This window comes from Diabrotica virgifera, chromosome 6 (genome assembly GCF_917563875.1).
Source record: "Diabrotica virgifera virgifera chromosome 6, PGI_DIABVI_V3a".
NCBI classification, from domain to species: domain Eukaryota; kingdom Metazoa; phylum Arthropoda; class Insecta; order Coleoptera; family Chrysomelidae; genus Diabrotica; species Diabrotica virgifera.
Genome location: NC_065448.1, coordinates 36,499,842 through 36,929,370, shown reverse-complemented (window position 1 = coordinate 36,929,370; position 429,529 = coordinate 36,499,842). Strand labels below are relative to the sequence as shown.

Below are 429,529 nucleotides of genomic sequence, written 5' to 3'. Positions count from 1 at the left end.
TTAATTCCCACAGAATATATTAGTCAACTTGACTAATTGTTTCGCTGGAAAATCAGCTTCAAATTTCTCCATATGCCATCTTTTCTAGGATGGTTGGCAGTCATCATGGAAATACGCGTCTTGGATGTTACTGCTCTAAATGATTCAATGTAAACCATCAACTCAGATCATTCAACGTCCCTACCTTCTGCGTCCAAAGTTTAACATAGGCCTCCCCTAATTTCTTCCATCCTAGTAATTTCTATCTCCGTTCGAAGATTAGCCAAGGAAAGACATCATTTCGCACAATTCAACGTTAATAAAGCCACATTTCGAAAGTCTCAATTTTCTATGAGTGTCCACGACTCAACTCCTTACAACAGTATAGTCAGTCATAGTTTACGTTACTCAAAGATATGTTTAATCTGTCAGATAAATTAAAAAAGACAATTGTGAAAGATACAAAATTTAATTTTAAATTGTTATACTTTTCAAAAATTTGATCATTCTACGCTTTATACTTTTTCTAAACGTTTTTATGAGTATTAAAGTATTTTATAAATTGTTGATGTTATAACTGTTGTCTCGGTTTTAAATGTTTTTATTTATTTACATTTTTACATCTGACATCAATAAAAATCCTTAAACAATGTTTGGTTTTACAATCCCTGCTTTTATTTTGTTTCTTTATTTTACTTTTTATAGATGTTCCTCTGTTATATGCTTCACTTGTGGCAGTTCACAGACCATTTAGAATTTAAATATTGGAATTGTGGCTTACATGTAAGGTACGTGTATAATACAATTAAAAGCTAACTTGAAAGAAGGCCATCATATCTTATAACGCACAAAACATAAACTTTATGAGAGGTACAAGTTGACAGAAATATCTGACATTGCCAAGGCCAGACCGAACGATACCTTTGGTTGCGCGACGTTGTCAGATTAATCGGTTTTCAAAGGTTTTTCGGTTTTTTATTTATGTGTTTGACAATAAAACTTACTTCTGCTTCGTCCAGCGCAAATTGTAAAACGGTTTGTATAATTTCACAGGATTGCGCACTTATGCCCGATTTCACCAACGATACGTAAATATTTAAGAATTACCTAAGTGGGTTTAGGTACTTCCTAACTCTAAAACGGATTTCACCATACGATAAGAATTGCCTAAACCGCTTAAGCATTACCTTACGTTAGGATACGGATTTCGATCTCCCTAAACTTTAGGTATTACTTATCGTTGACAGTCAGGTTATATTTTTACAATTTTGACTAATGTACTTGTGACGTTTGTCAATAATTTGCTTCTTACCTTAATTTTTCTGTTATTCTGTAATATTAGGTATATTAGTTGTAATTTTGTATTTTATTTTATATTATTAATATAATATGTGTTGGGAAATATAGAAAATCCTTTTGGAGTTTTTACAGATCTGTTGACAAAATTATGTAGTCTACCTACTACCTAACAAACTAGTGTTGTGTTTCAAAAACCCATTCATGATATATAACTAAAAGTGTGTCATTAAAAAATTAATAATAAAAAGCAATTTTCAACAGATTATTTATTTTAAAATTATTTCATTAATCACAATTCAACTAACTTCAATTTTTCGTCATATGTGAAATTTAAAACTCTTTTCTTTTCCTCCATTTCACTATACATATACAAATTACATACAAGACTATATTTTATTATATACAAACTTAATGCACGCACAAATAACTAACAACTAAATAAAATAACTATAACAGTACAAAACTGAATGAAACCCAATTGGCAAACAAACAATAATGACAAATAATCGAAAAAGTAGGGAAATGTCATCTTATTCTTCTTTTTATTTATCAAAAATAGTTCAAACGTACCCTACGTAATACCTAGGTAAGCATTTCCTAGATAAGCAGTTCTTTTAGTTGTGAAATGCGATTGTTCCTAAGTATTGACTTAAAAAGTTCCTATCGATAAGAATTACTTAATAAGGCAACTGTTAGGTATCGTTGGTGAAATCGGGCATTAGTGTCCTATTTTTCACGGCATATATTAAATGTATTCTAAATAATTAACTATTCGACGATTTATCTGGCAATGTCGCAAAACAACTGATTTCATGCACAACACATTTTAAATGGATGTCTACATAAGGTTAACAACCTTAACATTCATTTAAAGAGCATTGGATACGGTATGGGGTCGTTTATCAATATTTTCACATAACCACTTTGTTATTTTACTAATTACTTCTATCATTTTAACTTCGTTAACATTTCATAGAAATATATTATTGTTGGAAAACTATCTTAAGTTTATAAATGTCCGAATATTTTGTTGTGAAAGGCCACACCTTCTTGACATTCAATTAACATCCGGCTCGAAGGACCAGATACAATCATTACAGCGATTGGCGTATATGAATTTTATTGTTTCCGAAATACTAAATATACGGCGTTAGTGAGTGTCTTTGACATTCGTGACGGTTTCAGCTATTTTTATACGATTTAATTTTTTTAACTTTGGCTTTTTGAGGTACGATCCTCTTCTTTCAATATAGTGAAATACAAATGTATCTTCATAATGAAGAAAATATGTAAAAACTAAAATGTAAAAAAATATTACTATACTGTTTTGTTTGGGTAATATGAAATTTTCACTTATTTTGGAATTAAAAATTGTATGTATTTTCCAACATTAGCGGGAAATATCTGTGTTGGTGTGTTTCTTAGTTAAAAAAGCCATTTTATATTGTAGTAAAATACTTTCTCGTATAAAAAATGACTTTCTCGTAAAAAATAGACTTGACTGACTACTTAGTTATTGTCATTTGTTTGTCTCTAAAACTCTTTGTGTAACTTTGCGGCAATTTATATACGATTTCACTAATTTTTAGTAATTTTTGCCAAGCTTCCAGTCATTATTTTTTAAACGGAAATGTCATCAAAACTGGAACTAAATATTCGAGATCGACTTTTTGTTCTTGTCTTTTTAAGGCGCATCGAATAAGATATCGCTTGTACGATTGTGGCGACTTTAAAACAGGTTGGCCGTGAAAATATTCAATTACAAATAATTTTTCAGAAATAAATACATATTAATCCAGACTGATCCTTAAAATTACCAATAATGGTTTAGCTATCAAAATACCTACGTAATTAAGATTGTTGATGCGACTAACAATTAAGCACAAATTAAAGCAGTTAGGTATAGGGAATGCTTAAGAAATAAAAAAGTACCATAAAATATCATTTCATTGCAATAGTAAAATACAGGGTGTTCCATTTAAGAAAACTCAGAAAATACTCATTCCGAGTTTCGACCAACCCTGTATACTAAAATTAAAAATTTAGATATACTAATGATTCTTAACAATAGTAGACTATATTAAAAATCATTTGAACGTAAGTAGAGTTTTGGTTGTCAAACTACTACAATTCTACGGGGTGTGGACATTGCTACGAAATTAATAAAAAACGTAATTATCTTTTAAAATACCCTGTATAACATTACAAATCCTCATATTTTAAGAAAGAAGACATCGAAGAGAATCCAAAAATGTAAAAATATACAGGGTGTCCCATTTAAAAAAACGAAGTTATAAGCAACTTCCGGTATAACCGGAAGTTGCAAAGAGATGAAAATATTTTCATTTAATAGATCATCCTTCTAAACCCCTGTATTCCAATTTTCATGATTTCGTTGCCTTTAGTTCTCGAGATATTTCTAATAGGCCAGTTATCTGCCTCACCCTGTATAAAAACACCCTGTATTGATGAAGATCATGGCAAATTGTTAAAGTACCTAACTTTTTTATTATTCAACATAAGCGAATGAATCAAAAAACAAAATGTTAAGAAAACCTGAGGCTATAGTTGGGTTTTAATGTCAGTATTTTATAAATGCTAGAATATTCCACAGGGTCTGATTGGTACACCTGGTATACAATGACAATTTACCTGTCTTCTTCTTCTTGACTGGCTTTACAACTCGGGGTGAGTCTTCGCCGCATCCACTATGGCCCTCCATCGTCTGCGATCTTGCGCTTCGATTTGCCATTGTTGTACCCCAATCCTAGATAGATCGGTTTCAACATCATCCTTCCATCTTTTTCTGGGACGGCCCACTGATCTTCTACCGTCTGGTCTCTCGAAGCACACTGTCTTTAGCACTCTGTCTTCCTCTGATCTTACTACATGACCTGCCCATCTTATCCGATTAGCTTTTATATGTCTGACGATGTTTTCAGTACCATATAGAGTCACCAATTCAGCATTGCGGCGCCTTCTCCACTCTCCTGTCAATTCATCTCTTTGAGGACCAAATATCATTCTGAGGACTTTCCTTTCAAATATCAGCAATTTATTTATTTCTCGCTGATGTAGAGTCCATGTTTCACTCCCATATGTAACAACTGGGCGAATAATTGACATGTACAGTCTTAATTTAGATTGTCTTTTCAGCAGCTTAGATCTTAATAATGATGATAGGGAGTATAATGCTCTATTTCCCGCAGCTATTCTTGCTGAGACCTCTTTTTCTATGTGATTGTCCTCTGTGATTACTGCTCCCAGATATTTAAACTCTTTTACTACGTCAAAGTTGTGGTCATTAATAGTTACGTTCTGTCTAACTCTTGGTCTTGGATTTTTGGTCACCAGCATATATTTCGTCTTCTCTTCATTTATTCGAAGGCCCAGGTTACCTGTTTCCTCCTCGAGCTGTGAAAACACCTCTCTTACGTCTCTTGTAGAATGAGCGACTGCATCTAGATCATCGGCAAAGGCCAACAATAGTTTTGATCCTCGATTTGCGAATCCCCCTGTTAGTTCAGACGATATTTTACTTATTGCGTATTCTAAAGCCAAATTGAATAGCAATGGTGATGGTAGAAAGCCAAATTGAATAGCAATGGTAGCAATTTACCTGTCTAGCAACAATATTATTACAGCGATATTTTTAAAGAATAAGGCTATAAGATAAAAAAAAACACTTTAATCGGACAACAGGTTTAGGAAATTCGAGACATCAAAATTGACCCATTTTATGGGGTGCCCGTTTTCTCTGACTCGCAGTGTATTTTTGTTTATCGAAAGAACGCTCATGCCAACTTGAAAGTCATTAGTACTGCCAGTTGTATCGAATTATCGCAATATAAAGTGGCTTTTGCATTTTTAAATTTGTTAAATGTCAAAATTATTTTAATATACAGAGTGTGACACTCGTTAGTAAGGAGGACCATTGCTGTTAGAGATTCCGTCAACTTGAATAAATAGGTTAATAAAAGCTACCAATCAAAACTGTTTAGGCATATACAGGGTGTAGAAAATTAGAATAACGCTGTAAAGTTTTATAAACATTTTTACTGGGACGCCCTGCATTTTATTATCATCTATTATAAGTTTTATTTCTGGGGCTATTGATCTATTTATTCTGTTGAAGGGAGTTTTAATGCCATCCATATACATTATTAGTTACAGCTACTTTTGTTAAAGTAATTGTGGATAAGCAGATTATAAGATGAGGGTGAGTAACCAAACTCTTTTAACATTGTCCAAGTATTCAAATAAATTATTCAGTTAAATTAAAATTAACAAAATGAAAAAAACTTCATTATATAATGGAACATTGTGTTGTATATATAGTGTTATTTCATATAAATTCTTTTTAAATGCTGTTTTTTTCTGTCGGTACGTTTTGTGGCAGCATTGTATGTATCTTTAACTTTTCTAGTTATTTTAATAGGTCATCATCATAATTTATTCGATAATCCTTTCTGGATTTTGGTCTGCTCGCAGAGTAGTCACCATTCCCGTCGATTCTTAGCAACTTTCCTCCACCTGCTGACCCTTAAGATTAAGCGTAAGGTCTTTTTCCACATCATCAAGTCATATTTTATGCGGTCGTCCTCTACTTCATCTGTCCTCTGGGTTTGAGAATGTCAATCTCTTGGTGTACTCATTATCCGACATTTTATCAAAGTCTCTTCACCTTAGTCTCTACACCTTAATAAATTTCACAATATCTGGATCTGTGTGTAGCTGGTATAATTTAAAAGTTAATCTACGACGCCATAAACAACTTTCATATATGGCACCAAAAATCTTTAATTTCAAGTATTTTTTTCACAAAGATTACCAAGTAGTCTCTCGTCGTTTTAGGATAAAGTCCATGTTTGAGCTCCATATATCAAAATTGGTTTGATTAGATGTATCGGTCTTATTAGATATTCTCAGATGTTTTTGAAGGCCATGGACATATAGCTACTGCTATACGTCTTTTACTTCGGCGCTGTCGTGTTTGTTGTATTTACTAGCGATTCAAGGTATGTGAATTCTTTAACTTGCTCAAATGTATGGTTGTTAATTTGGATTCTCTGTTGCCCATTTTGTTACAAGTTAAATGTAAGTACTGTTAATATTGAAAGTTCGTTAAAGTTGGGAGATTTGACAACTGAGAGGACAAACGGCCTAATATAATAACAGTTAAATCGTCATAAGAACGTTCACAGTTAACAGTACTTACCTTTTCGTCTAGGCGATACTTATCCACAATTACTAAATTACTATATGTATATATACATTAAGCTCCACCATACTAGATACATGGGTAGGTACCTAATTGCTATGCTTATGGGGTAATCCGGTCCGTTCTCAGATGTGACTTTCATCCTTACCATGTGACTGTCAAGAAATTATTCAAAATAATTGTTTTTCCATACAAAAAATATATTAATAGTATTATTACTCTGCTTTAAAATAACTTACACCAAGAATATTACAACACTTTACAACAACAACAAAATGACAACTATAAACGTCAAAATTAGATCAGCTGTATTTAATACAGCTGATCTATTATTTGTCAACTTTGTATGTTACTATTGAGTTTCTATACATTTTCTATACGTCACTAGACATAAAAATAAACATTGCAACAAGTGAAGGGTCCAGGACTGTAATAGCTCAATGTTCCTATGTGTCTAGTAGGGTGGAGGTTACTGCATATACATTTTATATATATTTAACTCACACCGAAAGGTAGAAGAGTTCTGGATTAAGTAAGTAATGTGTGTATGTGTCTGCGTGAGAGAAAGAGAGATCAGTATTTTGTACTTGTCTGCATGCGTACACACTGATGTGTTGACAAATCTGACCATGTGGAAGTGAGTATAGTGTGGTGGTTTGTGCTTACTTATAGGTGTAATTGGCTCGTTTAAGGCATGAGTGAATATTTTGAAAGATGCTTGCAAAATAGTGACCTTATTTTAATAATCCATCCGTTTGTTTTAATCTAACAACATAAACAAATTTGAATTTGCTCTAAAAGTTTTGGATTTCTATAGTCTTTCATGTAGGGTAATAATAATTATAATATAGTGCAGTAGAACCCCGGTTGTTCGTGCTCCACGGGACCGGACGTGACACGGATAATCCTAACCTTTATTTCGTGTATACAGTGATGAGCGCGCTAATAACCGCCAAATAACGCAAAAGATGGACAACATACTGCGTTTTGAAATAAAAAGAGATGAAACTAGTAGAGGTGGGAAATTATCGGTGTAAACCTATAAAACGTGACCACTTAAAATATGACAAGCTAATAGCTGAATATTTTTTGCCTGATGGAATGGGAAAACTATGTTTAATCGTTAAATTAGTTTTTAAATAAAAATACTTTAAATATTAAATTATAATTATTAACTAATTAATCATAATCTTTGTTTTTGATTTATTTATGGACAGCCTTGCTTCCAAACTCACTCATTCTATTCGTTTTAACAGCTCCGTCAAAATTATCTAAAATAAAAATGTTAATGTCACGTTAACGTCATACGTATGACTAATAATTGATTCATGATAACGCTGAGACACGTTCACTTTTGTTTCAAATCCCTTAACCCATCACTTTTAGATTTTTTTTTTGGCAGTTACTTCCCGACGGTACTTTTAAGTCCGCCTTATTTTTTCGGTCATAACTTTTTAAAATAAGCTGAAAGCATAGTTTTTTTTTCAACGATCCTTTAAAGTACCTATAAATCTTATATTATTGTGTATTTAACACGAAATCCTTTGAATGACAATTGAAGTATTAAACATCAGCTGAAATCTTATAAATGATTTTTAACAAAACATTTAACACCAGTACGCCAGTACCGTCGGGAGACTAAGGGTTAATTGTTAAAATATTTCTTTGCGTTAACACTGGTTATTGCCTTACCGTTTTTGGAAACGCGTGGTAAGAATAAAGTAGAGTAGCGACCCTTCTCTAGTTCGCAAATAAATCTCATACAATTGGCGTAGCACGCAGCGACAGATGACAAGCGAATGCTTTGTAGGGATTCCCCAAGCATTGTTGCTCTCAGTATCACAGTATACGTCTCTCTCAAAGCGTATAGAGTTTACATCGAGTGATTTACGGTGACACTATTTCGATAAAACCTCAAAAATGCAATTTGAGTAAGGGAAAATCAAAGCACGGATAATTCGCAGCCCAGATAATCCACAGCGTGGATAATCCGCGCAGGGATAATCGGGGTTCTACTGAATTGCTAGGAAGATTTTAATATTTCTAAATTTTCCCAACAAATTGTTAACACTAATTGAATTGGAGTGACGCGTGTAACGATAATAAAATTTTATCGTCTAGAGTACTTACACTAATGTATTAAGCAAAACGTTTTTATACCGTCTTTGACTTTATAAAAGACGAAACGGAAAGCCAGTTGATCAATCTCGGTGCGTTAAACTGAGAATAATCAACAAGGTATATAGGTGAGTTAAGTATATCCCAACCGTATTCCGAAACCTTCCGAACCCCGTCGTTTTGGTGAGCTGAGCCGTTTCGACGGTTCACAAACCCCATTCCTTACGAGAGCTGATCGTAGATCTTTACGTGCCTTTCCCCCTGGCGAGTTGAGCGAGAAGTCCTCTCCTTATATGTCCATTTCACATTATTAAATAAATGCAATTACTAATCCACTCTCCCTTGTCCCTGCGCGGGCGCCAATGTGATGATATCGGATAACAAATTCAGTCGGAGACAGACCAGGGCGGATCTGTGAAAAAACGTCTATTTTTAGGTGTGCGAGGTGGCATTCGAATTTTTGCAGATAAAGTTAGGTGACAACTTAAGTAATTATAATTTATAATCGACTTATGCTCCTTCTCAAATATGCCCGGAACATTAATAAAAAAATTAAAATATATAAAAATTTCGAAAACCATCTATTTTTTTCTACTTTCTTTGTTTATAACTTTAAAACGATTCATTTTGGAACAAAGTTGTAGGGAAATAAAATAAAGATAATTGAATTTTGTATGATAAACGACTAGTTAAAAATGTCTTAAATCAGGGGTCGGCAACTTTTTCGGTTGGCGGGCCATGTTCAAAATAAAAATTTTTATGCGGGCCGCATATTCAAATGTAGCTTAAATAGTCTTCTTCTTCAGACTGTTTGCATCCATCCCTGGACAAAGGTCTCCCCATGAGTTCTTCACTTCTCTCTGTTTTGTGCTATTTAGTGCCAGTATCTACCCATTTTTGCTTTGACGCCGTCTACATCGTTTTTGTGGTTTTGCTTTAGTACGACCGGGCTCGTGTTGTCTCCAATGTATAATGTTTCTCGTCCACATTTCATTGCTTTGTCATGGCCAGTTCCATTTTATTTGCGCAATTTTTCCAATTGCATCTTCCACCTTCGTCCTGCGTCACACGTCCTTATTTTCGTTTATGTCCTTTCAGCTTAGTCCTAACATAGCTTGTTCAATGGATCTCTGTGTTGATCTTAATCTATATTCATCTTTCATCTATTTTAAAGCATTTATAACGTCCTCGTTAGTAATTTTGGTAGTTCAGATTTTACATTTAATATTTCCATACCGCGGTTTTCTGGTTTTTCTACGTTTAACGAGTATAATTCTGTATAAATAGTAATATTCAATAATATTTATTAAATTATTTTTGTCATTTATATCGATTCCATTTATATCTGTTATCAGGTGTATTTATTGTCGGTCTTTCCTATTTAGAGTTTTTAACACTTTCATACTCTTGATTTTCCCTATAATATTTTCGATTTTTTCGGTATTTTAATCCCTGATGTCTTGTCTAATCCCTTTTTTTATTGCCTTATTAAGTTCCTTATATTTTAGTAAATTTCGGTCCATGCAACTTTTGTCCTTAAGCGTCTGTTGTCTTTCTGTCTTTAATTTATTATTTTTCATAAGTTTGTTGATTTTTCCTAAAATTACATTAGTGCATTGACGGGTCGCGCAAAAAGTTTCAAAGGGCCGCATGCGGCCCGCGGGCCGCATGTTGCCGACCCCTGTCTTAAATTATTACCCTTTCTTCAAAATAGCAATAAATACAAAATAAGCGGGCAAAATAAGCCTGTTTTTATCAATGTTTTTCAACCACTTTGGTTGCACTTAGAACTTTCGTAATTCGCTTAGAAAATTCTTACAACATACTTAAATCGTTTACCAAATTTTATTAAAATCGACCTAATAGATTTTGCACAATAATTTTGCAATCTAAATTTTTTTAAAAAAGTTCAAATTTTTTAAAAACTTTCTGAAGAAAAAATACACCATTTAGAAGTTTGCTAATTTTTTTACACATAAAGAGGTTCTCTACCTATCTAATGCACTTTACAGAATTAAAATCGGATTATTTAAGCGGCCTCTGCACTGTTTTAAAGTTATAAACAATTTTTTGGCTTATATACAAATACAGTGAGGGCCTTTGAGTTGGCATAAATTCATTTTCTCGAGAATAGGCGTCTGTGGAGATAAATCCCGAAACAGGTCGATTTTTATTTTTAAATTCTAATTTTTGGTATATATATCATACTAGTGACGTCATCCATCTGGGCGTGATGACGTAATCGATGATTTTTTTAAATGAGAATAGGTGCAGTGTGATAGCTCAATCGAAAGGCTATTCAATTTTGTATTCACTAATATAAACATTAACATAATTATTTATACAGGGTTTGAATTAAAAAAAATTGAATTAAATTAATTCCAATGTTTAGATTACGTCATCACGCCCAGATGGATGACGTCACTTGTATGATATTTATGCCAAAAAATTATAATTTAAAAATGAAAATCGATCTGTTTCGGGATTTATCTCCACAGTCGCTCATTCTCCAGAAAATGAATTTATTCCAACTGAAACGTGCTCACTGTATTTGTAACTTTAAAACAGTACTGAGGCCGCTTCAATAATCCGACTTTAATTCTGTAAAGTGCATTAGATAGGTAGAGAACCTCTTTATGTGTAAAAAAATTAGCAAACTTCTAAATGGTCTACTTTTTCTTCAGAAAGTTTTTAAAAAATTTGAACTTTTTTAAAAAAATTTAGATTGCAAAATTATTGTGCAAAATCTATTAGGTCGATTTTAATAAAATTTGGTAAACGATTTAAGTATGTTGTAAGAATTTTCTAAGCGAATTACGATAGTTCTAATTGCAACCAAAGTGGTTGAAAAACATTGATAAAAACAGGCTTATTTTGCCCCCTTATTTTGTATTTATTGCTATTTTGAAGAAAGGATAATAATTTAAGACATTTTTAACTAGTCGTTTATCATACAAAATTCAATTATCTTTATTTTATTTCCCTACGACTTTGTTCCAAAATGAATCGTTTTAAAGTTATAAACAAAGAAAGTAGAAAAAAATATATGGTTTTCGAAATTTTTATATATTTTAATTTTTTTATTAATGTTCCGGGCATATTTGAGAAGGAGCATAAGTCGATTATAAATTATAATTACTGAAGTTGTCACCTAATTTAAAATGAAAATCGATCTGTTTCGGGATTTATCTCCACAGTCGCTCATTCTCCAGAAAATGAATTTATTCCAACTCAAACGTGCTCACTGTATTTGTAACTTTAAAACAGTGCTGAGGCCGCTTCAATAATCCGATTTTAATTCTGTAAAGTGTGTTAGATAGTTAGATAACCTCTTTATATGTAAAAAAAAATAGCAAACTTCTAAATTGTCTACTTTTTGTTCAGAAAGTATTTAAAAAATTTGAACTTTAAAAAAAAAATAGATTGCAAAATTATTATGCAAAATCCATTAGGTCGATTTTAATGAAATTTGGTGGAAGGTTTAAGTACGTTGTAAGAATTTTCTAAGCGAACTATGAAGGTTCTAAGTGCAACCAAAGTGGTAAAAAAATATTGAATAAAAACAGTCATTTTTGCCCACTTATTTTCTATTTATTGCTATTTTGCAGAAAGGCTTTGCAGAAATTGCTATTTTTTAAAATTAAGACATTTTACACCAGTCGTATATTATACAAAATTCATATCTTTATTTTCTTTCCCTACGAGTTTGTTCCAAAATGAATCGTTTTAAAGTTATAAACAATGAAAGTAGACAAAAATTGATTTTTTTCGAAATTTTTAATTGTTTAAATTTTTTTATTAATGTTCCTGGCATATTTGAGAAGGAGCATAAGTCAATTATAATTATTGAAGTTGTCACCAACTTTTTCTGCAAAAATCCGAATGCCACCTCTCACATCCACCTCAAAACAGATCCGCCCTATTCTAACAGAATTCGTTTTTTAAAATATTTATTTTAAAGCCAAAGCATACAAAAGATAAGGTAATTATATTTAATTACTGGTTAATTACAATCTACATGTCGGACTTTCGTAAACCTAGGGCCGATGTGACGATATTTGATACATGAATGTAAACGACGATCGAGTGGATTAGTAATTGCACTTATTTATTAATGTGAAACGGACATATAAATAAGGAGAGGACATCTCGCTCAACTCGCCAGGGGGAAAGACATGTAAGGATCTGCGATCAGCTCTCGCAAGGGATGGGGTTTGTGTATCGTCGAAATCGCTCAGCTCGCAAAGAAGACGGGGTTCGGAAGGTTTCGGAATATGGTCGGGATATACTTAACTCACCTGTTATACCTTGTTGATTATTGTCAGTTCCACGCAACGAGAATGATCAAGTGGCTTTCCGTTTCGTCTTTTATACTGTCAAAGACGGTATAAAGACACGTTTTGCTTAATACATTGGCGTACTCTAGACCAAGGTCACCAATTGACGGACCCCGGTCCGCATCCGGACCGTAGGCTAGTTTTGGACCGCCATTAAATTCAGATTACCTATAGTGTTTGACAATTTTTAAAATGTTTGGCCATGAATTGTGTACTATGTTTGGCTCATACTCACTTAAATGTGCGAAGCCGCCTTTACAAGAATAAACTTTAAGGTCGCGTCATATTATAATGCACGTCGCGTTTTCGGCACGTAGCGTTTCGTTTGCGAAAAATATAATTTAATGGTTTTTAAATTGAACAATTCATATTGTGCGTATAAGACACGTAACGTAGCGTATAAGACACGTTACGTTTGCGTTCGGTTCATTCGAAAACAATATTTTTCGGATGTTGACAGCTACGGGTCGTTTTCCCCTCGTTGTTTATTTAGGTATTTCTTTGAATTTGATACAGAGTATTTAGACCGGTCAGTATCGTCGCCCTCGCTAGCGAAATTATTCCGATTCGATTTATTTACTCAAAGAGAGGTTCTTATAACATATCCTCAGGGTGCCAGGCGGTGCCGTGGTAGAAAAATTGTTTAAACAATCTTTTTTAAACAAATTCACAAAAATATTTTTTCATTCGAGCAATATTTTTTTTAGATAGTTGATGAGCAAAAAAGGTTTCTTGTCATTTTTCTCTAAAATTGCGAAAATGGCTATTTTCAAGGCTTAATAACTCGATTAAAAATTATTATTATGAATTTCAATAAGTGACCAAATCAAGTTTCAAACAACTTCTTCAAGGTCCTGAAGAGATTTTTGTCATTATTTTATTACAAAGCTGGTATTTTTAACTATTAACAATTACCGCTATAGTCCAACTGTATCGTCGCTCCCGTTAGCGAAATTAGATTTTTTTGCACAAACTTACTCAAAAAGAGGTCCTTATAACACATCAACAGGGTTCCGGGCGGTGCCGTGGTCTAAAAATTGTTTAAACAATTTTTGTTAAACAAATTCACAAAAATAATTTTTTATTAATAATTTAATTAAACCCAAATTAATAATAATTTGAGTTATTCTGGGCAAAAAAGGTCTCTTGTGATTTTTCTCTAAAATTGATTGTTGTCGAGTTATATGGCCATTTCCGCATTTTTGCAAGATACGTTTTTTGCTAAGGATAACCCAAATTATCTAAAAAAAAATCGTTCGTAATGAAACAATTATTTTTGTGAATTTGTTTAATAAGAATTGTTAAAACAATTTTTTGACAACGGCACCGCCCGGCACCCTGTGGATGTGTTTGTTATAAGGACTCTTTTTGAGTAAGTTTGTGCAAAAAAATCTAATCGAAATAGTTTCGCTAACGGGGGCGACGATACAGTTGGACTATAGCGCTAATTGTTAATAACTAAAAATAACAGCTTTGTAGTAAAATAATGACAAAAATCTCTTTGGGACCTTGAAGAAGGGGTTTGAAACTTATTTGGTCACTTATTGAAATTCATAATAATACTTTTAATCGAGTTATTAAGCCTTGAAAATGGCCTTTTCGCATTTTTCAAATTTTTAATCGCATGTAACTCGACAACAATCAATTTTAGAGAAAAATGACAAGAGACCTTTTTACAGTTTATCTAAAAAAATATTGCTCGAAATAAAAAAAATATTTTTGTGAATTTGTTTAAAAAAAATGTTTAAACAATTTTTCGACCACGGTACCGCCCGGCACCCTGTGGATATGTTATAAGGACTTCTTTTTGAGTAAGTTTGTTTAAAAATATCGAATCGGAATAATTTCGCTAGCCGAGGCGACGATACTGCCCGGTCTAATTTAAAAAGTAGTTTTCGAGGCAATTTGTCATGTAAGCATGTGTTGTGACAATAAACACATCTGCACCAAACTGAAACCAACGGAAACGTTCTATGTATGAAAATGTGAATGGGCAGTCCGATTGCCGGTCTGCAAACGCTACGTGCCGAAAACGCGACGTGCATTATAATATGACGCGACCTTTACTAAAAATCGTTCCAGATCTTAGCTAACAGATGAATATCTCAACTCCCTAATGAGAATCAGTTGCACTAAACTCACTCCAAACTTCAGACAGGTTGTACACAATAAAAAAATGTCCTTACTGATAATTTAATTTTGTAAAGAAGTTTCCCCTTATTTACTTACACTGTAATGTAAAATTATCATGTGCGTTTTTAATATTCATTTCCTCTCTATATTATGTTAAGTGGGAGTACTTTTCAGCTGTGCATAGGTTTTCAGATTTTATAAATTTGCAACAAACAGCTTACATTGAAACTAATGTAGAAAACATAACATGTTAATTACCATATTGTACTATAATTATTTATTTTAAATTTCTCAGTTTAAATAACTGGACTTCAAGTAACTTAATGAATAACTATGTACAAAACTGAAGATGTCTAAAAAATTGAAACAGACGTCATTAACATTCAAAATATAAATTCCTGACTTTTAAAATTTTCTCAGTAACAATTATTACAATATTGCTGTGTTCAAAATATACTGATAATAATATCAAAACAAAACACAATGAATAAATTCATCTTCTTCATTCAAACAAAGTTATTGTGTCATTTTTCTCAAAAGTTGATAGATTTCGAGTTTTAAACGATTTAAAATCTGAAAAATGCGAAAATACGCAATTTCGAGGCTTGAAAATTCATATGAAAATTATTAGTTTTCAGGTTGCCAAGTGCCTAAATTGAAGTTTATACATTCAATTTCAAGATTATAACAAGTAATCCGGGCTTATGTAGACCGTTGTTTTTTATTTGTTAATTATGCGCCTCCACTCAACTTTTAAGCCGCCGTGCGTCGCCATTTATGGTGCGTCTCTTATGCGAAAAATTCCCAACAAATACTTGACATTTATTAAAATTTTATAATTAATTATTAACTTAGTTTTTTAATAATTAATTAATTTATTTAATTAATTATTGCCAATGTGCTAATTAAATACGCCAATCATATAGTGCGACGCGCTGCCTCTGTGGCTTAAGGGTTGAGTGTACGCGCATAATTAACAATTAAAAAGCAACGGTCTAACTTAAAATAAACCCCGATTACTCATCAGAATCTTGAAATTGAATGTTTAAACATCCTCAAAAAATAATAATTTACACATGTGTTTTCGAGTTTATTTTCGAGATTATTTTTAAATCTTTTTAAACTCAAAATCTATCCACTTTTGAGAAACAAGACAGAAATCTTTTTTGTTTAGGATGACCCAATAATGCTAAAAACATATTTTCGGCGACAAAAAAGGTAATGTTTTGAATATGTTAAACAATTTCTGTCTAAAAATTTCGCCAGGCATCCTTCTGATTTGTTTATAGGGGATATTTTTTAACAAGAATCCGCTAAGAAACCAAATCAGAACAACCAGACACAGATAGCCTTAAATCCGGACCCAGGAAGTGTCATAGATTTACGAAACCTCAGGGAACATAATTGGTAACTCCTGCTCTAGACTATAAAATTATATTATCGTCACACGCAAGACTGAGGATCTGTGCTAATTCTTCCTGGCGGGCACTATATAACAGGTGGTAGAACTGAAAATGCTATTTGCGAGCCTGAGTGTGTTAAGTATGTACAGAATTGCACACGCGCACGCGTGTATGTTTGTGTAAGTGGAAAAGAAAGTTTTGTATTACTCAATTAAATTGTTGATTTACAATTTTTTACACCATTGTTTGTTATCTTGGATTTTAAATTATGTGTTTGTATATATCTATAAAATTATATATGTAAGTTGTATTTCTGCAGTTTTTAATAATGATATTGTTCACTGTTTGTTCAGTTAATCGTTTATTTAATTTTCATCAACTTTTAAGGTTTTAGTGTCAATTTTATTAAAAATAATAACTTAATGTTAAAGTTGTCGAAACTATAATGGAGAATGGCCAAAATTGCCAGACTTACCGATTTTCTGATATCATTAAACACATTGGTTTTTTTAAATACAACACCCTGTATATTACACCTTTATTAAAATCTCTACTTCAATACCAGTTCAACCGTATACAATACTATCGATTTTATGTCCTCAGGAACATCTTCATTATCAGTCATCAGATAAAACAAAGGTCTATAAATCCTCCGTTGTTAATTTGACAGTATCCTAAACGATCGTAGAATGCGTCTTTTACATTATTCTATGTTTCTCTAGAAATTAATATGGATTAGAATAGGGTTTGAATGCAGATATACGTCACAGTTGACATCCATGTACCTCAGCATAAACACTTTACATGACATATGACACGTGTTCTTCGCATTTTTTATATATTCTGCTGTGTATCACATTTGAAAATGAAAAATATGATCTTTCGGATTTCTGCACAAAACGTGTCAGGCCCTACAGCTTTACCACCTTTTATTTTTTAATAGCTAACGTGACTTCTTCGATGGTAATCGGGGGTCCTGTTTGGCATTTATCTTGTCTACAATGCTATACTGCGTTTCATTTGCAAAATTTATTTCCACATATTTCTTCCGAGTGTCTAGTTTTTCTTCCACACTTAATAGTTGTTTGCCTTGGTTATCTGCCAAACACCCCACCGTTCTAGGCTAAGTTTACAGCTTCTTTAACTATTTTGTGCATATTGAATGAATCATGTTTATGTTGCAATATGTTTATTTCCGCAAATTGATCTCTTAGGTTGTGGTCTCGTAGGTTGCGTACAGAGTCTTAGGTCTCGTCTGTATGCTTAATACAATAAATAATAGTTGCGGTCTGTTATCGTACTCCGAACGTAGCATCAATCTGCTGTACACAGCTTCACAGGTGGTGCGCAATGTCACGCAATAGGTTGCGTATTTATGCGTTATACAATAAATAATGGATACGGTCTCTATTTGATGTAGTGTTGGAAAATTCTCGAGAATGAAAAATCAGAGAATATTCTCGATATGGAGAATTTTCTGAGAATGAACCCTATGACGCACTTGGGGATATTGTTGAAGATGAAATAGGGTATTACAAATCATGAAATTATATACAAAATTATGAGACTAAACAACAGTGTTCTTTATACAGTATGTCCCTGTAAGTTGTATCCATATGGAAAACTTTTTTATTATTAATTTTACGAAAAAAAGTGATTCTTTATAAAAAGCTCTGCATGGTCCAAAACCTAAGATTTAACCATCAAATATCAAATTTTTTGAATATTATACGAGGTATGTCGAAAGTTTGAATTTCACTCAAGAGTAAAGTAGCTTTATTTTTCACAATATTGAAAATTGCTATTATGAAAAGTTGTTTGGAATTAAAAACAGTATTCTAGTACGCAACTACATCCTTCTAATTGAAAAATTTTTTTATTTACATTATGGATAACGTAACATTATTTTCAGTTATTTTAATTCAGATAACTCTTTTATTGTTAATTTTACGAAAAAAAAGTGATTCTTAATAAAAAGTTCTGCATGGTCTAAAATCTAAAATACAACCATCTTTTGTCAAATTTTATCAATTTTATAGAGGTATGTCAAAAAATATGAATTTCGCTCAAGAGTAAAATACGTTTATTTTTCACAATATCGAAAATTGTTATTATGAAAAGATATTTAGAATTAAAAACTATGTTTGAGTATGTAATTACATCCTTCTAATTGAAATATTCTGAACTATAAAGGTACTTTACTTTTGATCTAAATTTATCTTTTTTAACATACCTCGTATAAAATTGATAAAATTTGATATCAAGATGGTTGTATTTTAAGTTTTAGACTATCCAGAAGTTTTTATTAAGAATCACTTTTTTTCGTAAAATTAATAATAAAGGAGTTATCAGAATTGAAATAACTGAAAAAATAGTGAGTTATCCATAATTTCTCAAAAAAACTTTTTTTCAGTTAGAAGGATGTAATTGCATATTGGAATATAGTTTTTAATTCCAAACAACTTTTCATAATAGCAATTTCCAATATTACGAAAAGTAAAGCTACTTTACTCTTGAGTGAAATTCAAACTTTTTGACATACCTCGTATAATATTCAAAAAATTTGATATTTGATGATTAAATCTTAGGTTTTGGACCATGCAGAGCTTTTTATAAAGAATAACTTTTTTTCGTAAAATTAATAATAAAAAAGTTTTCCATATGGATACAACTTACGGGGACATACTGTATATAAACAAAATACAAAAACAACAGAGAACACAAAATTTATTTGATAAAAAAATGAAAGTTTCTTCTTAACAACAAATAATGCAAGTAATGGATGTGGTGATTTAATCTGAAAAACATTAGGCCTCAGGTTCAGAATATATTTCTATCATTAGCTCATCCTGGTCATCTACATTCTGCATTTCAATGTACTGATGAGAAGTTGTGGGATTTTATTTTTCACGAGTCGTCAGCTCAGTCATGGATTGGTCTACGTCTAAAGGGCATTTAGACGGGCTAGTTTTTGAAGCAGTATGTTGCCGAAAATATATATTTGGTATGTTTCTGACAACATTACAGCCATCTAATGAAAATATCGCCGTTTGGCTGAGCCATGTGACCGAAATCTTACTAGTATTTGAACACTATTGCAGTGCCTGATGCGTTGCCGATAGAGTCGAACTGCTGTGGAAAATTTTGCATGTTGCTCTGTATTTCCTCTTTATTTCCTGTACTCTGTTGAAATTTAATTTGGTTTTGTCAAAACATACAAAGAAAGGATGAATACATGGTCAAATGAAATCACAATAAGGTTTATTAATGCAGTACATTTACGTCCAGAGTTGTGGAACTTGGCATACTTCTGGAACTATGAGACAAATGGAAGAGTAGTGCACCGTGAATAAATACATTAACATAGTATATTTTTACATTTTTGGATTCTGTTCGACGTCTTCTTTCTTAAAATACGAGGTTTTGTAATATTATACAGGGTAGTTTAAAAGATAATTACGGTTTTTTATAAATTTTGTACCAAACTTCACACCCTGTAGAATTGTGCTGATTTGATATCAAAAACTCCATTTATGTTAAAGTGATTTTTAATATAGTCTATTAGTATTAAAAATTAATAATATAGCGAAATGTTTAATTTTCGTATACAGGGTTGGTCGAAACTCGGAATGAGTATTATCTGAGTTTTCTTAAATAGAACACCCTGTATTTCAGTATTGTAATGAAATGATATTTATAGTACTTTTTTATTTCTTAAGCATTCCCTATACCTAACTGCTTTAATTTATAAGTTATTCGTAGTTCTTTAAGTCAAACATTAATTGCAACAAAAATTACGTGAAATTTTATTAGGTTTGCCGTGAAAATATTCAATCATAAATAATTTTTTGAAAATAAATACATATTAATCTAGAATGATCCTTAATTTATTAATATTGGATGAGATACCAAAATGCCTACGTTGTTAAGATTGTTGGTGCATAAAATATCAAGTTCAGTTCGTTAAAACCGCTTTAGTAAATTTTAAAAAGTTTTTTTATTTTGGTTGTCATCTATCATGGAATTGCTGATGATAAATTAAATAGTTGCACATTTTTATTTGTTATACTCTCTTAGAAGACAAAAACATATGAATCAGTTCCTCATTAGAAAAATTCGTATTAGTACCTAATGGTAGCAAAGCAACTTGAACTTCAAAAAGAGTAGAATGTTTAAACAAAGCAAATGTTTAAGCATATTTAGTGTCAAAGTCATAGCCAAATAGATAGAATATTGTATGTTTTTATTAAAATTAAACACACCAACAATCTTAACTACATAGGTATTTTGATATATCAACCAGTATTAAAAAATTAAGGGTCAGTCGAGGTTAATATATGTTTATTTTCGAAAAATTATTTATGATTGAATATTTTCACGGCACACCTAATAAAATTTAATAGGGAATGCTTAAGAAATAAAAAAGTACTATAAAATATCATTTCATTACAATACTAAAATACAGGGTGTTCTATTTAAGAAAACTCAGATAATACTCATTCCGAGTTTCGACCAACCCTGTATACTAAAATTAAACATTTCGCTATATTATTAATTTTTAATAATAATAGACTATATTAGAAATCACTTGAAAATAAATGGAGTTTTTGATATCAAATCAGTACAATTCTACAGGGTGTGAAGTTTGCTACAAAATTTATAAAAAACCGTAATTATCTTTTAAACTACCCTGTATAGTATTACAAAACCTCATATTTTAAGAAAGAAGACGTCAAACAGAATCCAGAAAAGTAAAAATATACAGGGTGTCCCATTAAAAAAACGAAATCAACTTCCGGTATAACCGGAAGTAACAAAGAGACCAAAATATTTTCATTAAATAGTTCATACCTTAAAACCCCTGTATTCCAATTTTCATAATTCTCTTACCTTTAGTTCTCGAAATATTTCTAATAGGCCCTTTATCTGCCTCACCCTGTATATATAACAATTGCTAATCTTGGTGAGATTGGTATTGCGTTTCTCATGTTTGATCTTTCTTCTCTATTCTTGGCCCTATCATATTTATTAATAGTTCGAAATCCCTTTTTGACATTCTCGTAAAATTCTTAAACAAATAATTGTCTAGCATTATTTCCATAATTAAATTACTCATTGTTTCGCGTTTACTTAGAAAAGCCGTATCCACATTTTCCGTTTTCCATTTTTCTTTTTTAGGTATCGTCTTAGCACGATTAAGGACGCAGCAACTCTCAAGAGAATATTCTCTTCTTACATCACTAATTTGATGTCGAACGCAGTGTCTATCTGCTATGAGCGACTTCAAATATTGGAAGCAGCGTCTTTAGTTATTTTCGAGCATTGCAACGTATATTATCAACAAGTTGAAATATCGCACTTGACTGATAACGAAAACGATCGGAATGTTGTTGCCGGCGATCGACAACGGCATTTATTGGTGACCACAGCTGACTCTGGACGCGACCTACGGTGTTTATTGATAATCATGGCCTATGTTTTGTATTGACTACGTGAAGCAGCCGGCGAGTTATGCTTGACGCTGTACGTAACTTACGGCATTTATGGAGACCACAGCCTTAGCCTTGCATGCTTAGCTATTCTGATTGCTTTTTGATCTCTGTTTCAATCAATGGCATTATATATTCAATTATTTAAACACATATCAAATAAAAAATTGTAATTACCAATTAATAAAAGCAAAATATGTACCTTATTAGTGATTTTGAGTAGAAAACTGCAGGAATACCACAGTGTATGTACTTTGAATTATTCAAAATTTCGTTTACATATATCTTTATATCTAAAAGTCAATAGGATGGTTTTATGAAACATTTAAATTTAGCAAGTTTATCTGTGATAAATTATAAATTGAAAAAATTGAGGACACTTGACAGTTGTCTTTGATTTGTCTAAAAGTGTATATTTTATTTTTTTATTGCAAGCTTAAAAGTTTAAATATCTAGAGTAAGGTTAGTCTGAAATTGGGGCATGTATTCTGAATTCGAAAAAAATATAAAATCGTTGTTTAAAAGCATTTTACTTTTTGTATATATTTTAGATTTGGAAATTGTTATTATTTTACGAACTAATACATTTACATTGATAATGGAGTTATGAAATTAATGGTCCCAACATTTAAGCGAATAACCACGAAAGTGTCATTAAAACGTGGCTTGATCATCGTAAAAAATGAAAAAACAGAACATATTTAATATTTATAGTATCTCAACCAAACAGAAGAAGTAACAAGCTAAAATGAAGAGAAAGTATATGCCCTCCGTCTCCTTTTTCTCCTTTTCCTTAAGTCCACGTACCATACTATACAATTCGACATATTAACATAGCGAGGGGAGATATTATGCAGACATCGGCAGGGGTGCCACAGGGTTTGGTCCTAGGACCGTTGCTCTGGAATGTCCTCTACAATGATATAGTACAAGAAGATTTAGGAGAAGGGACACAGGCTGTAGCTTACGCGGTTGACCTGTTCATTATATGGTTTGTTTTTAAACCAGGAGGAATAAATTAAAAAGACATATTCACACCCAAGAAAGTCACTAGAAAAATCACCAAATACATCTTGTTGGTTGATAATATCGGCCTTCGACGGTAATCCATACATTTATTATATTAGGGGAGAGTTGGATAAAACGGGATAGTCTGATAAAACGGGATACCTAGCCTAGAGACCCAACTACGACGAAAACTTGTTCTCAGTCGTCATTTTAACATTCTCAGTTCGTTTTACCTCGATGCCATTATTTGATGAAAAGTTGTTGTGTTTAGAATTCTTTGACTCTATTTTTTTGGTACTTTGTACTTTTAAGTGCGTTGTTTTCTACATTATATTGCCTACATATCTAAACATATAATTCCGGTGACTATTACATTTAATTAAGCACTCATTAACGAATATTCTCATGTGTAGTCTATCTCATTTTACTTTCACGTTTAGGCAGGAGCCATTTTTGTTTTGAAAAATGTCTGAGTTGGACAAAACGGGACACTTATAAGTTGGATAAAATGGGATACAGTTTTTTATGTCCCGTTTTATCCACCTATTTATTTGTTGGCTTATTAATTTTTTAAATTTTAAAAAACAAATTATGTTTTAATTAAAACATAAAAAGGCCTATTTTTAAGTTTCTGACTACTGAAGATATTGTTTTTCAAAGGTAAATTTTGCTTTGCAGTCATATATCTACTTAAATATACTTTTTAGATAAGTTTATGCAAAAAATTAAATATTGTGAACCTATCCCGTTTTATCCAACCACGGTATGCTAAAACGGGATGTGCAGGACTTTAATAAATATTTTTTTTACTATTTTCCAGTCATTAAAAATAGCTAAAAATATGTTTTTTGTGTGCTTCAATAAATGTTATATCTATAAAAAATAATAATATGATAATTTCTTTAACACTTTTTCCGTAATAAAAATAAACAAGAATGGTATCCCGTTTTGTCCAACTCTCCCCTATACTAATACGTCGCTAAAGAGTTCTAAAAACAACTTTTTTATATAAAAGTAGACTAACGCGTTTTTTTCAGAATCAACAAAGTGAACATTAACTAAAGTTCACTTTAATGTGCATTACAAAATTGATAAAGGTACCAACTTTAAATTTAAAGTCCACTTTAACTCGTTATGAAATCGAGCGTAGGAATCTAAAAATTAAAGTAATAAAGCAGAAAACACAAAAGATCGTCGATATAACTTAATTAACCTATGAAATGCCTGTAGTGTCAAAATTTTATGAATGTCATTGGTGTCAAAATTTTATAACAGTGGAGTAAACTTGCCTGAGGTTGGACCAATTACAAACGAGCATTGCGGCGCGGTAAATTTGAATTACTCCTCTTGGTTTAAAAACGGGCCATAGTAGATGACAATGAACAGGCTTATAATGAACATGGCCAACGCTACATTGGGAAGGGTGAAAACATGGCTGAAAGACTGATATTGACACTCACTACACACAAAACGAAAGCTTTGATACTAAAGGGCCTAGAGACAGAAAAATCCTCGAGAGAGAAAGAATAATTTTGGGCAAAGTAAATATTTAGGAGTGACTCTGTACTTCTTCTTTAGCCCATTTCTATCCAACTTTGGACATGGGCCTTCCCCAAATGTTTCCATATCTCTCTGTCCTTGGCTGCGCTTTTCCTGTTAGTTCCTGCAGCTTTTACAATATCGTCCTTCCATCGCATCTGAGGTCTTCCTCTGCCTCTTCTTCCTGTCCATGATCTCCAGTTTTGTATTTCAGCATTCCATCTTTTGTCTTCCTATCTCACATTGTGAGAAAAGTCACTATAGGGCCGGTATTTCCAACCTCACTTAAGCCAAAGCTTACTTTAAGCCTTTGCTTAAGCTTAGATGCCTGTATTTCCACTTCAATTTGAGGCTTAAGCCTAGGCTTAAACCAAATAATTTTAAGCTCGCGCGGGAGTTGGTTTAAGCAAGTTTAAGCCTTTGCTTAAAATTTGTTTTCTGTTTTTTGAGGTTATTTCTATAAATTATTAATTAGAGATTTATTTTGAAAGCCAACTTTTGAGTAATAACGTTATTATTAGATTATTAAATAATAATCTATTAATTTATTAATCGTAATAACGATCATTAAAATTCTTACTACTTTTGGAAGGTGTAGACACATGGAAATTATTTATTTATATACAATGCTTGGTAGGTATTAGTCCGTTCATTAACGGTAAAATATTGCAAAATCTCTAAATTTTAAAGAACCGCTTGGATTGACATGAAATTTGGCATACACATAGCTAACAAGTCAAAGAAAAAAAGTGATATTGTGCCGATATGTGCTTTTGCCCTGGGGGTGGTTTTCACCCCCTCTTGGGGGTAAAAAAATATTCGTCCAAAGAAAGTCAGGAAATGGATAAACTGGCTGATTTTAAGTAACTTTTGTTCTATAGAGTTTTTTCACCAAGTCAATACTTTTCGAGTTATTTGGCAGTGAATATGTTCATTTTTTAAACAAAATAACCACGCTTTTAGACGGTTTTTCGCAAATAACTCAAATAGGAAGTATTTTGTCGAAAAACCATTCTTAGCAAAATATAGCCCGTAAAAAATTTTAAAAAATGGTGTACATATCACGTCTCTACACCTAGTAGAAGCAGAGTTATAGCTAATGAAAAATAGGTTCATATTCCTCAAATTCCAAAATGGAATACTTTAACGTGAAATAAACAAAAATGAAGCACATTTCGGGGAAAACTCATTACAACTTAATTAAAGTATTTAAAAAAAGCTTAATTTTTGTTTTATAAAAAAAAATTCTAGCATCAAAATTAAACAAGTTATGCTCAAAATAATGTTAGTCCCTTTTGGTTTTGATAAAAAAATCGAGATAATCACCCCCTAATTAGTATCTTAAATGAACTTAATCGTTACGACTTCACAAGTTTCTTGACTCGTGTATATATTTTTTATATGATCTGTAAGTTTCATTGGTTCAAAGTCCGTATTATTGAAAGGGCTGTATTTAAAATGGGTTGAACGAGTCACTGATCACGAATGTATGCAAATTTAGAAACACCAAATCTTAATCAATTTTTGTCTAACAGAAAAACAAAAAAATACATGATATTCAGAAAAGCAAATCTGACTTTTTTTTTGTTTTTCGAGATTTTTGGTATCTCTAACAATTTTTAAGTTATTTTGAAAAAAAGCATATTTTTCAAAATTTAAATTTTTAAAAATTTTACTTTAAAACCAAATTTTTTCAAAAATAAGCACTTTGAATCGATAAAACTTACGGATCATATAAACACAACATAAGTAAAATAATTTGTGGAGCGGTAACGATTAATTTCATTTAAGTTGCTAATTAGGGGGTGGTCTTCCCGATTTTTTTTTTGCAAAAACAAAAGGGACCAACTTTATTTTGAGCGTAACTGGTTTAAATTTAATGCTAGAAACTTTTTGTAAAAACAGAAATAAAGCTTTTTTTAAACACATTAAAAAAGTTATAATGGGTTTTCCCCAAAAAGTGCTCAATTTTTTGGATATTTCACGTCGAAATATTCTATTTGAAATTTGGTGAATATGAATCTATTTTTCATTGGCTATAGCTCTGGTTCTACGAGATCCAGAGACCTAACGCTTACACCATTTTTTTTACTTTTTTATATGCTATATTTTTGCTAAGAACGTTTTTTTTCGAAAAAATGCTTACGTTTTGAGTTATTTGCGAAAAACCGTCTAAAAATGTGGCTATTTTGTTGAAAAATGAACATATTCACTCGCAAATAACTCGAAAAGTGTTGACTTGGCGAAAAAGCTCTATAGAACGAAAGTTACTTAAAATTAGTCAGTTTACCCATTTCCGGACTTATTTTGGACATATATTTTTTCACCTCCAAAAGGGGGTGAAAGTCACCCCCAGGGCAAAAGCACACATCGACACAATATCACTTTTTTTCTTTGACATGTAAGCTATACGTATGCCAAGTTTCATGTCAATCCAAGCGGTTCTTTAAAATTTAGAGCAAAAACCGTGAAAGAATGGACTATATATTTATTTTACAAAAATAAACTTACATTCGAATTTGACATTTTAAGGAATATATCCAATAAACAAAATTACAAAGACGGATCTATTGCTTAATTATGCAAAATAACAATAAAAATATAACCAGAGAAAATATAGACAATAAACTAACAACACATGTACAATGTACACAAAATTAAGTAATTGACTGATACAGATGACAATATAAAATTAAACGTCAACAGTAGTGGTTTTTTACCTCAGAACAGTTAGTTCTGGCATTTTGACGTATTCAGAGGTACCAAACCAATTAACTTTACAGTTGAGCATCAGTTTAGTTAAGGAAATGATGGAAATACGACACCCCCCAGTAAACAGACTTGAGCCCAATTACGTGATAATTACGTTAAATTTACGGCAAATTTCAACGAATACGTAACTTGGTGATTTACGACGGGAAAAAAACGTATTTCAGTGCCAAATCATTCACCTATATATTAGTGCTTTCTTTATACATGTTTGACATTAGAATAATATAAAATCATAATGACGAATATAGTACATGTTTTTTATAATATTTGTGAATTTTGGTTACATCGCAAAGGTACGTTTATTTCACGTAATAATCACGAAACAGAAATAACTTCCTTTGGTTTAATTTTGAGAAATATTTTGGAAACAAAATTTTACAACGGTGTTGGTTAAATACGTATCGGTTGAATTTTACTCATTGTATTTTATGGACGTCGAAAAATTAGATATATTTCACGTAAAAGTAATGTAAATAATACCAATATTTAAACAAAAAGTTTATGATTTCGCTTTTAAGATCATTTAGCATAACTATTTCAATCCAACCTTGATTTGAAGCTATTTTTTTCTTTAAAAATATCACAGGAGCTAAAATGATATTGAGTCTTATTTTCAAATCGCGCGCGGTCATGAAGTACTACCAAGCCTTTCTCCCAGTCCAGTCCAACATTGTTTGATTTGCTTGTCTAGATAATTGCTAAGAAGAAATGCGTTCAATGTGCGTCCCCGTTTAGGATTTTGTCCTCTTCAGGGTTTGTCGTGAATGTATTGTGTGGCAGTAAAAGCAAACAGTCCGAAAAACACACTGGGGCAAGTGTCGTATCCTGGTGTTTTTCCTTGGTTATGCCGGACGGTGGTGTCCAGAAGGCTAAAAGTCAACAGAGAAGAAAGTTTTGATGGATTGTTGTTGGTTCCATAGACGTTTACGTGTACTGTCCGTGCTTTGCTCTCGACCAGTCTCCCTAGAAACCATTGTACAACGACAGGCGAACCTGCGTCCCTCGTGGGCGGTCAGGAGATGGCTTTTGAGCGTAGCGCGGACAGTGAGCGTTCGAGTGGAGAAAATAGTTGCGGCTATTTTCTTGGGACGAACAGGTATAATTGTGCAATGAAGTTGGAAAACCGCAAAAAACCAACTTCTCCCTGTTCGGGGTAGGGAAGAGGATATGTTATAGGTGGGTACGGAAGGCTAACGGAGTAGCCTCAAGGATGTTTTCGTACTCTGCCGGGAGTTCGTCAATGCATGTTTGCATTAGAGCAGACGGTAAATGAATCTTTTTGTGTTTGGGCGTTCGGCAGAGTACGTGGCCGGAAGATGAACAGGAACATTTGAGAGATTCTTGTGTGTCGGAGGGGGGGCCGTTGATTACTTTGATTGTGAAGTTCCTGTTCAGAGAGTTTATTCTCTCGGTGATTTTGGGGATGTTTGAGATGTTATGGATTTCGTTTGAGGGGTATCGCCAGTGCTCATAGTTGCATCTACGCAAGATTCTACGTTCTGCCCCCAACAACCTCTCTTGTTTTGATCTAGCACAAAGAGAGTAGATGCATGATTTGTACTCCATGCCGGGTCGAATAAAGGTCTTGTAAGTGTGAATGAGAGTCTTCTTGTGTGTCTTGCCAATTTTTCCCGAGAGAGGGTTGAGAAGTCTGGCCCTGTTCCTTACCCTATCTAAAGTTGCCTTTAGATCTGCGTCCCAGTTGAGAGTCCTGGTGAACAGTACTCCCAAATAGTTCGCAGTCGTGCTAACAACAAGCCTTTCTCCCAACAGTCTCAGTGGATATTGGTCGTCTTCATTAATTATGATTCTATATGACACAGAAGGGGCGCGAAACACAATTGTTGTTGTTTTGTTCGCGTTCAGCGTGACTCTCCACTTACAACACCATTCGCCGACCCCGTCCAACAGAGCCTGGGCTCTTCTGAAGAGGAGTCTTGGGTTGTATCGAGAGGTTGTTGTGAGCAGAGTCGTGTCGTCTGCATAGAGAAACAGCCGAGTACCTGGGATATTTTGGTTAGTGATTAGCCTTTCTCCTCCGTCTCCTCCTTTAAATACCATCACGTGACTAACAAAGTTGGTTCGAAAACTAAATTAATCGATTTATCGAATAATAGATACGTTTCGATAGGATTATTTTTTTTTATATTATTCTGGTATTGAAATAGATTTTTAGTAAGACCAATTAGTTAATAGTAGAAGAAATTTAAAAACAAAAAGAAAATTCGTAATACTAATTTAAAGTAAGTAGAATAGTTTAACTGTAATTTAAAAATAATCGATTTTTATAATCGATGATCATTACCTCTAATATCAGGGCCTGGGGCCTGATTCTAATTCATTTCGACAGTCGCAATTTCATTTCGACACCGCCATGACAGCCGGAGAGTATTTGGGGATATTAACCTTATCATGTTGAGACTGCTCAGAATTTGGGTTGGCGCTTCGGTTTCTTGGATTTTGTTGATAGTCTGGGAAAATTATCGAAAAAATACCATTTTTGGGAAAAATTATTTACCAGCTATTTTATTGCTAAAATCGAATCTTAAGATTGCATATATTAGTAATATGGGGTATGACAAGTCCGCAGAAAGTGTGTTATTTTATTTATAAACAAATTAGCACTCCTAAATCTTCTTTTTTTTTTCAATTAGTGGTCTGTAACTCCTATAATTTTTCCTTTGAGCCAAAAACACTCAAATAAAAATTCACCGTAATTTAGTTCTGCACAAAGTTATTTTTTTTCCGATTTCCTTCAACAAAAATTTTACTCAGAAAATCCGAGTTTTCCCAAAAAATCTGCCATTTTCAATTAAAATTTTAGGGAAGTACCTAATTATTTATCAATAATTAAATAATTGAAGACATGAAAGATTTATTATAGTAGATTATACAGAGGGGCTAAATTATGGAATAAATTCATTTCTTTAAAACGGACGATTTTGGAGCAAAATCCCGAAAGAGGTCGATTTTTATTTTTAAATTACAATTTTTTGGCATATATTTCATACTAGTGACGTCATCCATCTGAGCGTGATGACGTAATCGATAATTTTGTTAATGGGAATAGGGGTCGTGTGGTAGGTCATTTGAAAGGGCGTTTAATTCTCTATTCAGTAATATAAACATTAATATCATTAGGTATTTATACAGGGTTGCCAAAAAAAATTTTGAATTAAATTAATTGGCGCAAAAAGAAGAATGTATGTAATTTATTTAACTCAAAATACATTGTACTGCTGTCAGAAAATAGAAAAAAAAGGTTTATTTCACAAATAAACATTTCTTTTCGCTTAAATTAAATCACAAACAGCCTCCCTCCTACCTATTGGCAGTTTGAACTTTTAATTTAAGCTAAAAGCAATGTTTATTTGCAAAATAAACATTTTTTTCTATTTTCTGACAGCAATAGAATGTATTTTGAGTTAAATAAATTACATGCACTCTTCTTCTTGCGTCAATTAATTTAATTCAAAATTTTTTTTGGCCTCCCTGTATAAATAATGATATTAATGTTTATAATACTGAATAGAGCATTGAACGCCTTTGTAAATGAGCTACAACACGAACCTATATTCCTATTTAAAAAAATAATTACGTCATCACGCTCGGATGGATGACGTCACTAGTGTGAAATATATGCCAAGAAATTTAATTTAAAAATAAAAATCGACCTGTTTCGGGATTTTTCTCTAAAATCGTCCATTTTAGAGAAAATGAATTTATTCCATAATTTAGCCCCTCTCTGTATATCAGGAGACCGGCGACAATCTAACCAATAGTTTAGCAATAATTAAAATTGGCGAAATTGGACCATTTGAGCGGTCTCAGGAATGTTATAAAGAAACAATTTTTTGGCTTATAAACAAATAGAACCCCTCAGAAAATATTAGATTAAATTAAATTAAGTTAACGCTGTTGAAAAGAGCACGGCTTCTGTGTCCTTTTCGAAGAAAAACAAATTGAATTGCGAGGAGTGATTCCAGGTATAACCGGTCAAATTTGACCGGCATTTGCGACAGAGTTATAAACAACAGGATTTTAATCTTTGAACCATTAGATACCTTTTAATTCCGGTCCTCTTTGTACATACAAATTTTCATATCTTCAAGACACTCATAACAAAAAAGATTTATGTCACTGTCACCAAATTATTTAATAATTGATAAATAATTACTTCCCTCAAATTTTAGTTGAAAATTAAAGATTTTGTTTGGAAAACCCGAATTTTCCGAAGAAAATTTCCGTCGAAGGAAATTGGAATAAATTATCAATGTGCAGAATTAAATTACTGTCAATTTTTATGTGAGTGTTTTGGTTTAAAGTTAAAATTTTCGGAGTTATAGAGCAATAATAAAAAAAAAAGATTTCGGAGTGCTAATTTGTTTATAAACAAAATAGCACACTTTCTGTGGACTTTGCACAGCTATATTACTAATATAGGAAATCTTAAGATTTGATTTCAGCATGTCCAGCAATAAAATAGCTGGTAATTAATTTTCCTTGTTTTTTACTAATTTTCCCAGATTATTACCTCACATCTTTCATTGAGTTGATGATTCATGTTGTGGACATTCTCAATTATTATATTTCTAATTTAATACTATTCTATCTAATTCCTCAAAACAAGCAAATTTCAATTAAACCCAGCTATATTATAATACCTTTTGATTTAGTTTTCCTTGCAAGAAATAAACAAAACACATCTAAACTAAACCTAACCTCGCTTTTGGCCATTCATTCATCTCCGTGTCAAATAATTTCGACAGTCGCCATATTGAAAGCGACTTGTTTTTGGTCGAAATTCATTTAGAATCAGGGGCCTGGATTCCGTGCACTGTAGATATCTACACGTCGCTTTCTATCGATGTCAATTTTCGTAAAAATATTTGAAGTTTTAGCTTTAATTGAATTATTTTCTAGTTTTACTAGGTTATAATCTAATTGATGTTGAAGTGACACTTAATAAAACAAGAAAATATTTGAATTAAAACTAAAAATTAAAATATATTGACATCGCGCCGATCGCTTTCTATGAATGTCAATATATTTGAATTTTTAGTTTTAATTCAAATATTTTCTTGTTTTACTAAGTGTCACTTCAGCATCAATTAGAGTATAACCTAGCAAAACTAGAAAATAATTCAATTAAAGCTAAAAATTCAAATATTTTTACGAAAATTGACATCGATAGAAAGCGAGGTGTAGATATCTACAGTGCACGGAATCCGGGCCCAGCTTCTCTGGCTTCTCACATTTCTCACAACAAAACCAAAAGTGAAACGTGAAGAGCTTTATTTCCCTCGTTTTATTTTAGGCGGGTTTATTTATAGTAATGTCTTTCGTATTAACGTTTACCTCACTGCTCGAGGGTTGAAGTGCCATGATGCAATTAGAAAAAACAAGAAAGTATCGAAGTGTCCTCCTCGAAATTAAAAGTGACCTGTGTTGTGTTTTGTGTTGGCAAATTTTTTAATGTGTCTTTAGGTCGGTACCATTTTTGGTTCATTATCTTGTATAATAATTATACAGGACAAATGTTTTAAAGTCTCTAAATTCTACTAAATAAATACATTGTTAATACTTTATATGCTTGTTTTATTTATATCATACTATGAGGATAATAATTACGTGATTCATAAGTTTTAAGGTCGAATTATTTACGTGAACCGGGGACGTATCTTTCACGTGAATACTAATATACACATTCCCTAAAAGATATGTTAATCAACACGTATTTGCAACGTGACTTTCCCGAAAGATTTTATTGCTATTTAAGGTAAATAACACGTCTATTGAAGACGAGTTATTCACGTAATTTAAAGACGTATTTTCAATGTGACATTCCAACCAAATTTTCACGTGAAATTCACGTTATCAATTTACGTATATTGGTGACAAATGTACCCAAAATTCACGTAATTAACACGTCGGACTGTTTGCTGGGCCGGCTTAAGCTTCTCCTTAACTTTTGACACAGGCTTAGCTAAGCAAAAGCTTAAGTAGCTATTGAAATACCGGCCCTAAATACCTTTTCTGTTTGGAATTATTCAAAAAACCTAAAAAAACTTTGTTCGATGCAAAAAACATAATTTTAGGAAAAAGCGATAATCTTTCCCCTCGCCTGGCAATGTCTTATGCTGTTCAGAATCGCCTGGCATTGTACACATTTCTTCTAAATGACTAACTCAAACACATACTTAAATTTAAACCTTACAGGAGAAAGTTTATTTTACCCCTAAACTATGCACTTTTCGATTCACCTGGTAGATACACGTGCAGGGCTGATGCTTGCCAGGTCATGGCTTTTAGCCTTGGTGTGTTATGAATTATCACTGTACAAATTTCTAGCCTTACAGGAAACAGGAAGACCGTTATTCGAAGGGTTCACTAGCTCTTAAGACTAGGTAGGTATAATATGCAATATTTTGTCTGTGAGTGTGAATATTTTGTCCGTGGGATTTTCCGAGTAAGTATACCACAAAGATATCACGTATTTGACTTATCTCAAACAATAGTCGAATTGAATGATAATTTGACTTTGACCTAATATAATAATATATACAATCCGTCTAATATATCTACTTACTGTTGCACGTCATTATCTACGCCAGAGATCTAAGTTGACGTTGTTGCCCAAACAAATTACAAAAAATCCTTCAATTCATTTAAAATCAAATATACCACATAATTTTTGTGGAAGTGGATTATACAACAAAACAAATTAATATTCAATGTACCTAAATAAATAAAAACTTTAGAAATATATAACAAGAATTAAGTTATATAATCTTACATTAAAGTAAATAATAAAAACAACAAATATAATAAAACAAATACTTATAGTACAGAATAAAAAGAAATATGAAGTGTCATCACCGCAACTCTCAGGTAAATGTTACCAATTTATGCCAAAATATCACCTTCGTTCGATTACAGTTACAGTGTGTTCCGAACAAATGTGTTTCATAAAAACGCTTGATCCATTTATACAAATTAAATGAAACATATTGTGTATTTCTTCAAGTTAACATTAATAGCAATCTTCAAATATTATTTCTACGCGTATATAATAAAATATGCCTAGTTGCTGTAATTCCAGTGTACTCGGCAAAATGATTATAAAAAAGAATACCTACACCAACCGCCTAAATATTTCGTGTTGGTATCATGTGACGTCACGGGCTATACGTCACGTGTATACCAAGTTCACAATTATAGTGCCTAGTCTTATGCATAAGCGGTAAACCAAGCAATAAACTCGGCCAGGTTTTAAGAAGTTTCAAATTTTTAAAGGGGACGTGCTGTCCAATCACCGTACGAATTTTATACGAGATATGCTGATTTACACAGAAAAGTAGAGTAATAAAATCATTGCCAAATTTTATAAAAAAAAAAGTTAGGTACAAGAACATACGAAATATAAGAAATAAAGCATATCAAATATTTAGTTACAAAATTATAATACAGGTACAAAAATATGAATGTGTAATCAGTGTCACTATCATCTGCTAAATTATTACATTAAGCGGCCACATCAGCGTGTCATCAATATTACTTTGGGGGAATTACTTCCTCAAAGATAAGAAGCTTACCCAGAATACTAAACTGAAAATTTAAAGAGCAGCAATTACATAATAATATGGTGCTGAAGTAATTAATGTGTCATCATCATCAATGGTGCTACAGCCCTATGAAAGAGCCTCGACCTTCCCAAGTCTATTACGCCAGTCAGTCCTATCCATTGCCAACTGTTGCCAGTTTGCTGCGCCTATTTTTCTCCCATCCTCATCTACACCATCTTTCCATCTAAGTTTTGGCCTACCCCTATTTCTACTTCCCACAGGTTGTGACAAGGATTCTTCTAGGAGGGTTGTTATGCTGTGATCTTGCTAGATGTCCTGCATATCTTAGTCGTCCTATTCTTATAAGAGATACTACGTCTTTTCCACCAAATATATGTTTATATCTGTGGTATACCTCGTAGTTGTACCTCCTCCTCCAAATACCATTTTCACAGATGCCACCGAATATGCCTCTCAGGATCCTTCGTTCAAATATAAGCAGAAGGTTTTCATCTGCCTTGGAGATGGTCCATGTCTCCGATCCATATGTCAACACTGGTTGTATAAGGGTTTTGTATATGGTTATTTTTGTTTTTTGGCTTAAGTTTCTGCTTCTCATATGTCTACTCAGTCCAAAATAGCATTTGTTCGCTAGGATTATCCTTCGCTTGATTTCTTCTGTCATGACGTTTTCCTTGGTGATCAGGGAGCCTAAGTATGTGAATTTGTCCACCACTTCAAAGGTAGAGTTATCAACAGAGAATTGGTGACCGATGTTTATGGCTCTATTGTTGGGTGTTGATGCCACCATCTTAGTTTTCTCCTCGTTTACTGTCAGGCCCATATTTTTTGAGGCATTTGAGAAGGTGTTATACATTTCTTCTAGTTTGCGTGTTGTGCGGGCAACTAGGTCCACGTCATCGGCATATGCTAAAATTTGGGATGATTTATTAAAAATATTTCCTCTGTTGTCTATTCGGGCATCTCTGACCGCCTTTTCCAGAGCTATGTTGAAGAGGAGACACGCCAGCGCATCTCCCTGTCGCAGCCCAATATTCGTTTCAAACGCCTGTGATTGTTCGCCCTGTATTTCGACTTTGCAAACGACTTTACGCATTGTAGCCTTAACCAATCTTATCAGTTTGTCAGGGATATGGAATTCATCCATGGCTTCATACAATTTATTTCTTAGGACACTATCATAGGCCGATTTAAAATCTACGAAAAGATGGTATGTGTCGATATTGAATTCATTGGTTTTTTCCAGTATTTGTCTTAGCACAAAGATCTGGTCTGTTGTTGATCGACCAGGCCTAAAACCACTTTGATATTCTCCAAGAAGCTCCTCTGAATATGCACTTAGGCGACCATATAAGATGCTCGAAAATATTTTGTAAGCTGTATTAAGGAGGGTTATTCCCCTATAGTTTCTACATTCCAATTGATCACCCTTTTTGTGTAGCGGGCAAACGATTCCAAGACACCACTCTTCCGGGATTTGTTCCTCATTCCAGGCTCTTAGTATTATTTTATATATTTGATTAGTCAGGGTAGCACCTCCATATTTAATAAGTTCCGCGGATATACCATCACTGCCTGGAGATTTATTATTTCTTAGGTGTTTTATTACATCCCGTACTTCTTGAATTGATGGAGGCTCTAATGGTGTATTGTTGGTTGCTCTTGGGTTCGGTTGATTTGGATCTTCTACTTCGATGGTAAGTAGTTCTTTATAGTGTTCCACCCACCTTTTCAATATTTCTTCTTTTGTATTGAGTATGTGCCCCTCCTTATCCTTACATAGTCTTAGCCTTGGTTTGAATTCCTTTCTTGCATTATTCAGAGTTTTATAGAATTTTCTTGTTTGATTTTCCTGTTTTAATGCCTCATTAAAATTTATTTAATGTGAATTAATGTGTCCGACAGAGAAATATTGAGTATCCCAGACAGAAAAGTAATTCGGAGGAGCAGGTCCACTAAACTTAGATAATAATAGGTTTGTTCGTAGAACGATCAGCAACCGTTGCCAACCGTCAGACGCAAGCGTGTTCGTAGTCTACGAACTCGAACTGTTAACTGCGCAGCGCTAACTGTTAACTGCGCATCGTCTGGCAACGGTTGCTGATCGATTGGATCGTACTACGAACAAACCTAATGAATTTAGAAAACTGACGAACCACGAAGAGAACTTTTGAAAGGAGAAGACATCGTCAAATTTATTAAGGTACATAGACTCAGATGGATGACAAGAACCTTGCCAAATGGAGACCTGTATCAGGCAGACCACGGGGAAGACCCAAAACCTGATGAGAGAGCTAGATAGGGATGGGAGTTACGGAATGGGTAACCATACGCAAAAACTGGAATGAATGGAGAAAACCGTAGAAGATGCCAAGTCACACAATCAATTATAAAAACCAAAATGTTAATGCAAACTGATTCCCTGCGACAAATGAATTGCAAGAGCCCAAAGAGGGTGGCAATCACTCCGCTAGGAGTGTAGATGCCGTGATGATTTACATTGGACCTACCTATATGCCTCAAAAGAAAATCTTTAACCAGTGTGTGTTACCTGTACTGACTTATGGAGAGCAGAAACATTAACACTCACAAAAAAAGTATTGAACACGATTGACGTGAGTCACAGGGCTATGAGTGTCATGATGTTGGATGTCTTCTTGAGAGACTGAATCCCAAACGAAGAAATATGTTGTAGAACAAAAACATCAGACACTATCCAAAGAATCTCTTCACTAAAGTGGAATTGGGCAGAACAAGTCGACAGATTATCAGACAACTGATTAAGAAAACATATTATCTAGTGGAGGCCACGACAAAAAGCACTACAGAATAGAGGACTCCAACCAACCAGACGGACTGACAACCTGTAGCGGGTTATCAGTAACTTAATGCAAGCCGCACAAAACAGACAGGTGGAGAGAGCTGAGGGAGACCTATGTCCAGCAGTGGACATGTACAGGTTGATCATGATGAACTTAGATGATTAGTCAAAAAACTCTATGATTAGTTTATAATTATTATAGAAATTGGAATATAATGAGATTCAGATAAACATGTTGTCTAATAAAGTAAAATTAAAAACAACTACTCATTTTTGGATTCTTTTTGTTTTGCTGTTCTACTCTTCAAATTGAAAACAAGTAAAAATCAAACAAATGAGATAAAAAAGATTATATTATTCTGATAAAATAAACAGTGAATAAGGTTATTTCCATTTGTAGATATATCCTAATACATGAAATGAGATGAATTATTACATTTTATTATAAAGCGCACGAGAGTGGATAACTAATAATTTGTCATCCTCTTGTAAATGGCTGTCTTTTTGAAGTAATTCTAAGTTTTTCTTGTTTTCCTCTGTCAACTTAAAGTGTTTACTTCTAGGACCTGTGGAAACTACTATCAGCAGATCAAATATACATTGAACACTAAGGTGACTTTTAACATTTATTAATTCGCTTAACAGCGTATTCAGAAGGGATTCAGACAATCTATCGTTGTTAAATAGTTGTCCTACAAGGGTAATGACTGTTCTTGCAATTTTTTTATTTTCAATGTCCACAGTACCGCAAGTTTTTGGTTTAAAGAAGATGGTGTCGAAATTTTCTTGTAAGAGATCAATTAATTGTTTGTCGATTTTGCAAGTGGAACGCTCATGCTCACGCTCACGAACGTAAATCTCGAAAAAGTTTTTCTCACGAAAGTTGATCCACAGTTGAACTCCTATTTGTTCATGTAAAAACCAATGATCATTTAAACTTTTTTTAAAAATTATATTCGCACAAAATTCACTAACATCTTCATCAAATTCTTTTAATATACATGCAATATTTCTGATTAACTCTGGTCTGGCTTCCGGTTTCAACATATTGAAAAGATTTTCTATTGTCCTATGCACTTCATTTTTACTCTTATTCTTATTAGTAATGTTTTCCTTATCTCATAAGCGTAACCAGGATGATCCTAAGGGGGGGGTTACAACTACTGGAAAGGGGGGGGTTACAACTACTGGAAGGTCTCTGAGGGGTATGGTGTTAAGCGTATAGAGCTCAAAGTCCATCCCAATGGGGAGGGTTATAACCCCCAAAACCCCCCCTGGTTACGCCTATGCCTTATCTGACTGCAACTTATTCACCAATATTTCCGTATTCTCCAACATGCCCCCAATAGAATCTTGCACACGTTTTAGTTCAACTTGTTGATTTTTTAACACGTTTAACAGTTCCATTGCTTCTTTTAATGCGTGTTGACGAAAATTATCTTCATTACAATCTTGAAGCGGAAAAGATTCACTCATTTTTTTAAATATATCTTCAACTTGCCTTAACTATATAAGAAAACTTTAAACAGGGTATATTCTAAGCAATACACTAAAAAATGCCAATATAACACGAACGATATTGTACTGAACTGAAGTAAAGTACTGAATAATATACAAAGAAAGAATACATATATACAATGCAATATGCAATTATTTATTAACCCACCGTAATAAAAGACAACGGGAAAAAAATAAAATAAACAATCAACTCACTTTACTTTGCCGCCAAATTTCGGTTGTCACTTGTCACTTTGATTGTCAATGTCAATATACAGATTTTGAATAGACCGTGATAGTCGTGACGTCAAAACGTCAAAAAAAGTTTTCCAAACACGTTGTGTCTAGGTACACGCTAAAATGTACGCAAATAAAAAAGTTAAACTTCATCAAGCTAGTGACTATTTAGCGTGGGCAGTGACTGTATATTTTGATACACGCTATTTTGATATGTTAAGTGTTTGTGTGATAGAAAAATATTTGTTATGACGTTTAATTCTACCTAACTTTTTTATTTGCGTACACGGTAGCGTATACCCTAGACACAACGTGTTTGGAAAAATTTTGACGTTTTGACGTCACACTATCATGGTACATTTGAACTTTGTGACACATATGCATAGATATATACAACACATAGATTAGGCCAGGGGTGAGAGCACGCCAAATAGAATAGGGAACTTACATAAATTTTTAAATTCGAAAAAAATGTTATAAATCAAAACACAACATAATTTAAAACATGTATCAAAGATAAAAAAGTTTTGTTTGTCTTTCGTTTGGCCCCTAAAGACGATTAAAAATTCAAATTAAAACAGGTGGTCCAAAACGCCTCGTGACGTCACTTGGTTTTACATTTACATTTTTCCATTAAAATAAACAGAATTTTAAATTAGACGTTATAAACGTCACTAGAAAATACATTTATGTGACGTTACAAGTGTTTTTGATCGTTTGAACTATTCATAGAAAAATTCGTACTTTTACAAAATGGTTTTATTTTCAATAGTAAACCTTCGTTCCTTTCCTTCAAAAACAGTGTAAAACTACAATTTTAACAAACTGGTATATATTATTACAATGACATACGATAAATGTCATTAGAATATAAATATTTTTGACTTATTCCACGACAATGAGCTTGCCAAATACCCAAGTAGGTGGAGGCCAATAAACTAAAGAAGGAGAAGAAGAATATACCTAAATATAAGGTTGTGTCTAGGTATACGTTACCGTGTACGCAAATAAAAAAGTTAGAGTGTCAGTGATTTCTTATTTTTTATTTGTTTAGTGTTTGTTTTTAAATTAACTACGGAGTGTGGACAATTATTTAGTTCTTTTAATGAGTTTAAGAACATTTTAAAACAGTACGAAAAAGATAAGAGACTATAAATTAATATATATATTTTTTAGTTATAAATGAAATAGTATGTATTACCGTAAAAGATTAAAATAAAAAGAAGACCTAAAGCTTTCACAATAATAATTAACTTGTTCTGAAGCTATTATCCTTGTGGCATTTTTGTAATCAACTATTCTAAATGGGAACTAAGCCACAATTTAACCAAAAAATGATTTTATTAACGTTTCGGCGTCTAAATCGGACGTCGTTGTCAAAATATAAAATATTATTAAATTAAACAAAAATGGTGTTGCTTGGTAAAAAATTTTTCTAATAATTTATTTAATCTGACTAATTTTTGTATTTTGACAATGACATCCGATTTGGACGTCGAAATGTTAATAAAATCATTTTTTTAGTTAAATTGTGGCTTATTTCCCATTTAGAATAGTTGGTTATAATAATTAACTTACGTATAAAAATTATTTTAACAATATTTTTTACGTGTTATGTCAACTAAATACATATATTTATTTTGCTAACCTAAATATATACTTTAGTATATACATTGATTTATTACAATTAAGTTTGAATCATCTGAATAGTTCTGTTTTAACAAATTCTTCCCTTCCTTCCCTTCCTTTAACAAATATTTTTCTATCAAACACACGCTAAACATATCAAAATAGCATGTACAAAAATATACAGTCACTGCGCACGCTAAATAATAACGTCACTGGCTTGATGAAGTTTAATTCGCGTGTACATACCTAACTTTTTTTATTTGCGTACACGTTAGCGTGTACTTAGACACAGCGAAACATAACCATAATAATAACTAATGTAAAACTATGTGACGTCACGGGTCGTTTGAACTATTTTATACCGCTGAGGACTTTAAATACGTATTTCTAAGTTATTACGAGTTTTTGAAGCGTGAAATTTTGGAAATCTCATTTTTAAACAAAACTGAACATTATTATGTAATAAAAAAAAATTGTGCAAGTTCCCTATTCTGATTATTTAGATGGGATTCTTCTTCTTCTTCTACGGCACTACAGCCCAAATTGAGCCTTGGCCTCCTTTATTTTTTGCCTCCACCCTTGCCTGTCTGTGGCTGCTCTTCTCCATACACGGACTCCTAAAAGGGCTTGTGCGTCGCTGTTTACTGTGGCTTCCCAACCGGTCTCTTTCCTTGCATTCTAGCATTCAGTGCTCGTTTTGGTAGCCTATCCTCTCCCATTCTTATCACATGTCCGGCCCATTGCAATCTTTGTAATCTAATGAAGTCTGACAGGGGCGTTTCCTTATAAAGTTGATAAAGCTCGTTGTTGTATCGACTTCTGAAGATTCCGTTTTCCCTCACAGGTCCTAGTATTCTCCTAAGTACTTTCCTTTTGAATGTGTCGAGTTTGTTTTTGGATGTTTCTTTCAGCACCCAGACTTCACTGCCATAGCATGTTATTGGTCGAATTAAGGTTTTATAGATTCTCATCTTTGTATTTCGGTGGACACTTTTTGACCGAAATATATGGGAGAGGGCAAAATAAGCTCTGTTTGCCTGCGTTATTCTCTTCCTTATTTCTCCATCTTCTGATCCGTCGGCATATATTTCTACTCCCAGGTATGTAAACTTTTCAACTGTTTCAATGTCATCTTCATGTATAATGTTTTCTGGGACTATATTTCTTCTCGTCTGAGTAATTATTTTTGTTTTTTCTGTGTTAATTTCCAGACCTAGCATTTTTGTGTGTTTTTAACTCTATTTAGATGGGATTAGCCACAATTAAATTGAAAAGATAATTTTATTAACGTTTCGAAGCCCAAATCGGGTTTCGTTGTCAAAATACAAAATACTAGTAATTTGTATTATAGTATTTTGTATTTTGACAACGAAACCAGATTTGGGCTTCGAAACGTTAATAAAATTATTTTTTCAATTTAATTGTGGCTTATTTCCCATCTAAATAATTAATCATAAAAATGCCACAAGGAAATAGCTTCAGAACAACAAATAGAATTCTATTTTGCTGACGTCACAAAATCGAATTTCATAATGGGAGAATCGACGGTTGATAGGCAACGTGACGTCATTAAAATAGAATTCTATTTGGCTTGTTCCCGCCATTAACATATTAAGCCTAGACTCTGCATACTCACCAAAAAAGCGTAACGCGGGAACAGCATGTAAACAGTCGATCGGTGGTCTATCTATCTCTTTTAACCAAGCGACTTTTGACATGTGACTGACAAAGATGGCTAGACCACTCAATCCTATGTCGGCTATACACCTCGATGCATTGAGTGGCATATCCCTAGCCAAGTCTATCTTCTTTACATGTCTCTGGCTCCCGCCCCTGGGTGAGGGGGTGAGACGGTGAGAGCACGCCAAATAGACTTCTATTTTAGTGACGTCACGTTGCCTAGCAACCGCCGATTCTCCCATTAATTCGATTTTGTGACGTCAGCAAAATAGAATTCTATTGGCGTGCTCTCACCCCAGGGCCCAGAGCACGTCAAATAGAATAGGGAACTTGTATAAAATTTTAAATTCGAAAAAAATGGTATAAATCACAACAGAACATAATTTAGAACCTGTATAAAAATAAAAAAAAGTTTTGTTTGTCTTTCGTTTGGCCCCTAAAGACCACTAAAAATTCAACTTATACCAGCCACCTCAAAACGCGTCGTGACGTCACGGGGTTGTATGTTTACATTCTACACCAATTGTATATATAATTTTAAATTAGACATTATAAACGTCAGTAGAAAATACAGTTATGTGACGTTACAAATGTTTTTGATCGTTTGAGATATTCATAGAAAGTTTGTACTCTTACAAAATGGTTTTATTTTCAATAGTAAACCTGCTTTCCTTTTCTTCAAAAACTGTATCAAACTGCAATCTCAACAAACTGGTATATTTTATTACAATAAAATAGGATAAATATCAAATATTTTGTCTTTATTCCCAGACGACGATCTGGCTAAATATCCAAGTAGGTGATAAACTAAAGAAGAAGAATATACGTAAATATAACCATAAACTGAACCACATAGTTAAACTCTGTGACGTCACGGGTCGTTTGAACGATTTTAAGATAAATAAGGCTTAATTTGTACTTCTAAGTTATTATGGGTTTTTTAAGCGTGAACTTTTGGAAATCTCATTTTAATACAAAACTGAACATTATTATGTAATAAAAAAGTGTGCAAGTTCCCTATTCTATTTTGATGACGTCACAAAATAGAAATTCATAATGGGAGAATCGACGGTTGCTAGGCAACGTGACGTCACTACTATTTAGTGAAGTCACGTTGCCTAGCAACCGTCGATTCTCCCATTATGAAATTCTATTTTGTGACGTCAGCAAAGTAGAATTCTATTTGGCGTGCTCTGGGCCCTAGGGTGAGAGCACGCCAAATAGAATTCTATTTTCGGTTTACGGCTTTTTAGACGGATTACGGCGCGTTAAATTTGAATTACTCCTCCTAGTTTAAAAACGAGGTATAGACAGAAAGTTTTCTTTCCTCAATCGAAATAAATGGATTTTGTTGGCAATAGAAATAAATCGACTTTATTTTTAGAATTTTCAAAGCTTTTTAAACTTTTTTCATAGGAAATAAATAAAAACAAAATTTTCGTATTAATTTATATTACAATATACACAAAATTATAAATTTTTCAGTCTGTAACAGTTTATAAAAATACGTTTATTATTCTAGAAAATTATATAAATAATATTACGCAAAAGTAAATAAATAAAGCTTATTCTTTGGTAAAATGTATCGGCGTATGAGGATGACTTTGCAAAACCTTTTGGCAAAGAGCTTTAATACTTGGTTGGTTCAAAAGTTCTGCTTGTCTGAGAATTCTTCGTATATCCGACATGCGTTTATACTTGACAGCAAGAAAATATGCCGTTTTAAGTTGTTTAACTTCGATATAGGCAGAAATCTGAAAGATAAAAATACTTTATTAAAATATTGATTTGACCAGGTGGCCACAATCCCCAGACAATGGCTGCAATCGACCTTTGTAGCAATTTCCAAAAAGTCATGGGCAACAACCTACTCATATAACATAACAATAGCTTTAATGACACACACTTAAAACACACACACTTAAAACATTTTTGAAAATAATACACAGCAGAATTGTTAAAACTCTTGAATATGAAATTAGTGACACACAATTTGGCTTTAGAAATGGTATGAGCACAAGAGATGCTTTGTTCGGCTTAAATGTGCTGGCCCAGAGATGCACGGATATGAATCAGGATATGTACTTATGTTTTGTAGACTTTGAAAAGGCATTTGATAAGGTTCAATCCAAATAGCTTGTAGATATATTAAAGAGCAAAAATATTGACAGTCGTGATATGAAAATTATATCTAATCTATATTGAAATCAAACTGCCCAGGTAAGAGTTGACATCATAACACCCAAAATATCAAAATACAGAGAGGAGTCCGTCAGGGTTGGGTGCTGTCTCCACTACTCTTCAATGCTTACAGTGAAGCGGTATTTCAAGAAGCGCTCTCAGATTCAATAGAAAGTATATCTGTCAATGGAGAAATTTTGAATAACTTACGTTTTGCAGACGATACTGTAAAGGTCGATTCGCATTTTACGGAACGTCAACGTCCCGTCACGGACCGGCAACGTTACGTTAAAACTTTCGCTCATTCACATAACTCAACAACTCACATGCTCAAAACACATAAGTGTCGGACAAAGGAAAAGAGGTGAATTATGTATTATGTATTATGTTTTGGCAATTATTCATTTTGGTCAAAACTGTACAACCGAAACAAGTTAAGTGCACATTTAACGAAAAGTACAAATTTCATATGCAAAAAGAAAATTAATTCTTCTAGAAAAACCGGTTAGATGCCATTTAACTTATTTTTGCTGTTTAAGTGTAGTAGATTTTTATAGAATGGCTATGCGTATAAAACAGATAAGTGCAGTAATCTTGTTTTTGTAGTTTATGTTATCGTTACTTTATCATGCCCAAGTGTGCAAAACCAGATAAGTGTCATTTAACTTTTTTACGTGAATTATCTGACGAAAACTTGCACCGCCAAACTAAATTAAAACGACACTTATCTTGTTTTTGCTGCAATGTTATTTCATCGCAGAGGACTCTGTAAACATTGTAAACATAACCTTAAATATTAGTGTACTTTGTCTGCATATCGGTGCTTGAAAACAATTGTGTTACACTTGAAGAAAGCAATGAAAACGTCCAATTTTGTATGTGCTACATTTGAATTGCAATGTGTGCTGCAAATACCGAGTAGCGACGTGAGTCCAATGTACTACAGTCGAAAAATTTGCACTTATAATTTGACAGTGTATGAGCTAGCACCGCCAAATAATGCGTTTTGTTATAGCTGGACAGAGCTTCATGGGAAAAGGGGTAGCTTAGAAATTGGCACCTGCCTCTTTACTTATATTATCAGTGTTTTCCGACACTTGCAGTGGACAAAACAGGAACCAAAATGTTAGCGCTTTGTTACTATATTTGGTTCAAAAAAATCCCAACTTGATGATTATAGAGCAAAAGTTTTTGGAATGTGGACACAGCTACATGGAAGTGGACAGTATGCACAGTGCCATTGAACGAGCCCAGAAGTATGTTCCTGTGTATACAATGCATGATTGGCTAACAATATTTCGCATGGCCAGAACAACATCATCAAAAAAGAAATCGTTTGTTGTGCAGGAACTCAAATATAAAGATTTTCTTGACTTAGAATGCCTTTCTAAGCTTATTAAAAATAAAACGAGAGACATGAAAAACGAAAAGGTAAACTGGTTAAAAATTAAGTGTTTTCGATACCAAAAAGCTAAACCAGGAATCCTTGGGTATAGGCAAATCGGGTGTGATTCCAGATGAATTTCACTCATATTATTATAATTTACCATCCTCCGACGATGTTCAAGACAATATTCCTGAACCAGCACTTGAAGATAGTGATCCTGAAGTTGACATTTAAGTTAAAGATACTTTAAGACAAGTTTCAAATTACGCCAATCAGTTCAGGCAAAATAGGTTAAGTACAGATTTTTTTTGCATTTTTTTAAATTCTTTAACATTTCCTATTTTTTTTTTTCTGATTTTTGGCGTTAATTATCTTCACAGTACCACAACATATGTTATTTTATCGGTTATTAAATGTTTTCTTTCATGTAGTTGTTTTACTGTAGGCTTAAACTTTTAAACTTGATTTTCACAAAACTAACAAAATGTAACTTATCTGGTTTTGGCAGTAAACCGACGATATGACAGCAGCTCGAAACAAATGACAATCGATGAAAAACCCTATACGTGCGTCGCGTCGTGCAGTGGTACAGTAACGTTCACCAAGGTTTGTCACGTCATTCAATTACAACAAAAAGTTAAGCGATGAGCAAATTATGCAAAAATAGCAATAATTGCATTAATGTTGAACGAAGAGGAGCAGGCAAGCAACAAACCTAAAGAAAAAGTTGGGGGTACGAAGGACATTTCTTAATAAAAAATACGTACTATACGTACGGTACCATACATTGTTTAAAGAACTAGATAATGACGAAATTTGTTTTTATAAATACCTACTTCAGAATATCTCGAGATTAGTTTTATGTACTGTACCATGTTTAGTTCAAACTTCGAACTGAAGAGATAATCTCGCCGCCAAATATCCAATTGATTGACGGTGTTGTACTTTCCGCATTCGTATTAGGACCGTGCAAGTTCGGAAAAGCGACAACTGGTTTCATAGCTCGGCAACATTTTTAGCACTTTTAATTATATTGGCCAATCACATAGTCCTGGTCACTGAATAATTGTCAAGGCCATAGTCCACAAAAAAATAATAAGAAGAAAAAAATAAGATTTAGGTTAGTTATTACAACGTAAACAATTGTATGTAGTAAATAAAATTAGTTATTAAAATGCAGTACTGCAAGCAAAATACAATTAATTAAATTTACCTTTATATAATAATTGCATATCATATCAATATTGTGGACCAATATATAATTTTTCTTCTTAAATGACAATAGGTATGAAATGTACGTCAATTTGACAATTTCAATTGACAATATGAATTATTTAAGAAAGTTGCAATTTTTCTCCGCTATTCGCGCACGATCGTTTCGCGTATCCCTTCCAAGTACTTGCACACCGCGAATACTCACAAGAAATACTAAATATATGGACAGAAGTAGAATAAACTAAACATAAAAAAGCTATTCAAACAAAATGAAGTTTTAGAACAAAGGATGATGCAACTAAAAAAGCCAGAATAGTAGTCACAGGTTTTCAAATTAAGGAGGAGAGTGAATTTGAACCAGATTACTCATCAGTAGCAAGAACATCAAGAATTAAGCTATAGTAGTTCCGTTTTATCTTTGCCCATTGGGCACGATTCATTTTCAAACAAATTAAATCAAAACATAAAGTGAAACGTACGCCGATGTGTGTTATACAGTATACAAAATGTATATACACATCGACGTTCGTTTCACTTTATGTTTTGACTTAATTTATTTGAAAATGAATCGTGACGCATGGGAAAAGTTAGAATGGACGAACAATATTTTTATAAATCAATGGGATTTGATCTGACCAGAATATACAAACCTTTGTAGTCTTATTATCTATTAATTTAATCAGATCCTCAACTTTGGTTCCGGAAACGTTTGCTTTGGTAAATGTAGCTACGGCAAGGGTGAGCATTTCGTCGCACATATCAGTAACAGCTTCGTCATTGGTACAACTCTGTTTAATACAATTCACTAGCTCGGCAATACCGCTGTATCTCTCGTCTTTGGCCATTTGTTTTCCAGCTTCACAGAAGATTTTAACATGCTTTAGAGAGAAATCCTGAATTATCCTAAAAAGAAATAGGTTCACAATAAATTAATGTTATGTAAAATTTAAAGGAAAAGTCAAACAATAAGGGTTGCACGTAATTTTCCCGTTATTAGACAAAGCAATAAAGCACTAAAATCGGCCTTACCTCCGAAATAAAAAGGACACGACGGATCTTAATAATTCTTTTTGCATTCGATTCGTGAATGCGCTAGGAAACTTTGTGAACCAGAGCCATGATATAATATTGAAAAACTCTATACAAACAATGCATTCTTAAAGTGTATCTCAAACAGACAATAAAAAAAATTCAGAACTCATCAATTATCCGCGGAAATGAGTTCAATTTTCTTACTCGTGAGGTTTTTGGGGTCGTTGAAAACGAATATGACGTCAAAAGTGATCTCCGGAGTACCTGGTGCCCAGGGTACCTACTGTTTACCTCGTCTTGTGAAGTTTTAGGCAAATTCATCAAAAATTAGTCAAAAATCATTACTCGGTGGTTTTTGGGGCCGCTAACGACGAATATGACATCGGAAGTGATTTCTGGGAGTATATGGTGCCCAGGGTACCTACTGTTTACCTATCTTGTGGAGTTTTCGGCAAAAAATGTATTAAAAAATTAGTCAAAAATAATTATTCGGCGGTTTTTGGGATCGCTAACGACGAATATGACATCGGAAGCGATCTCCGGAATACCTGGTGCCCAGGGTACCCACTTCTTATAGAGTTTTCGGCAAATTCATTAAAAAATTAGCCAAAAATCATTACTCGGGGGGTTTTTGGGTCGCTGACGGTGAATATGACATCGGAAGTGATCTACCTGGTACCTGGTACCCAGGGTACCTACTGTTTACCTCGTTTTCTGGAGTTTTCGGCAAATTAATTAAAAAATTAATCAAAAATCATTAGTCACGAGATAAACAGTAGGTACCCTGGGCACAAGGTACACCGGAGATCACTTCCGATGTCATATTTGTCGTCAAAGACCCCAAAAACCCCTGAATAATGAATTTTGACTAATTTTTTAATGAATTTTCCGAAAATTCCCTAAGAGGTAGGTACCCTGGGCACCAGGCATTCCGGAGATCGCTTCCGATGTCATATTCGTCGTCAGCGACCCCAAAACCCCCGAGTAATTATTTTTGGCTATTTTTTTAATGAATTTGCCAAAAACTCCCTAAGAGGTAGGTACCCTGGGCACCAGGCATTCCGGAGATCGCTTCCGATGTCATATTCGTCGTTAGCGACCCCAAAACCCCCGAATAATTATTTTCCACTAATTCTTTTATAAATTTCTTGCCGAAAACTCCTCAAGAGAGGTAAACAGTAGGTACCCTGGGCACCAGGTACTCCCAAAAATCACTTCCGATGTCATGTTCGTCGTTAGCGGCCCCAAAAACCCCCCGAGTAATGATTTTTGACTAATTTTTAATGAATTTTCCGAAATCTTCATAAGACGAGGTATACAGTAGGTACCCTGGGCACCAGGTACTCCGGAGATCACTTTTGACGTTATATCCGTTTTCAGCGACCCCAAAAGCCCCCGAGTAATAAAATTGAACTCATTTCCGTCGACAATTGAGGAGTTCTGAATATTTTTTATTGTCTGTTTGAGATGCACTTTAAGAATGCATTTTTTGTATGCAGTTTTTCAATATTATATCATTGCTCCGGTTCACAAAGTTTCCTGGCGCATTCACGAATCGAATGCAAAAAGAATTATTAAGATCCGTCTTGTCCTTTTTTTCAGAGGTTCAGTGCTTTATTGCTTCGACTACAGTCGGAAAAATGAAAGAATAGGGCTTTTCATCGATTGTCATTTGTTTCGAGCTTATGTCATATGTTGTATAATCTGTGTATAATATTAATATACACGGATTATATGACATTATGACAGAAGCTCGAAACAAATGACTGTGAATGAAAAGCCCTATATAGGGCTATTGTCATTAGTTTCGAGCTTCTGTCATGTGTTGTATAATCTGTGTATAATATTAATATACAACGGATTATACGACATATGACAGAAGCTCGAAACAAATAAAAGCCCTATAGGGCCCTATAGGGCTTTTCATTCACAGTCATTTGTTTCGAACTTCTGTCATGTGTCACATAATATTAATATATCTACGTCATACGTTATTGATATAACAATGATACACACCAAAGACGTATGACGTAGATATATTAATATTATGTGACACATGACAGAAGCTCGAAACAAATGGCAATCGATGAAAAGCCCTATACCCATGAACGATCATATCAATCACATACAATCACATATTTTGTATTTGCTGTTTTTTTTTCTATAAATAACAAACGAGAGAGATAGATTATTAATTATCTTAATAATATGTGATTGATATGATCGTTCATGGGTATAGGGCTTTTCATTCACAGTCATTTGTTTCGAGCTTCTGTCATGTGTCACATAATATTAATTTATCTACGTCATACGTTATTGGCATATACCAATTATAGAAACTAAAGACGTATGACGTAGATATATTAATATTATGTGACACATGACAGAAGCTCGAAACATATGACAATCGATGAAAAGCCCTATTCTTTCATTTTCCGACTGTATATTGCAATATCCTAAATTTGAAAAAATATATAGGGAATAATCAGATTTTTTGACATGCCATTCTTATTACAGCGAGCATTTCATTGCTAGAACTAGTGAGAGTTTATATTACGTCATTATTACATTTGGTGAGATTGAAAATTGTAAATGACGTCTGTCCTAATATTGGAGGTTAAATATAATGTCAAAATATTGTTTTCGAATTATAATGTGGGAAGACGAAATGTAGATATTATTATTGTTTTAATACAATTCAATTAAAATCAAATCGAGAAACTAAGGTATCAGAATTTAGTGTGCAGACAGTATCATAATACAGTTTATTTTTAACCAAGTTCACCTATAAACAAAAATCTTACATAACCTTCTAAAGAACAATGTCGGTTTGACACTATAGTAGAGATAGTTAGCTTTGTTTCACACTTTTAAAGACAAAGAGAAACAGTATAGCCGGTAGCTGCTGTGGTAAAAAGCCGTTCTTTCCCTCTATCTTTGCTTGGGTAATTGCATGCAGCATTTCATATTTCGGATTTCTCATCACGTGGGCAAAGTACTCTACTTTTCTTCTTTTTATGATATTCAGTACTTCTCTTTCTCTGTTTAGCCTCTGCATTACCGCTTGCTTTGTTACTCTATTTATCCACGATATCCTCAATATTCTGCGGTAAGCCCACATTTTAAAAGCCTCAATCCTCTTGCACATTGTTTCCGTGAGGGTACATGCTTCCATTCCATAGAACAAAATGCTGAACACATAGCAGCGTAATAAGCGTATTCTTAGCGTAATTTATAGCTCTCTATTGGTTAGTACCTTTTGGATTTTCCTAAATGACGTTCTCGCTTGCTCTATTCTGCATTTGGTTTCCTGTGATAAATCCCATTTTTCATTCACCCAGCAGATTAAATACTTGTATGCTTGTACTCTCTGCACCATATCTCCATTTATTATAATATCTGCCAAGTTATTAACTATATTTTTGTTTTCGCTGATGATCATCCACTGGGTTTTCATCCCTGTTCGTTGTTAGCACAACTGTGTCATCAGCGTATCTCAGATTGTCGATTACTATTCCATTGGCAATTATACCCTCTCTTCTGTCTTCTACTGCTTCTCTGAAGATCTTTTCTGCATACAAATTAAACAGAAGCGAGGAGAGCCTGCAACCTTGTCTAACTCCTTAGAGTAGAGAATAGGAATTTCTTCAGATATCTGGTTGTTAATTCTGATGTCAGCCGCTTGATTCCAGTATAAATTGACTCTTATCCGAATGTCTCGTCCATCCAGTCCTATCTCTTTTTGTATACACATTAACTTATCGTGTTGAACAGTGTCGAATGCCTTCTTATAGTCAACAAAGCAGGCGTATACATCAACATTCACATCCCGATATCTCTGTATAAGAATCTGTGAATGCTAAACAACGCCTCCCTTGTATTGTGTGGCTTCTGGACCACACGAATGCGATGGTTGGAGCACAGTGATTCCCAGAGAATTGGAAGATCTCGAGCAAGTCCCAGAGTCCTAGCAGTTGGTTGCCCAAGAAAAAGATGAAAGAATACAGTATCAACCGATCTACGCAAAATGGGAGTACAAAAATGGGGAATAGCTGCACAAGACGGGTAACTGGAAAAGAACAGTAAACGCGGCCAAGACTCACCTAGAGTTGTGGAGCCTGTTTGGGCACAAACAGATTTACAAAAACAGTTACCTACCTCAGAGCTATGTTAAATCCATCTTGAACTTCTTTCCCGATTACTATTGCCAAAACAGCCAAATATATTTTATCTTGTGTAGATCCAAATAAAGTAGGTATTTTTGGTTTTTCGTCAGTAGTTGTACTCGAATTATCTATAAAAATAATACGAAAGTGTATACATATTATGAATATATATATATTTTTCTAAGACCGTTTAATAACATGCTCATTATTCACTATTTTTTTATAGATAATAACACCCATTACTTTACCCGTGAGTAATAGTTCATATCTGACGGGTAGAAACTCAAACTTCAAACTAACGGGCTGAAGTTAGGTGCAAGTGGTGCATGCCACTTTTAATATTAGTCGTATATAAACTGCAAATAAAATTACTTATTTATTACAATAATTATTGTAATTTATATCATTAATTATTAACTTCGAAAAAATTTATAGGATTTTTAATTACAACAATGGGTCAGTATATTTTTTACTTTTATACCTTGTTTACTATGAATTTTGACGTTTATGATTTTTACTGACAGTGACATTAGCGTATTTGCTATGTTTATTGGAATTTATAATTTATATTGTGTTTAATTTTATAAAGTTATATTGTGTTAATTACATTATAACATATTATATATAGTTATATTATTATATTATATAAAGAAAAACAAATGTACATTATAACTTTATAAAATACGTCCACCGATAATAGCCATTCCCTATTTATCACATTGGCAGTAGGTACAACTTTGTGCTTATAATTTTTCGGAAACGAATATAACTTTAATTGACTATTTCTTGTTGTATTTTTTACAATACACAAGACAGCATTTGCTAATAGTAGGCAAACAATTATTCAGCCGTGTACTATTGGCAAACAAAATTTATTTTTGTAAATTGTATTTTTAATCTCGAGTAGTTGATAATTATATTTTTTTACTAATTAAAATAACAACCGTTGCAGAAAAAGTATAGTATTCTACTCGCATGTAATGGCTATTACTCACTCTGATGAATTACGACATTCGCCTTCGGCTCGTGTCGAAAACTTCATCATCGTGAGTAACATCCTTTATTACATGCTCGTTGAATAATATCGTAAGTATTCTATATATGAGTAGTCTTACTGAGTCGTTAACAAAATGCTTTATTTTTAATTTATTTTCTTTAAAGTTGTTTATACATTTTGTGTCTGCAGTTAGGAGTGCAAAGAAAAGATTTGTAAAATGAGGATTTTACGTAAATTTCAGTTTATCAGGACCTTTGTTAGAATAATAATAGTTGATGACCCTCAGACAACAGCCTAGCATAAATTAGGGCTTTAGGTCAGGGGTCACCAATTAGTTTCCATGGGGGTCCGTTTCGAAAACCTATGACACTTCCGGGGTCCGGATTTATGCTGCCTGTGTCTGGCTGTTCTGATTCGGTTTCTGTACCGGGCGAAATTTTTGGGCAGTAATTGTATAACATTTTTTTTAACAAATTCAAAACATCACCTTTCTTGCCCCCGAAAATATGTTTTCAGCATTTTTGGGTCATCTTAAACAAAAAAATTTAAAGCACTCTTGGGAGTGCCAATAGAAGTGAAAACTTCTTAGAGTATATAAATTACGAGCCGAATGCTTTTTCCCCATCCAAAAAGAAGTGCTATACCGTTATATATGCGTTTCATACGTTCTATGCTACTTATGTATAAATACACCTGATACTATAAATAAGAAGATAATATATTGCGCATTCTGAAGGGAGGGGGAGTCGTGACGCAACTGGAGACCGGCACGTTCGTAATGGTTCGTAACGTCCGATTAGTTGGACTCGTTCGCGGTTGTAAGATAAGTGTATTTTATATTTTATCTTTGTAAAAGTGAGATGTCTTTTATAAACAAATAACACAAAAAAGTCGTTTACTATTATTTTGCTAATTGAATAATTTAATGACAGAATGCATACAAATCCCATTTAACTTTAACAATAATTCAAATTCAAATTGGTCTTCAGTTACTTCATCATGCGCGAACTCGGACGTATTTGGGCTACGGGAAGATACTATCTGGCTATTTCTAGTATCATGTATATACACATAATATATTATACCTATACGTACGAAATTTAGTTCGGCAAAGTGATGACGGTCGCAAACTCAAAAACACTTTTCCCCATTTAAAAAGGGCAAACGTCCCTAAGAAAGTTTTCACTTCAAAACATTATTTCGTCGATGTAATGACGGTCGCGATGACGGTCACTAATTCAATACTTCTTCTCCATCTAAAAAGAGCATAACGTCCCTACAGAGGATTTCATTTCAAAAATTTATTTCGTTGAAGCAATGACGGTCGCTAATTTAATACTTTTTCCCCATCGAAAAAGAGCAAAACGTCTCTAAAGAAGTTTTCACTTCAAAAATTTATTTCGTCGAAGCAATGACGGTCGGGATGACGGTCGCTAATTTAATACTTTTTCGCCATTTAAAAAGGGCACAACGTTTTTACAGAAGTTTTCTCTTCAAAAATTTATTTCGTCAAAGCGATTTACTCCTACAAAATTTATATATACATTACACATAATAAATATACGTAAAAAATTTATTTCGCCGAAGAGATGACGGTCGAGATGACGGTCGCGAAATAAATCCTTTTTCCTCATCCAAAAATAGGTTTTACATTTATTTTAAATTTAAATACTTTTATACAATTTATGTATACATACACATAATATAGATACGTATACAATTTATTTCGCCGAAGAGATGACGGTCGCGATGAAGTTCGAGAAATAAATCATTTTTCCTCATCCAAAAATAGGTTTTACATTTATTTTAAATTTAAATACTTTTATACAATTTATGTATACATACACATAATATAGATACGTATACAATTTATTTCGCCGAAGAGATGACGGTCGCGAATTCAATACTTTTTCCCCTGTCCAAAAATCGCACAACGTCCCTAAAGAAGTTTTCACTTCAAAAAATATCTGTCACTTTATTAAAACTTATGAGTTTTCAAGCATCGCAAATGCATATTTTTGCATTTTTTCAGATTTTAAATCACTTATAACTCGAAAACTATCAACTTTTCAGAAATATGACAAGATACCTTTTTTGTTTACAATTACCCACGAAACCTAAAAATACATTTTTCGAGGAAAAAAAAGTAATTTTGAATTTGCTTAAAAAAATGTTTCGCCCTTCTGATTTGTTTAAAGGGGACATTTTTGAACAGGAATCCGCAAACAAATCGAGTCAGAAACATTTTTCATACGAAAGTGGCCTCACACATAGGTTAATATGGAAAGGAAAACTAATAATAACTGATTGTTTTTTGGTTACTGTATATTTTCCTGTAAGTTTTCCTGGTACAATAAATAAAATATAAATTCATTGTTTTGGTGTTATTATCAGTTTACTTTGAAAAAATTATTACTGAGAATATTTTAAACGTTAGGAATTTATATTTTGAATGCTAATGAAGTTTTTAGACATCTTCAAATTTGTAGAAATGAAAATGAAGAATTTAAAATAAATAATCATAGTACAAAATGCTAATTAACATGTTATCTTTTCTACATTAGTTTCAATGCAATGTGTTTGTTGCAAACTTATTAAATCTGAAAATTATTTTAATTAAATGCACATCTGAAAAGTACTCCTACTTAACATATAGTACAAAGGAAATGAATATAAAAAATGCCCATGACAATTTTATATAACAGTTTACTTAATTTCAAAATCAATGATCAGTAAGTATAACAATAAGGAAACTCTTTACAAAATTAAATTATCAGAGAGAAAAATGACATCTTTTATGTACAACCTGTCTTGGGAGTGAGTTTAGTGCAACTGAGTCTCATTAGGGAGTTGAGATATTCATCTGTTAAGTGAGATCTCTACCGATTTTTAATAAAGTTCATTCTTGATAAAGCGGCTTGGCACACATAAGTTGAGCCAAACGTAGTACACAATTTCATGGCCAAACATTTTAAAAATTGCCAAACACTAGGTATATTCTGAATTTATTGACGGTCCGCACAAAACTAGCCCACGTGTATTAAATAGTGTGATGTTAATGTCTTCTGGTCCCAATTAATTAAAACTCTATTGTTTGGTTCAAATACATTATATTTACAATCACCTCCATCAACGACTAACCATAACAATATGTTTACATTTAACAGTAACGACCTACTACAACAATAATTACTAACTGAGTACAACAATCTTTCTCCACCGAGTTAATGTTTATATACACATTTAAATAATAACAAAACATGACAATTCAATGTTACTTGCGGTTATTGATACAAGAACAGATACTACATGGATTAATGACTTTGAATGAGTTTTAAACATATTTTGTACAGGGTGATATTATAATACCACACACGGTCCGGATGCGGACCGCGGTCTGCTAATTGGTGACCCCTGCTTTAGGTTACAATTTGTAATTTTTAGCATTTAAGTAACCTTTAGTGCAATATTTATTGTTCGAAACCGAACGACCAAGGTCTAAATAAATAGACTGTAAGTTTAATATTTGTTTCTTTAACCGATTCATCATTAGAAGTAAATAAATATATTAAATATTTTCCAGAATTGAAATTCATTGACAGAATGTGGCTATTATCATAATTGTAATCCATTATAGAAAGTGTACTAAAAAATAGATAAACCAGTGAGAACTAACAGAATTCTTGAACGGTTCAGTACTATTAAGTTTTTCATTTTTTTCTTTTAAATTATAATAAAAAATCTATTTATTACCTTCCATCGGTTTCTCCATTTCTACAAAAATCTGCAAAGGTTTCCTTCCCAATTCTTCACATTTTCCCAAGAATTCAGCGATTTCGCTTTGTCTTTCGATGGTTTTAATATGTTTATTTATTTCTTTTGTACTAATTTTCATTACTATCGAAGGATTGATGATACCCTTTTCCTCAAAACCAGTTCGAGAAGACGAATTGTGGTTTGGAACTAAAATAATGAAAACAGCATGAATAACAATTACTAGCATTAGAATAGTTGAATTGATTCAGGTCAAATCTGGAGGTTAAGTAAGTAAGTATGTGTAAAGATATAATCATTTAGAATAAAGTTATCACCGTTTGTATCCACATATTTTCTTGCGCTAGTAGCCTATAAAATAGATACAAATAATAATTCCATACATATTATACTTTTTCTCTGACTTTTATATACACTCAACAGAGGAAAAAGTACATAATCCTGGCGTAGCCCACGCTAAATCCGTAGGTGAGCTATATATTCACTCATATTAACAACTTAAGGGGAACGGAGCAAAATGTGTTTTAAATTTATTCATTTTTTTCGAATCTTGAGAAAATTAATAAATATTTTAAAAAAATTTAAACTCAGAATGAAAGATTACATTATTACTGAGGGCCGAAAGTCCCTGAAAACTTCTATAATGTTTATTTTAATAAGTTGCAGGGGTGAAAATAGAAGAGAAAATTTAGTGTGATTTTTAATTGCAAATATTTCATTCAAACGAAACTTTTTATTTATTTTAAGGGACTTTCGGCCCTTGGTAATAAAGTAGTCTTTCATTCTGCGTTAAAAATTTTCAAAAATACTTAGGATTAGTTTTCTCAGGATTCCAAAAAAAATGAATACATGTATACATGAATACAAATAAAGAAACACTTTATGACGGTTTTTGGTTCATAACGAATTTATTATGCTATTTTTAACCGTAACTGTAATGTAGTTTATTTTCGTTTCTTTCAGGTAGATGTTTTTTGTGATATATTTGCAGTGTTTGCAGTTTACATAGTTTACCGAAAGAGAATAGGGAAGGAAACAAGGTATTACTGCAGAAATTGTAATGTAGGGCTATGTGCTGTACCTTGTTTTATGATTTACCACACGGGATTAAACTTTTAAAATAAAACTTTTATATAGATATTTCATTCACTTAATGCCCGGTTGCACCAACAGAGCTTAAGCTTAAGTCGAGAATATCATAAGAATTAATATAATATAATTAATTATTTATATGGGAAATAAGCCACAATTAAAATGAAAAAAAATAATTTTATTAACGTTTCGACGCCCAAATCGGGTGCCGTTGTCAAAATACAAAATATTACTAAAATAAACTAAAGTGTTGTTGCTAAGCAAAAAAATTCTTCTAATAATTTATTTAATCTCACTCATTTATATTGGCAATTCAGACATATATTATACATTTTAAAGTGGAAGACTTTAAAATGATATTGCCAATATTTATGAGTTGCGTTCCTGGGACGACTTACTGAAAGATAGTTCATTCGATTACATGAAATTAACCCCAACTCAAGAATATCCGTCATAAAAAATTATAGCATGTGATATGTCTTTAAAAAGACAACCAAATGCAACGACAGTAAAATTCTCGCGTTAGAGACTTCATAGTAAATCACAAGGGAAAACCAGGAAAAACCTGTGATACTATCCCGACATCGTAAGTATTTGGTCTTACATTAATTTACTCTCAAAAAATAATACCAAATTCTGACTTGTAACATGTTTAAATTATAAATAATATTAATAATACTAGATATATAAGTAATACTAAAATATAAAATATGTACTAGCTCGATATTATTGACTTACTAATCTTGGTATTTTCTTTCTATTGACTTCCTCTTTCAGTATGGGTAACCACATCCTACTGCATTCTACCGAGGAATTTGCGACACAATTGGTTTCATTTAGCATAATTAGAGCCGCTTCTTTGATTTTTCTCTTTTTACTATCTGATTCTTTCAGGACTATACTTGAATCTCTCCACTGAACTCTATGTTCATTATCCCATGCGTGTTGACATATTTGAGATCTCTCAAATTCTCTATTTTTAATATAAGATTGATGTTCATTTATTCTAACGTCTAATGGTCTTGATGTCTCACCTAAATAAAATTGTTCGCATTCACAAGGTATTTTATAAATGCAATTCTTTGTTCTTTCTTGATCATTGTTAGGTTTAGTTTTAGATAGAATAGATCTCAATGTGTTTGTTGTTTTGAATGTTGTTGAAATGTTGAATTTATTTCCTATTGTTTTAAGTTTCTCGGATAGTCCTTTTATATATGGTATTGATATTTTCCTCGTATTATTTCTGGTGAATGTTGTAGGATCCCGTTCTAAGTTGTTCTGTTCCATTCGATCCAATCTTGACAATTCCTTATTTATAAACGATAAAGGATAATCATTTTTTAATAAAACAGATGTTAACAATTGTTTTTCTGCTAAAAAGGAATTTTCGTTAGAACAAGTAATTTTGGCTCTATCATATAAGGATTTAATGATTCCCTTTTTAACGTTGATTAAAATATTAAATTAATAATAACGTTGATTAAATTAATAACAACGTTAAAAAGGGAATCATTAAATCCTTATATGATAGAGCCAAAATTACTTGTTCTAACGAAAATTCCTTTTTAGCAAAAAAACAATTGTTAACATCTGTTTTATTAAAAAATGATTATCCTTTATCGTTTATAAATAAGGAATTGTCAAGATTGGATCGAATGGAACAGAACAACTTAGAACGGGATCCTACAACATTCACCAGAAATAATACGAGGAAAATATCAATACCATATATAAAAGGACTATCCGAGAAACTTAAAACAATAGGAAATAAATTCAACATTTCAACAACATTCAAAACAACAAACACATTGAGATCTATTCTATCTAAAACTAAACCTAACAATGATCAAGAAAGAACAAAGAATTGCATTTATAAAATACCTTGTGAATGCGAACAATTTTATTTAGGTGAGACATCAAGACCATTAGACGTTAGAATAAATGAACATCAATCTTATATTAAAAATAGAGAATTTGAGAGATCTCAAATATGTCAACACGCATGGGATAATGAACATAGAGTTCAGTGGAGAGATTCAAGTATAGTCCTGAAAGAATCAGATAGTAAAAAGAGAAAAATCAAAGAAGCGGCTCTAATTATGCTAAATGAAACCAATTGTGTCGCAAATTCCTCGGTAGAATGCAGTAGGATGTGGTTACCCATACTGAAAGAGGAAGTCAATAGAAAGAAAATACCAAGATTAGTAAGTCAATAATATCGAGCTAGTACATATTTTATATTTTAGTATTACTTATATATCTAGTATTATTAATATTATTTATAATTTAAACATGTTACAAGTCAGAATTTGGTATTATTTTTTGAGAGTAAATTAATGTAAGACCAAATACTTACGATGTCGGGATAGTATCACAGGTTTTTCCTGGTTTTCCCTTGTGATTTACTATGAAGTCTCTAACGCGAGAATTTTACTGTCGTTGCATTTGGTTGTCTTTTTAAAGACATATCACATGCTATAATTTTTTATGACGGATATTCTTGAGTTGGGGTTAATTTCATGTAATCGAATGAACTATCTTTCAGTAAGTCGTCCCAGGAACGCAACTCATAAATATTGGCAATATCATTTTAAAGTCTTCCACTTTAAAATGTATAATATATGTCTGAATTGCCAATATAAATGAGTGAGATTAAATAAATTATTAGAAGAATTTTTTTTGCTTAGCAACAACACTTTAGTTTATTTTAGTAATATTTTGTATTTTGACAACGGCACCCGATTTGGGCGTCGAAACGTTAATAAAATTATTTTTTTTTCATTTTAATTGTGGCTTATTTCCCATATAAATAATTAATCATAAAAATGCCACAAGGAAATAGCTTCAGAACAACATTAATATAATATAGTTATAATATATTACAATAAGAATACCATATTATAATAATAGATATAATTGATAATAAGGTAAGACTCTAAAATTATGGTGCAACGTAAGTGATACTCAAGGAGGCCCTATTTATAAGTAGAGCTTAGCTAATCTGGAACTTAAGATCTGTTGGTGCAACCAGGCATAAATTAAAAATACTAAAAAATTGTACATTTTTAATAGGCTTTTGTGATGAAATATACATTCCTTGTGTCCCTTAAAATCATTTTTTTTAATTATTTACATTTAATCACATTTAATCGATTTATGAAATAAAAAAAGAATGTGTGTGTACTTTGAACGCACATAAGAAGTTATACTTCTATTATATGATTTCAACGAAATCAATATACTTTAAACAGTTTATTTATATTTTATTTAAATATTAAACTAATTTTAATACTAACTACTTTCCAACAATTTTTATTAAAACAATACCAAAAATTAAAAAATAACAGAATAAAATACACGCAAACACATTGAAAAATGAAACAAACAAATGATTTCTGAACAATAATTGTTGACAAAAATTTTAACTAAATATGTATTTTCTGAAAAAAAAATATAATAAATAATATACTTACAATCATAAAATGTATAAAAATAAATTAAAAAAATAAAAATTTGCATTGGGAGTTGAACCTGTGTCTATAAAGTTGTTAGATTTTGAACTCACCGCACGCAGAACTTAGCTAGCCAGACATTTGAATGATGTGGGAAGATATAGCAACTAAACGTTTTAAACTTTTTTGACAGTTGCTTATTCTGTTAGTTTAATTAAATAAGTTTGATTCTTGCGGAATTAAAATATTAAAATACAACAAAATATAGACTAAAAAAGGGATTTATTAGATATGAAGATTGGTAGAGATTGTATTGGTAATCAAATTTTTGTACCTACATTTTCCAAATAGGTATGTAGGTCCTAATATTTTATTACAATACTGAAACATTTAAAATTACGTACCTGTTGCTTTTAAAAACTATTTAAAAAGTCACTAGAATTATAAACTTGCTTTTTGTGTCTGTCCTCACAACAATAAAAACTAATATACTACATACAGTTGAGTCCGCGAGTCTTTACCCGTGCGTCATTAATACCTGGCGAGATAAAACACATACTTTTTATCTAGCATCATTCTCTTCCACGCATGAAACTCATGACCAACCAGCTTCCGTTTGTTATTAAGTAACAACACATGTTATTTTTATGAACCATCTAGACTCAGTGCATTGAAAAGAGATAGGTACAAAAAAAGACGATTCGGTATGTTTTCATATTTTAAGCACAATTTGTTTGAGGTTTCTGCTTTGTTTACTTTTGTGGCTGTCAGTCAGTTGAATTTTTTGCTATTTTTGTCGAATTTTTGCGTTTTGAAGTTTCTTTATATTACACAAACAGTTTGTTTTCACCACTAATTTTATATTGGGCTATGGAATTTTAAGGTAATTAATTATATTTTGGCAATTAATATTATTTAAAACATACAAAGCTAACGTCATTCACACAATAAAGAAATTATTGTGTTTAGTTTTCCGTAAAAGTGAATAAAATAAAAATAAAATATGTTATTGAATTTTTTTGTAAATAGTTTTTTATTTATTACTCAATAATAATAAAAAAATTTATTAAGCTACTTCAAATGTAGCTGTAATTCTGCACAAAAATTTTGAAGCAAAACTTACATTTGACATTCTATATATTTGATAACGTCAAATTTTATAATAAACCCGTAATCGGAAAAGTAGCCACTTTCTGTCACTTGTTGTTGCGTGAAATAGATTTCCGACTTATTTCGTATGCTTTAAATGATGACGCACGGGTAAAGACTCGCGGACTCAACTGTACAATTTGCTTACCCATAACCATTGACGTATTAATAAAATAACCGACATATTGAACAATTGTTGACAGGTCATTGTAATTACCCAATCAGAGGACGTATAACGTTTAAGCTGCGCCGGGGACTAAGATTTTGATGATTTCGCGCACATATAAATTTACTCCCAACGCGCCTAAAGAAGTATAACTTCAAAACAATTGATCATTTTTTACAATACACTCAAAATTAATGTGTACATTAAGTAGTTAAAAGATAATTTTAAAACGATTATAGTGGAAACGGAAATCGGTCAGAATGGGCTAAAAAGTGGCAGTATCAATGTTTGGTATAAATGTTTAAGAAATTCGAGTAGATGCTTTACAGTTAAGCACATGCCGGTATTTTAACATCTTATTAATCATTGTAAATTAGTCATTTTAAAACTCACAGTAAACACCTGCATATTAGTACAGTTATATATGTATTATTAATATTATTAATTATGTATTATTAATATCTATGTATTATTAATATTATTTATAATTTAAAATAGCATATTATATATATTAAAGTCAGAATTTGGTATTAGATTTGAGAATAAACTAAATGTAAGCCCAAATACTTACGATGCGATGTCGGGATAGTATCACGAAGTTTTTTCCTGGTTTTCCCTCGTGATTTACTATGGAATCTCTAGAGCGAGAATTTTACTGTCACCGTTGCATTTAGTTGTCTTTTTAAAGACAGATCACATGCTATGATTTTTTGTGGCGGATATTCTTGAGTTGGGTTGATTTCATGTAATCGAATGAACTATCTTTTAGTAAAATCGTCCCAGGAACGCAATTCATCAATATTGGCAATACCATTTTAAAGTCTTCTACTTTAAAATGTATAATACATGTATGAATTGCCGATATAAATGAGTCAGATTAAATAAATTATTAGAAGAATTTTTTGCTAAGCAACAACAATTTTGTTTAATTTAGTATTATTTTGTATTTTGACAACGACACCCGACTTGGGCGTCGAAACGTTAATAAAATCATTTTTTTGGTAAAATTGGGGCTTATTTCCATTGAAAATAGTTAATTATTAGTACAGTAGTTATAATGAGACGATAGATTTTAAGCAAGAGAAATTAAACTTTTTTTTTCTACTTTTAAGGACAAAAAAAGTTATTAGCGGAAACGTATTCAAAATTATTTTGCAGATTATATTTGAGACATTATTTGGTTAAAACATCTCATTTTTCTTTGTAAAATTATATTAATTTGCCTGGACTAAATTATGTGTCTGTTGATATCCAATAAGACTTGGTATTTTCACACAATGTTGCCGAACTGAATTTTGTTATATTCGGTGTAAATTTTCTAGCCGATTTCCGAGCTTACTAGGTAGAGGAAAGGCACCAAATTTGAGAAACTTTTTTTGAAAAACAAATATAAAACAGAATATTCAAAAGTTTTTAAAACATTTCAAAAACTTAAATTTAATGTTTCTAGAACACAACAAAAAAAAATAAAGCGAATAAGACATATCTTTTTGCAAAAAAATACATTTAATTTTTTTTGCGATGTTTAATATTAAAAATAAAAGGTGGCCTAATTTGGGATAGCCAGGAATCCAAACTTGAGACAGGTACCCCAAAATTAGAGATACTATTCAAAAAAGACGTTTCCTTCGCAGAAAAGGCAAATAAATGTGCTGGACTTTATTTCTCCACAGTCTTCATGAAACTTTTTTTGAAAAACAAATATAAAACAGAATATTCAAAAGTTTTTAAAACATTTCGAAAACTTAAATTTAATGTTTCTAGAACACAACAAAAAAAAATAAAGCGAATAAGACATATCTTTTTGCAAAAAAATACATTTAATTTTTTTTGCGACGTTTAATATTAAAAATAAAAGGTGGCCTAATTTGGGATAGCCAGGAATCCAAACTTGAGACAGGTACCCCAAAATTAGAGATACTATTCAAAAAAGACCTTTCCTTCGCAGAAAAGGCAAATAAATGTGCTGGACTTTATTTCTCCACAGTCTTCATGTGCCCACCTGCCACATTGGTAACACTTTGTCCATCGTTCGCCATATCTATCGTCGGAAAATTTGCCGGTGCAAAATAGACATTCCGCGTCGATTTCTCTACTTTCGTCGGACGATGAGTCAGCTAATGGAAAGTCTTCGCTGCTATCTGAGCTTGAACTCGAAGAAACTTTCCGTTTCCTTCTTGATGTTTTGCCTTTAGATGTAGCAGGTTGACCTACGTCTTCATGTACTGCTATTTCTTCCTCGGGCGTTGCTTTTTTTTCTGATCTAACACTTTTTGTTGAACTGTTTTTTTCTGGAGCTAATACACAATTCAAGTTTAGCTGGGGTACTAGTTTTTTTGCTTTTTTCTTCTGCAAACTTTGCTCTAATTCTTCTTTGTAGGGTGTTAGAGTAATTACTGAAGCCTTTCCTGATCTGGCATGTGGTTTTTTAGTGGTGTATCTCTTGTATGTAGGGATCGGACAGATGTCTTTCGGAGAAACAAGTTGTTGATGAGGTAGTGGTGGACTAGGAGTTCTATGTTCTCGCATTGGATGATGTGGTTGTTCATGGTTTGGTTTTATTATTTGTTCGTCCCTTTCGTTTTGTGTTTGCAAGTGCTCTTGAATTCCAAATTCAAAGTCCCTAAAAATATGGTGAGAAATAGCTTTGTTATACGCTTTACAAAAAATACTGGCAACGGCATGAGGCGACACAACACTCAACTGATTTTCTCTAAGCCAGTTTTCTATTTCTTTTGCGTAGTAAGTTTTCAGCGGTGCAATAAAAGCAACATCCAACGGTTGCATCTTATGCGTAGAATGTGGTGGGAGGCAAATAATCGTCACATGATTCTGTTTGGCCAAATCTATTAGAGCAACGTTTCTCGTACTAATGAGAATAGTGACCATCAAAGACGAGAAGAACAGGGCCTGCAGCTGAAGGTTTACTGAATTTTATGAAGTGTTGAAGCTATCTAGTGAAAATATCGGCCTGTACCCAACCTGACACTTGGCATTCTGCGACTGCTCCAGTGGGAGCTAATAGCATCAACTCTGTTTTCATATTTTTTCTAGGGAAGATTAATAATGGTGGTACGAAAACTCCTGCAGCATTCATACATGTAATAATAGTAATCAGCTTGCCCCTTTCTGCTGAAGTAAGTGAAGAAACCTGCTTCTTCCCTCTCATAGAAATGACTTTGCTATGTTTGTGCTGAACAATTGTAATACCTGTTTCGTCTACATTGAATATATGTTGTGCAGGGTTAGTAAGCTTAGATATTCTGGTTCATACAGGTCAAAGAACTTGGATACATTTTCAGGAGTAAACGATTTTACTCGAGCAGATGACATTCTCTGAGGAGTACGCAATGAAAGCGTCGGATGCCTTTTCAGAAAGAGTCTCAACCATTTCTTTCCGGCTGATTTTTTGACTTCGCTAAATGGATGTGGTACTGAGTTTCGTATGTCAAGTTGAAATGCCAGTCGTTTTATATCACGCGTTCTTAGCCCGAAATAACGTTGCTCCATAGTTAGGGCGTACGCAACCAACTCATTTTCTAATTCCAAAGGAAGAATATCGAGGTCGATTGATATCCCGACGAGTTCTTCTGGAGTCTTGTCTGATTTCACATATCGTTCTAAGGTGCCTTTTGGTACTCCAAAAACTTTTGAGGCCTTCAAATAGTCCGTCTCTCTATTTCTTACTGTATTTACTGTATCATATCATTTGCGTTCCATTTTTTATTTTTTGACGGCATCTACAAACAAAAAAAAAATACATAAAAATGTCCTAATTTGAGACACTCTCAAATTTGGAACCTACAGGTGTCTCAAATTAGGATTTTTCCGTTAAAAATAAAACGCATTTTTGTTGGTTATGTGTGCCACACAATTAGCGTTTAATTTGCATAAAATGTATTAACTAATATTAAACTATTGGAGTAAATGTAATCATCTTACCTTGATGTATTGTAAGTCTTTATAAATTCCGAAAAAACTTTGTGTAATGTGTAAATCAAATTAACGTCGACAAAACAACAACGGTCACTTCTAAGCGCCAACTAAAAGCAGATCTTACCACTACTGTAAAGAATGATCAGTTTTCAATATTTTCACTAGATGTCACCCTATCTAACATAAATATACGAAAGTGTCTCAAATTAGGCGCCTGTCTCAAATTCGGTGCCTTTCCTCTATACCATAAAATATTAAATTATAATAACTTGGTCCATTTACCTGTGGCAACTTCAACCCATTGTTCTTGTTCGACGCCATGTTTCAAATGTTCTTCCGCTTTATGTAAAAAGGAAACATTTTTTACCAAATCCGTAAAATTTAAAGCGTTTTCTTGATAAAACCGAATACACGTCATAGCTGCTCTTATTGAATCACCCATAAATTGTTGTAGCTGATAGAGAGAATGTAACATGTTGTGTTTTTCTAAATGTCTACATATATGACGGAGATATCCCTAAAAAAATTTATACAAAAATATTTAAATTATAATCATCTCGAATGAGGGGGGAGGGGGAACAAAAATCGTTATTTGTCACATTTAAATGAGGTTATTGTCCTTAAAATGTGAAAAAAGAAATCACCGAAAACCATTCTTCATTCATATGCAGTTGAGATTATGTGTTAAAACATGGCAAAAATATCAAAAAAGCGGGATAGTTCTATTTTGAGCATGGTCTGCTCTGAAAATGGAAAACCTGATCCCGGTATTAGAAATAACAAAATACAAAAATGATCAAAAATCGTTATTTGTTAACATGCAATAGGGAACTTGCACATTTTTTTATTACATAATAATGTTCAGTTTTGTATAAAAATGAGATTTCCAAAATTTCACGCTTCAAAAACTCGTAATAACTTAGAAGTACAAATTTAAAGTCTTCTGTATTTTAAATTAGTTCAAACGACTCGTGACGTCACATAGTTTAACTATATGGTTCCGTTTATGGTTATATTTAGGTATATTCTTCTTTAGTTTATTGGCCTCCACCTACTTGGGTATTTGGCCAGCTCGTCGTCGGAGAATAAAGGAAAAATATTTATATTCTAATGACGCATCTATCGTATGTCATTGTAATAAATATATACCAGTTTGTTAAAATTGGAGTTTGATACAGTTTTTGAAGGAAAGGAAAGAAGGTTTACTATTGAAAATAAAACCATTTTGTAAAAGTACAAGTATTCTATGAATAGTTCAAACGATCAAAAACACTTGTAACGTCAAATAACTGTGTATTCTACTGACCTTTATAATGGCTAATTTAAAATTATATATTACAATTGGTGTAGAATGTAAACATACAACCCCGTGACGTCACGACGCGTTTTGGGCTGGCAGGTATAAGTTGAATTTTTAGTCGTCTTTAGGGGCCAAACGAAAGACAAACAAAACTTTTTTATCTTTGATACATGTTCTAAATTATGTTCTGTTATGATTTATACCATTTTTATCGAATTTAAAATTTTATGCAAGTTCCCTATTGAGTTTATGAGCTTACAAAGATGAGGAAAAACTCAAAAAATAATTTTTTCAAATGTTGAGGAATTTTCGGAGACAAAATGATAAATCTAACCTTGCCATTCAAAAGAGCGGAAAAAATACACGAAAAATAATTATTTAGAAGTTTGCCAAAATTACCTACATAACCTAATAATTTTTTTTAATTTATATATTTTTCCTGAGCTCAATTTTAATCAAAAAAATCTAAAAAACACCACAAGGGTTTGTGGGTATCAAAATGTAAGTTCCTGAATTTTTTCAGATTTTTTTAAAGCAAAGGATCATTCAGGAAATTTTTTTTTTCGAATAAACACATTTTTTCCATTATGGGACACCTGGGGCGACTTAGGGAGCTAAAAATTTGGCTAAGGATTTTTTTAATGTATGTACTTTCGAGTGCCCAATCCCAAATAAGAATCCAGGCAAGTGCAGGCTTTTACCATCTTATCCCACTATAGCCTTTATGATTATCTGGTGATTAGGCAAGAAATCAGGCAGAAACTGGTAATGTTATTTTAACGTAACAAAGACTCCCAGAAAGACCACCAAAGAAATGGTAAAACTGCTGGTATTCGTATAGCGATACGCTTTAATTACTATTTTTGCTAATTTTAATTTTAATAATTTTTCTCAAAACGAAATAATATGGGTCATATAAAAATCACAGTTAATATACAAACCAGATGCTAAGAAAGACACGGTTTTACGAAACGAAATGCATCCCTAACCATATGGTTTTTGGTGTGTTCAGTTTAACAAAATGAATTCCACATTAATTAATTACCATATCAGACCATATGTGTCAACAACTCACAAAGGACATGCATTCGAGACGTTTCTTAAAACTGCAGAAGTGTTTATGTTTTTAAACGCCAGATCTAAATAATTTATTGCCCTCTTCGGGCCATATTGTAGAAAGTCATACATCGATATAATAGTGTTGTGGTTTTAGCCAGTCTCTTCACAGCATGCGAACAATGCAGACAAACCCTCGGCTCGCTAACAATCGACCCTCTTCCGAGATCTAAGCAAACACCTTTTTTTGTTACCAAAATAAATAAATATTTTACTGTTCGTTTGTCACACTTATTTTTATGATTTCAAATAATTGTTTCCGTCAACATACACCAACGGAACATTATATTCGTAATCACACGGTAGATTACACGGTAAACACAGGAAAAAACCTAACGCATGAAAACAAAGAAGATCAATAATTGATAATTTAAATAAACAAGTTATAATAATTATAAGGTTACTATTTACCTTCCACAGGTCAAGAGTCGAGTCTATCAGCGAAATCTTCTCTTGCAAAGTTGCAACTATCCCATCCTTAAGACATTTCATATAAATTTCAATAAATACTTCAGTTCCTAAATTATTATCAATAATATAATCTAAAGCTACTTGAATATCGCCATGTTTAATGTAAAAATCCAACAATCCCAAGTGACTACCGTACCTCCTCAAATAATAGACACATTCGTCATAGAATATGTTGTGAATGGGTGGTTTTGTAGAATGAGATTTCAATTCCGCTTGCACAGGTTGGTAATAATGCTTCGATGCTATGTTTTTAAGATTCTTCAATTTGTTTAACACACATATTGCCGACTCGGATTGAATAAGTATGAAACTTTGATTCAAAGACGACATAGAACCGGATAAACTTCCATTTTTTGATCCGATTTCTGGATCTATACTTATCGTGTTAGCTTCTAAAATATGTATAATTTCGTTTAAGAGAGATGGGTTTTTGATTGGTTTTGATTCCGGTAGTGGGCTCAGATTGGAGGCTCTTGAAACGTTTCTCGATCTCGAGAAACTTTCGCTGATACTTTCACTTTGCATGCTAAAACTGTATTCAGAAAGGTTATCTGTACTGTAGTGACCGGTTTTGTCGAAGTAACGTTGGAATTTCTCCCTTGCGAGTTGTAGACTTCCGGCTTTTAAACAGCTCTTTCCCCATACCGCAAATACTCCTGAAACAAAAAACCCAGAGATAAAATGGAGAATAGCTATTTGTATAACAAGGGAGGAAAGTGCTACTTTTCCTCCCGAGAATGAAGTTTACTCATTTACAGTAATCATTCGAGGGAGGAAAAGGCACTTTACTCCCATGTTATACATATGATTTTTCCACCTTCCTCAAATAACAAGTCCTTTTTCATTTTTACTTAATTTATTTATGTAACTATAGTCCAGGGCGCATCTGTTTTGAGATGGACGTTGAGAGGTGACTCAAATTTTCTTGCAGAAATTGCTTGAAAATAACTCAAATAATAATATTTGAGTTATCCTCCCACTCAAAATGACCCGGAACATTGTTTAAATAATCAAAATGTCAAAATATGAAGGAAAAATTCGATTTTTTTATTGGTTTTTTGATGATAACTTAAAAACTATTCATTTATGAGAAAAGTTGTACTGGCATAAAAGTTGCGTAATTAAATTTCCTACAATATAGAATTGGTTAAAAATTTAAAAAATAGTCACCCTTGTTGCAAAATAGCAATATTTGCGAAAAAAACCATACAAAAACAAGTATTCGCATTTTACGTTTTTAAACTATTTATTCTACACTTAGGAACTTCATATTTTTTCCAGAAAAACTTTATGATATAGTAAATCAACACTATAAATTTGATTAAGATTGGTTTAATAGATTTTGCAGAATAAATTTTGCAATCCAGCTTTCGCAAAAAAAATTCATTTTTTTTAAATGTTGCAGGACTGAAAATAAAGCAGATAGGAAGTTGATTTTTTTTGCTTATAGAAGTGTACTGTACCTTTCATTTGCAATGTGCAAAATTAAAATCGATTAATTACCACGGCGTCAGGAAATTTTTTAAATAAACATTAATTTTTGGTGCTACGCGCAGGACAGCGGTGTTCGATTCACACAAGTTGATTTCCACCAAAATTTCTTCCAATCTTTATCTAATATATTATTTTCTTACTCTATATTTTGTTGTATTTTAATATTTTAATTCCACAAAAATCAAACTAATTTTATTATTGTTTGTGAAATTTTGTTTAAACAATTGCATATGTATAAAAATAATAAACTTTTATTGTCTAAGTTAAAATATATGAACAAAGAAAGTTTTTGCTAAAAAAGTGTTATTTCAAAGGATAGAGTATGTGTTTTTATTTTGCAATAAACAAATTTATTTATTTATATCGAAATGTAATAAAAATTAAAATGTATCAATCATTATCAAAGGTCATTGGAATGCCCAATCAGAGCAAACTATCCGCTGTCCTGCGCGTAGCACGAATAATTAATGTTTATTTAAAAAAATTCCTGACGTCGTGGTAGTTAATTTATTTTAATTTTGCAAATTTCAAATGAAAGGTACAGTACACTTCTATACGCAAAAAAAATTTCAACTTGCTATCTGCTTTATTGTCAGTCCTGTAACATTTTGAAAAAATGCAAAATCTATTATTTTGCAAAATCTATTAAACCGATCTTAATGGAGTTTACAGTATTGTTTAACTGTATCATAAAGTTTTTCTGGGTAAAATATGAAGGTCCTAAGTGTAGCATAAATGGTTGAAAAACGTAAAATGCGAATACTTGTTTTTGTATGTTTTTTTCGCAATTATTGCTATTTTGCAACAAGGGTGACTATTTTTTAAATTTGCAACCAATTTTATATTGTAGGAAATTTAATTACGCAACTTTTATGTCAGTATAACTTTTCCAGGAAATGAATACTTTTAAAGTTATAATCAAAAAACCAAGAAGAAAATCGAATTTTTCCTTTATTTTTTGACATTTTGATTATTTAAACAATGTTCCGGACCTTTTTGAGAGGGAGGATAACTCAAATATTATTATTTGAGTTATTTTCAAGCAATTTCTGCAAAAAAATTTGAGTCACCTCTCAACGTCCAAATGTACTAATATTTTTACAGATGCGCCCTGGTCTACTAACCAACAAAATTTATTAGAACTAAAACTAACAAGTAGGTACAATATAACTGTCAACTGTCAAATATAAATCAAATTATTAATGTAAACATTGTTAAATCAAAATAACAATTTACTGTTCTTACCATTCTGCAAAATACAGGGTGCTCTATAAATAAACGTTAAAATGTATAGATACTTACGTAATAGCTAATAGAATATTGTATAGGGCGTCAACAAGTTATTTCATCAATGACATACCATGACGTCACTTTTACTTTTCCTCCCTAGTGAGGAAAAGTACTTTCCCTCCCTAGGGAGGAAAAGTACGACTTTGCTCCCTACAATCAGGCCAGGAAAAGTATACTTTCGGTAGAGGTAGGTGGAAAAAATTGTTTTATTTACTCTAATAAAACGCTAAGACGACACGTCAAGCGGAAACACAGGCGCAGTTTGTCCGGGGCGCCATCTAGGAAAGAAATCTGAACTACCAACTGACATTTTCCGTGGATTTAAGCAAGATAATAATTAATTAGATATATATTTTGTTCAATAAAATAATTATTACTACATTGTTATAATTTAGAATTAAATCAGCCACAAAATAGTCCAATATATTTTATTTAATTTTATTGCAGTTACATTGTAAGGTGTTTGATAGATAGGTACCATAATGAAATATTTATTTAGGATATATTTTTCTTTTGATACTTATTGATGGTAAGTCATTTGAACCTGTTGATAAGCCGTAATTAACAAAAGGGTAATAAGCTAAAAAGCTATAGAGCTGGAACGGGAAGCTGCTACATTTGGTCTATATATAAATGAAAGTAAAACAAAATATATGGAGTGCACAAAGTCAAATCAACATGAGAATCTGAAGGTAGACAACCATACCTACGAATATACCTCCACTTTCCCCTACCTACGCTCAATAATAAATGACAGCAACACCAGTCAAGACATATAAGTACAGATTCTTAGCGGTAATAAGTGCTTTAATGCATACAGAGACTTAATGAAAAGTAATGAGTTAATAAGTTAATGAAAAGTAAGTTACTGAATCGTTATAGTCAAGACGAAAACGGCGGGTTCGTTAGAAAAAATATTCCCATGAGATTTTTTTGCATAATCACATTCGTGAGACACCCCAGAATAAGGTACAAGAAGTCGCCCACGCGAAAAGTGGTCCAATTTTTTTTAAAAATGTTTTTTAATCAAATTGCAAAAATCAATATTTTCGGCCCGGAGAATTTTTTTTAGATTTTTCGGTCCATTCCGGACAAAAAAGGTCTGTTATATTTTTTCTCTAAAGTTGATCGTGTTTGAGTTATAAGCAATTTAAAATTAGAAAAAGAATCGATATCTGGCATTAAGAATGCCAGATATCGAGCTGTAAAAGTAATCCAGAGATGGAAGCCCCGAAGAAATAGAACAAGAGGAAGATTTCGTAAAAGATGCATAGACGATGTAGATGAAGATCTTAAAACCATGAACCATGATCCACCACCATCAGGCGGTGGCGAAGGAAAGTATCCGATAGGGCAAAATGGAAGAACATTGTTAAGCAGACCAAGACTCACAAGGGTTGTAGTGCCATTAGAAGAATTAGAAGTAGTTATTTGAACCTATTATATTCTTTCAAACGGATCCTATTGTTCAAGCTTATGAATAGGGGCAGGTCAGTACTAATGTAGAAGAATGGTGTGAACGAGAGCGCAAAGAAGATTAGGGCAGAACCTTGGTAATGCTCTATAAGGTAGAGCACTAGAGCAAAAACAGAACATGACCTACAGCGAAACATATTAGATAAGATGATAATAATGATGAACATGCGAGACAAGAACCTGCAGAGAAAAAACTATAGAGAGGGAAGCTGATAAAAAATGGTTTCTCCGTTAAAATTATTTTTAATAAAACTTTTACAATAATAATATTCCCAAATTTAAATACATCAAAACATTTGAGTATTTTCAACTTTACCTGTATTATCTATACCAGCTTTAGTTGATACTTCAAGTGCCAAATTCCACTGCTCTCTTTGCAAAAGTCTGTCTATTAACCGTCTCAATATAGAAGCATCTATATAAGGTCCTTGAGAGTAAGTATTTGATATGGGAAGTAAGCTTAAACAACCCCTTTCGGCTAACAAACTTAGCAGATCAGCTTGGGACAAAATCCGATCAGCTAACGATGTGCCATAATGTAAGGTACACTCGATAGAAGACATTTTTGCTGCCATTGCTAATGACCTAGAAGATATTTGAGTCAGCAAAATAAACTACAAACATATGCCAAATTTGTACTTTATCATTTTTATAACCAGAAGATAGTCGATTTCTTGGATAGGTTCTTGACTTGGTTGAAGTAATTTTAACATTATGCTACATTGATCTAATAGGAACCTGCAACAATAATTAAACATTGTAGATTTTTATATAAATATACATTTGTATATAAACTATACAATTTTAGCTTGATTTACACCCAACAAAGTAACTCAAAATCTCAACAGATTTTTTTGTGTTCAAATTTATTTCGTTAGTCACTACTATACTGCTTTTAAACCAGGAGGAGTAATTCAAATTTACTCCAATATTATGAAATTTTGACACTATTGACATTTATGAAAGTTGACACTATTGGCATTTCATAGGTTAATTTAAGAGGAAACAGTAGCGATCAACAGGTAGCAAAAACGCGTTCCAAGATTGCGGCTGTAATTTTGAATATTTTTTCGAGATATTTGGCACACGTATTCGTAATATAATAAAGAATGGCGGTACAGAGCCCAATTTGAAAAATATATTAATATGTGGAAATTACTCTGTAATTAAATACAATATTAAAAAAACGAGCCTGTACCGCCATTAAGAAGAACAAAAAAATACACTTTCTTCAAATAAACTTTTTTATCTGATGCCTAGATTTTGTGTCATTTTGGAACTACTAAAATTTTTTATTTCATTAGTAGTTCCAAAATGACACAAATTCTAGGCATTGGTTAAAAAAGTTTATTTGAAGAAAGTGTATTTTTTTGTTCTTCTTAATGGCGGTACAGGCTCGTTTTTTTAATATTGTATTTAATTACAGAGTAATTTCCACATATTAATATATTTTTCAAATTGGGCTCTGTACCGCCATTCTTTATTATATTACGAGTACGTGTGCCAAATATCTCGAAAAAATATTCAAAATTACAACCGCAATCTTGGAACGCGTTTTAGCTACCTGTTGATCGCTACTGTTTCACCTTGGTGTTACACCCTACTTTGATGAATGTCATAAAAGTTGAGTAAATCTGATAATTATGTACAAATCGGCAACACTGTCGATTTTCTACATTGTCTGGTACTACGCACAAAATGGCCGACAATCTGCGCAGTAATAGTGCGCGAACTTTTCCCGCCTACTAGTGTGTCACTGCTGTTGCGTTTTCTATGCTGTGGTGGCGGTTGCTTGAATCTTTGTAAGGACGCTTTATTGTATGTTTAAATGGGACATTTAAAAAAATGCCATATCACGTTATTTGTTGTGTTTTTCACTGTGAAAACACATGGAAAACTAGTGATGTGAAATACTTTTATTTTCCTCGTTCCCAAAAAAATTAGATCAAAGAATAAAATTAATTAACGTTGTTATAAGGATGAAGTGAGGTTAACTTTTTCTATATATACAAAGGATGTGGCAATATACACATAATATAATAATATTATTTACGTTTTTATAAGTTTTGTACATATTACATACATTTTTTAGCTCTGATAAATCCGAATTGACTCCAAAAAGTACGGATACGGTATGTCCTATATAACCTCACTATCGCAAATTATGTCAATAAATCTTTATTAACGACAAAACATATTTTTGTTGAACTATAAATGACATTATAAACGAATAACTAATGAATTCTAACAATTTGTATTCATTTATTATCACTAGAAAATAAAATATTCAAGTTTAACAAAATAATCATAATCCCATAAGAGTCAATACTAAAACGTCCTTACAAAACTGACAGCGTGTCACGTGACTGTAAATTTCTGTAAATAGAGGGGAGACGCACGGAGCCAATAAGATAGAAGTGATTGCAATTTTAAAAAGAAAAAATATTAATTATTATTATAAAATTCGCAAAAACGTTTTTTCAATAGCCTTTTTCAGTTATTTAAAAGCTACCTAAAATCTTCATTCTTCAAAATGTATATAGAAAATCTTTTTGAGATAAAAAACACCATAATAGACATACAAACTTTGAGCAGATGAAGCAGTTTTTTTTTTGCAAAATAATTTTAATATCTAATTTTTGAAAAAAAAAATTATAATTTTCAAAGTTATGCAGAACCAACAAAAAACTTTACTTGAAAATCTTTTACATAATATGCCATATGCCACTATCAGGGTTACCAGGTCTACTGATTTTTCAGCAGACCTACAGGTTTTAACTCCAATCTACTGATAACTGTATAAAACCTACTGATTTGAACTCCAATCTACTTATCTACTGAAAACTGTATAAAATCTACCGAAGAATCTAAAACGATTCAGTGCTCAAATATAAACCATTTCTCATTGATATTATACAACCCAAAACCCAACATCCAACAACGCATTAATCTTCTTTCGTTTCACTTCACCTACATTTCTATAAATAGTCGATATATTTGATGGTAAAGTTAGTGACATAGGATTTTCAGGGTAATAATGATGTCAAGTGCCTAGCCTAAGATAACAAGGGACTCTTTCGTTGAGAATTGTTTTGTTTTCAATAGACCATGTCGTGTCATATGTTTCCAATATCCGGAACTGTGTCGCCTCGGAGTTAATTTATGGCTTTATCTGATGGCCGGTTGCTCGAACGCTAATCAACAATGATCATTATTAAATATTTAATTACTGTCACCAAAACTGTCAATGTCAACTTTGTTTGGGTTGCTGAAAACATAATTAATTACAATTATGAGATTTATTATTAATTATGTTAATAATTATTGTTATATTAATTGATTATAGACTCCACAGACTTTTTAACAACCCAAACAAAGTTGACATTGACAGTAATTAATTATTTGATAATGATCATTGTTGATTAGCGTTCGAACAACCGGCCCTAGGTAGGTAGGTACTTTATATTTTGGTAAAAATGAAATGGGTAATTTTTGTCTTTTCTTTAGTTTAGTACTTACTGTTTCCAATTTCCAATAAGTGCAGAGCATGTTTTGTTAAGTTGTGATATTTAGACTTTGCGGTGTTGATTTTTATAATGAAATTTGATATAAGCAGTATTTACTTTGTTTTTAATTTATTAATTAGAAATGATTAATAATTAATTTCTATAATTTATTGGGAATATGCACTGAAGCACATAAAATGAGTTTATTTTGAAGTAAAATAAATAAATAAATGACAAAACGTCAAAATAAGCTTATTTTACAGTAAAATTGTTTTTTTTTGTAGTATTTTAGTATGTACCTATTTTAAAACTTATGAAGGTTTTAAAAATGAGATTTTGGCCGCGTCCGTAATATAAAGGTGGCCGTAGATACCAGTTCATAAATAAGGGAATCTACATACAGTAATTGGTTTGGACAATTTTTAAACTGGCCGTTAGTGAAGGTGGCCGATTTTAACACGTGGCCGTTAACACAGGTTTTACTGTATCCTGTATCATACATGACTTAATTAAATCTACTGATTGCTGATTTTTTGAAAGCAAAACTACTGAAGAAACCAAAACTGAAACTCGATTCTAGATCCTGACCCGAATATTAGCGGCGTGTAATTTGTGTTGCCTATATAAACTTGAATCGCGAAACGGGCTTTTGAATTTTAAAATTTTATATTTTGTATTGTAATCTTCTATATGTATCGGTGGCATATGTAGTTCACTATTCCTGCCTTTGTTCCTTTTTCCGCAATAAAACTAGGTCAATAGGTCAAGATTTAGACAGAATAAAAAATAAAAACACTACTGGCAACCCTGCACTATGCCAGCCATCCCTGAACAAACTATAGTTTTTACAAATTTTTTAATTAACTATAAGTTTTTATTTTATGTTTTAATTAAATTAAAAGCCCAACTTTCGTCAGGCACAAAAAATTGGTTATAGACTCATTTGAGTTGTTCCCCTCCACGGAAATCTTTAGTAAAAGGCGAAAGATTTATTCGCTCTGAAGCAGGGTTACCAGGTCTACTGATTTTTCAGTAGAACTACTGATTTGAACTCCAATCTACTGATCTACTGATCACTGTATAAAACCTACTGATTTGAACTCAAATTTACCGAGCTACTGAAAACTTCTACTAACAAATCTAAAAAATTTAAAACCCAACATCCAACAACGTGTTAATCTTCTTTGGTTTCACTTTACCTAAATTTCTAAAAATAGTCGGTATATGGGATGTTTAGAATTTGTCATGGCCATCAATAATGATGTCAAGTGGCTACTGTGGCTAGCCTTAAGATAACAAAGGGACTCTTGCGTTGAGAGAGAAAAATGTGTCACGTGTTTCCAATTTAGGACTACTCATACAACCAAACCCATCCGGTATTGCGACGCCTCGATATAATTTATGAGGTGATTTATGAGTATCTGATGAATAGATAGGTGCTTTATTTTTTGGTAAAAAAAATGGGTAATTTTTGTCTTTAGTACTTTGTACTTATTCTGTTTCCAATTTCCAAAAAGTTCAGAGCGTGCAGAAAAACTATTTATTCAGCAAATACAGTCCCGGCGCTAGGGTATGAGACGCCCGCCTGCAAAACTAGTTTAGGCGCCCTTTTAGGTTTTTTTTTTAATTAGTATTTTGTATAACACCAGCACAAAAAAACTCATTTTGGCGCCCCCCAAAAGGGGCGCCCGCCTGCAGTGCATCCCTTGCAGGCCCGTTATCGCCGGCCCTGAGCAAATAAATATTTTTTGATGTTTTCTGGCAATAGTAAAAATGTATTTTGAATTAAGTAAATGACATACGACATACCTACATTCTCCTTTTTGTGTCAATTAATTTAATTCAATAATTTTTTTGTACCCTGTATAAATAATTATCTTAATGTTTGAAGCAATAAATGTTTATTAGCAATAAATGTTCAAAATTATTTTATTCTAACTTTTACGCGCTCACTCTAATATAAAAGACCAAATAAATAAATATACATAGTATGTAAATGTCTGTGAAGGCTTTAAAAATACGAGATTACTTGGCTGCGTCCGTAATATAAAGGTGACCGTAGATACCTGGTCTGGATCCCGCGTATGAAAAAAACGTTGATTAATAGCAAGCTGAAAATTTGTTAATAGCTTAAGGGTGTCTAGTCGGATAAACTTTGATATATGGGAACACTGGAACAGGGGCAGTTTTAACTGTGGAACAGGTTAAAAATTTGAAACGGTCAGACCACGAAAACGGCACATTTATTTTGTCCGACAGAATAGACAAACTCTCCGAACAGAGATTAAACTTTCATGCAAAAATCAGACTGCTATTTATCACCTGTCATAATTCCTGTCATATGACATATTCTACATGTTCCACTCATTAAAACGCCCGTTTGGTGATAAATAGCAGTCTGATTTTTGCATGAGCGTTTCAAATTTTTAACCTGTTCCACAATTAAAACTGCCTCTGTTCCAGTGTTCCATATATCAAAGTTTATCCGACTAGACACCCTTAAGCTATTAACAAATTTTCAACTTGCTATTAATCAACTTTTTTTTCATACGCGGGATCCAGACCTATAAATAAAATAGATTGGAAGCATTTGAGATGTGGAACGTATCGAAGAATGCTGAGAATCTCCTGGACAGACAGAATAACCAATGAGGAAGTACTAAGGAGAATACAGAACAGCAGGGAGATACTGGATTCCATCAAAATAAGAAAACTTCAATACTTGGGTCATATAACACGTGGTGACAGATATGAACTCCTAAAATTAATTATGCAGGGAAAGATTCAAGGAAGGCTCAGCATAGGTAGGAGAAAAATGTCCTGGCTGAGAAATCTCAGAGAATGGTTTGAATGCAGCTCAACTGAACTCTTTCGGGCTGTAGTGTCGAAAGTGAGAATAACAATGATGATTGCCAACCTTCGTCGCGGAGATGGCACGTAAAGAAGAAGTAGATAGTAGATACCAGTTCATAAATAAGCGAATCTACATAATATAATTAGTTTGGAGAATTTTAAACTGGCCGTTATTTAAAAACTGTCCGTTAGTAGAAGTGGCCGATTTTAAGAGGTGGCCATTAACACAGGTTTTACTGTATTATAAATGGCTTAAAAAATCTACTGATGGCTACTGATTTTTTGAAAGCAAAACTACTGAAGACATCAAAACTGACCTGGCAACCCTGCTCTGAAGGGAAACCAGAGTAACGATAAAGGTGGCCAGAGTATAACCAGAGTATCGGTGGCATATTATGTAGTTCACTATTCCTGCCTTTGTTCCTTTTTCCGCAATAAAACTAGGTCAATAGGTCAAGATTTAGACAGAATAAAAAATAAAAACACTACTGGCAACCCTGCACTATGCCAGCCATCCCTGAACAAACTATAGTTTTTACAAATTTTTTAATTAACTATAAGTTTTTATTTTATGTTTTAATTAAATTAAAAGCCCAACTTTCGTCAGGCACAAAAAATTGGTTATAGACTCATTTGAGTTGTTCCCCTCCACGGAAATCTTTAGTAAAAGGCGAAAGATTTATTCGCTCTGAAGGGAAACCAGAGTAACGATAAAATTTGGTGGAGGATGTTTTACAGCGAAGAATGAGTTGCTAGCGCGCGGTACGAAACTGGCGACATCTATTAATAGAGAGCGCAAAAAATCGGTATTTTATAAAAGATTATTTTCCATTTAAATAAATTTGTAACAGCGTTGACTGATAAATATATAATAGGTATTATCAGTATTTATCAATTAACGGTATGATATTATTAATAACAGCTTTGTGTATTCCTTTATATTCAAATGTATTAATTAATTAGAAAAATGTGTTATTTTTTTAAGAGAATAATTTTCATAGTTAAATACCCAAGATATATTGAGAAAGACCAATAAACGTGAAAAATGAGTAATACATAGTTATAATATTTTAATCCCCATATTAAACTTTTGTTATCATGGATCATGGCCTATGATGTTTTTTGAACATTTAAAATAAAAGTTAAAGCTGATTTTAGTTGTTTGTTTACTTAAAAATGTTATAAAATAAAAATAATTACAAACATTTGAAAAACCCTTTCTTGGGAAAAAATTTTTGGGGGGTGGCTTATTTCAACAAGGGTAGAGGTTAAGATTTTGGGCTGAAATTTGAAATTGAAGGTTTATAGGCTACCCATCACCAGCAAACACTAGGGAAGATGGAGATTTTTAAACTTCAGTTTTTTTGGTTTCCTTCCATGGCGTTCGAGATACAGGACCGTAGCATATACAGGGTGTCCAGAAACTTTACCGACAAACGAAGACAGGAGATTCTTCAGATAATTTTAAGACAATTTAACCCAATTCACTTAGTCCGAACATGCTTCCTAAAGGAGCTAGAGCTCTTTGAAGATACCTTTGGATAAATATACCTTCTACATAGAAGATTTTTTTCTTCAATCTTTGAAGATGGCGACTTGTAATTAGTTTTTCTTAAATACCTCCAGAACGTTCTATTTAGAAAAACAAAAATTGGTACTCGTATTTATCTTCCAGATATAGATCTAATCCATCCATTGCGAATTTCTAGTACCGATCATAGGCGTCCGTTTTGGGTAGGGTAACGGGTATTTTGTCGCATAACTTTTTTATCTTTAACTTTTATGCATTATTGACACTGGATTATTAAATTGTGAGGTATTCTAGTACTAAAAGATACTCTTGCTTTAAGACGGTAGAACACACCGTTTTACAGAAAAATCAATTTGAAAATTTTTCGCTTTTTGAATAAAAAAAAATTAAAAAAAAACTGTTTAGAAAGACAAAAACTGGTACATTTATTTATATTCCAGAGATAAATCGATTTTATTAATTGAGAATTTCTAGTACTGGTCATAGGCGTCCCTTTTGGGTAGGTCAACAGTTATTTTATAGCCTAACTTTTTTGTCTTTAATTTTTGAGCATTTTTGACACTAGATTATTAAATTATGAGGTATTCGAGTACTTAAAGTTACTCTTACTTTATGTTGGTAAAATACATCGTTTTTTTTTAAGTTTTTTAAATTTGTTTTCAAATTCCAAAATCGAAAATTTTCAAATAGATTTTTCTAGAAAACGGTGTGTCCTACCGACTTAAAGCAAGAGTACCTTTTAGTACTAGAATACCTCACAATTTAATAATCCAATGTCAAAAATGCATAAAAGTTAAAGACAAAAAAGTTATGCGATAAAATAACCGTTACCCTACCCAAAACGGACGCCTATGACCGGTTCTAGAAATTCGCAATAGATGGAATCGATTCACCTCTGGAAAGTCAATATGTATACCAATTTTAGTTTTTCTCAATAGAAGCGTTCTGGAGGTATTTAAAAAAACTAATTACAAGACGCCATCTTCAAAGAGCTCTAGCTCTCTTTTCTAGCTATTTTCGGACTAGGTGAATTGGGTTAAATTGTCTTAAAATTATCTGAGGAATCTCCTGTCTTCGTTTGTGGGTAGAGTTTCTGGACACCATGTATAAGACGATAATTTGAAATGCGGAGGCATCGATATTTTGGCTGTAATCGTGCGCATTTGTATACGTTTTATATTATTTTATCAATTATAGCAAAAATGTAAATTATTGTAAATTGTAATAAATTAAATAAGTGTGAATGTAATAAACTAAATAATAAGTGTGTGTAAATAATATATTAAAAATAAAATAAAGCAAAGAACTCATTTCAATACTTACTTAGGGTATTCGGTTGTCTTCGAATGGTATTTCATAAGGGACAAGCACAGTGACACGTTAGGAGCGTGTTCGTAAGAAAATTCTTCTCTGACTATTGTGTTATGTGCATCGTCATCTGTTAAAATCCAAAAATCATATACTGCCGATTTGAGTGAAAGTGAATCATTTAGTTCTGATGTTTCGCTCTCTCCTACAGTTTGTCTGTAACAGTCCAAACAAACGCGGACTAAAATGTCATCATAGGTTGGAACCTACAAATAACGCTTTATTCATAAGAAAACAAGTTTATTTCTAGTGATTGTTAGGAAAATATTTATTTATTATTTATTGACGGACAGAAGTCCATTAGTACGTAATACAATTAAAATGTCACACAAACTAGAAAAACAATTCAAAATAAGATCTAGTACAAAATTGGTAAATACATAATAAACAATAATAAAATTACTTGCTCTCATTTAACAATTGAGAGCTAGTCCTATAATATAAAGTAATAAAATCTCAATATCTAAAAAATTTTGCAATTGACAAATACAACTTATCTTAGAACAAAGACAATAACAGTAATTGACAAATCAGTTCTGAAATTAAAACATTAAGTTAAATATAAATGTAATTGTGTGGAAAACGCAGTAAAGTCGTTCATAAAGAAATCAACATGCGGAGATAATGTGTTTGCTAATTTAATAGTTTTACAGAGATAGGAAATTGAACCATAGTTTGTGCGGTTAATGACTTCGTGGAAGGGGTCTCAGAACGGGCGGTTCTTGAGGGTACACGTAGACCAATTGTATTTAAGAGTGAGATACAGAATTTATGACCACGAATTAAGTTATATAAGAAGCAAAAATCTTTATGTTGACGACGACTCTGTAATGAGTCAAGTCGAATAATTTGCAATAAAGACTGATAACTTTGACCAGTGAAATGCATCTTATAAGCATAATAACGTAAGAATTTACGCTGAACTTGTTCGATTTTATTAATGTGACAATTATATTGAGGTGACCAAACACATGATGCATAATCTAAATGTGGTCTAACCAAAGAACAATAAAGAAGTTTTAAAGAACGACCAGTCGTAAAGTCATAGCTACATCTTTTAACAAAGCCAAGCATCTTTAATGACTTAGAAACCATGCTATTAATGTGTAGGTTGAAATTCAAGTTAGTGTCAAGAATAACACCCAGATCTATAACTGAGTCAACTAATTGTAACCTAGTGTCCCGTATATAGTAAGAAATATTCTCAAAGTTTCTCAGTCGAGTAAAAGTTATAGCATGGCATTTGTTTGCATTTAAGTCCATGCCATTAAGTGAGCACCATTCCAAAGATCATTAAGATCTGATTGCAAATTGTAGCGATCCAAATCAGAGATAATTATGTGAAATAATTTAAGGTCATCAGCAAATAGAAGAAATTGAGCAAAATTGAAACTTTTATTTATGTCATTTATAAATCAATTAAAAAAGATAGGTCGTAAGTGGGAGCATTGAGGTACCCCTAATTTAACTATGTATATGTATTTGTTATTTAATTGATTGATGTAATTAGTAAGAAAAATATAACAGAAGGTTAACACTAAAACTATCTCGGCACCATAATAAATGAAGAATGGACCAACAACCAGGAAATAAGAAGGCACATTGGAAAAGCTAGATCCACCTTCAACCGAATGGGTGCATTCTTCAAGTGCCTCTCTCTTGGTATAAAGTAAATGCTGCGATGGAAGGCAAATGGTAAATTGGTAGCATTTGAGATGTGGCTATATAGGAGAATCCTTTCGATCCTGTGGACTGACCGAGTCACAAATGAGGAAGTCCTCAGAAGAATCAAGAAGAACCGAGAGGTATTGAATACCATCAAATCTTGAAAGCTACAATACAAGCTACTCACCAAGCGATTGCCGGTATAAGCAATCCCCACTCACTAGCCAACAGCTTCGGGTAGATGAGCTAGTAAGTGTTAGGGCACTCTTTTGTCCAGAGACTGAGAAATCGGTCTCGAAGGCGGATGAACCCTACAGAATGGTCAACGGCATAAGGATGCAGAAGGCAACGGGGAACCACTGAAGTATATAAACACTATAATAAGAACTACGGGAAAGAAACACCTAACCAAACCTACAAAGAAACATAGGGTGTGGATGACACCAGACACACTAGAACTAATGGATGAAAGACGCAAATTGAAGAATAATTCAGAAAAATACAGACAGGTTGATAAGAACATAAAGCAAATAATAAAGAAGGCCAAAGAATCATGGATTAAAGAACAATGTGTAGAAATGGAAAACTATGAAAGAAAGTATGACACATTCAATATACATAAAAAAGTAAAAGAACACAGGAACCCAAAGAAGACATCAAATAAGTTTGCTTAAGGACAAAGACGGAAATATTATTATAGACTTAACAGAAAAAATTAATAGATGGAGTGAATACATAAGAGAATTGTTTGAGGACAACAGAAATAACATTGTCCAGGTAAATGGTGAAACGGGACCTGAAATCCTAGAATGTGAAGTAGAAATGGCACTTAGAAATTCCAAAATTGGAAAGGCAAATGGACCCGATGAGGTTCCTACTGAATTACTAAAGCTCTTGAATGATGAATCAATAGGTATAACATTGCACTTATTTAACACAGTATACAATACTGGTATTATACCTCAAGAGTGGCTGCTGTCTACATTAGTTACACTGCCAAAGAAATCCAATGCAAAAGAATGTTCAGAACATCGAACAATATCTTTAATGAGCCATCTACTAAAGATATTTCTAAAAATCATCCACAACCAAGTTCATTAAAAGTTGGAGTCAGATATTAGTAATACACAGATGGGGTTCAGAAAAGGACTAGGTACTCGAGAAGCTCTCTTCGGTTTGAATGTTCTTACACAAAGATGCCTAGACGTTAATCAAGAAGTGCATGCATGTTTTATCGATTTTGAAAAAGCGTTTGACAAAGTACGCCACGATAGGCTTACGAAGAGACATTCTTGAAAGAAAAGACATAGATAATAAAGATCTGAGAATAATTCTCAACTTATATTGGAATTAGAAAGCTAACATCAAAATAGAAAATGAGATATCAAAAGCAATAGAAATACGTAGAGGAGTAAGACAGGGATGCATTTTGTCACCACTGCGATTTAATGTATATAGTGAAAGCATCTGTCAGGAAGCCCCTTTGCAAACAAATGAAGGAATCGTAATCAATGGAGAGGTTGTAAATAATATTCGATACGGGGACGACACTGTACTAGTTGCAAGAACAGTAGACGAATTACAACGATTACTTACAAACATAAATATTGCTTACAACAATTATGGCATAAACATTAATATAAAAAAAAACCAAGTATATGGTCGTCAGTAAAATCATGACACAACCAGCACATATTAGTATAAACGGCATTCAAATTGAAAAAGTATCAAGTTACAAATACTTGGGAACTTTAATAAACGAAACTGGAGACCAAAACAATGAAATAAAAAGACGTATCGAAATTGCCAGGGCCACTTTCATAAAGATGAGAAAATTCTTCTGCAACAGAGATATAAGCATCCCTCTACGATTAAGAATGCTAAGAGGCTACGTATTTAACACGCTATTATACGGTGTAGAGGCCTGGACTCTCAAACAGAACAATATAAAAAATATTGAAATTTCGAGATGTGGTGCTACCGTCGAATGCTGAAGATGAGATGGGTTGAAACAATCACAAATCTTGAAGTAATACGAAGGATAGAAAGAGACGCAGAAATTTTGTTAACGATAAAACGAAGAAAACTCGAGTATTTGGGTCACCTGATGAGAGGTCATAAATACGCATTACTTCAAAATATAATGCAAGGAAAAATAGAAGGAAACCGGAATCCAGGCCGTAGAAGAATGTCATGGTTGCGGAATTTGAGAGAGTGGTTTGGCTGCACCACTAATGAACTTTTTAGGTCAGCTGTAAACAAGGTCAGGGTAGCCTTGATGATTTCCAATCTCCGATAGGAGTGGCATAAGAAGAAGAAGGCAATACTTTAAACATATTATGCAAAATGAATAGAGATATGCTCTCCTATAAGCCATCTTGCGAGGAAAAATATTTATAAACGGAGGTTCAGGAAGAAGAACATCCTGGTTAAAAAACCTCAGAACCTAATTCAACACATCTGTGCAGTTTTTGTGCACTGCTGCAGATAAGATAAAGACTGTCATAATGATTGCCAACGTATAGGAGTCTTCTTTTACATCAAGAAGAATATTTGAGAGAAAAGATGAGTCAAAAATTCAGATAGGTTATAGAGAAATCATTTATATTATAGCCCGCAAGCTCTCTGAGCATACCTCTCTCTCTCTCTCTCTCGTTAAATACAGAGTGAGTCTGTAATTTAGAATAAATTCAATAGTCCAAATACTAATTGTTTTTTTTTGAAAATGCTCAGACCTGTCGATTAGTAGGTATTTCAAATCGACATTTTTTATATACAATAACAATGTATACAGGGTGTCCCAATTTAGATATATGACGTCATCGTTGATTTTCTTAAATGGCAACACTGTCATTTTGATAGCTATTTTCTTAGGGTGTGTATAGTTATACATAACTGCAAAATATCAAATTTTTATTTCTTACCATTTACAAGATAATAAAAAATAACAAAGTTATGAAAAACAAGAGTCTGTAATTTGGAATAAATTCCATAGTTCAAATACTAATTCTTTTTTTGAAAAATGCTCAAACCTGTCGATTAGTATTTCAAATCGAAATTGTTTACATACAATAATAATGTATACAGGGTGTCTCAATTTAGAGATATGACGTCGTCGTTGATTTTCTTAAAAGGCAACACTGTCATTGTGATATTTTGATAGGGAGTGTAATGTTATACATAACTGCAAAATATCAATTTTTTATTCTCTACCATTTAAAAGATAATATAAAATGACAAAATTATGAAAAACAAGTAATAAAATAATAATTGAATTTAATTATTTCAAGGCTATGGGTACATAATTCGCAAATATTTTACGTGTATCCCTACTTTTTCTGTCTTTACACGGCAAATTACGTGTAGTAAAATTCACAATGGTATGGATATGTAAACATTACTAGAATGTCATTCTACTTGAAAATGTCATCATTAGTTTAAAGAGATGGCTTTTGAATGTTCTTGGATAACTGTTATTTTTATAATTGCAAATTATTAATTCAGTTAATAAATGTGATAATTTTTTCACTAACTATGTATTCAGTGATTGTAATAATTTATTTGTACAACAAAAACTAATACTCAATCGAGAAAAGGGGAAAAGTGTTAAAGTGATTTTTTAATAATATATTGTTATGGAACGCTTACAATTTTGAACATCTTTAACAACAAAATACTTGGATCACAGAATATATTATCCTGATGTATTCTCTGCTTGGATCTTCCACAAATAATACACAATAAATAACTTTTTATTAAGTTCACGTCTTAAATCAATTATTTATCAAATAAACTATATATCAATAATATTTAATCAATAACACAAAATATTCCCGATGCAATGTAGACAAGGCGGAAACGGCGAGTTGGTTGGGAAAAATATTCCCATGAGATATTTTTGCATAATCACATTCGTGAGACATCCCAGAATAAGGTTCAAGAAGTCGCCCACGTGAAAAGTGGGCCAATTTTTTTTTAACAATTTTTTTTTAATTAAATTGCAAAAATCAATTTTTTTGGCCTGGACTAATTTTTTTTAAGTTTTTTGGACTATTCTGGACAAAAAAGGTCTCCTATAATTTTTCTCTAAAGTTGGTATTTTTCGAGTTATAAGCAATTTAAAATTTGAAAAATGCGAAAATGGCCATTTTTAAGACTTAATAACTCGGTTAAAAATTATTATTATGAAAATCAGAAAGTGACTAAATCAAAGTTTAAAGTCGCCGCTACATGATCCTGAAGAAATCTGTGTCATTAATTCACTACTAAGCTGTTATTTTTAATTAATAACATTGAGCGGTTAGATCGTATTGACTCCGCTGTAAATATGAGTGCGAGTAAGATGCACAACTGAACTGCTGGAATGGCTTCTCTCTCGCACTCAGAATTTACAGCGGCCGCACACGTGCATGGCGCTTATTACTATTACTTAAAAATAACAGCTTAGTAATAAAATAATGACAAAAATTTCTTCAGGATCTTGTAGGGGGGGCTTTAAACTTTGATTTAGTCATATATTGAATTTCATAATAATAACTTTTAAGCGAGTTATTAAGCCTTGAAAATCGCCATTTTTCGTTTTTTTCAATTTTAAATTGCTTATAAGTCGAAAACGATCAACTTTAGAGAAAAATTATAAGAGACCTTTTTTGTCCAGAATGGTCCAAAAAATTAAAGAAAAAATTGTTCGAGTCAAAAATATTGATTCTTGCAATTTGATTAAAAAAAATTGTTAAAAAAAAATTGGCCCACTTTTCACGTGGGCGACTTCTTGAACCTTATTCTGGGATATCTCACGAATGTGATTATGCAAAAAAATCTCATGGGAATATTTTTCCCTTCGAACCCGCCGTTTTCGCCTTGTCTAATGTCAAATATTTAAAATTGTCACTGATTGTCAGTGTCTGACTGACAATATATTCTGAAAATTCGGCTGAGTGCGTTGTAAGACAAAGATAGATTTGGAAAATATTACCACGGCATTGTGTTCATTTTTTCGAATCCTGAAAAAACCAATAAATATTTTTGAAAAATTTAAACGCAGAATGAAAGACTAAATTATTACCGAGGGCCGAAAGTCCCTTAGAATAAATAAAAAGTTTATTTTGAATGAGATATTTGAAATTAAAAAGCACACTACATTTTCTCTTAGTTTTTCACCCCTGTTTATTAAAATAAACATTATAGAAGTTCTCAGTGACTTTCGGCCCTCGCTAATTACGTAATCGTTCATTCTGCGTTTAAATTTTTCAAAAATACATATTAGTTTTCTCAGGATTCGAAAAAAATGAATCCCCATTTGAATAGCATTGCAGCCGAAAATACGTACCGATCCTCTTAAGCAAATGCTCATAATGTTCAAAACGAATTTCGATCGCGTTTAGGATATTGTCAAATAGTCAATGGGCAACATTATGAGCATGTGCTTAATTAAAATAATTAAATTCAATTATTATTTGATTACTTCTTTTTCATAACTTGTTATTTTTTATTATCTTGTAAATGGTAGGGAATAAAAATTTGATATTTTGCACTTATGTATAACTTTACACACCCTATCAAAATAGCTAATAAAATGACAGTGTTGCTATTTAAGAAAATCCACGATAACGTCATATCTCTAAATTGGGACACCCTGTATACATTATTATTGTATGTAACAAATTTCGATGTGAAATATTAATCGACAGGTCTGAGCATTTTTCAAAAGAACAATTAGTATTTAAACTATTGAATTTATTCCAAATTACAGACTCACTCTACTTTTTTCTGCTTGCTATCTACATATAACAATATGTCGTCCCTAAGACTTCAACTTTGTCAATACAAAACAATTATGTGGTAAAAACCAATCGAATGGTAAGTTTTATCACGGGACTACTTTTTGAACGCCCCTTATCACTGCCTGAGCTCCGCGTCTGTAGAGCGATGTGGTTCGAAAATATTTTAGTTACTGCTTGTCGTCTCCATGGTAACCGCATGCTTTATTATTGGGTGCTATGAAATTAGCCCCGTATATAGTGGGGAAGCTTAAAGCATATGTAATTAATATAAAACTTAGTTCAGTTAGGTAAATAAATTTTAATGGAATAAAGTTTCAATACATAAGTGTGAATATTAATTACAATTAATTTCATGAGATAATCAATCAGTTTTTCTACGAATTTTCACCAGTTACCACTGGTAAGCACACAAAATTAAGAAAGCCAAACTGAAAGTTGTTAATATTGATAAGGTATATGATAGACACAATTGGAAAAATGTATTTAAGAAGGAATAATATAAATAAAGATAAAACATTAAAGACCTTAATTATTGCATATAGCAATTTTAATTTTAACTTACCAACATTCTATGCAACGAGCAGTTATAGCAAATAACTCTACCACATCTCCTACAGTGATGTCTTCGATTGAACATGGAAAACACGATCTTCTGACAACACATACACTCCAGAACTTCATTATTAGGTATCCAATCATCTTTGATGGGAACTTCATCGGGCATTACGAAATTTTTATTGTAGGGCCCCAAATTCAACGAATCTAACGACTGCATGAGCTTAAATTCAGGTGTTCGTAACAGTCGAGGGTTTGGCTGAGTAATTATTCGGAAGTCAAGAGTTTTTTCTCCATAAGTTCGTAATAACTCGTCTATTTCTTTGATAGATATAACTGCTGTGTCAAACTCGCTTTGAGATATTTCTAACTTAACTATGTTCAAAACTGAAGCTAATTTGTCCAATTTGGTATTCATAATCAAAATTTCTATAATACTCAGTGGTTCGTAGAGGAGACACAGCAACTGATCTTGTTCAAATGGAGAAAATATCGACAGCATCTTTAGACTAATTTGAACATTTCTTAAACTCTCATCGCTAACGTTATTCAGCAGATATTCTACGATGAAGTTCAGGTATTTCAAGTCTCTAAGCATTTTGATTGCATTATAACACATTCTTACGCTGTGTTTGAATGGTAGTAGGTCCAGTAAGACCTTTACGCGATCAAAAGGTGTGGACTGTTCAAAGATTTTAGCAAGGTAGTGTTCGTTGACTAGCTCCAACAGTCCTTCGTTTGGTGTGTGTAAATCAATAAAATCTAAGAGAAGATTTATCTGAAAAATAATGAAAAATATTTAAAAATTTTATATTTGAGTATACTTATAGTATATTTTCAAAATTGTAGACACTAATTTCTAAGAAATATAGATGATGATTCAGCGTCTTTCTTGATCTACCAGTAGTATGATACAATTAATACAAAAGATGGCATAACCCAGATATCCAAAGTGAAAGTTATCCTCCAACACCAAATTGTTCTATATGGTCCACATAATGTTCAGAAAAAAGTCACACCATTTTAAGCGTCGGGATTGGGGGGGTGGAGGGGAGAAATCGGTAAATTCGTAGTTTTTTACGTTTCTCGTCAATATTTCTAAAACCATGCGATTTAGCATGAACAACCTTCTACACAAAAATGTTCTAGATTAAATTTGAAATAAAAAAGGCCCTATGCATAATCCTTCTAAAATGAACGGTTCCAAAGTTACGGATGTAGTATAGTATAATTGGTCCAAAAAAAGGCCTAACCCAGACATCCAAATTAAAAGTTTTCCTCCAACACCAAATTGTTCTATATGGTCCACATATTGTTTAGTAACAGGTTACACCATTTTGAGCGTCCGGTTTGTGGGGGAGATGAGGGAGAAATCGGTAAATTAGTAGTTTTTTACGTTTTTTCATCAATATTTCTAAAACTATGCTTTAGCTTAAACAATGTTCTATACAAAAATGTTCTACATAAAATTTAAAACAAAAAAGGTCTTATACATAATTGTCATAAAATCAACGGTTCCAGAGTTACGGAGGGGGAAAAGTTGAGGTTTTCGATACTTTTTATATTTTTTGGGCAATTGATGGTGATTTTGGGTGGTATGGTTGACGTTTCTTCAAGTGCTTATCACTAACATACCATCTGAAATAGCAAAATTTTATTTACAAAACGCAATCATGTTAAAAAAAATTTCTTTCATCAGTAATAATACAAATATTATAAATTGCCCAGAAAATATAAAAAGTATCGAAAACCTCCACTTTTCACCCTCCGTAACTCGGAAACCGTTGATTTTATAACAATTATGTATAAGACCTTTTTTGTTTTAAATTTTATGTAGAACATTTTTGTATAGAACTTTGTTTAAGCTACAGCATAGTTTTAGAAATATTGACGGAAAACGTAAAAAAGCTACTAATTTACCGACTTCTCCCCCATCTCCCCCACAAACCAGACGCTCAAAATGGTGTAAATTTTTACTGAACAATATGTGGACCATATAGAACAGGGGTCGGCAATCACACTACAGGAAAGAGCTACAAAAAAAATCCCAAGCACCAAAGATCTACCTTGTTTTAAAAACCTTTATTATAGACGTACACTTAAGAGAACAGGAAAGAAAAACTAAACATGGTGAAAAAAAATACATACGTATTTTGTTTTAATGGGAGGATTGACAGTCCATCATGTCTGTTAGTTTTTTAACATCCGGTTGGTAGTTTGTTATTCCTAGTCTAATCACGAGTCCAAATGTTCATCCGTTAGTCGGCTTCTGTATTTGTTTTTAATGAACTTCATGTTTGAAAACGATGATTCACAAAGGTAGGTGGAACAAAACAGGGCACTAATTTTCAAAGCTACATTGACTAGGATTGGGTATTTCTGTTTGGACACTAGACACCAAACATTTTCTTTTCCGGCAACGCTCTTCAAACACAAATCATTCTGCAGTGTGACTATTTCTAATTCAGTCTCTGGTCTGCTTTCGCTGAAATGCTGTTCGATGGTTTGGGATAAGCTTTCTGCATCGAGGGGCATGTACGGAAAAGATACAAACTGAGCAATCGCTTCAATTTTGTTGAAGTCACTAAATCGGGTATCGAATTCATGCCTCAGTCTGGTCAACATTTCTATATGCCCCTCTCCTGTGTAAGGTTGAACGTTTACTACTTCTTTTTCGATTACTTCTTTCCGTGGACCATCGGATAATTTTCGGATTGAACAATTTTTTGGATAATTTCGGATAATTGAAGGGTCTATCTATCTACTTTATATATGTTTATATATGTTATATTTTTTATTTTATTCGATTCGCACGACGAGCGACTCGAACTAAGGTTAAGATCGACTGGTCGATCGCGATCGACCCGTTGCCGACCCCTGATATAGAACAATTTGATGTTGGAGGAAAACTTTTACTTTAGATGTTTGTGTTAGGCTTTGGATGTTTGTGTTAGGTTTTTGGACCAATTATACTATACTACCTCTGTAACTTTGGAACCGTTCATTTTAGAAGTATTGTGCATAGGGCCTTTTTTATTTCAAATTTAATGTAGAACATTTTTGTATAGAAGGTTGTTCATGCTAAACCGCATAGAAATATTGACGAAAAACGCAAAAAACTACGAATATACCGATTTCTCCCCCCCCCCCCCAAACCCGACGCTCAAAATAGTGTGACTTTTTTCTGAACAATATGTGGACCACAGAGAACAATTTGGTGTTGGAGGATAACTTTCACTTTGGATGTCTGGGTTTGGGTCTACTTATACCACAACTACAGTGATGTACACAAAAAATTATAATGTTATTCTGAATCTATTTTCTTGAGGCATGTTAATGAAATTTATTATTTTTATTGGAATACATAATATATTGAATGAATGAATATAGTGGAGAAAATGCAAACAGCAGAAACATTGTACAAAGAAATAAAGAGAAACGTCAAATAAAAAAATAAAAACTGCAAAAGAAAAATGGACAACAGAACAATGTGAAGAGATCGAAGAATTAAATAAAAACATGATGACTTCGATCTTCATAAGAAACTCAAGGAATTCACAGGCACGACATACTTACAGAAACCAAATAATCTACAAGGCAATACCGACTTAAAGCCCGGAAGAACAAATAAATATGTGGGAAGACTATTTAAATAACTCTTCTATGACATCAGAGAACCACCTCCATTAAATAAAAAAAAAACAACGAAGGTCCTCCAATACTGAAGTATTGGAGGATATATTATTATGTTACTTATTACTGAAGTCAGAAGGATAACATTAGAAATGAGTATATTAGGGGAAGTCTAGGTGTGGCACCAAATGATGCCAAAATGAGAGAGCATAGGTTAAGATGGTTTGGTCATGTTCAGCGTCGAGACGTTAATCACCCAATACGAAGAATAGCTGAAGTGCAGATTCCTGGAAAGAGTAGGAGAGGAAGACCAAAGAAGACCTGTGGGGAGACGATAAGGCAGGACATGTTGATAAAGGGGATTGACATTGATATGACCCAAGATAGAATTGTGTGGAGAAATGCAATTAGGGAAGCCGACCCCGCATAGGGATAAGGCAAAGAGAATGATGATGATTCGAGTAGGTGCAGTGGCGCACCTAGAATTTTCCTCTGGGGGGGGGGTTTGGCTTGGGTACAGAAATTTTTTTGTATAGTTTGTTAAAGACCAGTTACATTTTCCTACTATCCTTTATATGCCCTGGGAGGGGTTTTAACCCCCAGAACCCCCCTGGGTGCACAACTGAGTAGGTGTACTCATAGTACAGTTTCAAAATTGTAGGCAATAAATTCTAAGAAATATAGATGATGATTCAGCGTCATTTTTGGTGTTCCAGTGACGTACACAAAAAATTTGTAATATTGTGCTAAATCTATTTTCTTAAGGCAGCTTAATAAAATTTATTATTCTTATTGGAATACATATATTGAAGGAATGAATATAGTGGAGAAAATGCAAACAGCACAAAAATAATGTATTTATAAAGCCATAAAGATAACCATTAAACAAAAAATAAAAACTGCAAAAGAAAAATGGATAACAGAACAATGTGAAGACATCGAAGACTTAAATAAAAAACATGATGACATGACATCTTCATAAGAAACTCAAGGAATTCACAGGCACGACCTACTCACAAAAACCAAATACTAACCAAATCAGAAGACAATACTGATTTCAAGCCCGGAAACTCTTCGATGACATCAGAGAACCATCTACATTAAATAAAGAAAATGACGAAGGTCATCCAATACTGAAGTCTGAACTGGAATATGCTCTACGTCAACTAAAAAACAACAAATCTGCACGAAAAGACAAAATACCAGTTGGGCTACTGAAGTTAATCAACGAGGAAAACTTGGGCCTTCTCCTTGGCCTATTTAATAATATTTACAGTACATGAGCGATCCCTAAAAGATGGTTGGAATCCGTTTTCGTACTACTGCCAAAAAAGAACGCCAAATCATGCCAGGACTTCCGCCTAAAGTCTACTAAATAACATTTTGAATCTTTTGAAAATGGAGTTATTCCAACCTTTACGTGCTCACTGTGGGGCCTTCACCAGAGGGCCGGTAGGCTAAAATGGGCCAATAAATAGTATAAAAAAGGTTCCACTTACATCAGCAAACTCTAGAAGCTTCGCAATTACATTTTCTTTGTTATTTTCACACATCTTATATGCAGCATACCATGAGGTAACATCCAATTTATATTTAAGCTGAAATACGATAAAAATTTATTTGATTTTTAATAATAACAAAAAAAATTTAGTGATGATTCGATACCCGGTATGGATAACGTGATAGCTAAAACATGCATGAATATGAATGTGGATGTGCATGTTTTTTACGATGATTTTGAAAAAGAATTTAAAAAAAGTCAGACATGAAAAATTAGTCCAAATTCTAAAGACAAAAACATAGATAAAAGGGACTTACGAATAATAACTAATTTTTACTGGTATCAAAGAGCACAAATTGTAATAAATAACGAACCCAGTTCCGAAATTGAAATCAGGAGACGAGTTAGGCAGGAATGTATTATGTCTCCATTATTATTCAATGATATAGAAATATAGAGAATCCATTTGTAAAGAAGCATTCGTGAATGAAACATTAGTAAATGAAAGTGAAGGAATAATAATTAAAGGAAGAGCAGCATAAGATAAGCAGATGACACCGTGATTATGGCAAGCTGTGATGAACAACTCCAACTACTACTAAACAATACAAGCAGTTTCTGTAAAAAATGTGAACTAAAAATAAGTACAAAAAAGACTAAATATAATATAAAAAAAAAATATTAAATAATTCATTTGTAAAAGGTATAAAATTTTTATTAAAATTCCTTTAAGGGCTATATCATAGAACGTTTTCGATTTTCTTACAAAATCATCATCAGTGTTAAAAAACAAACAGGTTGAATGCTGAGCCACTAAAGAAATACCCTTTAAATGGTGTACAGTTATAAATGCATATTTGCTTGGAATTCTATGGGATGGATAAAATTTATAAGGAATTATTCCCTTTGGTAATGTATGACATTTCGATCAAGTGGGATGTAAAGTGAATTGTTTTGTCTCTACATGATGACAGTTAGATGGCAACTCTAGTTGCCATCCTACTTTACATTCAGGTGATGGGAATATCATATATTACCTAAGGGAATAATTCCTGATAAATTTTATCCATCCTATAGAATTTCAAGCAAATATGCATTTATAACTTAAGGGCACCCGAAGTCCCATTTAACGACAATGTTAACATTATGTCACATAGCTCTGTAACCAAAGCACTTAGAGACCTAATTTTTGTGTTATTTTGAAATTAGATGTATATTTTAGGGCCGTGTAGATTTCTGTAAAGTTAGAGTGAAAGAAACATTTATTTTAAAATTTTATACAACACTCTTACAAAAAAACCCAAAAAAGTTTAGATTTTATTTTTTATTTTACTTGTTTTTATATATTTTTCAATAAAACTTTACGCGACACTTGATACTTGATATTGTCTATCTACAACTACTGTAAAAATTTGAACTTTCTATCTTCTATGGATCCAGAGATATTTGACATCAAAAATTATAAAACTTGTATTCGGGAAATCGCAAAAACATAAAACACTCTAATGGGCTACAAAACTACTATTGTTCGTTTTTTAACCAAGAGGAGTGATTCAAATTTACCGCGCTGTATTGCTTGTTTGTAATTGGTCCAACCGCAGGCAAGTTTACTCCACTGTTATAAAATTTAAATACAAATACCCGGGAACCTGGATTTCAGAAAATAATGATCAAACGATAGAAATAAGTGCCAGGATTGAAATAGCAAGAAATGCATTTGTAAAAATGAAAACAATTCTCTGCAATAAAGACCTTAGATTAAAGCTTTGAGTAAGAGCTCCGATATGCTACGTGTTTTCGTTACTACTTCTCGATATACTTCTCAGAGTAGCGGTAGATAGAGTAAAGATATTGATATCCAACCTCTGATTGGGTGGCAGCACTTAAAGAAGGTGTTAGACGATGTTGAAGATGATGAAACAAGCTAACAGAAAACCCGAAGTAATGGAAATGTACCATCAACCAAGGTCCTGGTTGTAGTCCAGGAAATACGACCCCGAGAAACAAGCTGGCTGGAGCATGTTTAACGCATGCCTGAACATAGATAGACTTGCAATGAATATGCTGTTGGAAGATGAAGACGAAAAGCTAAGAAGGAGGCCCGGGTGGCCAAAAAGAAATAGTTGGAAGAGGTAAACAAGGACATTCGATTATTGAGTTATCGGGTTGGGAAAACAAAACCAAGGAACACAAAGAAATGGAGACAAATAATACAAAAATTAAAGCTATATGCATACCTACCGTTTCACATAAAGTAATATGTAGCAGCCAAATTTTAAGTTCTACGATCCTGCCATCTTGCATTCCATCAAATCTCGTTATTTCAGACTTAATACAATCCAAGCAAAAATCACCGGGCCATTCCTTTATATGGTCCAAAATCATACTTATCCGCATATCTCTATTGCCTATCAAGAGGACATATCTGTAATAGTCTGGTTCTACACCATCTTGAATAAGACTGACCAACACCATATCAGTCATGCTTAAGCAGACGCGGTTCTTCCGGCATTGGTCTTCAGGAATACAAGCTACCAGATCATAGACGCTCTTCCAATTGATGTATCCCAAGGTATCTTCTCCGAGCTCTTCAGCAGCTTCTAAGCTATCGCTCGAATTGTGACTGAGATGTAGATTACTTGATCTTTCGTGTAACAATATCCGATCGTTGATATAATCAGAAACCTTCTGGATACTTATTTCGTTTTGCAAAGCAGTAATAATAGTATTTTCGTTATAAACTCGCTGTAGAACTTGCACTTTTCTGAGCCCAAGGTAGTTCATGAACACTCTAACTCTAATTTCGCTAATGTCGATACTAACTCCCTCTACCATATACATTTTATTTAAAATATAAGCTAGCAGCCAATTTCTTTTTTGAATATAAGTTATTATACTTTTATTGGGAACATATAGATTGTTTTCTGGATATAATTCGTCTTTTGCAACATTTTCTTCAATGTGAAGATTGATGGTTGGAAAACAGTTGCCTACTACGTGGTATAAATAATCTAGCTTTAATTTCTCGAAATACTTTTCAAATTCACTTGGATCCAAATTTCTTTCGAACAAAAGCTTTCCCATTAACTCAGATCTGTTGAACACTAGTAAATCGAAGTACGAGCTGTTCTTTCCTCTTGAAACTATATCAGAAGTGTTTTGTTCGATGTACAGTACTCGAGAGAATGCTTTCAAGTAGTTGAACAACTTCAAAATATACTTGTTTTCCATTACTCGAGAATACGAGTTATCCACACACAAACTATTTAGTTTTAAGACTGTTCTATGACTAAGGTGTCTCATGTTCAAGTATCCGGGTTCAGAGAGCGTCAAATCACTCATAGCGTCATTAAAGGCTTGAGCAAATGTAGCAAAAAACTCTTCTTCTTTGGTATAAACGTTAAGATCTAGATGGTACTCAGGTAAAACTATAACCTCTCCAAGGCTGAGGTTTTTCTCTTTTCCAATTTCTTTGTATAGATCTACAAGCCTCTTACAAAATTTAGAATAATTCGAACAAATATTTGCGTCTAAGGAATTGTTTTCGCACGCCAGCTGCAGGATAATTTCGGAATTTTCATTATCTTGCGAGACTGTAATCGCCAAATCTAAGATATTCATGAACATTTCATTTTTTGAATGAAAGTGATTGAAAAATTTGTACTTCTGTGAGAGCTTATCGATGGTAGTATCGATTTTGGGATTGGTTACGATTGAGTTTTTCTTGAAAAAGATTTCTATTGTTTTATCTACACATACGTTTAATGTTGTTATCGATATCTTCGGATTTACTTTCTGAATTGCCTTGATCTTGATAGTTTTCTTCAATGTGTCTCTAAGGGAGATTAAGTTTTCACTGAACTTGATCTCGCTTGTTAAGTAAGGTTCTTCCAATGAGAATATCTAAAAAAAATGAAATTATGTTATTTATACTTTAACTAAAGAATTGTTCAATTTAAAATAAGAAAATTAAACCTACAATTTTGTAAAATAAATTGTATTAATAACAACTAAAGCTGACAGTTGATTTATGTGTTTTTAAAAGCTCAACAATAAAGATGGTTGTTAGTAAAAAAAAAGATCGAATAAATGTTTTAATTATGAGGGCTACGGCGATAGAAAACGATCTTATAGTGAAGTAGCCAACTTGTTCGACGATACTTTCCCAAACCATTCTGCTATACATAAGACGACGCGACGGTACAAAAAATTGTAAAGCACTTTAAGGTGATACAGTAGCCATCAACAGGTCGCTAAAACGCGTTCCAAGATTGCGGCTGTAATTTTGAATATTTTTTCGAGATATTTGGCACACGTTTTCATAATATAATAAAGAATGGCGGTACAGAGCCCAATTTGAAAAATATATTAATATGTGGAAATTACTCTCTAATTAAATACAATATTAAAAAAACGAGCCTGTACCGCCATTAAGAAGAACAAAAAATACACTTTCTGCGAATAAATTTTTTTATCCGATGCCTAGATTTTGTGTCATTTTGGAACTACTAATGAAATAAAAAATTTTAGTAGTTCCAAAATGACACAAAATCTAGGCATCGGATAAAAAAGTTTATTTGAAAAAAGTGTATTTTTTTGTTCTTCTTAATGGCGGTACAGGCTCGTTTTTTTAATATTGTATTAATTACAGAGTAATTTCCTCAGATTAATATATTTTTCAAAGTGGGCTCTGTACCGCCATTCTTTTTTATATTACGAATACGTGTGCCAAATATCCCGAAAAAATATTCAAAATTACAGCCGCAATCTTGGAACGCGTTTTCGCTACCTGTTGATTGCTACTGTTTCCTCTTAAGCAAACTGGACGAGTAAAAAATGACATACGAACAGGTGTACCAAAAACTGTTATAGATTACAATAAAGCTTTAAACTTTAGATTTAATACATAGTTTCGTTGAAGATCCTCATACATCTTAACGCGGAGCTGCACAAATACAATATGTAGATCATTCTTCAGTTTTGCGTGTATTACATAAGAATGCATTTAAACCCTACAAAATCCAGTTGTTGCAAGAATTAAATGAGGCCTATAGAATCAAAACCTGCTAGATCCATTTTATGAAATTTTTCAGGAGACTAAAAAACATTAAAAATGTATTTTTTTTTTTGAAAAATGGCTTTGGCAGATCCAATTAGCCAGACTTGTTTATGATTGATTGCAGATTCATAGTCATAAATTTCTTATAAACATAAGTACATTCTACAATATTATTTTTATAGATACATTGGTACATTGTGTAGCTTTTTTTTTATTTTGTTTTTTTTTTTAATTATTTTACTGTTTTTTTAATATATATTGTAATTTGTGCGAAACACTTTTTTTTACTTCTTTTTTTTTATTCTTTTTCTATTTTTGTTTCTATTTTTTTTTCTTTTTTTTTATTTATTTTTTTGTTATTATTTTATTATGTGTTTTTTTATATATTATTTTTTTTATTTTTTCAAACCACATTAACAAATTATGCCTATTATATTACGTTTACAACTTGTATTTACATAATTTTACATGTTTATAAATGAGATGAAGAATTTCCATATTATTTGTAAATATTAAAGCTTAAGAAGAACAAAAAAATACACTTTCTTCAAATAAACTTTTTTATCCGATGCCTAGATTTTGTGTCATTTTGGAACTACTAAAATTTTTTATTTCATTAGTAGTTCCAAAATGACACAAAATCTAGGCATCGGATAAAAGAGTTTATTTGAAGATAGTGTATTTTTTTGTTCTTCTTAATGGCGGTACAGGCTCGTTTTTTTAATATTGTCTTTAATTACAGAGTAATTTGCACATATTAATATATTTTTCAAATTTGGCTCTGTACCGCCATTCTTTATTATATTACGAATACGTGTGCCAAATATCTCGAAAAAATATTCAAAATTACAGCCGCAATCTTGGAACGCGTTTTCGCTACCTGTTGATCGCTACTGTTTCACCTTAATAGATACTTGACCTTTGAAACTGTGTAAAAAAGGGAAAACGAAAAATTTAGGATTTAGCAGGTTTTGATTCTAGACCTGGATCCCAAGTATCAAAAAATAGTTGATTAATAGCTTAACGGTGTCTAGTCGGACAAACTTTGATGCATGGGAACACTGGAACAGGGGAAGGGGAAGTTTTAATTGTGGAACGTGATTTTAATTGTGGAACATGTCATCCGGACCAGTTTATGATTGTGAAAACTAGCAGGTTGTTTTTAAGTTTATTCCGTAGCAAACTTTATATAGTGGGTATGTGAAAAAATATTTGTCCGCCAAACATATTGGGCTTTTAATAAGTCCGACACGTAGAACATTTCAAATGACAGGAATTATATTGGTGATAAATAGCAGTCTGATTTTTGCATGAGAGTTTAATGAAAGGGTAACAAATCAATTGGAAGTTCTGTCCGACAAAATGCATGGGACGTTTTCGTAGTCTGACGTTCGAAACCTGTAACCTGTTCCACAATTAAAACTTCCCCTGTTCCAGTGTTCCCGTACATCAAAGTTTGTCCGACTAGATACCGTTAAGCTATTAACAAATTTTCAGCTTGCTATTAATCAACTTTTTTTTGGTACGCGGGATCCAGGCCTATTCTGATGGGCTCAAATGAAGGTGAATACGACCGTAGATTACAGTTAAGTGAGGTAATGATGAATAAAAATGTAACTGACGAGAACTTCGTTAACAAGATATATTTTTCTGACGAAGCAATATTTACACCGTGTGGGAATGTTATCATCATGCAACCTCTTCCGTCCGTTGCTGGACATAGTTCTCTCCCATTTTTCGCCACTCTCCACGGTTTTGTGCGTCTTGTTGCCATTTCTTGGACATTCGTTTAACGTCGCGTCGTCCATCCAGCGTGTTGGTGTCGCCCTCTGCTGCGTTCGTCTTCTCTTGGGCGTCAGTCAATTAATTTTCTGGTCCATCTTGAGTCTTTTATGCACGGTTGCACCAACATATCTTAAGCTTAAGAAGTGCCTTAAGCTCAACTTATGAAATATACGCGTTGCACCATGAGTCCCCGTTATTCTCAGCTTAAGTTGCTGTCTGAGTTTGACGTACAATCTAGCCTCAAAAAATTGACAATTGTGTGTGTGGTTGTATGTTGTGTTGTGGAATACAGATACACATTTATATTAAAAATTTGGAAGTCTTGCTACGTGATCTGCCCAATAGGGAACTTGCACTAAAAATTTTTTTTGCATAAAATTGTTAATTTATGTTTAAAAATGTTATATTCAAAATATTACGTCTTAACAATGAATAGTGTACGTACAACATCTGATCAAAGTTCCGCGCCTAAAATTTCCGTTTCAAACAACTTCAAAAGCGCGAGATTGGGTCTGACGTAACAGGCCACTCTTATCGTTTTCGCCCGTTCGGTGGGCTATTGCTTTGAATGCAGTTTGCCATTGCCAGTTGTGCGTGTCGAATAACTGTGACGTTTGCTCGGTATTTATGTTATTGTATTTAGTGTAGTTTAGTGTATTTAGTGTGTAATATACTTTATCAAAATGGAAAACAAATCTGCGCAATATAAGTACTGTATAGTGCCGGGATGCAAAAGCACAACTGTCAGAACATCCAACAAACATTTTTTTACTCTACCAAAAGAACCAAAACGTCGATTAAAATGGCTAAAGGCATGCAGGCGAGATAAAAAGGATATTTCACAAAAAAGCATAGGTCTTTATGTCTGTGAGGATCATTTTGATGTAAGTATTTATCTAATTAGGTACCTATTTTCTACTTAATTTCCGTCATATTACGCGTTTTAAACTCTTTACAAGTAGCACTCAACTTTATCAATTTCAGTTTGAAACTAAGCTGATTGGGGAACTACTTACAATATATAAGATGAACATAAATAATACCTAGGAATTTTCAATTAAAGACGATTAAAATGTACTATTGTACTTAATCGCTTTCTTTTGAAAACCCCTCATGAGTAATAGTACTTATACGTTATAAACACATTAGTAATTTCTAAAGATTTATAAATTTATAGTAAATAAACTGATTGCAGAACTATGCAAGAATACAAATAATAGCTGCTAATTTCCATTTAATTACGATTAAAATGTAATATACCCGTAATACCTAATCGCGTTGTTTCCGACTGCTAGCCCGGTTGACCGTGGCCTCTGACGTCAGACCAATAGAAGGACGTTCAAGAGCCTCCTAAGATATTTGAATTTTATAGCATTTTCAAAGCGTCGTAATTAGCGTACGGGTTAAAAATATTTGTTTTTTCGCATGCATGCGTTTTAAGATCATGTTACCTTATGCTTTTTAATATTATTTTAATATTTAAAAATTTATGCAAGTTCCCTATTCCATTTTAGCTTGGCTATGCGGTAGACGACATCAGTGATACTTGTTATTTTCTTCAGGTCTTGGTTCCTTATTTCGTCTTTTCTTGTGACGCCGAGAATCGATCTTTCCATGAGCCTTTGGGCCACTAGCATTGTTAGTGTTGTTGTTTTTGCGAGCGTGAGAATTTCTGCTCCGTATGTCATAATAGGGAGAACGCATTGGTCAAATTTCTTCCGTTTAATAGCTATCGGGATGTTGCCCTTAAAGATGTCTCTTAGTGAACCATACTCCACCCAAGCAAGTGTTATTCGTCGTTGAAATTCACAGATCTGATTATCCTTGCTTATTCTGATTTTATGAGCGACATATAATATGTACTTTTCTGTCAATTCGACCACTTGATTTTGGATGGTTAGGTGTTTGCTGGGAACTAGATTTGTCATAAATTTGGTCTTATTGAGGTTCATTTTTAGTCCTATTGTTGAACATAAGTTTTCTAATTCTTTTAGAATTCGCTGTGCTTCATCCAGATCTTCGGTGATAATTACTACATCATCGACAAAACACAGATAATTGAGCATTTCCCCCTCTATTTTAATTCCTCTATTTTCCCAATTTAGCATATTATGGGAATGTAAATCGCCAAAATTTAAGGTATTGGAGTGAGTAAATTTACACTGGATACGTGAAAACTATACTCAAAGACCACAAAAACTAATGTATGGTCGGGTATAGTGGGTATTCAGTTAATTTGGATGTTTTTTATAGAGGGAAATTTAAAAAGCGATAATTATGAAATGCTACTTAGAAATTAAATTGTACTTGCACTGAGAAACAAGTTTGGAGCCAATTTTAATAAGATATGGTTTCAGCAAGACGTAGCTCCAGCTTATTTTAGTTTAAATGTACGGACTTATTTAGATCAGACATTTCCCGGATGATGGATTGACAGATTAGGTAGTATTGAATGGTCTCCTCGTTCATCCGATTTGAATCCTAAAGATTATTTTTATTGGGGGTATTTGAAAAGTAGAATTTGTAAAACTAAACCAGCAAATGTTGCAGAGCTAAGGCAAAGAATTATCGATGAATCCATATTAATTTCTAAAGAAACATGGATAAATGTAATAGATGCATTCTACACTGAATTCGCTCAGCCGATTTTGACACATTCGTAAAAGGAAACATACAACACAAAAATTCCTACCTTACACTATTAACTGCTCAAATCAACTTAATCTTTCATTAAAAAAAGAAGAATGATTGGAAATAGTGGGAGTGTGTGCTAAACTCATAAAATTTTATGGAATCTATTTCTTCAAAATATTTTTATTTTGTACAATAAATAATTTTATCGCCATCCGTCACTAAAGTGATTCATTATTGTACTCATTTGTTGCCATTTGCGGCAGTAAAGTAACACTTTATTGTACTGAAAGAAGAATTTTACTTTACCTGCCGCGATTATTAATCAAATTTACTGAGATTAAATATAAGTGGTCGATGGCAGTAATCGATTATTTATTTGAGTGAACTTAAAATTTATTTACGTTAATCATTACAAAATTGTACAAAATTTACGTGAAAGAGAGATCCGAATGTAAGGATATAGCCAGTAGTGATGTTGAAATAGTATCTATTCGTTACAAAGTACTCGTTACTTACGAATACCGAAAGTAACGATTACTATACAGAGAAGCAAATCACAGATCGAAGATAAGTCACTAGAGATAGCGGGAATAGAGCGCCTCACGCTGGCCTGCATTGATCGGGGTAGGATTTCATATGGGAGTCCGTGTACCCAAGACTCCCATATGATAAGCACTTTGCTGATTGACAGCCCCTATAGCGCATCAGAGTGCTATCGGGGGGTAAGTGGATGGTCTGGAGCATTGAAGCGGGGTGGAGTGATTCCTGCTTACGGGAGTTAATCCTCCCCGCCCCAATGAATTGTATCACCCGAATGTCATTCTCTAGGGGTGAGCAAGTCTCTCAGGCTGGGTTAAATCACTATGCTTGCTTGCTTGAGAAGCAAATCGTTACTTTTATTACTCTTATTACTTAGTACCAATCGTATCAGAGCGAGTAACGACTATTGTATCTACTTTGATTACTCTGATTACTTCATTACTTCGTACCAATCGTATTAGAGCGAGTAACGACTATTGTATCTACTTTGATTACTCTGATTAATTCGTTACTTCGTACCAATCGTATCAGAGCCAGCAACGACTATTGTATCTACTTTGATTGCTTCGTTACTTCGTACCAATCGTATCAGAGCGAGTAACGACTATTGTATCTACTTTTATTACTCTGATTACTTCGTACCAATCGTATCAGAGCGAGTAACGACTACTGTATCTACTTTGATTACTCTGATTACTTCGTTACAAAATACAAAAGTAACAAAAATTATAATAGTAATCAAATCATTTTTATCCCTTAAACAGATCGGTAAAGGTCGTTGTTATATCGGAATACCTATACAAAATACCTACCTACGAAATACGATTCTCGATATGATTACCGGTACTCAAATACAAAAGTAATCATAGTAATCAAAGTAACGACTACTGTAAATGATTACTTTATACAAAATACCTACCTACTGAGAAAAACGATTTTCGATATGATTACCGGTACTCAAATACAAAAGTAATCATAGTAATCAAAGTAACGAATACTGTAAATGATTACTTTATACAAAATACCTACCTACTGAGAAAAACGATTTTCGATATTATTACCGGTACTCAAATACAAAAGTAATCATAGTAATCAAAGTAACGAATACTGTAAATGATTACTTTATACAAAAGTAACGATTTGTAACGAATACTTGAAAGTAACTATTGGGACCGTGCAAGTTCGGCAAAGCGACCTCTATTTCTACGGGAGCATGCCAAATAGAATTCTATTTTAGTGACGTCAGGTTGCCTAGCAACTGTCTATTCTCCCATTATAAAATTCCATTTTGTGACGTCAGAAAAATAGAATTCTATTTTAGTGACGTCACGTTGCCTAGCAACCGTCCATTCTCCCATTATAAAATTCTATTTTGTGACGTCACCAAAATAGAATTCTATTTGGCGTGCTCCCGCACCAGTACTTTTATTCGCACTTTTAATTATATTGGCCAATTATATTAGTCCTGGTTGCTGGATAATTGTCAAGACCATAGTCCAAAAAAATAATAAGAAGAAAAAATAAGATGCAGGTTATGTTTAGCAAACGTAAACAATTGTATGTAAATAAAATCAGTTATTAAAATGCAGTACTGCAAGCAAAATACAATTAATTAAATTTACCTTTATATAATAGTTGCATATCATATCAATATTGTGGAGCAATATATAATTTTTCTGCGTCAATGACAGAAGGTATGAAATATACGTCAATTTGACAATTTCAATTGACAATATGAATTATTTAAGATACAGTAGAACCCCGCAAATCCGAACTAATTGGGGGGACAGCCTGTTCGGATTCCGAAAAGTTCAGATTATCCGAAAGTTAGCCTTAACTAGTAGTTCAAAGCTTTCATTGTGATTTTGAGTAGCCAAACGTTCTCGCAAGAGTGTGGACAATATTTTTGGACTCAAGTTGACTACGAGAGAACCAAAGTAAGTTTGTGTTTAACCTTTATAGACACTTTATAAACCTATATTAAAGTATAATATTTGTTTTAAAGAAATTTTAAATGCCAAAGTCCTAGTAATCCTACATTGTCCAATTTTCTGGCTTTACTCTGTATAATAAACATGTTTTTAAGTTTTTGTCTTGAATTTTTAAATTTTTTTCACTTTCCGTTGGTTCGGATTTGCCGAAAGTTTGGATTCGCGGGGTTCGGATTTACGGGGTTCTACTGTAGTTGCAATATATCTCCGCGACTCGCGCACGGTCGTTTCTCGTTTCCCTTTCCAAGTACTTGCACACCGCGAATAATCAACATCACTAATAGCCAGACAGACAAAGACCCATCCAGGGTGATAATGCCAAAAGAAAAAGAAGTAAACTTTTAATTATTATGTTCAAATTGAGTTTAACGTGGATCGAATGGAAAAATTTATTGAAACTATTAGGTGTTATTTTTTATTCTTTCGCAATGCATCCCAAAACTTCACACTATCTATCCATCCCATTGCTAGAGCATTGGTCTAGATAATATTGCTCAAACTATCTACAAAAACCCATTAAAATCATTGAAAATAAACTGTCAAATATAGTTTTATCTGTCATAGTTCATGACAATAACAACAAGAAATGTATAAACTACTCATCCTACTACTTCTAAAAACGCATGCAGTACTTTGCATTTGGCCTCCAAGTTATAAGGTGAATATGTCCCACCAAGATACATTTATAATTTCCGAAACGATAGAAAATAAAGAATTTAACGATGTGTATGAGGAAGATGAAATGATTCATGCACAAGATATGGAAACAATTAAATCCGATAACGACAAATTTTACAGACTCCACGCAGATTTGGCTAATATTAGAAAGAACAACGATAATGTTTTAAATGTGAAGAAAAATAGGATTTTTGAATCTAATCCAGAAAAAGAAGAAAATTATGTAAAAGTAAGTAGAAACCAGAAGATGGTAATACAGGGTGATCAGCTTTGGTATCAGTGTTTTTTAAGAGGCTACAGTAGCGCGTCATCAAAACGGAAAATGCGTTCCAAGAATGCGGCTTTAATTTTGAATATTTTGTCGAGATATTTATTAGTATTATTAGTATCTTATAATACTATTGTACGCAGCAGAAGTTAAATAAATGTTCAGGATCTTGAATTTAAATGTATTTAATGAATTTATGAACTGGACAATCTTATGACAATATTAAAGTTATTTATTTTATATCACTATCAATTATTATTCAAAGCATACTAATAAACAACATGTACTAGTATATAATATAGTAGACACTTAGGATATTGCTTTTTCAACAATATTTAGCACACATATTCGTAATATAGTAAAGAATGGCGGTACAGAGCCGAAGTTGAGAAATATGTTAGTATGTGGAAATTACTTTATAATTAAATACAATATTAAAAAAACGAGCCTGCAGCCTGAAGGTACCGCCATTAAGTAAGAACAAAAAATATACTTTGTTCAAATGAACTTTTTTATCCTATGCCTAGATTTTGCGTCATATTGGAACTACTAAAATTGATCATCTATAACAAGAAATTGGAAATATTATTTTTACAAACCTGCTTCATATTTCTAAGTGTAATAGCACGATTATCTTTAACTGTTCTGTTATCTGTATCGATATCTGTTCAGTGCAGTAGTGTATTATTTTATGAATTAGTTAGTATTGATTCAGAGGGAAGTAGTGTTTATTCATAATTAATTTATTATATTTTTGTGTAACAGAACTAAGTTGTTGGACTATTTGAAAAAATAGATTATTATTAATTGTGAGTTTTGTAGGTTAGTATATTTTACGTAAAAATATTTTGAATTATAATGCGAGTATATGAAGGTTTAGGAGAATTTTTTATTCTAGAAATATCATCAGTAGTTTAAAACTTAAATTTTTCTTACGCTTTTAATAAAATTGTCACCTATTTTGGTTTATTTCTATAAACATTTATTTACTAATTATAAAATTGTTGTCTATTACTTCCATTTAGTGCGCCTATGAGTATATTGTCACAATTATTGATCTTAGATACGGTCAAATATTGCCATTGTTGCCAAAGTTTCGCAGAATTTTCGTTACTGTTGCCTCTTAAGGTTTATCAGACTAAAAAAATTATCATTTTTTGTATAGGAAGATGACATTGTTTACTTTGAAAACTCTGATCAATCTTCAAGTTCCAAGAGAAAAAGAAGTGACTCCAACAAAAATGAATCGGTAAATTATGATTATGAATCCTTAAAAGCGGAATTTAAAAATGAAGTTCAAGATGCAATTAGATCCAACGAAACTTTAAACTACACGACTGTTAGGGAAGATGAAGGAATTAAAGATAGTTTTAAAAGTTTGATAGGGCAAAAAATGACAAGAAATTGCACCGAAGAAGAAAGAAAAGGAATAGGTAATTAAATCATTTAAGTGATTCCTTTATCAAAAATGAATAACCATTTTCAATTTCGTTGCAGCACAAAACTACAGCCGCATCATTATTCCAGTTCAATCGGAGAGTGCAACAAGCACCTCTACCGGTTTCGAAACTTATTAGTCTCTCATTAGGAGGCACATATGCTGCTCTCTCTGACCCAACCAGGACAAACTCCGGCGTGCAGTCACGGATTGCAACGAACGAAATGGCAGGGATGCCCTGGCGGCAACTGCTAGCAAAAGACTAAGTTTTCAATCTAATAGCACATAAAACAACATCCAAAAATGTCTTTATACATCCTACCAGACTGAAAAAAATGGGAACCTTCTCTGGTAACACCTCCGAGGCTTCTACAATTTGCAAGCCATAACGGATGCTGAGACTAAGGAAGATGAGGGAATTTTACAATTTATAATTCACGTCCCATCTGCTCAGCGCGGTAAAGTTCCAACGAGAATGGTTCCCTTCGTACTCCAATCAAAGTAAACATGTAAATAAAAAATGAATAACCATTTACAGCCGCATCATCATTCCAGTTCAATCAGAGAGTGCAACAAGCACCTCTACCGGTTTCGAAACTTATTACGGCCGGTTTCACAAAGTAAAGTTAACTTGTGGTTAAGAGATAACCTCAAAATTACCCCAAAATATGCGTTTCAGTTTTATAATTGTTACCCTTCTGGGTATACCCATAAGGGTAACCCACTCCAAACTCTGGTTAAAAATTCTGTGAGTTAACCATACTTCGCCGTTGACCTGGAACTAAAACGCATATTTTGGGGTAACCTCTGGTTACCACAAGTTAACTTTACTTTGTGAAACCGGCCGTTAGTCTCTCATCAGGAGGCACATATGCTGCTCTCTCTGACCCAACTAGGACAAACTCCGGCGTTCAGTCACGGATTGCAACGAACGAAATGGCAGGGATGCCCTGGCGGCAACTGCTAGCAAAAGTTTTCAATCTAATAGCACATAAAACAACATCAAAAAATGTTACTCTGCATCCCACCAGACTGAAAACAATGGGAACCTTCTTTAGTCTCAGCATCCGTATGGCTTGCAAATTGTAGAAGACTCGGAGGTGTAACCAGAGAAGGTTCTCATTGTTTTCAGTCTGGTGAGATGTAGAGTAATATTTTTTGATGTTGTTTTATGTGCTATTAGATTGAAAACTTAGTCTTTTGCTAGCAGTTGCCGCTAGGGCATCCCTGCCATTTCGTTCGGTGCAATCCGTCACTGCACGCCGGGGTTTGTCCTAGTTAGGTCAGAGAGAGCAGCATATGTGCCTCCTGATGAGATACTAATCCCAGCCGTATCTCCTGATGAGATACTAATCCCAGTTTCGAAGCCGGTGGAGGTGCTTGCTGCACTCTCTGATTGAACTGGAATGATGATGCGGCTGTAGTTTCGTGTTGCAACGAAATTGAAACTGGTTATTCATTTTTGATATCTAAAAAATCTTATTTCGTATACAGTGTGACGATTGATTAAACGTTTAAAATTAATTTTTTTTCACTTTTTTCTTGTAATAATTATATTTTATCGTCTCTTAATGATTTTTTATATATTTTTTTATTATTTATTGGAATGTTTTTTACAATATTTGAGTGTTTTAGGTCTTATTGCTGTGAAATGCATATGGGATGATATAAATAAACCGAAATTAGGAACTCCGTGGCTTGACCTAATTTTAAGAATCATTTTAATTTGGATAGGTGTCTACATAATTATCGCTGTCCCTTGTTGGTGCCAATACGGTAAATATTAGCGGATATTTAAGATAAGCATAAGAGATTGTGGCAAACGCCGTCATTACCGCTCAGTCAATGATACTGTCAAACTTTTTAGAATTTTTTCTTGTCATGTCCATGTCTATTTTTAATTAATTAAATGAAAATTAATCGTATTATCATCATTGGTGCTATGGCCTTAGTTGAGCTTTGACCTTCCCGGGAATATTTCTCCATTCGATCCTATTTGCAGCTTGGTGCCACTTCGCCACACCGCTCTTCCTGACATCATTATCCATAAAACATCTTAATTCTATCTGTGGAGATTCATTCTGATATAATGGAGATCCATTTGCTGTCACTTGCTCTTCTTACAGGCCCGCTCTTCTATTTATGTTAACATTCCCGTTTCTATACTAAAATCATAATAAAGATGCACTAGAAATAAACAAACCAAGACACGTCGAATGTTACGAGGACTCCCGAATCATGATTTACAATGTATAAACTTTGTAAATCATGATTCGGGAGTGCTCCTCGTAACATTCAACGTGTTTTGGTTTGTTTATTTTTGGTGCATCTTCATTGTGATTTTCGTATAGATATTAAATTTCAAGTTGCTGTACCTTATGCCATAATATTCTCTAATATAGTGTTCTTTGTTTACATTCTCAAATGTCTATTCTACCAGATTGGATTAGATTGACTAATTGCTGTCCTTGTTTTTCCTAGCCTTTCTACACTCACCGGCACAAAAAACGGACACCCCAAAAAAATGGGTCATTTTTAATGTCTTGTATTTCCTAAACCTGATGTCTGATTTAAGTAATTTTTTTAATATGTTATAGCCTTATTCTTTAACAATATCGCTGTAATAATATTGTTGCTAGACAGGTACATTGCCATTGTATACAGGGTATACGAATCAAACTGTGTTTTTTTCTCAAACTTTGGAACACCGTGTGGAGTCATTGTATACAGGGTGTACGAATCAAACTGTGTTTTTTCTCAAACTTTGGAACACCCTGTGGAATGTTCTAGCTTTTATAAAATACTGAAATTAAAACCCAACTATAGCCTCAGGTTTTCATAACATTCTGTTTTTTTGATTCATTCGCTTATGTTGGATAATAAAAAAGTTAGGCACTTTAACAACTACCCCTGTTTTTCGTCAATACAGGGTGTTTTTAAATAAGTACGGCAAACTTTAAGGGGTAATTCTGCATGATAAAATAATGACAGTTTGCTTTATAAACGTATGCCCACAAATGCTTCATTTCCGAGATAGGGGGTGTTGAAATTGTTCTTACAAATTGATGATTTATTTATTGCTCTAAAACGGTTTGTGGTATGTAAATGAAATTTGGTAGATTTTAAGAGGTAGTTATTGCGCATTTTTTGGCATACAATTAAGAATTTTATATTCATCATTGGCGTGCATACGGGTATAAACATTTTAAGATATATCCCGTATGCACGCCAATGGTGAAAATAAAATTCTTAATTGTATGCCAAAAAATGCGCAATAACTACCTCTTAAAATCTACCAAATTTCATATCACAAACCTTTTTAGAGCAATACGCAATAGAGCAAATCGTCAGTTTGTAAGAACAGTTTCAACACCCCCTATCTCGGAAATGAAGCATTTGTGGGCATACGTTTATAAAGCAAACTGTCATTATTTTATCATGCAGAATTACCCCTTAAAGTTTGCCGTACTTATTTAAAAACACCCTGTATTGACATAAAACAGGGGTAGTTGTTAAAGTGCCTAACTGTTTCATTATCCAACATAAGCGAATGAATAAAAAAACAGAATGTTAAGAAAACCTGAGGCTATAGTTGGGTTTTAATTTCAGTATTTTATAAAAGCTAGAACATTCCACAGGATGTTCCAAAATTTGAGAAAAAAACACAGTTTGATTCGTACACCCTGTATACAATGACAATGTCTAGCAACAATATTATTACAGCGATATTGTTAAAGAATAAGGCTATAACATATTAAAAAAATTACTTAAATCGGACATCAGGTTTAGGAAATACAAGACATTAAAAATGACCCATTTTTTGAGGTGCCCGTTTTTTGTGCCGGTGAGTGTATGTAGGCACTTTTTCGATATGGTAAACTCCATATACTTTTTGCTTCCTCTTTATTATTATGTTATCATTGTTTTTTAATCTTTTCCCTCCTCTTGTACCATTGTGAAGTGTTCTGTGTGAAGTGTTAACTTTTACAAAGTTAATCTTTTAGTATACTTCTTGTAACTTGCTCGTCATGTTACTTAACTTCTAAGGGACCTGTGCAATGACTACTGATTATCTGCAAATTGATTCGTCTACAAGTACCTACCTACGTTAAAATTCAAACCTTTCAGACCCTTCTGACATAACATGGATCCCTAGTGATCTGCGGGTCCCAAATTGAGAACCACTGCTTTATATATCTTGATTTTATATCACAAGTGCTGTGTAAGGATCTACCTGTACTTGTTGAATGCTATTTTTATTGCTTTTCGTATTTACTGACACTTTTTGTTATTCATTTGGTTTTCTAAGAAATTTCTCTTTCGTGCATCTTTTTATAAGGAATTCTAAGACCAAAGATCAAAATCTAAAACTCATGTAGACAAGCCGAATCTCGTTCCTTATAGACAAGTCTAAAATAAATCAATGGAAGTTGTTCAATGTTTTTGTCTTAGTAACTTATCTAGAAGTGCTACATTTTTCATTTTCTTCTCCGGTTTGTCAATTTTGCATGTATAGTAAGGTCTCTTTTTATGCGGATTATTTTAATGCGATTTTGAAGTTGTGCGGTTTGTAGTTCATCCAAAAATTTCTATTTTTAACAATTATTAGTATGTATAATGGTATACACTCACAAAAAAGGTAGTGAACAAGATTCGCATAACTCAAAGGGCTATGGAGCGCCAGATGTTGGGTGTCTCCCTGAGGGACCGAATCCCAAACGAAGAAATACGTCGTAGAACAAAAACAGCGGACGCCGGCGCCGTCGAAAGAATCGCGTCGCTCAAATGGAATTGGGCAGGACACGTCGCCAGATTGTCAGACAACCGATGGACAAAACGTATTGTCGAGTGGAGGCCACGAGAAGAAGCACTACGGAGCAGAGGACGACCACCAACCAGATGGGCTGACGATCTGAAACGTATTGTCGGCAACTGGATGCAAGCCGCACAAAACAGAAAAAGATGGAAAGAGCTGAGGGAGACCTATGTCCAGCAGTGGACGCGTACGGGTTGATGATGATGATGATAATGGTATAATTAATATTAACTATTCCCATCCAGTAATCTGAGGGTTTGCAATTCGGGTATTCCCCTTGTTATATGATGTAGCATGTAGCTATCATATCAATCTGAATTTCGCATTGAAAGGGAAAGGTATAACCTGTAATTGTTTTGAAACTAAATTTAAATGTTTAAGTATTTAAGAGTTTAAATGTTGCTGATTTCAAGTTGCAATATAATAAACAGCACATTTTGATTTCTGGATTGAAAAGGTCGTCGTAAAGGTTTATGTTTCATTAGAAGAGGTTTTTGCAATCTCAAAATCGTTAGACTGCGTTTTTAATTTCTTCTTTAAGATTTTATTTGGCCCAATGGAGAAAAAAAAACATCCAAGACACAATTTTTATGCGATTTTGGAAAATCACGCAACGTATCCCTACTGTTTCAATGCAAGTCAAGTCTTTTTTTATGCGATTTTTATTATATGCGGTTTTCTAAAGAACGTATCCACCGCATAAAACGAGACCTTACCGTATTGTTCCTTTATTTTAAACCATTTATTAAGTATTTAACTTAAACAGTAGTTAATGTTAATGTTTTTTTTCTTTTGGCAAGTTAGGTTGGTGCTGTTGTTGTTGCAGATGTAAATTTTGTAAACCACAAGAACAAATCGAAGACGCTAAGCAGTTTTTTGCCCAAAATCCCCCAGGAACCTTCCATGATAAAGACGGCAATGTTGTTTACTATACACCGACGCTCTACGAGAAATATGCTCAAAAGGAGCTAGAAGACCAGTTGAAAAATATGTAAAATAATATATAATATACGACTGTTGTTGAAAATAATTGATAATAAAAATTAATTAATTAGTACAAAAGACAGTGTTTTAATGTATCGAATTGACCCTAAGTTAGTTAGGAACTGTCTTCAAAATCTGATTCGGATCAGAAAAACTAATAGAGTAAGTTTAGTCAGGGTGCATGGACATTCTTCTTCGCATGGACATTCTTCTTCTTGATATGCATATCCGTGAGGAATGTTAGTGATCATTATGGCAGTCTCTCGGTAATACCTCTCTGTTCTTCTTCATTCTTCTAAGGACGTCCTCATTTGTGATTCGGGATTTCAAGTCTTCTCCGATATAGCCACATCTCAAATGCTTCCAATTTTCTGCAGAGTTCTTCCTTCAACGTCCACAATTCAACACCATAAAAAAGAACAAAGAAGACGTAGCATCGCAACATTCTTACTTTTACACCAAGAGAGAGGTTGTAGCTCTTGAAGAATGCCCCCATCTTTAGTTAAAAAGTTAAAAATAGTTAAAAAGTTTTAAATGATAAAAATACAATATGTCGATATGTAAGTAAAAACATAAATGACTTTTTTAAACAATAAACAAAGCAAATTATTCTAAATTCTGTTTTGGCCATAATATAACCTCTTTTCGCGGTTTTCACTTCTTTGATGATAGGATTCATAAGGACGTTAAAGATGTCTGGACTGAGACTATCCCTTTACGTAATTCCTGTTAAGACTGGCATCTTGTTGGGATGTTTATTATTTGCTCTTATGGAAGTGCTATTCCCGGTGTTCAATGCCGAATTATTTTAATTGTTTTTTGGTTTAAGTTTATTTCCTTTAATAGTTTCAGAACCAGGGCTGGATTTACATATGGGCTGAATGGGCTATAGCCCAGGGCGGCAAAATTCAGGGGGCGGCAAATTTTGATAAAAAAGTAAAAAATGGCGGGCGGAGGGCGGTAAATTGTGGATAGCCCAGAATATCTTCAAATCCGCCTCTGTCCAGAACATCGGAAAGTTTTATCCTATATAATAATCATTGCTGTTCTTCATTCATGGCACTCTATGACATTTCTCCTGCAATTTTTTTAAATAATTAGTTTTGAAGCTGTACTTAATAAGCTGATCTTTCTATAATATTGCGGGTCTGTATTTTTCCAATTTTTATAGGCTGGGTTATACGTTGTTTCCATTACTTTAAATAACATTTTTCTACAACCGTGTTAAAAATGCAATTTTTAGCACTCCATACGAGCGTTAAAAATGCTACTTTAAGGCACTAATGCTTTAAAAAAATTTTGAGGCACTGCAGTTCGTATTGACCGTATATGCAATTTTGATGTAATGTCAAAAAAATATAAAATTGGAATGTCAGTCAAGTTCAAGTAAAAGTTTTTGTGGATATTGTCCTGTAATTACGTTTGTAGAAAAAATATTGTATGATATGCGAATTGCAGAACTCGCTATCGCTCATTCTGCAAACTTTCACATGCGTGCCTTAAACGTGTACTTTTAACACTTATATCATAAATAACTATTTACATATAAAATAAAAGGTTTTAAACCGATTGCTAAGTGCGTTTTAGAAATGTTACAAATATGCGAATATCGCTAATAATGGGCTGATAAGACCGACAACGATTACATTTCCTGGTATGTTTTTTAAATAGTTTTAAGTAGCTATTTTTTTATAGGATTGATATTACAGAGTAATGAGAAAATAATACATGTATGTTGTTCTGAAACTATTTTCTTGTGGCATTTTTATAATTAACTATTTTTAATGGGAAATAAGCCACAATTTTACTAAAAAAAATTATTTTATTAACGTTTCGACGTCCAAATCGGATGCCGTTGTCAAAATACCAACGGCTTATTACTATTATTATAATTGTGGCTTATTTCCCATTAAAAATAGTTAATAGACATGCAATAGATTAAGATATAAAGGCGACATATGAAGTGGAAAGAAACAATTGAGGTGTTATGTGACAGAAAAATTCCGATGAAACTGAAAGGAAAATTCTATAAAACATGTCACTACCTATGTCACACTAGGCGAGTGTTTTTTGTCGAAAAGGCAATTTTAGCGTATTTAGCCACTTTTTAATAGGTTAGAGAGCGGATTCAAAAACACAAAAATATGAGATGAACGCTAAGTCAAAAAGTCAAATGAACGCTATTCAATCCTGATTTTATATTGCAAACGTCTTGGGATATATGTAAAGCTTGGCGAACTGAATTTTGCTGTGAATATCAATTTTGAGACCACAAAATAAATGCAAAAAGGTTTGCTGTTCTTACCTCCGGGCTTCCTCTAAAACCCCCACTCCTAGGGGGAGGGGAAGGAAAACGTCGATTTATCAAGAATCTGTATGCCATAGAAAAAAATGTTTCAAGCAAGAAATGTAGCGGAGATAATTTTAAACAAAAATGTTTATTAGCACTTTTTGTGTAGAATAAACCGTTCCCTCAGAAACAACGCTTGAAGCGGCCGGCGATTTTTAATGTCAGTTACGCGTGCGAAATCAATTTTTTAGCTAAAAGTGTCAACTTGACAAAAATCAAATATTTTTTAAAGGTGAAGAGTGCAGTTTCTCATGTAATTTTTGCATTTTGTCGCAAATGAAGTCAGTTTTAATAAAGCTGTTAAATAAATAAACGGTGCGCGATTTTTGCCATTTTTAGAATTCTTATGAGATCAGTAAAATTTATCACTTTAATTGATCGGTCACTATGGAACTTCCATTGCAATGTTGGGCAGTTAAAAAGTAGAGGAAAGCCAAAATAGCAAAAAGAAGCAAAGAGCAGAGGAAAACCAAAAAAGCATTATTAGGGAATTTTTAGGGGGGAGTCAGCTAATGGCGTGTCAGGTAATTGTGCGCATCATTGTTTCTAATCTTCTATTTAATAAAATTGTAAAAACTATATTGTCGCGTCATCAATTAGCAACTGCCAGATCTATCCCACACAAACAATGATGCTGCAGTTCCAACTACATCCAGCAGCAGCATTTTGGATTTAAGTCCGCTTTCGAAACAACTCCAGACAAAAAAGAATTGCCGGAAAAAAACAAAAACCTCAGTTATTACCAGAAACGTCTAACAGAGAAACTTAACATGGAAATTAAAAAAAAGAAAAGAAAGGCAATATCGTTTATGCAAGCGTCAAAATGGACAAAGGGGCAAAGAGAAGACCACGAAATTCAAAAAAGGTACAAAAAGGAAGATTTTTGAAGACAGCAACTCCGAAGAGATTTCAGAAAGTGAACTTTGTGATGATGATGAGTTGGACAATCTCGTATGAGCTGCAAATAACTTCTGTGATGATGGTAGCGGTAGCAAAAAAGACAAGGTATGGAACGTGTTCGATATGTTATCAATGGGCTCATGCCATGTTGCCATGCGGATATAGTTTTGAATTCTGCGATGCATCTGTAGCTTGGTTTATCTTTTTCCGTAGATTTTAATATTTTATGTTCAATAAACTACATTTTCGAAGGTCATTAAGTTTTATTATTGCGCACAATTATCCGACATTTATGCACCATTAGTCGAATACGTCGGGTAATTGTGCGCGTTACACCAATTGAAAATTTAGCCTCTCGCTGTTCTACTGTTCAACCATTAACTGAATGTGGTCTTTATCAATATACCTATATCCTTGAAGTATATCTTCAAATAAGTTGGAAACTGAAATGTTTTAAATTTTTGCAATATTCTGAATTTTCCTTAGGTGCGCACCAATAGCCGACTCTCCCCTAACTACCTTTTTTGGAAGAATCAAATATCCAGTTAATTCTGCCATTGAAAGTAATACGAACTAACAGTAAAAATGAAATATTGGCTAAAAAAACTAGTGTTACCTTACCTTAATAACTTGAAATGCCCTCTCAAAGTCACTTCTAGCTAAACACATCTGTATAAGAGATTCAGGTGAGGAAAGCATATATTTCAAAAGATTCTTCTCACATTTGGAACTGCCCTTTATGTCGCCTATAAGCTCCATTCTCCATATCGTATCAGCGACAACCTTATTCAACTGAGATAGCTTCGCATATTCGACAGACTCTTTTGCTGGTGTATTATTTAACTTAACCTCATCTAGAACTTCTTTTACCAAAAAAAGTAGAAGCCTAACTTCTTTTTCTTCGCAAACCATTTTGGATTCATTAACTTTGTTGGAAAGATGACTTCTTTCCAAGAAGATAGTAACAAAAATGTTTTCTAATAGTTCTAACTGCAAAGACAAATCTGGAATCTTCAATAACCGTTCCTTGATATCGCTAACTTCGTCAGTAATGTTAATATTCGGTATTCTTGTAATGCAGTTAAATAAGTTTCTTAAAATTATGAAGGCCTCAAATTGTGTAGAATGGTGATTCTTTATTTCGAAAATATTTTCTTCCTGAACGACTAGTTGAAGAGCTTGTTCAAGACTTGAACTTTTAAGTGGTAGATAATTTGAAAACGTTTCGAGGGCAGCATTTTCATTGATGTGACAAAAGACATCGTGTGCATTCAGGGAACTTATGTTGCTTTTTACATAATCCATGATGTTGAGGAAATACTCAGTAACGACAAAATACTTTTTCCAAAATGGCTGAATATCCCCTTGGTCGATATTCTCCAGCAGCCGTTTAACATGTTGAGTATCAAATTTACTAGAATTGGTAATACCTATTAGCTGCAGGGTTAAGATTTTGTTCAGTATTTTCTGATTTGTAATAAATAAGTTATCTGTCGTTAGAATCTCATTAAACCAATGCTTCTTCTTACAAACACAGTAATCGTACAATCGTGTCGCATTTTCTAGACTGGCGTTCAAGGTGGCTTCATGATACTTAAGAAATATTTGCAGGACGTCAACATTATGGGCTCCTATTAGAGATAGATATAGAACATCTCTTTTGACTATGTCCCTTTGGAAGAGGTCGTATATTTTTGGTAAGATGTACTCGAACAAGCAGCCAGTGTCATGTTTATCTTGGGGTTTAAATTCGCTGATCTTTTTGTACAACAGGTTGATATGTTTGTTTTGGTTAGTACTGTCTTGTCTTGTTATTTTTTCTATAAGCTTTGAGATTTCTTCCATTCTGAAAAAAAAAAGAATATATTATTACAAATTAAATATTTAACAATAAAACAGGCTTTACAGGAAATAACAGGCAACTTAAGCAATTCTTATCATACATTAATTCACTCCATAGTAATATTGAATTTACAATAGAAACAGAACAGGATCAGTCCATAAATTTTCTAAGTTTAACAATTACCAGACTGCAAAACAAACGTTGTTCTGAAGCTATTTTCTTGTGGCATTTTTACAATTTTAATTTTTACAATGGGAAATAAGCCACAATATTATTAAAAAATGATTTTTTATTAACGTTTCGACGCCCAAATCGGGTGCCGTTGTCAAAATACAAAATACTAAGTAGTATTTTGTATTTTGACAACGGCACCCGATTTGGGCGTCGAAACGTTAATAAAAAATCATTTTTTAATAATATTGTGGCTTATTTCCCATTGTAAAAATTAAAATTGCAAAACAAACATCATAAACCTACCCATACTGACACAACTATACACAATTCATCATCCCATCCTAGATAGATTGACAAAAATTCCCATGTCAAAATATAACTTCGAGATAGAATTGAACATCATTAAGCAAATAGCAGCAAACAAGGAGTACAACGAATAAACAACAAAATTTTAAACCAAAAACTCCACAAGAAAGCCCTGAAATTAGTTTTCCCACCACCACAGAAAAAACCCAGTACCTTCTGCTCTATCACACATACAGACAAGATATCAACAAAAATAGCCAAACACATAAAAAGAAAGGAATAACACCAACTTCAGAACAAATAACAACTTAGGCAAATGCATTAAGACTCTTTTCAAAAGTTGTTTAAACAAATTAGACTGTTTATTAGTTAATAAATGTCTAGACAAATTGCATATTTGTAATGTACAGAAAAACTACATACAGATTAAAAAAAAAGAACGATCAAAATATATTCAGTAGATCCCGAGATAGAGAAAATGATACACAGTAGTTTTAAGTCGCTTTTTTAGTTTTTGAACGGCATTTGTCGGCTCCCAGCTCCTCCTTCACTTACCACGACTAGTCACCAATTGAACTACATTTTTAAAACTTCGTGGAAAATACCAGCTTTTCTAATATGTAAAATTATTCTTTCTACGGACAATATTTTTAAAGTTATTCTAAATGTTTATAAACTACAAAATTTCACAAATTTGGCATTAGGATTTTTGACTATATTAGATAATTTTTTTATCTTTTTTTTTAGTACATTTTGATAGCATCAGTTTTCTACTTTCATTTGGCATACGCAGAATTGCCCTATCTTCATTATTTTCTGTCTTATGTTATTGCAAAATAAAGGTCTCTGGGATAAACAATTAGAATAACTCTTAAACTAATTAATGGATTGGTCTCAAATTTTGAGGGTTTGTTAAATACCCCAATACCCGACTTTGGGTGAAACACTAAAGTTCTAAGGTAGTTCCAGTAAAAGGTATTAACAAATAACGATTTTCACTTATTTTGCAGTTTGCGTAACAACAAATTAACTTTTTAACTTTCGAAAATCGGCATTTTGAAGGTTTTTCAATGTTCTAAAAAACTGAATTTGGTAATTTTATGTCAACTATTTGCTTTTGAATGGGGTGCAAAAAATCGAAAAAAATCGCGATTTTTGCACTAAATTGTTAATAATTAAAAAACGGACGCGAACTCTAGGCAGGAAACAGGTAGGTTTTCTTCCTATAGGTCTACAATAACTAAAAAAGTAGTCAGCTACCTTTGAGTGTCCCGAACATGGTCTATTTCCTGCTTATTACCCTGGAGTAATACTAGGTACATATAAATAGTTGTCTGTGTGTGTAGATTGATAATAATTATATAATGATTATATTAAATTTTGCACCTGAATAAAGAAAAAAGATGATGTTCTGAAGCTATTTCCTTGTGGCATTTTTATAATTAACTATTTAGATGGGAAATAACCCACAATTAAGTTGAAAAAATTATTGTATTAACGTTTCGACGCCCAAATCGGGTGTCGTTGTTAAAATACAAAATACTACTGAATTTTTATATTATACATTTATATTAAATTATAAAAAGTAGTATTTTATATTTTAAAAACGACACCCGGACACGGCGTCCAAACGTTAATAAAATTATTTTTTTCAATTTAATTGTGGCTTATTTCCCATTTAAATAGTTAATTATGAAAAAAGATGAGTTTTGTTGTTTTTTTGAAAACATTCCGCAGGCTAATTAACTGATTTGTTTTAAAAAATGGACTTGAAAACTTGACTGCTCTTCAATTAGTACAAAAATAAGCTGTTTACTTAACTAAGAATTTTAAATATCCAGTCATATAAACACAAACAACTTCATGGTAAGAATTTTCCATGCATCACAATTTCGAATTTTTCAAGTATTTGTCATAACTATTATTCAGGCAAACACAAAATGTATATATATTCCATTTTCTTATGCATAATATCTTCCATAAATTTTACATACCAAATACCAAAAACAATAAATACAGTATTTCTCATGATCATCTTTCAGTGCGTCACAGTTTTTCGATTTCTTTCTAACGCATTAAATTGTATGTGACAGAAAAAAAGGCACGTCGGTGATTACATTTCGTCGGTGACATTTTTATAACATTTATTCTAGTCATTCTAGTTGTCGATAGATGGCGCCATAATAAAAAAATATTTTTTTTTAATTAGGCAATCCAAACCACGTGATTTTTAATGACAGGACGTATGGCAGGCAATTCAGCGTTGCCAGAGTTGTTAAAATTGTACCAATTTGATACAATTAACAACCAAACTTTTGATACTAAAGTCTCCTAAAGTAAAAACCTAAAATTTTGTGACATAAGAAATTTGCTTCAAATAATATTAAACGACGTTTTTTTAAGTTTTTGTACAAAATGTGTTGGTTTAGTACTTTGTGTCACTATTCCAGTCATTCCGGTGCATTTACAAAAATTTCTCTGGCAACACTGCACACAAGCGATTTTATTGGATACTTTATTTAAATTAAAATTTCAAATTTAAGATACAATGTGGTATTACTACGTACCTAAAATAATAAAATATATATTACCCCGATGATTTTACCTAAAATCTATTTTAGGGATGCTCAATATTATTTTTTATTAAACTTATAAAACATAAAATTTGTTAACCTAGCTTTCTTCAATCTTCCAAATTACTTAGTTAAAACTTTTTAACTACTTATTAAAGTTTATTGACGTAAGCAATATTTGTTACTATGTCACAGAAGTATTTAGCAATACTTACATGGACATAAAATACGAAAATTACTTTAAAATACTAAAATAACACTATACTATCATATGCCTTCAATGTATTGCATGCCAATCGCCAGACATATTGGAATAGTTTGACAGATCGTTGGATTCCCTAATTAGATAATAATATTACAAATATAATCTGTATAATTTATAAGACTATACAAATCAAAGAAAATACCATTTTATAAATGCAAGAAACACTTTTGATTTGTTTTTATTCCAAATTGAAAATAAGATGTGACAACTGTCAGATTTAACTAAAATGTCATGTTAGAATAAGGGAGCGTTCAAGTATTACGTAACGCAGTTTGGGGGGAGGGGGTCTTGTAAAACGTTACGGCGCGTTACATGGGGAGGAGGGGGGTTCGAACAGCGCGTTACGTAACATTCTTTTTTAACTTAAATAAAAAAAACTACATAATTTTTTTTATGTTTTACATAGACCCCTGAATTGTATTATGTTGCACCCTCAATTTTTCAGTAGACCTACTGATTTGAACTGCGATCTACTGAAAACTGTATAAAACCTACTGATTTAAACTCCAATCTTCTTATCTACTGAAAACTGTATAAAATATACCGAAAAATCTAAAAAAATTCATTGCTCAAATATAAACCATTTCTCATTCATATACAACCCAAAGCCCAACATCCAACAGCGCATTCTTCTTTCGTTTCACTTCACCTAAATTATATTTGATGGTAAAGTTAGCGACATAGGATTTTCAGGGTAAATGATGTCAAGTGCCTTTACAAGGGACTCTTTCCTTGAGAATTGTTTTGTTTTGAATAGACCATGTGTCATATTATGTTTCCAATATCCGGAACTGTTCCCTCGGAGTTATTTATGAGTTTACGGTTTATCTGATGAATAGATAGGTAGGTACTTTATATTTTGGTAAAAATGAAATGGGTAATTTTTGTCTTTTCTTTTGTCTTTTCTTATATTCTGCTTCCAATTTCCAATAACTGCAGAGCGTGTTTTGTTAAGTTGTGGTATTTAGACTTTGCGGTGCTCATTTTAATAATTAAATATCAGATAAGCAGTACTTTGTTTTTAATTTATTAATTAGAAATTATTAATAATTAATTTCTATAATTTATATTTTTGTTGGGAATAAGCACTGAAGCAAATAAGATGAGTTTATTTTGAAGTAAAATAAATAAATAAATAATAAAACGTTAAAATAAACTTATTTTACAGTAAAGTTGTAGCTTTTTTTGCAGTATTTTAGTATTTTATAACTAAAGTATTATGAAGGTTTTAAAAATATGAGTTTATTTGGCCGCGTGCGTAATATAAAGGTGGTCGTTGATACCAGTTCATAAGTAAGGGAATCTACATAAATATAATTGGTTTGGACAATTTTTAAACTGGCCGTTAGTATAGAAACTGGGCGTTAGTAAAGGTGGCCAATTTTAACAGGTGGCCGTTAACACAGGGTATTATACATGGTTTAAAAAATCTACTGATTGCTACTGATATTTTGAAAGCAAAACTACTGAAGAAATCAAAACTGACCTGGCAACCCTGCCCTCACGCTCCGCTCATGTTCCGACAACAGGACAATGGTATTCAAGTGAAAAAATCTTAAAATTTGTGAAGCACTGTAACATGTGTTTGCAATAATTAGCTAGACCTTTCTCCACAACAAAAGATGAAAAGATACATATGGGATTAAGAGGTTGCAGAGGGAACTACATGCTCATAAATCATGTATGTTTTCTGAAGTCCATAACATGCAGTATCGTTTTCAGCAGTAGGTATTCATTATTGTTTTAAATACGCAAATTTTCAAATTATTTAAAAATGTCTTTAAATAAAAAGCATTAAATACAAAACCCACTATATTGATACTTAGTTTAGAACATTGATAGATATTTTACAAAATAATACCCTTATTTAAAGTGTGATTCCTGAATTATTAATTTCAAAGATTTATGTGATTAACATTTTGACGAAAATTATACACAATTTCAAAATTTCACCTTGCATTATTCATAATAGACCCTACATAATACACATTTCTGAGATGAGGTTGTTAAGCAGCTTCTAAAAACAAAAATATACAGGGTGTTTAATTAAAATTAAATATAATGGACTACGCTAGGTTTGCATGAATCACCCTGTACATTTAAATTTATGTTTAAAAAGCACACATTTTATATATATGAAAATCTACGGGTCTCAGCGTTTTTTAAAATTATTTAAAACAAGGACAGAAATAATTTTATTCCATAAGTGCCTTCTTATTATATTATATATATACACGGTGTTTCAGAAAAAGGTAACACGATCTCTAGGATAGGTGAAAAATTAAAAAATAATTGGGGTTTGCTTACTAAATAATTTTTGTAACGGCATGCGTTTTCACGATACAGGGCGTCGAAGAACAAAAAGTTTTACACATTTTTTTCACCATTTTTCCGAAACTACTGGTAACATCGTATATTATTCGTTATACAAAAATTTTTATGAAGCAAAATAAAATGTTGAAATAATAAATATTTTATTTTATTTTAAGCTTTTAATAAAAAAGATAAAATAGAAGAATGCATGAGAAGAACAATAAAGAATGAAGCCAAAAATGTATTTAAGGATATGGGGCCAAGTAGGGAAAATGTAAATTTAAATGTAAAATTAATAACAGAAGATTATTATTGTAAGTTTTGAACATATTTCATGTCATGGGACATGAAATTACGATTGGCAGGGATAACCAGACACATGAACTGAATAGAAGAATCGTTCTTGGGTGGGCAGCATTTGGAAAACTGAGAAAAACTTTTAAAAGTGAGTTGCCCACATGCCTAAAGAGAAAGGCATTTGATCAGTGCGTCCTCCCAGTCTTGACGTACGGATCAGAAACACTTACCTTAACTAAAGTCTCGGCTACCAAACTAAGAGTAACGCAGAGAAGAATGGAGCGGTCAATGTTAGGAATAACTCTGCACGACAAAATCAAAATCGAAGAAATCAGGAGAAGAACAAAGGTGACTGACGTCATCGAAAGGCTAGCCAGGTTGAAGTGGAGATGGGCAGGACACATTGCCAGAATGACAGATGGGCGACGGACAAAAAGGTTATTGGAATGGAGGTCAAGAGAAGACAAGAGAAACGTCGGTCGACCGCCTACAATACAAGATGGACTGACGACTTAAGAAAGCTAAATAAAAACTGGATGAGAGCGGCGCAGGATAGACGTGTTTGGAAACGAGGGGAGGAGGCCTATGTTCAGCAGTGGACATTTAAGGCTGAATAATGATTGTAAGTTTTTATTAATAGAGAGATATTGCAAATTTAACACAGCCTACGTTGCACTATTTACACCGCGCTATTTTGACATAATTGACATTTCTTAGACAGTTCATAAATACAGATATTGCTTAACAGATATTTGGTTGCGGTATTACGGCTCGATTAAATTAGTTGTTTTTCTGATTTGTAAGCAATTTAAAATGGATCAAGACTTAGAAGCTCTCATTTTGGCCAATGCTAATGATGAAGACATCGAGTTTCTCATCTTGCATAACATTCTGGGAGAAGAACGTATATTACCGGCTCAAAATCAAGAATTTGATTTAGAAAATATGTCAGAAGCAGACGTAAAAACTAATTTCAGATTTAGTAAGCAAGATATTCCTGTATTGGTAAATGCTTTACGCATACCAGATATTATTCATACGGATACTAGAAACACTGTTACTGGTAAGTGCATTTATTTTTTTAATTACTTTTTGAGTTATCTACCTATACTAAAATCACCAATCAAGATGTACTAGAAATAAACAAACCAAGACACGTTAAGGCGGAGACAGATATCCGCGCCGCGAACTCCGCGCTGTGTGTGCGCCGCGCGTTGGTGGTGCGGTTATTGTTCGTTAAAATTTTTCATTTTGACGATCCAGAGGAAACTTACGAACGTTTAGTAATTGTAGATAATCATGTCTCTGTCCTGTACTTCTACTACATCTTATTTTGGTATTGTTCTGAAACTATTTTCTTGTGTCATCTTATGCAATTTACTATTTTATGTGGAATAAGCCACAGTTTGGGAACATTTCGGGAACTACCCTTTTCGCTTCCCGGCAACACAAATATAATGGTAGGGGAGCCCAAGCGGGGATTTTTGCAGTTACTCGAGCGCGTCAGATTATCATATGGGGAGAAACGTGGTACCCTGCAGATGTACCTCCACCATATATTGGCTCTTAACACAGGGGAGTTCGTTCAGGGGGGCCCGAAAAAAAATCTATCCTTAAAAATACTCGAAATTGTCAGATTAAGATAAGGTAAGTTAAGTACATGCAAAAGAGTCTATATTTCAAAAATATGACGATTTGAGCGGGGCTACGGAAATGGGTGAGTCAAAAAGTTTCACAAAAAAAAGCGAATATTTCGCGAAATGAACGTCAGATTGAAAAACTAAAAACTACGTGTTCAATATTTTTCAAAAATCTATCGAAAAATACCAAACTTGAACCCCAAGGAGAGGGGTGGGGGGTAAATTTAAAATTTTAAATACAAATCCCGCGATCTTTCGCAAAATAAACATCATATCGAAAAACTGCAAAATACTTATCAATATTTTTGAAAAATCTATCGAATGGTTCCAAACACGACGCCCCACGGAGGTGAGGTGGGGGGTTACTTTAAAATCTTAAATGGTAGACCCCGTTTCTTATTGCAGATTTGGATTGTTTGTATAAAAATAAACAATTTTTATTTGAAACATTTTTTTGAATTATGGATAGATGGCGCTATAATCGGTAAAAAGATTGTTGGAAATGGAAAATTAAATTACAAAATGGGAAGTCCCCACTAAAATGGAAAATTTTACTTAACTTTTTTGGTTTTAGGACCTAATAATCACAACCCAATAGGTCCAATAGTACCTTTTTGGCTTTCCGGTGACCCAATTATAATATATCTGCTTGTTTCAACTCCGTTGCTTCACCAGAAGCGAAGTTAGAAAACTATTGGGTCTTCCAAGTTGTGCGTTACCTTTTTGGCTTTCCGGTGACTCAATTATAATATATCTGCTTGTTGCAACTCAGTTGCTTCACCAGAAGCGAAGTTAGGAAACTATAGGCTCTTCCAAGTTGTGCGTTACCTTTTTCGTTTTCCGGTGACCCAATTATAATATATCTGCGTGTTTTAACTCCATTGCTTCACCAGAAGTGAAGTTAGAAAACTATTGGGTCTTCCAAATTGTGCGTTACCTTTTTGACTTTCCGATGACCCAATTATAATATATCTGCTTGTTCCAACTCCGTTGCTTCACCAGAAGCGAAGTTAGAAAACTATTGGGCCTTCCAAGTTGTGCGTTACCTTTTTGGCTTTCCGGTGACCCAATTATAATATATCTGCTTGTTCCAACTCAGTTGCTTCACCAGAAGCGAAGTTAGGAAACTATAGGCTCTTCCAAGATGTGCGTTACCTTTTTCGCTTTCCGACGACACAATTGTAACATATATACTTGTTCCAACTCCGTTGCTTCACCAGAAGCGAAGTTAGAAAACTATTGGGCCTTCCAAGTTGTGCGTTACCCTTTTGGCTTTCCGGTGACCCAATTATAATATATCTGCTTGTTCCAACTCAGTTGCTTCACCAGAAGCGAAGTTAGGAAACTATAGGCTCTTCCAAGATGTGCGTTACCTTTTTCGCTTTCCGACGACACAATTGTAACATATATACTTGTTCCAACTCCGTTGCTTCACCAGAAGCGAAGTTAGAAAACTATTGGGCCTTCCAAGTTGTGCGTTACCTTTTTGGCTTTCCGGTGACCCAATTATAATATATCTGCTTGTTCCAACTCAGTTGCTTCACCAGAAGCGAAGTTAGGAAACTATAGGCTCTTCCAAGATGTGCGTTACCTTTTTCGCTTTCCGACGACACAATTGTAACATATATACTTGTTCCAACTCCGTTGGTTCACCAGAAGCTAAGTTAGAAAACTATTGGGTCTTCCAAGTTGTGCGTTACCTTTTTGGCTTTCCGGTGACCCAATTATAATATATCTGCTTGTTCCAACTCTGTTGGTTCACCAGAAGCGAAGTTAGAAAACTATTGGGTCTTCCAAGTTGTGCCTTACCTTTTTCGCTTTCCGGTGACATAATTATAATATATCCGCTTGTTTCAACTGCGTTGCTTCACCAGACACGAAGTTAGAAAACTATAGGTTCTCCAAGTCGTGCGTTACCTATTTCGCTTTCCGGTGACACATAATATATATCTGCTTATGAATATTTTTTTGATATTGATAACTATTTCCGAAGTGAAAGGCGAAAGGTCAAATAAACTTGATTTCAAACTCGAATTGTGGCTTATGCCCAAATAAAATAGTAAATCTTGTTTTTAATACACGTTATTTTTAGTACAACAATGAACTGACATTTTTTAAAAAGGTCCGCATGTACATTTTTTTATTTCATCTTCTATTTCCGTTCAGATCGGATTTAAGTTGTTTCTAAATTATATGGTTCTTTATTGAGGATCCTACAATAATGATTTTCCACGGTAAACATCAATAAGTTAGATATTTCCTTCCTACAGTTCCGACCATTCCATTACTAACAAATATTCAACTCATGCGCGCCAAAACCAACAAACCACTCGCAAACCCGTCCAAATACGTATTGCGAACCATCAAAGCGTTTGTTGAAAAACCGACAGAATTTAGATCGTGGTGCGCCGTGTGCGAGCCGTTTGTGCACCACTTGAAAACACGTACTAATCTGACGAACATGCTGCGCGCGAGCGGCTCGCACACCGCGCAGAGCGCATATGTATCTCCGCCTTTAAATGCTACGACGAGCACTCCCGAATCATTATTTATAATATATATAAACTTGATTTGGGATTTACAATGTATATACAGTGTAAATTATGATTCGGGAGTGCTCCTTGTAGCATTTAAGTGTCTTGGTTTGTTTATTTCTAGTGCATCTTGATTGTGTTTTTAGTATATGTACCTATTTATATTTGTTTTTAGGAATTATGGGTCTATGTATTTTATTGAGAAGACTTGCATATCCTAGTCGGCTTAAAGATCTTCAACCATTGTTCAATCTTTCTCCACAGTCAATGTCTCAAATTATTAATCATATGATTACATTTATCACTGAAAATCATGTACATCTTTTAACAGATCTAAGAAATGTTCCATGGTTAAATGAAGAGAGAATGGAAACATATGCCGAGGTAAATAATTAGTACAGTAGGAAAAATGAAAGAATACCCATGAACGAACATATAAAACACGCTGTATTTTCCTGTCACCGTGTCACACAAAAAATTCAAAAAATTCAATATCTCTCTATTACCTCAAATGCGATTAAAATAATAACAAAGTTCTTTTACCGAGTTTCCGGTACTTTTCGCAACCTCGTTTTCCATTTAGGTTCAAATGGCCACTTGGGTGTTACGTAACGTTTAGGTAGGGGGAGGGGGGTACAGAAAAACGTTACGGTGCGTTACATAGGGGGAGAGGAGTCAAAAATCTTCAAAAATTGCATTACGTAATACTTGAACGCTCCCTAAATGTCATAAATGTGTATTATCACGGACTTACCCTTTTTCCTATCATTTGTTACGCACTGAAAAATGATCATGAGAAATACTGTACCTAGTTTTCTAAGTTCTCATAAATAAATTTTCAAAATTTCATTTTACTACTCTTTTCAATAATTTCCATATCTACAGTCTATTAAAAACTCTTATTTAAGTAATTGCATACCTATGCATATTAAATATAAATAAAAAACTTGAAAGAATAAATGAAGAGTACAGGGTAAAAACAAGGAATGTCACTTTTTCATGAATTTTGGCTTTTCTCGCCATGTGGTAGCAAAAACTGAGTACTATCGACTAGGACTAGAGTATCGATTCAGAACAATAACCAGAAAGATCAGTCTATATAAATTTTTTGAGAATTTGTATCCAGGCGAAGGACCAGGATTGTCCACACGCTACTGAACAAAAATATAGCAGTTTTTTGTGCATTATTAAATTAATAAGTTAATATAGATTAATATTGTATTAGGATTATATAATAAGAATTGTTAGAATTCTGCTAAGAATTGTTAGAATTCTGCTAAGAATTGTTAGAATTCTGCTAAGAATCTCCTAAGTAGTTTTTAGATATCATAAGAATTAAACCTTTATTGATGTTTATCTCAGTATGTATAAAATGTAACATTCCTTGTTTCCCCCTGTACTCTTCAAATGAGTCAGTTTGGGTTCAGAAAAAGACTAGGAACCAGAGAGGCGTTATTTGCTTTTAATGTAATAATTCAAAGCTGCATGGATATTAATTTGGATGTGTATGTTTGTTACGTTGATTTTAAAAAAGCATAATTGAGAAAGTGACATGAAAAATTAGTTCAAATTCTAAGGCAAAACACATAGAAAAATGGGACTTACGAATAATAACAAACCTTTACTGGAATAAAAGAGCACAAATTGTAATAGATAACGAACACAGTCCAGAAATTGAAATCAAGAGAGGAGTTAGGCAGGGATGTATTATGTTTCTGTTATTATTTAACCTTCCGATGACCAACCTTTTTTTGTTACACGGATGACCAACGGGGGTCAAAAATGACCCCCAGTCAAAAATGACAATTGACAAAAAAATTAAGTGGTTTTAAGAAATGAAATAATATATTCGAAATTTTAATGTTACTATTGTATCAATAAATGATAAATAAACATTAATAAAACAGATATTTTAATCACAACTGAACAAAAACAGGAATCATCATTCTGAACATAAAACTACAGAAATTTTAAAATATACACTAATTTACCTCGTCACAGGTTTAACAAAAAATGTTTTTTCAATATTGGAATGTTTCTTGAAAAAACAATTCCACATAATAGACGGTATTTACTTAAGACCATGGGTACATAATTCGCAAATATTTTACGACTATCCCTACTTTTTCTGTCTTTACATGGCAAATTACGTGTAGTAAAATTCACACTGGTATGGATATGTAAACATTACTAGAATGTCATTCTACTTGAAAATGTCATCATTAAGTTAAAGAGATGGCTTTTGAATGTTCTTGGATAACTGTTATTTATATAATTGCAAATTATTAATTAAGTTAATAAATGTGATAATTTTTTCACTAACTATGTATTCAGTGATGGTAATAATTTATATGTACAACAAAAACTAATACTCAATCGAGAAAAGAGAAAAAGTGTTAAAGTGATTTTTTAATAATATATTGTTACTATGGAACGCTTACAATTTTGAACATCTTTAACATCAAAATACTTGGATCACTCACATAATATATTATCCTGATGTATTCTCTGCTTGGATCTTCCACAAATAATACACAATAAATAACTTTTTATTAAGTCCACGTCTTAAATCAATTATTTATCAAATAGACTATATATCAATATTATTTAATCAACAACTCAAAATATTCCCGATGCCATGTCAAATATTTAAAATTGTCACTGATTGTCAATGTCTGACTGACAATATTCTATTCGACTGAGTTCGTTGTAAGACAAAGACAGATTTGGAAAATATTACCACGGACATGGCGTCCATTTTTTTCGAATCCTGAAAAAACAAATAAATAATAAAAAAAAATTTTTTTATTACAAAATATGATCTAGAATGATATTAAAGTCAAATAAAAAAATAATGAGTTTAAAATTGAAAGTATTTCTGAATTTATTAAATAAAACATACGTTGGGGTCAAAATTTACCCCCTTGGTCATCCAAAGGTTAATGTATATAGTGAAGCCATGTTTGAAGAAGCATTACTATCTCAAAGTTAAGGAATAATAATTAATAAGATCTATTAACACCGTAAGATATGCAGATGACACAGTGATTATAGCAAGCTCTGCTGAACAACTCCAATTATTATTCCTAAACAAAACAAACAGTTTCTGTGAAAAATATAGATAAACAAACCAAATACATGATAAAAACTAAAAAAACACATATAAAACAAACATACATTTGGGAAATGTAACAATAGAAAACATAAATACAAATTCCTAGGAACCTGGATTTTAGACAATAATAATCAAACAACGGAAATAAGGGTCAGGATAGAAATCATAAGAAATGCGTTTGTAAAAATGAAAATAATTCTGTGCAACAAAGTCCTTAGATTAGAACGTAAGAACTCCTACTCTCAGTTCTAAGCTTGAAAGCTGGACATTGAAGCAAGAACACATAAAAAAGCTATAGTCATTTGAACTGTGGTGTTACAGGAGGATGCTTATAATAGCATGGACACAGAAGAAAACGAACATGGAAGTATGGCGAGAAATGAGCAAAGAATACGAAGTAAAAAACACAATAAAAGTAAAGTTACAATAGTACCTGGGAGAAGTACTGAGGAAACAGCGATATGAAATGCTAAGACTGATAATACAGGGTCTGATGCAAGTAAGTCTAATTTTTAGGAAAAATAAGATAGAATCAGAAACATAACAATATAATATCGTGCTCTGGAAATTTAAAAGACAGAATTATTTTATACACAAGTAAATTGAAAAATAATAATAAATAGGTATGCTATAGAAAAATTTCAAGTGAATAAATTTTATACTATGTGCTAATAACTTATTACAATACCACAGATACAAATATTTACGCAGTTGATAAGAAACAAAATTATGTTTAGAACGGTAAACAATTTGTCATAAACATCATAATTATTCTGATCATAGGAGGGTTGGATTTCATTTTATGAATGTAGAAATATGATATTTATAATGCTTATTCGAAAATTGAAGTTATGGAGATGAAATAAATGTTAAGTACCAACTTCAGTGTCATGTATCAATAGAATATAATAGAAATATGCTTTATTGTCATGAAAAATTTAACAATTTTATAGACAAAGCTTACAAGAACCATAAATAAAAACAATAACAAACACAATTTACTAAAATTATATAAATCATCAATATAAATAAAATATAATAAAGTGAAATAAAAAACAGTAACAATCTATTGCAAAATTAAAAAAAAATGCAAATTGCGTAATCTACCTTAAGAAATTTAATAAGTTAAGCTGCTGCATATGACACTCAAATATAGATTAAGATTCTACTTATACATAAGAATACTGTAATTTCTTAGTTATTGGTTAAGAAAGTCTGCTATTTAATAATATGGTCTTTCAGATAAATAGGCTTTTGTCATTTTAAGGAACTTGGGGAAAGGTGTTGCAGATTTAAGTTGTAGAGGGAGATGGTTGTATAGTTTTTTTGCAGAATATAATATAAGAGATACTAACTCACTATTTCTTATTAAACTGTTTCTTATTAAATAATTATTGTATATATAACTCTAAAATACAATAGTACCCCAGGAAACGAAGTATTTCATTCCTACCTTATGCCTGGTTGCACCAATAGATCTTAAGCTTAAAACATGCCTTAAGCTCAGCTTACCAAACATATGTCATATGTGTTACACCATTGAGTCTTAGATCAATTTTCAGCTTGTTACAATGGATTGCCACCTGGATTGCATTTTAAACTTCGTCTCAGTTAAGATGTGCTTAGATAAAAATCGAAAATTATGAATCTATAAGCTGAGCTGGGCTAAGATTTGTTGGTGCAACCAAGCATTAATAATCTTAACCAAGCATTAATAATGTTTTAAAACTAATGACTGGTTGCGCCAACGTAATGTGCAAATGCAGACATGCATATGCACAAATGTGCATATGCCAGAGGCGTGCGGTCCATGGAAGCGGGGGAAGCACCGCTTCCCTATACCTACTTCGATCTAAGAAAATATAGCTATTATTAATTAATACCTATTTAATAACAAAAATTTTTCGCTAATCCAAGTAATCTACATATTACCTAGGCATACGCATTGAAAAATATTAAAAAGTAATCGTGTACGAACGAAATCAATATGCACACAATTCAACTACATAAATATTCAGTCCGCTCCTGACAGAAGCGCATCTCAAAATCGCCGCTTGTCATGCAGTTGTCCGGTTTAAAATTGGTCAGGGTTCAATGACCGCAACCCACTAGTCGCGCGAATTTTGGTAGACTGGAAGCAACCGTCCCAGCGCATCCTAGCACCTTCCGACTGTTACTGCTGTAGCGGTGGTTAGGTACGTACATGTACATTCGCCTTAAAGAATATTTCGATTTAAATTTTTTGCAGATATTTTTCCTTTTACTGATCTTTTATTTGACAGTTTACAGATGAAGTCAAATGACATTGCATTTTGTATAAGACAAATTGATGACTTTATTAATAGCATAATTAAAAAACGAGAGCAGTTTAAAAATATTTCGGATAAAACTGAAAATATGGGGTTTGAACATGAAAGAAAAATAATGAAGATTGATAATGTCGGCAACAGAGAGACCTTTTGATAATATTCTATAACAAATGAATTCCAACTTTCAAAATTTTAATGATTTAAAATTTGTAGAATTATATATAATCTTAATATTTCTAATCATAATTCATCAAAATTGCCCACAGAGGAATTTATTTCACTACTATTAAATAATGAAAATCTTTTGATATCCCAGCTTTGCATTCTCAGTTAAGTGTCGTTTATGAAACAACTGACATTAGTGATAAAGAAATACCCAGAAATCTGGGTATTTCTTTATAACTACTGGTTTAAACAAGTCACTGTGTGAAGTGGTCAAGTTGTGTGAATTAGTAGGTACTAAATATCCCAGCCACAACTGCATCAGTTGAATGAAGTTTTTCATTTCATTTTTTCATTTAAAAGTTTCAAATTAAGAGTTTAAAAGAAATTCAACAAGCGAAATTTAGCCCTATTATCCATTGAAAAAGACTGCATTCAACAATTATCAGAAGTTGATAGGAGAATAGACCTCAAGTATAAATAAGTGTCATATTGTTGAAAGTTGTGTGTTGTGGAAAATGCCTCGGAATATATTTTTTTTTTAAATAGAATTCCTCTTTAGGAAACAAAGCCCGGCGCGAGGACTCAAGGCCCGAGCTAGCAATACAGATCAATGATAGGTCACTAGTCACTAGAAATAGCGGGAATAGAGTGCCTCACGCATTGATCGGGGTAGGATTTAGTGTGTAAGTCCTTGTACCCAGGACGTCTCACATAAGCACTTTGCTGATTGAGAGCCCCTATAGCGCATCAGAGTGTTATCAGGTGGGAAGTGGCTCGACCCTCGACCCTTAAGAAAATATTTTTATATCCTTATTGAATCTCTTCCCCTTCCGAAAAAGTCACCGCACGCCACTGGCATATGCCTTCATGTTTGCTTTAATTTGGAATGTGTATTCCAAAAAAATTTGGACTAAAATTTCGACAGTTTTCACAAGTTACCCAATAATTAATAAATCTCTAAATGTAGTTACATTCGTTTCTAACTATAACATCTAGATTACAGTGTACCTACAATAGAAATGGCCAAAATAATGTAGTAATGATAGAAACATCATACACAGATTACTAAAGCTAAACAAAAGCACACATTAAGAAAGAAGAAATGATAGAATATAGACAGTAGGTACGTAGAAAGACTGAAACTGGAATCATTTCTAAAATATTGAAGGAAATCAACTGAGTTTGTATCAATCACTACAAAAGGAAAAGGTTAAGCGCCATGGCGGTCCCTAGGGATCAATGTAGGAAGTTGCCTATACTCTATGGAGGTCCTTAGGGACCGCTGTGTATTGATGAAACTGCTATGATGAGTATGCCTTGGCCCGGGGGCATTTTTTCAATATTGTGTCTGGCGCTTAATATGTTAAGATAACATAACATTGTAAAATAATTTTCAAGATTACAGAAATAAAATAAAATTAAATTGTTCTCTTACATCTAACTAGTAAAGGAAAGACTCTAATAGCAAGAGTTAAAGGCATTACTAACCTATCATTGAGATTTCTGGAAGGGTATTATGAATAATCAGAAGATCCAATAAACACAGAGCCTAAACAAAAAACCTACTCAATGATGTTTGAAACAGATTGACTGGTAAAATATATACACTACACATTCATTCCAAAAGGTATACAGCAATGGAAACATATAGAAATTGCACCTTTTGATTAGGTGTTTGTTAAATTAATTTCTATTTTAGCATATTAAAGAATAAAAAGGTAATGAAGAGTAACAGAAGGGTAGGTATTAGGTACTCTAATTGTTAATGGAAAATAAATATGAAAAAAGGTATTTATTCAAGGTTTCATTACCTGTAAAATCACATTTGTTTCAGTATATTTACATATCACAATTAAGATGCAACAATTGTGTTGGTTTCACTTGATATCACAGCAAATTACATATTTATACACTATAAAAAACAAATAACTTTTAATAGGTCAGTCGATCATGCGTAGACAATGCAGTGCAGATGGTACAATAACAATAAACATAATGACTGAGAAGCGGATATAAACAGCATCTGAGTGATAAATAGATGATTGATATTGATGATTCATCCTCATTTTCACATTTTTTCCAAGAGTCCAAGAGATATTAGTTTTATTTGTTTTTGGTTTCCATACAATTTATTTGACACATATCTGAGGTTTAATTTGTAAATATTTATAATTCACAGAACAACACTATAAAAAGGTTTGGTTATTTATATGTTCTTTTATGGTGTGTATTTTCTATCTGCTACGAAAAAGGTGGTACTCTAGACTAGCGCGAAACTTAGAAATTTAATTAATATTTTTAAAATTGAATAAAGTTTAATTATTTATATTTTTAACAGATTATTTTAAAATAATAATGCAATCAATTATTATGTTTGCTCCTAACGCCACCTGCTAACGGATCAACAAAGCATACGTAGTTTACTTCTGACAGACCTGTCAAAGTCAGACTAAAGAATTATTAAATTATTAATAAAATATAGGGGAGCTAGGGGTAATATAATTACGAACACAGGGAAATAATAATATAGTGCTAGCATATTTTAGTCGATAATTTTTTTGTTTTTTGCCAATTTTGCAAAAATTGGCAAAATTACTAACTATTTAGTGATTATTAACTATTTAGTAATTTTTTTTTGCCAATTTTACTAAAATTGGCAAAATTACCGACTAAAATATCTAGAAAGTTGCGTCTGAGTTTAGCGTTGTTTATTTAAGAGATGTTGAAAACCAACATATTACTAAAGAATGGTTAACCCCACGGTTCTTAGACATTACTACGGTTGCCTAGATCAACAACTAACTGATGAACATTAAAGGTGCGATTATTTTCAGCCCTGTAACTTATTAAAATAAACATTATAGAAGTTTTCAGGGACTTTCGGCCCTCGGTAATAATGTAGTCTTTCATTCTGAGTTTAAATTTTTCAAAAATATTTATTAGTTTTCTCAGGATACGAAAAAAATGAATACAATTAAAACACATTGAGAATTTTGACATGCGTCAAAATTTTGAATTAACTCAATGTAAAATTCTAAACTGTTGAATTCCAGCTTCTCTAATTATTTTACATCAACAGACATTAGAAACTATTTGTAGAGGATTGAAATCTGTATTGAAAACAACTGTTAAAATTGGTCTACGTAATTAAATATATTCCAAAATTTTGTAAAAATGTAATACATTTTAGTTTTCAGCCCAAACTTAGGTCACACACAATGCAATAATGTTCACTTTTTTTAACTGTCAATATTTTTATTTTATCATCTATTGTTTAAAAACAATACAGTTGATAAGATACCCTCAGTTGCGGAGAAAGTATTAATAATAAAGATTTTTTATTTAGTCAATGGTGTGAGCACTGTCAGTTAAATAGTAACGTGTGGCCTAACTTTTACACGCATACCTATTGTGGCAAATGTATCATGTTTTTCAAAATTTTGGAATGCATTTAAATCTAAATCGTAGAACAATTTTAACTTCTGATTTTAATACAGATTTTAATTCTCTACTAGTATTCTCTCATGACTTTTGATGTAAAATAATTAGGGAAGCAGGAATTCAACAATTTAGAATTTTACATTGAGTTTCTTATGGCCCTTTTTACGATTCACCACCCGGTATAAGATAAAATGTGTACTATTTGTCTTATTATTTCATAATAACACATAATCACCAAAAAAGAACTACTGTTTATATACAGAATCAACTTGGATTTTTTCGCTGGTTCCAGTGGCGTGCTAGTGTATTACTCTTTTTTCATTTATTGTTTTATTCTTATTACACCATGCCTTCAAAAATTTGTATGTGTTGTAATAAATCGTTTAAAACCAAATTAATGATTCAATGTTCGGTCTGCAACAGACATTATCGACATGCTTGTGTTAACATAACATCTGAGGAACTCCGTGTCCTGAGTGATCCTGATAAAGGATATAATTGGTCTTGTTCAAGTTGTAGAGTAATTGGCAATCAAATAAGCGATTTGAAAAAATTAATTATATCACTTCAAAATGATATTCAAGAGTTGAAAGCTGAAAATGTGAAAATACAACCTAGTACACAGCAGGTGGATTTAGAAGAAGTCATCGAGGAACTTAACGACAGAAATAGACGCAAGAAAAATTTGGTCATCTTTGGAGTTCCAGATCACAGTCAACAGGGTGAAGTCGCTAATGATAAGCTGGAGGTTAATAAAATTATTAATCTCTTAGATCCGCAATTTGATATTTCAAATCTGAGGCTATTTAGGGTTGGTCGATTTTCTGATGGAAGAACTCGACCGATCAAAGTAGTTTTACGCGATGAAAATCAAGTATTAACATTAATTCGCAATTCAAAAGTTCTTAGGAATGGAAATTATAAAAATGTTTCTGTTGCGAGTGATCACACTCCGCGTCAGATTACACATTATAAAAAATTAAAAGAGGAACTTATTGTAAAAAATTCGGACGGCCAACAAAACTTCCGAATAAAGTATATTAATGGTGTGCCGAGAATAGTCCAAAATTTAAACTGAACAATCCCAACAGCTTTTCAACTTGTAAAGAAGATTTATTATGCTACTATCAAAATGTGCGTGGATTGAACAGTAAATTGAAGACTTTTTTGGCTGCTGTTAGTGTTTCTGAATTTGATATAATTGCTATAAGTGAAACTTGGTTAAATGAGGAAGTATCCAGTAATGAATTATTTACTGATGATTACGATGTACATCGAAAAGATCGTAAATTTGATTTAGTGGATAAAACAAAAGGCGGTGGCATTTTGCTTGCAATAAAAAATTTTATAAAGTCCGAGGTAATGGATACTTCACCATTTGATCTTCAGTTTCCATTAATTGATATGTTAGTTATTAAATGCAGCATAAGGTATATCGTTTTTTATGTAATGGTATTATATATTCCTGATAAGTTAAGTTTATTAGATTTTGAATTTTTCTTTGAATCTTTAGAGCAACTTGATTATTTGAATGATAATTTTGTGATTATTTTGGGAGATTTTAATGCGCCTAAATTTATTGAGAATGACATATCGGATAGAAAAACTGCAGCAATTTTAAATTTTTTTAATACTAATAACTTGGATCAATATAATAATATAAAAAATACACTTGAACGAATACTTGATTTGATAGCATCCAATATAAAATGTACTGTGTCTCACGATGATTTGCCTCTTGTAGCTGAGGATAATCATCATCCGGCTCTACTAATAAATTTTAACAACATATTTTCTAAAGTAGTAACGTTTATTCCAAATTCACTTGATAAAGCTTATAATTTTAGGAATGCAGATTTTGTTAACTTATATTCAAGTATCCTACAGAGTGATTGGAGTTTTATCGAATGCTGCGACGAAGTAGATATTGCTGTACAAACTTTTTATAATAAAATTTATGACATTTTTGATAAGCATATTCCGGTTTACAAAAATCATGCTCATAAATATCCACCTTGGTTTGATTCCGAAATTATAAAAAACATAAAACTAAAAGTTAAATTCCGACGCAAATATAAAAAATCTAAGATTCATTCCGATTTTATTGAGTTTAAAAGATTACGACGACTAATAAAATATCAGGTCAAGGTGGCATATGACAATTACTTGGAGGATATTCAAACAAATATTTCTCAAGACAAAACTAAGTTCTGGTCTTACATTCACTCTAGAAATAAATCATCACGAATTCCTGGCAACATGAGTTTTGAGGGAAGTGATTACAAAGATCCGCAAGCCATAGTGAATGCTTTTACGGAATTTTTCAGTAGTGTTTATTTAGTTTCTGATGATGAAGGTGGTTGCAATTATCCAATAAACCCATATATGACATCAATTAATTTTCAATCGGTTACAGAGGATGAAATAAATGCTGCTATCAGAAAGTTAAAAGATAAGATGACATCAGGCCCTGACAAGATTCCCTCGTTTCTTATTAAAGATTGCGCTGGTGCATTTGTCATACCTTTAACCAAGATTATAAACTTATCTATACAACAAATGAAGTATCCAGAACTATGGAAGGAAGCAAGGGTGTGTCCGATATTTAAGGCTGGTGTGAAGTCAGAAATAGAAAACTATAGAGCTGTCTCTATTTTATCTAATTTTTCAAAGGTTTTCGAAATCGTATTATATAATAGGATCTTATCTTCTGTTCAACTTTATATTTCATCTCATCAGCATGGTTTTGTTAATAAAAGATCAACTGTAACCAACTTGGTTTATTTTACCCAATATCTTTCTGAAGTTATTGACGATAATGGCCAAGTTGATGTTATATATACCGATTTTTCGAAGGCTTTTGACAGAATTGATCATGAAGTATTACTTAGCAAGCTTTCAACATTTGGTTTTACTGACAGTGCTCTTTTATTGTTAAAATCGTATCTTCAGGGAAGGATGCAGTTTGTAGCATATAATGGTTATGTCTCAGAAAAATATCTTGCTGCGTCTGGTGTGCCACAAGGTTCCAATCTCGGTCCATTGCTCTTTCTACTATTTATTAATGACCTTCTTGAAAATATTTCATGCGAAAGATTGGGCTTTGCTGACGATTTGAAAATATTTTCTACTATTAGGGAGCTGGATGATTGTAACCAACTTCAGCAGAATATAGAAATATTGGAAAATTGGTGCAACAGCAACAAATTACAACTTAACACAAAAAAATGTAAAGTAGTCACTTTTTCCAGGAAATCAAGTTTATTTGTATTTAACTATAGTTGTCACGATAGAATATTAGAAAGGCAGAACACGGTTAAGGATTTGGGTGTAATTTTTGACACAAAACTCACTTTTGTGGAACATATGTGTGTTAAAGTTTCTGAAGCGTTGAAGGCTTATGGGTTTTTAATTCGCAATTGTAAGTCATTTAATAATATCAAGTCATTAACATTGCTATATTATACTTATGTCCGCTCTAAACTTGAATATGCCAGTATTGTATGGAGTCCTTTCTATGATTGTCATAACATTGCAATTGAAAGCGTTCAGAGAAAATTTCTAAAATTTTTAATGTTTAAAGTAAATGGTCTTTATCCGGCTAGAGGTATAGATAATAATTACTTGTGTGATCGTTTTAGTATGTGTAGTTTAGAATTAAGAAGAAAAGTTGCATCTTTAATTTTTTTGTACAAACTTGTTAATAATGCAATTGATTGTATTTCAATATTACAAAACATTAATTTTAATATTCCAAGGTCAAATTTAAGAACAAATGTATTATTTAGGTGTACAAGAGCTCGTACAAATATTCTATGTAAGGCTCCTATTAATGTAATGTGTAGAAATTTTAATGTTATTGGTAAGCATTGTGACATTTTTTCATGTTCTCAAAGGAACTTTATAAAAGTAGCTATTGAGTGTCTGAAATAAGCACTAATTTTTTATTTTATTTTTTTTTTATTAATTTATTTTCTTTTTCGGTTTGAATTTATATTAATTTTAGTCTAACTTGTATTATTAATGTTATTTTTTTGGTACTACTGCTTAAATCTTACCTATAGGTGTTATAAATTATGTAATATTTTTATCATTGTCCTGTAAATGGGAAACTGTTGGGCAATAAAGCTATTATTATTATTATTAATAAAGCTATTATTATTATAACACAAATAATACACATATATACACAATAACACACATTAAGTGATCGAAAATCATTTAAAAATATGGGAATGTGTACTCTTGTGACGTAAAGTCAAAAATATAAGTCTCCCCACCACCATAGGTCAAGGCAACCGTAATAAAGTCTAATAACCGTGGGTTAACCCCTTCGGTATGGTGATGCACCCGTGTGCATCATGCTTGACTGTCCGCTCAGTACGGTGATGCACACGGGTGCATCATGCGTTTTCGTTCGCCATATACGGCGGTGCCACCATCTGCATCATATTTCAGGTATGGGGAAACCGCGCCCAAAAGTGAGTGATGTCCAGAAGGAGATTAGATTTAGTTAATTTGATTGGTGATAAGGTTGTTTGGCTGTTTGACTGATGGGATTGTGTGGGAGGTGAAGTTACTGTGCTGCTGTTTACAACTTACCTTACTATCCCTTGCAAGATAATTCGGATGAAATTTCCTAGATTAGGATACTGGGACGATATCAAGCACAAAATAATCTGGGGAATTCCATCCGAATTATCCTGTTTATCTTTTTTAATAATTTTTGTTTAAAATGGTATTTTATGGATAAAATTTAATTTAACTCACATACTATGTAGAATAATAAATTTAATAAAAATAGTTTTATTTCTAAAATTAGTGTTATTATTACATTAACTTTAATTAGATGTAGTGTTATACCTTATACTGTATTTCAAACGACCGCGCGAAGCCGTTCGGTGAGCGCTCGAATCCGTATATAGGAGCTGACTTCTGACTTGCCAAATGACGGTCCGGCACGAAGTGGTTAACAGTAATACAGCTATTTATTTTTCTTACCTATTCGATAAATAAAAATTTTAATAATAAAAATCAGGAGGAGTAAACTAAAAAGAGATATTCACATCCAAGAAAGTCACTACAAAAATCACCGAATACATCTTCTTTTTTGTTAGATCATGTCGGCCTTTGACAGTAATCCATGAATATTATATTATACTAATACGTCGCTAAAGTGTTCTAAACACAACTGTTTTTATAAAAAAGCCGACTAAAAATCTAAAAGTTAAAGAAATAACGCAGAAAACTCAAAAAATCACCGATGTAACTTAATTAACCTAATGAAATGCTAATAATGTCAAAATTTCATATTAGTGGAGTAAAATTGCCTGCGGTTGGACCAATTACAAACAAGCATCACAGCGTGGTAAATTCGAATTACTCCTCCTGGTTTAAAAACAGAGCATAGTAAACATGAGAAGGATAATAACAACAAAAATCACATTAGTTGTCGGGCCTATTCGTAACAAAGTAAAATACATACAGTGAGGACGTTTGAGTTGGAATAAATTCATTATCTCGAGAATGGGTGAGTTTGGAGAGAAATCCTGAGACAGGTCGATTTTTATTTTTAAATTATGAATTTTTGACATATATGACATACTAGTGACGTCATCCATCTGGTCGTGATGACGTAATGTATAATTGTTTTTAAATAAGAGTAGGGGTTGTGTGATAGCTCATTTGAAATGTTATTTAATTCTCTATTCAGTAGTATAAAAATTAAGATAAATATTTATACAGGGTGTACATTTTTTTATTTAATTAATTTACACAAGAAGAAGAATGTAAGCAATTTATTTAAATTAAAATACATCTTACTGCTATCAGAAAAACAGGTACATAATATAGTCGAGGAAATGAAGCTGAAAAAATGGCAAAACCTCGCAATTTTTTCGTCCAGCATCGATTTGTACACAAATTTGTGATTAGGCTCATTACACCCTCTAGTTCATTTTCTATATTGAGCCGTTGTACGCTTTTGGTTTTTTAAGGGTGAAAACTACCCCTAATTGTAAAAAATTATAAAATAACATTTTAAACTTTAATATTGTCAACATTTGGTTCTTATTAGTTACATAATGATTGTTTTATGCTTTAAGATATACTATCATAATATTTCAACCCTTAAAACCACCCTTGTTGGAGCTATATATAAAAAATTTACTTATCCTAAAAGAATAATTTCGGCTTGCATAGATTTGCATAAACATTTGGGATTAGGATCATCTCACCCTCTACTTCATATTCTATATCATGTTTAAGGGCGTTGATTATTTTTAGGGGTGTAAACTACCCCTTATTGTCAAAAATTATATAAAAACATTGTAAACTTTAATAAAATCCTTTGAATTATGGTGCTATCGAAGAATGCTGAGGGTAAGCTGGATGGACTGGGTGCGTAATGATATTATTCTGAGCAGGATGAAGAAAGGCAGAGAACTGGTAAAAATGATAAAGTCTAGAAAACTCGAGTATTTTGCGCATGTTTGTAGACATTTGGAAAAATATAGCGTTCTACATCTAATTATGCAGGGTAAAATATTAGGCAGAAGTCGAGGAAGAAGAACATCTTGGTTAAGAAATTTGAGGCAATGGTTTGGTCATACTTCGGAATCGCTCTTCAGATCTGCTGCGAATAAAGTTATGATAGCCAACATGATCGCTAACGTTCGATAAACGGACATTGCACCCGAAGAAGAAACTTTAATATGGGTAAAATTTGGTTTGGATTGGTTAAATAATGATTGTTTTATACTTTAGGATATAATATCATAATATTTCAACCCTTAAAAACCACCCTTAATAACATTACAGTTTTTATAAGTAGATATTTTAATAGATCTATACAGAAAAAAAGTAGAATTAAAGAATTACAAAAACATTTATTTACACAAAAATGCGAATTTACAAATATGTACAAATACAAATACAAATAGTTTTTTAGTCATCTTCCAGTATACGAACCGGTTCTGTGGTATTATACATACATTGAAAATTATCCATAAGCGGACTATCAGAATTTTTCGAAAAAAAATTCGTTTTATAGATATAGCTTTTGGCGATAAAAAGTTTTTTCAAAAATGACTTTGTAGGATCTTTGAAGAGTTATAAGACTGTGTAAACTAAATTCCGTAAGATCCCTTAGTTTTAATTAGGGTAGGTTTAAAGGGCTCGAATAAGGGGGTGTTTGCTCGTAAATAGAGGTTTTAAACAGCTATATCTCGCTAACTGTTCACTGTAATGAAAATCTATATACAAGGAAATTTTAGTTATTAAAGAAGCTACAATTTAGTAATTCATCATTTTTTTCGTATCTCCAGTATTTTTGGAGATATTCTGAAGTAAAAGGTGAAAAATGGGAAATTCCAAAAAATGAATTTTCCATTAAACTCAAATTTTTCTAAAATTGGGCCTTTTAAATAGGTCAAACTTTTTGGGTGCATTTATAATACAAATATAAAAGGAATTTCAGAAAGTTGAAGGCTAATTTTTAATTAGGAGGGTAGTTAGGGGGTTGTTTTCACTGATTTTTTCATAGAGAAAAGCAGGTACCGACCTTTTTCTGATCATAAGTCGCTTAGTTTTCAGGCTAGAAACTTTTAATTATTATTTTTTGAAAGGTCTAACTGTATACTTGAAAAAATATTTTTCAAGTTTTCCTCGAAAAAGGCAAAGTTTTTCCGTTATTTTACTTTGAATATTTCAAATTATGCATTTGACGAAAAAAGCTAACTTTTAACATGCCGTATCTCGGTGGTTTGTATTGGTCCTAAAATATCACAGAAAAAGAATTTGGTTTGTGTTACTAAAAGATACAATTTTGATATCTACAGTTTTTTGATTAAATGTATATTTTTCGATGTATTCTCAAAAAACCGTCTAAAAAAGTCGATTTTTTATCGAAAAACTGTTACTTTCAAGCGCGAATAACTCGAAAAATATTAGTTTTACGAAGAAAATGTAAAAAACATTTTTTTCTTAGAATTACTTTTTACATTGATTTGCATGGTTAAAATGTAATAAAAACATTCCCGCCTACGAGATGGGGTGGCAACCACCCCCAAGGTTTTAGTGTACAGCGGCATGATATAGAAAATGATCCTTGGACCTCGCGAATGCATATGTCTGCAAATTTTTAGTCATTTGTATTGAAGAAAAGGCAGTCAAATTAACGTCCAAGATTTGACCCAAATGATTGAACTAAAGAAAAGCATTTAATTAATTAATACGACAAAACGAATTCTAATGTTAATTGTAGCACAAAACGTCTCTACCGGTGATTTTTCTAAGACTACGATAAAAAACGAATTTTTTAAATTAGAGTTTCGGTTGAAGGTTTGTTTCGTGTCGCATTGAAATTTGACACGAATAAACGCCGATTTATATACATATAAACAAATATATGAGCGTTCAAAATTTGAAACTTTATTGTTTATTTATGAAGCATAACGTAAACAATTAACGTAAGAAGTGAAATTATGTATAGTTCATATAATTAGCTACAACCTGTAAAAGTTTCAAGTTTATTCATTGTAAAAAACAAGAGAATTTAAGCATTTTCCATTAAAATTGTTCTTTTTTGAAGTTATACTTCTTTACCGGCGATAGAGGGTGATTTTTTTATATGTTAAAACCTATCAGCCCGGCGCATGCGCATTATAACTTTGTTCTGATTGGATGTTCAAATGACATGTCAAAAATTATCCGATATGGCAGCTGTGGTTTGGAGGTAAAGGTAAAGGTAAACAAATGTATAATATATTAGTTTTATTGTTGTGAGGACAGAAACAAAAAAGTTTATAATATTGTAGTGACTTTTAAATAGTTTTTAAAAGCAACAGGTACGTAATAATTGTTAATGTATCATGGGTATAAACCTACCTATTTGATCTGCCAAAATACATAGTATGTAGTAATACTTTTATTTATATAATTTGATTACCATCAAAATTTCTATGTATCAATATTCACCTAATATATTGTTTTTTACTCTATGTTTTGTTGTATTTTTTCAATTCTAAATCATTTCAATTCAAAATTAAAATAATTTGATCAATTTTCAAAATATCAAAATATCACAAGTTTAATCCGTTTAGTTAGTCGATCTTCGTAAATAATGACACATAGTGTCGGTGGCTAAGCGGAGAAGGCGAATGAATTCCAATACCAACCGCTCTTATCAGCGCTGGTTCGAGTCCCAATAGAAACTTTCTTTTTTGTTTTTTTTAATACATTTTATGATTGTAAGTATATTTATTATATAATTGTATTTTCAGAAAATACGTATTTAGTTAAAAAAAATTTCGACAATTAATGTTCAGACATCATTTGTGGCTTGTTTAATGTGTTTGTGTGTGTTTTATTCTTTTATTATTTTAATTTTTGGCACGTTTTTTGATTTTAATTTTTGTTTGAGAAGTAGTAAGTATAAATTAGTTTAATATTTAAACAAAATATAAATAAAAAGTATATTAATTTCGTTTAAATCATATAATAGAAGTATAACTTCTTACGTGCGTACAAAGTACACACACATTCTTTTTATTTAAACAATTAATAAACATAAAAAAATTATTGGCTATTCGTGTATTGTTCTCGCGAATGCATATGTCTGCAAATTTTCATTCATTTGCATTGAAGAAAAGTCATTCAAATTAACGTCTAAAAATTTGATGCAAACTATTGAAGAAAAGAAAAGCCTTTAAAAAATGAAGATATCGAACAAGTGGACAAAATAAAATACTTAAGAGTCTAGATCACGGAAGATCTAAATCCGAAATCAGAAATTCGATCAAGAATAGAGCACTCAAGAGCAGTGCCGGTTTAACCAAACTTCGGGCCCTGGGCGCTGAATATTTAGGGGCCCCCTTAATTGTTATTCGTTGTCAGTTTTTTTAACAAGAAAACACATGTATTTATTGTAACATCATACACTATTTTTACACCAAACAAGAAGAATAACAAATGTAAAAAATATTCCAAAAAATACATTTAATAGTATATGAAGTATGGAGAACGGTAAGGGTTTTATACCGATCGAAGACTCCAATACGACTCCAATTATTGTCTGAGATCGGTTACCCTTAACGTTCGACATGCTTATAACGTTTTTTGCACGATTGATACCATTATAAATTATAAAATTAAACATTTTCGTCATATTGACTAGCTTCATTCATTTTATCAAGATAGATACTTTGGTTGTTAGGTAGTAACTAGGGTGCATAACAACAATGGAGAATTGAGTTTTTATTTAGTTGTCAATAATTTTAAGTACAATTTTGATTATTATAAATTAAAATATGAGCGAAAGTGAATTTGAAGAAATTGAACGGGCTTGGGAAGAAGGGTGTTCCGCAATTATTCCCGAAAAATCCAAAATCTGTTATCAAAATACCTACCAAAGTTTTAAAAAATGGTGCGAAGGCAAGAATTTAAGAATCGAAGAAAATTCAATATTTATCTATAATTCGTTAGTTTTCTTTATTCTTTCAAAAAATAAATTAAAATTAAGAGATTTTTTAACTCGACGGTAAGTGAATTACTTACCGTCGAGTTGGAGTACTTACCGTCGAGTTGGATTACTTACCGTCGAGTTGCTAGTAAATGTCACCTACTGACGTAAAATCTGTCACGGTAAACAGTCAAAAATGATCAATCGTGCAAAAAAATATATAAAAATAAAAACAGAAAGTTACACAAAACAACACATGACAAACACAAAAAATATTCTAAAAAATACATATTATGACAAAGATTAGATGACTTATTTTCTTGACTAGGCATTAGCAATCTGTCATATAATAATATGATCACAATTCAGTTGCTCCAGGTCGTCATTTCCTATAATATAGTCGGTTCGCTAAACTCAGACGCAACTGGCTAGATATTTTAGTCGATAATTTTTTTGTTTTTTGCCAATTTTGCAAATATTGGCAAAATTACTAACTATTTAGTGATTATTAACTATTTGGTAATTATTTTTTGCCAATTTTACTAAAATTAGGAAAATTACCGACTAAAATATCTAGAAAGTTGCGTCTGAGTTTAGCGAACAGACTATACAATAGTTATATGCGTCTATTAGATTTTCTTGACCCAAATTTAGCGTTAAATATATTTTTATTCTTTTTAAAGCCGAAAAAGACCGCTCGCCTGACAGTAGAAGTTGGTATCGTGAAATAAACTTGCAGTAAAGGTAAAATACTTACTGGGAAATGTTGCCTTTACAATCTTTACATCCTGGATGACACCAAATTTTATAAATGTTATTCAACTTTTGGCATAATGTTATAGAATGAGTAATTTCATTATGCAAATTCTCTTTGGTTTCATCAATATTTTTTTTATATTTCATACATAAAGTATTAATTGGCGTCTTGACTGCTTCTTTATTTAGCGTAGAAAAACATCTAACAGCTGATGTAACATCTTTGTATCATTTCATTCTCTTTAAAAGATCTTGAGTAATATTATAGCATACAACATTAAATACTTCAATTCCGAATCTTTCTTGCCCCTTGAATTGTTTCACTTTAACCTGCTTCAACGAAAAATGTTTTGCTCTTCTTTGTTCTTTGAAGGTCAGTTGTATACCTAGAATATGTTTGAGATATCCTCGTCTTCGCAAAAAAATACTTTTGGCTTCTAGTTCAATTTCCCTTAATATATTTCTTACGTCTCAAAATATATGTCATTAATTCTACTTCAAGTGACACGTTAAGTCCGTAGTTTCTTCACGTTCACGTTTTGCTTGTTGCATTAACTCGTTCCAAAGTCTTTGTCCAAATCAGTGTCAATAGAACTGTCTCAAAGGTATCCATTTTATTCTGCAGTGTTAATTACTAATTTTTCGTCTCTGTTATTGCTTAACTGGAAAAATAGGTTAGATGAATGATGGATCCCTAGTTTTTAACTAAAGCATTTACAGCGTCAAAAGTTTCTACAAGTTTTGATTTCATTACTTCCAAGAGTTCATTGCAAGTTTAGTGAGACAGATAGCTAACTTAACTTTTTCATTTATTCGCATTCCGTTGTAAATGCTCAGCTAAGAAGTAGTAAAATTTAGCCTAGTATACAAGACAACTTAAGGAATTTCCTTTATGACGACTTGTTAATTAATGATGATATTGTTCTTAATGTAACCATATAGTTCAGATGAAATTTACTTTCTTCGTGAGATTTTAGCAAACTATTCAAATGTTTCCAGGGAGTCCGTCCAAAATCAGTTAACTATTTTTTCAATTGAAAATAATTTGCACGGGAAACAATAAACACTTGCGTCGTATATTAGCCAAGCTCTCTTTCCTTTGCCTCCATTGGGTTTTCCTCTATAAAAGTTGCTTTCATTTAATCTTCTATAATAAGGTTTGCCTCCATCTTGATACATTTTTTACAATTTTCTAAAGAATCACTCTTTGGTTTAAAAGTTCACAGTTTTTATAAAGTCATCAGTCTTAAAATCAGACCATTTCGAAATTGCAGGTATTTCGTCGTCTTTTTTTTCTATTTTGGAAAATATGTAGATTATTTAGCGGACTTTTTTATTAACAAAAGTAACGGGTCTCTACGGGCCACTCCGGGGCCCGGGCCCCTGGGCGCCCGCCCCAAGCGCCCAGTGCATAAACCGGCACTGCTCAAGAGCAGCCTTTTTGAAGATAAAAACATTTCTGAGTAACCAAAGACTCGATCTGCAAATCCGATATTTCATAGTAACATGTTATATCCACTCTATTCTTCTTTATGTTGTCGAAGCTTGGACTGTTAATGTTAACTTAATGAGAAAGCTGGAAGCTTTTGACATGAGGCTTTTTAGGAGAATATTGAAAATACTGTGGACCGATCATATTACGAACAAAATGGTGTTGCACGTTGCACAGAATGGGAAGAGATAGAAAGCTTTTGACCACCGTTAAAAAGAGAAAAACGGCATACTTGGGGCACATACTTAGAAACGGTAAGTACGAGTTATTGCAGTTGATTATGAAGGGTACAATTGAAGAAAGAAGGAGTCCTGGTAGACGACAGAAACACCCTGGCTGAAAAACATTCGCGACTAGATCGTGTTAAACACACAGACACTTTTCAGAAAAGCAGAAGATAGAGACCAATTTGCAATGGTTATAGCCAATCTTCATAAGGCCTTGTTCACATGGGGCGGTTTGCCAACGTTTGACACCGCGGTTTACCTGAAAAACCCAACCACCGCGGTTCAAGTAACATAGAAACAAATGCAACCGCTCAACATCGTACATATGGAACCGATCCGTCATCAAACCGCGGCGGTTGTAGGTTTACTAGGGGAGGAATGAGACCGCCAGTCAGGGCCTATTTTACCACTAGGCCCGTGAGGCACCTGCCTCGGGCCCACATTTTAATGGGGCCCGGAAAGATCACCAAAAAAATTATTTTATTGCAATAAACAAATAAATTTTCAAAATTCTTTCATTTCTCCACTGTTGATTTTCAAGCGACTTCAACTGTCACAAGTACATCTCCGATATCTCCTATAGAATACGACGATGCCAATAACTCTTTTCCTAGCGATATAGGCCAAAATATTTAAATCTGGAATTTCAGATCATGGCATCCCGATTCAATATATTGGTGAAATTAGTGAATGTATTAAAATTGGAGAATAATAAAACCAGATAGTTGCAAAGTGCGGTTTATTATAAAATGAAAGCTAATGGGGAAAAATTCTTTGCGAGTGAATATTGTACGTGTACAGCAGAGGCGGCTTTACCTATTGTGCAGGGTGTGCGGTGCACACGGGCGCCAAGATGTTGGGGGGCGCCGATCGCCAAAGAGCGGGTCCTTTACTTTGTTTCAACATAAAAGATACTTTTTAAACGATTAATGAAAAATTACATTGGCGCGATTTATAGATTGCCGCCTGTTCGGCTGTCCGTCTGTTGTGAAATCTATAAAGGTCAGATTGTTTGGGACTTGTTGGGCATTTTCAAAGGCGTTTGTACAGGTGTCGCGGGATAATTTTGCGGAATAAGCTTTGACGGAATGGATTAAGTATTTTATTTAAGTTAACATGTAAATATAAAGTAAAGCGGCTTTTCATTTGATTAAAATTATTTTATGATAAAAGGAAGATTTTCTTTTATTACTACCACAATTTACCGAAAATGCGAACAACAAATTGCGCCCAATCAGTTTGGATTTGTGAACGCTGTTGGTACGAGGGAGAGGGAGGCTTTATTTAGCGTGCAGGTGTTGTTTCAGAAATGTAGAGACGTCAGCTGTGATGTTTTTGCATGCCTGATTGACTACAAGAAGGCTATTTCGATAGAGTCAGGCATGAACAAATGATGAAAGTGCTGAAGAGGACAGGGATTGACGGAAGAGACCTGAAAATAATAACTATCCTGTATTGGAATCAATGATCAGTGCTCCGAATAAATGGAGAATATACAGATCAGGTCAAAATCTTAAGGGGAGTGAGACAGGGATGCATAATTTCACCGCTGATGTTCAATCTGCACTTAAAGCACATTTTTGAATAGGCTCTAAACTCTAAAAGATATTGATGAAGGCAGCTCAATAAAAATGGAATCAAGCTCAGAATCAGGTATGCAGATGATACAATAGTGTTTTACAATACTATAGAAGGGCTGCAAAACTTAGGGCCGGTTGTTCGAACGCTAATCAACAATGATCACTATCAAATATTTAATTACTGTCACCAAAACTGTCAATGTCAACTTTTATTGGGTTGCTGAAAACATAATTGATTATTAATTATGAGATTAGTTAATCAATTAACATAACAATTATTAACATAATTGATTTAGTTATTTCATAATTGTAATCAATTATGTTTTCAGCAACTTAAACAAAGTAGACATTGACAGTTGTTGCCAGTAATTAAATATTTGATAATGATCATTGTTGATTAGCGTTCGAACAACCGGCCCTTAATGAACAAAATAACGGAAACAAGTAGAACTTATGGACTAGATAATAAACACCAGCAAATGCAAGCTAATGATCATCAGCAAGCAAAACATAACTGAAGCAAATCTGTATGTGAACCAAATGAGAATTGAACGTGTCTCACAATACAACTACTTTGGAATTATAATCAATGAGTCATGGGACAATACTCAAGAGACTAGATGTCGCATCGGAAAGGCAAAAAGTGCATTCTTGACTATGATCTCTGTATTCAAGAGCCATAACCTCACTCTAAAATAAAAATAAGGCTTCCTAAATGTTACGTGTACTCAGTGCGTCTATACGGAGTAGAAACGTGGACATTGAAGGCAGAAACTCTATCAAAATTTCAGGCGTGCTAGCTATGGTTGTACAGAAGGACCCTGAAGATACCATGGACAGACAAAGTCACCAATGAAGAAGTACTACGGAGGATGAACACAACCGCAGATTTAGTCAACATCGTGAAGGCCCGTAAGCTGCAGTACTTGGGACATATAATGAGAAATCGAGGCAAACACGAGCTACTCCAATGCATTTTACAAGGTAAAATTGAAGGACAAAGGGCCCCAGGACGGAGAAGAATATCCTGGCTTGCTAACCTAGAGCATGGTATAGAAAGACCTTAACATAACTATTCCGTATAGCAACCAACAAAGTCATCCTAGCCAGAATGATCGCCAACGTTCGGAACGGACAGGCACCCTAAGAAGAAGACTACTACAATTACTGCGACTTTAAGCGGAGTCAGAGCTCCTCAAAAATGATCCATATTAACAATTTGTTCTTGGTTTTTTAAGTAATACTGAAAATACGTAGTATGTAGTTCATCATTTTATCGACCTCAACCAATTCTCAACCTTACCTCATAGATAAAAAGTTCATTTTTAATTAAATATTTTTAACAGATTTGGGTAGGTTGTTCTGACGCCGTGAATATCTATTGGCTCCCGACATCATTTAATATTGCAATATTTGCATGGTGATTTTTGTTTACATTATAAGAGTATTTAATACCCTATGTACAAGTACTAGGTACGTACCTATTCGACTATTCCATTTTGACTGCGCGTCTACCAAAGGGCGCCAGGGCGTCGACTGCACACGGGCGCTACATGGGCTAGAGCCGCCTCTGTGTACAGTCCTAAATGTAGCCGTTTTGATTGTTACGTTTGTAAACTGATTTTCACGAAAATTATTGTTCTTCTAACTTTCGCTGGGTATAATGACTGGAAAAATATAAATAGGACAGTTATTCAATATGAGCGATCTCCTGAACATATTTCATCAATTAATACGTTAGTCAAGAGAAGTAGTACCGCAGGACAAATTGTAACATTAATGGAAAAAAGTCAGAAGAAAAGGAACATTGGAGAAATGTTCTTTAACGAATAATAGCAACCATTAATTTTTTACTCAAGAACGGTCTATCCTTTTATGATTCAACAACCAAATTATTTACAAAAGGAAATGCCATAGGTATATTATAGTGTGTCGCATTTAAGATGAAGACAGCCCAATATTTTGGCTATCAAAATAAATACAGATTTGAAGTTTTGCAGTCATACAGGTTGAAAGTTGACATTTTTTAAGATACTCAACTGAAATTAAAATTTTAATCGCGGTCTACTGCGAATCCAAAAACAGGGTAAATTTTCTATATTTTGCTTCACGTTAGAGATATCGGAAAAAGTTATTTGAAAAAACTTCCAAATCTTATTCTAGCCGCACATATCAACTTGTATGACAAAATTCGCACTTTCAGTTTTTTCATTATTTGTAGTCAGGACCCTAAAACTTAAAATTGGCTGGTCTCGAGATTAGGGTCCTGACTGCGAATATTGAAAAAACTAAAAGTGCGAATTTTGTCAAGCAAAGTACGGTTAGAATAAGATTTGGAAGTTTTTTCAAATAACTTTTTCCGATATTGTAACGTGAAGCAAAATATAGAAAATTTACTCTGTTTTGGATTCGCAGTAGGCCGCGATTAAAATTTAAATTTCAGTTGAATATCTTAAAAAATGTGAACCTTTTGCAAATATGACTGTGCAAAACTTCGAATCTCTATTTATTTAGATAGCCGAAATGTAGAGCTGTCTTCATCTTAAATACGACAAACTGTATTTACAGTTGAGTCCGCGAATCTTTACCCGTGCGTCATCATTTCAAGCATACGAAATAAGTCGATGATAAGTCGGAAATTGAAATTTACTAAACGCAACAGCAAGTGACAGTGAGTGACTTGCTGTTGGGTTTAGTAAATTTCAATTTCCGACTTAACATCGACTTATTTCGTATGCTTTAAATGATGACGCACGGAAGATTCCCGGAATCAACTGTAAACAATGTTTAATTGTTTAAATATAAATTTTATTTATTGTTAATACAAATTTAAATTTCTGGTGCAACTTAATTGCTATTAACTAATTAATTCATTTAAAAAAGTTATTATTATTATTATTAAATCATATTTAGGGGCCCGAAAATTGTGTAGTGCCTAGGGCCTGATTTGAAGTAAAATAGACTCTGCCGCCAGTCAATCGCTTTCATGTGTATGATGCAAACGTCGGCTAACCGCGGCGTCAAACGCTGGCAAACCGCCCCCATGTAAACAAGCTGTTAGTGGAGTAGGCACTAGAAGAAGTACTATGCTAAGCGCTTGTCCAAATTAGGGCAGTTTGCCAGCGGTTGACTCGCGGTTAACCGACGTTTGTATCGTTCACATGAGAGCGGTTGACTGGCGGTCCCATTCCTCCCCTGGTTAACTTACAACCGCCGCGGTTTGACGACGGAGCGGTTGCATGTGTACGATTCCATTTGTTTCTTGGCAACGCGGCGCGCGGTTGGGTTTTCAGGTAAACGGCGACGTCGAAGTTGGCAAACCGCTCTCATGTGGACAAGTTGTTAGGCTTGTGGTTTTGAGTGTGTGATTCACACTCAACGAAAAAGGTACGTAATATCAATAAAAATGATAATTCAGACAACAAACGCAATAATTAAAATTTGTCCAATTCTTGGTTTTATTGGAACAACAAAGCGATGTTCATCAATTCATTATTTTCGTTAGTTGATCCAATGTATTACGTTTATTGAATGGATGAACATTCATTATGTATACCATAATATCACTTTATTGATATTACGAACTCTGTTCATTGAGTCAACGAACACTATTCATTGAAACAACAACGTCGTTAATTGACCGACGAAGACTATTCGTTGTGTCAATAACAGTGTTATTTCTCCTAACGCATTTTATTTATTTCTACAATTATTTCCGTTTATTCTTACAATTAATTCCCTTCATTCCCACAATAAATACGGATATTCTTACAAGCAATTATATTCATTCTTACTATCAGTTTCGTTCATTCCTACTATGAACGTATTTTATATTAATAACTACTGAATGCATTAGCCCGATGTATGACTAATGGACTTTACACTGTGTGATTTCTCATAATATGAGAAATCATATCATGATTTCACTTATACAGTGCGCTGGAATAAGTGTTACACTCCCCCCTTATTAACTTATTTATATTTAGCACTTAAGCAAAATACTCGAACAGGTCGATTTTTAAAATAATCAAAGTATATTATAACATCAATGTTTCGAACTTTACACGATCCCTCTTCAGGTGACAGGCATAACTTTGATTTTTTTAAATGGGAAAGTACATCATGTGACAGCATTTCAAATGGTCAAGCAAGACATTTATTGTCTCAACAACTACGTTTATTGTCACCATGACGCATTGATTTTGGTTATTAAACGCAGTAGTAGATTGATTAATGCATTCGTTGTCACAACAATCAGTTTACATCTATACAATAATTATATATTACTCTATATTAACAACATTTTTGTACATTGTTTCAATGAAATCTGTACGTTGTCACGATAAACCAAGGTAATTGCCTGTCATCTACGAAATCAAGAAAGTGAGTTGCTGCCAGAATTAACATTATTGATTAAATATACGAAACTAAGTTATTGGCTGAATAAATTGAGTGTTATTGATTAATGTACTCTAGTTATTTTCACAATTATTATTCAATCATTGTGACAATAACCAAATACATTCGTCAATGTCTAAAAGTTCGTTGAAATAAAAAATTAAATTGTTGTTACAACGAAATACTATTCAATAATCAGTAGTAATTGCATACGAGCTCTAAAATTCTATATTAATTTTAGAGATCGGGTGCAATTTGTTGCGATTATTTCATGAATAAAACTGTTCAAAGCCAAAATTTTATTGTAATTTATTTATGTAAGTACAAATTAGTACAATTAAACACACAGTTGTTATAAATATTTGACGGTTGAAAATAATCACTTTTATAATTTTTAAAACATTAATTGTCATTAATGTCACTGAATGTATTTTTTCATAGCAATGAGGGGCATCTGACGTAATATACTTGACGACGGGAAATTATCAAAAATTATCAGTAGTAATTGCACAAGAGCTCTTAAATTCTATATTAATTTTAGATATTGAGTGCAATTTTTTGCGATTATTTCATGAATAAAACTGTTCGAAATCGAAATGTTATTGTAATTTATTTATGTAAGTACAAATTAGTACAATTAAACACACAGTTGTTATAAAATATTTGACGATTGAAACTCATCACTTTTATAATTTTTAAAACATTAATTGTCATTAATGTCACTGAATGTATTTTTTCATAGCAACGAAGGGCATCTGACGTAATATACTTGACGACGGGAAATTATCAAAAATTATCAGTAGTAATTGCACAAGAGCACTGAAATTATTGAATTTTTCCCGAGTGACACTTTGACAGTTTTAATTTCACGAGCCGAAGGCGAGTGAAATTATGTCAAAGTGTCACGAGAGCAAAAATTCTATATTAACTTCAGAGGTCGAGTGCAATTTGTTGCGATTATTTCATGAATAAAACTGTTCAAAACCAAAATTTTATTGTAATTTATTTATGTAAGTACCATTAAACACACAGTTTTTATAAATATTTGACGATTGAAAGTCATCACTTTTATAATTTTTAAAACATTCATTGTCATTAATGTCACTGAATGTATTTTTTCGTAGCAACGAAGGGCATCTGACGTAATATACTTAACGACGGGAGATTATCAAAAATTATCGATTTAATTCAGATTTCTGTAGCTTTCTATTGGTCAGAATCTCCTATGAATGAAATAATCAGTTTAATTTTTATTTCTGTAGCTTTCTATTGGTCAGAATCTCCTATGAATGAATAATCAGTTTAATTTTTATTTCTGTAGCTTTCTATTAGTCAGAATCTCCTGTGAATGAAATAACCACTGTTAATCAATATTACGAACTAAATTTTTTGAGTGCATGTTACCGTTCTCCCTTATTTACACACGTTTGGTGCTGTTCTCCTAATACTTAAAAAACTATATTAGATTATAATCGTTTAATTGTTCTTTTTTTCATTTAAGGATTGCTTTTTTCGTAGTAGTACCTACCTAAATTTTATGTCTTCAGGGATACGAGCTACTCCAGTGCATTTTACAAGGTAAAATTGAAGGAAAATGGGCCCCAGGACGAAGAAGAAGCACCGAAGAAGCAACACAACTATTCCGTATAGCAACCAACAAAGTCATCATGCTCATACTCACTCAAGTGAGTTGCAAAAGAATCATTCATAGACCCAGAGCCTGTCATGAACTTTCTCCAAGAAGCTGCCGTTAATTATTTGCTATGGTCACCCCGTTCCGAACATGTTGGAATATGATAGGAAGGAGATTGTTCACTTTGCACCACCCTCCACAGGCTCTGGCACAGTTAATCCATGAAGTTAAAGTTGTTTGGAACGAGGTGCCACCAGCAGGCATCGATCATCTCATTTTGGCAATGCCTAGACGTGTACAGGAGTGTATTCAGCTATAGGGTCGCCAAACACATTATTAATATTTTTTGATTACATGTTAATAAAAATACTTGCCAACATTATAGATAAAAAATTAAGTTCAAAAAATTATTTTTTTGTCGGTGTAACACTTCTAATGTCACGGAGTAGGTATATTTAAATTTTTTTATAACTAATGTTTTGATTCCGGTACTGTGGTGTTTGCCTAACCTTCCATACTTAAGATCAAGTGAATTAAGCAAACAAAACGGTAAATACATTGTAATATATGCTATTTGGTGATAAATCAGATTACATAAAAGTGAGATTGGTTCATTCCTAGGTCATGTTATCAACAACAACTCGATTAAACTAAACTAACAGTCAGTGCGTAACAACATTCAATAAAAATGTATAAAAACTGTTCTAAGTTTTGTTTTGGTGGTGGTGCGAACTATTTAAATTTTTTTCGGACCAATCTTCGACGACCCTATCACAGTGAAAATGTTTTTGGATTCAAAAGGAAAACTAAAACATGTTATGAAGGTAATTCTTATACTTTGCATGTTGATTTGTTGATGTATTTTATCCATGCATTAACCATCGCGTATGTACGTAGATATAATTGGTTCACTGTTCACTCAAAATACAAAATATGTATACGTCATCAAACAGCTGTTTATTTTTAACTTATGTCATACAACTGCCTAATCATCATCATCATCATCGTAAAAGAGAGATAGGAAATTTTATGAGATAAGAGTTTACTTCTGTTAAGGTGCGTTCTGAGGAGTCAATGTCAAGTTTAGTTGATCAATTTTAGTTGATCAACAAAAGTTGAACGAAAACTCTAATGAGAACCTGTCTTTCATTAGAATTGATTAACGCTCGGTGTCATAATCAGTTAAAGTTTACTTTAAATTTTAAGTTGGTACCTTTATATGGGTATTTAAATGTCAACTTTAAAGTGAACTTTAGTTAATGTTCATTTAATCCGGGCTTAACTTTTTACTTGATCAAGAAAAAGTTGAATCAGCCAAACTTTTATCGTTCAAGTGATCAAGCAAGGAATAGTGTTTAACCCAGCCTGAGAGACTTGCACACCCTTGAGAATGACATTCGAGAGATTCATTGGTGCGAGGAAGATTAACCCATGTAAGCACTCCAGGCTATGCTCCAGAATATTCACTTCCACCCGATAACACTCTGATGCGCTATAGGGGCTCTCTATATCATCAGCAAAGTGCTTATCATATGAGGGTCCTGGGTACAAGGACTCCCACACGAATTCCTACCCCGAACAATGTAGGCCAGCGTGAGGCGCTCTATTCCCACTATCTCTAGTGACTTACCATCGATCTGTATTAGATGCGCGGCCCCTCTCTACGAGTTTTCAAGATAAAGCTTGCCTTGAAATGTGGGAACTGGACAATCACAATCAACATTTTTTTGACTCAGAAAGCTGCTGTGCATGGTACACATGCATTTGTGTTATTTCAGCGTTTTTACCTTCTGACTATGGGAGATGAAAGGAGAATATTCATCATTCTTCTTCTTCTAAGATCAGGCGAGACTCGTTAGTCTCTGGCACTTGGTCATAAGGCCTTTGTAGCATACCCTGTTTTTTCCTCAAACTTTAATAAGTTGTGTCCTTCTCAACGAAGGCCAACAGTTTTCTTATTGATAGTTTTAGGTTCTCTTCTGGTTCAAATCACAGTTGACCAGTTAATTTTTGCCTTACATCACTTAACACACTGCAATAGCAAAGTATGTGCATGGCAGCCTCTTCTTCCATTTCGCACTTTCTGCACTATGGTTCAGTCACCTTACCTAGTTTGTATAGGTGATTTATTAAACGGCAATGTCCAATCACCATTTCAGTGACCACTTTGATCTTTTGTTTATTGAGGTTCATCAAACTGTTCGAGAGTTTTTTATCAATATTCTTGATTATTTTTTTAGTCTGGATTTGCCTTGATGATTTTTTTATCAGCCATTTCTGAATCTCGTTTTTCGTAACATCTTTAGTTATGCCACAGAAAGGTTCTGACATATCTGCTCGTTCGTTCCCAGGCACCCGTTCATGACCCGGTACCCATATTAAAGACACTTTATTGTCTTTTGCTAGGTTGTTGAGGAGATCTTTGCAGTATCTCACCAGTTTTGATTTGGTGAGTGGGTACTTTACAGCCAGAATAGCCGATTGGCTATCTGTGTAAATGTTGATTCACTTAAATTTAAGGTCTTCATCAATGATTTCATCGATACAGGCCATCAAAGCAAAAATTTCCGCCTGGATCACAGTTGTATGATGACCTAGGCTGTAAGATTTATTATAGTTACATGTTTGTCCAAAGACTCCTGATCCAGTAACCATGGGCAGTTTTAGATCCATCAGTGAACCATATTAAGTCCCCATTAATATTTGGGACTTTTTATTCTCTAGATTCTAGATGGTATAATGTTGTGTTGACCTTCACATTACAGTAGTACAGTGAAGATTAGTTCTGGTGTCATCATATCTGAGTTCATCATAAAGATCATAAAGATATATTCCTCAAGTATAATCCCATCAGTGTTAATCCCAGTAGTGGTAGTGGTTATTCAATACATAATTAGGCCTCCAAGTATTGTTGCTTTGAGTCTCAGTATGGCCACAGTATAAAGAGGGACAGTAGAACCACTCTCCGAAAAATTGGAAGTAAAGTCTTTAGTCGCGCATGGCGTTCAGTCGCTTTTGCCCAACTCTCGCATTGCTAGTCGCATAGAAACGTACGGGTTTTAACAGGGAAAACCAGCATCCACCACTGGTGAATTACCAATTGCGTTCTGCCGGTATTACTTCTTGAGATCAAAGTGCCGACATGGAAGAGGTTTTACTGTCCCTCTTTATACTGTGGTATGGTCGTAAAGGCTACCGCCGAAATATATAATTGCAGCAGAGGAAGACCTGTGATAGCCTCTAACGAAGCTGTTCCTGTACTATTCAAGACTCCTGTTATATTTAGAAGCGCTTGTATTTGTATTGTGGTGAGAGTGGTCAAGATTGCAAAGCCGCCATTCTCCAGCAGAGTACTGAACAATAAGTGACTGTCGGTCGTATCACTGATGTGTATAACCAATAGATTACCTTTGGTTTCAATCCTCAGGTTTTACCTACAACTCGTCTGCAGTTCCAGAAGAGTCGCTTAACTCTATTGGTTATATTGTTAATATGAGTATTTCAATTTTGAGCTTCGAATCTAGGGTTATCCCTAGATACCTAACCTCATTGGTTATTTCCAGTACCTCTTCAAATAATTTCAGCTCACTCAGTCCAGTAAGCTTCCTCTCATTTGTAAAGGCTACCAGTTTAGTTTTAGAAGGGTTCACGGAGAGGTTCTCTTTCAGACACCAGTTGTAACTGTTTCTTTTTAGAATTGATTAGCTTTTTAGTTGATCTAGAAAAATTTTAACCTGCCAAACCTTTATCGTTCAAGTGATCAAACAAGGAATACTGTTTAACCCAGCCTGAGAGACTTGCACACTCCTTGAGAATGACATTCGGAGATTCTTTGGGGCGAGGAAGATTAACTCATGTAGGCACTCCAAACTCCAGACTATCTACTTCCCCCCGATAACACTCTGATGCGCTATAGGGGCTCTCTATCATTAGCAGAGTGCTTACCATGTGAGAGTCCTGGGTACAAGGACTTTCACACGAAATCCTACCCCGAACAATGCAGGCCAGCGTAAGGCACTCTATTCTTGCTATCTCTATAAATAGTGACTTATCATCGATCTGTATTGCTTGCTCGGGCTACAAAGAGTCCTCACTCTTTGCTACGTTCATTTCGGAACAATAATTAATTCGAGTTGTTTTTAACTTTTGTTGATCAACTAAAATTGGTCAACCAAATTTGATTCGTGAGAACGCCCCTTAAAAAAAGTGAAAATCAAAAAAATGTATTGATTGGTAATAATTAATACGGAATTTGTTGAAGTCATAAAACAAACGAACAATAACAACACGACAAAAATTAAAACAAACGACACCACTACGGCCAACATACCAACACCAGGAGGAATCAGGCAGGGAGACAGCCTCAGTACATTTCTATTCAATACTGTAATTCTAAATTCTACAGTATAGTGTGCTATGCGGATGATGCAGCCCTGATTGCAGAGGACGAGGATGACCTACAAAGACAACTTTATCGATTCTATCAAGCATGTCGACGACTCAACATAAACATATCTACGCAGAAAACAAAATGCATTACCAATGCGAAAGACCCAATTAGATGCAAGCTCGTGGTAGAGGGGAAACCCATAGAACAGCTAAACCAGTTCAAATATCTAGGTGTAGTGTTATCAAGTTATCATGACCCAGCCAGAGACCTAAGAGGACAAATTAACAATGCCGCTGTCTTGTCCGGATGTTTAAGAGATGTGGTCTGGAATAACCCATATATGAGAATGGACAGCAAAGTTAGAATTTATAAAACTTGCATCAGACCTGTTATGACATATGGTATTGAATTAAGAGAAGACACCAATAAAATCAAAAGCATGCTACGAACAGCCGAAATGAAGACACTAAGAGCAATAGCAGGGAAGACAAGAAGAGATAGAATACGAAACAACATCATCAGGGAACAATATGGCGTGCAAAATGTAGTCAGATGGAGAGGCAAAGACGAAGAGAATGGTTCAGTCATGTAAAAAGAATGGACGAGCACAGACTACCAAGAATTGCTCTAGAAGCCACCAAAAAGATGGAGAGATAGCTGGCAGTCTACCTCTCAAGAGATACTTCAACGTCGGAATTAACAGATCGACAGATCTACAACAAGTATAAGAAGTAGAAGAATTTATAAATTTCTGTTTAGTCCACAGTTGGATGTAGGTTTCTTTTAAATGTTCTGAGCTGTTTGTAACTAGTTTTTTCTCACTCCTATTTTGTCCTTACTTCTTTTGTCATGCCTGAGTCGTGATTGCAAAATCTCCTTCATCAATCCATTAAAATTATTTCTTGCCACATGGCCAGTCCAGATCCACTTTAGGTTGAAGATCGAATTATATCGGTATATTGAGTTGGTTGGTATACCTCCTCCTCATTCCTTGAGCCTTTGTCAGGGCGTGGTGGACACTCTAAATATTGTTAGTTTGCTGTCTCCATCTCCTCAAAAAGACAAACAAGAAAGTAATATTTTAGATTTAACGTTTATAATTTTTGAAGAGTTATGTGTGTGGCTGGCCTCCACACCATGTAAAACTTTAGAGCCAAGAAACCACAATGGGCGATCATGCCCTCAATGGGCTGTCAGTGGTCATAGGTGATGATGCTGTCTCCATTGGCTACGATCCTGTACCAGATGGACGACTTCATGTAGAGATTTTTCTACCAGAGTCTTAATTTGGTCTGCCCATCATGTTGGAGATCTTCCTCTTGGTCTTCAGCCTTCTACCTATCCTTCTACCTTTCTTTCTACTACCAATAGTTCCGTACTCCCCTTTCTTCTCACTATGTCTTCTTCTTAAAGTGCCTATCCGTTCCGGATGTTAGCGATCATCATGGCTATCTTGACTTTGTTTACCGCAGCGCGGAACAGTTCAGTGGTAGTTGTGTTATACCACTTTCGTAAATTTTGAAGCTAGGAAATGCGTCTTCTTCCCGGTCCTCTTTTACCATTTACCTTCCCTTGGAGAATCAGTTGGAGAAGGCCGTAACGTTCTTGGTTTCTCATTACATGTCCTAGATATTCTAATTTTTTTGTTTTGATGGTTATGAGAGTTTCACACTCTTTCCCCATTCTACGCAGGACTTCCACATTAGTAATTCGGTCAACCCAGGATATACGTAAGATGCGCCTATAACACCACATTTCGAAAGCTTCGAGGCGATTCATAGATGCAACAGTTAGTGTCCACGCTTCCATTCCGTAGAGCAGAACTGTGAATATGTAGCATTTCAACAGACGATATTTTGTTTTTAATGATATGTCTCGACTGTTGAAAATGGATCTCATTCTCCGCTTTAGCTTTTATTATTCGCTGTTTAATTTCTGTTAAGTGGTCCCATTGGCTATTTAAATTCGTACCCAGATATGTATATTCCTCAACTCTTTCGATATTCTGTTGGTTGATTGTAAGTTGAGCGTTTAGTATTGGTTTTTACTAATTGTCATAAATTTGGTCTTCTTTACGTTAAGAGCTAGTCCGTATCTGTTGCTGACTTCTGTTATACGATTTGTTAATATCTGCAAATCATTCAGATTATCGGCAAAACCTATGGTGTCATCTGCATATCTAATGTTATTCAACTATTCACCATTTATTAATACTCCTTTCGCACAACCGTCTAAAGCTTCCTTAAATACCCATTCAGAGTAAATATTGAATAGTAGTGGAGATAAAATACAGCCCTGTCGTACTCCTCGTTCTACTGCAATTTTATCAGTTAACTGGTCTTCTATTTTGATTTTGGCCGTTTGATTGTAATAAATGTTTCTTGCTATGTGGTAGAAGTAATTTTGTGGCTCTTAGAAATCCATACATCACTGGATATTATGTTAATTGTAACTTATTAGTTCCAGAGGAGGTGAATGATATCAGATTGAAGCAGAGCAATTTTTTCCGATTAGTATCAGCATATAGACAACATGGTCATAAGTATTCAAGAATCAATCCAGTTGCATTAGAAATACCGGAGTAAGTATCCTTTTGACATTTTAAAAATTGTTCTATTTTATTTCGGACCCTGGCCTCCCTCAATAAACCTCTCCATTCATTACGATCTGTAGGCATTCTTGACAATTGATCTGTAGCATGATCGACTATCAAGAAATTTTGAGATTAATTAGATATATTTATAAAATAAACACATATATTATTTAGGTGGAAGAGAAAACATCGAAAGTAGGAAAACTGTATCTGAAGATATCGAATTGCTGGCAGATAGTGCGCAGGGGCTTCAAAGGATGATGGATAATGTTATAGAAATACATTACAAATACGGCCTAAAACTAATTGTAGGAAAACTACAGAAATAATGATCACATAGTAAGAACACCAACATAACCAGTCAAATTACAATAAATGATACACTGATACCTGATATCATAGCTACAGCTACGTGAGCTACGAAATAAAAACTGGTATTGAAAAAGCCAGAAACTCATTTAACAGTGTTAAGAAGATTCTTTGCAACTTAGCTTTAAGTATAGATACGCATAAGAATTTTTAGATGTTACGTCTTTAGTGTCCTCTATATGGAGTAGAAAGCTGGAATCTTACAGAAGATGCAAAACATGGTTTGAGTCATTTGAAAAGTGGCGCTATCGACCTATGTTAAGAGTCACATATATACACCACACAACTAACATAACTATTCTCCAGAGGCTAAGAAAAAACAAAGAAAATATTAACACCGTAAAGGACAGAAAATTAGCTTATAATTATGCGAAATAATAAATACCGACTTCTACAGTTGATTCTACAAGGTAATATTGAGGGCAAGAGGGGCCCTGGGCGCAGATATCCTGGCTGGACAAACTTAGGGAAATGGATGGGTCTAACGTCAATAATTGATCTATTTCGAGCTGCTGTGAATACCTAGAATAAGATGGGTCAATGTGGTCGCCAATATTACTAGAAGATAGACATGCTTAGAAAAAGATCATTACATTACTTTTGTATCTCTATTATTTTGTATTTTCTTTTTGTTTTTGTTATATTTTATTCGCCTTTCTTGGCGTTGACGAAACACTATCGAAATTAACAGAAGATTAATAAAAAGATACCTATTCTTTTGCAGAAAATCCCCAGAAATTGAACTAAAGCGATATGGTCTGAATGAAGATGACATAGTACATTTTAAGGGGATCATAAATTCAAATTTGACGGAAGGGAGCGTTAAAAACGCTTTGGAGTTATTAAATGAGGCATATTGCAAATCAATAGCAGCCGAATATGTATATTTGGAGGTGAGTATCTAAACTAGTTTTTAATTATGTTTAATTTTGTATTTATTTTATTCTATTAAAGCTTATTTTATTCCTAATAAGAAGTTTGGAAGCTTTCCATTTTATTTTGGCTAGATTTTTTAATAGGACGAAGAAGAAATTGAATGGCTGAATGAACATCTCGAAAAACTTCCACAATTAAAACTAGAAGCTAACGAAAAAGTAACAATTGCCCGTGAGTTACTCAAATCACAAAATTTTGACCATTTTTTGGCAAAAAAGTTCGCTAGCCTTAAACGATATGGTGGTGAAGGAGCTGAAAGTATTATGGTATTTTTTTCTGAACTATTTAGACTTGCAGCCAAAGGTACGTCTTTTAATTAAAAAAAATGATTTAAGTTTTAATGTGTTATATTTTTAGACAGTATTGAACAAATAGTGTTAGGAATGAACCATAGAGGGAGGTTAAATTTACTGACAGGTTTACTAAATTTTCCTCCTGTCGAATTATTCACCAAATTAAAAGGTAACCCCGATTTTCCTGCACATTACCAAGCAACTGGGGATGTCATAAGTCATTGTGGTAAGAATTATTTTATAAAAATACTTTAACAACTTTTTTTTCGCTGAAATGTTTGTTTGCCTAACAGTTTTACCTTTTTTGTTCAACATTACAGACACTTCCATATTAACAATAATATGAAAATATTTAGATTTTTGAAACATATTTTTAGTTAACAAAGTACTCAACGCCAATTCGCTCCGTGCGTGACTATGGTGGGATATACGAAACTATGCCAGCGCCCGTAGCGGCGAAATATGACAACTTTGGCGAATAGTGATTGAATACTAATTTTTTTCAATAGATATTTCGCTTACCTTATTATTGCTGTTTTGATTTTCAACGAAAACTTTTCGTTTATAAATTTGCAAAAGTGTGTGTGTTATTGCGTTGCCGCTCCTGCAATACTTAGAGCAGATGTATCGATGGATTCTTATGTAGTTTTGCCTTCTGAATCCAAATCTGAAAACGGCATTTCGATATATCTAACCGTCTTCGAGATAATCGACCTCAAAGTCTAAAATGTGACGTCACAATTCGGTTATCTCCTACCGACACACTAAAGGTCAGCTCAAATGGTTGATTAGGAAGTAGGCTACTTTTTTCTAAATCTCGATTTGCCAAGCATAGGTTATTTACATTCGAGTTTGACACTTCGTGAATGTCAAACTAAATTTTAAATTAAATATTAATAAAACATCAATGACATTTGATAGTGAATTTAATTATTATATAAAATAAATAAGATGTTCAAAAATACAATTTGAGTATAAATATTTTAAAAGCAGTAATTTATTAACAGTTTTAAAAAGGTTTATACCAGTATAAATACGGCCTCCCCTTTATGATAAATGGACTGTTCCATTTGCTATAAAATTAAAATATGTCGCTAAACTCCACGGTTATTAGACTTTATTACGGTTGTCTTGTCCGACGGTGGTGGGGAGACTTATATTTTTGACTTTACGTCACAAGAGTTTACATTCCCATATTTTTAAATTATTTTCGATCATTGAATGTGTGTTATTGTGTATATATATGTATTATTTGTGTTATTATGAAATAATAAGACAAATAGTACACATTTTATCTTATACCGGGTGGCGAATCGTAAAAAGGGCCATAGGAAACTCAATGTAAAGTTCTGAATTCTTGAATTCCTGCTTTCCTAATTATTCTACATCAAAAGTCATGAGAGAATACTTGTAGAGAATTAAAATCTGTATTAAAATCAAAAGATAAAATTGTTCTACGATTTAAATGCATTCCAAAATTTTGAAAAATATGATACATTTGCCACAATAGGTATGCGTGTAAAAGTAAGGCCACACGTTATTATTTAACTGACAGTGCTCACACCATTGACTGAATAAAAAAATCTTCATTATTAATCCTTTCTCCGCAACTGAGGGTATCTTATCAACTGTATTGTTTTTAAACAATAGATGATAAAATAAAAATATTGACAGTTCAAAAATGTGAACATTATTGCATTGTGTGTGGCCTAAGTTTGGGCTGAAAACTAAAATGTATTACATTTTTACAAAATTTTGGAATATGTTTAATTACGTAGACCAATTTTAACAGTTATTTCCAATACAGATTTCAATCCTCTTCAAATAGTTTCTAATGTCTTTTGATGTAAAATAATTATTAGGGAAGCTGGAATTCAACAGTTCAGAATTTTACATTGAGTTAATGCAAAACTTTGACGCATGTCAAAATTCTCAATGTGTTTTAATTGTATTAATTTTTTTCGAATCCTGAGAAAACTAATAAATATTTTTGAAAAATTTAAACTCAGAATGAAAGACTACATTATTACCGAGGGCTAAAAGTCCCTGAAAACTTCTATAATGTTTATTTTAATAAGTTACAGGGCTGAAAATAAAAGAGAAGTGTGATATTTAATTTCAAATATTTCATTCAATAGAATCTGCTTGTTTATTCTAAGGGGCTTTTCGCCCTCGGTAATAATGTAATCTTACATCCTGCGTTTAAATTTTTCTAAAATACTTGGTTTTCTCAGGATTCGAAAAAAATCATATTACGATTCAAATGACAGTAAACTCTCGTGATGTAATCTCACCCTTAATGTTCATTGGTTAGTCGATTTAGGCAACCGTAGTAATGTCTTAAGAACCGTGGCTAAACTCGACACAACTGGCTAGTGATTGTAGAAGGTATTTTTTTTGTTTTTTGAGAATTTTGCCGAAATTGGCAAAATTACTAATTATTTAGTAATAATTATTAACTATTTAGAAATTATTTTTTGTCGAATTGGCAAAATTATTGACTAAAATCACTAGCCAGTATTGTGTCTGTGTACATCCTTCTAATGGAAAAAAATATTTGAAGATTTTTCTCAAATTATGGATACCAAGAACATTTTCATTTATAACTTTTTTATTTTTAATTTGACAAATAAAAGTTATTCTTCATAAAAAGCTCTTCATGTTCTAAGATTTATGATGCAACCATCATACATAGTGTGTCCCAAAAGTAGGGGAACGGTCGAATATTTCGAGAACTAAACATCGGATGGAAAAACTGAAAAATATGTGTTCAATAATTTTCAAAAATCTATCCAATGACACCAACCACCAACTCCCACTACACCCCCTGGAGGTACGGTGGGGGGTAACTTTAAAATCTTAAATGGAAACCCCTAGTTTTTCTTGCAGATTTGGATTCGTTACGTAAAAGTAAGCAACTTTTATTAAAGACATTTTTTCGAACTGTGGACAGATGGCGCTATAATTGGGAAAAACGATTTATCCTGATACCATAGGTAAATTATAGAAACGGTCTAATATCTCGAGAAATACACTTCCAAATAAGAAACCAAAAAACAGGTTTTTAATATTTTTTGAAAACCTATCGATAAACACTAAACATGACCCTCCAACCCACCCCCTGGAGGTGGGGTGGGGGTAACTTTAAAATCTTAAATAACAACTCCCACTTTTTATTGCAGATTCGAATTCGTCATGAAAAATTAAGTAACATTTATTCGAAACATTTTTTAAAAATGCTGATAGATGGCGCTAATAAATCGTATTTTTCCAATTAAAGCGCCATCTATCAACAATTCTAAAAAATGTTTCGAATAAATGTTGCTTAGTTTTTCATGACAATTCGGAATCTGTAATAAAAAGTGGGGGTTGCTATTTAATATTTTAAAGTTACCTCCCACCCCACCTCCAGGGGTGGGTTGGAGGGTCATGTTTAGTGTTATTCGATAGGTTTTCGAAAAGTATTAAAAAAATTTGTTTGGTTTCTCATTTGGAAGTGTATTTCTCGAGATATTAGACCGATTCTATAATTTACCCATAGTATCAGGATAAATCAAAAGTTGCTTACTTTTGCGTAACGAATCCAAATCTGCAAGAAAATCTAGGGGTTTCCTTTCGAGATTTTAAAGTTACCCCCACCCCACCTCCAGGGGGTGTAGTGGAGGTTGGTGTTTGGTGTCATTGGATAGATTTTTGAAAATGATTGAACATGTATTTTTCAGTTTTTCGATCCGATGTTTAGTTCGCGAAATATTCGACCGTTCCACTACTTTTGGGACACCTTGTATAAAATTTTATTAATTTTATAAGTACGAGGTATATAAAAAATATGAATTTCGATCAAGAGTAAACTACCTTTATAGTTCATAACATTTAAATTAGAATGATATAATTGCACATTAAAACATAATTATTAATTCTAAACTACTTTTCATAATAGACATTTTCCATATTATGAATTAAAATACGTAAATATACAAAGTTTTCGTTATGACAATGCTCGCATTTTCAGCTTGTTATTATTTATATTTATTTTTTCATACTGACTTACTTTCCTTCCCCGATCTGGTGGTATATTCCTATCGTCATCTACTTCCATTTTTTGTTACACACACACACACCACAAAATTAATAGTTCAATGGACCCAGCTAATGTTAAAATCTGGTACTAATAATTCACACTGCATAATTGCTTTCGATGCACACTTAATTAATGTTAACACCGACAACTAAACTATAACAAAAAAGTGAAGAACAACTGAACAGAGAAAAGTGAACAGAGAACTTCCAAATATTCGCTTTTTAAGACATTAACGTCAAATATGTCATATGTATATCATATGTTTAACGTCAAATTGTGCTTTTGAACAATTCCTGAACAATTGAATTGTTTGCAAGATGGTTGGTAACTCGCTCTTGAAAATCGCTTGCAATAATTATTATGTACCTATTGATGTAGACAGAGGTCATTTTGGACATTTACTATAAATTCAACGACTTTCTTGTTATTTTTAAGTATATACAGTCCGTCTAATTTACTTACCGTTGTACGTCATTATCTACGCCAGAGATCTAAGTTGACATAGTTGCCAAAGTATAAAAAAATCCTGAATACATATTAAATCAAATAGATCACATAATTATTGTAAACGTGGATTATACAACAAGAGAACAATAGAGAACAAGAATTAAGTTATAATCTTTTAAGATATGCAGTGCAAGCGATTCTGCACTGCATTGTTAATAATTAAAAAACGGCTCCGAACTCTTGGCAGAAGCCGGTAGGTTTCTTTGTATATGTCTACAATAACAAATAAAAAAGTTGTCAGACCTCGATTATTCCAAGTCATGATAAAATTAGGTGAAATTTATATTTTTATAGTAGAGGATCTTTTTATAGTAAAGTAAATAATAAAAACAGTAAATATAATAAAACAGATACTTATAATAAAGAATATAAACAGATATGAAGTGTCAACACCGCAACTGTCAAATAAATGTTACCAATTTATTCTAAAATGTCACCTTCGTTCGATTACAGTTACAGTGTGTTCCGAGCAAATGTGCTTCATAAAAACGCTTTATAATCCATTTATACAAATTAAATGAAACATCTCTCTTCTTCTTCTTCTTAACTCAGGCGAGGCTCGTTAGTCTCTGGCACTTGGTCATAAGATCTTTGTACCAAACACTGTTCTTCTCCTTAAACTTTAATAAGTCCTGTGGCCTCAACGAAGGCCAACAGTTTTCTTATTGGTAGTTTTAGGATCTCTTCTGGTTCAAACCTCATTTGACCAGTGAAGTCCTGCCTTACATCACCTAGCTCACTGCCATGGCATAGTATGTGTATGGCAGTTTGTTCTTCCATTTCGCACTTTCTGCACCATGGTTCATTCACCTTACCTAGTTTGTATAGGTGATTTCTTAAACGGCAATGTCCAGTCACCATTTCAGTGACCGCTTTGATCTTTCGTTGATCAAACCGATCATCAAACTGTTCGAGAGTTTTTTTATCAATATTCTTGATTATTTGTTTAGTCTGAATTTGCCCCTGAATGGCTCTCCATTTCTTTTGATTGAAACATATTATTGTGTATTTCTTTAGGTTATCGTTAATATAAATCTTCAAATATTATTTCTACGCCTATATAATAAAATATATCTAGTGGCTGTAATTCCAGTGTACTCGGCAAAGTGATTCTAAAAAAGAACACACCTACCTTCTCAATATTTCGTGTTGGTATCATGTGACGTCACAGGCTATGACGCGGATGACGTGCAACGGTTAGTAAATTAGACGAAGTATATACTGATTTACATTTAATTTAATTTTTTAGATTTCACTTTATATTGATTTGTTAATTGGCATAAAATTTAGATTTTGTATAATGGTTGTGTCGGGTATACCTACCTGTTATCTTCACACTCTATTTGTCAAAGTCTTAGCAATGTGTGTTTTTATAATTATTTTGCACATAAACAATCTTTCTAATTAGGTACGCATTTTGATATCTTTTTGATTATGCATTTTTGTTGTTGTTGTGTTATTTTTGTTGATTTTTTTTCACCTGTTATTGAAATTATTGATATTTGCTATAACATTTCATTACAATACTAAAATACAGGGCGTTCCATTTAAGAATAATCGGGAAATATTTATTCCAAATTTCGACCAAAACTTTATACCAACATTAAATATTTCGCTATGCCAGAGTATACACTCAACCAAACTTATTGAAATCTGCAGCTTTTGGAAGCTATAGGTGTAAGTATTTTAGTTGAACCGATAAGAAGAAGAGTTGCCGTGCCCAAGGACTATATAGCAGAAGAAAGTTACGGGATCCCGAGTTAACCAGGCAGCACAAGACTGATCACGTAGTGATCACGTGGTGTCTTCAACACCAAGACTGGAACATTGGAAATCGGAAAAGTGTGCTATTTTCAAACGAAAGTAGGATATTTATGTAAAATCGGATGATTAACGAATTCGTGTACCTACTTTGAGGACGAGGAAGACAAGAAACAATGAAAACTGCCACATATGTTCACAAATATAAAAGAGGAAGGGCCATGTTCTGGGGACGAATTAGGATCGGTGCAAAAAATCCTTTAATTTTCATTCAACCAACATTAATAGCTCGCAGGTATGTTGATTTGGTACTACAGTCGAACCCGCTTATTAGAATACCGGTTAAAGAAATATCCCGGTTTAAGGAATATAAATTTGAGGACCCGAAACGTTTATACTACTAACCAATGATCGATTATTAGAATATCCCGACTATAGTAATACTTTTGCTTGGCACGCAGTCTATTCCAATAAGCGGGTTTGACTGTATAACCTGTAGTTAGGCTCCGGAGAGATGCAATGCAAGAAAATTTAATTTAGCTTTAATTCGCTTAAAATAATAAAAAAATATCAGATGATTCCTTTATAAGTTTGGTTGAGTGTACATTAAATATCATTTTCGCCCCCTTTGTGATTCAGTGGTAAGAGGGCCTACTTTTGGATCCAAAGGTTGCGAGTTGCAATCTCACCTGGGTAGGAAATTTTTCGTTTATTAAAAATTAATAAATGAAAATAGTTTCTATACTTGTGGGATTGCTACTCACCGGAGGAACCACAGACGTTCGGATCCAATTAGCGTCTCTTTGTAAAGACAATGAACTCGATCTTACTAAGTAACAAGACATTTACTCAACACGCACACTACACATTACACTATCTTATTCACAAATCACTATACCATGCCAATGGCCATTAATTATCGAGGCATTAAGCTAATTAAAAAAAATTTCGTTTGAAAATACATAGGTTTTTTCGGATTTCTTTCATAAAACTGCTGTTCATTTCAATGAAGATAGGTACTTAGTTAGATATAAATATTTTTATCGCCAACCGTCACTAAAGTCATTCATTATTGTACTCATTTGTCTTCATTTGCGGCAGTAAAGTAGCACTTTATTGTACTGAAAGAAGAATTTTACTTTACCTGCCGCGATTATTAGGTAATCAAATTACCGAGATATTTATTAAAAATATTGTACAAAATTTGCGATATTATCAATTAAATTTATGTCAAAAAGTGAAATTCTGTAGTATTTTATAATTAAGTATATTCATTTAAAAAATATTATCCGCAGAAAAAATATTTTTACATATTCGAAAAGCTGGTATTTTACTTTATCGATTTATCAAATAAATATTCAATATTGACAACTATCGATTAAAAATCGAAAGCGGCCATCTTGAGAAAGTTATCTGTCATCACTGTCATGAAATTATTATTAAATACGTCTAAAATTTAAAAAGTTCTTGAATTGTAAATTGCAAGTAAGTGTTAAAACCAATATCAAATTATGTTGGCAATAAAATTTTGTATGCGCCACGTCAGTAAAGGCTCTTTATCGAACTCGTCTGTTACTCGCCTCGCTCGCTAAGCTCGCTCTTCTCGTGAGATCAGACTCGTTCTATAAAGAGTCACTTTACTGACTTAATACATAAATAACTACACCCATACCTCGTTGTACGGCAGCTCTGTATACGGCATTTCGCTATAACGGCCCTGTTCAATTACGGCACGGTTTCGATTTACGGCCTAAAATGTTTCTCTATAACGGCCACATGTTCCACTTGTTTATGCATAATTTGAAAAAAAATGAGATGAGGCCGCATATAAGGAATATCTTAACATTTTAAAGGGAATTATAGAAAAAGGTGGTTAAAAACCTGAACAAGTGTTTAACGTAGACAAAACAGGACTTTGTTGGAAGCAAATGCCTGATCGCACGTACATCTGAAAAACCGAAAAATCTGCGCCTGGTTATAAATGGTCTAAAGAACGATTAACTTTGCTACTTGGTGCAAATGCCACTGGTGATTTTAAGCTAAAACCACTTCTAATTTGTCCAAAAATCCAAGGCCTATTACAGGACTAAATAAAAATCATTTACCCTTTATATGGAGATACAACAAGAAAGCTGGAGTTTGTAGATTATTTTTGGTTTTTGGAATCTATTATTATTTTATATACCAGTGTATGTGCTTTTGTTGTATGCATTTTTGATTTAAATTAAATAAACAGATAAAATGCATTTTTAACGACAAACCATGTAACATATTTAACAAATTTTGAACCGATCCCATTAAATTTTTATTAGTGATGAGCGAGACTGGTCTTGGTCTTGGTCTTGCAGCAAGACCAAGACCAAGACCAAGACCGCCTTTTGATTTGCAAGACCAAGACCAAGACCAGGTATTCAAAACCAAGACCAAGACCAAGACCGAACCTTGCAAGACTACGCAAGACCAAGACCAACCTGCAAGACTCTTGAACTTTTTTGCGAAATTGGTTTTTTATTATTTAACTTTATTTTTTTAGTTCAATAATATATACTGACATTGTCATAAACCTTAAACAATATCGAATTTTTAAAATACATAATATGTTGGTTATATTTTTAAGTCGTTTTGATTAAGTCAAACGGTTTGCATTTTCTCAACCTTCAAAGTGTGCAGAAGGCAAGTTTTCAAACGGCGACAGTTCAAGGACAATTGCAATTACTTGTAAGACGAAAAAATGTAATTATAGATAGGGTAATCCATTTAAAAAAAATGCCATTAAAAACGGTTTTTATGTACCAGTAGTTTTCGCTTTTTTTTTTCTAATAAAAATACTAATTATTTTCGCATAATCGAGGAAAAATATAGGTCGTTAAATTTAAAATTAATACCAAAAAATATCATAATAGATTTTGAAAAGGGATTCACAATGCTGTGAAAGCATTGTGGCTTGAATAAAAAATAACTGGTTGTCGATTATAATGTGTCAATCTTGGTATCGCAAAATCCAAAGCTTAGGTTCAGTTTCTGAATATAATGATAAAAATTCCGATACTGGGAAATTTTTAAAATTATTTTTTGGATTAATTTTTTACAATCAACGAAAGTTGGAAGTTGAATTATTTGTGAAAATTCCGGATGACAAACGCGTTAAGAATTTTACTGATTTCATAGTTGAAAACTATTTGGAAGAATCTAGGTTTCCCCAGAAAGGGCCAGTACTACAAATAGCATGCGAATCATTTCATTGTGTTTTAAATTCTAGTTTTTACTACCCACATCCGAATATTTTCAACTTTTTAAATGTCATAATGGATATTCAATCTAAAAATATGTGAAAATAAAAAGTGCGAATAACTCGTGCTACGAGAGCAATGTAGTTTAATAGTTATTTATGATATAAGTGTTAAAAGTACACGTTTAATATATCTACAAAAACTTTTACTTGAACTTGACTGACATTCCAATTTTATATTTTTTTGACATTACATCAAAATTGCATATACGGTCAATATCTATGAACTGCAGTGCCTTAAAATTTTTTTAAAGCACTAGTGCCTTAAAGTAGCATTTTTAACGCTCGTATGGAGTGCTAAAATTTGCATTTTTAACACGGTTGTAGAAAAATAAAATTAAAGAATTGCAAGATAACAAATTACATAATTAAGCGTTTGTTACTCCCCATTAGGGTTAGTTATTATGTTATATATAGTATTAGGTATAAATAGGTATGGTAAATATATCATATGCTATTGAATGTATAAAAAGCAGGTTGTGTCTCAATTCAACTTAAAATTGAAATTTGAAAATAAACCTTTATATTTGAAACATACTTTTTAATGAAATATAAATAAAATTTAATGTTAAAATTGGTATCCGTTTGAAACTACATTCTACATTCTTTTTAAAATTTTAAAGCAAAAAATATAATTTCATTCTTCACATCTTTATTTATTTTAATGTACATTTTATTCGAAATTGTTTGGTTCAAATTATTACTACCAAAAAAGCAAGACCAGCAAGACTCTTGTAGCAAGACCAAGACCAAGAACAAGACCGGCTAGTGCAAGACTAAGACCAAGACCAAGACTGTCTTTTCGCTGCAAGACCAAGCTTTCAAGAACAAGACCAAGACTAAGACCAAGACTAGCCTGGTCTTGGTCTTGTTCTTGTTTTGCTCATCACTAATTTTTATGAATTTGTATTAGAATAATTGATTCGTTATACGGCATTTCGCTTTGCGACCATGTTTCGTGGAACGTATCTAGGCCGTAAAACGAGGTATGGGTGTATTAAATTAGTAGAAAATAGGACCCCTCATGTTTTAGTTTCTTCCACTGATCTTACTTACGACGACAAATCTGTCCACGTTACTATGCTTTATAATCCTTCCCACTTGGAAGCTGCTAATCCAGTTTCAATGGGTAAAACTCGAGCCAAACAGATGATGTCAAAAGATGGAGATTATGGAAATAGAAGATGGTCCGACAAAATTTTAAATGTGCAGGTAAAGAAAGTGTACAGATACAGTCTAACAAGTAAACTAAGAGACTCATTAACATTCAGTTCAGCGGGATGCTATTCTTAGAGGTGTGAAATTATATACACAAGGGATCAGTTCATAAAACAGGCAGATCCCTTGTTTATGGAATTTCACACCTTGAACAATAATACGTCGCTCAGCTGAATATTAATGAGTCTTTTAGGCCTCTTTTTTCACTATACAGGGTGTTTGGTAAAGAATGGGCTATAGCTTAACCTTAGATGCCTGAGGTTAAAATAGGTCGATTTAAGCTATCTTTCCTTAGTACAAAAGTTGATAATAACCGAAATACAGGGTGTCAAAGTTAAACTTTTATTTTATTTATTTTTGAATATTTCCTGACAGGCATGGGACAACAACACGAAATTTGGTAAGTGATGCTGGTACTGTACACCCTACTAAATTATGTTAAACAAACGTTTCTGGCTACTACCAGAGGCATACGACGGGGGAACGTGAATAGTTGACAGTTGACCCTTCCCAAATTCTACGCCACTGGAGGAATTGCTATTTTAGTGCAATTTTTTGATTTTCCAATACTTTCTATGTAATTATTACTATTCATTCGTAACGATAAAGCCATTAGTTCTTGAGATATTTGAAGCTAAAAACGAAGGAGCATAATATACATTAATCAAAATAAGTGTGCCTTTTCATTTTTAACTTCAAACATCTCGAAAACTAATGACTTTATCGTTGCGAATGAAGAGTATATTATTTGAATATAAAGTATTGGAGAATCTAAAAATTATGCTAAAATAGCATCTTCCGCAGTGGCGTAGAATTTGGGAAAGGTCAACCATTCACTTTTCCCTCTCGTACGCCTCTGGTAGTAGCCAAAAACGATTATTTAACATAATTTATTAGGGTGTACACTTTCTGCCAAATAAGACACGGATATGTCAAATTATTTTAAAGTATTCTTTTTTGTTAATAATTAATTCTTTATTTAAAACTTTAATAACTATGTGTGCCCAGTGTACAAGAATTCATCTGTACTTATTAGATATCTTTTAAAACACCCTTTAATTATCTACGTTAATTTCTTTCAATTATTTAAATGTTATCATAAACAAATATCTTTCGTTACATAAATATTATTGACCTAGATTGTGAGGAGTAGTTATACATACAGTCACGGTCGGTGTTTACTATAAACACCTTTCAGGGTCGCCGCTGACTCGGCACTTTCAAATATACTTATACAATCAAAACATAGTAAGGGAATCCACATTCCACATTCGTCATTATACTTTCTTAGACGTAAGATTATTCATATTCAAATAGTATCATCTCCACTCCGCGAGACGACGTCGCGTAGCTTGCTACCAGCTTATACTCATGCAAGTATAATAAAACAACTTAAGCAGTGATACGACTATTAATCATTCCACCCCTCGGATAAGGGTTAACCACCCTTACCGGGAGAAGATGGTCCTAGTAACCCTGGACTATTATACCGGTACTATAAAACTGTTTGACATATCCTTATGATACTTGGCAGAAAGTGTAGGTACTGTACACCCTACTAAATTATGTTAAATAATCGTTTCTGGTTAATACCAGAGGCGTACGACGCGGGAAAGTGAATGGTTGACCCTTCTCAAATTCTACGCCAATGATGAAACTGTTATTTTAGCATAATTTTTAGATTCTCGAAAACTTTCTATGCAAATAATATACTCTTCATTAAACTCATTAGTTTTATATAAACTCATAAACTCATATAAACTCATTAGTTTTCGAGATATTTTAAGTTAAAAATGAAAAGGCACACTTATTTTCGATTAATTTATTATGCACCTTCGTTTTTAGCTTCAAATATCTCGAAAACTAATGGCTTTATCGTTACGAATGAAGAGTATACATAGATAGTATTGAAGAATCAAAATATTGCACTAAAATAGAAATTCCGCCAGTGGCGTAGAATTTGGAAATGGTCAACCATTCATGTTCCCCCGTCGTATGCCTCTGGGAGTAGCCAGAAACGTTTGTTTAACATAATTTAGTAGGGTGTACAATACCAGCACCACTTACCAAATTTCGTGTTGCTGTCCCATACCTATCAGGAAATATTCAAAAATAAATAAAATAAACGAGTAACTTTGACACCCTGTATTTCGGTTATTATTAACTTTTGTACTAAGGTAAGTTAGCTTAAATCGATCTATTTTAACCTCAGGAATCTAAGGTTAAGCTATGGCCCATTATTTACCAAACACCCTGTATATACTTATTGTTAAGTCAATAAACACTAATTAAGCTGGGATCCAACGGAACGTGGCGTGGCACGCCAATAGACATAGAAAATATGTAATAGAAAAAGATGAAAAACTAAAGACAGAAATCAACGCTACATAAAATAGCGTTATTTCCCTGTAAAGTGATTTACGATCCTTGGGCTAAGACCGAACCATCTATTTATGGACGGCGTGAATCGACGCGAAGTCTTTCATCGTTTGTCGGTAAATTAACACGGTTCAGAGGAAGTCAGAAGCTGATACAGATTCTTCTAATTCGGCTATGAACTGGTAAGGTCAGTGTCATGGAAATTTTACTATGGACTAACTATGGTCTAAGGACATTGTGTTGTAATTTTTATCACTGTATGAATTAACCAACTTACTAAAATTTCTATCGCCTGGTGGTGTACCCTCGGTACTCGAGGGGACAAGCTCCATCGGAATGGTCCGACCGAATTTATCAAAAATATTTTATTAATTTCACAGTAACGTGGGTACTAACCGTGCTCTCTTTTCATTTCACTATTATATATTTTCTATTTCTCTTTGTTTGTCGACATAAACTGGTGAAGAGTGCCATGCCACACTCCATCGGATCCCGGATTTATATTTCTTTAAAAATTCTTTTGTGATGATGTTTGATATAAATATTATTATCCAGATTTAGCCATACGGCTCACACTCCCTCTAAGGGGAAAATTGACTCATCCCAGATACCTACGGTATCAAAATGATTGAGCTCTGGTGGGACTCTTTCCGTGTTATCGAGCCCTAGGTGACTTGGAATGCAGGTGTATCTCCCAAAAATTTTCGTACACATCTGGCCGTTGCGAGTAGTACTGCTTTCTGCATGGTCTTGTATAGCTGTTCATTTAGACCCAGCCTTTTTATGCTTTCGGGGAGGTTCTTCGGAATGACACCAGTAGTAGATATAATAATAGGTATCGTCTGGGTACTTTGCATTCTCCATTGTCTTCGTATTTGAATTTCCAGATCTCTGTACTTAGCGATCTTTTCAGTAAATTTACTTCGTAGATTATTGTTGTTAGGTATCGCCACATCAATAAGTGTTGTTTGTCTTGTTAATTTATTAACTATTACGAGATCTGGTCTATTATGTGCAACTGTTTGGTCTGTGAGCACAGTGCGGTCCCAGTATAGCTTGTAGTTGCCATCCTCAAGCATACTCTCAGGGACGTATTGATAATATGGGAGATGGTCCGTTTGGAGAAGTCCCAGCTTGATAGCTATCTCTTGTTGAAGGATTTTTCCCACTGCGTCATGCCGTTCCTTGTATTCAGTTGCAGCAAATGCCTGGCAGCCCCCTGTAATATGTTGGATGGTTTCTTGGGCTTGACATCCATATCGGCATCTGTCGTTTTGAACCTGAGGGTCTTTGACGATATATTTCAGGTAATTTCTGGTTGGTATAACCTGATCCTGAATGGCTAGTAATGAACCTTCTGCTTCAGGAAACATCTTTCCCGATGTCAACCAGTAGTTCGACGCTGTATTGTCGACATAGTCTTGGCTGACCTCATTCGGATGTCGCCCATGCAGAGGTTTGCCCATCCAGGCGCGCAGTTTTTCGTCCTTAGTAAGGTGGTTTATGCGCATTTCTGGTTCCCTCAGTTTAATCGATGTTGTGTCATCTACTGCGCAAATAGCGCGGTGTAGAATAGATGTCTCAGCCTGCATCTGAAAATAAGTTCTTAAATTAGCAATCTGTTTATCTAATTGCTCACCTATATCCATAAGTCCTCTTCCTCCTAAATACCGCGGTAATGTCGTTCGTTCTACTGCACTTTTAGGGTGGTGTTTTTGTGCCTTTGTGAGGTGTGTTCGTACTTTTCGCTGAAGATTTTCTATATCCGTTTTTGTCCACTTAACAATACCAAATGAATAGCTAAGTGCGGAACATGCGTAGGTGTTTAGTGCCTTAAACAAATTTTTACTGTTAAGGTGTGAACGAAGCAGCTGTTTTACCCTTCGTATAAACTCAGTAGTTATCTCAGTTTTCATTTGCTTATGGTCAATTTTCCGCGCCTGCTTTACTCCAAGATATTTGTACATATCGTTCTCGCCCATGGCCTCGATGTTCTGGCCATTTTGCATATCGAATCCACCGGGCTGTACCTTTCCTTTGACTATATTCAAAACACGGCACTTGTCTAGACCGAACTGCATACTAATATCATTAGAGAATGTTTCTACAGTTTTTAGCATCTGTTCTAGGTGTTCTCGAGTGGAAGCCATATTATTATTATTATTATTATTAAAGAAAAAGGAGCCGAGGTCTAGGACCTATATAGCTCCATTTGACTAAAAAGAACTATGCAAAAAGAAACCTAAACTTAAGACTACATACGACTTATAAATTAATTTAATTTAAGAAACGAAAAATTATTGTTCCCGTGATACAGAACTAAAAGAGTCATATTTATTTTTGAAGCAATTTACAGATACAGCCCCGACGACGTCGTGTGGAAGTGAGTTCCAGGTATAAAATATTCTATTGGATATAGAGTTCTCACGACATTTACTGTGAAACTGTTGTCTGGCTAATTTGTATGGATGACCCCGCAATCTAAGGTCGTTGCTCAAAGGGAAAAGATGTGAGAGATCTATCCCAAACTTTCCCTGTAACGCTCTATAAGCAATTATTAAATCCCCACGAAGTCGTCGGTCCATAAATGTAGGATAATTTAAGTAGGTTAACCGTTCTTCGTAGGAAGGACGACTACGGCCATAAGAGATTTTTGTTGCCCATCTTTGCACAGATTCAAGTCGATCAGAATCCCTTTGCCAGTCGACATTCCACACGGGTCCGGCAAACTCTAAAATAGGTCTTACATATACACTAAAGAGAGCAACAAAATTTTTTGGCGATATCTTAGAGAAAGTCTTAGATAATAAGTAAACTGATGTTCTAGCTTTATTGCATACCGACTGGATATGTTCAGACCAAGATAATGTTTCCGTCACAAGTACACCCAAGTCTTTTTGCTGCGAAACAGTTTTTAGAGAAACATTTGAAAGTACATACCGATTCCTTGGATTGTTTTTACCTAAATGTAGAACTGCACACTTGGATGTGTTTAATGGCAAGCACCAATCGTCTACCCACTTAGCAACCTCTTGAAGGTCGGTCTGTAATTGATTGTATGTAACCAGAAAAGGGATTTGCATATAACTTTGTGTCATCAGCGAAAAGCGACATGTTACTTTTAAGGTGAATTGGCAGATCAGCAACGTACACTAGGAACAAAATCGGCCCCAACACTGAACCCTGCGGAACGCCACTGTATACACTAAACATTGAGGAATAACAGTCACCAACGCGTATGCAAAATTTACGGTTTATTAAAAATCCTTTAATCCACTCAAGTAAGTTTCCTCTAATACCGTTATGTTCAAGCTTAAATAGTAGTCTCTTGTGAGGAACTCGATCAAAAGCCTTAGCAAAGTCTAAATATATAATATCAACAGGTTGATTACTGTCCAAACAAAGAAACCAGTCATTAACACATGTTAACATATTAGTAACTACAGATCTTCCAGGTACAAAACCGTGCTGGGAAATAGGAATTCTATTATTGTTTAAGAGAAAGTTCATAACCGATTCGCGAATAACTGATTCCATCAATTTAGCTGCAATGGATGTTAGACTAATTGGTCTATAATTGTCAGGATCTAACTTGTCACCTTTTTTATAAATTGGAGTAACACTAGAAATTTTCCAGCCATCAGGTAAAGTGTGTGACAAAAATGAGGTTTTCATTATAAAACTTAACGGATGGATAATTGAGTTTGCACACTTCTTAAATAAAATTGCGGCGAAACCGTCTATCCGGGAGCGGAAAAGGATTTTAAACACAAAATTTTGTGTTTAAGAATCTCTGGATCAAAGTCTATGTCACTAATATCGTAGTTATTTCTTGTAGAAACAACACGTAAAGTATTCGGAAGAGCCTCCTCGATTGTAAACACTTCTTGAAATTTTTTGGCAAAAATAGTAGCAACTTCCATTTTCACTGAGGTTGGTTCGCCTGTTTCGGTTTTTAAAATAGGTAACGAAACTTTAGATAAAGTAGAATTTCTGACATATTTATAAAGAGGTTTTTTGTTCTTATTTGAGGACAGTTGGTTTTCAAAATTTTGTTTAGATTTAAAAATAGTTGATGTTAAGTTATTAGAAAAAGTTCTATGATTGAGGTAGTCAGCATTCGTTTTACTTCGTAAATACTTTTTCCATAATGACTTTTTAAATTTTATCATTTCAAATATTTCTGAACTTATCCATGGCTTATTAGGATTACATCTACGTTGCACATAATGAGAGTTCGTGCGCATGGATTCATTCAGAAAATTTTCAAAAATTTCCCACTATTTTTTAACATCCCTACCATTCAACATATCTGCCCAATTTGCAGTAGATACATCTAAGTTTACACGATGATAGTTTATTCTTTTATATGTCATTAGCATATTATTTTGTAATATTTCCGACTTGAGGATCTGTATGGAAGTTGAAATAACTGCGTGGTCCGACTTTCCAATTGGAGATGTAACCGAAATATTAGTTAAAAGATTAACATCAGAGGTTAAAGTAAGATCTGGCTGAGAAGGTTGTTGATTCAGACGAAAACGAGTCGGTTCATTGATTATTTGTTCTAATCCAGAATTTTCTAAGAAATTAATAAAAAGCTGGGATTGAGTATCATGAGGGTGATTGATCAGCGGCCAAGAAATGTTGCTTAGATTGAAATCACCAAAAACAATTAAGGTTTTATGTTTGGCTATGAGCGTTTCCAATTGACTGTATAACTCTTGATCACTTTGAACGGAACTGTAACCAGGTCTATATATACAAGCTATAGCAAAATTTATTTTTAACTTTTTAGAAGAAAAATTAAGCGTCAACCCTTCATAATGGTGATCAGAGAAGTTGAAATAGTTGAAGTTTTGTATATTTTAACCGAAATAGTTGAAGAATTAGTTTTTTAAATACAAAATAATATTAACAAATACTATAAATAAATAAAAACCATAATATTTCAGGCTCACGGAGATGCAGCTTTTATTGGACAGGGCATAAACCAAGAATGTTTAGGATTAAGTAATACGCCACATTTTGAAACCGGAGGTGGCATTCATTTGGTAATTAATAACCAAGTAGGATTCACCACCCCTGCTGAGAGAGGGAGTTCTTCAAGGTATACCACTGACTTAGCCAAAATAATTTCAGCTCCGGTGATACATGTGAATGGCGATTTTCCAGAGGTAAATAAAAACGTTTTTTTGTTTAAAATTTTTTATTACATTAGACTCCCTCTATAACGGAACAACAATAATATTGTGCATACCACCACCACTGAAATGTTTTGATGCCTCTTACGTAGTTTATTAGGTGTCGATGGTCGACCTCAACAATGAAATTTGGCCATCGTAAATTGTAGATTTCTTACAATATTCAATATCAGTCGATAGATAAACAAGAATGAAGAAGTTTATTACCGGCGGTGGAATTTATTACAGCGCTGGTATCAATAAGCACACAGATGTTGGACATTCCTGTATACAAGCAGTTATGGTATTTATTTGTGACCATCACCACGCCAAAAACAAGTAAAAACATATTCTTTGATTTCATTTTTTTTTTCGTTATAACCAAATATGCCTCGTTATAGAGGTGTTATAGTTCAATAGGAATTTCAGGGAACATCTAGTGTACCTCATTATAAGCGAAACCTCGTAATACCCGTGTTTTTTATAGAGAGTCTACTGTATTAATTTGTAAATTCTGCGTCTTCTTATGCGTTGTGTTTAGGCATGGGCGCGTGTGTGGTTTTCCATTCCCGTTAGTGTTGTCCAAATGTAAGAACAAAGAACAAAACGAGACGTGATAATATATGAATTACCTTAGTTGGTGAATAACAACTTCTTTGAATCTCCTAGTAAATTCTATTAGGGGCGTAGCAAGGTTGGCGTAACAATATAAAAAAAACATAAATTTAACAAGTACTTTTGTTTTAGGATGTTTTAAAGGCAACAAGACTGGCGTTTGAGTACCAAAGAACATTCCGAAAACAAATTTTCGTCGATATTAATTGTTACAGACAACATGGGCATAACGAGTTAGATGATCCTACGTTTACTAATCCAGCTCTATACCGTATTATTAAAAATAAAGAGTAAGTTATTTATTTAGAAAATCAAATTTATTCAAAATAATTTTTTTTTGTAACAAATCATATAAAGTCAGCAAAATTTATTAGCTATTAAGTCTACTTTTACTACCAATTTTTTTAAGATACATACTTGCTTATGTACTTCAAAAGTTACTTTGCTTATGTATTCTTTATAATGATCTATAAGTTTCATTGGTTCAAACTGTTCATTTTTAAAAGAAATTGGTTTTTTTTTAATTTTGAAAAAAATTCCATTTTTTATATTATAATTATATTTTAATATTATTAATATTATATTTTATATTATAACCGCCACACCCCCCCCTGGTTACGCCTGTGACAGAGAAATAAAAGCTTCGTTTGTTTAATGGTATATTGTTTTGTAAATATTTAAAAAAATAATCCAAATGGATTATAAAACTCCATAATGTTTTCGATTTTATCAGATCATTATCAGTAGTAATAACCCAAGGACATTGATAATTGTTCGAAAAAATTTTATAACAGATTTCGAAAGCTTGTTGCTTGGAAACAGACCGACGCCGTAGGCGGAGGTCTGTTGCCTGTAAGCAACAAGCTTGAGAAAGTTGTTAAAAAATTTTTGAGCATTTATCAATGTTCGAGGGTTATTCGGATAGAAAATTTTTTGCTGGTTATGAAAAAAAATACAGAGCAGAAACAATTATTTAAATGTGCAATTAACAAAGGAACAATTAGAAAATTTTAATGAAGATCCAGACATGTTAGTTTCTATAACTGATGAAGATGTATTTCCACTACATATTTTCTATCATTGCAAAAGTCCATAAACGCTTTCCATACAAATTTTTTACTGTAAACAGTATTCTTTGGTATATTTGATTCGATAATTTCATTAATATTCTCATCAGTATTACAACCAAATCGTGACATTTTGAAATATTGAATATTTGAAATGTCAAAATCGAAATGAAACGAAATGTAGGTATCCATAGCTACATGATTGAGTGAAAACAGCCCATGGGATCTGTTTTCAGTATAATGTTGGTTTTATTGGTTGTATTCAATCAGATGACCACAAATTAATTGATTTCATTGGATTTCTAATTGAGCAAAAAATTTTCAGTAGTAATAACCCAAGGACATTGATAATTGTTCGAAAAAATTTTATAACAGATTTCGAAAGCTTGTTGCTTGGAAACAGACCGACGCCGTAGGCGGAGGTCTGTTGCCTGTAAGCAACAAGCTTGAGAAAGTTGTTAAAAAATTTTTGAGCATTTATCAATGTTCGAGGGTTATTCGGATAGAAAATTTTTTGCTGGTTATGAAAAAAAAATACAGAGCAGAAACAATTTATTTAAATGTGCAATTAACAAGTATTCTTTGGTATATTTGATTCGATAATTTCATTAATATAAAATATTGAATATTTGAAATGTCAAAATCGAAATGAAACGAAATGTAGGTATCCATAGCTACATGATTGAGTGAAAACAGCCCATGGGATCTGTTTTCAGTATAATGTTGGTTTTATTGGTTGTATTCAATCAGATGACCACAAATTAATTGATTTCGTTGGATTTCTAATTGAGCAAAAAATTTTCAGCGAAACATTCTATTTTGTAGTTGAAACTAGCCCACTATTTTCTGTATACGTTCTGAGCTTCGCTGGTGTCGCTCCTAGCGGATTACTAATGCAACTTTCACCGGTAATTTTTAAATTTATTATTTAATTGTTATCGCTTAATATTTACAACGCAAAAAAGTAATTAAATTGTAATTGATTTTTTAAAGATTTTGCTAATCATTTTAACGTTCTATTAATGAAATATTAATTTCTTACTTCGGATACTTTCACAATTATCGTGTAGATGGCGCTAAAATAATTTATAATTACATATTAGGAAATATTAAAAAAAAACTTAAATTCAGTATTTAAAACGTAAGTATATTTAAGGTAAAAATATACACCACAGCTTTGACCAACTAATGTTATTTCCTATTAATGTTTTTAATTTCAATGTTTTAAATTAATCACTTTGACATTTATGTCAAATTTTAAGTTCACTGACTTGTCACTACTGGCGCTCGCGAATTTTTAATTATCCCCTCTACCTACGAGCTCAGAGCGTATAAAACTTTAATATTACATGATTTTCAATTAATAATTAAATTTTGAAGCGACACTAGGTCGATGTTAATAAATTAACTTATGAGGCAACATGACTCGCTGCTCGAAAACAAAACGGGTGCTTATCTTGTGAGGAACTCGGTATGTATCCTTCATAAGACAAGCACCCCTTTTGCTTTCGAGCAGGGAGCCATGTTGCCTCATAAGTTGATATATTAACATCGACCTAGTGTCGCTTCAAAATTTAATTATTAATTGAAAACTATGTAATAACATTAAAGTTTTATACACAAATAGTGGGTTATTTTCAACTACAAAATAGAATGTTTCACTGATGATGATCTGATAAGATCGAAAACGTTCTGGAATTTTATAATCCATTTGGATGATTTATTAATGTACCATTACACAAACGAAGTTTTTACTTTTCTGTAAGGTTTTTCGAATAATAACTGTTTTAACTGTGTTTTTATATAAAGCTAGGTTAATAATTTAAACATTTTTAGCACCGTTCCAAATGTATACAAGCAGGTATTAATTAACGAGAACATTATAACCGAAAAGGATTGCCAAAAAATTGTACAAGAACATGAACTTTGGTTAAATGAAGAATTGCAGGCTGCAGAAAATTATCAACCCAAGGTAAAGTTCTAGCTTTTTATTTTCGGATCGAATGTGGTGTCGGTTTCCCGCTGATTTTCGATGTTTACATTCCAAAAGAAATACAAATTGTACTTTAATTTATTTGATAACTTAACAATAAAATTGTAGCCCAGGTCCAGGTACTACATTACAAACGGTGTCATTCATACTAATTGGTTGCATATTCAATAAGATATTACTTGTTATATGATTATTAGTTCTTGCTACACTATCTACTTTTTCCAGAATTATATTAAAGAGGAGAGGTGACAGCCTGTCTCCTTGTATATTTAAACTATTCTGAGAGTTTGTGACCCATCCGGACTCGGAATCTACAGCCATTTACACATATTAACGAGCTGGATAAGTTTTTTTGGAACTGAAAGTTCTGCCGTTGTATTACACATCTTATACCTTTTAATACTGTCGTATACTTGACGGAAGTCTATGAAGAGATTATGGATAGTTCTAATAAAAATCCATTATTTTCCAAACAGCTACTTTAGAGCAAAAATGTGATCTATAGTCGATCTATTTTTTCTGAATCCAGTTTGATATTCCACTCTCTCAATTGATCATTAGGGGTTAAATAAATAGTAAGGAAACCTGTTGTCCTAATTGTTTAAATTTGTAAATTTTAAATTATTAAAATTGTCCTAAAAATAGCGGAAAACGGAAATAAGTTTACCACCATAATCACTTCCCCTTCTATAATGGTGACAACAATAAATATATCCTTTCTTGTGCCCATTACTAACCTAGTCACTATTTTCTAAAGTATGTTTGTTAATCATTAATTTATTATCTATTATCCATCTAAAGCCCTTTTTATATCCAAGTTTGTAGCAGATGGATTTCCGCTACAATGTTTTGTAAATAGTATCCATTAATTTTATATCCTATCCCAAGAAAAATATCTATTTTTGTAATTTATTTTGTGAGTTTATATATCATTAAAATATTCTGAACCGCCCCTGCTTCTGAGTATTACGGTTTATTTCACAACATTGTAAAATTTAGGAAATTTCCTGTTTATTTGTGAAAACATTCCTTATTCTAGAAGAATTCCTTGAAAAGTCCCGAGTATTTTTCCCTTTCTTTTGAGCGCGAAGCATCTTTTAGTATTATTGGTGTGAATTTTGAAAGATCGTTGAGTTCTCTCCGCCGATTGGTCAATGTATTCGGCCGAGGCTTTACGCGCTAGAGACGTGACTGCGCGACGAAGAAAGAGGAGTTAGTTCTAAAAGCATGTTTGAAAAACATTGTAAACATCTTTTTGGGTAGAACTCAACAGACTCGCAGAAATCGCACTTCGCCGGTTTAAAAAATGGCTTTTTTCGTTATGGTAAACGAAGAAAAGGACTTGCAATTTGTCCTGTAAATATTGTGGAATGCTGGTGCAAAATTTCACAGCATTACGTTGGATATATTCATTTTAAAATCGAGTATACAGTATTGTGTCGTAGTTATGCCGGTAAAGTAGTGTGCGATTCTATGGTATTGAGAAGCTTTTCCAGTTTTTATGATGTTATGGTAATATTCCTGTATTCAATTCCTGATTCCCGGATGAGATTTCTGATTTGGTATCAACTTATCCTGTTTCCTTTTTGGTTAATTGAATGTCTTCCCCAATCTTGGATGGAAAATTTTGGTCAAGTTCCAAGTGTGACGTGTGACGATGGATTTTGTTTTAAAAAAGTTTTATAGTAAAGAAAAAGAAATGGCATAGAAGCTATAGGATGGTAAATAATAGCCCAGTTTGACCCAACGAGGAATCTAAGAAGAATGTCCCCCAACTGGTTCCCATAAGTACAGAATATGTCCAGTAAGTACTCGATATGTGAATTTGAGGATTTTTCAAACGGCGTCCAAATTTCTTTAAATAGTAGGAAAGTTCTCAAGTCTGTGAAAGTATCCTTTGCTTATTTGGATATGGTAGTTAGTCTTCTTTAAACCCTCTTACCCCCCCTAACGATTCCACGACCTGCCACCGCATAACAAATGAACTGCCGTATGCATGAAGCTTTATGTGTCTGTTCCTTCTACTAGCCCCATTTCGACCCAAAGTATCTATATAGTTAATCTTATCCTTGATCCCATTAGAGCAGACATGTTAAAAATGCTTCAAGTTCGGATATAGGCCTCCCCTTCTGACTTCCATTTTTCTCTGTACATTGCCATTTTCATCTATTTTGGACCGGTATGTCTCTTTAAGTCATGTACTCACCTCGTGTGGTCTTTCTGATCATTCTGGTCTTTCTGATCATTCTGGTCTTTCTTTTGGATCGTTTTGGTTGCTAAGATCTCCAACGCAGTACTTGTTTGTTCCCTCTATCGTCCTTCTGCCTGATATTATGGCCTGTAAATTTTTACTTTATGTCTGTTGCATGTTTATGGTATCTTTCACCTTCGTAACATTCCGAATACACTTGCCTTTTCTGTTTTTCAAGCCTTGGTAGTGGTAAACCACATTACTTGGTAGTGTCGTTGAGAGCTGTAAGGAAGCAGGTCTGGATCTGAACATACGGGAAACCAAGATACTCGTAATGAGTAAACTCCTCCTCCTCCTCAGTCGTTTCCTCATTGCTGAGTGTCGTGATTCCCTATAATACGAGCAACTATCTCTTTCCATCGGCTTCTGTCCTGAGCTTCCCTCATGGATTCAGAGAATGGTTTTCCACTGGCTTTCTGTACTTGATCCGTACATCGAGTAGGTGAGCGACCTCTACTTCTGCGCCCTTCAACGTTTCCCGAAATTATAAGTCTCTCAAGGTTATCATCACTTCTTCTTGCAATGTGGCCGAAAAATTTTAAGACGGTGGAGGTGCAAATAGAGAAAAGTCGAGTCTGAATATTAAGCTCTTGGAGGATTGAGTGATTTTTGTTCTGTGTTCCATCCATGAGATCCGAAGCATTCTTCTCCAGCACCACATTTCAAAGGCGTCAATCCTTTTTCTGTCGTCCGATTTCATTGTCCATGTTTCGGATCCGTAATTAAATATGGGAAAAATTAAGGCACGTACTAATCTTATTTTGGTGTTCTTCGACAAGGAGCGATCTTTCCAGATTTTCGATAATCGACTCTTTGGCCATGCCTATTCTCCTACGTATTTCTGTTTCACAAGATCCTGTATTACTGATGTAGGATCCTAGATAATTGAACTCGTTAACCACTTCAAACTGCTCCAAGGCTCCTGTTGTCTGAAGTGAATTTGAATAATCTACTATCATAATTTTTGTTTTTTGTTTATTAATCTTGAGACCACATCTATTGCTTTCGGCTTCCACTAGCTGCAGCAGGCTGAACATTTCTTCTTCGGATGCAGATATTAATATTGTATCATCTGCATATCTGAGATTTGAGATCTTCTTTCCTGTGATAGAAATACCGCCATTCCATTTGTCGAGAGCTTTTCTCATTATATATTCCCCATAGAAATTAAAAAGACTTGGGGATAGAATACATCCTTGTCGGACTCCTCTACCTATTTTAAAAGGATCGGACTTATGGTTTTCAATTCTTATTCTGGTTTCACTTTTCTCATATAGGCTTTTCACCAGAGCTGACAGATGCTCTTTCCACAAAACTGTCCAGTTTACACAGTCAAATGCCTTCTGATAATCCAGAAAGCAGATGATCATCGGAATTTTGAATTCTCGTGCTTTCTCAATGAGTTGTCGCATATTAAGAATTTGCTCCCTTGTGCCTTTACCCTTAACGAAGCCTGCCTGTTCTTGTGGTATTTGTCTATCCAGGTATGTCTGCATGCGACACTTGATGATTCTCAACAGAATTTTACTTGGGTGTGAAGTTAATGAGATGGTTCGGTAGTTATTACATTTTGTGGTTACGCCTTTCTTATGAATGGGAGTAAATAGTGCGGTACACCAATCACTGGGTCATTTGCCGATTTTCCATACATGATTGCACAGTCTCCACATTAATTGGAGACCATGTTCACCCATGTTCTGTAAAAGTTCTGCCGTGATGTCATCGCAACCAGGTGATTTATTTCTTTTAAGGTGTTTTATGGCTTCATCGACTTCAGACCTTAGAATATCTGGTTATAGGGTTGTTGTTGAGACTTGCAGTGCTGTTATATGATTAATGTTAGAGGTCAGCTGTAATGAGTAAACAACAAAATATAAAACCGTAAGTTGGTCAAATTGTTTACCTCGGATATCAGTTAAATTGTAACACAGATAGTCACGGTGAAATTAGATCCAAAATTGAGCAGGCCAGAGCCTCTTTTAGAAGAATGTGCAAGCTACTATGTAACAGACACCTAAAATTAGCATTGCAGATCCACCTACTTTGTGATGTTGGTCTTATTTTATGGTATTGAGTCTAAGAAATTTTAAAAGTTCTTGGGCAAAGTAGATTCGAAACTCCTCAATACTAGAATGTCTCAACAAGACTTCTGAGATTATAAAAAGCATCAAGACGAGAAAGCTGGAATACTTCGGACATGTAATGACAGGTCCCAAACATAATATGCAAGGAAAACTAGCAGGCAAAAGCAGTTCAGGACGAAGAAAGACTTGATGGTTGAAGAACTTGTGAGATTGGTATGGTACTGATACAAGTATGGTACTTAGGGTGGCAATGAATAAAATTAAGATAGCTATGATGGTAACCAACGTCCCCAAAGGACATGGTACATGAAGAAGAAAAAGAAGAAGCCTATTCCCAATATTCGCATCGAGATTACTCTCTGGGTCTTCGCTAAGTTATCCATGTTAGACCTTGTCATTGTCCATGTATGTCATCAGTCATCACTGGTAAAACACATTGGTCAAAGAGTTTTGTTTTAAGGTACTGCAGATATTTATGATTCGTTAATATAAAAGCTAGCTTTCCAAATGCTCTCCATGCTCTCTACATCGGATTGTTACTCACAGTTCATTTTAAGACCGATCTTTCAAGCGTCTCTATCTAGTTCCAAAACTTCCTCTTCATCACTTTCTACCAAAAATACTTCATCGGCTTATCGTAGTTGGTTAAGATATTCCCCATTTATTCTTATTCCTTTCGTTTGCTAATTTAATTTGTTGAAAATATCCTCTGGAGTTTGGTAACATATTTGGTGATATTGTGTCACCTTGCCTTACTCCTTCGGTCAGTCTTACTGTTGTCAAAAAGTTCAGTAGGTATATCTGTAATCTACTTTAGTGCTGTTTACTGAGCATTTTATTGGTCAGTGTTGGACACTGTCAAAAGCTTTCTCAAGCCTACAGAGGCTGCATATGTATATATCAGGATGTTATATTCATTGGCATGGTCACTGGTGCTAAATCCCTTTCTGAATCAATAATAATAAGTTTTATTGCTATGATATTCTTTACAGGACGTGTATTTTAAGAAACAATGGGAAGGAATGAGCCAACCAGGTGAGGTGATTAGTACTTGGGACACAGGAATAGACACAGATTTAATGACATTAGTAGGCAATGCATCAGTAACGATTCCCGACAGTTTTGTAAGTTGTGAGAATAAGATTCTAAAGTATATTTTCATTATTTCAATATTTTGTTTTAGACAATACATCCAACTTTATTAAAAACTCACGTTAAAAACAGGTTTAATAAAATATCAAATGGTACAAATATTGACTGGGCAACAGCTGAAGTCTTAGCTCTAGGTTCTCTTCTATTCCAAGGTAAGTAAAAAAACATAAATCTCTAAAATTTCTAAAATAGGTCGACTTTTTTTATTTCTAAATTTTATTTAGACTTAACAAATATATAAAATGGATATCGTTCATCTTCTTCTTCTTCACGTGTCTTGTCCGTTCCGACGTTGGCAATTAAACATGGCTATTCTGACTTGGTTTACGGCAGATCGGAATAGTTTGGAAGATAACAATCATTGCAAACATAACAATCAGTTTTGGAGTCACTATATTGTGCATAATATTTAATGCAAATATTTGTTATTTTGCATATTCATACAATCACAATTATGGCTTCTTTCTACGTCATACATTATTGCTTATTTTATCTAATGCTGCACCATATGGTGAAAATAGGACAACTTTTAACCACTCAATTTACTTGTTAAGCGCAGGAACTAAATAGAGCTACAGTTGAAATAAGAAAAAGTTTGCTCTTATTATACCTACATATCCTAACAACAATCCTTAACAATCATCAACATAGTTGATGTTCTCACAGTTTCTAAAAATTTCGAAAGAATTTTAAAATTAAAGTCATTAAATTCTCTGGCCAAAAAATTGAAGCGAACCATTAAACTTAGTTTTATGTGCTCTATTCAAATATGCAAACAGATTTTGAAAATTTCTATGTACAGGATATTGTTTCAAGGTCACAATAAATTTATAATTTTTTAGTCAGGCCCTGGATTTTTATTGTGATTAGTAGTTGGGTGGTTTGGGTTCTAAATGTGTACCAAATATCAAAAAAATGTACAAGGTGGTTCTAAAGTTACGGGTCCAGAAAGAAATGAGCAGAATCGATAAAACACCCTATAACTCGGTTATAAAAATCGGTGACGCAATAAATGTATAAGTTGTGCTAGCAAACTAAGCGAACGGCTCCACGGGCGAGAAATTGACGCTAGCAGTAGCAGTAAAAAAAGAGAGTCATTAATATTTAGCTCAGCGGAGTACTATTATTGATAGAAATGTGTACTTAAATAAACAAGGGATTATTCCATAAAACAGGTAGATTCTTTGTTGATAGAATTTCACACCTTGAAGAACAGCACCCCGCTGAGTTATATACAGTCGGAAAAATGAAAGAATAGGGCTTTTCATCGATTGTCATTTGTTTCGAGCTTCTGTCATATTTTGTATAATCTGTGTATAATATTAATATACACTTATTACACGACATTTGACAGAAGCTCGAAACAAATGACTGTGAATGAAAAGCCCTATAGTCTATGTCTTTGGTTTGTATCATTGGTATATATAATAACGTATGACGTGGATATATTAATATTATGTGACACATGACAGAAGCTCGAAAGAAATGACTGTGAATGAAAAGCCCTATAGGGCTTTTTTTGCTCCGTTTTTTGCTCCCCGGAACATATATTTTTGAGTTTTGTCGGTGAAAGGTATCGGTCTAAACCAGAAAGGTATCTTATTTTCCTCAAAAATTTATAGTTTTCGAGTTATAGGCGATTTAAAATCTGAAAAATGCGAAAATACGCATTTTCGAGACTTAAAAACTCATATTCAAATTAGTATTTTTGAGGTTGCCAGATACTTAAATTGAAGACTAAATATTCAGCTTCCAGATTCTGAAGAGTGATCGCGTCTAACTTTAATTTATACCGTTGTTTTTAAATTGTTAAATATGCGTGTTTATCCGATTTTCTTGCCGGTGCGGCGCGCAACGTTTTAAAAATCTCCTATTTTCCTCCGAAAAATATTTTTTCTAGATTCTTTATGACATTCTAAATAAAATAAGTTTCTTGACATTTTTCTCGAAAGTCAATAGTTTTAAAGTTATAAGCGATTTAAAATCCGAAAATGCGTTTTTTGTCATTTTTCGGATTTTTTAGAAAAATGTCAAGAAACTTATTTTATTTACAATGTCCCAAAGAATCCAGAGAAAATATTTTTCGGATGAAAATAGGAGATTTTTGAAATGGAGCCCGCAGCACCTTCAAAAAATCGGATAAACACGCATATTTAACAATTAAAAAACAACGGTATAAATTTAAGTTAGACGCGATCACTCTTCAGAATCTTGAAGCTGAATGTTCAGTCTTCAATCTAAGTATCTGGCAACCTCAAAAATACTAATTTAAATATGAGTTTTTAAGCCTCGAAAATGCGTATTTCGCATTTTTCAGATTTTAAATCGCCTATAACTCCAAAACTATCAATTTCTGAGAAAAATTACAAGATACCTTTCTTGTTTAGATTGACCCAAAAAATCTAAAAATATATGTTCCAGAGCAAAAAAACATGATCTTTTGTATTTGTTTAAAACAATTGTTTAAACAATTTCTGCCCAAAAATTCCGCCCGGCACCCTTCAAATTTGTTTAAAGGGGACATTTTTGAATAGGAATCCACAAAGAAACCGAATCAGAAATTTTTTTCAGACGGGAGCGGTCTCACTACCTGGGCTATTTAATAATTTATGAGCTCGCAAAATATACGCATCTCAATTATTGAGTTGCAATTTTCTTTCTATAATGCAGTCACTGAAGCTAAAAATCAACTATGACCTTCGATTTCAGTAAATCTCCATTCATATTCACGAAAATTGGTGAGCGGATAGAGGATACCTCAAGAAACAAAATTAACAATAACAACTTTTTAGCAGTTTTAGCCTGGGGTATATGTCACCCCTTTTCGGGGGGAGGGGGGTTAAAATTACTTTATTAAAAATAACCCCACAAATAGAGAGAGAGAGAGAGAGAGAGAGAGAGAGAGAGAGAGAGAGAGAGAGAGAGAGAGAGACAAATTCTAAGCAAAATTTGTATATAAGGTTATTAAAATAAATCAATACTTTTTGAGTTAGATCAAATATTTTAATTTTTGTGAAAGAAAACGCATGCTTTAAAGCGATTTTTCATAAATAACTCAAAAACTGTAAGTTTTTACAAAAAAATTTCAGTACTTAGAAATACCTATCAAATGAGCCCCAGAAAAAGTTGATAGAATCAAAATTATACTCCAAAAATTTTTCCAAAAAATGAATTCTTTTAAAATTTTTTTTTTTGAATAACTCTGCTAATTTTTATGATATTAGGCACATCCAACTATTTGAAAGGTAATTTCAAGAGCAATAAAACTGTATTACATTTAATCTTTCAAATACTTTATTTTTTAGGATAATAGTAAAGGACTCCTGTTACATTGTTCTCGTAGTAAAATTTAGGCTTAAACGTTTCTTTCTACGTTATTTTGATTCATACAGAAATCAAAAGACAAGTAAAATCTGTGCTAATAAAAAACTCAAATTTCGTTATCTATCAAATCAATTCTATCATTTTTTACGTGTATCGAGTATTGTTGGATTTATTATCAAAAGCAAATAATTTACGAAAATTTGAAAAAATTTGATTTTTTTAAATCATATTTAAAAAATAACTCCAACAATACTCGATTCACGTAAAAAATTATAGATAACGAAATTTGAGTTTTTTTTTTATTAGCAAAGATTGATTTCTGTATAAATCAAAATAACGAAGATAGAAACGTTTTAGCCTAAATTTTACTACGAGAACAATGTAACAGGAGCCCTTTAATATTATCCTAAAAAAATTAAGTATTTGAAAGATTAAATGTAATATAGTTTTATAGCTCTTGAAATTATCTTTCAAATAGTTGGATGTGCCTGATATCATAAAAATTCACAGAGTTATTAAAAAAAATCATATTTTGAAAAAATTTTTGGAGTATAAATTTTGATGCTATCAACTTTTTCTGGAGCTCATTTGATAGGTATTTCTAAGTACTTTGACAAGTATTTAGTAAGTGTTACATAAAATGCATCTCTTTCCCGTTATTTAAGCTTGAATCCTTAGATTTGAATAGTCACAGAAAAATATACATTTAATTACCTATAACTTACTTTAACTTAACATAATTTTTAAGTAAGCAATTTATTATATTTTTTATTAGCTTCAATTTTAGTGATGAAAACTTTTTTGTAAAAACTTACAGTTTTTGAGTTATTTATGAAAAGTCGCTTTTAAAGCATGCATTTTCTTTCACAAAAATTAAATATTTGATCTTTAATAGCTCAAAAAGTATTGATTTATTTTAATAACATTATATAACAAATTTTGCTTATAATTTGTCCCTCTCTCGATTTGTGGGGTTATTTTTAATAAAGTAATTTTAACCCCCGAGAAGGGGTGACATATACCCCAGGCTAAAACCGCAAGTTGTTATTGTTAATTTTGTTTCTTAAGGTATCCTCTATACGCTCACCAATTTTCGTGAAAATGAATGGAGATTTACCGACATCGAAGGCCATAGTTGATTTTTACCTTCAGTGACTGCACTATAGAAAGAAAATTGCAATTCAATAATTGATATGCGTATATTTTGCGAGCTCATAAATTATTAAACAATATGTAGTCGCCAAATAATTAATTTAAATTATTTTTTCTACAACCGTGTTAAAAATACAATTTTTAGCACTCCATGGAGCGTTAAAAATTCTACTTTAAGGCACTAGTGCTTTAAAAATTTTAAGGTTAAGTTAAAAGTGAATTGTCAAATTGTGAAACGTCAAAATATTTATATTTCATTTATTAACATTAATATTAATAGTACAACCTGCGCGATTTGAAAAAGGTGGTTTAAAAGGTTTTTTAAAATTTAATTAAAACTGTATTATTGCATTTTTAACAGGTTTGTAGAAATAACAAGTTTATGTAACGGTATAATATTTTCGATAAGAATTTTTAGACATTCCCCTCGAGTGTGGACAACCAGTTCTACCTTTTACGGGTCATAGATTTCATGGTTTCAGCAATTAACAAAAATATTGTATTTTATAAATGTATGTATAACTAGTCCATGTGGTGAGACCGCTCCCGTCTGGAAAAATTTCTGATTCGGTTTCTTTGTGGATTCCTATTCAGAAATGTCCCCTTCAAACAAATCTGAAGGGTTCCGGGCGGAATTTTTGGGCAGAAATTGTTTAAACAATTTTTTTAAACAAATACAAAAGATCACGTTTTTTTGCTCCGAAACATATATTTTTAAGTATTGTGGGTAATTCTAAACAAGCAAGGTATCTTGTAAATTTTCTCAAAAATTGATAGTTTTCGAGTTATAGGCGATTCAAAATCTGAAAAATGCGAAAATGCGCATTTTTGAGGCATAAAAAACTAAAAACTCATATTTAAATTAGTATTTTTGAGGTTGCCAGATACTTAAATTAAAGTTTAGACATTCAGCTTCAAGATTCTAAAGAGTGATTGCGTCTAAGCTTAATTTATACCGTTGTTTCTTAATTGTTAAATATGCGTGTTCATCCGTTTTTTTTTTGCCGGTGCGGCGAGCTTTATTTCAAAAATCTTCTATTTTCCTCCGAAAAATATTTTTTCTAGTTTCTTTGGAATATTCTAAATAAAATAAGTTTCTTGACATTTTTCTCAAAAGTTAACAGTTTTAAAGTTATAAGCGATTTAAAATCCAAAAATGCGTTTTTGTGGCATTTTTCGGATTTTAAATCGCTTATAACTTTAAAACTATTATTTTTTGAGAAAAATGTCAAGAAACTTATTTTATTTAGAATATTCAGAAGAATCTAGAAAAAATATTTTTCGGATGAAGATAGGAGATTTTTTAAATAGAGCTCGCCGCATCGGCAAAAAAATCGGATAAACACGCATATTTAACAATTAAAAAACAACAGTATAAATTAAAGTTGACGCAACCACTCTTCAGGATCTTGAAGGTGAATGTTTAATCTTCAATTTAAGTATCTGGCAACCTCAAAAATACTAATTTGAATATGAGTTTTTAGGCCTCGAAAATGCGTATTATCGCATTTTTCAGATTTTGAATCGCCTATAACTCGAAAACTATAAATTTTTGAGGAAATTTATAAGATACCTTTCTGGTTTAAAATGACCCAAAAACCTAAAAATATAGAGCAAAAAAACGTAATCTTTTGTAATTGTTTAAAAAAATTGTTTAAACAATTTCTGCCCAAAAATACAGCCCGGCACCCTTCAGATTTGTTTAAAGGGGACATTTATGAATAGGAATCCACAAAGAAACCGAATTAGAAATTTTTTCAGACGGGAGCGGTCTCACCACATTGACTAAACGTTTGTAGAAAAAAATATTGTATGATATACGTGTTAAAAAGTACATTTTTAAGGCACTCATGTGAATTGCAGAATTCGCTTCGCTCATTCTGCAAACTTTCACATGCGTGCCTTAAAATTGTACTTTTAACACTTACATCATAAATAATTATATTAAGTACAACTCTCTCTTAAGCCGGGAATATGGTTTTCTTGCGAAGGGGTTGTAGCTCAATGGTCGAAATGCGCGTGATTTAAGAATTTATTCTGAGAATATAAGGTATACGAATTAAACTACTATTAACTTTTTTGTAAAAACTTACAGTTTTTCAGTGATTGACGAAAAACCGTTTCAAAACATGCATTTTTTTCACGAATAATTAAAATCTTTGATCTTTAATAACTTAAAAAGTATGGACTTATTTTAATAACTTTATATAACAAATGTTGCTTATAATTTGTCCTTTTATTGATTTGTGCAGTTATTTTTTATAAAATAATTTTCACCCCCGAGAAGGGGCGGTATCCACCCTCAAGGTAAAGCGCAAGGTGGTACGTCACCTTTGTTTCTTGAGGTATCCTCTAACCACTGAGCAATTTTCGTGAAAATCGATGAAGGTTCACCGAAATTGAAGGTAATCGTTGATTTTTACCTTCAGTGACTGCACTATACAAAATAAATTGCAATTTACTGATCTAAATGCGCGTAATTTGGGAGCTCATAAATTATTAAATGATATGTAGTCGCCAAATAATTAATTTAATGCATAAGCCGGGAAGATGGGGTAGTTTTCTTGCGAAGGGGTTGTAGCTCAATAATTGAAATGCACGTGATTTATTAGTTTATTCTTAGAATATATAAGCTATAGGAATTATATCCGCAATACGATATATTTTAAGTTTTTTCAGCATTTTTCTCTTAAGTTAAATCAATTAAAGGGTTGTTTGGGCGTGAAGGGGATGAGCTCAAAAATCGAAACTATATCATTTCAAGAGCTCGTAAATAGCCAGGGCCCCCGTAACCGGGCGTGCAACGCGTGCGGCGCACGCGGGCGTAACCCCAAAGGTGCGCCAAACCGAAGGTTTGGTAAATATGAAATATTTATTTTAAATTAGATAATCATTTTTTATATACAATTTTAATTATTTCATGAACAGCTAGAGAAATCTCAAAAATCAAACACTGTGTTATTACTGAAAAAATAATTATTCCCGTCCTGAAATGTTAAACTTACTCTGTCAAAAATATATTACATTTTGTTGTTCCTTCCTAATATTTTATTTGAAGTAGATTGAATTACGCTAGGCATACCATCCAATCGATTTTATGTTGTAAACTAAAGCGACACTCACAATAGTCAAATAAACATCAAAACACACTCCTTGACAAGTAGAACCATAAATTAACACCCATAAAACGCAACTTAACAGTTTTACTCCAACAAAAACACAACTTGCTGAATCAAGCAGTTTTACTGGTATAAAGTGAATCTTTTACTCAAATTTATGATAATTACCCTTAAGTAAACAAATACTCTATGAATTATGATTATGTATTTGGCTTGAGTATCTTTACTGATTTTAAACGCCGTCCACACTCTCGCCGAAGTCGATCGAGGTTTAGCAAGTACGAGAGTGTAGACGGCCACCTTGTGTAATTTTGCCTAATTTCGTTCTACTTCCGAAATCTGTCGGTCTGGCGCGTCCGAGTCAAAGGAATCTTTGTCGGTATCACACCGCTTGAATGTGTTCCTCGCGAAGTAGAACGAGTGTGTAGAGAGGCACTTCGGACGTCGCGTCGGTCAACTTTGCGAAGTAACTTCGCCGAGAGTGTGGAGCCCGTATAAAAAATATTGGACAAACTTTTCTATTTGTTGTTATTTTAAGTGGTGTGGAAATTAAATTAATTTTGAAAATGGTAAGTATCATAATCATTGCATAGAATAGAATAATAATAAAATTATTCATTTTAAATACTTATAATCGGGTTTCCTCTAATAAAATCCACAATTTACAATTTATTTTGAAAAAAAAAAAAGAAAATAAGACATTATGTCTGCGTAACTTGGAACCATATGGAAAACTTTTTTATTATTAATTTTACGGAAAAAAAATATTCTTCATAAAATGCTTTGCATAGTCTAAAAACTAAAATGCAACTACATAAATATAAAATTGTGTCAATTGAGTATCAAAAACATGAACTTCGATCAAGAGTACATTATATTTCACAATATCGAAAATTATTATTACGAAAAGTTGTTTTGAATTAATTAAAAACTGTTATGCAATTACATCCTTCTAATTGAAATTTTTTAACTCTTTTATTGTTATTGATAACTCTTTTATTGTTATTGATTAATTAATTATTAATAATAAAAGACTTATCACATTATTTCTAATAAATCAAAAGGGAGTTGTTGAAAAGTACAATTAATGTACGATAAAAAGTTCTTTCTAAAAAGCTTAGCATGGTCTAAAATCTAAGATGCAACCATCAAATCCTATCAAATTTTTTTCAATTTTATACGAGATATAAATATGTAAAAAATATGAGTTTCGATCGAAAAGTAAAGTGCCTTTTTAGATAACAATATATTTCAATTAGAAGGATGTAATTATATATAGAAACATAGTTTTTAATGCTGAACAACTTTTCATAATAACTTTTCAATATTGTAAAAACGAAACGTACTTTTCTCTTTACCGAAATTCATATTTTTTGACATACCTCGTATAACATTCATACTCGTAAAATTTGATAATTGATGGTTGCATTCTGAGTTCTAGACAATGCGGAACTTTTTATGAAGAATAACTTTTTCTCGTAAAATTAATAATACAACAACAGTTTCCCATATGGTTCCTAGTTATGTAGACACTTTGCATAAAATTTGTTTGAAAACTTTGAAATGACAAAATATTATTGTTTATTTACTTAAATGTATATTTTTAATTTAATATGCATGTTTCATGAATGTTGCAAAAAATTTAAGGGGAAAGGCGCAAAATGTCGCCTGTCAAAATTTTCAATATGTTTTAAATGTATTCATTTTTTTCGAATCCTGAGAAAACTAATAAATATTTCTTTAAAATTTAAACGCAGAACGAAAGATAACGTTATTATACAGTGTAGGAAACAAAGGTTGAACCTTGCAAAATGGACACAAGTCCGGTTTTATTTTTTTTCTGGTATATCAAGGGGTGCTTATTATAAGACTAACTTTTTCTGAAAAAATTTCGCCCCGGAACCTCCCTTTTCGCCCCTTTAAAGGGGGTAATTTGTGGTTTTTGCGGAACGTAGCCCTTCCTGTAACTTTTACAAAAAATTTCTTTTATAGAAATATGAAGAGGACTATATTTTCTACGATTTATTTCCAACACCATCTCTCTATCATCCACCGTTTAGCAGGGGTGGCGCCCTAAAGTTGACAAGTTTTTAAAAAAGATGTTTTTAAAAAAAATATATTTTTCCCTAACTGTAACGGAAATTAAGAAGAAATCCTGCGGCGATTATTCACAAATAATTGACTGATTTTTTGGTATGGGTTTTACTTAAGGGTAATTGCCCTTTTTTTAATTACAGGGTGTTACATTTTAAAAAACCTATTTTATACCATCTGAACCGTTTATGCTAGAGTAAAAAGACTTTCAGCGATTACCCATGTACTGGTGCTATTTACAAATTTGTATAATGCACCCCCATTTTTTCCCTGGAACCGCCCCAAAAAAAAAGAAGAATTAATAAATAAATTGATTTTCTTGGAATCCTTCACACACAATGCCCTTTATTAATATGCTTCATATATCATTTTGTGGACGTTATTATTACCCATGCATGGACACCAAAAGCAATTTCCTAGTGCAACCCCTGTAGCAAAAAATAAATAAATAAAATGGGGGGTTGAAAATTTTTTTTTGTTTTTTGCTTTTTGATCCATATGGGCACATGCTTCATCAATAGTGCTTTTCAAAAATATATATGGTTATTGCAACATCTCTGCGAAAACCACCCCTATCCTTGAAAATATACTGCAGAAACTACCCCTATCCCTTGGCGAGCATGTTTTTACGATTTTCTCATTACCTATGTGTTCTTTTTAAACAAAACTTATACAGGGTTAAAGACCACTATTTACTCTAAAAATTATGTCCTATTCATTTTTTCGTATAAGCAACCGTTACGGCACAGTGGCGCCGTAAACCTCATATATGCTTTGGCGGGCTCCAGTTTTTGTTTTTTTTTTCGTCATTTGTTCGTTTTATTGATAAAGTACTTATGCAAAATAAAACAACACAGTGTAACCTACCAATTATGACTTATGCACATTTTACATTCTTTGCTCCCCAAAGCCACAGTGGTGGCCCAAAATAAATTTTTGCATATTTTCGCCACCTACATGCATTTTATTGCATTAATGCTACCTTAACAGCACAATATTTACCCTTAGGTGGTCGCTACGCAGTGGCGGATCCAGGGAGGGGTGATGGGGGTGATCACCTCCCCCCCTCTCAAACCAAGTGATATTATATTCAAAGATTATAAAAATATTCATTTATTTTTATAGAAATTTAACCAATTGGCACCCCCCTCTTAACGATGCTGGATCCGCCACTGTCGCTAAAGCATAAAAAGTCATTCTTATAAAAATAATATTAATATAATATAAGTATTTCTATAAAAATAAATGAATATTTTTGTAATCTTCAAATATAATATCACTTGGTTTGAGAGCGGTGGGGGTGATCGCCCCCATCACCCCTCCCTGGATCCGCCACTGCTTAGCGACCACTTAGGGGTGAATATTGTGCTATTAAGGTAGCATTAACGCAATAAAATGCGTGTAGGTGGCGAAAATATGAAAAAATTTATTTTGGGCCACCACTGTAGCTTTGGGGAGCAAAGAATGTAAAATGTGCATAGGTCATGATTTGTAGGTTACACTGTGTTGTTTTATTTTACATAAGTACTTTATCAATAAAACAAACAGATGACGAAAAAATAAACAAAAACTGGAGCCCGTCAAAGCATATATGAGGTTTACGGCGCCACTGTGCCGTAACGGTTGCTTAAACGAAAAAAATGAATAGGACCTAATTTTTAGAGTAAATAGTGGTCTTTAACCTTGTATAAGTTTTGTTTAAAAAAAAATGAATAGGTAATGAGAAAATCGTAAAAACATGCTGGATAAGGTATAGGGGTAGTTTCTGCAGTATATTTTCAAGGATAGGGGTGGTTTGCGCAGGGATGTTGCAATAACCATATATATTTTTGAAAAGCACTATTGATGAAGCATATGCCCATATGGATCAAAAAGCAAAAAACAAAAAAAAAATTTCAACCCCCCATTTTATTTATTGTTTTTGGCTACAGGGGTTGCACTAGGAAATCGCTTTTAGTGTCCATGCATGGGTAATAATAACTTGCACAAAATGATATATGAAGCATATTAATGAAGGGCATTGTGTGTGAAGGATTCCAAGAAAATCACTTTATTTATTAATTCTTCTTTTTGTTTGGGTGGTTCCGGGGAAAAAATGGGGGCGCATTATACAAATTTGTAAATAACACCAGTACATGGGTAATCGCTGAAAGTCTTTTTACTCTAGCATAAACGGTTCAGATGGTATAAAAAGGGGTTTTTTAAAATGTAACACCCTGTAATTAAAAAAAGGGCAATTACCCTTAAGTGAAACCTATACCAAAAAATCAATCATCTATTTGTGAATAATCTCCGCAGCATTTCTTTTTAATTTCCGTTACAGTTAGGGAAATATATATTTTTTTTAAAAACATCTTTTTTAAAAACTTGTCAACTTTGGGGCGCCACCCTTGTTAAACGTCGGATGATAGAGAGATGCTGTCGGAAATAAATCGTAGAAAATATAGTCCTGTTCATATTTCTATAAAAGAAATTTTTTGTAAAAGGTACAGGAAGGGCTACGTTCTGCAAAAACCATAAATTACCCCCTTTAAAGGGGTGAAAAGGGGGGTTCCGAGGCGAAATTTTTTCAGAAAAAGTTAGTCTTATAATAAGCACCCCTTGATATGCCAGAAAAAAAAAATAAAACCGGACTTGTGTCCATTTTGCTAGGTTCAACCTCTGTTTCCTACACTAATAATAAAAGTTTCTTTTGAATTAAATATTTGCAATTATGTATTAAAAATCACACTAAATTTTCTCTTGTATTTTCACCCCTGTAACTTATTAAAATAAACATTATAGAATTTTTCGGGGACTTTCGGCCTCAATAGTAATGTAGTCTTTCATTCTGGGTTTAAAATTTTCAAAAATATTTATTAGTTTTATACATATAGTAGATTTAAAGTGCGCTAAAATATGTCCCGCACGCGGACGCCAATTAACCTTGCGGAGGCCCTGAGTTGAGTGCAGACGTTCAGAAAACAAATAGTTTTGTAACCATGGATATTTTATACTATAATGTGTTATATATCTTTGGAAAGAGAAGATTTCAGAGAATAATTTTCAATCTTAACCCAAAAAACTTAAAAAAAAATCAATTTTTGGACTTTGGCTGCCCTTAAAAACAAAGCATAGTGACATCCGAGGGGGAGGAGTAGCTATTTTATCAAGCAAAGAAGTTTCATTTCCCATTTCCCTTCAAAAGTTGTCATTATAATACTACTGTCAAAAAACTTTTCAGATTATGAGTGTGTTTGAAAAAAAATTGTTATTCTTTTGCACATGGTGTTTATTTTCATTTTTGGCGGTATATATTTTGAATCTTTGATGCGTAAGTAAAGTCGTTGATTGAAATATTAATATGGGTAAAAATTATACAGTATGACAATGTAGATTATGACAATGTAGATTTTAGATTATGATTAGATTTAGATATGACAATGTAGATTTTAGATTAACACGTTGACGGACACAACGTCTATAGACGTCTAATTTCCATTGATGTAATGTGACACAACGTCTATAGACGTTTCATTCTTCCCTATTCTACTTTGCAAAATACAAATAGTGTCACAACACTTGCTTATACATTTGACGCACTGTCCGTCAACGTGTTAATATTCATACAGTATGAACTATGAACAATTTTTACTTTCTGCAAATTGTCTATATAGCAAATTTTTATACACGTCCTGTGTCCTGTGCACAGAAACACGTTTTTTTTTTCAAAAAAAAGAAAGTCGCAGGGTCAAGTCCAGTGTCCGTCCAGTGGGGGTCAAGTCGCAGTGGCAGTGCTTCACGTTCAATATCTATTTCTATTATGTTCAAATTTTACTTCAGTCTGTGGATATGCTATTAGTTTATTATACAAGATAATGTATATAAATTTTTTGTTTTTATTATAATTTCATCAGCTGTAGTTACTCATGATCTTGTAAAGCTGCTTGCTTTCCCATTCTGGAAATAACGCACTGCATACACTACGTCACTCCCATCTTGGTTTAATGGTTTCAGAAAAATCTGCCCCACCACTAACGGGGTTGTGGTTTGTGTAATCTGTGTTACATTGGCTGCTTTAGACTTACGTCTTTTTGCATGACTTGAATTACAGTATCCTAAACGTACCCCTTACGATACGAAGGATTTGGTTTTCGAATGGAAAAAGTAAGAAACCTATAAAAAGATTCATGATAATACAGTTCATGGGGTTCAATCTCGAATGAACCACCGATGCTATACGCCCCAAAGTAGTTATCCCTAATAAACGCTATTATATGAATGCTCTTACACTGTCGCCATCTACATGCAGCTTATCAATTTAAATTTAAAGATCTCTGTTATACAGGGTGTTTCAGAAAAAGGTAACACCGTCTCTAAGATAGGTAAAAAATTGAAAAATAATTGGGGTTTGCTTAGTAAAAATTATTTTTAACGCCATTCGTGTTCAAGATACAGGACGTTAAAGAAAAAAATTACACATTTTTTACGATTTTGCCGAGACTAGTGGCAACATTTTAATAAAAGAAATGTGGTTATTGTCCATTTTTGGACATACCGTTAAGAATTAGATATTATTTTTTTAAGAAAAAAATTAAAATATAGTATGCCACTGAAATATATCTAATTAAGAATAAATTTTGTGTTCATCGTTTAATTTATGATAACAAAAATATCTTCCCTTTTTTCATACGTCGCCTCGTTTTCATGGAAAAAACTAAATAACGCTTCCAAGGTATTCGAATTAAGTTTCGATATTATTTAGTCGAGGCTCTATCGTCGCCCTCGTTAGGTAAATTATACCGATTCGATTTTTTTGCACAAACTTACTCTAATAGCCACTTTACACGATGCAAGTAATTGCGAAATTTATTGCACAAGTTCTTGCAGCAAGAACTTCTGCAATAAGTTGCAACTAGCTTTCTGCAATAAAGTGATTACACAGTGCAAGTAATTGCATAAACTGACATGAAATGGACAGAAACTTTCGACATACCATAAATTTTGGGTTATGTTGTTTTTATAAATTAAAAATGTAATTTTTTGAGTAGAGTTATTGATATATTAGATTAAAAATGTTAGATTATAATTTGAGAAAATTATAATATGTATTATGTATAACAAAATCAAATAATACCTAATGCAAGTATACCTATAATACATTATTCATTTACAAAAGGAAATAAGTTGTTAAACCTTGTTAAATACAAAAGAAATAAAAATAGAATATAGTTTCTTTAATCCCTATGTTGCATAATTAAAGTTATCCACCAGAATAATGTTATCTGTGAAGCGTGAAATTGGTAAAAAGTTCCTCTAGTTTTGTCAAAAATTGTTTAATTTGAAATTTCGGATGACAGAATATCAAAACAAACAGTGTAGCCTTAAAAGTTACTAAAAATATACCCAAATTGCAGAAAAAATTGCATGAAAAATAGGACATGTTCTATTTAGCTGCAACTTCTTGCAGCAAGAAATTGCTGCAAGAAGTTGCAGCTTTTCTGTGCAATTTGCGTATGACACGATGCAATTTCTATTGCTGCAAGAAATTGTGCAATTAATTGCGCAATTAGTTGCATCGTGTAAAGTGGCTATAAAAGAAGTCCGTATAACAAATGCACAAGGTGCCAGGCGGTATCGTGGTCGAAAAATTGTTTAAACAATTTTTTTTAAACAAATTCACAAAAATATGCACCATTGAGATGCACGATGCACCATTCCGGCAGTCCAATGGCGCATCTCACTCGCACTCACATGGAATGCCGCCTCAATACGCGGTTAGTGCTCATTGTTAACAATTAAAAATAACCGCTAAGTAATATAATAACGACACAAATTTCTTTAGCATCTTGTAGGGGGACCTTTAATCTTTGGTTTGATCACTTTTTGACTTTCTTAATAATAATTTTTAACCGAGTTATTAAACCTTGAAAATAGTCATTTTCGCTTTTTTCAAATTTTAAATCGTGTATGACTCGACAACAATCAATTTTAGAGAAAAATCACAAGAAACCTTTTCTGCTCCGAATGACCCAAATGATCTAAAAAAATTGTCCGAAGTGAAAAAAATTGTCTTTGTGAATTTCTTTAAAAAAAATTGTTTAAACAATTTTTCGACCACGATACCGCCTGGCACCATGTGCATTTGTTTGTTATACGGACCTCTTTTAGAGTAAGTTTGTGCAAAAACATCGAATCGGTATAATTTACCTAACGAGGGCGACGATAAAGTCTCGACTAAATAATATCGAAACTTAATTCGAATACCTTGGAAGCGTTATAGACTAAGGGCCGGTTGTTCGAACGCTAATCAACAATGATCACTATCAAATATTTAGTTACTGTCAAAACTGTCAATGTCAACTTTGGTTGGGTTGCTAAAAACATACTTGATTACAATTCTGAGACTATAATCAATTAATATAACAATAATTATTAACATGATTGATAATAAATCTCATAATTTTAATTAATTATGTTTTCAGCAACCTAAACAATGTTGACATTGACAGTTTGGTGACAGTAATTAAATATTTGATAATGATAATTGTTGATTAGCGTTCGAACAACCGGCCCTAAGAGCCGCTATAGGTGAAATTTCTTAATCATTTTAGGCACGATGGGACCCTATAACTTAAATAGTAGAACCTAAAAGAAAACGTTTGAACACTATGCCGTCACTTTTCAGTGGCACATGCGTCGACAGTGGCGCATCAAACTTTCCACTTATGGACGGGATAAATAAATTAAAAGTTACCCTCCCTTACTAACAGAATTAATTTTTTTTTATTTTTTTAAGTTCTATGTCATTAACACATAGGATTCAGCGTAATTTTAATCCACCACCCCCTTCCCCCTGCCCCCACCGTCAAAAACTTCATTTTTCGTTTTTATTTTTTTTTTGGTGGGATGCAATCAATTTTAAAATTTCAAAAAATTCATACGCATAGCTGAGACTTTTATAAAACATGCCTATTTTTTATAGACCCATAGGTAGAGTGTACATAACCTCAAAAAATTAAAAGAAATTTTGTTTTTCAAAAAAGCGTATAACTTTTTTTGAGGAATAGCTGCAGGTCTAATTTTTTCTTAATTTTGTGTGTTTTATCAAACACTATATTTTTAATTTTTTCAGATTTTTCCGTAAGCCTTAAAAAATCCTAAAAACTGTTTTTTCGGGGGTTTTGGGGGATTTTTCCTATTTTATAGACTTCATAATATATCAAATCAATTTTATTTTTATAGGTTATATGTAACTTGAAGTAACTGAGTCCTTTAGAATATTTAAAAATCAGAAAAACACGTTCAAACCCCCCAAAACCCCCTTAAAAAACAGTTTTTTGGATTTTTGAAGGTGACTAGCGTTACAGAAAAATCTGAAAAAAATTAGAAATATAGTGTTTGATAAAATACACAAGACTAAGAAAAAATTAGATCTGCAGCTATCCCCCAAAAAAAGTTATATACTTTTTTCCAAAAAAAAAAAAAAAAAAAATTTTTAAATTTTTTGAGGTTATGCAGACTCAACCTACAGGTCTATAAAAAATAGACGTGTTTGATAAACGAATTAACTATGCTTGTGAATTTTTTGAAATTTTAAAATTGATTGCATCCCACCAAAAAAAAAATAAAATCGAAAAATAAAGTTTTTGATGGTGGGGCAGGGAGAAGGGGGTGGTGGGTAAAAATTACGATGAATCTTATGTCTTAATCACATAGAACTTAAAAAAATGAAAAAAATTAAATTCTGGTAATGAGGGAGGGTATTTTTTAATTTATATATCCCGTCCATAAGTGGAAAGTTTGATGCGCCACTGTAGACGCATGTGCCACTGAAAAGTGACGGCACAGTGCTCAAACGTTTTCTTTTAGGTTTTACTATTTAAGTTATAGGGTCCCGTCGTGCCTAAAATGATTAAGAAATTTCACCTATAGCGGCTCTTAGTCTATTAAGATATTTAGTTTTTTCCATGAAAACGACGCGACGTATGAAAAAAGGGAAGATATTTTTGTTATCATAAATTAAACGATGAATACAAAATTTATTCTTAATTTGACATATTTCAGTGGCATACTATATTTTAATTCTTTCTTAAAAAAATAGTATATAATTCTTAACGGTATGTCAAAAAATGCACAATTGCACAACTCTACACCTTTCTTTTATTAAAATGTTGGCACTAGTCTCGGGAAAATCGTAAAAAAATGTGTAATTTTTTTTTCTTTAACGTCCTGTATCTTGAACACGAATGGCGTTAAAAAAATTTTTACTAAGCAAACCCCAATTATTTTTCAATTTTTTACCTATCTTAGAGACGGTGTCACCTTTTTCTGAAACACCCTGTATAACAGAGATCTTTAATTTTAAATTGATAAGCTGCATGTAGATGGCGACAGTGTTTAATTTTAAATTGATAAGCTGCATGTAGATGGCGACAGTGTAAGAGCATTCATATAATAGCGTTTATTAGGGATAACTACTTTGGGGCGCATAGCATCGGTGGTTCATTCGAGATTGAACCCCATGAACTGTATTCTCATGAATCTTTTTATAGGTTTCTTACTTTTTCCATTCGAAAACCAAATCCTTCGTATCGTAAGGGGTACGTTTAGGATACTGTAATTCAAGTCATGCAAAAAGACGTAAGTCTAAAGCAGCCAATGTAACACAGATTACACAAACCACAACCCCGTTAGTGGTGGGGCAGATTTTTCTGAAACCATTAAACCAAGATGGGAGTGACGTAGTGTATGCAGTGCGTTATTTCCAGAATGGGAAAGCAAGCAGCTTTAAAATATCATGAGTAACTACAGCTCATGAAATTATAATAAAAACAAAAAATTTATATCTTGCATACTACGCATATTATATAATTATACTTGTCTTGTCACTATCTTTTTTTTTCTCTCTGATTCTGGCTTTGGTTTAGAACTAGAACCTTTAGCCACGTAATTCTTATCACTAAGTCAGAGTCAGGGGAGTAATGTGTAGTGTGTGTGTTGAGTAAGTGTCTTTGTTACTTTGCAAAGAGACGCTAATTGTTTAGGACGGAAACTATTTTTCATTTATTAATTTATAATAAATGAAAAATTTCTGACCCTGGTAGGATTCGAACTCCCGACCTTTCGTTTCAAAGGTAGGCGCTCTTACCACTGCGCCACAGAGGGGGTCATATCTTGTCACTACCTTGCATACTACGCATATTTATATATTATACTTGTACCAGAGAGTTTACTTTTTTTATTTATTATTTATTATTTTTTGCCACAGGCACAGACTGAAGTAAAAGTTGAACATGAACATGAACTATATAGAAATAGATATTGAACGTGAAGCCGTGAAGCACTGCGACTTTCTTTTTTTTTTTGAAAAAAAACGAGTCCAATGAGTCGTAAGGTAATAAGTGTTTCTGTGCACAAGACGTGTATTAAAAATTTGCTTATAAACTGTTTTGCTATATAGACAATTTACAGAAAGTAAAAATTGTTCATAGTTCATACTGTATGAACTTATTACATTATCATATCATACTGTATAATTTTCCCATATTAATATTTCAATCAACGACTTTACTTACGCATCAAAGATTCAAAATAAATACCGCCAAAAATGAAAATAAACACCATGTGCAAAAGAATAACAATTCTTTTTCAAACACACACTCATAATCAGAAAAGTTTTTTGAAAGTAGTATTATAATGACAACTGTTGAAGGTAAATGAAACTTCTTTACTTAATAAAATAGCTACTCCTCCCCCTCTGATGTTGTTAAAGTCACTATGCTTTATTTTTAAACCAGGAGGAGTATACTAAAAAGACGATTAACACCCAAGAAAATCACTACAAAAATCACCAAATACATCTTTTTTGGTATACTAAGGCCCGGTCTTTTCACCTCCGAATAAATATTTATTAGGAAGTTTATCCGGAAGATTACATGTAAATCTGTCAAATAAACCTCCGAATAACTTTTATTCGGAGGTGAAAAGACCGGGCCTAACTCTTTAGAAACAGTCGACTTTGCAGAAGATCAAGAAGTGGACGATTTGCAGCTGAAACATTCACCAAAAATAAAAAAGAAGGTGAAAAAAAAAAAGAAAACAAACTACTGCTAAAGTGTCTTGCTGAAAGAAAATGGAACATATTTACCAACAGATTTTTTAATCTCCTTACTTAAAGTTATGTTTGTTAGATCGTCAGTAGGAATACTGTGTTTTATATGGGATTAGCCACAGTTTCCTGTAATGACAACAATTACATTTTTACCTAAAAGTGTTGACGCTTGGATTTCAAAGCCAGCCAAAGCATGGCTGCTGGCTACAACATGTCCAAGTATATCAAACACAATTTTTTGACAACACCTTGGCGATTACACACACTCTTTCAACACAATTTTCTTAATAATCTTTTTTTGAACACGATTTCCAGAGTGGAAATAGAATCGTCGAATCATTTTAGGTAAAAATGTAATTATTGTCATTACAATCAACTGTGGCTAATCCCTTTTAAATCCAATATTTAACTTAGACGTGCCACAAGACAACAATTTCAGAACCTTTGTCAATTTGTCAGCAATATTGGATTCCTAGGGAACCTTTGTCGACACGGTTTTTGTTGAACTTAATCTCCTCTTAAAATTTTTAAAGTTCGTCTATTTCTTCATCTGACGAATATGTGTCTTCTAGAAGTGTCCTGGAGCTATGCTTGCCTCTTCTTCAAAGATTTCTTCTCTTATTGCTTCGTTATTTGAACGAGTGAGTCGTTTATTTTAATAATTTGTTTAACTTGTATTTGAGAACTGCTTTCGAAATGGAAATCGAAACGTCAAAATAAATCTATTTTAAACTGAGGTTGTGGTTAATTTCCAGTATATAATATTAAATTTACAAGAAATAGTCCAGATATTTCCTTGACATATTTCACAATCCACAGGATATTGTAGCGATGAAACGGAAGCAAACCCCAGTTATTTTTCAATTTTTTACCTATCTTGGAGACACTGGCGTAACCAGGGGTGGTTTTGGGAGTTATAACCCCCCATTGACATGTACTTTCAACTCTAGTTGGATTTATAGTTTTACGTAGCGTAGACGTAGACGCAACGGAGACATAAGAAACGGACTGGAAACGTAAGAAAATAATATGTCAATTTATAATTCGACGTAGTGGAATTTTTGCGCATGAGTAGAAAGATTAAACAATGATAATTCTAATTCAACAACATACATTAGCCTATAAATTATTATACGAACAGTAAACAAACTTTGGGTTTATTTATTTATACTTATACTATTATTTATTATAATATTTATCTGTTTTGTGTGTTACATGGATTAGGAAATAAACGAATGTATGCTCCTTGGTGCCGCATGGCGTGGGATTTCCAACTATTTTGTTTCACTTCCTGGTCTTTAAAATGTTTATTGGATTTACCTATCGTATAATATGTGTGGATAACCCCGAATTAGGCTAATAAACAACTCATATTTATCTGAAATATTGAAATGACTCTATGATATATTTTTATTAAATTAATAACTTAATATCCATTGTATTAACAAATAATTAACAAAATTCGAATATTATGTTGATAAACAACTTTAACTTTACAAAATTGATGAGGGCGTGTCCATTTTGGGTGACAGAACAAAATTCTTGAATTTCTTCCTTTTGATTGGCCAGACGTAAGAAACGCACTGTAAAAGATGAAAGTTGGTGAACTCTTCCGTTCCGTTACGTTTCTCTTACGTTCCGTCAGGCGCTTACGTTCATTTATAAACACGAGTACACAAAATTCGGTGTTGATCTTTTCCAGTGCGTCTCCGTTGCGTCTACGTCTACGCTACGTCAAACTATAAATCCAACTTAAGCTTAACACCATTACTAGTACATGCCCCCCAGAGATCCTCCACTAGTTGTAACCCCCTCCTTAGGATCGTTCTGGTTACGCCGTTGACTTAGAGACGGTGTTACCTTTTTCTAAAACACTCTGTATAACAGAAATCTTTAATATTTTAAATCGATAAGCTGCACGTAGATGGCGACTGTGCAAGAGCATTCATATAATAGCGTTTATTATGAATAACTACTTCAGGGTGGATAGCATATCATCGGTGGTTCACGGTTCACTTGAGATGAAAATCCATGAACTGTAGATTCGTGGACTCGTGTCTCTTTTTATAGGTTTTTTGCTTATTCCACTCAAAAACCGATCCTTCGTATCGTAAGCGGTAGAGCGGTACGTTTAGGATACTGTAATCCAAGTCATGCAAAAAGACGCAATAGACAAGCCAGTGTAAAGGCGGTATTTGGCAATTACTGAACAAGTGTTTGCTAAATATCAAATATTTGAGTGCTCATGAAAGTGTTCGTTAAACGGCAAGCACCTGCACCACATATTCGAGATTCACCACGGCGAATATTTATTTACTTTGAAGTGTTGGAAAAGACCGACAACGTACGGGAACACGACAAATATTCGACACGCACTAAAATTGGTCAATGCCAAATAGCAAGCAACCCCTCCACACTAATAGGCAAATAGCAAGCATTTGTTCGGTATTTGGCAAATACCGCATATCTGGCGCCGCCTTAACGTGTAACTAGATTGCACAAACCCCGTTAGTGGTGGGGCAGATTTTTCTGAAGCCGTTAAACCAAGATGGGAGTGACGTAGGGATGTTCGATATTCACCAAAGTATCGATACATCATATCGATACGTATTGTTAGGTTCTGTCAGGGTTGCCAGGTCAGTTTTGATGTCTTCAGTAGTTTTGCTTTCAAAAATCAGTAGCCATCAGTAGATTTTTTAAGCCATTTATAATACAGTAAAACCTGTGTTAACGGCCACCTCTTTAAATCGGCCACTTCTACTGACGGACAGTTTGTAAATAACGGCCAGTTTAAAATTCTCCAAACTAATTATGTATTAGATTCCCTTATCTATGAACTGGTATCTACGGTCACCTTTATATTACGCACGCGGCCAAGTAATCTCGTATATTTTTAAAGCCTTCACAGAAATTTACATACTATATTTATTTGGTCTTTTATATAATATATATATAGTGAGCGCGTAAAAGTTAGAATAAAATATTTTTTAACATTTATTGCTTCAAACATTAAGATAATTATTTATATAGGGTAAAAAAAATTATTGAATTAAATTAATTGACACAAAAAGGAGAATGTAACTATGTAATTTACTTAATTCAAAATACATTTAACTATTGCCAGAAAACATCAAAAAATATTTATTTGCTAAATAAATATTGTTTTTCTGCACGCTCTGCACTTATTGGAAGTTGGAAACAGAATAAGTACAAAGTACTATAGTACTAAAGGCAAACATTACCCATTTCTTTTACCAAAAAATAAAGTACCTACCCGAGGCGTCGCAATTCGCTCCGAGCGTTAACAAAATGTCAAAGCAAAATCGACCGACCTGCTCATGGTGGCGGTTTTTTGAAATTTTATCAGGACGCTTTGTGTATGTTTAAATGAGATATTTTAAAAAAATGCCGAGTCACGCTAGTGATATTATGTATTAAAATAAACAGAAAATAAAAACGCACTTAATCTGATATAAATTCTTCACTTTCCAATATTAATTATCAGTTTGATTTTGTATACATAACCTCACTATCGCAGTTTATGTCAATAAATCTTTATTAACGAAAAAGAAAATATTTTTGTTGCACTATAAATTACAGTATAAATTAATAACTAATGAATTCTAACAATTTTATTCGGTTAAATTATCACTACAAAATAAAATATTCAAGTTTAACAAAATAATCCCATAAGACTCAATGTTAAAACGTCCTTACAAAATCTGACAGCGTGTCACGTGACTGTAAGTAGAGGGGAGACGCACGGAGCCAATTCGTGGTGTGCAAGTACTTGGAAGGGAAACGAGAAACGACTGTGCGCGAGTCGCGGAGAAATATTGCAACTATCTTAAATAATTCATATTATCAATTGAAATTGTCAAATTGACGTATATTTAATACCTTCTGTCATTGAAGCAGAAAAATTATATATTGCTACACAATATTGATATGATATGCAATTATTATATAAAGGTAAATTTAATTAATTGTATTTTGCTTGCAGTACTGCATTTTAATAACTAATTTTATTTACTACATACAATTATTTACGTTTGCATAACATAACCTGCATCTTATTTTTTCTTCTTATTATTTTTTTGGACTATGGCCTTGACAATTATCCAGCAACCAGGACTAATATAATTGGCCAATATAATTAAAAGTGCGAATAAAAGTACAGAGCGTAGAAATAGAGGTCGCTTTGCCGAACTTGCACGGTTCCAATACCCGATGGTTTGGTTGTATCAGTATTCCTAAATTGGAAACCCATGACACATATGGTCTATTGAAAACAAAGCAATTCTCTCTCAACGCAAGAGTCCCTTGTTATCTTAAGGCTAGCCACTTGACATCATTATTACCATGACAAATTCTAAACATCCCATATACCGACTATTTTTAGAAATTTAGGTAAAATGAAACCAAAGAAGATTAACACGGTGTTGGATGTTGGGTTTTGAATTTTTTTAGATTTGTCAGTAGAAGTTTTCAGTAGATCGGTAAATTTGAGTTCAAATCAGTAGGTTTTATACAATGATCAGTAGATTGGAGTTCAAATCAGTAGTTCTGCTGAAAAATCAGTAGACCTGGTAACCCTGGGTTCTGGATCGATACCCTATGCCCTATGATATCGTAATCAAAAGTATCGATATTGCAAGTATCGATACAAATATCGACATCTTTATTTTGACATGTACGCATGCGCAGTATAATGTCCGTCCCTTATTTTTGTCCTGTAATAAAATGCAGACCACGTGCAGGCTACCTGGCCCACCCACCTATAATATTCAAAGAAAATAAAGGACAAAATTTGGAAGGAAAATAAAGGACAAAGAATTCTCCAAACCGGTGTTGCAAAAGGTATTGCATAAAATAAGGAGTTGAATTTTCGATACGATATTATGATTCAGTGTATCGATACACAGTATCGATACCAACTAATGTATCGATACAAAATATCGAGTATCGAAATATAAAGTATTGATACCTCAAAGTATCGATACGTATCGAACAACCCTAGAGTGACGTATTAAGTGTATGCAGTGCGTTATTTCCAGAGTGCAGAGTAGTAAAGCAAGTAGCTTTAAAAAAACATGAGTAACTACAGCCGACAGCTCAATAAATTATAATAAAAACAAAAAATTTATAGTTTATCTTGTATACTATGCGTATGCGTATGCGTACTTGCATACATATACAGTAAAACCGATTTATCTGCAACCGTGAGGGGAAGCGACGACAGACGTTCGTTTATGGGTGCAAGTGACCTTGGGGTTGCAGTCAAATATGTTATACTGTACTTTTACTGTTAAGGTTTCTACATATTATCATGCTCTCATAGTTTCCAGCACGTAGCGTTTAGTTTCCGAAAAATATATATTGATTTTAATGGTTTTAATCATGATACTATAAATAAAGAGATAGTATTTTCCCGTAGCGCAAATACGTCCTAGTTCGCGCATTCATGACATAACTGGAGACCGGAAGTTGAATTTGAATTCTTGTTAAAGTCAAATGGGATTTGTATGCATTATGTGATGAAATTATTCAATTAGCAAAATAACATTAAGCTTCAATGTATTCGAAAAAAATTTAGTGTCGAGATTCCAGTCAAAATAACTGTCAAAGATAAAATAAAGAATACACTTAGCTTACAACCGCGAACAATTCAAATCGGACATTATAGGAAAGGCACCAAATTTGAGACACTTTTTTTGAAAAACAAATATAAATCAGAATATTCAAAAGTTTTTAAAACATTTATTTCGAAAACTTAAATTTAGTGTTTCTACAACACAAAAAAAATAAATAAAGCGAATAAGACATATATTTTTGCTAAAAAAATACATTTAATTTTTTTGCGACATTTAATATTAGCAATAAAAGGTCGCCTAATTTGGGATAGCCAGGTATCCAAATTTGAGACAGGTACCCCAATTTGAGATACTATTCAAAAAAGCCTTTTCCTTGGCAGAAAAGACAAATAAAGGTGCTGGACTTTATTTCTCCACAGTCTTCATGTTTCTACCTGTCACATTTGTAACACTTTGCCCATCTTTCTCCATATTTATCGTCGGAAAATTTTCCGGTGCAAAATAGACATTCCGCGTTGTTTTCTCCACTTCGCTGCTATCTGAACTTGAACCCGAAGAAACTTTCCGTTTCCTTCTTGATGTTTGCCTTTTGATGTAGAAGGTTTACTACGTCTTCGTGTACTGCTATTTCTTCTTCGGACGTTGCTGTTTTTTCTGATCTAACACTTTTTGATGAATTGTTTTGTTCTGGAGCTAATACACAATCCAAGTTTAGCTGGGGTACTAGCTTTTTGCTTTTTTCTTCTGCAAACTTTGCTCTAATTCTTCTTTGTTGGGTGTTGGGAGTAATTACTGAAGCCTTTCCTGATCTGGCATGTGGCTTTTTAGTGGTGCCTCTCTTGTATGTAGGGATCAGACAGATGTCTTTCGGAGACACAAATTGTTGATGAGGTAGTGATGGACTAGGAGTTCTATATTCTCGGATTGGATGATTTGGTTGTTCATGGTTTGGTTCTATTATTTGTTCGTCCCTTTCGTTTTGTGTTTCCAAGTGCTCTTGAATTCCAAATTCAAAGTCCCTAAAAATATGTCGACAAATAGGGACCAGTCCAGTTTTTCGGAAACCATTGCAAGATATTTCCATCGTCGCAGCTTTGTTATACGCTTTACAAAAAATACTGGCAATGGCATAAGGCGACACAACACTCAACTGATTTTCTCTAAGCCAGTTTTCTATTTCTTGTGCGTAGTAAGTTTTCAGCGGTGCCATAAAAGCAACATCCAACGGTTGCATTTTATGTGTAGAATGTGGTGGGAGGCAAATAATCGTCACATGATTCTGTTTGGCCAAATCTATTAAAGCAACGTTTCTCGTATGAGAATAGTGGCCATCAAGGACGAGAAGAACAGGGTCTGCAGCTGAAGGTTTAGTGAATTTTATGAAGTGTTGTAGCCATCTAGTGAAAATATAGGCCTGTACCCAACCTGACACATGGCATTCTGCGACTGCTCCAGTGGGAGCTCCTAGCATCAACTCGGTTTTCATATTTTTTCTAGGGAAGATTAATAATGGTGGTACGAAAACTCCTGCAGTATTCATAAATGTAATAACAGTAATCAGCTTGCCCCTTTCTGCTGAAGTAAGTGACGAAACCTGCTTCTTCCCTCTCATAGAAATGACTTTGCTATGTTTTTGCTGAACAATTGTAATACCTGTTTCATCTACATTAAATATACGTTGTGCAGGGCTAGTAAGCTTAAGATATTCTGGTTCATACAGATCAAAGAACTTGGATACATTTTCATGAGTAAACGATTTTACTCGAGCAGATGACATTCCCTGAGGAGTACGCATTGAAAGCGTCGGATGCCTTTTCAGAAAGAGTCTCAACCATTTCTTTCCGGCTGATTTTTTGACTCCGCTAAATGGATGTGGTATTGAGTTTGGTATTGCAAGTTGAAATGCCAGTCGTTTTATATCACGCGCTTGCTTAGCCCGAAATAACGTTGCTCCATAGTTAGCGCATACTCAACCAACTCATTTTCTAATTCCAAAGGAAGAATAGGTCGGTGGCCAATTGATATCCCGACGAGTTCTTTTGGAGTCTTGTCTGATTTTACATATCGTTCTAATGTACCTTTTGTTGGAGAAATAAATTCCCAACATTAATATTTAGTAAAACTATATTTTGTTTCAATATTTTATTTAGTGGTTTGCGCCTTGTGTACACTTCACAAAGATGTTTCTATGTTTTTATGTTCTATAATTCAAAGTGTACACAAAGGCGCAATATTCAAAAAAAAAGTTCGTTGCCAAGGTGTTGTTATATAGAATAATAAGATAATAAAAAAACGGGAAAGTAGGGCGTGTGTCCGATCCCACACAAAAATTACTTTAATACCAAAAGTTTGTGTTATTGTAATAAAATATTAGTTGTGAAAAGTGTCTTTAGTTATTCCTAGCTTCAGAAGTGTAAAACCAGTGTAAAATTATTTCCTTGGTGTTGCAAAAATCCAACATCAAGTTTGATCCAGTCGAGCCGGAAATAAAAAGAAGCTAGGAATTACTCAATTTCCAGAAGGTAAGAAACACACCTAATAAAAAAAAAAAAAGAAGAAATTATTGAACAAAAAAGAAATTATTAGAAAAGAAATTACAAAAAAGAAAAATCATTAAAAAATTAATTTTGTAAAACGTCAAGCTCATACAATAGCGCCATCTATGTAAAAGAGGGCGAACGACCGACGTCGAATGGTTATCAATCGATCGAGAGAAATAATGTTTTATGAAATCGATCATATATGAAGTGACAGAAAACTGACATTGACAGTGAATACAAAATTAAATAAATTGACTGTTTGTGTTTTGGTTTGTAAATAATCGTCAACATTTTTGTTATTTTGATATTTAAAATAGTTTTTTTTACCTTTTAAGTTTTAGGTAGATTCATATAAAAAAAAAATGCCCGCTAAAAAGGATATTGAAATGCTAAAAACTAAAAAATCTCAAGAAATTCAGTCTATTAAAACTATTACAAGGTTTGTTGAAAAACATTTGGACAAAGAAATTTCTGAATTAATAATTAATCAATTACAAACTAGGAAAGACTTACTAATAGAAAATTTTAATAAACTTCAAGATCTTCATTGTGAAATTTTATGTTGTGAACAGGGGTATGCAGATTCCATTGATAATATTAGAGAGGAATACTTTGACACATTAGCTAAAATTAATAGTCAACTCTCAAAAACAGTAATACAGAGCGTAAGTACTAATCCACAAGATGTAAATAATTCTTTTTATTCTTCAAATATTCCACGAATAGAAATTCCTTGTTATGACGGCAAAGATTTAACAAGTTATAGACCTTTTATAGATTTATTTCTAGCTGTTTTTGATAGAAATAAGTCACTGCAAAATGTTGAAAAACTTTTTCATTTAAAGAATCATTTGGAAGGAGAGGCAAGAAGCCTAATAAATGATCTACCTCTAACAAATGACTCTTATAATGATGCATTGAGAATGTTAGATAACCGTTATAACAATGAAACAATATTAATAAATTCTCACATTTATTCACTACTTGACATTCCCTCCATTCAAAAAGGAACTTCCACCGCCTTACGTGAGTTCATTAGTAAAGTGAGACAGCAGTTAGGTGCACTAAAAAACTTAAAGCAACCCGTAGAAAGTTGGGATATGATCCTTATTTGCATTTTAACTAAAAAACTAGATCACTATACTAATAGATCATTTCAAATTGATAGGGACAACTCAAAATTGCCAAATTTAAAAGATTTCTTATCTTATATTGAAAATAGGGCTACAGCTTTAGAAACTGTAACCACTCCAGATAAAAAATGTAGCACTAACAAAGAAAGGTATCAAAAAACTCACTTGGCTACAAGTAAAGTCAAATTAGAAACCAGGTGTAGCTTTTGTTCATCCTCAGGCCATAAAATTTATAATTGTTCCAGTTTCAAATCTGTTTCAGTAAATGATAGAGTGTCTTTTATAGACAGTCATAAGGCTTGTCGAATTTGTTTGAATAATCATCCTGGTAGGTGTAAAATGAGTTTCAGGTGTTCAGTTTGTCGAAAAGAACATAATTCTCTTCTGCATGTGGACAGACAAACTCCATTAGACAGCACTGGACAGGGTAACAGTGGTAATGCAGACGATAGGGTGACTACATTTGGTTCAATAAATGAAAACATTAATAATGTTCTGTTACCAACAGTGAAGGTAAAAATTAGAACAAAAAGGGGTGATTATATCACTGCCAGAGGTCTCCTGGATACAGGATCTCAAATATCATTAGTAACAAGTAGATTGGTAAGTAAATTAAACTTAAAAACATTTAATAATAATGTCAATATCTTAGGTATTTCTGAGAATATTACCAATGTGCAAAAGGCTGTAAATTTAAAAATTGAGTCATGTGTGTTTGATTATAGCACAAATATAAAATGTTCTGTGGTTGATAAAATTACTAGTGATATACCACAAACAAATTTCAATGTTTCAAATTTAAATATTCCTAAAAATAATTAATTGTCTGATGATGACTTCAATAAATCTGGCACAATTGATATATTGTTTGGGGCAAATATTTCATTTCATATTTTGCTCTCCGATAAAATACAAGTAGACCAGATTATATTACAAAATACTCTATTTGGGTTCATAGTTAGTGGTTCTGCTCCATCACTACAAATTTGTAATTTTTCTGCTTTTCATTTAAGCATGAAAAATAATTTAGAAAATATTGTTTCTCAATTTTGGGAAACCGAGAAGGTTCCAGAAATTTTTCCGGAATATTCGACAGAGCAGGAAGCTTGTGAGATTAATTTTGAAAATTCTTTGCAAGTAATAAATAATAAATACCAAGTTAAATTACCATTAAAACAAAATCTACCTGATTTGGATTTAGGAGATTCATTTTCTGTAGCATTAAAACGCTTTGAAAATCTAGAAAAAAGATTTAAAGTCAATCCTGAGCTGTACTCTCAATACAAAAGTTTTATTGATGAATATTTAGCTCTAAAGCATGCAAAAATAGTAAGTCTTAGTACATATGACTTAAATAGTGGTTCTTTATACTTCATGGCTCACCATCCAGTGATACGTGAAGACAAAAAAACAACAAAATTAAGAGTAGTCTTTGATGGCAGCATGAAATCAAAAAAGAAAAAATGCATCAATGATTATCTCTATAATGGTGCTGTAGTTCAAAATGAGCTCTTCGATATTCTTGTTCTTTTTAGAAAATATAATTACGTCCTTTTGACAGATATTAAACAAATGTATAGAATGGTTTTGGTACATCCAGACCATTGCCAGTTACAAAATATTTTGTGGCGAGAGAAAAATGGCAGTTTACAATGTATTCAACTTCAAACTGTAACATATGGTTTAAGAAGTTCTTCCTTTTTAGCTACCAGATGTTTGGTAGAATTAGCCCGAACTGAAGGTAAACGCTATCCTTTGGCTTCTAAAGCTCTTCTTAATAACACCTACGTTGATGATATTTTGTGTGGGTGTGACACAATCGAAGAAACGATAAAACTAAAAAATGAACTTATCTCGCTGCTCAAATTAAGGTCCTTCGAGTTGCACAAATGGTGCTCAAATAATTTACAAATTTTAAATGATATTCCTAAAAATAAACAAAATTTTGATGAAATTAACATCAGCAAAAACGATTTAACGGTAAAGACTCTGGGATTGACTTATGATACAAAAACAGATAATTTTAAATTTAGTTGTCCAAAAGTTGATATAAATGAATGTGTAACTAAAAGACAGATTCTCAGTTTTGTTTCCAAATTTTATGATCCTTTGGGATTAGTGGGCCCAGTTTTAGTAGCTGCTAAGGTAATTATGCAAAAACTTTGGTTAAGTAAGGTCAAATGGGATGCTATAATTTCCAGTGAGTTACTTGACACTTGGAAAAATTTTGTTGAAAGCTTAATGAGCATGCCCACAGTGACTGTCCAAAGAAATTTAAACTTTACTGGTGCTCTTCATATTGAAATAGTTGGCTTTTGTGACTCCTCCTTGATTGCATATGGAGCTGTTATTTATGCGAGGACTATTTTTGAAAATAAAGTACATGTAAATTTGATTTGTTCCAAATCTAGGATTGTTCCTATAAACAAAAAACTAACTATGCCAAGACTTGAACTGAACAGTGCTTTGTTGCTTTCAAAACTATCTCACAAGGTTTTTGAACTGTTAAAAGATAAAGTCAGTAAGGTATTTTTATATTCAGATTCAAACATTGTCTTAGCTTGGATAAAATCCGAACCTTTGAAATTGAATCCCTATGTTGCCAATAGAATTATTAAAATTCAAGAAATGACATCCGAATTTAAATGGTTGTATATAAACACTAAGGAAAATCCAGCAGATTGTCTTTCTCGTGGACTTGAACCTCATGAAATTAATTCAAACAATCTTTGGTTTAATGGTCCTGAAATTCTTTCAAATATTGAATTCTTGCACTTTGAAATTCCATTTTCTACTCCAGACCATTTGCCTGAATATAAAGTTGTCACTTTAGCTAAGGTCAAACCAGAATCTTTCTTCATAAAATTCTCTAGCTTAACAAAACTTCAAAAAATAGTGGCTTATTGCCTACGATTTGTAAATAATATAAAAAATAAAAATAAAAAGATTACTGGAAGTTTAACAGTTGTAGAACTAGAAAATAGCCTTAAAACCATTATTAAGTATGAACAAAGTTTTCATTTTTCTGAGGAAATAAAATGTCTAACCAACAACACAGCAATTAAGTCTAATTTAAATTCTTTATATCCTTTCTTGGACTCTCAGGGACTGTTAAGAGTTGGTGGTAGACTGGAGAACTCAGATATTTCTTTTAATAAAAAACATCCTTTGATCGTTCCCAAAAACAATCATATCACTGATCTTTTGATTCACAGAGAGCACTTAAGACTTTTACATGCAGGTCCGAAACAAGTTTTAAGTTCATTAAATCAAAATTTTTGGATTATTAGTGCCACTAAAGAAATTAAAAGGATTTTGCACAAATGCGTAACCTGTTTTAAATGTAAGGCCAAGTGCAGTGAACAGTTAATGGGATCTCTTCCTGAACAAAGGGTACGTTCATCGAGGGTCTTTCAGAATGTTGGTATAGACTTCTGTGGTCCCTTCCAAATTAAACAGTCACGGATTAGAAAGTCTATAACGACAAAGGCATATATAGCATTGTTTGTTTGCTTTTCTGTGAAGGCAATTCATATGGAGTTACTCTCTGATCTAACAACAGATACTTTTTTAGCTTCATTAAAAAGATTCATTTCTAGAAGGGGTAAACCATCCAAGATCTTTTGTGACAATGGTGCCACATTCAAGGGAGCAAATAATCAACTTCAAAAACTTCTTAACGACAACATTAAGTTAAACAACTTTTGCCTTGATGATAAAATTGAATTTTGCTTCATCCCAAGTTATTCTCCAGTATTTGGGGGTCTATGGGAGGCCGGGGTGAAGAGTGCTAAATATCATATAAAAAGGGTGATGGGAAATAATATTTTAACATATGAGGAGTTTAATACTTTGATTACTCAAGTTGAAGGAATATTAAATTCAAGGCCTCTTATGGCAATTAATAATGATTCCTCTGACTTAGAATATTTGACCCCAGGTCATTTTCTAATAGGTGCTCCTTTGACAACTTTCCCTGAAACTAATTTAACTGAGATTCCTGAAAATAGATTAAAATTTTGGAGGTTGTGTGTTCAAATGCAGCAGCATTTTTGGCAAAGGTGGTACCAAGATTATCTAACACAACTTCAAAACAGACCTAAATGGAGAAAATCGTTGCCAAATTTACAAGAAGGTATGCTTGTGCTTGTAAAGGAGGACAATGTTTCTTCTTTTGGGTGGCCTATAGCAAGGATTAATAAAGTTATTCCTGGTAAAGACGGAAAGGTAAGAGTGGTGGAAGTAAAAACTAAAAAGGGAACATACTTACGTTCTGTCACAAAAATTGCTGTTCTTCCAATTAACGATGAACAAATTTAAATTATTTTTTTTTTTTTTTTAATTTATAATAATAAATAAAATTTAACTTATAACTATTTCTATTTAAATTTAAAACTTTGTAAAAGTTTTATACTTATATAAGCAATAAATTCTTTAAAAAATGTGTAAAAAAAAGGGGTGGAATATATTGTTTTGGTATCAAAACCAAGGCCCCCCAGCATGTTGGAGAAATAAATTCCCAACATTAATATTTAGTAAAACTATATTTTGTTTCAATATTTTATTTAGTGGTTTGCGCCTTGTGTACACTTCACAAAGATGTTTCTATGTTTTTATGTTCTATAATTCAAAGTGTACACAAAGGCGCAATATTCAAAAAAAAAGTTCGTTGCCAAGGTGTTGTTATATAGAATAATAAGATAATAAAAAAACGGGAAAGTAGGGCGTGTGTCCGATCCCACACAAAAATTACTTTAATACCAAAAGTTTGTGTTATTGTAATAAAATATTAGTTGTGAAAAGTGTCTTTAGTTATTCCTAGCTTCAGAAGTGTAAAACCAGTGTAAAATTATTTCCTTGGTGTTGCAAAAATCCAACACCTTTTGGTACTCCAAAAACTTTTGAGGCCTTCAAATAGCGCATCTTAGCGCTATTTCTTACTGTATTTACAGCCCGTATCATATCATTTGCATTCCATTTTTTATTTTTTGGCGGCATCTATAAACAAAAAAATACATAAAAATAAAAATTTTACACGGGGTCCTAATTTGAGACACTCTCAAATTTGGAACATACAGGTGTCTCAAGTTAGGATTTTTTCGTTAAAAATAAAACGAATTTTTGTTGGTTATGTGTGCCACACAATTACCGTTTAATTTGCATAAAATGTATTAACTAATATTAAACTACCAAAAAAAAATAACTGGAGTAAATGTAATCATCTTACCTTGATGTATCGTAAGTTTTTATAAATTCTGAAAAAACTTTGTGTATCGTGTAAATCAAATTAACGTCGACAAAACAACAACGGTCACTTCTAAGCGCCAACTAAAAGCAGATCTACCACTAACTTCACAGAATGATCAGTTTTCAATATTTTTACTAGATGTCAACCCATCATACACAAATATACGACGGTGGTGTCTCAAATTAGGCGCCTGTCTCAAATTTGGTGCATTTCCTCTACGAACTTGCCGGTCTCCAGTTACGTCACGACTTCCGGATGTGCAATATATTATCTTTTTATTTATAGTGTCATGGTTTTAATATGAACAATTCATACTGTCCGGAACGTATCGTATTAGACACTTCTTTGTAAAATTAGGTTTTTTGGAGACTACGCTACGTGCTGGCCAAGTACCTAAGAGGTAGATGCCATGAAACTAAAAGAAGAAGACTACGCTGCCTGCCAGAAACGATGAGTGCATGATAATATGTAGAATCCTTTATAGTCTAGTAAAATAAGATTACACTACATACTACATGTAAATCAAAATATAAATTCGTACATGCTGAAACAAATTTTATATCAAAGTTTAGGTTGGTACAAAAGATATTTTCAAAAAAGTATCCAAAATTTGCAAAAAAATATTATTTGCGTTTTAAATAAGTATGTACTATAAATTATATTATTTTATAGGAGAAGTTGCGCAATGATATCATTATTAAGCAAAAAAAATTGGTTAAAAAATATTTCATAATTTATGAGATATGTAATTTGTTTATTAAATATTACTATATTTTCAATTGCAAAAAACGCGGTTGTTGCCAAAAGAATATAAATCTATGTAAGGCCTCATTACTTTTATTGTTATGTATGTTTTCGATAAATGTATTGATATAATCAATTTTCAATTTAACTCACCTCTAAAATGGCATTTGAAAATAATTGTTCTAATTTGTTTACCTATAATTTGTTTTTTAATAACGTCGAGGGGATTAAACATTTGGAAATGCCGTTTCGATAATCGGGTTCCTGGGAATTTTTCACTAATTAACAAATTTTTTTGTCCTTTTTTCTTCTCCTTTTTTTTCCTTACAGTAAAAAACATAGTTTTGCTTATACAGGTTGTTTCATTAATATTGTCCAATCTCTGAGTTGTAGATTCTAGACCTAAAAATATTAAGATTTAATCAAAATCACTTAAATAAAATATGGCTCCTTATTGAGTTTTATTTAAAAATTTAAAAAATATTTTTGCTCAGTATTTTAAAACCATTCGACGTTTACTTTTCATACTTGGTAGAAAGTGTAGGCACTATACACCCTATGTAAATATGTTAACTACACGTTTCCAGCTATTACCAGAGGCGTACGAAAGGGGACAGCAAAGGGTTGACCCTTCCCAAATTCTATGTCATTGGCGAAATTGCCATTATAGCGCAATTTTTAGATTCTTCAATACTCCCTATGTGAATAACATACTTTTCACTCGTAACGATAAAGTCATTAGTTTTCGAGATTTGTATTTGAAGTTAAACATGTAACGGCGCAGTTATTTTGATTAAGGTTTTGTGCCGCTTAATTTTTAATTTCAAATATATCGAAAATTAATGATATTATCATTGAGACTGAAGAGTAGGTATATTATTCATTCTTAACGATAAAATCATTAGATATTTGAAACTAAAAATTAAGCGGCACGACACATTAATCAAAGTAATTGTGCCGTTACATGTTTAACTTCAAATATCTCGAAAACTAATGACTTTATCGTTACGAGTGAAGAGGATGTTATTTACATAGAGACTATTGGAGAATCTAAAAATTGTGCTAAAATGGCAATTTCACCAGTGACGTAGAATTTGGGAAGGGTTAACCATTTACTGTTCCCTGTCGTACGCCTCTGGTACGAGGTGGTCAAACGAAGTACAAGGAAAAATAAAAGAGAAGGGAACATTATATAAAAAGTGGCAAGAAACCAGATCCGACACAGATCTTCAAAACTATATGGTGGCGAAAAAGGAAGCGAAAGTAGCAGTAAAAGCCAAAGCAGAAGCGTATTCAAACCTATACGATCAACTTGATACCAGGGAAGGCGAAACGAAGATATATAAAATAGCCAAACAGAGAGCAAAGAAAGCAAAAGATTTTAATCAGATTAGATGTATCCGAGATGAAAATAATAAAATACTAGTTCACGAAAAGGACTGGATATCCAGTTGCCATAAAGTCATCGAAATGTAAACTCAAATTTTTTTGCATCCCACATGTTGGGAATTTAAATACCTTACCTTAGGGCATTATTCCTGTTGCCTTTTGCCCATCACAAGGCATTTTAAGTAAATATGCATCTGTAAAGCATACATTTTATATTTGAAGGGTTATTACCCCTATATTTCTTTGGTGGCTCAGCTAGCATCCAGACTGTCTTACACTGATGATGATTTTGTAATAAAATCGAAAACGTTTTGTTCTGATGTAGCCCTTTAGGGATTTTAATAAATTTTATACCTTTTACAAAGGATTTATTCCAAAAAAAATTTGTTATATATGTAAAAAATTTTCAGGAACCCGATTATCGAAACGGCATTTCAAAATGTTTAATCCCCGCGACGTTATTAAAAATAACAAATTAGAACAATTTTCAAATGCCATTTTAGAGGTAGCCCAATAAATGACCGTTTTGGAGTGTAATTTTCAGGGGCAACTCCGAATTGCATGAAAATTTGGATTTAGGTTCTACTTACCCTCCACTTCAAAGTTGAATTTGTCCCATTGGTTGCTTTTACTTGAGGGGTGTCAGTCACCCCTTCTTAGGGGGTGAAAAACGCGTGTTTAAAATAAGCCCGGAAATGGATTAATTGACCGATTATAAGCAACTTTAGTTCTATAAAGTTTTTTACCTAAGTTAATACTTTTCGCGTTATTCGCAATTGAAAATGTTGATTTTTCGACAAAAAAACTACGTTTTCAGACCGTTTTTCGCAAATAACTCAAAAAGTAAATATTTTATCGAAAAAAATATTCTTAGCAAAAGTGTAGCTCATAAAAAAACAAAAAAAAGTGTTGTATCAGTAAAGTATATAAATTGAGAAAAAGCAAAGTTGTAGCTCATGAAAAATACGTTCTTATTCGTCTAATTCCAAATCGAATAAGTCAACGCGAAATCACCGAAAAATTAAGCATTTTTCGGGAAAAGCTTATTAACATTTTTAAAGTACCTAAAAAAAGATTTATATTTGTTTTTTACAGAAGTTTCTAGCACCAAAAATAAACGAGTTACACTGAAAAAAATAGTTGGCCCCTTTTTTTGGTAAAAAAAAATGTGAAAGCCTCCCTCTATTTAGCACCCTAAATAAAATTAATCGTTACCATTTTACCATTTATTTTAACTGTATGTATATTGTTTATATGATCTGTAAGCTTGATGGGCTTGAAGTGCTTTTTTTTATAATAAAACAAAATTTTCTAAAAATTTTTGAAAAATTTCCATTTTTCAAAATAAGTTAAAAAGTATTAGTGATAAGAAAAATCTTAGAGTAAAAAAATATAGGGTTTGTTATTATAAATATGCTAGTTTCATTTTGTTTTTCCGCAAGACAAAAATTGGTTAAGATATGGCTATTCAAAATTTGCATACACTCGTGATTAGTGACCCGTTCAAGCTTTTTTAACTATAGCCATTTCAAAAATAAGCAGTTTAAACCGGTGAGACTGACAGATCATATAAAAAATAGATAAGTAAGTAAATTGTTTGTAAAGCGGTAGCGATTAATTTCATTTGAGGAGCTAAGCACGGGGAGACTTGCATGCTTTTTTACAAAAAAAAAGAGGACCAACTTTATTTTGAGCATAACTCGCTTATTTTTAATGCTAGAAACTTTTATGAACAATTGTAATTAAGCTTTTTATAAAAATTTAAAAAAATTAAAATAGGTTTTTCCCGAAAAGTGCTTAATTTTTCGGTGATTTCACCGTGAAATATTCGATTTGGAATTAGACGCACAAGAACGTATTTTCCATGAGCTACAACTTTGTTTTTACTAGATTGATAGACTTTACTGATATACATTTTTTTTCAGTTTTTTATTAGCTACGCTTTTGTTAGGGATATTTTTTCGATCAAGTATTTACTTTTTGAGTTATTTGCGAAAAACCGTCCGAAAACGTAGTTCTTTTGTCGAAAAATATGTAAACATTTTCAATCAAAAATAACTCGAAAAGTATTGACTTACTCCATAGAACAAAAGTTGCTTAAAATCACTCAATTTATCCATTTCCGGCTTTATCTTGAATATATGTTTTTTCACCCCCGAGAAGGGGTGACTGTCACCCCCAAGTAAAAGCAACCAACGGCACAATTTCAACTTTGAAGTGGATGGTAAGTAGAGCCTATTTCCAGATTTTCATGCAATTCGGAGTTGCCCCTGAAAATTACACGGTATCGCCGTATTTTCCATTCATTTACTGGGCTAAGGGGAGTTAACTGAAAATTGAATTTATCGATACATTTATCGAAAAAATACATAAAAATAAAAGTAATGAGATATCAAAGAGACTTATATTCTTTTGGCAACAACCGCGTTTTTGCAATTTAAAATATAGTAACATTTACACAAATTAAATATCTCATAAATTATTAAATATTTTTTAACCAATTTTTTTTACTTAATGCTTGTAATATAGCGCAAACTTCCCTAATAAATAAAATAATTTATAGTGTCTATTTAAAACGCAAAAAATAATTTTTTTGCAAATTTGATTTTTAAATTTTATATATAATTATTTAAATAAATAGGGGGTCAAATTGAATTTAGTAAGTTTTAGGTGAAAGAATTATCCTTCGACTTTGCAAAAAAATCCTGAAGGCCTATATTGACCCCTTAAATGACCCCTTTTTATTTATTTAAACAATGATCCCCTTATATGACTTGGATACTTTTTTGAAAATATCTTTTGAATTCACCTAACCTTTGATATAAAATTTGTTCCAACCTGTACCTACGAAATTACATTTTGATTTTTTTTATTTACGGCGTAAATAATAATATTTATTTTGTGTGTTGTATCACCGAATCCACTTAGCAACAAGTGAATAATCAAAATCAAGTCCACATTAACCTTTAACTACCCGCGCTCCGGAATAGGGATGGCGGTTTTTGACAAAACACCGGTTTTCGATTATACCGGTTTTTTTGCTTACGGTTTAACCTGACGGTTATAACCGGTCAAAAAAACCGGTTTTTCCAAAAACCGGTTTTGGTTTTTTTAATCCAATACGTTACAATGTTACATTTACAATGCAATTTAGTTTGCGATACCTACTCCACTCGACTTGATACTCGATATCAATATGATCAAAATTAGTACTATCGAAAGAACATCAATATCAATATAAATAAAACACAATTTTTAATAAAACCATTTTATTCTATTAATTATTATATTTATTTATTATTATATATTTATTGATTATTATTAGCATTTAACTATACGCGCTGGCGTATTTTGTACGCCAGATATAGGAATTCTACTGCAAATATATTTTAAAATTTAATTTTTGACCTTGTTTATCTACCTAACCTGTTTCGTTATAATCGGCGTTATGGGAAGATCATAATTTACATTTTAGTATTTGTTGTTTCCGGTGGTGGACAATATACGCCACGATTATAGTAATATAAGTAGTAATATAAGTACATCTTTCAATTGTTTTTAAGTCATTATGGCACAAAATATATTTTTCTTTACAAACAATACTTTTTCTCATGTAAAAAATCACATTTCAAAAAATTTTTTTTACTAATTTTATTTATCATGGAATCAGATTCCCGTTATAAATCCCAATTGGCTTATTGAGAAGGAACTCCACGTATTCGCTGATATCAAATAAGGTTTACACAAACAAATAAGTGTAATTTTTCAAAAAAAAACAAATCCGCTGTTTTTAAGTGTATTTTCTTGTGGCGTATAAAGTACGCCACGCTTGTAGTTATGTTATAACTTGATGCGCGGGTAGTTCAAGGTTAAATTTATAATATAGCGTAAGATTAATATATACATATTACAATAATATACAATTTAACCCAACCATTTTAACTTAAAAAAAATTTCCCAGACTCTTTCAAATGGGATTTAAAAAAATAATATCAACATAAATATTTTACTTAAAAATAAATTGGATAATGCAATTTATCTTTTATTTTTACCACTATCAAAAAAATTTATCATGTATTTCTTTTAACACGTTTGTATATTTGTATAATGGGTACATTTTAACTTATTTAATACTTCCTGTATGGGTGTATCGTTTTGAAAACGTAGGGAAATCCTTGGAGATTCGTAATCGGTATCAGAACATTATTTTTGGTAATCAGAAAAAGTCATCCACCCACTTTCAATTTCAATGTCAAGAGTCAAGTGTGAAAAATAGATGATGTTTGCGTCTACTTCAACCAGATCACTTCTTATGTAAATATTATGATTACAAATACCTTTTCAACGAAATATTATAATAAAACTTGATTGTTTCTGGCTGATGTGAGTTTACACTTTCAGTTTGCTTCTGTGTTTATAAAATAAAATTTGAATTATGGTTTTATTTGGAATAATTACTTGAGAATAATGATTATGATTGGGATCCAAAATAATACCTAACCTAATCCTAATCACCGTAAAAACCTAATAACCGGTTTTTACTTAAAAAAAAAGAAAAAACCGGTTATAACCGGGACAAAAAACAACCGGTAAACCGGTTATTGCGAAGTAAAGAAACCGGTTTTAGGTTAAAACCGGCAGGTTTTTCCCATCCCTACTCCGGAATCTCGTACTTTCTCTAACAATTTTTACTTTCTGTCAATTGCGTATTTTAATAAAAAAACAGTTTATAAACAAATTTTTAATACACGTCCTGTGCACAGACGACTCGGTTTTTTCAAAAAACAAGTCGCAGGTTCAGGGGAGGATCCAGGACCGATTTTCGGGAGGGGCCATAAACTTTTTTTGGGGAGGAGTACCAGAAGTACGGGGGTAATTTTTAAAAATTAGGGTTACAATGGTGAGTTTTAAGTCACTTTTCACACACTTTGAGAAGTGCCTTAAAACTCACCATTCCTGCCATAGTACCGATTCCTACACATTTCTTCGGATCCAAGTGCAGTTCTTTCAACAAGTTTAATACTATTTTTTCCAGTGCTTCTCCTGCCAGGCCTTGTTCTTTCCCTCTTTCTTGATTTTCACTAATTATTTTTAGGTTCTCATAAGCGTCAATGAATTTGACAAAGTCTTCACGAATGTTATTATTGTTATATATCCCAAATTTAGAGAAAGCTGTTCCACGTGGGATACGTCAGTCGTTTCGTCAAATATTATTTGTTCAATTATTTTTTCACTACAACATGTTATTAATTGATTTTGACTGCTGCTACTAATGCATGTTGCTCAGGAAGATGCTGTGGATAGGTATTATTTAAGAGTTTTATCTTCTGATGCGATTTTAAACCTTAATACTGTGGTGCCAAGGCAAAACCCGATATGCCAAAAAACGTGATTTTGCAGCAGATGAGTTTAAAAGTTCGCGGTGTTGTTGTAATAGTGGACATATCGGAAACAATTTTATTATCTACTGGTTACATGGATGCGTTTAGCCATGTAGGGTTTTGTCATCACATTCTTCATCGCTCAATGTACATATTGGCATTAAAATCGAAAAATCGATAATTTTTGACATATCGGGTTTTGTCTTAGTACCACAGCAATTCCTAGAGATGCATCAAGTCAAACTAGTTTGATTTTATTCAACAAACTTGACTTGACTTGAAAACCAAACTTTTTCTGTAAAAAAGTTTGACTTGACTTGATTTCGATATCTTTAGGTTTGACTTGAAATCAAACTTCTTCAAACAGTTTGAAGTTTGAATATCATGTTGCGCAACGTGTTTATTTTCAATTCTAATTGAGGGCGTATCGACTTTTGTTTTGACTTTTTGGATAGGTCTGAATCTGTACTCTGCTACTCTGCAAATTAGTTTGTAGTTCATATTAAGAAGTATGTGCTTGGCTTGTTTATTACGTTCGTTTTGTAGTGTGTGCTTTGTGAAACAATATCTGAACCTGATACCAGATCAAATTGAGTCTGATTTTGAAGGTATTCCTTCTCTTCCACTGCAAAATTAAGAGAAAAAAATCTGTAGTTGAAGTAAAATTAATTAAGAAAAATAAATATACTGATTTATTTGATATTGCGGCAGGTGATTTCAAAACAATGAAAATTGAAAAGTGCATACTTGTATTATGTAAAAATAAAGAACAGTGTTATAAAATGACAATTAGTGAACTAATTCTTTAAGACGACATTGCAAAGTCGCAAAAAATTCATTCAACCTACTCTATCAAAAATATATTTTGTTGTTCCTTCATAAATTTTTGTTAAAGGGGCCGTTCAAGTATCGTAACACAATTTTGCAACCTCTTTATCCCATCTGTACCTTTTCATCTTTTGTTGTGAAGAAAGGTCCAGCTATTTATGGCAAACATGTGTTACTGTGCTTGATCTGGTAATACAAATTTTAAGATTTTGTCACTTGAATACTATTGTCCTATTGTAACATGAGCGGAGCGTGAGGGGACAACTTCATCATCATCAGTATCTCGACAACCCTTTTTGGGTCCTGGCTTGTTCTAGGATTTTCCGCCATGCTGTTCTGTTCCTTGCTTTGTTCTTTCAGTGGGTAATCTCAAGTGTTTTCAGATCTTGTTCCACTTGTTCCATGTATCTAAGTTTGGGACTTCCCTTTGACCTTCTCCCTACTGGTGCTTGCCTCATTATATGTTTTGGTGTTTCGGTCTCCAACATCCGTTTAACATGGCCCATACAGCGCAGACCTCCAATCTTTATGGATGTTATGACGTCGGGTTCGTTGTATGCTGCGTATAGTTCAAAATTATATCTTCTGCGCCATACGTCATTTTCTCTCACCACTTTATATATGTGTCTGAGGATTTTTCTTTCAAACGTACCTAATAAGTTCTCATCGCTTTTCGACAGTTTCCATGTCTCTGATCCATATATAAGGACCGGTTTTATCAAGGTTTTGTATATTTTGCATTTGGTTTTTCTCGTGATGTTGTTAGATCTTAGATGTTTAATTAGTCCATTTACTAACTTGCGTTACCCTTCCCCAACTTGCGTTACGTAATACTTTAAAGCTTCCAAAGTAGATTAAATTACACTTGGTATGATAAAAAAACAATCCAACGAATTCTTTGTTTTAATCTAGTGACACTCAAATATAAAAAAGTTATATCGATAAAACGAGACTTACCAGCAAGCAATTCTAAGCATACAGGAATCATTTTCAAAAAATTTACCCTATTTTGATTATAATCGCTTCCTGTATCAAGATACTTTTAAGTGGCATTCATTGTATTATTAATTTTCTTATCTTAATTGGCAACTAGCATGTCAACCTCGACAGAAAAGTATATCTACTAAATAAATTATTTTTCAAACTCTTTCAAACTAGTTTGACAAACAGTTTGAATTTTCAAACCTGTACGATTGACCAGTTTGACTTGACTTGAATTATTTGTCAGAAGGATTGACTTGAGTTTGACTTGAAATTAAGTCAAACTCAAGTCAAGTTAAAACATTCAAGTCAAACTTGTGCAACTCTAGCAATTCCCCTCATTCCTAAGTCCAGCATCTTCGTCCAGAAACATAAGGCCATCATCACGATGGTCTCTTAGAGAAATATTTTGTCGACCTAAGAACATTATAGATGAGAGTCTATCTGGTTAATGACTGACTTTTGAGAGTTGCGATTACTTTTTAGAAAATCCAGCTCAACCTGAACGCACTCCTTGTGGTATGATGTTTTTTCATGGGTTTATATGACTCCGTCTTTGCTCATGAGTTTGGCGAAAGATGTTAAAGGTTTCGTGACAAGGCTTTGCGCTGTCATTCCGTTATTGTGACCATATTTTTCATTAGAAAAATGAGTCGCAATATTTGTAAAACAATTCCTTTTGACTGTGCGAAGATACCAACCAACTCCTTTGTTCTAAGTGCTAGTGACCCAAGTAACGCTTCACTTCTTTTTTATTCTTTGTGTGTATATTATAATATGGAAATTTATACGATTTTGATGGCTGTCAAGATCGTTCTAACAAATGGCACTCTGTAAAATTATCAACATTTTGATTTATAAAAAACCCAAAAGTCATTCTTGAAGCTTCTCCGTTACTTCTTTTTTTCAATTCTAGTCCCGAAAACGTATTTATCCCCTGTTTTGTACATATATATGTGTTTGAAATTAAAAACATTTGAACTGCAAATATTTAAATTTATATTATTCTAAATTCTGGGAGGGGGCCATGGTCCCCATGGCCCCCTCCCTGGATCCGCCCTTGTGCAGGTTTCACGTTCACTAGGGCGCGGCTCAAAATAGCGACAACTCTACCTTATCGGTAGTCTACGAGAAGTAGAGCGTAGAACGGTCAATTGAAGGTGGAACTACAAAAAAAATTATGTATGTCTTTGTATAATACTCACTTTTTAATGCTCAAAAAATGACGGGATAGTCAATACTTCTATATCTACCCACTTAGTTCATGTAAAATTTTTGTTCCGGAATACTTGACCAGATTTAAATTTGTGGCATTGTGACCAGGGATGGGCGGTGTCGATAATGTCATGTCGACAATTCGATTGTCGACATGTCGACAATCATGTCGATGTCGAGTGATTTAAAGTTGTTGCCAATGTCGACAATGTCGAGTATGTCGACAATTAGCAAACGATCAGAATGACGTTCCGTGCGCACTAATTTAAAATTTTAGGTTAATCTGGCTGCGCTGACTTATTGAAAAAGTATGCATTAATGTTTCAACAAGTTGCAAAGAGACCAAATAATCTCAAACTTTTGAAACTTTTAACCTTACTATTAACTTGCGATTGTCAAATTCATAGGATATTCCATAATTGTTTGATTGCAGGTTTTTCAAGTGTAAATGAATTTTAAATAGATTCATATAGAGACAATTTATTATGTGCAAACCTCATGATAGAGTAATGCAATGTAATGAATCTAAAATATTACCATATAGATGCAAAACCAGAAAAAACCAGCAAAACAAATTTTCATAGATTTTTAATTTTCTATCGTTACTCGTAAACTCGTAACATTTACAGAAAGGTTTAAAAAAATTAAAAAGAAACGTAAACCTAAACGTCAGTAAACGAGGTAAGATTCAAAACCACAATCAAACATATCTCAGTACATTGAAACCTTACCTTGTTTCCTAACATTTCGTTTACTTTTTTTTAAATTTTACTAACTCTTTATTATAATAATTATAGTATAATAATTACTGAAACAGTGTTGAATCTCTTCGTGCTTTGGCAGAGACTGCATAATAAAAACATTACAACATTTTGCGGTTTTGCTAATTTTTAACCAAAGAAAACATTTAACCAATAATACATCAAATAGTTGTACTTTCCCCGTCCATATCTACAATTTCTTCCTCGTCCAGGTCATAACTATTTTTATCAGGATACTCTCCCTTTAATGAAACATAAATGTACCAATTTCTTGGAATTAGTGAACGTTAATCTATTTCTTATCAGACTGTGAATGTGTCCCCAATTTGAAAAGAGTCTCTCGATTTGAGCTGAGGAGGCTGGCATTTTTAGGAGTCTGAGAGCCATTTTAGCAAGAATTGGGCATTCCAGTTTGACCACTCGCCAAAATACTAGAGGCTTTTCAACTCCTTTTTCCCAAAGTGTTGAGAATATTCCTGAAATTGTAAACCTAATATATTAAAAATCAAAAGAGCGATAATTTTGTCTGAAAGACTTACCCGATTTAGTGTTAAATTTGTCCCATTCTTCTATGCCCTGATTGCACAACTTTCTGAGTAAGAACTGAGTTATTATACCAGTGTGCTCTGACGTAAGCTTGGAATTTTCATATTTCGGATGCAGATAGTACGCAGTTAATGCGTACACGTTTAACGCCATTTGTTGTCTGTGTTTCAATTTTTCTTTAAGGTTATCTGGCAGATTCAAATTGAGCCACAGATGAACGGCATCTGCTACAGATGTGTCAGATTTCTGACAAACATTGATCAGATTACAAATGGGTTCATAAATTTCTATGTTCTGTTGAATCTCATCCACAAATTCATCGTTGAAGATTAATTCCTTGACTTTCGGCTTAATCTTTTTTTTCGTTACAGCGGCTACTTGTTTCATATATACCAGATTTTCTAGGAGACTTTCGAAAGAATCTCGGTAAGAGCACCATCTTGTTTCGGCCGGCAATTTGATTCTGCGCCCTCCCTTATCAACTATCATTTTTTCTAAATCTGGTTGCTTAAATTCTTTGAGGACAATGACCACATTGTCGACTAACTTTTTATCCAGCACGTCTTTGGCTAAAAGGTTGCCGGTGTGGCTACTGCACGTAGAGTGCCACATGTTGTGCTTGAGGAGGGATCCCATTTTAATCATTGCACTAGCATTATCCGAAACTATACCGTACGCATCTACATCGTATTTTTCTTTTGCAATTTTTTTAGATTCTGTTATTATTTCGGCAAGTTTTTCTCCAGTCTCAGACTCCGTGGTTAAATCCCAAGCATCAAGAAAGGCATTTTTTCCGTCTGCACTATGCAACATTGTCACAACCGTTTTAGAATTAGTAGATGAGTTTTTCCAACCGTCACACAAAATGACTGACTCGGTTTCCACTTTTTTACGTGAAATCTCAATACAGTCTTCATAGCACTTATTTAAAAGCGATGTACAAAGTTTTTTCCGGCCAGGAATTTTGTCTAAATAAGCAGGACGGATCGTTTTTATAAAATTTTTAAAGAGAGGTGATTCTACCACAGTAAATGGTAAGTTACAGCCGAATATAAATTTGGCTAGTGCAGTGCTTATCTTCTCCTCTTCATACTCTTGTAATATGTCCATATAGTCGGTGATTTTCTTTGATTTTTTGGCTGGTCTAGCTTGAGATGTAGCGAATAAATTTCTTTTATTCGTGCTTGTGTAGCTTGTGCTGGAGGAAGTTGGAGTACTTAAGTTAGTCAAATTACTACTCTCAGTATCAGTAGTTGATAACATCATATTTTCAACAATACTATGAGTGCCTTGAATTGCTACACCATTGTTTTCTTCCAATTCCAATAAGGCGGCATCGGTATCTAATGAATTTTCTATAATTCCATCTAGCATGTTTTCAGGTGAAGTTCCAGTCACAATAGCTAGCGAACCATCTTCCATAACTTCGTAACTACCGTTCGTTGTATTCTAAAATTCAAAATAAAAAGAAACTCTAAGGTGACTAAATATGAAGGGCGGATCTACGGACACCCTGTATACAGAAGTTGGCATAGATACAGCGTTTTGTACTTAATTCAATAGGCCAATCCGTTTTTTGCCGTAAAATACTAAACTTGCTGTTTTTTAAATGGGACACCCTGTATATAGAGATGCAACAACGTGAAAACCTCAGAATACAAATTCTGGGGTGAAAACTGATGCAATTTATGTCCCCTTCCGAATTCGAATTAAATAATAACCAAGAAATCTACAATAATATATAGTGCGTTATTTTCACTTCTTGCCGTTAGATGGCTATACGGTTTTTGACGCCATGTTTTCTCCAATATACTACTACCGAAATGGTGATCCATGCGTTGTTGAGTTATGCGGCTCCGAACACATTTTACGATTCATTTTTATATTATAGATAAATGTAATTTCAAAAAGTTCCCCCCAAAATTTTTTCTAGATCCGCCCCTGCTAAATATGTAGTAGAACATACGTCCTATATACTCACTTGTGGATTAACTGTAGGTGTAAAACCTGTGTCTGAGCCAGTATTTTTGTATATCGAAACATGCGACATTTCATTATTGGATTGATTACCATTGCCACGATCTAACTTGCATACGTTTCTTAAAATGAAAGTACGGGACGGGGTTAGTTATCAGCCGATACAAATATCAATTTCAGAGAATAAATCTCTATAGCTATCCAGCTAAAATTAATTAAAATATTTCTTCTTACCTGTGACTTTGCAATCTTGCTGCAGCTGTATTTTTTATCACATTTCCACATACACAACATTTAGCCGCGTGCTTTCCTTCTATCTTTAATACTTTGAATGATAATATATCATAGTTTTTATTCAGTTTTCTGCCACTCATTTTGATTCTGATCAGATCAGATCACATTCAAAGTTTACAACTGAATAATTTCATAACATAACCTCACTTTTTTCCATTATGGACACGTTGCTGACATTGTCGACATTGTTGACACGTTCTCGACATTGTCGACACGTCTGTGTCGACAATTAAAGTCGATGTGTCGATGCCCATCTCTGATTGTGACGCTAATATTTTTTCTGTACATTTGATTCAGTCGGAAAGTCGAAAAAAATACTCTACGAGCTCCCTAGTCGGAAAGTTTTGGGGTAGTTCTGATTTCTTTCATTATATATGGATTTTGGGCTGCTGAATCCGAATATGAGGTTTGCGGACAAAATTTCTTGCCGGAACATTGAAAAAATCGCGAAAAAAGAGAAAAAATTTCCGATTTTTTCCGCTTTTTTGCTCAAATCTCGAAAACTATTAACTTTTAGTAAATGATCTGTTAACAGAGATTAAAGTACTTAAAATGATCTACAAATATCACTATTTACTTTTTTTTTCAAACGAACCGTTCGGTCTAAAGTGCAAGTTGAAAATTGCCAATTTTTAACGATCTCGGCAAAACCCACTTTTTACATTCCAAAACTTTAGTTTTTATTAGAATGCTGTCATAGTCATTTGATAAATTTCTCCTAGTTTTCTGTACAAATAATAAATGTTAGTTCACAATATGAATATGGTATGTCTCTTCCAGTGATGTGGGAACGAGTCTCTCCCTCCCACATCACTGGTCTCTTCTCACAGCTTTCATGAATCCATTCCATCCTAAAATACCGAGAATGTCTCTGCTTTTCCATTAAAGCCACAGAAGATCAGGCACAGTTGGAGTCACAGTTTCAGTTTTCAGTTGGTGTGAACATTCCCTTCGGATCTTGAATTCTGATAAACCTTCAGGTTTTGTCCTTTCAAAATGATACTCTCTGACTTCTATAAACCTCAGGTGCGGGTTTAGTTTTTATCCGAGGAATGGATTGGTTAGGAGCTATTGCATGTTTTGGTGCAATACAAGAAATGCCACCCATGACGTAAAAGTGTGGTATTCGTCGATTTTATGTACGTTAACCCTTTCTGTCCCAACGTTGCATATATATGTTTTATAAAAGTGGGTCTGTATTCCCAGCCGCCGCGTTCAAGGTGTTATGGTCTCAATTTGCCATAGCCGAAAATATGCGTTGCTTATAAAATTTTAGACTCATTGGTGTCCCAATGCCGTAGAAATATGTCCGAAAATGTTAGATTATTTTTCCCAAAGCCTCAAAATTTTGGCACCTAAGACAGGTCATGCGGACCCATTGCCGTATATATTTGTTTACATATTTTAGATAAATATATGCTATATTGTAGCACTGGTGGCAACGCTTATAGGTAGCTGCTAGAAGGTGAAGCGTTTGTAGCCACAGAAAAGACCAGAAAAAAAGAAGCGAATCGAGATACATGTGTACAAGATGCGGAGTCGGCCTTTGCGTAGTGTCATGTTTTGAGGAGTGCCACACAAAAGAAAACTTTTAATGTTAATTTACATTACATTTTTTTTTAAGTTAGTTACATTTTTTCAAGTTGGTTTTGCTCTCTGATGAGTACTTTTGAAAAGAAAACGTTTAAGTTGGTTAAAAAAAACTCATTAAAAACATGTTTTGGTCATTTACTTGTTTGTTTATATGCGACGTATATAATGCAATGGGACCCTAAGCATGAAAAAACCTTTGGGATTGAGGGACCAACATGCAAATTAAGGCCTGGCATAGAAAGGGTTAAAATCAGCGTTTTCGTACACCAGTTGTGTAAAGCACGGTTGGTCAATTTTCTGTGGATCGCCTGCGAATGCTGACACTTCTAGATAAGCAACGCGCTTGCTCAGTCTTGTAGCGGCAATAAGGCCCAGATAATTGGTCTCACCATTCCTTGCAGGGTTGGCCGTTTTCTCTACAAAAAGTACGGCTCAAGAAAATAGGTTGATGTAGTTTGTTGGGGTTTTGTTCATTCTATACAGAAGCTGTTCGCCTGGAAGTGTCAGCATTCGCAGGCGATCCGCAGAAAATTGACCTGCCGTGCTTTACACAGCAGGTGTACGATAACGCTGATTTTAACGTACATACAATCTACGAACACCACACTTTTCACGTCATATGTGGCATTTCTTGTATTGCACCAAAACATGCAGTAAGCTCTTAAGCAATCCATTACTCGGACAGAAAAGAAACCCGCCCCTGAGGTTTATGGAAGTCTGGAAGCTGTTCAACTAATTCATTTTAAAAGGACAAAACCTCAAGGTTTATCAGAAATAAAGATAACAGATCCGAAGGAACTGTTCACACCAACTGAAACTGTGACTCCATCTGTGCCTGATCTTCTGTGGCTCTAAGGGAAAAGCAGAGACATTCCCGGCCACTTAGGACGGAATGGACTCATGGAAGCTGTCACAAGAGACATACCATACCTATGAACTAACATTTATTATTTGTACAGAAAACTAGGAGAAATTTATCAAATGACAGCATTCTAATAAAAAATAAAGTTTTGGAATATAAAAAGTGGATTTTGCAGAGACCGTTAAAAATTGGCAATTTTCAACAAAAATTGGCAATTTTCAACTTGCACTTTAGACCGAACGGTTCGTTTGAAAAAAAAGTAAATAGTGATATTTGTAGATCATGATCATTTTAAGTATGGTTTGTTCAACAGGAAATGGTTTGAATTCAATCAGTGCGGTCGTAAATATTATTAAATTTATCTGACCTGGCCCATTGTTAAGACCCACCCGGAGCGATAAGCCACGGAGGTAGACAGAGTTGGTCTTTTGCAATTAACACTGACTAGACGGTACTCCCATAATAAAGCCTAAAATAAACTTTACCTGAAACCGGGCCTTTTATACTATTTTCCGTTAATCCTAGCTGTTTATAGTGGTAATTGAACTTAACCATTTACTGTTTAACCAAAGAATACTCCATCCAACAAGAAGCGAAAGCATCGACTATTTCACGATCCAAATTTCTTTGCGCATGTACGATCCGCCATGTTTCATGTATTATTTCTTATTTCTCAACCTAACCCCTAACAGCTGTTTGTTGTAAAATTATTGTGTTGTTTAATCTTTTCTAATTGTAGAAAAAAGGATAATACTATTAAACATATCTATTGTTAAAATAAACTCTCATTGTGATGGCTCCACGCAAAGGTGGATTTTCTTGTATGGTTCGTACTGGGACGCCCCACTAGATCGTGAACAAATAATTCTCTTTTCAGTACCGAGAAATCGTAGCAGGTAAACGATCGTAGGGGTACGGCAATGAGAGAAAGTTCTTTTTAAACATTTATGTTATTATCATTTTCATTCATTTTCAAACATTTATGTGATTCCATATACGTACCTATCTATTAAAATTATTTATTCCCAGATTTTTAATAAAGCTTTTTAATAAAAAAACAATTTAAACATAGCTATTTAGTGTTTAATTTAATTTGCAATAGTATAAATTTAGTGTATGGTTCTAAAAATAAAGGTCATTTTGAATTTATGCAAGGCAGGTCCACAACATCAATTTTTATTTTATGACAGCTGAGGGAAAAACTTATGAGTGGAAGAGAAAGACTTGCACATAGTGTTTATTAATCTTGGGAAGGCATATAGCAAAGTTACCAGAAACCTAATGCTACTAAGTAGGAAAGGAGTGAAGGCTGAATATGCGAGAGTGGTATAAGAGATGTATCAGAAGGTAACAATTAGAGAGAGCGAATGCAGCTGAAACTGGAAAATTTTGTGTGAAAGCAGAGCTTCATTAGGGTTAGGTTAAGTTCTGTATTGAATCCGCAGTTACTAATAACTAGAACTAGCGAATAACTAGAAAAGATAATGGTAGGAATCAGTATATACGAAAAAATTGGGTGTGGATCCTATTGGAAACAAAATAAGAAACAGGTTAAGGTGGCTAGCTGCTAGATCTGATGTCTTCTTTCTTTTATATAGGCAGTACTGCCTGTTTTTCTTCAACGGTGCATTTCATTTTGTCCCTAAATTGTCATTACAGCTTTTCCTTGGGCGTTCTATACTTCTTCTGCCTAACGGTGACTTGTCCCTTACTATCCTTGATTCAAACATCCTGCTTATATGTTTAATCTACTCTTCTTTACCCAGGTATTTATATTGTCCACCCCACATATGCGGCTGATTTCCTCACTTCTTACCCTGTCCTGTAGTCCTTTTCCAGCAATCCTTCTTAAGATCTTCATTTGGTTTGTCTCCAGATGTTTTTGTGTTTTGCTTGTATCTGGTCTTGTTTCGGCCTTATAAGTCATAACTGGCCTAATAACTGACTTATATATTTGGGCCTTTGTTAGCACTCTTACGTGTTTGTTTTTCCAAATTGTGCCGTTTAGGCATCGGCCGTTCTACTGGCTTTAATTATTTGTTCTTTTACCTCTTCTTCGATATTGTTGTCAGCTGATAGATTAATTCCCAAGTATTAGATGCTAGATGTGATGAGATAATTGTTATATATCCAGGCGAGTTGAATTTGGTACAGTACAACCAGTTTCCAGAAACCTCAGATGTACAGAAAGAAATCGAAAGTGAATAAAGTCATTCTAGCCTCCGCCGCAGAGTTTCCTCGTGCAGCGAGGATATGGTGGTGTTGGAGGTCAATAGACATTCAAAGAAATTTCTCAAAAGGAAACAAAAAAAAATGATCAATCTAAGACAAAGTTAATAGAAAATTTGAAAGTATAATTCTGTACTAAGTAAAAAGGTCTTGGGTCAAAAATATCTATTTTTCAAGTTTTTAGTACGAAAAAAAGTAATAGAAATCGATAGAAATTTTAATCTCTATTTTGAAATTAGCTATTAAATTAAACTAAGCATCAAAAATCCATCACGTTTACATAAGTTTACAAAACTTAATCAATATCGATATTTTTAACTTAAAACCTTTTTACTTATCAGTACAAAATTGATATATGGGTTATATTAAATTTTACAGAAAAAAATACAATTCATATTAATAGATCAACTTAAAAACAATATAGTTTTAATTATTACTATGTTTCTAAGTGTAACTCAAATTTCCTACATTTTTGAACGAATTCCTCATTACTTTTCTTAGTGTAGTGTGAAGTATTACCCCTACCATTCTCCGACCGATATTTCTGTCCCCTGAATATCAAAGGAGCCGACAGATGTTTTCGCTTCTTGTTGGATGGAGTATTCTTTGGTTTAACATACCATACTTTTTAATTTCTTGTTAACAGACACCACTTACTAAAAAGTAATAGTTTTCGAGATTTGAGCAAAAAACCGGAAATTTTTCGCCTTTTCGAAATTTTGTCCGCAAACCTCATATATTCGGATTCAGCAGCCCAAAATCCATAGAAATCAGAACTAACCCAAATTTTCCTAGTCAAAACACATTGAATATTGAATCAATTCATATTTTAAAATACAACACACACACACATTTCTATTGATGTGGAACCGCATCAATTCTAAGATTTTTGTTTTTATTATTTATTTCACGAGCTGTAGTTGCTCATGTTCTTTTAAAGCCTGTTGCTTTTCCATTCTGGAAATAACGCACTGCGTACCTACGTCATTCCCATCTTTGTTTAATGGTTCCAGAAAAATCTGCCCCACCACTAACGGGGTTTTGTGTAACCTGAAAGTTACAGCCTTTTTCTAGCTTTCGCTTTGCTTCTGATTTGACTTTTACGTCTTCTTTGTCTGACAACTTTGTACAGTATCCTTGACGTACCCCTTACGATACGAAGGACGTGGTTTTTGAATGGAGTAAGCAAGAAACCTGTAAAAAGATACATGAGTCTACAGTTCGTGGGGTTCAATCTCTAATGAACCACCGAACATAACCACCCCAAAGTAGTCGTCCCGAATAAACGCTATTATATGAGTGCTATTGCACTGTCGCCATCTATATGTAGCTTATGGATTTAAAATTATTAAAGATTTCTGTAATATATATTTCTCTTCCAATTATCGATCGTTGTAATCTGGGCCCTGATCATAGAGTTAAATATTAGCATAGAGAGAGTGTCATTCAGAGCGAAGTGACGACACCATCTTTTTTATTTGGATTAGTGCTGTTTCACTCTTACGCATAGTAAAGCTGCTACAGTTGTCCTCCTCTTCCGTGCCTATATTCACACTGAATGTCATTATAGATTCTCGATACAATGTGTTAGAAGGAGATGCAGCAAACCAGTCCCCTGAGATCTTGTCGTCAGGAAGCGCGGAAGGTAGGCTCCCTCTATGTTAACGCGCCCAGAAAACGAAAGACGGAACACGCTATTCACGCAGCAGCGTAGGGGAGATAGGGGAAACGGAGACAGTAAGAAATAGTAATTTATGTAACAAGTTCCGAAAGTGATATTTTATGAGACGATTAGGAAATTTCCAGGGCGAGCCGTAGGCGAGTCCTGGAATCCTGCGAGTCTCGTAAAATCACTTTTGGATCGTGTTACGTACAATATTTTTTCTGCAGCCGTTTTGTACACTTCGCGTCAAAAAAAACTGGTACACTTTTTTTTTCCAATGTAAACCTGTGTTCAGACTGGACACAATGGCTCGTGAATCACGGCGTTGTTGCCAGCACAGATAATAGAATTGCACTAAATCTAAATTCAAAAAATAACGTTCCAAAATCATGGGTGTGAATCGTAAAACGGGCCATAGGTAACTCAATGTAAAATTCTAAACTGTTAAATTCCTGCTTCCCTAATCATTTTACAACAAAAATCATGAGAAGCTATTTGCATGGGATTAAAATCTGTATTAAAAACGTGCTAAGCTAAAATTGTTCTAGGATTTAAACACATTCCAACATTTTGAAAAATACCTACATTTGCCACAGTAGGCATGTGTGTAAAAGTTAGGCCCACGTTATTATTTACCTTATTGTTCGCACGCTACTGACTGAATAAAACATCTTTATTATTATTACTTTCTCCTCAACTGAGGCTGTCTTATCAATTTTATTATTTTTTTAAACAAGAAATGATAAAATAAAAATTTTGACAGTTCAAATTGTCAATATTTATAATAACTTCACTGTGACGGAACTCAACCGATACACATTATGGTAATGTGTGTGGCCTAACTTTGGCGTATTTCTGTGAAAAATTCTTATATATTTCTCATGATTCGAAAAAAAAAAATGAATTTTTTCAGTGTGTTTTATTTATTAGAATCCCACAACTTTACGAGAAACCCTTCACATTTCTCGATTTTAAATTAAACATAATAATTTAATGTCATGTCTAGAGTTATTATCTGTCATTCATGTCATATCTGTCATAAATTATAATAGAACACGAATTAATTTATGGGTACTTAATTGAGATGATGGAACATTACGAAATTAATAAGATAATTTTTTAGGATGCATGTTTAAATAAATGTGACTGAGAATGCTCGATGTTGTTTTAATTTTTAGTAAACCTACTAAAAACTTGCGGTCTGCCGCACAGCCCTGCTTTTACCTGGTTTGATATAATATTTTAGTTGAACTGGCAACGTTGCCTAGAAATAAGAATGACATATGTGACAAGACCAATTTACACAACTAGAAAAAACACGATTTTCGGTTATAAGACTTGTACCAGTTTTTTTTGACGCGAAGTGTACGTTAAAAAGAATATATGGATAACATTTACTTATGAACTTTTATTTAACACTTTAAAGTTACTCTCGTGAAATCAACATTAGAAAAATCTACTTATGAATAATAATAACACAATTATAACAATTATTTAAGTACATTGATATTTAGTTTCCCTAATCTCATCTGGAATCATTTCGGCTTCACTTTCACTGCTGATTTCCATTTCTTGAAATTGAAAAACGAAATTTGAGCGAAAACACACACGAATGTTAAATGACAAGCGTTGTCAAAATAAAATACAAAGTTGATGTTATTGTCAACGCCGTTACCTACCTACCCAAAATCGTCCAGAAAGTAAAAAAATCGTTCCGAAAATGAAAAAATTAGTCCCGAAAGTAGCTACTTTCGGTACGGGTAGTGTAAAATGGTACTTTCGATTTAATAAATCATACCGAAAGTTTTATTTTCGGAACGGCGCAGAAAAACATTTTTTACTACAGTGGACTCTCTCTATAACGAACACGGATATTATGAGGATTCGCTTATAACGGGGTACAGTTACGATCATTGAATAGTTTACAGTCTTACGTATCTAGGAGCCGATTTTTTAAATTTTACCTCGTTTAAACGCACCTTTTACGTCAAAGTGACGTTACCAGTGGTGTACCTATAATAATATAAATATATTCTACAAAATTTAACAAAATGAAAAGTATAGAAAGAAGTTTTTTGAATAAAATGGATTATCGTCTTACTAACGAAAATAAGGAAGTCTGGTTTTAAAATATTCATTTTATTTTAAATCTGTTTTATATTAAATAATGATAAATAATAAACAATAATTAATATTTGGTGGAAGCCCCATTATTGTCAATACAACTTTGCAGTCTTCTGAGCCCTGATTCTAAATCAAATTTCGACACTAAACAAGTCGCTTTCAATATGGCGACGGTTGAAATGCGATTGTGCGAGCCTTGTGGATTTTAGTTGAACTAACGAAGTGACGGCATGAAATAGCGACTATCGAAATTAATAGCGACTTTAAAAAGGGTGTTGATATTATAATTTCGACTGTCGAAATTATTTGACACGGAGATGAATGATTGGCCAAAAGCGAGGTTAGGTTTAGTTTAGATGTGTTTTGTTTATTTCTTGCAAGGAAAACTAAAGCAAAAGGTATTATAATATAGCTGGGTTTAATTGAAATTTGCTTGTTTTGAGGAATTAGATAGAATAGTATTAAATTAGAAATATAATAATTGAGAATGTCCACAACATGAATCATCAACTCAATGAAAGATGTAAGGTAATAATCTGGGAAAATTAGTAAAAAACAAGAAAAATTAATTACCAGCTATTTTATTGCTGGACATGCTGAAATCAAATCTTAAGACTTCCTATATTAGTAATATAGCTGTGCAAAGTCCACAGAAAGTGTGCTATTTTGTTTATAAACAAATTAGTGCTCCGAAATCTTTTTTTATTATTGCTCTATAACTCCGAAAATTTTAACTTTAAACCAAAACACTCACATAAAAATTGACAGTAATTCTGCACATTTATTCCAATTTCCTTCGACGGAAATTTTCCTCGGAAAATTCGGGTTTTCCAAACAAAATCTTTAATTTTCAACTAAAATTTGAGGGAAGTAATTATTTATCAATAATTAAATAATTTGGTGACAGTGACATAAATCTTTTTGTTATAAGTGTCTTGAAGATATGAAAATTTGTATGTACAAAGAGGACCGGAATTAAAAGGTATCTAATGGTTCAAAGATTAAAATCCTGTTGTTTATAACTCTGTCGCAAATGCCGGTCAAATTTGACCGGTTATACCTGGAATCACTCTTCGCAATTCAATTTGTTTTTCTTCGTAAAGGACACAGAAGCCGTGCCCTTTTCAACAGCGTTTAATAACTTAATTTAATTAAATCTAATATTTTCTGAGGGGTTCTATTTGTTTATAAGCCAAAAAATTGTTTCTTTATAACATTCCTGAGACCGCTCAAATGGTCCAATTTCAATCCTGTAAGGTACGTTGAATAGGTATAGTGCTTTTTTATACGAAAATCATAGTTATTCTGGTGTATCATAATCTTTCTGGTTATTATTTCGACCGAAATTTTTTAATTAACATTTTAATTATTGCTAAACTATTGGTTAGATTGTCGCCGGTCTCCTGATATACAGAGAGGGGCTAAATTATGGAATAAATTCATTTTCTCTAAAATGGACGATTTTAGAGAAAAATCCCGAAACAGGTCGATTTTTATTTTTAAATTAAATTTCTTGGCATATATTTCAAACTAGTGACGTCATCCATCCGAGCGTGATGACGTAATCGATTATTTTTTTTAAATAGGAATAGGGGTTCGTGTTGTAGCTCATTTACAAAGGCGTTCAATTATCTATTCAGTATTATAAACATTAATATCATTATTTATACAGGGAGGCCAAAAAAATTTTTGAATTAAATTAATTGACGCAAGAAGAAGAATGCATGTAATTTATTTAACTCAAAATACATTCTATTGCTGTCAGAAAATAGAAAAAAATGTTTATTTTGCAAATAAACATTGCTTTTAGCTTAAATTAAATGTTCAAACTGCCAATAGGTAGGAGGGAGGCTGTTTGTGATTTAATTTAAGCGAAAAGAAATGCTTATTTGTGAAATAAACCTTTTCTTCTATTTTCTGACAGCAGTACAATGTATTTTGAGTTAAATAAATTACATACATTCTTTTTGCGCCAATTAATTTAATTCAAAAATTTTTTTTGGCAACCCTGTATAAATACCTAATGATAATAATGTTTATATTACTGAATAGAGAATTGAACGCCCTTTCAAATGACCTACCACACGACCCCTATTCCCATTAACAAAATTATCGATTACGTCATCACGCTCAGATGGATGACGTCACTAGTAAGAAATATATGCCAAAAAATTGTAATTTAAAAATAAAAATCGACCTCTTTCGGGATTTTGCTCCAAAATCGTCCGTTTTAAAGAAATGAATTTATTCCATAATTTAGCCCCTCTGTATAATCTACTATAATAAATCTTTCATGTCATCAATTATTTAATTATTGATAAATAATTAGGTACTTCCCTAAAATTTTAATTGAAAATTGCAGATTTTTGGGAAAACTCGGATTTTCTGAGTAAAATTTTTGTTGAAGGAAATCGGAAAAAAAATAACTTTGTGCAGAACTAAATTACGGTGAATTTTTATTTGAGTGTTTTTGGCTCAAAGGAAAAATTTTAGGAGTTACAGACCACTAATTGAAAAATAAAGAAGATTTAGAAGTGCTAATTTGTTTATAAATAAAATAACACACTTTCTGCGGACTTGTCATACCCCATATTACTAATAAAGTAACGCATAAATTCGTTATTTCGTAAAGTGGTTACTTTAAGGAAAATTCCCGAAACACGTCGATTTTTATTTTTAAATTACGGTTTTTTGGCATATATATCATACTAGTGAAGTCATCCATCTGGGCGTGATGACTTAATCGATGATTTTTTTAAATGAGAATAGGGGTCATATGATAGCTCATTTAAAAGGGTATTCAATTCTCTATCCAAGAATATAAACATTAACATAATTATTTATACAGTGTGTTCAAAAAACATTTTTTAATTAAAATAAGTGAGACAAAAAGAAGAATATAATGTAATTATTTAATTCAAAATACATTTTACTACTGTCAGTAAACAGAAAAAAATTTTATTTGACAAATAAACATTGATTTTCGCTTAAACGAAATGTTCAAACTGCCAAGCGACAGGTGGGTGGCAGCTTTAACATTGAATTTAAGCAAAAAACAATATTTATTTCTCAAATAAACATTTTTTTCCTGTTTTCTGACAACAGTAAAACGTATTTTGAATTAAATAAATTACGTACATTCTTCTTTTTGTTTCAATTATTTTAATTAAAAAAATGTTTTTTGAACACCTTGTATAAATAATTAGGTAAATGTTTATATTAGTGAATAGAGAATTGAATACCCTTTCAAATGAGCTATCACATGACCATTCTCATTTAAAAAAATCATCGATTACGTCATCGCGCCCAGATGGATGACGTCACTAGTATGATATATATGCCAAAAAATCTGAATCTAAAAATAAAAATCGACCCGTTTCAGGATTTTTCATTAATGTCGCTGGTTTACGAAATAATGAATTTATGCGTTACTTTATGGACGCACTGTATATGCAATCTTAAGATTCGATTTTAGCAATAAAATAGCTGGTAAATAATTTTTCCCAAAAATGGCATTTTTTCGATAATTTTCCCAGACTATCAACAAGTTCCAATAAACGGGAGCGCCAACCCAAATTCTGAGCAGTCTCAACATGATAAGATTAATATCCCCAGTTGTAACTAATATCGAAATGAATAAGAATCGCTATATTCTGCGGCTGTCATGGCGGTGTCGAAATGAAATTGCGACTGTCGAAATGAATTAGAATCAGGGCCCTGTTCATAGATAGGATCAATCCCCTCATGTTCTAGGGCCTGATTCTAAATCAAATTTCGACACTAAACAAGTCGCTTTCAATATGGCGACGGTTGAAATGCGATTGTGCGAGCCTTGTGGATTTTAGTTGAACTAACGAAGTGACGTCATGAAATAGCGACTATCGAAATTAATAGCGACTTTAAAAAGGGTGTTGATATTATAATTTCGACTGTCGAAATTATTTGACACGGAGATGAATGATTGGCCAAAAGCGAGGTTAGGTTTAGTTTAGATGTGTTTTGTTTATTTCTTGCAAGGAAAACTAAAGCAAAAGGTATTATAATATAGCTGGGTTTAATTGAAATTTGCTTGTTTTGAGGAATTAGATAGAATAGTATTAAATTAGAAATATAATAATTGAGAATGTCCACAACATGAATCATCAACTCAATGAAAGATGTAAGGTAATAATCTGGGAAAATTAGTAAAAAACAAGAAAAATTAATTACCAGCTATTTTATTGCTGGACATGCTGAAATCAAATCTTAAGACTTCCTATATTAGTAATATAGCTGTGCAAAGTCCACAGAAAGTGTGCTATTTTGTTTATAAACAAATTAGTGCTCCGAAATCTTTTTTTATTATTGCTCTATAACTTCGAAAATTTTAACTTTAAACCAAAACACTCACATAAAAATTGACAGTAATTCTGCACATTGATAATTTATTCCAATTTCCTTCGACGGAAATTTTCCTCGGAAAATTCGGGTTTTCCAAACAAAATCTTTAATTTTCAACTAAAATTTGAGGGAAGTAATTATTTATCAATAATTAAATAATTTGGTGACAGTGACATAAATCTTTTTTGTTATAAGTGTCTTGAAGATATGAAAATTTGTATGTACAAAGAGGACCGGAATTAAAAGGTATCTAATGGTTCAAAGATTAAAATCCTGTTGTTTATAACTCTGTCGCAAATGCCGGTCAAATTTGACCGGTTATACCTGGAATCACTCCTCGCAATTCAATTTGTTTTTCTTCGTAAAGGACACAGAAGCCGTGCCCTTTTCAACAGCGTTAACTTAATTTAATTAAATCTAATATTTTCTGAGGGGTTCTATTTGTTTATAAGCCAAAAAATTGTTTCTTTATAACATTCCTGAGACCGCTCAAATGGTCCAATTTCAATCCTGTAAGGAACGTTGAATAGGTATAGTGCTTTTTTATACGAAAATCATAGTTATTCTGGTGTATCATAAACTTTCTGGTTATTATTTCGACCGAAATTTTTTAATTAACATTTTAATTATTGCTAAACTATTGGTTAGATTGTCGCCGGTCTCCTGATATACAGAGAGGGGCTAAATTATGGAATAAATTCATTTTCTCTAAAATGGACGATTTTAGAGAAAAATCCCGAAACAGGTCGATTTTTATTTTTAAATTAAATTTCTTGGCATATATTTCAAACTAGTGACGTCATCCATCCGAGCGTGATGACGTAATCGATTATTTTTTTTAAATAGGAATAGGGGTTCGTGTTGTAGCTCATTTACAAAGGCGTTCAATTATCTATTCAGTATTATAAACATTAATATCATTATTTATACAGGGAGGCCAAAAAAATTTTTGAATTAAATTAATTGACGCAAGAAGAAGAATGCATGTAATTTATTTAACTCAAAATACATTCTATTGCTGTCAGAAAATAGAAAAAAATGTTTATTTTGCAAATAAACATTGCTTTTAGCTTAAATTAAATGTTCAAACTGCCAATAGGTAGGAGGGAGGCTGTTTGTGATTTAATTTAAGCGAAAAGAAATGCTTATTTGTGAAATAAACCTTTTCTTCTATTTTCTGACAGCAGTACAATGTATTTTGAGTTAAATAAATTACATACATTCTTTTTGCGCCAATTAATTTAATTCAAAATTTTTTTTTGGCAACCCTGTATAAATACCTAATGATAATAATGTTTATATTACTGAATAGAGAATTGAACGCCCTTTCAAATGACCTACCACACGACCCCTATTCCCATTAACAAAATTATCGATTACGTCATCACGCTCAGATGGATGACGTCACTAGTAAGAAATATATGCCAAAAAATTGTAATTTAAAAATAAAAATCGACCTCTTTCGGGATTTTGCTCCAAAATCGTCCGTTTTAAAAAAATGAATTTATTCCATAATTTAGCCCCTCTGTATAATCTACTATAATAAATCTTTCATGTCATCAATTATTTAATTATTGATAAATAATTAGGTACTTCCCTAAAATTTTAATTGAAAATTGCAGATTTTTTGGGAAAACTCGGATTTTCTGAGTAAAATTTTTGTTGAAGGAAATCGGAAAAAAAATAACTTTGTGCAGAACTAAATTACGGTGAATTTTTATTTGAGTGTTTTTGGCTCAAAGGAAAAATTTTAGGAGTTACAGACCACTAATTGAAAAATAAAGAAGATTTAGAAGTGCTAATTTGTTTATAAATAAAATAACACACTTTCTGCGGACTTGTCATACCCCATATTACTAATAAAGTAACGCATAAATTCGTTATTTCGTAAAGTGGTTACTTTAAGGAAAATTCCCGAAACACGTCGATTTTTATTTTTAAATTACGGTTTTTTGGCATATATATCATACTAGTGAAGTCATCCATCTGGGCGTGATGACTTAATCGATGATTTTTTTAAATGAGAATAGGGGTCATATGATAGCTCATTTAAAAGGGTATTCAATTCTCTATCCAAGAATATAAACATTAACATAATTATTTATACAGTGTGTTCAAAAAACATTTTTTAATTAAAATAAGTGAGACAAAAAGAAGAATATAATGTAATTATTTAATTCAAAATACATTTTACTACTGTCAGTAAACAGAAAAAAAATTTATTTGACAAATAAACATTGATTTTCGCTTAAACGAAATGTTCAAACTGCCAAGCGACAGGTGGGTGGCAGCTTTAACATTGAATTTAAGCAAAAAACAATATTTATTTCTCAAATAAACATTTTTTTCCTGTTTTCTGACAACAGTAAAACGTATTTTGAATTAAATAAATTACGTACATTCTTCTTTTTGTTTCAATTATTTTAATTAAAAAAATGTTTTTTGAACACCTTGTATAAATAATTAGGTAAATGTTTATATTAGTGAATAGGGAATTGAATACCCTTTCAAATGAGCTATCACATGACCATTCTCATTTAAAAAAATCATCGATTACGTCATCGCGCCCAGATGGATGACGTCACTAGTATGATATATATGCCAAAAAATCTGAATCTAAAAATAAAAATCGACCCGTTTCAGGATTTTTCATTAATGTCGCTGGTTTACGAAATAATGAATTTATGCGTTACTTTATGGACGCACTGTATATCCAATCTTAAGATTCGATTTTAGCAATAAAATAGCTGGTAAATAATTTTTCCCAAAAATGGCATTTTTTCGATAATTTTCCCAGACTATCAACAAGTTCCAATAAACGGGAGCGCCAACCCAAATTCTGAGCAGTCTCAACATGATAAGATTAATATCCCCAGTTGTAACTAATATCGAAATGAATAAGAATCGCTATATCTGCGGCTGTCATGGCGGTGTCGAAATGAAATTGCGACTGTCGAAATGAATTAGAATCAGGGCCCTAGTCAACAAGCTCTTCCCATGCCTGCTCAATTGCTTCTCATAACTCAATTCTATTCTGTGGTCTAAGGTATCTTTCATTTAGTTTCTTTGTTAACTCTGCAAAACACGATAGCAACATTGTGTTCTCAAGAATATGCTTGTAATGCAATCCTGTTAAAATTTATGACCTATTGTTGTTCTGATCTGAAGCTATTTTCTTGTGGCATTTTTATAATCAAGTATATTCAAATGGGAAATAAGCCACAATTTTACCTAAAAATGATTTTATTAACGTTTCGTCGCCCAAGTCGGGTGTCGTTGTCAAAATACAAAATAATACTAAATAAATAAAAATGTTGTTGCTTAGTAAAAAATTCTTCTAATAATTTATTTAATCTGACTCATTTATATCGGCAATTCAGACACGTATTATACATTTTAAAGTAGACGACTTTAAAATGATATTGGCAACTCATCAATATTGGCAATATCATTTTAAAGTCGTCTACTTTAAAATGATATTGCCAATATTGATGAGTTGCGTTCCTGGGACGACTTTACTAAAAGATAGTTCATTCGATTACATGAAATCAATCCCAACTCAAGAATATCCGCCACAAAAAATCATAGCATGTGATCTGTCTTTAAAAAGACAACCAAATGCAACGGTGGCACTGAAATTCTCGCGTTAGAGATTCCATAGTAAATCACGAGGGAAAACCAGGAAAAACCTCGTGATACTATCCCGACATCGTAAGTATTTGGGTTTACATTTAGTTTACTCTCAAAACTAATACCAAATTCTGACTTGATATTTTAGATTTTAAATAATACTAAAATACTAAATATGTACTAACTCGTTATGTTACTGATTTACTAATTGTGGTATTTTCTTTCTATTGACTTCCTCCTTTAATATGGGTAACCACATCCTACTGCATTCTACCGAGGAATTTGCGACACAATTGGTTTCATTTAGCATAATTAGAGCCGCTTCTTTGATTTTTCTCTTTTTACTATCTGCTTCTTTTAGGACTATACTTGAATCTCTCCACTGAACTCTATGTTCATTATCCCATGCGTGTTGACATATTTGAGATCTATCAAATTCTCTATTTTTTATATAAGACTGATGTTCATTTACTCTAACGTCTATTGGTCTTGACGTTTCACCTATATAAAATTGTTCGCATTCACAAGGTATTTTATAAATACAATTCTTTGTTCTTTCTTGTTCACTGTTAGGTTTAGCTTTAGATAGAATAGATCTCAAAGTGTTTGTTGTTTTGAATGTTGTTGATATGTTGAATTTATTTCCTATTGTTTTAAGTTTCTCGGATAGTCCTTTTACATATGGTATTGATATTTTCCTCGTATTATTTCTTGTGAATGTTGTAGGATCCCGTTCTAAGTTGTTCTGTTCCATTCGATCCAATCTTGACAATTCCTTATTTATAAACGATATGGGATAATCATTTTTTAATAAAGCAGATGTTAACAATTGTTTTTCTTCTAAAAATGAATTTTCGTTAGAACAAGTAATTTTGGCTCTATCATATAAGGATTTAATGATTCCCTTTTTAACGTTGATGTTATGATTTGATTTGTAATTCAGATATCTGTTGGTGTGTGTTGGTTTTCTATACACTTGAGTCTCATATCCAGTATCCTTCTTTGAGACCAAAACATCGAGGAAAGGTAGGGTGTTATTGTATTCCTTTTCCATTGTAAACTTTATTGTCTCTTCTTGATCGTTTATAATATTCAGGAACGTATCCTACAATTCCGATCTATGAGGCCATATGGAAAATACATCATCTACATATCTCCACCATACTGTGGGTTTTAAATTTTGTTTAGAAATGATATTAGTTTCGAAATCCTCCATAAATATATTAGCCATAAATATTGGCAATATCATTTTAAAGTCGTCTACTTTAAAATGTATAATACGTGTCTGAATTGCCGATATAAATGAGTCAGATTAAATAAATTATTAGAAGAATTTTTTACTAAGCAACAACATTTTTATTTATTTAGTATTATTTTGTATTTTGACAACGACACCCGACTTGGGCGTCGAAACGTTAATAAAATCATTTTTAGGTAAAATTGTGGCTTATTTCCCATTTGAATATACTTGATTATTTATGACCTATGACCTATGATAACAAACGCCTGGGCCTTCAGCACTTATCCATCGGTCCATCCCCATACGTTGACCAAGAATCCTCTACTATTTCTTAAATGCTGCATATATTGTTCATTATACCTATGATTTCTCGGCCTATAAACTCTTATTCGACCATTGCTATATGACTGAAATACTTTTTCATCGGAAAATGTAACCCTAGAATAAAAGTTCTCTTCACGGTTTATAAATTTATTACAAAATGCAACCCGTCTCCTCTTGTGATCCTCAGCCAAAAAAGGTTTCCTTGCAGCTGCACAATTTATCAGTCCATTTGCTTTAATTTTTCTACGTGGAGTGCAAATACTGCCCGGAAACGCTGTCTCTTCGCTAGCTTTTTGAAGTGAGGCAAACTTATCTCATCTCGTTGATCTGTGGAGATCTTCTGCCTCTTGAACCGCCCAACCGTGCTATAGAGTGAAAATTATCCCATCTGTGTTTGATTTTCCATATGCACATATGGCTCACGTTCAAATCTGCAGCAACATGTCTTAGTGACCAACCTTCTTCGAGTTTGGCAATTGCTCTTGCTTTTTGCGCATCATTCAAATTCATTCTAACCATTTTGGAGGATTTTGATTTTTGATGTCGTTTTATTTTATTTTTCAATACTCACAAAATTTTTGACAAGCATTGACTTTTTAAAAATTTTTGACTTTGACATTTATTAAATCCGTACGACATTTTAATTTTACAGTATTACAATATAAAAATTAAGGTGTAAACTATTCAGTGATCGTAACTGTACATTAGGTGTCCTATGAAATTCCTATTGAACTATAACCCTCTATAACGGGAATATTTGGTTATAACGAGGAAAAACGAAACCGAAGAATATGCTTTTACCAGTTTTTAGGGCAGTAATGGCTAGAAATAAACACCCCAACTGCCTGTATATACCTAGAGAGTCACAACATATTATGTGTTAATATCGAGGCAAGTGCTGTAATATGCTTCGCCGCCTGCAATAAACTTCTTCCTGTGTATCGACCAGTATCGACCGATATTGATTATTGCAGAAAATTTACGATGGCGAGGTCTCATTGTTCACCATCGACCCCTAATAAACTACGTGAGAGGCATCGAACCATTTCAATATTATTGTTGTCTGATATAACGAGATCCGCTTATAACGAGGTAATTAGGTCGCCATTTCAGTTCTCGTTATAGAGGGATTCTACTGTATTTACATTTTTTTGATATAGGAAGGTTTACATGCATATTTTTGTTATATGTGACATTTTTTAAACAAAACTAATTGTAATAAATTTTTGTACTTATGTATTTTAAAAAAATTAAAAGTCAAAGTATTTGGCTCCCATTGCTATGTCATGAAGGTAATGGAAGCCACCAGTTATTTAATAATTTAGAATAATTTCTAACAAAGGCCTTAAGGGGATGGGTACGTATTTTCGGCTGCATTGCTATTCAAATGGGGATTCATTTTTTTCGAATCCTGAGAAAATTAATAAGTATTTTTGAAAAATTTAAACGCAGAATGAAAGATTACTTTCTTGCCGAGGGCCGAGAGTTACCGAGAGTGTGATTTTTAATTTCAAATATCTCATTCAAAAGAAACTCTTTATTTATTCTAAGGGACTTTCGGCCCTCGATAATAATTTATTCTTTCATTCTGCGTTTAATTTTTTTTTAAATATTCATTAGTTTTTTCAGGATTCGAAAAAAATGGACACCATGTCCGTGGTGATATTTTCCAAATCGAACATTCGCTATCTTTGTCATACATATGTCATCAAATAGAATATGATGACAAGACACTGACAGTTTTAAATATTTCACATGGCATCGGGAATATTTTGAGTTGTTGATTAAATAAATTGATAGTGTATTTGATAAATAATTGGTTTAAGACGTGAACTTAATAAAAAGTTATTTATTGTTTATTATTTGTGGAAGATCCAAGCAGAGAATACATCAGGATCTGTTATCCAAGTATTTCGTTGTTAAAGATGTTCAAAATTGTAAGCGTTCCATAGTAACAATATATTATTAAAAAATCCCTTTAACGCTTTGCCCCTTTTCTCGATTGAGTATTAGTTTTTGTTGTACATATAAATGACTACACGCAATGTGCCTTGTAAAGGACAGAAAAGTAGGGATAGCCGTAAAATATTTGCGAATTATGTACCGATGGCCATAACAACAAAAATGGTAAAAGAACTCTAATTCTGCTTGTCCAAACAAAAGTCACAAACATATCCTTTAGGGCTCTCTGGACCCGAACATTCAGAATGTGACCAAATTCTGCAATTAGAATTAGACTGACACCACATTTCATTTCTTCCAATATCGTCACAAATAATACATCGAATTCCATCATTATTAAGTTCGTCACATTGATCGTCATCACACATTCCTGTTTCACTTTCCCAATTCATATCCATCAGAAATCACCTTTTTCACTTTGCTTTAGACTTTTTCAGTTTCTGTTGGGGTTTTAATTTATTTCTAATTTTTTTATTGAACGGTTAAATATTGTCATTAGGCGATGAAACAAAAATTTGCCGTTTTGATTTTTCTTTAGGGGTTTTATCATTTTTTTGTTGGCTCTTTTTACTATTGTTTGGCATTTTCCTTTTCTTCTGGTTCTTGTTTTTTCTGTTCTTCTTTAGATTCTTTCTTCCTATTGAATTATTCACTCCCATTTTCTGTTACTTATTTTTTTTTTAGCTTTATTTATTTCTTATTCTGATTTCATTAACTATTTCATATTTTCATATTTGGTATACGCTGTGAGCTCGTACGTAGAGGGGATATTTACAAATTCGCGAACGCCAGTAGTGACAAGTTTGTAAACGTTTACTGGAAATTTGACATAAATGTCAAAGTGATTAATTTAAAATTAAAATTAAAAACATTAATTATAAGCAATATTCGTTGGTCAAAGCTGTGGTATATATTTTTACCTTAAATATACTTACGTTTTAAATACTGAATTTAAGTTTTTTTAATGTTCCGTAATATCTAATTATAAATAATCTATTATAATCTTAGCGCCATCTACACGATTATTGTCAAAGTATCCGAAGTAAGAAATTGATATTTTATCAATAGAACGTCAAAATGATTAGAAAAATCTTAAAAAAATCGATTACAATTTAATTACTTTTTTGCGTTGTAAATATTAAGCGATAACAATTAAATAATAAATTTAAAAATTACCGGTAAAAGTTGAATTAGTAACCGCTAGGAGCGACACCAGCGAAGCTCAGAGCGTATACGCTGTGAGCTTCGCTGGTGTCGCTCCTGGCGGATTACTAATCAACTTTCACTGGTAATTTTTAAATTTATTATTTAATTATTATGGCTTAATATTTACAACGCAAAAAAGTAATTAAATTATAATCGATTTTTTTAAGATTTTGCTAATCATTTTGACGTTCTATTGATAAAATATGAATTTCGTACTTCGGATACTTTCACAATTATCGTGTAGATGGCGGTAAGATTAATATATTAATTTATAATTAGATATTACGGAACATTAAATAAACTTAAATTCAGTATTTAAAACGTATTGTATATTTAAGGTAAAAATATATAACACAGCTTTGACAAACTAATACTTTTTATAATTAATGTTTTTAATTTTAATTTTAAATTAATCACTTTGACATTTATGTCAAATTTCCAGTAATCGTTTACAGACTTGCCACTACTGGCGCTCGCGAATTTGTAAATATCCCTTCTACGTACGAGCTCACAGCGTATACGCTCTGAGCTTCGCTGGTGTCGCTCCTGGCGGATTACCAATTCAACTTTCACCGGTAATTTTTAAATTTATTATTTAATTGTTATCGCTTAATATTTACAACGCAAAAAAGTAATTAAATTGTAATCGATTTTTTTAAGATTTTGCTAATCATTTTGACGTTATATTGATAAAATATGAATTTTTTACTTCGGATACTTTCACAATTATCGTGTAGATGGCGCAGATTAATTTATAATTACATATTACGGAACATTAAAAAAATTTAAATTCAGCATTTAAAACGTAAGTATATTTCAGGTAAAAATATATACCACAGCTTTGACCAACTAATATTTTTTATAATTAATGTTTTTAATTTTAATTTTAAATTAATCACTTTGACATTTATGTCAAATTTCCGGTAAACGTTTACAGACTTGCCACTACTGGCGCTCGCGAATTTATAAATATCCCCTCTACGTACGAGCTCACAGCGTATACCTACTAATGTGAACTTTTACTTGATTTCAGTGGCGACCACAAACCAGAGATACTCATAGACGTTTCACGACCATGTTAATCTTTCGGATCGAATTAACGCCATCTCTTGATTGGAATGGAACTAAATTGACAAATTTTAGTTACATGAGAATTTCAAATTATAAATTTTGCGGGATTTTTGATGAAATTTCGAAGGAAATTAAAACAACAGAAAGACAATTCAATGTTTTATTCAATATTTTACTGAAAACTTCAAATATTCCAATTTGTATTCAAAATGCTAAACACTACTGCCATGTGTCACGTGAAAGCACTGATGTGTAATATTGAGTTGAATGAAAATTTTTGAAAGAATCTTGTAGGATGATTGTATAGATAAATATTACCTTATAATCTTTTACAAACTTCCAAAAATATATTCGCGGTGTGCAAGTACTTGGAAGGGATACGCGAAACGATTGTGCGCGAATAGCGGAGAAATATTGCAACTTTCTTAAATAATTCATATTGTCAACTGAAATTGTCAAATTGACGTACATTTCATACCTATTGTCATTTAAGAAGGCAAATTATATATTGCTTCACAATATTGATATGATATGCAATTATTATATAAAGGTAAATTTAATTAATTGTATTTTGCTTGCAATACTGCGTTTTAATAACTAATTTTATTTACTACATACAATTGTTTAAGTTTGAATAACACAACCTAAATCTTATTTTTTCTTCTCATTATTTTTTTTTGGACTATGGCCTTGACAATTATCCAGTAACCAGGACCATATGATTGGCCAATATAATTAAAAGTGCGAATAAAAGTTCAGAGCGTAGAAATAGGTGTCGCTTTTCCGAACTTGCACGGTCCCAATAGACCCGAAATTTTGATGACACACTTGTTTATTGGAATAAACTGTTTCAGGATCTATTATATTGTTTTTTTTAATGTGGAGAAATACAACACGGGATGATCAATATAAACTAAAGATTCTACTCATAAAAACGGAGAGGAAGTTAATACAATTGATTAAAATTGTGATTAAACCTAATTAAAAACGTAACACCACTAGAATAAAATAATTAAGCCACAAACTGTAAAATAAAAAGTAAATAACAAATTAATTTAATTGTCAACTGTCAGTTGTTAAATATGACAAGAGAATTGACTGACAGCGCCATCTCTGGATTGGAATGGTAACTAATTTGCTGTCTTGACCTTGACAATTTACGTGAAACGTCTATGAGTATGTATGGTTTGTGGTGGCGACGCGACGCGTGACTTTTTCGAAAGTGTTACCAAAACCAGATGTAAAAAAATCTTATTTAAAAAAATTATTGTGAACTCCCCAAATATAAGTTTTTGTTTTTAGTCCTGTGGGATAAAATTAAACAAATCACTATTCCCAAATTATATGTACCTATGTAATTATGTAGGTACCTACATACAGGGTGAGTTTTTAGTGGGGGATCGGTCGATAATTCCATTAAGGTATAGAATATCGAAAAAAGTTATTTAGAAAAAATGTAGGCAATGATATTCTCCACGCTTGGAAAATATGTCCATTTCTACAGGGTGATCAATAACAGCGTGGTATATCAAACATATAATTTTTTAAATGGGACACCCTATATATTTTTTCATATTTATATTCCCCTCATAATTCTTGTTCATATAATATAGGGTTTTGCATTACTATACAGAGTATTTAACAAGTTATGACCATTTTTATTTCGAAATCCCTATGAGATTAACACCCTGTATTTAAAGAAGTAATTCATAGACAATACTTTGTTTTATGTAGTAAGATAAACAATATACTGTAGTTTTTAAATTAAGTCCAACTGAAATCATTGACGAATGTTTGTATACAGGGTGAACTACAAAACCAAATTACGATTTTCTCTATTTTTTTAAATACATCACCCTATATTTTATTTTTCAAAAATATTGTATTTATTATACTCTTTCATTTTTATATAGCATTTCCTATAGCTAAACTTATTACTTTCGGAGATATTTTTAGTTTTCTTCAACTTTCGGGAATATATTCAATTTTTCTAGTAGAAATAAGTTGGTATTGAATGATAATTAAACAAAATTATTTTTATTCAATAAATAACTAACACAAAATATAAACCATAGCAATATGCAATGAATGTATCAATAAATGTGATATTAAGGAATTATCATATTTCCCTAATATACAACAATCATACAATTCCTATAAAAAAATATAAGTATCTTGTGTAAAATAAAATTACAAGATTATTTTTATTTAACAAACAACTCACACAAAACATAAATCAAAACAATATACAACTAATTTAATAGTTTTTAGATTATTATATCAACAGCATTCTAAGCCAAGAAGTTTTTAGTAACACATTCCTAATTGCAGATTGTGACCCGCAGTTATTAATAATATAATTTTCATATTAAATTTTATTAATATTCATCAAGAAATCCCTACTTTGTGAACCCTCAAACTAGGTGATCTATAAATGTTTAAGGTGATATTGTTAGAGATTATGTGATTGGTCCACATTTTTTGACGGTTGAGGTTTTTATACGACGGTGCTCCAGTTCTTCCAAAATTGATTTTTTTCAAGTGGGGCTATATAAAAAAACCTTGTATACCAATACCAGAAGCATCCAACAACGCTTGATGATATGAAAAATAGAATAAAAGAAGCTTTTAATAATATTGACTTACAAAAATGTTAGAAATGTGGCTCGTTCATTTGAATATCGGTTACAAAATTGCATAGACGTTGAAAGTGGCCATTTTCAACATTTACTTTATACTTATATCCTTAACATCACATTAATTGGTACATTCATTAAATCTTGTTATGGTTTATTATTTTTTTGTTAGTTATTTATTGAATGAAAATATTTGTTATATTATTACATAATACTTATTTGTTAAGTTATTTATATTTATAAGAATTGAATGTATTCCCGGCAAATGAAGAAAACTAAAAATATCTCAGAAACTAATAAGTTTAGGTATAGGAGATGCTATATAAAAATGAAAGAGTATTGTACATACAATATTTCAAAAAAAAAATAAAATATAGGGTGATGTATTAAAAAAAAATGAGAAAATCGTAATTTTGTTTTGTAGTTTAAAAGTGTTTATAAAAATGAATGTTTTACTAAAAAATTCTTGCTGTTGATATACCAATCTAAAAACTGTTACATCAGCTTTATATTGTTTTGATTTATGTTTCATGTAAGTTATTTATTGAATAAAAATAATCTTGTTATATTATTATATACAATACAAAGTTTTTTTTTGTAGGAATTTTACGATTCTTGTATATTAGGGAAATATGATAATTTCTTAATATCACATTTATTGGTATATTCACTGCATATTGCTATGGTTTATATTTTGTGTTAGTTATTTATCTAATAAAAATAATTTTGTTCAATTATCATTCAATACCAACTTATTTCTACTAGAAAAATTGAATGTATTCCCGAAAGTTGAAGAAAACTAAAAATATCTCCGAAAGTAATAAGTTTAGCTATAAATGCTATATAAAAATGAAAGAGTATAATAAATACAATATTTTTGAAAAATAAAATATAGGGTGATGTATTTAAAAAAATAGAGAAAATCGTAATTTGGTTTTGTAGTTCACCCTGTATACAAATATTCGTCAATGATGTGAATTGGACTTAATTTAAAAACTACAGTATATTGTCTATCTTATTACATAAAACAAATTATTGTCTACGAATTACTTCTTTATATACACGGTGTTAATCTCATAGTGATTTCGAAATAAAAATGGTCATAACTTGTTAAATACTCTGTATAGTGATGCAAAACCATATATTATATGAACAAGAATTATGAGGGGAATATAAATATGAAAAAATATATAGGGTGTCCCATTTAAAAAATTATATGTTTGATATACCACGCAGTTACTGATCACCCTGTAGAAATGGACATATTTTCCAAGCGTGGAGAATATCGTTGTCTACATTTTTTTTAAATAACTTTTCTCGATATTTTATACCATAATGGAGTTATCGACCGATCCCGCACTAAAAACTCACCCTGTATGTACCTAATAGGTATAACAATAAATAATAAACAAACTAAACAAATTATTCTACCATAAAATTAACATAAAAAACGCTGGACGGAAGGGCCGACCGAGAACTTTATCGTACCGATCTATTATCGTTATGGTACTAGATACTGGCATTCTATAAAAATAACAAAGTTACTCGTTATTTTGATATTTTAGAAACATCTTCTGTACTTGAAAGTATTTTATGGTTCTACGCATCATTAATTCCTGCATTTGAGAAAATGTTCGATGCCATATTTCGGGTACACACTGTAGATGTATAGATTATTACATAAATCAATAGAATATTATAGTCATACTTTCATTTTAAATTAGTTCATTTTTCTGAGAAATTAATAGTTTACAATATTTACATTTCATTATATTTCGATTACGCCAGTCAATGCGCGAGATTAAGAACAAGATATTATCTCCGAATTCTATCCTACTGCATGGATTTTAATGAAATTTTGGGAGTAGCCCAATCTCCCAATTCAAAGTCTATCCTATATACTATGGCGCTTTTATCATGGGGGCGGTTCCCACCACTTCTCAGGGGTGAAATATTTTTATTTTCGAATTACATGGAGAAAAAGGAAGATTCTTAAGAAAATTTTAAAATTCATTCTATAATTTGATCACATTTTTTACAAAAACCATTCATTTTAAACCCGTTCAACTTTTTGAAAGTAGAAATAACACTATATTAAAAGGTATTGCAAAAGAAAACAATGAATTTAAATTATGGTGGATGGGGAGTTAAATGTATATACTTTTCATTTTTCCTTAAAGTACATTATTCATATATTTTTTTTTGCACCATATCTCGCTTAATTTGTATGTAACCGACATTTAAAGGTGCTCGCTTTAAAGGCCTTTTCAAACACTACAAAAGGTGTTGGTAGCATTATACACCTAAAACCTACCGTTCCTCTGTTATTTCAAGTTGAATACACCAATTTGAGCATGCACCAAAAAATAAACTATTTTCATCTACCATATCTCTTTTTGTATTATAAATAGAACATTTACGAAGGAACGAATCTCTTTATTATTTATAATCTAAAAAATGTTTTATATAGTGTTTTTAGTTCGGTGCATAGTTTTTAAGGTATTCACAAAAAATCCGTCCGAAAAGGTGTCATTTTTCAATGAAAATGGCCAATTTTCAACTACGCATAACTCAAAAAGTATTGAGTTCTCAAAAAAGAATTCTCTATAAAAGTATTGAGTTCTAAAAAAAATATAGACCAGTTTTTGCTTAGAAATAGGTTCTTTAGCCACTTCCGTGTTTATTTTGACCAACAAATTTTCCACCCCCTTGAAGAAGTGGGAACCGCCCCAAGATAAAAGCGCCATAGTATATAGGGTAGATTTTGTTTCTTGAGCTATTCCCTACTTACTGTGAAAATATCAAGTACATCAATGTAGTAGGATGGAACTCGGAGCCAAATACCCTCATTGACTGCCCTAAAATAATGCTCTGCTATGATCGCGTGAGAGAGGACACACATTATGATTATAGCAAAATTTCTATTTACCGTTACTTTTCGAGTTTTTAAGCTACAGAAATGAATTTGATGTCATTGGAAAGGTAATTTTGCATTCTTTCAAAATATGTAAAAATATATAGGGCGTATCTAAAAAAAATAAGATTTTTTATTCATTTCCGGTTCAACCGGAAGCCATATTTTTGGTAAAATTTATTGTGGTAATAGATAATAAAGTACCATATATGTCTGCAAAATTTCAAATTTTAGTTTCTATTAAGAAGGAAGTTACGGGCACTCGAATATTTTTTTATAAAAAATTCATAACTCCCCTCTTATGGGGAGTTAAGAAATCTGACTGTCATTCAATTTACCGATAGGATATCAAAAACATATGGCCATTTTTGATAAAATCTAGTTCAAATTTATGTCAAATTTTGACCCCTTAAATATAGGCAACCCGTACCTTTTTCTGAAAAACGATAACATCCTTCTTATAGCCCCATCTTTAGGCTATATAACGACTTTTTCAAATTAAACTTATCTTAAACAAGTTTTTAGATAGGTAGGGAAATGTGTCGGGTGGACGGTCGGCCGTGTTGGCCGCCATTTTGAATTTGGAAATGTCAAATTCCGTATTTTTATTTACCTATCGATGAGCTTACTTTGAGTTGAATTTCATTCATTTCGGTCAAAATTTGCAAAAATGGGCCCTAAAGAACCCCCCTATTTCGGCCCCCCTTTGAGAGGTTTTTTTTAAAAGCTTAGTTTCTCGACAAAATTCTCTTAAACTTACTCATACCGAATTTCATCAGACATGTTTTTTTTTATTTGCTTTTTAGACCCAAGGGGGACTCAAAACGTCGAAAAAAAGTGAAATCTGAAAAAAAATTTTTGCACGATCCTATAACTTTATCTATTATACTATACTACGTATATAGTAAGATAAAGTAAAAATGAACAAGTAGGAAAAAGAACATATTGAAAACTATTGTTTATATTTTAAGTCTTCCATTTTCGATAATCCCATTTTTTCTTCAAAATTATATATAAAAAAAATATACAAGGAGAATGACTTTTCAAGTATGCAGTTGATCGATTACGCAATATGCAGCAACACTATTCCATGTTTAAATGCACGCACACTGTAATCTGTAATAAGTACTAAATCAACGTTACCAAACCAAAATATGGTAACAATGCTGATATACACAGCGTGCCAAAGCGCCGTCTCTAGAGCTGTTGCTCCTTCAAAATTTTCGAGTATTCTACTGCGTTACCATACCCAAATGTGGTTACAGCATATAATAACGTGCAACGGATTCACATAATCTCGCCTATATTTTTGTGCGTCTAGTTGGCTATTTATTGAATTAGGTACTATTAATAAATATTTCTGTTAGTAAAAAATATATGTAAATGGAATTATTTCATAGTACCTAGTCATAAAGTATTTATTTGCAAGATTTTTAACTGTTACCAATGGTAACAGTGGTTACATGGATGATTCGCCAGTGCTTGATTTTACCTTATGGCAACGCAGTACTCCCAAATATGTGGGTTATTGGCCCTGGGGGAACCTCGTTAAATGGACTCTACATAGCAACTATCTATACTATCTTTTTTAATATAAATGTACCTTTTATAAAGTATCTTTAATACATTTTTTTTAATATTTATTAATTTTTTTTTCAGGCCATAACGTAAGAATTAGTGGTCAAGATGTTGGTCGTGGAACTTTCTCCCACAGACACGTAATGCTTGTCGATCAGCAAACAAATAGTACCTATATTCCACTGAATAATCTCCATGAGGATCAAAGTGGTTTTCTCGAGGTAGCCAACAGTATTTTGTCCGAAGAAGCTGTATTAGGTTTCGAGTATGGTATGAGTATTGAAGATCCAAGGAATATGATAATTTGGGAAGCTCAATTCGGAGATTTCTTCAATGGAGCCCAGATCATTTTTGATACATTTGTAAATTCCGGAGAAGGTAAGATAAGGATATCATCATCATTGGCTCTACAATCCATGGTGGGTCTTGGCCTGTTCCAGAATCAGCTTCCATTCCTTGCTCTATCTTTCGCCTTGCTTTTCCAATTTCCTACCCTCAATACTCGTAAGTCGTCTTCCACATGCTCCTTAAAACGTGCTCTGGGCCTGCCTCTTCTCCTCACTCAATCCGGTCTCTCTTTAGTTATAAAAAGGTAAGATATCAGTACATTGAGATCATCAAAAATGACATTAATTCTTATTAATTTTGAGAACACGTTCAGTGATATTCATATATTAGTAACATTGCTGCCGGCCTGATACATATTTTTGAAATTTTTGGCTCTTCATTATTGTTAATGTGTGTTATTATAAGAGTTAAAAACAAGACAAAATAAGTACACAACTTACCACAAGTGCTATCACTTCTACGATACGTCCACTACAAGTGCTAGCATACAACTAAACATATTCGATATGGTATATGACGCACCGGTGCGTCATCCGCCCCTCTACAAGAAACAGCTTGACGCACCGGTGCGTCATCAGCACCGAACGTGTTAAAAGAGGTGAAAAAAAAATATGAAAAAAATATTTTTTTGCACGATTGATCATTTTTGACTGTTTACCGTGACAGATTTTACGTCAGTAGGTGACATTTACTAGCAACTCGACGGTAAGTAATCCAACTCGACGGTAAGTACTCCAACTCGACGGTAAGTAATTCACTTACTGTCGAGTTAAAAAATCTCTTAATTTTAATTTATTTTTTGAAAGAATAAAGAAAACTAACGAATTATTTATTAATATTGAAACTTATGGTACAATTTGTTAAATTATTTTGCAGAATGTCTAAATATGGAATTTTATCGTCTGGATTATTAACGACTGTAGAAGTACGCTGGATGTTCGTTTTTGTATTGGGTACTTTTACAATCATTAAACCATCGGTTTGTTGGATGTCATTCATAGTAATATTATATAAATAATTCTTCTCTCCTGCAGGCATCAGATATTCCCAATATCATTGCGACCTACAAATTATGAAAAAATCTTCATTAGAGTATTTCTTTTACCTAAACTAGCTTATATTACCTTGTGAACTAGAAATTCTTCATCCGGTGCTTCCATCAGAAATGTTTCAAATTGCTTCCGTGTAAAAATGCTCGCTTTCTTAGGCCTATAGCCAACATTTTTTCTCTTCAAATACGCGATCAAAGTTGAAAACTTGGAAATATCAATGCCATCATAAAGAAAAACGGTGGATTTAATCATTGAATATTCTGCCCAGAGGCTTCCAGGAGCTTTCAACTGCATATGTCTTTGAACGAAATATGCCAATAGAGTATTTTCTTCGATTCTTAAATTCTTGCCTTCGCACCATTTTTTAAAACTTTGGTAGGTATTTTGATAACGGATTTTGGATATTTCGGGAATAATTGCGGAACACCCTTCTTCCCAAGCCCGTTCAATGTCTTCAAATTCACTTTCGCTCATATTTTAATTTATAATAATCAAAATTGTACTTAAAATTATTGACAACTAAATAAAAACTAAATTCTCCATTGTTGTTATGCACCCTAGTTACTACCTAACAACCAAAGTATCTATCTTGATAAAATGAATGAAACTAGTCAATATGACGAAAATGTTTAATTTTATAATTTATAATGGTATCAATCGTGCAAAAAACGTTATAAGCATGTCGAACGTTAAGGGTAACCAATCTCAAACAATAATTGGAGTCGTCGCTCCGCTCCTCCTCCAAACAATTGTCTTCGATCGGTATAAAACCCTTACCGTTCTCCATACTTAATATACTATAAGAAACGCTTTTCTTAGTTACGAGTGACTAAAATTAAACATATAAAAAAGCAATCAAAAAGCAAAAAATAAAAAAAATTGAAAAAATCTAACACATTCGTCAAAGAAAACCGTGGCGCGTCTTCATCGAATAAACGGTTTACGCACCACACTTTTTTTTCAGGAATGTGTTAAGATTTTTTCAATTTTTTTTTATTTTTTGCTTTTTAGTTGATTTTTTTTATAATATGTTTAATTTTAGTCACTCTAGTAACTAAAGAAAAGCGTTTCTTAAAAATATTTTTTTCATATTTTTTTTATTTTTTACTTTTTAGTCTTACACTTTTCAAACATTAAAATATATCGTCATGTTTATTAAAATATGGCTATAAAACATATGTTGTTCTGAAGCTATTTCCTTGTGGCATTTTTATGATTAATTATTTATATGGGAAATAAGCCACAATTAAAATGAAAAAAATAATTTTATTAACGTTTCGACGCCCAAATCGGGTGCCGTTGTCAAAATACAAAATATTACTGTAATATTTATAATTATAATTAATATTAAAATCAGTAATATTTTGTATTTTGACAACGGCACCCGATTTGGGCGTCGAAACGTTAATAAAATTATTTTTTTCATTTTAATTGTGGCTTATTTCCCATATAAATAATTAATCATAAAACATATGATTTACAAACTTGAAAAGTAGTCGGAATCGGCAAAAAATTTGAAACTTTATTGTTTACCTATGAAGCATAACGTAGACAATTAAGGTAAAAAGTGAAATTATGTATAGTTCATATAATTAGCTACAATCTGTAAAAGTTTCAAGTTTCTTCATTGTAAAAAACAAGAGAATTTAAGCATTTTCCGTTAAAATCGTTTTTTTATTTAAACAATTAATAAACAAAAAAATGTTTTATTGACTATTCGTGTATTGTTCCTGCAAATGCATATGTCTGCAAATTGTTCAATGCAATTTGCATTGAAGAAAAGGCCATAGGCGTAACCAGGGGGAGGTTTTGGGGGTTATAACCCCCCCTTTTGGATGTAGTTTGAGCTCTATACGCTTAACATCATTATTATTCCATATCCCCCAGACAGTGCCGGTTTATCCACTGGCGCTTGGGGCGGGCGCCCAGGGGCCCGTTCCTTTTAATTATAAAAAAATAAAGTCGCTAAATAATTTACATATTCTCCGAAAAAAATCTCATACGCAGATATGCCAATACACTGCAAACGCCTTTTTTCTATTGTTACATCTCTTCACGCCTATAGGTACACAGTGCCGTAGCCTAGCCCCAGAGGCGCCCCGTGTCAGTGTTTGTGGCGGGGCCCTTTTCCAAAAACTACAGAAAGTTGTCAGATTTCGCCATGTCATTGATTAAAAACTACCCAGGTAGTGTGTAAAAAGTGTGTGTTATTAATCAATGGCCATGTCTCGAATTGTATCCAAAATAATCGCACAAACGGAGTTTTTTTAGTTTCTAATAATTTCGTTTTGAATTGTGGGGCTTAAATAATAATTTATCTCACTTTTCGGCCTTAAAATAAGTTCTTTTAAAATAAGAATAAAATAAGTCCTTTTAAAATACAGTAGAACCCCGGTCAACCGAAATCGGGTTAACCGGAACCAGGGTCAACCGGAACGTAAATATTAAGTTGTTCAGTTTATACAGTACATACTCTAGTAGCCTACTATGTATTTACCAATCCATTATTGTATTTTAAATATTTTGTATAGCTGTAATAAAATACTGTATTACTGTACTGTACATACTACAGTGTACAGTATAATATAGACATTGTTTGTAAATTGTAAATTCATTTTCCCTATACGCCGGGCTATTTTTAGCATATGGCGGCTAAACCGAAAAATTGGTTATCCGAAACGGCTGTCCCCCCTTTATTTCGGTTAACCGGGGTTCTACTGTAGTTAAACAAAAGACAAAAATATATATACATAAATCTAATTTATAGATAAAGAATAGATTATTCTCGAAAATGCCAATACGCAAACAATAGGTACACACTTTTTCAAACATTCAAAAGTAAAGCGATTACAAACATTGCAATTTGGCATTACACAGTGGCCTCTAAGCCCAGCACTCCACTTGCGATTTGTAGTCGCAGCGACAAAAAAATCGCTGTCGCAGAAAATCTAGAGTCTAGAATTAGTCGCTGTTTTCAGAATCGCGAATTGAATGTTACAAGGATCAGCTTTTAGATGTTTTTTTAATCTAGAGATAAAGGAGAAGTCAAGACGTAAATTAATACTTTTTATGCGAGAAACATAAAAACGATGTTGATGAAACCAAAGAGAACTTGCATAATGAAATTACCCATTTTGTAACGTTATGCTAAAATTTGAATAAACATCATACAATTTATTTGATTCTTCCAGGATGTAAAAGCAACTTATCCCAATATTTTAACTTTACTGCAAAATTATTCGACGATACCAATTTCTAATGCGTTAGGTGAGCGGTCTTTTTCGGCTTTAAAAAGAATAAAAACCCATTTAAGGTCAAATTTGGGTCAAGAAAACTTAGACGCATTATCACTATTGTATATAGACAATGAAGAACTGGAGAAACTGAATTGTGATAATATTATATGGCAGTTTGCGAATGCCAAGTCAAGAAAAAAAGTTATCTAATTTTTGTCTTTATGTTTTTTTATAATGTTTTTTTGCTTGTCATGTGTTGTTTTGTGGAACTTTCTGTTTTTTATTTACGATTTTAAATGTATTTTTTGGATAATTTTTTTCGTTTGCTATTCTTCTTGCTTGTTTAAAAAAATATTTTATGGATTTTAGAATAAACAGAAAGAGACTAAGTTTTCACTCTAATGACATATAAAACAACATAATGCTATTCTACATCCCACCAGAATGAAAACAATGGGAACCTTCTCTGGTTACACCTCCGAGGCTTCTACAATTTGCAAGCCATACGGATGCTGAGACTAAGGAAGATGAGGGAATTCTGCAATTTGCAATTCACGTCACATCTGCTCAGCGCGGTAAAGTTCCAACGAGAATGGTTCCCTTCATACTCCACACAGAGTAAATGTAAATGAAAAATGAATAACCATTTTCAATTTCGTTGCAAAACGAAAATACAGCCGAACCATATTCTAGTCCAATCAGAGAGTGCAGCAAGCACCTCTACCGGTTTCGAAACTTATTAGTCTCTCATCAGGAGGCACATATGCTGCTCTCCCTGATCCAACCAAAACAAACCCCAGCGTGCAGTCCCGGATTGCAACGAACGAAATGGCATGGATGCCCTAGCGGCAACTGCTAGCAAAAAGACTAAGTTTTCACTCTAATGACATATAAAACAACATAATGCTATTCTACATCCCACCAGAATGAAAACAATGGGAACCTTCTCTGGTTACACCTCCGAGGCTTCTACAATTTGCAAGCCATACGGATGCTGAGACTAAGGAAGATGAGGGAATTCTACAATTTGCAATTCACGTCACATCTGCTCAGCGCGGTAAAGTTCCAACGAGAATGGTTCCCTTCATACTCCACACAGAGTAAATGTAAATGAAAAATGAATAACCATTTTCAATTTCGTTTTGCTGAGCAGATGTGACGTGAATTGCAAATTGTAGAATTCCCTCATCTTCCTTAGTCTCAGCATCCGTATGGCTTGCAAATTGTAGAAGCCTCGGAGGTGTAACCAGAGAAGGTTCCCATTGTTTTCATTCTGGTGGGATGTAGAATAGCATTATGTTGTTTTATATGTCATTAGAGTGAAAACTTAGTCTTTTTGCTAGCAGTTGCCGCTAGGGCATCCATGCCATTTCGTTCGTTGCAATCCGGGACTGCACGCTGGGGTTTGTTTTGGTTGGATCAGGGAGAGCAGCATATGTGCCTCCTGATGAGAGACTAATAAGTTTCGAAACCGGTAGAGGTGCTTGCAGCACTCTCTGATTGGACTAGAATATGGTTCGGCTGTATTTTCGTTTTGCAACGAAATTGAAAATGGTTATTCATTTTTCATTTAGAATAAACCTTTACAGATGCATGTGTTTTCTTGTTAAAAAACTGACAACGAATAGCAATGAAGGGGGCCCCTAAACATCCAGCGCTAAGGGCCCGAAGTTAGGTTAAACCGGCACTGCCCCCAGAGACCTTCAAATAGATGTAACCCCCCCTTAGGATAATCCTGGTTACACCTCTGGAAAAGGCAGTCATTAACGTCCAAAGATTTGACTCAAACAATTGAACTAAAGAAAAGCTTTTACTTAATTAATACGACAAAACGAATTCTAATGTTAATTGTAGCACAAAACGTCTGTACCGGTGGTTTTTCTAAGACTACGATAAAAACACGAATTTTTTGAATTCGAGTTTTGGTTGAAGCTTTGTTCCGTATCGTATTGAAATTTGGCACGAATAAACGTCGATTTATATATAAACAAATATATGAGCGTTCAAAATTTGAAACTTTATTGTTTATTTATGAAGCATAACGTAAACAATTAACGTAAAAAGTGAAATTATGTATAGTTCATATCATTAGCTACAATCCGTAAAAGTTTCAAGTTTCTACATTGTAAAAAACAAGACAATTTAGGCATTTTCCATTAAGGCTATGGGTACATAATTCGCAAATATTTTACGTGTATCCCTACTTTTTCTGTCTTTACACGGCAAATTACGTGTAGTAAAATTCACACTGGTGTGGATATGTAAACATTACTAGAATGTCATTCTACTTGAAAATGTCATAATTAATTTAAAGAGATGGCTTTTGAATGTTCTTGGATAACTGTTATTTTTATAATTGCAAATTATTAATTCAGTTAATAAATGTGATAATTTTTTCACTCACTATGTTTTCAGTGATTGTAATAATTTATTTGTACAACAAAAACTAATAATCAATCGAGAAAAGAGGAAAAGTGTTAAAGTGATTTTTTAATAATATGTTGTTATTTTGGAACGCTTGCAATTTTGAACATCTCTAACAACAAAATACTTGGATCACAGGATATATCTGATGTATTCTCTGCTTGGATCTTCCACAAATAATACACAATAAATAACTTTTTATTAAGTTCACGTCTTAAATCAATTATTTATCAAATACACTATATATTCTTGTTCTCATGATCATTTTTCAGTGCGTCATTAATTATGACGTCATATACTGTATTGGGTGTGTCGAGACTTATTTCATGTAATTATTGACGAATCTGACAGATGCCACAATCGTACTTAGCCATAGGTGAAAAGCTTGTGGAATTAAACTAATTAGTAATTTAGTAGATTTGATTTTTACACAATATATTAACATGTAGGTATTTTTTATAAAGGGGAATAAAATCAAAAAGTAAACAATATTGTTAATTAAAATTATAAATATGGAAACATTAAAAAGTGACACAAAACTGTCCATAAACTGTGTTTTTATCTTCTTCTCTAGGTGCTGTCTCCGCTTCAAAAGTTAGCAATCATCAGAGAGATCTTTATTTCTGAAACAGCGGCTCTAAATAATTCATTGTTATTACATCCAAACCAGTTCCTAAGGTTCTTCAGCCATGAGTTACGTCTCCTTACTATGGATCTTTTTCTTGCATAATGACCTGGAGTATTAGATATACATCTCTCATCACATGTCCCATATATCTCAGTTTCTTCTTATTTGTTAGTTCTCGTTCCTTATGCGTAAGTCTCATTACCTCCACGTTGGCTATTCTATCTACTCATGAGATATTTAGCACTCTTCGGTACAAATCGAATGTCTCTAGTCTCCTCACGCCAATGACTAACTTTTAACGAACTAAATTCTAAACCAAAACACAGAATAATGCACAAAGACGTTGTGAAACACAAGTGAAGTCGAATTCGAAATTTCAAAATGACAGGTACACAAAATACTGACCTGAATAATAACCGTCACTTGACTCTTTGACACTTCTAAAAAATGGCCAAAATGGACGAAGTTTTTGTCAAATGTTCGTAATACGTGTATTTGATTGGCTAGAAAAAATGCGCATTTTAAATATCAACGAATCAAAGGTAGGTTAGGAATAGACATCTTACATATGTATATAACCATTGTAATGCTGCATTATTTTTGTGTTTAATCACGGAGCTACCGCTTTTTCCGTCTCATCTAACTTAATGCATTAGAGAGAAATCGAAAAACTGTGACGCACTGAAAAATGATCATGAGAACAAGAATATCAATAATATTTAATCAATTTCTCAAAATATTCCCGATGTAATGTCAAATATTTAAAATTGTCACTGATTGTCAGTGTCTGACTGACAATATATGCTGACAATATTATATTCGGTTGAGTGCGTTGTAAGACAAAGACAGATTTGGAAAATATTACCACGGCATTGTGTTCATTTTTTTCAAATCCTGAAAAAACCAATAAATATTTTTGAAAAATTTAAACGCAGAATGAAAGACTAAATTATTACCGAGGGCCGAAAGTCCCTTAGAATAAATAAAAAGTTTATTTTGAATGAGATATTTGAAATTAAAAATCACACTAAATTTTCTCTTAGTTTTTTCACCCCTGTAACTTATTAAAATAAACCTTATAGAAGTTCTCAGGGACTTTCGGCCCTCGCTAATAACGTAATCTTTCATTCTGCGTTTAAATTTTTCAAAAATACTTATTAGTTTTCTCAGGATTCGAAAAAAATGAATCCCCATTTGAATAGCATTGCAGCCGAAAATACGTACCGATCCTCTTAAAATCGTTTTTTATTTAAACAATTATTAATAAACATAAAAAAAATTTTATTGACTATTCGTGTATTGTTCCCGCGAATGCATATGTCTGCAAATTTTCATTCATTTGCATTGAAGAAAAGTCAGTCAAATTAACGTCTAAAGATTGGATGCAATTCAAAACATTCTTAAAATCAAAAATAATATTGAAAAGTCATTAACTTTTTCGCTTTAGATAATTCGTTTATGTTAATATACAGGGTGTAACAAAAATACAGGTCATAAATTAAATCACATGTTCTGGGACCAATAATAGTTCGATTGAAACTAACTTACCTTAGTACAAATATGCACATAAAAAAGATATAGCCCTTTGAAGCTATAAAATCAAAATCGATTTTTCCAATATATTGAAAACTATTAGAGATTTGGAAATGGGCATGTGGCATTTTTCTGACAGGAACTTCTTGAATAAAAAATAAAAGTGAATTTTGTGCACCCCATAAAAATTTTATAGAGGTTTTGTTTCCTTAAACCCCCTAAATAGTAATTATTATTGTGGTACCATTAGTTAAACAAAATGTTTTTAAAACTTTTTTGTCTCTTTGTAATTTTTCGATCAGTCAGTTTTTATCTAGATACTTTGAACATTTGTAAAATCCAACACAAATTTTTACATAGCAAGTAAGATTATAGACATTATAGATACATATTTGGTAATATGTAATATGAAAATTTATTATGAATTTACATTTTTTAAGTATATTTTGAAACATAATAATATCTCAATAAAAAATCATTTATCGAAAAAATACTAAGACGCAAAAAAGTTTTAAAAACATTGTGGTTAACTATTGGTCCACAATAATAATTTAATTGGAACGTACACAAACACTTGGGGCGTTTAAGGGAACAATACCCCCATAAAATTTTATGTAAACATATTTAAAAAGAAGCCGCATCTCGATAAAAACTGGGTTATCGAAAAAATAGTAAGAGGTAAAAAAGTTTTAAAAACATTGTGTTTAACTAATGGTACCATAGTAATCATTTAATTAGAACACACAAAAGTTTGGGGAGGTTTAAGGGAATAAAACCCCCATAAAATTTTTATGGGGTGTGCAAATTTCAGTGTTATTATTTTTTTAAGATGTCATTACCATAAGAATACCACATGTCCATTTTCAATAAAAAATCTCTAATAGTTTTCGATATATTTGAAAAAATAGATTTTCATTTTGTAACTTCAAAGGGCTGTAACTTTTTTTATGTGCACATTTGTACTAAGGTAAGTTAGGTTCAATCGAACTACTTTTGGTCCCAGAATATGTGATTTAATTTATGACCTGCATTTTTGTTACACCCTGTATAAGTCTATGTGTGAAATATCTGTTCAACACTGAGGTTAGTCCAATCTCTGACCAGATTTCTTCTTTCTGCCCAAGCCTTTTCTTCCCTCCACTCTTGATTGCATGATAACATGTACCAGAGAGTATTTATCGTTTCGAAGTATGTGGCTCAGATGGGTGGAATTCATAAAACGTAGTACCTGCTAATGCTTCAAGTATGCACTACATTTTTGAAGATTTTACTACACTTACAAAGCATTATGTGCTTTGCAAGTGTAGTAAAACACATTTAAATAATTTGTAAGTGTAGTAATGCTTTTTAAGTGTAGTAAAATCTTCAGAAATGTAGTACATACTTGAAGCATTAGCAGGTACTACGTTTTATGCATTCCACCCACTATGTTATGTATAGACGTCTTGACATCTATATAGTAGAATACTTTTTCATTTTATATTATCCAACGTGTTCCTAAAAACTTGCAAATAATTAGGTACCATATTTAATTATAAAATAGTCAATATTAAAATGCACAAATTAATATTTTAGCCAAATGGTTGTGGCAAAGCGGTCTGACAGTCCTTTTACCACATGGTTATGATGGTGCTGGACCGGAGCATAGTTCCTGTAGATTAGAAAGATTTCTACAACTGACTGACTCCAAGGAAAGCAAAGCTGACGGAGATAATATCAACATGCAAGTGTGCCAACCCAGTACTCCAGCTCAGTATTTTCATCTTCTACGCAGACAGGTTGGTTTATGTGATATTATTATATTAATAAGTTATTTGTTGATTATATTTGTTTATTAGGTCCATATTTATTTATATATTAAATTCGTTTAATTTGATTTGAACATTTTCTGTTCTACCTAACCAAACAGAATAGAGCTGTTTGGTTAAACAGGTTGTCTTCAACTGTCACTTTATTTTTATTATATGATTATAGTTTAGATTTTTACCTTTCTAGAACAATTCAAACTCTTCTGAACACTTCCGCATTTGTCACATGATCAGCTCATGAGATACACATTAGCTTACGAAGAGAGTATATACCCTATTCCACGAATATACGACTGTTTTGGATTATTTCGAGAACGAATATTTTACTGTGCAAAATATGAAAAACGAAAGTAAATTGCAAATTACATTGTTGTTTATTAGAATAATTATTAGAGCCGTTTACTTTCGCACTTCTTATGTTGCACACTAAATTATTCGTTGTCGCGAGAATCCAAAACAGTCGTATATTTGTGGAATGGCCTATATCTAACATTTTACCATGCGACGTCGTAAGGATAGCGGAATTTTCCTCTGGCATAAGCCTTTTTAGAATTTCATCACTGCCGATCTTATCATGGCTGTTTTTGTAATTTAATTATTATTTTTATTTCTTTTTATTTCATGTTATTTCGTATTCATGTCATTCTCACAGTTTGGGAGGAAATTCTGTCAGACATGAAGTGCGCACAAACCGTTCCAAAACCTGTAGTCCACCAGAATTCGTCAGTTCTCTGGGGCATTTTTTCAATCTCCTGTCCATGTTATTCACACAGTTCGGGAGGATATGCTATCAGGCATGAGAGTGCGCCGAAACCATGTCAAGAATTCGCCAACTCTTTGGAGTATCGCTTAGGCATCAGTTCTTCCCCTGCATCATGTATATCTTGGGCACCATTGCGTTATAAAAGAGTCACTCATTTCTGAGTCCTGTTTTGGTTCATTCCTTTGGATCTTGAGTCCATTTTATTCGCACAAATCGAGAGAAACATGTTATCAGACTCGATAGTACGACCATATCGTGCCAAGACTATAATCCCCCATAAGTTTTGTATACAGCATTTCACGTTAAGAACGGAACATTGCTTAGATGGGCCAATGTATTTCTTGTGGACGATAGAAGTGCGCCGATGCCATGTCGTACTGATTAGAATGAATCGTATATCGGCAGTCGGTAGTCACCCGTTCCCTAGAGGTTTGTCAACATCAATCTCCATAAGTACAATGTTCTGCTCTTAACGTGAAACAAAGTATAATGTGTATGGACGACGATAGATTACCAAGAAATATTCTAGACTAGACCATAAAATTTAGGGAAGAAGACCAACAGGATAACCACAGAAAAAGTTAAAATACAAAGGAGGTGCTTTTTAGTACTTACTTACTTACTCTGTGGCGTTAGGGAGCGTTCAAGTATTACGTAACGCAGTTTGGGGGAGGGGGTCTTGTAAAACGTTACGGCGCGTTACATGGGGGGGGGGGTTCGAACAGCGCGTTACGTAACATTCTTTTTTAACTTAAATGAAAAAAACTACGGAATTTCTTGTATGTTTTACATAGACCCCTGAATTGTATTATGTTGCACCCTCACGCTCCGCTCATGTTCCGACAACAGGCCAATAGTACCTATTCAAGTAAAAAAATCTTAAAATTTGTAACACAGATGAAGCACAGTAACATGTGTTTGTAATAATTAAAGATGGACCTCTCTCCACAACAAAAGATTAAAAGATACAGATGTTATTTAGAGGTTGTAGAGGGAACTACGTGTTCATAAATCATGTATGTTTTCTGAAATCGTTTTCTGCAGTAGGTATTCATTAATGTTATGATGTAAAATACGCAAATTTTCAAATTATTTAAAAATGTCTTTAAATAAAAAGCATTAAATACAAAACCCACTATATTGCTACTTAGTTTAGAAAATTGATAGATATTAAAAAAAATAATACGTTTATTTAAAGTGTGATTCCTGAATTATTAATTTCAAAATTTTATGTGATTAATATCTTGACGAAAATTATACATAATTTCAAAATTTCACCTTGCATTATTCATAATAGACCCTACATAATACACATTTTTGAGATAAGGTTGTTAAGCAGCTTCTAAAAACAAAAATATACAGGGTGTTTAATTAAAATTAAAGATAATGGACTATTATGCTAGACTTGAGTGAATCACCCTGTATATTCAAATTTATGTTTAAATAGTCCATAGTTGAATTTAAAAGTTGACGTATCCTAGCGTTTTTATAATTTTCTAAAATAATGACACATGACAACAATTTTATTCCATAAGTGGTTTCCATACATTATAATTTTAAATGATTTTATTATTCATAAAGACTATGAAATCAGATTGTTAAGCAGCTTATAAAAATATAAAAATATACAGGGTGTTAAAAAATAAAGCTTATGGACTACGGTAGGCTTGCATGAATCACCCAGTACATTAAAATTTATGTTTAAAAAGCACACATTTTTATATTTGAAAATCTACGGGTCTCAGCGTTTTTTGAAATTGATTAAAACAAGGACAGAAATAATTTTATTCCATAAGTGCCTTCTTATATATACAGGGTGTTTCAGAAAAAGGTAACACGATCTCTAAGATAGGTGAAAAACTGAAAAATAATTGGGGTTTGCTTAGTATAAGATTTTTGTAACAGCATGCGTTTTCACGATACAGGGCGTTGAAGAAAAAAAAGTTTTACACATTTTTTTCACTATTTTTACGAAACTACTGGCAACATCGTATATTATTTGTTATACAAAAATTTTTACTAAGCAAAATAAAATATTGAAATAATAAATATGTTATTTTATTTTAAGTTTTTATTATAAAAGATAAAATAGAAGAATGCATGAGAAGAACAATAAAGGATGAAGCCAAAAATGTATGTAAGGATTGGGCCAAGCATGGAAAATGTAAATGTAAAATTCGTAATAAAAGATTATTATTCTAAGTTTTGGACATATTTCATGTCATGGGACATGAAATTGCGATTGGCAGGGATAACCAGACACATGAACTAAAAAGAAAAATCGTTCTTGGGTGGGCAGCATTTGGAAAACTGAGAGAAACTTTTAAAAGTGAGTTGCCCACATGCCTAAAGAGAAAGGTATTTGATCAGTGCGTCCTCCCAGTCTTGACGTACGGATAAGAAACACTTACCTTACCTAAAGCCTCGGCTACCAAACTAAGAGTAACGCAGAGAAGAATGGAGCGGTCAATGTTAGGAATAACTCTGCGAGACAAAATCAAAAACGAAGAAATCAGGAGAAGAACAAAGGTAACTGACGTCATCAAAAGGATAGCCAGGTTGAAGTGGAGATGGGCAGGACACATAGCCAGAATGACAGATGGGTGATGGACAAAAAGGTTATTGGAATAGAGGCCAAGAGAAGACAAGAGAAGCGTCGGTTGACCGCCTACAAGATGGACAGACGACGTAAGAAAGCTAAATAAAAACTGGATGAGAGCGGCGCAGGATAGACGTGGTTGGAAACGAGGGGAGGAGGCCTATGTTCAGCAGTGGATTTTTGAGGCTGGATGATGATTGTAAGTTTTTATTATTACCTCAAATGCGATTAAAATAATAACAACGTTTTTTTACCGGTTTTCCGGTACTTTTCGTAACCTAGCTTTCCATTTAGGTTCAAATGGTCGCTAGGGTGTTACGTAACGGTTAGGTAGGGAGAGGGGGTAAATAAAAACGTTACGGTGCGTTACATGGGGGGAGGGGGTCAAAAATCTTCAAAAATTGCGTTACGTAATACTTGAACGCTCCCTTACAACCCTTCGTGGATTTTAGTCAACTCAACAACATGCCTCCACTCTTCTCTGTCTTGAACAACCTCCATCCAATTCTCCACGCCTATAGTGCTTAGGTCTCCTGATATATTATCTCGCCACCGGAGTCGAGGGCGTCCGCGTAGTCTTCTTCCAGTTGGGACTTCCTCCCATACCAGCAGGCCGTCCGCGCATGGGTCGATCGGAGACACGTCTCGAAGTTCGCGCGTCTTGCTCGTCTTGTACGAACCCTGCGGCACAAGCGATTGCTCTCCGCACACTAGTCGATTCAGTTTGCTCACATATTCCAGCCAAGAAGAACGCATTTTTTATATATCAACCAAAAGAACTATTTATATCTGTGAAAAGTACGGTATTGTTACATTTTTAGTATAATTTGTATACAATGAGCCTTATGCAATTGAGGGTATTTTTCTACTTTCCAAAGAATTTTATAATAAATACTTAGAAACAGAAGTTCAATGTTTTCAGAATTTTATATTACAAACAATGTATTTACACAAAGCTTACTAGTACCACAATCAATGAACATAACATGCACCGAACTTTAAAAAAACTAAAATTTAATTTAACGCAAAAATCAACAAAAAACTAAGGAAACAAATAAAATAAACTCACCTCCATGACTGAAAACGTGCATCTCACTCGAACTTTCCCGTGCGTTACGGATCGCATGGGACGAGAGTCGTACAAGCCGAAGAGATTTTGCATTCCTAAACGCACCGTCTACCGAGCTCAATGCCACAACGAAGGAACTTACGTGGCGAGGAGAGATCTACGCGACTGGAATCGAGTCGGCTGCATCGAGCGTCGCCCCATGTGCGGACTGCCAAAGGTCAGAACGGTCTTTGGTCAGAATGTGTTCTGAGGTGTCCAGCCCATTGGAGTCTTCCAGACTCTTAATTTTTGCTTTTTAGTAGCCTTTATTTAAATTGTAGATCGGATATATTCATTAAGTTTCTCTTAATTATATTATTATTAAGGCTAATATATTTTTTGTAATAATCTTTATTCTTATTTTTAGATGGTTAGAAATTTCCGAAAGCCTCTAATTATGGTAACCCCGAAAACGTTACTTAGACATCCAGTCTGCAATTCAGATTTTATTGATATGATTCCTGGAACCTTTTTTAAACCCGTTTTAGGTAAGAATTTAAAAAAATTAAAATTATTACTGTCGGCCCAATTTTACGTATGAGTATGCCCTAATTAGTACAGGTCCTGGACGTATTTGAGTATGCAAAACCTGAGGACCGGCAGCATCTAAACATTCCGTATATGTATTTGGCACCTAGGAGTTTTCTATTGGTTCCTTGGGGCACGCGGCTATATTTCAACCAATAGGCGGCGAGGTGCCATTCACGTATACGGAATGTTATTCGGTGCGAAACTCATATACGGAATGTTAAATATTTGTAGACGGAAATAAACAACTTTTTATTAGAGTCGATTAAAAGGAGATTGATTTTAAAATTCTTGAATGTATTATTAAATAAAAATAAAACAATAATTATAGTATTTGGAATGTTATTTGGTGCGAAATTCATAATATCGATGGTGAAAGTTCCCAACCTTCTATGTCAATTTTTGGATATTTTGTTTTGTTGTCCTAAAATTAAAGAAAAATATGTATTTTGTCTGTTTACAAGCTCCTATGTCGTTAATTCGTGTATGGCCTTCTATAAGCTAATTAATGAAATAACGACTTAGAAGCTGCAAATAGTAAAAATACATATTTTTCTTTAATTTAGGGTAACAAAACAAAATAGCCAAAAATTGACATAGGAGGTTGGGAACTTTCACCATCGATATGCGGAATGTATTCATAGACTAAAAAAGACGACTTTTTATTAAGTCAGTTAAAGAGGACTGATTTTAAAATATTTTGTTAATGCATTATTAAATAAAATAAAACAATAATTATCACCTATATGGAATGTTATTTGGTGCGAAATAATGCGAATGGTACAGATTTGAGAGACATTATTTCTTTATTTGACTAGGTTTCGCTTTCGCAGAATTTTTAATGACTTGCACGTGTTGTTTAGTATGTTTAGATGTTTCAGCTATCAATTCTGTTGAAGTTTAGGGCTGTGTGCTACCAGACGGTAATAGTCGTCTTTTTTTATCTACGAAGTACGAACATTTAACATTCCGTATATAGACAAATGAGATATATGCATAATCACATTCGTGAGACATTCCAGAATAAGATTCAAGAAGTCGCCCACGCGAAAAGTGGTCCAAATTTTTTTTAACAATTTTTTTTAATCCAATTGCAAAAATCAATATTTTTTGCCGGAACAAATTTTTTTTTAGGTTTTTTGGACCATTCTGGATAAAAAAGATCTCTTATAATTTTTTTCTAAAGTTAATCGTTTTCGAGGTAAAAGCAATTTAAAATTGAAAAAAAATTAAGGCTTAATAACTCGGTTAAAAGTTGTTACTATGAAAGTCAGAAAGTAACTAAATCAAAGTTTAAAACCTCCCCTACAAGATCCTGAAGAAAATTTTTGTCCCTATTTGATTACTAAGCTGTTATTTTTAAGTAAAAATAATGAGCGCCATGCACGTATTAGGCGGCCGTCCATGATGAGTGCGAAAGAGATGCCATTCAGGCAGTCCAATGGCGAATCTCACTCGCACTCGCATTTACAGCTGCGTCAATACGATCTTACCACTCATTATTAATAATTAAAAATAACAGCTTAGTAATAAATTAATGACACAAATTTCTTCAGGATCATGAAGGGGGGGGGCTTTAAATTTGATTTAGTACTTTTATAATAATCATTTTTAACCGAGTTATTAAGTCTTAAAAATGGCCGTTTTCGCGTTGTTCAAATTTTAAATGGCTTATAACTTGAACACGATCAACTTTAGAGAAAAATTATAAGAGACCTTTTCTGTCCGGAATGGTCCGAAAAATCTAAAAAAAAATCCCAGGGCCGAAAATATTGATTTTTGCAATTTGATTAAAAAAAAATTGGACCACTTTTCGCGTGGGCTTATTCTGGGGTGTCTCACGAATGTGATTATGCAAAAAAATCTCATGGGAATATTTTTTCCAACGAACCCGCTGTTTTCACCTTGTCTAATATGAATCTCGCACCTATTATGGTGCATTCCATATGCTATATCTAATTGTTTTATTTTTATTTAATAATACATTAACAAGTATTTTAAAATCAATCGCCTTTTAATCGACTCTAATAAAAAGTTGTCTTTTCCCGTCTACGAACATTTAACATTCCGTATATGAATTTTGCACCAAATAACATTCCGTAATAATATTCCGTAATAACATTACGTTTATTAACATTCCGTATACGTGAATGGCACCTCGCCGCCTATTGGTTGAGATATGACCGCGTGCTGCAAGGAACCAATAGAAAACTCCTAGGTGCCAAATACATATACGGAATGTTTAGATGCGGACCGGCAACTATGTTCTGATTCTTTTACCTGAGACCTTGAACAATGAAAAACTTAATCTTGCCGGAAGGTGCGATGGTGCCTTGTTACCCCCTCCCACTCCCTATGTTACGGGCAGATAAAAAGCGATTGTTTTATTATGAGATATGAGGGGTATAATTTCAAAGTGGACAATCTCCATATTTCACAAAAATTGAGGTAGATGTCGCATTACGTCGAGTTTCTAGCCCTGAATCGAAACAATAGAAAATCTCTTTTCAAAACAGTCATTATCCAATGAATTTTGAAGGCAGGAAATTAGACTTAAATTCAAAACGTACAATCTCCAATGACATTTAATTGTTCCTATGAAAGAGGTTATTCGTCTTTCTTGATTACTGAAAATTTAGGAAACATGGAGATTGTGCACTTTGAAACTATATCCCTCATATTCCTTATCTCAGTTCATTTTTCCTCTTATTATTTATATTTTTCTATTCTTATTATTATATTTATATAATTTTAGGGGATTCTAAGGTTGCAAATAGCAACGTACGAAAACTTTTGATTACTTCTGGAAAACATACGTATACTCTAAATGAAAAAAGAGAATCGTTAGGTGTTAAAGATACTGCGATTATATCATTAGAATCTTTCTGTCCCTTTCCCACCTTGGAATTAAGGGAAGAAATTGCGAAGTACCCAAAACTAAAATGTAAGTACGATTTAATCTTTTTACAAAAAATATAATAACTTATGTTTCATTTCGGTTCAGAGATTATCAGTCATTCCTTTAGGTACGTTTCACTCTCTCCAGAGATCTTCAGAGCCATATGAATAAATACACTGTGTTCCAAACAAAATTTGACCCCCCCCCCTCCCAGAAACTTAGAAACCACGAGTTTATCCACAATTTAAAAAAACCGTTAATTTGTATTGAAAGGGGGACGAATTTTCATACAAAATTCCAGCTTTTAAATGTAACCCCCTACTGCCCCGCATCAACCCCCACTTTTTTTAGATAGCAAGTGTACTCGAGTGGCACATCATTTGAAAGGTATTTTTTTTCTCTACACGACCTTCTATTTTTTCTTTATTTGCAGAATACCTTTAAAGATAATTTTGGATTTAACTAATTTATAATTTTGTAAGTCCAAAATTATCTTCAAACTTATTACGTACATTTAAAAAAAATGAGTGTCGTGTAGAGAAAAAACATACCTTTCAATTGATACACACTTGGTATTTAAGAAAACTGGGGGTTGATGGGGACAGTAGGGGGTTACATTTGAGAGCATGTTTGCATGAAAATTCGTCCCCCCACCCCAATATAAACTGACGTGTTTTTTTTTTAATTTTGAAGAAGCTCTTGGTTTCTAATTTTCGGGGGGGGGGGGGGGGGGACGGGGTTCAAATTTTTGTTGGAACAGACTGTATATTAAAAGCAATTTAAAAGAACTAATACATTTCTAGTTTAGTATTTAATGTATACTTAACTAATTGTAGCTATTGTATGGTGCCAAGAAGAGCCGCAAAATATGGGTGGTTGGTCATTTGTCAAGCCAAGATTTGAAAATTTAATAGGAAGAAAAGTGAGTATTATTAAATCTGTGGCGTGGTGCTAAAAGGGCCAATGTCACTTTTTTGCTGTTTTGTCAGTTTTTTAATTTAATATTGACAAAACAAACCCGCAAAAAATTGACATTGGCCCCTTTTAGTATCAAGTCACAGAAATATTGTGTTTATGTGAGATTTGCCACAGTATATTGTAATGCAATTACATTTTTACCTAAAAATATTTAACGTTTCGATTTCCATTCTGGAAATCGTTTTCAAAAAAGATTATTGAAAATTTTATTTAAATAGTGTATAACCGACTAGTTGCTGAGGGAGTTATGTGACATAAGCATGTACTATTCTTCTTTTAATTTCTTTGTTGCCGTTGTTACCTATCTTTAGTCAACCGCAAGCCTAGATATATGAAGGTGTCCACACATTTCAATTTTAAATCGTCAATTATTATTCTTTTAGGTGACTGGTTGCTTGACCCAATACCACACATACAGTTGAGTCCCTGAGTCTTTACCCGTCCGTCATCATTTAATAGGGCTTTTCATTCACAGTCATTTGTTTCGAGCTTCTGTCATGTGTCACATAATATTAATATATCTACGACATACGTTATTGGTATATACAATAATACAAACCAAAGACGTATGACGTAGATATATTAATATTATGTGACACATGACAGAAGCTCGAAACAAATGACAATCGATGAAAAGCCCTATTTAAAGCATACGAAATAAGTCGGAAATTTACTAAACGCAACAGTAATTGACAGAAAGTGGGTATTATTCCGATCATGGGTTATAGCGTTGATTGAAATATTGATATGGGTCCAATACCTCAATCAACGGTTATAGTATAAAATTTGACGTTATCAAATAAATAGAATGTCAAATATAAGTTTTGCTTTAAAATTTTGGTGCATAATTACAGCTACATTTGAAGTAGCTTAATAAATTCTTTTATTATCTATCATTGATTAATAAATAAATAAACAATTTATAAAAAAATTGATAACATATTTTCTTTTTGTTATTTTATTCACTTTGGCGGAACATTAAACACAAGCATTCCTTAACTGTGTCAACAATGAGGTTATTTGTACGTTGTCAAAATTTATCGTAAAATAATATAAACTTATAAAATTTCTAACTCCAATATAAAATTACTTGTGGAAACAACTGTTTGTATACTATAAAAAACTTCAAAATGCAAAAATTCTACAAAATAACAGCAAAATATTCAACAAACTGACAGCCACAAAAGTAAACAAACCAAAACGTCAGAAATTGTACTTAAAATATGTAAAAACATCCTCAATCGTCTTTCTGTGTGTACCTATCTCTTTTCAATGCACTGAGTCTAGATCGTTTATAAAAATAACATGTGGTTTTACTTAATAACAGGCGCCAGCTGGCTTGTCATTAGTTTCATGCGTGGAAGAGAATGGATGCTAGATAAAAAGTATGTGTTTTATCTCGCCAGGTATTAATGACGCACGGGTAAAGACTCGCGGACTTAATTGTATATTTGGTATTTTGAGCATTTATATTTAGTCCCATTCTCTGTGCAGATGCCCTTAACGACCGAAATACTTACTTTACTTTCCGTTTCCGGAACACCAACAACTTTAAATTCTGTATTTCCAATGGTTGGCCACATAGATGGCCCTGTCATTTGCTATAATTAAGTCTTGTTCTGTGCAGGTCTCTCTCATCTCTGTGCATGATAGTAGATGCCGGCTAGTCTGAACCGCGCCACAGTCGCAGGTATCGTCCTCCTGGTATCCCCATTTTTTCAGGTTACTAGCACAACGTGAAACGCCGGTTCTTAGTCTGTTTAGCGCTTTCCAAGTCGGATACGGTAAATTGTGTCCAGCAGCCATTTCCTCCGAGGGAGGAAAATGTGTCGCGGTAGCTGACGCTTGCCATATGTGTATTCGGCGCGTCTCTGGCGCTTCGGGGATGGATCTTGATGTTTTCAGGAAGCTTTTCCGAGATCTTAGTCTGCTTGGCTGAGTTTGGTGGTCATATAAGGGTCTTCGGTCCGTCTCCTGCTTTTTCCGTTCTACCTCTGACGTGACCTTCCTCCTGATAGGTGGTGGAGCAATTCCAGCAATGGGGTATACCTCTTCGATAGGTGTCGGTTTCAGGCAACCCGATATTATACGGACCGTTTCATTTAGAGCCACGTCGACGTTCTTTGCGTGAACAGAGTTTGCCCATACTGGTGCTCCAAACTCCGCGGCCGAAAAACATAATGCCAAGGCAGAAGTGCGGAGAGTGTGTGGTTGTGCTCCCCATTTTGTATTAGTTAGCTTGCGGATGATATTATTTCTGGCACTTACTTTCTTCTTGACATCTTGACAGTGGTATCGGTAAGACAGAGTTCTATCCAGACGGACGCCAAGGTATTTTGGGGTCTTGTTGTGTTCCAGCATCTGACCACGCCATTCCACCTCCAGCGACCTTCGGGCATGCTTGTTTCTCAGGTGGAAAGCACATACCTGGGTTTTTGTGGGATTGGGTTTCAGATGGTTTTTATCATAGTATAGAGCTAAGTCTCCCAGGGATCTGTCAGTTTCACTTCGACTTCATTGAAGGTTCTTCCCTGAGCTGCCACCGCTGTATCATCAGCGTAAATAAATGGCCTTGTTTGTTGGTGTATGGGTTGGTCGTTGGTGTATATGTTGTATAGAATCGGCGCGAGGACACTTCCCTGTGGTAGCCCATTTTTTTGGTCCCTCCATCGACTGTTCTTGGACTGGAGCGTTACGTAGAAGCGTCTATTCTGGAGGAGACATTTCACTAACCTTGTTAGTCGGAAATCCTTTGTAGTTTCGTAGAGTTTTGCGAGTAGCCGTTGATGGTTAACTGAATCATAGGCGGCAGTTAGGTCTATGAACGCTACTCCTGTTATTTCCTTCCGTTCAAAACCATCTTCAATATGTTGGGTGAGATTAAGAATTTGACTGCAGCAGCACTTTCCGGGCCTGAATCCTGCTTGTTCTGGAATAATTTTAGTCTCCACATATTCTGCGATCCGGTTCAGTATCATTCTTTCAAAGGCCTTGAAAAGGTGGCACAAGAGAGATACAGGTCTAAAACTCTTTGTATCCGCCGGATACTTCCCTGGTTTTAAGAGGGCTACCACTCTAGCTTTTCTCCAGATTTTGGGGATTTGTAATGTACGGATGCAGCAATTCATCATTTTTACGAGCCACTCTACGGTTTTTAGTCCAATGTTCTTTATTTGCTCTGTTCGTATGTCGTCCAGGCCAGCCGCTTTATTATCTTTCATTTGATGGATCGCGCCTCTCATCTCCTCTAGACAAAAAGAGGTACCTAGAACATCTGTTTCTTCGTCGATATTCCGTTGAGCTCTCACCTTGTTCTTTCTTGATGTCGTCTTACCGTTCATTAGAAGATGATGGGCTATCTGATCGGGTGTGACTTCTGTCATGTTGACTGCCGGAGCAGCGGGATCGTTGCCAAGATTCCGAATCAGCTTCCAGGCACGTCTGCTGTTTTGTTTCATGTCCAGACTCGTGACCAGCTTGCACCACCTTTCCGTTCTGTTGGCGGATATCGCATGTAACATTTCCTCCCCAGCCTGTATTGTCGCTTCCGAGAAAGGGTCTTCTTCATATAGCTGTTCGTATCTTTTAAGTAGGGGTTTTAAGTAGGGGTTAACGACCGAAATGCATCAGTCAGACTCGTGAACAGCTATTCTTTATTAGTAAACCTACGTATAGTTGTGCAAGCAAGCTAAGAGAGTCTTTAATATTCAGCTCAGCGGGGTACTATTTATGGAAATGTGTACTTAAATAAACAAGGGATTATTCCATAAAACAGGTAGATCCCTTATTGATATATTTTCACACCTTGAAGAATAGGAGCCCACGGAGCTGAATATTAATGACACTCTTATATACAGTTTTGCTGAGCGGGATGCCATTGTCCGAGTTGTGAAATTATATAAGCAAGGGTTTAATTTGATAAAAGAGGTAGATCCATTGTTTATGGGATTTCTCAACTAAGACAATAGCACCCCGCTCAGCTGAATATTAATGATTCGCTTAGATAGTTTGTCAGACTTTACTATATTTAGACTTTATTATATTTAGACCAGGTCATTTAAAAAAAATCAATCGATGTGTAAATACAGCACCTAGAAACTTTCAACTTTTTGCATTGTGTTCAGGATGATGTCAGAAAGAAAGTCCAGAACAGAAAAATGGGTGGAAATGCATAGTTGAATTTTAAAATGTGTCAAAAAGTGTAGAAACATGTCAAGATAAGAGTATTCAGGGCCAGCTTTTGCTACTAGGCGGGTTTTGGGGTCACTGGAGACGAATACGCCATCAGAACCGACCACCGGAGCACCTAATGCCCAAAAACACTCCAAACTCCACAAAAACAAATACCTTAGACTTAGCAGTCACCTTGGGCACCAAGTAGTCCAGGGGTCGGTTCTAATATCGTATTCGTATTCAGCGACGCCAAAAACCACCTAATAATCTATTTGCAAGAATTTAGTGCCGAAAATCTTCTAAACTTCAGAAGATGACGTGCCTTAGCAGAAGTATACTTTTTTGTTGCCTAATATTAATACTTATTTTCTTTTCTAGATCATTTACTGTGGAAGGGAAACATCGGCAGTTCCTGCTGTTGGAGTTGGAAAATGGCATCAAAAAGAAGTATCTGAAATTGTCACCAAACCATTCTTAATTTAAATTATGTTTAAAATTTAAGGATTTTCTAATATTCAAAATATTTCAATTTTTATTAAAACATTGTTACATTTTTAGTGATTTATTTTTCTTGAATCGAAATATCAGATCAACTGTGGTATTGTTAGCCCGTTTCCTGGTTGCACTAAAACAATAAAGAAAACATTGTTTAAGAGATTTACTGCCATTCTTAAATAATACTGGAATGTAAAAAAATATAGTTTAAGAAAATTTCGAAACTTCGAACGCACAATAGGGAAAGAAGGGAAAAGTCAGCAATAAACATTGTGGAAAACGAGTCAGATACAGTTGCTGACTCCGATTTTTCAGTTGAAGATGGGACAGGATAACCTAAGAAAAATATACAATAACAAATTGCTAAGGTAATGAAAGAGTTCCAAATGCATCCAACGCGGAATAAGAAAAAATAGACATCATACAGATCTCACAGCAGAATTAGACTAAATAGAGCAGCAAGAAGAAATTACAGAGATCAAATACAGAGAGTAAGCAGAAAAAATTCGAATTTTACCCACCCTTTAATGAACTAGACGTTGTAACGTTCATCAAAATACAGCAAGATAGATTGGCTGGACATAATAGAGTGCCAGACAACATATTGCTAAAAATCTAACGACAGAAATACCGGTAGGAAGAAGAAGCAGAGACCTACCACGAATTAGATGGAAGTGAGCATCCATAGGATGCACAAAGGACTATTGAGCCAAAGATACGTATAACATTTATAATTGCTCTTTTTCTATCATATGAATACGTGCCAGCCACCGTAGGAGCAACACGTGCCAGCCAGCGGAGCGGAAGAAAGCCGAAGGAGTGGGAGTGACTTTGACTGTTGAATTTCTCAGTTCAGCTACGAATGTAAGCGTAGCAAGCAGTCGGGATCTTCTCACTGTCTGAGGCAAGAAGGAGAGGCAAAAACCAATCTACTGGATGTGGTGAACTTAGGGAGTTTGATTTTTATTGAATTCTCTGAGACGCCACAGCTAGAGATTGCTTAGCGGAAAAAGCAAAACGGGCTCGACGTGAGCCCGTTACGGGATTTCTACTGTGCCTCCGTTAGGGTAGACACTGCAAGGTGTAGCTTTTTAGAAACCTACATCGGGCAGCCCCGGCCCCTGGGTCAGTAGAACGAGAATCAGCAAGAGGAACCCTAATCCAGTTCTGTCTGGGTTAGTGACCAGCCGCGATAGCTCCAGGGAAGCCGACCCTGAAACCATGCTGGCAACGGGCCAGACGGCTGAAAAAAAGGCTCGTCAAAATTAGGACAGTTCGCCCCCAGATGATTGATCGAGCTATGTCTCGATCACCTCCCCTTTCTATGGCCACTCCGCCAACCTATGAAGATTCACGTAAAGTGAATCTTAACCTTTTTCAGGAGTTAAGTTCCGATGAAGCCGACGGTTATTCAACTGTGGATGACAAAAGTGAGAGAGACGGGGATTTTAAACTCCCTAGGAGTGAAAAGAAGAAGGAAAAGTCTAAAAAGAAGAGAGACGAGAAAAAGAAAAAAGCGAAGAGGAAAAGAAAGACAAGAAAAACCCAAAAGTAGAGGCCCCGACGAGGCAGGCAGAGGTATCACCAAAAGGGCTAGGACAGCAAATGAAGCGAGTGACGAAGAAAACAACGACAAAGAAGAGCTCCTAAAAGAGCTAGCAGCCCAAAAAGAACTGATGAGACAGCTGTTCGAAGCCACCAAAACCAGGGAAGCCCAGTACGAGGTACGGCTGGTGAAAAACGATGAAGAGATAGCCCAGCAGAGGGCCGAAATAGCGGAGCCGAAGAAAGAAATATTGGAGACGAAAGACGCGATGGTCAAGTCACAAAAGCAGGTGGTGGACCGGTTAGACGTGCTGATGGAAGCCCGAAGCCAGGACAACAAGAGCCAATAACAACAGGAAAAGCCACCATCAAAGCTGCCAAAACCAAAGTCAACAACTGAGAAGCTACAGCCAGCCGCTGAAGCCAAGAAAAAGACAGAAAAACCGAAAAAGACAGAAGATTTCCCGTCCCTGAAGATACCAATTTCGAAAGAAGAGTCGACGGCATGGGAACTTCAAGCAGACAATGCCATGAGGGCTGCTTCACCCCCAATACAGGACACATTCAACCTGCCCCGAGGACAAATTCCACCAATCCACCCACCTACGAACACAGGTGGAGATACGCCTGCCCTGAGACGTCCCAGTGATTCAGAGACGGAACATATGGAGACGAACCAAGACGACACCACCGTGATGCCTGATCAACAGGCAACACCATACCGAAAACCGCCTGTAATTAAATTGCAGAGCGTCAGCGAAACAGGGGCCATCCTCACCATAGCCCAAAAGGAAAAAATATATACAATCAATAAAATTTCCGGGAGTGAGTGGTAAGGAAACCCTCATTCAGGCGAAAAGTCCTGAAGATTACAGAAAAATGGTGAGGATAGTGGAAGAATATGCGAAGACATATGACGCCAAAGACAAAACCAAGAGGCTACAATGGGTAGCCTTTCCTTTAGACAAGGACGTAAAACCCAGAGTGGATTAAGAGGGTTACCCACTAACACTTCCGAGAAGACAATACAAGAAGAAATGGCAGCACAATATAATATTGTCTGCTATTCAGCGAAAAATATGTCAACCAGAGCCGTCCCCAAGAGACAGCTCCCAATGTTCGTCCTGACTCTGGATCACGAGGACATCGAGGGAGCAAAGCGGATCACAAACTTGTGCCACATGAAGGTCGTGGTAGAGGACCTACGGAAGGCAACAGGACCTACGTAGGGTGTCAACTGCAAGGGTTATCACCATGCACAGAACGCGTGCCACAAGGATCCAAGGTGCGTAAAATGCGGCGAGGACCACCCCACAAAGCTGTGCACAAGACCCAGAGAAACCAAGGCAACCTGCACCAACTGCAAAGGAAGTCACCCCGCAAATTACAGAAGATGTCCGAAATGTCCAACGTGGGGAAGACCACCACCAAAGAGGCCACAACAACAGACGCCCAGAAGACAGCAAGCAACCGTGGTATCATACGCCCAAGCTACGCAAAACAAACAACAAACAGTGATCCCCCAAGACGAAGACTACCTAGTCAGAATGGTCACCAACATTGTGACTAAGGTAGTCCAAGAAGTGATCCTAGGCACCAGGCAGATACAGAAGTAATGCAGGCAGACAGGGGATACTTGAGGATAGGCTCCTGGAATCCGGGCGGCATATCAACAAATCAAAACATCATGGATGAACTCGCCAACAGATACGAGGTGGACATCGTAGTAATACAGGAAACCAACCTTACAAACAACTTTAACCTAAAGTTTCCTGGGTACGATGTATACAGGAACGACCTTACAAGAAGATCAGGAGGAACGGCCATCCTAGTCAAGAAGGGAATTAAACACACCAGATTCACGATAATACCACTGGTAAACATGGAGGCAACAACAATAGAAGTGAAAATGAAGCAAGGCGCAATCAGAATAACATCAGCCTACGTAAGACCGCAAGACCCACTAATGGACGATGACCTAGATGCGTTTCTAAACATCGCTGAAACATCCATAATAATAGGAGACCTAAATGCAAGATCCCCCAACTGGAACGATAGAGCTACGAACAGAAACGGACGACTGCTAAATAGCTATACCTCGTCCAATTTACTTACCGTTGCACGTCATCCGCGCCATAGCCTGTGACACGCTACCAACACGAAATATCTAGGCGGTAGGTGTGTTCCCCTTTAGAATCATTTTGATTCTAAAAAAGAACACACCCACCGCCTAAATATTTCGTGTTGGTATCGTGTCACAGGCTATGGCGCGGATGACGTGCAACGGTAAGTAAATTGGATGAGGTATATATAGAAAATAACGAAAATACAGTGGCAATGGGCCCAGAAGAACCAACAAACTTTCCAGGAAATGGACTTCCCACCCATATCGACATCGTTGTAGCCAAAAACCTAGGACTACAAGCTGAACTAATCACATTGAACGAAGGAACAACAGATCACAACCCCATTCTACTAGAAATAGGAACATGGGAAGAAACAAATCCGCCGAAAAGAATAAAAAAGAAAATAAAGTGGACGAATTACAAAAGACTAGTGAGTGAAGGAATAAACATAGTGCCAGTGATAAATAACCCTCAACAAATAGAAGAAAAAGTCCTAGAGCTAGAAAACATTATCCAAGAAGCAATTAGAAACAGCACAACAGAGGAGGAAGTCGAGATCCACACGGGAAGGTTCAAAGACATACCACAAGAAGTACAAGACTTGATAAGGGAAAAAATAGAGCGAAGCAAATAGCCAGAAGAACAAGAAACCTAATAGACAAAACCTGGGCAAATACACTAAAAAGAGAGGTCAAAACGGCTCTACAACTACACCGCAGCGAAAAATGGGACAACTTTGTACAAGAGATGGAAGAACTAGACTCAAACATGAAAAATATTTGGAAGCTCCGGAAAATGATGAGAAGCGACAGAAAACCCATCCCCCATTACATGGAGAAAACGGCATGGTGTATACCATAGAAGAGAAAGCAGAGGTGATGAGGTCTACACTCGAAAGAGAATGCAGGTTAAACTTCCACCAAGACGAAGACGTAGACTTCATGGAAGAAGTCGAAGAGCAAGAAGAAAGACCAGAGGACCCAGAAGACATCATTCCCCCAACATCACCGGAAGAAATCAACGAACATATAAGAAATAGTTCACCGAGAAAAGCGCCTGGTCTAGACGAAATAACAAATAGAGCCCTAAAGTATTTGTCTATAAGAGCTATAGTGTACTTTACAAACATAGTGAACGCGATATTAAGATACAAAATATTCCCGAACAGATGGAAAGAGGCCTATGTCATCATGATCCCAAAACCTGGCAAGAACCACACATTCCCGCAGAACTAGCAAGATAGTGGAAAGAATTATCCTCAGCAGACTGCAAGCGGAAACAAGCAGATTAGAGATAATCCCAGAAGCTCAATTCGGATTCAGACCACAGCACTCCAGCGAGCTACAAGTACTCAGATTAACTGAGTACATAGCAGCTGGATTCAACGACAAGCAATATACTGGAGCAGCATTCCTGGACGTAAGCAAAGCTTTCGACAGAGTATGGCACAAGGGCCTCATATACAAAATGCGAGGTTATGGATACAGCGGAGCGATGACGAGGCTGATCTCCTCGTACTTAGGCGGCCGGAGTTTCAGGGTTCGGATAGGACAAGTTCTGTCCGAGCTCGGAAACCCGGAGGCTGAAGTGCCACAGGGAGCGGTCCTGTAACCTCTGCTGTACACAATATACACCGCTGACGTACCTAGAACACCAGGTACCCTAATGAGCCTCTACGCCGACGATACAGCGATAGCGGCCAAACACAGAAACGTAGACATCGCAGTGACCAACCTGCAAACAGTGTTAAAAGACATCGAGGAATGGTGTATACAATGGAAGATAGCCATAAACTCCGAAAAGACGCAAGCGGTACTATTATAAGAAAGGAAGACAACAGCCAGAAGAACAGCTGACGGTGCTGAACAACTCCATCGAGTGGAAAAATGAAGCTAAATACCTGGGAGTCATCATGGACAAAGGATTAACCTTCCAAAAACACGTAGAAGCCACAGCCCAGAAGGCCAACATGGCGAGAGCAGCTTTAAGAGGACTCACAAGAAGACAAGAAGAAAAAGTAAACTAAGACTAAAAACTAGGTTAAGACTAATAAATAGCATAATATTACCGGTATTAACATACGCATCTCTCGCATGAGGACAAGTAAGCAACACCCACAAAAAGAAGATACAAGCGGTCCACAACAGCAGCTTAATAGAAGCAGCCAGAGTCCCAAGATACGTCGCAGAAAGATTCCTATTTAGAGAACTTCAACAGGTGAGAGTCACCGAAATGAAGACAGATAAGGCAAGGGTCAAATTCGCGGAGCTGGAGCACCACCCAAGTCACATACTGCGAGAGATGCTAGGGTATGATGCGTTCCACCGATGGAAGCACAAACGTCCTAAACAGCAAATAGTGGATTAAAGTGAATCGAATAAAGCAAACAAAGAGTGACAAAGTAAAAGAAAAAGTAAAAGTGAAAGTAGTAGTCAGTTCGTAGCTCGAAACACCAAGTGCCGAAGAAACACACAACCCAAGCGTAGGTCCAACATCACGACCAGGTAAGAAAATAGAGGAAAAGGCGCAAGCCAAACAAAAAAACACAAAAAAACAAAAAAGGCGTAAGCCACCAAAAAAATCATAAAAAACAAAAAAATCATAAAATTCTTGAGCACCAAGTCATTGGACCGAGCTCAGTGGGGCTTGGTACAATGACTTGAGGCCCAAGCAAGCAATTTTAGTACCGCGGATAAGTAAATAGAAGATAAAGCTGGCCTAGTTTTGAAATTCGATTAGGGCACCACATTGGAATCTTATTACCCAGGATTCCATTGTGAAGAGCATTTGGCTACGATAGTTGTGCCTCCATTGCGCATCAGCGTGCTATGGGGGAAAGAAAAGGGATGGCCTGGGGCATTGGAGCGAGGTGAGGTTTTAAAATGTTTTAAACTCGGGTCAAAACACCTCGCCCCAATGAATTGTTACACCCGAATGTACTTTTTCGATAGGGTGGACATCTCCCACAGGTCGGGTTGAATCAAATTGCTTGCTTGCTTGCATATGAATACGTCAAGAAGGAGGAAAAGGTTATTTTTTACATTCAAGGAGGATCAACCAACAAGTGAAAGTGGAAGATTATACAAAAATAGAAGAAGATATTGGTGCCACCCAGTTTGGATTCAGCGGAGGACTAGGAACAAGAGAGGCTCTGTTCGCTTTTAACGCTCTTTCGTAAAGACAACTGATATGAACAAGAATCTCTAATGTCTGCTTTATAGATTTTCAAAAAGCTTTTGATAGAGTATGACATCAGGAACTTATAGAACTATTAAAAGAAGCGAACGTGGATAGTCGAAATACACGGGTTATTGTCAATCTGTACTGGAATCAAAAAGCAAAGGTTAGAATCGAAAATTTCGAAACATAAATTATTGAAATCAAAAGAGGTGTTAGACGGGGCTGCGTGTTGTCCCCATTATTGTTCAATCTGTACAACGAAACTATTTTTAAGGAGGCAATATCAGACGAAGAACAGGGTGTATGGTATATCAATAAACGGAAAAATCTTGAACAACATAAGATTCGCAGACTTCACCGCTATTTTTGCAGACAGTCTAATAGAAGCAACGCTTAGTAAATATATTATATTAAGTTAGTATAGAATATGAACTACAAATGAACGTTAAGGAAACCAAGTTCATGATTATTTCTAATCAACATATAGTAGGCTAGATATCGAGGAAAAACAAGTAGAAATAGTGAATAATTACAAATATCTGGGAACCTGGGTAAATGAAAACAATGTCCAAGGTAGAGAAATCAGGACACGCATTGAAATTGCAAGACAAGCATTTATAAAAATGAAAAAAATGTTTGTTAATCGAGACCTTCCTCTGGAGCTGAGGATAAGAGCCTTAAGGTGCTACGCGTTCTTGACTTTGTTGTATGGAATGAAAAGCTGGACACTAAAAGGTAATAATATAAAGAAATACAGAAGGATTTTGAAAATACCATGGATTCAACGAGTTACAAATTCAGAGGCTGCAAAAGGATTGCGAGGTCATAAAAAACATCAAAACAAGAAAGCTGGAATATTTTGGAAGGGTAAAAGATCCATAGGAAGAAGAAGAATTTCCTGGCTGAGAAACCTAAAAGAGTGGTAGAGTTGCAGCTCAGTAGATCTTTTCAGAGCAACCGCCAATAAGGTACGGATAGCTGTGATGATAGACAACCTCCGATCGGAGAAGAAACTACAAGAGGAAGAAGAACCAAAAAGTTATTTTTGAATTTACTGTTTTCCTAATATGTATTAAAATTATTTTTGAAACTGAATAAGTACCTACTATATTTCCTAGTATAGTAGCAAATAAATGGAATAGTAAAGAATTTTAATTACATAGGTACCTACATACAGAAAATTTTCATTACAAGTATAAGTATTTGAAATGTCACTAAATAAACATTTGAACAGATAAAAGATAATTTATTTTTCCCTACAACAATAAACAACAAGTACTGGTAAACAATGAAGATATATTTTATAATCTAAAAGTCAATATAAAAATAGTCGACTAAAAATATTGAGGCCGTCTCATTTTAAAGCTTTTTAAGTGCTCCAAAAATATACAGTGATGAGCGCGCTAATAACCGGCAAAATAGCTCAAAAGATGGAAATCATAATACATTGCGAAACAAAAAGAGATGAAACTAGTGGAGATGGAAATAATCGTTATAAACGTATACATTAAATTAACATTACATTATATAGTTTCCCACCTTTAGACGTATCAGAGGTGTATGAAAACACTCACTGTGACAGTAGAATTTTATAAAATACTTCTGTCACAGACGTCTAAAGGTGGGAAACTATGTAATGTAATGTTAATTTGTACGTTTATAACGATAATTTCCACCTCCACTAGTTTCGTCTCTTTTTGTTTCGCAATGTATTATGTTTTCCATCTTTTGAGCTATTTTGCCGGTTTTATTAGCGTGCTCATCACTATATATCACAAATTGTTAAAGTAAAATTGACGGTTTTCCTATTATTCTCAGTGGAATTTTTAAAACTTTTCGTTAACTTTCGTTAACAAAATTTTCAACTTCAATAAGTTTGTCTATACCAGGTTGCTATGCCAAACCAAGTAACTCGGTTTGTATCAGGCTTACAACAAAAATAAAAAAGCTATCTCTTTTATAAAATGTAAAGTTTTTGAGTTGTTCTACATATAGAGAGGATCTAAATTATGGAATAAATTCATTTTCTCTAAAATGGACGACTTTGGAGAAAAATCCTGAAACAGGTCGATTTTTATTTTTAAATTACAATTGTTTGGCATATATTTCATACTAGTGACGTCATCCATCTGAGCGTGATGACGTAATCAATGATTTTTTTAATGGGAATAGGGGTCGTGTGGCACCTTACTTGAAAGGGCGTTCAATTCTTTATTTAGTAATATAAACGATAATATCATTATTTATAGAGGGTGACCAAAAAAATTATTTTTGAATTAAATTAATTGACGCAAAAAGAAGAATGTATGTAATTTATTTAACTCAAAATACATTGTAAGACTGTCAGTAAATAGAAAAAATGTTTATTTCAAAAATAAACATTTCTTTTCGCTTACATTAAATCACAAACAGCCTCCCACCTACCTCTTGGCAGTTTGAACATTTAATTTAAGCGAAAAGCAATGTTTATTTGCCAAATAAACAATTTTTTGCTATTTTCTGACGACGATAGAATGTATTTTGAGTTAAATAAATTGCATACATTCTTCCTTTTTCGTCAATTAATTTAATTCAAAAATTATTATTTTGACCACCCTGTATAAATACTGATATTAATGTTTATATTACTGTATGAAGTATTGAACACCCTTTCAAATGAGGTGCCACACGACCCCTATTCCCATTTAAAAAAATCATCGATTACGTCACCACGCTCAGATGGATGACGTCACTAGTATGAAATATATGCCAAACAGTTGTAATTTAAAAATAAAAATCGACCTGCTTCCGGATTTTTCTCTAAAGTTTATTATTATTATCTTAAAATAAATTCATTTTAGAGAAAATGAATTTATTCCATAATATAGATCCTCTCTGTATGTAAGGTACCTATAACACACTTCTGCATCTGCATGGCTAGATTTTGCTTGTTAAGGTATTTCTTACTTACTGTTAAAATTTTAAGAAAATCCATGCATTTTGATAGGTATAATTCAGAGTTAAAAATCTTAGTATTATCATTGTTTAATTAGACAACAATATCTAGTATACAGTTGAGTCCGCGAGTCTTTACCCGTGCGTCATTAATACCTGAAGAGATAAAATACATACTTTTATCTAGCATCATTCTCTTCCACGCATGAAACTCATGACAAACCAGCTGCCGTTTGTTATTAAGTAACAACACATGTTATTTTTATGAACCATCTAGACTCAGTGCATTGAAAAGAGATAGGTACACAAAAAGACGATTCGGTATGTTTTCATATTTTAAGCACAATTTGTTTGGCGTTTCTGCTTTGTTTACTTTTGTGGCTGTCAATCAGTTGAATTTTTTGCGGTTTTTGTCGAATTTTTGCGTTTTGAAGTTTCTTTATATTACACAAACAGTTGTTTTCACAACTAATTTTATATTGGGCTTTGAAATTTTAAGGTAAATAATTATATTTTGGCAATTAATATTTAAAACATACAAAGCTAACGTCATTCACACAGTAAAGAAATGATTGTGTTTAGATTTCCGTCAAAGTGAATAAAATAACAAAAATAAAATATGTTACTGAATTTTTTTATAAATTGTTTATTTATTTATAAATCAATAATAATATAAGAATTTATTAAGCTACTTCAAATGTAGCTGTAATTCTGCACAAAAATTTTGAAGCAAAACTTACATTTGACATTCTATATATTATTTGATAACGTCAAATTTTATAATAAAACCCGTAATCGGAACAGTAGCCACTTTCTGTCAGTTGTTGTTGCGTGAAATAGATTTCCGACTTATTTCGTATGCTTTAAATGATGACGCACGGGTAAAGACTCGCGGACTCAACTGTATATTGGTATTATGCTGCACTATTATTCCTTTTTGCATTTCTCTCATGAACGAATCAATCAAATAGAGAGTATAATACAACTATTTATTTGGTCAATAAGTGCTTAAGTACTAAAGATATACAATACAGTACAAAACTTTACAATAATTCACATACATCTCGTAATAAAAATATGTTTAGTATATTTCTTTAAATATAAATATAAATAGTTTTTGTAGTTAACGATGATGATGATCGTGGACCATGTCCTTTGTGGTCGACGACATTCCCGTCATTTCCGTCGAACCCATTGTGGTCGACTTCATATCCATATTGTCCATATCGTCATTCGACTGCTGCCTTAATAACAATGGAAAGAATATGCAAGCCCAAACAACAAACAACACTGTTAGAACGATGAAACTAATAGACTTTTGTCTGCTCCATGGTGATAATAATTCATCTTGCACCATTTTGTGCCCCTTGTTCCGACAACCAACAGCCTACGACAAAGAAAAGAAAAAAATTAGCACCTTATAGAAACACATTTTTTGGTCAAAAGTTAAGTTAAATCATTATAATTAAAGACCGGATTATATATGACAGAAAGGTCAAAATAAATTCTTATGTAAGCACAAAATTTTGCAAAAAAGCAAAATCTTTCTGAAATAAGCAAGGTTTAAGAAAAGTTATTATATCCTATAAGTAAATCGACTTAAATCTGAATAAAACACATTAATAAACATAATATTTGTTTATTTACATAGTACCTAAACATGACTAAGGAAAATCCACAAGGAAAAAGTTTTCTTGTGATTGGCTGTAGACCATGTAATACAAAAACAATAAAATCCTTTATAAAAGGTATATACGCTCTGAGCTTCGCTGGTATCGCTCCTAGCGGTTACTAATTCAACTTTTACCGGTAATTTTTAAATTTATTATTTAATTGTTATCGCTTAATATTTACAACGCTAAAAAGTAATTAAATTGTAACAGATTTTTTTAAGATTTTGCTAATCATTTTGACGTTCTATTGATGAAATATTAATTTCTTACTTCGGATACTTTCACAATTATCATGTAGATGGCGCCAAGATTAATTTATAATTACATATTACAGAACATTAAAAAACGCAAATTCAGTATTTAAAACATAAGTATATTTAAGGTAAAAATATAAATCACAGCTTTGATCAACTAATATTTTTTATAATTAATGTTTTTAATTTTAATTTAAAATTAATCACTTTGACATTTATGTCAAATTTCCGGTAAACGTTTACAGACTTGTCACTACTGGCGCTCACGAATTTATAAATATCCCCTCTACGTACGAGCTCACAGCGTATATTCAAATCCCTAAAAATAGTATGGTATAGTTAGACCCAAACCCAGACATCCAAAGTGAAAGTTATCCTCCAACACCAAATTGTTCTATATGGTCCACATAATGTTCAGAAAAAAGTCACACCATTTTGAGCGTCGGGTTTGGGGGGGGGGAGAGGGGGGAGAAATCTGCAAATTCGTAGTTTTTTACGTTTTTCGTCAATATTTCTAAAACTAAGCGGTTTAGCCTGAACAACCTTCTACACAAAATTGTTCTACATTAAATTTGAAATAAAAAAGGCCCTATGCATAACCCTTCTAAAATGAACGGTTCCAAAGTTACGGAGGTAGTATAGTATAATTTTGGTCCAAAAAAGGCCTAACCCAGACATCCAACGTAAAAGTTTTCCTTCAACACCAAATTGTTCTATATGGTCCACATATTGTTCAGTAGAAAGTTACACCATTTTGAGCGTCCGGTTTGAGGGGGAGATGGGGGAGAAGTCGGTAAATTAGTAGTTTTTTTACGTTTTTCGTCAATATTTCTAAAACTATGCTTTAGCGTAAGGAATGTTCTATAGAAAAATGTTCTACATAAAATTTAAAACAAAAAAGGTTCTATACATAATTGTTATAAAATTAACGGTTCCAGAGTTACGGAGGGTGAAAAGTGGAGGTTTTCGATACTTTTTATATTTACCGATTTCTTCCCCCTCTCCGCCCCCAAACCCGACGCTCAAAATGGTGTGACTTTTTTCTGAACATTATGTGGACCATATAGAACAATTTGGTGTTGGAGGATAACTTTCACTTTGGATGTCTGGGTTTTTGGTATAGTTATATCATAAATATTGCCCAAAAAATATAAAAAGTATCGAAAACCTCGACTTTCACCCTCCGTAACTCTGGAACCGTTGATTTTATAACAATTATGTATAGAACATTTTTTGTTTTAAATTTCATGTAGAACATTTTTGTATATAACATTGTTTACGCTAAAGCATAGTTTTAGAAATATTGACGAAAAACTTAAAAAAACTACTAATTTACCGGCTTCTCTCCCATCTCCCTCCCAAACCGGACGCTCAAAATGGTATAACTTTTTACTGAACAATATGTGGACCATATAGAACATTTTGGTGTTGGAGGAAAACTTTTACTTTGGATGTTTGGGTTAGGCCTTTTTTTGGACCAGTTATACTATACTACCTCCGTAACTTTGGAACTATTCATTTTAGAAAGATTATGCATAGGGCCTTTTTTATTTCAAATTTAATGTAGAACAATTTTGTATAAAAGGTAGTTCATGCTAAACCGCATAGTTTTAGAAATATTGGCGAAAAACTTAAAAAACTACGAATTTACCGATTTTCCCCCCTCTCCCCCCCCCCCAAACCCGACGCTCAAAATGGTGTGACTTTTTTTGGACATTGTGTGGACCATATAGAACAATTTGGTGTTGAAAGATAACTTTCACTTTGGATGTCTGGGTTATGCCATCTTTTGGCTACTATACTATACTAAAAGGGCTACATCACAGAACTAGTTTTAGATTGGTTGACCAATCATCATCAGTGCTTACGTGAAATTTACATGCTAACCACCAATATATTATAGTATAACAAAAATATGTGGATAAAAACCCTTTACAAGTAAACCGTCAAGGAAACATCGGTTAAAAATGCGAACTTAAGCATGGATGTTTAAAAAATATTCCATTAATACGCCCCAGGTAACATCTGAGCTATGGTTTGACTTGTTCACATGATGACAGTATGGCAGCAAGTGACATTTTAAATATCCATGATGGATTACGTGTAAAGGGTTTTTACCCACATATTTTTGTTATACTATATCTTGTTGGTTAGCATGTAAATTTCACGTAAGCACTGATGATGAATGGTCTACCATTCGAAAACTAGTTCTGTGATGTAGCCCTTTTTAGGGATTTTAAATATATACCTTTTATAAAGGATTTTATTTTTTTTATTACTAAGAAAGTTAATTTTATACCTAATTTATTTAATTAGCGTATGGCCACATCTGAGTTTTTGTGTATAAGTAGATAAATTACAAACAGTAAATAAAAATAATTAATTTTTGGAAAAACAATTTTGTTGACAAAAATATATTCATTAATCTCTGGTCGCAACTAAGAAATCGGATTAATTGCCTTTGTAGATAGGATCTGATCAGGCATTCCTCCACTAGATGTTTAATCGTTTGTCTTGTAGCACCGCAATCGCAATTTGGAGAGGGCATTTTTCCCCATCTAAAAAGTGAGTCGGAACACCTGTCACAGTTTGTTCTTATTCTGTTCAGTGTGGTCCAGATTCGTCTTGGTTGGTCGAATTCACTTCTGGCCCACGATCGGTTACATAAAAATTCGTTTCAATTAAAATTCTTGCAGAATCTAGAGGGTTATTTCTTGAACGAAGCCTAATTATGCCTCTTTCGGTAATACCAACGTGGGAGTCATGCCGATTTAGTACACAAGTTTACGTGAACTTTTCAATGTCATAGCTCTTGTCAAAATCCATTACCTAGACGAATCATAGAAAACTTATAGTAGAAGCAGTTACAGGAATTGATGGAAGATTAACCAGGTAAGTTGATAAGGTTTAAATAAGCCTTATCAATACTTTTAAACGAAAGATATTGGGACCCAACTGCGACAATGGTATGTGAAGAATAAGGTTCAACCACAAGTTAACCAATATTACAAAGAACCCTCTATAGCAAATTATGCAAAAATTCAAAGTTTGAATAAGACTTTGAAATGTGGACCTATAGAAGAATTATGAGGGTTTCCTGGGTAGACAGAGTTACGAACAATGAAGTACTGAGAAGAATAGGTAAAGAGAAGGAAGTTAAACTTACAATTAAAGAAAGAAAACTACAGTATCTCGGACATGTGATGCGGGGCGAGAAGTATGGCATCCTGTGACTCATAATGCAGGGAAAGATATATGGCAGAAGAAGCATCGGCAGAAGACGAATTTCATGGCTAAAGAACCTGAGAGAATGGTTTGGATGCAGCTCAAAACAACTATTTAGAGCTACTGCCTCAAAAATTAAAATAGCTATGATGATTGCCAACCTCCGTAGCGGCGATGGCACCTGAAGAAGAAGAAGAATAAGACAGAACACCTAGTGGAACCGCGCTCATCAAAAACATATGGCAAGAAGAGAAAATACCCGACGACTGGAAGAAAAGTATAGTATGCCCGATCTATAAAAAAGGAGACAAACTCCAGTGCAAAAACTACCGTGTAATCTCTCTACTATGTACAGCATATAAAGTCCTCACGTATATTATAAACCAGCGGCCCCAACCACTAGCAGAAAATATTATTGGAAAGTATCAGACGGGCTTCCGACGGGGAAGATCGACACTGGATCAAATATTTACAGTCAAACATATCTTGAGCAAATCATGGAAACACGATATTTATGTTCACAACGTGTTTGTAGACTTCAAACAGGCATACGACTCAGCCAAAAGGAACAAACTATACTATATATTGGCTGAATTGGCAATACCACACAAGCTAATAAGACTCATTAAAGACACAATGGATAAAACTCAGGCATGTGTACGAATACAAAACCACCGGACAGACTTTTTCAAAATTTCGCAGAGACTAAAGCAGGGAGATGGGCTGGCCCCAACATTATTTAACCTGGCACTGGAGTATGCGGTTAGGCAAATGCAAACTGGACGAGGAAACCTACTGACCAACCGAACGGTTCAACTGGCCGCTTATGCTGATGATATTAATATTATGAGTAGAACATCAACAGAAGCACAGAAAACATGCGCAGAGTTAAAAACACAAAAAAAAATGCTAGGTCTGGAAAATAACACAGAAAAAAACAAGAATAATGACTCAGACGAGAAGAAATATAGTCCCACAAAACATTATACATGAAGATGACATTGAAATGGTTGGAAAGTTTACATCTGGAAGTAGAAATATATGCCGACGGATCAGAAGACGGAGAAATACGGAAGAGAATAACGCAGGCAAACAGAGCTTATTTTACCCTCTCCCATATATTTCGGTCTAAAAGTGTCCACCGAAATACAAAGATGAGAATCTATAAAACTTTAATTCGACCAATAACATGCTATGAAAGCATGTGATAACTGCATAACCCATGCAGACAGTGAAGCCTGGGTCGTGAAAGAAACATCCAAAACAAACTCGACACATTTGAAAGGAAAGTGCTGAGGAGAATACTAGGACCTGTGAGGGAAAACGGAATCTTCAGAAGTCTGTACAACAACGAACTTTATCAACTTTATAAGGAAGCACCCCTGTCAGACTTCATTAGAATACAAAGATTGCAATGGGCCGGACATGTGATAAGATTGGGAGAGGATAGGCTACCAAAAAGAGCACTGAATGCTAGAATGCAGGGAAAGAGACCGGTTGGAAAGCCAAGAAAACGCTGGGAAGACACAGTAAACAGCGACGCACAAGCCCTTTTAGGCGTCCGTGTATGGAGAAGAGCAGCCACAGACAAGCAAGGGTGGAGGCAAAAAATAAAGGAGGCCAAGGCTCAATTTGGGCTGTAGTGCAGTAGAAGAAGAAGGTGACCTAGTGGAACCATTGTGGGACGTCGGCCAGTAGAAAAACCAAGAAAGAGGTGGATGGACGAAGTGAGAACCGATACTAAAGAGATATTGAGGGTAGATAACTGGAGGAGAGTAGCCAGAGACAGAGATACTTGGAGGCGGATGCTGAGGGAGAACAGGATCTGACTTGGGCTGTAGCGCCATATAGGAGAAAGAGAGAAACTGACAACATTGTCAATCGATAGGAGTGAACAGCGGAAAAGATGAGAAAAGATGATGAGATCCGCTTGAAAGCTATAGTATAAATTTGATCATAACGATAATGATGACTTTTTTACTAAATTTTTATATAAAATACAAATGCATGTTGTTTCTTCCAACAACTATATAATATATAACATGTAACTTATTGTTAAATTTAAGCATAAATTTACACTTGTTAAGAATACAAAACATGTGTCCTGGTTATCAAAAAAAAATACCAAATATGATCAATATGGTTCAAATTTGTAAATCACTGTGACCACTCCATTATTGAATATCAACCGATGAACCGAGATAAGTATAACATATTTGTAATACGATGCTTTGCATTTTTTTGTATAACAAAAATACTATCGTAAAAATATGACTTACCTCTTCACACATTTCAAATTGTTGGTTTCTGATTACTTTGAAATACTTGTATTTTTCCATTTTCTTTAGATATTAAGAACTAGTACCTACATACAATAAACACACCTGCACTGTTTATTGCTCTAATATTAATGCCTACTTGATTTATTGCTTTGTTTCATTTACTAGTTGATTCATTGGTTACTCAGTCTTTGATTCATTAAATGATTAATTAATTATTTGTTTTCAAAATATGGCTTTGGTATCTATGGAATGTATCAGATAGTCCAGGTAGGTAAATAAGTATTACTCAAGACTTAGCAATAGCCAGGTATTTGAGGAGTTTTTCCATAATTTATATTCCTTAATCAATAATCTATTATACCTATTAGGCCAGTTCCGATAATTTTTGAGACCAATAAATAGAAACCGGATGGAACCCATTGCAAGAGGAAGAAGATGTAACAAAAATTGAAGGAAAAATAATATAGGCGACCTGAGGTGTGGAAGAAAAAGGAGGTGAGTTTTTACAATTTTAATTGAAAAAACTTAGATAGCAAAGTTGTGGAGTTATTAAAAGATCTACAACTTTTTTATTTACACTTTTTTTACATAATGTCAAAATGTATGAAAAAAATTCAAATAACCTAGTTTTTGTTTTTTTATTTTTATCTTCCATAAAAAAAAATTTTCTACGACCGTGCTAAAAGAGCCACTTTCACGCACTCATTTCGTTTCCGAAAGTTGCACTTTCCCGCAAGGCGTGCGTGAAAGTAAAGTGCGGGAAAGTAAAATACCTTGTAATATGGCATTATAATATAATTATAATACATGCAATAAACTAATATGTAGATATTATTTACTAATTTATTTCAAATTTATCTTATTGTGTTCATGTTTTAATGAAATTAGCGCGATAATTCGATGAAATAAAATTATTTTGACATAATATTTAAAAGTCAGATCAGTAGACAATTACAATGGTTTTGAATCGTCGTCATGGAAACCAATATCGTCGTCGTGGTAACCCATTATATTGAAAGTTTGGTTTTGACAACCTTGTCAAAAAATTAATTTGTGTATTTTCACTTCTAAATAAAAACTGATATAACTCTATTTTTTGTGGCTTTTTCCAGTACGGCCCTAGAAAAAATATTGTTCCTAACTCATGCGGAAAGTGTCTTCCCCGCACTCGACTGCTTGCCCGAACTACGCTATCGCGTCGTTCGGGTCAACGGCAGTCTCGTGCGTGAAAGTATCACTTTCCGCACTAGTTAGGAAAATAACTATTTGCTCAAGAAAAGTGAAACGAGCGTGCAAAAATGTCTACTTTCGCGCACGCGTTTTAGTTTAGAAAGTTTTATTTTTCCGCACGCCTTTATAAATTTTAATATGGCCTTAAAATAATTATAATACATGCAATAAACTAATATTTAGATATTATTTACTATTTTATTTCAAAATGTATCTTATTGTGTTCCTGTTTTAATGAAATTAACGCGACAATTCGATGAAATAAAATTATTTTGACATAATATTCGAAAGTCAAATCGGTAGACAATAACAGTCATTTTGAATCATCGTCATGGAAACGAAGATCGTCGTCATGCTAACTAATTATATTGAAAGTTTGGTTTTGACAACCTTGTCAAAGAATTAATTTGTGTATGTATTTTCATATTAATTAAATTAATTGATTAAGATTTGGTCATTTTATAAAGACTCGTAGAAAAAATATTGTCCCAATCCCGCTTCGCGTCGTTCGGCAAACTGCAGTCGCGTGCGGAAAAGTATGACTTTCTGCACTTGTTAGGAAAATAACTATTTTAGCTTTACTCTAGCGTAAAAACCATACATTATTATGATGGAGAATTTTATTAAAAAATGTAAAAAAAACGAAGAAACTCTAATTCGAAAATGTTTTCAATCATTATGTAAAATTTTGAGCTATTTATTAACATTTACACTTTAATTATTATTCGAAAAACGTGAGATTTCATGGTACATTGATAAACTAAAAAATTGCAAATCCAAATGTACCTACTACTACAATAAACAACCAAATAAGTTAATACAGTTAACACTTTATAAGACACTTAAAGACTCCATCATGGAGAACAAGCCTACGTTCTTTCCGATGACGCTCCAATAAGAGCCGAAAATCGCGATTCAGAGGACGACTGCGCTCCGTATTCTAATTGAAAAGTAAGATTGTTTTGCCTTCGCATTGCAACTGAATTAAAAATAAAATTTTTATTTTATTTTCATAATTATTAATTCTAAACTACTTTTCATAATAGCAATTTTCCATATTATGAATTGAAATACGTAAATAAATAAAGTTTTCGTTATGATAATGCTCGCATTTTCAGCTTGTTTATTTTTAAATCAATTTTTATTGATTATTTCATTCATAGGGATTCTGACCAATAGAAAGCTACAGAAATAAAAATTAGAGCGATTATTTTTTAATGATTTTAACTTCCAATCGTATAGTAAGATTTTTGATCACGTGTTTAATTTTGTCCAATCAGATTATTGTTACATTGGTAATTTTCTACTGTAGAAAATAATAATATAAATAAAATAATAATCACAATTCATTCATAGGAGATTCTGACCAATAGAAAGCTACAGAAATCTGAATTAAATCGATAATTTTTGATAATCTCCCGTCGTTAAGTATATTACGTCAGATGCCCTTCGTTGCTACGAAAAAATACATTCAGTGACATTAATGACAATTAATGTTTTAAAAATTATAAAAGTGATGACTTTCAATCGTCAAATATTTATAAAAACTGTGTGTTTAATGGTACTTACATAAATAAATTACAATAAAATTTTGGTTTTGAACAGTTTTATTCATGAAATAATCGCAACAAATTGCACTCGCACTCTGAAATTAATATAGAATTTCAGAGCTCTTGTGCAATTACTACTGAGAGTTTTTTTAAGTAGATTGTTTATGTGTAATTGCAACCAGTTTCCTAGTTTTGACAGCTGTCACATTCAAGAAAATATCCATAATAAACTTTTAGTTCTGCATCTAATGTCAAATTGTCACGAGGAGAACACAAATGGGAAAATTTAAGCGCTCGATTTACTTCGGTAAGATTATTTCATGAATAAAACTGTATTTATAAATAAATTAACTAATATTTTATTAATATATATATATATATATATATATATATATATATATATATATACCGGGTGGTGAATCGGAAAACGGGCCATAGGAAACTCAATGTAAAATTCTAAACTGTTGAATTCCTGCTTCCCTAATTATGTTACATCAAAAGTCATGAGAAGTTATTTGTAGAGGATTGAAATCTGTATTAAAAACAGAAGTTACAATTGTTCTACGATTTAAACACATTCCAAAATTTTGAAAAATATAATGTATTTACCGCAGTAGGTATGTGTGGGTATGTTAGGCCACACGTTACTATTTAACTGACAGTGAGCACATTATTGACTGAAGAAAATATCTTTATTATTAATATTTTCTCCTTAACTAAGGGTATCTTATCAACTTTATTGTGTTTTAAACAAAAAATGATAAAATAATTAAAAAAATTGACAGTTCTAATTGTTAATATAATAAATTCATTGTCAACAAATGCAATCTTATACACATTATTGTATTGTGTGTGGCCTAGCTTTGGCGTATTACTCTGAAAATTGTATTATATTTTTACAAAATTTTGAATAATTATTGTTCATAGAACAATATTAACAGTTGTTTTCAATAGAGAATTCAATTCTCTACAAATAGTTTCTGATGACTTTTGATGTAAAATAATTAGGGAAGCAGGAATTTAACAGCTTAGAATTTTACATTGAGTTTCCTATGGCCCGCTTTCCAATTCACCACCCGGTATATATATATATATATAAATACATTCGAAAGCTTGAGTAATTAAAAAATAGTCTTCTAGTAGCCCTTTTATTGACTCCAACCCACCGAAACTCAAAATTGTTTTATCCAAACAAGTCAACAAAGTACTTCTTTTTTCTTTACTTTTTATATATAAATATATATATATATATATATATATATATATATATATATATATATATATATATATATATATATATATATATATATATATATATTAACAGCACTACAGGCCTTAGAGGCCCTTGGCTTCGATAGTCTTGACTAATTTCTTCCACTTTTTGCGGTTCTGTACTTGTCCTCTCCAGTCTCTTGTACCCATTTCTTCTAGGTCAGTCCGGACGGCATCAAACCACTTCCTTCGTGGTCTCCCTCTTCTTTTCTTCCCTTATTCTCCTGCTGATAAAGCTCTTAGGACGTTTCTTTCTTGTGGCATTCGTAAAACATGACCCAACCATCTAACTCTCTGTGCCTTGATTTTCTGAGTTATTTTAGGTTTCTTATACATCTCCATTAGCTCCTGGTTTGTTCTTCTGCGCCATTCCCCGTTAGCCTCGTTTATACCACCAACAAATTTTCTCAATATTTTTTTCTCCCAAATCTCTAGCTTTTTTTCTTCTTTCTGGTTCATTGTCCAAGTTTCACATGCATACAACACCGTTGGTCTTACTATTGTTTCATACGCTCGGATCTTGGCTGCCCTTGACACGCTTTTTGCCTTTAACAATGCGTTTAATGAACCTACTGCTTTGCTACCTTTCAACAACCGTTTATCTATCTCTCTCTTCGTTTCCTCTATTTGTAACTGTTACTCCAAGGTACTCAAATTCAGTTACCTTCTCAAGTTTATAATCTTTGTCATTTGTCCTTAGAGTAATCCACTTATTTTTTTCAGCGTTCTCTCCTCTCATTTCCATATACTTGGTTTTTCCTTGGTTTATAGTCAGGCCATGTTTTTTTGCTTCTTCTTCAAATTGCTTGAACATTTTTTGAAGTTCTACTCTTGAACGTGTCAGAAACACCAGATCATCTGCAAAACCTACACGCTGTTGTCTTCTGTTAAGAATCGTGCCGCTTGTCTGGATATTGGCTCCTCTAATTATCTTTTCTAGTACTAGATTGAATAAGTCTGTTGACAGGGGGTCCCCTTGTTTTAATCCTCTATTGACGTTAAACTTATTTGAAAAACTGTCTTCTATCATGACCTTATTGAGTGCGTTAGATAATATTAATATTAATATCTTCATCTAAATATTTGCTAAACTGTGCTTTTCACTGCGCTGACAAGTTGAAAACTGTGGGTCACATTAATTGGGATCAATGTCACTGACTGTTTTTATATAAAGACTTGAATTTTATATGTAAGTATTAAAAAATAATCTTACGAATATCACACGACAGTAAGAATAAATAAGAAAATAATGCTTCATTTTTTCTCAAATTTATTGTCATTGGGCAACAGCCACTCGAGCCCTGCGGGCTCTCGTGTCTATTGCCAGACAACAAATTTTCGAAAAACTGTCGCATTATTGTCAATTTATTCTCACTCTCTTATAATATTATACTCGATAATTTCCCGTGAAATTAAAACTGTCAATGTCACTCGGGAAACAATTCGATAATTTTAGAGATCTCGTGCAATTACTACTCATAGTCATAATCCGGTGTAATAACCCGTAAACATGTGTTCTTTCTATGACTTATCTATATTTATTTATAATACTAAAATTTAAGTATAAGGTCAACGTTTAAAAGGTTTTTTTGTCGGTCTAACTTTATTTAACATATTTTGTAACATTGAATGATTTGAAAAAATTAACTATTATAAACATACATTTATTTTAGCTTTTAAAAAGAAGTTGTAAGCAGCTTAAATAAATATTTAAGAAATAACAAGAGGCGCACAACATTTTAACCAAAAAAGATACGTTTTTTTCTACAAAAATATTCCCTGACGAAACATAGCTCATAATTTGGGAAGACGTAAACTAACAATAAAAAGGAAAGCAATGTTTTAGACGAAATAAAAAATTAAAAGAAACTAGGATAGATAATAGTCAATTACAAAGCATAATTAACAGATTAAGTGAGGAAAGTGAATACTTATTAATAATGGGAATTGATTGAAGAGAAATAATGTTCAGAGCAATGAAAGAGCTAGAAGTACCAAATGAGTTGATAAAAACAAAACTACCCCTTGAAAAAGTTGAATGTAGAGTACGAATCCAAGGAACCTGAACCTTTTAAAACAAATGGGTTGCTCCAGGGAGACCCCTCTCTCCTATTTCTTTCTTTTTCCCCTTCCTTATACCCTTTCAGGTGTCGGATTTGGGTTTAGTTTAGCTACATATTCACCCATCTCTTCCATTCTTTTCTGTCTTGTGCTATTAGTTTTATTTCTTCTAGCGTTTTCTGTTTAATTTTTCCTGCTTCTACTATTTGCTTTATCCAGTTTTTCCTCGGTCTGCCTTTCTTCTTTTTCTAATATTCCTTGTTTCGTGAATTTTCCTTGTTAGTCTACTAGGTTTGATTCTCATCAGATGTCCATACCAGCTTAATTGTCTCTTTATTATTTTATTCATTATTGGTTCCTGTTTAGTTTCATTCTGCGTTTAAATTTAAAAAAAAATATTTATTAGTTTTTTCAGGACTCGAAATTCAGTCCGTGGTGATATTTTTCAAATTGAACATTCGCTGTCTTTGTCATGCAACGCACTGAGTCAAATAGAATATGTTGAAAAGAAAGTGACAGTTTTAAATATTTGACATGGCATCCGGAATATTTTGAGTTGTTGAATAAATAATATTGATAGTGTATTTGATAAATAATTGATTTAAGACGTGAACTTAATTAAAAGTTATTTATTGTATATTATTTATGGAAGATCCAAGCAGAAAATACATCAGGATATATTCTGTGATCCAAGTATTTTGTTGTTAAAAATGTTCAAAATTGTAAGTGTTCCATAGTGACAATATATTATTAAAAAATCACTTTAACACTTTTCCTCTTTTCTCGATTGAGTATTAGTTTTTGTTGTACATATAAATTATTACAATCACTGAATACATAGTTAGTGAAAAAATTATCACATTTATTAACTGAAATAATAATTTGCAATTATACAAATAACAGTTATCCAAGAATATTCAAAAGCAACGAAAGTCCGCAGTCGAAGTTTTTCCAGCTTGAAAACCTGCTCGTCAATTTCGTCAGATGCGTAGTCTAGATTACATTCAGTGTTGTCTGGATCTAATAATATAGCCGACGTTAGATAAACAAATGTATCCGTTAAATTCTGTAGCTGTTGGCAACGCTCACGAATTTCTACAATAACTCTATCTAACGAAGAAAACAGTTTTCGTCTCAATTCCTTTTCACAAGACAAGTTAGCACCTCTAGTTCCGTCATCAAAAATATTCTTTCTTGTTATGCGTCTCCGAGGTTTTAGGGAAATTCCAAGTTTTTCACACATATTTTTGCATAACCTACAGCGTCATTTGCCCATTCCCCTCTTTTCTCTGCCAATATCATCTGCAAAGCATTTACTTTCTGAACGCACATTCTTATTTTAAGTCCCCTTATTTGTAAATATTTTTGTGCATCATTCACTTCATGTAGCACCTGTTACCACAGGCCCAAAAAACAAAGAAAGGTAAATGACTGCATCGAAACTAGTAAAGCACCTGCATCTGTCCTAGTGTTTAAGCTTTCACCTGCCTCTGTCAGTTTTTCCAAAGTGACGAGAATGTATTTGCAATGATGCCATATCACATTTACGACATCGCCTCTTGCACTCCACCGCGTATCTTGAATCCTTCTTTTGCCTGTAGCTGCTATCAGAACTTCCCAACAATGTGTTGATGAGGAAAAAAAAAAGAATAGCAACGTTCTAAAGTGCCGAAAAAAGTTGTGCTGATTGGTAGTCATAAACAGGGAATTTACACAAGTCAGTATAGACGTTGTTGTCAGTCGCTACAAAATATCATTCAAAGAAAAGGAATTCCCCGAATTCGTCACAAAATAAGCAATAAAAAATTCCGTGCTCCTTTCAATCGGTCCGAATTTGTAGTTGCGATAAAAATATAAAATGGTTCAAATATTTACAAAATATTTTTATTATTTATTGTTAAATTTTGCCGCCCCCTAAAAAGTGCCGCCCGGGGCGGGCCGCCCCCACTACGCTACGCCACTGCAGTGGCATAAAAAGGCGATACTACCGACCTCAAGCGGTGGTCTCCAATCAACGCTGTACATAACGTATGTATATGTATAACGTATGTATATACATATACATAAACATACGTCGCGTCTGTATGTTTGTACAGAAGTTCATGTTATGCTGCGTTCAGCCTACAATAAAAGACCGCATCCATTATTCATTATAAAGCATACAGACGCAACGTATGGCGTAACGCTATACGCGGCGTATGGCGTTTATTGGAGAGTACCGCCTCAGAAACTACAGGCTCATAAGTCTATTTTCCCATATTTATAAACTTTTTACAAAACTAATTAGATAAATAATTAAGATTAGATTAAATAATTACGACACGATTAGAAAATAAATTGGAATTTTATCAGTCCATAGAACAGGAGGGTTTTAAAAATAGACTATGGAATTAACGAGCATCTATTGGTAACAAAAATATTCTTACAGTAAAATAATTAGATTTCAATACGATAAACTACTAGTTTTAATATTTGTGATTTATGAAAAAACCTTCGACATCATCAACCAACAAAAAAATGTACAAAATCCAGTAAAGTTGAAATCAAAGATCTTTATTTGCCATCAAATTATTGCAGAATACCTTAATCTTAAGCTTATTACAAAGTTATTTGTATTTTAGTGGTGTGGTTAAGTTTTCGGCTCAGGTAGAACAGTTGGCAACTATACAATGAATGTATAATATCCTACCAGTCACCACATATGGCTGTGAAACATGGATGTTAGACAAAAACACAACTAAACTACAAATATGTATACTAGAGAGCTATAGAAAGAAAACTTTTAGGAATAACTTCGAGACAGAAAAATTAACTAATAGATTAGGCAGAGTTGTTTTGTTTTAAACATTTTGTTTTAATCAACTGTTTTAAACATGTTTTAAACATTTGCTTAGGTTTAAAACAAATTTTGTTTAAAAAGTTTAAAACATGTTTAAAACACTTAAATTAAACAAGCTTTTTTTTATTTTCTTTGTGAATATAATACATAAATATGAAAAAAATCTCAAATACATATTATAAAGAATGTTTAACAAATATACATATTATTTATTTATTAATACACACTTGTGGGAACACAACAAAAATTGGAGAACTTCAAAACATTTTGCATACAAGAGTTAATAAATTTCTCAAACTGTTTCAGTCTCATAGTAATCTTGTAATCTAAGTCATCAATCTGATCAGTCACGTGATCACTTATAGAATGAAGCTCTTTAAAAATTGAAATCAACTTAGCTGCTTTGACATTGCCTAGCCGATTACATAGTTTGGAAATGACTAAAGCGTATGATGAGAAGAGTTTTTTTGGATGGCCATAGAACGCCACCATGCCAATGATCTTACATTCTCAATTAGATGTTTAGAAAACATATGGTTTAAAGGGTACACACTTTGCCCGGTAAATAATAATAATTGGCAATGTTTCTGGATAATTCTGGATAAAGTTTCTACATATTCGGTGCCAGGTTTTATTTGCGCTTGACTAAATCTATTTCCACTAAAGCGATGAGCAAGCAAAGGACCCCGAAGAAACCTTATGGGAAATGGCTCTCTGTCAAATGCTCTGAAACTTTGGGTTCTGGTAGTCCTTGATGTGTAGAATAAAAGACACAATGGGCGCGTAGCTCCAAAAAATCATGGTTTCAAGATATAAGCCTCTGAAGTTATAGGTACAGTGAGGACGTTTGAGTTGGAATAAATTCATTTTCTCGAGAATGGGCGACGAGATAAATTACGAATCAAGTCGATTTTCATTTTTAAATTATAATTTTTTAGCATATATATCATACTAGTGACGTCATCCATCTGGGCGTGATCACGCAATCGATGATTTTTTTTAAATAAAAATAGGGGTCGTGTGACAGCTCATTTGAAAGGTTATTCAATTCTCTATTCACTGATATAAATATTAACATAATTATTTATACACGGTGCCCAAAAATTTTTTTGAATAAAATTAGTAGAGAAAAAATAAAAATGTATATAATTTATTTAATTCGAAATACCTTTTACTGCTGTCAGAAAACAGAAAAAAATGGTAATTTGAAAAATAAACATTGCTTTTCGCTTAAATTAAATGCTCAAACTGCTAAGAGGCAGGTGGGTGGCAGCTTTAATTTTGAATTTAAGCGAAAAACAATATTTATTTATTAAATAAACATTTTTTTCTGTTTGTGGACAACAGTAAAATGTATTTTGAGTTAAATAAATTACATATACAGTGGAACCTCGATTATCCGTCTCTCTATTAACCGTCACCTCTGTTAACCGTCAGGGTCCATACATAAGTTATATTGTATACATAAGTAAAAATTTAGTCATCAATTCATTTTGTTTGAGCATTGCGATAAGCCAAACGAAATTCGTTGAAATGTACACGTCCAGTTATGCCACCACCTCATTTTTTTATGTATAATTTTTGTTCTTATTCAGGGCTCTGGATTAAATTTCAATTTAAATAGGTAATGATAAATGATACCCTGCTTTTAGAGTTCTATTTTTAGAATCGCAAGCCGAAAATAAAAACGCACAGCACAATAATAATTATTATTAGTCAATATATCTGTGTGTCACCATAATTCAGTGTGTCACCATAATACTATGAATTTTTTTTAATGTTCTGTTAACCGTCTTTTCGATTCTCCGTCATACCCTTGGTCCGGTGCCCTGACGGATAATCGAGGTTCCACTGTATACATTCTTCTTTTTTACTCAATTAATTTAATTAAAACAAAATTGTTGGGCACATTGTATAAATAATTATGTAACAGTTTATATTAATGAATAGAGAGTTGAATAACCTTTCAAATGAGCTATCACACGACCCCTATTCTTATTTAAAAAAATCATCGATTGCGTCATCACTCCCAGATGGATGACGTCACTAGTATGATATATATGCCAAAAAATTATAATTTAAAAATAAAAATTGATCTGATTCGTCATTTATCTCCAGAGTCACCCGTTCTCGAGAAAATGAATTTATTCCAACTTACACGTCCTCACTGTACCTATAACTTCAGAGGCTTGTATCTTAAAACCATGATTTTTTTGAGCTACGCACCCATTGAGACTTTTATTCTATACATCAAGGACTACCAGAACCCAAAGTTTCAGAGCACTTGACAGAGAGCCATTTCCCATAAGGTTTCTGCGGGCTCCTTTGTCAAAAAATGAACCGGGATCAATGCCATTTCCATAAACTCCTTCACCCTATTCGTAACATTTACCAAAAATTCGCCATTTGCATGTTCAGTCTAGAATGCTTCCAGAAGTTCTAGTCATATCTCTGTAGCCTCTCCTTTAGTGCAAGTATTTGGACTTTGTCCCTGCAATATACTTTCTTTTTATAAATACCTAGCCTTAGGCATTTGTCTTTAAATTTGTATCATTTACAAGCTTTATCAATACTTATTCTATTGTTTGAGCAAACGTGAAATAATATTGGCCAGTTTTCCAACTAACTTTCTATTTCTAAGCATTCCGATAAAGTAGTATTCCAATGAACATCCTGGTGCAATACAAGAGGATAATCACCAGCTTCTCGGCATTTTGTGCTAGCAAAATGTATTTCTCATGTGCATTTCTGAAATATTTGCAATTTTTTTACTACTCTTTGTTCCTGGCACTTCTCACTTCTATATCTTGGGCAAGTAAATTCAATATACGGGCCGAATAGCCATAAGTTATTATATGTATCTGTGCTGCCTAATTCCTCAAAAAGATCCTTCTCATTTTAAGAAAATATGATTTAAACAATGTTTTTTTCTACGTTTTATTTGTTTAAAACATGTAATATAAAAACAAAACAAAAAACATGTTTAAAACAAAAAAAAACCGTTTAAAACGAAAAAACGTTTGTTTTGTATAAAATAAAAAAACATGTTTTTTGCAACCCTGAGATTAGGCAACTATAACAAACCAAAGTCGAAAACATATTACAAAGAGTATGTTCATCAAAATGAAGTAGGACAAAAGGAAGACAAAATGAAACTGGGTCGAACATGTGGCTAGAAGCAAATATAGCTGGATTGTAGAGATTGCATGGGGACAAAACAGCGTAGAAAGACCGGAATAAAGATGGTACGACGACTTAAAAAGACCAGTGGGACTAAATTGGCACCGTCTAGCCCAGAATACAGAAAATCGGAAAGAAATGAGAGAGGCTGATATCGAAAAGATAGACTATAGCTGAAGAAGTGAAGAATTGTATACAAAAGTGCATTAAAATTACATCGAAATAGATACAAATTAAAAACAGCAACAATAATTGCCTACGTTAGAGAAGTGGCAAGACTACAATATATTAGTTGAAACATATTAGATTATTAGATATTCTATTAAAAGAAAAAAGTGCACTTGCAAATAATGCGTACATGCTAATGGTAATAGTTAAAAATTATTGTTATGACAACGAATATTAAGTAGGTAATTTTATTCCTGGGTTCGTTAGGAATAAACGTTCCTTACTCTCCCTTTCTTCCTCCCCCCCCCTCTCTCTCTCTCTCTCTCTCTCTCTCTCTCTCTCTCTCTCTCTCTCTCTCTCTCTCTCTCTCTCTCTCTCTCTCTCTCTCTCTCTCCTCTCTCTCTCTCTCTCTCTCTCTCTCTCTCTCTCTCTCTCTCTCTGTCTCATTTTCCCTTTCAAATGTCACTACATCCCAGTTCTTTTTGAGCAAGTTTTGCGCATCCGCTGCTTCTCGCTTTGGTAAAACTGCATCAAAATAGGCAAACATTTTTTGAAGGCAGCAACAATTGCATAGGTACGTAAAAAACCTGTAAAGACCCCGTTGGTTGGAACGTATTAGGTATTAAATAATCAGAGAGATAAAGAATATAAAAGAAACCATTAAAAACATATTGAACGTATTGTAAGCAAAATCGGGGAAAGACCAAATCTATGAAGAAATGAATCTTAAAACAAACAAATATAAAAAATAATTATGAAAATAGCTAGGTACGCTAGTCGTAATAAAATATGAAAAAGAAATATTACTTACCAATAAAATGAAATAAATTTTATTTAATAAAACCAACTAGGTATTTTAAATTAAATTATCTTGATTACTTAATATGTCACAGACACAACTGTTTCATTTTACCAAACAAAGTAAGAGTGAGTAGGTATTAGTTTTAATAGGCACAAACACTCATAAAAAGTACTTATCGATATTTTATAAATTGGTTTTTTTAAAATAAGTACAGTGAAATTATCTCTTTTTAATTTTAAACCAATAAAATAGCTAGTGGCTACTTACCTCTATATTCTCATTCTGTGCAGTCAAAATTTCATTACTATTGTTCATGTCGACGAAATAAATCCAACTACTGGTACTGGAATGTCCTCAGTAATTATTCATAGCACTGTCCCACTGTTTACATCACCGTGTTTATCTAGAGTGTCTGAACACAATAGAGATAGTGATTGTGTATCACATCAAATGAGATACCTTTAGTTGTTTTTTAAGAGTTATTTAAAGAAAACAAGATTAGATGATACATACGTTTTAGACGATATCTAAACGTGAATAAGATAGATTATCGTAACATATCGCATAGGTATGACACGATGCTGTGGTCAGTAGTATTACCTTTGCATAATAACCGGAAAACCTTGAAACCGTATAAATAAATATAATTTTGAGTTAGGAGCGTCATGCATTTTACCACATAAAGCACATAAGCGCATTGTGTATAAAAATGGTAAAAAACATTCTACATAGATATTATATGAACGATTAGTCAGCGAATAATATTTTTAGAAGAGGGCAGCTTTCTCTCCTTCTCCTCTATCTTTTCTTCTTCGTAAGGATGTAGTGGCGTCGTGTAATTTGTTGGCCTATTTTTGTCCAATTATCTCTGTCCTGTGCGTGTTGTTTTGCCCGTCATTTTTTTTGGGAGGTGGGAATCTTCTTAAGACCCTCTGCGAAGGTGTCCCAGGTGTGTGGGATTCAGTCCGTCCTCTTTCTCCAGCCGGCGGGTCCGGAACCGCTCTTAGTGACCATATCTGACTCGTCGACCTTACTCATAGCTCCCCTCCGGCACTCCCAGCGTGTATTCCACGGATTAGCCGGCTGCCCCCCGCCCCCGCGCGCCGCACCAAACCGTTCGCCGCGCGCGGGGTAGTAAGGCAGCCAAGACGCCACCCAAACCAAGATGGAACCAACCAAAGAATGCCAGTTGACAGTTACGAGTAACTCCAATCATTCATGCTTTCATCTATGCACGCCTTATCATCCACCCATTCACTCAATCACTCTGATATTAAGATGGGGCAGTCTGTGTAGGTCGGATGTAAAAGGTCCTTCCCCACCGACTGCCCCACAACGATACGGACAAATATAACATAAGAAGAAGAAACAAGAATAAAAGAGATGAAAAAAGAAAAGAGCAGAGAAGGTATGAGGGAGAGAAAAGAAGAGAAAATAAGAGGGAGATAAACAGTTACGTCCTTTATACCCGTCATGTCTTTTATATTGTCCGACCATCGTGTTGGAGATCTTCCTTTGCATCTTTTGCGCGTTACGTTGCCTTTAATTATCATTCGTTCCTTGCCTTCTTTTCGTCTAGTTACATGTCCAAAATATCTCAGTATAGTTTGGTTGATGTTGATAGGTATGGTAAGTGTAGTTTCTAGTTAAGTTCTAGTTAGTAAGTACTAGTTAAGTTCTTCTAGTATTGAATTATTTGTCCGATATGTGGTCCATGATATGCGCAACATTCTACGCAAGCAAGCAATAGTGATTAGCCCAGCCAGAAACTTGCTCACCTCTGCTGCAGAAACCATGCGTTATAGGGGCTCTCTATCAGCAAAGTGCTTATAGCGTGGAAGTCCTTAGTATGTACAAGGATTCCCAGATGAAATCCTACCCCGATAAATGCAGGCCAGAGTGCGGCAGTGAGGCGCTCTATTCCCGTTATCTATAGTGACTAAACTTCAATCTGTATTGATTGCTCAGTTTTTTTTCGCAAAATTAAAAAAATATCGAATATACAGTGATGAGCTCACTAATAACCGGCAAAATAACGCAAAAGATGGAAAACATAATACATCCTGAAATAAAAAGAGATGAAACTAGTAGAGCAGGAAATGATCGATATAAACGTATTAGTTAACATTACATTACATAGTTTCCCATCTTTAGACGTCTGTGACAGGAGTATTTTCTTATGTCACAGTGACAGTTGTCATACTCCTCCGATATGTCTAAATGTGGGAAACTATGTAATGTAATGTTAATTTATATTATATCGATAATTTCCACCTCTACTAGTTTCACTTCTTTTTACTTCACAATGTATTATTTTTTGCATCTTTTGAGTTATTCTGCCGGTTACTAGCGCGCTCATCACTGTATTAGAAGTATTCACTTCTGTCGGCACTCCATAAGTGTCACGTACGCTCTATTTTTTTACGCAAAGTAAGGTTTTTTAGTTATTCGCGAAAAACAGTTAAAAACATGTTTTTTGACATTTCCAATAACAAATAACTTGAGGGGAAAAGCACTTTTGTTATTTTAGTTATTTTAGAACCCCTGCCAAAATTTCAAGTCATTCGATGCAATTTTAAACAATTAGTAGCGGAAATTGTTCCATCACTGGACTAAAAAAACTGCTCTTGCAAATAGTGCGTGCTGATGGTAAGAGATAAATTGTTATGAAAACGATTATTAAGTGATTCTATATTAAGCACCTACCAACTTGCAACTTTTTGCATTGTGTTGACATCATAGTAGGGGAGGAAAGTATGCTAGATATGCAGTCACTCGAGCGTTATGGGGACCTATCGGGTTAGGTTGTGAAGAATAGGTCCTAAAACCAAAAATAGTTAAGTAAAGTTTTTCAATTTAGTCGGGACTTTCCATTTTTTAATTTAATTTTCCATTTCCAACAATCGTTTTTTTTTTCGATTTTAGCGCGATCTATCCATAATTCGATAAATGTCCCGAATAACAGTTATTTTTTTACGTAAGAAATCTAAATCTGCAATAAAAAAAATGGGGGGACCCATTTAAGATTTTAAAGTAACCCCACACTCCACCTCCGTGGGGGGTCGTGTTAAGTACCATTCGATAGATTTTTCAAAAATATTAAATAAGTCGATTTTTCAATTTTTCGATCTGATGTTCATCTTGCGAAATATCGCGGGATTCGTATTTAAAATTTTAAGTTTACCCCCAACCCCTCTCCGTGGGGAGTCGTGTTTGGTATCATTCGATAGATGTTTGAAAAATATTGAGAATGTATTTTTTAGTTTTTCGATCTGTCATTCATTTCGTTAAATATTCGCTTTTCTCTTGTGACTCTTTGTGACGCACCCATTTCCTGACGCCCCGCTCAAATCGTCAAAATTTTGAAATATACACTGTTTTGCATATACTTAACTTACCTTATCTTAATCGGACGATTTCTAGTTTTTCTAAGGATAGATTTTTTTTCGATGCCCCCTTAACGAACTCCCCTGTATTAAGAGCCAATATATGGTAGAGGCACATTTACAAGAATGCATAAATCCCTACTTGTTCTCCCTTACCATTAGGAAAAAAGTCTACAATAGAAAAATAGATTGAAATGAATAATAATTACATTTACAGTGCATAAAACGCATCCAAAAGTGCATGAACATGTCAAAATCTGTATATTAAGGGTCAAATTTTGTTATTCGGTTTTTTTTGGACACTTAACATAAATACGCTATCAGCACCGACTCTCGGAGCACCTAGTGCCCAGGGTTACTGCTAAGATACGTCATCTTGAGTTTCTAGGGTTTTCGGCACTAAATTGATGATTGATGCACACAGATTACTTTTTGAGGTTACTGAACATGAACACGTCATCAGAACGAACCCCCGGACCACCTGGTGAACACGGTCACTGGTAAGCTACGTCATCTTCAAGAGTTTCGAGGGTTTTGGCACTAAATGCATGCCAAACAGATTACTTGGGGGATTTTGGGGTTAATGGACACGAATATGACATCAGAACCGAACCTCATGTCATCTTCTGAAATTTTGAGGCTTTATGGCACTAAATTGATGCAGAATTTCGTGGGTTTTCTTTCAGTAACGTCAAAAACCCCCGGGTAATATGTTTATATCAATTTAGTGTCGAAAACCCCCGAAACTCCAGAAGATTACATGTCTCAGCCGCGACCCTGGACACCAGGTGCTCTAGGGGTCGGTTCTGATGACGTATTCGTGTTCAGCAATCCCAAAAATCCCTGAGAAATCTATTTGCATCAATTTAGTACCGAAAAACCTCTAAACTCCAGCTACATCAATAACCGTGGGCCCTGTAAATGCATTTATGCATTTCCACTCATTTCTCTATTGTAGACTTTTCTCCTGACGTCACCACAACCACAATGCAAAAAGTTACAAGTTACAAGGTGCTGTATTTAAAAACTGATTATTTTTTGTTAAATGCTCTACTTTGAAAATATTTTAATATATTTGGCATGTGTTAATATAGGTATTTTTCAGAATTATTCAATTTTTTTTATTTTCATTTGGATTATGTCGAATTGAGTAGTCCAGAAAGCCACTGCGCATCCGCTAGGAAAAACATTCCGATACGGATTTTTTGCACAATGTTACTCAAAAAGGAGCCCTTTTAACAAATTTGCATGCTGCCAGGACCAAAAACAGGTCAAAAATTTTTTAAACGTTTTTTTTTGTTTTTTCCTAAAAATTTTTTTTTGCTTAGAACAAAGTTTTTTTAGGTTTTTGGATCATTCTAAACAGAAAACGTCTTTGATGACATTTCTCTAAAGTTGATGACATAAGCGATTAAAAATTGAAAAATTGCGAAATCGGCCATTTTTAACCCTCAAAAACTATGTGAAAACCAGAAAATTTGAATGTTGCCAAGGAAGGTAGATATTCTTTAAACATCGATTGATGAAATCCCGAAGAGTTTTTTGGAATACAATATTCAAAACTCCTTTGTTTTTTAATTGCTAATCAAGCGTGCGCGACACTATTTTCCACCGACAGTATGGTGCAAATGAAAGGAATAAATTCGTTATTTCGTAAACCGGCGACTTTAAGGAAAAATCCCGAACCAGGTCGATTTTTATTTTTAAGTTGTGATATTGTGGCATGTATGGTATACTAGTGACGTCATACATCTGGGGATGATGACGTAATCGATGATTTTTTTAAATGAGAACAGGGGTCGTGTGGTAGCTCATTTGAAAGCTTCTTCAATTTTCCATTTAGTAATATAAACATTTATATATATATATATATATATATATAAAAACAAACAAATGAAATAGAGAATGTGGAAAAATCCCCTTACGAATAACTCACACATCCACTATTTCTGGCTGGGAAAAATTTTTCCCAGCCAGAAATAGTGGATGTGTGAGTTATTCGTAAGAGGATTTTTACACATTCTCTATTTCATTTGTTTGTTTTCGTACGAGTGGTCGTTAAACCAGTACCTGTGGATCTTTTGATCACTGAGTGTGTTTCAAAGATCTACATCTTTTGTTTTTATATATATATATATATATATATATATATATATATATATATATATATATATATATTTATACAGGGTGTCCTTCTACTTCTTTTTTTGTCAAATAATTTATTTAATAAAAATGTTTTGGACACCCTGTATAAATAATTATGTAAATGTTTACATTACTGAATAGAAAATTGAAGAACCTTTCAAATGAGCTACCACACGACCCCTATTCTCATTTAAAAAAATCATCGATTACATCATCACGCCCAGGCGGATGACGTCACTAGTATACCATATATGCCACAATATCATAACTTAAAAATAAAAATCGACCTGTTTCAGGTGTTTTTCCTTAAAGTCGCAGGTTTACGAAATAACGGATTTATGCCTTTCATTTGCACCATACTGTACAGGGTGAGGCAGATAAAGGGCCTATTAGAAATATCTCGAGAACTAAAGGCAGCAGATTCATGAAAATTGACATGAAGGGATTTTGAAGAGTGATCTATTTAATGAAAATATTTTCATCTATTTGCCACTACCGGTTATACCGGAAGTTGCTTATAACTTCGTTTTTTAAATGGGACACCCTGTATATTTTTACATTTTTGGATTCTACTCAAAGACTTATTTGTTAAAATATGAGGTTTTGTATTGTTATACAGGGTAGTTTAAAAGATAATTACGTTTTTTTTTATTAATTTCGTAGCAATTTCACAGCCTGTAGAATTGGCGTAGTTTGACATCAAAAACTTTATTTATGTTCAAATGATTTTTAATATAGTCTACTATTATCAGAAATTATTAGTATAGCCAATTGTTGAATTTTAGTATACAGGGTTGGTCGAAACTCGTAATGAGTATTTTCTGAGTTTTCTTAAATAGAACACCCTGTATTTTAGTATTGTAATGAAATTATATTTATGTTACTTTTTTTATTTCTTAAGCATTCCCTATACCTAACTGCTTTAATTTGTGCTTGATTGTTAGTCGCACCAACAATCTTAACTACGTAAGTATTTTGATAGATCAACCATTATTGGGAATTTTAACGATCAGTCCAGATTAATATGTATTTATTTCCGAAAAATTATTTGTGACTGAATATTTTCAAGGCCAACCTAATAAAATTTCACGTATTTTTTGTTGCAATTAGTATTTGGCTTGAATCACCAATAACTTACAAATTAAAGCAGTTAGGTATAGGGAATGCTTATAAAATAAAAAAGTACCATAAAATATCATTTCATTACAATACTAAAATACAGGGTGTTCCATTTAAGAAAACTCAGAAAATATTCATTTCGTGTTTTGACCAACCCTGTATACTAAAATTCAATATGTAGCTATACTAATAATGTTTAACAATAGCAGACTATATTAAAAATCATCTGAATATAAATAGAGTTCTTGATGTCAAAGTAATATAATTCTACATGGTGTGAAAGTTGCTACGAAATTAATAAAAACACGTAATTATCTTTTAAACTTCCCTGTATAATAATATAAAACCTCATATATTAAGAAAGGAGACTTCGAGGAAAATCCAAACATGTAAAAATATACAGGGTGTCCCATTTAAAAAAACGAAGTTATAAGCAACTTCCGGTATAACCGGAAGTAGAAAACAGATGAAAATATTTTCATTAAATAGATCACTCTTCAAAACCCCTTCATATCAATTTTCATGAATCTGTTGCCTTTAGTTCTCGAGATATTTCTAATAGGCCCTTTATCTGCCTCACCCTATATTATACACATGCAACCAACGGTGGAAAATAGCGTCGCGCACGCGTGATTAGAAATTAAAAAACAAAGGAGTTTTAAATACTATATTGCAAAAAACTCTTCAGGATTTCATCAATCGATGTTTAAAGAATGCCTGCCTTGGCAACATTCAAATTTTAAGTTTTTCATATAGTTTTTGAAGGTTAAAAATGACCGATTTCGAAATTTTTCAATTTTTAATCGCTTATATGTCAAAAACTATCAATTTTAGAGAAAAGTCACTAAATGCCTTTTCTATTTGGAATGATCCAAAAAACCTAAAAAAACTTTGCTCCACACAAAAAAAATAATTTTAGGAAAAAACAAAAAAAAAACGTTTAAAAAATTTTTGACCCACTTCTGGTTCTGACAACATGCAAAGGGGTCCTTTTTGAGTAAGATTGTGCAAAAAATCCGAATCGGAATATTTTTCCTATCGGATGCGCAGTGGCTTTCTGGACTAGAGAGCCATTCACCTTTTGAGAGTGGGGCTAACTGAATTCTAAATCTTTATTTCAATCTTTTCCTCATATTGACAATACCGGTTTTCATTTAATATTTCGTATAAACAAACCTACTTTTTAATTAGGTTGTTACATCAATAACGCATTTTAGTGAAAGTACTGAGTAGAATAAGTGAGTACCGTTGCGGTACAATACTACTATGTCATAATCGATTCGGTGTATTGAACAGTGAAATAACTCGGATTTAATTTGGTTTTAAACATTTTCGTTATATTTTATTTAGTTTTTTATTATCAATGGATAAAGTGACACAAGACCATAATAGCAATGTAAGTATTTTTTTAAGTACCTACGCATGTTTATTGAGAATCGCTAAAAAACAATCTGCGGGAGCTCATTTGATAGATATTTCTGATATTTGATTTCTATTTCATATTATATGTTATAAAATGCATCGTTTTCCCGTTATTAATTAATTAGATTTGAATAATTAGATTTGAGTACTCACCAAAAAAATATACACTTAATTACATACAGAGAGAGTCTGTAATTTGGAATAAATTCAATATCTCAAATACTAATTGTTTTTTTTTAAATTGCTCAGATCCGTCGATTAGTATTTCAAATTGTCCTTTTTGACATACAATAATAATTTATACAGGGTGTTCCAATTTAGAGATATGACGTCATCGTTGATTTTCTTAAATGGCAACATTGTCATTTTGATAGCTACTTTGAAATAACAAAATTATGTCTGTAATTTGGAATAAATTCAATAAATAAAATACTAATTGTTTTTTTGAAAAATGCTTATACCCGTCGATTAGTCTTTCAAATTGTCATTTTTGACATACAATAATAATGTATACAGGGTGTCCCAATTTAGAGATATGACGTCATCGTTGATTTTCTTAAATGGCAACACTGTCATTTTGATAGCTTTTTTGATAGGGCGTGTAAAGTTATACACAACTGCAAAATTTCAAAATTTTTATTCCGTACCATTTACAAAATAATAAAAAATAACAAAGTTATGAAAAACAAGTAATCAAATAATAATTGAATTTAATTATTTCAATTAAGCAAATGCTCATAACGTTGCCCATTAACAATTTGACAATAATTGAGGGCAACATTATGAGCATTTGCTTGATTGAAATAATTAAATTTCATTATTATTTGAAAACTTGTTTTTCATAACGGTTATTTTTTATTCTCTTATAAATGGTAGGGAATAAAAATTTGAAATTTTGCAGTTGTGTATAACTTTACACACCCTGTCAAAATAGCTATGAAAATGATAGTGTTGCTATTTAAAAAAATCAACGATGCCTCTAAATCTCTAAATTGGGACACCCTGTATACATTATAATTTTATATCAAAAATGACAATTTGAAATACTAATCGAGGGGTCTGAGCATTTTTCAAAAAAAAACAATTAGTATTTGAATTATTGAATTTATTCCAAATTACAGACATAACTTTGTTATTTTTTATTATGTTGTAAATGGTAGAGAATAAAAATATGATATTTTGCAGTGATGTATAACTTTACACACCCTATCAAAATAGCTATGAAAATGATAGTGTTGCCATTTAAGAAAATCAACGATGACGTCATATCTCTAAATTAAGACACCTTGTATACATTATTATTGTATGTCAAAAAGGACAATTTGAAATACTAATCGACGGATCTGAGCAATTTTCAAAAAAACAATTAGTATTTGAGATATTGAATTTATTCCAAATTACAGACTCTCTCGTATAACTCACTTTGAATAGGGAACATGCACATTTTTTTATTACCTAATAATGTTTAGTTTTGTTTAAAGATGAGATTTCCAAAATTTCACGTTTCAAAATATTACTTATAATAACTTAGAAGTACAAATTTAAAATCTTCTATTTGGCCTTCTCCAACTGATTCTCCAAGGGAAGGTAAATGGTAAAAGAGGACAGGGAAGAAGACGCATTTCCTGGCTTCAAAATTTACGAAAGTGGTATAACACGACTACCACTGAACTGTTCCGCGCTGCGGTAAACAAAGTCAAGATAGCCATGATGATCGCCAACATCCGGACCGGATAGGCACTTTAAAAAGAATAATCGTCTTTAAGGGCCAATCGAAAAACAAAAAAAACTTTTTTTCTTCGATATATGTTTTAAATTATAGTAGGGGAGGAAAATATGCTAAATTTGCAGTCACTCGAGCGCTTTGGGGACCTATTGGGTTGTGATTATTAGATCCTAAAACCAAAAAAAGTTAAGTACATTTTTTCATTTTAGTGGGAACTTTCCATTTTTTAATTTAATTTTCCATTTCCAACAATCGTTTTTTCTGATTATAGCGCCATCTATCCATAATTCGAAAAAATATTTCGAATAAAAGTTGCTTATTTTTACGTAAAGAATCCAAATCTGCAATAAAAAATTGGGCTCCTATTTAAGATTTTAAAGTAACCCCCCACCCCTCCTTCGAGGGGATCGTGTTTGGTACCATTTGACAGATTTTTCAAAAATATTGAATAAGTGCATTTTGCAGTTTTTCCATCTAATGTTTAGTTTGCGAAATATCGCGGGATTTGTATTTAAAATTTTAAATTTACCCCCCACCCCTCTCCGTGGGGGGTCATGTTTGGTATCATTCGATAGATTTTTGAAAAATGTTGAAAATGCATTTTTTAGTTTTTCGATATGACGTTCATGTCGCGAAATATTCGCTTTTTGTTGTGAAATTTTTGACCCTCCCATTTCCTTACTTAATTCGTCAGATTTTTGAAATATAGATAAACTCTTTTGCATGTACTTACCTTATCTTAATCTGACAATATCGAGTATTTTTAAGGATAGATTTTTTTTCTGGTCCCCCTTAACGAACGCCCCTGTGTTAAGAGCCAATATATGGTAGAGGTACATCTGTAGGGTACCAGGTTTCTCCCCATATGATAATCTGACGCGCTTGAGTAACTGCAAAAATCCCCGCTTGGGCTCCCCTACCATTATGTTCTGTTGCGTTTTATAGAATTTTTTCGAATTTAAAATTGTATGCAAAAAGGTTTTTCAAATAAGAAATTTATTCGATTTTGTATTATTTTAAATTTTGGTAAGGATAATTTTTTTGTAAAAATTTGTAGTTTTTGAGTTATTTATGAAAAACCGCTTTAAAATATGCATTTTTCACGAAAAATTAAAATCTTCGATTTTTATCGATCTTTCGAAAAGATATTGATTTACTGTAATAACTTGATATAACGCATTTTGCTTAAAATTTGACCCTCTATTGATTTATGTGGTTATTGTTAATAAAATAAAATCGATGAAGTTTCAACGAATTCGGAGGTCAAAACCTTCATAATGGCAAAATTGTCACCATGTCACTTTTGTTTATTGAAGTTTGAGGTATCCTCTATCCCCTCACTAATTTTCAAGTTCATACCGAATTTGTAGAGGTGATTGGGTGAATGACAGCTGACTGATTAAAAACATTGTAGAAGATCATGTCTTGCCATTTGCCAGGCATATTGGATATGACTAGAGAGCGGAATATATGCAACACAACATTACCAAAATATGCGCATATGTATGCATTACGTTTACTACAAATATGCAGGTATTTTTTCTAAATTTGTCTAAATATGCAAATGCATATTAAAAATACTCAAAAATAAAACAATATATTAAATATAAACATTTATGTTTAAAAAATTCAACCTACATTTATGTTTAATACATATTTATTTTTCACATAAAACCAAATGAAATGACACACAAAAACTGATATTATAATTAAATTAAGAATTTAAATTATAGTATGAATTTATAATCAAATATTTTTCAAAATTTTCAACTAGCAACTTTTGCCTTCTATCACTAAAAACGTGTTTGGACACAGAAAAAGTTCGTTCTACATCTACTGATGTTATAGGACAATATTTTAATTTAGGCAGTAAACTAATTTGCCAAGTCGTAAGATCTTCAGAAAAGTTTCCTTCAAAAATACGTACAACTTTCCTCAAACAATCGAATCAAATTGTCTACAATTTGATGGATTTTTGTATTTTGATGCTTCTCTCTATGTCCGTCTTTATAGAAGTAAAAGCGAATTTGTCGAATAAAAACACTCTTTCCAGAAAAATTTCTTTTGTGGAACATGATGCTTTTGTTTGTCAGTTCCTCATTTAAAAAATGAAATGTGAAAATGAATGTAACTTACGATTTTGGAACAGGCCTTGCAAAATACTTTGTCTCCACTTAGCTTTAACTCGGGAAAACACTTTATCCAAGCACTTTTTTGAATGGTAGACATATTTAAATTTAATATATACCAATCACTTCAAAAACACTAAATACGATACAACGTTTACTTTAAACATATGTTGGCCGGAAACTGACAAAATAAATATTAGACCCTTCAAAGCAGGTAGGTACCTACGACTTGCTACGCTAATAAAATAATATTTTTCTGGGAACACCCATAATTGTTAAATTCAGGTAGTAATGGGAAAGTCCAGATAGATAATAATGAGCGATAGATAGATAAATAACGAGCTCGTTCATATCGAAGTTATAAAATTCCAACTAAGAGAGCAAAATTTTAAACTTTTATATAATTTATTTTTAAAATATGCAAAATAAATCGTGTTTAGCTTAAATATGCAATGTTGTGTTTGTTGTCTGAAAATATGCAATATATGCATCTATATGCACTTTGCATATATTCCGCTCTCTAGATATGACAGTATCGAGATAATACACGATAACGCACGTATTTATGTCGCTCAAATAATGAATACTTATCTTGATGAAATTCAACTTAAAAATTAATATGGCCACCATATAGCTTATATCAGATCTAAATATTTATGACACTTTAAATATCGCATTCGGAAAGAAATCCTATTCCTGTGACACTGGGGGGCTAAGGATTGCAGCAAAAAAAATTTCATTTCACATGATAATTTCAAAATATGACTTTTTGTCCATGAGTTTATACTATTGTAACTATAAAGAAAAACTATTAAATATTTATAATTAAGTGAACTTTTTCAAAATATTACTCTTACAGCGTTATTTGCCGAAGATTATCAAAATAAAATTTTATTACTAACACTCTTATCAAATAGATTAATTATTGACGAAAAATTGCCAAACTGTCGTAAACATAAACAGATTTACATAGTCTACTATCAAAAGAGTTTTTCACGAAAATTAAATCATTTCATTGCGCGTATTACATTGATTATGATCAATTAATTTGAAAATCTGGAAATTTCGAAAAAACTTGGAAAATTAAATTTTAACGGAGAATTGGTTAAAAAGGGATCAGCCGAAATTTTACGGGGTTTGTTAAGCACTATAGATTTCCGTTTTAAGAGTACCTATTCAGAAAAAGTGTAAATTGATTTTTACAAAAGTTATAAACAGTTAACATTTTGTCTTATTTTGTTTTTTTTTTCCGCAACACATTGATTTAAAAAATTTTGGAATACGTTGTTTTAAAAGTTTTTTCTATTTTTTAACAGATACAATGTTTTTATTTAAGTATAGCTTTTATATGGTAAGCTCAAATTCGAAAAAAAATCGCAATTTTTCTCACTAAACTGTTAATAAGTAAATAACAATGCCGAAATTTCCGTGGACTATATATTGTCTCCGATAGTTTAGTTGGTTTTCTATTAAACTCTTTTTAGTCTAGGCGCCAGAGGGGTCACCGTGTCATATTCAATTCTGATGGACAAACTCAACGGTTTCTTATGGATTTTTGGCTGCTGATTACGAATTTCGAGGAGGGATTTCGATCCGATTGGTCAAAAAATTGTTATAAACAATTTAATTGTTTATAAATTGTTTATAAGACTCTGGCTCATAAACTAAAAGAGATAAAAAAAAATGTTTCAAATAAAATTTGTTCCTTAATAAAAAACGAAGAAAAAACCGTTTACTAAACTTAAATCTAACAATTAGAACTCAATATATTGTAAAATTAGTGCACAATGCAAATTGCAAATTGCAAAATAAGTATTTTTCGAAGCTTTATCGATCGTAACTCGGCTTTTACACATGCAAATAAGTCTTAGAATGTGTCATTTTAAAGCTTAATTAACAGGCTTCCAAACAAAGTTTGTTAAATTACTTGATCTTCATTTCTTTTAAAGTTATACCCGTTTGAAGTTACAATTTTCTTAAAAATATTGTACATTCATTTGTTTATCAGGGTTTCAAGCAAATTTGAGCTATAAACATTTATACTTTAATGAACAATAATGATAGAAAAACTCAAAAGGAACAATTTGAGGTTACGAAAATGTTCATAAGTTTATTTTTGGCCAAGATGTCGATATTTTAATGGCGCGCGCTATGAGGCGCAAGATCGGCTCACCGCGTAAAGGTTCACGCGCTAACTTCTCGATGCAAATTATAATTTCTATGTATACATACGTTATCTTCATTTTTCATTTTTGAAGATTCTAATAAAATTTTATCATATAATTCTTATAATTAAAGCATCATACTGTACCTCGTATCACCTTTCACTCTATTTACATTGTCTTCTATTTTTTGCACTAAATGAGAAAAAAACTAATATTTCAGAAGTATAACTAAAAAGTAAGTTGATATTATTTATTAATACTATTTTTACAAACATTTTTTTCATGCATCTGCAAATCTGCATAGAGATATACAGGGAATATCAGCTTTTTTACATCTGCATAAGTTCTTAGCGAAATTTTAACAGTTACATGGTGGTACAAGTCTGTTCTTGTAGGCAATAAAACTAAAACTTTTTGAGGCTTCAGAGTCTAATTATCTATATGATATCCATATAAAGTGGATCTATTTCTTTTGCAGCATCATCAAGGCCCGTCAATTGTGTGTATGCCGCCACATCATAAATGCTCGTTTTATATGCAATGATGATGCTGCAAAAGAACTCGATCCATTTTTATATGGATATCACATATTGGCTCATTTTAATGCGTAGAAGCCGAGTTACGATCGATAAAGCGTCGAAGAATACATACTTACTTGACTTGAGCCAATCTTGCGCCTCATAGCGCGCCATTAAAATATCGACATCTTAGCCAAAAATAAACTTACGAACATTTTCGTAAGCTCAAATTGTTCCTTTTGAGTTGTTTTATCATTATTGTTAATTAAAGTATAAATGTTTATAGCTCAAGTTTGCTTGAAACCTTTATAAACAAATTAATGTACAATTTTTTTAAGAAAATTATAACTTCAAACGGGTATAACTTTAAAACAAATGAAGATCAAATAATTTAACAAACTTTGTTTGGAAGCCTCTTAATTAAGCTTTAAAAGGACACCTTATAAGGCTCATTTGCATGCGTAGAAGCCGAGTTACGATCGGTAAAGCTTCGAAAAATACTTATTTTGCAATTTGCAATTTGCATTGTGCACTAATTTTACAATATCTTGAGTTGGATTTAAGTTTAGTAAACGGTTATTTCCTCGTTTTTTATTAGGGAACAAATTTTATTTGAAACATCTTTTTTATCTCTTTTAGTTTATGAGCCAGAGCCTTATAAACAATTTATAAACAATTAAATTGTTTATAACAATTTTTTGACTACTCGTATCGAAATCCCCCCTCGAAATTCGTAATTAACAGCCCAAAATCCATAAGAAACCGTCGAGTTTGTCCATCAGAATTGAAAATGACACGGTGACCTCTATTTGGCGCCTAGACTATTTTTTTTAATAAACAGTCAAAGTATTTTTCACATCGCTATTTAGCCCAGTCAAAATTTAAAAAAATATATGAAAATATTGGCTAAATTTAACGGGAATGACACAATTTGCTCACACAATTTGGTGAAAATATATGAGTTAGTTTACAAATAATAATAATGCTATTTGCTTATTAAAAAGTTTACTTTCACAGTTTAAAAAATTCGGTTGTTATCGCTATATTTCAGGTCCCTGTAAAGGCTATTTTTTCGTTTAGAATTATGTTTGCAAGATGTGTAATAAGAAATGTAAATTTTAACGGCACACCCCCCAAAATGGCTACTGAAAAATTGTTTTGTTTATTTATAAGGTATTTCGTTAATATTGTAAAGAAACGGCCCTATTAAGTTGCGCCAATGTCTTTACTCGTTGCATCAATTGCATAAAATAACAAAATACTTCAAATCAATGAAGAAATTAAAAATAAAAAATAAACAGTAATAATTCTTGAGTAAAACGGTTTTGATCTCTTAAAAATGCATCCAGCATAGACAGCATAAATATCTTTGTTATTATACTCAGTATTGTAATTATAACTAATTATACTAAATATTTATAGTTAAAATTCAATTAGAAGAAATAATCATTAATAAACTCGATAGTTTAAATTAAAAATAATTAATCTTAACATATTTCACTGACCTTTTTCTTAAAATAATAAGAATAACTGGTATTTATGGTAACGCCTATGGAAATAATACATTATTCAAAAATGTTAGGAAATCAGAATCAAAATGATCAGTATAGACCAGAGAAATTAGCAAACAAAAAGTCTTTTTCGTGACACTATTTGATACAGGTATCTACCAACCGCTTTTGATAAACATTTTTTATAAAAATGTATACCATTTTTATTAAACATTTTTTACTATAAACAATATACATACAGTGCTCTTCCGATAAAACTATCCACCATATAACTTTTGAACCACTGATTTTTAGAAAAAAAAACGCAAAAACACGTCAAATAATACTTGAAGGGGGATACATTATGCCATTTAAGCTTGCCCGGAAAGAGGAAAGGCACCCTCTCACTCCCCGTTTCATCCCTTAAGTTTTTTAAAATTACTACCCCCTTTTTTCATTTTATATTTGGATTCTCCTCTTTGTACTGATTTCAAAAATGTATATCACTTGATGCTTAAAATGATAAGTTTATGAGAAAAATAAAAATACAAAATAATATTCAAAAGTTTCAAATTTTATGTAGAACATTTTTGTGTAGAATATTGGTCACGCTAAACCACTTAGGTTTAAAAATATTGGCGAAAAACGTAAAAAACTACGAATTTACCGACTTCTCCCCTCTTCCTCCCCCAAAACCCGCCGCTCAAAATGTAACTTTTTACTGAACAATATGTGAACCCCGGTGTTGGAGGAAAACTTCTATTTTGGTTGACCCGGTTGGGCCTTTTTTGGACCAATTAGGTATATTATACTACCTCCTTAACTTTGAAACCGTTAGTTTTAGGAGGATTATGCATCGGACCTTTTTTGTTTAAAATTTAATGTAGAACATTTTTGTATATAACATTGTTTACGCTAGACCGCATAGTTTTAGAAATATTGACGAAAAAACCACTAATTTGCCGACTTCTCCCCCACCTTTCCCCCAAACCCGACGCTCAAAATGCTGTAACTTTTGACTGAACAATATGTGAGCAATTTGGTGTTGAAGGATAACTTTCACTTCGGATGTTTGGGTTTGGGTCTAGTTATGCCATACTATTAGTAATCGACGTAGGTATTTGATTAGCACCTCGTACAATTAGTAGATCAAGTTACAGTCATGAGTCCCCCTCCCCACTTTCTAGATGTACCTAGTGAATTCTCTAGTCGAGAAAGGTAGGTAATGGATAATTACCATTACCACTGCATTACCTTTCTTATCACACATTTTAGCTATGGTAAAAATATGCTTGACATTTCTCTTATGACTAAGTTTTGTTTTTCTAATAAAATGTTTATGTGTGCGGTCGTAAAAGCATAACATAATACATAATCACATGTTAAGGTTAACCCTTATCGGATTACTTATCGTTCCCGATGTTACTGTCTTCAATATTTATTAGTTATTTGTTAACATTGGTGTCGGACCGACCGACACTTAGATAATGTCATTTTAGTTTAGATAATAATATGAAGATGGTTCGCAGTTTATCTATGAAAAGTGTGAATAAAAATTAGGTAATGTAACATTTATTTATCAATATTTAAATATTTCTCAGTTGTTTTCCATTTATTAATATTTATTAATACACTGGGGTGCACAGTTAACCGGACACCTTAAAAATGGGTAATTTTTGATGTCTCGAATTTCCTAAACCTGTTGTCCGTTTTAAGTGATGTTTTAATATGTTATAGCCTTATTCTTTAACAATATCGCTGTAATATTATTGTTGCTAAACAGGTAAATTTTCATTGTATACCGAGTGTACCAATTAAACTGTGTTTTTTTTCTCAAACTTCGCATCACCCTGTGGAATATTCTAGCATTTATAAAATACTCAAATTAAAACCCAACTATAGCCTCATTTTTTCTCAACATTCTGTTTTTTTATTCATTTGCTTGTGTTGGGCCATAAAAAAGTTGTGTGTGTGTGTGTGTGTGTGTGTGAGATCCTGGCATCAGACAAAATCTATTTGCCACAAAACATGTAAATTCTTAATTACATTAAATGATTTCATATTGTCTATTTCTAAACTATACCGCTATTTTTGAATTTCTGATAAAATTAATGATGGAATCTAGTACCGCTTCTGAGGAAGAAAGGAGAGCTGTAATATTTAGTGGCAATGGACACTCGTGATGAATTAGTTCTTGATACAGAATTGAAGAAGATTGAGAGTTCAGAGAACATTCTAGAAATATATGATTTAGATCACCAATGGATATATTGTCACAACTACAGACAGGGGAGTTAAGTATTCCAATTTTATATAAGTGAGATGGAAAGCGAGCATGGTTCAATTTTAAACGAGTCAATACTGACATGTGTGCTCTATTATAATTAAAGGTGAAATGAGGAATGTTTTTTGGAAGTGTAGGGTGAATTCTGAAATAATGGTTTGTAGATTTACTTGCAATTCTTTTGTAATCAGTTTCCCATTTCCTTCTGATATTAGGTTTGAGAGCATTATTCAAATCTTTTCAATTAAATACTTTGTCAATATGGTGGCAACTGTGACTACTTTTTGCGGCTATATCCGCAATTTCATTACCTTCGACTCCGCAATGTCCTTTCGTCCAAATAAACGAAACAGTTACATTATTTTGTTTAAGATCCATAATTAATTTTTTAATGTTCAAAATTAAGGCATTTCGGAATTGGTTTATTGGGTGACCGCTAATAGCTTGTAATGCTGATTTTGAGTCTGAAATTATTGCTACATTCGTGCATGTTTGAGTTGCACACCATTTTAGTGCCTTTTCAATAGCAAAGGACTCGGCGGTAAAAATGGAACAATAATTTGAGATTCTGTACTTTTCAATATGATTTATGTTTGAAACAAAAAATGCCGAACCTGTATTTAGCTCCGTTTTTTACCCATCTGTATTGTTATATTTCTATTTGATATGAAAATTAAATTTTGATAATTATAAACAAAATTCACTTTAATATAAAATATTTTTAATTTTCTCAACCTCGGGCATATAAATTTAGAACAACCTGTATACAACAAATTGTTATATTTAATTTTAAGAAGTGATTAGAATAAGCGTACGAAACTCGGAACAATGTGCTTAGATAAACAAAGTGAATGACGCGTACCATTATCGTTCTTCTCGGAAGGTCGATCATTAGCCTATGCTAAATAAAACTCAGTGAAATAGATGATAGTTCATTATCGTTTTTCGCGGAAGGTTTCGATCATTAGCCTATGCTAAATAAGACTCATTTGAAAGAGAGAATAGGTCATTAAAATTTGTAAATAGTTAGAAAGTATTTTAGAATGGGAATTAAATATTTTCTTTTGAAATCCATTAAGCATATTTAGAAAGATTAAAAATTGGTTTTGAGGAATATTACGAATGAGAGTTGGTGGTGGAAGATTGATTTGTGAATCTGGAAGGGATATTTAGAAAGTAGGGGAATGGATGAGAAAGTGAGATCAGAATGTTTTGAGCTGTCGAGAAGTGAAGTCGAGTAGTAGACGGTAGTGTACGGAGAGTGAGAAAGCCGATGTAGTTCCGTGAGTGTGGAGTATCTATCGTGGAACGAGAAGTAGGCCAGGTCGAGAGTAAAAGAACCTCCTTGAGCCAAGAGTGTCCCGGTAGCTGATAGCAGTTTCGAGAAAGGTAGAACACAGCATCACGACAGACGCAGGAACGAGAGCTAGTTTTTCAAAGGAGAACATTACTGGAAGCCAGGACGAGGTTTGATCGCAGCCAAGGATAGCAGGAAACGGGTCTTGTGTGAGGACATTTTCAGTTCACCAGGAAAAGGTCAGTCTCATTTGTTTGGACATGAATGTATGGGTTTTTCGTATTAAATTCCACATAAAAAATTGAATAACATAATCAATAATATCAGAAAAGCTTCATCAAACTTAAATAGAGTTGTTCCTAATAACTCCTAATAGTTAAATGTTAATAAAAACTTTCAATTGAAAACCAAAAGGAAATAAGATTCCCATTTGTAAATGTTATGTTTAAGAACAAGAAATAAAAAATATTTTGATTATAATTGTAACCCATATGTGTATTTTTTTTACTCTTTTCTTTTCTATCCCGATTAGGAACCATTAAGAAATATTTAGAAGCCACGAAAGTAAGTAATTAATTTATAATTCGCCCTGAGATTGAAAACATATTGATATGTGATCTGGTTAATTAATTAGATTAGTATTAATACATTGATTAAATTAAGTGACATATAAGAATATTATCTCATATCAATAATCAAGATCACATCAGTATATATTTTAGTTAAGTTCGACCCGAGACCATTCACAATGGATTTTATCATGGCTTGGTTTAAGATATTACAATCTGAATACCGAGGGAATATGGTGATAGGTTTGTCAATTATAGAATCGAAACTGTGTGCATACAATGGTATTTTATTAAGTTTAACAATATCATTTTGAAATAAGTTTGTATCAATAAATGCATCTGCCAAAGGAGGAGAGTTTTTCTTTTTCCAATAATGATTTGTCAAATTGTCAATTACAAGAAAGTTAATTTTTGCGATCAAATCACTGTTGTGACATCTATATTTTAATAGACTTATTTGCTAAAAACTGTCTTCGAAAACTAAGAGGAAGTTCTTGAGACTCTGCCAGAATGGCATGATTTGGTGAAGATGCCATGGCTCCCAAACATATTTTCAGAGCTCTATATTGTATTCGATCAAGAGTAAGTTGGTTCGTATTGGAGGTAGAACCATAGAGAGTACACCCATAATCCAAAATCGAGCGAATATAAGACTTGTAGAACATTAAGGAAATTTGTTGATCCGCGCCCCAGCTCTGTTTGGAGAGGAAGCGCAGAAGATTAATTCCCTTTTCACATCTTTGTTTGACATACTTAATGTGACTGGTCCATAGAAGTTTACTATCTATAATTATACCTAAATATTTATATTCTTTTACGATAGGAATAGTGTATTTTCCTATAGAGAAATTATCGACTAACCGATATCTGTGCCTTGTGAAACACATCACAGCTGTCTTTTCTGGTGAAACACTAAAACCCATATCGTCGAACCAGTTTTGTAACCTGTCAAAAGTACGTCTTAAGTCTATCATGCAGCGATCGTAGGTATTATGGGTGACATAAATGCATAAATCGTCCGCGTATTGAATAATTTGTATGTCATCGCTCATCAAATCATGCAAGTCTGCAGTGTATAAGTTAAACAAAAGGGGACTTAAAATAGAGCCTTGTGGAAGCCCGTTGTAAAGTACTCTTGGACCATGTAAAACGTTATGACTATCTCGCAAAAATATTTTTCTATTAGCAAACAAATTTAAAATATTTATAGAGACTCTTTTATTGATACCAAACGTTACCATTTTTGAATATAATATTTCCAAATCTACCACATCATAAGCCCCTTTAAGGTCCACAAAAAGACACAACATGTAATTATTTTTTGATAGACATAATTGAGCATCTGTAACTAAATGGGAGATTGCATCAATTGTACCTATACCTCTACGAAATCCATACTGATTTTTTGGTAAAATTGATCTGTTTTCGACAAAATGTTCGAGTCTAAATTTTATAAGCCTTTCGAAAGTTTTTGTAATACACGATAACAATGAAATAGGTCGGTAGGACGAAGGTAAGTCAGGTGGTTTCTTAGGTTTCGCTAGAAGACACACAATTATATTTTTAAGACTATCTGAATACTTTTGTTTCAACCACCAATCATTAAAAATTTCTAATAGAAAAAGTTTACCACTTTCAGGCAATTTATTTATTATCGTATAAGTGAACCCGTCAAGTCCAGGTGCAGTATTTTTTGATTTTTTTAAGGCTAATTCTAATTCCGAAAAGCTAAAATTTTTTGAAAGGGTGTCTGAGTCTTGATGGAAGTGAAATTGATTAATGTTGTCGTTAAAAATTGGACCTGCAGAAGATGAAGGAGCCAATGTATCAAGAACTTTTTGAATAAGGCTTTCGTCTAATTGTGGTTTTCTTTTTTGATGGTGTTTATTGCAAATAGACCTTACAGTGTTCCATATCTCAGTCAGAGGAGTGTTTTTATTTAGTTTATTCAAAAAAAATTTCCAACTGTTTTTTTGTTTAAGTTTAAACGTACGTTTGACATTAGCAGAAATGTTTTGATATTGTAGATAATTGATAAAATTACCTTGTTTTTTAAACTCGCTGAGAGCTTCTTTTCGTTTTTTAACAATCGCAGAACATTCCTCATCCCACCAATAAGGTCTTGGTACAGAAGGTGTGAAAGATTTCTTAATAGGCATAGATTTCGATGCTGCGATTGTGATTGCATTGAGGAAAAATTCGATTTTGTCTACAGAATTTGAATTCCTATCTAAATTATTGAGCTCACTAATTTCTAATTCAAAAATATTTCCAAAAACAGACCAGTCAGCACGAGAGTCATTCCATTTTGTTGATGGGTTGATGACAAAGGAGGAGGGATTGATTTGAATTTCTATATTGATTGGGTAGTGATCTGAACCTAATGAATCTGAATCCACTGACCAAGCTATACGGTCGGCTAAGAAGGGAGATGTTAGAGTTAAGTCAACGGCTGAATGATTACTAGTTGGGGATATTCTTGTTGGTGTTCCGTCATTTAATGTAATTATTTCACAATAATCCATGGCCTCCACTAATATTCTACCATTTCTGTTGTCTGCAATTGGCCCCCACATGCCGTGGTGAGCATTAAAATCTCCCAGAAAAATAGTTTTTGCAATATTAAACTCAAGGAATAGGTTGATCCAGTCATTTATTTCTATTCTAACATCTGATGATCTATAGATTGATACTAATGAGAGATTAATTTTGTTCAAAAAAACTGCGCATGCTTCTATACTGTCATCGAAATTATTATTAATTTCGGATTCTTGGTAATCTATTCCCTGTCTGATGAAAATACCTACGCCACCGTAACCATCTTCACGACATTTATTGATAAAGTTATATCCTTTAAGTCTAAAATGATGACCGGATGTGAGCCATATTTCTGATAGAACTATTATATCTGTACGGTAGTTGTTAATATGATGCATAAGACTGCCTTTGTTACTATAAATGGATCTACAATTCCATTGTAATATGGTTAGTTTTTCTGTAATATTTTTAATAGCCATTTTCACTATCTGTGAGAATTGATTCTAAATTATCTTCATTATTATCGAATATTGTAATGATATTGTCCCTGATCTTATTTAATTCAAATTTTCCTTGATTATTAATTATATTTGTAATTAATGAATATATCTGTGAGATAAGTTTATCTCGACAAAACATGAAATTATTCTGTTGTGGAGCGGGTGTATATGGGGGAAGAGAAATTTGTCTTTTTTGATGGGAATTTTCTAAATCTGAATTACTAGTGCTTGGAGTCTGAGAAGAAGTCTCAGTTCTTCGCCTTTTAATTGTTTTTGATTCTAATGCGGTTGAATTTGATTTTGGTTTATTTAAAGGAGCATAATAAATTGTTTTGTTTGCTGGTGCTAAATCGGGAAAGTTTTCAAGATTATTTAATATATCAAACCTATTGTTGGTATTAATTTTGGCATAAGCTGGATTGTTAATCGATAATTCGGCATCCTTAAAACTTTTATTTTCGAAAGCCATTACTTTTTTATGTCTTGTTGTTTTTTATACATTGGGCAGTCTCTTGAAATTGAAGGATGATCAGAAGATTTACATTGAACGCACATTTGCAACTCGGAGTTACATTCAGCGGAAGAATGCTCATTTGCACATCGAGAACAACGTGATTTGCCTTTACATTAAACGATATTGTGACCGTAACGTAAACATTTTACACATTGAACAACGGGATGGATGTATGGTTCTACAGGAAAGTTAACCATATTTATATTAATAAAGGACGGAATTTTATTACCTTTAAAATTTATTACTACCAATTGTCTATTGACAAATTCTTCTTTTTGGGTTTCAGCGTTTATAATTTTTCGTTTCATTCTTCTCACTTCCGCCACTGGAACCATGGAATTAATTGCTTTTTTCAAGTATTCTTCAGTAAAAAAGGTATCAACGCCGCGTATTATGCCTCGTTTATGCGTGAAAAATTTTGGAATATAAGCAATCAACTTATTTTTTGTTAATATTTCGTGATTAATTAATAAATTAGCGATTTTGTATGTTCTAAAAATTATCTTAACACGTTTTAAACCTACAGAATGAATATCAATAACATCATTTCTAAATTCAATTACTTGTTGTAAATAAAATCCAATTCTGACAGGAAAAAGACGACCAAGATTCTTATCGGTATGTTCCAAAAATACCTGATACGGACCTGCATCCGTCGGTTGATATTTATTATCAAAGTCATATTTTTCAAAATTTGAGGATACTGTATCCATTGAAGAAACATTAATTTGACTATCATTATTATTCATTTGATTATTATTATTTAAATTAACCGAGGGCGGGCCAGGACCGCCCCCGTTACCTGACATTTTCTGTAAAACAAAGCTGTCTTCTAGTTTTCCACAAAGTACCACAAAACAGAAACTATTGATAACACTCTGCACGTGGAAACAAGGCCGGAATGTACCAAAACACTGCCAAAATTAATAATTCTTTGGGACGAACTCCAAAAAACGAACACGACTTTGACAGTTATTTTGACGTTTGTGCATAAAAAAGTTAGGTAGTTTAACAATTAGCCATGTTTTTCATTAATACAGGGTGTTTTTTTAAATAAGTATTGCAAACTTAAATGGTTATGGTAATTCTACATGGAAAAATAATGACAATTTTCTTTATAAACCTATGTCCGCAAATGCTTCGTTTCTGACATATAGGGTGTTTAAATTTTTCTTACAAACTGACGATTTATTTATTGCTTTAAAACCGGTTGAGAAATGCAAATGAAATTTGGTTGGTTTTAAGACGTAGTTATTGTACATTTTTCGACATACAAATAAGAATTGAATATTCGCCATTGGCGTACATACGGGTAATATGACCCGTAAAAACATGGCTAGTTGTTACATTACCTAATTTTTTATGGTCTAATGTAAGCGAATGAATCAAAATTTCAGTATTTTATAAATGCTAGAATATTCCACAAGTGATGCGAACTTTGAGGAAAAAACACAGTTTGATTGATACACCCAGTATACAATGAAAATGTAACTGTTTAGCAACAATGCTATTACAGCGATATTGTTAAAGAATAAGGAATAAAAGGTTTAGGAAATTCTGGTTAATTTAGGTATCCGGTTAATTTAGGTTCTACTAATTTCAGTAAACAATAAAATTCTGCTTGTCATTGGCGGATTGATACCTCTATGGAAGGTTGTCACTCCATCTTTTGCGCGGTCTGCCGATACTTCTACCGATTGGTGATCTATCTCTTGCTATTTTGACCACTCGTGCCTCCCCTATACTGCTTATGAGGTTATTCCATTATTTTTTTCTGTTTAGTATTCATTCGTTTATACAATGTATGTTACATTTTCTTCTAATGTCTTTACTCTTCTTTCAACCTCCCAGCGTATTTCCTGTTCCTGTAATTCTTCTTAGTACTCTCATCTCTGCCGTTTCCAGAAGTCTTTGTGTTGTGGCTGTATCGGGTCTCGGTTGTGATGCATATGTTATTATTGGTCTTACACTCGTTTTATAAGTTCTTGACTTCATCTCAGTGTTAATATGCCGGTTTCGCCGTATAATGTTACAAGCATAAAAAACCGCTAAACGCCGTAAAAATGAGTGGCGCATACAATATTCCAGCTACAAAAGATCTAGTATAAGAGCTGTGAGACATTTTTGAGTAGGTATTTTAGGCAACCTGAAAATTTTTCAGGTGACTTTTCTATGATAGCCTAATACAAAAATGCCGGTCTGGCTGGAGGGTAGCGGTTATTTTCCCCAAAAATCCCCCCCAAAGTTAAAAAAAGGGCAAAAATTGATATTACAAAAAATACCATTGACGTGACTTTAAAGTAAATTTAAATATTCAAATATAAAGAAAATAAACAGACCAGGCGATTTGAGGGCGATTTTAACTCTGCAAGATACTTGCATGGGCGTCCCAGGATTATTTTCAGGGGATGCATCTGAACTTCACAAGATTTCATCTGAATCTGTACATACTATTAACGAGTATAAAATATACAACTATACATGCATAGCTATGTACACTCCTTCCGGGCAGGGAGGTGCAATTGTTATTTTGACAGGGTATTTTTTAATATTAAAAATAAATATTCTAAAAAAGACAGGTTTTTTTTGGTGAAATTTTCCAACTGCCATGTGATCAAACAAATTACGGGTGCATATAAACGAAAAGCGCTAGAGGTAAGCACCAGTGTGAGAAAGAGCGTATACCGATAGCTGTTTGCGTCCTCTGTTCTAACTGAGCGAGTCCGTTCGCTCGAGAAAAATCACGTGACCTAGCGATAACCATGTTGTTGTAACTTTTTCTTAATTAAAGGAAAATAATACGTACTATACAATACAGTGATGAGCAAGCTAATAACCGGCAAAATAGCTCAAAAGGTTGAAAACATAACACATTGCGAAACAAAAAGAGTTTCATCTCTTTTTGTTTCGAGATGTATTATGTTTTCCATCTTTTGAGCTGTTTTGCCGGTTATTAGCGCGCTCATCACTGTAGATTTTGCAAATATGATAGAAAAAAAAAACAAATGTATTATTATAAATATATAGGTAGAAAAGTATTAAACTATAGACTAAATTAATTCTGTGTCTTGTACTTCTTCAAACTCCCCATCTGAGCTTAAATATTCATTCTCTTCTTCTTTGTTAGACTCCCCTCAAGACTCAGATTCGTCTTCTACCTAATCTGTAAATAGTTATAATATGTATTTAGAGTTAATTAAAAGATTATTAGTGATTAATTAATTGAGTTGCTACGTATTCTTTCTTTTAAAACCAATACTTAATACTTTTCCTTATATAACCAATCACATCAGGTTTTTTATTTCTTAGTATATGACCAAAGTAGCTCATTTTTTTCCTTCATAGTGTTGAGTATTTCTTGTCTAATTTTCATCTTTCTTAATGTTTCCGCGTTTGTTACGTGTTGTGTACATTATTTTTTTACATTATTCGATAACACCACATCTCAACAATGGCAAGTCTTTCTTCAGATGCGCCCGTGGTTGTGCAGGCTTCGACTCCGTACAAAATGACAGAGAATACGTAGCAAATCAATTAATTAATCAGTAATTAATTTTTAATAAATTCTAAATGCATATTACAACTATCTACAGTTCATGTAGAAGAAGAATCTGAGTCTCGAGGGGAGTCTGACGAAGAAGAAAAGAATGAATATTTAAGCTCAGATGAGGAGTTTGAAGAAGAAGTACAAGATTCGGACACAGAATTTATTTAGTTTATAGTTTTATAATTTTCTACCTATATATTTATAATAATAAATTTGTCATTTCCTATCATATTTGCAAAATCTATTGTATAGTACGTATTATTTTCCTTTAATTAAGGAAAAGTTACTTAAAAAACTATAATATATAACAATTACTCTAACGTTTCAAGGCACAACAACATGGGTATCACCAGGTCACGTGATTTTTCTCGAGCGAACGGACTCACTTCGCTAGAACAGAGGACGCAAACAGCTATCGGTATACGCTCTTTCTCACACTGCTGCTTACCTATAGCGCTTTTCATTTATATGAACCCGTAATTTGTTTGATCACATGGCAGTTGGAAAATTTCACCAAAAAGCTGCCTTTTTTAGAATATTTATTTTTAATATTAAAAAATACCCTGTCAAAATAACAATTGTACCTCCCTGTCCAGAAGGAATATACATAGCTATGCATGTATAGTTGTATATTTTATACTTGTTAATAGTATGTACAGATTCAGATAAAATCTTCTGAAGTTAATATGCATCCCCTGAAAATAATCCTGGGACGCCCATGCAAGTATCTTGCAGAGCTAAAATCGCCCTCAAATCGCCTGGCTTGTTTATTTTCCTAATATTTGAATATTTAAATTTACTTTAAAGTCACGTCAATGATATTTTTTGTAATAACAATTTTTACCCTTTTTTAACTTTGGGGGGGATTTTTGGGGAAAATAACCGCTACCCTCCAGCCAGACCGGCATTTTTGTATTAGGCTATTATGGAAGAGTCACCTGAAAAATTTTCAGCTTGCCTAAAATACCTACTCAAAAATGTCTCACAGCTCTTGGACCAATCTGATATGAATATTACGTGGCGCGAAAATGTATTTTCATTTTGATGCAAAACAAAATTCTAGTTTTATTTTAAAAGATTTTTTCATAATGTTTACCAAATTTGAAGTAAACGCGCCACAAAAGAGTTTCAAAATTCAAACTGTATCAAAGTTACTTTTTTGTGGCGCGTTTTATTTCAAATTTAGCAAATATTATGGAAAAATATTTTAAAATAAAACTAGATTTTTGTTTTGCATAAAAATGAAAATACATTTTCGCGCCACGTAATATTCATATCAGATCTTTTGTAGCTAGAAAAATTGTATGCGCCACTCATTTTTACGGCGTTTAGCGGTTTTTTATTCTTGTATTAGGAGTTTTTCAAAGATATTTATAAATTAAATGTATAAAGTTAAATGCAATGTTTCTCGATTACACATTAAGCTTTATAAATAGTCTCCTTTGTCGCATTATCTCCCAAATGATCTAGTGTCCATCGAATGTACACTAGATTTGTTTTCTATTCGAAATAGATTTAAAAAAAATATTTAGATGGCCGGTAAATGAACTCGAATTACCCGTTGCCAGATCAAATTTAGCGTCGTAAACACTACAACTACATAAACCAGTGGTTCCCAACCTTTTATGTGTGACGACTCACCTTCTGATGCTTTTTCATATTCGCGACCCATCCCTCACCCATGATGTTATATATTTACGGTATTCAGCTACTGTAAGAGCCACGCCGCGACCCACCGGTTGGTAAACGCTGACATAAACCATTTAGGGAATAATCGTTAATTGGATTATACTTTTGTAGCTTAATAACTTCCAACCAAACGGCTTAACCGATTTTGATCATTAAACATGAGTTTTAAACGTATTGACAAGTAGTAGCTGATGAATCTAAGGTCAAGTATGATAACTGAAGCTATTACAGGAATCATTGAGCTTGAAAAACCGTTTTCCCCATAAGAAACAGATTTGATCATACGTATGAAGTATATAACTTAAAAATTCGAATTTTCCCGGATATGAGGTATATACCGATAGATTCGCCTATAGTCCTTCTACAAACGATCAGTTATTGGCGCAATTTGTAGGTTGAAATTTTGAGTAATTGTCGAAAAACCAAAATTTTCAAAGTTTAGTTTTTCAGTTTTTCGCCTATACTGAGCCGTGTGTATGTCTGATCCTGGGGGATTAGACACCATTTGAAAGTTTAACTCAATACTATTGATTTGATGTATTTGCGGTTCTCCTGTCTCTTCTTGAACCGAAGATATATACCCCCTAAAAATATACCGTTTTGTACCTACCAAGTCCTATAGCCGGATTATAGGTGGTCAAAAGTCACAAACTACATCGGTTCTGAATCGGCCCTGACCCCCCTCTTCAAACACAGAAGAAAAAAAATTCAGATCGGTTTAACTTTTCCACATACATACATACATACATATCGACAAACATTTTCCCTTTTTTAAATAAAAATTGAGTCATATTTCTGAGCTCGGTAACTTTTGAATGGTATAACCGATTTTCAAAATTAGACATGCGTTAGAAAGGTAATGATCAGTACTGTTACAAGCCGCAAAGGTCGGAGTTACATTTTCGAAGTTTTTGGGAGTTTTGGGGACAAGAACGAAAGACAGACCCTAAATAGGAAGGGCCGTAAAATCCACACCCGTGGACTAAAATGGATGGTTGACATATGAATGGGTGAGTCTTTTCCTGAATATTAAGATGGGAGTTGGCCCAATTTTCAATTCAGTCAGATTTAGAAAATCGAAAATTTCGTGTATATATAGTGTCGCGTGTAGGGAAGTGTTGATGTGCGCCACTGGCGAGAACTGCCGTTCTCTGTAAATTAAGGCATACTGAGGCATCCAAGTAATGTTCTCATCTGTGAATTTGTTTTTCTTTAAATTTCTTACTCCACTGTGATGTCTTAACAAGAACAGATTAACAAATCCTGGTGATAAAAAGTTCATATGGGCTAATTCATTGCGTCGCCGAAATGTTATTCCAATATGAAAATATGAAATTTTGTTTATAGAACAAAATTATACCTTACCAACCGTTTCTTCTTCTGCATCTTTTGACAACATAACGTTGGATGGGTCTTACATTGTCTTACATTCATAGTTTTCCTATGACCTTCTTCAGGTCGTTTTCCACGTCATCCGACCATCTCGTTCTGGGCCTTCCTTTTCTTCGTCTTCTTATCAGCTTCCATTTACTGCCTTTGCATTTTCTTGTCTCTAGACATGTCTCAGCCATGACCATTTCACAAATGTTACAATAATATACCCTTCATTTAATTTATTAACCTCGTTGTTTCTCCTGATTTTCCATATGCCGTCCTCATCTTGCACCGGGTCGTATACTTTTCTTTAGTATCTTTCTCTAGAATTTCTTGAATTGCGCTTCTCCTTTTGTCAATACCCAGGTATCACAACCATAGGTTACTTACTTACTTATTCCTCTTCACTCCATGCGGACCATAGGGCGTCAACTGTCTGCCTCCATTCTGTCCTCTCCTTTGCACTAATCTTTATTTCTGCCCAGGTTTTCCCAATAGCATTAATTTCTTTCTCCATACTTCTTTTCCACGTTTCTACGGGTTTACCTGGCCTTCTCTTGCCATGTGGTGTGTATTCTAGGGCTTGCCTTGCTATGTCTGTATCAGGTCTTCTTAGTGTGTGCCCCATCCAACTCCATTTCCTTTTGCATATTGTCTTAAGATATAGGTACCTGGTTAGTTCTTGTCCATAACTCTTGGTTTGATATGCGGTTTGGCCAGTAAATGTTAAGAATCTTCCTTAGGCATTTATTTATAAACACTTGCATCTGTCCGATACATTTTCTTGATACTTTCCAAGTTTCTGCTCCGTATAATAACACAATCTTCACGTTGCTGTTGAATAATCTTATCTTGGTTTTATGTAGTCTTATCTTGGTCTTATTTATTGGAGGGGCAGATGTAGGGTCCGATCATGTATTAGTGAGAGCGAAATTTACAACCATAGGTTACTACGGATATAATTAATGTTCTGTAGATAGTCATATTGGTTATTTTGTCTAATAATGTCGATTAACCTAACCTAGCCAACCGTTAACGTTAACAGGGCAATAATAGACTAGAAGAATTAACAAGAAATTGGAAGACTTTATGTGTTACACAAACCATACTAATTAGACCTGCTCAATGAATAAATAGAAATTACATTCATAAGCCAGGTGGCCTTTTGGAGTCTTACATAAAATCTTTTTCTTCTACCTTATTGGGTAATTCTGCTTGTACACTTCTGCTATCCCACGCGATTTTTTATCTTGACTACTATATCGTCTGCCACTCTGTTTATACCATTGTTCCATTCTCTCTTCTTATTTAGTATCCAGTCGCCTATTTGTGCCACCTTGATTCTGAGTTCATCACTTCTTTTTCAATCCTTCAGTGTGTTTTTCGTAATTCTTCTTAGTATGTATTCTCATTTCTGTTGTTCCTAGCAGGGCCGGATTTAAGGGGGGCAGGCTGGGCAGCTGCCCGGGGCCCCCACAAAACCCCAAACGTAAAAAAATCAGCACATTATTCACATATAATAATTTTTGTCAATCAATTAACTATGATATTTCGTTACATGGAAGGTTTCGCTCCTGTTAAAAAGGTTTCTCATGTTTCTGCCAAATCACGGTCATAAAGCAGAACATTTAATTCTCTAATGACATTCTTGCAATAACATTATATCGATTTGAAAAACTGCAGGGGACAGTCCTACGACTACGCGTCAGTTATGAGTGGAAAATACAATGGTGTTCAGGCTAAAATTAGAGAACATAATATTTATCTTGGTGTTGTGGATTCCGTGTGCCGCCCACTCAAAAATTTAGTTACAAAAGCTGCAGCTGAGTGTTGTCCTGCTTTCATAGCATTCTTTGATTTCTCATATGAACTATATGTATTTTTCACTTCCTCTACATATAGTTACAACTTGTTAATCGAATGTTTAAAAGTTGCGTCTTTAAGCGAGACCAACGCCGACCATGGCAGAAATATTATTGTTCCTAAAAGAGTAAATACTACTAGATTGATCTAGAAGTGATGCCGCAAAAGCACTAATTATTGGTTATAATCAGATTAAAGGAGCATTATCCAAAATTTCAGAAGACGATGAACAACAATTTAAAACTCGTAGCGATGCAAATGGTTTGTATAATCGAATGTGTTTACTGGAAACAGGAATATTTGGAGTGAAATCTTAGAGAGGACAAACAGCACAATTCATATTCTCCAAGATCCAAATATTGACATTAATTCAGAAGTGGCGGCACTAAGATCTCTTAAAGAATTTATATTCTTTTAATGAGTATTCGACTTGCTCCACTGGATTATGGAACATCTCCAGTGACTGAAATGACAACACCAGAGAAATTTAGCACTCAAAATTGTACCGCTATTATAGATCACTTCATTTCCTCTTTAAATCAGAGGCTTTCTGCATATGAATCCATTCATTCCAATTTTGGATTTTTACATCATTTGGAAAATTTAACTTCCAATGAAATTGAAGCTCGCTCACTGAAGCTTACCGACATTACCAATGATTTAGATTTTAGATGAAAACCTAGGTGTCGAAGTGGTATAATTTGTAGAGTTTTTCAATTTATTTAAAGAGGAAATCGGCTCATCAAATATAAGTAAGGAACTTCAAATGTACCGACTGCTAATGTAATAACTAACTCTAATAACAGAAAGAATGGAAATAATTATTTCCAAACGTTGAGGTGATACTTCGTTTATATTAAGTTCTGATGCTAACTAACTGCAGTGGAGGAAGATTAGTCTCAAAACTTAAGTTAATTAAAAATCGACTTCGGTCTATGATGAGCCAAGATCGTTTGAGTTGTCTCTCTATAATGAACATTGAACACGATGTCTTAAAGCAACTAGACATGTCCGACATAATCAAAGAATTTTCAATTAAAAAATCTCGAAAAGTACTTAAACCATACATCTTGTTATGTTTATTTTATTTCACTCTATTTTACTCTAACAAGATACAGCTCTTGTATTTTTTATTATTTAAAAATATATTTATAAACTTAGCTTAACATTTTTTTTAATTTCTAAAACGAAAAACCCTGTAGTTGGATGTATACCATAGTTATAACAACAATTGTTTTAATGGTACGAGGTAGGGCCCCTTACCAATAGCATTGATTATAGACACGGATGTGTCTATAATCAATGCCAATAGGGAACTTGCACTAAACAAATTTTTTGCATAAAATTGTTAATTTATGTTTTAAAATGTTATATTCAAAATATTACGTCTTAACAATGAATAGTGTACGTACAATATCTGATCAAAGTTCCGCGCCTAAAATTTCCGTTTCAAACAACTTCAAAAACGAGAGCTGGGGTCTGACGTTATATAGGCCACTCGTATCGTTTGCCCATTCGGTGGGCTATTGCATTTAATGAAGTTGGCCCATAGATGAATAATATAGTTGAAATATCTTGTTTTACTCTGTGGCAAAAATGATTTTTTCTGTGACAGGCAAAATATTAACATTTTATCTCTGTGTTGACATGTATCAAAAAGTTGTTTTTTATGAAATTACTTTTTTCGTTTCTTGTGTTGAAGAACAAAGAAGAAACAAGTAACTTAAAAATAAACAAAACTTTTAGTAATAAAAGTAAGAGTAACTAAAAAGTATTGGTGCTACTATAGTATGCGGTCTACAGTCGGGTTTCTACTATAGCTTGCGGTCTACCGAGGGATGCGGTGTAAGAATAATCTGAGATGATAAAGATTGTAAAATTACAATAATGATTCTTCTTATTTATGCGTATTATTAACTTTGTAAAGAAGGATTTTGTTAGCTATGTACACGTTCTATCGGTACGTCTGCTAATCACCATAATCTTTTCTCAGAAGGCTTTGAACACAATAATGAAAGGCTCTAGTAGGTACTAATAAACATTACAATAAAATATAATCTTTATTATAATGCAAATTACACCGTAATCTTTTCCAGGATATACGAAATCCTTCGATTAGAGGTAGGTAGATCAAACCCACGGAGTAAACCGTATACTATAATATAATGGTACCAAACTATTGCTATAAACGGTTTAAAGATGCTTATTAATAACTCTTACTTATTTGCCTTGACACCTCGCATTTCTCCAATAGAATAGCTTTCACTACTTTTTATAAAAGTTGCCACCATGAAGACATCAACGGTAGGTAAGTTGTCAGACTTACCCTCGTCCGTCATATTATGCGTTTTAAACTCTTTACAAAGTAGCACTCAACTTTATCAATTTCAGTTTAAAACTAAGCTGATTGGAGAACTACTTATTACAATATATAAGATGAACATAAATAATACCTAGGAATTTTCCATTAAAGACGATTAAAATGTAATATACCCGTGATACCTACCCTAATAGCGTTGTTTTCGACTGCTTAGCCCGGTTGACCGTGGCCCGTGACGTCGGACCAATAGAAGGACGTTCAAGAGCCTCCTAAGATATTTGAATTTTATAGCATTTTCAAAGCGTCGTAATTAGCGTGCGGGTTAAAAATATTTGATTTTTTCGCATGAAAGCGTTTTAAGATCATGTTACCTTATGTTTTTTAATATAATTTTAATATTTAAAAATTTATGCAAGTTCCCTATTCTGCCCAGGGGCCCCCACTGCCTTAAATCCGGCTCTGGTTCCTAGCATCCTTTTTGCTTTGGATGTATCATATCTCATTTCAGTCGTGTCTTCTAGCAGTTTTGTAAATTCTGGCCTCAGTTTACATCCTAATGTTTAGATATTCTGCTGTTTTATTGGCTTTCTATATTTGTTTTTTTTGAAGTTTTACTTCTTTACGATCGAGGGTGAAATTTTATAATTCCCTGGCGCATGCGCAGACAGACAGTATGCAGTTCGTTGCTAATCTTTTAAATTATGTATGTATCAGAGCAAATAAGTCATTAAAAGAATATATTAGTGTTATTAGTAAATGTATTATTTATTATAATTTTTGTGTCTTTGGATTTGTCTTCCTCGGGCGTAAGATAACAAAATATCTATTTTTATACTTGACTTTGATCTATTTGTCACCGTGATGTGTAATTATATCCGACACGTCAATAGCACGGGGCTTGATAGCTCGGTTGGTAGAGCATTGGACCAGAAATCGAGAAATCGCGGGTTCAAATCCCGGACGATTCATATTCATTTTTTTTTTATTTTTGGTTTTGGTTAATTTTCGGTAATTATTGTTAATTTTTGGTATTGTAACTGTTAAGTATATTTATTTCGTTGAAATTATATAATAGAAGTATTACTTCTTACGTGCGTACAAAGTACACACATTCTTTTTTTTTTTCTTCTGCTTCTACGTAAGAGTAACTGGATAGTGCGATGCCTAAATAGTTGATTTGATTTCCATAATCTGTTCAATGCTGGTTCCGTCAATTTCTATATTGCATCTGGTCGCTTCTTTACTGATGATTATTGTTTTTGTTTTCTTAATTGATATGTTTAACTTCTTTGCCCGTATGTTGAATTTATGGACCAATCTTTTTTAAGTCCTCATTTCCTGCTGTTAGTATGGCATCGTCTGCATAGCATTGGATCGTAGTTTCTGTGTTGCGTATATCTTACCTGTTTTAATTATTTCATCTATTATGAGATTAAAGATTAGTGAGTTTAAGGAGTCTCCCTGGATTATACCCGTGCATGTGTCTATCTTCCTTGTCAGTTTTGCTGGTCTGCATTTTAGTGTCCATTTATATAGGGTGAGGAAGATAAACGGTCTATTAGAAATATCTCGATAACTAAAGACAACAGAATCATGAAAATTAGAATGAAGGTGTTTTAAATAATGAAAATATTTTCATCTATTTGCTACTTCCGGTTATACCAGAAGTTGCTTATAACTTGGTTTTTTTTTAATGGGACACCCGTATATTTTTACATTTTTGGATTCTGCTGGATGTCTTCTTTCTTAAAATATGAGGTATTGTAATGTTATATTGGGTAATTTAAAAAATAATGATGTTTTTTTATTAATTTCGTAGTAACTTTCACACCCTGTAGAATTGTAGTAGTTTGACACCAAAAACATTTAATTGATTTATATTATATGTAGTCTACTATTGTTAAAAATGATTAGTATAGCTAAATGTTGAATTTTAGTATACAGCGTTGGTCGAATTTCGGAATGAGTATTTTCTGAGTTTTCTTAAAAATGGAACACCCTATATGTTAGTATTGTAATGAAATAATATTTTCTGGTACTTTTTTATTTCTTAAGCATTCCCTATACCTAACTGCTTTAATTTGTGCTTAATTGTTAATCGCACCAACAATCTTAAATACGTAGGTGTTTTGATAGCTCGACCATTATTGGTAATGTTAAAGATCAGTCTAGAATAATATGTATTTATTGCCGAAAAATTATTTGTGATTGAATATTTTCACGGCCAACCTAATAACATTTCACGTATTTTTTGTTGCAATAATTAATGTTTGGCCTGAATCACCAATAACTCATAAATTAAAGCAGTTAGGTCTAGGGAATGCTTAAGAAATAAAAAAAAGTACCATAAAATATCATTTCATTGCAATACTAAAATACAGGGTGTTCCATTTAATAAAACTCAGAAAATACTCATTCCGAGTTTTGACCAACCCTGTATACTAAAATTAAAAAATTAGCTAGACAAATCTTAACAATAGTAGACTATATTAAAAAGCATTTGAACATAAATATAGTTTTTGATGTCAAACTAGTACAATTCTACAGGGTGTGAATGTTGCTACGAAATTAAGAAAAAAAAACATCATATTTTAAGAAAGAAGACATGGAGCAGAATCCAAAAATGTAAAAATACAGGGTGTCCTATTAAAAAAAAAAGAATTATAAGCAACTTCCGATATAACCGGAAGTAGAAAATAGATGAAAATATTTTCATTAAATAGATCGCTTTTTAAAACCTCTTCATTCAAATTTTCTCATGATTCAGTTACCTATAGTTCTCGAGATATTTCTAATAGGCCGTTTATCTGCCTCACCCTGTATATATTCGATTGTTTTAATGATATCTAATAGAAATTATCTATTGTATAAAAGTTGAATACCGTCCTTCAGCCTTATTCTGTCACAGGCTTTTTTAAGTAAATGAAGCCTTATTGTTCATTTTCAATTGATATTCTCTCACTAATTAATTTGTTTATTCTGCAATATTTTAATAGTTCATTTGCTATTTCGTTCATGCCTGCAGCTTTTCTGTTTGTTAATTTTCTTTGTGCTTTCTCCACTTCCCCTATGTTTATTCTGGTTTGTTCATTAATTCTAATTTCTGGTGTTTCTAGTTCTGCTGGTATCAGTTGGTCTGCTGAGTAGGTACAATCTTTTCAATAAATTCATCCACGTGTATGTCTTGTCTCTATGCCTTTAACTTTTACAATTTCTCACATTTCTTGTCTCTGTTCTCTTACAAATCTTCACATTTGCTTTTATAATCCATATAAGTTATGTTACAGATTTATTGAGAAGCGTGCAAGTGATTGTTTTTGGGTAGGTATTCTAACAAGCCTCTGTGCCCCATTGCGAATTCTCTTATAGTTTTCATATTTATGAATGTGGTGTCTTATTATTCATGGATTCCAGCTGATAATAATATACTTTTTTCTTTTCCTTGCATTTTTCTCTTACTTCCTTAAAGAACTTTCTATTCCTATTTGCTGTAATTTATTTGTTTTACGGTTTTTATTTATAACAAACTCTCCTCTACCTACTTCATCATCTTCCTCTATTCGACTGCGGTGTATTGCTTCTGTTAGTCTCCTTTTGTGTAAATACTTTGTTATTTTATATGTTTTTGATGTATTCTGGTTGTGGGTTCTTGTTGAATATTATGTTTTTTTACCATTTCTTCTTCTTTACTTATTTTTCTTTTGTTTGGTGGTTCAGTACCTACTTTTGAAATTAAATAACTAAGGAAAATAAAGACAACTAGATACACACAGAAAATAGTTGTAAAAAATAAATACCAAACAGTTATAAGATGAAGTATATTTGCATAATATTTTCAATATTCACAATAAAGTAATAACCGTTTTTAAAATATGTCCATACGTGACAATACGTAAATTGCATTTTAAGCTAAACGTATATGCAAATGTGACAATTGATAAGGACTGAATGTTTGTTCGGTTAAACTACGATATTTTTTGGCTATTAGAGTTTAGCAACAGTACGATAATACAATATGTAGCATACGTAAATTAAATTTAACGATTTCTACACTTCATAAAAAAGAGAATAGCTAATCTTTGACAACTAAATACAAATAAATCGTATGAAACCGTGGATGAAGTCAACATCACCCGACTGGTGAAAGCCGCAATGAATAAAGTAAAACCAAAGCGCAAAAACGGGGCAAACGACAGAGAGATTTTGGAATAAATATGAAAAACCAGTATTGAAATGGAGTTGGGCTTATATTAAGAGAATAAATTGAAAAAGCTTTTATCTAAGTCACTAAGGCAGTTTGATCATCATAGAATCATCATGAAATTCATCACAACCAATGGAAGAGCTTCTCAAAACAAGTGAAATACTACTTCTACGGAATACAAAGAGAAAGAGAAGAGACAATAATACGGAGAATAATCAGAAGACAAAGAAAAGGGATGATCGAATCAATAAAAGCAGGACACATTCAGGTGGAAACATGGGCGATCCCTATTTTCTAAAGGTGACGATAATGAACCACCAACATTAGAAGTGACAACAAACGGAGAAATAATCATTGGGAGAAAGAGATAAAGGAAGCATTAAGGAAATTAAAAAAGAGAAAATGGTTCTCTTAAAAACAAGAACAGACGAGGAGAATTGTTCAGTCGTGTAAAAAGAATGGAGGAGCACAGACTACCAAGAATTGCTCTAGAAGGAAAACCAGCTGAAAAGCGTTCAGCGGGGAGACCACCAAAAAGATGGAGAGATAGCTATCAGTCTACCTCTCAAGAAATACTTCAACGTCGGAATTTACAAATCGACAGATGACAGATCTACAACAAGTATAAGAAGAAGGAGAAAAAAGAGAAAATCACCAGGAGAGGTCACAATACAGAACTAACTCCTAAAGTACGAAGGACCAAATAAAATATAACCAAAGAACTATCAAAAATAATCCAAAAGATAATAAAACAAAACAGAATTCCATAAGAATGAAGATCAAACACATAATACCTCTCTTCAAAAAGGGAGATAAATCGGACCCAAAGAACTACAAAATAATTAATTTATTAAACACAACACTAAAATTAATGACCAAAGTGAAAACAAATAAAATTAACCAATTTATTTCTGTAGACTACAGAAGACGTACTGAACTTATTAACTACAGAGAGCAGTTTAGGTACCACGAATTAGGACGCAAGAATTCACGGACAGACATGAACTCCTAAAATTAATAATGCAGGGAGAGATTCAAGGAAGGTGCAGCATAGGTTGAAAAAAATGTCCTGGCTGACAAGTCTCAGAGAATGGTTTGGATGCAGCTCAACTGAACTCTTTTGGACTGTAGTGGCAAAAGTTAGAATAGCAATGATGATTGCCAACCTTCGTCGTGGAGAATGCACGTAGAGAAAAGAAAGAAGAATTCACGGACCCAACAGCACTCACTTACTCCGTGGGGTTACAACACTTCGTGGGTTTTATCTGACTCGACAACATGCCTCCATCCATTCCTCTCTGTATTGAGCAATCTTCATCCAATTCTCCACTCCCATAGCTTTCAAGTCTCCTTCTATATTATCTCACCACCGGAATCGAGGGCATCCACGTGGTCTTCTTCCAGTTAGGACTTCTTCCCATACCAGCCTTGCTGTTCTTTCGTCAAAATGTCGTCTATGAGGTGCCCTGTCAATTGGAGTCTTCTTGACTTTTTTTCTCCTATTATGGTAGCGTCAGGGTGGTATAGTTCTTCTAGCTCATTGTTAGTTCTTATCCTATATTATCCTGCTGCTTCATCAAACATAGGCCCAAAGTTGTATATAGTTGCATATAGTTGTAACAACAGATGCAATTTTCACTATAAGGCAGTTGATGGAAAAATACAGGAGTAAAGAAACAAACGCTCATATGGTATTCATTGATCTTGAGAAAGCATATGATAGAGTTCCTCGAGAGATTCTATGGTGGGCACTCAATAAGAAAGGAGTCCCTGGTGAATATGTAAAGATTGTGAGGGATACGTATGAGGGAGTAACGACTAGTGTTAGGACAGGTGTGGGAGAGACTGATAAATTTCATGTGAAAGTAGGATTGCACCAAGGCTCTGTGCTTAGTCCGTATTTATTCTCATTAGTTTTGGACCAGATAACAGCGAAACTACAGGGTAACATTCCATGGTGCTTAATATATGCTGTCGATATCGTGTTAGTAGGAAATAGTGAAAGAGACTTAGAACAAAAACTGGAACAGTGGAGGCAAGCTCTGGAGGAAAAAAGTTTAAAACTTAGTAGGACAAAAACAGAGTATTTGGAATGTTCGTTTAAAGATGGAGTTACTACAAATAAAATGGTATCTTTGGATGGTGAACTGTAAAAAGCAATAGTTTTAAGTACCTGGGATCGGTTTTACAGAGTAATGGAGAAATAGATGGAGATGCATGCAGTAAAATTAGGGCTGGATAGATGAAGTGGAAAGAAGCGAGTGGTGTGTTGTGTGTTGTGTGACAGAAAAATTCCAATGAAGCCGAAGGGAAAATTCTATAAAACAGCCATAAGACCGGCTATGATGTACAGAACTGAATGTTGGGCAGTGAAGAAGAAAGAGGAACAACGAATGCATGTGGCGGAAATGAGAATGCTTAAATGGATGAGTGGAGTGACAAAGAAGGATAAAATTAGGAATGAGTATATTAGGGGAAGTCTAGGTGTGGCACCAATTGATGCCAAAATGGGAGAGCATAAGTTAATATGGTTTGGTCATGTTCAACGTCGAGACGTTAATCACCCAATACGAAGAATAGCTGAAGTGCATATTCCTGGAAGGAGTAGGAAGACCAAAGAAAACCTGGGGGAGACGATAAGGCAGGACATGTTGGTAAAGGGGATTGACATTGATATGACCCAAGATAAGATTGTGTGGAGAAATGCAATTAGGGAAGCCGACCCCGCATAGGGATAAGGCAAAGAGAATGATGATGATGATGATAGTTGTATCTTTGAATGTGTAGTTGAGGCATTCGAGATGTGGTGCTACAGGAGAATGTGGAAAATACCATGACTGAAGTACTCCCTGCCAAGACTCATAATCCAAGGAAAAATCTCGGGAAAGGGAAATTTGGAACGTAGGAGGATTTCCTGGTTGCGAAATTTAAGGGAGTGGTACGGGTGCAGTTCAATACAATTGTTCAGAGCTGCAGCGAACAAAGTTAAGATTGCTGTGATGATAGCCAACCTCCAATAGGAGACGGTACTATAAGAAGAAGAAGATTTATAGTTATTGTTTCGATTTTATAAGGTTTTGAAGAGTATAAAGACATATGTTGCCGGCTGGTATCTTATTGTTTATTTCTTGTGATCCGTCATTGTCTTCAGATATTTTTGTTACAAGATACTTAAATTCTCTGACGCGCTCAAAATTCGATGTTCAAAATCATCGATGATGATATTGCGGCTCGTATACATATAAACTGCTCGTCAAAAGTCAAAAGGGATATAGAATATTCTGCTGAATTTTTATAGTAGATTTTTTCATGAACAGATTAACGGATTCCGCTAATTTTTTTTATTATTTTAGACTTTTCTTTAGTATTTACACAGTTATGCAAAGGTTTACTCAAACTTTTTTTTGTACTTATACCGGGTGGAAGAAAAGAAATGTTTTTCTTATGTTAAGTATAAGACGCCCTGTAGGGAGGACGAGGTACAAATGGTAGTATATATCGAAATCGTCTTGTAGTCTTATGTTTTCTGAACATTTTATTTTTTGAATGTCCCTGATATCTTTAGAAATAAAAAAAATAGACGGTTTTGTAATTTAACATGTGTTTTAACCGAAACAAAAGTTCGAGACACCTTGTAGGGAGAAAAAGGCACAAAGGTGAGTATACCTCGATATTTTGTTGTAATCTCATATTTTGTGAATATTTTATTTTTTAATTTCTCTGATATCTTTAATAACAAAGAAACTAGACGATATTACTCTTTAATATGTGTTTTAACTGACGACATGCGTCACATCACACATGTGAAACATAGAAAAACATATTAAAGAGTAATACCGTCTAGTTTCTTCGTTATTAAAGATATCAGAAAAATTAAAAAAATAAAATATTCAAAAAATATGAGACTACAACATAATATCGGGATATACTCACCTTTGTGCCTTTTTCTCCCTACAAGGTGTGTCAAATTTTTGTTTCGGTTAAAACACATGTTAAATTACAAAACCGTCTATTTTTTTGTTTCTAAAGATATCAGGGACATTCAAACAACAGCATGTTCACAAAACATAAGACTACAATATTATTCTGATGTATACTCACATTTGTACCTCGTTATCTCTACAGGGTGCCGGTGTCTCAAACTTAACACAAGAAAAACATATTTTTTTCTTCCACCCGGTATAAGTACAAAAATTAAGTTTGAGTAGACCTTTGCACAACTGTGTAAATACTAAAGAAAAGGCTAAAATAAAAAAAATAGCGGAATCCGTCTGTTCGCGAAAAAATCAACTATGAAAATCAGCATAATTTTCTATATCCCTATAGGTCTGGATCCCGCGTATGAAAAAAAAGTTGATTAATAGCAAGCTGAAAATTTGTTAATAGCTTAAGGGTGTCTAGTCGAATAAACTTTGATATGTGTGAACACTGGAACAGGGGTAGTTTTAATTGTGGAACAGGTTAAAAATTTAGAACGGTCACAGCACGAAAACGGCACATTTATTTTGTCCGACAGAACAGACTTAAACTCTTCGAACAGAGATTAAACTCTCATGCAAAAATCAGACTGCTATTTATCACCAAATGGGCGTTTTAATGAGTGGAACATGTAGAATATGTCAAATGACAGGAATTATGACAGGTAATAAATAGTAGTCTGATTTTTTCATGAGAGTTTAATCTCTGTTCGGAGAGTTTAAGTCTGTTCTGTCGGACAAAATAAATGTGCCGTTTTCGTGCTGTGACCGTTCCAAATTTTTAACCTGTTCCACAATTAAAACTACCCCTGTTTCAGTGTTCCCATATATCAAAGTTTATTCGACTAGACACCCTTAAGCTATTAACAAATTTTCAGCTTGCTATTAATCAACTTTTTTTTCATACGCGGGATCCAGACCTACTAACTTTTGACGACCAGTTTATTTAGTTTGACTTTCATTGATTAGGAGCCCCATCTTCTCTACTTCCTTCTCGAACCTGACGAAAGTCTCCTTCATCCTTAATCTGGTATTTCCTATTAGATCAATATTATCTGCAAATTCCAACAATAAGTTTGGTCCTTTTCAATGAAATACTGTAGTCGGTTTTCGATTCTTTTTAATAGCACTGAACAGAGGAATAAGGCAAGATGATACAATACTTAGATGCAAAAAAGGCTTTAGATAGATAAATAGGTCTATCGATATAATCGATACAAAATACATTGAGCTGTATCAGACTAATCAATGATCCTGTACAAAGGTAGCATACGACTCTAATATATACACATCATCTTTTAAAATACATTAAAATAATTAAAAATCAATCTTAAAAGTTTATAATAACATATTGCATCAATAATATTGATGTGATACAACATCAAGTTATGAAAAATAATAATCAGAAGTGTGAAAATAAGTTATAATTTTTTTTTTATTATTTTAACATTTGCTATCTGACCCGGATATAAATGAGTTACAAAGTATTCGTTATTTCAAAACAGTAAGTACGAAAAAACCCGCGCCGAAGGCCATTGGTTGTATTTATCTATAAATAATAATTTTCTAAAAATTATTGTGTGAAAAACATTAATTATGTTCCAGTATCTGAGAGAATAATGCTCGTCCAATTCGATTTACTCTGGGCTAATTAGCAAAATTCACGGAAAAGTTATTTACCAGCAATTTTATTGCTGGAATCGAATTATAAGATCCTATATATTAATAATATAGGTATGCAAAGTCCGCAGATAGTGTGCTACTTTTTTTATAAACAAAATGGCGCCGACAAATTGTATTTTTTTCAATTATTGCTCTATAACTCCGAAGATTTTAACTTTACAACAAAAACACTCAAATAAAAATTCACCGCAATTAAATTCTGCATAGAGATATGTTTTTCCCGGTTTGCTCCGACGAAAATTTTCCTCGGAAAATGCGGGTTCTTCCAACAAAATCACTAATTTTCAAATAAAGTTTTAGGTAAGCAATTATTAATCAATAATTAAATAATTTAGTGACATCAAAGCTTTCTTGGTATAGATTGTAATTCCAGAAGCCGGTGAAAATTAAACAAATATTTTAGCAACAATTCAATTGTTAATTAACAATTTACGATCACAACAGTAACCAAAATAATCATGATACACTGAACAAACTTTGAAATCTTATAAAGGTGAGATGCTTATTTAATATTTTATCGACAAAATATAAATTTTTCGTTTTTTTTTGCATAATCTTTAAATTTTGAAAAAAAAATAGTTATAATACGCTGGTCTATTTAGTAAAGTACAAAGAAAGGTTATTTACCAGCAATTTTATTGCTGGAATCGAATATTATGATCCTATATATTAATAACATAGGTATACAAACTCTGCAGGTAGTGTGCTACTTTTTTTATTAACAAAATGGCGCCCCCAAATCGTGTTTTTTTCAATTATTGGTCTATAACTCCGAAGATTTTAACTTTACACCAAAAACACTCAAATAAAAATTCGCCCCAATTTAATTCTACATAGAGGCATGTCTTTCCCGATTTGCTCCGACGAAAATTTTCCTCGGAAAATGCGGGTTTTCCCAACAAAATCTCTAATTTTCAAATAAATTTTTTGGGCAAGTAATTATTTATCAATAATTAAATAACTTGGTGAAATAAAAGCTTTCTTGGTATAGATTATAACTGCAGAAGCCGGTGAAAATTAAACGAATATTTTAGCAACAATTCAATTGTTAATTAACAATTTACAGTCGCAATAACAACCAAAATAATCATGAGACATTGATCAAACTTAGAAAGATTATAAAGATGTGATGCCTATTTAATATTTTATCGACAAAATATAAATTTTTCATTTTTTCTGCATAATCTTTAAATTTTGAAAAAAAAATAGTTATAATACGCTGGTCTATTTAGTAAAGTACAAAGAAAGGTTATTTACCAGCAATTTTATTGCTGGAATCGAATATTATGATCCTATATATTAATAACATAGGTATGCAAACTCTGCAGGTAGTGTGCTCCTTTTTTTATTAACAAAATGGCGCCCCCAAATCGTGTGTTTTTCAATTATTGGTCTATAATTATTTAATTATTTAATATTTTATCGACAAAATATAAATTTTTCATTTTTTTGCATAATCTTTAATTATTAAAAAAAAATAGTTATAAACAACATTTCTCAGAAATTGTTTATTATATTATAATTTTAAAAAATACTTAAAGTGCGTATTTCAAAGGTCTTGAAAATGAATGCTTTAAAATATTTTCCAGCCATTTGCAACAAAGTTATGAAACAGCAAAGTAAACATACGATTATTCCGTTGTTTATAATTTGTTTTAATTGTTTCAAAGCTTAAAAGTGAGTCTATGTAAAAAATATCAAATATTAGTTCAATGGTTATAATATAATCAAAGATTAAAAATGTTTTTTTTTGTAATTTTTAGCGCGAAAGTAGGCTTGATACAGAGCCGGAGATAAAATGTTCACTCGAAGCGACTGACACGTTTTAAACTCGCGCGAGTTGTGTATGTGGACGGGTAGCTACGGTACTGTATTAGTCTACTTTCGCGCGTGTAAATTACAAAAAAATATATTTTTAATCTTTAATTAATATATAAATATTAAACTAATAATCAATATTTTTTGTAAGTAATTAGCTTGTACTTTACTCACTTTTACGCTTTGAAAAAATTAAAAAAAATTATAAACAACGTAATAATCGTATGTTTATTTTGCTGTTTCATAACTTTTTTGCAAATGGCTGCAAAAAAGTTCTAAATCATTCATTTTAAAGATCTTTGAAATACGCATTTTACCTATTTTTAAAATTAGAATATAATAAAAACTTTCTGAAAAACGTTAATTTGTTTATAACTATTTTTTTTTAACATTTAAAGATTATTCAAAAAAATTAAAAATTTATATTTTGTCGACAAAATATTAAATAGGCATCTCATCTTTATAAGAATTCAAAGTTTGATCAGTGTTGATCAGATTCAAAGACGATTTGGGGGCGCCATTTTGTTAATAAAAAAAGTAGCACACTATCTGCGGACTTTGCATACCTATATTATTAATATATATAATCATAAGCTTCGATTCCAGCAATAAAATTGCTGGTAAATAACTTTTACCAAAAATGGCCTATTCTCCGATAATCAGAACAGACTAATTAACTTTCAGCAAAAAACAACATAATCCAATCCATATACGCCGCGCGGCAGATAAAACGGGCACCCCAAAAATGAGTCATTTTTGATGTCTCGAATTTCCTAAACCTATTATCAAACTGTGTTTTTTCTCAATGTTCACAACACCCTGTGGAATATGCTAGCCATTATAAATTACTGAAATTAAAACCCAACTATAGCCGCCGGTTTTATATTGGATAATAAAAAAGTTAGGGACTTCAACAACTAGCCATGTTCTTCATCAATACAGTGTATTTATATCATAAATAAGTACGACAAACTTTAAGGGGTAATTCAGCAAGAAAAAATAATGACCATTTGCTTTATAAACATATGTCCGCAAATGTTTCGTTGCCGAGATACGGGATGATGAATTGTTTCTTACAAACTGACTATTTATTTATTGCTCTAAAACCGGTTGAGATATGCAGATGATATTTATTATTAGTTATTGTGCATTTTTTGACATACAATTAAAAATTTTATATTCACCATTGGCGTGCATACGGGTAATATGATCGGGTAGTATGACCCGTATGCACGCCAATGGTAAATATAAAATTCTTAATTGTGTCAAAAAGCGCAATAACTACCTCTTAAAACCTACCAAAATTCATTTTAGTTCAGAGAAATAAGGAAAAAACATATCCTGTTGGTAACACAACCCCCTCCAGCCCGAAACCAATTTTTTAAGTAGTATGGACATCTATAATAATAACCTACCTATATGTTTCCTGCAGCCGATTTTGATGATATTCTTTTTCTCATGATCATCTTTCAGTGCGTCACAGTTTTTCGATTTCTTTCTAACGCATTAAATTGTATGTGACAGAAAAAAAGGCACGTCCGTGATTACAGACATTTACAAAATTTATTCTAGTTATTCTAGTTGTCGATAGATAGCGCCATAATAAAAAAAATAATTTTTTTTAATTAGATAATAATATTACAAATATAATCTGTATAATTTATAAGACTATACAAATCAAAGAAAATATCATTTTATAAATGCAAGAAACACATTTGATTTGTTTTTATTCCAAATTGAAAATAAAATGTGAGAACTATCAGATTTAACTAAAATGTCATGTTAGAATAAATGTCATAAATGTGTATTATCACGGACTTACCCTTTTTCCTATAATTTGTTACGCACTGAAAAATGCTCATAGGTCATAGTTATAAACAAATGAAGATCAAAAAATGGTAAATTTTCGCTTTTTTCGTCTATTACCAAAAAGTTAAGCATTTTAAACAAATTTGAGAGTAAGAAACTCATAAATCATACAAAAAAACTTCAATATGGCGTTCGCTGAATATGTCTATTCTTATTGGTTGCTTAGAAAATTGCAAAATAAATCATAAATTTTGAGTTTGTATAAATATTCATAACTTATGTAAAATTAACTTAGAACGTTCTTATTACACGGAATGCTGAGACTTCTGGTGCTTAAATCATACCCTAAATTTTAAAGCAATTGGTCAAATAGTTTAAAAGTTATTTAATTTGTTTATGCCAAATAATTTTTTTGCAACACTATAAGTCAGAAAATGATGAACTTTGGATAGTTTTTGAAAGAAGAAGATTTACACTATTAATTTAATTAAAAAAAATCACAAAAAATAATTCTAAATATTGCAAAATTATTTTGCAAGAACATGTGAATTAAAAAAGGGGGCGGGGCTAATTTCGTCCCTAATTGTCGTAGGACAATTGTTTTTTTTTTCTACAGTCCATCTAATTTACTTACCGTTGCACGTCATTATCTACGCCAGAGATCTAAGTTGACATAGTTGCTAAAGCATAAAAAAATCCTGAGTCCATTTTAAATCAAATACATACCTATATCACATAATTATATATTATTGTAAACGTAGATTATACAACAAAACAAATTAATATTCAATGTAAATAAGTAAAAACTTAAGAAATAGAGAACAAGAATTAAATTACAATCCTTTAAGATTTGCAGTGCAAGCGTTTTTGCACTGCATTGTTAATAATTAAAAAACGGCTCCGAACTCTTGGCATGAAGCCGGTAGGTTTCTTTGTATATATCTACAATAACAACTAAAAAAGTTTTCAGACACCTAGATTATTCAAAGTCGTGATAAAATTAGGTGAAATTTATATTTTTATAGTAGAGGATCTTTTTATAGTGAAGTAAATAATAAAAACAGTAAATATGTATAATAAAACATATACCTACTTATAGTAAAGAATATAAACAAATATGAAGTGTCATCACCGCAACTGTCAAATAATTTTCTTTTGTGTAATTATGTTTATTTACAATCTACATCATTAAAAGAGTATTAAGTAAATTTGTTCCATGTTTTTTGGGCATGAAGAAGAGACTTCCAATGATGTCTCATCTTATTCTATTTATGTGTAAGTTTTAAAATAGGTCCTGAGGCCAGGTTCGATCTAGTCTCCTTGTGGCAGGGCCATTATGGAATAATTCCCTTACTAATTCATTGTCATGGTGAATGGTACGCTCGTTTTGTGATTCAGATGCTCGATGGATTTCTTCTCTGATGAAATGTATATTTAAGTCTTCGTGAAGTGTTTGATAAGTTACATACCATGGTGCATCCACTATTGATCTTAGAACTTTAGACTGGAATATTTGGATGATATTGATTGATGTTGACTTTGCACAGCCCTAGAGGTGTAGTCCGTAGTACCAAATAGGTTTGAGAATTGTTTTGTACAGAAGAATTTTGTTTTGGATGTTGAGTTTTGATCTGCGTCCAAGGAGCCAATACATTTGCCGAAATTTCAAGTCTAGTTGTCTTCTTTTGGTCTGTATATGTTTTTTCCAAGTAAGACGTTGGTCAAGATGGAGGCCAAGGTATTTAGCATCTGTTACTGTTGGTATTCGTACATTAATAGTATAAATGTTCTTCTTTCATAAACTATCCGAAGTGTTACTGTAACCTCATAATTTTCTGACTTATAGTGTTGCAAAAAATGAATTTGGGGTAAACAAATTAAATAACTTTTAAACTATTTGACGAATTGCTTTGAAATTTAAAATATAATTTAAGCACAAGAAGTCTCAGCATTCCGTGTAATAAGAAGGTTCTAACTTAATTTTTACATAAGTTATGAACATTTATAAAATCTCAAAATTTATGACTTATTTTGCAATTTTCTTAGCAACAATAAGGATATACATATTCAGCGAACGCCATATTAAAGCTTTTTATAATAATATGATTTATATATATAACACCGGTTTATAGCGTCCTGCGCCTTCCGGTTCCTATTCTCCAGCCGCGTCGATCTGTCCAATCTCCTGGTCGGAGATCTCTCTCAGACATGGCTGTCTGGATTCCACTTATCCAGCATGTTTTCGGTCTGCCCCTTTTCCTTCTTTCCGGGGGTTGCCATTCCATTATTAGCTTTGGGAGTCGATGTTCCTCCATTCTTTGTACATGGCCATACCAACAAAGTTGTTTTTGTTGGACTTCTTCAATTATGTTTGTTTTTCTATTCATAACATCTCGTACCCGTTCATTCGTTATATGTGAGACTCTGGAGATGCAGGCCGATCTTCGCCAGAAGTCCATTTCCAGTGCAAGCAACTTCTGTTCTGTTCGCTTATTCAGTTGCCAGGTTTCACATCCATACAGTACCACGCTTTTAAAGATGCTATTATAAAGCTGTGTTTTCTTTTCTTTTGATATGGTTTTTGACCAAAGTAGCGAGTTCAAAGCTCCTATTACCTTCTTTCCTTTCATAATTCTTTCCTCTATTTCGAATTCTGTCCTTCCACTTTGTTGGATTCTCGTTCCAAGGTATACATAATCAGAGCTTGGCTCGATAACCATATCATCCTCTAGATGTAACTCACTTTTCTGTCCTCCTATACACATATATTTGGTTTTCTTCATATTAACGTATAGGCCCCATTTTTTGTATTCTCGAAACAGCCGGTTTGTCATAAATATTAGATCATCTTTATCCTGGGCAATCACCACCTGATCGTCAGCAAAATGCAGTGTGTATAATGTTGAGTCGTCGTTTAGCTGTATCCCCATTCCAGAACACGATTTGCGCCACTTATGCAAGACCTCATTTATATAGATTTTAAACAGTGTTGGCGATAAGCTGCATCCCTGTCGTAGTCCCTTATTCACCATGAAGCTATTGGATAATCTGCTGTTGATTTTTATGTTTGCTTGGATATTGTTATAGAATTGTTGCACTGCTTTTATTAAAGTTATATTAATAGGGGATTTTTCCAGGACTTGCCATAATTTACAAAGTGGTACGGTATCATATGCCTTAGTTAGATCAACGAATAGTAGATGTATTTCTCTGTCTCTGGCTACTTTTTTTTCATTGAGTTGGTTGAGCGTGAAAATGTGGTCGATACAGGATCTTCCTGCTCGGAATCCTGCTTGTTGTTCGATCTCTATAGGTGCATATTCATTTTCTATTTGAGCTTTTAAAGTTTTCCCATATAATCTGCTAAAGGTGCTGGTTACAGTAATACAGCGATAGTTCTTTCAGTCTTCCTTGTTACCCTTTTTGTGTATTGGGGTTATCCATCCTGTTTTCCAATTTTCTGGTATGTTTTCTCCATTTGTGTAGTTGTTGAAAATTAAGGTTATTAGTTTGATCAATTTTGCAGTTCCATTTTTTATAAGTTCCGCTGGTATTCCTTCTGGACCACATGCTTTTTTATTTTTTAGTGATTTAATCATTCTCTCAACGAATTCGTCATTTAATTCTACGACTTGACCATTTAAATTGTAGTGCTTTGGTGATGTATTTATGTATTCCTGTCTATTTTCTTGAAGTTCTTCTTTGTAGTGGGTTTTCCATTTTTTTAAATCAATCATTTGAAGGTTTGTATTATTTCTGTTTTCATTTCTTAGATTTCGAATGAACCTCCAAGCTTCTGAGGATCTGCTTCCACCTAGATGGCATTCCACTTCCCTACATGTCTGTTCCCAGGTATTGTTCTCATTTTTTGTTAACATTTTTTTATATTTGATTAATTCTTGGCGGTATTGGGTTTTATCATATGCGTTTTGTGATTTTAACCATTTATGATATTTCTGTTGTTTTATTTGTTTCTGTTGTTCAAGTTCATTGCTCCACACTATGCTGTTATTTTTCCTGGTATTTGTTATCTCCTCCATGCCTAATGCTTCACTGGCTGCTTCCTTAATCGCAAGTGTTATTTTGTCGTAAATTATATTGGTGCTACATGTCAGGTCAATTTGATCAAGTTTTTGATCCAGTCTGTTCTGGTATAGGAACCTGGTGCTGTCGTCATATAGCCCAGTTAGTTTGTATTTGGGTTCTTTGATTATTTCTACTCTTTCTTCTTTCGATGTTTCATTTATTGCATATTTGAAGAGGATTTTGATTCGAGATATTAGTAGGTAATGGTCAGATCCGCATTCTACACCTCTATATACTCTTGTGTCTTGGATTTTCCATTCTGATTTTTGTTTTATTATAATGTAGTCTATAATCGATCGTAGTTGTCTTGTCTCTTGATGCCAAGTGAACTTATGTATGTCCTTGTGGGGATAGAAGCCGTTTAAAATTTTTAGGTTAAATTGTTGGCATAGACTAATGAGCCTTTCTCCATTATCATTGGTTACTTCTTCCCCGTAGTTTCCTACAATTAGGTGGTCCTTCTGTCTTCCTGTTCTTGCATTCAGGTCGCCCATCATTAATATCTCCCGTTGATCTCCGATTTTAGAAATCGTGTCTTCAAGCTCTTGTTGGAATGCGTCTTTTTCGTTTATTAATGTATCTTCGGTAGGGGCATATATACCTATTACTGTGGTTCTGTGTCCATGGATGTTTAAGTTGACAGTCAGAATTCTCTCGTTTATTGCTTCTCAATTTGTTATTTTATTTTTATATCTCTTATAATATGATTTATGAGTTTCTTATTCTCAAATTTGTTTAGAATGCTTTACTTTTTAGTAATAGACGAAAAAAGCAAAAATTTACCGTTTTTTGATCTTCAAATTACCTGTCTAGCAACAATATTATTACAGCAATATTGTTAATGAATAAGGTTATAACATATTAAAAAGATCACTTAAATTGGACAAAAAAAGGACTGAAAGCTACGGACGTGGAGAACTGGATAGAGATTGCTTAAGACAGAGAAGAATGGAGGCATGTTGTCGAATAGGCTAAAACCCACGAAGGGTTGTAACGCCACGGAGTAAGTAGTAAGTAAGTACGTAGCGAGAAGAACGGGGACCATGGAACTGTTGGTAGTAGAAGGAAAGGTAGAAGGCCGAAGACAAAGAGGAAGATCTTCAACACGATGGACAGACCAAATGAAGACTCTGGTGACAAAATCCCTACATAAAGCCGTTCATCTAACACAGTGTTGCAGCCAATGGAGACAGCAAGATAACGATATTTAGAGTGTCACGTGTCACTATAAGCTCTGACAAGGGCTCAAGGAATGAAGAGGAGGAGGAACACTATCTAATAATAGGGAACTTGCATAAAATTTTAAATTCGAAAAAAATGTTATAAATCACAACAGAACATAATTTAAAACATGTATCAAAGATAAAAAAGTTTTGTTTGGCTTTCGTTTGGCCCCTAAAGGCGATTAAAAATTCAAATTATTACAGCCAGGCCAAAACGCGTCGTGACGTCATCCGTTTATATGTACACATTCTTCCAACAAAGTAAACAGAATTTTAAATTAGACCTTATAAACGTCAGTAGAAAAAATACAGTTATGTGACATTCCAAGTGTTTTTGATCGTTTGAACTATTCATAGAAAACTTGTACTTTTACAAAATGGTTTTATTTTCCGTAGTAAACCTTCTTTCCTTTCCTTCAATAACTATATCAAACTCCAATCTCAACAAACTGGTATATATTATTAGAATGGCATACGATAAATGGCATTAGAATATAAATATGTTTCCTTTCTTCTGCGACGAGGTATACTCGTACCCAAGTAGGTGGAGGCCAATAAACTAAAGAAGAAGAAGAAGAATATACCTAATTATAACCATAAACGGAACCATATAGTTAAACTATGTTACGACACGGGCCGTTTGAACTATTTTAAAATACAGAAGACTTTAAATTTGTACTTCTAAGTTATTATGAGATTTTGAAGCATAAAATTTTGGAAATCTCATTTTTATACAAAACTGAACATTATTATGAAATAAAAAAATGTGCAAGTTCCCCTATTATAGGTGACTTTAACGCTAAATCGGTAAGGGTAGTTATGGTCAAGTAGTAGGTTCATGGGGTTGAGAAGAATGACACTGTCATTTTTGCATGCAACAAATATCTGAATTGTCAATTAGAATTGGCAGATGCAGTTAGTGAATTTCTTTAATTTTTCTGATATTTTGACTTCTATAGGGTTAAAAATGACGTTGTCAAAATAAAACGGTAAATTTGAAATGAAATTTGAATCATATTCAAATGGTAGAATATAAAAAAGAAATAATTTTATATATTTGAAAGGAAATCTAATATTCACAGAAAGGTAAGAGAGCTTCACTTTAATATGTGATGGCTTCTATGTTCTTTACTATTATCCCCCTAATTTCTGTTTTTTGTCATTTCCTCCCAGTTATGTATTCTTGATTTTCTTACATCGGTTTCAACCCTTTCTAACCACTTCTTTTTTTGGTCTTCCTCTTCTGCGCTTTCCACCCACTCCTCCAAAATTTGAGAAAGTGGAGAATGTAAGTTTTGTAGTTAGAGCCCTCAAATGTTATGTATTCCCGGTTTTGTTTTACAGTGATGAGCGCGCTAATAACCGGCAAAATAACGCAAAAGATGGAAAACATAATATTAAGTTGTGAGTGTGAGATAAAAAGGAATGAAACTAGTAGAGTTGGGAAATTTAGCGATAAAGACCTATTACATTATATTTTTATTGTTTCCCACCTTTAGACGTATCAGACAAGTACCTATATCACACCTATATCAACTAAAACTGTCACTGTTACAGTGGCAGTTGCCAAACTCGTCCGATACGTCTAAAGGTGGGAAACAATAAATAGAATGTAAATTTATAGGTTTTTATCGCTAAATTTCTAACCTCTACTAGTTTCATTTCTTTTTATCTCACAACTTAATATGTTTTTCATCTCTTGCGTTATTTGGCCGGTTATATTAGCGCCAACATCACTGTATAGAATGAGGCGTTGACAAATACTCCGGTCAACTTAAGCATCCGAGGCTACAAAAATTACCATCAAGCTGAAAATTGGCAGGATTGTTCAAAATACCATCATAAATGAAATCTAAAAAGTCCTCATAAATCCGACCCCTGCTAAAAATTTTACGCGGGGTCAAAGGTCACCAAATATTGTTTTTAGCGATTTTCAGCGAAACGGTAAGTTTTATCGTAAAATTAGTTCTAACAAAAAATGTAGATTAGATAATTATCTAGAAATAATGCCTTATTACTTTTTTCCTGAGAGCCACCGTTTTTGAGATATAACGATTCAAAAAGTGGTAATCGTCATAATATGCGCACACGTTTCCACACCACTTTTGAGGTAGTGTACTTAACGCGTTTTTTTAACGTGGTTTCCCCAGTAGGCCTATTCCACGGATCTGTTATGATTCTGTTTAATTTAAAGCTATTTAATAATTGATATTGGCAAGGGTTAAAAATGATAAAAGTTATATAAAGCGGTATAAATTAAAAAAAAAAGGGAAATTTATCAAACTGGTTCATAATTTTCTAATACTTCTGCTTCCCTTGTTCTTCTTCTCATTGTTATTCTTCCTCTTCTTCATCTTCTAGTTTTTCTTCTTCTCTTTCATCTTGTTCTTCTTCTTCTTCTTGTTCATCCTGGGTGCAAGTAAATTCCCTAACAACACACAACATTCCAGGAATGTACTACCAAAGTTCTATCAATATTTGAATGTCCTGGACATTTAGGGAACATTCGGTGAACATCTGTTTAAATTATTCCTGGAATGTTACCATAAGACATTCTGTGAACATACTACCAATGTTCCTATATTTTAAGTTGCGAAATAATACATACGTGTAAGAGATACAACATTACTTATAACATACTAAACAAACAAAGTGACATTTTAGGCCTACAGTGCAATAATATGTCAAATTTAAAGAGTTTCCCAAGATTATAAACATACAAATGTAATAAAAATTATTGTTCGCGAATATTCAATTTGGAATGCGATTTTGTTAATAAAAAAAATACTTATAACTTATGCAAAACCCAAGAGAGGCATTTATATTTATTTCTTTTGCGTTCATTTTCAAATTCGCCGTGCATATATTTTTGTGCATGGCGCTTGAGAGGGCATCACGTGACTAAAAACGACCAACCAACGACCTCGCTTCGGCCATCTTGGCATCTTCATCTTGGCGACCTTGCCTTGCCGTGGATTGTTTTTAGTTGTTTGTATTATTTGTGCTTTTTAAGAATATTTTTTTAATTCGGATACTTTTATAATAGCTTTAATAGTATTATTAACATAGTGCATAAAATGGTGTCCTGTTTTTAACGCAGTTGGAGTAGCAGAAACAAATGTAGATAAAAAAATCTGCAGGAATAACGTTTCAATTATGACAGAAGCTCAAAACAAATGACTGTGAATGAAAAGCCCTATTAAAAGGTTAGTATGCAAATATGTAAACGAAAGCATGCCCTGTATTTCAGAAAATAAATTAATACTATTAATACCCTAATAATACTATTCATAAAAAATCTTTTAAGTAACGTAGATATAACAAAGTGAATAAAAGGCATAAATCAGAAGAATTATTATTTTATTTTATAAGTTAATAATTGGTCATATCCATTTATTATTTTAATAATAATTGTGAATAAGCCACAAACTTCGCTTATTCCTAACTAAAATAGTAAATAGAGATAGGTAATAACAAAAGGATTTGTAAAACTAAAATAATTCTTTTTGCGTTTTTGCTAGTGTATGCGTTTATAAATAGGATGGTAGACCACACACTATAATATGCAGTACCAACTAATGAATACACAGAATATTATAGTCGATTTGCTAAACTCAGTCTCAGTACTAATTACTGTAATTTTGGCAAAATTGGCCAAAAACAAAAAAAATTACCTACTAAAATCACTAGCCAGTTGTGTCTGAGTTTGGGGAACCGACTATACTAATAAACAATTTCTAAGCTGTTTTATAATAATTTTGTGAGTTCATTAATCATATTTTTTATTTAAAACTAAAATTTGTTAATAATGCTTAGTAATGCATATATTTTGTATTTTTAGCTTTCCAGAAGATCCTGCGAAGAAGACATGAAGTATAGATCAGATTTGTTAATAGAGGAGTATGTTCAAAACACTTTTTAGAAAAAGATATTGACAGAACTTCACTTTCATCTGTTCGTTTGAGAGACTGTGCTGTTCCAATAGCTTATGTCACACAGGTATATGCATAACCTAATTAATAATACAGTCCGTACAATATAGATACTGTTGTAATTCATTATCTACATCGGAGATCTAAGTTGACATTGTTGCCCAACTACAAAAAATTTTTGAATTCATTTTAAGTCAAATATATCACATAATTATTGCGAAGTAGATTATACAACAAAACAGATTAATATTCAATGTAAATAAATAAAAACATCAGAAATCGAAAACAAGAATTAAGGTATAATCTTATGTTACAGTTATTAAGGTACCAAGGGTATTATAGGGATATACGTTGACCGAAAGCGTTATTATTATAATACCTGTGGTGCCTTCAACGTTTAATGCCCGACTAAATTATTCTTTATATGCGAAAAATTTGAATGAATTTTGAATTGATTAGTTTTTAAATAAGTACATTTACCAGTAACAGTAGTAACGTAATTGTGGTAACCATAGTTTTACTTAGGTTGATATTTGTCAACTTGACAGTATCTAAGTCGTTATTTAAATTTAATGCCCAAGGGCGTTATATCGTACTTAACAGACTTCGAAATGTCATTATTTGTCAAATAATGTACCAGTAGGACATTAAAGTAAATAATAAAAACAATAAATATAATGAATACTAAATACTTATTTGTTTGTGAAAAATCTATTTCTTTGTGGCTTTTTTGTAATTAATTATTCTAATGGGGAAATAAGCCACAATTTACTTGAAAAAATAATTTTATTAAGGTTTCTACTTCCACATCGGATGTCGTTGTCAAAATACAAAATGTTCATTATTATTATTTTATTTATTAAATATTATTTATTATTTATTTAAATATTATTTAATATTTATTTTTTTATTATTATTTATGCATATTATTACCTGTAAATAATATTTCTTCTGATTGTTAATTGTAAAGGATAGAAAAATTACCTTTTATTTTATTTTCTTTTAGAATCAGCTGAGAGAAGTGGTCTACAAAAAACCAGAAAGGAAACGGAATATGTGGCTACGAAAAGCAAAAGAAAGGTTTACAAAGCAAATGTGACACATTTTTTTATAATATTTAGGAATGTCAGCAAATTACATTAAAAAATGTATGTAAAGATTTTTTGCAATAAAAATGTTTATATTTATCAAGGATGTATTATTTGGTATGGCCATATATCGTCAGTGATGTGACAGTACCTCCTATCTGTTTTTTTCAAGAGATTTGTAAGATAGACTAAAAACTTGTTTCGGCCACCTCCTGTTTTCATATATTTTTTGACTTGTTTTGCAGTAAATTCAACTATCTATTTACTACAAAAAAAGTCAGAATACGTACGAAACCAGAAAGTGACCTTAAAAAATGTTTTTCGTCTCCTGCAAACCTCATGAAAAAACATATAGGAGGTATTGTCACATTACTGACGATATATTTCAGTGAATGTCTAAAAAATATACTGTGAATGTTCAAAGAACGTTCGTAGACATTCATGGAATGTTCTAACAAGACATTCAGTCTAAAAATATACTGTGAATGTCCAAAGAACATTCATGGAATGTTCCAACAAGACATTCAGTCTAAAAAATAGACTGTGAATGTCCAAAGAACATTCGTAGACATTCATGGAATGTTCCAACAGAACATTCTAAGAATATTTAAAATGCTGACACAGCACTTTCCTGGTACTTTCCAGGGACATTCGTGTGCATTTGGGGACATTCCAGGAATGTTTTCAATGTCCTGTGTGTACATTCTAGGAACATTCATGGAATGTTTTGTGTTATTAGGGTTGTCCCAATAATGACACATCGCATGGCTCCTCGATAGAATCAAATGAATCCTCAATTGTTGGTGATTCAACATTGGAGCACGACCGGTTTTGACAATTAATGCATGCTACCGAACAAAACAGTTCAACTTTTTTGCAACCACATTTAGCGCTACATCCCTTTTTACAGTTGCAAAAAATTGTGTTCAGGAGTTTTTCCGGCGCAGGAGGGGAGTAAAGTTTGAATTGGTTCTAATGAACTGTCGACTAATTTCCATTCCCAGTCTTTTGGATCTAGCTGATAACCAAGCCACACTTGAACTTGGTAATATACCCGACAAAGATGTTGATGAGCAGCCGCTGAGGTTGGAGGAAGACAAGATAACTGCACTTGTTTTTTGTTTCGAGTACTTTTTAAAAAACATGCATATCGAAACTTATCTAAGCACGTAGTTTTCTTAGGCGCTCCATACATAGAGAGAAGAAAGCTAATTCCATTGGAAATAACTTCTTGTGGAGTTGAATTAGCTTTTTAAAAACTTCAGCACATTCAAGTAAATCTTGTTTTTCAAACATTTTAAAAACAGTAGTTTAACCCCTCCTGAAAAATGCAGATGCCGTATGACAGCCAGTTATTGCGTGTAAAAATAGTATATGATTTTGACATTTTGCAAAAGTAGATAAACTTTTCGATGAATATATTTCCGATTGGTTTTGACCTTTTCCAGGTTTAAAAAAAAAGATAGTTTTTTCGATTGGAGTTCTACCAGTGAGTAAGTAATACGAGCAAGTCTACATCTTCACCTACAATAATAGTTGTATTTGTTAAGTTGAATTGCTCTATGGCTGTTTCAATTATCATTACGTCAGCATCATTATTAGCTTGTTTTACCGATATATTTTCAGCAATAAACTTAGCTTTCAGCATTGAAATGAACCGAGATTTGTTGTGAGTATTTGCAAGAAATTTCTGTTGAGTGGTAGATACTGTTATAGATTGATCAAATAAAATATTAGAAGATGAAGATGTTGCTGAAGTTCTACGACGTTGTTCTGCAGCTCTAATATTTCTCGTAAAATCATTATAGCCATCAAATAAAGTTGTCTTTCATTATTATGTTCAAACCCTTCTGAGAAAAGAATAGGTAGGGTGATTAGATTAGCCGACGAACGTGTTTATTCCGACAAAACCCATCTTTACAAATTGAACTAAGGCGCATAAATAAAAAGTATTATTGTAAGGTAATACTTTGTCATATCAATTTACTATTTGTGTTGGGATTAAGCCGTAAAATTCAAATAATTCTTATTATTTTCGCGTTACATTCACTTTGTAAAGATTTTTTTGTTGGCACCGTAATATAATACAGCTTATACATTGCATCCCTCGGTAGACCGCAAGCGGTATAGTAGAAACATTATCATATTTATAATCTTATATTATTATGTGTAATATAAGTTAAGTTGACCGATAGAATATTATGTTTACTTGTATTACAGCTTCAGTGATGTATATACCTGGTGTACTAACTAATACATATGTATATTATGACGATTAGAAGTCTTTCAACTCTTTGAATCGTTGTATCTCAAAAACAGTGGCTCTTGGGAAAAAAACTATTAAGATATTTTTTATAGATGATTATCTAACCTACATTTTTTGTTAGAGCTAATTTTACGATAAATCTTGCCGTTTCGCTGAAAATCGCTAAAAACCATATTTGGTGACCTTTGACCCCGCGTAAAATTTTTAGCAGGGGTCGGATTTATGAGGACTTTTTAGATTTCATTTATAATGGTATTTTGAACAATCCTGCCAATTTTCAGCTTGATGGTAATTATTGTAGGCTCACTCCTATTTTTGAGTCTAACTAGACCGGTCTAAAAGATCGCAACATTAATGAAAAAGTATAGGCCGGTCGAAATGTGGGCTTACCGACGTGGGTAGGTATATTACGTATTGGCGAGGAACCGCAAAGTGGGCGACGCCTAGTGGCGAATTTGAAAAGCATCAACTCTAGAAAAACATTGACTTTGCCATTAATTTGTGTACATATTTGCGGTCAGTTTATGTTGTAATTAACAATGATTTCGACTTAAAAAAACTATTGCAGTGTTCCTCAGTATTAATTCCTATTATACTCGACGTAATGACCTAAAAAACTAACCAATGCCAAATCACACATTATGTTAATTTAACTTTTGTATTAAACGTAGTATTTTTTTAATGTTTAAGCGACTGCAAAATTAAATAAATAAATAAAATGTAGTATATATTCTGTACATAGAATGTACATTGTTATGCAAAATATTCCGACCACCTCGTAATATCCAGAACACAATTATTATAAAATAAATTCACCTACTTAGTTTCCAGTTTTTATTTAATTAAAAATTGTTATCTGTTGATGTAAAATAAATTGTAGTGTACCTATTAATTAAATTAAAAACAAAATTAGAAATTCTAAGATAGATTAATAATTTTTAAAACGCTGTGTGATTATCGGGGGCCAGATTTTTTTATGAAAAAAATTTAAAAACAAAGCAGTTAGCATCAAATTTTAATGAATGCATACAGATGAAACATAATTTTGAGTCGTCTTTAACTTATAAGATGTCTTAGTGGCAAAACTTAGTGGTTACTTCGGCAAAACAGTCATCGTGTAAATGATTTTAATTTAACGTTTTAGAACTGTTAGGTCAAATGACAAAATAAATTGTTTTCCTAGAGTTATCGTCCATCTTTGAAATTTTGAGCGCCCTCTGTCGGAATTTAATTTTGCCAATATCCTGGACCAAGCACGTGACAAATGAGGAGGTACTATGCTGGATAGATAAGGAGAGAGAGGTAGAAATAACTATAAAAAAAGTTGGAATACTTGGGTCACGTTATGAGGCACTGTAAATATAGAGTAGCTACAACAGCTAATTATGGTTCAGATTGTCATCTTCATCTTCCAACCTATTCAGATCTGCCATAAACAAAATCAGAATAGCCATGTTAATTGCCAACGTTCGGAACGGACAAGACAAATGAAGAAGAAGAAGACAGCTTTAGTTCATTTAGTAACTCATTTTAATTATTTTTCTATTTCAGCATCATCTTCAGCATATGATATAATGATGTAATCTTTCATTTTGCGTTTAAATTTTTCAAAAATACTTATTAGTTTTCTCAGGATTCGAAAAAATGAATGCATTTAAAAAGCATTGAAACGAAATATTACGCATACGCTCTTAGAGTCTAACCCAATTTTATTTAGTTTCAGATGGCAGGCACTGCAGGCAGGGACAAAGGAACTGAACTCACCAACATTACAGTGAACAAAGGGGCTCATACGTCAACCAAACTTTGTTCAAATAATGGTTGTCCAAATACAAGGCAGAGGCATATTCCTGAAGTCGCCGATAACGCACCATGGAACCAAAAAAAGACTTATTTTTTTATAGGAGCAGTGTGTGTGCTAGTTATATGGATAATTGTTTATAGTATTGTTAGCGAATTGCATCTTGTGTGATATTGATTGTTTATTATATTATATAGATATTTTATTTTTATCGTCATGTATATTTAATAAAATTACGACTTTTTTAATTTTATGGATATATTAAAATTATAAAGTTAGTTCTATTTAATGGACATTCATTTAGAAAATGTAAGAAACTCGAATGAATACAAAGATATAAAAGCCGAAGAACAAGCTGGACTCAGGGCAAGTAGATCAACTATTGACCATTTATTTTGCCTTACACAGGCAGCGCCGGATAAAGGGGCGGGCGAGACGGGCGACCGCCCGGGGCGCCAAATTTTGAGGGACGCCGATATATGAATAGAATATTTTTACATTCATTATTTTTTTAGACTTTGTAGGTTATCTTTGGGCTAAGATTATTCCTAAGACAATTATTGAATAATTGTAACAATAAGAAAACTATTTTTACTTCACAAAAACAAAAATTCTCTAATAAAAATAATGCAACCTAAAAACTGTTATGGCTTTTAAAGAGAATTTGTCAGGTACCTATCACTTTTATGGTAACAATTTGATACTTAAAATACACGAAGGATCAGATTTACAAAGTAGGTATCAACATATTTGTGAATAGTTCTGTAAATTTTGCATTATCAACATTGTCGTGTGTCCGTGGGCGTGTAATCTGAAATAAAAAAAAACTCGGTAGGTATGTATGAATTAGAAGTGACAAGTTCTTATTCATACGAATATATAGAAATTTATTTCGAATACTTTGTAAGCGTTAAGATGTTTTACTTTTTGCAAAAAAGAAAGGATAGATTTTTGTATCACACATTGAACGAGGAATTTCAAAATGATTTTTTATTTGAAATATCTCAGTAGCGTACTATGTTTTTTAAAAAATATTCAGACCATTACCTGTATTCGCGCCAATGGTAGATATAAAATTCTTAATTTTATATAAAAAATGCGCAATAATTACCTCTTAAAGTCTATCAAATTACATTTGCATATCTCAACCGGTTTTGTCAAATCGTCAGTTTGTAACAAAAATTTCAACACCCCATATCTCGGAAACAAAGCATTTGCAGACATACGTTTATAGAGCAAACTGTCATTATTTTTTCACATAGAGTTACCCCTTAAAGTTTGTCGCATTTATTTAGAAACACTCTGTATATAAGGATTTCCAAAGTTTTCAATGTATTTTTTCACTCAACCGTTCTCTTCAGTTCTTTCTGTCTTGCCAGTCCCCTTCCTGAAGATTTCTTTTCTATTGCTTTGTCCATTTTATCTGTGAAAGATCTTCGGGGTCTGCCTCTCTTCCTTCTGCCTGTCGGGCTCCAATCTGTTATTCTGCTTAACCAACGATTTTGGTCTGCTCTTTTGACATGTCCGTACCAAGTTAATATCTTTTGTTCTATGTAGTCTATTATCTCTTGAATTCATTACCATTGTTTTCTTAATCTCTATGTTATTTATTCTATCTCTTCTGCAGCTTCTCCTTAGGAATTCCATCTCTGTTGCTCTTATTTTGCATTTGTTTTTCGTATTTTTTATTCAATTTTCACACCCATTAGTCAGAATACTTCTGATCATGGTGTTATATATTCTTCTTTTTGTTTTTATACTGATGTTTTTACAACAGAGTACCGGGTTCAATTTTAGTATGCAGTCTATTGTCTGTCCTAATCACTCGATACCTAGAACCATAGCTTGGTTCTAGGTATCGAGTATAGGCCTACTCATGAGATAATAAAAAAATTAATGAATGATTTTTAATTGAATTTACATGGATGATTGTAGAGGCCAAGGATATGACAACAGCTCTAACATGAAGAGAAAAAATAAAGGTTTACAAGCTCGTGTTTGCGAAGAATATTCTCGTGCTCTTTTATGCTATGTGGATGCCACTTCCTCAGTTTAGATATTGGGGATGCAGTCATGCAGTTATATCTTGTACACAATCAACTTGTATTTTGGATTGTACAACGTTTATCCACATTCTTTTCTGCTTGTTGAAAATGTGCATTTATCTTTTACCTCGCTCCTTCGTCGCTTGAACTTCAAATGTACTTATTATGCTATGCAATATGTTGTAATATTATATAATATTATATAATATATGATATTATATAATATTATATAATATTATATAATATTATATAATATATAATATTATATAATATATGATAAGCTATAAATAATAATGATTGTACTATTTTTTAAATAAATATAATTTTACATAGTTCTTTATGGTAAAATTTTGATTTATTGCCTTTTTTGCTATTTTTTATATTTGCAGTAAATTTACATATTCTTGTATCAAGGGGCGCCAAATTTTATTTTGCCCGGGGCGCTCAAAACCCTAGAACCGGCCCTGTACACAGGTTATTGAAAAGAAAGTTGCTGTTAACCAGGAAAGACAACAATTATTGTATGTTGCTTAAGGGGGGGGGGGGGTATGGTTTGAAATATTAAATTTTTTTTATTATTTCAAATAAAAGTGCATACTTTCAAGAATACTCTCTGAAAATTTCAAAATAATCGGAGTAAAATTACCAGAGATACAGCGTGTTGAATATCTCTACCTTCGACTCGCACGCTTGGGCGTAGTGAGAAACGTTAAACAACTGTTCGCCTTCTCTTTTGTAGATTACTCCTCGATTCAAAAAACATATTCCAATGTGCATCACTTTACGATTTGGCAGACAAATAAGAAGATGAAGATGCACTTGTCAAAACTTTAAACGCATTTTTTCAAAACTGCTTTTTCAAACGCGGTGGACATTGTAACTGAAAAACTACTCGGCCGATCTACCTGATATTTTGCACCGATTTTCTTGACATTTCATGAGGTAACAACGTCGAGATATTTCTCTTTTTTGCTTATTTTTTGTTCAACAATAATAAATCTGTTGATTTTCACAAAATTTTTACCAAAAATTTAATTTTTTTTGATTTCTGAGTGATACCAAAAATTCAAAAATTATTAAAAATAAAAAACTCGACGTTGTGACCTCGTGAAACTCATAAGCTAATAAAATCGTTTTGAATTTATTGTTTCGTATGATCTAGTGACGAGCTCTGATGTCCACCGCAAAATCCATTTTTTTGTGAGCTGCCTGTCAAAATTTGTCACCAATGGCTTACTTTTCAATATGTTGGATTGAATTTTTTTCTAAATATTCTTTGAATTATACTTACCTATGTACCTATCCTATCCAAGGGATTCTAAACCAGCAAGAGTCTTAAACAAGGCTGCGTTGTCTCTCATCTACATTATTTAAAATTTGTCTCGAATAAACCCAAAAACTTTTGAAACGCAAATGCAAAAATATGTGATTGCCGTTAAACAACAATATTATACCTATATATACTTATTATTATATGCAGATGACCAACAATCGGACAAGAGTACGAAAATACTCAATATGAGGGGTGTAAAATCAAAGTCGGCAATCGCCCATTTCCATAATTTTGGGAAACGGCGAAAAACTGTAGAAACTAACAAAATGAAATTAAAACAATAAAACTGATAAATGATCATATAAAATTTGGTTTGTGATCTTATGTCCAGAAAGAGCGGATTAAGAAATTATTTCTTTTCCTTTTTTTTAATATTTTAGTTTGGAAATTGCCGTTTTTGTTTGCAATGCTTGCTGGAGTGTCATTTGACAGGGTCGGGGGGGGGCATTTGCCCCCCTGACCCTGAAAATGACTGAAATTTACAAAAAATACATCAATTTTATTACTATAATATTGTATCTTCTTCTTTTAGTGCCTATTCGTTTCGAATATTGGCGATCATTCTGGCTATAATTATTTTATTAACTGATGCTTTAAATAGATTAGTTGTTGTTGTGGAGAACCATTTTCTCAGGTTCGTTAACCATGATATTCTTCTTCTCCCAATTCCTCGCTTTCCGAATACTTTACCTTGAAGGATTACCTTCAGTAATCTGTATTTGGTGCCGTTTCTCATTATGTGTCCGAGATATCCTAACTTTCTCCTTTCAATGGTATACATCACCTCTCTTTCTTTGCCCACTCTTCGTAATACGGTCTCGTTGGTTATTTTGTCAGTCCATGATATCCTTAGGATTCGCCTGTATAGCCACATCTCGAAGGCTTCAAGTTTTTTCTCCATTGCTTCAGTTAGTGTCCAGGATTCAACTCTGCAAAACAATATCGAGAAGCCTTTTATCTCCAGATTAAGGTTGTAGCTTTTAAAGAGTTTGGCCATTTATTGAATGCACTCCTAGCCTTCTCTATTCTACATTTTATTTCCTGTGAGTGATCCCATTGTTCATAGTATTGTATAATGTATTGTATATACAGAGTGTTTGCTAAAGAATGGGCCATAGCTTAACCTCAGGTTCCTGAGGTAAAAATAGGCCGATTTAAGCTAACTTACCTTAGTACAAAGTTTATAATAACCGAGATACAGGGTGTCAAAGTTAAACTTTTTTTTATTTATTATTGAATATTTCCTGACAGGTATGAGATAACAACATGAAATTTGGTAAGTGGGGGTTTTTTGGGTCGAGAAAACTAAATTCCCTACCAAAAATTATGTATTGCCCAGAGGGCGCCACATACGCCTTTCAGCACTCATTTATTACGTTCAATTTTTTTTGTCCCTCACTCTGTATAATTTTGACATTAAAATTTTTATTCTCCTATTAGTTTTACTTAAAAAAGGTACACTTCTTTCGTCTCACTAAACTCAACCGTTTTCGAGATAAACGCATTTTAAATCTGCGATACACCATCATTTTTAGCATAATATCATTGTAGTTACACCCGAAAAATAACCATAAAATTATCCAAAAATGTATCGCAAATTTCTTCAAATGGAATTTGCGATGCAATGACATAAATTTGAGAACTGGCACAATTATTATGGTGTTATTTTTCGGGTGTAACTACATGCTAAAAATGATGGTGTATCGCAGATTTAAAATGCGTTTATCTCGAAAACGTTTGAGTTTAGGAAGATGAAATACGTATACCTTTTTTAAGTAGAACTAATAGAAGAATAAAAATTAATGTCAAAATTATACAGAGTGAGGGATAAAAAAAATAAACGTAATAAGTGAGTGCTGAAAGGCGTACGTGGCGCCCTCTGGGAAATACATAATTTTTGGTAGGGAATTTAGTTTTCTCGACCCAAAAAACTACTCCCTACTAAGGCTCATAATCCAAGGAAAAATCTCGGAAAAGAGAAATGTGGCACGTAGGAGGATTTACTGGTTGCGAAATTTAAGGGAGTGGTATACGGGTGCAGTTCAATACCTACAATTGTTCAGAGCTGCAACCAACAAAGTTAAAATTGTTGTGATGGTAGCCAACCTCCGATAAGAGACGGTACTGCAAGAAGAAGAAAATAATATAATATGTAAAAGCAATTTATATGCATATCACTTAAACTAAAATATCTGGAAGTTCGGGTATATATTCACAGGTTTCGACAGAGTTCACTACATCCACAGTTGCTCACATGCGAGCACTACGTGTGTATATTGGCCTTATTGGCCGCAGCAGAGATTGCCCTGTTTGGTACGCACTCAGCTATGGAGATTGCCGCTTTTGATCCCAATATGAATTTTTCACTGCGATTTGTATACACTTAGACCGCTTTTGGTTCTTAAAAATAGGTTTATGTATGTATACACCGTTCTTAGGCGTCAACGCCCTTCGGTAGGGATCTATGGGGGAGTTTCACCGAGCCGCAAGCCCTTATCCCTTGCCGTACTGCTCCCTCATAGGTCGATCAGATGCCCGCATATTCCATAAATAAATATATTCTATATTTATCATATTTAGAATTTGTATACTGACGCGTTAGCCTTTTTGTTTTTCCGATGGCCTGGGCTGGGCTTGAACGCACATACCTCACGTCGAAGTGAAGTGTGGGTCAGCCGGTAGTCGCACTAAGCTATCCGATCGACAAAAAAAAATATAGAAATAAAAAAAACTATAAAAAATAGTTTTATCTTCTTCTTCTTCTTCTTCAGGTGCCGTCCTCGTTCCGAAGTTTGGCTATCATCAAGGCTATGCGTATTTTTGATACCGTAGATCTAAATAATTGGCAGCTGCTGCACTTGTACCAATCTCTTAAATTCTTCAACCATGAATGTTTTCTTCTGCCAATGGATCTTTTACCTATTATTTTTCCCTGAATAATTAATTGTAGTAGCTGGTACTTTTGTCCCCTCATTATATGTCCCAAGTATTGCAGTTTGCGCTTTTTAATAGTAAGCGCAAGTTCTTTTTCTTTCTGCATCCTTCGCAACACTTCCATGTTTGTCACTCTATCTGTCCACGATATTCTCAGTATCCTGCGGTACATCCACATCTCGAATGCTTCTATTTTCCTTGTATCGATATTTTTCAGTGTCCAAGCTTCCATTCCATAGAAAAGAACTGACAGCACGTAACATCTCATCAGACGAATTTTAAGATTTAAACTTAGCTCTCTTCCGCATAAAACTGTTTTCATTTTGGTAAAAGTAGCTCTAGCTTTTTCTATTCTGATCTTGATTTCTTCAGAGTTGTCGTTGTTTTCATTAATCACAGTTCCCAGGTAATTATATTTTCTAACACGCTCAATTCTTTGATCATGTACGGTTATGTCATAAAAATTTTGTGGAGATTTCGACACCATCATTATTTTTGTTTTTTTGATGTTAAGTGATAAACCGAACTTTTCGCTGCACTCTACTATTCTGTTTATCAGTGTTTGGAGATCTTCCGGGGTTTCTGCTATTAATACTGTGTCATCAGCGTATCTCAAATTGTTTATTAAAGTGCCATTTATTTTAACTCCTATATCTTGGTCAGCAAGGGCTCTGTTTATAATATCTTCTGAATATAAGTTAAACAAGGTTGGTGAAAGTATGCATCCCTGCCTTACGCCTTTTTTGATCTCGAGTTCCTCGGTTGTTTCCCGTTCTACTTACCCGGGCTGTTACCCGTATCTAACAGATAATAAAAAAACGTAACAGATGGTGTGCGTGCCTAACTCAAAACAAGAAAAAGTGGAGATTGCCGCCTGTGATTTTACACCCCTCATATATGACAAGGAAATTAATCAAGGAATGTATAAATTGGGGGCTTAAAAAAAACATAAGAAAGACAGAATATACAGAGTAGGCCAAAGAAATCAGTCCACCTCGATATTTGGCAGTATTTATTAGATTTTAAGGAAATGACGAAACAGGTCAATTTTTGATCCAAGGGACACATTTTTACGGTACATACATCTGTCATTTGTCAACCCCCCCCCCTTCCACTCCCATCCCTTATTTTTAAATAGGGAATAGAGGTCGTGTGCTAGCTCATTTGAAAGGTTATTCAATTCTCTATTTGATAATATTAACATTGACAATTATTTATACAGGGTGTAAAAGAAAAATTATTTTGAATTAAATTAATTGACACAAAAAGAAGAATGTATGTAATTTATTTACTCAAAATACAAAAAATACTCAAAATTAAACTCAAAATACATTCTACTCCTGACATAAAACAGAAAAAATCTATATTTGATAAATAAACATTGTTTGTTGCTTAAATTCAATATTCAACCTACCAACAGGCAGATGGGTGGCAGCTTGAACATTGAAATTAAGCGAAAAGCAATGTTTATTTATCAAAAAACATTGTTTTCTGTTTTGTGACAGCAGTAGAACGTATTTTGAATTAAATAAATTACATACATTCTTCTTTTTGTCAATTAATTTAATTAAAAATTTTTTTCTCGGACATCCTGTATAAATAATTATGTTAATGTTTATATTACTGAATAGAGAATTGAATAACCTTTCAAATGAGCTAGCACACGACCCCTATTCCCTATTTAAAAATAAGGGGTGGAGGAAGTGGAAGAGAGGGGATTGACAAATGATAGATGTATGTACCGTAAAAGTAAAAATGTGTTTCCCTTGGATCAAAAATTGACCTGTTTCTTCATTTCCTTAAAATCTAATAAATACTGCCAAATATCGGGGTGGACTCTTTTCTTTGGCCCACTCTGTATGTATATCGGTGGGATACAGCAGAACCTCGTACTGAAAAATGGAGAAATTATCAAACATTGCGGCACATATAAGTATGGTATGTTAAACAGTAAATGGTTAAATTCAATTAGTTACCACTATAAACAGCCCGGATTAACCGATAATAGTATAAAAGGCCCGGTTTCAGGTAAAATTTATTTTAGGCTTTATTATGGGAGTACCGTCTAGTCAGTGTTAATTGCAAAAGACCAACTCTGTCTACCTCGGTGGCTTATCGCTCCGGGTGGGTCTTAACAATGGGCCAGGTCAGATAAATTTAATAATATTTACGACCGCACTAATTTAACTCAAACCATTTACTGTTGAACAAACCATACTTGGGTATGAGCATCACAAACGAAGGGAATGGAGAGGACACGATAGCATAAACAACTAGGGTAAAGAAGCAATATTCCTTCTAAATATTATACTTTGTGACCAATCAATAACAAATAGTAGGATATATAACACAATTTATTATTAAAATTATAAAGTCCAGAGAAATAATACACGGAATTTTGGTCTGGTAGTGCTTAAAATATGGTCAAAACTTCAAAGCGATCGGTCGAATAGTTTAAGTTATTTTATTTGTTTATCCCAGATTCAATTTTTTTACAACAATAAAAGTCAGGAAATAATGAAGTAACAATAATTCTACGAATAGCTTATAACATAAGAATGTTTATTCTACCAATATTATTTAAACAAAAAGAAGAAAAACAATTTTAAATATTGCAAAATCATTTTGCCAAAACATGTTGAGTTTTTCCTTAAGTATAAACATTTTAGAATAGCTTTTTAACCATTGCCTGCAGAAAAATTATTTTTCATATTTGGAAAGCTTGCATTTTTTACAAATTTAAAAAAAGTTGTCCTAGGACAATTTGGGACAAAGTTAATCCCTTTTTTAAAACACCCATAGCAATTTTGTTTATAAGCATTAAGAGATCTCATTAGCCACATTTGGAAAAACATGCTTTAAAGTTTTACTGTGACCATTTAAAAAAATATTGCCTTTCAAGGGAATCGTCCACAAAGCTTCAAAATATACTCCTCAAAATCGGCCAACTTTAAAGCTTTCGGGAGCGATCGAGGGGGAAGGAACTGTTAAATGTATCTTTGGTTCTCGTTTATGGACTTTAAACCTTCATTTTCCATAAAAATATTAAGATATCAAATTGTTTTTTTTTTGCCTTTATAAAACATGAATTAGTTTACTTGTCACCTTGGCCTTGGTTTGTTTAAGCTTTTATATTTTTAAATTACGTATTTCGATGACGATTTCCGAATTGGAAAACTAAACGTCAAAATAAACGTATTTTAAATTAAAATCGTGTTCTAGCATTCCTACGAGTAAGACGTGTGCCAAGTATAATTAAAATCTAGTTTACCTTATCAGTAGTAATTAGTGTAACTGATTTTGATTTAATAGTGAATTTTAAAAAGTGATTTCTGGACAAAATTTGTACGTATTGCTTTCGTTATATTATTATATTTAATTTATAAAAAGTACATACCAGCGGCTGGTTTGCTGGTTCTTGCTGACCATCTAATATAATGGCTTTAAATGCAATTCTGATACCAGAACCATTTAAAGAAGAAATATAACACGAAGCTATTGTCTGTATCTACATGACAAGTACAAACATACACAGTAATCCTACAGTTTCTACCTCAACCATGGCCCTTCAAAGTGCTACAAACACTCAAGCTACTACATCAATCTCGTACGTAAACGCTGCAAAATCTACACCGAAACCACCATCTCTACCAAAAAAGAGCAAGAGATAGTCCTTCACGCAGAAGAAAACCTTAAACTTCTAGATTACGTTAAAGCTATTGGTGATGTCATCGGACCAAAAAAATTTCTTTTACTTCCAGAATCTCTAACAATAGAATCTGCATATATCTAGCCAGCCCAAATCTTGTTGATCAACTTCTGAAGTCCCACCCAACTATCCAAATCGGATCCCTAATTTTAAGTATTAGAAAACTTGTCTCCCCGACAAAAAGAATATTAATCTCCAATATCTCTCCTTATATTCCCCACGAACTTGCAGAAAATGCAATCGAGAGTCTTAGTCTTCAAATAGCCTTCCCTGTGTCTTTCCTTAAAGCAGGAATTCCAGGTGATGAATATTCCCACATCCTCAGCTTCCGCCGTCAAGTGTATGTCTTTTTACCCTCTGATAATTTCGAGCTTCACACCTCCTTTTTAATTTCTTTTGAAGGAAATGATAATAGAATTTTTCTGTCAACGGACAAGGTGGAATGTTTCGTATGCAAACAGTCAGGTCATGTTGCTTCCAATTGCCTCAATACTTCATCTGACAATGTGTTATCTCAAAATTCTACTCTTTCTCATGACCCAACTCCCACTACCGAATCAACGCCACAGCAACAGCATATACAACTTGTGACAGACAATGTGTTATCTCAAAACTCTACTATTTCTCATGACCTAACCCCCACCACTGAATCAACGCCACAGCAACAGAATACACAACTTTTCTCTCATACTGAAATGTGTTCCCCTCAAACCAATTTACCACATCTCTCTTCATCCACAGAAAATTACGAAAATTAACCAATATCTGAACAATAGAAAAAGACTGTTTGACTTGTACACACTTCTATATAAATCTAAACGGGAACTGGTGTATGTTTTCAAAAGACTGATAGTGTGTAAATAAATTTATTAAATCAGCTAAGTACTTTCAGCATATTAATGCCATCATCAGAGCTATCGTCTTATAGGTGTAAAAACATCAAAAGAAGAGAAAACTTCGAACAAACACATTCTTTAGTTTAAAATAAACCCAGGGATATAACCACTGGTTAGGGTAAAAACCCTTAAATGTTTAAAAAATCACATTCAATGTGTTTCTTATAAAATGGCTACCATTCTTACAAACAGCTGTTACTGACCAGTCAGATAAATCATGTTTAAAATCTCTACTTTCACAGAAGAGGCCACGCTCTTCTGTATCATCTGTAAAAGAGCAAAACGTTCAATCTGGGGAAACCCTGCAACAGAAGAAGCCATGCTTCCTCCCAATTAAACAGTTCCTAGTTCCTCTAACTCTTCTAATACAAAAAAGAAACTAAAACGTAGTTCTTCTGTCGACCCCAGTCTATCCATTGACTATAAGCAAGCAATTCAAGAAGCCTATAAACACAATCCGGAAGCGTTTGTAGCCTCTCACGATATTATAATTGCCTTTATCGAGAACGCTTACGGTAGTTGTGACCCTGTCTCAGAAGCATTAAGATTCACAACAGATATTAAATCCCTTATTCTAACTTTGCAATCAATAAAACCAACTTTTCAAGAAAGATCCCCAAAAGTCAGAATTACACGCTTAATAAAGAAAATTAAATCTAAAATATATCCTCAATTCAACACAATTTGATGAAATATTATACACCGATGCGTCCAAGAATGAAGACTGTTGTGGCTGCGCTGTGTCCACAACGACGACGACAATAAGCTCTGTGCTACTACCTAGAAGCTGTAGTGTTTACACCGCAGAATTCTATGGACTACTTCAGGCACTAAAGACTTCACTTCACCCTACTTCAAATGAAAGCAAGAAAATCGCCATATCTACAGATTCTCTCTCCTCGATTCATTCCATAAGATGCATCTTCACAAAAAATCCATTAGTCCAGGAAATACACAACATCTGCAACCAACTATATACCAATAACATAACAGTCACAATGATCTGGACTCCATCCCATGTTGGTATCTTAATATACTATTGGGAAACGAAAAAGCAGACCAGGCCGCTAAAGCAGCATGTTCTTATGACACAGCCCTCAAACAGATCCAAACCTACAGGGACCTTAAAATATTGTTTAAACAAAAAAGAATGTGTGTGTACTTTGTACGCACGGAAGAAGTTATACTTCTACTACATATTATGTGATTTTTAAGACAATACCAAAAATTAAAAAAAAATAAAAGAATAAAACGCACACAAACACATTGAAAAATGCCACAAAGAAAAAATGATTTTTGAACGATAATAATTGTTGGCAAAAATTTTAAATACGCATTTTCTGAAAAAAAAAATTATATAACAAATATACTTACAATCATAAAAAGCATAAAAAAATAAAAAAATTAAAACTTGCATCGGGAATCGAACCCGTGAATGTCGGGGCGCTTTGATTCGTAATCGAAGCCTAGACTCACTCGTCCAATTCCACATTATTTGTCGTGTGGAAAAATAGGGTAACTGAACGTTTTACTGTTTGACAGTTGTTTTGAATATAATTAAATTATGTAGTTTAAATTTTGTGGAAGAAAATATTAAAATATAACAAAACAGTAAGAAAACAATATATTAGATGAAGATTGGTAGAACTTTTGTTGGTAATCAAATTAAGTATGTAAATCAAAGCATTACATACCTACTAGATAAATAAATCTACGCCAAAAAATCATAATTTAAAAATAAAAATCGGACCTAATTTGGGATTTCTCTATAAAATCCCCATTCTTGAGAAAATAAATGTACAGTAGAGCGTCGATTATCCGAACGTCGATCAACCGAACGACCGCTTATTCGAACTATCGACTCCCGCGTCCCGCACTCGAATACCGAGCAAGCGTTAGTAATTGACGCTTAAAATATCTTCAATTTTCTTCAATATTGTATCCAAAAATAATTATGTTGTTGCAAAGACTGCACTTTTTTGTTTAGTTGCTAGTTGTCATTATCAAGATATAAATAAATATGTAGGTATATAAATATGGCTTTTATTCACTTGTGGATAAATATGTATGACTATAAATATGTATCAATATATTGCAGTTCGATTATCCGAACACCTATGTCCCCCAATTAGTTTGGATAATCGACGCTCTACTGTATTTCAACCTAATCCAAATGTATAATAGGGAACTTGCAAAAATTTTTAAATATTAAAATGATATTGAAAAACATAAGGTAACATGATTTTAAAACGCTTGCATGCGAAAAAAACAAATATTTTTAACCCGTACGCTAATTACGTTTTGAAAATGCTATAAAATTCAAATATCTTAGGAGGCTCTTGAACGTCCTTCTGTTGGCTCGACGTCACCGGCCACGGTGAACCGGCGGAAACAACGCGATTAAGGTAGATATCACGGGTATATTACATTTTAATCGTCTTTAATGAAAAATTCCTAGGTATTATTTATGTTCATCTTATATATTGTAATAAGTAGTTCCCCAATCAGCTTAGTTTTAAACTGAAATTGATAAAGTTGAGTGCTACCTTGTAAAGAGTTTAAAACGCATAATATGACGGACGAGGGTTTTTCAAAAGGTCAATCTGACTAACTTACCTACCGTTGATGTCTTCATCGTGGCAACTTTTATAAAAAGTAGTAAAAGCTATTCTATTGGAGAAATGCGAGGTGACAAGGCAAATAAATAAGAGTTATTAATAAGCATGTTTAAACCGTTTATAACAATAGTTTGGTACCATTATGGTATAGTACCTATACGGTTTACCCCGTGGGTTTGATCTACCTACCTCTAGTCGAAGGATTTCGTATATCCTGGAAAAGATTACGGTGTAATTTGCATTATAATAAAGATTATATTTTATTGTAATGTTTATTAGTACCTACTGGAGTTTTTCATTATTGTGCTCAAAGCCTTCTGAGAAAAGATTATGGTGATTAGCAGCAACAAAATCCTTCTTTACAAAGTTAATAATACGCATAAATAAGAAGAATCATTATTGTAATTTTACAAGTTAATATCTTTATCATCTCAGCTTATACTTACACCGCATCCCTCGGTAGACCGCAAGCTATAGTAGAATCCCGACTGTAGACCGCATACTATAGTAGCACCAATACTTTTTAGTTACTCTTACTTTTATTACTAAAAGTTTTGTTTATTTTTAAGTTACTTGTTTCTTCTTTGTTCTTCAACACAAGAAACGAACAAAGTAATTTCATAAAAAAGAACTTTTTGATACATGTCAACAGAGATAAAATGTTAATATTTTGCCTGTCACAGAAAAAATCATTTTTGCCACAGAGTAAAACAAGATATTTCAACTATATTATTTATCTATGGGCAAACTGCATTAAATGCAATGGCCCACCCCGAACGGACAAACGATACGGGTGGCCTGTGACGTCAGACCTCAGGTCTCGCTTTTGAAGTTGTTTAAAACGGAAATTTTAGGCGCGGAACTTTGATTAGATGTTGTACGTACACTATTCATTGTTAAGACGTAATATTTTGAATATAACATTTTAAAACATAAATTAACAATTTTATGCAAAAAAAATTTTTAGTGCAAATTCCCTATTACAATATGATTATAATAAAAACTACTTACCAAATTAGAATGAGTTTTCCTTGTCCAAAATAGTCCAAAAGTCCAAAAATATAGGTATATGAAAACTATTTAAAAAGGCAGTATAACTGTTAACTAACTTTTGTTTGTTGTTTCTTTTCACACAAATTTTAAAACGCAACAACCATAAATAATCAAACTACAGCTCTGCCACAGCCGCCATATTGAATAATTTTTGACATGTCATTTGAACATCCAATCAGAACAAAGTTATAATGCGCATGTGCCGGGATCATAGGTTTTAACATATAAAAATTCACCCTCATATCGCCGGTAAAGAAGTATAACTTCAAAAATTCTCAGCTCATGGGCAGACCAATGGAATAGAACAAAAACTAAGCTGCACGAAATTCAACCTAACTTATCTCGGCTCAATATGTCATCCATGAACAGGAAAGATAAATCAGTTATTCGCCGACTACGAATAGGGCATACACGTCTCACACGGATACCTTATGGCGTCAGAAAACCCTCCAGTATGCCATTTCTACAATACTCTCCTTTCCATTAAACATGTAATAATTAACTGCTGTCAGTATGATTTCTCTAGAAACAAATTCAAGTTAAAAGGGGATCTAAAAGACATCCTCAGTGTTCCAAACGGTTTTGACTGTGTTCTAAAATTCCTAAAAGAAACACGTTTATTCCAACTAATCTAACCAGCGCACAGTGTTTAATCTATAAGTTTTATTGTTTGGCTTCACTAATAAGAACTGATCATACCAAATGCATATTTGTATTTATAATGTATGTATAATTTGTATCCATAATATTGTAAACTGTTCCCGTGTCATTGACCAGTAGCTGTCGAGACACGTTAATTACAAATAAAAAAAAATTAAGATCGTGGTGAATTCTCAAGTAAAATAGTAAATTCTTTATTTTAATTCAGTCATCTAGTTATTATTTTTCTCTCATATTGAATTTTTGAGTACATATTAATATTAAATAAAATACCTATTCGTTTTAAACAGGAATATATTCATAAAACCAAAAAATACATAAAACTCAAAATATAAATACTGTTTTAAAGCTCCTTTTGAGGATATATTCACACATCTACTAGAATTTGTCAATTACTTTTTCTAAAAATTATTTGAAATTATCGTTTGATCTTAAATGAATCATAGGTGTATTGATTAATAGTTTTTTGGTTGGAAAAGACGGCTTTATCAATCCTAGAGGAAGGACTGCCAGTTTCTTGTAACCATAATTTCCTAGAAAAAAAAAGAAAAAATTAGAAAAACAAAAATAATACATTTACTATGACTAAAAATATTAAAATAAATAAAATACATCAATAATAAGTCCAGTACGCTGTATCATGAATTTTTCTCTTTGATTCTTTAATTATGTTACATATTTGACTGTACTATGTTGTCCGTCTAGACCTAGACGATGGACAGATGATATCAGGCGGATTAGTAAAAACCACGGTTATTAGACTTTATTACGGTTGTCTTGTCCGACGGTGGTGGGGAGACTTATATTTTTGACTTTACGTCACAAGAGTTTACATTCCCATATTTTATAATAATATAATAAATAATAAGACAAATAGTACACATTTTATCTTATACCGGGTGGGGAATCGTAAAAAGGGCCATAGGAAACTCAATGTAAAGTTCTGAATTGTTGAATTCCTGCTTCCCTAATTATTCTACATCAAAAGTCATGAGAGAATACTTGTAGGGCCGGTTGTTCGAACGCTAATCAAGAAGTTGATTATAATCAATCATTTATTTTAATCAATTTTCTTGATGATAATCAAATCACGACATGAAAAATACATGTAAAACACTAATCAGTTACCGATTGTAGGTAAAACAGTAATTAAAATATAGCCGCAGCTCTTAAATTATTAAAAATTGCTTATTATTATTATTATTATTGATTTGTAAGTAAAAACAAGAAATTAACATCAGAAAGAGGTAGAGAATTAAAATCTATATTAAAATCAAAAGTTAAAATTGTTCTACGATTTAAATGCATTCCAAAATTTTGCGTATTCCATTAGGTATGCGTGTAAAAGTAAGACCACACGTTACTATTTAACTGACAGTGCTCACACCATTGACTGAATAAAAAAATCTTTATTATTAATCCTTTCTCCGCAACTGATAGGGTATCTTATCAACTGTATTGTTTTTAAACAATAGATGATAAAATAAAAATATTGACAGTTCAAAAATGTGAACATTATTGCATTGTGTGTGGCCTAAGTTTGGGCTGAAAACTAAAATGTATTACATTTTTACAAAATTTTGGAATATGTTTAATTACGCAGACCAATTTTAACAGTTATTTCCAATACAGATTTCAATCCTCTTCAAATAGTTTCTAATGTCTTTTGATGTAAAATAATTATTAGGGAAGCTGGAATTCAACAGTTCAGAATTTTACATTGAGTTAATGCAAAACTTTGACGCATGTCAAAATTCTCAATGTGTTTTAATTGTATTTATTTTTTTCGAATCCTGAGAAAACTAATAAATATTTTTAAAAAATTTAAACTCAGAATGAAAGACTACATTTTTACCGAGGGCTGAAAGTCCCTGAAAACTTCTATAATGTTTATTTTAATAAGTTACAGGGCTGAAAATAAAAGAGAAGTGTGATATTTAATTTCAAATATTTCATTCAATAGAATTTGCTTGTTTATTCTAAGGGGCTTTCCGCCCTCGGTAATAATGTAATCTTGCATCCTGCGTTTACATTTTTCTAAAATACTTGGTTTTCTCAGGATTCGAAAAAAATCATATTACGATTCAAATGACACTAAACTCTCGTGACGTAATCTCACCCTTAATGTTCATTGGTTAGTCGATTTAGGCAACCGTAGTAATGTCTAAGAACCGTGAGTAAAAACTGACAACAATCAACACAAAACCATGAAGTGTTGAATCAATTGGGGGAGACCTATGTCCAGCAGTGGACGTAAATTGGTTGATGGATGGTTGAATTGGATGATGTTTCATTTCCCATTTTTGAACATTTTTGTCTTGAACAACAAATACAATTTTTTATACTGCCTCACAGTTAAAAGTTTGCATAAAAATATTGTAGAAAAAGATATTTCTTCTGCACTAGTGACTGCAAAAGACTGCACTAATTGATTGTGGAAAGGTTTTAAAACATTGGACTTATGTATAAAAAAGATGATCATCAAATGTACAGGGTGATTGATTAGTGTGAGGAAGCTCAGTAGATCTGTTATAGTAAAAATTACAAAAAAAAGTTATTAACAAAAATTGTAGGCAGCTTTAAACTCCACATTTTAAAATTAGTTACAATCTTACAGGGTGTTCCATAAGATGGTGGCAGACCAAACTTATGTTTTTTTAAATGGAACACCCTGTATTTTATTTTAAATTTGAAATCTGCTTCACTTCCACATCACAACAATGTAAAGTTTTATTATGTTATACCGGGTACTTAAAAAGTTATAGCCAATATTACCTGAAAATCGTATCAAGTTTAACTCCCTGTATAATTAAAAAGGAGTATAGGAACATTGATCTATTGAAACCATAGTTTTTTAATAATTATTAAAAATTATAAAACATATTCGTTTTCATAATATTCGTTAAATCAAATACAGGGTAAGTCAAAATGCAAGTACATTATTTTCTTGGTAATTTTAAATAGAACACCCTGTATTTTATATCACTATCGAAAAGTACTAATATCTTACTTCAAATTTTATAAAGTACTCCCTATACCTAAAGTTATCAGTTTTCTAGATATTTTTATTTTTCCATCAAAGTATTAATTTGGTAGATATTTTAACGTTTACCAATAATTATTGTGAGTTGGCCATGATTGATTTGTCAGAAACTGACAGTTTGACATTATTGTTTATTAATTCAGTAAAGAAATAACGACACAGAAAAGAAAGTAATTTATTTTAAATAAAATTTATAACAAATAACCGACGGAAAATTAAAAAAAATAACAACACAAAAAAATAAAAACAACAGTAATTTTAACTTATCTTACTTAAGTAAGGTGTTCTAAATGACCTTCCAAAACATCTATGCATACTTGAAAGCGGTCATTGAAAGAGTTGCTTACATTACTAAGCATTTGTAAGGAAATATTTTGAAATACAATTCGGATTCTATTTTTCATATCATCTCTTGTTGTTGGAGGTATTTTATATACTTCGTTCTTAACGTAACCCCAAAAAATGAGTCCATTTTATTGAGCTCTGGTGACCTTGGGGGCCACCTTTATCACCAAATAAGACATAATCAAAAAAATCTCTCTGCTCATTAATTTTTTCTAAGGCCCATTCACAAAATACTATTCGTTTCTGAAAATCATCATTATTTAATTCTTGGTGCTTTTGAATATGATAAGGGTGCATCTTGTTTTTAGATAGAATGTTTTGAACGGAGTAGTAACTAAGTTCTTGTTCATTGGAAATACTCCTTATACTTGTGTGTGGGTTTTCTGTAACTGCCATCAACACACTAATTTCGTTTTCCTCTGTCACACTAGTTTTTGTTCGTTCATGTTTTTCATAATTCACTGAACCAGTGCCGTTAAATCGATCTTTCAATTTTTCAAATGTATCTTGTCTCGGTTGCCGCCTATCTGGAAACCGTTCTTGATAAATTCTAGCTGATAGTAATGAATTTTTATTGCATTCCCCCAAAATCCAGATCATATCTACCATTTCATCAGTAGTAAAATTCGTTATTGCTAATTTAAATTGAATTAATTACTGAATTACTAAATAATAATTGTTGCTAATTTACGGTGTACCCCAATACTGAATTAATAAACAATAATGTCAAACTGTCAGTTTCTGACAAATCAATCATGGCCAACTCACAATAATTATTGGTAAACGTTAAAATATCTACCAAATTAATACTTCGATGGAAAAATAAAAATATCTAGAAAACTGATAACTTTAGGTATAGGGAGTACTTTATAAAATTTAAAGTACGATATTAGTACTTTTCGATAGTGATATAAAATACAGGGTGTTCTATTTAAAATTACCAAGTAAATAATGTACTTGCATTTTGACTTACCCTGTATTTGATTTAAGGAATATTATGAAAACGAATATGTTTTATAATTTTTAACAATTATTAAAAAACTATGGTTGCAATAGATCAATGTTCCTGTACTCCTTTTTAATTATACAGGGAGTTAAACTTGATACGATTTTCAGGTAATATTGGCTATAACTTTTTAAGTACCCGGTATAACATAATAAAACTTTACATTGTTGTGATGTGGAAGTGAAGCAGATTTCAAATTTAAAATAAAATACAGGGTGTTCCATTTAAAAAAACATAAGTTTGGTCTGCCACCATCTTATGGAACACCCTGTAAGATTGTAACTAATTTTAAAATGTGGAGTTTAAAGTTGCCTACAATTTTTGTCAATAACTTTTTTTTGTAATTTTTACTATAACAGATCTACTGAGCTTCCTCACACTAATCAATCACCCTATAGTCCAAGTAATGAAGCTTAAAATAGGACAAAATCTCTCAATTTTTACAGAATGGATAGATTTACTTGAAAATTTGAGGATAAGTATTGGATAGTCCAAGGATCAGACTCTATATGACGCAGAAAGGAGCTTTTACCATGGGGGTGGTTGCCACATCATCTCGGGGGTGGAAATTTTTAATTATATTTTGACTGCAAAAGTTGGTAAAAACATTCATTTTAAGCAAAAAATGTTCTATACATTTTTTTGATAAAATTAATAGTTTTCGATTTATTCGCTATCGAAAGTATTAGTTTTACATCGAAAAAATCAATGTTTTAAATCAGTTTTCTGCTAATAACTCAAAAAGATTTATGAAAAAACTTTACTTAACAAAAATGTACCTTTTGAAAAAATAAACAATTTTTTTTAATATTCTTTAAATCCAAGAGTAATCGAGCTATACTTTATTAATATGTTAGCTCTTCTTCGTCAAATGCTAAATATTGTACTTTCAAAGTCAAAATACGGATAAACTATGCATTTTTCGAGAATAAGTTGTTCAAACTAATTTAAAGTATTTTTTCTACAACCGTGTTAAAAATTCAATTTTTAGCACTCCATACGAGCGTTAAAAATGCTACTTTAAGGCACTAGTGCTTTAAAAATTTTATGGCACTGCAATTCGTATTGACCGTATAGGCAATTTTGATGTAATGTCAAAAAAATATAAAAATGGAATGTCAGCCAAGTTCAAGTAGAAGTTTTTGTAGATATTGTCCTGTAATTACGTTTGTAGAAAAAATATTGTATGATATGCGTGTTAAAAAGTACATTTTTAAGGCACTCATGTGAATTGCAGAACTCGCTATCGCTCATTCTGCAAACTTTCACATGCGTGCCTTAAACGTGTACTTTTAACACTTATATCATAAATAACTATAAAAATATCTATCTCAAAAAATACAAAAAATGTCTCTAGCTCAAACATTACGTCACTTATAAAGAAAAGAATGTCAGTCCCTATTTTTTTTTTTCAAAGAAAAAGTGATCGGAACCAACCTCCTAATAACCACCCTAATAAAAATTAGTCATTGACCTGATTTAGTCTTCTTTATTTTTGTATTTTTAATTGGTTCTAGAAGTTTGACCGGCTTAGAAAGATTAGTTTAAAAAAAATGGAGTTAAAAGCGAAGAACGAATTTTTGAAGTTTGGTAAAAACTGCTGTTTCTTCAGAATACAAAGATTAGCATCAGAGATACGAAAAAATGTTTAAATATGAAATTGTAGCTTTTTACTTTCCAAGAACTTGATTTGCAAACATTTTTCCTGCGTCAAAAATTGAGTGAGCTATTGACAAATAAAGTTTGTAATAACATGCAAAAACCACCTAACTCTTTCAAAGTCACCTCTTTTTGCGACTGAGGTTTTAAGGATTTAATATTAATAGCCTTATAGATCTTGTAAAAATCTACAAAATTCTTTTTTATAGAACTTTCTAAGATAAAAAAATTAAAAGTTACGGTTAAAAAATCAATATATTTTGTTGAAAAAAACGCTGGACGGAAGGGCCGCCCGAGAACTTTATCGTACCGATCTATTATCGTTATCGTACTAGATACTGGCATTCTATAAAAATAACAAAGTTACTCGTTATTTTGATATTTTAGAAACACCTTGTATACATACATACTTGAACATATTTTATGGGTCTACGCATCATTAATTCCTGCATTTGAGAAAATGTTCGGGGACAATTATTGCATAAATCAATAGAATATTAGTCATACTTTCATTTCAGATTAGTTCATTTTTCTGAGAAATTAATAGTTTACAATATTTGCATTTTACTGCATGGATTGTAATGAAATTTTGGGAGTAGCCCAAAGCCAAATCTCCTAATTCAAAGTCTATCCTATATTATACTATATACTATGGCGCTTTTATCATGGGGGCGGTTCCCACCACTTCTCGGGGATAGAACATTTTTATTTTCGAATTGCATGGAGCAAAAGAAAGAATTTTAAGAAAATTTAAAAATGCGCCCTATAATTTGATCTTATTTTTTTCACCCGTCCAACTTTTTGAAAGTAGAAATAACACTATATTAAGAGGTATTGCAAAAGAAAAACAATGCATTTAAATTCTGGTGAATGAGGGGTTAAATGTATGTACTTATCATTTTTCCTTAAAGTACATTAGTCATATCTTTTTTGCACCATATTTCGCTTAGTTTGAATGTAACCGACATTTAACGGTGCTCGTTTTAAAGGCCTTTTCAAACACTACAAAAGCATGAGCACTTTGAGCATGCACCAAAAAACAAACTCTTTTTACCTACCATATCTCTTTTTGTATTATAAATAGAAAATTTACGAAGGAACGAATCTCTTTTTTATTTATAATCTAAAAAAATTTTTATATAGTGTTTTTAGTTTGATGCATAGTTTTTAAGGTATTCACAAAAAACCGTCCGAAAACGTGTCATTTTTGAATGACAATGGCCAATTTTCAACTACGCATAACTCAAAAAGTATCGAGTTCTCAAAAAAAAGTATAGATCAGTTTTTGCTTAAAAATAGGTTCTCTAGCCACTTCCATGCTTATTTTGACCAACAAATTTTCCACCCACTTGAAGGGGTGGGAATTGCCCCAAGATAAAAGCGCCATAGTATATAGGGTAGATTTTGTTTCTTGAGCTATTCCCTACTTACTGTGAAAATATCAAGTACATCGATGTAGTAGGATGGAATTCGGAGCCAAATACCCTCATCGACTGCCCTATAATAATGCTCTGCTATAATCGCGTGAGAGGGGACACACACAAGATTCTAGCAAAATTTCAATTTTCTGTAACTTTTCGAGTTTTTGAGTTACAGCAACGACTTTTATGTCATTGGAAAGGTAATTTTACATTATTTCAAAATATGTAAAAATATACAGGGCGTATCTAAAATATTAAGATTTTTTTTTCATTTCCGGTTCAACCGGAAGCTATATTGTAGATAAAATTTATTGTGCTAATAGATAATAACATACTATATATGTCTACCAAATTTCAAATTTTAGTTTCTATTACAGAGGAAGTTACGGGCACTCGAATATTTTTTTATAAAAAATTCATAACTCCCCTCCTATGAGGAGTTAAGAAATCTGACTGATGTTATTGAATTTACCGATAGGATATCAAAAACATATCAAAAAATGAATAAATTCCTTGGAGCCATTTTTGAGAAAATCTAGTTCAAACTTATGTCAAATTTTGACCCCTTAAATATAGGCAACCCATAATTTTTCTGAAAAACGATAATATTCTTGTTATAGCCCCATCTTTAGGCTATACAAATGTTTTTTCAAATTAAATTTATCTTAAACAAGTTTTTAGATTGGTAGGGAAATGTATCGGGTGGGCGGTCGGCCATGCTGGCCGCCATTTTGGATTTGGAAATGTGAAATTCCGTATTTCTATTTTCCTGTCGATGAGCTAACTTTAACTTAAATTTCATTCGTTTCGGTCAAAATTTGCAAAAATGGGCCTTAAATAACCCCCCTGTTTTGGCCCCCCTTTGAGAGGTTTTTTTCAAAAGCTTAGTTTCTCGACAAAATTCTCTTAAACTTACTCATACCGAATTTCATCGAAATCGGTCTAGTAGTTTTTGCTGGGCGGTGGCGACATACGTACGTACATACGTACGTACGTACATACTTCCGACATGTTTTTTTATTTGCTTTTTATACTCAGGTGGACTCAAATCGTCGAAAAAAAGTGAAATCTGAAAAAAAATTTTTTGCACGATCCTATAACTTTATCTATTATACTCATACTGCGTATGTAGTACGATAAAGTAAAAATGAAGAAATCCAATTGGAAGCATAATAATATAAGTTGACGGTGTTTTTAGTCATTGGCCTTATTCAGATTCAGTCTTCTTTATTTATGTATTATTAATAGATTCTAGAAGTATGACTGGCTTAGAATGATTAGTTTTTAAAAAACTGGAGTTAAAAGCGAATAACGAATCTTTGAAGTTTGGTAAAAAATGCCATTTTCTTCAGAATAGAAAGATTAGTATCAGAGAGATACAAAAAAATGTGTAAAAACATGAAATTGTAGGTTATTTAGTTCCCAAGAATTTGGTTTGAAAAATTTTTTTCTACAGCAAAAATTGAGTAAATTGTAAGTGAGTACCTATTGAGTCCCTAAACCTATAAATTCCCTATAAATTGAGTACCTAAAACTATTAATTTGATCAAAAAAATGTGTAGAAAATTTTTTGCTTAGAATGAATGTTTTTACCAAATTTTGCGGTCAAAATATAATAAAAAATTTCCACCCCCGAGATGGGGTGGCAACCACCCCCATGGTAAAAGCGCCTTTCGACATCATATAGATTTTGATCCTTGGACTATCCACTACTTAGTCTCAAATTTTCACGCAAATCGACCCATTCTGTAAAAATTTCGAGGCAAAAGCTTCGGTTCCTGGACTAATATGACTGTTTGTTTTTTTTTTCTTGGATGAAACGTAGATATTGAATGACGAAATTGTTGGTTCTCTATGGCAGATAAACTAAATGTTAAAAACTTTAAAGACATGTGACACAAGGTTCTGTTGCTCTGCTTGCTGAATGTAGAGATAATTATTATAAATATAAACTACAATTTAATTCATATAAAGAAAATATTTATATTATATACAGTATTTCCCTGTAAGTTGTATCCATATGAAAAACTTTTTTATTATTAATTTTACGAAAAAAAGTTATTCTTCATAAAAAGCTCTGCATGGTCCAAAACCTATAATTCAACCATCAGATATCAAATTTTATGAATATTATACGAGGTATGTCAAAAAGTTTGAATTTCACTCAGGAGTAAAGTAGCTTTATTTTTCACAATATTGAAAATTGCTATTATGAAAAGTTGTTTGGAATTAAAAAATATATTCTAATATGCAGTTACATCCTTCTAATTGAAATTTTTTTTTTTTTAATTATAGATAACTAACATTATTTTCAGTAATTTTAATTCTAATTATTAATTAATTAATTAATTTTAAAGTAATTAATATTAATTTTACGAAAAAAGTGATTCATAATAAAAAGTTCTGCATGGTCTAAAATACTCTAAAACCTAAAATACAACCATCTTATGTCAATTTTATACGAGGTGTGTCAAAAAAGATAAATTTAGATCAAAAGTAAAGTACCTTTATAGTTCAAAATATTTCAATAAGAAGGATGTAATTACATACTGAAACATGGTTTTTAATTCTTAGTAACTTTTCATAATAACAATTTTCGATATTGTGAAAAATAAAGGTATTTTACTCTTGAGCCAAATTCATATTTTTTGACATACCTTGTATAAAATTGATAAAATGTGACATAATATGGTTGTATTTTAGGTTTCAGACCATGCAGAACTTTTTATCAAGAATCACGTTTTTCGTAAAATTAATAATAAAAGAGTTATCAGAATTGAAATAACTGAAAATAATGTTAGTTATCCATAATTTTTCAAAAAAAAAGTTTCAATTAGAAGGATATAATTGCATATTATAATATAGTTTTTAATTCCAAACAACTTTTCATAACAGCAATTTTCAATATTGTGAAAAATAAAGCTACTTTATTACTCTTGAGTGAAATTCAAACTTTTTGACATACCTCGTATAATATTCATAAAATTTGATATCTGATGGTTGAATCTTAGGTTTTGGACCATGCAGAGATTTTTATGAAGAATGACTTTTTTTCGTAAAATTAATAATAAAAAAGTTTTCCATATGGATACAACTTACAGGGACATACTGTATAAAATGATAACGAATGATATCATAATATTCATGCTACATTCTCTTTTGAAAATAAACTTTGAAAAAAAATTGTTTCGCCTTTTCAACTTATTGTCAACTAATATAATAAAAAATATTGAAGAAATGGAAGGTTGCATAGTTGCATATTTCATAGTTAAAAAACAAACAATGAACGATCTTCAAATTTTGATCCTTTTTCAGAACATAAAACTAACAGTTATAGCTAGTTCTGATTATATAAAAGTATTGGCAGAATAATAAAATACTAACATTTCTTCTACATTTTTTGTGGGTCCTTCGATAATTCCTTTAACTGTATCCTGCTTGGTATTCATGCACCATCCTTTCAAATTCAGTCTCTTAGCTTCTTTTTCGGTATACTAAAAATTAAATGAATCATTTGTTTGATCAATACCTCAGTAATGATAATTACCTTTCGAAAAAATACACCTAAAACAATATATTTTAAATTAATACATTTTATTATTATTAGAAATATAAAGCCATGTAAAGCAGGTGGGGATGATGACATAGACCCGGAAATGGTCAAATACATGGGAGAAGAAGAGATAAACTGGTTATAGAAAAATATACAAAGAGGCATGAGAAAAACAATAAATCCCAAAAAACTGGTAAAGTAACCTTATAGTGCCAATATACAAAAAGGGAAAATATTTAAACGGCGAAAATTATAGAGTAATATGTTTATCATCGGTATGTTATTATTTGAGAAGAGACTACGACAAGAGGTGGAAAAAGAAATGGGAGAAGAGCAAGCATCATTTAGACCAGAAAGATCAGAAAGAAATAGAAAGAAGTATTGAGTCGGGAGGGAAATTCTGGCATTCATGGATCCAGTGGCGGCGCCTGATGTAAAATATTGTGGGTACACACATAATATTAAGATATAAAAAAACCTTGAGGCCCTATTTCCGTAGGTAAAATTTTTTTTGTGTCGTCAAATTGTAAAAATCAAAGGACCTTATTAAAAATTACAATAAATAATGTATTTTTTCTACAACCGTGTTAAAAATGCAATTTTTAGCACTCCATAGGAGCGTTAAAAATGCTATTTTAAGGCACTAGTGCTTTAAATTTTTTAAGGCACTGCAGTTAAAAGTGATTTGTCAAATTGTGAAACGTCAAAATATTTATATTTCATTTATTAACATTAATATTAATAGTACAACTTGCGCAATTTGAAAAAGGTGGTTTAAGAGGATCGGTACGTATTTTCGGCTGCAATGCTATTCAAATGGGGATTCATTTTTTTCGAATCCTGAGAAAACTAATAAGTATTTTTGAAAAATTTAAACGCAGAATGAAAGATCACGTTATTAGCGAGGGTCGAAAGTCCCTGAGAACTTCTATAATGTTTATTTTAATAAGTTACAGGGGTGAAAAACTAAGAGAAAATTTAGTGTGATTTTTAATTTCAAATATATCATTCAAAATAAACTTTTTATTTATTCTAAGGGACTTTCGGCCCTCGGTAATAATTTAGTCTTTCATTCTGCGTTTAAATTTTTCAAAAATATTTATTGGTTTTTTCAGGATTTGAAAAAAATAAACACAATGCCGTGGTAATATTTTCCAAATCTATCTTTGTCTTACAACGCACTCAGCCGAATATAATATTGTCAGAATATATTGTCAGTCAGACACTGACAATCAGTGACAATTTTAAATATTTGACATTGCATCGGGAATATGTTGAGTTATTGATTAAATATTATTGAAATATAGTGTATTTGATAAATAATTGATTTAAGACGTGAATTTAATAAAAAGTTATTTATTGTGTATTATTTGTGGAAGATCCAAGCAGAGAATACAAAAGGATAATATATTCTGTGATCCAAGTATTTTGTTGTTAAAGATGTTCAAAATTGTAAGCGTTCCATAACAATATATTATTAAAAAATCACTTTAACACTTTTCCTCTTTTCTCGATTTTTAGTTGTACAAATAAATTATTACAATCACTGAATACATAGTTAGTGAAAAAATTATCACATTTATTAACTGAATTAATAATTTCCAATTATAAAAATAACAGTTATCCAAGAACATTCAAAACCCATCTCTTTAAATTAATGATGACATTTTCAAGTAGAATGACATTCTACTAATGTTTATATATCCATACCAGTGTGAATTTTACTACACGTAATTTGCCGTGTAAAGACAGAAAAAGTAGGGATACACGTAAAATATTTGCGAATTATGTACCCATAGCCTTAAAAGGTTTTTTAAAATTTAAATTTAAACTGTATTATTGCATTTTTAACACGTTCGTAGAAAATTTGTTAGAATATACAACAATAAAAGTAAGATGGTATTCTATAGTTGTTATGATTTACGTATTGACAGTATAGGCAATTCTTATGTAATGTCAAGAAAAATATAAAAATGGAATGTCAGTCAAATTCAAGTAAAAGTTTTTGTAGATATTGTCCTCTAATTGAGAATGAATAAATTATAATTGTTGATATACAGGGTGTCCAGAACCTCTACCGACAAACGAACACAGGAGATTCTTCAGACAATTTTAAGATAATTTAACCCAATTCACTTAGTCCGAAAATGCTTCCTAAGGGAGCTAGAGCTCTTTGAAGATGGCGTCTTGTAATTAGTTTTTCTTAAATATCTCCAGAACTCTTCTATTTAGAAAAACAAAAATTGGTACGCGTATTTACCTTTAAGATATAAATCTAATCCATCCATTGCAAATTTCTAGTACCGATCATAGGCGTCCGTTTTGGGTAGGGCAACGGTTATTTTATCGCATAACTTTTTTATCTTTAACTTTTATGCATTTCTGATACTGGATTATTAAATTGGAAAGTATTTTAGTACTAAAAGGTACTCTTGTTTTAAATCGGTAAGACACACCGTTTTCTAGAAAAATCGATTTGAAAACTTTTCGCTCTTTAAATTAAAAAAAAAATTTAAAAAAAAAAGTGTTTTGAAAGACCAAAACTGGTACATTTATTTATATTTTAGATAAAAATCGATTTCATTAATTGCGAATTTCTAGTACTGGTCATAGGCGCCTGTTTTGGGTAGGTCAACAGTTATTTTATAGCATAACTTTTTTGTCTTGAATTTTTGAGCACTTTTGACACTAGATTATTAAATTATGAGGTATTCGAGTACTAAAAGTTACTCTTACTTTATGTTGGTAAAATACTTCGTTTTTTGTTGAAAAGTTCTTTCAATTTTTTTTCAAATTCCAAAAACGAAAAACTTTCAAATCGATTTTTCTAGAAAACGGTGTGTCCTACCGACTTAAATCAAGAGTACCTTTTAGTACTAGAATATCTCACAATTTAATAATTCGGTGTCAAAAATGCATAAAAGTTAAGGACAAAAAAGTTACGCGATAAAATATCCGTTGCTCTACCCAAAACGCACGCCTATGACCGGTACTAGAAATTTACAATGGATGAAATCGATTCATCTCTGAAAAGTAAATAAGCATACCAATTTTCGTTTTTCTAAATAGAAGCGTTCTGAAGGTATTTAAGAAAAACTAATTTCATGACGCCATCTTCAAAGAGCTCTAGCTCCCTTAAGAAGCATTTTCGGACTAGGTGAATTTGGTTAAATTGTCTTAAAATTATCTGAGGAATCTCCTGTCTTCGTTTGTCGGTAGAGTTTCTGGACACCCTGTATAAGACGTTTGTAGAAAAAATATTGTATGGTATACGTGTTAAAAAGTACATTTTTAAGGCACTCATGTGAATTGCAGAATTCGCTTTGCTCATTCTGCTTACTGCGTTCTGCATTCTGCTCGCAACTTTCACATGCGTGCCTTAAACGTGCACTTTTACCACTTATATCACAAATACCTAACTATTATTGACTTAAAATTATAATTTAGTGTTTATATGTTACAAGCAAGTTTTGTAACGAAAGTCAGTCGCCTGTTTCTTTTTTAGATAAATTATTCACAAACCAATTCAGTAAAATTTTAATTTCTTGAATAATTTTTTTTATTGAAAACATTGCGAGTGAAGTTAGTCGATCCTGGCCCATTGCCATTCTAAGGAAAGTTTTGATACGTTTCAATGCAGAGAGACATCGATCTGTTTCTGCAGTTCTCACTGGCATCGTAACAAGTAATTGAAGAATTCAAATTATTTCAGAAAAATCATCTTGTAAATTATTTTTAATCAACAATTTACTTAAGTGGACTGCCCCGGATAGTTAAAATCGTATCTTCTATTTTATTCATTATGCTTCCTCTTCTCCAAATATGTAGGAGACACGGAAAGCGGTAAAAAGTATTGCTAGTAGCACCGCTACACAATTTGTAAGTTTTTCCATAAATCTCCATTTTAAATAATCATTTATAATCTCGACCTTTGCACTTTGGTACATTCTTAATTAACAAATTTGGTTTCGGCATTTTTAATTTTTCTTCTAAATATAGTGAAGAAAATTTAATTGATTTTAAATATTCCACGCTAACATTCACATCCACAAATCCCTCCATTCTTAATATTGTTCCGAAATTCGAACTTCATGAAAGCAAAATATAAATGTATGTGTGCCGTGCATGTTAAAAACACCATAAGATCACAACCAAGTTGTGCACTTGTGGCTATCTAAACTTGTGGGCTAGAGCGGGTAGCGGGCGGGTGGTGTGTTGTATTTTGACCTATGAAAAGTCATTGGAATAGGAACCACTGTAAGAGCGGTGAACAAGGGGTTATGTCTAAGGCCTCGCATCCGTGAAGTTTCTCCTTTGAAATAGAATAAAAATATTTAAATGTTACCTATTAGAGACTTATAAACTCCTTAGATCTGTTATTTCGGATTTCAATTACTGCATAGTTAGATTAAAATGTTATTTATAGAATGATATATTTTCCATAATATAAATGTTTGTGTGAAAATAATTTGGGGGGTTCACATGCACATGTGCACTTATGGAGAAACCGCCACTGCATAGATCTAAGAGCAGCATCGGACTCTATAGAAAGAAAAATTATATGGAAAAAATAGTATTATATGGCAATGCTTGGAGAACATGAAAGTACCAATGAAACAGATAAAAATAATTGAAAGTATATCAGAGTAGTAAAAGGACATGACATGTACAAGATACAAATTAATATTTTTTTGGCGAATGAATTTAGTGTCGCAGTCATATAAACCCAAACAACAATATTTTTTTAAACATACCTTGAACCCTGCCGAATACCTCAAAGTCTACTGACAAAAGTGTTTCAGAAGACATGTTAGCTGTATATGTATATCTCGTACAAGAGGTAAAAATAATTATAATCGCACAAATTAGTAATTTGGCGTTAAATGGAAATAATTTAATCATTCAAAACAAAAATGCTGTCTGACATTTAACATAACCAATAACCATAACAACATAACAACTGTGAAGATAGTCGATGAAGCTAGATAGTCTTCTGTAGAAAACTAAGGAAAAGTTGAAGTACTTGAAAAAAGGTGGCGCTAGTATTAAAATATTTTATTGTATAAAATAAATAAATTGTTTAAAATATATTTATTACATTCTTCTGCCTCCTCTTTTACTTCGGTCAACATACACATACGAGGTTACAAAAATTAGCATCAAGCTGAAAATCTGGTTAAAGATCATTCTCAAATAAGTTAATTAAAAATCGACTTCGGTCTATGATGGGCCAAGAGTATTTGACTCATCTCTCTCTACAATGAGCATTGGCCACGATGTCTAAATGCAACTTATGTCCCACATAATCAAGAAATTTTCAATTAAAATATCTCGAAAAGTTTCCAAACTTTAACCACACCTACATCTTACTATTATTTTTAATATTTTACTGTAACATGTTACAGCTCCTGTAGGTACTTTATATGCTTTATATTATTAAAAAATATATTTATAAAAGTAGATCAATATTTTTTTAATGGTAGGAGGTAGGGCCCCCACACCAATTCTGCACAGGGGCCCCCACTGGCTTAAATCCGGCTCTGCTTCCCTTGTCTTCCTTTGGTCTCCATTCCAATAACCTTTTTGTCCATCGCCGATCTGTTATTCTGGCTATGTTTCCTGACTATTCCCATTTTAGTCTGGCCATCCTTTTTTAGATGACGTCAGTCACCTTGGTTATCTATATACCTACCTACCTATCCAGAACTATAATCTATGGGTAAATCGTTCGTTATCATCAGGGCCCCCGCTACCAAATGTGCAAAGTGTGCGATGCACACGGGCGCCATCCTTCAGGGGCGCCAAAACCCAGGGTCAAAAATTAAAAAATAATTTACAAAAAAAAATAAAAATTAATTTTAAAACAAAAGTTGAGAAATTAAATAGGATTAGGTAGGTATAAATACACACGAAACATATTTAAATTAAGTGACAGCGATCTTTTAAAACGTTATTTTGTTCTTGAAGAATGACTGGCAGATCAGGATAGATAATAAGGATAGGTATAGACTCCAATGATTTGTTTAATGCAATTAAAAAGTTATTTTCGTTACCTATGACCCCTTAAGTATTTTACAATATTATATTTGAAAACAATTTAATCTTCAACCTTCCAAACGTAAGCATTTCACTAAGAATTCTTTTGACATTACCTGTGTCTTTAGCTGCTGATGAGAGATATTTTTTAAAGTTAAAAATCATTTGGACAATGCTTCAAGAACGATTGCCTGAGCTAGCAACATTAGCAATTTAACAAGAAATTTTTGATGGTATAAATGTTAAGAGATCTAGCTAATTGATGAATTTGCAACAGCAATGTCTCAGAAAATATCGCTACTACAATAGCAATGTTTTATTTTTCTATTGTACCTATAGCCCAGTAAATGGACGTGAAATACGGCGATACCGTGTAATTTTCAGGGTGACCAAAAAATTGCACGAAAATTTTAATGTAGGTTCTACCCTTATCCTCCACTTCAAAGTTGGACTTTGTCGTTGGTTGCTTTTGCTTGTGAGGTGAATAAAATCCCTTGTCGGTGGTGAAAAAATTATAGGTTTAAAAGTTATTTGGTGAGTTATTTGCGAGTAAAAATGTTTATTTTTCAACAAAAAAAAATGTTTTTAGACGGTTTTTCGTAAATAACTCAAGAACTAAGTATTTTATCGAAAAATATTGTTATCAAAAATGTAGCTTATAAAAAAAAAAACGAAAAAAAATGGTGTATTCATGAAGTCTATAGACCTAGTGAAAGCAAAATTGGAGCTGATGAGAAAAACGTTCTTATTCGTCAAATTCCAAATCGAATATTTCAACGTGAAATAACCAAAAAAATGAAGCACTTTCGGGGAAAACTCATTATGACTTCTAAACTTAAGTTTTTGCTTTATTTCAAGCACCTATCGACCTACCTTCTAAAAAATAAATATGAACTAAAATGCCTAAAATGCCTAAGCCGCCCAGTGGCGAGCACCCTGTAAGACATATAAAATTATAATTTTAAAATACAACATAACAGTTACTTGGAACATAATAGATAAAATTTAGTATAGTAGACAGCACTGGCAATAAATATGATTATTAGAAGTCTAAAAACAAGAATAAAAATACGAGAAAAGTTTTAAAAAATCACTGAAATAATCACACTTGATTATTTCACCGCACTATGACACTGCACTCTGTTTCTCCAGATGTACTAGAGGTCCAATGAGTCAGGTCTTTTTAGTCTTTTTTCATGTGCAATGTTGAGCAGATCCGTGGCGAGCGGATTTGAATGGCAAGATAGTCTGGTCTTATATGTAGAGTAGTGTAGAGTTTACAGCAGATATTGCTTTGCTAAGGCTACGGCTCCACGGGCTGGAAATTGACGCTAGCAGTAGCCGCAAAACGAACTTAAGGTTCCACGGAACGGAATAGGAATAGCCGAACTGAACCGACTACGCACAAGTCCTGTAGTCGGTACAATTCGGCTATTCCTATTCCGTTCTGCGGAACCTTAAGTTCGTTTTGCGGCTACTGCTAGCGTCAATTTCCAGCCCGTGGAGCCGTAGCCTAATAGTTGGTATTAGCTGTAAATCGTGGTGTAATCTGTGGTCAGTGGCGTGCTGGCCATATAAATGAATCGGTGCAATCACCGAGAGGCCGCGGCCTCTTGAGGCCGGTCAAATACGTTTTTTCACAAAAAATTTTAGATGTAACAAAAAAAATATTTTTTTAATTTTAAAAACATTTCAAAAAAATTTAATTTTCTTTTAATTGTAAAATACAGTTTAAGTAAATGAATAAGACTCTATATACATAAATGATTGCTACAGATAATATTTATTTTCATACTTACAAGTATGTATATTTATGGTATTCCTATATTTATGGTATTCCAATTTCTTTCAAACATCTAATATGTACTCTGCAGAATAAAAAATGGAAAAACGTGCATTTTTGACCGCATTATTGGAAGTATGGCCAAACGATTTGATCAAGACAAATCGTTTTATGATGATTTTATGATTCCTACATCCTAGAGATTTTGATAAAATAAAAATGATATATCTTTAACAGCATTTAAATCATTTGCTTAAAAATTAAAAAAAAAATCATTCTACCATATTATCTGCGACTGCAATTCGAGAAAATCTCGTAGATTTTCTGATAAATGGATTATATTAAAAAATAGGATTTTGAAAAATACTGAAATTATAGAAGATCGAGTTAATTATGAATATCTATAGAAAATATGAAGGATGATATTATTAATCTAAGTGATAACGAACATGAAGTAACAAATGACAATGTTGTTGACACCGTGAAAACTTCACCTCCCTGTGGTACTAAAAAGTGTAAAGATTGTATAGCTTGCTGTTACGCTCCTTTCAATAAGTATAACTTATATCAGTGTGCTTATCCAAATTTAAATATAGTATACCTAAGCATTTATTAACTCTTTCAGTGACACAAGTATCTTGAGAAAGAAGCTTTTCAACGTTGAAATACATAAAAAAATCGGTTAAGAAGTACATTAACACAAGATCACTTGAAAACATTTATGCTAATGGCTGTAGAAAAAAAGTATTGGCTTTATATGAGCTTAAACATGATGAAATAATCGACGAATTTGCTCAAAAATCTACTTTGATACGGAAATTATTGATCGAGAATTAAGTAAGTAATTATTTTATAAAATAATTGTAAAAGAATGTTTAGATTATAGCGCTGTAATAACATTAAAATATTGTTAAATTAAAGTATTTGCACTGTACCTACTTGTATTTGTAATCTCTTTTATAATCGATTTACTAAAATTCAACTTAATACATAATTGAAAAACTCTCAAAATTTTATTTTACTTTTATCTTAATGCCTACATCAAATTCGTATTATATTTATTCAGGAAATTATGGTTCCTGCCTTACTGCATACAATATTGTCATACATGTCATTTATTATTTGTAAGTTTGCTTATTTTTAAATAAAAAATATAGCAAAAAAAATTATTAAATTCAAAGTTTTATGTTTGATCTAAAAATAATTTTTATTTTCTTTTTTTTTTGAATTTATAAATCACGAATAAAACATCCTGATAAATAGAAGGTAAAATGAGGATGGGGGGCCGCTTTTCTATAAAATCACCGGGCCGCTTGAAAAGTTCCAGCACGCCACTGTCTGTGGTTCGTAAAGTTGTGCTCATTACGAGGCGCCAAGCCTTACTCCGATCAATGTATCGTACCCATGTATCCAATACCAGGTAAAATATATGCAATATTTTAAATATTGTCGGCAAACGTACAACAGACACTGAGTAAATACGAAGGGGGACGACAACAATAGATACTAGGCGAGGATACAACCCATTGCGGGTTTGCTCACTACGTTTGCCGACAGTACTTAAAATATTGCATGTATTTTACCTGGTATTGGATACATGGGTACGATACATTGATCGGAGTAAGGCTTGGCGCCTCGTCACAGCATAGAAAACGCAACAGCAGTGACACACTAGTAGGCGGGAAAAGTTCGCGCACTATTACGGCGCAGATCGTCGGCCATTTTGTGCGTAGTACCAGACAATGTAGAAAATCGACAGTGTTGCCGATTTGTACTTAATTATCAGATGTACTTAACTTTTATGACATTCTGATAATATTAAATATTTTTTAACATAATTTGATACGTATGCCTGTAAGAATTATGTCAATAATTGGGACATAACACAAAATATTGACGATGAATGGCGATTGTATTGTTAATCTTTTGCATAAATTCCAGAAATTATTCAAAAAGAATCTCTCACGAGTAATAAAGTTGGTGACATCGGCAACACTGATGAACTAACACATCACATCACCACTGAGATGTACTACGCGAAAAACGGCGACCCTGTACTTTTCAACTTCAAAGGCGGCATCAGGGAGTGTCCTTGCTGGTTTCGTTTATTATGCTGTGGCCTCGTGGTGAGCACAACTTAACATACCAAGGAGCATTGCAGATCTGGCGCAATACTTTTGATTGGAATCCTTGAAGTTTTTGTATGTTATGGTTACTTGCTGTTCCCCATATTTGTGCTGCATGGCTATAGCCATGCATTTATAAATCAGAAGT

At 32.9% G+C, this 429,529-nt stretch overlaps 9 protein-coding genes, 1 long non-coding RNA gene and 2 other non-coding genes across 16 annotated transcripts; 5 read left to right on the top strand and 7 right to left on the bottom strand.

Moving 5' to 3' along the window:
• Nucleotides 1-38,040: 38,040 nt before the first annotated feature.
• LOC126885874 (uncharacterized) lies at nt 38,041-39,438 on the bottom strand. The gene is made up of 2 exons (XM_050652666.1): nt 38,996-39,438; nt 38,041-38,818 (listed from the first exon to the last, which is right to left on the bottom strand). Exons 1-2 carry the CDS (start codon nt 39,179-39,181, stop codon nt 38,138-38,140), a joined length of 867 nt encoding a protein of 288 aa, XP_050508623.1. The 5' UTR covers nt 39,182-39,438; the 3' UTR covers nt 38,041-38,137.
• Nucleotides 39,439-44,183: 4,745 nt separating this feature from the next.
• Nucleotides 44,184-140,124, bottom strand: LOC126885868 (zinc finger FYVE domain-containing protein 26 homolog). Its single transcript, XM_050652640.1, has 14 exons — nt 139,626-140,124; nt 120,902-122,126; nt 99,079-100,740; nt 96,836-96,934; nt 91,711-92,481; nt 83,656-83,906; nt 75,082-75,180; nt 74,759-75,027; nt 70,123-70,838; nt 67,578-67,812; nt 57,480-57,689; nt 52,722-52,857; nt 48,182-48,434; nt 44,184-44,502 (listed from the first exon to the last, which is right to left on the bottom strand). Exons 2-14 carry the CDS (start codon nt 122,123-122,125, stop codon nt 44,314-44,316), a joined length of 6,114 nt encoding a protein of 2,037 aa, XP_050508597.1. The 5' UTR covers nt 122,126; nt 139,626-140,124; the 3' UTR covers nt 44,184-44,313.
• Nucleotides 63,937-67,549, bottom strand: LOC126885873 (uncharacterized). Its single transcript, XM_050652665.1, has one exon. The coding sequence runs from the start codon at nt 66,246-66,248 to the stop codon at nt 65,280-65,282; it is 969 nt and encodes a 322-aa protein (XP_050508622.1). The 5' UTR covers nt 66,249-67,549; the 3' UTR covers nt 63,937-65,279.
• Nucleotides 78,849-78,960, bottom strand: LOC126887546 (U5 spliceosomal RNA). The gene has a single exon (XR_007699110.1). It is a non-coding gene; the product is annotated as a U5 spliceosomal RNA (small nuclear RNA).
• On the bottom strand, nt 81,392-81,509 carry LOC126887545 (U5 spliceosomal RNA). Its single transcript, XR_007699109.1, has one exon. It is a non-coding gene; the product is annotated as a U5 spliceosomal RNA (small nuclear RNA).
• LOC126885875 (uncharacterized) lies at nt 104,227-117,117 on the top strand. 2 transcript variants are annotated; one of them, XM_050652667.1, is made up of 4 exons: nt 104,227-104,565; nt 110,958-111,225; nt 112,866-113,006; nt 116,851-117,117. In XM_050652667.1, the coding sequence occupies exons 1-4, from the start codon at nt 104,365-104,367 to the stop codon at nt 117,039-117,041; spliced, it is 801 nt and encodes a 266-aa protein (XP_050508624.1). In that variant the 5' UTR covers nt 104,227-104,364; the 3' UTR covers nt 117,042-117,117. The 2 variants fall into 2 exon arrangements, with proteins under 2 accessions (XP_050508624.1, XP_050508625.1); XM_050652668.1 differs by lacking the exon at nt 104,227-104,565 and adding an exon at nt 109,519-109,753.
• On the top strand, nt 128,803-132,621 carry LOC126886054 (uncharacterized). The gene is made up of 2 exons (XM_050652893.1): nt 128,803-129,114; nt 132,401-132,621. Exons 1-2 carry the CDS (start codon nt 128,865-128,867, stop codon nt 132,619-132,621), a joined length of 471 nt encoding a protein of 156 aa, XP_050508850.1. The 5' UTR covers nt 128,803-128,864.
• Nucleotides 140,125-162,381: 22,257 nt separating the features above from the next.
• LOC114335167 (probable 2-oxoglutarate dehydrogenase E1 component DHKTD1 homolog, mitochondrial) lies at nt 162,382-300,420 on the top strand. Of its 2 annotated transcripts, XM_050652662.1 has the most exons (17): nt 162,382-162,624; nt 168,651-168,771; nt 169,877-170,045; nt 170,172-170,391; nt 170,446-170,607; nt 181,053-181,231; nt 188,572-188,793; nt 189,547-189,704; nt 192,318-192,453; nt 197,802-197,933; nt 197,993-198,113; nt 275,868-276,164; nt 286,583-286,785; nt 291,653-291,773; nt 294,569-294,757; nt 295,549-295,634; nt 300,242-300,420. In XM_050652662.1, the coding sequence occupies exons 1-17, from the start codon at nt 162,489-162,491 to the stop codon at nt 300,344-300,346; spliced, it is 2,757 nt and encodes a 918-aa protein (XP_050508619.1). In that variant the 5' UTR covers nt 162,382-162,488; the 3' UTR covers nt 300,347-300,420. The 2 variants fall into 2 exon arrangements, with proteins under 2 accessions (XP_050508619.1, XP_050508621.1); XM_050652664.1 differs by lacking the exons at nt 162,382-162,624; nt 168,651-168,771 and having other exon boundaries at nt 169,910-170,045; nt 170,160-170,391.
• A 1,332-nt stretch (nt 300,421-301,752) lies between these two features.
• Nucleotides 301,753-302,253, top strand: LOC126886053 (uncharacterized). The gene has a single exon (XM_050652892.1). It carries the CDS (start codon nt 301,753-301,755, stop codon nt 302,251-302,253), a length of 501 nt encoding a protein of 166 aa, XP_050508849.1.
• An 8,865-nt stretch (nt 302,254-311,118) lies between these two features.
• On the bottom strand, nt 311,119-331,369 carry LOC114335168 (uncharacterized). Of its 3 annotated transcripts, none has more exons than XR_007698475.1 (2): nt 330,689-330,859; nt 311,119-311,530 (listed from the first exon to the last, which is right to left on the bottom strand). XR_007698475.1 is itself a non-coding variant. In XM_028285348.2 (2 exons), the coding sequence occupies exons 1-2, from the start codon at nt 330,992-330,994 to the stop codon at nt 311,267-311,269; spliced, it is 312 nt and encodes a 103-aa protein (XP_028141149.1). In that variant the 5' UTR covers nt 330,995-331,369; the 3' UTR covers nt 311,119-311,266. The 3 variants fall into 3 exon arrangements, 2 of the variants coding, with proteins under 2 accessions (XP_028141149.1, XP_050508626.1); XM_028285348.2 differs by lacking the exon at nt 330,689-330,859 and adding an exon at nt 330,947-331,369; XM_050652669.1 differs by lacking the exon at nt 330,689-330,859 and adding an exon at nt 317,575-317,719.
• A 54,170-nt stretch (nt 331,370-385,539) lies between these two features.
• Nucleotides 385,540-389,486, top strand: LOC126885876 (uncharacterized). The gene is made up of 3 exons (XR_007698476.1): nt 385,540-387,280; nt 387,916-388,073; nt 389,013-389,486. It is a non-coding gene; the product is annotated as an uncharacterized LOC126885876 (long non-coding RNA).
• Nucleotides 389,487-408,685: 19,199 nt separating this feature from the next.
• Nucleotides 408,686-424,395, bottom strand: LOC114335170 (acylphosphatase-2). Its single transcript, XM_028285349.2, has 4 exons — nt 424,191-424,395; nt 419,431-419,447; nt 419,268-419,377; nt 408,686-408,942 (listed from the first exon to the last, which is right to left on the bottom strand). Exons 1-4 carry the CDS (start codon nt 424,336-424,338, stop codon nt 408,828-408,830), a joined length of 390 nt encoding a protein of 129 aa, XP_028141150.1. The 5' UTR covers nt 424,339-424,395; the 3' UTR covers nt 408,686-408,827.
• Nucleotides 424,396-429,529: the final 5,134 nt, after the last annotated feature.

Excerpts from the sequence above, each read along its gene's own strand:
- LOC126885873 (XM_050652665.1), bottom strand. The coding sequence starts at position 66,248 with ATGGTCACTATTCTCATTAGTACGAGAAACGTTGCTCTAATAGATTTG.
- LOC126886054 (XM_050652893.1), top strand. The coding sequence starts at position 128,865 with ATGGATCAAGACTTAGAAGCTCTCATTTTGGCCAATGCTAATGATGAA. Across the intron at positions 129,115-132,400 it reads TACTAGAAACACTGTTACTG|GAATTATGGGTCTATGTATT; the intron begins GTAAGTGCATTT and ends ATTTGTTTTTAG.
- LOC126885868 (XM_050652640.1), bottom strand. The coding sequence starts at position 122,125 with ATGGAAGAAATCTCAAAGCTTATAGAAAAAATAACAAGACAAGACAGT. Across the intron at positions 83,907-91,710 it reads GCTCGTTGCATAGAATGTTG|GTTCCAACCTATGATGACAT; the intron begins GTAAGTTAAAAT and ends CGTTATTTGTAG. Across the intron at positions 75,028-75,081 it reads CTGGTTATAAAAATGATAAA|GTCATTAGCAATGGCAGCAA; the intron begins GTACAAATTTGG and ends AATATCTTCTAG.
- LOC126886053 (XM_050652892.1), top strand. The coding sequence starts at position 301,753 with ATGAAGCCGACGGTTATTCAACTGTGGATGACAAAAGTGAGAGAGACG.
- LOC114335167 (XM_050652662.1), top strand. The coding sequence starts at position 162,489 with ATGTATAAAAACTGTTCTAAGTTTTGTTTTGGTGGTGGTGCGAACTAT. Across the intron at positions 170,608-181,052 it reads GGATGTCATAAGTCATTGTG|TTTCTTCCACTGATCTTACT; the intron begins GTAAGAATTATT and ends CTCATGTTTTAG. Across the intron at positions 181,232-188,571 it reads ACAAAATTTTAAATGTGCAG|GCTCACGGAGATGCAGCTTT; the intron begins GTAAAGAAAGTG and ends ATAATATTTCAG.
- LOC126885875 (XM_050652667.1), top strand. The coding sequence starts at position 104,365 with ATGGAAAACAAATCTGCGCAATATAAGTACTGTATAGTGCCGGGATGC. Across the intron at positions 104,566-110,957 it reads TCTGTGAGGATCATTTTGAT|GAAGATGACATTGTTTACTT; the intron begins GTAAGTATTTAT and ends TTTTTTGTATAG. Across the intron at positions 113,007-116,850 it reads CCCTTGTTGGTGCCAATACG|GTTGGTGCTGTTGTTGTTGC; the intron begins GTAAATATTAGC and ends TTGGCAAGTTAG.
- LOC114335170 (XM_028285349.2), bottom strand. The coding sequence starts at position 424,338 with ATGATTAAATTATTTCCATTTAACGCCAAATTACTAATTTGTGCGATT. Across the intron at positions 408,943-419,267 it reads ACAAAAAATGTAGAAGAAAT|GAAATTATGGTTACAAGAAA; the intron begins GTTAGTATTTTA and ends TTTTTTTTCTAG.
- LOC114335168 (XM_050652669.1), bottom strand. The coding sequence starts at position 317,634 with ATGGAAAAATACAAGTATTTCAAAGTAATCAGAAACCAACAATTTGAA. Across the intron at positions 311,531-317,574 it reads AATTTGAAATGTGTGAAGAG|GCTGTTGGTTGTCGGAACAA; the intron begins GTAAGTCATATT and ends TCTTTGTCGTAG.
- LOC126885874 (XM_050652666.1), bottom strand. The coding sequence starts at position 39,181 with ATGAGTGAATCTTTTCCGCTTCAAGATTGTAATGAAGATAATTTTCGT. Across the intron at positions 38,819-38,995 it reads ATAAGTTGCAGTCAGATAAG|GAAAACATTACTAATAAGAA; the intron begins GCATAGGCGTAA and ends TTATGAGATAAG.